Here is a 463,430-nt window from a genome sequence, read left to right on the forward strand (position 1 = left end):
CTGCTGCCTTTGGCTGGCTTTCTGTCAGAGGGGATGAAGGTCTCCCTTACTAAGGTGTTACTGTTTCTGTCCTTATGATTAGTTGTCTTGCTGGGTCAAAGTCCTGACTTTCAGTGCTATGGGCAAGGGAAGGAAAAAATCCGCTGCCTTGTCTTTTGCCAGGAATTATCAAGCAGGCATGGACATAGTTCTTTCCCTCTCTAACAAGCGGCAGCTTGTGAGGTAGCAGACATGGCAGGGCCTGAGAATACTGGGTACAGGACATGGGAAATTGAAGGGAAGGGATGTTCTGCAACAGGATCAGTAGTGGACACAGGAGCACTGAGGAAGTTTCAAGAGCTTTCTTTCAGTTGTTTTCACGCATAAATAGACAAAATGTTGACAAGGTGAGAAGTATTGGTTGAATTATTTTGTAGGATTATTTTACAAGCAAGTCTGGTCAAAATTGGTCCAGGTTGTGAGGTAAATGTAATGTATTTTCACTTCAGTTCAACAGGTACAGAGGTGTCAAAACTTAGCAATTGCATGCAGATTACTGTGGAAGCTGGTTTTCCTGGGGATGAGTACTGATCATTCCTGGAAGCCAGGGAGACTGAAAGCCTGAAGCCTCTAGCCCTAGGATAGGCTACATGTCAGGGTAGTTTAGGATGATTGACACTGATGGCTTGCCAAAGAGCTAGATAAAGTGAGCTAGTGAGATCTAGAAAGAGATTTGTTAGAAAAGTCATCAAGTGACACTGGCATTTTTTGATAAAAAATGTATACTGTAAAACTTCTAACCATCTGTATTCCATGGAAGGGTACACCAGTATCCTTTGGGCTAACCCTATCCCCTCTGGTTCCTTAATGCCTTGGGCTTACCTCTGACAGCATCAACACCCTTTGAAGATTTCAGCTGAAATAATGCTAGACTAGTCTGTTCTTTTCTGAAGCAAGGAAGGTTTCTTGGCAGCTCTGTCTGACAAACACCAGTGATTTGCAGTGTATGGTGGGGCACCGACCTTGCTGCTGCTTTAAAACATTGACAGTTCTCAGCTAGTAAATAGTCATGGTGCTGTGTCAACAAAGTACACTTTTCAGTGTGCTGTGCTTTGATGCCTAAACGTTAAATTACCTTGAATTCAATATTCAATTCAAAGGTTAAGTAAATTTTTTGTGAACAGGGGTTGTCTTTCAAGGTGTGGGGCATTTTTCTTTCTTTTTTTCCTCTCTTTTTAGAGATAGATTTTCCTGATGATGTTTGTAGAAAAAAAACTAGAAGTCACCTTAATTTTCCAGTTCTTAAGCAAATTCTGGTAAACCTTAACCATTTTGATCAGAAGTGCCTCCGACTTGTTTAAGCTGATGACAGAAACTGCATGACTTCTTTAGTCAGTCTGTATCACTGCATTGCCATGCTTACTGATAGAACTTAGAAGAAAAAAAGACTCTTGACCTGAATCTTTGGCTGCAATTTAAATCCACTTTGGTTTTTAGAAAGCAGTTATTTTCAAATTCCTTTGTTAGATGTATCTAACCCTCATCTTCTTTCAAGGGTAGTTACTTCAGAATATATGGTTAATGGTGGATGACCTTATGGCTCTTCACTCAAAATGGTTCTTAAAAACAGAGGTGTTTGTGATGCTGTCTTGTTACACAGAGATGTGTGTACTTTGAATAAATTGTTCTTTTGATTAGAGAATGATAATACCAAACACTTGTGCATTGCTGTGGATCAACTCTAGCTTTTTCCCCTCTATGTGGCATACCTTGTTTAGGTGTGCAGCATGTTTGGCCCACCAAGGGATGTGCTCTCAGTTGTGGCGATGCAAGAATTGCCACATCACCACCCATTATCATTAGCAAGTGGCTGGAGTTGCTCAGTAAAACTGAAGTCTAGAATGCAAGTATTGTTACTAACAGATCAGTATTAACATTTATTTGCAGTTTCATACAGATACCTGGAAATTGTTAAAGTACTTCCCTTATCAAAGCAAACATGTTAAAGAGAACTTTTTTAACATGAATGTAGACTGTTGGTTTGTATAGGCTATGATCTATAAGCTTTACATAGACCTCCTGAATAGGTTCTCCTAAGGAAGGGGATTCCACATTTCATTTCATTTCTAATTCCAGCTTTTGCAAGTTTTGAGCCAATTGAAAACTTGGATTTTTGCTGATCTGAAGTGGTACACTCCTCAATACCCATCCTTTGTCAGTCCATAGCAGCTTCCTCAGTTTCTGAAGATGGGAATTGTGTAAAACAGATCTTTTTTCAAGGTGATTTGAAACAACATACCTGACATATTCCTTCATAGCTAAAGAAAGGTACAGAGATCCTCCTTCTTATGTTGGGAACAGTTACCCAGCTACCTTCTACACTTAGAACTGCTTGGTAAGCTTCCAGAGAGATTTACTGGAAAATAAATATAATGTGGTTGGTATATTTGGACAATATTTTATATGCTAATCTTGGTTCAGAGAGACATCACACTTGAAGCCAGACCTGGTTATATGCTGCAGCTGCGAGGTTTTTAGGAATTCAAGACTTGCAGATTCAGTGGCCTGTAGGACTCTTCAGCACCTCTGAGACCCTTCAATGACCATAGCAAATTGCATTCATGATTTTGGAACTTTTAGGGTATATGCTGTATAGTGAAATTAGGGCTATATGCACTTCAGGCTCTTGGATTAAGAGTAGCCCTAGAAAAATCTAGGAGCCCTCCAGTCTGTTTTGAGACACTTCCATCATCAGAAATCCTTGGATCTTACAAGTTATATTCATTTCAGCTTCACTTAATATTTAGCAACCTGCTTGAATCCTAAATAACATCATTGTTACACTAAGACAGAAGCTCTTCAAATGCTTCTTGTTTTTTGAAATGTTTTAGGAACTGAATGTTATGCTCTGAATAATTCTTTAGTAATTAAAGCAAGAATGTTATACTTGTCTGTCCCCTACTTTGTAATTTTTTTCAGTGTTGTCTGTCAGGAAGTCAGTAATTTACATTTATGTTAGTAGAACTTAACAATAGTCAATGTAGAACTTGGTGAACTTGCAGTAGGATTACCACTTGGAACAGTAGGCATTATTTTTTTGTGCTGGAAAAACTTACTCTAGGCTTTTGGCATTTAGTTGGTGGTATCTAGGCAACCACTACTGAATGCAGAGATTCTCTCTTTTGCAGATATCTGCCCTGCCAAAACCATGTTCCTAGGGAGAAGAAAAAGTTCATCCAGATGTAGTGACTGAGTACACAAAGAAAAGGAAACTGAGAAAATATTATGTAAATAGTGAATTGCTATACAAGAACTTCAGCGCTCTAGAGATGAGACAGTAGCTGAGAGCTTCCTCTGAACACACTGGGTGAAAGGTGGCAGGGCGTGTGGTCCTGGAGTTGTACACTTTCTCAGCTGTTTTCAGCCTATGTCCCTGCACCCCTTTTTGGAAGAATTATTATTCTTCCTTCTTCAATTTCAAAATGAATTTGCTAATCTTTAAGTTGCAGTGTTTTGAGATGTTTTAAATTTGTCAAGCAGCACTGTGGAGGTGAGCTGTATGTCACTGAGGCCAGGTGTGATTCACTTAAAACTGGAAATAATCTAAGACACTGAGTTTAGCTGAAACTTCACAGACTATTGATTTTATTAAAGTCTTTGACAGAGTAGTAATTGTCACAAATAGAACCCTGATCTTTGGGCTGCCATAATCTATTGTGCAAAATCCCTTATTAAGTACTTGTACATCAAGTTGCCTTTCTCTGTCAGGTAACGGCATGCCTATTTACTATCATTCTGTTGTTCAGAGACATTAACTACTCCTTCCACTGATAAAGAGCTGATGTTTTAAAGTGCTTGGTTTGTATGAGTTACCAGGTTTGTTACCAACTTATTCTTCCCCTCTGTTTGGCAATTTTAGAAGTGTCAAAATGTCTTACACTTGTAAATGTTTAAGCGCCTCCTTTTTCAGTCATTTCAAGCAGTAATGAAGATGGAACAGTTACAAGTTTCAAATATTTTGGATATCATCTTTGTTCTAAATTTCATTTTTGCTGCTTGCACTTAGAATATAGTTCCTAACATTGCCTCACTGCTGTAGTGAATTTCTTTGTGCTGGACATAGATTAATCAAATTTAACTTTATTATCACTGGAAATGAATCATTGATAAAATTACCAGGAGATATGTAACAGTCCTAGACTTGCAGTGTTATATCCACATTCTGAGTATTTAGAGGCTGATGTTAGGTTATCAGTAACTAAAACATCAGTGGCTCCTCATGCATAATATATGTAGTATATTATGACTGATCTTTAGGACGAGTGATCCAGTGAAGTAGTGCTTGTTTTCTCCCTTACTTATCTATATGAAGGTGACAGACTGCTATCACCTGAAACTTCTAAACATTGTTCTCATAAGTGCTGATTCAGTAATGTTGAAAAATGGCCAGTTTGTGCATCTTGTACTAGTGAAACTGATGGGATTATAGGAGCTGATAAGTAGAAGTCAGAAGTAAACTACTTAATGCTTGTAAAATTGTAACTAGATTTTAAAGTCTGCCATGTACAACTGCCTGATTCCTTGTACAAGATGCAATGTTATATGAAAGACTTAGTTATACACAATAGGTACATAACTTTAAATATATTGGTACTAACAATGTAACCTGTTTTTCTCTCCTATCCCTTTGTTAATGTGGCTTTCAAGGAGAGGAAGGTGTTTCAAATGCTCCTCTTGCACTGCAGGAGTAGCCAGGAATCATTCAGCAGGTGCTTTCAAATTACAGTTGGGCTGTTCTTAAGGCTTGCTGCTATTAAAGGGATTAGTTCTGCTCCTGCCATTCTTGGCTGGGATCTTCTGCCAGCTCTCATGCCTGCTATCTTCCTGCCCTTAATTTGCATGATTCAACCTGCTAAACTGACAACATCCTTACCAAAAAAGTCAAACTTATCACTTGATTTCTACCCTCTCCACTTTTTGGTATTAGGTTTTTTTTGTCCTTTAGTGGACTGAACCTAGTCATTGAATGGTTAGAGAAATGCTGCAGTGGATGGAGCATACTCCTGGGAGGAGCGGGAAAACAACACTGCCTGCTTCAGCTATCAGCTAAAGTCAAATATCAGCTAAAATGTAACAAAATCTCATCTTGAAAACACTTTATGCTGATATAATTGTTCCAGCCTTAAAGGCTTAGACTGGCATGTATTTGAGATACAGGTGGAAATTTTAAGTAGCTCTAGGACTTAAGCTAATACACACTGTGATGTTTTGGCCTAAGTGCCCATATCAGTCTGTTTAGTTTCTAGATATTAATAATTAATAAAATACCATATATTATACAGAGATGTAACATAACATAATAAACACATCACTTTACAAGAACATCTAATGAAATGGTTCGCCTCACGCTGCCAAAGCAGTGGATTGCATCAGCTTCATGGACTATGTGGAATGTTTTGCTTAAGTAATGTTATTTAAATTCTTAATGTGTTTTTCCTTCAGTGAGACAGGAAAAAATACTTGTAATTGTGGATTAATGAGGATGATCTGTGGGATGCTGTTTATTTTGCATGGGTTGTTTTGGGGGATTGTGTTTTTCTCCCCAGCCTTTAGCCTATCATGCCACTCTTGTTGTGTTTCTGTTAACTGCTGCTCTAGGTCCGAGCAGGATTCTCCAGGCACAGCTCTTTTCAAGTCAAGGTTATTATCTCAGTGGGAACTTTCTGTTCTTTTTCCAGACATGCTTTCTTGAAACAGTGTGTTAGTTCCTTGTTAATCATGCTGAGAATGATGTTTGCTTTTATTTTATGGAGTTGGGCTGACATTTACACCTTAAGTTTCTTAAAGCAAAGGTTCTCTTTTACTTTGAGGTGTCAGACAAGACCATAAGAATTCTCAAAGAAACACTTCTGATTTTTGACTCATCACTGTAGTATAAGAGGAGAAAGGCAGAAAAATGGTGTTTCATGAGCCAGGCTTTTACTTTTATGGTGACAGGTATTGGTAATATTTACTACTTACGAGCCATGCACATAAATCTACATATTTATGTAGTAATGAATAAAGTAAAATATTGTGGCATTTCTACTTAGAACATAATTGCCATGTATATTAACACAGATCTGGATGTCATAGAAAATGAGCCAAAAATAAAGCTGTTTTACCAAATTGATTCAGTACTAAGGGAATATTTTAAGAAGCTGTAATAAGGGAGATTCTTGAGATATAGACAATATTTCTGTTTATAGCCAATGACAAAGTAAAGGTGGTGTGTCATGCTTACAGCTGCAAAGGTAGCTGTAGACTAGTTTTTGCACTAAATTTCTGAAGTGTATTAATAGCTCTGTTCTTTAGACTTGAAGCAGACTGAACATTAAGTTTAAAAAAAAGAGTTCTGCTAGACTCAGTTTACATCTTTTCCAAAACTTTGCACACCTCTTTCTCCCTTGTTCTATCATGTCTTCTATTCCCTTTCCCATCGAGCTTATCCAGCTAGATGCACCAAACCTTAAATAAAATTAATTTTTTTCTTTATCTTAGCACCTGCCTGTCATTGCCCTACCTGCCCCAAGTTTGGAGCATTTACACTTTTTACGTTCTGTTTGGTTTTGACAGCTGCTCTCCTGATCTCTTCTCCATCCAACATTTCATCCCTGTACCTTATTCTCCTGATTTTGCTGCGTCCTTGTCCTCTGTGCACCATCTTTCCCCTGTGAATGATCCCCGTGAACTTGCTTTGGGCTCCTTTTGCTTGTTGGTGGAGGCGTAATGGTGCTGTGGCAAACCCAGCACCCAAATGCTATTGTTGGCCATCTGGAGGTGTCAGCACGCTGGAAACTCGGGGGGTTTAAAGCAGCTTCAGAAACTGCTTGTCTTCTGCAGCCAAAACTGAATCTGGGAGGACTGCATGGATCTAAAGCTGAATGCAGAGAATGCTGCCTTGCGATATACCATCTTCATCCTTCCCATCCTGTTTATGGAGTACTGGCCTCAGGAGACCTTACTTAGAAGTACATCAGAAATTGTGCGATGGGGGACTTGAGCAAAACCTGGTGTCTGTTCAGAACATAGCAGGATCTACCAGCAAGGAGTCCAGGTAATGGGGACCATCTTCATGTTGAAATGAGGGGTGGGAATGTTTGAGGATGTGTTTTTTACGGATGTATATACAGGATGAAATGAGACCTTAAATCTTGCTGGATAGTGTTATAATGCTGGTAGCAACACTTCAAGAAACACACTCCAGAACTTTCCATTTTATTGATGTCCAAAGCAAAATAAGGCCTTTTGTGGGGTTCTGATCCTCTCCCTTCCCATCTGTCTGGGCCTGTTCCTGTTTTTCAGGCAAGGTACTGATGGGATATGGCAGAATTGCTAGTTAGGTTGGGTTTTTCAGATCACAAAATCTACTGATATACTAAAGGAAGGGCTAGTAATGAGAAAGGATCAATTGACAGGAGAGAGGGTGATTGGTAGTGTTGAGCAGAGAAGATGTACGTGCCGCTCCAAGGGTTTTCTTAAAACAGTTTCTTTCAGCATGTTCTCTAATGACCTTGAAGGTGAGGTTAATTTGATATTGATCAGATTAACAGATGTAAAATCTGGTAAATAAAAGCAATTAATTGAAAATAGTGAGAAGGTTGAATAAAAGTAAGGAGAGCTTTAACATAAGGAAGAACAAAAGGCTACAGAACTGCTGATGATCCTGAAGTTACACACAAAGTTGTGACTCCTTGTTACTTGCTAGAGAACTTTGATTCCTCCTGGAGGGCCTCTTTGTGCTTCAGCATTTGATGCCGTTCACACTGAACTAACCACTGAAGCTTAGCAGAAAATAAGGTCTTGTCTCCCAGGATTTCTAGTTGGATTGCAAGTACCCAGACTTTCTGTAGAGGCTTGTATTTAATTAGTCCTAACATGGCCCAGGAAAGCAGAGGAGATTTTGAGCTCACTGTGTCCATGTTACGTTAAAGTACTGTAATATTGTGTCATGCTTTAGGTTATTGAAAGAGGTAGAAAGGATGTTAGGATTTAACAGATCTGTTTCTGAGCCTTGGCTGAAAACTTGGGGGTCAGACACATGAATATCCTTATGTTTAATATTAGTGTTAGTCCTTCTCCCTGACCTTCACAGCACATATTCTGCTTTCTTGCTGAAGATCCTCAGTGTGAGGTCAGCATATGGGACACTTACACATTCTCGTTTCCTTGACTCTTGCAAATCCTGATTCGTTCCTAATGAACACATCTCTCCAGAGATGCTGACGGGTCATGAGAGTAAACCTAGCAGCACACCCAATGTGCTCAGAGTTCATGACCCTCTTCTTTTCCAAAGCAGACCCTGTAGTCTGTTCTTTAAAGCACACTATGTTCTGGGAGGTGCTGGGGTTTATGGGAAGTTTCACAATCCTAACAGGAGGAAGCTCCAGTTTGCACTATGCCCTAACGTCTTGAGCGGAGGCTTTAGGCAGATGCTTTCTTCGGCTGTCGCTGCTTTTTGTGTCCTTTACATATAAACGAGAAGATGTGAGAAAATCAGCAAGGGATCCAGGCTGTTTGCTTTCATGCAGTGAGAAGAGAGAGAAAATGAAGTATTGTTAACTGCCTACCTCACTGTCTCCCTCAGTCCATTCTCACCCCATGACTCCTCTGAAAGGCCTTTCACATTTCTGTATTAGAAATAACATTAGCAGGGGAAAAAAAACAACAACCACGCTCCACTCCATACATTGCAGCTGTATCATCCTTTCCCAGATGCCTGTGTTGCTTTTAAGAAAAATGATAATAGAAACACTAGCTGGGAAAGACAGAGCACAAACAATTCCCACTCTTCCCTTTGAAGTGAGCAGTTTAAAAATGGGCTTATTTTGTTAGAATTCAGAGTAAATGCTTTTCAATAGATGAGAGATACTTTTGCTCAGTTCCAATGGACTCCACAAAATCAACCTCCCCCTCAATTCAATTAATTCCCTCCCTCCTGTGTGTGAGGACCGAGGTTTGGTTATAAAAACACTGAATGTAAGATTAAAATGTCTACAGAGATGATCAGAAGGGAGTCTGTTTTAATAACGCTCTCAGATTGCTGTGCATGAGATGTGGAAGTAGGAGGTTTAATCTCAGTGCAGTGCCTTTACAATTATAATCAGAATTGAGCTGAGTATTGGTCAATAGGAAATTTGCTCCTCAGGGTAGGGAGAGGACTGTAACAAGAATTAAGTCTCAGGATGTTAGTGAAGGAAACCATCTGAAAAGAATAATCAACTGCAGTGGTATGGATCTCAGGTTCAGAGAAAGAATTGTTGAAAATTAAACAAAAACGCAGAGCAAGAAACAGGAGAAAATTCACAGAGGCTCAGATGATTGTTGTGTGAGCAGGAGAGAAACACAAGTTCCAAGTGCCTGATGCTTTCCTTTGGGATTTTTTTTGCTTTGAGGTATTTACAGCTGGTGTCAGGGTAAAAGGAAGAAGTTATTCTCTCTTTCCTTACGGCCAAGATTCCTATAAATCAGCACATGGTAAATGAAAGTTGTCATTACTTTTGGGCAGGTCATTGGCTGGGAAACATAAAAGGTGCTAATTAAAAATACCATTCTGCAGACCTTTTTCCTTCTTAATCTCCCCAGCTAAAAGTTTGCTGGGTTTTTCCTCCTTTGTCACATAAGGCATGTCTAGTGTCTTTTAAATTAACATTGGGCTGCTGGTGACTGGGTTATTTCATAGAAGCCAAGTTTAAGACCTGTTGATTGCTTACCCTATTTTCCTGCTCACATCTGTTCTGTACATTATTTGGAATAAGAGGTTAAATGTGATTAGCACGAGTTCACTACTCCTATGTAATACAATTGTGCTTTGTGATGAGAAACTTATATCTTTTAAAACCCTTGGAAGATTGAGGTAAGGTATAACTATATAAGGTGCTATAATTCTCTACTCTACAAATGGCACTGGTTTAAGACACTCAAATTCAAACTGAATTACCATTTCTGAAGTCATCAGGGAGTACTCGAAAATTCTGCAATGGAAGAGGAGTATTTGCAATTTTATATATTTTATTTAATTGTGTAGGATTAAAACAGAAACCAAATATTAAGATAAGGAATAAAATCTCTATGTATGCTTAACCTTATAATGAAGGAGTATAGGCTCTGCAGTTATGGTCTTGTTGGAGCCCTTGAACATCCTAAATATCTGATGAAGGGCGTAGGTATACAAGGTATGAAAAAGAGGAAAAACCGTGGGTGCCCACCTCTTTATTTTGGAGTTCCTGCTAAGACATGAATTCCATTTCTTGTCTCTTTTGCTATCCTCAGCAGGAAACTCATACTCAAAGGAAAGATATAAATGATACAGTTATGAGTTTTGACAAAAGGCATTTGTGTTTATTCTTCATACTCAAAAGAGGAAATGGTTTTAGCAAAAGTCACTTGACAAACCAAAATTTTCTGGAACCACCCATATTTATGGAAAGTTTGCATTTCTGCAGGTTTTGACCATGTATGGTATTTAGCCCTTCAAACTTTCACATCCGTGTATAAATATTAACAAGTCAGGATGCTTTTTATGCCAAGGTAATTTTCTGTGGGGGTAAGCTATTGCCTTAATGCCTTTTTAAAACTGAAGGTTTTCTAATATCAGTCATTAATTACCGTTGTTAGTCCTCAACGATTTCAATTGTGCAGTAGAGATGTCCATTTCTTATGCAGAAGAAGCAAATGTAGAGTGTGGTGTTTAGTCAGTGTTTCCTTGAGTCAAACCTTAGTCACATGATATGATACTTGAAATTACCACTTCAATTTTAAAGTGAATCTTGTTTCAAAGAGCTGACAGTTATCATGTCTTTTCAATATATTTATCACTGCTTCTGAATAATGAAATTAGTCACTGGATGCGAGGAAGTGGGATCAGGCCCTGTCTTTGAAAACTGTCTCTGCTGGGGAACAGTCTGGCAAGGCCAACAGCAGCTAGGTAACCCTGTCAATCATACCATGTCAGGCTGGGATTGCCTAGAAAAATATGTCAGAAAACCAACCTAGGGCACAGAAATCAGAAAAACTGGCACCAATGAGGGGAAGAGTCATTGGAGGCAGGTTGTTTATTTTGTGGGAGGGTGAGACAGAGAAAACAGGGTCAAATAATGGGAAAGAGGTATGGTAAGGTATGCAAAACTCTCCATTTTACTGCAGGCTACAGGAATCGCCTCCAAATATAAGAGCTGCAAGATGTAACAAAAAAACTTGGGAAGCTGAACACAGTATGAATATTCTAGAGTGAAAGTAATCTAATTATTTGAGAGTTCAGATGTAGGTGATACTAATTCTGCTTAAAAATAGCACTGATGCTCTGGAAATCTTGAACAAGCTATTAAGAAATTACCATATTATAGGCAAATATTTTTTTTAAATTTGTTTTCAGTGCAAAGGCATATGGTGCCGCTATGTCTCAAGCAATAAGTAAGCAGATATCAGAAATGTAGCCTGTGCTTGACATTGCTTGAGCTGCTTCTGCTTCCCCAGAACCTGAAGCTGCAGAAAGTATCAGAGTGCCTACCAGAGTCAAAGCACCAGCTTGGAATACCAGTGAGAGACTGTAGAGTGACAGAGGGGGAGAAGTGCCATAGGTCTCACCCATGTGCCCACCAGAACTAATCTACCCTCTTGGTAATGAAGGTTTCCATTCTTCAGACAAGAGATCAGACCTGGGCAGTGCTCCTGAGAGGGATGAAGGGCCTGAGCTATACTTTCAGTCATTCTGACTATCCCTGGTGGATTATTAGGATGATTGCAGGATCATTTGGTGGCTCTCTCTCATAAGGCACCTTTGAACCTAGACTGGCTTAATCTAGTCCTGAATGGAAGTTAATTTAGAGCTATTCAGAAGCTAATTTAGAGAGCTTTACTGAGCTCTCTTCAAAGGAGCAATTTTTTAGGGTTCCATTTCTAAATCTTGATTTTTCTTTTCACTGTGGTTTCTAGGCTCTGCTTCAGGGAAAAATATCTTGGTTACTATTGTAGGACATGAGATGGTGGTTACTTTATCTTTTAAGCAGTGCTCAATTCTTCTGGAAACACTGATGTTACCTTTATACAGCACAGGGACAGTCTACATGTGGGACATCTGTCTGGCTCTTAACCCCACTAGTACAGGCAGAGATACCAACAGCAGCTTGCAGTGGACTCGTGGATTGCAGCAAACACCATCTTCTACATTTTTCCCCAGGAATCTCACTATCATCATTCTTGTTACATATATCCTACCAACTGTTTGTCATCTTACCACCAAACAAGTTCCTGAGGCCCAGTGGTGCTGTTTGGATGAACCCCTGATCTGATGAATACCTGGGTTATGAACAGCATGTTCTAGGAGGATAAGAGGAGAGGGTTTACCTAAACAGGTAACCAGATACTGTTTAAAAACCCCCATTTTAATTGCCAGCTGTCTGAAGACACTGGATGAACCTCATTCTAACTGTAGGCTCTCGTGTCTTGAGGTCATCAGATGCACCAGATGCTGAAGGCTGAGCAGCAAACACATTTGAGGCCATGCAAGCACTGTGGGATGGGCATGTGGTCTGTACATTATTCATGGCCTATGATTTCTTTTGTGAGGGTAGGACCTGGGGCAAATTATTGTATCTTTGCCAAACTCAGAACAAGGACTATACTGCATGAATTGTGGGGCAGTGTAGGAACAGAGATGAGTGTCCCCTGTGTTGCTAGCTGATTACAAAAAAACCCCTTTGGAGCATTGAGAGGGCTACTCTGGAGGATTAATGTATTTTCGTGCTGATGTGTCAGTGCTTTCTGACTGAAATGACTCTAAACCAATAATTCTTTAAGTAATGCAGGGTGAGAACAGAAATTATGCAGGTGGTGAACCTGGAGGAGGTGAGCTTCAGGGCTTTCCCCCTGCAGTTTGAAGTGTGGCACCAAGACACCCAGGTGAGCACTCACCAGGCTGCTTCAACTGCAAGAGCAACATGCAGCTAAGCCCAGGGCAATTACCTTGCTCAGAGCTCTTGTCCACTGCAACTGAATTGTATCTACCACCTGATCCCACCTGTGCAAATGTGGCATGACCTAGTGGTGGCATGGTCTGCACTGACCTTAAACTAAGGTATTTTAATTCATATTTAGTACAAGAAAGAAGCAAGACCTTCATTGTTCACATAGCACACGTTCCTGTACCTGGGTAACCTGGTCTGACCCAGCTGAACATGACATGTGCTGCTGAGACCAACAAAAGAGGAGCACTTGCAGTCTTTTCTCAGCTCTTGCAGGAGGGTAGGAGCAAGCAGGCCCAAGAGAGCACAACAATACTCTCAGATACATCAGGTTGGTGGGTCTCCACTTTGGGGAGCATGGTGAAGGCTGTGGGATGGCATATATCTACTTAAGTTTGTGTAGAGGCTTGAACACTGAGTTTCTGACTGTAAAAAGGATCTAGTTGCACTTGATAGGAGAGCATGCAGAAACACAGTATTTAGGCCTTTTTAAAAGCTGGTACAAACCTGTAGTGCAAACAGGGTATATAGATGGCTCTGGACTAGGAATTGCATTGGAAGGAAGAAAACTAAGTGGTTAATTCCCCATGATATTTTTAACTCCTTCCTCACTTGCAACCATGTCCAGTGGATGTCAAATTCTGTGTCTGGATCTGAATCTGGCAGCATTTCACAGTGAGTGGTTCAGTTGCAAATATTGTGCAGAATGTGAGGCTGAGGTTATCCTGTCCCAATGCACTTGGTCATGCTTTCTTGCAGGACTTCAGTATTCTCCTGGAGTGTCCGGTGTGAGTTTGAATCTTGTTTCAGAGAGAACTTCCGAAAAAATTTTGGTTGGTGGAGAAGTTAACTCGGGCTGAGATGTTTTCTTTTTCTGTTACTATTTTCAGTCAGATAACTAAATTGATTAAAAAGCTGTTTTTAAAACACAGGATTACTCAGTCTCTTGTAGTTCCTTCTACAAGAAAAACGTGCTCAATAAAAAGGAGCCTAAGGTTTCCAGTAGTCAGATAGGCCTGTAATCTTTGTGTCTATGTGTGGGAAGTACTTGAAAATTGCCTCCTACGGACAGATTAGTGAATTGTTGGTAGAGGGAAGTTTCTAAAAAATTATGCTTTGCATAAACTTTAAATTGCAGAAAGCATCTACTTTTCTGTTATCTTCATTATTTAGGTACTATCTGAAACAAATGTCAGGCTGACACCTCACAAATTGTTTGCTACTGATTCTCCTATTACTTTACAGATTTTCCAAAAGTTTTCACTCCAGCTTCTCAGAAAATACCTAAAGATGAGGGCAGGTTTCATTCTGTAGCATCATTGTTTTGGCAGGTATGCAGAAAGATGAGTGGGCTGATCATGTGCTTCCCATCTGTCAGCTCATCACTGTTAATAGGTGCTTGAAGGAAAATTGCAGTTATTTCACACAGCACTGGATGCTGAAAGTTCATATGTCAAGAAAAGATGGACATGGAAATAACAGACTTTTTAATCTACAAAAGACATCCCTGTGCTGCCCTGCTGGGGGTAGTTATCTTTCGTGCACCTGTGATCTTGGCTTAATTTAGACTTGCTGATGCTCACTGAAAAGGACATTACACTCAGTCTGGGCCTGTCTTCCTTGAGACATTGAAATGCAGAGCAGGATTTTTTTCCAGCAGTGTTGAAGTCCACCTAAAGGCTGGCAGAGTACTACAGTGGACAGCTTTTCCTGAGTTCCTGGAACTATAGCTCATTCCTGAATGCAGCCATTGGCACCTCTCTCTCAAACACTGTGGATATTGCTGTTTTTTTGTCCACAGAGTTGTGGTGTTAAGGTACCCCAGTTTCACAGGAATAGGTCCATATATCATGGATAAAGGTTCCTCCAAATGCAGGTTGGACTCTACAGCTTTAGTGATTTTGATGACTAAACATAAACTTTCCTTGTTTTACTTGTCTGAGACACATTCTAACAACCCAGTGAAACTGCCCACATTGGTGGTTTTCTGGGCTGCAATTTATACCAGATGATAAATACAGAAAGCTGTGCTTAACCCAGATTAGAGGCATCTTGCAGTGTTTCAAAGAGCTCAGTACTTAGGGGTTTTGGTATGGCGTGTTACAGCATGACAGTAGCATGACTGAGTTGTTAAAATGGCCAGTTTGCCGTTCGTAGTGCACTGCTCAAATAAAATTTATCTTGCTATTGATTTTTAACAGCAGCTCTTCTGTCTGATTCATCTCCCCTAAATTTAGCTGCCTAAATATTAGACATCTCATCTGAACCAGTCATCTAGCATAGTATCTAAATTAGTCATCAGAGATAAGCAGCTTAACGGTACCTGTGTCAAGAGAGGTTTCTAAAAGAGATAAGGGGTTAAGTCATCTCTGGAGGTGACTGTTTTTCTCCACTGTTTCTGACTTAATTTTGTGACTTTAGACAGCAAGGCAAGGGAGGCTCTATCCTTTACTCTGTTTTCCAAAAGTATCTTTTCAATTTCAGCTATCAATACCCTTCCTTTTAATTATGAAGAAATGTCTTTGTTTGAAGCACCAAACTGTATTTGCTGCCATAATTTTGAATCAGTTCCTCTTATTTTTATTGTTTCTCTTGATTGTGAATTGGAATAATTTCCAAGCTTGGGTGAAGAAGAGATGTTCCTTATTTTTTATTTAAGCATGTTTTTTCCACTAATCAATAGAATAACTGGAGCTCTGGGTTTCAATGTTTTCTCCTTAAAAACATAGATCAGAGAGTATTGTGAAGCCATACATCTTCCCTGTCAAACATTTAATTTATTGTGCTGTTCATTTATAGCTTGAGACTAGAGAACTATTGGTTGACAAAAGAGGATGGATGATTCTTTTATTGAGTCCTTACACAGCTGGCAGAAGATAGCAAATGGAGGAAGGAGATGTGCAACCACTCATTTCCAAACTTCTAATAAATCATGGATGGATCTCAAGGGATTTATGCTAACTTTAACTTTCCAAAGGATTGGGATTTGACAATCATTTGTCTCATTCACTGTGGTTAAACTTGAGCATCAAAAAGCAGGTTAAGAAGAAACTTTTTTAGTGGTACACAATAGCTAATGTTGTAGATATACACAAATAAACAGCATGATCCATTTCTAACTCAGTTATGGATATTGCTTAATCCATCTGAAGTTAAAGCAATATTAGCATTTCCAATAGTTCTTGTTTTAGTATTATTTATCCCATGATACACCAGAGCTCCTTTCAAGTTAGTAGTTTATGGTAATGGGAAAGTCATTTCAGTAGCTTACTTCTGTGAGAGCTTGGTTTGTTGAGTTTGTGCACAGGATGGTTGTGCTGTGGGCAGTGCTTTGAAGTCCTGATGCTGCTGCTTCTGCATCAGGAGGTCTTGATTGTGAGGCAGTGGGCATCCCTCAGTTTCCACTCCTGAAATTCTCTTCCTCTGATAATTTTAACCTACATAAAAATCTTACCATGGTAGAAAAATACAGAAACTTATTGGTTTCAACTAATAATTTCCCAATTTCAGTATTTTTCTGTGTTTTTTGCAGTATCGGATTGTAGGTTTTGTCTTCAACTTTGGTGACCTTTGTGACTCTGATCCTCTGCTTTTGCCTCACCATATCAAAACCCATCTTTTTCTATATCCATATAGACATTCCAGGAGAATTGTTTATTAATTCACAACTATGATACTTTCTCCTTGGGGGAAGTTCTGCTATAACGTTTAAAATACATAATTTTTTAAAATTATCTCTTGACTACATGTCATCAGTGGGTATGAGCCATGCAATCGGAACTTCAATCCGCTTTGTTATCTAGTAGCAGTAGAAGTCTTATATCCTCTCTCTCAATCACTAGAGGGGAATGAATCCTATTTAGCCTTAGCAATTAAAGAGGTTGTGATTGGTTTCAAGTTAGACATCCTGATGAACTCGTTTGAATAAAGAGCTGCATTCTACAATTTTCTAACATTCCTGAGTTCCTTGTGTTTCCCTTTTGTTCAATTAATCTTTTAGGTGTGTTAAAGCTAATATTACAGTTTATGCACATGTGCAAACAGTATGTAAACAACTGGATAACTACTAGCAAAGGGAGTTGCAGAAGCCATTATGCTGATAGAAGTGTTTCTGCTAAATGGAAGGTAAATGAATGCATTATATAATAATTCTCTTCAGAATTTCAAACTGTGTATATGAAGCAAATGCAAGGAAACTGTTATCTGAACTTTTTAAAATGAAGAGAAATTTCTGCTTGCAACATCTTAATAAACAGGCTAGGACACATTTCTTTTTTATCTGCACAAAAATGAATGGCATTTCAATCAATAAACACAATAGTGAAGAGTAAGTGGTTTTAAGTATGTAGCTGCAAATGTCAAATACAGTGTTTAGAAATACATTGACAACACTGGGATTAGTACATTTGTTTATTTTTAGTAGAATATACTTGCATAGTTATCACCACTGACCATCAAATTAACATGCAGAATTGATAATGTGTGTTTGATTTTTGAAATGAAGAATGCTTTTATATCACAACCTTATTATGAAGGAGTCAGCCTGGTAAAATCTTACAAAAAGGCTCATAAGTGGAACAGCACCAATCAAAGTAATTACTTTTACTCATATTATAATCAGAAAGATTTCTGTGTAGAATAGGTAGAAGAAAAGAAAAACAATGTGTGGATGTGATGTAACAGAATTCCCCTGGTCTTGCCTTCTACCTGCACATCTGTCTGCCTTGCAGAAAAAACACTGGGCTCGACTTTACTATATGAAATCTTTTAAATACCTTATTTTAAAAACCTTATAAACAAAGGGAGAAGCCTTTTAAGAATTAGCACCTAAAAATATCTGCCTGTGTACATCCTTATGTGGAACACTTGGGCCGCCTTGTCTTAAGAAGCTATTTTACAGAAATAGCATTCTCCAGCACAGGTTTTCTGTCTTCTACACTTCATAAAACCTTACATATAAATACATTTGTAGAAACAGAGCTCCAGTATATCATCCAGAGATAACCTGTGAGTTTGTGAAGATGCTGTCTGAAAATATTTTCACCCTTATTCCCCAAAGTCAGAAAAATTTGCCCAGCTAGTCCCTTCTCCTTAGCTTTCTCAACAGAACAGCTTATGAAGCTCTTTTCATCCACTGGTAATTCTGACCCAAACTAGCAGCTTTTCAGTTTCCAGTGAAGCAAAGTTTGAGGTGTGAAATCAAAATAGCCTGTTCTGGGGCTGTGCTTGTTTGTCCACCATATTTACTGCGGTGTTAGCTGAATTTGTCTATGAGGACTTTGTTAGTGTAGCCCAAGGGGAAGCCTGGCAGCACTGGGTCAGACCAGAGCAGTGTGTCAGCAGTATTATGTTCCCATTCCTGCGTGTCAACAACCCTAGTAGTACTCTGTGATGGGCCAAAGAGTTTATTGTAAAATATGGCCTCTCTTGACCAAGTGCAGAAAAGAAGTTATACCTTTTATTCGTCACCAGACCTCTTTGGCCCACCCACAGTGCTGTTGGCAGCACTTAACCACAGTGTTAACGAGCAGTCTCCGTAAATGATATACTCCTACAAATTAGTCCTGCAGTTCAAAAGTCTCCAGTTAAGTCTCTAAAGGGGCATGACGGTCTGCCCTAACTCCTTGTGAGGACTGTGTTTACAAACTCTAACTTACTGATAGGCATCATTGTAATAACCTTAGGTACCCTTGACCAACTATCACATTCTGAAGCTTGTACTGTTCTGCATTTTATGAGACTTGGTGCATTCAACATCTTCGCAAAAAAATTAAAAAAAAAAAAAAAAAAGGAAAGAAAGCATAGCCGTTACTTCATACAAGCACGTTTGCATTTTTTCATTTTATTTGAAAAACTGTGTTGAGATAAAAATATATGATTGAGAAAAGATCTGTTAGAATTAAACTGCAATCATTGTAAACAACTGTAAAACTTCCAGTATTTCTACTTTCTCTTTTCTGTTCCTTTTATTTTCTCAGTAAATAATGGACTTGTTCAATAAGTGAAATAGACTGCTTCAGTAATCCATCATGGATTTTATTTTGGCTAAACTTTTCGTTGTACTTTATCATACCACTTAAAAAAATCCATTTTGTCTGACTTTCTTTCATTTAAGCTTATTGCAAATTATTGGTTTGTCCCAAGCGCAACTTGGATTTAGTGCAATAGATACCACTGAGTCCTTGATGGCATGAGGAGATAAAACATAGGATGGCTAGGTACTCAACACTAGTTTCTGAAATTCTTGGTATATCCTTCCTCACACTGCCTCCCTTTTACACAGGTTTACATGCATTCCCATGTTTTTTTCACAAGGTAATATAAAAACACTTCCTCACTTAAATATCCAAGATACACATCAGGGAAAACAGAGGAGGGAGTTTTGTTAAAAATAGCCTCAGCAACATTAGGCAACTGATGTTTTATTATGTTGCCAGGTGAACTCAAATGTATCCTAACTGCAGAAACATGCCTAAAAGAATAAGTCCTCAATGATTTACACAGAGAAAATTTATAAAGTGATGGTTATCTATTAGTAAAGTTTCGTTGCTTGTCGTGTGTGTGAGCCAAAAAAACTACCTTCGTGTTTCTACCTCAATATTTTATAGGCTCTCCTGTATACCCTTGCTGGTTTGATTTCCAATCTCCAGTTAGCACTTAGAGCCAGATTTTTATGAGGTTCAAGAACTTACATGTTGCACTGGTGTCACAGCCATCTCCCTGTGTAGGTGATAAAGCAAGTCTGTGTCCATACACCAGATACTGCACCCACCATTTAAATTTTACCACATTGTTGTACGGAGTCTCAAGCACAACAGTCAGAATAACACCCCTTTGAGACATTTTATAGCTGAGGCTTAATCACACAAAACTATCTTTTCATTATTATATCTTTTTCATTATTAATATCTTACTTTCCTATCATATATCCACTGTGATCTTTTTCGGTATGTCAGCATATTTCTCCCTCCACAAGCAATAAAGAATAGTAAAAAAATTATAGTTTCTGAAGGTAAGAGGAATACTGGAATTTGCTACATGTGTTTTAAGCTTGACTTAAATTTAAAAGTTTTGTTGAATACATGCAGAATATTGACTTTTTGTTTAAATGTTTTTAAAGTTTTAAAGGATGAGATGGATTGTACTTTTTCCCATTGCTGTCTTTTTGGTGCACCTTCACATAGCGATGTATTTGCCTTTTGGGAAGTTGACAGTGTAAGTGGCTGACAAACTAGCTAATAAATCTGAGGTTAATAGGGTTGTAGACAGCAAAGTACATAGGCGTGGGAAGGTTCACCAGCCACAGAATGCTACACATCTAGAAGCTGTCAATACAGAGTATGAAAAATGCAAAGGACAAAGCAAAAGTAGAAGTTCCAGCTCATTTTTCTGCTTGCTGAAGCAATCTCTCACATCAGCATATCCTGGTCCTCTAGGGAAGGCATGTATTTAGGGCTTGATCTTGCTTCTACTCATGCCAGAAAAAAGTCTCCTTTTTAACCTGAAGTGGACAGGATCAGATCACTAATGATTGCCCCCCAAAAAATAAAACCAGAAAAAGTAACAGTGCTTCAGGTTATACCAATATGACACATCTTTATAAGAAGTAGCACACACTACTTCTTGTCTAAAAATGAGTTTCAATTCATTTAGGGGTATTTAGAGATGGGTATTAGAGCTTCAAAGCTGATTATTCTAGTTCTCTTAATTAGTGGACCAAATGTTTGATACAGCTGCTGTGCACTCATGGTATTGAGGACAGTTTCCATCCAGGGGAAAAAAAATTCTTTTGAAGAAATTTTCTGTGCAGTAAATTAAATCCCCTGAAGTAGCTTGTGGCCAGAAAGTTGAGTAAGTCAGCATGGGGCTCTTGAATTCAGCAGAGCTGCACTGATGGCTGTCACCTGTGATTGTCATTGAATTATGCAATGGAATTCTCTTAATGCCTGAACACAAGTATGAAACAGGAAAGGGTGAAAAGCTGTTACTGCTCCACCAAAACTGTTCAAAGAAATGACAATTGCTAAAGAGTTGCATCTTCGATATACTCTCCAGTTGTCTAAAGCCACTGCAAAAATAGCTGGCTGGAGACTTAAAGGTATGCACATCACAGAACTGCCAGGGAAACAGTCCTTGCACTAGGCAGACTGCCAGGCTGCTCAGCTGGGTTCTTTGAAGGCATGATGCCCTGAAGACTCCATCCTCCCCTCTTCTTCCCTGTGAGGTGTCTCAGATGTTTTTTGATCATGGAAAGACCTTGCCAAGGGGTTATCATTTCAAAGGCAGCCAGGATGCCACTCGCCAGCTGGTCTTGAGTAACCACGTGCCTCTGTTCTTACCAGGTGCTGTGGACACCATCCTGTCTCACGGCCTCCCACTTGTGGCAGAGCATCAGCATTTTCTGCAGGCAGCTGCTTACAGCTGGGGAATGTGTTCCACATGGCATAGAGAAGCAGGCAGTGGGATCTGAGGTTGCCAAAAGGTAAGTCCAGGGAGCAGCTCTGCTTTGTAGGAGGAGCTGGCTGGGAGCTGCACCTGAGTGTTTCTAATGGGGTGCCTGCCTGTCATGGCCATGCCACCATGAAGCCCATCCTCAGTGCCTTTCTGTTGCAAGACTGAACTAGTGCCCTGAGTTGGGATTTTTTTTTTTTTAATAAAATCTTTCTTAATACATGTTGACCACATAAGGCCACATATTCATATACAAAAGCCTTGGACATTTAGAAGGGTGATCTGCAGGGAAATGCTTGTGGGAAGTGTCATGTAAGCACATGTAAGAAAAAGTGTGTGGTTAAGTGCTAATTTGGAGGGACTGGGTTCTGACAGCAAATCTCAATTCATAATGTTACCTGAAACAACACCCTTACCCAAAACAGAGGTTTCCTGATGGATATTGTGTCATCTTCTAAAAGAAGTTTCTATTATAAATATATACTACTCAAAATGAAACAGAGCCGTGGTGTCAGAATATTCCTTGGGCAACGCAGTGGGCAAAATGAGATTGCAGTAATAGAAGTGATTGTGCTCTTTGATACCCCAAAGAGTCAAATTCTGTGACAGGATTAAAATTTGCCCACATCATTAATCTGATTTATATTGGCACCTGAGATTTCCTTTCTTGTACCAGACTCTTTGGTAAGTCTTCATGTGACGTAACCTGTTGTGCCCATCATTGGTTCAGAAGTGTGCATATTCACACACACATGCCCAGACACAAGGAGACCTGCACTTGATTTAATAGGATATGGAACAGAATATTGTGGGCTCATTGGTATTCTGTTGTGTTTTGTGGGGGTTTTTTTACCTGAATATTAAGTGTTTTGACAACACAGATGTTGGATATGCAAATAGTGCAACTTCTGATATTTCTCAATATTGCTATAATATATACTCCAAAGGGAAAGTGCTGATTGCCAGTCTGTGGAGTGTTTAACAGCAGGGAGAAGCTGGTATAATTGTATTTTTTTTTAATCCTGAAATTTCTTCAGTAAACATCAAATATAGACCACTGTCAGAGGAGGGATGCTGTGTTAATAACCCTTTGGTCTGATACAGCATGCTTTCTTGGGCTTTCAAAAACAGCAACAAAATTGCATTTGCATCAAACCTTTAAATTTATTAAAGGACATTTTGTTTTCAGTGTAATATTGACATTTGAAATATATTTTTCATTTATGTTGAAATTTAGCTCTCTTATTTCATACTCATCTTCTGCAATGAAGTTACAGTTCTTGTGTTTGTGACCTCAGAATCAGTTGCCAGAGAAATAAATGTAATGCCACAGATACAGTCCTGGACTGTAGTGCAGGATCAAGCACAAGGAACAAAGAAGAAGGTAAATGGCTTTCTGAAATAGAAGCATCTATTAGAAAAATATGGTTTTTTCAGCTCTAGTTGAACAGATAGTTCCCATGTCAAAATCTCTACTTAATTGGAGTATATGTATTTGAGTTTGCAAAGATTTTGTGCTTCTTAGGCTTATTCAGGTTCCACTGAACTCAGCTGAAAGGTTCCTATTAGTTTCAGTGAACTTCTTTTCTGGCTCCACTAAAAGTCTTCATGTTTGGAGATTCTAAACTGGAAATTGGGTATCGAAAGTAGAATAGTTTGATATGTAACTCAATTTCAAAGGATCCAGATCCAGAGTGAGCTGGATTCTGTGCTTTTTGCATTCTTGCAACCTCTACCAAACAGCAGGTGAGTGGATCTCTTCCTAGAGTGCTTAGAGCAAGGTTTTAAATCACAGGATGGTTGAGTGCTGAGGCATCAAAATTCTTAGTTGCCCAGATGTCTGAAACTCTTGCCTTCCTCAGAATTTCTTACATAAATTTAGCACACCTTTAACCATTTTACTTGCAAATGAGAAAAATATATTCTGCAATAAGATTTGTCTGGACTGCAAATAAAAAAAAATAAATAATATAATTCTCTAATTTTCATGTTTACTTTCATGCAGCCATGATTTCATATATTAACTGTTTGCCTCTTGCTTAGTCTCTGCTGTCTATATGTTGGTTATATAATTCAGGCTCTCTGCTCCCTATTGCCTATGGAGAGAAGCAACTCTGACCAGGTCAGGGGCTAAGTCTGATTCATGTGCTTGCAGGTGCCATTGCAGGAGTTTTAGAAACCATTTGAGATCAACTTACAGATGAGTAAAATCAGATGAAATTAAAGTCATGCAAACAAGAAATGTGCTTGGAAGCCTTTCCCTTCTGAACTACAGGAAAAGGTGTGGTAATGAGCAGCAGTTAGTCCATCGCCCAGTGAATGGTTGTATTTTCACTGAAAGTTGGTTTGATGTTTAGAGGAGAGATGGATAATTAAGACTTCATCTTTCAAAATATTAAATATTGATTTGTAGATATTTAGCAGCCGGCATAAAGCTCTTCAGAGAACTGGCAGTAACTGTCTAAGAGATTATAAAAGATTTTACTTCTCCATGTAGAATTTCACATCTATTTTTTATTAAAATTAATGAAATTAGAGTAAAATAAATCAGGATGTAAACTTCTAGCCCTCTGTGTGTGTTTCAGTTCTGCTTTATGTGGCCTTGCAGAGTCAAAATGGAGATATGATTTCTTTTAAAGTTTATATTGGCTTTTGGCTTATTGAAGTGTCAGGAGGTTTATAAGCTCTTCAACTCCAATTTTGATTGTTTTATCCAACTGCTGTCACTTCTTATCAGTATTAAAGGCAGAAATCAAAGGCACAGGGTCCATGGGAAGTAGTGTTTCAAATGTACACTGCTGCTCTTTTTTGTCACTGTTGTGAACTATGCATCTCTGCTCCTGACAGCAAACCCACAACAAAATACGGAGGTGAGTTTCATACTTCATTAATTCATTTGTGAATCAAACAAAGGTGTTTTTAACTAGAGTGTATTTCTTTCCACCTGCCTAGTTCTTTCTTTATGACTTGCAAAAATTGCTGAAGTCCAGCAGATACCACATAGGGAAGCTTTGCTCTGGGCAGCCCCTTTGTCTCGTCAGCTTTTTGCTAATTTTACGCTGGGAATTGACACAATTTGTTTCAACAGGTGAAAAAAAGAATATTCCAGCTTAGTCTTGTGGATGTTTCTTTCCAAGAGAAACTCAGATTCATTAACTGGATTTGAAAACTTAAACCCAATTGTGATACTTGTTAGTCTGGGTAAATTTAACCAAATGTTCAGCTACCTGGGAGATGCTGGGAAGGGAAGAGTTAATTCTCCCTAGGCAGTGTCTGGGTGGGTATTATGAGGTGGTCCAATCTGCGTAAAAATAACCAATCTTGTAAATCAAGGATTTTATTAATAGTAAACCATTTGTGCATTAACTTTCCTTTTTTCTTTCTTTCTTTTTTTTTTTTTTGTTTTTGAGATGTCCATGCATTAGAAACTGACATGAATTTTCATAGTTATTTTACTTGGGTTAACAAGTGTATTGAATTTAAGATATGACATTTTCTGTGCTTTATTTGCAATAGTTTCAAGTTGATCAAATCTATTTCAGAATGTTCTCCATTTTATGCAGACTCACTTTAAACAAGTGTAAGCAAAATATGTTCATTTTACCACTGTATCAGTTTATTAGGTTTTAAAAGTGGATTTCCACTATACCATCAAAAGCAGTAAAGGAAAAAAGGGAGGAGCAGTAACAGAAAATCTATTTGACAGAATAAATAGTTTCTTTGCATGTATGTATATATAGGTGTGTGGGTTTATATGGGTAAAGTAATGGTGATGGCCCTGATGCAGACACATTTTAGCATTGTAATGACAAATTGTAAAAGATGACACACTTTAAAAATAGATGATGTTTATTGGAGACTTGATTATTTCCTACCTTCACCAAATGGAAAATTGACTGAGACAATAGAATCCAGCAAGTTAGAGTCCAAATTGAAACACTAAGTCATGTCTACATGGTAAGTAAAAAGTAATTAAAAAAAAAAGTCACAAATTTTAGAGGAGGGAAAAGAGAGAGACAATACAATTACAAGTCAATACTGAAATCTGACTTTAAACACTGCAATTGCAAAAAGCAGATATTTAATGAAAAAGATGATACAGTGGCATAAGCAGGGGAAAAAGACACTAGGGAGAAGCAGGCAAATCTGTACACTTGCACATTTCTAAGTAAGCATATATACAGGATATTTTTGAGTCTTTGGGGTTTTATTGCATTCTTTACCTTCTTTGACCATTTCATCTGGGCTATAGACCCAGGAGGGAAACATATTTTATGTTATTTTCATTTTGGCATTTTTACTGTTGAATGTTGTGCAGACTTAAATTTTTTTTGTGCTGAACTCTAGATACTTGAATCCTGAAGTCCTTTTATTCATCCTGTCATCTGTCATTGATGTAACTGACTTGTGACAATGTTGACAGAATTTATCTAAGAGTTTGCTGGATGGCGCATTTCATAGAACCAAATATAAATAAAAGGGTCCATCATCTGGGGGATATGGGATTGGAAGTCAATGGGTGTTGAAGGTGCTTAGTTTCACAAAGAGCTATTCAAGAACTCACACAATCCTCTCTTACAGATTTATCTCTTTATATATGACCACGTTCATATTCCCTTCAGATTGATGAGCAAAATGTTGTTCTTATTTTTTTCTTTCCTAGGACCTGCCAGATAATCAAATATGTACCTGCATTTCTTTCTGACATTTCAGAAACGCTAAATATTGTATTCTGGTGATAATGCTTTCTGAAGAAGGAAGGAGATGGCCCATTTAATAATGTATACTTCATTTACAGTTTGGAGTGTTAGCCAACTACTTGTGATGATACTTCTTCCAGTCATAATACTGATATATGCAGAGTTCTAACTACATTTTTAAATAGAAAAACAACTGAATGATACATTCAAAATAATTCATGGAGAGGAAATAGATGTATTTCAGCTTGGGAGAATATTTATGCATTATTTAACAGCAATAATGTTTGAATTCATACATTATGCAAATGCCATTATAATCAGGAAAATGAAAGAACTTGGACTGCTGCAACATCTTTAAATCTACCATTAGGTACTTATTTGTGCATATCATTTAATACTGCACAACGTTACAGTATGTCACTTGAAGAGAGAAGTTATCAGAGACTAACAGGTTATAAAAAAGTAAAGCTGATGAATCCTGATTGCTACCTTGATGCTAATGTCTATAAATTTATCAGCAAACAAGAGTAAAGGCTTTAATGGTAATTTACATAAACTTCTCTTCTGGAGATAAGTTACTGTGGTTTTACACACAGTTCACATTTCACATTGTGATCCTTGTCCATACCCACCCCCACATGACAGACCAACACACAGCGTGGGCTGACACTGCCAAATTGTATTTTCTAAATGTATCAGCAACTCTGTTCCAAAACTATCAAAACCAGCAAGCCTGATCATATAAAACCAAAGCTGCTTCAAGACAAAACCTTTTAAAAAAAAAGATAAAAGAGCCTATGACTTGGAGAAGAACATTAATAGACCTTCCCTCTTATTAATTAGTTCTATTTATACCTCTGCTTAACTAAATCCATAACCCCACATATGTATGTACATGTGTACTTCATTGCAGTGTTTTTGTACCATGTTTCCAGCAGAGTGGGCATGCACACATGTTGGCTGTGGGAATGGAAGCGGGGAGCAATGGTGTGGGCACTCTTGGCAGGCTCTGCCTGACCACTTCCAGCCTGGGAGTGGCCCAGCCCAGTCCCATCCTGTCACAGACACTGCTCAGCTGCCAGACACCGGGCTGTGAGTGGGGCTCACAGTTGTGTCAAGGTGCCTCTGGCATAGCTGGTCCTTTGGGCTCTTTGGGCCCATGAGAGGAGCAGTTGTCTGCCCTGGTGTTGGGTGTCTCCTGGTCTCTCCCTGACACTCCTGCTTTTGTTTCCTTTCTGTTCTCATCAATGTTTTCTCTTCCTCCCTGTTTTAAATAGCTTCTCCATTTCTCTCTTTACTCCATTGAACCAGGCTGTCCCAACCACATGGTCCTTACAGTACTTCACAGATTAATGAATTTCTCCTCCAAATCATATGTGAAATCATCTGTGGCATGTAGTACTCCCATGCTATGAAGCAGAAACACAGCCAGTCAGACCTCTGTCCTCAGAATTGTCTGGTGTATTATCTCCTACTCTGAGCCTAAGAAGCTGAGGATTCAGATGTGTTCAGGTCACTCTTTGGAACAGTAATCTCATGTTAGACTTACAAGACTGTCCTCTTGCAGTGGCATCAGCCTTCAGTAGCCAGGATGTGCCAGCACTCACCCTGTCCTTGCTGTCCTAGTGGGGAGAGCCAAGAAGGGCAGTGAGATGCAAAGCATCCTGTGAAGGCTTTGCTTTCAGCTCTGCCATTTGCCCGAGGATTTCACTTGTTGCTCATCTGCACAACCACTCTGGAACTGTCTTTGCATGGATTTGCTCTGGCTGGTCTCTGAAATAGCAGGGTCTCTTCCATGTGCACATATGAAAAGTAAAATTGGAATGAGATACAGGAAGAACAGAGCAGATAGGTCCTCCTTTTCTCGTGGAGAATGCTGGAACAATTAAAAAAACCAAATCGCAACTGCTTTTTTTTCTTTGGTCTGTTCTTCTTTGCCCTTATGGGAATGAGAAGTAAGCAGTGCTGATTGTCTTGTGCTTTTCAGTCTCCCGCCTTTGACAAATATATCCTGGAGGGAATGGACTATGGATGATTTTGCCGTATTGGAAGTAAACATTGTATCTGATTTTTTTCCTACCAAACTTAAGGAATGTTTAATGTATTGGCAGGTAAGATGAAAGACAAAGAAGTTTCCTGGTCAGTGATGGGCTCTTCCACGTCCTTTTTTGCATGGCTGACTTCTAGGTCAGCATTTGGGAAAACAAAGCCATCAGTAGTCAAAGGAGTGCATAGTAATGAAAGGAGAGCTAGACTTTCCCCTTGTAGTCCACGAGTTAACAAAATTTCTTCCGAATTACTCATGCTGCAAAACTCTTCATTTTAAATAACTAGTATTTCTGTTAGTTATAAAAATGAAAGCAAATAGAAATGAAGAACAATTGTACTGAGAGAGCACCCTATTTTCTTAACCCATTAAATAAAGCTGATCCATTACTTGTCGAGGAGTTATTTACAGAAAGGGACAACAGAGGGAAATTTACTCTTTGATTTCCATGTGTATTTGTTGTGTGGCAAGCAAAAAAGAATTTACATGCAGATGCCATCAATCTGGCATGTCTTGTAAACACTGTATTCCCCTAATAGCTCAGGAATTCAGAACAGATCTTGCAACTGGGTGGCATTTGGGCATATTTTGGGTATTCACCAATTTGACTCCAGTACACAGTCTGGAATTTTCACTGTGTTAAAGTCTTCCAGAAATTATTACTTTTAATGTCAGATTGGATGCAATAGTGTTTACTCCTCCATCATAAAGACTGTGCCAGGACTTCTGCTATAAAATCTCTATTGCTAACAAGAAAACACAATTCAACCAATATATTGTGCTCCTGGATAAGAACTGGGATGCAAGAATTCATCCTGGAAATTTTTGTTTGCAACGAATGATACTAATTTCTCAGAGTGCAAAATAAAGCATGAAGTCCTTTTCCTCGAATGTTAACTATTTTTTCTCTTTACAGCATTGTAGCAATCAGTTGTTCTAAATCTGGTTGGGAAAAGAGAGGGACAGTAGAATGCAGCAGGCACCACAGTGCAATAACAGCATGTGCCCACTCCACTGCCAACTGGAGATCACCAGCTGATGAAGAGGAAGAGACAGGGCTGTAGAAACTGGAGTCAATATGTCATGCAATGGTAAATCAATTAATGAGATATTAACTTTGGGGTGGTTATAGTAATGTCTTTAATGCAGACCTCTCCGTTTTACATGGTTTTAACAGTGATAGCTGAATGCTGGCTATACAAGAAGAAAGTGGAAGCTGGTTATCAGTGCAATTATTTTATGGCACTGTTGGACTGGTTGTTGTGTTGTTTATGCCTAGGTGAACTGAAGTTTTATTCTCAGACAGATTTCCATCTCCTCAGTGCCTGAACGCAGTGGCAAAGCCCAGCCTTAGATAGGACTACATGTTCCCATCACTTCGGTGCTTCCTCGTGGCTGGAGTGCTCCTTTTGGTCAGGCAGATGGTACAGTATTTTGCAGAAGCTGACCAGTGTGTCTGTGTTTTCCCTCTCAATACAGCTCCTGAGATGAAATTTCAGGAAGTGCCAAATCCAGCCAGGGCTCTGTGTGATTAACAAGGATGCCATCCCCACCACAGAGAAGAGCAAGAACTGTGGCAATTGCGGAGGTGCTTGGAGAGACCAAGAAAGTCAATGGTATGGTTAACTCTGAAGCTGTCACTCTGTAGAAATCATCTCTTCTGCCTAATGCAACCCTGTTACTTTGGCAGCTAGACAAACTCCAGCTGGAGGAAGCACCTGCTTGGCTAAGAGAATACACCCACCTTCTGCAAAGTTACCAGAAATTAACATCAGAGCTTTAGATTTCTATAGATTTAGAGGGTCTTCTAAACAATGCCCGTAAACTCAATCCAACCAAAAAAATTACGAAGTAACTTCTTTGGCATTTCTTTTAATGGTTCGGTGGAATGCCTGGATGGGGAAAAGCATCTCTGAGTAATCTCCTTTTCCCAGCTCTTCCTCCACTGAAGCAGGATTATTGCTGCTCTTACTCATTATAGTTTCTAATTGCACTGAGGATGTACTCCAAAATCCACTGAAGTCAACACAAAAATTTCCTGAGAGCCCAAATTACAAAGTTATGTGGTTTTCTCAGTTCAAAATCATCCAGTGTCTGGCCTCAGTGTGCCAGGATATGTCCAGAATACTTGTTTTCCAAAACAGAAAAATTAACTTTAACATGAAACTTGGCACTGACTTCAAAAGAATTATCCCAGTCATCTATGTTCTGGCAATCCTTGCTTACAGCACAGTTTTAACATATGTTAAATTTTATGCTGATAGTTTGCATATCCTTATACTAAATAAATATGTACATTTATGTACACTGTGATGTAACAGTGATTTACGTCTCATGTGACCATCTGACATTGTTTCTCCTAGGAATGGCTGTATCCCCTCAGCATGATGGGGAAAATGCTATTTCAACCTAACAGAATATTTTAATTTCAGATAGTCAAAATGGTGTATCTTTAACATAAGGTTGTCTGCAATTTGTGGCCTGACTTTCATAAGTTTGCTAATTCCTTTGGGTTTTAATTAGAAACACTTCAGCTACATTTCCCTAAAACATGCAAATGCTGAGGCTCCCACAAATGGTATTATTAAGATGGTTTCTTAATTGATTTTTCTTTGGGAACAATTTGGTTCTCTTCCATTTTATTGTGGCAAACACTGGCATTTGTCACTTCTACCAGTAACTGATGCTTTCTGCTTTAATAAATGCACATATTAGATGTTACTCTCTTTCTCTGCTTGATAGGTGTATAGTGCCAGGAAGAAGAAGGTCACAATGATGTTAAATTTGCTGCTAAGCAAAGGATCAGAGTGTAAATGAAATCTTGAAAGCTGGGAAATGAGAATGTGCAAGTGTAAATAATGTATTAATTATTGACAGCTAAGGGACCAAAGAGTTCTGGTTAGTAATGACATCTTCATTGTCACACTGCCTGACACTATCTCAGGTATTTTTATTTTAATAACAGGTTTTCCCCCCAAGATAGTAAGTATTTCAATTTACCAGTGTAACTATTGATATTTTTCTTTGGCTTTTTTTTTATCTTACTGCAGTCTAAGTGCTTGGTTCAGGAGGGGATGAAGGATAAGCAAATTCTTGTATTTTATTGTGGCAAGTGATATTAATATGGTACAAAAGAGATTTTTCTTATAATAAAAGAGCACAATACTGAGGTGCAAAAGAAGATTCCACCTCACTGGATATTTATGGATATATTTAGATATAGTTTTGGAAAAGACATGTGATAGCTAAGGGCTCAGTTTTGCCAACAGGCCTTCCCAGCACTGACTAGTGCTTAATATATGCCAGAAGCAGAATTGATTTCACCATGGCTTTCCTGATTGAAACACTAGTTATGTTAAGGAAAGGTGTTTATGAGGTAAAAGGCTTTTAATAATCTGTACTTTCCAAGCATTACACTAAGTCTAAGAGTAGTAGTGAATTCTTTAATATTTAAATTATTTTTATTACAAATTAGTGCAGAAAAAATCCCATGATCCCAAAAAGGTCTTTGTATAATATCTGTTTGCATAAGGCTGCTAGATGTAAACAGCTAAGAGCTTTCAAATACTGTGATTTAAAATGAAAAGAAAAAAAAAACAAACCAGAAACCAACCATCAAAACTAACAACAAATTTCCCACACCAAAAATACCTCCTGATCCTTGTTTGCCAAATGAGCTATGAACTTGTCTCCTCCCAGCCCCCCGGCAAGGGGCTACATTGCCCTTCAGCAACCCTGTGCCACCTCCAGACCTCTGTTGGTCCCCAACTCTTGCTTTAATCCCCCTGTTGACTTTGCCCATAAATAGCAGGTTTTGTTTCTTCTGTAGGTGGAACACACATCAGTCTGAGGAGGCTTCAAGGCTTGGGCAGGCTCTGGGGAAAAGCAGTGACCATGTGTTCCCTGGCTGGGAACCACATGGTGCAATGTCCCTGGATAGCAGAAGGTGCTCCTGAGGGCTGGAGGTTAAAGAAAAGAAGAGCCAACTACCTCAGATGCTCTCCAGCCCTGTGATAATTGTCTTTGCTTTGATCTTAGTGAGGAGAGTTGGGTGGCAGCTTTCAGTAAAATCCTCTTTCTCCTGAAAAATGCAGGTTCTGGTCTATAGAATCGCCTAGCAAATTTCTGTCAGCCCTAGTGAATCAATAGAGTTGATAAATCCTGGTATGTTGAGAACTGAAAAAAGTGAAAATACAATTTCACTGCTTTCAAAACATTGTTTTGCTTGATTGTGTTGGAAAGATCTTCCATCTGAAAAAGTCTGAGTTCTTTGATTAACAAATAGTAATGTTTTTACATAAGTTAAAATTAATGAACCGTTTCATCTGAAATTAATTTTCCACTTTTCATCTGAATAAAGCTTCTCTGGTTTTGGCCAGCCATGTGCTACTGATTCCCTGGGCAGCAAGTGCTTGGGCTGTGTCCTGCGGGGTCGGTGTGTGCCCGGGAGCTGCCGCCTGCACCCCTGCCCCTTGTGCTGGTGGTCTCTGTGGTGTGAAGAGCAGATCCGCATTGCAGGGATGTTCCCAACTTCACCACCTGCTTCCAGGGTGTTATTTGCAGGTGCCAGCATCATGGGAGAAAATGCAACTCGCTTTTTCCAAGTCTGTTGTTGTTTATAGAACATGTGTCTCAAACATTAAAAAATGCCATATGTGATGCTGAATATAGATCCTTCTTCCTCTGCCCAAGAATAGAACTTTATCAAAATGAAATTTCCTGCTCGTTTGAGCCAGTCTCCATAGCAACAGTACTGTATACCTGTGATGTACAGGCAGAAGCTGTTACAACCTCTGAACTAGGCAGAATGAGCTGTGCTCCATCCCCCTGTCACAGGCAGAAGTATCTCTCTCATGTATCCGTGACATGTATTTCTATATGCTACCTGTGTGTGGTCCATATATACAATCCTTTTACTCAGAATTACCCTACTTATATTTGGTAACTAAATACAAATATGCTACTTACATGAAGTTATACACTTGCAGAAATTCAATCTATTCTTGTCCTGAGGGAAGACTTTCCAATGCAAACGTTACACAAAAATAAAAGCTTGTGCTTACATTTGCTTCTGTAAGAATTTCCTAATTCAAAAAATTCATAAAATGCCTCACTCTTGCAAATCTGCCAACCTGTTAATAGTACACCATTAAAAGAAAAAAGCAACTGCATGCTGAATTATTTAAATATTATTTTAATAGTAAACTGGAAATAATTATGCACCTTTGGCTATCCAATATTGCAAATAGGCTATTGCTGTTCACTCCATAACTTTTAGTGAAATTGAACTCACCAATAAGAAACAAATGGTTGCATTTTAAAGCAACCAGAAATTATTTCCTCAGGTCATTCGTAAGGTAGATCATTACAGAGAAATGTTTTCTTATGCAAATAAAAAATAGCTTGCTAATGCAATGGAAATTATATTTTAAGCTTCCTACATTTATTAGCTTGTTTAAGAAGAGGCAAACTTCAAAGAAGGATTTTATTTGAAATACATGCAGGGTAAAAATCTACATAAGGCTGGCTATTGCTCTCAGATATACAGTATATGCCTAAACATATAGATGAATTGTCGCTTTCTCTCTTCTGACGTTTGTGCGTTCCTGTCTTTGCTTTCAAACCTGCCCTCTCTTCCCCTCTTAACTCAGCATTTCCCATATCTGAATGCAGGGCAAGCTGCAAGCAAAAGGAATGAAATATGATAGATGATGCATGCATCCTTGCAAAGTTCATTGCATCGGGTTGCCTGAATTTTTAATAACACTCCTTCATACACTGTGCTTGACTTTTTTTTTTCCCAGTGTTATTATATTCCTCATTTCTATGTCAGTGAAAATGGGGCTTCTTAGAGCAAAATTTCTCATCCTTGTTTAGCAAATGGGTGGACAACGTTGTTTTTCTTTTGCAGAGGACAGAGAAGCCAGGGCCTGGAGACTCACCCTTGTGCAGGCTGCAGTCAACACAGTGGTTTGGTAGCAGCTGGCAACAGGATGAAAAGGGAAGGGAACTGATCTTTTAGCCACACCTCGAGGACAGGAGGCAACAAATACATTTGGTATTTGTAACAACTATTTGCTTTATTTTCTCTTTCTTAACTGTGGTTCTTTTGAGATTTTCCACTAGGAAATATCTGTCTTATATAAGCTGCTAATACTCTGCTTTAGGCAGAACACGGCGCTTGGAGCTTATGTAGGCTGATTTCAGGGAAACTAGCAGCATTATTGATTTTCATTGGGCTTATTAGGATCAGTGTAACATGCACTTTTGCTATACTAGATTGTATTTGGCTTTCATCATGAAATCTCATTACACTAAAAAGAAATGGAAACAAGTTATGCAAGTAAAAGATTTTGCAGGGTACTCTAATGAAATTACTCTGCGTCTGCAAAAACACACTTTGTATGTAGGTCATTTAAACCCTGAATGCTGCTGGTCAGACTGTTCTCATTTGCTTTTGAAAATTAAGAATAAATTCTCCAGTCTTAGTGGAATTATTTCAGATTTATGCTAACATAACTGAAGGTATAACTTGGTCCTTGAAGTAGTTGTGCTGTCTGAATTCTGATGTTGAATCAATGATTTACTAGGAGACATGAGTCCCAGCTGTTTGCTTGCAGCTGGGATGGACGATATTACATTATAAAGGTGTGAAACACACGTGGCTGGGGGTGCACTCCTAGACCCCCGTCCAGGATGAGGAATGAACAACAAGCTTGTTTTTACCCTTTTTGCTCTTGTGGGACATCAGCTAGTTGTGATTTGCCTGTCGACATCAGTGGAGGAAACCTGAGCTGGCAGCACAGCGTATCTCCTCAGCACAGCATCAGAGGCATAAAGTCCCCCCTCCTGAAGCTCGGAGGAGATCTGGTTACCACCTCAGCTTCCCTGTTCTGAGACCAATTCACCAACAAAGCTCAGATGTCCAAACCCTGACTCTTCACCAGTATTCCTGTAGCTGCAGACAGTGCTGTGACTTTCTCATATTCTGCTGGCAGGCAGGAGGTTAAGTTGTTGTTGTGATTCCTAACCCGTAAGTGCCTGGACTCTTTGGGGAGAGCTAAACTCCTCTGCTGTGTCCTGATGCCACTGAAATAATGCACTCAGGGCTGTGCAGGGCTGAGGATGGCAGCAATGCCCTCTTGCCCTCAGTGGAGTGGCAGAAAGCCTGGGGCTTGTCTCTGTGGGGCCAGACTTTGTCTCATGGCTTGTCAGCTTGCAGGATGTCTGTGGTTTGTTTTTGGGTTTTGTCGTCTTTTTTTTTTTGCGCTTGAAATTGTCAGTAAGGAAAACATTTCTTCAAGTTCCATACTTACCCTATAAGAATGGATCAAGACTTTTGAGCTGTCAGAGAAAAAAATCATCCTTTGACATCTTTTAATGGTGCCTCTTAGAATAGCATCCTGATGGTCAGGATGCTTTTATTTTCACAGATGTCCTACATTTGCTGAAAGCAACATTCTTTTGAGAAAAGAATTTTGAAGAACTCTGAGAAGTAACTCTCAGGCTTCCTTTCCTAATACATTAGTGTATTTTCGATCATAGAGAAAAAGCTATGTAAGGTACCAAAGTTAGCAGAAAGCACACAGTTAAAAACCAGCCTACAGAATAGATGCTAAGAAGCACAAATTCAAGACAGAAACTTAGTTGGGGAGTACAAATTTTGCATTATTGACAGGCTATGTTTTAATGACATTGCAAAGTCAGCTCTTAGGCAGTCTTGAGTCATTCCCCATTGATCCAACGACATTGTGCTCTTCTGCTTGGAATTGCCTACTGTTTTGGTGGGGTTTTATGGAGGAATTTTGATAGGGACTGATCATGTCCTAGACATGGAGGCTTTTTTTCCCCCAGAATTTCTCAAACTGCAGCAAAATCCTAAAGGGGAAGCTCTCCTGAATATCCATGTGACTGTCTTATCTATTTCTGAAAAGGAGTCTCAAACTGCTGAACACACAGCTTTATGGAAAAGAGCTCTCCTGTGTTACTGACAATTAGTACACTTTTCACTTGCAAAATGGTGCTTTTTGCTAATGCTACAGTATTGTAATCAAAAGCACCTAATCCAGCTGATTAAAAATTCCCTGTTGGGCTTTGCTGACCAAATGAATACAATTAGAAAGACATTTCAAGTGGGGGATTTCCTGCAAATACTGATATTCATATACTTTAAATTAAAATTATGAGAATTACACATCAAATGAAAAGAGGTCTTATTCCCTGATGCATCTCAGTGAGACCCATTGATGATATGAGGCAGGAGAGATTTTATTCTATAAGTAAGGTAAGCTCTTCACTCAGATAAGGTAAGCTCTTCACTCAGATCTCAGCTTTAGAATCAAATTAATTGTGTGATGAAAGCATTTCTTTTTGACCCCCTCTCAAAGAAACCTAGCAAAAAGTAAGTCCCTTAAATAAGTTCGCTTATGTAGGGAATGGTAACAGGTGCTATGGGTTGCTGCTGAGATTTTGTTTGCCTAATATTAATCTAAAATAATTTAAATGGCATCTTAATAGCCTTGTTTTATGTCTCTTATTTTGATTTTAAAAATCAGCTCGTTCCCCTTAGTGCAGTTAATAGGGTCAGTCTGTGAGCCTGTGCTGGTTACCATGCCTTCAGTCATGTGGAATCCAAACAGCCATTATAATTTGTTTCTAAACAGATCAAGAGCTATTTACCATCTCAATGTTTTGTGCACAGCTGGGTGTCTGGCAAACATCCAATATCCATTAACATTTAAAAATTAGTCCCATAATGCATCTTTTCCGTGGCTTGAGGAGTATACACACTGACACATGTTGGGAACCAATTATATTTGCACCACCATTAGTCTGGCTGCATTCAACTTCCCAGTAAATGAGGACTAATTTAGTTTCCAGAATGGTGTATCTTAAATTCATGCAATGACCTTAGCAAAAGCAGAGTATCTGAAGATTTAAAGAGGAAGGAAATGTTCTGAAAGAATAATGCTTCCTTTTTTTTTCTGCCTGAACCATAAGAGTAGATTATTATATGACTGTTTCCAGTATCCATGCCTGGCCTTAAAACCAGACTCCTTTAATTCAATACTGCTACAATTCATGAGCAGAATTTAGTTGGGAAGAAATCAGACTAATATGGTAAACTAGCACACCCTCCTTGCTCAGATCAAACCTGCTAATGGACCTCTTTATAATAGCAATTTAGACCTGCCTGTAGCACATCTAACTCTTTAGATTCCCAACTGATTTTAAGTATTCTATTTTCCTACCAGCAGGAAAATAAGAAATACAGATTTCACAGTAAGTGCTGTCTACATTGCTTGTGAAATATATTCTAACAATGCCACGCAAGTGAAACAGCTTTCACAACTGACAGTTTGGCATAGAGGTTTAATGAAAATGGAGGAACACAAAAATATTTTGAGAAGTACATTTGCCAAACCTCTGCTGCTGTGAGAAATTTCTTCAGTAATAGGAGAGGTGAAATGGGATGTCTAGTTTGGTGGATGTGTGTGTAACACCTTTCCTTGCAGCGTGCCAGTGCAGCTCAGTAATCAGGTTCTAGACTGATTGGCTTCTGCTGCTGCTGACCGCTGCAACACACTGCACAAGGCTTATCTTACCTCACTTAGTCCATGTCATGCTGCTTTTTAAAGCTAAATTGCTCCTACAAACAGAACAGTATTCTGCAGCCTTTTAGAATTCGGAGATGGTTTAAAAATAGCCTTTTTCGTTAACATTCGTCTGAACCAGTTAGAAACTCAGGAAGGCAGGAATTTTCTAAATGGGCATAAAGCAAGACAGTGGAGAGAGGCTCCAGGTAAGGAATCTGCTTCCTCCTACAGCTGTGAACATCTGCAGTAACTGTCCTCTTTGCACAACTGGCTGAATGGAATTAGCTATAGGATTCTGTCTGGGATGAGGCTGCAGGTTTATAAGCAAGTCTATGAAAGTTTAATGTATAGAAATATTTATTTACATATGTTTAAAATGCAATATTTAATGTATATATAAACTTGTTCTTCAGTTACATCCATATAGTTCAGAATTAGCCTTTGTCAAGTATTTCTTTATTGCATCAGCACTTTTTTCCTTTTACTTTTTGTGCAAGAAAGTATCTTTCAGTGAAATGGCTTATTCCTTGAAGTTGCCCTTTTGAAAAAGTTCACTGTACGGTCAGTATTTACAGGTGCTGCTTAGAGTGTATTTCTCTCAAAAGGCATGGCTTTTTTTTTATTGCTTTCAGTGAAACCCATGCTTGTAGTCCCTAACAATAATACATTTTCATGCATCATTGGCAATACAAGGCTTCATTTAGACTATTGATTTACATTCTTATTGTATTAGGACTTGTTAGTGTTTCATACCTTCTTATGGTTTGGTGATTGACCTTTGCAGGTTTACAGTACATAAGCAATTAGCCAGTAATAGATTAAATTAATAAAGAAGATTCCTATCAAATTTTGGGAATTCACAAATCTATCATGTTATGGTACTGTCCGTTTCTTTATTTATATTCCACACAGTTGCAGTTGTAAGCTGAAGTCCAAGTGCAGTAAATCCTCCTGAAGACTCTTGAGTTACATGCAGGAAGAAGATGATGCACGGCGTGTTTATGATTTGCTGGGTATGTTGGGTAGGGATGAGAACTGGCAGGAAGGTTGAAATGTTTTCTTTTCCTGTCTTGACAGTCTCTTTTGTTTTTCAGCTGTGAGTTTAACAAAACAAAACTAGAGCTAATTTTAATTTTTAATTAAAGTCAATAGCTTATGTTCATGTTGATGTATTTGGTACAAAGAAGAATAAAAGAAAATACAGAGAAAAACTTGAAAGAGAAATGCATTTCTTCAGCTTAATTATTTAGTTTCCAACTAAGAAACAGCTCTGCAGACGCCGATTATCCTTCAGGGATATCTTAGAAGAAGTGAGCAATTAGCTTGATTTTCTGTTGAATATGTAGCTTGTGACTCAGTATGTGATCTATTAAAAAGATGATCATTCCTTTTAAACTGTATCCTGATATACATGGAGCCTGTTGCTGAAGGTAAAAGTCAGCGGAGTAATCTAGTCCATCACTATGTGAGACACAGCTTTTCTGCCTTGCTACACAACAAACAGCAGTAATTTTAGGTCTCCTAAGGAGTGTAAGAGTAAGAGAAGGGTGATGCTCTCCTGTTTAAAGGTAATCTGGGATAGTGCTTAACACTCTCCACAGCTTTAAGCATGCTTTCCCTTAGAAGCAGAGTGTAAAAGAGCGGCAAAATTTCTCTGGTGGAAAAAAAAGTCTTGCACTAGTTTCTGTAGGAAAGCTGTGACTGTTCTGCCCCCAGCAGCCTGGAGTCACATACAAGGCTGTGAACAGAGATCAGCAGCTTGGGAAATACAGGCAACTCAGGGTGCAAAAGGCTGTCTAGAGCGGCAATAGATGGTACAGCTCACCCTGCAAGCTGTCCACCTTCCCTGGGAGCTCTGGCCCTTGCAGGATCAGTGCTGTGATATGCAGCACCACAGTGATGGCACAGACTGCACTGGGCACACTGGTAAGAAACAAAGCAGTAACTAGAAGAAAGATTTTAAAAAGTTGTCTGATAAGCACATTTTCTGAATACCATCAGTGGTGCAAACTTGCCACTGCCCCACTTCCAGATTGCTGCTGCTACTGGATAGCAAATGCCCAGACTGCAAAGCTAGAGTTTGTATGTCTGCTGGCACTTCTGTTGCATAGCTGGGTGGAACATATAAATTCACAAAAAGCAGAATGCACATTTTTGCAGTGCATGTGTTGAGGTTTTTTTGGTTGGGATTTTTTTGTTTGGTTGATTTAGTTTGCTTTGTGTGATTTTTATTGCTATTACATCATTCAAATTCTACCACAGGGAGAAACTGGAGTGTTTGAGCTTAAAAATGAACTTCAGGTAAGTGACGTGCACGAAGGTGAAGCTTGCAAATGTACTGCCGGATTTCCTGTACACCTCAGTCCCGCTTTGAGCACCTCCATCAAACTGTGCTCCTCTAAAAACACACTGAGCGGATGCTCAACCCTTGATGAGCCTTAATTAGTAGGCACCTGCACTTCTGACATTGAAGCTCCCATGGTGTCTGAAATCTTGCTTCTGGTCATGTTTAGAAGTGCCACAGTCCTGTCAGGGCTGAGCAGTGTGCTACCTAACTTGTTCCTTCACCTGTAACAGGAACCCAATTCCTTAATGTTCCATGACAGCAAAATCTGGGTCTCATCCCTTCAAGACCAGACTGCTCTGAATCCTTTCTCCACCTTCCCAGCATACTAATGGAAGGGAGGAGCAAACCTGAATTGTGCTGTCTTTCCCAGAATTGTGGCAGGATGTTGAATAATCCCTCCTTTGCCTTTTTGCAGCTAATTTCAAGGCTGTATAAAAGAGAGGACATCTCCCTGACCTGTGCACCAGTGTGGCTGTTGCTAGTGTGGGCTCCCTCTGCTCCTGGTGTGGGTTGCTCCAGCCCACACATGGTAACAGCAGCTTGGCCTCCTCTGTCCCTGGTCCCATTGAGCACCCCATGCACCTCCACTTCAGCCTGATGTGGGCTGCCCAGCCTAGGGAGCCATGAGATCCAGCTATTTGTCTGACTGGACACAAGTCTTTTTTCATGGATTACAGTTGAAGTTACAGCTCATCTATGTAAGAATAAATATAAAATAGACTTGTACACCTCATCCTGTATTTCTTTGCAGTAATTATACATCATGATAGCTACTGGTACAAAATAGCCTGTCCTCCTCAAAGGTATATATATATATAACAGAGGATAATCAAGGTGAAACCTACTCGCTGCTTACACATAGCCCAGCAAAAACATCCCGTGTGGTTTCCAGGGCTAGCTGCAGTCCAGAAGCAAATTAGGTATTTTCTTGTGGCCAGAAGCCCAGACTAATAAACTCTGCAGGCCTAACTTTTCATACAGATGGGTTGTGGCTTCCTGCATTGTGTTTCCATTTGTATAGAAAATTATGCTGGATCTGGCATTGCTGGATCTCTGCCAAGGCTAATCAGCCTATCCAGCCACACAATGACTCCTGAAGAGCTCCTTAGTTCCTTCCTGTATTGCTGTTCCCAGGGACAAGGAAAAGCCCAACTCTGGATCACAATATTTATTAGTTATAGCTTTATTTGAATTAATTTTATTATTTTAGACACCTTGTGGCTGTGCTGGCTTCAGGAAGGTGCTGTGCTCCATGTATGCGGTGAGTGTGGGGTAATGCCAGCATGATGGCCATGCTATAGGTTTAATCAGCTCAGCAGTAACTCAGAGAAAGTCTGTGTACTGCCCAGAAATTCCTTCCATCCAGCCATCCTGCCAATGGACAAAGCCGAAGGTATTACCCATGTCATTGCTGCACTGAGGGGTGCACTGGTGCACCTGATATTGGGAGTACAGGGCAGTTTCTTACCAGAAACTTTGATCCCTGCATAAGGCATGGTGAGGAGTCAGGGAACAGCACAGCATCTTTTGTGAGTGCCAGGCTCCAGGCTCTGTGCTGGCTGCTCTGGTAGAGGGCAGGGCAGCCAATAGCCATGTGGGCAAGGGCTGGCCATGGGCAGTGAGCGGTAGAGGGAGCAGACTTCTGAGCTGGCACAGGTGTAGCAAGAAGAGTGGCCAATGCTGCCAAACACAGCCCTGAGAAGAAAAATGAGAGGCTGAGCCCAGGGAGCATCATCAGTCCCTTACAATGAGGACTGTTCTCTTCTCAAGTGGCATCACCTCCCTGCACTCAGGTGTTCTGCCCTGGGATTTGCTTCTGGAGTTTGCCTCACACAAGTCATGGTGGGCCTTGGAGCTCCTTTTAGGAAGTGAATCTAGTGCCCATAAAAGACTGTGGCTTTTCTGGTTCTTCTGAAATGAACCCTTCTCTTTACTCAGGATATATAAACTGGTAGGCCAAGGCTCGTGCCAGTGTTGGTGAACTTTGGTATTAACTTCTTTGGCTTTATTTTTTTGAAGGAAGACAGCAATTAGGATGGAGTATGGAGAGGTTCTCTGCACACTTTGCAAATTGATGCACACCTCCTGAAAGGTTTGTGCAATTGCTAATTGTAATGTGACTTTGGTTTTTTGCAGCCTGAACAAGGCTGAATCCACTGTCAAAGAACTGCTTTGCTCTGTCCTCCCCCAGCTGGGATTCATGAGACACCAGAAAATGGACAAATGTGCCCTGAGCACAACTGTACTCGTTTTGGCTCAGCTCCATTGATGGATTAAGCCATGGTTCATTAAGCAGTGGCTGCTGTGGAAGTTACGGTAACATTTTGTGTGAGGCTGCCTCACAGAGAGCAGCACAGCATGGGGTGTGTGGAGATGTTGTCCGAGTGCACCTTGGGGTCCTCTCAGAGCTGGCATGCCACAGTGCCCATGCTGTCAGGTGCTTGTTTGTTTGGCTGCTTGCTTTGAAATGAAAACTAGTGAGTGGGAAAAGCTCAGCCTCTTTCTTTTTCTGTGTGTGTTATTTTTCCTGTTGTTGCGTTTGCTCTTGAGTAGCAGTACCTGTGATAAAGCAGTGCCCAGTTTAGCTTCTATGCCTCATCATAGAAGGAAAGATTCTCATAGGTATAAAGGACAGAAGGTCTACCACACCTCCCTGAGGAGAGTCACACTTTGCTCTGCCTTGGCAAGCCCCTCTGCAAGGGTATGTGGCCAGATCCCTTTCTCTTGTAGTGCTGGAAATTATGTTTTGCTTGTCTCAAAATTTAGGGAAAGGCTCCTAGAGAGCAGGGTGTGTGTTTGTGTGTGCTCTGCATGTGCCTCGTTAAAAGAAGGCAGCTGGAGCTGCAGGGCTGAGCTAGGAGGGTCTCCTTCAAGCATTAGTACCAGCACCCAAGAGCAGTGTGGATGCTCAGCCCCCGCCTGGGGGATCAAGCTCAATGATTCTGAGGTCCTACAGCTCCTTGCTTTGCTATTACTCATTCTGGGCTAAATGAGCTCCTGGCTCAAGAGGAATTTTAGAAGTGGTCTCACCGGGACCAGAAAAGTTGTGATTTTCTATATCTTAATCTCAGTTAAAACCAGTTAGCAGGTTTCTAGTGAAAACTGAAACTTTTTGAAATCAGGAAAATGCTAGGAGACAGATGGGTGTATGGGATGGCTATGAAAGGCAATGATGGTGAATAAAGCCCCATTGAGCAGAGGCAGGATCTGCCATAGCAGTGGGGTGCTGGCGGGGCAGGCATGGAGAGGGCTTCCCTGCGGAGAAGCACAGCAAAGTGCTGTGGTCAAGGCAGTGAGTGCTGGGCTTCACTAGAGATTTGACATATGCCAAGTGCATTGCTTGTGCAAGTCTTTTACATCTCAAACAAGGAGTTAAATTAATATGTAAGCCATTGCTCTATGTTTATGCTGAAATGTTACAGAGGAATGTTCTGACCCAGAGGAGCGAAAGTACTAATTTTTCTTAAATACTTTTGTAGAGAAATAAAACTATAGCTTATTTCCTGTTATATGTCTGAGAGGCTGCACAAGAGAGTTAAAACTGAAGGGCAGGAAGTATTTAAAGGAATAGGACCTCTGTCTGGAATGATTCAAGCTTAAAGATAGGACATTGCTGCATTTTCAGCTAGAGCATCACTACATTGATATTTTTGACATTTTGGAGTAGCAGAGTGAAAAAAAAAAAAACAGAAATCTTTTCAATCCATTGAAAAATATCTTCCTGGTGTTTTACCGGGGTGCTGAAAGACATTTCACAGAAATATGTATATGTGCAAACACATATATAAATCTTAATCTTCATTAGTGACAAAATCTGGGAGGAAAACAATATGGCAAATGGAACTACTATAAATGGTACAAATCCATTAAAGAGTGTGAGTAGCAGGAGGCTGCTTTTGTGTTGAATGAAAGTTCACTCAACCTAAGTTGCCTCCAAACACAGAACTAACCGAAGAGTTTGGATTTAACATTGACTGGACAAGTCATATTTCCCCTTAATGAGGCTCAGCTCTGAAGAAAAGGTGGAAAAGAAAACAGTCAGTCTGATAAGCTGTGCAGTCCAGTAACTGGATGAAGCTGAGACACTGATGGCATTTAGGAGCAGCAGAAGAGACTTGTAAGCAGGTTGGCACGTGCCAATTGTTTTCTGTATAGAATTTCCTTAATACATGTTTTAGCTTTCTTCAAAATAGAACAGGCAGAAAAACTGGTTTGTGGATTCTGGGAATTTTACATGTTTTACTCCACAACCTGGTAGGTCAGGGGTGGCTTTTTACCCAGAAAACAGTTTTTCATGCCTAAAAATTTTGTTGTGAAACTTCAGGAGCCACCTTCAGTGTTACTCAGTGACTTAAGGAGGTTTGGAGGCCCTGAGTTTTGGAGTGAAATAGGAGGAGTCAAGTGACAGCTACACAGGTTTAATCCCGGTAAGTCCAGAGCAGATGGGAGATCAGTGCAATATTTAAAGCACAAATATTATCTGTGGGTGTTTTCCAGCTCTTATCAAGAATTCGTGGAGAATGTCTTTAGGTGTAATAGAAGCCTATAACCATTGTGGAAGTCCAAATTTTAATGATGCTGATGATTAATTTTTCTGATGTGGCTTAAGACCACACATTATCCTTGATTTTATACTGATTGGACTTCAGGAATAAACTTCATTGTGAAAACAGGATAAATTTAGTTTATAAATAAAAGTGTTTGGGATAGACAGCTCTAATCCAGCCAAGACAGTGCAACCCTTTTTCCTAGGTTAACTTCGATGCAGACTGCAGTTACAAATCAGTAAAAATTTGGAAGATAAGTGTCCTGTACTGTTCATTTTATCTTGTAGATGAAAAAAAACTTTCCTTAAAGTTTTGAATTTGGCATTCACTTTTCTACTTGCAATGTGCTTCTAAGGCTGTATCCTGCCTCTTGGCCCTCCCTTTTGTAGCTCAGCATCCCAAAGGCTACAAGCTGGCCAATGCAAGATAACTATTAACAACATTTGGGAAATCAAAAAGTGTTTACATTTTGGATTACCAAAATCATAGTGGGGTTTTTTTGTGTTGTTGTTGATTTTCGTTTTTGGTGGGGAGTTTTTTGCTGTTGTTGTTTTTGTTGTTGGTTTTTTTTTTTTAATCTACTAGGAAAGTAGCTTTTAGTAATAAAATTAGTGTTATACTTGTTTAGTATGCCTGAGAGATTGTGGAAGGACATTTGGGATTGGTCAAACTGCAGCTATGCAGAGAATACATCACAAGCAGATCGCTGGCACTGTAATACTTTCAAGTCAGGGTAAGAACTAGTAAGAAAGACCTCACCAACTGTCTGTGGCAAAATGAATCAAGTCGACTCTGTCAGAAGGTTCTTGAGCTTCTAGCAGGGCTGGCCATTACATCTGTTGTTTCTTACCAGTTGTTTATAGATTGCAAGGTTGCACCAGGATTTTTTGGCTCTAAGTAGTTTAAACATATGTGCACTAAGTAGTGTAAACATATCACAGAAAAATTTCGCAAAGAACTGACAGTGTCATTAATTTTTTTTTTCATTCACCAACTAAATACAGTATTGTCCACTGGATAAAATTACTGACATTTCTCAAGTTGCCACCAGCAGAATTCTTGAATTCCCAAATACCTTAAAATAAATGTTATCCTCATACAATTTCTTCAGGGATCATAGTGGTACTACTACTGAGTTTCCCAAGGAAACTCAATCTATGCATTCATGCTACAGATATGTAAACTCACAGCTTTTCTTCTTTTTGGACTTTTCAACTATACCAACCAACTTCAAGTAAGTGTGACAGTATAAATACCTCAAAAATACCAAATTACCACAGGCTCTGTGGTGATCTTCAAAGCCATCACTTAGGGACGGGGGGTTTTACAGTTACCCTGCAGCAGCAGGACATGTGGAAGGGGGACAGGTGACGCTCCAGCCCTGGGAAAGGCTCTGGCTGGAGCGCGAGCTGTGTGAGGCACCACAGCACCCGGGGATAAGGTGTGAACTCCATGCACTGCTCCTGCCACTCCCAGAATGACTCGTTCACACATGAAAACCTGTTTTCCAAAGAGACCTTATTGACTTCCAGAAGAATAGACCATGTCCACGTGGCTACCTCTTGAGGCTGGTATTGCCTCACTAAGCATTTTTCTGGATACACATGAGCTGGCCCAAGCAAGGAGTCCAGGCTGTTCTTCTGTGATACCTTCTCAGGTGGCTAAGGATGTCTTTGTAAAGGCCCGCAGTACTGAAGTCATACACAGTACTTCAATAGGGTTTTCAATTCTTTTGGGGAAGAGAGAATGCATTATAATAATGTCATCAGCTGGAAACCTCTAGAAAGTACAGCTGGTTCAGATTAGGCCTTCTGTAAGCTCCCAAGTTTTTATCACTGGTTCAGTTCAGTCGTGATTTGTTTGTTTGTTTTAAATAGATGCAGTGATGCCATGCCCAAGGCATGTATTTAAGGAAGAATAGGGCTCAATTAGGTCTTATTTATTATTGAGAAATAGCTAGATTGGCTGAAAACAAGATATCCGAATAGAACTGTTTTGGCACCAGCTGTACTTGTGTGTTTCTGCCTTGCCTAGGTGTAAGGTGCAAGCTTTTCTTGTATATGAGATTTATCTTATACATACATGCAGAAGTGTTTGGGTGTAAAGCAAATGTGGATGCAGATCTCCACATTCTACTAAAAATACCAAAAAAAAAATAAAAAAAAGTTTTTTGCAGATTAAAAAAATCTCAAGAATCTCTCTTTTTTTTTTTTTTTTTTTTTTTTAACCCTACAGCCTGTATCTTCTTTGATAGAACACCTGTGATAGAGCTCCATTAGCTTTCATTGTGATCTCCAGCCTGGACATGCAACACTGAGGATAGGAGCAATGGCTCTGCCCTCCTCACATGCTTCACGTTGCTCCCGCCTCTTTGCTTTTTCAGGAGCCTGTCTCTTCCACGTAGGTAGGGACGATGTGCCATCTGTTGGGGAGATCAGCATCCCCGAGCTGGAGCCCTGCAATTCTCCTAGACAATATAGGAAATGTATTACTAGAATGTAGCAACTTACATTTGCATTTCACACATTTAGCTTTGCTTCACACATTCCCTTCTCTCAGACATGATAAAGGGAGGGAACGCTCTATTTCTTGTCAGCGTGGATGGATGGCACCCCTAGAAGAGTATGCATTTGAAGCAATATGTTCTGCATCACTGACGTAAGCGAAGATGCTGTTAAGGCCAGGCAGGTTTGTTTTCCTATTCAGTGCTCGTGAGCAGGGCACTCGGGGACTTGGTGTCCTTGAATTTAAAGAAGATTGAAATGCTGCATTGTTCAGAAGAAAAGGGAAGAGGATGGGAACAGATGATGCTGCAGCAGACAGTAAACACTTGATTGCAAGAGCTGAATAGGCTTGGCCTACATTTTGAATCTCACCATGGTCTCTTTTATTTCACCCATTTTTACTCCCTGACTCTGCCATCAGTTCCAGGTTTACTCCTGTAGTTTCTCACACATTTTTCTTCAGGGCTGCAATGCTGACCAGGCATCTTGAGAGAAGAACAGTCCATGGCCAAGCATTTATGAATGAGGGATACCAGGGTAGTGATGTATAGTAGATAATTTTTCCCTGTCTGTGTTTAGTCCTTTTAAGATTGAAAATTGTTCTCACTTGGTAGTCTCTAAACTGTCATTTCATACCACGTGGCGGGGCTGGAATGGTCAGTGTGCAGAAATGTTTCTTAATTTCTAAAAGGAAAATTTTGTGTGTAGCAAGCCCTATCCTCTCCCTTGCCCTACTCATCAATCAAGTCCATCACTCCCTCTTCATTTCCCATTCCACCTGGGGAAGGCATCGGTGTGGTGAGTGCTAAGTACTGAGCTCATCTGCAACTTGCCAGAGCCAGTTCTGTTATTGTTTGTTGACTGCTTACTTCGGAATAGCTAACAAACGAGGAGTGAATGAGGGAGGTAACACTTGCAGAGAAAAGGCATAGTAGTTCCCAGTGTTATTGCTTTAAATACCCAGATTTTTTTTCAAATCTGTCAGTGGAGACCAAGATATATGTAAAACTATAGATAAAGCTAATATGGGAAAAGAAAAATGCTGGTGTTTTCTAACTGATATTTGACAGGAATTACTGATTCTAGTTCTGTGCAGATCTAAGTTCCTTGCTGGAGCTGAAGGAAAGAAATGGGGACAAATTCAATTCAATGCATTTGTTATAGAGAAAATAACTTTTTTGACATATGCACAGGGCTTGTTAAATGCTTTTCTCCTGCAAAAAAGGTCTCCAGAACTTAAAATTATAGCTGAATTTACAGATGTTTTGAGGGAATTTTGAACCTTGTCTCCTGTCTCCGTTGGATGGATGATTAGAACAGTAGCAGTAGCATCCTTTCATCCTTTATATACAAACCAAAACATTTTTTGTCAATTTATTCAATACCTTACAGTTGATCCCCAAGGTATCTCATAGATACATCCTTGAGTCTGATCTTCCTTTAGAATGACATCTTAAAAATATATAAAATATGTTACTATCTGATGCATACAAAGGCATAAAACAGAGTATAAAGAATGATGTCTCCATTCTTCAAAGACAACAGCATTTGCCAAACTATCTTTAAATTTCAATTTGCAAGTTCTGTAGGATGGCTTTACAGCTAAACTTCCATCACTAATTCATACAGATTGGTGGGATTTGGTCTGTGGATTTGACCTCTGGCCGTGCTTACACTCGGGACATATCTTGCTTACAGCTGTTTGGAGAGAACTACAGGTCTGCATCAAACGATGCAGACTTGATGATGAGCAGGCCTGAAGCGTGGACCTGTGTATGTGAATACCACTTTCTTCCCTGTAACATCCCCACCACAACCAGAGACCACAGTCTAATATGTGACATTTCGTGTTCTGCCCTTTAATGTTACCTGTAACTTTGATCGGGGAGAGGGAAGGGCTTGAGAAAGATAGTATGAGACCCAGCTAGTACACATGAAGATCTTGCTAATCCAGCAACTACAGACATGAAGGAGAGCTGATGGGTTGTACAGGAAGGAGTGGGACTACCACCCTTGGGACTTATCCTAGACAAAACATCCAAATGTGGGAAAGGAGGGTAGGGGGCTGTCCTGAGGAGAGGTCTAGAGAGGTGGGACAAGTGTATGGCACTGTGTGAGAGGCCACTGCCCCAGCCCTGGGCATTAGCCCCACAGCACAAATTGCTCAGTTGCGGTTCTTGGTGCTCTGGATTATGTATGTCCTTCCAGCTCCTGATGCTGCAGTGTGTAATATCCTGCATGGCATTAAGTCTGGTGGCAATCCCCAGTGCAGGTGCTTGTAAGATCTGTGCAGTGCTCAGGGACCAGCAGTAGAGCAGATTGGAGCTAGGGAGAGACAGAGTTTCTTATTTATAGACAATGTTAGAAATACCAGATGTATAGCTTAAGATCAGACCTTGTCCTAAAGAGACAGGAGCTTTCCCTCCTTCCATTACTCTGCAAGGCAGACTTCCAAAGGCCTCAGCTTTGTTTCACTCTATGTGTTCATTACTATTTTTTAATGACTGAATTCTCACTCAACCACGAAATAATTTAGGGAAAACTGCATTAGCAAGCAGACTTGCTAAGTTCATAATTAAGGTATTTTCAAATACTATGGATGGAAATTAACTTACCGTACTGTCTCTGGAAACAGTGCAGAAGGCAGCAGGTTGTCTTGTGGAATATTTATGAAATACTTGCTAGTAGTGGCTGAGGGCATGGACAAATCCATGGCAAGGCAGCAGTGAGGGTGCTGGTATTCGCGTAGCCTGGGAACATTTATTTCCAGAGTTCAAAGAGAAATCACCAGACCATTACTTTCTCTTCCCTGCCTGCAATAACTGAACAGGGTGCTGGTTTGGAGGGAAGGCCATGCCACACTGAAAGCTGCTGGGGAAGAGGGTGACACCGTCCCTGTGATTGGTGCTGCCGGCTGTGGGCAAAGGTCTCGGAACAGCTGCTCCACAGCGGGGAGAAGGTGGGTGACACAGGAATTTCACATTAAAATAATTGCATCAATCTGTGGAAGCAAAGTGAAGAAGGCAATTGGGAGGTGGGTTTTAGGTTCATTTTTAAGATGTCAGTGGGGAAAAGTTTTGTGTCCTCCTTTCATATGAGGCTACGTTGAGCCTAGCAGGGTTAACCTTAATCACAAAAGGCATCCACACTGGTAGTGAAGATGTTGACAACCTGTCACTGAGATATGATGTCAGGATGTGAGAGTTAGGAATGGAGATGATGTTCTGTATGAGTACAGGCACTAGCCTGGTTGTGCCTCTATCAGGCTGGCTTGTGGGGAGAGCAAGAGCTAACAGCTAACATTGTTTTATGGCCAGTACATGTGGTAAATAAGATTATCTGTAATGAGATTAGCCTTGGACAGACTAAACCACTGATGAGTTCATCTTGGTCTGAGGAAATCCTTAAGCAATTGTAGCACTAGAGAGGATCTGAAGTGGTGCTGGCTGTCTCAGGCGTTCTGGGAAATAGTGGCTTCTCCTTGGATGGAAAGACAGCTGTTGCAGGTAACGTGTGGCTGCAAGTAATGAACCTCATTGTAGGCATATCATGCAAATGGACGTAATGAGCTTCAAAGGATCATCTCTGGTGAAAACTGAGTGCAGTTACAGCTGGAAATATTTATGAGGTGCCATGTATTGTGCCCAGAAATGGGAGGTTTGTCACCAGCTGCTCCCTTTGCTGGGTGGTGGGGCACGAGTGGAGAGAGGTGGGAGCTTTGTGTTTTGCCCGTAAGGAGCAGGAGATGGGGCAGGGTGTGTAGAGCCCCTGTGACCCAAGGGTGTCAGGTACTGACCTGCAGCCTCCCGAGGGGGTATTGGCTGGAGGTACATGAAACAGATGTTATTGGGGGGCAAGGAAGGGAATTAATGCAGCCTTAAATAAACGCAGCTGGAACAAGACACCTGACAGCATGTGTTTGTGCTGTCCTTGAACAAGCAGACTTTTTATCTGGGATGGATTAAATTAGTTATGAGTTTAAGTGAAAATGCACAGGGAAAAAAAAAAGGGCAGTCCTCTTCAGAGGAATAGTCCTGCGTTGCCACATCATTTTCTCAGTGTGTTGCATACGGCTTCTCTAGAGGGGCCTCACATAGAAAACAGCACCAAAAGGCATAAACCCAAACAGGGATTTAGGAGAGCAGGCCCAAACCTCTGCAGGGTAGATGTGGGGTGTTCCCACTGGAGGCACAGTACCACTGGGCAGAGCTGGACATGCACTATGCAGCCCCAGCCTCAGACATGCTTGTATTTGCTGATGTAATCTAAGTCACTGACTCTGACCTCCCATACACTTAAACCATCCATTAGATCTCTGTGGTCTTATGTTGGTGTCAATTAAATTAAAATCTGTCCATGTAGAGCTGTTCCAATGCAGAACTGATCTGGTGGTGGGTTCATGCCAGCTCAGTGTTATCCATCCAGTCTGTTCTGCTAGGAATAGCCCAAATGTCTCCCTTAGCCTGAAGTCTCTGCTACAGTAATACACAAGGCAATGGCAAATGATCATCATTTTAGCAAACATAATTTATATTCCTGCCACTTTGACCCTTTATTTCCTTGGCCAAATCTCACTGTCATCCATCAACTTTTGATATTCAAAATCTAAACAAATTTGGTAATTTTTTTTCCAATCAAATACAAAATAGTTTTTCTACTTTCAGTAATTAATCTTTTTAACACATTTAAATTTTCTTTTAACAGAAGAAAATATGACCTAAAAATCTTTGAAGCCAACCTACTCTTTTCTTTTCCTTTTGCTTTTCACTAAACACAATGTATGTAGTGCCAGACTAAAATTATGCTGCTTAAACTTGATAAAATACTGCATCAACAACAAAAAAGGAAAATATGACAGAGAAATGAACGTAAAGCAAAAAAACTCATAGTATGCCGGGAAGGCTTTTATTTTCCATCTCACATTACGCAGTGTGCAAAAGTATCCAATTTGAAAAACTGACTCAGAGCAAACTGCTAGTGAGAGAGGAGGCATGAAAGCAGATACAAAACTACTCACAGACCCAGATTAAGTGAGCTTCTTGCCAGCCCTCCCCCCACAGCATATTACAGATCAGAGAATTAAGCAAGCTACGTCCTGCAGCGTGTGTGCGTGAGTCACACATCAGGCATGTAGCGAGGGACACAAATTCATCTGGGAGATTTTCAGGGCTGGCAAGGCCTCACCGGGGTCATCCCCTGATCTCCAGCATCACCCGGGGCCCCACTCAGCTGTACCTGCCCTTGGCCCAGGGCCAGGTGAGCATCGTTTGCTTTGAAGGGTGCCAAAAACATAGATGAACTAGACAGAACTGTTCAGAGTATTAAATTGTCTCAGTGCAAATTGAGAGCGAGCATATGAAGAGGAAGATTGGTATTTGCTATATTTCTCTTTCTCAGAAACACTATTAGTGATCTCCCACTTCAGCACTTCACTTGTTGGTTAGTCCCCATTCTCCAAATGCCACTATGTCACAGAGGGAACATCAGCCCAGAAATAATTAGTATGGCAATTTGGCGCTCACTCTTCAAATTACATCTAGCAGTTGCATGCAAAATTGTCTGTAGAAATCATCTGGCTCTTACCAAGAGTTAGTTTAATAATGGAGCCTGTTTTGTTACTGCCACTATTATGTTGAAGTCTGTGGTTAAGAATTATTTTCCCATTTTGCTGATGGAAACATCTTCTAGCAAAAGCAAGAGAAATTAAGCCTTTTTGGCTACACTGTGCCTTGTTGAAGTGAGGAGTCCTGACAATGTCTGTTCAAAATATATGTTTGCTGATACTGACTCTCTGAGGAGACCCACCCAAATGCTGTATTTCATGCACATTATAGACTACTGTAGCTCTTCCCCTTATCACTAATTAACTATTAATTGGCAAAGAGACAACAAGGTCTCTCACTTCTTATGTGACTGCTGAGCCCAAGCTGAGCTATGATTCTTCCTGGTACAGAGAAGTAAGAATAGCAGGAGAGACTAAAAGACAACATTTCCCCCCAAAGAGGAACCAGCTCATTGTTGCAGTGAGATACATTGCTCTTGACTTGAATTTGATTCATCTCCATCCTTAACAGATGTTTTCAGGACACTTGTGAGAGAAATGCAGACTGTATTTTTCTTTCTGCCAAAAAACCCCTCTTGAACCTCAGAAAGGTTCTTCAGCAAAATAGGATTTTGCCCCAGCAAAATCAGTTCCCTGAAAATGTCCCAGTCCAGCATGTCCAGCATCATCCCAGCAGCAGTATTTTGCCTGGCCTTCAACCACCTTACTAAGTGACCTAGCAGTCAGCATTTCTCATGACAGCAGGAGTTTCTGCAGCAGACCTTGTAGGTGGGATTTTAAGAGCGGGAATAACAGATAATGACAGGGCTACGTCAAAGAAAAATACAACTTCCTTGTAATATGGACAATACAGGATTTCTGAAGCTGCTTTCAAAATGAGTATATCCAGCAGTGCAGAGCCTCTGGAAAAAGAAAACAGGCAGCAAGTGTACTAGCTGAGGAACAGTCAAACAGTAAACAGCAAGGAATGGGGTGGTTTGCATGTGCATCTGTGTGTGTACTCTTGCTTCTTGGGCTTTGCACCCCTGCAGGAGTTTTTAGAGAACAGCAGGTACTGCACATCAGATGATTCTCTGCAGCTGGACACAGGCACATCTTTAGCAAATGCCAGGCAATGCAGGTTAGTTTGGGCGTATTTCCTTGACTTAGTAATAGGCTTAATCCTGTGACTATGCCCTAGGTGACACAGGTGTTATGGGTTTTGAAGATGTGGAATAATGAAAAGCTTTAAATGCACACTGTGAATATTTCTTCACGTGGCATGTTCTGCTGTGTTGTGTTTCACTACTGATTTTATTTCATGTGTTGCTTTCTTCCTATGGATTAAAAGCAGTTGAGCCTGATGTCATGCCAGCTGTGTGGCCAAGGAGCTGGGTGGGGAGGGAGAGAGGAAGGTGTGATTTTCACTGTCCATTTATTCCTTTGTGTTGGTGCTTGCTTGAACTGCAGTGCAATTAACCAAACACCTGATGCTTATGCATTAGGGCACCTGATGGTGTTTGTAATGGTACTAAGTTATGAGCACTCATGGAATGGGGTGTTGTTCTAATTGTCATACTTTTCTTCTGGCAGTCTTTAAGTCCCATTGGATTAGTAGCTCCTATAATGATTATGACTGTCAAATTAAGCCATCTGTAAACATTAAAACTTGCTAGCTCTCAACAAATCTACAGCACTCATGTCTGGGAAATAAGTTCTGCATCTTTTCAGCTGGCTGTCAGGAGAAATTCTCAAATGGTTGGCGTGTGCCTTAGTTCCTTCCTTCGGGAGCATCCTCTCCCTGTGCTATCACAGCTGGTGTCTTCTCCACCCTGCCGCTGCAGTCCTTGGCATTCACACTCTCTATGGCCTTGACATGCCACGTTACACTGGTGCCTCAGCCTTTCTGCAAGCTTGTTTTGGTAAATACTATAAAGAAGTCGTTTGACAACACAGTCATTTGAATCCAAAATGCTAAAGCAGAAGTGACAGAGTGGCTTCACCACTCTGTTACTGCCAGCTTCTTATGTTCATTCTACGTATGCTGTTATTGCATCAAAGTGATATTTTTCAATTAACAAATAAAATGAAGAAGGAAGCCTTCTTTGATGCTTTCTTCTTCTCTTGTGACTTGTGCCACACACTCTGGATTGCTATAGTTCAGTCTAGTAAGCAGTGAGCACAGAAAATACCAAAGGCTTTGGCTGAATTGCCAGTCAGGACAGGCAGAGCCCTCCAGGTGGTGGGGTGGCTGGGCCAGAGGAGGTAGCTGGTGTGGGCCTCCTGCCCTGCCACAAATGGCTGGTGTGGGCTCTGCCTGAAGAGTGTCAGTAGGCTACCCTGAGTGGCAGTCCCTAATTCATGGCTCTAAGTGAGTCACAGATGAGTTACAGCCCTCCTAGCAGTGAGGCAGTCATCCCAGCTCAAGTCCAGGAGCGACTTGAGCTTAAAAGAAGTCTGTATTCCATGACAGAAACCAAAGGCTGGGCTCACTGGGTGCTGTTCATCCTTACTCCTTGCAGCAACCATGGAACATGCTACAGGGGCTGCTCAGAGCAGTGTCACCAAGCAAATCTCCTCTCTGTAACTGTCTGCAGCCTTGGGCTGTGTCCTAGGTGCACTGCAGCAGTGCCCAAGCTCCCCTGCTAATCTCCAGTGCCAGCCTGCCTTCATCTAGACAGGTCCCTGCCATTCCACCTGGTCTGTTGGTAAGCATGGTGTATAACTAATTATGCAAACCAAAGGTACAGTGTAATACTACATGGTGGGTTGCTCACACCATATCAGCAATGCTAAATGCCTCCAGGCTGCTTTTCAGGTGCAAGGACAAGGCTGGAACAGAACTACTGAGGAGAGGAGGAGAACACAAATCTCATGGACAGGGTGTTGGAGTTGTCTCCCTTTTTTGCCAGTTTTAAAGGATCAGCTGGCTGATGTCATGGGCATCCCTGTGGGAAAGCTGGGTCAGAGAAAGCTGGCATATATCATAAGCACTTTAAGTGGCGAGACTTTTGCTTGCTGTTGTCACCATAGAGTGGCTGGGTGAGCAGCTCACTGCCTGCTGTGAGATGGGCTCGGGGGCTTGGCTTGAAAGAAGTGGAGCTCGGGCCAGTGGTGATGGCTGCCTGCCGAGGGTTAGCAGAACAGAGGGAGTTATTGAGATATCCTGCCCTGAGACAGCTCAGGGCTTTGAAAATGCATGAAGTGACCTTAATTTTGATTTGGGATGTGCAGTAATGAGCAAGCAGTGTGATGAATGCGCAAAGCTGACAGGAGGCACTGGCGTCTATGAAGAAATAGGATGTGCAAGGTCAGGAAAGGTGTGTGGGGTGAAGCAATGTTTCAGAGGCAGTGAGCATGCCAAGCTGACTCATGAGCTGAACTGTGCAATAATCACAGGTAATTATTGCACACCAGCCAGGAGAAGGATTTGCATACACACCACACTGGACCACAGGGCTCATTTGGGCTCTGGCACGCTCTGCTCACAGCTCGGAGCAGACAAGCAGAGAGATGAGGAGCCATTTCCAAACAGAGCCAATAATCTGGTTGTTTTCCCATCCAGCTTCCAGACGTGACATTGAGCCATGATGTGCAAGAGTGAGGAGACAGGGAGCTACTGTCTTCAGAGCAATGGAGGGCAGACGAGTGCCTGTATTCACCCCCTCAAAACATGTCTGTGCTACGGAAATGTGCTTCTGAATCTCTAGTGAGAAATTCACTTGTCAGCCAATATATTTTTCACCGAAATGAAAATAATGGAAAGCCTGAAAAGTAATGAAGCCCTGTTGGCCAGCACCTCTCAGGTGACGCAGGCTGTAGCTTACTAGCTGAAGGGCAAGGTAACACACCTGCCTGGGTCTCCTGTGACAGAGAAATCCCAAGGGATTCCCTTCATCCTGTGGGGCAGGTTTGGAGGCTGTCCCCTTGCAATAGGAAAATAACTGTAGTCCCTCCACTCAAGTGCAGTTAAGGCCCTTGTGTGATTTGGGTTTAACATCACCTTACTCTCCCTTGATCTTGCCCAGATAAACATCTGGGTTGGTGCTGATAGCAGTGAAAGTCCGTGTTGATGTGTAAAGACACGGCACAGATGAATTATATCCCAAAGTGGCTCTCTCAATGCAGAGAAGAGCACAGATTTTCTTTGTGCCTGTGAATGGACCAGACCTTGAAAAAGGGGCAGATCTACAAGTCTTGCAGTCGAAGAGCTGGTAAGTGATCTTATGCACAGGGTAGGGGCTCCTAGAACCTCCTGCCTGCCACTCTTTTTACCCCCATAATGCAGCTGTCAAAACCCAGCAGTTACAGGCAGCTCTTGCTAGGGATCTAAGGGGTCCATCCATCAGTACCTCTATCACTGTTTCTCTACCCACCAAGGCTTTAAGGTATTTCTGCTGTAGACAAGTGTCTTTGGACATAGCTTTGGAGATAACTAGACTTTTATCAGTGACATGACAAGCTTAGAAACAGAAACTTAACTGAGCAGTAATTAGCATCTGTCTAGACATATATGAAATGTGCAATATATAAAGCATATATATATATATATGCAAACACACAATGTATTGCAGACAATACATTGTTTGTATGCCTAAGATTTCATGCAGCAAAATACCATTTCAGCATAAGTAATATGAAGTTGTGCTCTTTTGGCTGTAATGTAGACATTTCCAATCTATTTTTAGCTTTATCTGGCTATTTCAGCCGCATTTGGGTAGCAATAATACTTTCCCTTCTCTTCCTATGATGTTAATTTTATTCTGATACCCAGAGTCTCTCTGGCAAAAGCTCTGTCTCCTGTTCCATCTGTAGCAACAGCCGTTGGAAAGTTGGAATATGCTCTGACTGATATCACAGCACCCAAATGTGTGCCACTATTCAAGTGGGACAAAAAGAAATGCTACCGACTCATGGGTACTGTGGGGAGATGAGTAATGCTAAATTATTTACTTTTAAGACCTCAAATCCGAATTACGGATGACTGGGATGAAGCCAGGCATTCAAGAAAAACAAATCTCTCTCCCTCCGAGTCCCGTAGCTGTGCGGCAGGTTCGCTGCCCTGGCCCGGGGTCATGGCTGAGGGGCAGCTGAGGGCTGCACTGGGATGCGGCATTCGGGCAGTGATGTGACACCAGAAGCGAAGTGGTACAAACATTTGGGTTGCAGTGCACCACCACCCGCCTCCTCAGGCTGTCAGGAGAAGGGCTAACGAGAGTAGGAGCTCCTGCTGCGCGGTGCGAGCGGGTTTTCCGAGCGTTTTACGCCTGACCCAGATGCGAACCCTCGGTGAGCCGGCGGCAGCTCCGGTCGTCCCGCTGCGGGGGGCGCTTCCCTTCCCCTCCGTCCCCGTCCCGTCCCGTCCCGCTCGGTTACACACCGCCCCTGCCGCGGGCGCCGCCGCTCCCCGACCCCCCCAGGGCCCGCCGGGCGCGGGAGCCGCCCGGAGCCGCCCCGGGCCCCTCGGGTCCGAGAGCCCGCCTGGCGCGGGCAGAGCCCGGCCCAGAGCCCGGGTCCCTGCCGCAGCAGCCCTTGGCAGCAGCCCCTGGCAGCTGCAGGTGCGGCTGGAAGCAACAAATCTTGGACGACATCTCATTTTCTCATGCGTGCGTTTGCAGACCATGGAACAGCCCTCGGGCGCTCGCTCGGGTGTTGGCTCGGGAGTCCCCGCTGCTCTAGGGATGAAATAACACCCGTTTCGGTACAGACACCGCTCCCTGTTCAAGCGCAAACCAACCTTAGAACAGCGCTCGGGAGAGAAGGAAGCAAGTTTTTAACCTTTATTTTGCAGCCCGTGCAGGGAGGGGAGCAGGGGCCAGGGACGTGCAATCCTGCGGTTCGCAGCTGCAGCCGGTGCGGCTGTGCTGCGGCTCTGGAGCCCGGTGGCGCTTCCTCGGCCACAAAAAGCTTTACCCAGAGGAGCAGGGACCCAAGTATTCTCTTCACCATGGGAATAGGGAAAGGAAGGCCAGGCCAGGCCCCTGCTTGATTTGAAACACAGTGTTTTAAAACACATTTTTTCTCATGGTTGGACAAGAGGGGTTTCAATGAGTTGCAGCTAATGCCCCCCTCCTGCCCCCACCCTCTACCCCGCCTCAAATCATCTTATTTTTTGAACGTGTAGAGTACCCAGTTGCCATTTTTAATGCAGGCCAAGTTCTAGTAAAGGACAGAAAAGGATCATTAAGTTTGGGGGAAAAAAAAGGTAATGTGTATTAATTGTTGTACCAGTATTAACCTTTGTGTGGGGGAACAAAGTGTTAGATGCAAGGTTTTGGAAGCCACAAACTCTCTGCAATCATAACATGACATGGTGTTCTGGTTAAACTTACACCTGATGATAGGTTGCCCAAAACCAAACAATTGATTCAAAAGCTAAACATAACCATAATATTTAGTAGTCCAAACTCCTAGCTTACAGCATTACAATATGTAATGGTAAAATTAAGTTAGTCCTGTATTACTTCTAGGCAGCTGGGAGGATGTTCTCCATATACAAAGAGAAACAAAGGCGGGACGAGAATATGGCACCAGCACTATCTGCAATGCGCACAGAGCCTTTGTGCTTCGGCTTTTGTGTCCAGGGCAGGTCTTTCACCTTGCCAGCTACATAACTTTCTCCTTCTGGGTCTTTGGGCATTTCTTAGACAATGAATTGCCTAGGAGGAAGCACTTAAAATTTAATTCAGGTAGGGAAGGCAGCACACATGAATGATACAGACTCTACTAGCCCTTGTAGACTATATGATTTATACATTCACTCAAACAGCAGTGAATGAACAATATTATAGCAGGCAATATGCTATTGTGCTGTTACTTCTATGTCTTGTCTTTTTAATGAAGGGGTTTATACCTTCAAAGTTAATTAACTCATTTCTCAAAATCATTTACACATCTGCTCTCTTTTCCGTGAAACTTCAGTTTCACATTCCTACCTTCTGAGTTCTATTAAAAGCATCCAAACAAAAACCCCCAAGAACTTGTATCAGATATGCTACTTTATTTGTAATGAGTTCAGATGTGGAATTGCTAATAATGATGGATTTCACAGGCTGAAATTTGACCTGTCACTTTGCACTGGTAGCTGCTGGAAGAACAGTCAGAGAAATAATGGCTGAGAGCCTGTGTTGTACTCAGTGTCTCATTGCTGCAGCAAAGCAGACCCGCCCTCGGGTGCACCCGGTCTGGTGTGCATCAGGGCACTGTGACCCTTCTGTCACTGGCAGACAGCAAGTTGGAGCTGAGGAGGTCTCCAGCTCCTGGCTCCAGTGACCCTACCTGTCACTGCAGCCCCCACGGCTACCTGGCACCAGTATTTTATGAAGAGCTTTTCCAGCTGACTCTGGGGCCTGTTTTGGTTACTGGTGGCCAAAATCCTGGCTGACAAGGGAAGAGCTGGTTGTTGTGCCAGTCTCAGCCAAACCCCACTTATATTCCAGTCCTCTGCAGAATGGTGGAGTAAGTGTAGGGACAGCAGTGGGACTAGCAGTGCTTGAGAAGAGCAATGCCAACAGGGCTGTCACTGCCCTGGCTGTGCCACACACAGGGAGTGATTCCACTTCCTTCTCCTGATGGGCAGATGTATTATTTTAATTAAGCTATTATTTCAATAACCATTACGACATGTGGGCATGGCTTGGGAAGCATTAAAACCAAGGAAAACAAAGAGTGTAGCACTCCACCTGCTTTTAAGACCATAGTTCAGCAACACGACTGTCTGGGCAGCATACATAGCTGAGTACTGTTAGTATTTACTGTAGAATACATCATGCCATGTTTAACCTGCAAGCTGATTACAAGCATGAGGTTTCATTATTTTAAGCGATTTATTCTTTTCTGATGGGAAGAACACCACTTCTCTGCACCGAATGCTGCCTGTGAAGTCTGCTTTTCCACTTAAGGGATGCTAAGCAGAAGCTAGCCAATGAAATGAAGGTAAATTTAATTACAAAAAACATAGTGTTCTTCAAAAACAACAGTTCACTCGCTCTCCAACAAGGAAAAATACAAATAGAAACCCTTTGGCAATGCTGAGGAAATATCTGGGGCTGAGGTGAAAGGGGCACAGCTTGACGAGTATGCTGAAAGCTGAATGTGGATTACCCGCGAGTGCAAAAATGAATAAATGTGTTTTATTCCATTATATTAATGAAATGGTTAATTCAGTTGCTATAGCAACAAGGAACAGCCATGCTAAAAAGCTAAAGGGCCATACATAATGCCAGATACAAGGTCTCTCTAATTCTAAAGCTGATTTTCTTAGCCACAATAGAAGTGATGTGTGTTTTCAATATCATCTTCAGCTTTTGCATCAAATCCTCAAGTTAATCCAATAAATAGGCTAGTAGCATAAAATAGTATATATGTTGGCACCTCATAAAACTTATGAAAGGGGTTTACCTGTGCAAAATTATTAGACAGGATTCATGGAGTGCAGCGTGGGATGCTTTAAAGAGACTGCTCTGCGTATGATGGTGAACCAGCAAATGTGTTCCAATGGGGCAGTTCCTACAGCTGGGAAGCAGGTGACTGCACAGGCAACCACTGCAGCAGTAGCCTAGACATTAAGACACAGTTACGCTTACCAGCTATTTCACTTTATGGAAAATAGACTTTATATTCTTTTCACCTGCATTTCATGTGATTTTTTAAAAAAATAATAATTCTATTAAGACTTCAATAAAGAATCCTTCAGTGCTTGCTTTTGTTTTAACTAGAAAGTCATGGAAAGGGTGACCTATTGTCTTGCCAGCAGCCAGAGGACAGATTATAATCACTAAAGTCTATGCCAAAGAAAAGAGGAGTGCCCATTGTGCCCTTCAGAGGATCCTGCACCACCAGCATTCCTTGGGAAAGGAGCTGCTGGGGACAGTGGCTGGCACTGCCCAGCCCCAATGCTGTCATCAGGCTGGAGCCCTATTTCACAGCAGCACAGAACCACTTCCATTCACTTTAGCTCCCTTTTGTTACAGTGAGATTTGTCAAATGTCACGTCACTCACTTTACCTGTAACAAATAAAAGTCAATATAGAACACCCATAGGAAAAGCAGAATGCACTGGCTCCCCTTGGCTGAATTCAAACTTACAAAGTTTTGCCTCATGCCCCTGCACAAACAACTTGGGTGACTTTTATCTGCAGGTCATTTGCATGATAACAGGAGTTCAGTTCCCGAGAAACATTATTCCTCAACAACTGAATACAGAGATTCCAGTGCTGAGGCCTAAGCCTGGCTACAATAAGCAGAAGTAAAAGCTGTGACGATAAGAAGACTAAACAGGTGAGAATAATGTCCTTTAGGATGTCAATTAGCTCCAGTAGGTGGCATGTGATTCTAATCGGCAATTGCCAGTGTGAATTGGTGATTGGAGCCATTTGATACTGCCTGCCTTTTGGCTGAAATGAAATAAAAGAGAGCTCACCACTGAAGGCAGAAACAGAGGGGCAGTGTTAAATGGATCACAATGCTAAAGAAGTAAAATGTTTGGTCTTTCAAAAAAGACAAGGCAGATCAATGGTTGCCACTGTTTTAGTCAACTTATATAAAAATCATTTATTAAGATTCTCTTGAACCTTGTATAGGATCTCACATTTTGAAACTATTTGCTGCCCTTAAGAATCCTGGTTTCCAAATATATGGAAATGCGTATAGGATGCAGACAGATGAGTGCTGTCTAACCTCCACATCTAGAAGGTGACGCTGTAATGTCCCTGCAGAGAAAGTCCTGCCACATGAGGTGCAAAGGCAGCTTTCTGCAGAGCAAAAGAAATCTTCCCTGCACTTACTGCAGTGCTGAGTGTGCGTGGGAGGGTTGGTATTTCTACAGCACCACAAGAAACCCCAGTGAGTTCAGAGGTTTGTTAGCATTCAGATAAACTGAATAGCTACAGTGTTCAGCTGTTGAGCCGCAGCAGAAAGGACTTTCTTCTGTTCAGTGCTCAGTCCAAGCGAATTCACATACATTGCCCTGGTGTGTGAAAGCATCCAGGTAAGTGTATCACAGTAAAGCTGAATACTTTACAGTTCTTTTACAGAAAATGAACAACTGCATTTCCTTGTGGTAACTTCAGTGTACTTAAACTAGAAGTGGGGAGAGTGCATGTATGTGCTTACTGTTAAGATTTGGATTATTTAGGGCTTTATTTGTGCAGAGCTGATAAATGTTCACTTGCCAAGCTGACCTCCAGCTTCACTGCTTCATAGCAATGAGAATCTCTGCTCCCAAATCATAAAAAATATGATGGGCAGATTCAGACCTCTAAGAAAGAAGGGATAAAAGCAGTATCTCTGTTCCCGGGCAAGGCAAGCATAGTTGTTTGCACAAGACCCAGCAGACTAACCCAAGGAAGAGTTATTAAAAACTGATCTCCTGGAGAAACAACTGGAAAGATTACAGTTCCTCAGAAAAAAAAAGAAACAGCAACAGCAAAAACAAAGCAACGCAGATGGCCTATAAGCAGACTAATTATATGAAAGACCCAGAAGCAACTCTGAAGTTACCAATCCAGCTGCCGAGAGCGTCTGCCAGGTTGCCAGATGTTGCCAATGAAAACCTATCTTCCACAGTTCATCAAAGAAGCAGAGCTGCCTGGTGAAGTGAAACCTTTGCCAAGAAAATAAATATTTTATCTAAAAAAATATTTTCTACTAGGAAAAATGTTGAAAAACATAAAATTTTAACAACATGCCCAACCCCATGTTACAGTAGATAAATAATGAAACATACATACATACAGAAGGTGTTGGCAAGAACTTATTGATAGGAGGTATCTATGCTTAACATTTTATTTCTAAGGCTACAGTCTTGGATTGTGTTAAACAAATCGGTTTTATGAGGCTTGAGGTTGATGGCATTCAGTTTGAGTTTGGGTAACTTGCCTTGAATTTAGCAATGGCTTTTGCCACCTTTAGATAAAAGGCTTAAAAGCTGGAGGAGCCAAAGGTGACAGTAATATGTACTGGAAGGTGGAGAGACTGCAGACATAACAGCGAGTCACTCCATGGCTGCCAAGTCACCTCTCCCATAACTCTGTGTCCTCCAAGACACCACAAAGAGGGGCAGGAATTCTAAATGGGTAACTTACATTGTGCTCCTGCCAAATTTTATGAACTGAGCACATGGGTGACTGCTGAAAAGGCTTCCTCCAACACTTGGTAAAGTCTCAGGGCAAGGAGCAGTATACATGTACTTCGGCTTCAGCACTGGAGATACAGGCTGCCCAACAGATTCATGCAATGACTAGTTTTAATTTAGTTATGAGATCGAATTAATATTTCATTTTAAATTAGGAAATTATGTATTTTAAAAATCCTGTGTAATTTTTCAAATGTGGTTCATAATGTTGCCAGTCCAGTGCCTTGGAAATATTATGTCAGTTCATTGTAGAGGCCAAAAACCAAACTGCCTGTATAGTCTGTTAGTGAGGCAAAACATCTCTTTTTCCAATAAATGTGTATGGGTGCTTTGGGATTCACACAAGCATATCTGGCAGCTTTTTCAAGTAATTCTTGGCCTGCAGAGCATACACTGAACCTGGGGAGGATCTTCTATTCAGGAATATGATATGAATAAGAACATGCTACTGGACGATGAGCTATGGCACTTCTATCATAATTTAATTTGTCAAATGTAGTTTACAATATTTTATGATAGTAATCAATAGGACAAAGTCTAAAAACTGTGAGGGCTAGGGTTGGAGGATGTCATCAATGTCTTTAATAATACATAATTCCTCAAATATGCAACTAAATCACTGAAATACATATGCTTAATTTGGAGCCTTTTACACTTTGAAAATTCATATCTCTTTTTTGATAACTGGCTACAGCCTTTGCAGACCAGACCAGATTTTTCTGATTTGTTTCCTTGGCTCTTGAATGCACCAAATGGGATGGATTCCCCAAGATCCATGTGAAAAACCTATAAATCCCAGGAATATATTCTTTGTGTCTCTCTCCCCTGCCTGTTTACACCTTGCCTTACCCCGATGACTTAAAGACATTCCTGCAGGAGACCTAAATGTGGCCATTTCTTTGAGTTCCTACAACACACAGATTTATTGCTGACTGTCAAAGTTATAAACTATTAATATTCATTTGGGAATGCATTTCCTGAAACTGTTAATGGACTTGACCAAACAAGAGTGGGGGAGAGAGTGAGTAGTAAGAAAGAAACCTCCATAACATTACCCATTATTTCTTCTTTAGTAAACAAGTTATAGTCTTAATTATAGTCTTGATTCACAAAGAAGGCCTTTATCCCTCCAAAGATTACTTTATAGCTAGTTGGGAATACTGGATGTCCTATGACTACTGAATATTCTTGGAAAAGCTCTGATTACACTTCTGTTACACTTATGATGTATATGTGCTTAAATACTTAAATTAGGTCTCTTGGCATTGTCCTGTATCTAAAAGAAGCCAGGCTACCAGGCGTGATGTCTTCAGGGCAGCAAGGTAATCAGGTCTGCTGATGCAGCAACAGAAGACCTGGAGACCCTGGCCAGCTCAGTCGCAGGTGATACGCCACCTCTCACCCTCAGGATATGAAATAAGAAGTACATAGGAACAGCCTGGGAGAAGACAGCTGCTTTTCCTTGCATCTGCTGTCTGAGAACATAAAATGCTGCTTTCAGATGATCTGATTTTGATGTCTTTTTCTGCCCCGCTCAAGGGCACGCTGCTTGTCAGCCAGCTCCTCGGTAGAGGTACAAGCAGCGCATGCAGAGACTCTCCAAACTTTGCCACTAACATTCAAAAACAGCTTGTTCTTCCTGTGAGTCCTCTGTAGCTTGTGTAAGATAAGAAACTATCAGAAGACTAAGAGCTTTAAAGAAGTTTCAGGCAAATATTTTCTGCGCAGTACCTGTTTCATCTGAGTGGGAAACGTCCACAATGATAAATAGAAAAATTAAAAAATTAAGAGAAAGCTATTAGTGGTGACACTACTGGGTTTGAGCCTGCTAAGGGATCCCATCAAGCAAGCCCAAAGTGCCAGTAAAACAGTGTTTGTGGTGCAAGGACACTAAATGAAATGACACTTCAAAATGTTCAAATATGTACACCCAGTGTGTGTGTGTGTATGAGTAATGGGGGAAGGGAGGCAAGAGGAAGGCAAGTCAAAGGCAGACAAAGAGGTGTCAGAGAGGGGCAAAGAGCATGCTACATTCTGCACTGTAGGCAATCAATGAAATAACGTACACATGAATTAACTCATTAATGATTCCTGGAGTGAGTCTTAGAGATCATGAAACACCAACTGACAAGGCTCTACAAAAAAAAAATCTGTTTAGTAAATGAAAAATATACCACAAACAAACCCAAGTTGGTTTCAAATTTATTTATAACTCAGTGTACAATCCATAAATCAAGAAACAAAAGGCACAGTATATTTTTAATCAAAGCTTTTGGAGCTCACAATATACGGTATAAGAAATTGAATTGATAGATCATTTATTATTGTTATGAAACTAAAGGCTTTATATTCTTAAGTGAAGTAAAGCAGACAGCAATATGTTCATATTAGAAAGTTCCTACTGTGAGTGAGAACTGGATTAAAATTGAGATATTGCTTAGCAAGACAGACAAATCTATATTTATTTTTGTCTGTGAAACTATTGCAACCATACATAACCCATAAGTACAAAGAAGCGGCACTGGGGGAAACCACCTTGCTGGTTTGTCCTGTGTGTGAGTGTTTGGCAAACACAGCCTGCGGGGTGTGTAGTCCATTGGCACATAATCAGCTCTCTGACCTGTAACGTGTACATTCTGGAATATTAATTGGCACAATTAAAAAGTTATTTAGATGATGAGCTTGGACCAAAAAAATGTTGCTGCTTCTCAGAATCCTGAAATGCAACTTGGACTTCCTAATAAGCTGGTTTAACTGTTCCCAGAGAGATTTTACACTGGGGGGAGGAAGCAACAGTCAAGGAGCCATGCAACACACAAATCTGAACAGTCCAGCATGTGTCAGTGCGAAGAAGATTCATTCTATAAAGTGACTAGTGTGAGAAAGACTTAGAAAGGATTATAAAAATACACTACCATATGTTGTAGTAGTTGAAAGTGATTAATCCAGTTCTTAAATCCCATTTTAAACTCCCTTTCATTTCTGTCTATAGAAAAATAGAAGCCAATTGCCTTGTTTGAATGCTATGTAGTTAATTACATCTTCTAAGAAACTATTTTAAAACTAAATGTAATGTTTAATTACAAAATGCCCTCCCTAAAAACAGTTAGCTTGTACATTGATTTGTAGTTCATTAAAAATGCTTTCTTAATTATATTTCCAGCCAGAAAATACATAGACATTAAAGAGTCTATAGAGAAATTTTGAAATCACAGCATGAATTTGTGAGGAGAAAGTTACACTTCAAATAGTGGACAACTGACAGCCACAACCGCCTTCCTGTAATTTCAGAACTTAATTGTTGTAAGAACAGTAATTGGAAAGCAGTGTTCATTGTAACGGCTATCAATACCACATTTTTTTTTTATATGAGTAGATTTTCAAGGACTAATTAGAAAGCAAATCGATTGCACCAAACAAGTGTAAAGTTCACGTTAGCTGTCGGACCGATCACCTCAACACGCGGGGTTCACGGCTAAGGGCAGCCCGCGCTTTGGTTCGTAGGGTGTTGTCCTGGAAACCATGCGGATGCAGTCAATAACAGGGCAGACGCTGAGACACAGGGTGCAGCCTGTACAGCTGTCAGTAACCATGGGCAGGTGGGTTTCGGGATCAAACTGGATAGCCTGTGAACAGGAATAAACATTATTGATGTCACTCACAGAAAAGGTCAAAATTGCTCCCATTTCAGTGTCTGCATTTCCTGCGCTACAGCACTTGCAGACATCTTGGTGTGATTCTGCACTGCAGCTATAGCAACTGTTCTACTGGCAGGGAACAAAACAACCCCCTCTGCGGACACTGGAAACTTAGAGATGTGGGCCAACTTATACCTTGGCAAAAGCTCATAGGTCACAAGGGCTGGTTAAAAAAGGAGGAGTTTGGCCCAAGATATTTAAACTCCCAGAAGGTATTTCTCCTTCAAATGAAGGAAATATTTCATAAGATAGCAATGTGCCAGGGTATTGGTTCAGAGGAGACACCAGACCATGCCTGTACGGCTTCAGCACAATGCTGGTCACAATGCATTCTTTTGATTTTTATTTTCATCACAGTAGAAACAATCTACTTTAATAAACAGTAGGGAAAAACACAGCACACTGTGTCTCATGTGATTATTTTCCTTTGCAAGTCTTCAAAAGGGATATCAGAGTTTGGGGCACAGAGACCTTCCTTTAGTTCTTACATTCCATGCAGTGAATCCTCATTACCAATAAGGGTGATAACTGTATCTGAATGTGAAATAACAATTGCAGTCTCAATGAAATAAGCTCCTGGTATAATGGAAATAGCAATTAAAAGCAAAAACAAAAGCATCACACAACTGCAAAAGCTTCAATGTTTAAGAAGCAAGAGTAGAAAAGTAAAATATTAGAAAAACCTGCCCAAAACACTGAACATCTACTTTAAGAGTTTAGGAGGGAAAATCAGGCCTGAAAGCTGAACTCTGGCTTCTGTGCAAACAAGCAGTGTCTTAGCAAATCTCCCTGACCACTGTCAGCAACTAGGGCAGGCAGGGAGGTGATACGAGGTACTGGGTGCTGCTGCAGATGGGCTTCAAAGGCAGATTTGCTACATTTGGGGTTTCACTGCTCAGACGGCACAGAAGTTGCTGTAGCAACCAGAAAGGGCATGAAGTTGGTAGTAACTACCCTAGATCTATGAGTTTTGGTTTAGCTTGAGCACAAAGAGAGCTCTGGCTTGTGAGTATTTAAGGAGGACTCCTTTCTCTCTCACTAACAACAATGCACATCTTGAAAGGGAGTTCAAAGAGGGAGAGGAAGTCAGGACTACAGTGCTAACTTTAAATTAAGGAAAGGTTTTCCGTTGGAGTCACACAAGGTGACAGCTCTGTAGAGCAGCATGGAAATTTCTGAAACAAAGGGAAGTATAGAGCAGATGCTATTTTGAAGGAGGTGTGTGTGTTGATTTATTTGCAATTAAGAATTGCTTTGCAATTCTTTGCAATTAATTTCTTTTCAATTTCTTTAATTAAATAAGGCAAAAACATCTTTTTTGTCCTTAGAAAAAGTCCTGGGGCTTTAAACTTTGGTTCTTTCAGTGCTGATTTTTTTTTCAGTTACAGAAAATAAAATTTTACTAAATATAAACCCAGTCTTTTGCTCACCAGGGGCTATATCCTCCCCTTCAATGGGAAATCTGATGGAAGGGGAAGAGGTGAAGATTGCAGTGTCAAGAAAAAATTTAGACAGTTAAAAGGCTACGGTAGTAATCTACTTTGGCCTAAATGTAGAATTAATTTTCTTGGGAAAAAAACCCATCTTTGCTCTGATATACTTGTTTTAATTACAGGAGTTGATTTTAAATGGAAGACTTCTTTCTGTGACTGTATGTAGATCAGTTCCTCAAACCTACTACTGATTAGACTGAATCAAAGATGAACACAAACTCATGGTGTGTCCAAAGGAAACTTGCTGCTCATTTAGAGTATTTATTTCTGACAAGCTATTTTCAGACTAAGATTTATGGAAAACTTTGTGTAGAAATTATTGTTTACTGCATATTGGATTCCATGACAGTTATGCTAGACCATATTTTGGTTTTCTAAAAGAGGCGAGTTTTCCTGTACTGCCTTTTTTGCTGCAGACCAGTCCATCAGGTCCAGTGGACATGGCACAGAATGACACGAAGACATGTGGATACATATCATACATCTTATGCTACCATACTAAGCAGAAATCAGATGAGTACTTTGCTGCAAACAGGAGCCTCAGGTCAAAATTTTGCTATTTGCTGGTCACAATGATTTCTGCAAACTTCAACCTGCTGCTCTAAACCATGACAGTTATCCTGGAGAAAGGATCTGTATAAGACCAGCCCTTGTCAGGAAGGGACACGTTCTCCCTTTCTCCCTCATGTACTTGAAAACCATCAAGAACTACATTTACTGCCATGTAACTTGGGACTTCTTCATTTTCTTCCTCTTAAAAAGAATCTCACTTGCAGTTAGGGAGGGCCTGTGGCAGTGACACGCTCTGCTGGGCAGTGTCGCCACCTTTCACACAGCTCAGGCAGGGCTTGTGTGCCATGGCCTTGGAGCATGCTGGGGTTTGAATCCAGTATTTTAGGGATCTGTTTTTACCACCTGCTCATTAACAGAAGGTGAATTCTTTCTTCCCAGCAGCAGAAAGATAACTCATCATGCCTTTCTGCTAATTACAGCTGTGCTCTTACCTGGTAGCCAGAATCATTACAGGTCATGTAGCATTTGCCACAGTTGATACACATTTCCTCGTCAATCAGAGCCACAACTTGCTCTGTGTTGCACAGATCACCATATGTTCCAATATATTGCAGTGCTTTTCCAATTACATCCTAGGGGAAAAAATAGTTTAAAGACTCATTTATAAGATACCTAAGCAGTTTCTACAGCTGCACAGGAGCACTCTCTAGTACTTTAATGTGGAAGGTTTGGCCATGCATTTTGATGATGTTTAGGATTTTTCTTTTAAATTTCCAAGTTGCTGACCTTCATACCTCCTGTAAAATACAAAGAATGCTCCATACAGGCACATTTTGAATGCAGGCAGTACTAGAAGTATACACTGTTGTACAAACATTCTACAAATAGGTTACACATTTGGTCCTTGATTGAAAAGTGCTCAAGATCAAGCCAAATAAGAGACACAGACAAGTCTGCCCAAAATTATAAACTTCAAAGTGTTTACCTTTGTTTTTGTGTTGCCAAGAAACATGATAAGGATTTATTTTTGAATTCTGTTTCTCAATATTTTTGAACAAGCAATACTAACCTTATTCCTATTAGTCCAAAAATTATTCCAAAATTATCAGCAACCATTTTAAGTATGTTGTATTTAAATTATAAATCACCTGTATGATTTATAATCTCATACAATGCTTTATATATATATATTGTTTTCCACTCTCATTGAAGAAGAACAGAATTACAGCAAGTTAAAATTTCATTGTGTAACTTATTTTGGGCAGCATTACTTTGAAAAAAACCTAAACATCCCTAATTATTCCTATGCCAAATGAAAGCAATGGTTAATGTGGCTTTATCAATGTTAGCTCTAAAGGAAAGCTCTGCTAGATGAATTAAACGAGAAAGTGTCTTCCTAATCTGCTAAGAACTTGCAAAACCAGCTCTGCTTTCTGAAAGAATGAGGTCTACCTGGCCTTCAGCACTTGTACAATAGTATTTTTATGTAAAGAGACAAATCTCTTTCTTCACTGGATGCAGTAGTAGTATCTATGAATTTGCTCCTAATGACTGTTGAGGTAGAAAATTCAACCAAATCTTATGCCCAAGAAGAAAGACTGGCAAATGGTACTGTTTTCTTGTTCCAAAAACACTCAAATGTTTTCTCTCTGCCAACCCCCTGAGTTGCTGACATGTGAAATACCTTGGTTGCACTCATTCAATGCTAAAAGCCTTCCAGTTCTTCTCAGCAACATGCAGAGAACATTAATGCTCTTCCAGCATAAAACAGCTATGGCACATTGCTTAAGGCAGCGTGATGAGCGTGGACAGATGACTGTGAGCAAGTTATCACAGCTTAATGAGTTAGCACTCATCAGTAGAGCTGTGTGAACTGATTATGTGCATGGTCCAAATTCATTGCAAATTTGAAGTAAAATCTGTTTGCTTAAACTACTGTAAAAGGTCAATTAACTACTATGAAAGTGTTTCAACTAATACTTTTTACTAGAACAAGACTTGAACATGCAGCCCTTTACTGTGACTCCACTGATGAGCTACAGTAACTAAATCAAATGTGATCTCCTAGGAACTGCTCATATCCCTGTCTTTTCGGTTCCACTTCTTACTCAGAAATGTTCATGGATTTACTGGATTTGCAGCAGTTTTCAGGTTGCTACAATTCTCAGGTGTCTGCAGTCTTCTGTGTCAGTTGAAATATTGTGGTAGTAGAATTCAGCTCCAGCTTTCTAAACTCTCATGTAGGCTTGTCTGTTGACAAGTCCCACCTTTTGAACCTGCTACAGGTTTCAAAATTCACATCTTTGTGTGATCTACTGCCCCCAGCAATACTAAGTATCCTCTCTTGTGTGTATATACCTCCCAAACATTCCACTATCAAAAATGCATGTCTCCTGCAAGTGATGATCTGTGTACTGAAGAATTTAAAGAAACGATGTAAAATCTGCGCAACATACAATGAAGTTTTCCACTGCCTGCCCATGTTGCAAAAGTATCAACATGGGGAGATTCCTGACAGTGAAGGGCTTTTCAGTCTGCAAAAGCATATGTTTAAATAGCATAAGCAATTTTCTCAGGGAGGTTCTGGATTCACATCTGTATTCTTTAAATATTGTTTGGATGTTAACAAAACCCACAGAGCTCAAGCAGGTTGCAGAGATGGGCTACTCAAATAATCATGAAATGGAGGGCCTTGCTTGTGAGAGAAGACAAAAAAAACCTTACAAGATGTTTAGCCTAGGAAGATGAAGGCAGAGCAAGAATATGATATATATATATCTATTTATACATCAGGGAGGGGAAAGACCTATTTAAGTTAAATGACAATGTTGGCACAAGAACACACAATTATAAGCCAGCCATGAATAAATGCAAAGCTGGAAATTAGAAAAGGTTTTTTAAATGGGAAAGGAGTGAGGTGGTTAACGGCCTTCCAGGGAAGCAGCTGGAGGACACAGGGGAGGCAATCCAAAGTTTAGGATACCATTAGATAGTTCAGGAAGTGCTTGCTTGCAACAGCATAATCAAAGTTGATTTTCCACCTACAAACTCACAAAAGGAATAACAAAAACAATGCATAAAGCATGGTGATTTCTGAATTTGAAACTAAGTCTCACTTCTCACAGCTTACAAAAATACACTTTTGGGGACTTAGAATCCCTAATAGGGAGGATGATGGCATTTTAGAGGCCTGAAAGTGATTTCAAAAGACTATGTCAATGACTTACTGCTGATTTACCCTCTTTGCTGTTGTGTCTTTTAATCACTTTTTTCTCTCAAGCAAAAACTGTATCTTCATTCATTTGCAAAGTTTCAAGACATTATTGACTAAAAAAGCAATGGTACTTAAAAGATGTTCTGCAGGTGCACTCTTTTACAGCATCTCAGGGCTTCTTGTTTTCATAAAACCATAAATGTTTGGAACAAAATAAACAGTGCAGCAAGAAATAATCAGCTTTCACTGTTTAAAGTGGTTTCACTCCAAAAAGCAACTGTCTAAAATGGCACTATGGGATTCCACACTTGATATATCTCAATGGCCTCCAGATCAAATGTGCAATGTTTACAGACTAATTTTTTTTTTTTTTTTTTTTTTTTGCCAACTGCCAGACCTGCAAACAGGAGCCAGGTTCTGAAAGTCAAGTTGTGTTCTTTCTGGCTTATGCATTACCAGTAGCAACTAAAAAAAAAAAAAAAAAGAAAGAAAAAGATGGAAGTTAAATTTTGTCCTAAGCTGCACCTTTGAGATGGCAAGGACATGGAGTGCTCCTTTTAATTACTGCTGTGCTGTCCAGCTCTTCTTAACAAAACTGTACTGAATGAACTGGGAGAGGAATGTAGTCCTGCAACTGGAATTGTCAGGGAATTCAGTTGCTATGGAGAGAATCAGAGCAGAATCCATGAGTTTTGTGTTACTAATGAGTACAGAAAAAATATTCTTTTTGTCACCAAGCTAGGTAGATGTGATTTTGAGTATACACAAGGAGCAGATCTGTTCAGTAGGATATTATTTTTGCAATGCTATAATAGCTGCATTTTAATCTAAAGGTATCAAACATTTTATGGTGATTAGCTTTTCATTAGCCATCATATTAGTAAACCCATATTTGTAAATACAATTCATGATTGAGCTCTGGCTCCTTGTAGACCTGCTGTGTCCATCTTCACGCAGACCTTTTCGTATAAGACCCCACTGTGCTCTAGAGATGATGAACATCACAGGCCTCTCATTAGAAAGCCATACACAGTGCAGGTACTGCACCTCACATAGCAAGTTCAAAGGGAACACACATTAGGGAGGTACCTGTCTTCCACATGGTCTTTTCCCGTAATAAAGATGAGGTACGGACAGAGGGAGAGAGATGAAAAGAAGAAATGTTAGAAACAAAATGATGGAGTATGGAAGAAAAAGTCACCAGAATCTGAGGGTACATGACCAAGGTCAATTTACAGTAAAGCAGCTAACAAAAACATGTAATCTGATTAAAACTAACTTTACGTTGAAAGATTACAGATACTTTGCCAATACTTAAAAAAGGTGCTCTGAGATTTAGGGACCTCTAAGCCTTGTTTTCAGTAAATCAGTTGCGGTACCAGCTAAAGTGGGGCTTACAAAATAACTCACAGAATCATAGGCTATCCTGAGTTGAAAGGGACCCACATCATCAAATGCAATTCCTGTCTGTGCACAGGAAAATTCCAAAAATCACACCATGTGGCTGAGAGTGTTGTCTGAACGCTTAGATGAACATTTTTGTTACTATTTAATAAGGTTTCTGTAATGAAAATTATGCCTTGTGAATCTATCACAATTCTTTATGAAGACTGTGAGGTCTGTCAAATAAAAAAAAAAAACAACTCAAAAAACAAAAACCCCAGTAATTTTTATGTTTGACTAAGCCTCTGATAGGAGCCTGTGACACAACAGAGCTCTGAAATCAGGTAGTCATGAACTGGGATTGCAAATTGGTTAAAGAGCAAAAATAGAGCAAAAAATAAAGATGTGGAATACAATGACCAATGTTCAGAAAATGTAAAATATTAACGGAACAAAGCATCTCAATTTTCTGGTTTAGATATGATGTTGTTTAACATGTTTGAGTGTCTTTCAGGAAAACATTTGAACCAGAGGAGTGTAGAGTTGGTACAAATTTTAATTTAAATTGAAGAAAATCCAAGAAACTTGTAGGTATTTTAAAAACTAGATGAAGAGATACTATCACGGTGAAAAAATGCAGCTTGACAAACATCTTATCAAAGTAAATAACTTTTGCTGATCTTGCCAACAGATACATTCTAGATAAAAAAAATCTGCAAAAGAAAACACAGTAGGAGACACTACTGACAGCTCACGGAACCTTCTGCTTGGTGTGCTGTCCTGACCAGAGGCAAGCAAACTAGCAAGATGTTAAGATAGAACATAGCACCATAACTACTGCAGTGCTGTTGTTATAATTAATCAGCCATGATATGGAATACAAAGTCATTCCAGTTTCAACCACAGAAGCACAGTGCCCTGGAGCACTGGGCAATGATTAATGGGAAGAAATTTAACAAGCCCAAATGCCAGATTCTGCATCTAGGATGGAGAAACACTGGGCAGAAGTATAAATTAGGAGAGGAGTGACTGGAGTGCAGCCCTGCTGAAAGGGATGTGAGGGTTCTGGTGGGCAGCAGGTGCATTGTGAGCTAGTGGTGTGCCCAGACAGCCCAGAGGGCAAACCACAACCTGGGGTGCAGCAAACACAGCACAACCAGCCACTCAAAAGAGGTGACTGTCCAACTGTGTACAGCAGTGCTGTGGCCTCACCTTGAGTGCTGTGTACAGTTCTGGGTCCCCCACCATTTCAGGAGGATGTGAAGGTACTTGAATGCATCTAGAGGAGGGCAACAAAGCTGGTGAAAGGGCAGGAACATCCCGTGAGGAGCAGCGAAGGACTTTGGACTTGTCTAGTTTGGAGAAAAGGAGGCTGAGGGGTGACCTCACTGCCCTCTACAGCTTCCTGAGTGGAGGAAATAGAAAGCGAGCTGATGATCTTTTCTCCCTGGTATACAGCAATAGGTCATGTAGGAATGGTTCAAAGCTGTGCTGGAGAGGTTCAGACTGGACATTAGGAAGCACTTCTTTACTGAGAGGGTGGTCATGCACATGCTTCCTAGAGAGGTGGTTGAAGCCCCAAGCCTGTTAGTGCTTAAGAGGCATTTGGCAAATGCCCTTAATAACATGCTTTATCTTTTGGTCAGTCCTGAAGTGGTCAGGCAGTTGGTCCTTTCCAACTGAAATGATTTTTTCTATTCTATTCTATTCTATTCTGTTCTATTCTATTCTATTCTAATTCCTATTCTATTCTACTGCAGAGCTACTTGAGGCAGTCCTCCTGCCACACTCAGAGTGGGGAGGGAAAGAGGAAGTTTGGACTCTAGGATTTCTGCCCATATCTGAAGACTAAAGTTTACCTGAACTAGATCAAACACGAGGAATTTAAACTTGAGGATCTCTGTGGATATTTTTCCAACAGGTGGAACACCATGTCACGCCCTAGCTAAGCTGACAAACAGAGCTATGCCAGAATGTTTGAACTACCAAACAAGGCAATCTCTACAGCAAGACTTGTGGAGTAAAAAAAGGAAGAAATAAAATAAGCAGATAAATAGTGACTGAATATTGTGGTATAGGCCCTTAAGGCAAAAGAACTAAATTATTAGGAAGAAAACACAAGAACATATAAGGAAAGAAATTAAAGTAATAAGGAGGTAACCTGAAATAGGCAAATCCATCTGTGGGAGCTGTACAAAACTGCAACTGAAAAGAAAATATCCAAGGCACATATCCACATATGGCAGAAATTCCGATATTACAGACAAGTGAGAAAAGAATAAACAACTCTGCTGAACATCAAAGTGTGTAGTTTCAAATAATATTGAAAAATAGAGAAAATAAAGAGAACAGCCATGGGAAAAGAGATTCAAAAATAAGTTATATTTTGGATAATCGCAGAGGGTTTTTAAATTGATTAAAAAAAAAAAGGCAATTTGACAGTATGTGGAATTTACAAAAATGTTGGAATTTACATATCACCAACCCAACAGCTGATTAGGCAGATTAGGAAACTTGGGGGGGGAATCAAGAAATTTGCACCGACTCTCCAAAAACACAAGCAGCCAATGCAGGGGTCATACCTCTTTCAAGGGTACCTATCTCTCAGGTCCCATCAGCTTTGCAGCATGTCACTTCACTGCTCCGGAGAGCTAGAGTTAAGCTGGGACTACCTATGAGAACCAGGTACTGACCATTACTACTCCCAATATCCTAGTCTGAACTAACATATTCAGTTAGTGAATATGTTATTCTTTCTGTCTAGAGGGTCAGCCAAGATAGAACTACTTGAAGATGGTCTGGGATTTGTAATTCTAAATGTGAACATTTCTTGGACAGTTACAAATAAATCACTCAAGTCCAAGTTCCTTTGCCTCTCTCCATGGAGAATTCCTGATCAGGGAAGGGTATCAGATAAGTCACCTTTTTTCATTAAGCTTCACTCAGCTTCATTAATGAATATTCTGAATCCTCCTGGCAGATTTTCACCACTATATAATAATACATGGATCTATTAATAATCAACTTTATTAAAACCTCCCTTTGTAGTGGCAAATGCCCTACTTTAACAAAAACCCAGGTATTTTCCTATTTCTTAGAGGGCATCTGTGGTGAACTGACCCCGTCTGGAAATCAGGTATCCACCAAAGCTGCTCTATCACTCCCCTCCTCAGCAGGACAGGGACAAAAAATATACTGAAAGTCTCATGGGCCGAGACAAGGACAGGGAGAGATCACTCACCAGTTATTGTGTCAGGCAAAAGAGACTGGACTTGGGGAAATTATTTTAATTTATTGCCAATCATATCAGAGTATATATATGAGATATAAAACCAAATAATGAAACACCTTCCCTCCACCGCTTCCTTCTTCCTGGGTTCAACTTATACTCCTAAATTCTCTACCTCCTCCCCACTTGGGGGTGCAGGGGAATGGGTTAGGGTTAGAAGGTGTTGCAGTTGGCTTCACATTGTCTCTGCCTTTCCTTCCTCCTCACAGGGAGGACTCTTCACATTCTTTCCCTGCTCCAGAGTGGAGTCCCTCCCGAATTCGTCCCACAGGCTGCAGTTTTTCGTGAACTGCTCCAGTGTGAGTCTCTCCCACGGAGTGCAGTCTTTCAGGAACAGACTGCTCCAGCATGGGCCCCTTCCACAGGGCCACAAGTTATGCCAGCAAAACTGCTCCATCGTGGGCTCCTCTCTCCATGGGGTCACAAGTCCTACCAGGAGCCTGCCCCAGTGCAGGCTTCCCATGAGGTCACATTCTTCTTTCTGGCATGGGGTCCTCCACAGGTTGCAGGAGGATATCTGCTCCACAGGCTGTAGGGGAACCTCTGCTCTGTCACCTGGAGCACCTCCTCCCCCTCCTTCTTCACTGACCTTAGGGTCTACTGAGATGTTCCTATCACCTAGATTCACAGACCAGTTTGTGTTGGAAGGGACCTCAAAGGTCATCCAGTTCCAACCCCCCTGCCATGGGCCACTGCAAGGACACCTTCCAGCAGGCCATATTGGTCTTGAACACTCCCAGGGATGGGGCATCCACAACTTCTCTGAGAAAGCTGTTCCAGTGCCTCACCACTCTCATAGGAATTTCTTCCTAATATCCAATCTAAGCCTGCCTTCTTTCAGTTTAAAGCCATTCCTGTTGTCCTGTCACCACATGCCCCTGTAAAAAGTTCCTCTACAGTTCTCTTGCAGCCCCTTTAGGTACTGGAAGGGTCTCTGTCTCCCCAGAGCCTTTTCTTTTCCAGGATGAACAGCTCCAGCTCTCAGCCTGTCTGCATAGGAGAGGTGCTCCAGCTCTCTGGTCATCTTGGTGGCCCTCTGAAGGCTTCCTTTTTGTGTCTGAGTTTGTTCAGGGCCTCATAGCATTTTTCCCTGACTTCCTCTTTGTTGGGATGCATTGCTCCTGAGCTTGGGAGAGGTGATCCTTGAATATTACCTCTCTTTCCTCCAGGGCTTTATTTCATGGTTCTCTGCCAAGCAGATCCCTGACAAGGCCATATTCTCATTCCTCTCTTTGACTTGCTGTTTTTTTCCCTCCTTTTAAAATATGTTATCCCAGAGGCACTACCACCATTGCTAATGGGCTTGGGCTTGAAGCCAGCTGCCCTTGGCTTTGTCAGACACTGGGGAAGCTCCCAGTAGCTTCTCAGAGAAACCACCCCTGTAGTCCCAACACTACACCAAAACCTTGCCACGCAAACAAAGTACAACCTCTCTTGCTGCTGTTTTTCTCATTATGGTTAAAATATTAAGGAGATGTTCAGACTGGAAGACTGTCACGAATCAGCTTTGGCGACGCCTATCTTCTTCTAATTGCTTCAGTTTCATTTAACCAAAGGTGTGAAAAAGAGGCTAACCTGATTTCAGTGGCTGAGAAGCTCCTCAGACACCACTCAAAAGTATTCAATATCTTTTAAACAAAAGTTTGTATTTGGGGGAATTCATTTTCCTCTTCCCTGCAGAAGGGCCTCTTTTCTTTTTTTTAATCTATCTCCTACTACTTGGATCTCTTTGCTTTTGTACTTGGAGTTAGGCTTGATAAATTATTGACCTCAACTTTTTATTTATGTTTTTTCAAGTCTTTATGTCTGTTTTTCCCTCTTGCTAAACTTTTTCCTTCATTTGGTTTATTTGCTTTTGGATGGTATCAGTTTTTTGGTTTTCTGCTGTTTTCAGAAGCAAGCTATCTCATTGAAAATGCAGTTATTGGCTCTTGCTTCTTCTTTTTCTTTTTCCCTACATCAATACTCTCTCCCTGCAAAGAGAACAGAATCATGAAACCTCGGAGGTCAAGCAGGCTTTGAAAATGCTCATCATAGTGGGGGGAAAAAAAAGAGTAGATTGCTGTTCTTTGGAACTTGTATACATATAGAAGGGAACCTCAGCACAAGAGGAGGGGAGTGATTTTCAAAAGCATGACATAAACCAAAATAAGCAGTCCAGAAATCTGAGAGAGGTCTATAGATGTGGCAAACCATTTAATTTAAACAGGAAGATGATTCAAAATTTCTCCTTGGCTGGTTTTGCCATTCTACCAGTTAGCTTGGAATACTGGATATACTGGTAAACTGCAAAATTCTCTTGGTAATTATGTGTTATTTTGAGCACTGTTCATATTGTATTTTATGTTTGACCTTATTTTTGCAAGAATTCTTACAGGTGTGATCATACAGGGAAAGTTACCTACCTGTAGATATCTGATATTTTCCCATATATGAGCAAAACAGTCAACAAATCAACAGACATAATTTTCTAATTGCTTTATAAAAGGGTCTACATGTGAATCACGATTTAAAAAGAAAAATAATAAATTGCTCACTTATTTTTTCTAATCAGACTCGAAGTTTAAGTCAGCTCTGAAGTGAACACCTAGAATAATTAGCTTATGCCGTTTCATTTTATTGATATTTATTGGCTAACTAAGGGAAGAGAAAAGCTTCAATGTATATATTATGCAGTAGATAGGGGTCACAGGTTTTATTTCTGCCTTGACATTTACTCATTGTAGACAGTGGATCAGCTACTTAGACAAACATTCTCCAGCTTTAAAAGTTCAGTCTGAAAACCTATGACACAGCTTTTATATGTACTGAACACCAACCTTTTCCATTGATCCTACATGAGGGATGGAGGCATTTAGCACATTGCAAGTAATCAAAAGGTATCATGCAAAACAGTTCATACTGTAGCATTCAAACTGAAAGAAATTGTAAACAATTCTGCTTTGCTCTTCAAGGCATTACCCCCGCTTGTTCTGCAATTACTGTTCCATTGCCTGAATATCTTCATTTTGAAAAATGACATTAGAGAAATACCTATACATGTACATCACAAATCATTTCTCATTGATTTTGGTTAAAAGCTAGAAAGTCTGCATAAACAGTTGTCTTTGATGCCCTCTAACTAGCTTAAAAGCAGTAATAACCAACTCAAGCTGCCAGAAATGACTGTGCATGTCAACTGCCTGATGGCCGATCATTTCCTATGCATAAGCATATATTTTTGTTACCTTGATTGCTGGAATGGGCTTCTTCGGAATGAAATGCTTTTTCTCGGGAAGCACAGCAGTCATGTTCTGTGCCTTCAGTTTAATCTTGTTCTCAGCTATTATTTTTTTGCGTTGTTCCAGGTAAGGCCCAAAACTGGGTAGTTTCTGAAACAAAAATGATTATGCTTAGTGAGTGGGGGTAGTAAAAAGGTGAGTCTGATCCCACAGGTGAAACCCTAAGTCCATGCTGACCGTGACTTGCTTCTTATTCAGGAAGTTGAAATTGAAAACAGCAAGACTGCACCAGAGTGAGAAGTGAATAAAAATCAAATATGAACACTGGGATCTGACTTGAAAATATATACTGAATATTAAAATATTAATATCCCACAGCAGAAAAATAGCTGAATTGCAGGTCAGCATCTCACAATCTATTATATCCCCATTGCATACTTGCTTGTATATAAAAATATATCATGTTAAATAATTCAAATGTGTAACTTTATTTCTATTTTATTTTATACTATGTGGTAAGGTATCAGAAAATTACCAGTTTACTTAGAAGGGTTCCACCAGTATTTAAGATTACTTGTATTGATATCTGAATATATCAATACATATTTTTTAAAGCTTATAAACATGTATTTTGCAGTCTGATAATAGAAGGCTGTCTTGACCTGTCAAAGTAAGGCTAACAAACACCAAATGAACTAAAACACATTATAATCTCCTAATTTACCTCCATGTCCCACTTGCAATCTTTTCTGCAACATTTAATCCTTGAACCCAATTAAGCAAAGTCTAGAGGAAGATTTCACTGAATTGCAAAACTCATGTCTCACCCAAGAACATGAAAGAGCTGGTTAAGGATTCATAAAACACTCCGCTTCCTGACAGAAAAAGTCCCTTTGCTTACCTAGCAGAGATATGGACAACTGTAGTGTGCCACGATCACAGAGTTCGGTGAGCGAAAAATGGTAAAAAAATGGATTTTTGCTTGATGCAATAGATCATGCCCTTCCTCCCCTGAAACTAGTTTCTTATTCTGCAAAAGTATTTTATCCACCTAACTAAACCCTGTTCAGAAGCTACAGCAGTACTGCAGAAACCAGCAGGTAGTAACAGGGGATACACAGCCTCGGCAGCTGCTAGCATTAATTCACGCTAATAATACAACCTCAAAGAGCATATCGAACAAGATACAGTACTGCCGCAGTCATCAATTTTTTAAGAGGGAATTTCAATGTGAATTTTAAACCCCAAATTATTTAAAAATTTACAAATTATTATTTTTTAAAATGAAGTAAATCCAGAAGAGGTTACCCTGCCCTTCTTCTAATCCTTAGGAGAAAAATTCCTCGATGAGTTCCGTCAGCCACAGTACCCAACCCTGGGACCTCAGGCTTCTTGCTATGACAAACAGAAGCTTTCTTGGCTGTTCAGTTTTTGGCACTCTGAGCATACAGCCAGAGGGTGAGGTCCTTGAAATGCTTCCCTGCTTCCAAGAGTTGGTTTGTGGCCTCAACACATTTTTAACAGCAAGTCAGCATGAGCCTTGCAGTCTCCTGGAGCTCCCCGGAGGAGGTGCCCTCCTGCAGGCTGGAACTGAACCATGAGACAAAACCTCAGTCTGGGCAAATGCAAGGCCAGAACTGTGAGGGATATTGCAGACCCCATCTGTCCCAAAGGTAGGTGTAGTCAGAGTTTCCCCATTGTCCATGGGCTCTTATTGTGTCTGTTCAATGAGAACTTGGTTCCTGCATGTCATGTTCAAGGGCTTCCTTACAGACATCAAACAAACTTTCCTTTCTGTGCAGTTGCCATATGAGAATTGTTCTTGGATGTCTTAAAATAAGGCTTTATGAATTACTCCAAACAGAAGTAAGGAAGCGGCCTTACATACTAAAGTCAAATAAGACAGTAAAACCAGGATTATTTTATAAGGCAAAATGAGCAGAAGGAAGAATTTGTTTAATTTCATTCTAATCAATAGGCTCTAAAGCACAAACATGTAAACTCAATTCTTTACAAGACTTTTAGAAAGCCTAGAACTTTTAGCAGAAATCAAAAAACCACAAATTTTGCTAAAAAGTGTTCTGGTATGTCTACTAGGCCAAATCAACTAGAAATACATTTTTGGCTATGAATAAGTAGTAGCTGTGTCACTGAGAAACTATTTCCTCTCCATAATTTATGTGCTGATGCCAATAACTTTGGCTTGAGAGGGCAGGAGACCTGATGACAAAGCATTGTTGGATTCTTTCCTGTCTGGCCAGGAATTGGATTGCTGACTTTGAGAGTAAGTAGCAAAGCTAATTTTGCTGATGTTTTAACTGAAGTAGTAGAGAGAGGAGACAGTTGTTCATGGCTTGACTGATTGAAGATCATCTTCAGGAAGAACAGCCAAATCTTTTCTTAATAAATCCTTTACTTTTCTGTTATCTTAATATATGCCCAATCTCGTAATTTCTACTGACAGAAACACTGGGTATACTGAAGTGAAATAGACAATCTAAGGAAGAGTGTGGAAGAAGAATTCATTTTTGTGTATAGGTGAAGAGCGAATTACAAAGGTTTATTAATTTTCAAAGTTGTAAGTTGAAGTAGATTTTTACATCTAACATATCTGCTATCTGGAATGTACAGCAGACATTTTGAAGAGTGTGTAATGCCACCAGTTCCATAATTCAGATGATTTGTAATGACGTGTTCAGCTAAAGTAAACTGTATAATCTGTATTTGTAAAAAATAAAAGAAAATATGATTAAGCTAGAAAACAGTTGTCCAACTTTCATATTTGCTGTGCACTGCTGTTTTTCTGTCAAGAATTTGGTAAAATGGAATTTAAAATAATTAAGGAAACATGTAGGTCTTGGTCCAGGCTGGGGCATACACAATGAGCTTCCACTGACTTCACACACTGTGTGCCCATACAAATGGCCTGGTTATTTGGAGTCTAGTAGTTCACAAGCAGCCAAACCAAATTTCATCAAACAACACTGAAAACCAACAATCTTTTCTATAGCAATAAATAATACATGAAAATGTAGCCTCAGGAGCTTAGGAAGGACTTATTGATGGTTCCCTCGTATGAGTAATGCACAGACACAGGGAATGCAGAGGAGAGTGCTTATTGTTTGGAGCTGTGGTTTCAAACATCTTGCAGTCAAAGGCCATATGAAATGGCAAACGATATTTTAATGAAATATGTTACTGGATACAGAAAAAGTGGAGACACTGAAATAACTGTGGAAGAAATGGATATTTAAGAGATTTTAAAATTAAATCACCTCTAATCATTGCAGGGGATATCTTCCTAAGCACATAGGGGATTTAATAACAACATTCCCAATGAAAGCACAAGCACAGAGCTTGGTGTGTTTAACTCTGTTTGCTTTTGAAATCTTTATATAGTACTTTTTTTTTTTTTTTTAATTTCCAGATAATCCAATGTCACTAAACTCTCCATACATGATATCTTTGTTATATCAACATCTGCCTAGGAAAAAACCACAATTAATATGAATATGTGGAGCATAGCAAGTCCTTAGAAGACTGCAACAAGCAGAGTAATTAGATAATTCTCATCTACTTATATATCTGTATCAGTGATGTCTATAGCTGCATTATTTGTATCCATCTGTCTCTATATAGACATAATTTAATGTGTTTCTACTGGAGGGATAACATCAAGAATGGAGCCAAAATAAATACATTAAGTGGAATTATTTCATTGTTTATAATTGCATTATCACAAAACTGGAAGCTTGACATATCTTGCTGGAGTATTTTACAGAAAGAAAGCAAAAATCCAAATCCTCCCTCGCCCTTCACTTCCAAAAGCTGCCTTTTAACTGATGAACTGCGTAAATCTTCAGCAACATTGTGATTTTTGTTTCAGTAGTTTCTCCAGGGATTCATCATTGATGAATTTGTTCTTACCAAAAAAGCTAAATCCTGCTCATTTAAAGATAACAGTACCTTCCACTAAAACTGTCTCTATTCAGATATAAAAAAGCATTACTCTGCCAATAGAGAACTGACAACTTAATGAATCAACAATGAAACCTTAAGCCAGAGAGCTTTAAGGTGAACAAGTCTGTTTTGATTATAATTTATTCATGGATCAATCTAAAGGTAATTGAGCATATTATGAAGTAAAAAAGATTCCTGTTTCCTAATGGCAAAAAGTAGAAAGAATCCTGCACTTCAGATTGATGCAATTTTTATGGGCACACCAGCAAGCAACCTAACCAGTGGAACAGGCTGGTGGATAGGGCAGTGCAATATGCGTCAGATGACCCAGACTTTATTTCTAACTTGGAAACTGATCTGCTCCTTACTCTGGGAAAAGCGACATATGTCTCCATGATGAAGTCATGGGTTGCTTATCTGGGACCTGTCTGCTACTAAGGGGCTGGATGCCATCTACTGTTAGAAGACACAGATTTCAGCTGGCACAGTGTATTGAGTTTTCATGGCAAGGTTTTGACAGTGGGGGGGGCTACAGGGGTGGCTTCTGTGAGAAGTGGCTAGAAGTTTCTCCTATATCTGGCTGAGCCAAGGACAGCTGGCTCCAAGATGGGCCTGCACCTGGCCAAGGCCAAGCCCATCAGCAGTGGTGGAAGTGCCTCTGGGAAAACATTATTACATTAATAACAAAAGGAACAGTAGAGAAAATGTGGGCCCACTACTGAATGGAAAAAGGAACCTTGCAACAGAGGTTGCAGAGGAAGCTCAGACAGGGAACACCTTCTTTGCTTCAACCTTCACTGCCCTCAGGAATCCCTGATCCAGGAGACCAGGGAGAAGGCCTGCAGAAGGAAAGACTTCTCCTTAGTCAAGGAGATGTGCTAAAATGGCTGCATATATCTAGAATCCTTATTACATACTGCATGTACATGTAAAACATGTAATATGTTCTTATTTTACACTGTGCAATAATTTCCATGCAGTGGTCTGCCTCCACCCTGTTGCAACTTCACAACAACAATAACAACAAGAGCAAGGAGAAGAACAGCAACAGAAAGATTACTGAAGTTTCCTGAAGTCATATCTGCTTTCTTCCTTGTTCTCAGAGAATACAACAAAACATGACTCCAACATTTCCAAAGAGAAAGAAAACACAAGGTTCCAGTACCAATGAGCAGCACCAGTAACAACAATGAAATCTTGTGACAATGTCAAGTAGCTTGTGTTACTTCTGGGGAAAAAAAAAACAAACCACCCAACAAAAAACCAACCTCACAGTAATTCCAACAGCTGAATTTTGTTCCTCTGAAGGCAGCAAATAACACACATTTTCATATTCATAGATCTATATATGAAGAGAATATTTTGCAGAAGCTTTCCCCGCGGGTAAACTGCTTAACTAATGAAAACTATGTATGGCAATGGAGAAAGTAAAGATGTGAATTCTTATTCTGTTAGACATTCTTATTCTTTCAGGCATTCAAAGCTAAATTCTCTTAAATAGCTGCTTTTCTCTGTGTCAGTCCCATACCCTGCATGGTAAGAGCCCATGGCAAGAAGGAGCCATCCAGATGGCACTAGGGTTCATGTCAACACCTCCAGCAAGGAATCCTGCAGGAGTCCTCCCCACAGCATGGGGGCAGGAGATGTGTAATGGAGAGGATGGGATACTTCATTCTACCAGTTTCTACCTGATAGTGAGTTTCTTGGGCCAACATCAGCTGTTGCAGCCCCTGGAGCTGCTGTAGTTCCATTAGCAAGAAGCCACAGGGATTTTGTCCCTTGTATCAAAGGGTTCATGCATTCTCATGGTTCTGTTTCTTAGAGCTGAGACATTTCTGGGTTCACTGCCTTTAATGATGTGGAAATGCCTTCAAAATAAAGGACAGAACACAACAATTATTCGGAAAAAAATGAACTCTGCCTTTCAGTTATTTTGATTTTTTTTCTTGGAACGTTTATTTGCTTCGTAAACAGCACTGTCTCAGTAATCTGCAATTACTGCACATATACTTGTTCCTGTAACCTCTGCTGCCCACTCTGCATGTGTATATACCATCACATTTAGTAACTCAACTATTCTGCCTGCTCTTTAAACCATGATTATTTAAAGTGGTTGAGCTAACCCCCAGCCCTTCAGTAATTCTGAGACTAAACGGAACACTAATGTGTATTCTAGGAGAACATACTGCAGTGACCTCACCATGAGATGTATAGTACTATGGTTGAATGTGCAGATAAAACATTACTTAAAATAACAATTATTTATTCTTTCATAATTTTTCTAACACTGCCAGAATTTTCTCTTCTAGTTCCAAATCACAAACAGATGATTCTTCATGTTCTAACTCAAATATTTGGTTTTTAGTAGGATATATACACCAAGTGAGGGAAAAGGTTTTAGGATTATAGGCTTACTATAGTGCAGCAAAAACTTACATTCTACAAATGTACTGGAGTCATGAAATATTCATCAATAAAACAAAAAAAGAGCTAATATTTGCAGCAAGCTTAGACATTTACAATCAAAAGCCAGGATGACATAGATGATAAAGAAAATGTTACCTTCTGGGGTGAAGAAAAGAAGATACTGATACACATTACTGTGCTACTTCATGAACATCTGGCAGTCTGTCACTTAATAGACAACAACATCTTCTCTAAACAGAAGAGACTTGAATTCATCAGGGATTCCTGTAGTACAGTATATGCTTAACTTAAGTACCTGCTTTCTGTGATTTCCATAGATTACCATATTCATGACACTGCAGAGTGAAAGCATTCTTCTCACTCTCTAACCAGAACATGCAAAAGAAATTAAAACGTTGGCAGGCACTTTGTCTCCAGTTTGTTGGACACGTGAGGGAAGGACTTTGCACCCATTTATGCAGATGAAATTCTGTCAGCTAAGCAGCAGCATAAAGAAGATGTCAGCAGAATGGCTATTAACAAATATCTGGCAGGTAAGCAAATATAACTGTATTCAAATGTGTTTAGGAAACAGGGATCAGTATCAGTTGAGCCTTAGCTTTGGAAAAAACTTTGTGCAAACAAGATCTGTACTTTTACTAGTATATAAGAAAAAATCAGTATTCACATTTTCATGTGTATCTACATACCATTTGTATACATAACTATACATTCAGTTTATGCGCTTATTCTATCAGTGCTGTAAATTACCTGATCACATGAAAAAATGCCATTGTTAAATAGTTTTACCCACTTTCTCCAAGCTGGTTGGTAACTGATCTGTTGAGACCAATGCTAAACTAATCTGTTTCTTTGGATTTAACCATTCTCTTCTGGAAGTATATGTACTGAGGAGATTGACTCCAGCAGTACCAGATTGTCTGTTTTCTAGGTCCTTTCAAAGAAATTTCAGAGATGTTAGCTAGACTATTAAAAGAGAAAAAACATCTTTTCTTACAACTCTGAGAAAGTATGCATTAGTGGCTACCAACTGACCTGTCAATCATAGATGCTGCTGACCCAGTAAGGTGAGTAAAACTGTATTAAGCTGAATTTGTTAATTCCGCTTGTGCTAAATGAGCTGGGTCAGGTACCAGGAGCAACCTCACCCTGTTTCTAGAACTGTGAGGCCCAAGGAAGCTGCATTTAAACTGCCCACATGACCCATTTGAATCTGTTCAAAAGCTCCTTGAGCAACCCGACATTACCACGCAGCCTGAGCACAAGTTACACATCATGGGCAGGAGGAGGTAAAAAGCACCATATCTACATCTGCCTTAGTTCTTTCACACTCTTATCCAGCATCGCCCTGGTAGAAATACAGCTCTAGACTCCCTGCAGTACTCACTCACAGAAACCCTATGTACGCACCATGGCCATATAAAATATGCACAGTATAATCAGTAATGCCTGTGAAATCCATGCTCCCGGGGGATGGGAGACTATACAGAGAGGCAAACTCTTCCAGACTCTGGAAGAAATTGAGGTTTTGAAAGCCTCTGTGAGGTTTTGGGTACCTTCGGTAAAATAACCAGTGCTTCCACTGTATGCAAAGAAAGTGCCTTTCCACCACTGCTATGTGTGTGTTTCAGTTGTGTGTTTTTCTTATCAAGTATTTCTTCCCAGCAGTTAAACCCTCCATAAGAGGTAAGAGCATACACTTTTCCCATCTGCTGGAACCTCTACAGATTTTTGTTTTGCTTTGATTTTTGTTTATCCTGCCTTTTTGCTTTAATGCATTTTTTTGCATGGAAGCTCCAGATTTATAACCAACTTGCCTATACTGTAAACAGTGTATAATTTCAATATATCTAGAAATAAAGTCCACTTTACCCTGGTAGATTACACATCACATATCTATACATATATTATTCTACTAATAGACTACTTAAATGCAAACCACTGATAATAATTCCTAAGTAAGCCTTCTTCCACTTCAGATTCATTGTAATCCATCTCTTATGGCAGATGAACTACAGTACTTATCCTCCTCCTGCACAGGCTACAATGCTTTCCCTTGTTCATCTCTCACACACAGTAATCCTTCCATCTCTACTTCACACAATCCTAATTTAAATGTAAAGTATTCAGAGCAGACAAAAGAGCTCTAGTCAACTCTTGCAGCTATGACCGAGACCACCACTGCCTTTTAGTCTTCAAAGTCAATAATACAATGCTTTTCATCATCACCACAATATCCTAAACTCACTAAATTGCATGCTAAGAGTCATAATACTAATAGTTCTAGCATTAACAGCAAATACTTTCACCCCTAGATAGTCAGAACTCCCTTCAGCTGTCAGGAGGTAGGACGAGAAAATGCTGAATGCTCTCCTATAAAGAGTTTGGGTGTTCTGCTTTGATTAAGGCCTTCCAACAGTTTAAAAAAATGTCACAAAGTAACACATAACATATGACATTAAGAAAAAAAAATATAGGCAGATGGCAAAATTAGAATGGTCCACTAAAGGAAAGTGATGCTGAAGAATTTTTATAATTTGAAGCTATTAAAACTTTAAACACATCTGAAAAGAAATAAGTAACTTCTAAAATCTTTAAAATCAATATTATATCAAAATTATCTTATGAATGAAATATCAATAATACATTACAAAAGCAATAGCTTCACTAAACTGATATAAATGCTTTTACCCCACCATCAAGTAGTGAGGAGACATCAACATGTAGGTACCAAAATAACAGACATTATATAAAACCCTAATGTAGAAAACCAGAAAAGTTCTCATTAGAATCCAAGTCCCTCACAGCATCTCTCTTGCATATTTATCTGTCTTTATAACAGCTAAAGTATCTAAAGTATCATTATATTCTGAATATGGCATTACAATGGTCAAACATTCTAAAATGCTAATTTGATTAGATTTTCACTCAAGTCAATCAGAAGAATAATTTGATTTTCAAAAATCTAACGTGCAAATCATTAGAAATACAGATCACAGGCATACATCACTGTACTTTTAAAAACTATCTTGTTTTAAATTACCACAATAGCTTTAAAATGAGTTCTGATCATCTTGTTACTGCAAGACTTCACTGATTTGTATGCACAGTTAGGCTTGCAAGCAAATGCATTCAGCTTGCCCTCTGCTATTAAATATAACCACAATCACATATTGCTCAAATAGGCCATCCACTTTTTCACTGGTTATGTGCTCCTTACGGATACATAAACCTTTCCTTTACATATCACTTTGCACTATGTAGTCACTGTGGGCTATTTTGCAGGTCAAACAGACTGACATGACACAACAAACCATGTAATTGATACATGCAAAGAAACTCCTGTCTTGATCCTACAAGACTTTTATGCATGGCTCAACATGCAAGGAGTTACATTAACTGAGGTTAAGCCTCTGTGCAGCGACTGGGGGTACTGGGACCATCTCTCACTGGCTCATCACCACAACCAACCCACTCTTCTTGAATGTGCACACCTGGCTCCACCTGACCTCATCCCAGGAGTTACAGGTGCCCAATAAAAGGTAAAACAGAGTGTACAGTGTGCACATTTTTTATGTTGTTTGAAAAAACTGTCCTGTCTCCAGCTGTTCCAGATAACACACCTCTCGCTTCACATGAGTGATCACGCAAGCACTACAGAGCTTTGCTACTCAAAAATCTGCCACATTTAAAAATCTCATTTAAATCGTAAAAACAAAATTATTTTTATTTCTTGATATAATTCAACTTGTTGAAGTTATGCCAGATATTTATAGTGATTCAATCAGCAGTTAAAAACAGTCATCTCTGGCCATTTCAACTATTAAGACAGAAAGGGAAACAAAATTTTCTACTTAGTGTAGCTTCTCTACACCAACGTTGTCTACAACAGTGTTGCTGCTCTAAAGGTCACAGATGACATAATTTAAATTATTATAGATAATCCATGTCATCTATCTGCCTGAGGTTTTTTTTCTTGTTTTCCATATTTTATAGAAGTGCTGTGTATCCCAATGGATAAAGCTCCTAGGAGAGCTTCAGTCTGAGCAGCTTACAAAGGTGGGAGCAGTCACCACACTGCTTCTCCTCAGGAAGGCTGGGGCCATTTCCTGCTTCCAAAGAACATGCAGTGAGTGGTCCTGTACAACACCAGGCTATTGTAAGGACATTCTGCCAGACCCATTTTTCCATTGGAGGACATCTTGCAATTTCAGTTCCTGACTGAGTTTTGCCACTCAGTTTTTTGTAAGGCAATGGCAGTGGTAGCAGTGATGAGAAGTGGACTAGATATTTGTTCCCAGGTTATTTGTATGAGTGAATGAGCCCAGGCTCCACCGTTTCCAAATGCAGCTTGGTAGTGGGACTTCCAGAGTGCCCCATCCTGACCACACCATCTGCAGCAAATGCTGCAAAATGACTGTCAAGCCACGTAAGTGTGACTAATATGGCAAAGTTTAGGTGCTGAGATTTGCTGTTTGAGACCACGTCCACTGCTCTACTTTTCCTCAAAGCCTATTTTAGAGTGTAAGGAGTTTTTATGTTTTTCCTTTCTGTTAGGCCTATGTTTCTCCAGTGGTACTGCAACTAACTGTGCAGCTCGATGCTCCCTAGTACACAGACATCCTTTTGGATGGAGGGTTCTGTCCCAGAATAGCTCTCACAGGTGCCCAGTGGCATTTCTGCTCAGTGATCTGGGGACTGTCATTTGATCACACATTGTACAGCTCCACTTACCTGTGAGGTTGCAGTACTCCAAGAGATGACAGGATTCCTCCTTGGTCATATAGTCAGTGTGAAAAATTGATGGTTACTAAATTTTTGCCTCATTCAAACACTCTTTTGAAGTTGTTTTGTAGTCCCTACCTCAAACTGAAAAATACTCAAATTAAATAATACTTAAGTTCAATCTCCTGATTTTCTCTATTTCTATTATTTTGAGATTCCAGCATCCTGGTTCAGTTGCCTTGTTTTTTGTGCACAGCAGCCTGGTTAAGACCTCAGGGGTGTACATCTCAATCGCTTTCCAGATGTTGAGCAATGTGCACAACACTGCAGGTTGTGGTTACTGATAGGGTGCTAATTTTGGCTTTATAAAATGCTTTCTAATAACTGATGGTCACTTTGTACTCGTATAGTTTCCTGCCCTTGGAACATAAGGATTGATGTTTTCACTTCAACACATTACTCCAATATATCTCAGCTGAACTGCTCCTACACTCTGCTGGTGGATTTACAAGCCTTTTTGGAGGAGCTGTGTCCTATATATGCCGGATGCAAACAGTAGTCCCTCCCCTGCTCTGCCTTGTGCAACATAAAGGCCTTGGCATTTACATGCTGCAGTGCTGTGCTCTGGGATATTTTGTCCAGCTTCTTTATATATGAGAAGATTGCAGCAAATACAACTGTAAGTTGTATTCATAGCATGATTTTGTTTAGTAATCACCTCAGGAGACTGTACAGATCTGAAAAGTGTGGAAAGGTATTGTGAGATGGTTTATGAATCCCACTAATCTTCAAACTGACATTTTCAGGTGTGGGTCTATCCTGCACGGTTTTTATTTTTTAGGAGCTAGGTAATAGCCTTTAGGAGGTCAGCAATTATCCCAGTGCTCCAGGAGTCAAATGCAATTTCATCTCATTTTATTTCATTTTAGATTTATTGCCTTGGTCATTTCAAGCAGATAGATGAGAATGTAATCATGATCAGCTACAGCTTTTGCTGCTCTGTTTCTGCATCTATACAGCTATGGCAGTGATCCCAGCCAGCCTCATTAGTTCTTCTTGCTCATACTGCTGGCATTCTTCTACCACAGTTTTGATCTTAAATTGCATTTTCTTCCACCGGTATCCACACTAAGGGATGCTCAAAAGATATTGAGGTAGTTACAACCTGTAATTCTTATATCTAATACATTTGCAAATATATTAATATTGCATCAGAAGCTGAAAATACTTTTACTTTTTTAAGATGAAAAGCATATTACCACCTGTATAATGCCTTGTTAAAAGATTATAGATATGTACAGCTTCCCATATTCTCTCCAGCTGGTTTGCTGCCCATCTGACCTGTGGCTCTGCAAAACCTCAGCAACGAGACTTATGCTCTCCTTCCTTTCACTTGCCTTACTGCTTTTTCTCTGAGTGCTGAGATCATTCCATTAATTCAGTGCTGCATCGCTGTGTCCATTTCCAGCTTTTTTTTACCTAGAAGACATCTCAGAGCTTTAAAACACCATCTAAATATTTTGCTACAGGGGGTCTTACAGCTTACTACCTATTTCACCTAAGTTTTCTGACTTTTTGTCTGTAGCTTTTATAAATTGTTTGCCCTGGTTTCATCACGTGCTTCACTGATTTACTTGAATTAGTTAAAAGAAGAGTACTTTTGAGTTATCTATACTTCCTAGTGTTTTAATTTGTTCAATTTTTCTTGGTAATTTACATTGTCCTGCTTATATTTTGATTGTTCTATCATGTAATATTATGCTGCACATTTTTGTCAGCAATTTTAGACTCCCAGAAAATGCCAAGAAAGTCTCTGTTGTCTAGTATTTATTGATGTTTTAACTGTCCAGCTGGCATTCAAACTCTTCTCTGATTTAGTGCTGCCGCTCTTAGTTTAAAGTTCACGCTTCTGCAAACAGCACCAGAAGTTTATTTTTGCTCTTGTGTAGTGCATAAAAGCCAGCTATGTGTAAAGATACATTTTCTGAGTCAGTTTGTTTTCCCGATGCAGTGAATTATTTCTTTTTGCTACTGTAAGCAAGCTTTGCAAAACAATCTTCTTGCCAACGCAAAAAATCCCACATGCGAGACAATTACCAGTCGATTTTTCTTCTCTGCTTTGTGCTAATGCATTTATGTTTGCACAAATTTTTTCCTTGTCTGTGCAAACATTTTCTTTTCTGGGTGGCTAAGGGCTTGTCTCTGGCCTCGGCTGTTGCTAATCGTGCCCATGAGCCCTGCGTTGCTGTCATGCTGCTGCGTGAGCTCGCCAGGAGCCTCTGCATTCGTGCTTTAGTTTAGATCAGGAGTACACCTTTGAAGTGCATCTCCTGATTGTCCCCACTGCACTTTGCTTCTTATGGCAGCACAGTCTCAGAGAGCACAGACTGTATTTTATTTTGGATGAAAGGAAAGCTGAATGTGTGCTCCAGGAGTGCACCTAAAATGAGCTCCAGCTGCTAATGGGCATTTAGCCCACGAGACCAGACTAGAGCTAGAACATAGAAAAAAACCTGGAATGAATACTGTGTGGACACCAGTCTGCAGCATCAACCATTTCATTCTACAAGCCTATTCCTATTTGACCTGTTCATCTGCACTACTTCTTAATGTGCTCTCATTTGAACCACTGCAGCTTTATCCCACCTACAAACTGAATTCAGTTGTTAGAATGCAGTGAACTCATGGGCTAGCTGTTGGGAAGACAGTGAGGTATCATTTTTTTCAGACCACCCATACTTGGATAATACATATATACTAGTCACACCATATAAAAATGTGTGTATTAGTCATATATTTATATCATATTACATCATGTTCTAATAGATATTTCTGGAGATTTTCTAAAAATTCTCACTGCTTTTCTTGATTTTGGAGCCTCAGGCTGTAAGATATCTATTTCTGAGTGCAATTTTCACTAACATCTAATAAAGCTCATTTCTATGTCCATCTGTCCATCTTTCATGACCACTCACATACTGCCATTATCTGTCTTTTTTTTTCCTTCAGAGTCTTTAGCAAGACACTCGCTATAACCACAGCAGTAAATCAGTGTCTGGGAATGTTCCTGGGCACAAGGATGTTGTCATCTATCCTAACAAAATGTTAAAATATTTTTTTGCCTGCTTTTGGCCTGTGCTGACTATCAGTGTCCCAGGCAATTCCTGGAGAGGCTTTGGAAGTTAGCATGCTCCAGGAGCCATTCCCAGCAGGCAGCCTGCCTGCAGCCAACCTGCTTAGGAGACTAACAGCTTCTGATCATTGGCACAGGCTGCTTGGTGCCAGCTGGCCTAAGCACCTAGGAATATTCCTGGGCACATTTAATTTGAAAGTACAGACATATCTCTCTTTTCTGAAGTTAGGTGCCTATAGGAATCTAGTCACTTTTGATGTCAGTGCCCAGGCAGAATTAAGTAAAACAGTGTAACATCCAACTAATTTCAATAAACGCGGTCCTCTGCCATTAGGGACTTTCTGGAACTAGAGATACAAGGCTTATAGCTAACAATAAAAAGTATGTTGTAGTATGGAGTTATTTATCACAGCTATCACTGTATTTTTTTAACGTTTAAGAACACCTCTTTTTTCTTTTTTTCCCTCTTTTTTCCTTTTTTTTGGCAAAAATGGGAGAAGTACAAATACAGGTTTAAAAAACCAAGAAAATAAGCAATATTCCAGTATGAGGCTAGGATTAGCTGTATCTTCAACCCAGTCTTAAAGCAAGTTCCTTTCTAAGTGAAATAACACCTTTGAGAAGTTAATGTTGATTATTGCTTACATGGGAACTCAGCTTATTTGATATTATTTACTTTGTTCATTCCTTAGGAAAACTTTGCTTCGAAGTCTTTAAACATTTACCCAACAGAAATGAGTAGATTTGGGGGGTCCACTGACTTCTTTTACAACAATGAAACTGATCTGAGATACATCAAATACTTGGCAGATCCTAATGACACTACTGGGAGTATGGATCATATCTAAAGACCAGCCCAGACACCTAGTCTCTTCTCTATGAGAAATACCTTGAGAATTTGGGTTATAATGTCTTACCTTTTTCTGAAAATAATACAAATTGAATATTCACAGAATCAGTCTGGGGAACAGAACTGTGAACTAATTTTCATTTCCTTTCAGTATTTAATTAGGTTTCTTGAGCCTGCTTCTCAGTGTCTCTGTTACAGAAGACAAAAGAAATGAGATAAAATGGACACTTGTTTCACATCGTTGTCTTCCCTATGCCACCTTCATCATTAAAATATCCCAACAGTGTCTGTTAACTAATGAACTCCACCTATCTTGCATGGCTCACCTGCTCTCTCATTCTCATTCTTTGTGTGTGGGACAGGCTGCTTGGTTTTAGTAAGATTTTAGTAATTTCCTTCCTGTAAAAACAAAAGCAAGCAGCAACATAGATACACTTCTACAAAGAGAAGGTAAAGCTGGAAAAGTGTCTTTTACTGTCACAGGGTGAAAGGCAAAGGCACTGTCTGCGTCTTAGGTCCTGTGGGAGCTTGTTCCACAGTTGTGACATGCCCCTAAGCCAACTCAGTCACCTTATACATCAGTATTATAAAAAGTGTATTGCAGAAAATCCAGCAAGCGCAAGGAATGAATGGAGTCATGGAGTACAGTCTTTCCCTGGGGTTTAAGCCAGCATACAAGGTACAAAGGATCTTTGTACTGATGGTGCTGAAGAAAAGAGCCAAGCACTGGTTTGCCATTCTGTGCCAGGATGTCCCAACTAGGGCTTCCACACCACCAACTCTCCTTGTTGCCAGTACATGCATGGAAGAAAAAGAAAAAATAAAAAATGGAGGTGATACAGGAGGTCAATGCTTCACCTGAGATGGAAGACAGATCTTTCCTTCAGTGTGTGCTGAACCTTACAGCTGAACTGCTCTCTGTTGGAAAATGCTGGAAATCCAGCCTAGAAAATGGAGGGAGGATGGCCTGGTGTGCTCACAGCAACTTCAGTCCCTGAGCAGATATGCTGCAGCATTTTCTGCAAGCTGAAGTTTTCCAGAAGATAATTACAACTGCTGCTACTTCACACTTTCCTTTCTTTTACCTCTTAGTAGAAGGTAGTAATAAATCCTTCTATATAAATGCAAAGCAGAACTAAGAATGAAATTGATGTTGCAATTTTAATTTGCCACTTTCACTGTTGTTAATTTATACATAAACAGTGTGCCATAAGTCTCCCCTGGAAAACAGTCTAATTCCTTTCAAGCATCCCCCATGAAAACCAGATACAGACACTGAGTTTCATGCTGCATTTTTTGTATGTCTTAAAAGACTTCTTATTTTTTTAAGTTGGGAAAAGCACATACTCCTGCAGCAAGACAAAGCAAAGCAGGTTTCAGCCTTTATTGGAAGTTCCTGATTGCTATGATAAGGGCTGAAGAATAATTTAAGACATCATCAGCTACAACAGATCGCAGTAAAATTTCCAGTAGCCTTTTAAAAAGTCTTACTGTTCTTATGCACATAAAGCCATCGGGGCACAATCACAGTTGAACTTTTTGGCTGAACTCACTTCACAACCAGCAGCTTGGTTCCAGTGCAGATCACTAGGCTACACATCATCTTTCAAAAATTCCTCCAGAACTTAAGCCCAGACAGACACCACTACATAAAATTTTCATCACTCTCCTGCCTCTTTTACAGCACAGGTTGCATACAATGGTCAGGACCAGGCCATGAGGCTTATCAGGCTTCACCACAGTAAGGTTCATGGTTCAGGGCAGCTTGTGCAGAGCATCCCCAGGCCTGGACTCAGGGCAAGATGGGTAGAAGGTGGCAGGGGAGCCATGGAGGGTGAGCCAGGAACAGCCACTGTGGAGCCACTGTAGGAGAGAAAATCCTGAAATATTTTGAACTTTGCAACTATCTCTGAGAGACTGAGAGACCATGGGCAAAATTCAAATGTCTCATAGTCCACCTGACTTTGGACGGGAAAAAAATCCCCACAAAATAGAATGAAAACTTTAAGTTGCAAAAACTCCTGTCTGTGAGAATGTAGATAAGCTATGGTACTCATCAAGTCAGCAGACTTTCTTACTGTTCACCTTCGCGATGACCGTTTGGTATATTATTCTCTTCTAAACAGGAAAGAGGGAGCAGCATTACTGAGAACAATTGTGTTGCTTTCTCTGCCCAGTTTTCAGAGAAAGGGGACACATTTTGGAGTGAAACTGATTTCACATTAAACAAAGTATCTGTCGTTTTCTCACCACCATTATTGTTCTATTATTTTCACTGTAATGCTACCCAATTACTTAACATTTTAATTTGTATGAGTAAACACTTTCATTTCTGATCTAGAAATATTTCCCTAAAATCAAGTAAAACATTTTCAAAAGATAAACAGCAGAGCTCATTTTTTTACTGATTGAGTTAAAAATAAGTAGTCTTCAGCAACATACTGAAATTATTTAAGTGTTTAAGCAAATTTTTACAAGTATACTAAAATAAAATGTTACATTAAAATCAAAATTCTAAATTTTCTGAACTCCAAAAAGAATTCTATCCCTTCATGACTGCAAAAGGCAAATAGAACGCAAAGCAATAAAACAATCCCAGCCTAAAATTTTAATTCAGTTGTTCAATAATTTCTATTTCTTTGCAGTATTTTTACTTTATTATACTTTTATAATACTCTCAAATATATCTATAAAACTTTATAGCCCTTTTCCAACAGCATTTGGGGTGTGTTCTGAAAAGAAGCATGTTTATGAGCTGCAAGACAGGAAGAAAATTAAAGTACCCTTATGGGACTGAGGAGGGGAGACTATGGTTATGAGCTCAGATTTTTATGTATCCGCCCCTACCTATGTAATTCTTGAGTATTCAAGTTTTCATTGCAATTGCTTTATAGAATTATCTTCTGTTGGACTGACAACAGTGTACAACCTATCAATGCTTGAAACTGAAAGCAAGTTTTGTTGTGACACAGTCCCTTTCGCAGCAGCAACTGAGTATCTCCTGGCTAATGCTTAAAGTCAGGGACTTCACTCGTGCTGAAGAATCCTAAGGGCAGCTCAGCCAGCCAGATACTTTAAATTGAGACCCTTCTCTGTGGATGAGCTGGGGATGGTATTTGGACAGTTAAGTTAGATTCTTACAATAGACCGTGTTGAGATTTCACATAAAAATAAATGCTCAATTCTGCACAAAAAATTATCTTCCCAATGCATGCTGAATTATGAACCAGTACTCACACAGTCAAAACAGTGGTCATGACTTCACAGAGGCATCCCCTCCCAAACTGCCATTTAGGGGCAACTAAAGAGACAGTCAAGATGGAGAGGAAATGTTTGGTTTTTTCTTAAATGGAGACAGAGAGGCAGACTTTAAAGCTTTTCAGACTGCACGTTCATCACTCAAATGTTGTTATAAATACCTTTGCAAATTATTCACACTACGCAGACGAAAATAACTCAGTGATAAACAACAGAGAAATAAATTAAGTCCTATGGAAAAATGTAAATACTGTTTCTCCTCCATCTGCTTTATCCTGGTAATTAGGTCCAAAATCCAGCAGCAGGCACTGAAGCCCACCCACAAACCAGGGACTGAGGGTCAAAACCCAAACTATGACAAAATTGTTAAGAAAATGTCTGCAGTCCATCAAATGAAAGAAGATGACTTTGTTGTGAAGAAAAAAAGAGAGAGGAGTTCTGAAGCATGAGGCATTTATTAGCCCTGCTCTGTACCACCCAAAACAGCTCTGAGAAGCCACACTCCTGAGTGCCCTTTACTTACAAAAGGCAAACTCGTGCTTCAGTCACCCAAGGATTTCTTGTTGGTCCCATTTTAACTGGTAAGTTTAGAGGCTTCAGAATATAATTTTTCCTAATGTCAGTGGTATGGGAGTTGTTTCCAGCTTAGTAATACAATTTAGTAAAAGACAAAATATAGATATGTTTGCACTTACAGAGCTTTATGGGTTTTAAATGAGCCTTCTGGCTTTCAATTTACAAATGGAAATTTTTGAAATGGATATTTCAAAATGTCAGGAGTGCTCAGCACTTGAAAGAAGGCTCAGTAAAGGCAGGGAAAAACTGCTGGAGTGTCTGGATTAGACTTTCAGTTTGGGATTGGAAAAGATGCCTTTTAGCTAATAATAATAATTTCAGAAAATATTAAGTAACAATTAGCATCTAGGATATAATGCTCTATGCTGTAATGTTGGGTCATGTAAATAAATAAAATTATAGTTGATATATTCTAGAATTCAACTACTTTAAATTCAACTGCAAGGTCTTGTCTTGAAGAATCTAAGAAAACCCCCATATTTTAGTGATATGCTTCTGTTTTTCATGAATCCAGACATACTGTATAAAACAACACGGTATTTTATAGTTTTTATATAAATAAATTATTAACTTGGAAGAAAGATAACACAGGAATAGAAAAAAATGTACTAATTATTCCAAGTCAAACAGAAAAGACACAAAATGATTAAAGAAGGAAGAGATATATGATATGACATATCCCCACCAATATATGGGTTATACATTGACTAGACAGTTACAAGTGTGGCAATCAAAAACATAGTCATGGCATAAAATATAAAAGGAGCTATTTCATTAAAACTTGTCTGCTGAGTTGAATGAAGGGCAAACAGGGTCTTAGCTATGTGAAGATTAGACCCACCTTCTTAATAACAGCTGGGGTAGATGTTCTTAAACATCAACCATCGGAGCACCCAAGTGCAATCAGCTTGAATGAGATCCTGAGAAATCAATAAAGTTCTTGCCAAGCCACTTCAAACTATTACAGAGCCCCAGTGTGGAGCAGCAGATTACAGGCTGGCTGTAATTTTTCCCTGGAACCCAAACACAGTTCCTGGGCCTTAATGAATTCTGTTCAGCATGAATAGGTCAGCATAGTGCAGAAATCTCTTTCCCTAACTTCTACATGTAGAAATGGTGTGCCCAACAGCTCTGTTCAGTTACTGGGGGCAGTTGCCCTGTGCCAGTGTATGACTAATGGGCAATGAAACAGAAAGCCATTTTTAATCCATTTGTCCATAAAAACTCAGGAAGTACAGCTTCGGCTGCTGAGACATCCATGAGGTTGGATCAAAACCACAGAAGATTACAGAAAAATCTTCAAGGGCTTAGGGTAATGAAAGTAAAATAAGTGGGAAAGGTCATAATCATGTTCCTTAAGTCTGATCTTATTCTTTAGGCAAAACACCATGTCAATTGTATACTATTGGATACTGATCGCTCCAGTGACTCGTGCTGAGTCACTATCTGAACACTTCACCAGGATCCAGTGGCTGGACATCTATAATGCTGGAAAGGGCCATGGGCTAGCTTGTGCAGACAGGAAAAGTCTGCAAGTCCAGCACATAGTCCTGGCAACCCAGAATTTCTCCCAGCAGTACTTCCATTAGACTCTATGCATTCAAGTTTCAAAGGTCTTCCCTACCTTTAATCTCAGAAACCCAGTATATGAAACCTCCATCATTTCTACAAAAATGCTTTTCTTCCAATCAGAGTAATTTTTCTCCTACCTCCCCTGAACACTATATTTTTTTTTCCCAATTCAACTCATCAGTCTTGGTTGAGTTTTCACTCTACATCATAAAATCCCTCTTTCTCAACTGATTGCAAACTTCAAATATTTGTACAGCACTGAGTTCTCCACCTCTTATGTTTACATACATCATTTGGGCAGGACATATGGACACTTTAAGAGTTTTAGCTTCTTTATCCTGTCCTTGTAAGTCACTCCTTCTAGATTTCTCATACATATGTGCATGTTGCTACACTTAGGGCTGTTCTTAGGGGCCAAATCTGTTCCTAAGAGAATTAAAAGATGTTCTTGTCAAACTTCCTCTCAAAACTAGCATAAGAATAACACAATTATTGGAAAATAGGCTGAAAACGAATTTTAAGTCTGCTTTCTATTTCCAATAACACAGACTTAATTTTGCACTTTCCTTGCATGGAGCACCGTAGCCCACAGAGCACCCTGCTACCCCAGTAAACAGCTTTCTAAGATGAGAAGCTTAAAGCTTTTAGCTTTCACAAGCAAAAAATCCAAGTCTTTTCTTACACATCAGTATGTGTGCCTGTGACTAGTACCAAAACCAAAATGGGAACACACAAATAAAATCAGGTTTTACAAATAATAGCTACTTGTAGATACAGAAGAGGCCTTTCTGATTGCATAGATGTTTCTAAGCCATCTGGAATGTCTGTAGGACACAACCTGCAACTCCATAAGACTACATCTTGTGTAATATCAAGTATTTTACCAGTGCTTAATGAACAAAAAATGGTTAGAATTACTGCTTAGAAATACACAATATTGTTAATAAATGTCTTCTCTCACTAGGGATAGATTCTAGAGAAAGAATTTTGCATCATCAGGTTCTCAGACTAGTAATTATAGCTTACATTTTGAAAGCCACAACCTTGCTTTCACAGATGCAATTTGCATCAAAATCTGCACTTACAAAATCAGGGAGAAGAGTTTTGCACACATAAATTAATTGCCGACCCATTTTCTAGTGCTTGAACTGTGGACAATTAGCTATCAATCACTGCTGACCAGAGCTTTACTCTGTGAGGACACAAAGAGTAAGGCTCTGCAACTAATACCAATCCTGCAAATACTGCAGCACCCTAAACATCCCCAAACTCCGTGACTTTCACCTGACAAAGAAAATACTCTTTGGCAGTAAAAGCTGGTACAGAACTGAAGGTTGGAGGAAGAGGGGGGAGAAGGAGAGGGAAAGAGAGACTGATTTGCTCTCAATGAATATGAAAGAGCTGATCTCTGCCATTGAGGAAAATTCTTGCACCAGCAAGTGCTGACTGATTGTGATGAGGAATGCTTTATCACCAAGATCCAGACACCCTTTCATATGGTGATTATTATTCCTGTCATGACCCTCTGGTCATCAAGCCACAGTGTCTTTTGTCACGAAACAACTATCCAATAAGAAATAATCTAGGAATAAGCCTGTAGCATAATATCTTCTGCTTGTTTATATACACAGCAGGAGGAGGAAAATCTTCTTCCTGTGAGTTATTACCTGCTCTAATCCACTTTGGAAAATACCAGTATTTCCTTAATTTCGTGAAGCATGCAAATATATTTTTCACAAACCACAGCTACCTGAATAGCTCAGACCAGAGTTGAAAGCAAATCTGAGAGCTCTCTCAGGTACTAACAAATAGTCCAACATCACCACCAAATACATGGCAGCACAAAAATTGTCAAATACTCCCATTAAACTTGATAAGAATGTAGAAAGACCGACTTGCATGCCACCTTGCCTCTATGTTTAAATTTATATTGTCTTCTATTAGGCTGATGTCTAACCTAATTCCTCATGCTATTCTTGCAGCAACAGCTCTGACAAAGATAACACATGTACAAAGCGCCAACAAATAGCACACACCACCTAGAACATTAGGTGTGGTTTAGTTCCTACACAGTTATAGAGACATTTTATATTAATATCACCGTTGTCCACATTAATATTATCCAACTACAAAATGCTTTAGAACTAATTTAACCATCCACACATTATTTCTCTGGGTTTTCCAATTCAATTCCTTGAGAAAGGAGTCACAGACAGTGCATGTTGTGCTGAAAGCATCCAGAGGAGAAAGGCTGGGAACTCTGCTCTGGGAGCAGATGTGAGGAGCCATTTCTGGCCACACAAGACAGTTCTTTTTATGGTTGTTTTTTTTTCTGTCATTACTGCCTATGTAGATCACCTAACACAAGGGTTGTTTTGAATGGTTTTATCCAACTAGCAAGCTAACCCTAAGTAACAAATACAACAATACATATACAACTGTACAGAATAAAAAATTAATGGTGTTAGAGAAGGATGATACACAGAGACATTATGTGTGACACCGGGGAGGAAGTGGGGGTAAGTGCGCATGGTTAATATGAAAAGATGTCAAAAAAAATGAAGCATAATAATAGTGCAATTTATCCTTGCTAAACGTACTGCACTGTGCTATAATTAAATATGAAAACCTAAATTTATCTCTATGTTCGGCTGTCATTAACTTAACAGGGAGTGCACATGTTCTAATCTAATGGCTGATTTTTTTCTCCATGTGCAGCATATTAAAATGTATATTAGCCTCAAGGTGCATAAACACAAAATAATAGACCAAAGGTTTTGGCCTGTGGAGAAAAAAATCCATGCTCAAAGGCCGTCAAGTAGCTGGTGATGCAGGGGAGACACTCACTTAGCCTCATTAAGCCGAAGCTCTCTTTTGCTTGTCTTTTGTTCTGCATGACAGCAGCCTCTTTGTTGTATAATAATTCATTCCAAGTTCGTTCCAAGCTACCGAAACTGGTGAACTGTGGCCATTTTAATGAGCAGTATTGGTGGTATGCATAATCTGGAAGCCACGTGTACTAGGCAATCACAGAGCACTGCAGCCAGCAAAATGAGATACTGTCGAAATCACAAATTTGTCAAGTTGTTTTTGGACAGGGTATTATAATAAGCACTAAAATATGCATCTTATTACTCTGCATCTGCCAGTCAAAGATCACTGTAATGAATGCATGCTGCAGGGTATGACCAGGCCGTTTCCCTAAGTAAAACAAACTGCAGAGTACAAAAAAAAATTATGTATTTTTGGCAATGCCTGGATTTTTTTTTTTTAAATCCTTTCGCATCAGGAGTTGGATTTTCCTGGCTTGATGTCCACTGCCAGCAGTGAACGCATTAAAACCGCCACAGCCAAGGAGTTAACGGGAATACATGGCTTCTTAATAGCCACATTTACTGGCTGTGCATCTGAAACTTTAAACTCCATGCTCGAAGCAAATTTAGCATACAGTACATATAAAACCCATAAAGATTAAACTACTTTAAATACACTTTAATAATCCTAGTTCCTTTTGTTTTATACATTTCTACTGTAAATGGCTTTACTGCTAAAGAAGATACATTTTATGTAACAACCTGCTCTCTGTGTGAGAAACAGCACTGTAGGTAATCACTACATAAACTTCCATAATAGAACAGTCAAAAACCCACTAATGTCAGAGTGGTTCCTTTTTTTCTACAGATTGGTCAGGCTCATAATTGAATTCAGCTTAAAAGGCTGGGAAGCTCACCAATGCAGCAAACCTGCCAAACAGGACTTGCACAGTGGGGTACAGAGGAATGCTCTGCTGGTGCTCCCCAAAATGCTGCTGGTGATGCCCCACAGAGAACCACCAGACTCTCACCAGAAACAATGCCTGTGGAGATCTTTCATCATCAAGCAAGGAAGTGAAGACTGAGCAAGGAGCAGAAGGAAAGAATCTACTTCTTCATCTGCCTGCAAATGATGGTCGAGACACTTTGGGGGAACCTTATTTTTGGTCAACCCAACAAGAACTGTGCTGATGCACAGTTCCTGTGATATGGGAGGTCCACGGGGGTGCAGAGATCTACCTGCAGCCAGTGGAGGAGACCTACTCTAGAGCAGGTGGATGCCTGAAAGAAGGCTGCAAACCTGTGGGAAGCCTGCCCTGAAACAGGCTCCTGGCAGAGACCTGTGGACCCATGGAGAGAGAAGATCATGCTGGAACAGGTTTCCTGGTAGGACCTCGGACCCTGTGGGGGACCCATGCTGGGGCAGCCTGTTCTTCAAGGACTGCACCCCATGAAAGGGACCCACAATGGAGCAGTTCATGAAGAACTGTAGCCCATGGAAGGACTCATGCTGGAGAAGTTCATGGAGAACTATCTCCTGTGGGAGGGACCTCACACTGGAGCAGGGGAAGAACTCTTCTCCCTGAGCAGTGGCAGAAATGATGTGTAATGAACTGACTGTAACCCTCTTTCCCTGACTCCCTGCACCACTGGGGAGGAGGAGGTAAAACTAAGAAGGAGGGGGGTAAGGAGAAGGTGTTTTTAAAATTTATTTTACTTCTCATTATTCTGGTCTGATTTTGATTGGTAATAAATTCAATTAATATCCCCAAACTGAGTCTATTTTGCCTGTCATGGTAATCAGTGAGTTATCTCTCCCGGTCCTTATCTCAATTCATGACCCATTCATTATATTTTTTGTCTCCTGTCCAATTGCAGAGGGGAATGACAGAGTGGCTTTGGTGGGTACCTGGCATTCAGCCAGGGTCAACCCACCACATCCTAAATCTATTCCCCCCCCCCTCGACTCTTCTTCAGAACTGTTGATGGCAATATGGGAAAAAGAGTTTCTTCATCAGTGTTATTTTTTAACTGCAATCTCTATACCAACATATGATGAAATGGCCTGTATTTCTTGACATAGCCACAAACACCATTTGTTCTGTCTTTTTTATGCAGTGTTGGAAAAAAGAGGACAGTTCTTTACTATACTGGACTAATTTGCCTTCCCAAAGAACAAGGAGCACTTCCAAAAATGAAGGGTGTGAACCTCTGCTCAGTGAAGGCAGTCAGAGATCTTGAAGAATCTGAAGGCAGCCAAAACTTTGTGCATGGCTGGGAGTTCACATTTAATTTATTTATTTAAGAGTTGATTTAATATTTGGTATGAAATCTAGTTGGTATAGCAAGGTTTTTTTTTCTCTTCCATATAAATGGCTATTTAGATTTGACTGCAATACAGTTAGGATTTAGCAAATTTGTATTGTTCAGAAGACTCAGCTTTCAGTACCCATAGATACTTGAAGGAAATGAGTATTTTAGTCTTAATAGGAAGTCTGTTTCAATGGGAAGTCCATTCAAAGATGAAAATCAGCAGCTTGCTAAATCTAAGGTGATGAATTTTCACTGAAGTTCACACGCTGTGCATGTACAGCATCATTCTCTTTCTCTGTCTGCTGAAAAAAGCTACTGTTTATAAATGTGTTTTTATCACATACAGTTTTAATATTTTTAGTATAGCACAACCTTACCAGTTGAGAATTATCCACTATTAAAACAGTTTTGTTTGTATTTTGCATATTTCTGGAATCAAGATGCTTAAATTATTTTTTTCTTATTTTTATTTTTTTATCTTTTAGACATGATCAAACAAATGTCACTTTTTGGAAAACTCCTGGTGCTTAAAGCAAGGTATGAACCATACATATTTATCTCTTCCTATAAACCCACATCTACCAACTGAATATATCGCCATATTTTTGATGTTTAATTCCCTGACACGTATAGTGGCCACTGCATTAAGTATGATTTTTATAGCTGACATTAGGTGGAAGTTTATACAGCGACACACTGCACCACTTCTGTGATCACCAGCTGACACCATCACATTTCTGGGACATAATCACTTCAGCTCTCTGGATTAAGATCAGTGAGCAACTAATAAAAGAGTCCTGTAACAAACAGACAAGGTGAGACAGTGAGACACACAGGAGATCAAATTGCACCTCTGGGGAATACTGTACCTTACCCAGACACCTAGTGAGAACAGTCATCTTTATCACTCCTGGTCATGTATCCTCCTGAGAAAATTAGGAATATTATTTTAAAACATAATTCTGTTAATTCTGGATTGTAAGGAGACTTAACTATGCCCTTCCTCTCTTTTATGCAGTCACCCTAATAACTTTGGGTTGTAAGAGTGTGCACTACATCTTAACGGTCTGCCTTACTGCATCATGCACTTGATCTCAGTCCTAAATTCATGCTGAGGTAAGTGTGCTTTTACAAAAGTTTTTCCTTGAAGGAGTCAGTGAGAAGCAGTGTGGTGTCATCATTACCTTGCCATTCTCTCATCTCAGTGTCAAGATTTGCAAACTGAGATTAAAGCTGAGATAAGCTGACAAGTTTTATTCCATGCATTTAATGCAAAGGTGATTCAGAGTTGATATTAATGACAGTCATCTGTGCCAAGGCTTCAAATGTCAGGTTCTCCCACAGAAAAAAAAGCAAATGCCAACTAAATAAGCCATCAAAAAAGCAATGAGGAAGGAAGCCCAGAAGACTGGCTTTGGCCATCTTTGTGAGCCTGATTCAGCATCTGTGCTAGGACTATTTTTGGAGCTGTCACGGATAAGACTAGAACCACAGGAAAGAATGAGTAAAATTGGTGAAGCTACGGAAAACTGTATCACCCAGTGACTCAAAGCCACAACTGAGGCTAGCATTTCTAAGTGGAAATCTCACTGCTACTACAGTCAGCGTAGTACTACAGGTCACATTCTAGACACTGGTAAGCAACTGCTGTGTTAGCAAAAGGGAAAAAGCTAGTGCTACTGAAAAAAACATTGGAAAATATCTACCTCTGTGTCAAAGATGATAAATTTAGGGTCTATATACGAAAAAAAATAGATTCTGGAACAGTGAAAAACAAAAACAGCAATCAAGTTTCCAAAATACTGTCTAGTGCTATGATGCTTCTGATATTTCAATGGCTATAAATTATCAAATGGAAGTATTAGTTTCATTAATACAGAAGGATGAACAGATAATAATCAATATGATTCCCTTTCTCAGACCAAGCATTTTATGTTTGCTATTTAACTGCTTGTTATATTACACTATTTAGCACAGTACTTTCAGTATTCTTTCTAAGAAGGAAATTATTGTGATAAATGTAACAATTGTCAGTGATAACTGTTCAGTTTGTCATTAATCTGGTGACTGCATGGCAAGACAGCTTAAATTTGATGTCAGGTGTATCATTTAGGAGAAGGTATTTATCTTTAGTTTACTCTGGTCATCGAATACTACAATATTTAATGACAAAACTCCACTGTGTCACTCTCCTGTGGTAACACTGCACTCAGCATCTGTTTGATACTGAAACCAAGATAGAAAACTAATTTTAAAAAAAGTTGCCCACCGTTATATAAAAAAAGAGACATTATCACTCAACATTGCACTGTGACTCAGAACATATACAATTATGAGCATACCTAGCTGGAAACAGAATGGCTCCTAAATTTGCAATCTATTTAAAACTGGTAGAGGTCAATGAATTTGTACACAATCAGAAAGCAAGTGGTTCTTGATGTTAGTGAAAATAATTCTCTCCTAGTTCCTTATTATTAAAATGTCAAATGCCTGAACTTCCTATCCTTGTGATTCTATTTGAAAATAATAGTAATCTTGTAACAAAAAGAAGGATGAATCCTTTTTATTTTTACATTTACTGCACTAAAACCACAACATATCAAAATTAGCATCTTCACTTTTTTTTGAATGCAAATGTTCAGCAGTATTTGCTATTTAGCTTCTCACAGGGTCTAACTGAAGAAACTGCATTTCATCTCATGGTAATACCAAAACAAAATTGGACAGCTCCTTGTACGTTTTTAAAACTGTAAGGCAGGATTTAAGCTGTCACATTTTACTCCATCTATAACATACACATTCCTACACATTACTTTTATTGATGAGAACATATCAATAGGTTATCTTCTCTGTTTGAAATAGAGAGTAAGGACATGCTTTTTACTGAATTTATTTTAGAAAGAGAATCAGAAGTGTGTATTATGACTTGCTGCCAAGCAAGCTAGATATTGGTGTTTAAATTGAGATGAAACTACAGTACTTAACTAAATTTACTAGACACAAGTACATGAAATCCAATATTGATAATAATTTATGAAAGTAAGAATACTGATTCCTAAAATACTGCAAACTTAGTTTATGATAACATAATTAGTTACACTAATAACACTGCTTAGGCACAGTCTTGCTAATTATGATATTATAAATATTAATGATATCAAGTCTTTGTATTTGATTGCCCCTAGTAGGATCATTTATCACAGTGTTTCCTTTTACCCAAGTTATATTATTTTTCTTCCTTTTCCCTTGATTGTTCATTCCTGGACGAAGAGCCATCCTGAGCTTATGCCTAAAATATATCACTAGCTTATCAATGATGCAGCCCACTTAAGTTTAAATGTTATTATTTAGTAGCAATGATACAATGGGATATAGTTCAGTGCTAATACAAATACACAATCAATTATATTCTGCATGTGTTATTCCTTTTAAATGTGTAACAGAGCCAGCCAGATAAGATTACATAGGGCTTTGTTTTTATTCTTTTTCATATGACCTGTTTCAAGTTGATTCCTTTGAATTATTAAATGCTTCCTTAAAGCATATTTTCAAACAACCTTTTTAAAGTTAATTATTGAGGTAGTGACAAGCAAAAAAGTCTAAGAATTATAATTTTTTTCCTTGTCTTTGACAACAGTTGTCTGTTTGGTAAAATACAAAGGTAATACAAAGATAGAACACTGAATGCAGCTTTAAAGAAGAATTACAACAAATCTCTGTAACATGAGTTGGAAATGCTGTGCAGGTTTCTACAAGTGTTAAAGGAAAGAAGTTTAGATATAACCCTTTGAGCCTGGTTTAACTGCTTAACATAAGTGGATGAAAATGAAACTGCTTATATCTTGGTTTATTTTTAAGCAGCGTATTATCCAGAGCTTTAGGAATAGGATTGTCTTTCCTCCTTGAAGGTAATGTTATAATTTCCAGAGCTCCACAGAGAACAACAACAATATAGGAGTCTCTAATCTTCTGCTAAATCCAATTCCAGTCATCAGCAATGATAACCAGAGATTTGGAGGCGTTTGACACTCCAAATCCTATTCTTTTGTAATTCTTTACTTTTTACAACATTTTCAACAGGCGTATATCAGATTTTTGGGAAGGATAATCAATAGGCATGATGTATAACTGAAATCAGTCTTCAAAGTGATCCCCTCTAGTAACCAGAAACAAAAGCTCAGCCTCCCTGCTGTGCAGGTATTTTGCTTAGAGCAGTAGGCAGCAGGGCATCACTAGGAAGCCAGTTACACTTCCCTGCTTCTCAGCATGGATCAGCAGGTGCCCTGGTGGAGGGATGAGCAGTACTGGGACACCTGAAACTCACTGCATCTGACAAAAACGCTTTTGTAGCAGGGAATACTGGAGCAGAGAGGAAAGACAGTCCAGAGGTTAGGATTTCATAGAGACCACAGTTTACATTCCTATTTCATCACAGACTTTCTTGGTTTAAATGATATTGTAGAATTTATTAACTCCTTTGGTGTCACTGATCTTCACCTGGAACTTCTCTGCCTCAGAGAGCATTTGCGTGTCAGCAGACATGAAAGACCTTGAGATGCTTAGGTACAGTGACTGAAGGGCCACTCCTACCTGATCTAGTGTTCTGACTAACAGATTACACCTGCCTCAGCCAGTCAGATCCAGTGTGAGGGGGTTTTTGCATGTCTCCTGAATGTTGCACCCCAGCTGGAACACCCAGGAATTTCTGGCACAATATTAATATCAATCTGAACTGAGTTGAGTTTCATTAAAACAAACAGTTCCAGAACTTGTTCTAATGCATTTGCCTGTTTAAAAAGACATTTTAAAGACATGATGTTATGAATAAAGTGATCACATTTATAGTAAACATGTTAGCCCATATCAAGTCATTTCAAATTTGCCTTCTTAAGCTGCCTTCAGATATTTGTTAATACGCAGAAGGAAAAAGACCTGGTGACTAATTGTGACAGCAGCAGTGATTAATCAAGGTAAGTAGCAGAAACTGCATACAATGATTATGGAATTACATTCAAAACCAAGACATAGTGTCAAGAATGCCAATGGAACAACATACCCTTCCCATCAAGTCAGCAATTCTAGGTACTGGTTTTCCTTTCTGGTGGCGCATGGTTGCAGGACTCTGTCCATTCCAGTCTTCAAGTTCCTCAATGCTTTTCAGGTAAAGAAGAGCTTGCAGCCCAGTGCAGTAGTCCTCAATAACAGTGAAATCTTGATTTTGGATCGCACTGCACACCTACAAAACGTAAGTCAGTTATCATCAACATCATGGCAGAGAAGCACATGGAATTATCAAGCTCTTTGTACTCACTGATTATCAGATGACCCTTTCTACAACTCCACTGGGAAAGAACTGCAAGAATTGAGGATATTAGCTGTCTGCTTAATCCTATGTCACGATACCACCACTGTAGTTCAGGAAAAAAAGGGCTCAATGACACTAGTTATGGCCAGGTTGCCTAGTGGCAGCCCTTAGACCAGACCTGAAGGCTGTTCAGAGGTGAGCCTGCAAGCCCAGCCCCAGGTGTGCCTTCCCGGGTGTTGATGGTGAGTGCACCAAGCACACTGGCAAACAAACCATCATCTCTGCTCAGACCTTTGCTTGCAAACACACATACAATGGTATTCCCCAGCCTGCTCTGTTAAGGAAGCCCAGACATAACCAGTTAGGTCCCAATTAAGCAAATCACAGAGCCACGGACTTGCTGAGATTGGAAGGCATGTCTCATTGTCCAGCCTCCCAGCTCTGAGAAGGGTCAGCTAGGGCAGGCTACCCAAGGCTGTATCTAGTCAGGATTTGAATATCCTCAAAGACAGAGACTACACCTCTCTGAGGAACTTGGTCCAGTATTCAGTCTCCCTTGCAGGTTTTTTTCTTATACTTAAATGAAATTTCCTGTGTTCTAGTTCATGCCCATTGCCTCTTGTCTTTTCCCTGGATACCCTCCAGATGAATCTGGATCCAATGGTAGTGTCTCAGCAAACACCCATTAAGCTGACCTGTTAGTATGGGTGAGCACTGCCAGACAGAGACCAGAACAGTCCCCTTCTGCTAATCACCATTTCCCATTCAGAACACTTTATTTTAGATACTTTAGAAACACAGAGAGCAATATAGCTTTATAAACTTTTAAAGCAATGATCCCTGATCTACAAAACTACTGACAGCAGAGAATAGTCTGACTATTTACATGGATTCTTCTGGACCATTTTGTGTATATCAGCTCAGATTTAAACCCATAGAGATCCCCAACCAAACTGACAACTGAATAAAAAAATCCCTGACTGTTCCCTGAATACCTTCTCATTAGCTAAACTCTAATCAGCCATCAGTGATGAGGTGCAGGGTTGATTGAGTGCCATTAATTGTCAGTCTCTAGAAATGCTCTTAAATTCCAGATGTGTCAGTGTTTTCAGCCTCTGATTCAGCTTTTATTATAAAAGCTAAAAAGAGTGCTCCTGATAATAACTTGACTTCCATGCACACATAGTGAACACAACAATGAAATAGTCAGCTATTTTAGAACATGAATGTGTGCACATGCACAAACACATCCAATATACCTTAGATCATAACTGGCATCAACACTTGAAAAATAAGGAAATACATAATTGTTTTTCACATTTCAGAAATGACAATACAATTTGCAATCCTGAAGACAGGTACACACTGCATTGGGAAATACCATACACTACAGCTGTGCAAGAAAAAAATAAAGGCAAACTATAAAATAAGCACAATAACATTTTCTATGGAGTGCATTTACATTACATGAAATCTTTCTCTGAAGAAACAGAGTGGGCATTAATTAGGTTTGTTATGCCTTCCACAGGCTTCAAGATTTTTTTTTCCCGATAGCAATTACAGAGAGCATCATAATAATTTCCCATACAGGTAATTTAACTGCAAAATTTAACTGATGCTTATTTAAACCTTTTCGTTCACCAAGGAATTCTTTATTTTTTTTGTGCATGGGTAACACTTCTATTAGCTATGCTTAAAACCACTGAAACTATAAAAAAAAAACAGTTAAAAGCCATGTCATGTCACTTGAAACAAGTTCAGACACTGTTGTCAAAATCCTGAAATATTTTGACAGGATGTGTACACATGAGATACACTGGAGGATACCTGTAATAACCTTATAAATAAAGAGGTTTTTACTGTTTTCCATCTTGTGGTGCAGTGTTATGTGCAGAAGATAATATCACACTAAGAGCTAACATTTGATCCCTATGTGCAGTGCACTGTTTGCCTTCCCTGGAAAGCCAAATAAGGTCCGGAACTGAAGGCAAAATGCAACTTTTAAGAAAAATGTAAATCTCTGCACTAAAGAAAAATGTTATTTGAAATGGAAGGACTTCAAACAAACAAGTGGTTTCAAATGATCCTCCTCTTCTGTAGAACCTTTGTGACTATGGTGCCCAATGCTTTACATAATTAGCCAAAGACGTGCCTTTCACTTATTTCACTGTGACAAAAGCAAGTGCTTATGTTTATGGGCCTTTCCTAGAACTAGAGAGATTCAAAGATTAAAACATACAAAACCAACAGAAATAGTTTTTGCCATGTTATTGGCAAATTCCAAAATTCTGAGCTTCAAAATTTCTCAGATGGTGAGATTTGTATTTTAGGCTTACAATATCTTCCATGAATCAGTGTAGAAGCCTTTGCTGCATTTTAAAAGGTGGTGAACAAAACGAAGATAAAAGGTCACCCTGACCCATCAGCCATGACAATTTCTACACCACAGAGAGAGGTTTTTAGCATCATACCTGGCTGCCTCTGAATCACCAGTTTAAATGACACTGTGCCCTCTTTTCAGCACAAGAGAAGTGGCAGGGCAATAGACCAGGTGAGACTCAAACTCACGCATCTGGAAAAATTGCAGCAGAACTGAACCGACCGATCTCCACACATCATTAATGCCCCGCTCTGCTCCTGCTGCTTGCACAGGGAACAGGCTTCCTCTCCCTTGCAAAGCTAAATGCTGAGCCTGAGCCCCCTCTTCTGCTGTGCAGCTATGGCTGTATTTAAAATGGAACTACCTTTTGGTTGCTACCACCTCTCGTGTAATGTCTTATCAAACCACCTCAAGAGGAGATAAAGGCAAGAAGTGCTGTGTAACTGCTGCTGTCTGCGCCTTGTACACATGAAACTGAGCTGCAGCCAGCTCTGCCGGCTCAGCCCCTCTCCTCAGCATCATGCTTTTACAAACTAAGCACAGCAAAATGTGATTCCCTCTAGACCCTGAAGCAAAAACCTAACAGAACTGCAACTTCACAGCTGAGAACACACACTTGGTCATGTTGTATCAGAGCAGTGGTCTGTATCCCATGGCCAACAGAAGCCACTTATGGACAAGTATAAGAAACAGAGTGGGTCTGGATCAGTTGCTTGTGTGGTTTATCAGCCCAGGTTCTGGCAAGCAGTAGTGCTGGAACATCACATAGCAGAGATGGCACCTGTTTAATATCCCTTAATCCTAAATAATCCAAGTGGATCTGTTTAATGAGTAAATTAACATTAAGCTATTCACTGACCCAGCCTCTTACCTGAAACATTTAGGTAGAAAGTATCTTTCTTCTGTGAAAAATGAGACACTGGCCCTTTGAGCATCCTTTGGGACAGAGTGAGGTCCAGGTCACAATGAAGCTGTCAGCTGCTCTGCTCACAAGTGCTGTCCTACTGTCTTGTTTGTGTTGGTGTCATGGTTTGAGAGCCCTAAAATCCAATTCCCTAGTCCAAGCCTCCTCCCACATCTCAACCACAGTTGGTCTCTAGCTTTGGACTTGAACTTGGACTAGAAGAGGAAGATGCTACATTTTTCCTGTTTAGAAACCTGTATTATTCATATTGCACTAATATACAGGGAGATAATTTTGCACGAGCTTGGTTTTACTCCATTGCCTGGCTCTGTACTCGTAGTAGAACTGCTACAATTTAATTTTTAACATTGGGTCTCCTTTTCTTTCTCCCAGATCCAGACTCCAATGATTGCCCCTTATGTCCCAAAGAAGACAAGCAGGCCAACATGCTATGTATGATCAACTACATTGTGCTCTCAGTATTCTGAAATCTAAAACTGCACAGTGTAAATTGCAAGTGTAGGTTACAATTCTAATCTATACAGACATGTCTGAGATACTAAAAGACACAATGCCTGCTTTGCGGTTGGTAAATCAAACATACACCAAACGATCTCATTGGGGAATGGGGATGTGAAATGAATCATAGGCTAAGGCTCTAAGTAAAACTGCTCTGCAAAATGCAATGATGGGAGAGGCATGCAAAGGTCCCTGCTGATGTCTTGCATAAGAAATGACCTGCCTGCTCTATTACTAAATAAACATAAAAACGGAGTCTTTGTCACAGGATCTAGAGACATCACGAATCTTACTTGAGGAACTGGAGTAAATTGTCACAGATTATTATTGTGTAAAAAAAATTTTACAGGTTATGTGATTGTCATTAATCATTCACATGAATCTGAAACTTTCGATTTACATATTTTTGAAGAAAAAATTCATTATTGGTGACAAGTACTACCATATCAGCTATAAAACATTGTAAATGCCTTTGCTTTTAGCAGAATCATTACACAACAAAGAGATGCCAATTTCTGAAGTGTTTACTGAGGTAAATCCCCTGCACTGTTTACTGAGAGCTCTGTCTGTGTAAGACCTTTCAGTTTTGTCTATAGTCTATGTTTCTAGAAGCAATGGGAAAAATACCCAGACATTACATTTTATTTCTGTTTCACTCTCTACAAAAATGGACGTATTTCTAGTAGACACTTTGGCATATCCTGGGAGACTTTGTGGAAGACCTGTGCCAACCATGCAGAAGCTGGACACAGTGCCTGAGGCATTTCCAGACAGATCACCCCATAAAGAAATTCCTATTCAGTGCTGACCTTACATTTTCCCACTGGCAGATGTTGCAGAGGAGAAAATATTTCCTGTAATGCTAGAAGAGGAAACAATGAAGTCTTCTTCAGGCATTAGTCTGTCCACTCTCTCTTACCCCATGACATTCAGTTTTTACATAAACTCATTATTATACATTGAATCCCAGCTGGACAGGTGATGGTGAGGAATATGGTGCCAAAAATGAACCCTAGCCCATCTATTCCATCAATAGCTGGGATTTCAGCAGAGGCCACAGATGAGATGCAGATCTAGACACATTTGTGGTAGTTTTTTCCTATACTACTTTCACCTAACAGGAGGTATGTGTATAATCTCACATACTGCAAGTTCACTACAAAAGACTGGATCAGGTCAGAGAAGCTGACCTGTTCAATAATGTGCTGTTTTGCAAGAAGTGTAAGTACTCTTGGTGTGACAAGAACTGTGAGAACAAGAATCTTGTAACGTCTGGCAGCAGTTGTTCTCCAATTTGAAATTGTTTCAAAGCACTATCAGAACCCTTTGCAAATGAGGAATTTGTTCTGGAAGACAATAGCTTGGAGAAAATTTTGATTTTTACACCCCTCTGAAATATATATATATATATATCTTCAGAATATGGGTACAAAATAATTGTCACTTCTATGAAAACAGAAGTAACAGTAAGGAGGCAGATGGGTGGCAGTGATACAGTCTAGAAGTAACAAGATTGATGGGTATATATTTGTATATACAAACGCAAATCACAAAGCTTGACTGTTCTACCATATTAGTTTCTATTTGTTGTAGCTGTACATCATCAAAGCAGTGATGTCTCTGTATATTGCATTTAGTGGTAATGTAACGGACTACAAAAAAAAAAAATCAAAGTGAGAGTTTCTAAGTAGATTCCTGGCAATTGAGACAGCAGGCTCTTTCATCTGTGCTGTAACTGTGGCAGTGCATTGATTTAAACTCCTTCTGAGATCTCAAATGCTTTTATATTCTTAGGTCTCACTGGCTGCTTTCTTTTTCCCTTTTTTCCCTTCAAATCATAAAATTCTAGCATTTAGCAGAATGCCATCTTACTTCCACAGAAGATGGAGACTTATTTCAGCTTTGGTTCTAAATTGCATAGGATCTGTAAATAAAATAGCTTTCAAAAAGTCATCCGATTAGGAAATTGGCCTTTGACTTCAAAATTTCTAATATTGTTACCATAGCAAGGGGATAAAGAACTATTATTCCTCTGAGATAACTGTGAGAGGTTTTACAATGCATTAACAATTTTGCTTTTCCATGAATTTGGTTGACTCCCTTTGAAATATTTTTACTGATATGTCCAAATGATAAGCAAAAGGTTTACTGTTTTTATATTATATTTTCAATTTTAACATTAATAATCTTTTTATAGAAGCTTTCTTTTTCTATTAAAAATTCTTCCTGATAAGTATTGAAGACATAAATTCATCTTCCTCTTGGAGAAACATTTATGAATGCCTGAGCTGTTATTTAATGTATAGTTGAAGCTACTGCTTTCTTGATTAGTGTCTATTGATTAAGATTCTGTTGAAAAAAGACTGAAGTTGTGAATGAATGCAAGATGCTTCAGGAATAATTCTATTTGTGCCCACCTGGGTATCCATATGAATTGGCAACCTTAAGAAGATTAATTTTGTTGTAGTGGGCAAGAGCATTATGATAATCTGGGTAAGGCACACATACAATTTAAAATTTATTCTCAAAAGCAACTAGCAAAAATTGACCCAACTAAAGAAAGATCTTCCTGGTCCATGCAATCTATATGCCTATGGAAATGAAAATATATGTTTTCTAGCTTCTGTACACTAATTTAGACGTGCCCAGATCTCCAAAGTAAAAAGCAGCAGACACTGCACTGGTTGTCTGACACAGTACTCATAATAATGTGGCAAGAACTGCAATGTGAGAACATGCAGACAAATAAAATCTCCTCTGAGAGGGGAGATTATACAATCTTCAGGACACCAATGTCTATGGAAAGGCTGTTTGTATAACCATGGTTCCTCTTCCTCATGTCTTGGTGAACACCAAGTACATTAAATGTGTAGCCTAAATTATCCTCTCTATCAGCAATTATTACTTCTGCTAGAGGGCTGTAGGATTAAGAACATTAGGGGAATTGGATTATCAGACAATGTGCACTCTGGGAAAAAAAACCCCAAGATTCTTTGTTTTAAAGAACAAATTTGTAAGTAAGAGAAAGCTTCCAAAATATTGATACAGTACAGATGGAATGATTTGATTCACTCACATTAGCTGCTTAAATGACTCTAGATATATAGGTTAGCAGATGGGATGTTACTTAACAAGTCTTCAGATACTGGATCAAGATGCAAAACTGAATTGGATGATAGATGATAGCCTTTTAAAAACATTAGAATTGAACTAATATATATGAACTAATAAACTATTACTGGTTCCAGAGTCTAGTATAGCTTTCAGAAAGCAGTTTGAAGGACTCAAACATTACATCTATGAATTGTCTGAATTATGGGAAAAAACCCCCACCTACTATTTTTTTACTAAGTCCTAGACTTGAAGTCCTAAGGAGCTGAGGGCTTACTAGTGACACTTAGAGAGGTAACACACAGAAGAAAGATTTAAAGATGCTAATAACCCCAGGGTCTGAAAAGAAGGCAACCATTCACAGAGGGCTTAAGAAATCTGTATTACAAAAAAAAAAAAAAAAGAAAAAGAAAAAGAAAAAGAAAAAGAAAAAGAAAAAGAAAAAGAAAAAGAAAAAGAAAAAGAAAAAGAAAAAGAAAAAGAAAAAGAAAAAGAAAAAGAAAAAGAAAAAGAAAAAAAAAGAAAAAGAAAAAGAAAAAGAAAAAGAAAAAGAAAAAGAAAAAGAAAAAGAAAAAGAAAAAGAAAAAGAAAAAGAAAAAGAAAAAGAAAAAGAAAAAGAAAAAGAAAAAGAAAAAGAAAAAGAAAAAGAAAAAGAAAAAGAAAAAGAAAAAGAAAAAGAAAAAGAACCCACAACTGGATGGTCCAGCGCCATGTGGGTATCAGTAAGTCAGTGAAGTATTTCAGATATTTTGTTATACCTCAAGAGCGTTCATCAGACAAGCTTGAGATAAATTGTCATTCTAATTGAAAGTATAGGCTAATGCCAGTAAATCACAGAGCTTAAAATGAGTTAAAAGGAGAAAGACAGCAAGAAGAGCCACATCTGCTGAAGCCACAACAGTCTCCTGAGACAAGCTGTATTGAGAAGCTTCCTCAGCACCAAGGGGATGGTTACTCTTCCTGGCACAGAGACCCTGAAGTACCCGATTTTGGGGACTGCAAGAGTAGATCTTGTTCATGTATTGCACTCCAGCAACCCTGGGCAGTTGAGAGTGGCCAGTGATGAAGGAGGAGAAAAAAGTCGAGAATCCATTAGCCACTTATGAGGGCACAGCAGGAGGTAAGAGCACTAGAAGGGATCCTTTAGGAATGTTATCCGATGCATTAATTCCTAGCCTACTCAAATCTATTTTTCCTCCCCTTAAGTTCTCCACTGCCAATTAATGTATCTTTGATCTAAATAGCTAAACTGGGTGTTTGGGAGTGGGAAACTGGTTCTTATCAAGGGACCCTGAACGATGCAATTTTGTATCCCATGTCTTTGACAGGCAAAATGCAGAATAAATCAAGAATTTTCAGAAGGCTCCCTGAGGTAATTGTGGGTTTTTTTCACTGTCAACCACCCCTAGAGGAATGGTTATATTTCCTTATCTCACTAAGCATTCTGTCAGTTCTTGAAACTACAAAGTGGACCTTTATGCAGTAGGTGGGCACACACACCAATAAAAATGCTGATCGTGATCATCTTTCCTAAGAAAACAAATATGATTCCACATGCCTTGAGCATTGAGGAGTGTGGGAAACAGCTTCATAATCAGCCATCTACAGCAAATTGTATCATTGTACTGCAGATCTACAAAATGAAAGATAGCTTTGAAAGCAGATGAACTAACTCCCCTGTGTAAACAGTCCAATCACATCGAGAGGCTCTACAACTATCTTTAAATATACGTTGAATATCACTTATTTCATTTATTAACACCCAAAGGTCTTGCTCTCTCTAATAAGTACTGTTGCAGAAAATGAAATCCTTCAGCTCTCCCAGTGGTTCTGCAGCTGCTGGTACAGCATCACCAGTTGTGTCAGGGAGATGTAGATTTACTTGACCCAATTACATGAGTCATATCCTCCAGCTCCAAAGAAATTTCTAAAGCAGGTACCAGTTAAGTCACTCTGATCTGGCGGTTTGATGATAAAAGTCACCAAGTAACATTACACAGAAGTTAGCAGTGGTTTTAAGATTTTGTTTTCTGAGAGCTAGCCAACAGGAACACCATCATCTCTGGACTGGAGTTGGTCTGTTATCCCATTTTTGGAAAGGTGTATTTGTCAGAAGTGAGTGGTGCTCTAGGGAAGCATGCTTTTCAGAAAAGAATGGTGTTCTCAAAAATGTGTGGAAAAGAGTTCCAGAATTACCAATATGTTCTGTTTGACAACACGGAATGCAATGGTTCCATTTAACTAGAAAATGTCTATTTTGCAATCCAAGTTAATTGGAATGAAAAGGTCAAAACTAAAATATGTTGTGAAAAGACTGAAACAGAGATTTGATTCACCCAAATAATATATTTTTTCTTTAAATGTGCTAATTCCACACATTTTTAGAATTTTGATTATCAGTTTAAACTGGAAAACTTTTCCGTGCTTAGACTTCCCTCTGACAGAATAACTATTTCCTCATCACTGGCAATAGTCAGGTTCATTAATACATAATGGATCCAGGGCAGACCTTCAGCGTACATCCCAGGACACTCTGAATCAGACACAGTAGGGACCTGAACCCAGATCTATTTTGATTAAATTAAATTTGTCAATGAAAAACAGTTTTCTCAAAGAAATTTTCAAAAAATTCTAATGAGAACCAGCTAACGAGGGATATTCTCCTGTGACCAGGATTTTCAAAGCTGCAGACCTCTCAAAATCAAATGGAAAAGAAATTTTTCCATTCTGGAACCTCAGTTCAGTCCTGCAATGATTAACCCCTCATCCTGGTGAGTCTTTCCCTCTAGTACTCTCACATTTTATTTCAGCTAAAATTACTTTCATCCTTTATCAGCTTGCCTGTAAGAATTTGTGCAGCAGCTGCTGTGTCCATTGAAGAGTGAGATTTATGTGAATAAAATAGTTCTGACCCTCTGAGTCCTTCGTGTCTGAGATAAAAACCCACTTCCACATTTCCTTAGGGATTGTTTTACCTATCTCTGTCCAAATAGCAAATATCATCAAGAAAAGCAGCAACACAACTCGGGATATTGAAGGAAGTTAAACTCTTTGTTAAACATATTGCCAGCTTCCAAAATGCCAGCTTCAGAAAAATGCTTTCTCTGTTTATTTCTTCTATTCTAATTGCACGGATAAAAGGACCCCTCATCAGCCAGATCAAACTGTGTCAGAGGGCTTGTGCTGTAGCTGGAAAAAAACTTCAAAAAGGCATCAGGGCTCATATTCCCAGATTGCTCCCTCCTTCCTGGGCAGAAAAAACACTTTTCTACCACTGGGAAAACCGACAGATCAGTGACCAAACTGCAGCTAGTCCAGCACCAAGCCCAAGCTGAGCTGCCCAGCAGTGCACTCCTGCACCAGTGCAGGCTCCAGGACCATGCCTTCCCTGAGCACAGTGTCCTCCACTGCTTACTCTCCCTCTCTTCCTTTCACTGCCAGGTACTGTCTCTGACTGAAAGATCAACAGAGCTGCTATGATACAAAAAGGAAAATTTCTTACACATACCTTTTCTTCGTGTGACCAATAATGTTTCCGATGGCAGAGCTTTGCAATCCCAAATGTTTTACATTTTCCCTTTTTGGAAAACAAGTCCCCTACAGTTACAATAAATATAACATAAAAAAACCCAAAACAAAACCACAAACAAACAAAAAAAACCCCAACAAAACAAAACCCACAGGAATTTCCCTAAGTAATTACTGGAGATGGCAGAAAGGAAAAGAGAAACAGCATTTTTCACTGTGCTTATCTTTTGTTCTATTTTTTTTCAATATCCAACAAGAAGCTGGGTATGCTTTCAGATTCAATTTCAAGTCACCTCCACACTGGTACACAAGGGGAACTCTGTCTACAAGAGAGAGCTTCATGTCTGGAAGCAACCTGAGCTGAGTAAAACAACTTGTCTACAATTTCATCAACAATTAACCAAGCCTCTTGTGAAGAGTCATCTCCATGTACTCACTCGATGCCAATTCACACCATGTGTTTTATCTTCATGAAGGACAGCTCTGTGAATGTTCATATAAGATAGTGGCAGCACAAATCCACATCAGTAGTGTGAATCCACATGAAAAATAGGTACAGCAGTACTGGGTTTTGGAAAGACAAGCAATACTGTGGATCCTTGGGAGAGATGGAGAAAACATGTTGCCAAAGCAACTATTCTTCACATCGCCTCAATGGTTAAAGTCCCTATGTCACCTGCGGAGGCAATGTAGACACCTCGGCAGAGGGAGAAAGAGAAGCAGACCCAGTGTCCCCAGGACAACAAATCCCCTGTGGAGGCTGGGAGTGACTGGTATAGGACAGCATTTGAGTTGATGCTCAATTAAGACCTCATTGTTAGTAAATAATTATTACCACGCAGTGATAGTTAAACCTACCTTGCATGAGAATTCATTACGAGAATGACAAATAGCAATTGTTAAAGAATGAGCTTAAATTCGTTCTTACAAATTTATGAAATAACAATCCTATCTATGCAGACTTCATTTACTAGCTGGTGAAATGAGCAGAAATAAAGGAAAACTAACAGATAAATCCCCTAAGTAGCTCCAAATAAAATGTAAAATTAATGCAGAACTGTATAAAATAAAAGACATTATTAGTGTTTAGTTTGTAACTTTTCAATGTGCTGATTTGAATATTGTAACTTTTCATTAAAAGCGGCAAGATAATATAAGTAAAAATCAATAATGAAAACCTGTTCTAATTTGACCTTTTTTACAACCATAACAAAAAAACTTTCTAAATTGTTTTTGTTTGACAAATTCTGATTTCCATTAAAAGGAATTCTCATAGAAAATTCTCATCAATTAGTAATTTTCCCCCCAATCATCTGTAATGGAGCAAGTGTGGCAGTCTTCTAATTACTTTTTTTTATTAGCAAAGACAGACAGTTGAGAACAGGTTGAGTTTCTGTAATTAGCACTAGGCTAGTTAAAAAAACAGAAAATAATGAAATGTTTTCACAAGTGAATGCTTGAGTATGTCTGTCCCAACTCTTTTCTCTCTTTCACATTCATTTTTCTTCGGATTTCATGTCGACATGTTCAAACAGCACTTTGTTCCCTCTTTTGTTTCTGCATGTACTGCAAATTTCAGCTCTGCAGAGAAGGGCCACTCCATTCAGTGCTGCATCCATTGAAGACTTTTTTCAGTGTGCTGCGCTGTGAGCAGCGGAGCTAATGATACCTGGCTTCCAGCAGCTCTGTGTCTCCTGGTTGGGTTCTCTGACGTCTAATAAGGTGTGACTGCCAATTAAAGCCTTTCCTGTGGCTGACACAGTCTTAACAGTGCTGTCCCATGTGGATTCTCAGAGGTCTAATAAAGGTGAGCTCATAGTGTGCTTGTGCTTACAGTGAAGGAATGCAGTTACGCTCTCTCCTCTGCCTGACTTTTTTGTTTTCTCAAAACTTGTTAGAGCAAAATACTTTCTATCTTCTGGCAAATTTCAGTGAAAATGGCCACAAAGCTCAAATGTGACCAAGGCACTCAAATGGATGTGCAAACACACATCGAGTTTCTTTGGGAATACGGTCTAAAAACTACTATTTCTACAGGAAACTACACTTATCTCAATCAAAGGACTTATATCTGAAAAGTGGGTTTGCCTTAAGTGGCCTCTTTTTTTCTTTAAAACTGTTGATGAGTGTAAAGAGTCTTGTCTGATATCATTTTGGTGGCCTGTTACTGCACCCAGCAACTTATTCTTCACTCATCATTTTAAATGGTGATAGAAGAATTAGCTGCAGCACCTTAACTTCTCTGTGCCATGAACAGCTTTGTACAGAAAGGTTTTGTTCTTCTACCTCTTGAGCCACAGTGCGTGTCAGAAACTTCACAGTGTCCTTCTGGTGCCAATGTATCCCTGTTCTTGGGCTTGTCCGCCCTTGGAGCCCTCTCTGCCTGGCACAGAGAAAAGTCTTCCACCTCTTTGAAAGTCCAGGCAGGAGAAGCATAGCCTTGCTCTGCCACACCAATGGTACCCTGTGGTTGTTTAAGACTTGCAGCAATACACCCGACCTCGTTCTCCTCATACAGAGCTGAGATTGGACACAAGGAAAGACTGAGTTCTCCCTCTGCATTCGAAATCGCAGCTATTCATTGCGACACAAAATATTTTTTTTCCAGTTGTTATCAGTATAAACTTAACCTGGAATTTTAAAACATAGGGCCAGCTCCATCACTGACCTGCTCTGTACTCCCATTATTAGAATCTCTTTTAGTTCTTCACTGTTCATACCATTAAATGATAAAAAAAACAATTCCTGGATGAGAATTTTTTTGCCTGATCTATTTCTCACTAAACTCAGATATCAGTCTTCACTGACTTCAACAGACACTGAGACAGGCTTAAAAGAACAGTAATAAAGTGCATGGAGAAACAGTTCTCTACTTTGCAGTTCTGTAGCCATAAAAAAAGTATAGACAAATTGCATCAGGGTCCTAATGAAAGTTAAAAATAAAGGGGGGGGAAACATGAAAAATGATTACAGCAAACATCAACTACATGGATTTTTGCAGGTTTTGTTTGTTTGTTTGGGTTTTTTGTTTTGTTTGGGTTTTTTTTTAAGATTGAGAGGGAGAGAATGGTAGCATCTAAACATTAAGATAAGACACAGTGCTCATGAAAAGGTATTTTTTTCCCCCTGTTGTTTCACACTGACTATATTTTCAGAGCCTTACTTTTATTTTCTGATAGCCAGGGCATTTTATACCATGTAGAAGAGTTCCTTACAGGATTTCACATTTGCACAAATACAATAACAATGCTCTCTCATAGATCAAGTCCCACTATTTTGTGATAGAAAAGCCTGTTTATTCACACACAAAGGGCCATCCTGCTGCTATAAAAATCTCTCTGCTAAATGTTTCAGTAAAAAGATTGCTGAAGCAAAAATAATAATCAAACTGTACTGAATCCCTTGAGACTCTGGCTCCAAAGAGGTACCAATAAGAGGGCTCCTCGAAAATGATAAAAAACCCACAAGCTGTCTCATAAAAACAACTGTGTTCCGTGTTGGAGAGAGAGTTCATCTTAGAGAGGCAAAACGCCAGTGCTGTCGCTTTGCCATCATGGGCTGCCATACTTCCAGAATGGTTTTGTTCTTCCTCAGATCCCTGAGGTCTCACACACAGCTGGTGTCAAGCAGGAGAGAAGGGTATGGGACAGATCCAGCTTCATGGCAGCTCTGCTGCTGAGGTAGGGTACATTTCCATCTGCTTTCCTGGCCTGAGAGATGAGGAGGGTCATGGTGCAAGGCCCAGAGGCAGCAGGTGCATGTGGGCTGAATACAACATGGTGAGGACAAGAGCACAGCACCCATAGGAGCAGAACTGCAAGGCACCACGTCCCATCCAGGATAAGCGGGAGATTAAGATGATGAAGGTGGGTCTGAAACACGGATCAGGGCAAAGCTACAGGCTACCCTGCTGGGAAGCAGCGTTATATAGGTGGATTTTAAATTGCTGCTGTGTAGAAAGCCTTACACACCTTACAGACACCCATATCTGCAACCGGGGACAAGTGTGACCTCCGTAATTCATGAGAAAAGAAATTTCTTTGAAAAGGTACCCAGATTCTTTACATGACAATGACCAATGTTCCAGACTAACAAAAGTATTCCATACCACCATATAATGCTAAAAGACCCCATCATAAAACAACTATACTTCAGAAAGTACTCCTTTGTTCTACCTTTTTTTTTGTTACATCTGCTAGAAATAATGACTACAGAATCTCTTTCAACAAAAGGTCATTTATGTCAATGGACAGAACACAGAGGATCAGATCACCTGCTGTAATTGCAAATTAATGCTCTACTGCTAATGCATTAACTACACAATATTGATCTACAATTGAATCATACGGGTTACTGTGAAGTGATTTTTACTTTAATATTTTTATGCTTTTATTGCTTTTTCCATAACACATTTTCTCTTTCCGCTGGAATTTTTTATAATTGTTTCCCATTTTAATTTCCTGCAGCAAGATGACTTTTAAAAATGTATGTCTCTTCCAAAGCCTTGCAAAAATCTAATGAACCATCATTGTGCCACGGTAAATACAGACATGATGAAAAAGATTAAAAAAAAATCCAATATACATCTTATTTTGATACAGTTAGGCTTTAAAAAAAGTTTACTTAAATTAAAAATAAAATACTTCAGCCTCACTGTAAGCCTGTAGTAATGAACTGTACCTCAGGTCATTAGAAAGATGCAGCTAGACATTTCTGGAGCTTTTACTATGGAGTGAGTGCAGGATTATCTCCATAAATAAAATTGTTATTTTTTAATTTCATATCTGTACTGAAAAAGGATTGGTGGATTCAGGTATGTCAAAAAAAGTATAGTGCTATGGAATCAGTTGAAGAAGGATTCAAATGTTTCATCATTTGTAATGAGAAATTAAAAAACAAAAAGGCTCTTTTTGCAACATGTCAGAAGTCCATACAGGGGAAGAATGCTCTGTTAAATTGCTGTACAAAATTTTAATCCCAGCTACTTCTGACTACAATGATTCAGGTTTTTTTCTATACCTGCTGCAAACTTATACACAAGCTTTTCATGAATAACAATGCTAAGATGTTGCCCTCCATCTTCTAAAGGAGGGGATAGAACATATTTTGAATACTGAAACTCTCTCCCCAAACCATTTTCTAATATAACTGCTTAATAGCACTTGAGGTGGTTATGGCATATAGCAAAATATGGCTTACCACCTATCTCCTGACTTGCATTCCTATGTACAATGATTTTGTAAATGGAAAATAAATCCCCATGTTTTAAAAATCAAAGCAATTGGAATTGGAAAAAATAATGGAGAACTGATTGTAGGTCAAATAGCTGCAGAGGAAAATCTGATCTTGCTTTTAATGGAAGAACATTTATTATTCATAAACCTTTCCTCTAACAGATATGCCATACTGCAATTAAATCAACTCACACAAAGCCTTCTTATTATCCTAGCCCATGAATGTCACCCTCCCATGGCAGAGAAGACACGGGTCTCTTGTCGAGCCACAGTGAAGGGAAGTCCAGTGGCCAAGCAAGTTCTGCTCTCCCAGGCTCTCTAGCTGGGCTCCATGGATGGATCAATATGGTCTGTGCTACTTAGCAGTTATTACGAGACTGTGTTTAATACTGGATTATCTGACATTCCCTACCCTTTTAAAATGCTGTTAATGAGGAATTCTGTGTGCCTCTGGATCCATAGTAAAGTGTCCTTGCGGTTTTGGAAACATGAAGTCAGATCACAAAATGTGCAGTATTACGTCAGTCCAAGTGTCTAATCAGAACCAAACAGTGACAGCAACAGTGTCCAAAGTAAATACCTGGGATCAAGCTATGGGACACATACATAATTCCTCCAGTCATGGTTAGGCTTCGTGAACGAAGATTTGGGATGGGCTCTACCCACATTTGTTGCAGGCGCGTTGGTGGCTAAAAAGGCCAATACGAGACAGGCATGTCTGGTTGCAAAAGGCACAGCAGAAAGACTCCTTAGATGGTATATTCTGCAAGGCACGATTCTTTCTGCGTTGCCTTTTCTCCTCAAGAGTGATCCTGCGTGCTTTCTCAAAAGCATCAGCAGTGTTATAGATGGTGTGTCTCCAGGCCTCCTGATTGGAGGCCAGAGTAGACCAGTTATGGTGATCAATATGGCCCAGGCTGAGATGTTGTTTCAGGGAGTCCTTGTATCTTTTCTTCAGGGCTCCTCTCATGCGGCAGCCGGTGGCAAGTTCACCATAAAGCAAGATCTTAGGGAGGCGGTGGTCCTTCATCCTGGAGACGTGCCCTGCCCAACGCAGCTGCATTCTCAGTAACTGCCCAAAGCAGCTGTGTTCTCAGTAACCCTCCAGTAGAGTCCCAGCTTTTAACTACTTAACTCAGGGACTTGCTATGCAGTGAATCTTAATTAGTGAATCATTCAGTAGACCCCTTTATTTGATGCTATCTACAAATTCTGTACTTGCTCTGTATTTTGGTACTGAGAAAGCAGAAGTGAACTGTCAAAGCTGTAAGCAACAGAGGTTGTGACTGTTGAAGAAACAACCTGGGCATTTGATACCAAGGATATGTGAGAAAGATTGGGATTCAGGAAAGGATATATTAGCTGGCTATTTGTATGACTTTGTTAAGAAGAAAAACAATGGTAATGATTCTTATAATCCTAAAGAGGTTACAAAGATGACCTGTGAAGATGAGGCTGTCTTCTTCCCTCTATCACAATGTATCTTGTCAGAGAAGCAAATAAAAGTTTCAGTGTAATCACAGTTAAGTGTATTCCTTCTAAGATTGGCTATAGAGATTACACATTTCCTTCTCCCTTCCATTTGTCCTTCCCAACATAAGGGAAAGACTTAGGGCCTGTACTCACAGTCTTGCATGAAGTTTACTAAAGGCTTATTCTAAAATAAATGCAATTGAACCAGTTCAGACCCTTACCTACACAGCCACTTTAGAATCCATTTATCTGAGATTAGTTTAAATGACTTCTCTACTTTAGTGAAACAGAAAGAAGCCACTCAAACTGAGGATACTTCTGATCCTAAGGATTTTAAAATCAGTTCTAGAGATGATTTACGTTAAACTTGTGAAATCTAGGGACAAGAAAAGAGTTTTTTCAACATCTCGGAGAAAATCTGTTGAAAAGAGAAATTGTTCTGTAAAGACTAAAAGATCAGTATAGATCCAAGTAATTTCTGTAAGCCAGTTTCAGAGAATTTGATATATTTTAAAGAGAAAACAAGAATTAATGCTATGTAAATCAAATATTCTTTCTCTTGGGCACTGACTGGGATGTCTGCATTAAATTATATTTCAGCATTTCCCATTACCATTGGTGCAAATCGAAAAGACATAATAAAAAATAAACAGCTACACAGTCTATATAAAGAAAAAGTGTACGACATTAAAAACCTTTAGTTTTAGTCATTCAGAAAAAGATACAACAGATGTAAAACAGAGAAGCATTCCACTCTGTGTAGTTCAGATCATGTAACATTGTTACAGACAAAGGCATTGAAACTGCAGCTCTATTAGCAATAACAAACCAAATGTATCTTGACCACTAAAAACATTTCCTTGCCAATACTATTTTTTTTTGTAGACTTTTGGTGCTCTGTACTTTGCACCATTACTTAGTATTTATATGCAAGAAACTCTCAGATCATTGGGTAAGAAAAGCAGATCTTTCGTCTGTCCATGCAAAAAAAGAGTTTGAAGCATTTTAATACGAACTTAAAAAAAAAAGAAAAAGGAAACGGTATTCGTAAATCGAAAGAACATAGCAAGTCTACAAAAAAGCAGCAGTCTTCTACTTCAGCACCCAGAAATGCTAATTTTGATGTGCATTAAAAAACCCAACCAAACCAAACACTGAGTTGGCTTTTTTTTTTTTGTGAAACATAGCAAACAGATGACTAATCTCAGCAGTCACGGTAGCTGTGTAAAAAGGATGGTCACACTGAATCTAATTTCAATGTCAAAGTGAATTTTGGGAATGAAAACACACCAGTCATCCCAGGGAGTGACACAAAGCCAATATTCACAGGATCCACAGTTGCTGTCGCCTAGGGTGGGACCTACATATAAAGGGGCTGAACATCTACCAGAATGTAACAATATATAATGGAATAATATAACAAAGACCACCTGCTCCTCAGCCATTCTAACATACATGCTGCAATGGTGCTCTGACATGCCTAGCAGAGCAGGTAAGGGGCTGATTTCCAGCCAATTTTCTGGTGCTCAAAATACCATGCCACCAATGCTTCCTTCCATGACAGGGACTAACTAACCATGCCAGTCTGGCCAGGACCTCAAAACAACCCATCAGCCTCCACTACTGTATGCAGTCTAACACCTCACTTCAGTGCAATGCCAGCACCATATGCAAGAGATAAAGCTCTACATCTCCTGTTTCAATAAATAGGCTTAAGGGACACAGATACCTGGACCAACAGGAGTTACTTTAAATGGGCTCTCTGTGAGACCAAAGTAGTGCTCTTTGAAAGCCCTCTCCCCTTGAGAAGGCTCTGCAGAAAAAAACCCTGAGAATAATGAAAGAGTAGGTAGCTCTTGCTTAACTCTGTGTCAACCTTGTTTGTATGACATGAGAGAGATGTTTAAATTTTAAATCCTGGAAGTCAGAGATAAAAAGTGGTAACAAACTCATGGCCAGCCTTTTCCCAGATTGGTATTGCAACACCCAAAGTTTTCTTTTGGCAACTCCTCCTCCTCCTCCATGTGAAATAAATGTCTCTTAGCAAGAAGCACGAAGTTAAAAACATGAAAATTCCCTTCAGTGGTAGAAATCCCCCACGATTCGAATGTTTGAAAGGAAGATATATTGTGATCTTCATTACAGTTATTTCAATTTTAATGTTTCAAAGAAAGAAGAGATACCTGTAAAACAGAAGCCCCACTGTGTAGAAACTGAAGCCCAGCTTCAGCAGAATCGATGCCTCCAGTTGCTAAAATGGGAAATCCTGGGAGAGCACGGGCTATGGCAGACACTGCGCGGAGGGCGATGGGCCTGATAGCATTTCCTACAGAAAACCAGAACATTTTGTTAGCAATGTCAGAACAGACCCTGATGCAACTTGCACATCCCTCACAGTAGGAACATGAGGAACTAACATCTGAGGTGCAGAGGCTATATTCATTCATAAACTGAAACCCAGTGGGTTTCAAGTGGTATCAATACTTGTAAAGCACTATGCATTTTGCTGAAATACAGAAAATGGCAGAAACATTTGGATGAACACTGCAAAGCTAGCTCAAACATTTTAGCTGTGCTCAAAACAAAGACTAACATATCTGAGACAGAAAGCAATACTTTACCACACAATACACTAGACAAAGAGATTTATGTTTCTACATGAAGAATCAGGTTGATTTTTTGAACATAGATAAACATGTTGTCCAAGTAAGAGTAAAAACCTCATTTATTTATGTCCAACTAAAAGTTGTTTAAAAGTACCATTTCACTGGACTTGAAATTTCATATTTTATTTGTTTCCCCTCTGGATGTTTGTAAATTCAGATAATCCTTTATGTAAGTCCCCTTTAACAATAGAATAAACTATATTCATTTATGGTAGTATCTCCAAGACTGGGGCTTGCATTTCAAATGGTATATAGAGGTTGAGTCAGAAAACTCCCTGCTATATTTACAGGAATTATGATTAAAGTCCCAATACACTGTGTCTGCAATGTGTCTTTTTTGCTATGTTCTATTGGTGGTATGCTAGTATTTAAAATACGGATGCTGCTTATGAGATGATGGATAGCACAGATAGCTGACACTTTCAGTTACCTTTTTTTTAGGCTAGTTGGGATTTCTGTAGAGAATATTAAAATTCCTACTTAATTTAATGAACCTTTAGGATAATTTGATGTCATCATTGGACAACAATACAGTACCGGAAGGGCAAGACACATCACCCCCAGAGGAACTGTCTGGCTGTGGTTGTCAGATCTTTCCCCCACCCCTCCCTTGGTACTGTATTAGGTAACAGCAACTAAACTTTCATGTGCATAAATGGACAGCCAAACCCAAGATGCACCATTGATGTGTTTTCATGAAAACTAGAGCCTGAGTAATAAAAATTGGAAATCTCACTAAAACTGCTTTAAAGAATCTAAGACCACAACAGAAAATATCACAAAAAAGGAGCTGGAGTTGAGCAGGAACTTCCCATAGGACACTAACGACTATTTGCTGTCATTTGAGCTAGATCAATTGTAACATGTTTGAAAAGAACAGAATGATTCTCCGAAAGAGGATGATTGTTAAGTGTCCAAAGAGCAAATATTTTGACAGAATTAACAGTCCAGTCTTAGAGAAACGCTTGAGAAAAAAAAAAAAAAGAAAAATGGAAACCATGCTGTTTGGTCTGATGGGTTTATTTATAAAGCTTTTTGGAAGGCATACAGGCCAAAACATACCCTACACAGCCAAAACCACTGAAAATAATCTCATCAAAAAACAGTAGTTCATGAAATTCTTCAAATATTCAGTGTTTGAAATTGAGGCTAGAAGTAAGCATCAGACTTGTTGTATTACTTTCAGCTAATGACACAGCTGCTCCAGAATCTCACTGTGATGAGGCAGTTGTTTTTTAGAAAGGTGAAACAATACAGGCACTAATAACTCTGAAATCATGTAGCTAGAGGGAAATTTCTTCCCAATCTGCTTGAGTTAAAATCTGACATCTGCCTTGAGGCATGAATGTTTATACTCTTTTAACCCCCATGTAACTTTTAGAATTTGCATTCAATCAGTTTTAAAGCCTTATAGACCCTTGACCTTAATAATAGCTTGTAGTAAAGAGCTACACAAGAAAATATTTTCAGAATATAATTGTTCCTTTCTTTAGTATTATTAAATTAGCCACCGTCTCACTTAAATGACTGTCTCTGTACAATGGCCAATAGAAGAAAAGGAGTAAATGTCAGTTTATTTAAGGTTTCAGCACAACAGGTAATCAGAAAGGTCTTCATTCAGCCCAAAGAAATCAAGCATGTGATTTCATGAAGTCTAGCAGAGATGGCAATGAGACTTAGAATTTATTATGGAACACAGGTACTTTTTAGTACTAGCTGAACTTGATATTCATAATATGAGTTATTACTTACATTTGGTGATTAGTAAATTAGTGATAAATTGGTATGATTGCAAAAGTATTCCATTCATTTATAATTCACTCAAATGAATTTAAAAACATTTCAGGAGTGCTTTTGATGAGAGTAAATAAATGGCTGTAATGACAATCAGAGGGTTGACTAAGGTGTCACCATTCATCCCAGCTTTTTTTTTTTTTAATTAGTCTACAGCATACAAAACAAGCACAACATAAGGTGTAGCCATTCTCCCATACATTTTTTGATCAACAGTTCAGAAGCTTCCCCCTCCATAACAAAAGCAGCTGGTCTGGAATACAATGTGATTAAAGCAAAAAAAAAAAAAAAGAAAACAAACAATAGTGATGCAAAGCTATTAAAACAGGCAATTTAAAAAAAAAGAAAGCAAATGAACACTTGATTTGACCTACAGTCTCTATTTTCTTGCATTTTCGTATGAGTACCATAGGAAGGTAATAAATTCCATTATAGAGATCTGTGGAGAAGGAGTTTTTAAAAGGCTGAAATAAAGGAGATTTAATCCCAAACTTTAAAGGACCTGTAAGTAGTACTGCGAATTTGCAGAATGTCGTCTGATAAATCCTATGGTATTTAAATCCAGCATGCATTTGAAAGACAGCTCACATACTAAAAGATAAGCATCTACCACCTACTTTGACATGTTGGGACCTGTAATTCCACTAGTTAAGCACCTGTAGCTGAGGAAACTGCTGATATGGTACTCTCTTGATAGAAGCATTACAGCTGCTACCAAATGCTAGATATGGCTATCATTTACCTTGCTGTAAAATAATGAGATTTAATAAACAAAGTCCATTTATCCAGATCTCAGGCACAGGGGTGAAATATAAAAATGAAAGACAGAGAAATACCTCATGAAGATGACATGCTACTCTGTGTTGAAAACTACTCTTCCAAATCTCATGAATCATGGAAAAATATTTGCTACTACACAAAGCTATAAATAGTGAAAAACTACATGATGTCAAAATCCCTTAACTTTTTCTTGCCTTAAAACAAAGAGCTTTGGCTTTATTTTCTTTTCTTTTTAATAAAAAGTCAGATTTTTCAGAATATCAGAGACTGCAGTCAAAGCAATCCAATAGGCAAAACACAACATGAAGGAGAAGCAGAACATACATCAATCAAACGCCTCTCCCAGATCAGCACAGGTAGGCAGAGCTGGCCTTGTCTACTGAGGATAGCAGTCTGATGATAAACTCATGAGAGACATTATATCTGTTTATTTGTTTGACTGTTTATTTTTCCTTTGGAAGTAAGAAACCCTTTACCAATGCCAGAAGATACATGTTTTATTATGACTTCATATGTCCTTGGAGTCCCCAAAGGACTCAGTCTTGTTAAACATCAAAAAATGTTCACTATGTTGAGGCTTGAGAGCCAAACTTAATGCCTTCTTCAAGAAGCCTGGTTTTAAGCTTCAGGCAACCCAGTAGCTTTAGAAGTTCCCAGTAGAAACAATTCAGATCATCTTGATCCCAGTGATCCATCAATGGGAGAAAAAAATAGTCTCAGAAATCTTGAATACTGGGCTACATTCTTCCTTGCAATATATTGGACCAGTGTGATAGTTTAGTAATAGTTTTCAACACATATATGCAGCAGCTCTCTAACTGGGGCCTTTGAGTAAAGATGATCCAGGTCCATGAAAAAACAGCTAACAGAACGGAAGTGAATCAATTCAGACTGATAATATGGAGCCTGAATCTTCAAACAATCCAAACAGCCTCAATGGTCTTTATCAAGCTCTCCATCAACAAGAGAAACAGATTTTAAAGGAAAGCAAACTCTCATACATTTGGATAGCAGATCACCTAAAACCACATTTTTGTATCTATGGTTACTAGATGGAATAAAAATGAATTTGGATCATAATTCTCCCCATTCTGTGCATTGTAAAGTAAAATTATTTTTTAATTCACATTATACTATATTACACTGCAGTTCTTTACAAAATTAATATGAGATTTAAACCAACAAGTCTAAATATTACAAAAAAACCCCAGCTGATACATTATTTTTGATTAATAAATCACCACTGAAGTCTATGCTGCTAAAAAAATATAAACACCCAAAATCTGAGCAACATCACCTTTCCTCCCTCTGTAGATACCCTCCTGGAAGAAAACTGACATGGTTATCTCCCTGACTGTTACAATTAATAAAGCTAATGACAAAAGAAGCCAATGACAGCAAACCCCAAACTTGGGTGAAAAGCACTACAGAAGGAAAATGATCTGGGAAAGTTCAGGCATTGTAGATGATCAATTCAATGCTTCAGGAAATAACTAGGTAAGAAAGTTTGGGGATTCAGAAAAAAAAACCAGAAAACCTAATTCTTTGTTAAGACATTTTCTGCATAATGTATATGCTGCCTAATACTGGTGATCAAAGTACTTTATATAACTGGTATTTGCAAACAGTCCAGGGAAACATGTAGGTTATACACAATCCACCTGCATAGCATTCCTTCTGATTGCAATTAGTCCACACGTTCTTTCTCTCTCCCACCTGTAGGTGGCCACCATAAGCTGCACTTATCAAATAACTCATTAGCAGGGTTTTCAATACTGTCATATCCAGATAATTAGCAATTTATTTAAATAACCAATTTCTGTGGAAATAATTGCCATGGAATGCCCTGAACCTACTTTTTATAAACTATAATAAAAGTGTTAAGATAATCCCTGACATTTGCAAATGCCATTAGTTCACCTTTCCTTTTGATAGTGCTATGGCATTATGTTTAAACAATTACCCGATAACGCGGCAGTTTAATGAAACAGTGTAGCAGACACATCCTTCAAAATGACCAGAGAACACATTTATATGCAGAAGAAAACTCAATGAACAGACGTGTTTAGAGAGAAAGACTATCCACAGCTGTTATGAGGTCTGCAAATGGGACACGCAATGTTTGGACCACTAAAAAATATAGGAAATTCCCAAAAAACAAGTGCAAGATGGACCTTGACACAGCTAAATGGTGACAGCCCAGCACTTCTCAGGATCTAGAGATGACTCTTTTCACTGTTCTCTATCTATTCCCCTGCCTAGTCAGTTCTTCAATCCATTATAATTCATTAATAACCATTTGCCAAAATCACTAGCAATAATGTACTAGTTATCCAGGCTCTGGGTATTTCCAAGCAAAACCTGTAGTTATCAATCTACCAAATGTAGCATTTGAGAGAATATTCCTTTTATGGGATGTCTCTGCATCAGTTAACCTACATCTTCAAAGCAATGGCTACCTAATGTTTCATTTGTAAGTTGTGAAGGGACATCAACGCTACCAAATAAATGGCAAAGGTTCTGCTGACTACAGAGAAGTCAGGACTTTGCCACAAGACTTTAAAATAAAGCTAATGATTCTGCAGATTTGAAACAATTTCTACCTAAGTCGGCTATAGCAGGCTCTTGAAACCATATCAACTGACTGCATTTTTCTTAGCGTATCATGGCTATTGTGACAAACTGCTAGTGTGTTAATAGTTTCTCTCATAACTATTGCCCACTTCCTTTTAATTTCAAAGCTTACTTCTCATGTGATTCTGTCTGGAATACCTACAGATTTGAGTCCCACCCTGTGACTGCAAGAGGCAATAATTTTGCTTCATATTTCCTTAAAAAAAAATTAGTACTCAAATAGAAAAAAAGAGGTGGAACTTCCATAACCACAGAGAAAAATCAGTGTCTTTTTTTGGATTTATTTTTACCATTTTTGAATTAATACGAATGATTATTTATGTTCTTTCAGCTGAAAGTTCATAAAATCACCAGAGTTCTCATTCAATAAATGTTTAGTAGTCATCAGAGACTTCTCTCAATTAAAAAAGGCTAGAATCAGAGTAAGAGAGAGGGAAAAATTAAATTTTTCTTATCTGTAAATATTATTTATCCAGGAAAACCTGGGGGAATTGTCACTTATATCAAACTTCAGTAGGAAAAATCAAGAGGACAGATACAAATTGTTTTATGGGTGCTGCAAGAAGTGGTTAAATGTTTCCTAACAAAGCCATTCTCTCACTGAAAACTACAGATTCACCAAAAATCGATACTTCTGGTCATCAGCATGAAACCAAGCAAAGCATTTTCTGTTGCAATTTATCAAACGTTCATTATTTAATTTCACTCACGCTTTCTACTTTGGTTTGACTTGAAGCTGGAAACTGTCTGACAGCATGCTTTACATGTTCTTGGGTTGGCTCAGTGTGCCCTTTCTTTCCCTTAACTGCTTTGCTCTTGCTCCCCACTGTGACTCAGAGCCTGAGTCAGCTGCTCTGGAGAGGCAGAGTTGTGCACCCTGTGCTGTCCAAGGAGGTCTGGCACCGTTCCCACTGCACTCCTCCCCTGGCCACGACAAACCTTGCCTTTAACCAAGAGAGTGCTAGTGCTAATCTAATAAAACAAATAACAATACAACAGTAGTGAAAAGGTAATAAAGGTAGTGCTAATACCCAAGGTATGCTCCCAACATAATACAAGGGAAAAAACACACGAATAGGACCAGCATAACAGCCAAGCAACAGCCCATCTAAAAAATATGGCCCAGTTACCAGACAAGAACACTCCAGCCATCACAGAGGGGCAAAGGAGTTCTTGCCAATTCTGCTGGGCAATTCTTCCCCTCAAAAGATGTGAGTGCTTCACTTTATGACACAGTAGGTCTCACGGCCCATTTATTTCGATGCAGAGACAGAGGTGTTTAACCCAAACGGGTTAGTGGAAATGTTTCTGGCTATTTACACAGAAGCTTACAGATTTGTTCAAAGGCAGCCATGCCCCTGTCAGCCTCAGCAGCGCTGCCTTTGTTTGAGCTGGTTTTAACTTCCATAACAACAACTACCATGATCAACATGACCCTGCTACCAGAATGTGTGTGTATGTCTACGTGTCTGTCCCAGTACTTTAGCACATAGATAATTCTAACCACAAAAAGGCAATTTAGTACATCTAAGGACACACTGGAAGACTAGTGAGTGGCTGCTGAGCAGGGGATAGAGGGTCCTATACTGTATGAAATAAAAAAAAGAGACTGAAAAATGCAGTACAACAACTTTTCACGTTATTTACAAAACCTGATGAATACCTTATGTTGTTTAATAACCACTTGCCTAAGAAGTTCATTACAGAAAGGGAAGCAGAACTTCTTGAAGTATAGCAAACTATAGTAACCAGGTCTAGATAACTAGAAAGCTCAATAAAGTATTTCTTTCTCCCTTTACACAACTCAAGTTCATCCTTGTCCTGTTTTGAGGTTTACCTATTTTATTTTGCCTATCTATTTTATCTATCTCATCCCATTGCTATATCTAGCAATAAAGAATTTAAGGTACAAATATATTTAGATCTATTTATAGATACATAAATATATTAAAGATACAATGTCACAAATACAAATTCTTGTGAAATGAATCATTCCACTTGAGTAGAAAACACTGTATTTGCCTGTGCAGTAATGTCTACATACACATCTACCATCTTATTATTACATATCCATATAATCTGTGTGAGTATATATATATACACGCACACTCAGTAGACGTATTTCCATATTCACATATACATAAAACAGTGGATGACACGTCCCCTGATAAAACCTGTTATTTCAACACTTCAAGTGAAAAGTGTTAAAATAAATGGCTCATCACACACAATGTGTTAAAATAAATGTTTATTTCAACACTGTGTGTATCATAGCCATTTATTTCAACACTTCCCATTTCTCAAGACTCACACAACCAAGAGTAGGAGAACTGATAGCTACACCTAAGGTAGCTGAAGCACATAGCCCTACTCTGCTTGCCATAGGATGAGTAGGAAGTTATTTGACACTTTTTTTCCTCCCAGCAATAAATATAAACTACCTATCTTGACTGTTCATGGGGATCTGCATGTGTCTGTAAGTTGGTGGGCTGTATCATCATTTGGAAAGAAGGGCCATACCAGAGTCTGTTGAGATATTTAGAAAGCAAGCTGCTGCTACCAGAGTAGGGTTGGGAAAAGAAGCAAAGCATGGGGGCTTTTGACAATTTCACTGCTATTTTGGAGTTTGACACAAAAGCATCTGGGCAGACAAATACTCATGTGAACAAGAGCAAAAAGCAGAGCTGTTCATACTGAAGGCTGGATGGGATGTGATTTTTGCAGGGCCAGTTATAATCTGGTGACCAAATTATGAGTTAGAGAACATCTGGGTTCTCACTTTATCCTGCTGAAACAGTTTCTTGGGAGGATTCTTCAGCTCCCAAGACCTGCCTTATTGATTTTAATAGAGAATCTGAAGGGTCTTTGGAGAAGCAGTTTTCCAACTTTAAGGTGGTCTCTAAAGTAAAAATATAGTCATTGGGAACTTCATGTTGGTGCATTTAGATTAGTGTCAGCATCCGAACTTGCTCCTACAAGATAAGCTCAGTCATTACATTATATGCCAGTGTTAAGCTAGCATTAGTTTCTTTCTCTGCTTTATTTTGGGAGAAAAGCACAAGAAGCTCCCATTTTCCGGTAGTTCTCCTTGGAGCCAGAGGGCACTATGCCTTTACAGATCAGTCTCTAAGGGAGAGAGGCAGGATGAAGATGAAGAAATTTAAATAAGGCACAAAATAACAAAAACTCCACAGATCTTGGGTTCTCTCTGAGCAATATTTACTGCCAACTTCCCTGTAATGTTTTCTTACAGTTTTCCTGCTTTGAAAAACTTTAAAAGCATGATTAGAGATTGTCTAGGCCCTAACAAGACAGTGTGGCCTTAAGAAGATAAACAGTTGGTGGGAGTTCTCTTTTCTTTTTCTTGTACTTTTTCTTCCCTGAAATTGCAGATCTGTTTGCTGGTCTGGACAGAGCATAAACCCACAAAATAAACTAATGAAAGGTTAGTGAACACTTTGCAACCAGCATACCCTATCACAAGACTGTTTTGCACCCAGACAATGAAAAATTGAGACCACAGTTTCATCAACTCACAAATAAATTCACTGCCTCGAGCCAAGCCACTGCACAGTGCTAGTTGCCTATATTCAAACATTTCTCTTCCTGTAAAATTATCTTCTCCTCTTGTCACCTTTGGCAGATAAAACACTAAAATCATTTTGTAGCAGAATAGCCTACAATGCAATGAAAGTTTTCCAGAAAAAAACACAATGTTTTCACCATTTCACTTTCTTCAGATGTGATTAGTTCCAGAAAGAGGAGGTATCATCACTCCTTTGAAGGCACCGTAGGTTATAAGATTGGTCCTCAGAAGTTGGCAACACATAATAAAAGTGCTTTTATTCCTAAATATCAACCAGTTTCAAGAATAACAGTTGCTCACAGAGCGGTAATAATGGAAATATTCAGCTCATAACTACTGTAGACATGAAAACACTGCATTACAGACATGCAGTGCACATTATGCAAGAACACTTTCTTATAATTATGGTTTCATAGGGGTATAAGTTTCTAAATATTTAGTTCTCTACACTCTGTATTTTTTAGGATAGATATTAGAAAAAGGTTCTTCACCCAGTGAGTGGGTGGGCACTGGAACAGGCTCCCCAGGGCAGTGGCACAGCACCAAGCCTGCCAGAGTTCAAGAAGCATTTGAATGATATTCTCAGGCACATGGTATGACTCTTGCAGATGGTCCTTTGCAGGGCTAAGGGTTGGACTCGATGATTCTTGTGGATCCTGTACAGCTCAGCATATGCTCTGATTCTGTGGTTTTTGTAATGAAATTTACATGATAATCCTTAGATTTCCATAAATGAAAAGAGCCCTCCCACTCCAACAGAGAGGTGATACCTTGGCTTTAGCTGAGGCCTTAACTGCGCACGGATGACAATTTTAAAGAAAAGCTTTTTCTTCTTTTCCCTCTTTTTAATAACCTTCACCATTACAGGAAATTTCAAGCCATTTATTTAGCTGAGAATGTACAGAAAGCTGAAGAGTTGGTGCCTTAATGGAAAGCAAAACAATAGCTTTTCCATACTGTGTAAACTATTTGTGGCATAGAGGAAACACAAACCTTATTTGTGGAGGCCTTTACTAGCATTGGATATATAATTGAGAGTTGGTAATTAAAATATGGTTATATCAGTCCTGCTTGTGACCAGTCACACAACTCAGTGCTGATTCCAAGAAGAAATTATACACCCATATCATAATTCTGTTTTCTGCATTAATAAAAAATAACAGCATTAATAGGCCTAAATAATAATTTGTTTGATGGATTCAGAGCAACATAAGGGGATGCAAGGGAATTTAGTGCATTGCTCTGTCAGATCACTTTAATTGTTATCCAATGAGGGCAATGCAGAGGGTGAGTAAGGGACTTAATTTATGTACTTACTCATCCCCTCAGCTTCCACTGAAGAAAAATGGTAGCAGTACAACTCCTAAACTGCATTTGTTGGTCTTCAGTGATCAAAGTAAAGGCCAATTAACAGAAAGCCAGGGGCTCGCAAAGTATTTGTTGATTTTAAAATACTGATCATAACACACACTGCTGCTGCTAAACACACATCAGCAGTATTTGGCACTTACACAGTGCCTTCCTAGGAGAGGATAACCAAATGCTCTACAAAGGTATAATATTCTTCTCTCCCAGAAGAAAAAAGAGTGCAAGGGGAGGCCTGGATATCTGTGTCAAGAGAGTAATTCCACCTGAGCAGAAGAGGCAAGAGTTGGCCCTCCTGGTCACAAATCCCTCGTCCCTTGTCCCAGAATGTCCTATTACCCATTTCTCTAAAACTGTTCGTAATTTAAAGGATACCTTTAAAAGTATGCTTTGTAAAACAACTCAAGCAGTCTCCTCTTAGAAGTAAATTACATACTAATGTCCCAAGCACCTTATTTGGTGTGTTTCCATGGATGAATTGTTATGCCCATTCACACCACAGTCTCAAGCATGGGAATATGGGTGTTCACAGAAGCATACAGGACTGTTGTTGACTGTTGCTATCACCTACAAAGGAATTATGTTCTCCTGCTTCTCTCTAATCTAAAATAAAACATACTGAGAGAATTGATTCACACTGGGGGCAGTATCTTTGGGAAAAGTGGTTTGCTTCCTTGTTTTTCTTGGTCATGCAGAATTATTAGAAATTCTGAAGGTTATTTTACTCAGTCAATGTACATATGAAAATGAAGATACACAATTTGCATGAGCCATCACTGACATAATACTGTGTATGGAAAACTCAAAGAGGAAGACTCACAAAAGCATAAAGGTTCCATGTGAAACTCTAGCACATCTGTTCAGCACTGAAAAGCAAGCATTTAAGTCCAAAGCGCTAGAGAGCCGAGACAAGTGCATTTTTGGAATCAAAACAAATGCTGTTAATTTAAGAAAATACTATGAAGCACACAAAGGCTGTACAATGCCATATGTTGCACAATGCATCTGGTAATCAATTTAGTGTATACGCCAAATTTACTAGAATCCCAAATAGGCTTAAGTTCTTTACTCAGAACTTCAAAAAGTAAAGCATTATAAACACAGTGCACCTACAATTAGTAAAGAAGTGGATTTTTGTTTTTACCTACAGAACACAAATAAAAATTAATATCCTAAATTACTTCCCATAATGAATACATGCCCAAACTTCACTTTTGATCAATAGCTTTCATAGACTCACAGTTTTAGGACATGATATATTTTACAGTTTAAAAGATAAATGTGATTTTAAAATTATTTTATACTCAATGTTTACTTCTGGCTTGTAGGTTTCAAATCATGAAGGTTTTATGCTGTCATGTGTAATTCTATACACAATACACTACTGAAGATGTCATCAAACATAGATGTACAACCAACCTTGCATGTTCTGTAGTCCTAAATCAAATATAAATCCACAGTTACAGTATTAAAAATACAGCAGAAATCCCTAATTCAAGTGGACAGTATCACCTATAAAGCCAAAATAAATGGTGTAGGATAATAGTTTTCAGACTTGGGTTACCGTGTCAATGCAGAGACTTGAGCTGTGCTAACTCACCAAGCTTGATCTTGCTTGCCCAAGCATGCTTGTCAATATTTAGCTTCCAGGGAGCATGTCATGAATCATCACAAAAACTAGCATAAATACAAAATATTATAGCAGCTGCTGTGATCCTTTTTCTAACACTGAGATTAAATTGCTGAAATTTGTTTTGAGCTTTTTACACCAGAAGATGTGTGTCATATACCTACTGTAACAAGAATATGAGAAACAGCATTAAGGGATTGCAATGCTGTTATTAGAGCTTATTAAAACACAGGAAAACACCAGATGCTTTACATCAACTGATTGGAAGTTATTTTAATGTCAAGCTTAAAAATATCACTTTCTCCTGTGACATTAGATTACAAAATGGACTGGGGTAAAATAATATACACCCATGCTTTCAAAAAGAGAAATCTCGGCTGCACCACTAAAATCTGCATCATTTACTTGCCTAACCACTGGAATTTCAGCACAAAATGTAGGCACACACTGTCCTAGGCATTTAACACTAGTACCTATGTAATGAATACACTAACCTCCAATTTCTGATGCAGTCAATGGAGCGAGAGAGGAAGTCACCTCTGAGAATGCCTGACTTCTTACAGTGATGAGGTAGAAGCTTAGAGTCCCCTAGTGAAGTGCCTGACCCTCAGCTGTACTTGGTTAGCACATCTGCTCACATCTGCTGTATGCATCTTAGCATGTCCTTGGCCTCTCTGGGGACAGCCCCAGAAGAATCTCGGACACAGATGTACTGTGGTAGTAAGGGCAGCTCAGCAAGGCAATGCAGGTAGCATTAGCAGAAGAGAGCACCACTGCTGCCCACCTTCTGTGCCTAGCAAGCCTTCAGATCAGTGAGTCTCATTTGTAAGAAACAGAAAGAAATAGAAAAGGACCTTGGAAATAGCACTGGAAAAAGTCCAAGTTTGGAAAAGAGAGTGTAAGAGTGACAATTTTTTTTTTTTTTTAAAGACCCTTTTACCACTCCACACTATCTGACTTTTAACAGTAAGCAAAGGATGTCCTCAGAGCTGTAAACAGTAAGCTGAAAAAAAAGAAACACATCAGAAAGAAATCTGTGTGCCAGTCCCATGTAGGAAAGAACTTCATCCTAAAATTCCCCTCAACAAGATGGATCAAGTCTTCGGGTGACTTCCCTACCTTTGGCAGGGTTTACCTCCTCTCTGGATACCTGCTAAGAACTGATCCTCTAGAGTGTTTTTATAAACAACAAAGATGCAAGCAATCTCTCCATTATACCAATAAACCAGAATGTACCACACAGCACACTTTTCCAAAATATTTCTTGAGGAAAAGAAGTTGCCACCAGATCCTCTTTGGAAGTCTGAATTCTTCAAATCCCACCTTCAATAAGTTCGTAAGAAGCTGCCCAATTTATACCAAAAAACCCCAGATTGTTAAAAGCATTATTTGGCAATACCTTCTCTGCAAGTTCTTTTGATGCACACAGTTTATCAGGGCCTAGAATGAGAAGATTTCTCTGAGTATTCATTGTTAAAAGCTAAGCAGCTCTTGAGTGGGTATATATGCAAAAATTGGTGAAAATATTGCCAAGTTTGGGGTATTCAAACAGATGGGCTGCTGACATGGCCTTAACAGTGTAAGCACAGTGATAACTGACATGAAGTAAGAGGAGCTCAGCCCAGCCAAAATATGGACCAGAGTAACCATATATTCCTTTGAAAACCAATAGGTCACTCAATAGGGCTATGAAACATTTATGAATGGACAGACACAACCATAACACAGTTAACTGTGTCCTCATTGACATGCCTGCTTGCAGAAACCCCCTCAGCTTTCTCCTTATTTTGAGCTGCCAGTAAGAAAGTTCTTCACAGTATCAGTCTCACCTCAGTGCTGAGTCAAGTGTGGTACCACATACTCTATGGAAAGACCTCATGTCATCAAAAACACCCTCTCTATATATTTGCAATATATTTCTCATTCTGAAACAGTGGGACACTGCGCTCAACAGTTCTCCTTTGGCTCTCACTTAACCCAAATAACAGTGGTTCAATCCCTGACTACGAGTGTCTTTCAGGATTTAAACAGAACTTAGTAAAGGGGGTTAAACAGTGCATGTTAATAGGGCAGACAATTTCAATTACCCAACAATGCAGAAACTGCAAATTGATCATAAATTGGAAAACTAAATTCCTACAGCAGATTCCCTGAAAGATTTTGTAGGATATGTTTGTACATCCTGTGTGTGAGCAGGACATTTGTATAGCTCATTCTATACAATGGTGTGCTTGCATGAAAAGGTACACTAAAATACAGATCCCTTAGCTGACTACTATATATTAGATGCATTCTTTTGAAAGATAAAAAAATATTCTGATGGTTGTGAAGTATTTTATAAATGCTTCTGGCAATAATTCACCAGGGATGATGTGATGCCCAGTGAAATACAAACCCAGGATCTACCCAGTTAAACAAATCTGCTCTGTTTTGTCTTTTGTATTTTATGTGTGAAGTTGGCATTAGGATTTATTCCTTATTCGAGCAGGATACTAAAAAATACAGAATGTTAGCAGGATTTAGGTGAATAAAGATGTATTCCCTGTGGGTTCATAATAAATCACAGCTAACCAGTGGTAGAATTTTCAAAGGCTATTCCTACATGGAAGTGGAACAGCAGCAGTAATGGTGTAAGTACATCCTTTTGGTGCTGCAAGGTGTAAACCAATACCTTGGGTTTAAAGTTGTTCCAAGGATTATTTTTTTTTTCTAAACCCTCATATCTGATTGTCAAAATATCCTGCAACAGGATTAATCCCAGCAAGCACACTTTCATGTAATTTGAACTCTCTTCAAGCCACTTTTTGACCCATTTCTAGAACTCATCAATCTAGTGTTTTGCAGGTAGTGAGAATGATAAGAGCCCCAACATCCTCAGAAAGGTGCCTAAACCATTACAGCTACCAAAGCTACTGAACCAGATGAAGGAGTTAGCACGCAATACAGAAGTTGGGGTGTTTCGTCAGCAGTGGTAATATCCCCATAGTGATGACAGAAAACAGTAGTTAGTTGGCCTATCCTGCAAGCACAGCTGTCCCACAGAGAGAAGGAAGAACAGGAGGAAGCTCCAGGCTAGTAAATGTTACATAAGAAGTAATTTTTGTATTTATTTGTTAGCTCATATTTTGATGTGTAAATGTGTTGCAATTTTTTTTTTCAAAAATGTAAAAACATGTTTCTACAGGTAAGATGAGATTATGCCCTCCACTGAATATAGATGGGCTCTACAGACAATATATACCACTTGGTGACCAGAGCAAATCAATATGCAAAGTAAGACATAGAAAAGAAGAAATACGCTTAAGACTTACCAGGTCAAACTCAGGAGTTTTAACCTCTGCTGATACAATTGTTAACCAGAATTGTTTACAAACTATGCCAGATTCTTGGTTTTTTTGAGGAGAATTATATTTAGAACTTCTGCTCTGAGTGACAAGTACAGTTCATAATTTCCACAGAAGACAGTTGCCTCATTGATCACTCTCAAGTACCACTCATACCACAAGCCCTGCTGTTGATTCGGGTACGGAATAACAAGTCAGCAGGAAGGATAATTATGGGCCATGAACGATCAACAACGGGGAGCTTGTAACACTGACATGTATTCACAAGAATTGGGACCGTATTTCCTTTGTCAGGTCTTTCCTCTGTGCTTATCCACTTGGCCCAACTCTAACTTGAGCGATCGCCAGAGACTGGTCAGTGACAGGGTGACCCTTCTAACCAGTCACTGAGCAGCTGCTGGGATACAATAAGGCACACAGTTCTCACAGTTCAGAAACACTTTTGTAGTGAGTAACAGCTTTTCAGTTGTATGAAAGGCTGGAGAGTTATACTGCATGCCACCACAGTCTCTAGACCCCATTACAGCTGCATTTCAAAGTCAAAAGACATTTGACTTCACCATGATTATCCAGGGAGAAAGGTGAGCAAAATCAGATTGTGAGAGTTGCTGAGACTTAATGGAAAACAAACCTAGCAGTAAACTTCACCACAGCTTTTCTCGATTTTTATTATTTTAATTAATGTCTATTTGAAATTCTTGATAGTATTTTCATTCCTGTGTTAGAATAAACTGAAAAGCACTTAAATGCCAAGTACTTCTCAAATAAATAATTTATAAGATAATTGAAGTAGTTATATTTAAATGTCCTCCAAAATTAATTGTAGTAATTTTCTTATGACAGAAATATATTGGTTTTCAACACAATAATCCCCAAAAGACATGACAGAAAAATATTCTGAGATTTTTTTTGTGAGCATTTGCTTAAAATTAGAAGAGGTGACCATAAGAGAAAGAGATACCTCTTCCTGCAGACCTGACAGACACAGGAAGACAATCAACTAATGCTGACAAAGACAACACCAATGGGTTCGATCTTGCTGATATTACCAGAAGGAAAAATTTTCCGTTCTTGACTGACTTACATCTCCTTATCAGGTCATGTGGTACATTGAGCTACACCCATTACTGTAAGCAGGTTTAAATAGGAGCCCCTGCTCCACCAAACTGCTTTAAAATGCTCTGACATATCTTTTACCTTCTAGATTCATTTTCATTTCTTATTAATCAGACCATGGCTCCAAGATGCTAACTATGAGAGCACTCACTACTTAATCGTGTTAAGCCATACCATTACATGAAGAGATTTCCCATTTTATCTACCTGCACCCAGAATAAAACTGCACATTCTTTCACTCATGCTTGGGCAACCTAGGCCACAATCATCCTCTCTTATTTTTACCATATCATGTCTGAGAAGAATTTATGATTTTATCTGAATCACCTTCTGACACGTGCCTTTGGTTGCCATGACTTAGACTAGATAGCTTAGCAGTTATCTATTTATTAAAAAAACCCCAGTCATCTGTGAAATTAATTATTTCAACGGTACATATTCTATACGAGCTTTGATGTAAACAGTAAATTCAGAGTGTTCAACAGCAGAAGTTTAGAGATTAACCCAATTACAGGCTACTAAAACAGGAGAATATAGCTAATTGCATTTCTAAAACCCTGCACAGACCAGCAACAGTTAATGATGATTTGATGGTTTTCTACGACTTTGGAACAAATACTTGGCTTTTAGTCTGAGAGCAATGCTGGACATTTCTGTCTGATGCTTGGGGGATTCAGCCAACTAACAGATACATTTGGTGAAGAATCTCATTCTAGTCATGCCCTCCCTTCCTAATTTCCCTTTTCACTGTTTTGTCGTCTTTGCCTGTTCCTCAGGGAACCGAGTGATTGATAGCCTAATCCAATGACTGTATTACAGCTGCCTCAACTTGGACTCTTTTCCTTATCATTAGCAGTTAGCCTATGGTTAAATTCACAGCTCACTGCTTGGTACAGCCCCTGAGATTTAAGGGTCTGGCCTTTAGAAAATATTTAACATAAAATTGAAATCTTGACATACTGAGAATTCAGTTCTCTGCAAGGCTTCTTTAATTAATCCAATGTACTGTACCATTGTTCTATATGAGGCTCTGACATGGTGAACTGTTACTGAAGCTCACAGAGATGTGTAATTCTAAATTAAACACTCACTTACATGTACCTACACTGCATTTGTTTCCCAAGTACATGTGCATGAATGTGAAAATTTAAATCCAATCTGTAACAATAATAAACCACAAACCAATTACACTTAAAGAGTAAAGACTTTTCATTCATTTCAAGCTTGGAATGATCTTTTTCAAAGTAAGAGGAGGTGAAAACACAGCTTTGTTCAAATGCTCTGTGTCAAGACTCCTCCTTCATTCTTTTACCAGGACTCATTTAATCTTTTGATGAATGAAATCAATTATAATCATTTTTAATCGACTACAAACGGCACCTGTGCTAAAAGTGTAAAGTGAATGAAATTGGCTAAAAAATATTAAAAGTGGAGAAAATATGCTTAGTTCCCTGACCTTATCTGGAGAATAATACTTATTTTTAAATAGCTATGGGAAGGACATAGACCTTGATCTATGCTGTAAACCTTTGCCCTACTTCCAGTCAGTCGATGAGCTGCAAGCTTCTATGAAAATGGCAGCTGAGTCCCAGATGAAAAATTATGCATCTCATAAACTGCTATTCTGCTGAAATGTCAAGCTATGGCAGGGCTGTACCTCAAACTCAGCACTTGGCATTTTCCTTCTGTCTGCTTTGTTGCCATGAAGCAAACATGAACAGTGAGGATTTGTGTAGGGCAGGTAGCAGGCGAGCTCCCTGTCAAAAATCTATTATTAGGGCTCTGATCTCTCCTGCACAGACCAGTGACGGCAGTACACTAAGAGAAATCAGACTGCTGCAAGGACACGATGGAAAACAGAAGACTCTTTGTGAATCCTGACATAATATATGCAAATAAGGGCTTTTAATGGCTGAGCTACATTGAACAGGAATAATAAAACAAAATTAAAATTGTACTATGGCATATATTTGTTTTTCACCCCTTTCCACACTGTTTTATAAATATATGTTAATGTAAATAGTCTTTAACTCTCAGTAAATATTTATACTAAACAGAAGTGCCTATGCATACATACATTTTGTTTTGTATCCGGTGATGGGCTGTTTTTCATTCATTTCTATTGACCAAAATCCACACTGCACTGTCACTGATAGAACTGTGATTAGGAAAGTGAATGCTCTTGGTTGTTTTTTTCACTTTTAATGATGTGTCACAGAATTAAAATTAAAAGGCAGCCCTTATTATTATAACTGAAACTTTTTCAATATAATTCATGCATTTCAGATTAGAATATATGCCTCTATTAATAATGTCAATATACATTTTAATTTAATGAATTTACTCCCAAAAAACATTCCCTCAAACATCACAATTACTGTTGGACAGTGGTATTTTCAGTAAAAACACACAGCTCCAGCAACTTACTTCAAAAGTAACTAAAATTATCTGCCTCGGCGGGTTTCCAGCAATTCTACATTCCTGCATTTAATGACTAAATCAGCTATTTAGATATATTCCTTCTGACATCCCTTGTGGGCAGCTATGAAGTTACAACACACAGATTTCTGAGTCTCTCTTTTTCTAGAAAACATACAAACACACGTTCTCAATCATGCTGTACAATATATTTGTGCAAATAATGCCAAAATACTACAGAATGTAATAATTGGACAAAGCAATAACAGCACATAGATATGAGATATTTGAACTGCTATTGTAAAATACTGCAATATTTTTGCAACAAAGCATTAAAAGAATACACAGTGAGTGCACCGTAGAGAGATTTGCTTCTAACCTAAGTTTTTTGCTAAGTCCAGTGTATGCTTTTACAAATTTATCCCCTAAGGATTTGGCTTCCAGACAAAAACAAAGAATCAAACAGATGACAAAGAACAAAAAACCATGGAAATTCAAACAGAAGCCCTGCTCTATTTTGCCTGCAATACATATCTTATTGTGCTGCAATGTGATGTGTTTTATAAAATACATCTGGAATATGGAAGCTCACAAAAAACCTTTTTATTTTTTAATTTTAAAATACATTTAAAGGAAAGAAATCTTAGGGAAGCATGTAGCTGCTGACAATATATTAATATTTCTTTGGGAAACCTGGTATCTTATTCTGGTATCTATAGAATATGCATTTTCACAATAATTTATACAAACTAAAATATATCTTTCAGAGCCAGAGGTCACTATTCCCTGTGAGGAAAAAACCCACATCATTATCTTCTTATTAAGAAACAAATACTCTGCATTACATGTGTATAGGTAGAACTCAGCATAAAATCTCATGTGTACTACATTCTGAAAAATTCCTAGACCCATTGTAAAAGCTTCTTAATGGAAATCAAACTATGTCTCTAATCCTGCAAACACATATGATAGTTTGGAAAACATATCTTAATTTTAGTATTTTTCTTTCATCACAAGGGCTTATTTCCTCAACCATATTTTGTAGACTTCATTAGGACGTTTCCACTTTTTGAGTAATGGGCAGTTTCTGTAAATTTATTTAAAAAAGAGATGAAGACTGGGATTCTGTAAGCACAATGTTCTCTCGGGTAACGGGGCCAAAGGAGTCCGCAGGGCTACCATAGCCCTTGGGCTCATCTGAGGCTTCGTAGTGCCAATTGGAAATTACTTTTCTTTAGAAAACAACAATTTGTCAAAATTAGTGAAATTTTTCTTGTGAATAATTTTTGGCACCAAGATAGACGTAAAATGAGAAGAAAAACCTGAAATATTTTACCATGCTAAATAGTAAGAGGGTAAACTTGGAATCCAGGGGACTGAGCAGGGACCTGGGCTCACACCTGGGATTTAAACCTGGCTCTCACAGGTCAGGCTCATGTGCAGGTCAGCAGGCTGTGCTAGTATGAGTGTGTATCCTGTGAGAGCTGTTTTCGTTTGTATTAATAATTCAATATTTGCAAGGAAGTGGAGAAGAGAGAGAGACTAATCCTACAGTCTAGTGGTCAAACATCCACCTGGGATACTGGGATCCTTCCCTGTCAAAACCACCCAAGAAACAGGAGGGTAGGACAGAGGAAAGTGTGATGCCTCTTGCAGCTTAGCAACTGTCAGCTGACCAAGGAAGGTCACTGCCCGAGCACTGGCTGGCAAGAAAACACCAATTGTGACAACTTGAAATTAAATGGGGGTTTCAAAGTAATCTCATTAAGTCTCTCCTTCTTTGAAAGATTTTTTAAAAAATATTTTAAAAAACCAGAGACATAAGTCTATTTTTAAAACATCTCAGGATTTGGCAATGACATTAATAAACTTTTTTATTATTATTATTTTTATGTACACAAGACAAACCATAAGAAACTACCTGTAATTTAGTAATTTAAAGGGAATTATAAAAAAAAATTCTGCTTCAATGTCTTTCTTATCTAGAAAAATGAAGGACGAACTTCCTGCATAGAGTTGCTTCTGCACGAGGCAGACAAGAAGAGGAGGGATGAGGAGGCCGAGGGGAAATTTTATATGGAATATATTTTTTCAGTACGTGGTCAGGTAGGAGCACAATTCTGAACCCTGGAGGACAGCAAAGCCTGTAAGTCAAAATGTCAGGCTGCTGCTAGGCCAGGGCATTAACACATCTTCATTATCTGCTTTGTCAGAAACCTTCAGCAAACTTGGAGGAGTTTGCACTCACCTGGAGAAGAAAACCTGCAGCGTACTATGAAACGTGTGGACACAGTGAATTTATAAACTCCTGAAGAACGTCGGTCCTTTAAGAGACCAACTTCCTTCTACACGACCCAGGCCAGCGGACAGAGACAGGGGCTGGCCTGTGGCCTCATCTCGGGTTGTGAGGGGCTGTGTTCTGGGCTGGGGTGGCTCATCTCCAGTGTCTGGGGGTCACCTCCTCATGCACACTGCACCTCCACCCTGGCTCTTGGGAGCAAAGGGAAAGGCAGACAGCCGGGACAGAGCACATTTCTCTATGCGACACCAAGGAAGGAAAGTGTCCCTGCTGCAGTTTTGGATTTTTGCTCTCTGAAGCACAAGCACCCTTCCAGACAGAACACCCTTATAACTGGCAGGCAATGCTGCTGGGGGTAGAGAGAGTTTCCTATGATTTATGTGCAAAAAGGAAGGGAAAAAGATAAGCAAGCTCAGACTGATCTAAAATCCAGTTTAACCTAGCACTCCAGAAATATTCCATTGCAAGCAACTCCATTCCAGCTGAACAATGCTGGGTCACCAGTGCTGAGCCAAGGTACGTTTCACACCTCACCAGCACACCTGACTAAGGGGACCCTGTGCTGAGACTTCCACAGGGCTGAGGCCAGCTCCCACCTCACCCACCCATGGTCACACAGCACTGTGAGTGCAGTACCCTGCAGGTCAGGGGCTCCTGCCTCACTCACTGTACCTCTGTGCCATGTGAGCATCACCGCTAGTCCAGAATCTGTGCACATGGAAAAATCCAGAAAGCCCAACCCAGTTTGGCTATGCGCTGTATCTGCTCTAGGTTTGTGCATGACAGAACACAACAAACCAGCTGTGCTTTGGTAAAACACACTGAAAATGAACTACACATTGTTTCTATAATAGTTGACTTTCACTTAAAAATTAATTCTCTCTTGAGAAGCATTATTTGAAAAAAACAACAAAAACTTACTGACTCTATCAGATAATAAAATAAAACAAGAAGTTTACGCACATCAAAATAGAAACCCAATACATTATGCTACGAAGCGTCTTTCATGCCAAGACCACAGAGCACTTCCCAACAAGCCTGTAGGCATGTAAGTGGTGTTACTGCCATTCCACAGACAGGAGAAATAAAGCACGGAAAGGTCAAGTGTCTGGCTGCAGGCCACATGTCTCAGCCGTAGCACGGCTGGGAACAGAAGTACGGCCACTCTGCCCCTTGCTCCGATGAGATGACACGCTCTCCCATGTTTTGTAAGCATGCTAGCTCTCTTGATTTAAAATTGCTTTCCTACTTTTGTAGATTTGTATACTGCTATAGCTGGCCACTGAGCAAAACGTACTATAACATGCTGCCAAGCCAATTGACTTTATTGGCTCTGTGGTTTTCTTTTGTGCAAGGAGCTGTGTGATTGGGACCTAGTGATGACGACTAAGCAAGAAACGTTTATATATTTGTCTGTTACATTATGCTCTTTCAAAACATAGTAAATTGACAGTACTTCCAGCGTTTTTCATATTTTTTAAATAACCAGATTTGCATTATAGGTAATGGTGCACTCTAAAATGTCATTTTCTCTCTCCTCTCATACATGTAACACTTCAGGAAAAAATAAATTCATAGACACACATACATGTATATATAAATAAAATAAAGAACTTTTCTTCAGGTCCACTTAGTATTATAAACCAGAGAAATGCTGGTACATCCTCACAGCTGAGCATGCAGGTGCCACTGTAATTTACACTGCATATGTGTTTCAAATTCGTGACATAAGAGACACACTTTTCATAATGCAGTCATTTTATAGATTTTATTAGGCAGACTTATGGTAGGAAGGAATATTCAGAAATTGCAACTTAAATGAGAAAATGTGAATGGTGTTACTTATATAAAATACTACTGCAATAGTTCTTTTATTAATTTTTAATGCACAGCACCCACTGTGACCTCCTTTATTCTTTTCCTGTCAACATGGCAGGCTAGAGAAATTGAAATGGGCTGTAGCTGTTCTCTTCTTGTTCCCCTCTTCCTACAATTTTGCATAATATTAAAATATAACATCTTATTGGACTGTCACTGTGAAATAATCATTATGCGATAGGCATAATGATTTTTTCTGATTGTTATCTCTTTCTTACTTTTCAGCATTCTCTAAAAAATTTCAAATTCCATGTAGTTATCTAAGGCAATAACACAATTTGCCACTGAATACACTCATCTGAATTAAAGTTTGTTTAAAAGTTATCTTTTGCTACATTTCTTATGGTTCTCTAAGGGTAACACCAGTCACATAAAATAAAGAACCTTTTTGCCTGTCCAGTCTCCTCCAATTATGTTTTTGGGGTGAGGTAGGAGATGGGTCTGATAGAATAGCATTTGACTCAATCAGGAGGACGCTACTACTTCTGTTATGTATATTTACTGCTACCTCTATCACCAAGGAGACTAATCTCCATACCAGTAAAGTCAAGAAGCTCACAGCATTGTCTTTGCAGGGCCAAGTTCGTGTTGTCACAGCAACAGAGCGCACAGGGTCAATAGATTAATACATTAGTGTGCACAGGCACTGAACTGGAGTGTAAAAGTTTTGCTGCTGGTTTGAAAATTAAACTGTGAAGCAGGACTTAAAAGTATGGTCTACACAAGATATTCTTGTGTATCTTGAGGAATAGGCTACAAAAATATGCATATATTTGCGTAATACTGTCTATCATTTTTACCACACCGTGAAGAGGAGGAAATAACATCCCTGGAAGAGGTGCACTCAGTGGGAAGGAGGGAGAAAGGCTGGAGATCGGGCTATGAAACATATACTGCATTTGGATTGTTGATATTTCCCCCTGCGATGCCCTTTCATTAGCCTCTGTCTAACGTGGGGCCTGACAATTGTGACAGGATGAAAAATTTGAGGAAAAGCGAGGGTCGCGAGGGAAGAGATTTCCTTCCCTCTCCAGTGACCCTATCACAGTATTCTGATGCAGTGCTTTACCATTAAGGAAAGGGCAACCCAAGAGCCTTCACACTTAATCTGTTCCATCTGTCATGACTTAGAAACACTGACCAGCAGTGAGCTTTAAGGACTCGGTGCGACTGCAGACATGATATTCTAGCCCACTACAAGGACCTCCTGATGTTTTGAAAGCCTCCAAGGAAGTACCACGCATCAAAAAGGGCAACACCTACCTGACATCCCACCATATGTGGTCCTCAGTCCTCTACCAACTGCTGGCCAAGGTGTGCTGTCTGCTTTCAGTCCCATCAGTCCTGACACAGTGTTGGTGGCTGTAACACCATCTGCGCCACCTGTGAAAGAAAAGGTCAGTCACTTTTTGTTAAATCATGTGTATAAGAACAAGAGAGGAAAAAATACAAGAGAAAACCTGTGAAACTCTGAAATAACTAGGAATTCAAATAAAGAGCTGAAGGGCAAAAGCAACAAACTGCAAGCAGATGCGCAAAAAGGTCCTTAAGACCAATCCTGGGCTGATAAATTTAGCATTAGTTTCAAGGCAGGCTGTATTAGTTGAAAGAGCTGTAAGGGCTATAAGACAGCATGTGCAAAACACTGGGGCTGACAGGCACATCTCTGCCCTTCAGCTGTGTGGGCCAGAACTTGTTAGAGTGGTTGTTCATGACCTGAGGGTACCCCAGGACAGGGGCCACCTCCTGCAAGCTTCCGAGCAGCAAGACAGTGTGACACAGTAACAATGACCACGGTTCTAAGTGACAGATTAATGCACCTACTTGCAAACTTACTTCCTCTCATGTTGTACTTTAAGCTCTAAAGAAAAAAAAAATACAGCTTCAAATGGTGTATTTTTGTTTTCTCAGAACACACATGTAATTTTTACTACTAAATACAGGAATAGGGGAATTAACAGTGGTATGGTAAACATAAATATGACAGAAGTAAGAGCGTGCAGGCAAACACATACAAACATATACAATTTATTGTTAACAGTCTACCATGGTTCTCTTCACATATTGCTATATTTTAGATGCATGGACCTTTGATCGTTGTGCTTATTCTAAATAGATCAAACAAACTATTTTCATATTAGTTTCTGTTATTCCAGTAACACTCCTATCATATCCCATCCAGTAAATTTGTAAATCCGCACAGCTTGTGCACTGGAGTCACTCACCTTCCTGCGCAGCCGTTGCAATATTCACAATATCAGTGACATTTGGGGTCAGCTTGGCAAAGAAAGGAATTTGAACAGCTTGTCTAACCCAGCGACAGATGTTCCGTACCAGCTCTGGATCCTGTTCAAATAGGTCAGATAAATACAGAACATAATTAAAAGTAATATGAACAAAAGGTATATCAAGGAAATAGAAAACTTTGCTATAAGTGGCTATACTGCAATTTTGTGAAATTGCACATCAGAACTGAACCTTGTCTCATTAGTTAACTTATTTCAGACACATCGAATAACTGCAAATCCAATACAGAAAGGTTAGTGCATGAGAAAAAAATCAATTTTTTTTCAAAAAGACAAAAATATCACAAAACATTCCCTTCCCAGAGAGAGGAAAACACTACTTTGGATGACAGAGATTTTCTTTACCTATTTATTTCAAAATTTACTTTTCAGTTTTAATGACTTGCTCTATGTAAGGTATACTAAAACTAAGCAGTATCCTATGGAATAATGTGAACCTGAAGCATTGGATGATTATTCCTCGATCAGAACAACAAGGATGATTTGAGGTTCTAGGGCTATCAGAACACAATTCAGCATTTCTGAACTCTGAGAATAGCTCAGGATGGCCACAGTGTAAATGAAAGATCAAAAACTTCTCTGTTAAAGCCAGAAATAAAAATCTTCGAGTGTTGGCTTTTCCTGATTTCCAGGCATTTACTTCCCTTAAGGAATAGGTCTAATGTAGACAGTAATCAACTATCCTTTCCATTGAGAATAGCTCAGTGGAACTAACATCTGCATCTGGTGCAGGTAATGGTTGTTGTTCAATATAACTCCTAGTATGGGTTCTTCTTTTTTCTGTTGCCAATTGATAATGCTCTTCAACAGATACCTTAAAGTTTGCAATACTGATCCATGTAGAATGTGGTGCATGTTCTGGTTAAAAATTGAATGGTGCTATCACAAGATTTAGGATTTACTACAAGTATTACCTATGAGTTGGCTATTTGGTACTGCAGCAATTATTTACATTTACTAAGTCTTTATCACTCAGATAATTAAATGTCATATATTAATTATTTCCTCCCATTTGGATATTGTAAAAACTCAGAAACCTGGATTGCTATGTAGTAACTGAGAAAGGGATGGGACTAAATGAAGTTTAGTTTAAAACAATCTGGTGGACAGCAAGGTTGCCAGTCTAGTGAACGCACAGGAACTATCCCCCTGTTGTTTGTTCTTTTTACACCAATGGTTACATACAAACAAAAAACCCCACAGGCTGTGTTCCTAGAAAGAACACAGTGCTTGACACAAACAGTAAAACCCTAAGACTTAGCTGTGCCATTCCTATAAAAACGGTGATCTCCCCGCCCATGCAGCTTCCATGAAATATGTATGAATGCTGCACCAGCAGTATGAAAGTAGTTGTATCTTTGACTTTCATTTCTGTTTTGAATTTCCTTGAGGCCCAATGCAGAAATGATAGCCCCTCTAGAAGACATGAATTGTATATCCTTTATGTTAATTCTTCTCCTTAGAAATCCTTGTAATAATGTTCAGGATGTTGGCACCACATAACTCATTATGCTGACTTCATTGTGCTTACAGTGCTGCCATAAAAATTCTTACTCCTACACACACTAATGCTTTAAAAAATACAATTATTTTAATCTACACTGAATAACTTGTTCAGAGATGTCTTTCATACAAAACCAATTTTCACCCTAGTTCGTCTTTCTTAATAAATAATAATTGACTAATTTCTTTTTCTCCAAAAGTAAGTAAAGATCTTTATTTTCAATCATTCTGCTTCTCACACACCAAGATTAATGCAATGAATGCAATGGAACAGTCTTCTATTTCTCAAGCTAATAAACAGTTCAAATATCTGATTGCAAGGCACATGATTAGACAAAGCCCTTAAAAGGCTCACTTGTATCAGCCTTGGAAAACTGCCCATTTTTGTTACCAATAAAACCACAGGTAAATTATTAGGAAAATAATTTGAAAATTCAACTGAAGGAAAAAATAGGAATGTTTAGTGAGGAAACATACAAAAAAATGAAACAAAAGTGAACACAGTGCTTTGCTGTATAGTGAGACAGTCAGTGGAAAGGTGATAAATTTTATACAAAAAAATTAGAATTTCCATTAAATTTGACAATTTTGGACTGAAAAAGGTATTTCTAAAGCTGATTTTTTTCTCCTGTAATATTTTATCTAATTTATTTGCTCTTGAAATAAATATCGCATGAAGATAATACTGGCTAACTTTAAAAAACTACTGTTTACCCTTGCACCACACCCAAAACACACACACACACAAGCATAATGTATCTCGTTGCTTCCCTTTTCAGTGCGAGTCCTGATGGAGCACCCAGATGATCCATTTTCTACCCTCCTCCTCCACCTCCTTGCTCTGCTCTGCCTCCAGACCCTCCTGCTCAGATTCCTCCCAGTGCAGTGGCCAACACCAGTGAGGCACCTCAGCCCATCCTCTCTCCCCTCACCCCAGTGGTCACAGACTAAGCTTCCCTGCTGCCAGAGGGATTTCTATGCCATGAAGTCACTCCATGAGAATACCAGTGCTCTACAGGCAACTAACATATTCTCAAAAAGTAATAATATCCACACCTGGTTTTATTTTTTAACTCACATTTTCTTCTTTAGATCATTCAGAAAAGTTATTTGTTAATTCATAAATTTCATAATTCTCTACTATATTTGCACTGAGGACTTGGAAAAATGCATCAGAAGCATTCAGATGGTTGAAAACAAAAGATACTCATGTCAACGGACAGTTAATTTTCATAGAAAATGAATAAACTACATTTATATAAACCATGAGAAGTTCACTGGGTGGTGCACAACCTCTTCACAGAAATCTGCCTTTAGACTAAGAACAATTTGCAGAGGTCACACAAGAACACAAATTTTGAGAAACATTAAAGTGATTAGAAACAGAGAATTTACTTCTAAATGCAATCATTGACTAAAGAAATGCAGTTCAAAACTTCAGATTTCTGAGAATATTAATTTGTCATATTCAGCAAAGTTTTAAACTTGGGTTCAAATTCAACAACATGAGTAGCATGATACCAAAAACTAGTTTTGAAGAGGTTATGTACGGGCTTTATTTTGCCTAATTAATTCAGCTGATTGAGGGCCTCCCACCTACCTGGATTTCTGAAAGACTGACCCCAATTTACAAATTGGTTTTACTGATTCTAAGCAGAGGTTGGACTTATAAAACTTTCAGGGATGAGCATATAACTTGTGAAAGAACGAATCTTGAGGTCTGTAAATAACATTATAAAAAATACCTGTCACTCCTAATACAACATAAATATCTTTTTTTATCCCAATTCAACCTTACAAAAGTGCCTGCAGCTTTTATCACTGATAAAGTGGTTGATGAAGCCTGCATAGTTAGGAAATATTTTCTAAATAGCTTGATAAGTAAAATGTAATAACATAAGCCGTAAAAACAGATGGGCATTTGTTTTCGCAAAATCAACAATATCAACTAAATAAAATACTATTCTGCTTAATTTAGTACATTTAGTAATGCTTTTGGTTCAGAGTCTACCATGTTGCTATAAATTATCTTCTTTCATTACACATAACTAGGTTTGTTAGTTCTCTTATTAACAATGATACAGTGAGATTGTTACAGAATGTGTAGCATAATTTTGCACTATGTGTCAATCCAGAAGAATGAACAAATGCTTCAATGGACTGTGACATCCATTGCTACCACACTTCATTAATCTGCTGTATTTTTATTTTTTTTTAAACAAACCCTATCTAAATAAAAGCTTGGTAAAATTAATATCAGCTAAAAGATAATATTGATTCATGCAGTGTACCTACAGGAATCTGTTGGCAATTTAATACCATATAAAGTCTCTTTTGGTATGAGCTGTACATCAGTGTGTCTTCTGTCTTCCTGTTCTTAATCAAATATTGCTTGTTTATTCCAAAGGCACAGGAGATTTGAATGTTACAGGGGTTGTCTTTTTACTTCCCTAAGCAGCAGTACAGAATCATTTTTCCTGAATATTCATTATAGCCTTGGGCTAGATGGAGCTTTTAATCCTAACTACTCATTGCCAATGGGTAGATATACTAGAGGAAAAACAACCATTCACCTTTTTTTCTAAATGATCACATGATAAGCTTAACTACAACCGTAACTATAAGACCTCAGAAATTAAAGCAGCAAGTTGTCTACTGATTGCATTTGGCATCAGTAATGAGATGAATCCCCTGGCCTATCACCCCCAAGGCAGATACATCCTGCATGTTTAAAAAGGAGCATGAAAATGCTGTGCATGGAGTAGGTCACCTCTCCTTGTGTTTCATGGAAAGAAACAAAACCATGATGAGATTACCACATAAATGTCTGGTTGCAGATTTTTGGAAATTTTTATTGTGACCTGTTTTCAATGTTCTTGCAGGGTTCTCATTTTTACACTATTCCGTTACTGCACAATATTTACACCGTATCCAGAACACCTCTCTGAGGTAGAAAAGCACTATTATACTTGCTCAATAAATGGAGAGAGGAAAGTCAGATAGCCTGAGGTGCACCTCCTACAACTCACCTTGCTTTGGTGCCCAGTTTTTACTAAATCATTTGCATAAGGGCCCAAGAAGGTTTGTCTGGCAGAAACTGCACTTGATTCTTTGGAATACCATAGATAATTGGAATAATTCCGAATAACCATGAGATACTCTCCCCAGTAACAACAGAAATATTTTTCATACTTGAATTTAAATAGTTTTTCAGACTACTTGAGTAATGCAAAACACAGAAATATAACTACTTTAGGGTAACAAATGTGTTCCCTAACTATGCAAATAGTCCTCAGGAAGCACATATATGTGAGAGCGTGTACATATGTGTGGGTGAACATATAAAGAATCCAAATGTCAGTCTGAAAGATGTCATAAAAATAAACTTGTTCCCTCAAAACCTTAATAAGAAAGGTTACCACTAAGTAGAGCACATTAGCTGATCTTGTCTAATTAGTGCCACATAAAATGGACCATAAATAATGGTAGCAGTTCTGTCTCACTAAGAACAGGATAAGGACTTGTGCAGTTGTGGAAAGTATGAAAACATAACTTTTCTCAGACAAAATGCTGACTTTACATATGTATGAAGGCTTCCTTACATAGGACTACCGGATTTATCATCACAGGGTCACACTGATGATTTGTGCAAACCCATTATCCTGACTGTGTTGGGAAGTTCTAGATGGCACAAAGAGTGTTGTAAGATTCATTAAGACTTTGAATGTAAACTCCTTAAACCTCATCTATCACTGATTAAAATTACCTAAACAAAAAGTTGCAGAAATTAAAATACTTTATTGTATTTAATGCAAGTGTAAGTCTCATCTGCCTCATACATAAAAGTCTTTGATGGCCACATACCTATTCTCATATATATCTCTTGCCAATGAGTTTTATAGCTAAATCATGCATTATTTCAGCATGTTTGCAATTTTAAATACTGACAGTAAGTTACAGAGGACTTATTTTGTCTTTTTATTAACAGACATAGGATTCCTTATATACAGTTAGTAGGCAAGTGGCATCGAGAGTCCCTCATCGTTGCATTCTTCTCATGGCAGATTTTCTTTCTAAACTGGCTCTTCAGAAAGATTTTGTATCCCCTTATACCTATTATCATTAGAGGAATTTTTCATATGAAAAAATGTTCTACAGTTAACTTCCTCATTCTGAACAGTAGATACATTTTCCAAGGATGGGAAAAGGAGAGAGTTCCTTAAAATATGAAGAAAAAGTAAAAGTAGGGGAATTCCAACTTAAAAGATCACAAATCAGTATCTTTAGCTTTCACCACTTTTTTTTTAATATATATATATTACTATTGATCTTTTCCACAGCTCTTTTCTCCCTCCTCCTATGAGAGGCCCAAAACTGTCTTCATAAAACTGCCTCTCTCTAAACCTACACAGAATTTCCACAGTACCTAAATACAGAATTGCAGTCAATCACTATAGCAGAAGAGTCACCATTGCAGAATCTCATGGTTAATTTTACTGTCTTCTTACTGTCTTCTTAGGTTGTGCATTTGTCCCATTTCAAACTTAATTAAAGCTAACAATTATTTTAAAGCCTGTCAAAAAAAGGGAAGGATTTCCCAGGATGGAAGACGAATAACTCTCCACTTCTCATCTGGAGTAAAAAATTCTTCCTCATTTCTCAGGAAATTTGACAGCTTTTGGTCAACATCTATTGACCGCAGCTGTCAAGAAGAAAGAAATGAGGCAGTTTAACCTAAGGCAGGAATAACAGTTTTCACAGTTGTATGTGAAGCTATCCATATATATTAGGAAAAATTAAAAAAAATGCCCAAATTACTTCAGAGGCTTTGGGTTAGCCTGGTCAGTCTCACAAAAATGTAGCTGCTGGTTGAGAGTTTATATCCTTCTGGCAAGAATCCATGATATGATGTGATGTGAAACCAATGTCACAAAATAAACTTTTAGAGATAATGGTGGTATGGGGATTCACAACCCTTTTGCAGTTGTATTGTTTTTTTGCATGAGATCCTAGGTATACTAGTTGAGCCAAAACAAACAAACAAAAAACCCCCAAATTTCAAAAGCTCATTAAATATCTTCAATACAATGGTACAGGAAAATCCTAATCAGGATAAAAATTCAAAAACATCCAAAAATGGATAATTTCATATTTTGTTCCAGTAGGATAAAAATGTTTCATTCAAGTTTAGACCTTCAGCTTTTTTTGATTAACTTGTACTTTGAAACAAGAGGTCTTTTCAATATGAAGGGATGTTGTAGAGGGTTTTTCTGGGGGAAGAACTGCTAAAAGATCAGAGATTCAGATGAGAAAAATGAAGCAAATTTCACATAGTTACCATTTAACTAAACTACCATAGCAACAATACGCACTGAGACTACTGCTCACTGGTTTAATTCAAGGACATATTTATTTTTTACTCTCTTACATACTCTAAAATGCTCCTTTACTTAAAAAAGTCTTTGAAAACAAGTCTACTGGGTAAATTAAGACATTTATGTTGTTTCTACATAGTAAAATGTTCTCTTTATAATTTGAACAAAACCTGTAATATTTTTAAACTGAAAAGATATCTTATTTAACTAAACAAGTCCTACTAGTGAAACAAGCACATTTTTGCTTACAAAATACTGCAGATTAAGATGCAGAAGTATAGCTTTGAAAATATAGTTTTTATATTCTTTCTTTTGCTTATAGTCTTTTCACTCAGACAAAAACATTACCACTTGAGACCATGTAAAGACTGTATTTTTATCCTGTATTTTAATTTGATTTAAAAAAATATTTATAGAGAGTAATGACTCCCAATTCATAGATGTTTTCACCAAAGTAAAAATCTAAGCAAGAGCTGAGAGACTTGATTCAATTTCCCCCCCACCGCCGTGGTAAGTTGTAAGACCTAAAAAACTCCTGCCACCTAGCTCCATTCTTAGATACTTGGACTTTATTAATTTATAGTAAAGCTGCAAGAATGTTGTCACGATTTGATCAGCTGCTCTTCTGATCAGTCACTGAAAGTTCCACTTGGGGGAGCCTAATTGAGATTTTCCTTTTCTTCCAGTGATACCAATGTGTCACTGGACAAAATCAAGTCACTCTGGATTAGGTCCAGGCTTTGGTCATGGCTGAGTTGAGAAGTCAAAGCTCTGAGACCCTGTTTATACTGAGAGAGATAACAGTGGGTATTGAGAAAAGCCAGCATGAGATTGTGACACTACTGTGGCTGCTATTTCTCAAAGGAGTCACAGGCTCTTCTCAGGCTACTTTGAAAAACTGAAAGAACAAATTGGTGCAAATAAAAGAACAGAACTATAAATTTAAATGTGTTCAACCAAATAATCCTGAAAAGACACATAAAAGGTTTTTACAGAATCAGAATTTCAATTTTAGCAGATCCCCATTTCCCTCTTCTGTCTTACTCTCCTTTGGTATCAAAATAACTATTTCTTCCTACTTCAGCTCTACAATTAGAAACTTTGAAAGATGTTAAGAGCACAAGAAAAATAGCCTTTGATCACCTCACTCTATTCCAAATAAAAAAAAAGAACAATAAGTTGTTGCAGTGTTTCTTTATTGTACTACACTACTGGAGCTGCACAAATGAACGATGCTTAACAGTACGTCAAAACACAGACAAAAAACCACCCCCAAACAAAAAGAACCCACTCCAACAGGTATTAAGATATCACATCTAAAAGCTGTCAATTTTAACACAATCTCAAGAACACATTTATCAAAGTGCTGCGTTGATGATCCACTTTGGACACCTTATTAGCAGTATGGCACTCCTATATCCCTTCTTTGATAATGTCACACCTCATGACTGAAAACCAATGTGCAGACAAGGTCAAAAATGAGCTGTAGATTTTTGATTGACCAGTAAACAAAAGTACAAAACACATATTTGCGTTGGGAGTTAGAACAACAATTAATGACAAGATCAAGTACAACTTAAAAGGTTGGTGGCTGCCTTTAGTCAGCTTTGTAATTACTCCTTTTCAGATCACAGAAACGCTTTTTGTTTTTTCCCCAGCACTACAAGGAAACAATTGAATTTATTTTGAAAACTGATTCTCTGTGTAGGTGGTCAAATCATAATATTTTTCCTTGTTCCGAATGTTTGGGTTTTGTTTCACTTACTTTTAATTTAAAAATGTTAATCTAAGCACCCAGAAGAAACATCACTCTTAGAAAACTTTCTACTTTTAAAATTAACTTTAAGGTTTTTTATATATGTTTATAGTTATCTTGCATGATAGGAAAAATTCTCTTTTTGTTTCATTGAAATATGTCAGTTAAAACTGTAGCAATCACACAATTTATAGCTATTGATTTTAATGCAATATTAAGAGAGTCAGATGATTTTTTTTGGTTGTCAGAATAAACATTAATAGTAGTTGCCTGAAAGCGTGACGCACAGATTGGCAGTTCAAATTAACAAATTATTTGTTCCAGTACCAATTGGGCTTAAACATTCTAAGTGAAAAATGTGAAACTGCACATTTACCTAATATAAACTTCTTAGACATCCTAACTGGAAAGATTTATTTATCAACAGCATTGGTATATATGAAGTGTTGACTAATAAAAATGCCTTTTTACCCCTGACAGACAAAAATATTTTATCTTGGTTGTTTCTAACCAACCAAACTAATGTTTCTTGTAGCACTGTGAAAAAGTGGTATGCAGCATGATTAAACAATATTTCAGCTCTTTAGTTCATGCAGAGGTCACCTGCTAGAAGACATAAAGATTTGATTAGGTTTACGTCACACATGAAATATTCTAAAGGGAAGCACAGAACCCAAACATATGAGAGTTACAGCTACAAATAGCTTTCTCTTGCGGTCAGGTAGGCAAGCCCTTCCTTTCCTATAATAATGAGGCAGAAGATACTAAATAGTTGAGGAAATCATAAACCTTTGAAACAACCAAATTAGGGAATGTAAAACCTATGCTCTGAGAAGAATTTGCCATTCAGTTTTTAAATGATCATCAAATGGTCTTGTATTGAGATTTGTCCTACTGTAAAGAGCAAGATTCCCAGCAAACTGTCTAACTTTACCAGGAGCTGAAGCAAAATGTAAAAAAGTATGACTTTAGTCCTGAAAATTGTTGTGTAGGTAGTGAAGAGACTAGTTAACACACTGTTAATTAACTTTATCAAACAGTGGGATAAAACTGAAATCATAGAAAGAAAAAGTTATTAATGTGCACTGTGTGAATAACTTTTATTGTACACCAAGATAAACAACCTTAAAATATTTTATCTTACCTCAACACTTACTTGTTGGTGATCATTTCCTTTCCAATAAATCCTGTTTACCAGATACCATCGTTATGAAAAACTGCAATAACTTTATGCTGCAACCACATATCCAAAGGCAATCCACAGGGTCTGGACATTTAACCACAGAAATATGCTTGCCCGAGTTTTCTATAATTCCCTTTTCTGAAAAGTTCTCAGGGCATTAAATACAATTTCAAAAACAAGTATAGGTTGCCATTTGGTTTAAAAAAAATAATGGTTTTGTTTCTTTACAGGAACCACTCACTATATGCTTCATTGTAGTTAGACTACTGAAGTCTTATTAAAATAGCCAAGATCTTTTTGTTTCCTTTTTAAACAGTGGCAGGTCAGCGATATTTTGGCCAAACTAATCTTCATTTTGACACCTGTCAAACATAATGTGAATTTCAGCAGAAATGCTTCCATCATAGTGAGACTAAAAATAAGGGTATCCTCAAATTGCTTTCATGTCTTCATGATTTCCAAGGAAAGAGAATCACCTTTACATTTTCTAATGCATTATATTATATTTTCTAAATATATTCCGCAGAGAATGCTTTCCATACATAAATATAAGTCACCACACATAAACAGTATTTAAAACCTTATTAACAGCCATAGCATGTCATTAAAAAATTTCAGCAAGTTGGTAGTGCTGTTAACATTACTGTCCTATTTATAATCCCTTTTTATTTTCCATTTTGTCTTTTGAGTAATTCAATTAAAAATCCTTCAAAGCAATAAAAGTGGATTAAATGTTGTCAAACCACAATATAAAATTACAGAATAGTGTTCTGAGGATGAATTTATTAAACTCTGGATCTTAATTCATTTCTTCTTGAGTGTATGAAAGAAGAATTCTTAAGACAAAACACCAATTAACTGTCATGATTCATTATTAAGTATTGTCTTCTTTTACATACTACAAAAAATTGAATATATGAGGACATAAAGGACACATGGAAGAAATCCATTTAAATCACAACATTTAATCACACCTGAATCTTGCAAGGGCAACAGAAAAGAAAATGAATCCTCAGGTACCAGAGGAAGGTGACCATAAAGTCATCAAGCTTTTCCTGCACAGATTTCCAGTGAAATAGCTCATGAATCAACTGTTACTTTGGAAGCAACTCAGCAAAGGGTTTAGTTTGTGAGGAAAGTTTTAAAGAAGGAATGAATGGAAAAGGAAAAGAAACAGACACATCTGAAAGTAGGGAAGGTGAAAAAAGTAATCCAAAGAGGTTAAACAACAAAACCGAATTATCATAAAGTACCATGTTTGACCATGATCAGTGTGGGACCAGGAACCTAAGTCCACAAAATACATCTCCTGGCCTGCGAAAGAGCGTGTTTAGATCTACATTTGCAGGAGTTGGAGGAGGCAATCAGCAGCATCCTTGGACACCCCAGATTCCCTCCCAGCAAAACAACACCCAGCACAGCACATCTCTGCACACACAGAGTAACAGCATCACTGCCTGAACCAAGGAATCCTTGTTCCCGAGGAGCCTGCACCTTGCAACTGAATTTCTTGCCTCTGCCTGAGTTTTTCCCTCAGCTGAACTACACCAAGGTTCCTATTCATATCCATATCCATTAGTTGGGAAGCTGACAATTTCTCTCCCCTACCTAGCTGCCTAGTTTTATGAAACTTGTATACAGTATCTTTGAAAGAGTTTTGACTCTGAGAAACATAACTGAAACAGGTCATTGGGTTGAAATATGCCCAAAAGCAACAGAGGGCAGTGCCAGACAAAAGACACTGAGATCAGCTAGCACTTAAATTCTTACAATCCAGCCAAAATGGATGAAAGTGGCCAATGGAAGAGAACAAGACTAAATCATGAAACTTCACTGCAAACACCAACACAAACGTCACTTTAAGTATACTGGTTTACACTGGATTTTGGGTGCTAATGTTCCGTGTTCCATAGCCCAGTGTAGCTGTACTTGGCATTAATTCACTACAATAACTGATAAAGAAGAGAGAGAACTGATACTGCCTGCAGGACTCAATGAATTATACTTAACCAGCATATTATTGTAGGCTGATAGTAGAATGTCACATGAACACAGATATAATCGAATTCTGTTTGGGGCACCATTTATTTAAAATACTTCAAGCTCCTTGCTGGCAGAGCAACAACGAATTAGCATGCTATGCTGCGCACTTCAATTAAAAAGTAGCCTCATCTTTCCTATTTCCAAGGTACAGCAGAGCAAATCTAATTGTGCCATGCAGCCAGCTCTCATCTTTGCAGAGTAACCAGGGCTTTGGGGTTTTTTTGCTTTTTGTTTTTGACAGATTTGTCATCTTCTGAATGAGGCAATGTAGGCTTTTATGAAACGTGCCTCCTAATTGCAGGCAATAAACATAAACCCAGCCAGCAGCAGAGGTTGTAGCAACTATAGTTGAAGTAAAATGAAAATAAAGGTAAGTAAAGAACCACAAAACAAATTCATTTTACATATGATCTGAATAGTTAAACCACCAGGATCTGGATTTCAGTGCTCACAAGAGACATACACATTCCGCTTTCAATATCAATTAAAAAACCCCAAATCTAGAACTTAAATGCTGAGATAAGCAAAGATTTTTTTATATTTTGGAGGTTAGAAGGTATGACAAATCAATAAGAAATACTTATATGCCAGGATGTTTTTAACTTTTAAAATATTTGCTTACAGTATAAAGAATCTCTGTTCTTGAACTTAGGCTGAGATCTTTGAATATGAGATTTGTTGCTTTTGACTTCAGATCTCCTTGTTCATACTGATTATCTCACCCTAAGTGAATAGGTAAGTCCTTGTGCTTCCTTTTGTCCACTACTCATTTCCTATTCCTGATACAAGCAATGCGGTACCTTTGGGTAGGAATTGAACAGGGTGAACCCACAGAACCACAGATATGAACTGCAGGAGGGCAGTTTGGCCAAGCTCCCACTCTGAGTGGGACTAGCACCAACACCAGTGAGGTTGGCCGTGGTTTTGCCTGTCTGAGCCCTAAAAGCTCCAGGGATGGAAAGTACACGGGTCACCATACAACATGTTCCTGAACTCCATCACCTTCTTGCAGAATTTTTTCATAAGACACAACTTGAAATACTCAGTCTGGAATTTGCCTCTTGCTATATCATCTGACATGACAGATAATTATCTTTCCCTCTTTGTAGCTACTCTTGTAGCATTTTTGTCACCACCTTTTGTCACTGCAGCTGTAGGCTGCTCTTTTATTCCATCCATTGTTTTTTACTCTCCACTAGGCCAAGGATACTGGTGATAATGTCACAGATACTAATAGTGACAATAACACTGATATTTTTGAAGGCTTTGGGTATCAATCATCCTAATTGATCTTATTTTAATGTTTCTAGGGGTATACACATTACAGTTATTAGACCTGGGGTTTCATCTGGACAACAAAGAATGACACAAAATGTAGCAGAAATGCAAAGGAAAACCCAGATTACCGACTCAATTTAACTATTTATTCATTCTTGGCAGAGCAGCTGGAGAGACTGGTTGACTTTTGGACCAAAAACAAAAAGGCAAAAACCTTAAATTTGTTGATTTCACATGACAGAAATAATTCTGAATATTCAATGCCACCTCTTAGAAGGACAAGTAAAAAAAAAATTAAAACACCTTTGCCTGGTTTCCAGTGAAGGACGAAAATACACCACAAACACAACACCAGAAGTTAAACACTGAAATGTGAGTGCTACCATCTCATAGGTTTGATTTATTATTTTCATAATTTTATGCTAAAATTACTACAGTAATGAACTATAATGGGAAAGCTGTCATTTTCAAAAATCTGCTGTTCATCATGTTGTCTTTATGTTTACTATCAAATGTTTTGTACACATAGGTTATCTGATTCAAAGAAACCTTGTGTGTTAGTGCTGTTACAGATAATAATGGAAATTCTATTACAATTTTTCATGATATCCCCTTTTATACAGTTGCAGATTGTTACAAAAGAATACAAACCTTAACTTTATTATCATTAATCAGCATTAGTAAATATAATTGACATTTTATACAGAACCAGCTTTAAGTAACTTATTGGCAGCAATACAGATGCCTCTTAATATTACCCTCTGGCTAGCTATGCTGTTTGGGCGCCAGAGTGTCTGCACTAATGACTTGGAATTAAAATCAAATAAAAGCTGAGAACTGTAATTCAGTATAAAACAAACAACTATGCTTAGTACCAATCTTTATATATATAATTTGGATATATCTGGAATTTTTTAAATTTGCAGATGGTATAAAACAGTGGAAGTGTTTGAGACTAGATAACAAAATAGGATAGAGAACACGAATCTGATGTTCCCAGATTTGTACACTTACCCTTAGGCACACCATAGGAATTGGAATGAGGAGAAAAAGTAGACAGTGTAATTAACCTTTCCTTGCCATTTTTTTTTAAACAACAAAAAGGCAGAACATTTTAGACAATATAAATAGTAAAAGTACACATTTTTCTGCTCTTATTTTTCATCTCAGCAATTTCTGTAGTTTCCTGAGGATTTAATGTGCTTAGGCATGAAAGGCACCTAATCCTTAAAAAAATTTCCTATGAAGACATGGATTATGTTATCAAAAAGATTTAAGAAAACCTGCTTCACTGTACAACCGGGAAAGCTGCTCTGCCTCTCAAAGCCTCATGCCCTGACTTCCAGATATCAAGTAGTGTTTTTTTTCCAGAGCATATATGAGCCCTCTCTTCCCCACACCACCCATGTATGACCTATTTGACTTCAGCTCTGGGAAAAAAAATTAATAAATTAGGAGTAAAGCCAAAATACTTTCTGGCACTTTTCTATTTTATGATGGGGCCTCCAGGGGCCACCACACATTTAAGCCCCCTGAAGGGCTACTGATAAATCTTGTTGCACACGTCTCTACTTTATCCATTTATCCCCACCCTTTGCTTCAATAATCTACGTTTAAAGTCACTATAATTTATTTTTAGCCAACTCTGAGGAAGAACATTAGGATCTAGCCCTTTAAACATGGTTTATTTTATTCATATATTCATTTAAAGAAGTCAGTTCTTTTCTGAGCTCTCATTTTGGTAAGACAGTTAAGAAAACAAAAGAACGTATTTAAGCAAGAGTAGTAAATATTAAACATTCCAAAGAATACCTATATTGCATGGGAGAGACAGAAATTTTATTATTATACAAATATATATGTATATATAAAGTAATCATCTTCTTGCTTCATGGATATGATCTCCTCCATGGAGAGTCACAAATCCACACGATAGCCCTGAGTGCTCAGATTTTGCATTTGCTTCTCTGATTTTACAATAGCTGAAAGATATGTAAAAACTCATGTAGCCAGACAGCTCCCTACTGACTACACATCTAAGCAACTTCACATGCATATATTATTCCAACCAGTGAAAGCTGGAAATAACGTATGCCTCAAAAAAATAAAAAACCCCATACTTGAAAGGAGCCTGTTTTGGTTTCTGTGCGAAACCCTCAGAGCTGTTCCTGACCAAACTATACCCTTCTACAGAGCACTATCTCAAGTAGGGACAAACCAAACTGTTGAGTTATTCTCTGCTGAGTGAAGGGTGGAAATTTCTTCAAAAACTTATAAAGATGACTACAATAGCACTTTGCTGTTGAATGCAATTCAGGGAAAAAAGTTAATAATAACTACTACTGCTTTGCTAGTGTTATCCTGGAGGGTTTTTTTGATTCTCTCCCATTTCTAATCATAACTCCAGTAAATGACCACTGGCCATGAAAAGCATCCAAATGACTTTCATTAAAAACAATAATCTATTGCATGGACCAGACTGACATAATTTTGTTCACAGAAAACAATAAAATGTCCAGTTCACTGTTCCAGACAGTATTGCTATGATAAAAGTATACCTATAGTGTGTCCATAGTTGCAGTGATTACAACTCCTACTGCTTCCCTAGCTTAGGAAAGTTAATGGTTTAGTTATCCAACCACACCTCAGTTCTTAAAAGTGTTGTGTTAAACTGAGGAAGTGAGGATGAATTAAGATGCCCTCTACAAAGTGGTCAAGTGAATACCAGTATCTTGATTTTAGGGTATATAATCATATAATTCCAAAACATATAATTCCCACTCTGCATCTCCTCCCTCTTCTTCTTCCCCTCTCCCTAAAATGTAGTAAGACGGGAATCAAACAGGCTTCATATTTCTGAAATTGTGATGGTCAAAGTTTAGAAATCTCTCCCGGTAGACTGTGAACCAAGATTTTTCAGAGACTTACAATTCACCATATTTGGGCATGTTTCAGAGCCAAAACAAATTTCAAACTATGACCAAAACATGCAAAAATCTGAAAACTTCAAAGGGATATTAGTACAGGAATTGGGGTTTGTACATGTCTATTTTCTTTTCATGGGCACACCACCACACATTCTCCTAACTGAAATCATGGGATGTATTGATAAACTGCAACAGATTTCTACATGGTAGAGATATCAGGCACAGGTAATTGCAACCTAAATCATATAAAACAACAAATCTATAGGTTGTGGAACATAGGATCCTATAAGAGAAGATGTTAGCTGTACATGGTACTACCAGAATGTATGCCCTCTTTCATGACTCTAAAAGACTCTAGGTTTATATGTTAAAGATTGTGAAGTGAATCGTGCATATATCTCACGTCCTTCAAAATCATTATTGATATACACAGTAGTTACTAGACTGTGATCTAAAAGATACCTACAGGGTACTGAAATGGAAACCTACAAATTCTGTCCAAGTGCTTTTCAGAAATTGTTTGTTTTCATCTTGTTCCTTGTCAAATACATAATGCACTTTTGTTCTAGCAAAACTAAGCATTTTGTACATTCTCAGCTTCTGTATTTTTTTTTCCTTTTAGCACTAAATATTTAAATACATTCAACCTAAAAATCTCAAGCTAGTAATCTGCTGCTTGTGTCTTCCCCCCTGAGGTGTAACTATCAATGTTGCTGAAGGGACACTATAGAGATTGCAGTTACAGTCCTACCTGCCCACAGGCCAGACCCATGCCTCGCTCCCCCATACCATGAGGACATGATAAATTTAACTCCAGCGCATCAGCACCAGCAACCTATGAAACATGCAGAAGGAAAAAAATTGCAGAATTAACTTCCAGTAATGCACTCTTTCCTGTAGCATTTACTGTTCATGCTATATAGATTTCTTTAGACATTTTATTTTTGTTTTTTAAAGAGAGAAAGCTATGGTTATGATACCCTGAAAAAGAACGTGTTGATCATTACAGACAGAAATTTCAAAAATTTATGTGGTTTCCAAAAATTATTAAGGAAATTAAAGTTAAAAATAAATTAAAAAGAGACAAGGACAATAAAGAGTTTGTTCTGGAAAATGTTAAAAAATGGAATGTAATTGCAGGGCCTTAGAGCAGCACTGAAAGAGAGGTTTGGCAGGCAGTGTTACACAGGTGTTGCTGTGTTCTGAAGAACTGTAACTCAGGAGTAAATTTTTCCTTTCTGCTTTAACGAATTTAGTCTCCAAATTTTCTGCAGGCATCTGTACTGTGTCATAGCTTTTGACATTAAATATTTTTCTTTCTGAAGAACAAGAGAGTAATAAAAAAAGTCTATACAAACATATTATTCACGCTAATTTCTCTTCATCACCCTCTATTAGTTACAATTAAAAAGGCAAGGGAGCCAAGTTGTTCAACGGCAGCACAAAGACATGCTTCTCTTCCTTTCTGCTGAACTGCTCCGCCTGAGACAAACATCTCTCCTGTTGCCTTCCACGTGGCTCTAACTAGGATTTTGTTTTGCATTTGCATTTTGTTTTTGCTTATTGAACTGGAGTAACTTTTCCTGCTGTGTGGCCACGGTTCAGCAACTCCCCAAGTGCGTGAGCAGGGGAGAAGCCATCCATCACTTTCAGGAATCCTCCCTATTCCAGCCAGCTCCACGAGTCTGGCCATGCCATGCTGCTGTCGGTGCTGTCGGCCTCCCTGACAAGCTGACCTTTTGTATGAATAGGTTGCCCTCCTGCTGAGAGGCACTGCAGTACCTTCTGGGGCTTCTGCTCTCTGGAAAGCCACATCTATTACCTCCTAGGTAGGATCCTACGCATGCGATTAAATATCACTGCTCTTCAGCTGTGAGCTCCAGAGCGTCCCAAACTAGTGTGCTGCTCTCCACAGAGAGGACACCAACAACTACTTTCCAGAAGAATGCTGTACCACATACGTTACACATCATTGACTGCATTTAAAGAACCACTTTTTTCTAAAGGGGTAACACAGATACAAGCACGGATTGGAAATATCTGTCTTAAAGTTAGATAGCAGTATCACCAAATTAAAAAAGAGGGAACAAATGGCACAATAAAGCAATTCATCTCAGTCAGTTTAAAAGTGGCACTGCTCCTGTCAAGCACAGATTCCAAAAAATGATTTTATGGTCAATTAGGTAAATACAGGTAGAAATTGAAATAGTGTCGAAGATTACCAAGCTAACTACTGATAATGTTTAATTTCACTTCCCTAAGTCCCCAAAGTGACTTTTTTCCTCACAGGTTTAAAATGCTCAAAGAAAATAGAGAAATGTCGTCCCACATCATCATAGGACGGCTTAGGACACTGAATAAACAACAATGTCCAAACATTCTGCCATATGAAAACACAAATTCAAAATATACACACCTCTATCCACACATATATAAACATATTTTTAAAAATATTTAATACTTATAAAATATTTAAATCTGAGCTAATGCTAGCAATAATGACAAGTTAATTTTTTTCTTTGCTTAAATATGTTAATACCATGCTATTTATTTCCTCTAGATAATTTATGTGGAAAACACACTTTAATTTAAATATAACAACTTTGCATTCCATTCTGATATAGACACCTTTCTGAATGAAATTATTGCAGTCTTAATCAAGTATTTCTTATACTACTCCCTATGGACACAGGTACATGTTATTAAATAGTTTTTCCCTTCAAATTGAATAGAAATTTCAGGTGCATAGTCTGTTTGCATTTCTGTAAGACTGGACTTATACTATAGGAAGCCTGCTGACTGCTATTATATATGCTGGCTTTCTCAGTTATCATTTTTGAAAGTCTGTATTAAAACTAGAATAGCATTAACTGAGCCCTTTATACTTTAAATATTCAAGAGTTTTATATTCAAAATTTCTTCTGGTGCTGTCAAACTAGCATGCCTGTAGGCAAGGTAAGATCAAGTTAGGCTCTCAAAGGTAGAATTAAATTTTATCAGGGCATCCGTCATAATATACAGTTTGCTTAAAATGTAAATAAAAAGTATATAGATTCAAAGACTAAAGGCTTTGCAGGTACTGCTTAAAAATCCAAGGGATCATTTTTATGGAACAGATTTCCTTTAAATTTACATTTCCATCACTTTAATGAAAACACAGAATAAACAAATTGTAATGGACATGCTTTAAATTCTCATTTTTCTCTTTGAATCTATTTCTTTCAAAAAAGTCCTTACTGCAGCTCTTGTTTTTAAGGAGAATTTAAAACAATACGCAGAAACACAATTAGGAAACCATTACCTCAGCCATTTTTGAAAGTTCAGTCCAGTCCTCCCTGCTATAGCTGCACATGATACTGGCAATCAGAACCTGTAAAGAACATACATGCAATCATTTTAAGCCATGTTACCATATTCTGTAATACAGCCCGTTACTGTGACTCCAGGCTTGAACTGCCACAACCTGCACATGGGAACTACCAGCAGCATGCCACCAGCTATACAGTGAAATACAGCTGCAGATTTCACTGGGGATGACACACAGTATATAAACTCATGTACTGTATCCCAGTTTTTTAAGATATCTGGGATAGGCTTAATCTGTCACCCCCCTTCATAACACTTCTCTCGAACCTTCCCATAATGCTGAGGGTTAATGACTCATTCATTTCAGGCAAATACTGAAAAGCACAGTGTAGAAAAATTGTTCAACACACACAGCTGTTGGAAACTGCAAACTCCCAAATTATCTCCATAAGAAAGATGAGATATTTAGTATCTATAGAAGGCAGGGAAAGGCACTTTAAAAAGTAAGGCAGCTATGGAGAAAATTGGACATGGTGAGGTTACATTCTATTCATTTAAAAGGACAATACCACTCATCATCATCATTATTTCCACTATTTCCATTGTTTTGCTCTGATGAATCTCTACAATCAATCTACCACCCACCTACTTGCAGACTACCTACCCATCCACTCTTCTGGTTGATGTTTGCAGAATGGGAGTCTTTTGAGAAGGAAAGGATTTGATAAAGCACCTGCCTTGCCTGCAGGTGCCCATTTGTGTGTATCTCTGGCATAAATATAAGACCAAGCTTTTCATTAAGCACACACAATCATTACTGGCCATGCTTTTATTTCCCTCTGACAGAGGAAAAAAAGTCTCTCTCCTATACCATAGTTTTTTTAATTGTGAAAAATCTTATATAGCTTTATATGTTATGACAAAATCTGCTCTGTGTGCTATTTGAATATTCAAGACAAATTGAGTACTCTGGAAATAAACAAAAATCTCTTTTAAAGGACTCTAATTAATTTTTAAAAGCAAAAATTGCAAAAAATCAGTTCAAGAAATTATATATGAGAAAAATATAAAGCAACTGGAATTTAGCTAGAAACTGTATCTTGTCAAATTCAAGCTTTTTTTAAACTAACTAAAGCAAAAAAAACCCCAAACAAACAAAACAAAACAACCCAGCAGCTCAGACACTGACAACTTGATAAAGATTTTCACACTTGCAGTCAAAATCCAAAGTATATCAGAAATTTGCACAATTGAGCTTTAAAACAAATCAAATTTTTTCATCAGGGAAAGTTATAAGACAGCAAGGGTGGTTGACTACATTCATAAGTAGTTGAGTTACATTACATCAAGTGTTATTAATGAAATTTGAAAATTCTGCTGGGAGTATACAAAAGAGGAGGAACAAGATCTGTGATGTTTCAAAAAGCTCTTAATTAAGACAACATGTTTATTTAATACTGATTAGTTTTAGCATTCACATTTAAAATTAAGTACATACTTTTGACAGAAGCAGTGGTTTACAATAACAAAAATAACTGAAAGCAAAAATTACATTTCTGCCATGACTCTTCATGGGAAAACCATGATCTCAAAGGGAATAATGAAAATTTTAAAATAGTAGGGATTTTATTCTCCTTTCCCCCCCCACTGTTCTCTTATAACTTGAAATGAAACTTAATTCCTAGGTGGAAACATATCTTCCAGCACTCTGCTAAAAAAACTATCCTTCCTCAAGTGATTATTCTTCCCTAAAATGCCTCTACAAACTTTTCATTTGGAATCAGTAACCATGACAAGAAAAAAAAAAATTATCACGGGTGAACATTTAGGGGAACTATCTGTGATGCTTGAGGTTTGAATCTACTCCTAAAATCACACAAGGGAACTTATAAAGAAATCACAGACTATTATCACCTACTACCCAGAAAGAGAATAGCAAGAAAAAAGAATAATAAGTGATAAAAATCAGAGGTTTCATTTGAAAGTAATAAACAGAAATTGTATCACATTTCAGCTTCTTAGCCTCTTCTCACTAATTTTTATTTTTTTTTTTACATCTTTGGTGCCTACAATGCCATGTACCACATTACCACCCCTGCAACTTTAATGGCCCCAAACAGTATCTCTCGAAAGTCCAGCATATGGCACAGCTCAGGTGCATCCATGGAGAGCACATCCTTCCTCCTGATTCCTGAAATTTGCAGTGGCAACCTGACATAAGCTTAATTACAGTTGTTTGAGCCACAAGTGCGAGGCCGCACCACGCTTCCCAGCTTACAAAAGTGGGCTGCTGACAGGTCTTACAATGAAGCTGCTGCTAAAGCGTAGTAAGTGGTAAATGAAGGTTGACTAAATTGCAGCTTTGTCATAGCTTGAGTGTGGGCTGCCTGCGTACCGTGCATGATTGAAGCACAGTGGGACCCCTGGCCCTCTCTTTTTTCCAGATCAAAATCATAGCTGGTATGTGCTGTGCCCTCCTCTTCTTCATCCAAACTGCTATTTTGCCTGTTGCCGAGAGATCCCGCCTGCTCTGCCCTGCGCCCAGGAGTGCAGCAGCCCTGCAGACACTGCTCCTCCCTGACGATCACTGTGACAGATGTCACAGACAAGGTCCTTATGCCCTGACACTACACAGGGTGATCCACAATTTCTCTGAATGCCCATAAAGGGACAAACACATGTTTGTAACATCGGACACTGTTCTGTGTTCAGAATTTTCTTGATCATTCATGGAAGAAAAAGGTCCACAATAAAACTTTTTTTTTTTGTTGGAAGGAAGGGAGATGGAAAAGGGAGGGTATGTAATGCACCAGCTAGGACAGAATTATAAGATGAATATACTGTAGCTAAAGCACCTCGCAAAAAGCTACATTTCACACAATTCTATAACTAATGCATTAGTAGTTGTTCTACTTAAAAGAACACTGACAAGGTACTTCTCCTAATCCTTAAAATATTTTTCTCTCTGTTTATAATAATCCCCTGGAAGCTTAAACTAGAATCTATTTCCCTTGTGAACGTTGTTTTTTTTCCTCTTCTGTTATCGTTATGTGGATGTCTCATGAAGGCAATAGCATTAAAAGAAATAAAAAGGATGAGGTTTGTCACCGTGAATGTTTTCAAGCGATCTTTCTTTCCTAGCACACAGAATTCACTGCAAAAGGTTGCAAAACAAAAGGAAGGAGAAAAAAAAAAAAACTGGGCCTACTTTGGGTCAGACAATCCTGAGAAAATCTATTTAAAGCCAGACAGCAGTAAAACTCTAGGTTGACAATTACCATTTGTCCTGTACTGACTGCTCTGCAGGGAGTAAGGGAGTTTCAGTACACTCAGTCTGAAAAAAATCTCAGGGGGCTGGATTTAAATGTGAACACTGTCAATTCCTGTAAATTTAGGAAAACTTCCCAAGAGACAGAACGCAATCACAATCCCCTACCCTCATGCCTGTAAGAACCAAATTTATTTTGGTCATCTCACACAGGCCAGAGCCTGTATCTGTTCCTAATTTACTCTTCCAGGTCTCTGTGTAATCTACCTGTACTTCAGGAAATTCAGCCACCGACATAATTTCTGCTTTCTCTTCCCTACCTGTCCTTTCTCACTGTTGTATTAGACTTCAGGGCACTTCTGCATCAAGTGTTCATAGATGCTCCATTTAGACACTGCTGCTGGCCACAACATGCAACCCCTTCTGATTTCTCGAGCAGTTGCAAAAATCCCCAACATTTTATTTTTTATGTGCACAGTCCTTGAAAAAACATAGTCTTAGCATCATCTTTAAGAGACTGTTCCCCTGAAAGCTGTAAAATCAAAAGGAGCTTTCAAGAAGACTGAAGAACTGCTTTTTTAACAGTTACTTGTTTGGGAAGCAGAGATATGGAATAGGATAATTGCTGTGTAAAGAGGGGGTGCAGAGATTGAAGATGACATTAAGAACCATATTTCAATACCCACAAAATTATTGTTGATCAATCTAAACTTCAAAATGTTTTTTTATTTGGGCCAGATGGAAAGACCTCAATCCTCCTTTCAAGACATGTTTCTTCTTTCAAAACAATACAGTATAGCCTTGCCACATGACCTGCTTAGCCTGAACAAATGCAAACATTTTTAAACAAAATTCCTCAGGAAGCATTTACTAAGAAGGAACTTAGAACTGAAGATATAAGCTTTCTAAAACAAATTGCAAAAATAACATTATCACTCACCACTGGAAAAGACACCTACATCCATACCAACACACAAAGACAGGAGAACTTCTTGGCAGCTGAATCACTGTTTCACAGCATTAAAATCCCCATCAGTCTGAATGGGTGCATACACTCAGTTTTGACCACAACCCATACGTTGTAACAGGCCAACTCACTCTGAACTCACTCACTCACAGGATTTCCTGAATGTTTTGAACATGTGTAGCTACAACAACATGTAGTCCACCACACACTTGTTGAAAAGTTAATAAAGAACGGTTTACGGGGCACTTTTTAGCTATTTCAATGACACGATAAATAATCTTGCAAATATCTACATGGAAAACATGTCTGCTGCATATGGATTTCTCACAGTTCTTCACACATGCAAGTCAAACAAACTATCTGACCAGAGGCTAGATTCTGCCCTCACAATAGCTCTTAGATGCAGTCTCAACAGCAAAGAGTGTAAGGCAATACCAACAGCACCACAGGATTTTTTGGGTTGGTACAGATGTTACACCTCAACAACTCACACCACTAGCCTTCCTCTGTAACCCTGCCTCTTGCACAGCATCAGGTCCAAGACAGGTCTCAGCTATGCCACATTGTGCCAGTAGAAAAGTTTTTGGAGACTTACTCCTGCTCGGTGCCACTTGTGGCAGTCCAAAATGGCCACTGGTTGGCAAAAAGATCATCCTCAAAATCATCCAGCCAGAATTAACTACGTATAGAACACTTGTAAGTACCCACTGTAAAAGATAAGAGTACAACTGCAGAAAATATTCTGTATTGCACAAATATGCTTACATGTACAGCAGTAAAAAACAACAGAAGCACAAACATTTGCTCTTGCAAAAATAACCCTCCAGAATCCAGCCTGATTTTGATGCCTTGTACACCCAACCTGGTTTCTCTTTCTCTGTACATTCTTGTTGCAAATTTTGATTTATTGCAGAACTGAAATAAAAATAAGCTTCTTATTAAAAAATACCTAGAACATCAAATCCCGTGCAATAAGAAAGTTAACAATTGTAAAACCTGTCATGTCCCTGAGAAGCAGAGGAATTATCTTGTTATCAATTTAATAATGGAACATTGAAGTAAATGATGCCATCCACTGACACCAGTAACACTGTCTCTCCTGGGAAATTCATGTTGGTAGGAACTGTCAATCTAGATGGATATGGACATATGAAACATTGTACCTTCAGTCCATAAATCTACTCGTCCTATGCTGCCTTAATAAAAAGATTCTGCATGATGATAAAGACAAGCAATGCAGACTGTCTTGACATTGCTGACCTGCAATTCTGCTTCTCTTCTTTTTTTCTTTTTTCAGGCAATTTACTCTCCAATAAATAATTTAACAAAATAATATAAGAAAATTTAAGTAAAGGAAAATAAGACAAGTAGGGGATATTAGTATATTTATTATGCAGCTGTAGCAAACCTTCCGAATAAAGCCCTTTCTTTGCCTTGTTTCTTTATACTGCAATCTCCAGTTTGTTTCTTAAAGTGAAGTGGAAGTGAGATACAACAGATCAAGACACAAGTAGGTCAAACATTATCAGCACACAAATAAGTCTAGAGAAGATGATGATAAGAGTCTGAAAATACTATGATTTGCTAACTGTATCACATACAAAAAAAATCAGCGTGAGCAGAAAACAGCAAAGATTCTATTCCAGGCTCAATGGAGACACTTATTTTCAAAGGCAGTTATTTTCATATGATGATTCTGCTACTATCAATGAGATCCATCTATTTAATGAGATTATTTGAGTACACTGGGCAACAGCTTCAAATTAAGGTCTAGAGTTGTTAGGATGTAACGCCCTCAGACAAACAAAACCCAAAGGTTATGAAGAAATCCATTTCTTTGTAAAATAACAGAATGCTGTGGTTTTGATGGGAGCACAAAGCTAAACAGATTGTTCTTTAGATCGTGCTGCACCTGTAGAAAAACAAGGGAACTACTTGGTTTTGTAACTTCTCCTCTACCATGTCAGACTCGGCACCATATCAGCCACTATCAGGGCAGGAGTTGAGCTACCCTGCGTGTACACATAAACATATAGGCACAGATCATACACGTGGAAAGTGTGGATAAACGAAAAGCTAACTTAATGAGAGACCAGCTACCCTGAAATATGACTGAAAGTGAATGGACAAGAGAAAAAAGAGACCTTCTGATGCATCTCCCATGACTCAGGGCACCGCTTAATTAAAATGTGGCAACTTATGAAGAGTGAAAAAGAGACTATGGAATATGAGTTCCCCAAAACATATACGTATAATGAAAGAAAATATAGCACCTGTATCAAACACTTCAGGAAAGCTCAAATATTTTACATGATTAGAAGAAGTATGTCCATTTTATGACAGATCGTTAAAAATTTCAGTGCTTCAGGTAAACCCTTCAAATTACATTGAAAATTATCTGTTTGGCTGAAGAATTCTCTGGAAATTTGATAGAATCTTTAGGATTTTATTTTGCATAGGAAACTTATCCTAGTTCAACCTTTAGTCTCTTTGGTAATGAATGAAAATGAATACATGGATGAATGGAAATTAGCATTACTGAATGGAAAAGACACAAGTTAATAAAGGCTGAATCCAAGAGAAGAGTGAAGACAGATACTAATTTTTTGGCAGTACTTCTCACAAACAATACCTGCAAGCCCTTTTGGAACTGGCATGCCCCTGCTGTATTTCTGTATTTCCACACTGATTTAATATAAAGAGAAAGCAGAGGAGGCCAACACAATATTGGAAAAGCTAACAGAAAAAGGATATATCTAATTCTACAGTATTTCAGACACATGCTATGACCTGTAGCAAAAGCTTTACACCAGGGTACTGACACCTTATTGATTCTCAAGACCACATAAGGAAAACAAGGTTGGCAAAAGGCAACACAAATCTGTGCATTTTTTCCTCCACCTCTAGAAATTTTTCTCTTATCAAATTCTCTGCCCAGATGCACACAGTCCTTTTTAACACTGTTCTTTGAGCACCTTGCTAATTATTGCTCTTTATTCTCACAATAGCACAGGCAACTCTCTGCAGGGTGCCCCTCTGAGAGGGAAGCCAACTGGAGACAAATATGTTCAAGGCATGTACGCTGCTCCCATGGAGGGAATGAGCAGCTGTTGACTGAAAGGAACCCTAAGATCTCTTCCCGACCTTGACTGCTTCTACATCTATGCAGATATATTTCCCCTATTACTTAGCAGCAAAGCTGCTTAACTTATTAGAAAAGAAATTCATCAGAAAATATAAAGAGGCAAAATATGGACTGAACAGCTTCATCACAGTTCCCTAACTCCTGCAGTCAGTCAGCTAGCAATTCCCCAGGTCAAATCTGTCTCTTTGCATCTCTGAGAAGTCCATCCTATCTCTTCCCTTGTTCCATCACCCCCAGGGCTTCTTTTAATTCACTTCCTTGGATTTGAAAGCTCGAGAAAACCAGCAGTATCAGTGCTAGTAGAGGAGAAAATTGTAGCTCAGACAGGAGGGAGAAAACCCCCTCCCTTTTACACTTTAGAGCCCTGTGATCCCCTTCATCATGTGACATTGCCGGTGCCAAAGCAATGCTTCGAAGGAGTAAATGATTTTGTCAGCCTGGTTGCATCCTCCACAATTCACCCACTCTCTCTCTGTGCACCATTATCCTCATAGTGATATACTGAAAAGCACTGATAATTCACCTGATTTTGCACAAACTCTTCAGTTAGGCTGTTCTGATAGGTGAGGGCATGGTAATTAAGAAGGTGTGCAGGAACAGGCTATAAGGCTTGTCTAATCTTCAGGAAATTATCTGATGTCTCTAAATACCAGCTGCATAGAGGAGACCTATCAGTTCTTTAACACTATTCGCTGCTGTCTGGTCTAGGTATCAGTCTGGCTATCGGACCTCACAAGAAGGAGAGCTTCTTCACAGTCCCAAACCTGCCTGATTAATCAGGTAGATTCACCTCATGACCGGAGACAATCTGCAAATGTTCACAGGGCTAAAAACATGGGATCATTTCAATGATCAGAGCAGGACCAGTGAATCCCCACCAGAAACTTTCATCTGGAAAACGTTTCATATATAAATATTTTTGTAGTGAAAATTATATTAAAAATAGTCCACTCGTAAAGAAAGAAACTACTTTCTGTCAGGCACAGAACTTTTCAAAAAGTGAAGAAGAAAATCCATGTTTTCTGTCAAACTCGATCTCTTCATATATCCTTCTTATCATTCTCTGGTATTTCCCAGCTGGGCCAAAAATTCAGTGAACAACAGTGCCACTATGCACTGAACCTCACGATGGCATGTCTGCAGTGCTCCCATCTGAGATATGATCAGAAAATCCCATGAGTGGGTAGCTTTAAATTTTTTTTCTGTGCAGACATTATAATTTACTTAAGTAGCTAGCTGTTATGTTTGATGACCCAAGTAGTTTTTTGGCTACACTCCAGCAGCAAAGAATATACAAAATAAAGGGTTGGAAGTTGGCAGCTACCTTCTGACTAATCTTTCCTCCTCAAATGCCAGCTCCACCCACTTCTTCATATTTTGGGGAAGCTCATCAGAAGATGCTGAGAAACTGAAAGAGGCCTTACTATTTTCACTGTATAGTTGGATGTTTAATAAAATTGTTACCTAACTTGTTCAGCATATTGCTATGTGATTGGACATTTCAGAATTAAAATGCACTGAACAGTCTACAGTATTATAGCCTCATTCAAATGAAAGCACTGTAAGATCTAGTGTTGGTGAGGCTTTTATCAATGACCCAGCTGTGAGTACGCATGTTCCCAAAAAGATAAACTGAAAATAAATCACGTGAAATGTGGATGCCTCTGGCAGAATCAAAGGCAGAAGTCCTTCTAGGAACCAGAGGGGTTCTGACAGCACAACAATAAGAGAATGCAAATGTAATTCACATGCATTTTTAATGCCCACCCTTTACCTTGAGATGCACACACTGCTCACAGGTAGGAATTTGGGGTATCTATAAAATTCACACGATCTCTAGATTCTTTCACCTGAGCTATAGATAAATAAAACAATCTGCAAGCATATTCAGATTTTAATACGGTTATAGAGACAGAGCATAAATGGCTAGGTGGCCAAGAATGGTGTGGCTAAGAATAAGTCTATCATGTGCTTACACTGGAGGAAAAGTGATGCAGATTATTATAAATGCTACCTTGAAATGTAGAAATAGAGCTTCAATATATTTTTTTTTTACCTAAGACTTTAATTAGCTATTATGTATAGACAAAAAAATCAACACAACTACGATTTTATAAAAAAAAATTAAAAGTAAAAATAATAAAAAGAAAATTGAACTTGAAATAAATTAGGAAATCTGCACTTAAAAACATGAGAAAGATGTAAAAATAAACCAGTGAAAAAGCAAGTGCAGTGGTTTCTTAGAGCACTTTGCTGGTTTCTTAGAGTTTACATTTAACATATGTGGCTCATAACAAAGGATGTATTTAGGTCTCCTTTAAAGAAGCTTTTAAAATATTTATGTGGGTTTAAGTGTTCAGTAAATAAGTACTTGCTGTCACATTTTTCCCTCAACAATTAAAAGAAAAGACCATTTCCACTAGCTATGCATACAAGGTGTCAATGCACAAACAAGTTACTGCTGATTTATGCATTACCACCCATCGGCACACCTGCAGCAATCGGCTGCTCCAGTGCTCTTTCAAACTCCATAAAATAGGAGGTAAGTCTGGTTTGCTACATCCAAAAGTGAAGAAATTCATATTAACTTGAATCAGTCTGTATTTGCTGCAAGTTCCAAAGATGCACAGGGGTAGTTACCATTCTGACACACTGTAATTTGCTATCCCATGGTAATTGGTTGGCATGTATGTGTTGCCATAACCATATATTAGACTAACACTATATGAAGAGAGCAATAATTTTGCTTTTTGGGTCCTGCTGGCCACCTTATTTTGCATATTTAGCAGTTGCTACTTAACTTTGATTACTAGCACAGTTTATTAGAACAAAAAAAACCCCAAACAAACAAAAAACCAATAAAACCCTAGGGTGAACTGAGATCTAGAATATGGAAATGTGGCAAATGTGAGAAGTTTGGTGATGAAAACTATGTAAAAGTTTATGGTCATAGTTCTTAAAGTCAATGTGAATAAAAAGTTCAGAAACTATCAGCAATGTTGAGGGTGTAGATTAAGATCATTTCAGAGCCCACTAAGAATTCTGCTAATCTACATGTTCCTTGTGGTGGATAAGGAAAAAAAAACCATCTTGGAACACTTTATTCCCACATTTTGCTCAGAATTTGAGATATTTCCCTAGCCCCCCTCCCCAGAAAGCACAGGAGGCTGGGATGTAGTCCAGCTGCTGTCAATCAGACTGAAGAGCTGGCTCTAATTGTGATAGATTCAAGCATGTGCCTCTGCCTTTCTTGTCGAAGCTAGAACATGCCTGCATAGAGCCAGCTCTCCTACTATCAGCACAGTTCATAGCAGCAAACTCCGTACTTGCTCCTGAACAAAAATAAACAGTTTGATGGTATAACTGCATCTACACTAGGTTCTGCCAGGACAGCAGTTAGATGCCATTTTATTTTTAGTATTCCTAGCCTACATAAGTATGCGAGAGCAAGACTCTTAAATATAGACCTAGCCTTCATATTTTTCTTCATTAGAGCTCTAGCAGAATGCCTAAAATGTAAACCACATTACAGAATATGCAGAATATGGGCTACAGGAACAGCATATACTTACTACTTTTCATCAGGTATAAATTTGCTATCCTATTATTATTGTAATATACATTACACAAAAGAGAAAAAGCAGAATTATCTAAATCACATACACTCAGTGCTTCTCAAAAGACTAAAATCGTATCACAGACAGTAAAATGAATGTCAAAGGTATTGTGTGTTTCAGAAGATCAACTTCTATAATTTACCCAATTACCTACCATAAACATAAAATGGAAACTGGGGAGAAGTATCTGGAGGATAAATTTGGGGTTCTGCACAGGTAGTCAGGCTAGTAGAATTTGTCATTCTCGCAAACTTTAGAATTTCATTTTGATAGACTGTTAATAATTTTTAAATTTTTCTATAGGGGGGTTTATTTTTTAACATTGCCTCAAGGTCATTTTATCCCCAACCAATGATAACTTCTACATCTTAATATTAAAACAATAACTACCCAGAAAAGGGCATTTCCCAGGGAGTAATGACTGGCTGGGAGGAGTTGATGGCCTGAGGCACTGCTGAGGGCCATTAACCCTGGCCAGTTATTAATCTCCAGGAAGTGCCCTGCACCAAGGTTGTTGTTGCTATTTTAAGCACAGATCGAGGGGGGCGAAATGGACATCTTAGTGTACAGGTTTCTTTAACACATGATGCCATTTCCTTTGTTGCAGTTTATGGAGGACATTTCTAGAAAGAGGGAATGCTTTTCCTGATACCCAACCAGATTTCACAGATCATTTTGCAGCCCTCTATTGTACACACAGTAACTTATCAAACTGAGAAAACAGTTGGGTTTTTCAGAGATTGTCTTGTCCCTCTAAATAATAGTCTGCATATTCACACTTTAATAAGACGAACAGAAATATGCAACCCTTCATGTCACTGTCAGTAAAATTACATTCTAGAAATATCTTTTTAATCACGCTGTCTTTATGTTTAGGGCATTTCCTTTGTCAATACTCCTGCTTAATGATCGCTCACAAATCTCTGCAAAAAAGGAATTTTAGCAACAACCGCCAAAGCACATCCTGCTTCAGCTTCAGCTTCAGCTAGCCATTAAGGAGTTTGTCTTTTCCAATAATCAAGCAGATTGGGTCATTTTCTAGGAGATGGTTGGTGAAGTATTTCAGAAACGGCTTTAATTTTCTCCTAGTTCTTACCCTAAGGGTAAAGTTTTAAAGATGTTTTCATAGTCCTCACAGAACTGTGAAAATGGTTCTTTTTTTTGCAGAGATCAATAACTCACTTTTCAAATCAAAAGGATATTCTTAGCATATGTACAAATAGTCCTCTGCCTTACTATTTTTCAAACCTTAGCTGTGAAAGTAAAACAAACAAAATAAGTCATGGCTTTATAGCATGCATAGAAAGAAAGTACAGTTCTGCACTAAACTAGTTTGACAGGCTTCTCAACAAAGCAGTAGTTTCCAAGTGAAAAACATAAAAAAAAGACCTTCTCACATTTGTCCTCAAGGTCCTAATTTGTCACCACAAACATGTACATCTGAATCATAAATTGATTGTAAAAATCTCACTGAGTTTACTATGTGGTCTTATTTTCAGTTACAAATTGCAGTTTTCAGCAAAAGATATGTGCTGCCTTAAAACAAAATTCCCTCAAATTGATGATCAGAGTATGTTTCCATCTCTTTACCAGATCAATATTGTAAAAAAATATATAATCAAAAAACTCCAATGTAAATGTGGGGTTGGGACCAAACTTTGGGTTGTGGTAGTTGGGACCAAACATTATGACATGTACTTCACGGTCATTTGAAACATGCATGATCAGACACTGCCTCTGGGTAAATTTTTAGCAGACTTTCTGGTGTTTCTGTATGTAGGATTGTCTGAGGTAACCCTCTGGAAAATTCAGCCTTTCAAATCTCGGTGAACTGAAGACAGCATTTGAATTACAAACCCCTTAGCACATCATTTCAAACTAGTTCAAAATACACCTTCATCTCAGTTTCAGTTCACGAAATGTAGTTACATGCTAATCAGGTTGTCAAAACACAGTAGAGGAACAATGGTCCAAAGGTTGAGACAGGACTGGGAGGCAGGAGAGGGTTTCTGATCCTGGGTGCAAACCTAACAGCTCTTTGTGCATTGACAATGGAAATCCATAAGAATGGGTTATGGAGCTCAGTCCTCCTTCTCTGACATGCACCAGCAGCATGTCTCTAGGTCAAGCTTAGAGCAGTATTTCCCTCGAAAATTCTCCCAGCTTTTAAGAAATCTGTGGCACAGGAATTCCCTGAGCCAGAGGTGATGCTTTCAAATAGCTTTTCCAGTAGGTTTTGATCAACCTGTATGTACCTCCGGGACTGGCAATGCCCTACGAGAATGAGCTCCGCAGCTGCAGAGCTATGTGATGAATTATCTCCTATTGCTCATTTCCACCAATCACCCTTCTGGTTCCAATCTAGAAGAATGTGAACTACACAGTGTATTTAAAATGTTAAAAAAAGAAATCAACACGCTGGCATAGTGATGGGCCTTGCTTTGTTCTCTCTTCCTTTCCCAGAAATTCTGTTTGATATGCTTTATTTCAATGCTAGTCAGCATTAAGCTGAAATTTTCATAGTGCTCTCTACTGTAACCTCAGTATAGTTAGCTTACAATCCCTCACTGTACATATAAATTTATTACTGCTTAATTCCATGTGCATACTACATTTTACCTTTAATTTTTTTTTGGTAGTTCATTGGCCAGTCACTCAGTGACTGAGTGCAAGATCCTTCACAACCCCTTACAGTCAGTTCTCATCTTTATCTCCATACAATACATACTATTATCAGCAAATTTTACATTTACATTTACATTAAAATTCTCTCTCTTTTCCAGATTGGTAATAAACATTTTAAATAGCATAGAACACAGTACAGATCCCTAAGAAATCTTCCTGGAGCTCTCTATCCACTGTGAAAATTGAGTATTTATTCCTTAACATTGTTTCTCATGTCTAACTTGTTATTTATTCATGTAAGTTTCTTCCTCTAATCTTACAGGAACTTAATTTCTTTCCAACTCTTCAGTGGAGGACCCTATCAAATACTTCTGGAAACCCAAGCTCAATTTATCATCTGAGTCTCTCTTGATGTCCTCAAAAAACTTCTTTTTTTTTTAAGGCAAAGCATACTACAAATGGGGTTCTTTTTGTTTGTTTGTTTGTTTTCTTTTTACTAGTTCTGTTTTTCAGAACAATTCTTACCAACTTGCATACAAGGATAAAAGATTTTAGGTCTGTAGTTCCCCAGATCTCTCCCAGAAAAGAGGTGTAACACTGACTCCACGTCACTTGTCTGCTACTTTTCAAGCCTCAAGCACATCTGCTATAGCCAACATGACTATCAAAGTGGAAATGATGAGAATTTTCCTGTATTTTCTCTTTTTTTTTTTTACTAACACCTAAGCCTCCAGGAGTGAAAATTTACAGCAACATATTTTGTAGCTCAGTCCCATCTCTATTAATATTCAGGTCATGTGAAGCTTGAACATTTTTTATACCTTGTGGAAGAGTCTTTCCCAGAAAACTTTCTTCCTTATAAGAAAATGTGATCTCAAAGACCCAATACATCAACATTTCTGTTACTAGGCTCTGTTTCTGTTCATTCTTCCTTGCAAATAGAAATTGCTGTACCTACAGAAATGGATAAGCACTTCTGGTGTAAATAAATTGTGTAAATCAGAGTTCTTGCTGAATTCCTCCTTAGACTGCACATAGGAAAATGCATCCTGCTGGCTCACAAACAGCTGAATCAGGATCAGGAGCAATGAGGACATCCTCAGGATGGGAGAGTGGAAGCTGCCTCGGAACATATAGAGGTATGTTGTTAATGTGTCTGCTGTTCTTTCATATCAGCTCTCTTCCCTCTCTTTTCTAGGAAGCATCTTTCTTTACTGTTTTTTATTCCTCCCTTTTTCTTGTGGTTAATGGAAAAGAAAAAAAAGGAACATGGTCATATGCTCCATGCTCCGAGGCCTCGTCTCTTCTACCCACCACAGTAGCCACTGAAAATTGAGGAGTTGTGACCATTCTGGTGCTCCACATTAGCTAGGGTCATGTGGTTTAGTTCCTGGGAAAGCTAATCCATATGAGTACCTTATTCCAACCTCATCTTCCCTTTTCAGCTAGGATTTCCTCTGATGTTAAGGGAATAGGCCTACTGCCAATTTTCTGTAGTGAAAGGGATCTTTTCCATATGGTGAATTTAACAACTGCTGTGTGGGCTTTTTCACCTCCTACTAAGCATCCACCTCATACCCAAGCTGGCTTTAGGAAGTTTAAGCTGCAGCGATAACTTCTGGAGTTTTTTAATGTGATTTGTAGATCTGAAACTCAGATAAAGGAATATAGGTAGCTGTTCTGCACTGCTGGGAACTTTTGGGAGTATGCATTCCCAGCTTGTGGTTCCCTCCCCTTGTGCTCTGTCCTTTTCAGTTCATGAGGAAAAGCATTTGGACTTCCAGCAAGGAACCTCTGATAGGCCAGAGAATGCACAGCAGGTACCGTCCCCATTCAGGTGACTATACACTGGTTGGTGTTGGCACCAAGTGAGGTCCACATGGGCATGGCCCTACCTGGTTGTTTAGAAATGTTTTATTCCAAGTTTGTAGGTGTTGAGCTTGTCAAGATGTCTGTGACTTATCACACGGATGCACAGCTCAGCAGGTATTTGGAGTACAAAGTATAATTTCGTTGTGATGGAAATGCAAAGCTATCTATATTAGCCCTAGGAAGAGCAGAACTTTTTATAATTTTAATCAAGTCAGTGACTGGTATCTAAAATGCAAATACTGTGTACTCTGTACAACATCTCACAGGTCTCTAAACATCCATTAAAAGCAAAAGCTATAATAATACCTGCAAAAATACACAGCTTATTACTAATACCTCTAGTGAGAAATCCAACTTTGACCTTCTCCTCACAGTAAAGCTGTGAAGTCTATGATTCCTCTGTATCTTAAACAGTTTTCCACGTAATGTCCCTTAATTTTAAGTCTCAAAGGAGATCTACAGCAATTTTAGATATCCTGGTCAATTCCTTTCAGTAACTAGATTACAAGGTCTACCATTAGTGCAGATTTAGTGAGGAAAAAGGTTTATATAAATAGATAAATTCTGTTCATAGTCTGTGGATGAAAACTATTATTAAAACTAGAGCTGGTCTGACACATAAGACTGATGATCTCACTTCAGGGATTACTTTGGAAAACTAACCAAACCACTCCAAATAAACTATCCAAATAACTATTATTGCTGTTGCAAATCTATTTCTATTCACTTTATAACTTCACAAAACCTTTTCGAACATTGCATGTTTCTGCAACAAAATTTATTTATAGGAGCAAGGCACTCACATGTGCCTATTAAGGTTGTATTTTTTTCCCTCAGTAACACCTTATTTTTCCTATCCTCACAGAGTAGAATTAAACCAAATCTGGTTTTTTTACCTGAATTAGAAAAAAAAAATTCAAACCAAGAACCCACAAGCACCCAAAGCAAACAAAAGTGTCATCCTTATTTCATACTTCTATGGTAGAAAAAAAAATGCATAATATAAAACACTATTTACACCATTCCAGGAGATTAAAAAAAATCCCAAAAAAACAACCACCAACAAAACCCCCACAATGCTACAGAGAAGTTGGTTACCAGCCTGGGATCCAGCGATCTGTTCCCACACACTCTCTAGCATGGCTATTCCCGACAGGTGTTCCTGGGACATTCTGAACAAAATGTTGAATAAAAATATATCTTTAACAGTTTCAGCCTTGAAAAGCTGCTCTCTGCTGAGTAACTGTCAGAGAGACTGTCAGCAACATTCCGCAAGCAGCAGAACAAACATTAAGACAAGAGTTTTCAGCTTAGTTTTGGGGTCCAAGAGTACTTAATGTTTCTAGCAGAAGAGGTTTCTCAATTCAACACATTGTGACACTGATATCTCAATCACAGATTCAGTGTCACAGCTGACAATCTGGTATCCTGTGTACATTCCCCAGAGTCATGGAGGAGAGCAAACTCATTTGTGTTGAGCTTGGAGGCCAAAAAGTTACTTTTAAGACTTCAGTATACTAACATAACAATGTTGAAAAAAATTCAATTTGCCATCTTCTTCCTAGATCTCAGTTCTTTCTTGTAGTACAAATTTCTCAGACATTTGCTTGTTTGTGATGGACTTCTGTTAGCCTGGTAGGGAATGACATTTCCCCCGCAATCTCTTTTATGAAGTGTCCTGTCAAAGCCCTTTATTTGTACTGCTGTGACCTCCTGCACATGCTCAGACTCAAAGTAATTTGCATACTGAGGTTTTTCATTCATTTGTTTACTTTATTATCATCTACAGGGCACCAGTTACCGTTTTAAGAAGGTTTAGAAAGACTATTTGGCAACTGCATCCATCACCCTCTTACTGAACCCTCAGTTCACGTTTTTCTGCAGAGAAGTATTTTACCATTTTTAAACATTGCTCTTTTCAAGCTTGTTCTCCCCAGTGAAAATGCTAAAGAGATTACCACTCCTTGCTTTACCAGCACACCAAGGTGTACTGCCAATACCAGTATTCACAGTTCCCAGCACAGATAATGGTCGAACTGTAGCTATTGTAAAGTACATGAATATAAAATTTTAGCAGTAAGTTCTCCTCCAAGGTTTTATAGTTTTCTTTTCCACCTTCTCAGCCAGTTCCTACTTTTTTGTAGCCATTTGCTAATGTAAAAGCAATTACTTTTTTCTGCACAGTTTTCATTCCTGATCATATCACTAGGTGAGTTCTACTTGGCTAAATTCATATTTCTTAGGTAAACTAATTTCTTGAATATGCCATAAACTGCCATTTTTTCAGCCACATTTTGGCTGAAAGTACATCAACACACCATATAATCAGGTATCTCCTTGGTGAATGAAAGTGGGACTTCTTGTGACATTAGTTCTTTTACCCCTTTATCCAAAACACTTTAAATACTGCATGTCCCAATTATAGCCTAGCCTTTTTAACATGAATTGACAACTTTATACCTTTCTCATCTGTGGTAGGTTGACCCCAGTAAGCAGCTAAGCCCCCATCCAGCTACCTGTTCATGTCCCACTTCCAAGTCTCCCCTCTGCCATTCCAAACCAGTCTAAGGAGGCCTTAGAATGGGAGAGTCTTCCTATCTCACATCATGATGTTGAGGTAATACCTGTATTACATGGGAACAGCTTTTATTGGTCACAAATGTTTCTCTATAGCAGGGAGCAAAGAAAACAGATGACCAGGCTACGATTATGGTTTCAGTGATCAGTCCTCTCAAACAAGAGTAATTAAACTTGAGTCTTAAAATTCTGATTATTGATATTTTTCTTTCACTTTTTTCTTGAGTTTTAGACTAATATACTACTATATAAACAACTTTTTGGGGGAAGTGGGGATGCAAAATTTTTCAATAAGGTGTCAGCTTTATATTAATTAAGCAGTATTTTAACATTTAGGCTATGAAATTAAAAAAATAATTGTTTCATCTTTTCTCACTGTCAAGTTCTCAGTCTCTCCTACTAAAAAAAAAATCTACCAAACAAAATCTATTTTCCGATGATTAATAATTGCAGAGAATGAAAAGTCCTGTGGTAATAGATGGAATGTGTGGCCATGGCACAGAAAAATATACTTAAAAGACAATGTAAGGAAGATGTTCGGATATGACAGACAGTCCAGTACAAATACGTAAAACTACAGTATTTGGGAAAGTAAAGAAAAAGATGACAAATACAAACAGACTCATTTTTTTCTCACTTTTGCAGTGCTCTGACTGAAAGGTTGTTTTTTTGGTATATACAAAAGCAGTTGACACAACATTTTTAAATATGCATCCCTTGAAAATCTAACAATAAGCAATGTTCAATAATATAAGCTTTAAATGTTCTCAGCCAAATTTTTGAAGTAACATCTTACTGAGATGACTGAAGTACAAGAACGAAAACAATCAACTGGAAATCATTTTAACAGATAAATTTGATTTTAAAAAAATAATAAAAATTCTATTTTTTTAAATAATCTTGGACCTTACCATCTAATTTCTTTGTGTGTGTGTGTGTTTTCTGAAAAAACAGTAACAGTAACACTAAATTAACTCAATTTAAAAAATCTCAAATTGAAACAGCACAGCTTTTGATAATACTTCACCAGCAAACATACAAAATCCAGGCACCTTCTCTTTATTCTTGGACTCTTACAAATAATTTAGTCCCTGCTGGTGGCACTGAAGCAAGTTTCTGGTGGTGGCAGCTTTTGCCCTAGTCCTCTTGGAGTGGATTCTGAGTCAAAGGGAGAAGAAAGTATAAGAGAAGAGTGGGAAAGACTGCCAGTCAGAGACAACTGAAAGCCACAAGCAAGAATCAGGAACCAGAAGAGCCAAAGAATGCGGCCACTCACTACAGGGGTGAAGACAGCACAGGGGAGATGCTAGTTTCTGATTTATAGAGGCAACATGTCACAGTTAAGTGACATTACCACTGAGCTGTGACTGGTGGTCCTCTTTTGCACAACCTATTGCAAAATTTAGTTTACATCCTAGCCTCTGTTGGGGGAATTTGGCTGCCCTTTCTGGTTTGCTTCTTCCCAATGGCACAAGATAGGATGCTGTCGTGTGATCATCTTCTAGTGAAGTAGCTATTTTGCTCTTATTCCTTTCATCTGTAAGATAAAACTTACCTTAAATTACTTATATTACACAGAAAAAGCAATTATGTGTAAGTTTCAATTTGCTTTTAAAACTTGCCATAGTAATTTTTTTACTGTAATCACTTGTATTCTCATCTGCTTGGCCTTCATTTGAACAGAATATGTCATCCTTTGCTTGGTAATTAAGTTCACCCAAACAGTTCTCAGAAATTGGTTTTGGTTTTAATAAAACTCACAAAGTTTAAAAAGCCTTTCTGAAGGAGTGAACAGACACTGGAGAAAGAAAATTCTGCAAGGTTTAATTATACAGAATATCTCAAAATAAGCACCAAGGCACTTCTACTTAGTGAAAAAAAAATTGTTTTCAGTTAGCAACAAATTTATTGTTATAATTGTGACAGATCTTAGAGTTCACAGGCATGTTTTAAAAACCCCTGTAAGCAATGCCAAGGTCTACTGCTGGACTGCTTCCCCCATGCCCACACAGGCATTACCAACCTCAAAGATGCCACAGTAGCAGCCACAGCCAACATGCAGGATCTGAATTCACATTCTCAGAGTAATAACTCACATATAATGAGGGATGATCAGAAGATGCTGACCACAGGCATTGTGGAAGAGTGGGACTTCATCCCACACACGACACAAGGTCTCAGAAAATTCAAATCTTACTTTTGAAATGCTGCTAGTGCTTTTCCTCACAGAAGAGAATGGTTTGATCTTGAGTACAAAGTGCTGTGAGGGATTTTTGGTGAAGACTGCACTGGAATAGCATTCCCACAGCAGAAATGGTCAACAGTCTGCCTGCATGCAATATCCAGGATTTTGACAAAGGATGTTAAAATCAAAATCAGGGAATAAATCAAAATCAGGATATTATTTTTTGGTTCATACTTTCACTATGATGAAATAGTAAATAAGTAAAAAAAAAGAGCAGTAAATAAAGTGACAAGAATCTCAGCAAAGAAACACACAGTCCATCCACAGCGGAGTATTAAACATGCAGCACTTAACTTTTACTGTCAATACGTTGTCTTTAAATTCTTTTATACTTGCTGATGTATACATTGAAACACAAGGAATAAGAAAAAAATAAAACATATTATCTTCTTGTCATAATATATTCAGGAACATTCACTTACTTTGCTCATAGCTGAACCATGGAGGTAACAACTTCAAGAGAGAAGATATGCAGGCTATAGGATTTCTGACTTTATCCATTTGAGATAATGATTGAGGAGAATTTTACTTTCCACCTCATGGTTCTTATCCACTAGAACAGTACCTAAAAACCCTTATGCCAGCTAGCTGGAGTCATTGTTCCCAGCTTTGACTATTACCTTTCCGACAGATATTCCCCAGAGCCAAACAAGCTCTAACAAAACTCTAACAAAACTTGTAGTGAAGTTAACTTTAAGTATTGTTTTTTTCACCTAAAGCAGTCAATTGCTTATAAAAATATTATAACTATCTTTCACATTTGGATTAAGAATGAAAAAAACCATATTCCCTTTATGATTAAAGTTAATTCACAGAAACAATTATTATTATAAGTTACATCTTTAAATATAATCTCAAATACAAAATTATTCACAACAGAATTGACAAGCATTCACACGGGGATCAACTCTTTTCCTTGATATTATCTCTTTGAATGTAAACATCAGCCTAAGTAAAACATCAGCCTAAGTAAAACATCATGACTGTTCTCTGTATAACAGTCATTTCACAGAATTTTCTGTCATAAATATATTTGGATGGGTTATTCTGGTTTTTAGCAACTTACTTGCATGTCAATAAATCAATTTGCATTCTATTTAATAAATACTAAATATCTGAGTTTTCACAGGTTTATAAACGGGATATTCTAAATAAGTATGCTGCATCTTTATGATTAAGTGGCACTTACATGGTTTGGAAAGTCAGCCTTCAATTCAGCAATGCTTTTACACCAATATGCTGCTGTTTTCTCGCTGATCAGTTCAATGTTTAGAAAAGAGCCTTGGCCTGGGCCATACATAGGACCTGAAGTAGTTCCACGGACAATTCTTGGAGAAACATTGGTCACAATATCCTGCAAAACAGCGAATACTTTCAGACAAATTTTTCAAAGAGAGGCATATATCAACAATGTATATAATATAAACTTAAATGCACCAAGTGTTTTAAAAATCTACTATTATTATGAGTAAAAGCTACAACTGTAGGGCAGTTCTCTAAAACAGGAGATTCTCTAATTAAATTCTTTACATCAGAGGAGAGAAATGTTTCCTGTGTGTATGAAGTGGTATGATAACTACCAAGAAAATGCCAATATGAGGCACCTACAAACTGCCATACAAATTATCATTCAAATGATGCTTCTGTGTTGGGTAGAGGGCATGTAAGACTTTGTGTAGAAACTTGTGTAGGCCTCAGTCACGTAACAGCATACATGTGAACTATCCTCCCCAAAGGTGATCAAAGTCCATGTCCTACACTCGCAGTGAGGCGCTGCTCACCAGCCTCTCTGTTGCAAAGGCACAGGCCAGGCACCAGCAAAAGTACATCAAACTTCACAAATAAAACCGTACCATTAAAAGAGATCAAAATCAAAAAATAAAACAAAACATAGTGAAGAAGAAGATTAATATTGTAAAGCATGACATTTCTGAAGGTCATTGTGAGGTCAGCAAACAATTTTGAAACATACAGTAAACACACAAAATGTTGACTTGTTTAGCAGTCCTAATTAAGCTGCGATGTCACTAGATATATATTAACAAAGAACTGTAAATTCTGCCATTATTTAAAACTAAAGAGAAACATGGATGGCAAAATGTTCCTTTTGCCAATTTCCAATTAAAAATAATTTTGAGTAAAGGTCATTTATTTACAAATGTATCAGACTTATTTGTTGAAGTACCCCTCCTCACCATCTTGTCATTTTTAGTGAGATAACATGAACCTCCATTAGTATATAGCAATTAAGGTCAATTTACATATTTTAATTAAGAACCATCCCATATAAAACAATTAGGGTAATAGGCATACTAACTGGATTTCATAACATTTGGACGTTTTTCCAGCTAGATAGACAGGAAACCTTAATTAGCATTAATTAGCACTGATCTGCATATGTTTGATAAGGCATACCCTTGCCACAAAAGATTATTTATTCCTGAATCTGCCAAATGCTGCAGTTACAGAGGATAAAAGGACTTTTCTTCACATTGTATGTAAATTTGAGGCAATCTTAATTTGCTTATAAAGTTGAATTAATTATTATACAGTAAATATGCACTAATATTTTATATAGATAACTATATGTCCATTTACATATGTAAAAATCATACAAAGTAATCTCCCGAGTTCATCTATTTGCAGACCTAATAAGTCTGAAACATGGACATCACATTAATCCTCAGTTTTCCTATTATAATATTTTCCTTTCATCACAAAAGTTTTACGTCCCTCTCAATGGTTAAGTTATATTTTCAGAAAAAAAGAAATTCAGAACTTTTTCTGAATTTATGCAAACCAAAACTATACACCAAAGTACATTCCCTTCACTTCCAAAACAAATCTCAAAAATTGCAGCATATGCAGAACCATTTACATCAGTTTGCTCCACATTATCCTCTTGACCATTTCACTCCTTTTAAATTGTCTCTGAGGAGCTTGTAGTTTGACTTCATTGTAGAAAGCTATTCATGCACACTGGCCATCACCTCAGTATGAGAAAACACACAAAGTCAACAACTGAACTGCTGGCAATCTCACCTGAGTCCTTCCAACACAGGGTGCATGTAAGCATGTGCTGATGTGATTACTTTGACCATCCTGCAAGCAACCACAAGCTGCCTTTTCCCATGCACCAAAGCAGTCAGAAGCAATGTAGCTACAGTAGTATGGCACTAAGCCTGAGCTAACAGCCTGTCAGTTGGTGGGAATTATTACTTTTGGGTTTAGTGCGAATGATGATAATGCACATGGGTCTGACTTTCATTTTGTAGCTTGCTTGTGGACATGTGTTTGCTAGATAATGCTTGGAGCCACTGATGGTACTGTTTGATATCTTACTACGTGCAAGTCTTGGTGTTCTTCCAGTGACTTTCATTTTACTACAGGTAAGAATTCAAAGACTGAGATATTATAGCCTAGATTATACCTCTTGTGGGCCACTCACAAAGCCCCGGTCTACTTCCACGCAAAAACACTGAAATTTTTCTATCTGCTTTCGGTCTCCAAAGGAACAGAGACCTTTGCTTAGACTCTGTGACTGCTCCTGAATCCCCATGGCTTTGATTCACTCTTTCCCAGAGCTCAGTCATAGTCAACATCTGAGCGACAATTTATCTCTCCAGAATCCCACAAAGCTGAATCAGGAAATGCACAGACTTTGCAAACTATCTCAAAACCAGCTATTTTTCATTTTAATGACCACAGGAGATACACAGAGACATATGAAACAGTAAACACATGTTCATCTCTCTGCCTGCATTTCCTCACTGTTGAATTTTCCTTGAGATTTTGTGAGATCCCCATTGCTGTGAGACCTTCATCTCCCATTCCCCACCACCTGCTTCTTCAAATGGCGGCTTCCACTGCCTCCCTACTGCCACTGTGTCGCAAGAACCCTCTGGTGTGTCCATGCATCACTTTATCTTTCCTGACCAAGCTGTTTCTGCTTCCTAAAATCCTTCCTGGCTTTCAAATCCAAACATTACCACCTGGCTGCTTTGTGTTAGTTCATCCCAGGAGGGATATGCCTGTCCTTATTTAAGATCCCGGTCCTCAATTGCCATTCCTAGTTAAGAGTAAACTAGATGGAGAGAGTCTGTAATGACTGACATGCTGGCACTCCTCCTGTCTCGTTAGCACATGACAGCCCCAGACACCGGGAGACTCACAGTTCATGGAAACAAAATGGAATTTATAACTTATGTGATGATTCAAGGACACTGTCTATGTACATACAAGAATAAAATCACACAAGTGACAGAATAGAAAATTGTCTCTTTGAGATGAGTGTGAAATACCTACTTGCCTTACCAACATCTTCGTCTTCTGTCTCCTGCCACAGCTATGAAAGCTGAACAGGGAGAGAGTTAGGCAAAGGATCTACTGGCAGGCTTAGCCAACTTCATGGCCCTTGGTCTTAGGAGTGAGTTTTACAGAATACCACAGGTTGTTTCACTAAGACAGGAAATTCTGGTGGCTGGCCTATTGCTACTGCTGTCTCCAAAACCAGTAGGTAAGGGCAGAGCAGCTGAAATAGTCCAAGTGCTCCAGTCCATGGGTTTGTGACAGACCACCTTCTGGTGCTTTAATTGAACACTGACTTTCCCTGTTTGTAGGAACTGTAGGCCAAATGCTGGCACTGTCTTTTCTTTTCTGAAACCCCAGAACTTTTATCCCAACTATGCACACAACCTTTTTATTGTTAATAAAAATTACTGTTTGCATAAAAAGCCATAAGAGAACTGGAGTGAGAAACCTGACAGGAAGTACTTCAAGGTTTGAACCTAAAAACTTTACTGATTCTAGGCAAAGCTGACTGTTACAAAGAGATGACCTGAGCAATGAGTTGGTCTGGTCCCTGCACGCAGTTGAAAGTAGAGGTCCACATACAGGAATAGAAGAATGTCTCCAATCTCCAAAACAAATCAAGTACATAACTTCCCCAGGCAATGGAGACAATGAACAGTCCTTGGGAAAAGTAGCACAAAACTTTCATGTACTCTGAAGAAGACCAAGGATAGAAGACTTTTAATAAAGAGCAAGTAGGGGAGAATAAAGCTTATATCTTTCAACACAAAAAGACAAAGCTATGGAAAAAAACCCCAAACCTAAAAAAATCATTGGCAAAGATAACAGAAAAGACCATATCAAATTACTTTGTTTTGTGGGGAAATATTGCAAATTAATGTAGACTTGGGGATCAGGGGAAATGTATTCAGTACTAGGTTAAAGCAAAACAACCTGGAAGGGGGAAGTTAATGTAAATAAAGAGAAACAGTGACAACAAATGGAATCAAGGGTGTGAATCATGAATGTTTCAGTTGCTGAATTTCTTGCCTTGCCTCAAAAGCTTATTCATTTTTTCAGGAGAGCACAACAGAAACAATCTCAGGACATCATCAAGAAAAGTGGTGTTACATAGATAAAAGCACCAATATTGTGCTGCTTTTGGATTCCCCTCTTCCACGTACAACCAATTCTGGTATTCTAGTAATTTGAGACTGAGTTAATTTGCATTACACATATATTTCTGTTCCTGTTGATTAATTAATTAACACACTGAAAAGACGACCCAAGGCATTGATCAGGCCCCATTTGCTCTCATAATCTCTGAACTCTGCAATCAGATCATTGAATTCTAAACTACTTAAGTCTAATGGGCTGGGAGATTTGAGAAAACATTTTAAAGATAAAGCCCAGACTCTCAGCAGTTTTTAGTCAGCTAAATTTAAATAAAGGTATATATCAATACATCAGTCCATACCTTTCTAGTCATTCTGAAATTTGTTTTGCTTCGCACTGTCCACATTTGCAGCTAATAATTGCCACAGATTTTTGTGTTGTAAAAACACAACCGTCCTGCCTAAAATGAGTGATGAAAGCATGTTTGGGCAGCAGGGACATTTTGAGCTTTAGGGGATCTGAAGGATTGTTGGGCACAGTGTTAGATCATGCGACAAGTACAATCATTGTGTGTTTCTCCTAAACTAATCAGCAGAGAAATAATTCACATTGTGAATATTAAAGTTGTCTGTCATCTAAGGGCATGGAAGTTAATGACACGTAGAAATTAATCAAGCCATTCACCTCTCTCTCAGAATTATTGTTTTAGGGGAACCAAGAAGACAGCTCTTCATTAACAGAGTTTGCTTATTATTTCATAATCATATCTCCTAGAAACTAAAAAAAACCCACCACAAAATTTGGAGTAAAATGTGTTAAGAGGTCAGTTGTAGAAAAGCAGTCTCCTAAGAGGTATACCACCTCATGCCTACTCCATTGATGCAGTTATATTAGGCAAATATAATAAAAGGAAAAAAGATAAATGTGTATGATTCTTCATATCAAAGCTCTGTGTTTCTATTGATTTGCAGAGCTCGAAACATTCTTTTTCTGTCCATTTTTTAAAAAATATTACAGCTAACAATATGTTAATGAACACTTGAAATAACAAGGTTGCTGTGGGGAAAAGACTGGGGGTAAAATTAAAGGAAACTGGAAAGTTACAAAAATTTCAGTCAGCATACATGCTAAGAGGGGGATGAAATGGACGATGGAGCAGAGTGGAAAGTTACAGAAACAGCTGTAACAATATGGAAAATTATAGAGAGAAAATGCAATTGCTGCTCCCTGGATGGAACAACTTCCCACACATGCTAAGGGGGACTAAATGAAGGGTGGAGTGGAGTGGAGACACTGCAGCCAGGCTCTGTTGAAATCCTCACAAGAGGGGGAACTTGGTGATACCTTGTAGCTGATAAACCACATAGCACCTGTCAGCCACGGGAGAAAAAAGATGTCTTGCTGTTGAATCAGCAACCATAGCGAGATCACAGATGTAACACTAATGCACACCTCCATCCCAAGGGTGACCTCAAGATGTAATACTGATGTTACCCACCTCCAAGGTATGACCACCCCCACTAAACATGATATATGACTGGAGTCATAAATATCTGCAGCACAATTAAGGTTTCAAATGAGATTTTTGGATTTTAAAAATACATTTAATCATGCTATAGCAAGCGTTAACATGAGTTTTCTTCACTCTGAGAGGCTTCCAAGAAACACAGAGAACTTCTCTAGCACCATTGGTCCCCAAAGTCAATGAAAGTCACTTCATACTTCAAATTAAGCTTTTCTCCTCTTTAACTAATGAAAGCAGATAGGAATTAGTGACCATTGTCAGTTTCTTTTCATTAATATGAGAAAAAAAGATTAAACACAATGAGCAGATTACTATTTCTAACAAAGTTAATTTATTTGACCTTTCTTTCTTCTAGGGAGGGAGGGCATTATACTTGCCAAGTGGACTATGTGTCTGCACATTCCTGGGGTTGCTGCTCACTAAATGTCCATGTGAACATCAAAGCAGCCACACTGGCCTCTTTGTGGAGGACACATGTAAATAAATACCTTTTAAAGGTAATTTTAGTCTAGTATGTCAAAACAGCATATTTAAAGTTAGTAGACAGTAAACTGCAATGTAAAAAAACAAACCAGATGTAAGGTTCTACTTTACTATATTCAATACACCACCTTCTTTAACTGAGTTACTAAGTACTGTAACTGAAAAACGCAGTCATTTAAGCAAAATATGATGTGCTTTTCTTCACGAATTTTCAAAAATATATTGAAAAGGCTGTATGGATTTAAAAATCTACTATTTGTGAAATGTTTTTAGAGCTTATTTTCTAAATGCTTTAATCAACCCCCCAACACCCAAGATTCAGTTTTCCCTGCAGTCTTCACTAATTATAGCAGAACTTTATTTCAATTTCACCTATGTAAAAAAATGGAGAAGGAGACATTGCCTTTTTCTGCCTAATATCACTGTAGTTAAAACATTCTGGAAATCTGGCTCACTGCTGTTTGCACACCCTCATAGAATGGCATCACAGACTTATGTCCTTGTAATTCCCTGCCAACTCTCACTCAAGGTCTTGTGATGATTTGCCTCTTCTGTGACTCAGCTGTCTAGCCAGACTGTGTCTAGTATCACCCCTTCTGGAGTTTTAACCATCCACAAAAGGCAAGTGAAACCTGAAGTAACAATACCACTGCACACAGCACTGTTCCTATACATCCCTTCTGACTTGTTCCTCCTCACCTCCTCCATCAGAACTGAGACATGCTACATATCTGGAGCGTTTCTTTTATGAGGCCCAAAGCACTGAATTGCTCTCCTGAATTTCTCCAAGCTCAGAATTTTTTCCAGCTGAACTGGAAGATACATCCACAGCAAGGACCTCTACAAAGACAAAACCATTCCAACAGGTACAACCATGAAGACCTTATCTGCTAGAGTAGGATTTTTACAACACATACCAAGACTTAACAAGACTCTGGCTCATGGAGCAAGGCAAATAAATTTGCTTGTGATTTCTGCCCAAGGAGGTTTGATGTAGCCACTGGCACCTTCCAGTGCACAAACCACTATGTTGCACACAACGCTGCCTGTTGAATTTGTAACACTTGCATTCGTATTTTATTTTAGTGAGGGAATAGGTCAGACTTTATTCTTCCCATATAAGTATAAAACCTCATCAAAATCCATTCCTCACTCTCTCCTCTTCCCCTCAGTGCATACAGAGGCATTTTTTTAAAATTAAAACCACCTTGACAGAAAAACTTATCTCAGAACATCCCACCATGCAGAAACTGCTCTAATCTCTCCACCACCAGATGCGAAATGTAGTACCATAAAGACACCTCCTTTCTTTCATTGCTTTTGAGAACGAAGTCTACACCTAGCCCTCCCTTTCCTCTTCATTGCTTTCCTTCTCTTGAAGTCAGATAGCATAAAATGATGTAAAATAATTATTTTTAAGTTCCTTCACTAAAATAAGAACTGAATTGAAAAATATAATATTTCCTCAGCCTTCCAGCATTGTTTGCATTGGTGATTTAAAGTGTAAGTGTTCTGATCTTTCCACTAGTACAGAACAGATCTTGAAAAGGAACCTTGCTGTAACTTGCAAATTGTGCTTCTTCAGCTTTTACATACAAGATCTGGTATATTATAAAGGGGAAAAAGATACCTTAAAAATATTCTCCTCTGTCTTTTGATGTCTGTTTGTCTTATGTTTGCAAAGATGAAAGTACTCAAATCTTTACTTATCTTGTATTCAAGAAGTCTGGAGTACAAACAGTGCTTGTAAATCTTTGTTAATATTCTACTCTACCTCTTGACTCACTAAGCTGAGTTATGCAAATTATTTTTTTAAAAAACAGACCATTTCCTCAAAAATGCTTTTACAACACTAAACTGTCTCATTTGTGTTTATTAAGCTAATTTAACACTACAGCTTCAGCAAGTACAATGGCTTTCCAAATCACTAAGTTAGCACAGAAGACTGCAGCCCCATAAGGGAAAGAGCAATATGTCAGGACTTTGGAGAAAAACTGACAAACCACTCATATTGTGTAAAAGAGAAACAACAAGTTAGAGGTTTAGTTACTATACATCTGATGTTTTTCTATACTGTCTCATTAATGCTTTAAGATTTAACCATGAGAATGCATGAGAGACTACAAAATTTACAGATGTCAAACTTAATTTCTACCCAAGCTTTTATCATTGTTGCTTGCTCAGCACACCACCTTTCTTACTAATGCAATTCTCAGACAGTAGGCCATCAGTACTGACAACTTGTGATAAAGACAGCAAAATTCCAAGCTCTTTAGATAATCTGACTGTATCAGTGTATTAAAAAAAAAATTTATTCTCTTTACCTTAGAAAAATTGTGGAACAATCCCATCCTGCTGCAAGCCAAATAGAAATGGTTTGCTGCCCTTGCTCAAAACAACAGCTGTCCCTCAATTTTTGTCATACGTGATGGTTTGTCTAGAAGTCCTAATACTATAAACTAAAGCTCCTTAAAATAAATTAGGAGATTCAAATACAATACAAATTATGAGTAAAAGTACAAAATAATTAGAAATTAGAATGGTAACTATAATGTTTATGTCAAATCTACAAATATTTTCTAGTTGATTTATATATTTCACAAGAAAATTAAGTTCTGATCTTTGTTTACAATTACATTCACTCGAGCAGCTTAAAACCCCCCACTTTTTATAATGCAAGGTCATACTGATTTAAAATTAAAACATTAAATTTAATATTTTTTTATTTTTTGAGATATTTGTTTGTTTTCTGGACATTAGAACATAAGGACATTTTTACTGTAATTACAAAAGATAATTTTTAAAATGTATTATGTCCTACAGCACTTTGCCTTGACAAACAATTACTAGATACTGCATTGAACAGAATACAAAAAGCAATCTTTATCACAAGGTTAAAATTAGTCTTTGAACAAAAGATGCTTTCAAAACAAATCCAAACTCTCATCAGCTTTGTATCAGTTTCTCTGCAAAAGACAGGGAAGTGAGGAATGGAGAGAAGAGAAAGAAAAGAAAAACCCTGAAGGGCATTTGAAAAATTTCTTGCTAATGTTCACACATTTTATCAGTTTTCTGATAAAGGTGTAAGCAGTAGGACACGATTAAATTTCTGCTGTCAAACTGCATTGTGGTCAGAAACTATACGCATCAAAGAAGGAGAAACAGACTTACAGTTCTTGAGAGAAAATTGCATCTCTATGCAGACATTCACTTTTGGATCTGTTTTTGCATTTCAGGGTTATTGGTTGGACTTGATAATCTTAAGGGTCTTTTCCAACCTAAATGATTCTACAATTCTTAGATCTCAGTGTTTTGATATAGTAAACTACCTAATCAATGAATGGTTGCTTTAGGCGATTGACGAGAAAAATGTTCAGTGTCTCAAAACATTAATTAATTTTCAGTAAGAGGTCACAAGAACAGAAAACCATGTTGCAAATGTTGCAATGCTAATGATTTGAGGAGAACAGAATGGAATAAAATAGCAGTACATGGGTAAATAAAATATCTGCATGGAGTGCAGCTTTTGATCTGTATCCTAAACTGAAATTTCTTTGCCATGGCTTCTAAGGACCTTGTGTACCTTCACAAAGGTGGAAAATTAATACATAATAATTGAAATATACTACTCCAGTCCATAATGCTGACCCTTGGTACTATAGTGGATTTAGATTACAACAACCTAGCTTGCCTTAAGAGATTAATTATTTTACTGACATCTAAAAATATTAGTCCATTTTCAGCTGTCAAGGAATATCATCACCAAATCAGTAATCAAAACTTGTGAAATGTACTTAACTGACCACATAAAGGAGCAGCAATTCTTAAGATTTCTTTCTAGATGACCATTATTGAATGGTCCCATGAAATATTAATGAAAAGGTACTTTTAAAAGCATGAGTCTAAGAAAATCAGGCAAGAACCAACAGAAGTAAAACCTTGTAAAAAATCAAAAACAGTTAAGACCCTGGAAAGAGACGGAAGAATTACATGACATGTTTGCAGCAGCAAATTTGAAAGAGTCACTAAAGCAGTCACGCTTACTCAGGAGAATACAAATTCTCTTTTTGTACCTAAAGAAAAGACCAAATTAACATAGTTTTTTTCAAACATCATCATTGAGAGAACTCAATGTTATTTTCTTTAATACTGTTTTCTAATTGCTAAAGAAAATACTATAATAAGGCAATAGGGCACCATCAGTAGCAGGAGGTTCCTAACAGGATGACTAAAAGTCAAGACATTCAATACCACAGAATGAGCTCCTTTAGAAGAAAAATGCGAGAGGATTGCAGGTGGTCTCATAATTCTAACAAAATCCCTGACAGAAAGAGCAAACAATGAGAAAATGGGATCTTTAAAGCCCACAACATCTAGGATTTTGCACTCAATGTATAAACATGGAAATTAAACAAACAAAAACTCTAACACAGCAATACTAATGGCTGCTAATTAAGCATGTAACTTCACACTTGAAAAAAGCAAAGAGGTAACTATTTATTTAAGAGACAATACTACATGGATTAACAAAGCTCCTGTCAACAACTGTGGACACCTGTACCAAGCTCACTTATTGCCTAATTAAATATTAACATGTCCTGATAGAATCTGTGGTATAATTTTAATTACTGTTTTCTCATAGGGAAGCCATATAATCAATGTATTTCTAGCTGTTCCTAGAGGCTGTTTTGTAAAACTCCATTAGTCAATTGTGAACCATCACTAAAATATTTTTCTTCGGATTTCTGTAAGTAAACCAAGACTATTATATTCTCCTAGGAGGAGGGGAGACTAGATGCCTCCTTTCAAGTGGAAAAAATATGACTTCTTCAATAATCAAGAATAAAATCTTTTAACTACGATCCTATTTAAAGAGCTTTTAAAACTCTTGCACAAAGAATCAACATTAGGGAGTTACAGATCACCAAAGTTGTATTTAAATTTATGTATAATCCAAAACATTTTTATTATTGGATTAAGTAATTAGGATGAGAATCACATTACTTCCTTGAAGCATGTATTAAAATTTTCTGCTGGGGATGAACTGCAAATATTGAGGTACATCTTGTACCTACTTGCGTATTTTCTTTTTCCATTAGGTTTAAGAATACTTAAATGCTATAAGCATTGATTAACATTTGTGTATATTTAGGAGTGAGAAATGCAAGGAAACAATATCAAATCTATTTGGGAAGCTATTTAAACAGCTAGTACTATAACTTTCAAAATATCAATTCTCCAGGTAGCACTAAACAATTTCAAATCATAGATAAAGGGGTACAGGGAAGGTGGAAGCATCTAAGGGAATATTTTGTTTTACATTCCAATGATAATCTAGCCATAACACTTCTACTTTGATAACCCGAGCTCTTAAACATTAACTTTGTTTGAACATACTTCCTTTTATCTTTTTTGATCTAGAAGTCCTATAGAAGTCAAAGGGTCTTTTGGAAGAGCAGGGATTGCTAGGCTGAACCACTTAACATTCACAGAGTCTGATTATACAGAGATCTGGATAACATAATCATGGGGAAAAACAAACCCTGAAAATACCAACTCCTATGAATTTTAACTCAGCATGTGAACATCTTGTAAAAGATTCAAAACCAATTTTAATTCACTATTACATTTTAGACAGGATCTTTAAAATAGACTTTGATTTTTGCTAGAGGTATCGTCTACTTTAAAATCCATGAAAAAAAATCTAGAATTTTCCTCTTTGTATTGGCTACCAGAATGAGGACACACATTAGAGTATTGCATGCAAACTGTTAGATTTTATGTTCATAGACATAAAAGTAGTTGAAATACTTTTCAGAATAGATTTAAATTAAATTTAAAAAATCAAATAATTGACAAAATTGTTTTGAAATTACTTTCCTACGAATCAACTTTCAAGAAATCTCAAATCTTGTACTGCAAATTGAACTATCATCTTGAATTAATTACTATTTTTGTAATGACTAATGCATTTTTTCTGATCCCCTGAATCACGGAACAAACTCTCCTGGTATATTTTGATTGATAAGGATGCAGTACTGCTATGGCAGAAAAGCTCATACTGAACTTGGGGCATCATGTTTACATCCCAGGGAGTACATTTGAAAATACAAACCCTGGGTAGACTGAGCTCAGGAAGGGCAGATCCAGCAGTCCAGATCTGCCATTACAGATCTGAGCACCTCTGAGAGCACTGTGTGATCTTCCATCAGTCATCACAAGAGGTGCCACACATAGGCTCCATAATCTAGAGAGGGATGGCTTTTTCCTCCTGAGAGCTTCACAGCAGAGATTTCCAGCCTGCTGGGCTGATTCTGCTTTTCCAGACTGAGCTCTTAATAAATAAACATTCAGTGTTTGCAGATGTCGTACCTTCTCTAACAGACAGAAATCCACGCAGAGAAAAGCTGAAGTGCACATAGAATTTTTATGCCAAAGGACGAGCTCTGATTCCCATCTGCTTGTGGCAGACACAGAGGCCCCACCTCAAGCCCAGTTTTCCTCTGCAATCACCGGAAGTTTTCAAAGCAGTAGGTTAATCATTGGCTATTAACTTTTTTAAATGCCTGTGAAAAATGACACATTCTATTGGCTTTTAAAAATCAACCCTGTGGGACATAAAGCCCAAATTTAATAAAGCAAAAAGAGCAAAGCTCATTACAATATTCTTTTAAGAACTGAAAGTAATCATGATACATGGAAATTCCTAACAAGACAATTCTCCTGTTTACCACTGAGGAAAAAAATTATTCTAAGCTGACCATGTCCTTTTTCATTAAATGTATAACAGGTCCCAAACTCCAGCCCTCTCTGGAGTCATTGCTCAGGTCTGTCAGTTAAGTAAATATGCTCATGAGAGGATCTAGCAGGCACACACAGATAAGGTAGACATGAAGTCCATTCCCCTTGAAATCAATAGGAAGGTGGTTGTTAGACACTATAATTGAGTTAGGGTTTCATTTGGGAATCTGTGGTAAATGTTCCCACTCTTACTGCCACAGGGGTGTAAGAAAGTATACGACAGCTGTGGCTGGATCTCTGGCACCATTAATGGTAGAGCCAGCTGAGACCCACTACAAAAGGCTTATGCATGCTCAAAACTGGAATACTAAGAGTAAATCTGTCCTCTGTCCTAGAGAGGGCAGCTTGACCTGCAGGCTCTCTTTATTCCAACAGAATATTGATTTAAAACTGCGGCAAGGATTCAAAAGCCTTCTGATGCTAAACCTAAAAAGTCAGGTACAAAGTTGTATAAGGAGAAATATGTTTTTTAGCCCCACCAGAAATCCTTGATGAGGGATAATTATACTAGTGATAAATAGGTTATAGGGATTGTCTTCCCATCCTTTTCCCTATCTGTGGAGAACTGTGGAGTTTAAAGCAAAGCTCACTTCAAAATGCCATGAAGGAACAGGATATACCCATTACTGCCACTTGCCAGATCACATGAGCAGTCTCACTCTAAGGGCAATGAAGCCAAGTTTGCATCAGAGCCAAGGAGAGTTCCACAGCACCGAGATCCAGTGTTACTCCACACACCCATGAATTACTGATATTTTCTTCTCAGCCCAGAGTTGTATCCCCATGTATGGAGATTAATCTATACAGTATAGTCAATGCTCACGTAATGCACAAAACAATTAAGTATATAATGGATTGCATATTTCTGGTTTTGGAGTCAGTAGGGATCTGGATTTTTATATCTCTGCTTATTTCAGACAACCTTCCCTAGTTAATACTGGTTTGTGCAGCCAGTACAGAACAGGACAGACTTCTTTGCCGTACATCTAAGAACAGCAAGGATAAAACTATTTTGTGCACACACTAGTACAGCAAGATCTTTCATACTCATGGTATTTAACCAGTATTTTGTAAACTACAATGCAAAACACTAAAGTGCAGTGTCCCCAGAGTATCGACAAATGTTTTGACAAGTTCTTAAACTACAATCACAGAAACTAGAGTTATTGTAGGAAGGAAACCAATTGGGCATTACATAAGCTCTTTATGCCACACAGCTTTTCATGACTTATCTTCATATATTTGAATTTTATGCAAACATATATGCAATATATATATGCATATTTGCAAAATAAGTTGCATAATTTTTAATTTGCATTATCCATACTTCAATGAAACATTTGTTTCTTTTGCTACTCTTTAACCTACAGCCTCCTTAAGGGAAAAAAACTGTCTGTTTAAAATCTGACTCATCCCATTAGTCTATGATATTTAGTGTCATCAGTGATAATAACACTTCTTAACTGGGCCCATTCCTGCAATTAATTTCCTGTTCACAGTTCCCATCAACTCCAATATGCATTCCAATATGGCTCCATTGCCAGATCTGAGCCTTATTAAAATAATACCATTTTTACTTTTTTTTTTCTGTGAATAGAAGGATGCTGAGAATGGCTAACTTCCTAAACATTATACATGTACACCCATCAACAACCCAGTTCTTTTTGAAAGAACTCATGTATAAAAATGAGTACTGCTTCTACTGCAGTTCTTTAAAAGTGACTTCTCTTTCATTGCAGTCATTTTGTTCTGCAGTAATGGAACACAATCTATTTGTGAAAATAGATGCACCTACTTTTTATTTACACATACTGAATTCTATACCATGAATTCTCCTGATTTTAATTATGCATAAATATTTCCCAGTGATACAGGAAACAGAGCTCCCCCCCATCTAGATTATGAACACTAGCATCTCTAAAGAATTTTTCTTTTTTAAGTGAAGATAAGTTACTGCATTAAAAATAAATGAGGTATTTTTTGTCAGTTGATTGGACACCGAATACACATAATAAATCACCAAGAGCATTGTATGTTAGTCTACGTGCTAACCTTGAGCTGCAGTTTATCTATTGCCTGCAATTCAGAAGACAATAAGGTATTTTATCCAATCAGCTGATCAGCTGAAGAAACTCAGAAGGCTGAAATGGCTTTGAAATACACAGGCTTTTAGATATCAAATTACCTCTGGAACCCTCTACCCAGAAGTAACTCGAACAAAACCCATTTGAAATACAGCTTCAATATTCAAAAAAATCAATAATTTAAACCACAGGTTGAACATTTTTACTGCTTCCACTGCAGACTGTCATTTTTTGAAATGAAAATGCTAACGGCACCAAAGGGGAAAGCTCCAGCCAGAAGAGATACATGTGTGCAGGCATGGATTGGCTAGAAATGCTGGTTTACTTTCCCTCCCCCAGTTAACGTTTATATAAGATCTCTTAAAATAAACAACTCTCATTTCCACTGCTTGGAAAAGAGAATGTTTTTCTTTGTTGCACTTGATGTTTCTATCCATGAGAGCTTAGCTGTATCAAGACACTTCACTGTAAACATTCATGCTGAATGCAAATACTACATCCTCAATTATGCTATTAAGTCATATTATTTTGAAACAGGCACTAATGTTGTAGGTTTGAATACCAGCTAGCACACTGTGAACTCTTGATTTATAGGTAGAAAAGCAGGAATATAGGTGATGTTATGTTCCAACATCTACATTAGAAACAGGAAGCAGTCCAGCACATCTTGCAAAAACCAAACAAGTATGGATGGTCCACTGCCCATGACACAAGCTCATTTAGGCAGAGAAATGGTTGGCTGACAAAAACTTCTTAAAAGACAAGGAAGACACATAAGGAAGAGACCTCGTAGGAATGTGAACCCTTGAACATAATTGAATCAAGCTAGACATGAGGATGTTGGACACAGAAGCAAATCTCTCCCCTGCATGAATTCAACTGTCAGACATATTCTCAGCAGAGTTTGAAATCTCTGATTCTCTTTCTGTAGAAACTGTTACTTTTGGTAACTTAAACACCATTAAATCCTTGCATTCTCTGGCACCAATGTTTTAAATTGTGTTTAAGGAAGAATGCAAGAAATACAAAAAAAAAGCCACCCCAAAAGCAAAGAAATAAACATCACAAGACAGAGCTTATGTATCTACAGGTGTGTGACTCCCAACACACACTGTGAACAATTTTTGTTACAGTAGCAAAGTGTCACTTTTAGTACTGACGAGTGGCATAAGAAAGAAGTTTTAAGATTGATGGTTCTTGGTTTATCATTTTAACACTTTACTCTCAAATATATTCTTACTTTCTCTTTCATATATTTTTAGAGTCCTCTCCAACAGTAGTGTTCAAATGGAAGAGAAAATATAAATTGTATTATGAAAGTAAAGCTGCTCAAGTAAAGAAAACTATGCATTTGGATACATACAGTATTACTGTAAAGTGATGATTAAGTTTGCATTTCCAGGTTAAACTTTCTTTTTCTAGAAAAAGAAATTATAATACTTTTATGAATTTGTTGGATGATAGATTTGTTCATTTTTAACCCAAGATAAAAGGAGATTTTTAGCCCAGAATAAGAAATGACAAAAGTATAACCACTTAAAAAATGTGACACTTAATGCATACTCCAAAAATTTGGACACGGACTCCAATTCTCTGTTCTCCTTAAAGGCACAAAATGACTCTGGATATCAAACAAAAAATTCCATAAATGTAAACAAAGAAATTAATCTGAGTTTAAATAGATTCAAATATAGGAAAATAAGATTTTGTTTATTTATGTGTTTAAGATCTGCATTACCTGCATGTAAAACCAGGTACTGCCGTAGATTTAAAATATATCTCCTACATGAGAGCAGCAATCAACTGACCTTCTGAGAACACTGCTCTTGGTGGCAACACAAACAGAATAATTAAAAATCCAGTAGCAACTAGAAAACCAATATTCATCCTCTACTCAACTCTTGCAAAGTTAGGGAGGAAAAACAAGCTCTTCAAGTTTGTGCTGGAGTTAAAGGATTCAGGCTGTTACTGATCACCCTGGGGCAAGAGCTCCAAGCATATGCACCAACAGTGTTAGGTGAACTGCCAGTATCTCCTTCCACTCCATCCCAGTGTACAAAAAACAGTCAGTATGGGCTGGGTGCATTTTTAATGCCCTAATGAGGCACTTGCAGCATTCAAGCCCTGAAGTTTGTCACTACTGACAATATTTGGATAGATTTAAGACCCAGTACCATATACCATGGACTGGCAGTAGGTTAACCTTGAAATATAAAGCATGGATACTCATTGCAGAGTTTGTATTCAGAAAATAAAAGGGGTGTAGGCTTCTGGTTCTTATCTCCTGTTGCAGCTACGGGCTAGAATGGAACTGCATCCCTGAGCCGGAAGGACTGATAATTCTCTTTCTGTAGCCTCTGGATGTTTCCTCTAACGATCCCAGCACTACTCCTATCTTGTCTGCATTGACTTTTGCTCAGCATGCTCTCAACCATGCCCAGTCTCCCACAAACACTGAACAATGCAATCAACTGCTCCAGCTAAATCAGCTGAGAGTTATAAAGCTGAGTTTCGACATATTGAAAACACTTCAATCAATGTCACTTTACTAAACCTTCTCTCTGGCTTGATATACACATTAAATAAAAGGGTGCAAACAGGAACCCTCCTGAACTGAGCAGGGAGAGAACCATCACAGGCAATAAACCTGAACATAACACTGACAATGTGCTGACAGCATGCTCCTCTGACTCCATTGTTTAAGCATGGAGGCTTGGAAGTGGACAATGAAGATGCTTTGGGACAGAATGCATTAGGGAAGTTGGGAAATGTTCCCATTTTTGATAGATTACACAATAAAGCACAGACATATGATAAGCTGGAACTGCATATAAAAAAATAGTATGTTTAAAAAACCAAAATGATTTCTAAAAAGAGTTGGTCATTGATGTATCTAACAGCAGCATTATTGCCATACAATTTTTATTATAGATTGTGATGTTGCAGTAGGGCTTTACATACGTACATTTACTATACCATGTGAATCACCAGAAACATGCTTTTCTCTGTTTGTGTGATTTATTAAAACATAAATCATAATAGCATGTGCCAGAAATTCCTTCTGAAGGACATAATAAGGTAACAATTATCCTCTGAACTCGTTTCTTTGTCTTCAGAGAATAAAATGCATTAGAATGTATCCATTTGCTGCCCCATGACAGAAAATGAAAGCAAGTGTGATGGTTGCACCGTATGCTTTCAGTTCCTGCAGTTGGCTGGTGAAGTGAGCTTTGTTCCTGAATGTGCTGTCAGAGACAAAAAGAATACTTTCTCCAATCCTTTTAAGGAATAATCCTTAGAAACAGTAAGGAAAAATTAACTGAAGAGGTTTGGTTTTGCATAAATGAAAATGGATATGGAAAAAAATATACATGCAAATATCAAATGTAAACTTGAAATAGAATTTATTTGAAAGACAATTACATACATAGGGCCTCCTTGTATTGTTTTGACTTGAATCAATGTATTACACCTTTTTCATTTTATGCAACAATTCACAGGATCTGATGCAGGGGAATTGTAGCATTTTCTTCTGTGCAAATATACACAGAGGAGCAACGTTACAAGTATTATTATAATCCCCCTCAGAGAAGGTTTAAGGTCTTCTAGATCAGCTTGTGAATGTTTGGAGTCCTGTGTCTGATGACTGGCACATTGAGAATGCTTAGTGCACCATGATTTTGCTCAATTATTTTTGAAGGAAAAATCATAAACAAAAATTTATAATACACAGGGTGCTACATAAAGACATTGTAAACTGTGCAGGTGCAGGAACGTAGAAGCAGCAAGATCAGGGCATAAAAATGGTTTTATTAATTCAAAGAAAGTATAATTTACCCTCTCAAATTTTGATTTTTTTCTTAAAACATTCTATTTCTATGGGAGAAGAATTATATTTGTGGTTTAAATTTAAAATAAAAAAAAAGGAAAATCAACAGTTTTCAGCAGCAATCCAGATCTGGAATTCACTTCATTTTCCTTTTTTTTTTTTTTTTCAGGAAGACACTGTGCCTGAGCTACATTCTGCAAGTGCTTGGAAATAAAAAGATGGGGACCTCTGAATCAAACGTAATTTACAAGAATCCAAGTGGATATTAGGTTTCACTTTTCTCGAGTGACACAAGGCATTCATAACAAATAAATACACATACACACACACTTTCTTTGGTTTAGCTCATGATATAGAAAAGAGCTATTTTTTTTCTTAGATTTTGCAGATTTGTAACTCAAAATTAAATCACAACATCATATGAAAACCCAATCCTGTGGTGTGCTATTCTGATTCTGTGGGAAACTTACATTTGCAATTAACTTCCAGAAAGACCACACATAATATCATTTTACTAAATGAAAAATTTAAATCACAGCAAATTGATGCTTTACTGAATTTGGTGTCTGTACTCCTGTACTGTTCAGGTTCTCTCTGCTTAATATTCCTGACCATTTCCATTTGCTTTGGGTCAGAATCTGGAATCTAGATACTTTCATTAATCATATTATAGTTATGCATAGTGCATATACATTTTATTCAGAGCACCCTTATGACCTGCTTTTACTCTGTCACATCTAGGGATGGACAAAATGCTGACTAAAGTGGATTCAGAATACCACATATGATGGTTATGATGGTCTGCGAGCATCCTTATTAACAGCTACACTTTTTCAACATCGATATACATGACCTGGGAAACAGTATCATTTTCTGATTCCACTAAAAAGATCACAATACAATATTTACTGACATGGTCAAATCACACAGTTTGATGAAGTTCTTTACATGAGAATTTTGATACTCCGTGTTTATCTAAAGTTCAAACTGACTAAAATATAAGAGCACACATCACTGCTTTTCTAATATTACATGCTTAAACCTCATTTTATTTACAGCTTCCAGTAGCTTTCAGCTAAATTCCTCGTTGCACTCGCTGCCACGTAGCTGGAGAAGGCTAACAAACCCCTCCGTGTTCACATGACAACCTTTGTGCAAACGCATCCTTATTCTGTCATCTACTGGCAGCGCGCTTCCCAGTCATGTTCTCTGCCAGTCCTTACCAGTTTGCCAATTACACAAGCTGCTTCCCAGACATCAGACAAAAATTCCATAAGACTGCTGTGCGAGCGTACCCTAATTAACCATCAGCTTAATTAGACAATTTACTGTGTAATTAGCAGGCAATTAGTCAACACCTCTCAGATCTTATTGACTGCTGTGACAGCCTTCCTTAGTCTACACATTCCCATACGCTTCCACGACCATGATCCCAGCCCTATCCTGTACAACAGCAACCCTTGCAAGGGAAGGGAAATCATATTACATAACAAGGGAAGAGGGAGAAAAATCAATATATAGCCTGTTCATTTATTGAACTGTATTCTAGCCAAGACTTTCTTTTTTTCTGAGAAGGTCAGCTGCTAACAAAGAAATATCCATCTCTAACATTAGGTGACATCTTTTTCATTTATAATATGGTTTAGGAATTCTATTTTTTTTAACTCTTATATTGCACTAAATTATCAGAGAAGTCAGACAAGCAGAAGGTAAAAAAAGTTAATTTTTAAACTTACTAACATATTGTAGGTTTAAATATATGGCCGAGAACAGTGAAAAGGTGCTGGTAGTTGCTTTTGAAACCTATAGCTATCATTGTAATTAACTGCTTCATAGTCCAAAATGCATCAGGAAAGCCAAAACAGATTACTTTAAAGTATAAAAAGTCAATACTCAATAATAATTCAATAACATTAGAGTAAGTCAGCAGAAATAATTAATTTCTGAAGTAGTATCGAGTCCTCCGCACAAATGTAAAGTTGTATGCCCTTATAGTACATCACGTGAGAAGTTACAATGACTCAGTGTGGAACTCCCCACCCTGCAGGAGGTACTGGGCATTCCTGCCTGAAACTGAGGGTATATAATCTTGGGCTCTTGGGACTTCTGGTACTGCTCGTCCGATCCAGAGAAGGATCAGAACCTTGACCAGACTGCGACCACCACTCTCGACCAGACTGTGATCACCACCCTCGCCAACAGGTTTTCCCTCTCCGTTTACTTTGGATTCAGGGGGACCATGTGGGGCTCAGCACGGGGGCCCAAAGAACACCACTCCGTTCGTGCCCCAGGGTGCTGGGTTATAGATCTGGGGTTTGTGGGTTAAAAACAATTGTTTGTCCATATAATTGTATTTATTGTATTATTTTTACTAAATTGCAACTCTGACAAGTTTTGAGTTGGGTTCATTTCTCCTGCCAGTTTACCTTTAAACCATCACAGTATTTCAACATAAGAACTCGTCAGGTTTTATAAACATATGGGACTTCATTCTGCTTTTGCAGCAACGTCAATCAGGAGTAAATGCAATTGTATCACCATGAGATTCAAAAATCAGCTCTTTGCTTTCTTAACTTCTTGTGTGGGCAAATCACATGTGAAACACAGCCTTACCAGTTTCATTTACCAAGTGGGAACTCAAGACCTCAGGTGACTCGAGCACTTAAGAGAAGGGTATTGTCTTTACATAGAAGCTACACTTGTATAACCAAAAATTCCTCTAGAAGTGATTAAGCTAAAACCCTGTAAACTCGTGTGTGGAAACATATGCCAGTTCAGAGCTAGTTACATCATTTCAGCTAATGCCTACAAACTTCTTAACACAAGCTATATAGCACCACATACATGCTTGACATCAGTCTAAGAGTGTCTGTGCAGAGTCAATTTGGGACCACATTTCTGCAAACATGCCGCAAGTTCCATGGTCCAACCAGGAATCTTGGGGCAATAGCTGCTACATGAGATGCTTCAGCTCTCTTGATGCAGAGAAGAGCTCTCTCTTCAGCTTGTCTTGATGCAGAGAAGAGAAGCAGGGCTGCCATTTAATGTGCACAGTTGAACCAAGAAACAACCAGCTGGTACCCAGGGTAGAAGGCATGGTCTGTTTTACTGCTGGAAGCAGGTCTTCCCCAATACATCTGCAGCCTTATCATGTTAGTGGGCAGAGGTGTGGTCCCAAAGGGTCACCTAGACTTCTACAAAAGCAACATTTGACCACAGCAATGAAAGCAGACCTCAGCAAAGATGCTGAACTGTAAATTAGAGCAGCTGAAGCATGAAGACCACTCTTTCATGTCCTGTGTTTTTTTATAATTAAAATGTGGAAATGAGGGAAAAAACCAAACCCTTGACACATGCACTTAACCAAATGCAGAAAGTTGAAAAGTCAATGACTTGACAGAACGGAAACTTCTGAATTCTATAATGGCTAAATAAAGATTTCATTGAACATCCGTGGTTACCTATTAAAGTGAATCCTGACAATTCCAAAAAATAGGGAAGTTTATGTCATTTATGCTAAGAAAATTCAAAAATGTTAAGTATGGCCTTATGCTGACATTATCTTTGATAGGTGTGTTTCAAATATAACTATTTGGAAAAATATAGTACAGCTTTTTCTAATAAATTATAAAATACATAAGTGCCACTTAAGAAAGTTATATTCAGTTGGTTGGCACAACACTAAAAGGTTTGCAACAAATCTGAATTGAGAATGGAACAAGTGTGAAAATTCTAAATTTCAGAATTATACTTGACAATTCCTAGCTTACATTCAAACTGCCTTCTTAGCTGAATTCCTTTTGGACACAAAATTATGTGAGGCATTGCCAAGATTACCAACAAACTTCCAAGGATGTAGAAAACAACCACAGAAAACTATAGCTGAATGATATTTTACACAAGTATGCTACATATTTGCTTTTCAAAATCCTCTTTATTCAGAATGTGATATTAAAAAATGCCGAGTACTTCAGATACAGCCAACAGAAGCTGCAGATCCTCAGCAGTTTTGGAAAATCATGCATGTGTGCTCTCTTTGTCTCTCTCTTGATAAATATTTGCAGGTATTTTCAGAAGAATGAGGTAAATAAAGCAAAGTTAGTAAAGAGCAAGGCAGTTTCTTCAATATAAAAAGAGATACTATTGTGATTTTTAATCAGTGTAAAATTTGCATCTATTTTGTTTGACCGATTGGCTAATAGTTGCACTATAAATAGAAATTACATCCTCTCTTAAGTACTGGTCACTACCAGAACAGCATATATTATGCTGAGCAGGAATGAACACTCCTACTTTTGGTAGCTATTTTTTTATAGAAAGGCATATGTACCAAAATACTCTGTGTTGCAATCTTTACACTCTTCCAAATTACAGTGAAACTGCTTCTCAGTTATGCCAATCTAAGTGCACTATGAGTTTCATTAAAATATGCAACAGTTTTCAGATTAAAAAATACCTTAAAGACTGATTTGAAAGTGTTTTATACATAAACTACCTAAAATATTCCAGTTCAAGGTTAATGATCAATTTGACACTTTGTATATGTATATGTACTCTTGCTACACTGTTTTAAACGACTGACTCCAGTAGAAAAACACAGGAAAGTGAAACAATCTCTAAATACTGTGTAAAAAATCCCCAGATGAAAAAAACTGAATTCTTAGACAGCTATAGAATTGAGAATCCTGTAGCCTACCAAGAACCAGTTTTGCACATATATCTCCTTTCACCTTTGATGGTCAGTTTTGTGTGCAGCTTTGAGGAAGATAAGTCATTGCCAGCCTAAAGACCCTATGGAACTTCTGCCACAAGCTCAAGGCATAAGGCATAAAAGTTACAGCCAAGATCACTCTGCTCCACAAGTGTGAATGGCAGGAAAAGAGATAACAAGGGAAGAAAATTGCTGATCATCTGTTTGTAAAAATCTGTCCCTTTAGCACAGATGAGGTTTACCGGCTCAGTGTTCAACACCCCTGCACAACAGATCCCTCTTTGTCTTCCACTGATGAATTGTCACACTGTGGTTCATGTCTTGAGATAACAGACTTCTCCATGAGAGCCCCTGTGCAAAAGAGAGACTCTCACTGCAGAAGAAGTGCAGCATTTATGTGATATTTAATGCTACAGGAAGAGTGGGACTAAACTAAATTTTTATCACAAAACTGTAAGAAGTTTTTCATTTCTAAAGTAGTAAATACAATCATAAAGAGAGAGAGAAACTTTTTTACAGATTGTTGTTTAACTCTTGCTTTAAAAATGAAGCTGGTTATCTTGAGCATTCAAAGTATTCATTGGCCAAAATAACCAGCCTTACTGATGGTAAAAACAGATTTTTAAATGGTCCAAAGTGCCTCACTTGCAAATTCACTGGTGTCAAGAGGCATGCCTGCAACAATTTAAGGCATACATCTACTTGGTGCAGATTTTAGCTGTGGTAGGAAGGGATTTGGCTTATCAATAATGACTTGGTTAAAGCTCTCAGTCCTGGGATCTTTGGCATCTCACTGTGTTCAAGCTGTGCTATATCTTTCTAGACTGGAATTTCTCCAGGATGAAGATGTGCCAAACCCCTACATCACCAGGTGCATGGACTGAAGAAAAAGAATGGTTAAACACAGCCTCTTCTGGTTCTTCAGACAGTAATTTTGAAGCTACTGAAGTTATTTGCTTTTAAAAAAGTCTCCATCCTTCTTTTTCTTTGGCCAGGGATAATGTAAAACTAAGTAGAGACGAAATCTGGTCCTTAAGCTGAACATGTCAGAAAAATACTTCTTCTTGGGAAAAAAGCACGAGTCTGTTTTCCTGCTACTTAATCAGATTCATAGAATTATTTGTTCCTTTTTTGTAACCAAATAACAGATTTTCTGTATAAAAATACTCAAGTAAAATACAATAGCACAACTACAGCATTTAAAAAAAAAATACAATCTATAGCATTTCCCTAGCACAGTCTTTCATCTCTCCTGTTACATTTTGCTGATTTTATGCACTGATCTAAAAAAATGTAAAAATTGTAAAACAATAAAGCTGGTATTTCTTATTAAAATTCTTTCAGAAGTATGGGACAAAATGAGGCACATAACAAACTCCTAAAAATATTAAACCTAATAATAATTTTAACACTTATAAAACCAAAGAATAACTTATGAGTTCTGTGTGCTAAGGAATCCTGTAAAATACCGATTTTTCTGTTCAAAAATGTAGTTAATAAAAGTTGTCTGATGCTATTTAGTAGAAAGGTAAACAGTCCTTTTTATATTTGACATTAACAATCTGATCATTTGTCTCCCCAAAGAAAGCCCATACAGCTTTCATACAGACCACACAATAAAGAATAGTAATATTTCTGTTTACTGAGATATCAACTGGCATTTCGTTGCAAGTCAATGGTCTATCTTTGCTACAGCATACTAGACCTCAATCTGGCATCTACAAATGTCAAGAGTATAAAAAAAAAATTATAGGATGGAAATCAAAAGCATGTTCTAAATTCCTAAAAACCAAACAAAGTTCACCTAGATATATTTGCTGCAGAAATCAGTACAATATTCAGCTGTCAATCTTGAAAAACAATGAGGGAGCGATGCTGTCAGTAGGACAGGATAATAACATTTCAAGCAGATGTTCAGGCGGGGCTCTAATTCTCACTGAACTCCCTTGGTAAGCATTTAATTTCTTTATCGTATGCAAGCTAGGCAAATTGTACTTCATCAAAACTGTATTGTGAAATATTAATATTTCATATTATAGCAAAACTCCATAGAATAACCTTTGTCATATTAAGAACATCAGAATTTCAAATGTCATGGTTCTGCATTTTAATGCATCTTAAATAGCTTTTTGGCTTGGCACCATAAATTATAACTAGTTTAATCTAAATTACTATGCTATAATATCATACAAAAATATACATTTTTTAATACAGATTCACTTATGTGAAATACTAATGTTATGGAAAACAATGCATCATTGTACCATGATTTTTTTACCACCTTCAGTTATAAAGTGAGGTGCACACAGTGCAAATGTACAGAGAGAGAACTAGTTGGAGTCTGAATATGTATATTGTAATAACAGCACATAGAAATGTGATATATACTGGACAAATTATTTAATTCTCATACCAGCAATGGTTCTTATTTAGAAAAGGTTGTGAAAATATATTGTAAAACCTACATCTGTGAACTGCACAAACATATATTATGGCTAGAAAGTTTTCTCCGCTATGGTTTAGTTCAAATTTAATCTAGCTTTAATTGTAGCTTTGTTTTTAAAATCAGCCACGCAACTTGCTCCATATATAATGAAAAAAATTAAAGATTAAAAATGAAGTTAGTCTGCATGTTGATTTCTGCTGGTTCTCATAATAAAGGCAACTGTTTCCGCATTATTGAAAGCGACAGCATCACAAATCAATGCATGTCACAACAAAATAAAGACAGATGTATCTGATTAATCAGAATTAAATTTTAGAAGTGAAGGAAGCATCTAAAAATCAAAGCAAACATTTCTGCTAATCCAGTTGGTTTTCCTCTTTCTAAACAGCCCATACCATGCAGTGAGAGAACAACAAAGCCTGAATTCAGCAATAAACCTCTAATTTCTGCTATAAACTCCTCACTGAGGTATTGAATATGGTACAGGGATGTGCACACTTCATATAACCTCTGACTTCTTTTGATACTATGTTTATACAAACTTTCTGATTACAGGTTTTAATGCAAATTTTGTGTACTAAACAGTACTCACTAATAAATTCTAAGTAAATAAATCAGCTTAGTATAGAACTTCTACTAAAAACCTCCCACTCACAGTTACTTGTTTAATTAAAGCAGTATCTCTCATTCTACATGTAGTTTTCCCTAAAAGAAGTAATAATTTTTCAGTTTCAGTAATAATTATTCAGTTTCTGTGGACTCTTATGATGTGCACCTTTCCCATTTCCCTATGATATGCAGCTCCCCCATTTCCCTTCAATAGCTTGCAAACAGAATTCACAAATAATATGCTGGACAGAGTTATCTGAATAAGACAGAAATACTATTTGAACCAACAGAGCAAAGAGCTATTGATCTGCAGTCAAAAAGGGAAGACATGAATATAGAAAAAGGTGTGTGAAGGGACACTTTTATTCTGCTACCATTTGTCTTTCCTACTGATAGTCTATTTTAAAAGCAGTTATTCTCATTTATTCCGTTATTCAGCATTTCTGGAAGAAATCAAATCTACTTGATACTAAAGCAGCTGAGCAAAGATGTTTAATTTAGTAAATAAAATTCTACAAGTCACTATCTCCATCAGATATCTACAGACACATACAGGTACAGTACCCTGTAACTATTATTTGCATAATGCTATAATATCTAGTACATTCTAAAATATTTAAGAGTGCAGTATACTTTGAGGTATAAATACTCTGAAGAAATTTCTGAAGCTATTTCTCATGTTAGCTTTTTTTTAATGTTTCAACAATAGTACCGTAGTACGCAACAACAAACTTTTGCTGAATCACTCACAGTTGAAATCCTCACCCTACAAACAGAAAATGCTACACAGGTTGTCATGAAGACAATCATGTAGCAAAGTATGTAAGTGTTTAAAAGGGAACGAGCATGGCGTGACACAATGAGCTCTGTGCTAACTCCCTCTGGGGCAGCATGTGAAGCTTTCGAGGTGAAGCCATGACAGATGAGGACTGGAGAGACTAGGGGAATAAATTATGGTCCAGAGGCTAGAACTCCAGCACTGCTACCCAACAGTTCCTCTAAACAAGGCAGTAAGGCCTCTCATAGGTGGAGGGGATCTCTAGTTTAGTATTTTAGAAGAGCTTTCTTTGTCAGATGGTGAAAGAGGGAAAAGGAGTAGTAGTTCATATGAAATAAATTCTGTCTTATGAGAATCACTCAGTTCTTCAGTCTGAGTCCGTCTTATTTCTGTCCTTGGATCTCCTTCTTCCAAGATTTATCATGTTTTTCTCTCTGACCTTATTCCATTCCACTGTAGTTAATGTATGGAAATTTGTGGTTGGACTGTATATGCTTTTCACAAGCTATATGTCACTCAAATTTAGCCTTCATCAGTCACTTTTGCTGAAGTGCCAAAGGGAAGTCACTCATTTCCACTATCAGTGTCTGAACACAGTGGCCAATTCAGTCATTGGCTCTAGAAAATGGAGAATTTCTCCTGCTGCTAAGCTCCTCATTGCCACACAGGCACTATGCATTTAACTATTGCAAACAAGAAGGAAGCCCACAAGTTAAGTGTTACTGGGACAGATAAAATAATTAGACAACAAGAATGAACACAAAATCCTGCTTGCATCACATACAACCAAGGCTGAAGTGGAGGAGCTTCAGCTGCCAAAAACTGTGTCTAGCAAGCTCTCTTCCTCCCAGAAGCTCTTCCACTCTTGGGAACTGTACTGTCTGGGGAGCAGCTCCTCCTCTTTCCAATGATTCTGCAGGCTTAGACCAGGAAATCTTTGCTCCTGGTCCTACTTTCATTGGTACCACAGCCCAAGAGACCATTCTGCTCCCTGCTGAACATTGCACAAGATCTATGTCTACATAATCAGAAGCTAAGATTAAAAAAAAAAAAAGACATAATGCCAATCTATAATACTTCAAACTCTCTACCAACAACTTATTCTAACGTTAAGTCAACAAGAGCAGTCTTTCTGTAATACTCTGTTCACATAAGAAGTGCTGTACTTCACTGAGCTTTTCTTCCCATTTGAAATGATTATTTTTATAGCATTAATTGCCATATAACTACGATAAATAAAAGCAAATTTCTTTCTGCAGCACCTCTCAGCCAAGCATCTCAAATCATGTCAAAAATACTAAGGTTTAACACCCATTGGAAGTACACTACTAGGAAAAATACAACAGTGGAAAAACTAAGTAGTACTTGGATGGGACACAGTCCTACTACACACAGCAACACATGATTCAAGAGTTGAGGCACAGAGAAAGTACTGCCTCCTGCTGAACATCAGAAGGTAGCTTAGCTAGAAATAACAATCACTGAACTAGAATTCAACCAACTTTTCTGAATTTATTAAATTAAAAAACAAGTAATATCAGCAATATTTTGCATCTTATTGCAACAAATACTAAAAAAAACCTTGAAATATCTCCATCTGAGTCACACCTCAGGAGCATGGCATACAGTGGAACACTTTGCAGTCACCATTTGAGAAATGACTCAGAGTCTGCTGCTTAGTGGAGCACCAGTATCACTTCCTACAACAAGCACATCTTTCCTCCTGAACTCCCACCCAAGCTGGAACTCAGCCTGTGTCTGTTTAGCTCTTCAGATGCACAGTAATCAACATGCAGTCTGGCAGGACTGCAAGCATACCAGCAATAATACTGATAAATAAATAAATCTCAGTACTTGCTACGGGTTGCCTGTAGCCCAGGCACTGAATAATTACAGCTGACAGTATGTTATACATGTAAGTCAGTTGTAAACATATTTGAATGACAGTTATGTCATAAAAAGTATTTTAATAAGAAGCCTCGTGAAGTAGATTGGAATCTCAACTGCAATGTAGAGGGACACCTACTTCCTTAAGGCTACTTCAGGTGTAAGTGACAGTAGAAGCCAGTCTGACATATTTTACAGTACACTGTGGCAACACAGCTCTTTGTCCTTAGACCTTCCTCATATTAGAGGGCCACTCACTATAGCTAATTCACTTGTGGTACTTACCCATGTACAGGTGGCAGAGGAGTAAATCTAGTTTTTCTCTTCTGCTAAGGTCTCCATCCATCACTACACTTGTACATCCCATCTCTGAACCAATAATAAAAGACCCTTGTTTCTAAATTAATCTCAAGAGCTTTCTTCAGCCCACACTACTGTCTGTCACTGGATGACAATACGTTGCAATTATTCACAGTTACTTAGGCCTATATCTAAGGATGTACCTTTGTTCTTCTTCTTTTCTCTACAAGTTAAACTATATCTACATCCCAGCCCAAAATCTGTTTCTTTTCTCTGTGATCTGTTTATCAAAGCTGTTATTTTCTTTCACTGTCTTAACTTCTTGCTCACTCTCATTTTGCCATTTTGAACATAGCAACAAGAAATCCATCTTGAATGCAATTCTCAGGCCAAACAATCAATTACATGTTTAAATCTACACAAAATGTTTTATTTAAGGTGCCACACTGAGTCATAGCCTTCAAGATTTAATTCTAATTCCTTCATCTTCCATTACATTACTGAAGGCCAATGTCACTGTGCTACAAACTGCTTCAGCACAACTGCTCGTCTCCATAGGCTTCTTTTATGTTGCCTCCATCTTTCTCTTCCATTACCCACCCAGCTCCACCTTGCAGCCTCATTATCATACTGCAACTGCAACTCAATTTCAATGGCTTATCTTGGCAGCCCCTGGCACAGAATCCGTCTTTCATGAGTTGTGTGACAAAGCTGTTACTCATTCCCTTTGCATTCTGATCGTTTACAGAAAACACTTGCAGTGCAGTATTTTAAAAAAAAAAGATTCTTACACTTAATAGGTGGCTAATATTAAAAGGTGGGGGAATAAAGGGGAAGGATGTAACAACAAACAAAACCAGAAATTGTGTCACTGTACTGGTGAACCTCCCAGTCTAGTCAAACTACGCAATGTATCATACCCGTTCCTGCTATCTTTATGCTAGTTGGATTCAACAGTGTCATTCCCAAAAGACTCAGATTTTTCAAATAAACAAAGAAACGGTTGCACACGAAATACACCTTAAAATATTTTCTTACCTTATCCAAAGAGAATGTTTTAGTGACAGCAAAGCCCCACCCAGCTTCAAATGCTCTTCGAATCATTGAAGAACTTGTAGCAGGAGTTGCACTGGCGAGGCCAAAAGGATTTGGAAACTTCAGTCCAGCCATTTCTACACTGATATCTACTAAATCTATGGGAGTATAGAAGAGTGGTAGTTCTGGAACCATAGATACTGCAACACCGTATAAGGACTGTAAAAAAAACCCAAACAAAAATCACAGAATTTTTTGCTGATTAATTTTTATATAATTTATTATTAACACTGATAAGAGAATAATTAATATACAATAACCCAAAGTTTAGGTATTTTATTATGCGTTCAGACCTGCAAAGCAGTAAAACATGCAAACATCTGCATATGCAACATCTTCTGCCCAAATAGTATTCATGCTGAAATACTATGTTATGCTGGAAATAACTGAATAACAGTAGTAGTAGTAGTAATAATAATAATAATAATAATAATAATAATAATAATAATGAAGAAATAGTTATTTTTCATCTAAAGAAACACTTATTTTATATCCTGTACTGATAGCCTGGTTCAGTACAAAGGTTTGTTCAACCTTTCTGAACAGCCAGCTCTGTCCCCTACAGCAGCCAGCAGCAGTGAGATTGAAAAAAAACCCAGGGTATGCCAACAGATTCTTTTTAGTTTTCTTCCCAGGTGCCAATCTAAAGTGTAGGGAATTGTGAAAAATGAGGGAAGGCATCATGTGGAGGATCACTCAGACCTAACTCAATGTATTTTGAATCTCTGCACCTTTTCCCCCCAGTTTTAAAGATTTTCTATAGCCTACACATCAGCATACCTGTCAATATATGCAAAACTATCACTGGGTTTATACTTAATTGCATTAGTATGAATACTTCAAGATTGACAAAAGTTAGACTCTGATTTGGGATCAAAGAACATCATACACATTATTGCTGTGCCACCACAGCCACTTTTGTTTTCATTTTAGACAGTCTTTTGCCTGAAGAGTCAGTGAAAAGCTTTCAATGTATATGTTGCATTTAATACCATAAAAATTGCAGAGAGAAAAATCTTTCTCCATGTATGGATACTGAACAGCATCCTAATCACAATGTGGTGGGTAGAATTTAAATCTTTGCTCACTCAGATGGTTGACTCAATAAAATCACAAAGAAATAAAGCAGGAATTTCCAACACAGAGAAGCCCTACACCATCTGTGTTCCTAATAAGTCACAGCTAAGATCACAGTAGTTTCTTCTATCCTTAAAAGGAAGATTTCTTCATCAGGACTACTCGAGGTATGGGGAAGATTCTTCTGTAACAGAGGAAAACCTCAGCCACTTACAAATTGCTACCTTTGGGGATTTTGTTGGGGTTTTTTTAAGAAACTTACTTAACCCATTTTTACCTGTGAAAATTAATAAGCACTGACAAAATGAGGAGTTTTTTGTTTGGTTTAGTGCCTTTTGCTTCCTAGACTGGTCAAAAACCTGAGACTTAACGTGCCTGTTTGGTTTTGGGATTGCCTGCATTCTAATCTCAGTATTCTGATTCCTCAGACAGAGAGGGTACATTCAGGGGCCAAATTTTCTGATGGCTTAAAAGTTCTGAAAGTAGTGGAATTGTCCCAGCCTGAATGATGTAAACCTGAATGGGTCCCTAATGGTGGACATTTTGAGAAATGTTAATTTTTAAAGATGCCTAACACTTGGGATAAAACTTGGTTCAGTGTCATGATCTCTCTCAGCTAGCAGCCAATGTAGTTACACTTCATAAAAAGCCAAACATCCCCCATTGCTTCCCTCCTAAGTGCTCACTGCTTCCTCTACGTCACACTCCACAGAGTTATTTTTTTACACCAGGAGAATCTGAGTTATTAGAAAATCAAAAAGCCTGGCATTCTACGTCTCAAAAGCTTTTGTTAAATGGCAAATAAAAGCAGAAAAAAACAAAGAATCAAAAAGTATTTTTTTATTACTTTGGGTTTGATTTCATATTTTTACCTTTTTTTTTGTTTTCTTAACTAATATTCCAACTGCAAAATGTTGTTTGCAATGACAAAACAGAACTTCCTGGATCACACAGTTGAAATTAAAGCATTTTTAAAAGGCTAGCACATTTTTTGTCTCCTACATAGTTTAATGTATGGGGAAATCTGCTGAAATAAACACTGATACACTAAACTCTTAAAAAAATTCTTTGATTCTGATTCTGTAAGAATGACAGTAAAGAAAGACAAGGAATAGTGTTTGGTCAGCTCCACTCCATGCACACATGTGAGCAATAAACCTAATTTTACAGTGTGAATTCATTTGCTATCCATAATTGTTCAAATGTTCTCTGTGAATACATTTCAGCCTGTGGATTGCTTATAAACTATTCATAGCTTGTACAACTGTAAATATTGATTGCTACAGACAAATAGGAAGACAGTGCTGAATATGCAGCTTAAGTTCCATTGTACTGTTTCTTTTCCTAAGCAGGACAATTATATCTCTAAAAATTGTTCTCACCAACACCTATGTGAAAATAGGCCTTGCCTCCTGCATTCCATCATTCAAACTAGTCATAAGCCACTTCCCAAACTATATGTAGAGGTCCATTTTTCCTGCTTTACTTTCCTTCAAAAGAGCAAAACCACAAACAATTCCACTCAAACACACCCAGGTCCCACAAAATGTACCTAATGGTTTGTTAATGATGAAGTGACCCAGGTGGAGGTGGCAGGGGGAGGATTAGAAGACGTTTCAATGGAATAAACCAAGTATTTAAAAATGCACAGGGGCAGGACACAGCTGAAGGTTCAGTAGCCAGTGGCAATACATCTTTTCAGATTTATTTCCCTCCTCCCTATCACTTCATTTTTGCTCTATTTATTTTTTGCTGCTTTTTCCTTTCAGCACGTTTATAAAAGAAATAAATTTACTAAGTCTTGATGCATTGTTTTCTACAAAGAAAAACTTTCAGCTAGCTAAAATGTTATATAGCTTCCTGAAAGTAAAATCATCTCTATAATGAAGGATTTCTCTGACGTTGCACAAACAAATAGGAAAAGAAAGCCTGCAGGCAAGGGTTTATTTATAATAACTCTTCCTTTGATTTTTAGAAGTAGAGGACAAAAAGTGTGGCCCATTCTTCCTCTAATTTGATGCCAACCAGTTGAGCTAACAATATTGCAGGTACTTGTTCCAATCATGGCAATTTCTTGGACACTGGAACAGGGTGGTGAAAAATCCACAGTATGTTGCAAACAGTAGCCCTACCTTACCCTACCCAGGATTTGCCTAGAGGCAAATGCATGTGGTCTGCAGTGCAGGGCTGAGAGACAGGAACTCAGCTTTAGACCCGATACAATTTTTGACATAAATTTCCTTCAGATGGAGAAAATTTTTAACCAGAATGCTATGGTCTAACTCCATTTCCCATACTTTAACAAAGATAGACTGTGAAAGCAAGTAGTTGTATTACTGTTATTTTTCACAGAGAGTCTTTGCCTCAAATCCTACTGCCTGGAAGAGTTTTCCTGAATACTTTCATCTCACTCCTGCTTTCTCCGTTTTTAAGTCTGATCTTAAAACATGTCTTTTCTCCCTTTCTTCTTCTAGCCTCTCTCCAATTATTTAACTTTGTGGTAATATGTCTATGTTATTTTGTACAGTCTATGAATGGTTGTGGTAGGAAGGGATGCCTGAGGACCATCTAGTCCAACACCCTTGCTCAAAGCAGGGTCAACTAGACCAGGTTGCTCTGGGTTCTGTCCTGTTTGACAAAGATTTTCTAAGCTCATTCCTGCCTTTCTGTTTCTGTAACAGACATAGTGCTTACTCAAAGGCAAGTAACTAAAATACCAGGTTTCCTGCACTTGCCTTTAATCCATTTTTTTTTGCAAATGGTACTTCGTTATTTGTCTGCATGCTAATGTTTCATATGTTGTTCTAGCTAAACAAAGGGATGTTCATTTTTGTCCTGTGGTTGTCCTGAAAAGAAACAGACAACATAACTAACAGCTTCAAATACAAGCTTCCTGGGAACTACCTAACTCTGGTATTGATTATGAAATACTGTACATTCATGCATGCTCAACCTGAATGGTCAATCTTCATAAAGAATCAGCAAGAACACTCCTCAGATACAAAGTCGATATATTTTCTGACAGCATAGGTAAAGAAAAAACAGCAAATATACAATAGTGTTTCAAAATAACACAGTGATGTGTTCAAAATTAATACTGAATAGTATTAAGTGCAAATTACATCAATTGAGATTCAGATCTCTATTCTTTAAGTGTATCACACATTTCAGTCTAGGAAAAGTATAAAAAAACTGTCCACACTGAAGAGATTACAGTAAAGAAAAAAATAAGTTTAAATAAAAGAAAACTTATTGTGAACTAGAACAGAAAAGTCACTTTTAAAGGGGGATTTTAGTGAGAAGATGGCAGCTTTACTGCCATATATGGGAAAACACTCCACAGGTAAGTGTATGAATACAGCAGGAGTGAAGCATTAAGGTTGGCACAGTCATCCAGGAAGAAGATACTGGAAGCTATCTTTGCTCTCAAGGCAGGCACAGAAAATTAGAAATTAGTCCTGCAATAATTGTGAATTACCCTGAATACAACCAATATACTATTAAATCCCATTCACTCATCAAAAAGAAATGAATGGTAGCTGAGGCATAGAAGAGAACAGCAGCCTACATTGCTTCTGCACAAGATCATAAAGCCAATGTCAGACAAAAGTGAAGGCCATTACAATTCCCAAACCAAATAAATCACTTAGAATAATTCATGGAATAACAAAAGAAGGCTGAACCATGCAAAAATGTTGTTAGTAGTAGACAGTTAAATGAATTGGGTTGATTCTGTTTTGATCTCTAATGACTTGCAAAAAATGGTTCTAGGAAGACTGTATACATTTTCTAACAGGTTCTACTACAACAATCCTTGGTTAGGCATTGACCGGTCATGTTTGTAGAAACTAACCTGACACAGCTGCAGACAACAATTTCTGAGATGAACCTATGCCTCATATAGTGGGAGGAATATGTTAAGAAGCAGGAGATATTTAGGCAACTAATGATGGAAAGTTTCCAGCATAAGAGCAGCCAAGAAGCTTCTGTAAATAACTCCCAGTTTTGAACATAAGGCATTTCTGCTGGAGAGTCCTTGAGTCTGGATCTCACGCTTCACTTGACCACGTGCCAGAGCTTGCAATGACTGGAGTTTCAGGGCACATATCAGGCCCATCTGTTCACTTAGCCTTTTGCCTGGAGTAGGTTGGGATACAAGCAGCGTGCTGTTCAAACAGTGCTTTCTGCAAGTAGTCAGGATCGTGGTTTTGAGTTTCAGTCTTTGTCATGGTCTTGGATTGGCTGAGAAATCCTATGGAATAGTTTTATTTTGATGAAGACTGCATTATTTATAGATCCTGGTGCTGAGACAGTTGGTGATTTTGGAAATGGCTACCTATTCCTGTAACTGAGATATAGATGGTATCAATGCATTTATTTAAAATTTAATGTGTACTCGATTCAGACACTAAGATCACAGGACAGTTGCCTACTTTAGAAGCTCACAATAGAGAGAAAATAAGGTAGCGTGTAAGGCTATTTTTTCATTTCCTTTCAGAAGTTTCCAGAATACAGAGCTGAGAACTGAATGTGTGCACACATGTGCACATAAAGGCACACACATGTGGCATGTACCTACCCCAACAAACATCAGGGTAATACAATCCTTCTCTTATCCTTCTCTAAACAATTTCTTTACAAAACAAACTCCCCTCCAGTCACTAAAATTTCTACCAGGTCCAAACACTGGTGAAATAAATTGCCAAATTACAGCATTCTGCACCACAGCAACCAGATTTTACAAGGGCTGCACATCCAAATAAATGCCCTTGGGCAACCCATTCATCTAACAGCTGGAAAGGTGACACTTGACATTTGGAAACTTTCCTGTGAAGATTGCTGTAAGGCTTTCCCATTAGCTTCCTGGTGAGACTGTAAGGTTGAATAAGCTGCCTTGAAACCTGCAAAGGGTAACGGAAATGCTCTAACATCACAAGTCTACTTGATTTAAAATTCTAATTCTCAAGCCATGACTATTCAGATTTTTTCCAAAGTATTAAATACATTCCAGAGAGGAGGAAGAAACCCAAACTTTGAGGAGGAAGCAAAGTTATAACAGAGGATTTTAAGTGATGCCTGTATTTCTAGAGGTAGAATAAGGAGACAAAAAGGAGGAATCACCCTCTCTCCCCCTATCATGGTTATCCAAATTCACTGTGCACTGGGAAATTAAGCAAGCAGATCAGGGACTAAAGATGTTTCACACTCAGCATTTTCATAGGGTCTAAGAAGGCAGGACACAAACAGTGCTTTAGAACAAGTGAGAAAAAATATGCACAGATACTAACAACAAGCTTTCAGTTGAAGTATTTTTAGGAAGTGAAATCAGACCCCAACAGCATGAAATTGCACAAACATGCAATCAGAGAGGCTTTGAGCAGATGGATGGGGGAGAAAGACATCGAGCTGTTACAGTCCCAACTTCAGTTGTTCAAATCTCTTTATGTGGGAGAATGAATCATGTACCATGTTTCTAAAAAGTTCCCTGCACTACGAACACACATTTTGTCAACTGGTTCTCCACATACAGGCTGTGTTTCTATCTCGGAAGATTCTCTACAGCTCCTCTAGACTTTTACTAGAAAAATTAGGGCAGAGGTGTTCAGTCAGCAACATGCAAGGAGAACCAAAAGGAAACGTGTGGTTACCAGGTTTTTCAAGTCTGTACCTCTTAAAGTCATATTTCTCAGGTAAATTCTCCTTTGCATTATTTTCCTCAGTGCATTCAGTGTTTAGTTTTTGTCAAGCTTTTGTATCCATTTTATCAGTCTCATCAGAGTAAACTTTGGTTCCAGTGTAGATAATCTGCTTTGTAAACTGTTAGTAAACTAAAAAGGTCTTTCCCAGGTAATAACATTGGCAGTATTTAGTTTTCACTTTATGCACTATTGGAAGATCTTGCTTCTTAATACTTATGGGCTCACTACTTTTCTGCAGTTACCCAATTAGGATTTCTACTCGCAGTGTCTATTGTGTAGGGAGGCTTGCTACCCTTGAGTGGAATTCAGACCTGGGGCCAAGAAAATGTTTCTTGGATTTAGTGTTAAGATAATGTAAGAAAGCTGGGTTCATCTACCCAAACTCAAGCATGTGATCCAAGCTGAATGAATCTGTAATGTTCGAATCACCAGATAATCTAGGTATTAGTTTCTCAAAACCTGTATATTTAATCAAACCCACAATGAAATTATTTTCAAAAGTATCGAAAAGCAGATAGAAATGGGAAAGAGAAAAATACTTCTGAAAAAAATCACCTGTATGTATCTGTGTATGTACCAGGAAGCTTGTTTTCCATCATTTACTGATTCCACTGTAGTGTTAGCAAGACCACCAATATCACCTCCTGCAAAAACCCAGGGTTCACTTGTTTGCATGGTTTCTGGATCTACTTCAGGAAGACCCCATCTGTTAAACTTGATAGGTGCCATGGCCTCTCTAACTGTAATTAAAGTGAACGACAAATATGTTAATGGAAGAAAGAAAAAACTGTTGCTAAAATCTGTCAAATATACGCTGATAACAATTAGAAAATGTAATTCTGAAAAAACACATATTTCAATAAAGTCAAAACCATCCTGACTGAACATTTAAACTCAGAACATCCTGGAAGAAAGGCTCACTTCAAAACTTGTTTTGCATATTAAGAATAAAACCATAAAACACAATCAAAATTAAATGTTTACATGAAGACAATATATTTTGTACCTTTTTCACTGCAATTCCTGATTCTTTTTTTAGAGCATGCATTAAGAGATCTTAATATTTTTCATCCTGTTAGTGAACAGTATATCAGGCATTCTGCACATGAAATATTATCATCTTTTAAAATAATATAGATGTGAAAATAAAAAAAAAATTATACTGTATGGCACATAAATGTCAATAAATACACATAAATGCTCAGAAAAAATATACTACTTGCTCTGTGTTAACATTTTAAAATTATTATAATCACGAAGCCCTTCAAAGTAGCTTAATTAAGAGAATCATGTTTTCAATAAGTATTTTTAGCAAATGTTGATGGTATTTATCAAAATAGGGGGAGTTATATAGGTTTACCTACAAGCACTGAAGATTCTGCAATAAAATGCAGTTTAAAATTGCAATGTCCCTCAGGGACATACCACTGGCAGATGCATATTGCTAAGGTCAATTAAACTGATGCAGTTGCAATGTCATATATGTAAAAGAGCAACCTGCCAGTTTAAGGCACAAATATTTCTCCAGTACAATGGGCAGAGTCACAGTATTGTCCCAGCGCACACCTCAGTATACAGCAAGCTACAAACACATCTTTCTTGCCCATCATAGTGCTGAGATTTTCTTCCAAGGCTCTGTATCTCCCTGAACCTTCAAATCAAATATTAGAAGTGTATTCCAAGGTGGGGGCTGTGTATAATCTGGGGTAAAATAACTGAACAGGAAGCAAGGTACAAACATTGTCACCTATTTGTCTCTCCTACGTTCTCCTCCTCACCCTTGACATTTACAGACATATACCTGGAGGACTTGAATTCAAAGTAATATTTTCCAACCTGTTTAGAAGCCAGAGTCACAGAAGACAGTTTCAAGCTGAAAGACTGTAGCAGGTTTCCTAGTACATGTATTTAACCTATCTAATTTCTCCCGCCAAAAACTTAAGAAATTGTTTCCTGTAAAAATGTTTAAATTACTGAAAATTCAAATGAAACACTACCTTGAGATTGAGACATTTTTCAGTCTGGAAAACAAGGTTTTTTGTTTGTTTAGGGACTTGCATTTTTTTTCTTTTAAATTGAAAGAGTGGATAATGGCTGATAGCTGTTTTATTTAAATGCTTCAGTAATATTTATAAATCAAAACATTAACTGTCTCTTTGTGTATCAGACTGTCAGTGCTTTAAGACAGCTTTTGATCATCTTATATTTGTCATATATAGGATAACATATTGCATGCAGTGGTACCATCTCAGCATGTGGTCTAGACAGTTCTCATGAGCTAAATACATACAGGCTTGTAAGGACATGTTTGGAAAAAACACAAAGGAAAACTTGGTACTGCAGGATTTGGTAGGGGGGATTTAATAGATGACTTCTTCTCTGAGACAGGACTGAACCACAGTAAAGGTGTTAGAGGACAACATGCTGTTGAAGAGGTAGTTTTTCAGAAGAAATGATGTAAAACTGGAAGTTCTGACTACCTATTTCATCTTGTGGAAAAATAGGGTATTACCTCTGTTATCCTGGATCTATTACATTTCTCAAATCTTTCTTTGAATTGCTTTTTGCTAAAATAGCTGTCTGGACATAATTATACCAAAAGCTTTTTGAGTGCAAAGAATGCCTAACACATCTTCACCTGAAACATTTCTCCAGGGCCTGAGGATTTGTCTGCCTGATCAGTATTTTTAAGACTGGGAAAGAATATTTCCCTGGTGGCAAGGCTGACATGGTATCCAGCAGCTATTTCTTTCTGTCATTTTTATAATCTCCAAGATTTAGGTTATGTAAAAAGAAAGGGATGGTTTAAAAGCATTTTGTATGAGATTTCCTAGTATCCTAACAATCTGGATCTGGTACCCAGTGCAACTGTGAGGCTGAAGGGACCACCCCCTACACCACCTGCAGAAAGAAGGGGAGAACTGTGTTCTTCACAGAGGGAAGTCCCTTCCTTGCCCCTGCGGGGGGTGAGAGAGAGTCTAAGTGCCAAGAGCCAAACATGAGCTTGAGGTTCTCTGCACTGGTAATTGACACTGAACAATAAAAAACTAGATACCTAATGTTTTCATTTTTGCATGATTTGGGATGGGGTAAAGAGCGTCTTTTAAAACCCTACACCCTCACAGCCTTCAAAATTTGAAACTAACATAGCTTTTCTCTTGAAAATTCAAACTACAGTCTCCTGTTTGTGTATTCCTCTCCTCCATGGCCTGGTGAGACATTATATATCATTTGAAAAGATCCTTCTGGATGAAAGACAACATACAATTTAATTACTCTAGTGCTATCAAGTGATGCTAACACAAATAACACTAAACAAAAGGATAGTGCTGAATATATATTCCAAATTTGTTATATTCACAGAGCAAACAAACACAAATGGAAATGCAGCAGCAAATTAGAGCATTTGCAGAAACAATATTAAAATATAAGTGAATACAGAAAAAATATTTTAATTAACAAAACAAATCAAATGGAAAAGATTCCTCAAATAAAGCTTTAAAAGTGAGTCTGTGTGTTTGACTGCCATGACTAATTATGCATCCATGTAATGTGTGTTCAATTTGGGCTTATTTAAATAGCAGAAATGCTCATTAGCTGCAGTATATCTGTGAAGCTTCAATAAACAGTTTAATGGTTTTTATGTTTAACCAATTTCATAAGTTCCTGTAATTTTAGCTTTAGTAGCTCATTAATGTTATTTTTGATATCCATCTTACAGAATTCCTTTAAAGTGAATAGTAGCATTACTTCTGAAAAATACAAATATACTGTAACTTCCTTAATCTAAAACATATAACTATAGCTGTCACATGCACCAACAGACTAACTGCTGACACTGCCCAGCCTAAATGCCCAGCAAACAAAGAAAGTCACAATCATGCTTCCCACATTCTCTATCCCACTATTGTACTGATTCAGGACTAAAAAGTGGTTTGACTGAATAAAGCTGGGTCCACTTATGCTGGAGAGGATCCTGCTGCAAGCTGGTACTGACTGTTTTCTGCCTGTCACCAGCGAGTAAATGGGTACTGATGTCTATCAGTTGAAAGAGCAGGATTTGTGCTCTAAGTTAGCAGGGCTTTAGAAGTCATCATGAAGCCACTTTTGGATATTGGAAATTGGAATCATTTCAGAGCGTGGAACTGCTGCACTCAAACTCATTCAGTAAACCTACTTGTGGAGAAAAATCCTGTTCCAAATGACTCAGCAGGAAGACTCCTATCTATTTCAATAGGAATCTTTTGAATCTATATGTTGCAGTTTTATATAACATTTTTTTACAAGTTGAGTGAATAAAAACCTATTCTGTTGGTGGAAGGCAGATGCTGTGCTACCAGGAAGATGCCAGGTCACCCCCATGGGCATTCCCAGCTTGGGTATCACAGCCTCTCTTCCTCCCCCCTACTCTTCCATTAGATAGTCAAGGCTTCGGTACTTTGAGGTTGAAGTTAGCTAGCTGTGTGAGCAGGCTGTATGAAGAAATTCAACACTCCTTCCAGGTTCTGGAACCCCTGGCTTCTGTGCCATTTTCAAAGGAAAACTAAAATCTTTTTCACTTATGAGGTCAGAGCTCTGCAAACATTTTCCGTTTTTCTCTAGCAAATGCTTCTCAAACTGTAGAAAAAAATATTAGGTATAAGTGGGTTAAATAATAAAATTGTAAACAACTTGGGGAAAGTTATCCTTGCTGTATGTTGAACTATTCTCGAGGAGCCTTCTGGGATTTGCTGCTATAGTTTCCAAGCAAGATGACAGTTGTACTAAAAGTAAAAGCAAAATATCTGAAAGTTGTGACTGATTCCCAGAATTGCAAAATAAAATTTTGTCCTTCAGTCACGATGCAATAGTCAGCTACTACCAAATTTTTCATAAAACATATTTTGGCTCACAAATAACTTACAATTTCTGGGTTTTTTTAGAAAGGTGGTATTTGGAGTTTGCTTGGATATTTTTGCATTTCTCTTTTTTGCCTCTCCAGGAAAATAAAATAGACATTATCATGCTAAGATTCAGTGTTCTGGTACATGGAATACTTCCTCTTTACTGCTGCCTGCTAAACAGTGTTGAACTAAGCTTACATTGCCAGTTCCCTATCCTGTCTCAGTCCCTTTTCTGCACTGCATTTGCAGTGCATTTTGAACAAGTGTACTATTTTCCATAATTTCTCCATGGTTCTCCTCAGAAAATCATGAAAATAAATCAGAATAAGGACATTTGTTCTAATGCAAAATTTTGCAGTCCAAAAATATTGTTTCCTTTGCTTATGAGAACAAAATATACAAGAAAAGGGTTATTCAAAGTTCAGACTCTAAAACCAACTGGATTGGTGGTAAGTAGGATGTTGAGGCTGCACACATAGCTATGGAGCGCACAGAATTATATTTGTGTATGTTGAGTAGTTACAATTCGGAACAGGGACAGAAGGTATTTCAGTAATTCACTAATATGTCACAAGTCTCCAAAGTAACAAACTAAGCAAAAAAGCAGGAACACAACGAAAAGTACAAAATTTCTCTCACAGCTCTTTGTTTATGTGGGTCAGTTACAATGGCTTGAAGGTTTTGGTAAGCAATGCAGTGAAAAAAAAAAAGCGTCTTGTGCTTGCAAAATCTGGTAGGTTTTTTTTAAGAAGAAGCAAAACATTTTTCTTACTCCATCTGCAGTAGTTTAATTTGAACAATTTGTTGGGATTTTTTTTATTCAGGAAAGTGGTAATTTTCTTAAAACAGTTTAGAAGGCAACTCTCCTGTTTTGTCTATTAGCAACTTCACAAGCATAAAATGGATTTAGGAGTCCATTTTTTTAAACTAATGATGCATTTATATGATTCCCAATAAGAGGTTGAATACCCACTAGAACTGTTGCTTAAAACCACAGTCAGCATTTTATCTTAACAAATGAAAAAAGACTAAATACCTACTGTGAATGCATGGTATCTCAGTTGCAAATTTAAGAGTTATCATGCAAGAATAAGAAACATCTTGTTGAGGATAATAGACTAGAAAAAACTTTCTAACCTACGAGTTATTTTTGGTCAGAACATCAGTCTCCCACATGCTTATGGTTCCTTATAAAACTTTCAAACATGAGCATGAAGGCTGCCCCAAACACTTTGATCAACTGGGATTAAGTTTGATTTTAATCACTCTATTTTTGTATCAGAAGAATCAGCATTTGACAATATTAATAGGACATAACCTGCTACCTTAGCCCATACCAATACTGCATTTGCAGTTCCCTGATGTACCTTATGAATCAGGTCAATTGATAGAGCTCTTTGTATGAACAGCAATTAACACGTTTATTCATCTGCATCTGAGTCACCCAGTCACAAAACAATTGAGATGGGAAGGGCCCTCTGGAGGTTGCCTAGTCCACTCCCTTCTTCAAAAGTTAGATCAAATTCCTAGTCAGATCAGTTTGCTCATGGCATTGTCCAGTTTTGAATACCTCTAGTATTTTCATCTCCATCTTTTGATGTAGAATGCCTGAATATTCCAATCTCTTGACTACAAAAATGTGCTTCCTTAAAAAAAAACTCCTCAAAAAAACCCCAAAAAACCCTTCAAAAAAAAAAAAAACACTCACAACAAAACACTAAGAAGATAAGATATTTTCGGTGTTGTTGTGGTTTTAAAGTTTTTTTTGGGGGGGGGTTGGTTTTATTTGGTTTGGTTGTGGGGGGGTTTTTTGGTTGGGTTTTTTTTGTGTTTTGTTTGTTTGTTTTTTTTTTTTTGATTTGTGTTTTTTGTTTCTTTGGGGTTTTTTTGTTTTCTTTTTCATTTCTTTTTGCTATGTATATTGAGGTAGCCTGGAGTTTTGGTTGTAATCCAGCTCAATGGTGAAAAGCAAATTTGATTTTCATTAAGACAGGTTTAAACAAAAACCAAAGATTTAAGCACCTGAAATAGTATGCTCAAAATAAACATTTTATGCACTCAAGTCTTAGTTTCTTTTCACTTTCACAACATCCAAAAACAAATGCCCTGCATTTTGCCTTTTAATTTGACTGCTATTCTAACAGCAGTTTCATCCAAAATACAGTGTGAAACTGAGGTTTTGCTACCCCCAAGGTAAATGACTCTCTTCTTTCATGATCAACTCACTGCATGACTTTGTTTCCGTTCCATTTCCTATTTAAAAACCTCACAACAACTAATTTTGACAGTGAATGCATACTAGGAAATACAAGACTAGCACAGTATTATGGCTAAGCAACACAGTCAGTTCAACCTTTTAACTGAAGTAATTTTTAATGTGGGAGAAAACAGAATCACTCCTGTATCATAGGGTCTATGAATCACAACAAAATATACTGACTGCATAGGCTAATACTGATTTACCACATGAGGTTCTAGAAAACCTTACAAAAAACCTAAACACAGGGTTTTTAAAAACAACATCAACAAAGTTTTCCAAAATTCTCATTCAATCAACTCCACTGTCAGAGTAGCTAATGAATCTCTTTAAGATTTAAAAAAAAAAAAAGAAAAAAATCTTAATCTTCTTCTCCCTGCTTCCTGGAGGTTCAACTGAGCCCTAAAACACGACCCACACAGATGCCAGAATTGCTATACAGCAATATGGCTTCAAGTGGAATGGGAGTGTGTTCTTTCCAAGAGACACAGACCATCTCGTGTGCCCTTCAGAGCAGGAGGCAGCTGCAGGGCAGGAGGCAGCCCTGAGTAATTAGCACCATACGTAGCTGGGTGCAGTTCCTGTCTAGGTAATAGCCTAGGCTGCAAGAACCTATCCCAAAGCAATAGTAACACACAAAAGATAGGACTGCTCTTGGAATTCACAAATTTTTAGAAGGACCAGGTTTATCCTTTTTGCTGAAGGAGAGAGTTTAGACTCTTCTCATGGTTGCACGATGGTTTACCATTGTATGCAATCGGGCTGGAGAACAGGAAGCGCTGAGTACACCATTCAGATTCAGACCCTGCTTAGGATATTTTAGATTTACCATTTTCCTCGATTAAAAAGATTCACAAAACCACATTATGCTAAGAAGTTTTATGGTCCTGTGCAATCTGAGGCACTTGCAAGTCCTCTGTCAGAGCATTTATACCCAAAGGACCCTGACAACATGTTACGGGCTAATTGGCTGGCATGGCCATGCACTGGAGAGGTAGGCACATGGATCACTAAGGCCTTCAGAACCTGCTAACCTTGATGAGCACCTCCAGGCTGAAGATCTATTCATTTCATCGATGTGTCTTCTGCTGCATCAAAATTTTTAATTTTTGAGGCATGTTTCTTGTATGTGTCTGAACTCTTTAAGTCTAACCTTGCGTCAGAAGAGAACGGTCTGAGCTCTGCTCAGTTCCCATGTTCTTAGCTCTACTTATATTCTTCATCTCTCTGCTATATGCAGACAATTCATTCAATCTCTGAAATGTCATCAATGTGACAATTTCTGTATCTTTAATATAGAATTATGTAATTTTTAATTTTTAAGGCTAAAGCTTGTGAAGTGCAACTAAGAAATATTGTATATGAGAGAAGTCACACATAGTATATGCACAAGTAATGAGTAATACCCAGATCACCTGAACCAGAATAATTAATATCTTAATTCCAGTTTAATTTGGCAGGTTAAAAAAAAAAGTTTAAGAGATCAGATCAGTTCAGCTTAAAGTTGTAATATAATGAGTTTCTCTAAAGTTAATTAGTGAGACCAGAAGAAATTCCCAATAGTATTCTTTGAGATCTCACTGGCACTGAGAAAAAAGAAATACACGTACTGAGCAACTGTACCTCTACTCTGAGTTCCAGCTCTATACAGCAACACACAGAAAATTGCTTTGTTACCAGACTGTCAAATTTTTTTCTAAGAGGTATACCTAAAAGACAAAGAAATTCCTGCGAAGAGGACCAGCAGTCACAAGCTGTGTAACCTCTAGAAGACCCATTTCACAGAACTGTCAAAGCACAGGAAATGGCTGCAGCTAAAATAACAATCAGCATTAGCAGAACGCATTAGTCAGGGTTACCTTTATTGTCACTTAAAATGGAGCCAAAGGCACTGATCACCACATCAGCTTTCAGACGGACAACCTGATCCTCATCTTCTTTCCAGTTACCATCACTGTCTTGTTCAGTTCGAACAAATTCCATAGCAACAATTTGTCCACCTTTAAGAACAACTTTCCGAGGGGAGAGGAAAGGCAGAAATTCACACTTCTCTTCTTTTGCAAGTTCCATCTGTAGAGCAGAAGCAATAAAACATATACTTTAACTATGTTGTGCTTTTATAAAAAAACCAAACAAACGACCCAGACATTTTTTGACTCAAGATGTTACCATGTATTCTTCTGTAGTAGAAGTCAGCTGCCTCCAGTAGGCAGTCATCTTATTATCAGCTTCAGAGCCTCCGATGCTATTAAATCAAGCATTGGCACTAGGTAGATTTTCAAGGGAAATATTTCTCCAATATATTTTCTTATTTTTCTGTTACTTTGAAGATATTTAACTCCTTTGAGGGCAAAGGAGTTACTCATGCAACTATCTGTGTCTTTTAAGAAGGGTCCTAGTATTACTTTGGACATGCCATGATTTGTGTTTACTGTGATTTTAAGATTTTATTAAATACTGACTACCATGTGCAAACAACAGTTTTCTGAGTGACAATCCAGACAAGATCTTCTGAATCTCTGCCATGGTAAAACTGCTTAAGTCAATCAGCATTTTATTTTAGCAAAGTCTTCAAAATTTGATTGTCTATGTTTACACAACAACTTCTTTTAACATGTAATATCCAACCTGACATGATTCTAGCATGGCCATTACATGAAGCTACTTTTATTTTACTGTTTTCAAGGCCTTGCATGATTGGATGAGTATAAACATTGACAACTTTTAGGAATTTATCCAGGTTGCTATCAAAGATTTTGGTTCAGAGTGACAACTGATTTAGTAAGAATCTGAATAGCACACGAGTCTCCGCAATGACTTCAGTAATCTCATTGTGTCTAGAACTCTTAATTGAAGTGCAACAGAAGTAACTTATGCACCAAGAGACCCTCTCTTACTTTCTTTGAAGCTCCACTCCCCTTCTGTAAGATCTAAGGTGCCCACCTTCTTGACATAGATGACCAAACTACCACAAATATCATGATAAAGATACATTAGATATCCTAATATCCTCAACTACGTAAAAATGTAATGTACCAAATAGATGAAAATGGAAAAAGACTACCAAGATAAAAAAATCTAATCTGATAAAAACTCTCAGAGTACAGATACACTGAGAAAACAGAGTCAGTTTCAAAATGGGCTGATGACCTGATAAATGCCAAAGTGCAAAGCCAAACTAAAAATCAAATTGAATGCTGAAATTTGTGATGAATGACATTGCTGCATTGCTGTTGGCAGTGATTCAAAGCCAAAATCACTGTAAGTAATTTTTTACAAGATTTTATAGGCTCACAAGGCCACATCAGAAACAGCAGCCAAAAGGTATCATTCCAGGATCTAACCATGACCTATAGAGTCACACACAATACTCAAATGGCTGTTTGATTCCAAGATTCAAAATTTTACTGCATTTTCTAATTTATAAGAAATTGTAGTCCCTGTTTGCAAATACATCTCTGACTTTACAGGAAAAAGATACAACCACGGAAAATTATTTACATTGAGAGTATAAAAAGTGAGCATCAGATTTTTAATAAAGATTCATACATTTTAAGAGTACTTTCATAAACAAAACCTTTAATAGATGCCTTTTAAGCACCCACAGCACACTTTCAGGCCCCACAGAAATAACAACCAATATGCCTTCTTATAAATGCTGTTACTCAATTTCACCTCTTCTGGGACAGCCCTGATATTAGTGAATCCCTTCCTGAAGACCACGAACACGCGACGAGCTCCGCAGCGTAAAGCAGATGTTGCACAGTCAAAAGCAGTGTCTCCTGCCCCAAGTACAATCACAGTTCCATGTATTGACGGCAATGGAGAGTGACAGGCACACATCCCTGAAAGATAAAAGGAAACCCCCATTTTCAAGTAGAGAAACCATTTCTGCATGACAGCTCAAAAGGTACTTGTACTCAAAGCAGTGTAAAATTGCATCTTACAGTTTCCAAGCATGGAGTGTCACTATCAAATTATTCTGCTCCACCGAAAGACAGTTTTATTCCCCCTTTTAAGATATGCTCATATACATAATTTCATAGTCAGTACTTTAAGCAGCTGCACCTTTCTATCAAGAAACAATTCAAATGACAACACGTTTATAGGATTGTGTGTCCTGTCAGGTTGAAACTAGCATTGTGAGATCTTTTTATTCAAAAAGTAAGTTTCTCTCTCATCAGATTGATTATCCTCCCAGTTTAAAAAAAAAAAAAAAAAGATGACCAATTGTTTTGTGTAATAGTGTATCAACATTAGTCCTCTCAGTCTTCTATAAAGCACTGACTGTTCTGGCTATGACATGGTTCTCAGAGGCTATTTGCTGCAGTAGCCGAACATGAGGAGAAACAGTATTGTTATTACAGTAATTCCTGGATCTTCCATTGACAGAAAATGGTTAATCTACAGTGGTTTTCTACAAAGGACTTGTAAAACGTTACACGGAGAGAATGACATTTTGTATTTGTCATCTACAGCTTGCATTCGCTTCAATTCAACAAGAAATACTTAAATAAAACTGAACTGTGTCTGTTCCTTGGATAAGACTGCACTTTATCACGTTTAAATACAACTAACTGTTGATTAGGCAAATGATTGCAACTTGAAAAATAAGGACATAAATAACTGAAAGCTATATTCTCAAAGAGCCTGTGACAGTTCTAGTCAGGAGGCACTAAGCTGGCAATTTAACCATTGCACTGTAACTCAAATATCCTCCTATAGCAGCAGCAGATTTTTATACGTAATTGTGGAACACAAGTATTATACATATAAACAATGCTTAAATGGAGCGAGAAACAATATCCTAATATAGATACTCTCTCTCCATTTGTAAAATGTTTAATGTGTGACAAACGTTATCATTTCCCCCCACCATGTATATGGCATTGCATTTACTATTTATGTAACAGGATTCTTAAGTCTAAAATTTTCTCTAAACTTTTCTCATTTATTTTTAATGAACTTCATCCTTCACAAAAACTAGGCAGTGAGCAGTAGAGAAAGCAGAAGTGCAGCAGGGGAATGGCAGCTCAGAGTGCCATTACAGCACAAGTCCAGAACAGATCAGTCACAGCAGCCCATTTTGCTCTTAGTACCATGCTGCTCCCACGGTAAATTCACATCTATGTATTTGCAAGGGGAACCCCTTTTGGAGAAAAGTATATTAACAGGTGGTATTCAGAACTTAATAAGCAGGAAGAATATGTACTTTACTGTGACTAAGTCTATTATGTCTATCATTTAAAAAACTGTCATAGTGAAAAAAGAGGATAAAGTGGGATGTAGGATATTTATATTTTATTTTAAAATTCCATGTCTTAGGGAGCAAGAGGTAGCTACAGATACAGATAGACACTAGGAAAATTAAGCAAAAGAGACCATGTTAATTAACAGACAACACCAAAGAGATATCTATTACTGTCAGTCAGAAAAGGTTAGTTCTTCCAAATTCATCCTTTTTCTCATTGTAGACTTAATACAAAAAAAAAAAAAATCATTACATATCCTACCAAATCAAGAGTGTTACTTTGCAACATTTTAAAAGATGCAGATCGCAGTATATAGATCCTCATGCAGTCAGGTGACAGTACACAAGCACTACATGTCCTCACGGAATTCTAGAAAGTACTTTTAGTCATTGTTTTGTGGGATTTATTTTTTACTTTGTTAATCTACAAATGTTTTGCAGTACATATTCTCAATCTGTTTTATTTTTAAACATCTCTTTCTTAAAAAAACCCAAACAAAAACTCCACCCCTTTCTCCCAAACCATTTAAGCTCACTTTGAGTTTAAGAAAACAGACAGAAATAAGCATTTGATCAAAACAGCAGAGAAATGGGACAGATGGGCTGGAGAATTTCACTTCCTAAATATTTTGCATAAAATGGGGTAATAAACTTTACTTTTATAGGCAGAATAATTTGCCACAGAAGATATATTCTTCAACAGTGTTTAAGGAAAGTCTACTAAATAAGCAGGCAACACTATATGATGCTAAAAGAAATTTCTGAATGCTCAAATGAAAATCAGTTTGTAGATTAAAAAAGCTATATTAAATACGTGGTTGTATGAAGTTTAACAAGCGTGAGTGCTGGATTCTGCACCTGGGACTGGGCAACCCTGGTTGTGTCTATAGACTGGGGAACCAGAGGCTGGAGAGCAGCACTGTGGAAAGGGACCTGGGGGTCCTGGTTCATGGCAAGTTGAATCTGAGTCAGCAGTGCCCTGGCAGCCAGAAGGGCCAACCCTGTCCTGGGGGGCATCAGGCAAAGCATGGCCAGCTGGTCGAGGGAAGGGATTGTCCTGCTCTGCTCTGCACTGGGGCGGCCTTACCTTGAATATTGTGTGCAGTCTGGGGCACTGTAACATAAGAACATATTAAGCTATTAAAGAGTATCCAAAGGAGGGCCATGAGGATGGTGAAGGTCTGGAGGGGAAGCCTTAGGAGGAGTGGCTGAGGTTATTTAGTCTGTTCAGCCTGGAGTAGAGAAGACTGAGGGGAGACCTCACTGAAGTCTACAACTTCCTTGTGAGGGTAAGAGGAGGGGCAGACACTGACTCTTCACTCTCATGACCAGTGACAGGCTTGAAGAAATGGCATGAAGCTGAGTCAGGGGAGGTTTAGGTTGGATATCAGGAGAAAGTTTTTCACCTAAAGTGTGATTGGGCAATAGAAGTGACAGGGAAGTCTCCCCAGGGTAGTGGTCACAGCACCAAGCCTGTCTGAGTTCAAGAAGTGTTTGGACAATGCCCTCAAGCTCATGGTATGATTCTTGGAATGTCCTGTGCAGGGTCAGGAGTTGGACTCAGTGGTCCTGATGGGTCTCTTCCAACACAGCATATTCTATGATTCTATGATATGTAAAATATCACATTCTGTTCTATGTCCAGAAAAACTGTACATTAATTTTCTTTTTATCAACACACTGGGAAATCTACACCATGAAGGAATGTGGCATGGAAATCACACATCTAGAGCTTATGACTTCACATTCAGGACACTGAAAGCAGCTATACCCCTTGGGGAGCAAATGCAGCCATCTCTGTACTCCAAGAAAGATGTAAAAGCATAAAACAAGACTGCATTCAGTGCCTACGAACTGAGCGTTGTTTTATTAAATCCTGCCACACTCCTGTTGTCCTGAGTCTTAGACTGCAAGTTCTTTAGGTAAGGAACTAGTGCTGATTTAAATGTGTCTCTAAAACATGCAGCACATGACTTGGAATCAAGTAAAACAATTTATCAACAATATACAAAGCAGCTGTTTATATATGTTGGCAATGCCTTCTTTAATATCAGATTTTTCAAGACTATCTTATATATGCTATTTATATCAAGATAATTTATACAAATGTGAAGCTTAAGTCACCTTTTGATTATAATTCAAAATAACAAATATAACTTATTAGGGGTGATGATTTTCCATGTGTTTAGATTTTTATATATGACTATCTGGTTTATAATCTCTAGGACTGAATTTCCTGACCATACTCCTGAGGTTGTCACTCCCCAAGAGAAAACCCTGTCCCAGATCTATTAATTGGAAGGTGCTTCATAAATGGATGAGCTGTTATGTAACCAAACAGTTTTATATATCAATAACTACTAATGACTTACTGAATGTGATTACAGCAAGAACATATCACACACCTGGTTTACTTGCCATTGCTACCAAAGGTAAGAAGTCTTTAGATGTGTAGAATCCTTGATCCATTCTCAATCCTTGGAATATACTGTCTCTGTTTGGTTCTGGCAAACCTACAATAGATATTTTTTTGGCACATCAGAATTACATAAGAGATTTTAATGACCAACATATTTTTTGCATTACACACACATTCTCAAAAACATCCTCAATACAAGCACTTTTACAAACCCTCAGATGTTTCCAAAAGAACATTACAAATCACTATGGTTTCACATTTACAGCCTTATATAACTGGTGATCATTTAATAGTACTGGCACTTGAAAATCAGATTGCTGGGTAGCATGTGTACACATATAACTCTTAACAAAACAAACGCAGAAGAAAGGATAAGAGAGAACAGGGTGCAAAAGCAGCGAAACTACTGGTGAAGACTTGCAAGCTTTTCTCCTATTGCTTTACCTGCCCATGAATGTAACTCTTACTGCTGTGAAATGGTTTTGCTTTCTTTGTTTTGAGGCATTTTTCAGCTGGTCTGCAGATAATACAAATGAGGCAATAATGAACAGCTTAAGTGATGAGGGGAGGAAGACAAATGGCAGTGCTATAGATCTGTGAGTCTTTGTATGCCATCATTTTTTGCCATTCTTGATTGTTTTCTCGAAACCTCGAAGTCCTTATTGGCTGACATTTATTTCTAGTTATTAATAGCACACATTTAGACAGAAGCCGTAGGATACAGACAAGGATTCACTTCACAACCATTAATAGCAACAAATACCTTTTGGTAAAAAGAAAGCAGCAAAAAGCATCTTCCAATTCGCAAGTAACATCTTCTCATTGCTGTGTGAACATTTGGACAGCACAAAAACCCAGCCCAGCTGACACAGAAGTTAAACCATTTTCTTCATGCAAATGTGATGATCTATCAGGATGTTTTCAACACAGTCTCAACTTTCAAATTTATATCTAAAACCCCAAAATATTATCAAAAGTACGCTAATTAATAATTACATACTGAAATGGAGTAAATGTCAACAATTTTGCTGGGAAATCACACTAGAACCATGGAGTCTCAGAGCAAGCAGGCAGAACTGGAGCGTGCAAAGCAATCTGTGTTCCCTCCATTCTCAGGCATGGATGGCAGAAGACTAACATACGCCTCTTTGAGACCTCTTGGAAAACCCTACTAACACCATGTTAGTCTCAACAACAAAGTAGGATTGCGCTTTGAGGAGTGCTGTTCCAAGTAGGGAAGATTTGGGGTCTTTTTATGTTACTTAAGCAGCAAAAATCTGTCTCATTACAGCATAAGATCAGAACTCAGTCATGAAAAAACTTAGTGGTTTTTCATGAGTGACCTATATGAGGGAAGTTTCTTAAACCTCTAGATCCCTGAATGAAGTTAATAAAATACAAGAAAAAAAAATTATGTTTTTAGATTTAACAGTTTCAGTGAAGCGAAGCAAAACAATACATACTCTCAGTGAATTCAAAAGGCTTACAAGCCAAAAAGCAAATAAAAATATCCTGAAATTTTTGCGTTTCATAAATCTCATGCTATTGTGCACTCTCTTGATCTCTACTTAGAAAAAAAAATCATGACTCAGTTGCTGAACACCTGACTTTCAAACCAACACTGATCTACAGTTGGATATTGAGAAAAATAAGGTTAGAAAATATTAGCACGTACTGAACTTCAAGACCTTTGCATGCTGTACTTTCTGGGTAGACTGGAATTTCAGCTAATGAAGAATGAATAATGGATAACTTAAGAGGCAGCCAGAAATACTTAGTACTATTGAAAGTACAATATGTAAAATGCATTGAAGAAATTATTTTTAAAATGGCATAGATTTTCCTCTACATATATATTGCAAAATTATCTATGGGAAGAAGAGTACCTCAGAGAAAGCTCTCAGTGACTGCCTGCAGGCAGAGGACAGAGTAATGCAACTATTTCTATTGAGGTATCCATAAACCAGTTCAGAGGGTTCAGTTTACTCCTGGGAGAAACACTCTTGTCATTAGTTAGATGTGCAGCCTGCATTAAAGATAATTTCCTTTCTACCTAACAGCTCCATTCAAACAGAAGGAGAAACCCTCACAAATATTTTTTTCCCACTTATTTTTGTCGCTTTTATGATCTCCTAATGAAAACTATTTTGTCTCTAACAGCATCAGTAATTTTGCTCACATAGGCTGAAGAAAGAGTATAATTAAGGAACTGTTGCAATGTTCAAGGTCCAGATTCATCACTAGTTCGGTGTCACTGAAATCAAAGAAGTTGGATTAAGAATGCATTGGATTCAATAATTTTTAGCCTGGCTGATATGACCAAACAGAAGCTTAACAAGTAGTCAACATACATAGCATTCTCTGCTATTTATTTTACTATTTTAATTTTTTTGAAAACTCCATTAAAAACAGTTTTTCCAGTACATTTGAAGGAAATGCAGGGGATTTTTTTCTCTTATTGCTATAAACACCTAACACAGATTCAAGCTCTTTGCTAAGCATCTGCTGGAAATTGTACTGGATTCTAATGCATCTCCTTTTGCTATTTGCCATTTTAATGACTGCATTTAATTTTGTTAAAATAGAGAGATTGAGTACTTCTTAAAGCCACTAGCTAAGAAAGAGGCAAATAGAGAAACAGATCAAGAACAGATAAGATCCCCTTTAGAGACACCATTTCATAATAAATGTCCACCCCACAGAAGTATGCTTTACAGAGAGATTGAATACTGATAAATAGCCAACAGTCTCTTGGGAGAGAATATTTAACAAAAACAAACAAACAAACAAACAAACCAGCTGCAGAGGAAAAATGTAGTTTTGAGCAAATGGTTTTAGAGAAGAAATAAAATATATGAAAACCCAGTCATGTATGAAAGACACAACTTGGGTTAAAATAATGAACCAACAGAAATACCCTTTGAAGATAAATCAGAGAGATCTTTTAGCAAAAGGGAACTGACAGAACAGTACAAAATAGCCAAGAACCACCCAAGAAAAAGTGCTTAGAAAAATATGAGGCCTTTTCCCTAGGTTTTAGGTTGAAGCCAAGGTAGTAAGTTTTCTGCTCTCCAAATCCACTTGAAATCCATACAAAAGGATTTTTTAAAAATTTTTTATTACCTGGTATTTCTTGTCCTGTAACAATCTTTCACAATTCCACATATCCTGTATTTAAATAACTTGTATCAAAATCTAATGAAAACAATTATTTCCTTCCCCTACATTGAAGAATAACTCTTCTGACAGGCAACCAAGAGGAGGCAGCCTAGACATGCAACTCCCTTGGTGGTTTTTGGATACACTCTGCACACCCTTATAGAGGCAGAGAGCTATGCACAGCCCCTCATCTTCTGCAGCGAAGACCCTGGACCTCCCCAAGCCTCAGTTCTCCTTTACTTGCTTATGCCAGGGAAGAAGCTTCTGAAGTAACTGATACCCAAACCACGCAATGAAGCCTCAAGTGCTGTGGAAAACTGCATTTACTAAGAATAGAGAAAGTAGAAACATTGTGAAAATAACAGCCTGCATGACAGATCTAGTTCAGCTTTGCAAAAGCTAATCTAGACAGTCCCAATCTGGGTCAGTACAGCGTAGAAAGCAATTCATCTCAATTCCTAACCCTCTGTTTTGCTATGCTCTGCCTTTCATCTCCAGATGCTCCAGTCATCTCTCAGTAAGCACCACTACTCTCTTAGTATGAAACCTTCTCTCCTTCTTTCCTTCATTTGATCCCCACAACCCCTTCTCCACTGTATAATACCTAAACATAAATGTCTCTCCCATGTCTGACATACCATATACTTTCCAAAGTCATTAACCACTAAAACAGTGACTTTGGAAAACACAGACTTTAACCTCCTTTATATATACATATATATATTATATATATATATAAGAAAAAAACATCATCTTCTTCTTATCAAGATCTTGTACTCTTTGTTCTCACAATGCTGATGCATGTCAAGTCACAGTGTCAAGTCCATGGTCTCCATTTAAAGAGAATTTAGATACAATTCCCTAGCCCAGTTGAGATATGAATCACTAAATGATCAGAGTAAATTTGTCAGATATACAAAGCACTATACAAGAATGATGCTTAGACAATGTAAGGGATTGGCATGCGGAGCAGTACTTGGTTGCTGCACCAAATAAATCAAGGTATGTCAACACATCAATCAGCTAAGTCTGCTATTACTGTAACTACGAGCCTGGTCTGGAAAGGGCAACTAAAGCAGGAGTACAAACACCACATTCTTCTCCTATTTTGATCAAATTCCCTCCCCCAGAAACAGGAATGCATTGTGAACCTGAACTTATTGTTTGGACTACTTAAATCAGACGTGTTTGGGCAGATTTGCAGTTTCAAATGAACTTCTCAACTGGTCTTAATAACTGACACACAAAATAAGCCCTGATCCTTGATAAGCACCAAATGTAGTTTTCACTGGCAGCTGACTGAAAACACATCTCTGGACAAAAAAAAAAAAAAAATGGAGCTGAAGTTGAAATGTAAACATGCTGCAGCCTACAGGGTCAAAACTAAAGCATTGTGAGATTTTTCTGGTTTTCCTCATATCAACCACTGAAAAGTTTGGGTTGCTTCATTTTTAATTGTGGTAATACTAAATTGTGAAAAGAGTTAAGTTGAATTAGGGAAACAAATTAAGAGCTAGGAAATCTCAAGTAACATCCTTTCTCTTTGCATTCTTAGTTGCTGCTTTCCTGACAAAAGTCTTCAAGATCAGAATTGGCTGAATTATTTTTACCAAACCCTTACTTTCAGGTAAAAATGTAAATTCAAGCTGGTGAATGCAATCTGTGTTAGAAAATACCAAGAATTACTTTTTAAAATCCAAGACACTTTCTTTTGGCATTTTTATATTGAATCTTTTAAATTTGTTTTGAAATGACATTGCATTTATAAATTTATCCAAATTCAATCCAAAAGAAACAAAGAAAATGGGATTGACTGGCTATGCACATTCCTTTTTCTACCTTTTAAAACTAGCAAATCAAAACCAACATCAAACCCCATTTACCAATTTATGGATTTATTTTTTTTTTAATGTTATCTTGGCCTACAGATTTGGAGCTGGAAAGTTAGATGGTAATGACATCTTTCTAACTTTTGCCATATCCATGCTCATGTTTCAGAGCTAAACTAGATTTGAAAAATCACATTTACAAGGAAAACTCTTCTTCTGTCCTTCCCAGCAGGAATTTCCTTCCATTACAGGAAATCCTAGGACTGGGTGAAAAGCCTTCAACTGTCAGAATCTACCTTAGAATGACGAGAAAAATCCATGAATCTCATACGAAACTGGACAGAAGAAACATACAATTGATTATTGCATATCTGCTCCGATGGCAATGCAAGTCTCCTAAAATAACACCCGAGAGGCTAAGCCCAGACAAGCTGAGACCCAGAAACTTGAACACAGTCCAGCCATGAGGCAGCACAGGTTCCACACCAGCCGTTTCGCACCTTTGGCCAGCTTCAGGAATAGACTGTGCCTCTTCATGTGCCCTGGGCAAAGGAGCCATGGAAGGCTGATGGTCAGAGACTGACAGGAATTTCAGAGAGGAACTGACATTATCTGATAAGAGTTTATAATACTTTTTAAATTTTCTTTAAAAGATGCGTTAAAGTATATACAGAGCTAAAGTAATTGCTCTCTAAAGGTAAATTCTAAATCCACCATTTGCCTTTTGAAAGGGTCCTTTTGAATTAACAGAAAAGTACCCATTTTGTCCCATCTTCCTGCCCTTTTACACACTGAGTGTTCCAACTTGCTCCTTGTGCTCCTATACAAAAATATTTCAGATGTAACACATCTGATGGCATTTCACACTTGCCCAGAGACTTGCAGCTACAGGTACCATATGGTTAGACTGTGACTACAAAGGTACCTGGCAGAGAAGAAAGAACACACTGTAAAATCCAAGAGCATAAGCATGCTTTAATAATTCTGAATGCTCTGTTCTTCTTCAACAAGTCTAGTTTGTGGTCTGAGGAAAGGGAGAGCAAAATTTATGTATTTAAAGCAGTTTCATTTAATGTTACATCATCCACGAATTGTATAAATTGGACAATGAGTTTTAAGTATATTAAAGTATTTTCTTTAAAGATAACACTGAAACTGTAAACTCTCATAACTGTCAAATTTACAGTTTTCTCCAGACATGATAGAACCTATTTGTGTGCAGTAGCATGTGCTCTACCTATTTGTTTCTAAGAAGTCATATTCATTCATATCCATTTTGCTTACGCTGCTGTCCGTGGATCAATATTACACAACAATTTAGATATGAACTATACTGAACTGCATAATCCAAGTAAGGTACTGAAGCTGTACCACATGGCTGATTATACTAAACACACCCTTACAATTCATGCTGTGACATTCACCATACATGGAATGGACAACCACTGGTATCTAAAGAGTTACTCTCTCCACATTTTAAAGGTTTGATTCTGAAAAACTAGATGCCCGGTACAGTTACAAATGCTCTGCAAGTGCTCAGCTTTTCTCAAGGTCAGTCCATTAGTGATTAACACTTTAGTAAATACTTTTGAGGCTTGTATTTTTAAAAAATCTCTCTTGTTTTGCTAGAGATTTTTTTTATGGTGACAGCTTTGTTATTTCCTGTTGTGAGGTTCAATAGAGTGTGTTTTCTAGGTGGTTGATTTTTTTTGTTTGCTATGTATGTTGATGGAGATAAGTGTTTTAATTACTTTTTTAATGTCTATGCTTTTTGTATTTTCTCCCTCTCTCCCTTTATTTCCTGCTGTTGAGATTACTGCCTCATCTCACAGCAGGTGGCTCCTTCAAATTTGTTTTCTCTGTAAGCCTGGTAGATTTATTTTGTAATATAACTGCTCCTTTTCACTGTTTTTATTAATGATTTCTTTACTTTGGAATACGTACCCTTGCAAGGTTTGTAGAAGTAATTCCCCTAATGATGGCTAAAGGCCTCATTCATGGAAATGGAAAGTAAAAGGAAAAAAGTAAAAGAACTACAAGACACTTGGGTTAGCCTTTTCTTACCCTCAAGTTTGAATGAATATTGTGTACAGCATATGTAAAAGAACAACCTTCACATCTATCAACAAGAGCCATAGACAATTGCTGCAATGCATTCTAAATTCAATAGCTATATCCATACCACGTCTTTTAAAAACATCTGAATAAGTAGCTGACCTTGGAAGTAATGCAGCCTATAGGTCTCACACCTTACTGTGCTGCTTAATTAGACCCAGAAACAAGTATCTGAACTCTTGCAAATGGTATTGAAATAATAGGAATAAATGAGTCAGATCAGTCAGAACTAAATTTGTTCTTATAATCCAGTTTCTCTTTGAGTATCAGTTGTCCAATCCCAGTTTAGAGGTAGCCAAAATTTCACAAGACCTAGACATCAGAAAGTGCAGATGGGAATCACAGACAGAATTTAGAATCAATCCATGTGCATGATGGAAATTAGGATTATGACCACACAATCAGTGTTGTATGTCTGAGTGTGGATCACAAAACACTGCAGCCTTGTGGTCTGTCTTCAGAACACTTAGTGATCCCATGGTCAGATTAGATGACATCTAGTGTTGACTTAACTGTCTAAGGGTGAACCATAACTCATTAGTCCCATCAACTATAGAGTGCACCCTTAATTTGATTCTATTGTAATCAGTCCAGCTTTTCTCAAGGCTTTAGCCTAAACCTCCACTGCCTACCTCTAGTCTTGATTGCTGTTCTTAATTTTATTACAGTCAACATATGGCACCTGTGCTTTCAATATATGGGACACTCAAGTGTGACCAAGGTAATGTATTTTAATGAAAAACATCAGTATTTCAAGACAATTAAACAAAGATCTGGAGAAATTATGCGATGATTTTGCAAATCTCAGTATCTGGTTATTAAGTTAAGCACCAAGAAGATTTTAAACTCAAGAATTTTGAGCACATATCCTCTAAAAGCACTCTTTTTAAATGCATACCTCAGAACTGAAGTACACAGTATCACTAAGTGTTTTTAAAATGTAATTCTTTAAAGGATACACTAGAAGAAGTGACACTAGGTTGGGCAAACATTTACAGATCCCTAAATTAAGAAATAGATGGTAATTCTAGCCTTTCTTCTCAGGTTGGAAACTGATACTTAGTGTTCCCCATATTTGAAGTAATCAAGTTGAGGATGCTAGGAGTTGGCTGGTAGTCCTGGTGAATGAACTTGCTGAAATGTGAAGATCACTATGAAGTAAACCTCATCACAGAGAAGGATGGATGCAGAAGTCTGCTTACCTTCCCTCTGGTTCTGTTCTGCCTGGTGTTGTTTATTGCAGGACTTAAAGCACTGAAACAGTTTGCTATGAATCTTGATTTGCAGAACATAAGAGTTCTGTAAATTGAAATACAGAGTAACTGAAGAAACATCTGCTGTAAAAAATAAAGCGGAATAGTGCTGCAAACCTTTCTTATGTCATCTTGGTAACATTTATTATACTGGCAACAAATTTGAAAAGGTCACTAGCAAAAATGCATTTAGTAGTCTCAGTCCAATCCATCTCTACCATAAGAATGTAGCATTCCACCCAGGAAAAGAGTTTGCTCTAGTCTGCTTACAGTAGAGCTGAACTGGATTTTTAATCCTGGCTGGAATTTGGTCACTTCCCACCACTGGCTTAAGCTGTCATTATTCAGGAGCATTCTGGAATCAGGCACAGAAGGAATGCTGAAGGTTAAGATCTGACATGCTAATGTTGTCAGTTTCCTTCTTCCTTCTACCAGTGTGTTGTTCCTAGCACGGACCTGCCAAAGGAAAGACACATGGGGGCTGTGTTTGCTCCAGACACCAGCCAGATACTGTTTGCCAGTGTGATATGCTGCACCTCACAACAGGGAAAGAAACTGTCCCCAGTGCTTACTCTTGTTCAGTAAACAGTGCTGAAGTGAAGTGGGCACAAAAGCGAGATCACCTCCTTGGGGATTGTCTATCAGTAACTTGAAGGACGCAAAACAATCTATCATCTCAGAAATCATATGTCACAGTAAAGTGATTTTTATACAGTATAGAAAATCCAAAATGTGGAAGTGAAAGCAAAATAAACTGGATTGTGAGACTGAGAGCAAGACTCATGAAAAGAAAGCAGAAAATACTACAATACCTCTTTACAATAGAAACAATATCTTCCTCCAAGCAGTTTCATTATAACTTAACTGTCTAACATACCCTGTTTATAAGCAGTCATGCTGACATATTGAAATAACCAAAGCAAATTAAAATTTACAAAGAAAAATTAGATGTTAGCATAGAAAAGATCTCTTCATATTAATTTTTTGTTTATAACATGAGAAAAAAAAATCTTAAAAAGCTGGATCAGTGGAGGTTACATACAATAAACATACAGGGAATGGATAAAATGAGAACAAAACTGACGATAAACATTCACAAAGACAAAACCACAAATACTTAGTTTGGCATCATGAAGAAAAACAAATACTATGCCTCTATACTGCTGCAAAGCAAAAGCTGGGAAAAAATCTATCAAAGGCAGCAAATTCATCCTGTAGAAATACATGAGGAATAATTAAGTCATTAATGTCCTGGAATAATACCTTTGGTCAGATCTCAGACACTGTACAGCAAGGAAGTTGCAGTCAGGCATACTGAGACATCATCATCTTGTACTACCTAAAATCAACCTGTATTTTTGATATACTAGGAATATAAAAGCCAACAGGTGTTACAAATATAAACACTGATTTTTATAATATTTTTTCCTAATTTGATGAATCAGAGCAGAAAAGAATCATAGAAATATCTAACTATAGACGTTTCTCTTAAACCCACTACTACTCCTCTGTTTCATGCTACTTCCATAGCTCCCATTCTGTTTCAATACAGTGACCACGATTGACCAAGGCTGGGTCAATCACAGTCTTGTACCCGATGTAACAGTATCTATATTAAATACTTGTAAATTTTACTTTTCCCAGAAGAAAATCTTACATGCTAAGAAACACTTGCAAAATATAGGACTTTCTGGTTATTCCTATTTTAAAAACATTACAAGGATTCACCTTTTCTTTTTTTTTCTTCATATGTAGAAGTCTTAAGTGTAATTCAGCAACATCTTCCAAAAGCCACTGAATAATTACCACTCCATATGAAAAGTCACTATAGGGAACAAACAGTTTTCCCCAGTTCTTTGCTAACATATTACATTGTCTTACCTTAAATCTTAGCATATTTATACATCATTTTGGTCCACATGGAAGAACAAAAAGATGCTATAAAGCTTATTCAGTAATTACTCCTGTATCATTCCGCCTACGCTTCACTTTTAATTACTTCAGGTAAATCATCTCTACATATATTTTAAAATGATGCCTCAAGAAAAGACTTCTAAACATTATTCATTTTCCTGCAGCACAGATCTACAACTGAAAACCTATCATCAGTGCATTCTGATGAAAAGGTAATAATTACATCTTTTTTCTCCCTTCCTCTACAGCACAATATTTGACCTATGATAAAAAAAAAAACCCTATCACATTTCCATTTATTATTTCTACCTGAGGGGCTCTGCCAGCTCGCACAAACATAAATCTCCATTTGTCAGATTTAAACTGTACCTGTCCCAGATGCTATGAGAGTTCATAGCTCTTGTCCCTTAAAAATTACCAAATAGCATCACACAACATAACCTCCCCTCCAGCCTGACCCTTGCAATCAATAATATTTGTAACCTGTATGCGCACAGTTAAGTAGTACAGAAGCCGTGCACCATCCCAGTTAACCACATTGAGCTGTGATACTAAAATCTGCTCCCTTGTGTCTCCTGTGATCAATTTTAATCTCTGGACCAAGAATAAAAGAATGCAGCCTCTTGTTTCCAGATGCATCTGAAGCGGATGTTATAGATTTGTAGGTCTGCACAGGAGCTGTAGATTTAATACAACCAGCAGTTCAAGGAAAGAACACATCTAAGCTATCATTCATTCTCATTACCCTCAGTGTATTTTGGATCTTCAGAAGACAATACAAACCACAGGAAAATGCACATGTACTGACTTAAAGCAAGCTCTTTTTATTAAAATAACCTCAGGTAACAGTTATTTGCTAGAGCTTTATCCATTACTGCCACTGCAGGTAAGGTAGAGGTCAATCATTCCATTATGATTACTTTGTTTAAAGGTTTATAAATAGGCTGCCAATATTCATTTCTTCTGGAAAGATGTCATATACGGTAAGTTAAACAGAAATTTCCTAGAAATAATAAAGCCTAGCTCTGCTCAGTTAAAAAGAAACAATTATAATGGAAAGAAAGAATAAATCAGGTTTCTGATGGTATTTGTTCTGTCACCTCCAAACTAATTTTATTTAAAAGCTGGCAAATTTGCCAGCCAATTAGTCTAATTAGAAAACGGCATCTGAATGTAGAACAGGAAGAGAGCAACTTTAGAAACCTACTCCAGTACAAAAAGTGCTTTTTGAATCTGTCACACTACCAGAATTCATGTTTCCAGAGTTCTCGTAACTGCGTATTTATAGACTTGGCTATATTGGCTCCTCGTCAGCAGCTCCAGTGCCATGAATCACCTATCAAAACATTTGAGAAGATTTTCTTACTCATTTCTTTAAAGCAACATTCTGAAGAGACACTTTCAACATGATTATGCTCCAGTGTTCACTATCAATTAAGAAAAAAAGCACTGAGAGTTTTATAATTGCAGGTGAATAATAAGTATGTGTCATCAGAGGCTTTATCTTCTCAGATTGTCACATGCCATGTGTCAGTACAGAACACCGCAACAAATATGCTACTCTTGTAACATGCCAGAGGGTCAATGAGCTTTCTCACTCAGGTCATTTACCCACTACACATAGATGTCCTTCTCACTAAGCACATATTTATCTGCCTTTCCTTTTAAAAGCAGCTGTAGCGAGGAGTTTCATGTAAATATTCTGTTAAACTGATATCCTCCTACACAAGTAGATTGACTGAAAAACACTACTGCAACTGAACAGCTACCTCTGCACACTTTCACATACTGGAAATAACTAAGCAAGGTAATACTTTGACCAGACCCTGTTCTGAGTAAAGGTAAATGAAAGACAGAAGTGATAAATTGTCTAAAGCTTTTTTAATCCATTAATTAAATATAAATTGCTTTCATAACATCAGCATATGCAGCATTTCATGTAAAATTTTATTCCAAGACAGTGTCTTTATTAGCTAATTACAGCATTTTCATCAAGTGCCTGAGTTTTCATTGGATGTTTCACATTCTGCTGCCAGGGCACTAAATCTGGTACTTTGGGTCAGAAATATAATGCAGTTGAACCTCAAATGCTGTACAGCTACTGTCTAGAAAACAGACAGAGAACTGGTGATGCAGATCTCCAAATACCTCCTCAACAACCAACAGTCAGGAACATGAAGTGAAACATGGTCACCGAGAATCATGGGTGAGGTACTTGGTTTGTAGGTACAGATACTTGCACAGGTATGCACAGAAGCTCCCTCCTCCTTTTAAGGTCATTCTTTTGGTGAGTAAGTAAAACATTCAAAATGGGAAATTTATACTTCTTATATTAAGCAAGTACTTTTTGTGATGCTTAAAGCACCAATGAGGTAGGACGATATGTCCCTTTTCACTCCATGAAGAGATGGCTATGAGAGAGATATGTCAGAAAGTTAAAGACACCTCAAATTAACTGCAGCCAATGGTGCAAATACTCCCAAGGGAGTGTATGTTTCCTCTGGCATGGCATCTGACCTATACTAATGTCAAGCCAGGCACACAAGTATACCAAGCACTGAACATGAATCCTTAATGCCTGCTTGGTGCATATTTTTGCATTTGCAGTACTACAGTAGGAAGAATCTCTCCCAACAGAGTTTCAAATAGTAACAAAAACAAGATCAATAAATAGAAAATCAAGTTACACAGTCCCAATAGGTTCCTCTAACAAGGATTTCTCTCTGAAATGTTCATGCTTGTCTAATGCTGCTGCTTTTAATCCTTTCACACCAGTGGGTCCTACATGCTTGCATTAGTGCTAATGTAAAACAAATGAACATTTTATACAAGGATATCCACTCTCCTCAAGCAAAGGGGTTAATACCAAAGTAAGCTTTAGGAATGCAAATTATTTTCCCCATGTGGCTGAAAAACTACATGAGTTATTCATTTAAAAATTATTAGCATATAAAATCATTATTATCTCTGCAGTTAATGTACAGTTCACTGACAACCTTTTGGACCATTACAATTAAGAAAGGCAGCATCTTTAATGAAGTTACAAAACACATTGTTTATTAAATAGCAAATTGTATCTTTAATTACTTTAAATATTATAATCTGATTAAAAATTATTTCATAAACCTCAAGACAAATTATGTCAGAGATGGAGTATGCATTTTGTTCCTCTATGAATCCTAAACAGCACTTTCAATTTGCTTACAGGTTTCTGTTGTGTGCAAATCTGCTCTTGAAATTGCTTTTAAGTGCCTAAATCCAATGACACTAGCATAAATCTAAGATGAGGTTTGTGCTGTTCTTTCTTTTTAAAACAGATTTAGTTTTCTGTCAAATGTAGAATTTGACAGTTCTAGTAAATGCAGTTTTTCTATTAATCCGTCAGAGGTAAATTGAAAATAGGTTTCCGTGGGCTCATTGAACTAAAGACTATTTGGGGGTCTACTGTATTTTATTATTTCACTGTTGTATTTTGAACGAAGAGATAACTTTTGTTCAAAACTGTCAAGGACTTCGAGGATATGCTATAATGCAAACAAGCACATAATAAGCTTATTTTAAATATTCCATCTTTTTTGTTACACAAACTAATCTCTGCACACCGTCAAGAAACTTTTTACTCTCTGTACATTATTAGACCTATCTGCTTGATGTGCTTGCCACTATCTGACAATGTCTGAGAGCTGTACAATTAAAGAAAAAAGTTTAGTTGTTCGCAGCATTAGGCCCTTTACTGTGCTTTGGATCCAACCCAGACCAAAGTCAGTATTAATGTGCATTGACTTCTGGATCACTAAGACAAAATTAATATATTCAACTTCAATTATGTCATCATCAGCTTTCACTGAATATTCTGACTGGTTGGAAACCCTAAGCTATTGGACTTTCTTGGGCTAATCAATGAATCAGAAAAGCAGAGATTATATTCAATTCCTTTATGGTAAAAAATTGCTACATTCTATCTATGTCTGCTTTACCAGAAATATTGTCAATGTAAAGCATGAAGGAGAAACAATTATCCAGTGTATATAAATATTATAAATCTGATTTTTAAAAAAGCACCAAACCTTTTTTTTTATAAAAGCTTCTGCCAGTCGTAAAAAAATTTATATAATTACATAATTATATGTAATTATGAAATACAATCATGGATAACATGTTGTTTAGAGTTGAAACAAAAACACACAGAAGATCAAATAATAGACATGCTTACTTTCACATTAGTACAAAAATTTTTGAACACAGAAATCTATTCAGAAACACATTTTACAGTCTTCTGTGACTACCTCTGTGCCAGAAGAAAATCCTAGCTGGGATTTGTAGGCAAGTTGGGTAGTGAAAGTCAGACCTGTTTGCAAAAGCACTTACAACAAAATCAACTTTTGAAAAACATTTCCCTGCAGAAATCTGACATAAACTATAACACAGTTACAGGTGTTATGGACCAAACTGAATACAGGACTTGAAACAAACCCCTTTCTAGGTGTGCACCTAAATACTCTTGTTGATTTGGGTCTAAGTACCTTTGGAACCCACACCTTGTCTGCCAAAAGATCTGTATATCTGTACATTACTGACGTGGAGGAAAAGAACCTCAGGAGTGCTAGGAGATTTTCAGAGCAAGCCTTCTTATGTATTCAGAGATGTTTAAAACTGGATGCAGTCCTAGGCAACCTGCTCTAGCTGACCCTGCTTTGAGCTAGGGGGCTAGACTGGACCATCTCCAAAGGTCCCTTCCAGTTATTTTACAATTCTATGAAATATGCCCCGGTTGAGGGCCTAAGCCATGGAAAGATTTCTGAATCTTCCACCTGGGATTTAAAAAAATCCTCTACTACAGTTAGGTAAAATAAAAGTAATCCCTATTAAGGCATAGATACCAGACATTTACAGAAAAGTAAGAGAAATTTAAAAACTAGTATGTTTCTATCAGTTACAGAGCTCTCCTAGCCAGCGGCAGTGTACGAGGAAATCAGACCCTTTCTTCAACCACCCATGCTACAAAGAAACAAAGCTCAACAATGGAGAACTCAAAAACCCAGACCTCACACAAGGGTCGAAAGTTAATTTCTGAAATTTCTTCACTTCAAAACCTCCTTCCATCCTTCTAATTAGTACTATGCACTACTTGTTTGCAGAAAGCACATCTTGCTACACACAGTCCCTTTCCCAGTAAATGATGGAATTTGGCTTGCCTTATTCAACAAAATTACTCCCTAATCTTGTAAAATCAAGGGCAGGATAAGGACAAGGACTTTAAATCAAAAACTGAATGTAATTTTCCTCCATTCTCATATGATTTCAGTTGTATTTCAAAACAGTTTCTCAAATTTCACTTTCTACAGTCGTGGATGTTTGCAACACAAAAGAACAGTAATTCTGTCTCTCATGTCACTTTCTAACAGGTTACAACTGATAATGTTTCCTTAAAGTCTATGTAAAAATTCCACCATAAAGATGGAAAATCTTGATTTGTACATTCACGGCTCTATTGATAAAATTGTCTTTCAGAAGTTCAGCATCACCAAATGAGTTGTATCAAGCCAAGCCTCTTAAGCCAGTATTTTAAATTATAAATTAGTTTTCCTTCACATATAAAATTAGACATATCTAATTAACCTGAGCAACAAAAACAGTAGTGTGAGAAGAGAGAGACTCAGATAAACAGAATTCTCTGCTAAAACAAAATCTACCTCCAGTTCTTCATTCTTTATTTCGGATTATAGTATACATATAAATAGAAAACAAGTATTCACTTATTCATTCAGATGCAAAATCAAATCTGTATGTCTAAGGTATGGTATGTGTGATGAAAACTATCAGTTCGATAACCCTGCACTGATAGTCACATCACCCAGCATATACACAGACACCTGTAAGTACAGGTCTTTCCAAAAGCTCATGCCCTCAAATTTTTGGAGGGAGGGATTAGGATTATAATACCTCTTGAGTCTGAAATCAAATGTTGAGCAGATATGTATTTATATATCAGACAGCTTTTTTTTATTTTCATGGTCATCTCTATTACTAATTTAACAGAAAAGAAAAAGCCATTTTCAGAGTCTCATAGCTCAGGAACAAATTAATGAATTAAACCACGTTTCAGAATATCTGAATTAAAAGACTGTTGAAGAGGCAAGAAATAAAACATTTTCTAAATGCAGTCTTTGCAAGATAAAAAGAGATTATTATTGAGGCATCATAGGGGAGGTTTTGGGGACTTTGCTATTGACTTATTTATTCAAACATTTACACAGATAGTTTAGAACACTATGCTGAAGCCAAAATTCTCAATTGCATAGATTTTACAGAATGGGGGAATAATTACTAATAAAAGGTAAATCATACATCCAACTAAGATTACATAAAAACCTGAAAAGAAATAAACAGAACAATGCATTCAGCAAAATGAAGCTATTAGAAAAATGCCGTAAATGCAATGTTGTTGCCACATTGAAGAAAAAAGTGAGAAAATAGAATATTTAAAATTTCGGAAGCCTTGTAATTAAATGTGTAGCAGATGCCATGCAGAATTTCCGACTATACTGCAAGAACCATAAAATTTATAAAATAAAGGTAGTGATATTATGTCAACACCTTCCTGGTTTCATTGCATGTATAAATGCAAATCAGGCAAGCAGCAAACTATACTACCCTACGCTTGGCTGCATGAGAAACTTCAATCCCAATAGTAACAAGCAGCATTTACTGTTTGTAGCACTTATTTGCAAGGTGCAACACAAACAGTCAATCCTCAAAATATCTAGTATCTAGATAACAGATAAACAATTATCCCCACACTTTGCAGATGTGCAAAGAAATTTTAAGTGATTTGCTGAGGACCACACAATAGAAGCAAGGTTATGATGGTTCTTGGGCAACTCACACAATAGGATTTTAAAATGCTCGATGAGTGTGTCTTTCATAACTAGAATCTTTATGGTCTGGGAAGCATGCAAACTACAAAGCCTGTGACAGCGCTAGTGCAAGCACTGTCTTAACAGTTATCTCCTTGCAATTGGAGCACTGGAGGAATCCTGACCACCTGTGCCCTACTCAGGAATCAAGGTGCTGAGAGAAGTGGGCAATGTCCTTGAAAGGCCATTCTCAATGGTCTTAGAAAGGCCTTGAGGACTGGGAGAGCTCCTCAACTACCAGAGACAGTAACCAAGCCTCCAACACCTACTGATTATTAATTATCGTTAAATGCTTATTTTTGCAACTATTTCCCCTTCTTTGTTTCAAGAAGATGGATTACATCTGCAGTTCATGTCAAAGCATAGCTATTTTGCCAGCAGCCTGTATGGACACAGGTAGAAGACGCACTCATATTGGTGGGCAGCTACATCCTCTGTCTTTGGGAAACACATGTGATTGCTAATTTTAAAAACCAAGGAATAATACCTTGTCAAAGGGTTATTCAGAGAGCAAATCAAAATTCACACTTAATTAAAAGCTTCCCTATTTCCACTGACTCCACACAGAGCAGTAAGAGCTCAGCTGCAGAAGCTGAGCAGGAGGTGACTATTTAATGAACTGAACATTTGAATGAGATGGTCATTTGGTGTCAGCATAGACAATGGCAACCTTCCTTCAGGATTACTAGTTTCCACTATTTGACTTTTTCTGGACATGTCTAATTATACAGCTTCTCTTACCTGTCACCTAGAAATCTTTCCTGTGATTTAATTATGCTTTTTTAAAAAAATCCCACAATATATTGGCTGACATAACAATATGCTTAATCTCTGACTTGAATAAGAAACATAATGAAAACACATTTCCCCATCTTTTAACTTACTATAACTGATCAGTCAAGGGAGGTTTTTATATAAATAATGTTTTTCTTAACTTTAGATCTTACTTTAGTATACATAACAAAAAATATTTTACAAAGAGCAGAAAGCATCAAAATTCAGCAAAACACATGTATTCCATTCAGTTGTTCTTTTTCCTTAAAGAAAAAACTAACATCTTCATTATCAAAGGAGGGAAACTATTGAAAATGTGGCTGGAATAACTATATTAGCTTTTGCTTTATTTTAATCCTTTCCATTTTTATTATCTTTATGGATATTTTCATGTCTTTCAGCTTTTATTTCTTCAATTTGCCTTTTTGTTCACAGTTTATGCACTCTATTATATCTACTTTTTCTTCCTTTATGTGTCCCTAATTTTTTCCAGTTCCATTTCCTTGTAAATTTATTTTTCTTGTTTGTCTCCCATTTATCTAGTATTTTCTTTTAAACTGTCCCTCATTTTTTTCAGGGTTTTCCCCTTCAGCCTTTCCTTCCCAGGCTCACACCATGAGTGTTGTCCCTGGAGCAGCTGCAAGTAACAAGACTCAAACATAGCTTGCCTAGGGGCCCAGGGATTTGTCAGCTACAAGATGCTTTGGAGAAAATGTTTTCTCATAACTTAGTTATACCATTGCCTCAAAAATGCCAGGAGAACTTTAAGCATGTTATGTTGGTACTTTAAAATACAGAAAATGTATATTCAAAAAACCCAACCCAAACACTAACAAACAACATAAAAAAAAAAAATTAAACCCCCATAAACAAACAAAAAACCCCCAAACATCAAAAAATCCCCCATTTTCTAGCAAAGTAGTAAGTCTAGTGTAGAAGTAAAACCTTGCATTTGAGGACTTTGAACTGTTCCAATTTGTAAATTAGTGGAAGGGATCAATGGGGCTGCAGAACTGACTAACTGAAGAAGTTATAATGTTGTAACAGCTGTATATGGCAGTATCTGTCATTGACTGCTATAGTGTAGAAAGTGTGGAGACGGCATAAATATACCTGATACCAGTGGAAAATATTATATATACTTTTGGTAGATGTCCTATTGGCTTAAAAGCTAATTTTATCTTTTTTTTCTGCATGAAAGGCTTTGAGCATTTTTTTCTTGATATACTTTCTACAGTATTATAGGTTGTTGTACTGCAAGCATTTACGTTCCTACCGAAATCCATGCACGGTAAGTTAAAGTGGTCAGTTGACACTGTCTGTTGAGGTAAACCCCACGTCTGCTCCCTGTGCAGAAGGCAAGTTTGCCCTCAGGCAAACCTCGTTCATACTTCAGTCATCCAGACTGGACACAAAGCATGGCATGCATAGTCCCTCCAGACACTGCATTATATGCAGACATAGCCAAAAATGCCAATGGAATTACTGGCAAGTGAAGTTTGTGCATAAGCTTTTGTGAGAACAAGGCTTAATGTTGTTTTTAACATAAAAACACTTTACAGAACTCCTCCCACACTTCTTAAAACCGCATCCCTAATTATGGAGTGTGGAGCTCTACTATAAGTGATTGATGTTGTTTTGTATGTTGTTATGGAAACAAACCAAGTAGGAGTTTCTGATTTGCGTATAGAATTTTGAGTCAGATTTTACAGTAAATAACTAAGTTTTCCAGTGTATAAGCAACAACACCATATGGCCATTAATCTCCACACAAAGACTATGTCCTCACTTGCCACTACTTGTTAAAATTAAGGTCTTTCGAGGAATAGGGTAAAACTCAATGGACCTGCTTCATCTTGTCACTGGTCAGTGAACAACAAAACATGGTTGTGTCAAGTAGGGACAGCTTCCAAGTGTGAACATTTGACAAAATCAGAACATTCATAAGAAGGCAATGTTTAGCTCAAACTTGTGTTGACAAATTCTGAAGCTCTCAGGACACCTGCCCTGGCGATGCTGCAGCTATACGCAGGAACTAATGGAATGTAAGTTCCCTTCAAATGAATGACATATCTAAATTAAAAGACAGTAATTTCTGGTATTGAACACGTGGAATGCGGGTCCCTTCTAAACAAAAAAGAAGACTAGTTTTCTCTAAAGTGCTTACTATTCAATAAACAGATTCTTAAAAAAGGTTGCAAGTGAAAATTCAAAGCCACAAGGAGAAGGGAAACATCAAAGGGGTATGGCTTAGTAACAAAATAACATTATTTTGCTTCTATGGGAGTTAAACTACCTAAATAAAATAGATCATGATTCTGCCCTAATAATATTCTATTTTTGCACACGGAGATGAATTTCTGCACCGCATATCTGAATCCAGCCCTGCATTGTGGCCATCTCCCCTCCTTGCACCTGACAACAGGACTGACTTTCCTTTGGGTCCACTCTGAAGACTACTGTAATTTCAAAAGAACTCTCTCTTCCACGAAGAGGCATTACTGATTACCTTAGATCTCACTTTGCAGAGTCCTGGACCCATGCCCAAGCAGATAAAAGTGCTTTACTCAGCACCAATTCAAAAGGGAAGGTGTATTCACTTCCCAGTGAACTGCAGTACCAAACAAACCACTTGTAAACTTGAAGCACCAGTTCATACAACAGTGGAAGTCCAGTGGTTTCCTGATTTGCCCGCCCATTTGTCCCTTCTTGCAGTCACGTCAGAAGCACTCCTGGATTTGCCCAAAGTCATCATTACTAGCCCAAACATACAGTAACTGTTACAGGTTTCCTGGCTCCAAGGCACTATCAGACAAGCCTCAATTGTCCTCAGAGACATTCGCCCTGACCAAGTCAAAACCTGTCCTGCCCTAAAGGCCCATCAACAAACCCCAGAGACAAAGGCTCCCTCATTTGGTTCCAGTGCAGGTTCACCCCACAAACTTGCCATTTTGATATTGTTTTGGTTCCTTGTCGAAAAGTCAGTCACTTCACACTCACAGGGCATAAAACTTCCCTTACATTCCTGGGAGGAGCAGGAGAAGAATGGAAACTGCCCCAGCCCTGCTTTGTTATCTCCTTATTCTGGCTCTTGATTCTACCACTGATCCCATTTTTTTACTCACATTTTTGCTCTGAGGGAGTACAATGTCACTCTGGTTAGAGTGACAAGCCTCCTCACCCCTTCCTGACCAAAAGTCACTTCTGCCTGGGAAAACACTAATAATGAGTCTCTTTTGACATTGGATATTTATGCTGCCCTAGTGCCCTTTGTCACACCCCTGGGTGATTTCTAACCAAGCCTTAATGTGATCCCATTAGTTATCCTCCAGCTTTGGGGACATCTAACATACACTCTGTCTCAGTGGGTACAGCTATGGACATAATCCCTACAAGCCTCTGCTGCCTCCTCCTAACTCTTCTTACTGTTAATTCAGACATCAGGTTGGAATCCGGCTGGAAGACAGGGCTTATATATCCTTCTTGCTGCACAGATCAGTTTGCCCCTCATATGAATAAGCAGTACAAAGTATTTTTACAATGAAGCATTCAAGAGGACTAGGCAAAACAAATAGCAGTCTTTTGTTCAGGCTTGTTTGCCTGAACAATGTGTTACAACCTTTGGACCAAGTTTCTCTTTTTATATTAGAAGGGAAAGCAGTGCCATGTAGATGGCACAGAAGGTGAATCATAAGAATTTGTAAAATTACAGAGGTAGGTAATAAGAATATTATAGGCTGTTTCATAGGTGATATAATTGCAGTTATTTTTGATAATAAAACCCCATTGAAATTAGGATTTGAATTACACATAAATGAAGCCACAGGGCTGCGCTTCTACAATCTCAGCTGAGTACTCAATTCTCATCTAAAAGTGAAACCAGGATTGAATAACCAGCAAACAATGCTACTCCTCTATAGTAAGAATAACTAATGCAGAGGGAGTGAAGTAGAAGAGCTAGCAATGCATTTCCCCCCCAGCATATCAAGCAGGTTTTCATATGGAAGCAGTGGTCATCAATCACTACCTCATTACCAACCTGTCATCTGGGTTTAGGCTAAATGTATTCTGGCTTACTGCCATACTAAATGTTCAATGAAACATCCTTAAGGCTCTCTACAAGTTCAGCTAAGTCACACATGCTATACATCAAAAAGGAACATTAGCGTTATCATAGCTTAATAAATAGTGCCATTCTGGCAATGTAATCCTATGTTCTAGAGCTATCTTCCATTCCCAGTATTATACTGCTTAAGTAAACAATCTCGCTGTCTTGTGTGAAGTTTATTTAGTGATAAATGTATGTAAAGATAATTAGTCATACTGCAATAGATACACTTCCATCCCAGCTGAAGAACATGAGCAAAAATAGCATATGATTTTAAAAGCACACAGTCGCATAATGAACTTTATCTTGCAGCATTAGTTCATAATTCTTGCATATTGTAGTTATTATCCAAGTTTCACTGTCTTGGAAGACAATGACAGGTGCAGGACCCCAAATGAATGTCTTTTCAAAATAACACTGGCTTGAATACAGGACTTGTGTGTAACTCTGGGATGCAATACAGCCACTAAGATGACTGCAAAATATATTTCAACATCTGTGAATACTAATTACTTTGGGAATAACTCCTGACTTAAGGAGGGATACTTACATTTAGTCACTCATTTTCATGCACACTTGAAGCACTAAGTCCTGAATCTGTCTTCAAATTTAAAAATGTCAATAAAATATATATCTAGATTCTAAAGTGGCAGAAGCTTCAAGACATACCTTAAAACAAATCCCAATAACATATTTTTACATACATGAATCAATTTAGCCACTTAAATTTTTTTAAAAATAGTGAAAAATCATCTTGAAATTTAAGAATACTTTTCTTGTTCTTGTATAAATTTTTTTATTTAGAGACACCGAATTTGTTATGCAACCAGGTCTTACTATTCCTTAACTAAAATATGAGAAATGGCTCCAATATATTCAGTCACAAACGATTTTTAGTATGTAGCAGGAAACCTGTCTTTTTTAGTGAACTGGGCTTGTTCTATGCAAAACACATTGAACTTAAACCATGCATTCAAACCCTTACCTATATCTGACCCTGTTCCTTTTCACTGTGCATTGATGTAACCAAAACAGTAGCTGGACCAACCCCTGACATAAGTCAAGTCCTTCTCTGACACATTCACAGTTGCATGCATACATGAGCAAAGGCAACTCATTCTTTTAATTGAATTCTGACAAACTGGAAAAAATTATGTTACATAATTCTTTGGTCTACTTGTTATGTCAAGCAAGCATAAGTTTGCTTAAACTAGACTTTCTTTTGCCATGACTCATAGCTTATAGACTTAGCTGCCCGACCAAAGAGTCTAGATCCAGATTCTTCAGTGTAGAATCCTTCAGTGTAAAAATTATCACATTTGCAAAGCTTTTGACAGCTTTTGCTTCTGAAGTTTCAATGTGGCTGCTAGAGTAAATTATTGCAGCGTCCATGTAGCATCACTATAAATCCTGATTATCTACTTCTTTAGGTTTGTTTGGTTTGGGTTTTGATTTTTATTTCCCTCTCCCTCTATAAATATACATGGGTCAGGATCCTGAGAGAGCTCAGAGGACTTAGTGTCCAGCTGTTGTTCCATATGTTCTCTAGGCCAACACCTGCTGCAGAGATACTACCAAGACCTCATGGTTGGCAAGCTGCTCTAATTCCACTCAGCTTGTAGGTTGAAAGGTCACTCCTTTAATGTAGTCAGTTTGTGGCTTCCACATTAAAGAGAGGGAGTTGCTATCTCTGCTGGAGCTCTATTTTATGAAATCCAGTGACAGTAAAACCAGATGTCCTCCACTTTCATAATTGCTTTAACTGCCTAGTACATCTTAGAAAAATAACTTCTAGGGCTTGATGAGATGATGAGCCAACCTCTGCACAAACATTACTCAAGGACCCTAAAGAACTGGCTGATGGCATGGTCCAAGCACAAGATTAATTTCCTTTTCTTTCTATTTCAGAGATACTATAAAAAAAAAGATTGAAGATAAAGATGTTTTTTTCTATTCTTTAACTCCCACTGTAGAGGAGCCTATAAGATCAAAACAAGATGAAGAACAGAGCAGAAAGGTCTGTATGTAAATAAAGCAAATGCTATGAAGAGAATCTAACAGGATCCAAAACAAAACTTCTGATAAACAATGATGACTCTAAGTAACTAAATACTATGTTGTAGCCATTCAGCACTAAATTCCAGACAAACAAGTGTGAAAAGAGGTTCAAAGGACATAGCCATGCATCATTCAATTTTACCAAAAACTGGGATGCATTAACTAAAACCTTTACCAGGTTATACTTTCTTTACACATTATAAAAGTACGTATTTTTTTTGACAGGCATTTATACACACTTAAATAATCAGTACTGAATCCCAAAAAGAAAAATATTTTAGATGCCTATTGAAATAGACAGAACAGAAAAGTAAGAAAATGGATAAGGTATATATACACAATAGGTGTAGATTTATGGAACATTATATATCAGAATTTCCAAATATTACCCGCTGCAGAGAAGTGTTCCACAGTCACTGACCCAGCATAAGATGACAAAATGGGAAAGCAGACTACATTTCCACTGTCCCACCTTTCGTATTTCCAAAACTAGAGGAAAGGCGGTTTTCTCTAACACTGGAGTCAGGGCACTCCAGCTTGTCTGAACACACACTGCAGTTTGATGGAGGTGAGTCTGCACCATCATTAGCTCTACATGATTCGAACTCCATGGCAGCTCTGAACAGCCGAGGGTCCTGACACTGGATCAACATTCACAGACATGTAACACAGAAAGCATAAGGTCACTTTATAAACCAAAGGCAGTCTAAGAGACTACTCAGCAACTACAAGACTAAATTGCAAGTATACAAAACTAAAATCTCCATCTACAAGTCACTGTTAATTTTCAAGCACACAGTTTGAGTAGGAAGAAGAGAATTAGACTTTTGTTCATAAACATATTTACAGAAAATTTAACAAACTTTAATGCCACTACAAATAAAGTAATTTTCCTTATTTCAATGTTAAAACTGCATCAGTAGTTTTTTTTACTCCTATTATATTTCTAAGAAAATTCTTTCTGTTCTCATGTGCAGTTGGAACAGCTGTATATGATGCCAAATGCAAAAATTTAAGGGACATTCCAGCATATTAAGTTTTACCCTCATTTCTGTCCCAATGACAGATGTAAGAAATCCAACTATGTTGATTTTATGAACCAGTTAAATGATTTGTATTCAGACCAACATTAAAAATCCCCGTGACAAAGTGTACTTGAACAAAAATACCTTGCTTGTGACACATCCTTTACAAGTAATGTATTTTCATTTTTCACATGTTGCATCTCATTTATTTTATTCAGGCACACAGAGTTAAATCTACAAGATACAGTAAGCTTCCAATACCTTTGAAATAATAAATCATTTCTTACAGATGTTTTCACCCACTGCAAGGCTGCTGCTCATTAATCAAACATTATCAGTATCTATCACTGCCCAGTACTAAACAGGAAAGGGACCTCATTTTGAGTTTTGACTTTTATTCACTGGTTAGTCCCTGACCCCTCACACTACTGCATGCTTATTAGAAACCCCTACTGCATGGCAGAGGGAGTTTTAGAAGGGGTGTTATACAAGCAGAGGTGTATTTTTCTCTGAGAACTGAAGGAAACAAAGTCAAGCTGCTCTTCAAATTGGCAACACAAATGCAATCAAATTGTCTTCAAAACTCTTTTCCAACATCTAAGTAAAATATAACAATATAAGGAAACTATTTCTGGTCTAGATCTTTTCATATCTGAAAGGTTGAAATAAATATATAGTAGTCACTATGCAAGATGTGTTTCATTTTTGATAAATTATTAAAATTTCATTTCAGAATACAGTACTTAGAATACAATATATGTGTAAAAGCATAATCGTACAGAGGAAAATATAAAGCAAATGGTTCAATGTGAGTTAGAAGTTATCTGATAAAAAATTTCAACTTCCTTGTGATTATTGAGAAATTGCTGGATTCATGCCAATAATGTAAAATAAAATCTGCATTATGTAATTTGCTCTTTTGGTCGTTACACATCTTTTCAGAATACTGGAATAGAAATTAAATTGGGGAAGCTGCACAAATTGCAAGTGGTTAGAAATGAAGATTTCTGTAGCTCCAAGGAACAGCCTGACATTTGCTAGTAAGAACATAGTCTAGCTTCTCCACAGCACTTTTGCAGTACTGAGCACTTCCATAGTCATTTTAGTGCTCAGTTTCACTATTCCAATACATTAGAGAAGAATGAACTCATCCAGGAGGCCAATAGCCAGAACCCAAGTCTCACTCTCAGCAGATCATCACACCACACTGCTTCCCCCCACTGATCTATTGTGATGTGCATATTTTTGATATTAACCAAGTGAAACATTAAAGGCAATGAACATGGCTTCCAGTTAAAAACAACTACCATCTCCTGCCACAGCTGCAATTCACTCAATCTCCTTTAACTAAACACTTTGTTTGCGTATTCTATAGCTTTCTGAATGAACACTGAATGCCACACTTGTATTGAGGATTATTCACCCTGCAAGGTTGCTTAAATATATTCCATTCTTGCAAGCATAGCAGGTCTACAGAAGTGTCTAAGCTACAGTGTGTATTTTCTATGCCTCAATACAATAAAGGGCGCATTCAGACATGCAAAGGCCCATATTTGCATTTGAAAAATAAGAAACCAACTTGTCAATATAGTGGATGTATTAAGACTCTTATGTCCCTAGAATGTAAAAAGTGCTAAGATTTCAGAACTTTCTTTACTTAATTTTATTGGGCTTTCCAGAAAAGCTGGGCACAAAGAAATCATAGATCCTAACAATTAGGGGTGATTTCTGTAGATTTTATCTACTGCAGGAATTTTAATGCAAATTAAACCCAAGTTTTATTATCAAGAGGCTTCTACAGCAAGAGAACAGGCAGGAACTTTATCCCAGTGATTAGACACCACAACCAAGTACCTTACGATTCATGTACAGAATGGTCACTCTGTCTATCTCCCCTAACTCTGCAAATTTCTTTCTGCTAGAAACAGTAAGAACTCAAATTCTGAGTGTAAGGAGACAAGCAATATAAAAATGTAAACAGCTGCTATTCAGTTGCCTAAGTACGCAAAATCTTTTTGGGAGCATTTTTTTGTTTGTTTCGAAGGAAGTCTTTTCTAGCTCTCTAAAGTTTAACAAAACTTACAGATAAAAATTTGGCCATCATTTTTCTACAATCTACAAAAGATTTTTATCAGGCTATAATAGAAGCATCAAGCCTGCGTTTCCCAACAATCAGAAATGAAATCATGTCTAAGTCACTTGGATATTGAAATAATGAATTGTAATATTTTCAGTGTCTAACTACTGAACAATATACTATCTATAAAATTAGAATAACTTTCTTTTAGAAGATAGTTCCACTCTCATTTAAAAAATCCAATGTATTAGAGAAAAACCTATAAATATTGTACTATTTAGAAATTATCTTTTATAATGGTTAACAATGTAATCTCAATTTAAATAGCAACCAGGTACTAATTTCACTATACTAAAGTGTTAGAATCTACTTAAATATACCCATCACACCCAAATAAACAACCACCTATTATCATTGGTCACAAATAAACAAAGAATTATATCTAGCAAAAATAATCCTATGAAATCTGAAGTGAATTATACCGTCTTCATTTATCTTCAATTACATCAATGGAACAATAAAATAAAACCTTACAAGTCTCAGAAATACACCATAAGTTTCTACTTGGTAAGTGACTAGTAATTCCAATCCAACGGTGTTATTATCATTAAAGATTAATTGGCTGAAACTTGTTGATATTTAAATTCTCATTATTCTTTCTTTTTCTTCCTATGAAGCTAATCAACAAAGATCATTTGAGGGAATATTGAGTCATCATATGAGCTGCTAAATGCATTTTCACTTTCTCTAATGGTTCATGTTCAGTTTACTCCGTTTTTAGCACAAATGAATGAACAATAGCCAAAGGATTTCCTGTGAAAGAAAACACTGTCAAGGACAACATTTGGAAAATATTTTCCTCTGTTAGATAAACATGTAATTTGTATTAGCATTATCCAAACACTATGAGTACTTAGTACTCTTATTTCTATGTTTCAGTTTTGTAAACATTGTTTTATAAAGACAATTTACAGTAAATTTTGCATTAATACACAGAAAGTAGTAACAGTACAAACAGTGAATGTTAATTACTATATATACCCCCACACCTTGTGACATCACCAAGGAAGTGTCAAATTTTGAATATGGTTTGATACTATAAAGTGCACAAGGGAGACTATCTATGTGACTTTATGCACAAGGAATGTCAAACTTTATCTCAAGTCTGTAGAACATGCCAATATGCTACACAAACCCAGAGAAATATTTGCATACCTGTTAGTCATTCTTTTAAAAGACTTGCCATGCGATACATACTATAATATTTATATGCTCCATCCTAACTACATACACAGTCTTAGCAATCATTTAGTAATCATTAATATACATATTTACACAGTTACTTTTAATTTCATAGTAAAGAAACCATATGAGTGGCACCTCTGAGAAGCATAGATGAGAACAGTAAAGAACAATTTTCAAGTAACATGACCATGACAAGTGGTTCAAAATCCTGGATAACCTCTATCTATTAAAAATCTGAGACATAGCAGCACAAACATTTACATAGCTTAGTTAAAGATTACTTACAATAGTGAACATGTAAAATTTTCTTCTCAGATATTTGTTGCCACTAAAAACTTCCATCTCATTAAAACTAAAGAAGGGCAGTGGATGTGCCTTCCCATGATGGTAGATGCTATTGTATTGGATAATAAACTTACAAATGCTTCTGGAAGAGCAGAGCTTTTCAATTAATGTGTTGAGCTTGAAGGACAGAATGAGGGATTCCCTCGGGCACACACTGCAGGTTGTTCAGGACGCAGAAAGCCCTCAGACCATGAATCCCACCCGAAACAGAATCAATCACTAGAGTGCACTCCAAGTTAAATGAAAGACCAAAACTGGTCTCAAGCACACCCAGGATTTTCCCCTGAAATGAAGTAACTCCCCTTTGTTATATCAAACTTCTCCTAGACCAACAAAGGCCTGACTACTGAGCAATGACGAAAAGTAAAGCACATGACTGAGAAGCACAAGACAACCAGTGGGTCAGATGAGCCCTGCCCATGCCCAGCAGTGGCTTCCTAGGGACCACTCTCACAAAGCAGAGAAATGGCAGAGGAAGAAGGTTTCCTTAGGTAACTTCAAGAAGTCCATCAACATGCACTACAAGTTCACCACACAAACCCAGTTTTGTCTTGTCAGTTCAATTCAAAAAGTAGATACACCCCTTGTTGAGTCAGCAGTAAAAGAAATATGAATTCAGAAACATTATATTTATGAGACATAAATGTGACAGGAAGACTGCTTAAAACTTCACTCATTAACACAAAAAAATAGCTTGCCATCTTCTCACCAATAACTGGCACTAAACAAGTGAGATTTTGATACACTTCCTACTTGTGTACAATCTTTAAAAACAAAAAAAAAATATTAAATGCAACAAGCCTAGGTTTTTAATCAGTATTTTATCCTTTGCAAATAAGATGAAGGAAAGGAATTTCTAAACCTATTGTTTAGATTTTGTATTATGTCGGTCCTCCTCTAGTATTAGGTAGAACAACGTTTCAAAAAGTGCCTGACTGTGTTAAATACATATTGGACCTCATACACTTTCCTTACAAGAAAAGAGAGCTCAACTAGAGTAAATTATATGCACCAAATTACAAACTGCACTTCAGATGGTTGTTCATTCTGTGTCTGAATATTAATGTGGAAGTAAAAAGATGGCAGCATAATCAATATTTGTACATCTAGAAGATCTAAAAGTACCTGCCTCATGGAGTGAACTTTTGGAGACAGCATACAAGCAACCAGACCTTTTTTCTTTAGGTGTAAAGCACTCAAGTGTGTAACATAAGAACACAAAATGTAATATGTAACATCACTATTTTGTTCGAAGTTTTCTTTTCTTATGCACTTCCAAACATAAAAATTCTTAAGAATATATGCTTGAATAATCTCCAAGCAAAGTGCTAAATAATGTTAGACTAAATAATCCACTCAGATATTAAAATAAACTGCTCTTAAAACAATATGAATTGAATTATTTTATCATTATATTTAGATGAGCATTTCTTCAGGCAGACTGTCCAGCATCTTGGAAGGAGACAGGAGAATCTTTTGTAAAACATGTGCAGGAGAGATTGTTATGCTAAGTATTTTTTTGGTAGCAGAGATAAGTAAGTAAGAGCAGAAAAATCTGTGTAATTTACAAGTGAATATCTTAAGGATGCCCAAGGGCAGATTATTAGTATTTTTGAAAGTGTCCTAAGACTTTTAATAATTAATAAGGTTTTTTGTGCATCTGAGCCCTCAAAGCTTTCAACTGCCTAGTGCTTCCGATGTGTATTAGGAATGTTCCACCAATATCCAGAGCACTAGTGAGGTCTAAAGAACTGAATGAACAGCTTACTACAAATGCCAATAGTAGAAAAAGATGCCTCAAGCATAAAAATTCTTGGATTTATGTACATAGTTGGTCTCCAGGAAAGATGCTGCACTGGGAATAAAAGCGAGTTCAGACATCTGCTATAACATGTAAGAACAGGTTCTTTCACGAGTTCCTTTTCTAATATAACTATATTCTTTTTGGTTACAAATAACAAGGTTTTTTAGATTAAAGAGTAGTAAAAGATAAAAATAAAATGAGGAATTACAAGTTTTGCATTAGAATCAATTATTGTGTAATTTGTTCATAATATCATTCACATGAGCCATGAAACAAGAAATGTGGCGTTATAGAAGGATGCATTCATTCTCCAAGCCGTGAGCCATGAGCTAAGGCTCTCCAGGAGATAGACTATAAAGAAGTCCTACACTTGACTGCAGAGACTTGTGTAGACTTTCTTCCATGGAACTTCATTTCATACAGCTGCATTTCATACAGCTGTAGTTTTGATCCTGTTGCATATTAAATGCAAACACACCTATCAGGGGCCTTCTCACGGGATCTTTATTTAAAAACCTATTTTTCTTAATTTAATTTTAAAACTATTCAGGATCCTGTAAGGCAACTGTGAAATATTTTGAATTGGCTTGTCCAGATCCTGCCACTGTTCTTCAGCACTGTTTCTCTTCAGGTTCAAAGCACTCCATCTAACTTCATGACTCATCTTGATTATTTCATTCTCATTATTTCTAATACCAGAGTCTCAAAGCTTTTTGCAGCTAAATGGATTTGAATATGTTGCTTTGTCGCAATACGATATAATTTCAAGTGTTTTCCCTGGCTCTGCAGTCTTTAATATCTTTTATTGTATAAGGATACCGGTGCTCAAAAAGCCGCTGTTGTCACCATTTAAAATCCGTGGTGAAAAGCACTGTCTTCACAAGATCCTGAAACAGTGACTACCCTTGTTTACAAGCAGCAATGAAACAAATCCAGGAACTAAGCTAGGCACACATTTATTTTGAATATCTAGCTGATCATGTTTCCAACATCATTCTTTCCTGTGCTACCTTCCAACATATTATTTTTCTTCCCTACCTGTTGTGTTTAATCTCTCTATCTTTAGGCTTTAGTTTCCTTGCAGTAAAAGCTGTATAACCTATGAACTGTCAAAATATTTATTAAATTATAAAATAATAAAAAACAACACCGAAAAACCTTCAAATATAGAGCTGGCAATCTTCAGAGCCTAAGGCTGCACAATGCCTATACTCAAGATCCATCCTTAACCAAGATACGCTGTAATTTACGTGACTTGCTAAATTACCACTGAGGCAAACAGGTCTTTGCAAAGAGGCCTAACAGCATAATTTTTGGGAACATCATAAAGCAATGAAACAGAAATCTACTCCAGAAAGCAACCAACTAAAGATAAATCCTGGATATGTTTTCAAATGACTCTGCCTTTAAACTCATTTGGACAAGACAAGTGAAATAGCAAGTGAAGAGAAAAAGAAATACCAGGTAAACCAAAACCAGAGAAGCAAACAAATAAAAGTCTGTTCACAACCTGAAATGAGAACTATTTTGAACATGACATATTTCCTTCATAAACGTCTGTGCTGGCCATGGGCCTACGGGCCCCATATGCAGATTTCATGTCCTCCAAATTTAGTTTATGAATCAGGAGTACGATGCACAATTTTTTCCTATAGCACAAGCAAAATGAACATCTGTTCACTTTTTGCCACGTAGGTTTATATCTGTGTGGGTGGGTGTGAACAGAGCTCTTGATGTGTAATATTCCTCCCATCTGCACACCAGGTGGCACTGCATAGTTAATCAGAAGATAATAACAGGCATGAGGAGATTACTTACTTTTTGGGGAAGAGAGAGTAAATCAATCTCACAGAGGTTTTTTAAAACAAGGTACATTAATGCTTGGACTTTTAATTTCTTTTTTCTGCTGTGTAATTTCATTCTAATCAATGGCATGATCTGATTATATCATTGTTTGAGTGTTATGTTAATTAACTATAAATGACTGCAATTATGACAAAGGTTCTTTCCACAAGGGATTTAATTTTAATTTTTTTTTTTTAATGTACGGTTTTAACCCTTGCAAGCAGGATATACTATTTAGGATACATCCAAGCAACAATCTGCTTAGATTTACTTTGAATGCTCATCTAACCCACCATTTCACAGTATTTAATAGAACCTCTCGATATTCTTATATAATAACTTTATAGTAATTCGACATCAGAAGATGGAGGAAGAAACAAGTAAGCTTCATTACAAGCAGCATTTGTCCTATAATGAGAAATTAACTAGGAAGTTAGTTAGTGCTGCAAGTTTAAAATTGAAAACACTGAAGTGTTTAAGTAATTTCTGGGAATGGGGGCTTAAGATTTTTTAAAATATTTTACCAAAAAAAAAAATCTTTCAGGATATATTTTTATCTGATATTCATCTAAAGAGAATGTTAATGTTACATAAAACACCTACGTTATGACAAAATGCTATAGAATAAGGATAAGGGTTTGTGCAAAAGTCTGGAGAAAATGTTTATAAGTGTTTATAGCATTTCTGTGTACTCATTTGAATCTCACATGAAAAATGTCCTTAAATACTACAAATATTTAGTTCATTCATTTTCATTCAATTAAGTAGTTGTATAAAGAAATTGTTCTGTATTTTCTCTTTCAAAAAAGAATATACGATGCTTTGTGGAGTCTTAAAAGACAGAACCACAGAATTCTGTTTTCCAAAGAATGTAGCTGAACTTCTAGAAGGATGAGCAATAAAGACCTAGTATTTCTGCATTTGCTCTGATAGCCCAGAGAGAGACATACATATAGCCTTTGTTTTTTGGTAAAAATCGTATTGCACCCTGAAAGTCCACCAAGAGACACAGTAACACAAAGTGTTCAACACAAAGTGTTCAGACTACTCTGTTCTCCATAAGATGCCCTTTGTTGCCTTACTTTGCTGTCTCTGAGGACCATGTGCTCTCTCCTCTAGGCCCTCACCCCTTCATTGATTTCTCCCTTTTGCTCTCAGCATGCTTTGAGTCTCTGTGGTGTTTACAGAAGGCAGCAACTGATGCGAGACTTTTTTTTTAATAGTAAAATTTTCAAACTGATTTGTCAGCTCAGTCACAAATTCTTCACAAACACTTCTTACCAAAGAGTAGATTCTAGGTAAAGTATGTTGAGTAATCTATCAAATCAGGACAGGATGGGGTTTTTTCTATGCTTAGTTGTAGAGGTTATTTTTAAAGCTTTGAATGTTTAATTGGGAGATTTAATTCCTATTAATTAATGTTTGTAATAAAATAAAACCAAAATATTTGTAAATTGAAGATAGCTGGAATTTAGAGATGAAAATTTTAAGGACTCTAATTCTTCTCTAATTTTTAATTAGCATTATTAACTGGCCATTGAAATAAGACTGAATAAATTTAGAAGTTGCACCTATCTAAATGACAATGAAAAAAAGACCTAAAAAAAAATAGTAGAGACTCCCAAAATATTGTTCTTCCATTGTTTAGCTGCTACTCTTTAGCCCTATGAAAAAATTCTCATGCATGCTACTGTCTATCATTACTTTTGATGTAAGAAACTGAGATTCATGGACTACCCCTTTAATACTTTTAGCTGCATCTGAAATCGAGACTGCTGGAGAAAACCAGAAGAATGGTGTATCTCTTGGGTCACTATATGCAAAACACCAGATACGTCTACTGACAGATGTTGCAAAATATACATCTTTGTAGAGAGAAAACTGAAGGGATGTGAGAGTAAATGATGGAGAGGGAAAATTCACATAACAGTCCTCTAGAAATAAACAGAGGTACAGCATTAAGAACTAGTTGGATAAAACACAGCTCAGATAAGACAAAAATCTGGAGATTGAAGGAAAGAGCTACCAAAAGTAAAAAAGGTAATAGGCTCGTGACTAAGATCCACGTACAATTTGTTCTGAGGTTCTGCTATCAGAGGGCAGTGTTGGTTTCCGGTATGCCATTGCCCAGTTTGATCACTACTGCTTATCCAGGTAACTATGAAAGCTTTTCCTAGGATTTAGTCTTTTCTAGTTCAACATATGTCTTTATACACCCAAATTCCACATCAGTCTTCACAGCCTAATTAGGAAAGATAAGATGGAGGTAAGGTGTGACTCAAATTGAGACTCCAGAAGTTGCAAAAGGCTGGTGACACATATTGGCCACCCGTTTGTTTTCAGGTCTAGTACAAGGTGTTTTTCTGAGCTTTCAACCAGTGACTTAAATGCACTAGACTTACTGGCTGGAGAGCATCCTTCACTTTAAGATAAACGATCATAGCCTCAATGCCTCAGTAAGCAAAGACTTGAACCTAAGCATCCTCTTTTATTATTATCCATTTCAGAGTAAGACTGTTAACCTGTATCCCTTAGGGAACTTATTGGGAATACTTTACCACTCAAGTCTTAGAGCAAATACACTGATTAGAGTACACTTTTAATACCTTTCCAAACAGCTCTCACAAAAAGCCTCTGCTCTTAATTTTTCTTCAATGTGGTCACTTGCTAGAAGTGATCAAACCTCAGTCACCTATGCTTTACCTTCCACAGACCCAGTAGCAGACAGCATTTTCCTTACTGCACACAATATTCCCACAGGCAACAGATTTTTCCTGATGCATAACTGTGTGGAAAATAGTTTTCAAAGTTCTCTTTGCAATTCTACTTGCTCTCATGCAGCTGGCTACTTACAAGTGCCCTTCTGTTTCATGAATCACACATAAACTCCTGTACAATTCCAACTAACAAAATCTTGAGTTTAATCTCATTTGCAAGACCAAAGGTGTGCTCTTCAAAAAATCACACTGTTGTGAAAAAATCCTCTCACACTGTACTCTCTTGTCTCATCATGGACTTCATATTCTTTTACACACTCATTTACTTTTCCTTTTTTCCACTAACAGGGAAAATTGAAAAATACCATATTTATTTTCCATCAAGGTACAAAGCCATTCAGAAGTAAATTACAATAAAAAAATATATTTTATATAAGTAGCTCTCTAATTATTTTACCCCTATGATTCAGGGTAATGTTCAAATGTGACATTTCATTGAATATGTTTGTTCAGTAGGCAAAGAACACAAAAAGAAATGCAGTACAGACTCATTATGGAAAAACGGCTGTTGCTGAGAGCTTATAAATGTTCTATTGCATTAATACTATAATACTATACATATTTGTAGCTAACTCTACAAATATGTAACCCCTTGGCACATCCTGAACCTCTCAATATCAGTATGCAAGGCCATGTAACTGTCCAGTGTCTTACACAGTACTGTAAAAGTGAGATGACAGGCAGACATGGGGGTACAGAGAGGGACCGACTTCATCATAAATGCAAGGTAGCTTCCAATCACAAAACTTTGTAGGTACACATAATCCTTCATTAGCATTTATACCCTCTGTTTCCTAGTATAATCAATGAACACATGATTTACAGGAGAATTATGCTTCAGATGCCTTCTCTTGTTTATTAAATTTCTGGCTGTGTCCCTTTCCCTAGCATCTGTATGGCACAATGTTGTCTATTTATATTTCTAGCCAAAAATATTTTATATTAGGATAACTTTATTAAGGTCAGAAAATAAACCCACATACATAAACCAAACATTCCAATCCTATGTGTAGTGCTCAGTGGTCATTTCTGCTAACCTCTGAACTGTTATTTAAGTTTCTGAGTGAGAAATGCAGAAGAATGATGCTAATGTTCAAAATATGACTGATTTTTTTCCTAAATGCTAGACTCTCAGAAGACAAATGGTTATGAATTAATTCCTCATTGGTGAGATTTCACAATGCAGTTTGAAAGACATAGATGAAAACAATAAAGAATATAAGTTTGACCATTTGCCTTGTATACAATTACATCAAAATATGACACATCAGAATTCCTATACATGGGAGTTCTCTCAAAATGTAGGGATTTAGGATTATATAAATCACAGCACTCTGTACTATCATTACACGACAGAATAGACCTGCAAAGCTTATTATACTGCATAACCAGATGGTAAACAACAGTTGTCGCTGTACTAAGAATTACATCTCTGTAATCAATAATAGGAAGGAGGAACAGTTGGACAACTTGTTTCCTATTATGTTCACTTAGGCAACGTCTAGATCAATAAAGAGCATTAAGCCTCATACCAACTGCAGACAATACCTGCTCAACATGCCTATCATATGGCAGCAATGGGTCCAGCTGTACTTCAAAATACTTGTAAATGGATAACAATTCTAATCTAACATTAAAAAGGAGCAATGATTCAAATAGCAGGCAGGTGCAGGACTTCTCTAGCATATGAGAGAAGATAGACCTATGATGCCAGTTTTAGTATAAGTCAAAGTCAGCTTATTTTGTTAACCCACCCCACAAGTACATCTCACTACAGCCTATCAGAAGGATGTTACATGTTTTATATGGACAAAAGAAAAAAGCAACCAAGCATGGTATCACTGGCTTACATATAGACTCAGTAATTATGTGGGTGTAGTAAGCTGTTCACAAAAATTGAAAACTGAACTTGTGTATCGCTCTAGGCCAATATGGCAATTAATTACAAGCAAATTTTTAGTTCATCCATTTTTAAGTATTTAAACAAACAATATATCAACCCATTCAGCTACATTCACATTTTACTTAAAAATCTATAATATAAATGTGATAATTTTAATAACTGTCTTAAGGCCATTAGCTTTAGCTTCCTGGGTTTTTTACATTTTCTTTCTATTCCATACTTTCATAATGCATCAAACTGAAGCTATCTCCCATCATGCTATTAAGACAGGTACAAGTCCCAGTTTATTCCCAGGCAGTCATTCAATTTCAAGATGACAAAACACGGGACAGTGAGCTCTTACCTATTCCAATAAAGACTGCTTCATACCCATCTTCTTTCAAGGTAGAGAGTGTCATTCCATTCACTGCAAGGCCTCTATTAAAAATTATCTGAAAGAATTAAAAATTGCTTGCTTTTAATGTGATAATGTGAAAATAATTTCTATTGTGTCCTGCATATAGACACCTTGCAGGATCTTCTAGTGAGCAAACAAAGCAAATTAAAATTTTTCCCCCCTCAAGCCAGGCTTAAAAGGTCAGACTGGCTCTGATTTAAAGCAAGAGGCCCGAACTACGTACAGGTAAAAGGTACCTTCAGATTATCCTCAGAAAGGGGCCACCAGAGGCTAGCTTGGTTTCTCCTTTAAGCTAAAAGGTTTAAAGCAAGCTAAACAAACAAAAAAAGCCTATCTATGGAACAAAATACGGAAGTAGAGTTGAAAATTATAAGTTTTCTCCTGCGACTAAATAGCTGTATTTAGTGCTGATTACAAAAGGTTGTATATCCATTTGAAAATCAGAATTTAAGAAAAATTATGTGGAAGCAAGAACCTCCTCTAGGGAATATGTCCTGAACAGATGAACTGGAACACCAACCAAAACCCAACCAGTTTAGATTATTGCACAGACATTAGTTAAAGTATGACATGACACTCTTCTGTATTAACAGGGGTTCTGAAGAGAAAACCAAGCAATGTTTTTCCACAAAGTATCATGCACTTGGTATGCCTCTAATAGTGTAGAATGCAATGCCAGTCCCCAAGGAAGGATGGTACTGCTTTATGCTGCACTCTCAAAGCTCACAGCCCAAATTTTGCACTGAGACAACTAGCTAGAACACCTTTATGCCAAAAAAACCTCAGTGAAGCCAACGGTGCTTTTGTGGATTCAGAAAATTTGACAGGGTCAGAGATGACAGTAAGCCTGAAGAATGCTCTTTGCAAATTACAGCGTGCCCTACTCAACCATAATAAAGCAGCACGTTTTGCATGGTAAACTAACAAAGGTTTTCAAAATTATTAATAAGTTTTGTTTTAAACTTGAAATTGTTAATTCTAATTTAGACAAGCAACAATGCCCAGCGTGCAGGGATTGGTGTTCATTTATTGAAAGGAATAAGTCACAGTAACAAAAGTGCACCTATAATCATCTATACTTATTTCTGTTCAATTACTTTTTACTTCCAGAAGCAAAAGCCGAAAAATTTTTCTAGAGTAATGTTCCACCAGCAATTTTACTTTGAGCAGCCTCTGCACAGGTTGAGCAACTACAGTAGTTTTAAGAGTGAGACTAAAAATAGTGTTTGCTGTGTGTTCAGCCAACCAAGTATGGCAGGCCCCATGTAGAAGTCATGCAATTGGAGATATGCACACCTTTTGCTCATCGCTCCTAACCCCAAGGCCTTTGAGCACATAGTGTGTGATGCCTCTCCTGATATTTTGTACTCCTTGACATGGGCATGTGTGTTTTTATCTCCATATTTTAGGCTCCCTGAACTTGAATATTTTCCCCCAGGTTTTTTACATCACTTGTGCTTTTATTTTACAGAATGCGACGCTCTGCTGTGTAAAGTCTATACTTTGTGATCTTAACAGTTTAGCCTTCCTGTCACTATGCATCTTGTTTGTTATTCAGTCTGCCTATATTCCATTTAATATACTTTTCCTATTGGTGGGAAAAAAAAGTAGAAGTAAAATACAATTAACATTACTTAAGACGCTGACTTTCTTGCCTTTGGAGATTTAGTATAAATTTTATCAGAGGTGCAAAAAGCCACGTACTATTGCAATCCTTTAAACAATAGATTTCATCCTCACTCACAACAAGAGATATTCCATAAATTGTCATTATATTTTTTTATCCTATTGTGTACATATGTTATGAAAACATAATGAAGGAATTTAAATGGCAATATTATTTTATGTGGGGATTCATAATACTCCTAGGGCCTAGCTCTGTAATCCTTATTCAGCTGACTAATTCTTACTAATTTCAGCAGAATTACTTGAATAAACACCACTACTGAGCATTTACACAATACAGTACCTTCCACCACAGATTTGAAATGCTTTAAGTAAACACTAGAAAATATTTCCAGCTTATAGAGGTATAAAGTTAAGGTACTTATTTAACCAGCTTGCCAAAGGGTCAATTGGAAACCAATGGCAGAGCTTGGAAGCAAATTTACATTAAGATTCTCTGCTGCACTCCAAAACTGCACAAGACTTGCAGGTCAAGATGACATGGTGGCTCTATCAGTCCATTCTGAAGACCTTGTCATAAAAGGGAGCCCTGGGGAACTGAGGTTGGCAGATAATTCCCAGGAACCATCTAAAATTGTCTCCATGCTCTGCTTTAGTCCCATCCCTAACAACCTCCATTCCGTCAGTCTTTTCCAGGGTTCTAAAGGGAATTTAAGAGTACAAAAAAGACCTGTAGCATTTAAAGTCTTGTCTTACATCTTACCAGCATTTCTATAAAACCTGGGCAGGATGAAGTTCTCACTCAGGTCTTGTGACAACAGTCTACTGCTTTTACAATATGAACCAATATGAAAGATTCCAATAAGAATTTCTTGCTTCAATGAATGCTTTAGTATCATGTTAAAAATACAGTATCCCTCCTGGTACTCAAAAATTTCATCCAGTGATGCATTCTAAGTTTGTAACTTCTATTAAAATGTGAAGCAATTGTAAATACTATCTAAATCTTCAGCTCAACTCCTAAATTAACAATAAAGCGATGTTCCCATTATCTATAAACAACACACATTTATTTAACAGAATAATACATAACTATTGCTTTCGAAGAAGTTGATCGACCGTTATTGTTTATAACAGATGATCATGTTAATACATCATTTAATTTGATGTATTTTATTATAAAATTAACTTGGATGCAAAACTGCATGATAAACCATTGAGAAAAAAAACTCAGGGAGAGGGAACAAAAGACGTATCAAATATGAGAGTTTTAAGTAGTGCCAAACTTGCACGAAAAAAACTTGATTAAAAAAAAAAATCAAATCATTCCAATAGCTACATTGAACCCCTAAAGCAATTTAGGAATTTGTTTCTTACAGACAATTAATCACATGCAGGCATGCCAGATGAGAACTATTGATTGCCCTTTTCCAAACTAGTGGCATTCAGACAGGAGACAGACAAATGCCCTGAGCAAGAGGAAGCATCTTCCTGCCTCTGTCTAGCATAGCTTTTAATCGTTCTTTACTAATGTGCATGACATTTTGCTGTTAATCTTTGGCAGAGTTCTGGTTCTTTTTTTCTTTGAGCTATACATAGGCAGGATATATTTTTCATTACCTTCACTCCAAGATCCTTCATAAGCTCGGCTTCAAAATTCACTACATCATACGGCAATCGGAACTGGGGGATTTCAGACATACTAAAAGAAATAAAAACATTTGTGAAATAATTTTAACTATTAGGAAGAAAGGATTTTTTATTTGTTAAAAATTCTATACTTATAACACACCTTATTTAATTTTGACATACATGAATGGAAACGTGCTGAAGGTTGACTGCTGACTTTTTTTAGTTGTTAGAATGACAAAACAGCATTATTCATCCAATGCTAAAAATACAGGCCAGGAAGGCAGTACCTTGAGGTCAACGCTGCCCACACTTGTAGGTAACCATTCAACATATGTTAAGCTCGAGTTCTAAAGAGCTTTGGCTCCATTCCTTTTGTTCACCAGAATATGTAACACTAAAGACATCCATTTAAGAAAAGATTTCATGCAAAGCAAAGTGACCTTCTAGCATCTTTCACTAAGCTATTCAATAAGAGAGAATCGGATTTCCCATATAATTTTTTTTAAGCATTACATATGCTATTTTGAGCAATGGTATTTAAAACTGTACCCGCCTCCATTTCTATTTCATAAATTTTTTATGATCTTTCAGGATGGACAAATATTCTATCAGCTGTTGGTTTCATGTCTGCTTTTTGACTTAATGTTCATTAACTGGCATTTTTTCCTCCTGGGGAAGATTAGGAATGACATCTTCAAGTTACCAGAACCACAGAATGGGAAGAATGCAGTGTTTTCTTCCAGTATAGAATCTCAGTTTATATCTGCTGGTACAGATACAAAAATATATAAATTTATCTCCAATGAAATGATATCTACATATCCTAGTTCAAAATCTCTAATGTAAACCATGTTACAGGTAAACACATTGAAGCTCTATTTTAGATACTTCGGTTCAATGAAGATAAAACCTAAATATGCAGAAAAGTGAAAGTCACTCCCCAGATACTTCTAAGCTTCAAACAGTCTAATCTGTTTTCGAATTAATGAATCTGTAATTTCCATAACAAAGCACTGGCACAAGAGATTCACTGCAGCTTCAGTTTGCATATTGTTATTGACCACACCATCTTTAACACCTAACTTTGACAGGCCAGAAGGGTTTTATTTATTTTAAGTTGCATCAACTTTAATTATATTGATAAGAAACTGGTCTTCCTCCTTATCATTTCTAATACTGCCCTTTTTACACCTTTCTTGACCACTGTGCAATGAAAAGTGTTGTAAATGTCACATACAATGAACATGTCAAGACAATACAACTTTCATAGGTCATGCTAAGTAAAAAAAGTGTCTGAGGCAGAAACTAATATATCAATATGATTCTGCAACAGTGATTCAATAAGGAAATTAATCAAAAAAAGGAAAGTTTTATTTTCCAAGTCACCTATATATTTGTTGAAGGTCTGTCATTTCCACGACATGCTCCCAGAACAGAACTGATTGTGTTATGTCACTGTCAGAATATGTAAGCAACTTTTTGCTCTTATTAAACATTTACTTACAGTTTTGTGCTGTGAATATGTTCGCATACATGTATGTATCTAAATACACACATTTCTGGGGGGGCACTTGCATGCACATTAACCATGAAAATAAGCATTTTATGAAAGTCAACTATTGCATAAATAATTCTAATATAACTTCTTTCAGCAGCAGAAGATGGTCTCTGACTCTGCAATGGAGAAATGGGGGGAAAAGGAAACAGGGCAGAGGTGCAGGAGGGATGCAGTAGATGGGAACATTGTCCCGCAAAGTCATCTCTTCCTCAAATCTGATCCAAGTCAGAGCTGGTTGGACAGGTGCTTGGTGTTGCTCAGTGTTCTCAAATTACTTTTGCTCAAGGAACAGCTCTTTGGTCAACTGAGAGAAGTACTTTGGCATGTTGTAAAACAGTGCCATAGATAGGAACATATGCAGTGAAGCCTGTTCACGGCCTCTAAGCAAGAGCATGATGTGCTTGTGCCTACTCTATCATAAAGCATAAATTTTACACAACTGGTGAAACACAGGAAAACCTGCCCTTAAATGTGAAAAATTCACACATGCTTGGAGAACCATGGAGTCATACTACATTTAAATATCTCATTACAAGAACTGCCATCACTAGACATTTTTCTATTGTCACAATATTATGAAAGCTAGCTAAGATGCAAGGAACATCCTATTTAAAAACAACTGAAGAAACTAAAAAAAGGCAAAAGCACTGCCCTTTCAAACAGCTGATTCAAAATACAAAATTGATTTGGTTTTCTTAGATATTTGCAATAAGTTTATGAAGCCTTAAAAACACACCCATCAATAACCTAAACTTGTTAAAAGAGGTACTGCATAGAGTTACGAATGCAATAATGGATGACTTCTGCCACAGGCCAGCCTCCATTCTGTTTCAAGATTAAAATAAGGACAAAAAGAATTGATGCCCTTAAATCAGATGTGAAAACTTCTTCAGTGAATGGAAGTAAACACATTGCTATGCATTGAGTCCATTGCTATGTGTTCATTAGGACTCAAAAGAAAGAAATAAGTTTTTAAATGCACTCCTCAGTAATTAAGGATACTAACAGAACAGACAAAGCTCAGTGTAAGGCTTTTTGCAGTAGAACAAACAGACTAAACTTTATTTTAAATTCAACTTGAAACATGATGAACTCAAGATCACATTGCTTCAAATACAGAAGCACACATTAAGCAACTGTAGCATTGTTCTATAAGCACCGAAACAACTGCAGAAAATACTGTATTGTATCACCAAGTCCCACTCGAGTCTAATCTGTTACCAAATAAGGCCTCATTGCTAGAAATGTCTCATTAATTCTGACTACTTTACAACAACAAAACTAACTTTAATCTGGTATTTATGAAAACATGCGACTCAGCAGGTGAAGAGGTATTTCATACACTAAATTTGCAATCCTCTGTGGCAACTAGTTCAAGTTAAACAGCTCCACAGTTAAATGCCTACATATTAACACCTTGGTAATTAGGTAGAATAATTCTGAACCTCACTGGGAAAAATGCAAGTAATCAGTTCAACTTCTCCAGCATTGATTCTCTATCTTCCAGAGCACTGAATAAGTATTTGACATTATGACATTATGGATCAAATTCATTAACCGTGTCAACTCTATTGATTTTGGTGATGCTGCATTGAAAAATTTACGTGCATCACCCTTCTTTCTCTTATATTTTTCATTTTTTAAACACTTTCGTGTGAGTCCATTTTGTACTCTTGTATATCTTACATTCTAAAATTTCATTTTGATTTTGAATGGGTTGGTATCCATCAGCCAGTGCCTGAATTATTTTATACACAGGGATTCCAACAAACCTACAAGATATGATCTCAGCCATTGTTTCAGTGGTAAAAATTCATCTTCTACTGTAGAGGACACGACACCTTGCAAACATCAGTCAAGTGTTTACCATATAGGAAAACTACAAAGGTATTTTATGTATCTGAAACTTCTTGAAGATTGAGAATTGCAGGGGGTTCATTTCACTCATATGGTATGGTCTACTAAAGCTGCAAGTTCAGACATACATGATGGATTTATTCACTTTCACCTTTATTTGCATAGGGTAGTCCACAAAAGCATTCTAAATCTAAAACTCTCCATTAAATTAATATCTGTCTAAAGCATTTTAAACATTCTTTCACTAGGGCTACAAGTACTTCATCTTGTTTTAACTGTTTTGGATAAGTGAAAAATGGTTCCTGACGTAATTTTCTAAAGTGTTAATTTGTTAATAACAATTGCACACTGGAATTTAACAGGTCACATGAACAGAATATAGGAGATAGCCACTAGACTTTCAGTTAAAGCTTACCTATAACTGTACCTCTTTTAATAATTATTTAAATAAAAAATAAGTTTTCCAAATTTGAAATTTTCTACTCTTTTCCTTTGGTAAAGGTAGAGGGATCACACATAAACTATGTATGCACAATATTTTTTGCTATGTTTTCTACAATAATTGAAAATGGTGATTTGTTGTCATTGGTTTTTTACCTTAAACCACCAATGTACTCCTGCTTTTCAAATATGGTGATGTTTGAATAGCCCAGTCGAGCCAAAAAGGAAGCACAACTTAAGCTTGCAGGTCCTGCACCGAGAAGAGCTATCTTCACCTGATATGCTTCAGGCATATCTTCTAGAGGAGGTAAGGAAGGGTTTCTGATCTGAGGAATATTCATAGCTTTGAATACCTGAAAAGCAATACATTCAACAGGTTACATACTTTACATTCCCTCCTTAAATTTTATTATGAATAATATGATGGGAGCTTCTGCTAGTACTGTCACATATCTGATGTATTACTCATAGAATTACAGAATCACAGAATATGCTGAATTGGAAGGGACCCACAAGGATCACTGAGTCCAACTCCTGGCCCTGCACTGAACCATCCCCAAGAGTCACACCAGGTGCCTGAGAATATCGTCCAAAGGTTTCTTGAACTCTGGCAGCATAGTGCTGTGACCACAGCCCTGGGGAGCCTGTTCAGTGCCCAACCACCCTCTGGGTGAAAAACCTTTTTCTAGTATCTAACCCAAACCCCTCCTGACACAGCTTCAGGCCATTCCCTCAGGTCTCATCACTGGTCATCACAGAGAAGAGATCAGTGCCTGCCCCTCCTCTTCCCTTCACAAGGAAGTTGTAACTGCAATGAGGTCTCCCCTCAGTCTCCTCTTCTCCAGGCTGAACAGGTCAAGTGCCCTCAACTCCTCCTCATATGGTTCCCCCTCAAGGCCCTTCACCATCTTCGTAACCCTCCTTTGGACACTCTCAAATAACTCAGTGTCTTTCTTATATTGTGGTGAACAAAACTGCACACAATATTCAAGGTGAGGCCAGACTGCTTCATAACATTATAGAGGTTTCCAAATGACATGATGTGTGCATTTGTGAGGGATGTTATATTTGCAGGGTTTGGTCCTTCTATGGGTCTTTTTGTCTTAAAAATGTCTGAAGTCAGATCTTTCACTACAGTAAATTTTACAGAAAAGATGTAACCAGACTACCAGTAACGGAATAGGAATACAAAGTCAGCCAGATGGCAGAGAATCTCTCCAATGCCAAAAAAATTCCCTGCAAACAAATCATTCTTACTAGTAGAAAAGTACTTCTGCAAATAATGCAAAGGATTATAATGCTAGTGAAGGGGCTTCGCTTCTTCAAGAGACAACCAGCATGATCCTGAATAAATCGCTTATAGCTTGGTTGTCTAGAGGTGGTAGGTAATAAACCTTAGGTGGATTTGAAATGTCTTTTAGGAACCACCCTTAGTCTTCAGTGTTTTATTTTCAAAGGTAACCCATGCTTTAGATGCCTTTTCTTAGATAATTTTTATAGGACTTACTTTATTTTAGTTTCTTATCTATTTCAGATGGTTCCACTTTTTAACTGGGTTTCCAAAAACTATAAAGTTAGACCATTCTCCCTTTGCTCCAGTTATTCACTCACCTGTAGAATGGTGATGATTTGCCCCCATCTGTCCTGACTATTAAAAGTACTTTGGAACAGACTCTGACCACTATTGTTCATTTCTACAGAACCCAACACAATGGGCTGCTAACCTAGTTGTAATGTCACACAGTTTCTCAGATTTACATTAAATCAGTTCTTTGCTCAGGTATACAGGTAAAAGTCTAAGGTAGAAATATTCTACATTCCCCAAGCTAGACTTCACTGTCCTCTGCATTTATATATTTTGTAGGGGAAGGAATGAATGTATAACCTACGAAAAGAAAAAGAACAGACTTACAGCATTACAGGCTACTGAAGATTAGAAGCATGGAAGAGCACAATTACATCTTTTTTTTAGTTTAGGCATTAGAGGTAAAATGTTTAATCCAAGGAGTATATCTTTGTGGCAGGTAAAAGGATTCAAGAGTGCATTGCATGGGGATTCTCATTCATATCACAAACACTCCAAGGCATCTCAAAAACTAACAAAACCACACTGTTCCCTACCTATTTCAATGCAGAACTGTGTTCCATAAGTACCAACTAGTCCTCTAAAATACATACATTGTCATTTGTCTTAATAAATATCATATTTAAGCTATCTAACAAGTTTACCAACAGATTTTACTTTCCTTAGAATTTGAGAAGCAAAAGGTTTTCAAGTTAAACTTTGGCAATTCCACTCATGAATAGAATTCTTCATTTATATTTTGAATCAATGTTCATTTTCTTCATGCGCACTTGAGCACTCATGCTAGGTAAACCAATGATTAGTTCCTTCCCCTCTAAAATTTCTGTGTCAAACGCACCCAGTCTTTGTAAATTGACATAGCAGTTTAACAAACTGCATGAAGCAAGAGACAGATAATTGTTTTAAAGAAAGAATCATTTAAACCTGACAATTCACACAATATGGAAAAGTTTAATGTGGTTATTAATGGATTTCACAGGCTAAAAAGCTCATATTGTACTGTAAAACTAGACTGTGATAATCAAAATGCAATAGGATATTTCTAAAATGTCTGCTTTGTTATATTCACACAGAAACAGCTTGAATTGTACCAAATTTTTATTACAATCTCATGTAGTTGTTTTAGAAGGCTATTCAGTAATACAAATTATATAACTTGCATATTTATTAAGAGTGTATATTGAACACTCTGAATATGCATATGCTTAACGAATTTATTCTTCCTAAATTTACTTTATTGTTAACATAACTATTTTTATATGTATTATTGGACATTCATACCCATCAAATAAATGTTATACTAAAGTGACGCAGTACTGTAGTGCAGTGTTAAGCTTCAGAAACCAAGCATTCATGCAGGAAATCCTAGTAGTTCAGGCTGAATGGTCAACTTTAATTCTGCCTATTTGCAAACAGGGTGAAACCATCTTTATGCAGCACAGTCAGCTTGTGTGGCAATATCTTGCCATCTGGAATTCAGTGGCAGTTTTGCATATTAAGGTTGGCAGAGTAACTGTGTGAAAATAGCAAACTGCTTTAATGCCTTTCAAAAAATTTTCACTCACCTCATGGTGAAGTTTCCTGCACTGTAATTCACCTAATTAGATATCACTGAATTCCTCTGTATAAATCCTTAGGCAGTCAGAGATGAGTAACTTGCAAGCAAGCGTTCAATGGCACGTTACAGACAACTGTCCTCTCTGTTTTTATATCTGTTCAGACTGTTCAGGGTGCAGGTAGAATTTAATCCTATTGCCTTTCTTTCCACTTTTCCTTCAAAAATATGATTTCTTTTTTGTTTGGATGGACTTTTACTTTGTTTTGCAGTGTTTTTTAACCAAGACTCATTAAGGACAATGAGACCAAATAATGAATTTTAAAGTTGAATCTCTCAGTGAAAAGACTCAACAATTATCCTCATGTCTGCCTTTCCTTCTGTCTCTTTCTCTCTCTCTAACACAGGCAAAAGAAATTCAATAGATTAATAATACAGATTGATAACACTGGGCATTTATTACTCAATTTTTTATCAAATACCATGCAATCACCATTACTTCACCATTTAGGTCCTTTCAAACAACCCACATTGATTTCATCCACTTCTTACGCTTCACGTCCATTAGGGTCCTTAGAAAGGATATCCCAGTTTATAAACTATGGAGACTTAGTCCTCAAGTGAGAGACAATTCAATGAAACCAAAACAGTCAATCTATTTTGCTAAAGTTTCCAACAACTAAAAAAACCCTCTCTCTTGATTCAGACATTTATAACACATTACAGTTTTCCTATTTGCATCACTTCAACGTGTAAAGGTGTGAGTGCACTTGCTCAGTGTTCTCTACAGCATGAAATTTAAGAGTTTGTTTTCTTCCCCATTGTAAATAAAACATTCTTTCACTGCAGTGGTGTTGGTTCCTGTTTCAAAACATTCAGTATACTCAACAAATAGCATAATTCCAAAATATATAAAAATAACTCACAACATGAGTTTGTACTCAGGTTCCACAACATCTCCCACTTTAACAAACTACAGTGCTTTCAATTGCTGAGCATCTGATTCCAGTTTAATTTTCCTGGAAGGTTTTAGCCAACACATTTTAGTTGTTTTTCAGAATGCAGATAGGGAAAAGCTTATTGTTCTCCTCATGTAATAAAATTCTGGTTCTTTTCTTCACTACCCCATTCTTGTATTAGCATGTTTTGATGAAAAGATGTGACATTTGGCAGAGAATGGCAAGTGACTCAGAGAAATGTATTTTGCTAAGCAGATGAAAATCATTTTATGGCATAGTAAGCATGATTTAAATGAATCTAAAATATTTAAATCCATTAGAGCAGGTTCAAACTGTTACTCAGAATTTTTATATCAAATTTTATACAAATTAGAATAAATTAAAGTAAATCATTTTAGTCACTTCTGAGTTTCCTGATCAGAATTTTTTTAAGAGCAATAGACTTTAGATACCCTTTTCCATCTACTTACAGAATTCAAATAGGGTCAGGCAGTTTTACTCTATTCACCTTTACTTACTTATTATTCACTCCCATTTCACAACCTCCCCATGCAGCACCTGCAGGCTTGGGGAACAGTGGCTGGAAAGCTGCCCAGTGGAAAAGGACCTGAGGGTGCTGGTTGACACCCAGCTGGACATAAGCCAGCAGTGTGTCCAGGTGGCCAAGAATGTCAATGGCATCCTAGCCTGGATCAGAAACACTGTGGCCAGCAGGACCAAGGAGCTGGTGAAGGGTCTGGAGAATAAGTCCTGTGAGGAGAGGTTGAAGGAGCTGGGAGTGTTTAGTCTGGAGAAAAGGAGGCTCAGGGCAGACCTCATCACTCTCTGCACCTACCTGAAAGGAGGTTGTAGGCAGGGGGAGGCTCGTCTCTTCTCCCAGGCAACCAGCAACAGGACAAGAGGAAATGGCCTCAAGCTGTGCCAGGGGAAGTTCAGGTTGGACATCAGGAAGAACTGCTTCACTGAAAGGGCTGGCAAGTATTGGAAAAGACCAACTGGGGAAGTGGTGGAGTCACCATTTTTGGAAGTGTTCAACAAACAGCTGGACATGGCACCTAGGGCCAACTTTAGTTGATAAGGTGGTGTTTGGTCAAAGATTGAACTCCATGAGCTTGAAGATATTTTCCAACATTTATAATTCTATTAACCCTGGAAGTGTTCAAGGCCAGGTTGGATGGGTCTTTGAGCAACCTGGTCAAATGGAAGGTGTCCCTGGCCATGGCAGGGAGATTGGAATGAGATGATCTTTAAGGTCCCTTCCAACCCAAGACATTCTACTATCCTATGATTGCTTAAAATTATTTTTGGACTATGACAGAGAATGTATTAAACAGTAAATAGACTGGAACTTTAACCTCAATGTAAACGTAAAAATCTTTGTCTAATCCTACAAAACACACTTAGTAATCTGCAAGATATACATAGAAGGACACATTTCTCTGTAAAAGGTGCATCTGTTTAATCTGTCATGTTCATCAACAGAAAAAGGCTTAAAAAGAAAACAAAATGGGAAAAACGAAGGAGCAGTGGAAAAATTTAGTATAAGTTTTGACTTCATAACTAAATCCTTTATATTCTTCAACTGTAATGTTTGCTGCCATGCTTAAAAGGCTATAGAAATAAGTTTATCCGTCAGGTTTGCCATTAAATATCCTTCACTAAGACAGTGAGACACCAAACAGCTACTGATGTAGAATCTAACCAGAATTTATTTTAGTGTGAAACATATTAGTGTATTCTGAATTGTTATCAGATTTTGCCAGTGCACAGAAAGTAAAATACAGGCAATGAAATCAGTAACATTTAGGAACTAATTTTATGAGTTTCACACTTTCTCACTGGTTTCCATGGATATTTATTTGTAGGCTGGTTTACATTAATATGGGGCAGCTGAATATTTAAAGAAGAAAAAAAATATTCTGCACAGATTTTAATACAAAATGAAGCAAATTGCATGCTTAGTAATCTTATTGAAGTTGTCAAATTACATGATCACCCAATTAATTTCATTAACACAGGATGTTACAAGGCAGCGTTTTTTCCACAGACATGAGCTGGTTATGAACACCCGTTGATCCTCCACAATTTAAGAGCTAAAGTTGTAACACTTCAAATTTCTATGCAAGTAGGTGAGTGCTGACAAAACCAGGGCCTAAAACACCTCATTAATAACTTTTCAAACCTCCATTACGCTAGTCCCAAAAAAATCCATGGACCTAGGACATTGCAGAGTTCAAATCTCAACGTCTCATGAATCCCACCACCAAAACGAACATAGCAACATTCATGCAAATGCTTTAAAAAAACAAAGAATGTTTAACATCTATAAAACATGTCATAGAAAAGTTTATATAACTTGCCCAAATATCAGCAAATCTTTCAGCACTGGCCTGAGAAATCAGAAGTCCTCAGATTCATCCCCTGAACTATTACAGAAGTCTACACTATCCCCTTCAGACAAGCCTAAAGTTTCATTTATGACTGTGGATTTCAACATGACTTATCAGATAAAATAACCTAAAGATGTGTTAAAATTAAAATTAATACCTTCAAATAGAGGGGTTTTTCTATTTGGCCTGTTATCTTAGGTCCCCAAAACAATCCTCCTCTGCTGAGGAGCACCAGTGCCTATGCCAATGAGGAGCCCAGGCAGCTATCTCAAGGCCATCCAACTGCAGCAGTGGTTGCTCCATGAGAACCACCCCCTTCTTGCACCTACATTAAGACTGGTCAGTTGTCAACATGCAACTGAAAGAGGGCCCTGTGCCCAAGGGCACAGTGCACCAGGACACTGCAATCCTTCAGGGCAGCCACTTCTTCCCTGACCGCGGTGCATTGGGGGAGAAAGGAGGTTCAGCACTCAGAGGGGGTCCCTCACCACAGCCCTCCTCCCAGACCAAGTGCTCTGCTGAAATGCCTATAGGTGAGCAGCAGGTAAGCTCATATGATGCCTCTTTCAGAAAAAAACACATCAAATTTCCTTTTCCACTTTCTTTCTGCTACAACAGTAGTCAGAATGTATCTCCAGAGAGGAACAAATCACCAGAACTGTAGCTGGCACAAGAGCCACAGCACTAAATGATCCAGTGTTTATATCTAGTATGCAGCAATTAAAATAATACATTTTCTATTTAGCTTATGCTGCTCCATTCAGAATGACCAAACAGAAACAGAGGAGAACCTTTAGATTCAGTAATGTCTATCCAAAAATGTAGTACTTTGAGAGTTTCTTACTAATACTGCAGAGGACAATGTAATAGATCTCACTTCCTTTTTACTACAAACTTGTACTTGAGTACCTAGTAATTTTAGTTTATTTTGTGGGACTGACAGCCATATACCCCATGCTTGTATGTATTGTTACTGCAACCTCAGCATATTTTCACAGAACTTTTGTTCCAAAAATGGATGTTTCCTGATTCTGAAGTACTTGGGCAAAGGAGACAGATAAAGACATTAATATAATTTTGACCTGTGCAGTAGCAGGTGTAACCTGAGCTTGACACTCGTCATTTATAATAGTGAGCTTTTACTCCATGTTATTCTCTAGATGCAACCGTTACCATGGTAACTGCATCTCAGTATACACATTCTACATCACAAATACAAACGGACATTTCCTTTTTTCCACTTTAACATTTAATTGTCAAAATTCACATTTGTTCAAGCTGGATTACAATTCACTTTGAGAATGAGCCAAACATAGTTACAAAACTATATGAAAGGGCAGAAGGAAAATGCAGGAGGCCTGAGGTGTCTTTTTTTTTTTTTCTATCGTGTGCAAGACAAATATTTTACAATTAGGGAGCTTTATCTGCAGTATGAACAGATGATCAGTCATTGTTCAGAAGCACAAACAGGCACACATCATACTCATATATTTTCCATTTTAAACCCACATTTCTGCTTCATTGCAATTTTATCTTTTATCTCAGCTAGCAGTTGTGCCCTTTTATTATCACTCACTCTTATAATGCACCAAGTGTATGATCCTCAGACTAATTTCAAGGGAAAAAAAAAGTCCAAAACTGGCTTTATGCACAATGGAGTTTTCAGTAAACAAGCCCCTGCGGGACAAATATTACACCATGCATGAGAATTGCCATGCAGCTGTCATTAAGAGTAACACATGTTGCATGCCTAAATTATACAATTTGTTAAGTTACTTGTATAGGTAGAGCAGTGAACACACTTTGCTTGCAGTATCTGGGCCAGTTTTTGTATGAGCAGTAGTACCTTATTATTTTCTTCAATATTATAATCCATATTGTTGTAATGATTGTTATTTGGAAGCACTCATACTATTATATTTTTTCAACTACACATACTTTCATGGTAAAATTTAATGGAATAAAAGGTTAAAAAGTACTCATTGAAAATGTGACTGTCTATTCTTACTAATTAAGAGTATGACAATACATACAAATTCTTTGTTAAACAGCACTAAATCAAAAGGTTATTAACAACCAATTTTTTAACATTTTTAACATTTTTCTACATTTCATATATACTAGATATATCGATACTATAAAACTCTAAGGATAATAAAATTTGCTGAAATGTTCTTTTTGTTAGAGTGTTATATAGAACTGTATAACAATTTTATCCTTTGGAACTCTTGAAACTAATATAATTTTAAAAACACTTGAAACATTAAGAGCAAAGCGATTTGGAACTATTCATCCTCTTTGTAGTTTTCATATCAATCATTATGCTAGCACTAAGCTTCTTTAATAGATTTCTAAAGATTTTTGAAGAAAAATGGCAGATATTTAGCATTATCTATCAAACCATAATTCCTCTCTATTAATCATAGCATTAGGGCTAAACAGAGAGACGTATTAGACATATTACTTTTATTTGGTTCCTAAACAGCAATATTTCACCAATGTATTTATCATCTACTTGACAACTGCTTAATATTTTTGTTTGCTCAGTTGGTTTGGGTTTTTGTGTTTGGTTTGGTGGGGTTTTAGGGAAAAAAGAAGTATTCTGCTTTGCAACAAATACTAACTTTTTACATATAAGGAATAAAAGGCCATCAGAAGAAAAGCTAATGAAATTGCCTCTCCACTGATAAAACCCAACTATGGAATATACACATAAAACAAATCCAGTTCAGTTTCTCTAGTCTCATCCTGTAAATGAAAACTTTGGTCTCAGCTGCACTGATTCTTACATTTTTCTGTTCAAATCTGCAAAAAATTGAACCGGATAGCTACTTAAACGACAAAGAGGAGAGAGGGTTCAGCAACAGTTAGTAAAAAAGTTTAAAAAGTGCTCCAGAAGATGTACAAGTCTCCTGAAGAGAAGAAAGAAGGGACACAAACAGATAAAAGGAGAACAGCAGCAGCAGGTAGTAATATTTGCTCAATGAATCATGACTCACAGCCCTTGAGAAGAGGAAGTGAAGTCTATGAAGTCTATGAATGACACCAGAGCAATAAATTGGCCTTGCAGACATATAATCTGTTACTTATAGATTGATTTGTGTTTCTATTTTGGTCTGTTGGTTTTTTCCCCTCAGGCTTTGTAAAGGTGATTGGGACTTCTGATCTCTCCTCTGTGGTGACCAGTGACAGGACCCCAGGGAATGGTCTGAAGTTGTGTCAGGGGGAGTTTAGGTTGGACATTAAAAAAGGTTCTTCACCCAGAGGGTGGTTGGGCACTGAACAGGCTCCCCAGGGCAGTGGTCACAGCACCAAGCCTGACAGAGTTCAAGAAGTGTTTGGACAATACTCTCAGGCACACGGTGTGACTCCTGGAGATGGTCCTGTACAGGTCTAAGAGCTGGACTCGATGATCCTTGTGGGTCCCTTCCAACTCAGCATATTCTGTGATTCTTCATACGTTTGTAAATATAATCAGACAAATGGCTCATGATACAGAAGAGGGACATGTACGTGAATTAAAGACTGTATAGAAATGTGCAATCTTAACACACACATATGCCTTTTTTAATACAGCCACAACTTCCCTACTTTTACAGACCAAAATCAAATTTCTACCCAATAATACTACAGATAGATCAGTTGAGGTGCCACCTGAGACCATGAGTTTGGTACAAATCCTCCATGCCCTTCAAAGGAGTTAACAAATGAGCAGTTGCCTCTTTCTTCAGATGGAAGTTGGAGCCTTGAAACTACATAATCACAAACAATGCACAAGAACCCCAACAGAAACTCCCGAGACTTCCTAACATGAAGTGGCAACCCCCCTTGTTTCAGTAGCCAAAACATGTAGCTACCTTTATGAACTAATAAATTGACACATAAACACGTGTATGCACCTCTGTCTATCCAAACAGATGCACGTGAACGTGTATTTTAGGTCAACCTGAAATTGTATTTACGTAGTTTTGACAAAACAGGACAATAAAAAGATGAATTCATCTGAAGCTTATCCTTTGTCTCAAAGCCAGTATAAATGCATATTAATTCTACTATAGGATCTACCCTATGCCCAGAACAGTTCTACATCTCCTTAATATGCAGTTACAGATGCAGGTGCACTTGATCTTTTCCCCTATGCAGCCTACTTGAGTAACATCCACAATTTCACCTGGCTTAGTTAAATCTTTCATTATAAAAGAAACTGTCTCACCTACAAGCACTTCTAAAGAATCATCTTGTTCACAAATAATGTTCCTTATGTTCCTATAATGTACTGCATTATGAAAGTGTTTCTAAGCTTTTGAATCTGGTGTAAGAAAAAGGATAATTATTCTAACTTCCTACACCTTTATTTTATTAGGATCAATTTTTTTTTAAAAACAATTCATTAACAAAGGCAACCACTCAGGCAATACTCAACAGTACATACAAAGAATTTAAGACAAGTCCCACCTACCTCAGTAGCAAACTGCTGCAATCCACCAATATTAATTGGTCCCTCCTCAGTGGCATACAAATTGCAGCCGCCAACACAGAGATCTGATGTTGGACACACCATTCCACATGTCAGGCCAAGTGGATTGTCAGAAAGAATCATTTTGGCAGCTCCATAATAGTTCTGGAGGAAAAAGAGAAAAGAAGAAATAGTAAAAAAAAAGATAGTCACATACCAACGAAGCAAAAATTCAAACATTCAAGAGAATAACTGACATTACTTAAACATATTAACATGTTATACAGCATTATGTCAAAGAATTGAGAAGAAAGTCAACAAACCGTGGATTTTGCAAAGATAAACTTTGCTTTTTAGCTTGCAAAATAGTTAAAAGCACCTTCTGTCTGAGTAGCTTGTAGGATTTTTAGTGACTTAACAAATCTACCTTCAAAAACTAAGATGTCTGCATAATGTACTTGAAAATACTTTCTCCATTCCCAGGTCAATTGGGCAGGAGCCCAATTGGTTTGGGAGGTTCAAATTCTCTACAGGCATATTAAAAGACAAAGCATAAAATTCTCTAAAGTCAAACCAGATGATACAGACACATATAGAGATTACCAAGAAAATGCCAATGTTCAAGAAATGTATTTGTAGGTGTAACTGGACTTTTTGCTTACAGATGCTGGTCTATTGCATACCATGAGCCCCTGTCCATCACCTGGAAACACAAACTAGCTGTACTTCTTTGGGATTTTCTTAGACACTATTACACCCCGTTGAAATTCTAATCCTGGTTGAACAGGTAATCCCTTTATACAACCGTTCTGGGAGAACCTTCAATCATTTTGCCTGTGGTGACTGGTAAGGCACTCTATTATCCCAAATTCTCATTTTTTCCAATGTGAAGGAGTATTAGTTAATGAAAATTGCACATATTAGCAGATATTTTTGCTCTTCCAGAAGAATTATACTGTTTTGATGTGCCAGAGATTGTTAGAGCTGCTAAAGACAGCCAGTAAAGACACTGTAAACTCAATCTGGCAGCAGAACACATAAGTCCAGCTATATTGGAGATGTCACTGACACATAACTTTGCAGACAGTAGAAGTGACAGCCAATGCAGGAGACCCATGTCTTTCTTAAGCAGCACTGAGAGACCAGCCTAGATATCCTGCAGCATCTTACTAGTTGTCTGTTCCTAAGCAATTACATCTAGTCATTCCTTTTTTCCACTCTAAAGGAATACAAACTAGTACTAGTGATTCTTCTCACTAACTCAAAGACAAAACTTCTGTTCAATTTTATATTTCACACATATTAGAGCTATAGTTTCCCTTCCTAGGTTGTCCAGGATTATTATTTTTATTATCTTCAACTCTGGTTCAACGGAAACAATTACAACAAGGTGTATTTCTATTCAAGCAACTTCATTCAGGATTTTCTACATTTTTCAGCTTGTTAAAATTAACATACACATCTAGTTATTATACCTAGAATGCAAAGCTGTTAAATATTCCTTTTTTAAAAACTAATTTTCCTACATATCCGTAAAGTACACTCTCACATTTGAGCTGTACCAGTAAAAGCAATGACAACACAGCTGGCATATTTTAGTTCTTGTGCAAGCTCAAACCAAACTTTGAGTACAGCTAGGCTACAGAAAGATTGCGTATGTTAAGGCACAAATGCCTTTAGAGAGACAAGACCAGGGTCACTGTGGGTATAGTATCAAGATTATGTTAAGGGGATAGATAGGGAAATCTGTCTCAGAACATCATGCCAGACTTTGGCAAGGAGGAGGTTGGAACTGAAGTCCCAATGGGGGTACGTCCAGCTTCTGCTGAACTCCTACTTTTGGGAAAACATGATGGAGTACATGTTTGGACACGATTTGGGAAGTTTTAAGATGTTGCTATCATGATCATGAGTTGCTACAGCTGCCAGTAGTAGTTGTAGCACCTGAGAAAAAAGGAACTGCACCCTCTTTAAATAAGTGTATCAAAAAGTATATAGTACACGTTGCCATGCTAAACATTAAGACAACAAATAAACTCTATCAAACAGTATGTATTTTCTAGTCTTAACACCTGAAATAATTTTTAAAGATAAATTAAAAGACATTCACAGCAAGGCAAGTCTTCTGCACTGCTTCACTAGTTTGTTTCAACTGTGCTGAAGTGAGCACCTCTAAAAATGAAAGGAAAGGACAGGTTCAGTGCAGACTTAGTTTCCTGGTCTGCCAACAACTGGTCACCCTGTGCCAATTTTACCATGGGCAAACTTATAACTTATATTCTCTCAGAAGAGCTGCAGTTCCCTAATTTTCATCTTCTACCTTCCTGAAAACCAGTGTAGCCTCTGTTCCCATTGCCACTGGTACTATTCACTACCAGTGAAAGGATATTGCCATGTGCTGCTACCATGACTGTGCAGTGGCTCAAGAGCAAGTCCATCAGCAAACTTCCTGATACCCAGGGCACAGTGTAGCATGGAGACTGGGTTGTGGGCAGGGCTTCAGGTGCCCAGCTCTGAGTTGCTTCATCTCTTTGTTCTTCCATTCTATTTAATCATTTATCCTGCCTTTACTGTGTTGATTTATTATCTAACATATAAAACATAATTAGGAAAATGTTTTACCATAGTTGACAAAAAACTGGCAGATAAATAAAGTCTAGTAAGTTACACTGAGTAGTGTTATACAAACTGTGTCACAAAACTGCAAATCATTCTGTTACTACAGTAATAAATGAGAGTTTGTAGCATGTGTATAGTATCTTAAATGTTTAGTTACACAAATACATTGTGCTTATGTAGCTTTATTTTTTAAGTTGAAAACGCATTAATATTCATTACATTTATCAGTGACATTAAAAGTAGAATATTCATAGAATGGTCACATTTAAAAAAAATGTTGATCATTTCATATAATCAGAGTGTAGTAGGCTGCAGACAAAACAGACATGAAATGCAGACCTGGCATGCTGGTAACCACACACCACATGTTGTACATGAGAAAGGATGAGAATTAAAGGGAGACTGGCTTCATTAAAATGACAAAGTTACTTCAGGGCATGGAGTAATGCAAGCTACCTTAACAGTCTGAAGTAATTTTTGTAGACACTGAAATAGTAAGATGACTCAGTTGGCTAGTTTCTTACAGACGTCACTGAGGAAGCAAGTCTAAAACTGGAATGTTTCTGAATTTTTTAATGAGATAAATGTCTGCTCCTGCCTTTGTTCATAGAATCTTTTTTCCTATGCACTTCCATAGAAATTAATTAATCTAACTGGATGTTTTGTGGTTTCCTACATCAGAATGTCAATAAATACTACATTGCTAACACAGAGAACAAAAAGAAGCCTTAAACAGATATCAATAATCACAGGAAAACAGGCAGAAGAGGATCTCCACATGTATCATTTAGAAGCATTATACAATTTGCATGCAAATTACACTTTTTTTTACTTGAAAAAAGCCTATTAAAACACATACAATCAATACTAAGAGACCAGAAGAAATTGCATTTATTATCAGGAAATGCTTATAGCATCCTTTCTTTCAATTCAATTCAAGAGCCTTTTATATAAATTCATTATGCATCAGGGTGTTTTGATATTGTATTTTTCATAAAAACAAAGAAGAATATGCATTATTACGCTTTATGTAAAAAAAAAAAACCACTGACTTTATCAGAATTCGGGGACAGCGTGAATACTTTAATAGGAAAAAAGAAAAAAGTAATAATTTCTTTTTCATTTAGATTTAGTTTAAAAAATGGAAGACATACAAAAATATATGGGAAAATACAACCACCTCCTACCCTAGTTCATGTTTTGCGATGGCTTTAAAATTTACTCAAGATGTATTGGATTAAAATATTTCCACAGACCAAAGTGTCACTATTTAAAGTACGTTGTTATATAAGAGTATTTTTCACAGTGACACACACCAGTTCAAATATAACAAGAAACACTCTCAGTCTGTCAGCCCCCCCCAAATATCTTCCCAAGAAGAATGAACAAAACATAACAGCAACTTATCAAATCATACATATTCTATATTATAATGCTGATGATTTTTAATCAATCCAGAAATCTTTCACATCATTTGACTTGTGTCATCATAACAGGACTGTAATTTCACACAGTGTCACTATCTTTTTATGAAAAAAAATGGAAGAAATATCTTGTACTGTCATTTTGTCCTTTGTAGTCTAGAATGTGAGAGATTCCTTAATTGACATAGTGTCATCGCAAAAGTCTATTCTACATAATTACACTATGGCAACTGAAACCAGCTGTCAGCCATTCCATTACACAAAGTACAAACAGACATCTCAAGAAAAGTCACTGTTTCATGTGCATCAACTTAACACCATCCCCACTTTTTCTTTTAAACGGTTTTTTTCCTTACTATTTTATTTAGTGACCTGAAATATACAAAGATTAACAGAGAAAACTGAATAAAACAGCACTTTCAAGAACCTAGGGCCTCAAAGTAGTACTTAAAGATTGTGATAATTTTCATTTATCTGTATATCATTATTACCAGTCATCTAGCAGCTTTCTGACTTCTACAATTCTTCATTGTATCAACAGGATCCCACTTACAGTATTTTACATATGAACCGTGATTCATGGTTTTCTACAATCTTTAAAATGGTATATAGATGTTCCTTGTTAATTTACTCAGAGTTCCTCTGGTATAGGAAAACATCTTTCCGTTTCTGTCACCTGTCATAATCCTATGGCTCTCAACACCCTCTCTCTGTGGCAATCTTTTCTTCACGCATTTTCTCTAAGTGATTCCACAACTTTTTGTATCTTGTCTTCCTCTGTCTACCCACTTTTCCTTCTTTCTCATTTCCAGTATATTATCATAAACATGTTTTTATTTACTCCCTCAATCTCCCAAACTTCACATTCACCTTTATACTTTGGTATCCATTCTATTTTCCAGTTTGTTCTCTCTCTCATTTCTCCTCTGAAAAAACAGAACTTCTCTCTTGAGAATTCCCCCCCCAATTTCCTTTGGTTTCATTTAAACCTAAAGATTTCTCTGAAATCCTAAAACTTACCCTTGTGTTCCACAAGTTCCTCTGTACTGTTCCTGACATTCAGTTCTCCCTCCTCCATTTTCCTACAAGTGTTCTGCACAGCCCAGGGACAACCTTTTACCTTTTATCTAGAGGGCAGCATGGCTTTGTTGATTTGGGGGACTGGGTTGTTTTTTGAGTTTGTTGGTTTGTTTTCTGGTGTGGGTTTCTAATTTGATTTGTGAGTCTTTCTGAACAAGGAGAAAACTGTTGTGTCAACGTCAGGAATCACTATAATATTGCAAGTCTTGAGATAAAAATATGAAAGCTGGTAACAGAAGGCTACAGCAACAGTGTGTTCTCTGAAGACAGATAACACAAAAAATACTTCTGTACCCCCAATTCTTCATTCTTCACTCACACCTTATGCCTGTGCTGTGTAACAAAAGTTAATATCCCCACAAAGAGTTGTTTTCCAATGCTACTACTCAACCACAAAGGTGTCTGATGACAAAAAGCTCCAAGACTCACTCACTGAACAGTTCAAAGGCGGTGAGCATGTGAGGAACAGTTGCTTTCTAAAGGGCAGTTTCTCTGGCACATGGTTTTGCTGAACAGGAGAAAAGCTGGACAGCCTGCAAGTGTTCAGGCTGAAAGATGCTTCTGGGAAAGTAGGATTTTCTGCTGCTGTAAAACATTTGCTTGTGCCAGTCCTAAAGGATGACAAGTGCCAGAGTTCCATTTTACCAATTTCTTTTTGCTTTGACATATCAACACAGGGAAAGGAGGACATAAAATCCTAAAATCACTCCTGGTACTCATTCAGGGCTATGGGGTAAAGCTTTCTCCTGCAGCAGCTGAACATATTTGGGGTTTTTCTAGTGTTTGTTTCGGGGTTTTTTTTCTTTTTAAAGAAATAAACAACTAAGCACTTGTGCATTATAAAACAAAGAATATACACTTTGCAATGTGATGGTTGTATTTAAAGAGAGGACAGCTGGAAGTCAGAATACTTGTTTGCCATTTTCTGATATTTAGAAATAAAAGTAGTGATGTGTGCATGGTGAATTTGAAGTCTGGTCTCTGAGAGACTCAATTGCAAGCAGTCTATATGAACTGAGACACACGAACTGGGAAGACACAATAGAATAGATTGTACCTTTATAAAGTGGAGTTGTAATACAGTTTGTATGGAAAAAGAGAATGGAAGTTGTAGCCTATACTCAACTGAGTCGCAGCAGCTAACACAATACAGCATAAGTGACGTCCTTTTTCTTGTAGAGGCTCAAGGCTCATTGAGTCTGGCAATTCAATTACCCTCTCAACGCAGAAACAACCCTCCTCCCCTGTCCCTCTTCTACTCCTGAGCTCAGGTCTAATGGCAGAACAGCCAGAAGAGCTACACTGTACATGGTCTGTAAATATCTAAAAAGCCTCAGGCTTAAGCGAATGAGAATCCCTGACCTTTTATGACTGCTATAGCCGTTTTCCAACAAAACAAACTGCATACAACAGAGCTCTTAAATACTTCACAAAGTAATTCATTTTCAGTACTTTGCTGTCTAAATACTCTATATTAATAATGAATCATGTTTAAATAAACACCTGCGTACAACACTGCTTACACAAGGATAACGACAAGGAATTTATTGAACGGAATCTTCTCTAAACAAGTGGAAGGGTAGCTAGCTGAAGTGAGTGTCTCAAGTGAGTGATGAAGAGAGATTCAGAAGCAGGACAGGGACTTCAATAAGTCTAGAAAACACACCCCAATTTCCTGAATTTATTGACCTCAAACACCTGAATGTTCTATGCTTCGCCTATTTAATTTTCTAGAAGCTACCATATATATTTATAAGCTTTTGGATTAAAAAAGGAAATTTATTTACAGGATGAAAACAGCAAAAAACAAATTTATCACTTTGAAAAGTATTTTCAACGACATGTAAAACATCGTTGATCATATTAAGGAAGTACTTCTATGACAGTAATACAGAAATATTCTTCAAGTTGAATATTCAGACTACTGAATGATATCCAAGTGATTATTTCAATAAAAGTTTAGCAAAATGCACAATAAAGTGAAAAGTTACTTACTGGTTGGCACTAAAAACTTTCAAAATTACAAATTATAAGTTTTAGTGTTCAAAAGCACACTATTCTTGTTTTCTATCTGCTCTAAAAGTGTATGGTGCAGGTACCACCACAGCACCAGAATGAAAGAGGGCAGAGGACACCACAAGAGCAGCCATGGTAGTGGGCTCTCACACAGACTCTACCACGGTCATGGATCACTGTAACCTCTGGTACCCCTCTCTTAACTTCCACCTGATATCTATTGCTTGCCTGACAGAAAGCAAGGAGTTTCAAAGTGCAGTACTGTAAAAACAGTAGTACGTTCCTATACCTATACAAAAGTTCAATCAATAAAGGAAACCAGAAAAATTTCCTGTTACTTTTTCTGAATAACAGAATTTGTTGTAAGAGACACCTCTTCTAGCAAAGGCATCAGAAACTAATGCATCAAAAGGAAAATTCAGCCTAGCAGACTACAGTCATCAAGTCAAGGTTATGTTCCCTCTATGCCCTGCAATTTCCTTAAGTTGCTTTGTACATGAATTACAGGAAGCACAGCCACTGACATGGATGCTACGAACACAGAATCATAGAATGGTTTGGGTTGGAAGGGGACCTTGAAGATCATCTAGTTCCAACACCCCTGCCGAGAGCACGCAGGTCTTCTAGTCTTGTTTCTTAGTCCACAAATTCAGCTACTTGCTCAGCACATCCCAGCGTGGGTTTTACTCACTTCTAATTTTGGGGGGTTTGGTTTTTGGTTTCATTTTCTGGTTGTTTGTTTTTAAAGTCAGCATTAGAGCTGTTGCAGAGAAATGCTTCCACAACCATGCTGCTATATAAGATTCCTTCCAACAGGGTAAGGCGAGAAAGCAAAGGTTAAGACTGTATGTAAACTCACACTTGAAACTTGATTTCACAGAAGCAGCACTGATTTTAGGTATGCAATTTTCCATCCTAACATCCTGAACAGCAGAAACTAAGTATAAGACTATTTAAAACTTCCTGTATTTGAATGTTTCCTTCTGCCTACACAATAACCAGACATCAACATGAGGTAAAAGCAGTTACCAAAAGCTGTTGTATACCTTTTATAAAATCTAGTTTCAGAGTGGATATAGAAGCTATTGATAGATATGGATAGGGTCCAAAAAGACATGCTGTAGTTACATTTCAGTAATCTAAGATACTTCGGTTTCTCCACCAAAAAAAAAGTGCTAAATCTCCTGAGAGAAAAGTAGGACATTGCAATTATTTTCTATAGCAGGATTTTCTGATAAAACATCAAGTGATCAGGTCACCTGCTTAGGGCAAAACCATTGTCTTCCTAGCACCTGCAGCTTCCAAGAGGATTTAAAATCATCACCAAACAGCACAAACTTTAAAGGGTTGATCAACCTCAATGACCATCTGACAGGTTAATTTTGGGTCTATTAAAATCAGTAAGACTGTACTCATTGGCTTTGGCAGGGCAAAGACTTTACTTCGAACCTTTGAGGCAGTTTACTATTATCATTCCAGTATACCTTTGCCAAACCACAACTCTCAAAGCTCTGCAGTCACCCCATCTTCATATTCTCTACTCTGTAATGGAACCACAGAATTCAGAATGAATCAGCTGTTAAAATGACTTACCCTTTCTGTCAAGTCACAAAGGGGCATCATATAGTCAAAGCAGTCAGAGTCTAGGAGACCCATCAAATTTATTGTACCAGGATGTTGCTGGTGTTAGTTCTTTTTCTGACACCTTCAGTTGCAGTCTTCAATCCATCTTCCCTGGTTGCTTAATCCCAGCTTTATGTTTTTATAATCAGGCCCTTTTTCTTTCCTCAACAACATATCACCCTATCCTACTCAAAGCAGTAGTGTAACTAAGCCTTAATAAGAAAAGATCATCCTGGTAAAATACTTCCATAAAATTTGCTTTAGGTTTCCTAAACAAACTACAGCACAATGATGAGATGGAGAGTAGCAGTTTCATTACTGCCTTGTACCTTCTCTGCTCAGTTTGCCTGCTTCACGATGCCTGAAGAGGTAATAAGCAGCAATATGCCACAAACTATACTATGGTCACAAACAGATGCCTACATTCATGAAAATAAATGCAGCAGTGACAGGGTATAGACTATATAAGAAAACTGTCTATAGGCATATATTGGGCATAATACCAATTACTGCAAATCACATCACATTATAATTGATACACACATTTTAATATCTGCTCTTATGCTAATGTTTCTTGTTAAGGTGCAGAATTTACTGGTGTCACACACAGAATAGTAAAATCAATGTGGTTGTTCACTTGCACATGGAAGTGCTGCTGCTGCCCACCAACTTCACTCCAGCCTTACCTGCATTGGCCCTTTCAGCTGCATTTAAGAGTGAGACATGTTAGAGCATAAAAGGCAGACAGAAAATCTTTGTAGCACCCTCAGAAGATTATGAGTCTAGTTGGGCTCATGTAGACGAATAAATCACATGGCAGTTAATGATTCCACAGATGGGAAGTAAGTTTTAAAAGGTATGGGGCAATCAATATCCAGTCATCTTTAGGCTATCCCAGACAGTCTAATTAATCTTGTCACATCAACTTTGCAGCAATCTTTATTTATTTCTGCCCATTAAAAGTCACTTGTAAACCACAATTCAGAATAATGTTTTTAAGATTTCATTATGATCACAGTATAGTAGCCTTTTAAGAAAGGAGAAAGTACAGTATCTCCAAAGAAGGAGTTCCATTTATTCCTGTAGTATGTTATTAATAGGCCTAGTGACTGACCACATTTGCATTAACCAGAGCCTCTTACTATAAAGTACAAGCAAACATTCCTTGAGATGACCACCTCCATACCAAATTTCTGCCCAAAGGAAATTTAAACTACAATCACTTCTTAAAAAATAAAACTATTCCAAAACTCCCACCTTTAACAAACAAAAAGGTTTGTAAATATAATACCTCAGGTAGTAGAAAGGTTAAACAATGACATTATAATGCTCAGGATTTTGAATATCACTGTATTTGAAAACCATCAAAATCAAAGACTTCTTATATAAAGTGACATGAAATAGAGCTGCACTATACATATCTGTACAGGCATAGAACAGAAGTAAAAAAACCTAAAAATTAGCTGACTCAAACTTCAGAACATCTGTTCCAAACACTTTTTTTTGAAGATTTTACAAAGATAAACCTTGAAATGCAATCTCACCCACAGAACTGCAAGTAACTGCTGCTATCTCCCTCCATGTACTACTGCAAGCCTGACTTTACCTTGTTTGCAATACTCGTGATGAATGACTTGATGTCCAGATTAGTTGGGCAACTCTTCTGACAGGGGGCATCTGCACACTTTAAGCATCTACAGGAATAAAAGAAGATGTGTCAAGGAGACGTGGAATACCAATGCTGCCAATAGCACAAGGTTTTCAAGTTAGCATGCTGGAAGAAAAGCCACAAAGGAATAATAGAGAGTATTTTCATAAAATTTCTATTTAAAGCCTCAAAGCACTACATGGTCATTATTGACTTTCATCAACACAGGTTAGTTATGTTCTGTTGACTGTACTGTCCATAGGATGGCTGGGGGTGCCATTACAACCATATGAACTACACATGCCTAAGTATTAGGAAACAAATCACATAGAGGTAATTTTTCCCCTCAAATCCAACATTGCTAAACTTCTGACTATTTAATTTTTCTATCTGAAAAACATTTGTGTTGTGAATCTGAATTTATTAATGAAGTTCTGGAAGTGTCATTGTGGATTAAATTCTGAATGTTAGACAATCAAACATAAAAAAACCAACAGTATTTCCACAGAAGAAGTACTTACTTTTTACTATATGTCCAAAGAATAAGAATAGCTGATAAATTTTCAAGTCACTTTTCTATGACTTTACTGTGATAAGTCTATGACCTCTGAAAACAATTCAGTAGTCTTATGCATACTCCTAACCAAAATCCCCAAAACCCTCTTATAGTCATTTTTAATGACAAAATGGGACTGTCTATTGAAACATACTAAATAATAAAGATTGATTGTCCATTTCTGCATAGTCATCCATGAGGATGTACTGATCCAGTTGCTTGCACAGGTCCCGTCTAAGGATTAAGCCCTCAGGGTAGTCTACATAATTTGCAGTAAGCAAACCTACCACAAAAAGCTAAAAGTCAGATGAAGAAGTAAAATTGTTCTCTATTAAATACAAAGGTATTTGTAAATAGTTTTGCTTTTACAGATCGATGATTATCATAGGTCAAATACCTTACTACTTATCTCATAATTCATTAAGTTGTTTCAGATGCTCTTTCAATATTGCTTAGCTACATACAGAATTTATGTTAACTATCAATTTAACAATCTATGGAAAATGAAATAAAATTTGGTTTTTACTTATTATTTGAGCCCAACTACTTACATAAGTTACGCAAGTCTACCTTAATTACTGTTATTCAGTGATAGGTAATAACACTCTGGAACTGACTGAGATAGAGTATTTTCAAACACAGAAAAGCTCAAGAGGTCAATGGACTACAGGCACAAAGAAATGAAGAGCATATTAAAAGGAAAGAAATGACTGAAACACCTGCAGTGAAACACTGGCCTGACTTTGTCAACCGCATGCATTGGGGGCTTTTTTTTTGTTGTCATTTTTTCAATTAAAGGTGGAATAAGAAAGAAGGCAAAGCTAGTTAAGTAAAAGATTAATTAACCTTTCATCTTATCATTCATTATCATCTAGTTGGGTATTGCAGACACCATGGCACCAGAAAAATTTGAAGGCACATGTGGTAGGGGCTGTTTTTCTCACAAGATTACTCATGCAGAAAAGGCTCCAGAGGATGTATTTAAAGAAAACAGGTCCCCCAGGCTGCAAAAGATGGGAAACCCGAAAAAGCCAAATCCAGGTTCAACACCATAGTGAGTTACTGGTTCAACGAGTCAGGATGTCAGAAGAGCATTAGTAGGTTTAGCTGGGCCCAGCACTACCCACTGACAGGTACATGCCATAAATGCCTTAAAAAACAAACACAGGACAGGAGGGACCTCAAAAGGTTGTAGCCAGAACAAGGAGATACGCTAGAGAAAATAACACCGTTACAAGGGCTCAGATGAGCAGTTTGCCTGTGTAGGTAGTGTGGAAATAACAGAAGTCAAAAATCATGCCATTAAAGAAGGCAACAATTCCATTATGACTTTTTACTCTTCACTTTCCTCAGTGTGGTTTTCTTTCAAAAACAACACTGTATCCTGTATCCAAGACCAAAGGAAGTGCACTGAACACAAAACACATTCTGTGGATTATATATAGCACAATCTCATGTCAAAACTGACTAGAATGGCACCTGGCAGGATAAGCTGTGTACAGATTACCCGTTGTGGCTAGCAAGAATCTTTACCAAATTATTTCTCTTTTGATTTTTGAGTTGGTTCACAAAATAACAGCTGTTGAAAATGTCAGCTACTGGGAGGGGGGGGTGCAACACAATCTTGAATGTGAGCTTTGGGGAGGAGAGGAGGGTGCCATGAATATACCAGTACAGACTTTCTCTTATAATAATACCATCTTCCAAGCACTCTGCAGACTAAAGTGCACCAGGCTGCCATTAATCCCACTTATCACCCTGACAGCTCAGTAATTACACTCCTGCTATAGCTAGGTACTGTAAGGTACTGTAGTCCTAATAAAACATCAAGCACTGTGCTGAATGCGTGCTGGTGTGGTGTTTTATTAAACTTGGGGGGTTGATCATCAAGTGACATTAGTGTTGACCTATTTTTCTATCTGACAATAAATTATTCTTTGACTATACCATAAAAGATATTACAGAGTGCATTTACTGTACAAAGGAGCAAAGGTATTGCATTCTGGTGAACCAGGCAAAAAGCATAAATAAAGTAGTAGAGTCACCCACCAGAAAGTTATTACATAAATTGCTGCAAGTGATTGATCCTTTCAAAAATCACAGGCAAAATACCATGCTTAAGGGAATAAACCAGCATTACCATGAGCTTCAAATCCACATGCAAATTACCACATGAAGAAACATTAAGTACCACACTTCTTTCCTTTTTCTGTAACTGTCCTCCCACCCTATGAAATCCCATCTTTCATTTTAAAAGATTATTTTATTACTATGATTTTGGTTCAAAATAATGTAAACAACGAATTAGAAACTTAGATTAAATGTCTGTATTTCACCTGCTAGCTCCTACCAAATTAAATGAAGAGCTACATACTCACTACTAAAAAAACACCCAGACAAACAACATTCTGGACTATGGACCTGTGCTAATCTCAGAATATATATCTCAGCATTTCTTAGTAAAAATACAGGAAAAATCCTACCAACTATCTGAAAACACACTATATTATGAAATTTTCCCCTCTTTGTTCATGGAATAGCATCTCCTTTAGAAATATATAGGTTGTGTTGAATCTTAAAAGACACCATATCCACTTTATTTGCATATTGATTTTCATATAAAAGGGAACACAATAGTCTTTGCACTGCAAAGAGAAAAGGAAGCCACAGATGGATTAATTTTCATTTCATAGTTTTCGTTGTTTAATTGTTAAATATTACCCAGTATTTTATTTTAAAGTTAAAATATCTGACCAGCAGTCTCATTTCTAGGTCTAGACCAGCTCTCAACACACTTTTGCTTCTAAACAAAGAAGGTCTATTTAGTTATATTGTTACCTAAAATTGCAGTGAACAATTGTCACTGGCAATAACATTCCCTGAAGTGCAATCACATGTACGCGGAAAGGCCGGCGGCGAAACAGATAATCCAGAGTAATATTCCACAATGAATTGTTGCTGATAACCTATCAAATTTTCATGTATGACAAAACAGGCCAAATAACCTTAATGGTTACCGTTGGCAGAGGTTTAGAAGCACATTGAATCCTAATCCACCTACACGGGTTTCTACAGGACATAAACAGTAATTTTGAAAAGAGGCTTCCAGCTCTACTATTTGCAGAAATTTCTAAAACTTTATCCACTACTCAGAGAAATAGCCCAGATACACACACTACAGTTTCACACAGGTCTCATAATGATGTTCTGTATGTACGTCCAGAGGTTCTGGTCAATTAATTTTAAGAGAATGGCAGAGCAAATTCCACACAGTGAATAGGAGGCCAGTTTGAACAGAAGACACAACTTTGATGTCAAGGCTTTTCTTGGTTCCCAGTCTCTTGCACCACTCTCTAAACCCTGAGTTGGGGATGGTAAACAGTGAAATAAGAAAGCTGCGTGTCAAGAAGAAATAAATCTATAATTTCCAAATAAATCTAATTAATTTCTAAGCCCATTGCCTTTGGTTGCAGAAGTAAAGAGCATTATACATAAGTTTTTCTCTTCTCCTTAAATCAGAACTGACTACGAAGACATCATTTTGGACTACAGAAGAAACAGATCGAATCACCAAGAAACACCTCTGAACACAAAGGGCATCAGAAACTGTACAAAACACAGAAAATACAGACAAGTAGTTATCATGGTCCTGGATATGTAATACTGGAAACAGAAATTCCCAGCCTGTTAGTAATGCACAGGAAACATAAGAAAGAAAACACGTACATTGCCAATACTTGTTCATGTCTAAAGAAAGAAAGGAAAAATTCCCACATCATTGCTGTTGCATCCTCAGTCACCTGAAGTCCTGTGAGTGTTCTGCAGACCCATAAAAAATGATAGTACTCTGTCAGCAGGTTCAGACAACCAGAGGAAGCAAATTTTAAATAGAGACACTCTACAGGATTAGAGAGAGACATGACATTGCTGCTGGCAGTTACAGTACGTGTAAGGGAGGTGCTTTTTATTGAAAGGAAGAAATGCTCAGAGTTGAAAGTTAGTCTTCAGACACAAAAACCTCCTACCCTAGTGCAGAATAATGGCACTTACAGACAAGGTTATTTTTGGACACTTAAGAGGTAGTGAATCATATGGACATAGACTCCAAATCATTCTATTCATCAATGCCTCATCTTTCTCTTTTCTTCTTTGGCTCTCTACAGCCATAATTCTTTTCTCATCTACTTCTGAATCCCCTTTGAGTGCAGGAACTCTCCTCTCCTCTTTGCTTCTGCTTGCCTGTCGTCCTCTTTCTGTAGGCTTTTTTTTCCCCCCATCTATCTGAAACTTCTCCACTTCTTGGTCCTATTACTTTTAATCATCTTTCATCATAACTTCATTTTAATGGACAAAATTGATAACGTAAAAAAGAATGACCCACTGTCTGCCATCAGGTATCTATGAAAGTGGTGTAGGAGAGTGTGCACCAGTCACTTTTCAGTTCGTCTTCTGAGTTTTTGCCAACCACCATTCAGCCCTTCAGAACCTCCATTTCTGCACTAAAACTGTCCTTGCCTAATGACATCTCTTCTGCATACTCCAGGCAGTGCTATCTTGGTCTGTGATCAGATACATGCAAATGAAGGCTACTAGAAGAAAAGTAGGTTGGTGGGATTTCCTCCTACACCCTCAGGGAGCAGTGGGAGCACAGCCAGGTTAGTGCTCTGTACTCAGAGCAGAGGCACCACTCTGGGCTCTGCACCGTGGTGATCAGCCTGCTCCAAGGCAGTTCATGGGAAATTATATTCTCCTTGCTCTTAAATTCCTCTTGCCATTTTAATGAATTTACAGAATTTTTCACTTATCATTTTGCAATCTAACTTAAAAGACTGCTGCCTTTCACCCACTTTATTTTATATGGCACATATATCGTTACTTTAATCGTATTCCTCCAATTTATGTTACAGAAAAAAGCTGTTATATAGAGCGATTAAAAGTAGAAAATAGTGTCCTTTTGACATATCAGAAATCAAAACTATTTTTAATACAGCATATGTATAATACAATATATTTTAATATTTATATAACAAATGCTTTCCCATAAACTCTCACAGAATCTGTGAATAAGCAAATCAAATAAATGGTACCCATTTCTACTAGTAACTTTGTTACATGCAGTTCATATTAAATCAGTATCATTACTAAAAATACATTTATTTTAACATCACCAGATACCTTTTGCTAGCTCCTTCACTCTCACACAGACTAGTCCTTCCATGGAGTTTTACTAGGGCAATTTATTTACAGTATCTTGAAATCTATGCTTTGTTTTTACAATCCATTTGTTATATATTGCTCTACAATATTCAGAGTTCTTTTGCTTCAAAACCAATGTTATTATAATAATAATAAGAACAATAACATAAGAAATCCATTCTATAATCTGGATAGCTATCTATTTTTCATATTTCAAACAAACATGCACCTTCTGAGTAAGGGCTGTATCAGGTAGACTGTTTTGTCCCATTCACTTCAGAATCAAAAAACTTAGGTTTTTTAATCTGAAATACAAAAACTTGAAATATTACAGATTTACAGCAATGTTAAGTCTAAGCATTGTTCCCTTTTTCTTTTTTTCATATTAAGCATTACAAAATTGCTGTGTTTTCAAAACTATTAATCAACATTCAAAATTCATTAAACTGTCCCAGAAAAACTACATCTAGTTAAAGGTTTTATGTTGTCAGCAACATATTTTTATTTAAACCTTAGAGCTTTTAGAGTTAGAAAAACAAGTACTTAAAAGTCAATTTGCAACTTCTCTGTTAACACTGATTAAATTTCACATTACATATTAATATTTTCTCAACATCATAGAAACAAAATATAGTTTGTTGCTTATGATACCAAACTTGATGGTATCCCATATTATTCCAGTAGTGCAAAAGACACACAAGAAACACACTTGTTGATAAAATGCTGATACTACCTATTTAGACCTCAGATTGTGCTCTTTCAAGTCCTTGAAAGCAGCACTTTACCTGCCAAACCAGCCACTTGAGGCTCAGCCACACCTATCCTTATGGAGCTTTTTAAATGGGTACATTGATGTTCACCACAACAGTGATCCCTTTCACATAGGAGACAGCTGTTACATGATGTTCAATATCCTTTTAATCCTCTATAGACCTTAGACAGAAGGGTTGACAGAACTGACAGTTTTTATTATGGCTTGTCCTGTACACAATAATCTTCTTTTGCCTGGTCTATTCTCCCAGAAGTGTTACAGACTTTTTGACTTATATCAAGGATCATTTATAGGTTTTTTAGAAGATGAGAAACTATTTTTATGTGGTATGACTCTTATCCTGTGTAAATTACTTTTCCAAAATATGAAACACCTGTTGTCTGTTTATCTTAATGTCAATGAAATTCCTTTGGGTTCACTTCAGGAAAGATACACTTTAGAAGTTTAGTCAAAGACATGCACATCTTAAAAATGCCACTCTGTCAAATATATCACTAACCATAGGAGCACACATCTACCATTTATTTGCACTGAAAATATCTATTAAATTTAATAATAACTACATATATAAACAATCTATGATAACGTATAGCCTAACTAAAATGCATTAATTAAAAATTTAATGAAATGGTCTCAGTTAAAAACAACAAACCCAGAAGAAACAGATTTCCTCCCTACAGCACCACAATCCATCCTGTAATTTAGGTATGCCAGCAATTCTACCAGAACTTAACATAAGAATGATTTAAACAAAGAACCTCTGTGGAGTAAATTAGTCTTGGGAAAGGCAGGAACAGCAGAATAAGATAAAGTTTCCCTTTTAGGATCTGAGCTCTAAAGAATTTCCTGGTTCTCTCTTTACCATCATCCTGTCAATGATCATTAGATCTGAATCCAGTGCTGGTCTAGAACTCTGCCATTCACAAGGCAGGTTGCACTGCTCTCTGCACATAATGCATTCCCACCATTCCAAACTCATGATACTATTAGCAAGGGGTAGGAGTGTGGGAGAAAGGAAGGAAAGAGGGCAAAAGATCAGGAGGTTTATGAGGCTTCACTGTTGGTGTCACCTGAGCATTTGACCCAACATTGAGTGTACTCTGAAAGCAGGCAGAAGCACAAATTACATCACTGAACTTTGGATTAAAAATAAAAGGTTCCAATTGACCTTGTTTTCAGATTTGTAGAAACAAACAAACAAAAAAATCCCAGTTTTGGTTGCTACTACAGTTTAGAACTCCAGAGTCACCTTTCCACTGTGAACCTGATAAAGATACTTCTTCCAACAGAGGAGATAAGTCATTGACCCCAGCTGACCATCTTTTTCCAAGTTTTAAAACTCACACTCCTTAGTAAAGCTCAGTCCTGCCAGACAGTGAACACTCTAGTTCATTATTAGACTGCTTAACTGTGCTTTATTTTAATATATGTAGTCCCCAATGAGACTCAGACCGTTCATTTGCTTATAATGAAAACACTTAAACAATTTGTTAAGCAAACCTTGTGCAAGTTTTCCAGAAGTGAGTTCCCAGCACACAGAGGAGTAGGAACAGCTCCAGTGTCCTCACTCTTTTTCTCACCTTAAAGTTGCTGCAGCTACATATTTGAGAAGCATGTGCCACTACCAGTGTCTTTTCCCTGAGAGGAAATAGTGGTTTGGAAACTGTGAGAATTCAGCAGAGAATTCTTAAGATTTAATATTTTCTCTAGAAATTGCATGTGTACAAGGACTGCCTTCCATCTTCTTTCTCCAGTAAAGAGGTTTGTCTAAGATACCTTAATAAGTGATACTATGCTCAGTCATATTAAGAAGACCCAGAAAAAAGGAAATCTGCCAGCCATTTTGGTTCTAATTTCTTAAACTGCAAATAATTTCTGTTTTTTACTCGTAGGAAAATAATATAACCTTATTTGTAATATATAAACAGCTTTAAAAAAAGGGTTGCATTTTCTTGTATGCTTTGATGTTTAAGAGAAATATTTGGCTTTGCTCTTTTTCCTTAAATTTATTAAAAAAGTAAAGATTCGAAACCAGTATCCCCTCAGCAAACAAAAAAAGCCTTATGACACAATAACAGAAATCACATAAATAAACCAAAAGAGGTCAGTACAGAGTGAAGACAAAGCCTATACAAATTACACTAAGAATCAATGTTGCATTTTTAATATCTTGAGTTTATAGAGATGTAAGTAACATTTCAATAGTAGATAGCTGAAAATTCAGTCTTAATTGTTTGAAAGAGGTAAATACACTAACTCATTAAGACTAAACAATGGGTCTTGTATGTGCTATCTCCAGATTTTTCTATAACCACCTTCATGGAAAAGAATTTTATAACATTCACAGTATGATAATGTGAATAAGTGACATGCCTGAAAGTCACTTCACATTACATGAAACCAACACATCATTTACATACAAAAGGCTTTCCCAAATGCCTATTCCCCCCCCCCCTAAAATGTATGGAGAGAGCAGTTCCTTTTCTATCCATGTACTACATTTAACACCTAATCCTGTGAGCAAGGTTGGCTCACAGAAGCACCTCAGTGCATCCTTCTACCTTATCACAGTTTCATTCATCCAGTGTAGAAATCTCCTACAGGCAAATTGCTTAACTGGAGATATAAGGCAGCTGTCCAACCTTTAAAGTTTCACCAAGCAGTACTACTGTAAAGCTACATGGACAGAAGGTTGGACCAGATGACCCAACAGGTTTACACTATTTATGCAATTTCTCTTAGTGTGCTGAATAATGGCCTTTAAAAATGGCAAATTTACGGCTGCTTATCTATCTACAGTTGAGGTTTCCCACAGAGATAAGCAAACTTGAAAGAATTTAAGAGTTCATATATCTCTCAAGTTCTTTAGGATTAGAGGAGTGACACAAGTATTCATTTTCCTTATAAATTAAATCCTTATTTTTAGCACTTTACCAGCCACTTGAAAATTAGGGCAAATAACACTACCCAAAGGATCTAAAATATGAAATATATACATGTATTTTTCAAATACAACCACCCAAAAACCTTCTAAAAGAGTTTATTTTCTAAACACTATAGCATGGTCTTTTAGGTGGATGGTAAAGAAAACTCCATCTACTAGTCAAACATAGAAAAGGCACAGGCCTGCCAATGTCAAGAAGGCTAAGGGGGCAATTAGACCATAATCAGTTCATTTGTGTTAACAAAAATAGGAAAAATATTTGTTGATAAAAGAAAGGCACAAAAAACTCGCATTTTAGGTTTTATCTTTACAACCTAAGTAAGAAGAATTTTCACATCCTTTTAAGAAGATTATATAAAAGACAAAGTATTTGTCACATTTCCTCCCATACTGAAGTTAATGGCATAAGAATGAATACATTTTCTGTGATGGCTCAGCAACTAAGTGCTGTCTGAAAAATACTAAAAGAAATGGGTTTTTTTCAGAAAAAAAACTCTGAGAAATTTTAGGATGAATAAAAAAACATCATTAATCTGCTGGTTCACCATAGTTTGATAGATCACTTATTCTCGAATTTGAGGCATTGTATTTCTTTGTATGCTCAAATTGTTAGATCTACACCAAATACAGCAATCTCAGGACTGTAAATGTAGTGTGGCTGAAAAAGCACACTTTTCCCATTTCCCAAAGGCACTGCATTTTCAAAAACCTGCTGGAAGGATTTAAATATTCTCTTTTGGTAGATAGTTTCTCTTGCTACAAATGAGCAGATGTCTGCCTTTTGGCAATTCTTTTTGATGCAGTTATTTGAAAACAATTACAGAAAAATGTTAAAATTTATATATGAAAAAAATACTCCACCAAGATCCCTATACTGCATTTCTCAGACAAGTCACACAGAGACATTTCAGAAAACCTAGGAATCAATACAAAATGCTTCTTCTTTTCCACCCTCCATTAGTAGCTCCTCTACACAAAATCACACAGAGTACACATTAGCAACTTCCCAATTGTTCCTTCATCCCAGGCTTAGATGCTGTGATTTTAGTGTTGCTCTTTCTAACCCAGAAGCATTAGATTTTAATGAATACATCCAATACCTTCCAGCAGTTTCATACCTCAGCATTTATAGGATACTATGATACAAGCTACCATATCAGCACAATCGCAAGCATAGCTTCTTTACCAGTGTTCTCTTCCCTAGCAGTGAGGGTTGCTAATTGTTTTCTGTACTCCGTGTGAATGCTAAAGTCTGCTGTCAGAAAACTCAGACAGCTCTTATTAAAGTCCTCAGCAGTAAGAATCCTGAAGCTCTCTACCCATGTCCCTTTTCATCACTGCACAACCACCACTCACCCTGTCCTGAGCACTACTTTTGCTAGCAGTCTTCAATGCTCCCCTGGATCTCAGCTCTCACCACAAATGGAGCCAACAGGAAAACCTCCTTGACAGTTACTACTGTCAGTCTGCTACATTCCTAGATCTCTGACTCTGCGAAGCCAACAGGCAAGCCTATCTATTGTTCCCCCCGTCGTTTGCCAGGATCTGATCACAGCAGAATATATTCCAATTTGTGGTTACTGCAGACTTGTTGTAAGAGTTTTGATGCTGCTGCTTTATCAGATTCCTCTCTGTCAGCACTTGTCTTGTTAGTAGTTTTAAAAGCAATTAGCTCATTTGATCAAGGCTCACAACATCAAGGCATCTTGATAATGGCTTCCAATTTTTAAGCAGCAGAAGGAAAGATACTTGGTGTTAGAATCCCACTCCAACCCTATTTCAGGTATATTCAAGGGTTGTATTTTCTACGAGGGGCTGGATGGTGTTAAACATTGCTCAGTCAAGAAAGGTACCAAAAGATATTAGAAACCACATAGATTTCATCTTCAGTCTATAAGTTCTGACTGAAGTTAGGCAGTTTAACAAAGAATATTAACATAAATTCAAACCAACACCTGTGTATTTGTTTTGCTGCTATGTGTTCAAGTACATAACATGAAGCAGTGAAACAGAGAACAGCAAATGCAAGTAAAAGGTGTTTAGTCACTTTCAATTTAGTCAATGCAATTTGGTTTTCTTTTGGAAGCCTAAAATAGCAGAAGGATAGAATTATCCGCTCTTTAATTTCCCATTTCACTAAGGGCATGAAATATACTAGTGGCTTTATGACTGGAAACACTTTCTTGGAAATAGCCTATTCACTGTTTCCTACATTGAAGGATTTATTTTTTTTTTGCATTATCAGAAGATGGAGTATTTGTCCAATTATAAGAGGTTTTTCTTTCTGCATAAGACAGGAATGAAGAATAGGAAAAGTTCTATCTTTTCTTCAGCCCTTCACTTCCTTGACCAGGCTCTTCAAAGACCGGGAGCTTTCCAGAGACAGGCGTTTGACAGCTATCGCTCAAAGAGAAAAATAAAAATAAAAAAATCAATTCTTCAAATGCAAAAAAACCCACAAAAACCCCCCAAAAAACAAACAAAACAAAAAACAAACAAACAAGAAAAACCAAACCAAACACAAAAAACAAACAAACAAAAAAAATCAAAATCAGAATAATTAAGAGCAGAACTCCTGACAGAGCTCTCTTCAAATCCTTCTGGGTGTTTTACACATGCTACAGTCCAGCAACCTAACTGTCCACAATTTAAAATAAAAGGAACAAAAATATGCACAAAATATTAGGTAAGGCAACATAACCCTCTCATTTTTCAGCAACGAGGAAGGAGTGACACTGCTCTGGCAAAATGCTCTACTGATAGCACAGCATGATCTTTGCTAAAATATACTTGAATATGTTTACTAGCACCATGCAAGATGATGTACTAGCATAACCAGTTAACATGGAACCACAAATGTCAAAACGCATTAAGTACATTATGTGATACAGTATTCTTTTTTTGTGTTTGTTCACTTGCTAATTTGCACAGTTCTGTAATTCATAAAGAAGTATCCCTATCTTTAGTGCAAATTAGTAATTTTCTAGCACATAATTAAAACTACATATTAAATTTATACTATATGTTATATGTTTGTTGCCTTTGTGACAATGAAAAAATGTTACATGGTCAAATGAAGTTCTAGGGTGATTATTTTGATCTGGAAAATACCTCTACACAACCTCTTGACATATTTCTCAACATCAGCCTGGTGAGTGTATATCACTCACCAGCATTTTTCTGCTTAGCATGAAAATATAAAGCTGTTTTTTTTCTGAATAGCTCCTGATAGCACTACCTATTCGTGTATTTTAAAATGAAGTCATTTCTTCACTGCCACATCAGTAACATTATATCTGTCCTAATCCTTCTCAAACACACACTCTTCCCATAGTATAAGCCTAAGTCACTGTATTGAGAAAAATCTCAGAGACAGGTTCCATCGAAAACTTTAAACATCATATTTTGGTTTTGGATTCAGCCAAATAATCATTCAACTATAGTTCACAGCAAGAGCAACAGTAATGGTTCAACATCATTTTTGGAGGAATAAGGGTTATTCTTAATGCTTCTACCTCTTACTATGCTATGTGTACTATTGTACACAATAGAAACATTACAAATAACACTATGAATACTTTAACTAATTATCATGTTCCAAAAGAACAAACAAACCAGATTTATTTTTAGATGTTGTGATTTAGTGTTACCTTTCTATCTATTAAGACAAAAAGTTAATAAGTTCCAGCATTTTCAATATTCTTACAAGATACATAAGCTAAGGAGGAGAACGCAAACCACGTCAACCCAGAGTTGAAATCAGTTTAGTCATCATACATGAATTATGTGTGACAAATGCCCTCAAGTATTCCATCTTTTTACAAAGTCAGTTCATAATGGCTCATGCTAGTATCTATTAAATATTTTATGAATTTATCATGAATATAAAGTATGACATTACTACCTTATTCTTGGAGAACTAAGAGATTAAATTACTGACACATTGTATCCAGGAGTGAGGAAATATAACTGGGGAAAAATGTGGATTAAGAAAAAGGAAGAGAAAACAAAAAACCAGCAGTAGCAACCATTAACTAAACACAAACACTTACCCTGCTAGGCCAAATTTCTCAAGCCAAACCTATCCCAAGTGCCCAACTGTTTCAGAGTGCTATGGATGCCAATTCTGGGACCAGCATTTACAGCTGAGAAACCCACAGTTCTGCTGTAAACATACTAATATTAATTTGCTGATTTCTCATAATACCACATTTTCCTTTTCAATGAAAACAGGTAATTCAGTCACATTCCAAAATGCAAATATTTAAATTTATATTATGTTTTATGAACATGTATGTCGTATTGTACTGAATCTTCATGTTGGTACATCTTCAGTTACTTGACAAACTTACTTCTAAATATTGTTTTAACACAACTGGTCTGAATTTTTCTGCCCAGTTACAAATTGCTATTCCTTTAATAGAGACTAGCAGCATTTTTTTGTAGGCTCAGAATGTAGCCTTGTTACCATAACCTAAAAAGCTAACATAAAGCTGCCATCTTTTTTAGTCAAATAGGAATGCAAACAGAATATTCACAGGTGTTTCCTAGAGAATAACACAAATAAAATATTTTCCAGCGGTATGGAACACTTTGAAGATATGTTTTGAATGGCAGACTCACACTTGTCTGAATTTCATGTCAGGTAACTTTCTTACTTATTTCCTAACACCTATTACAACTTACTACACTGCTGTCTTTGGTAGTCATTACACACTGTAATAAAAGAAATAAGGATCCCTTGAGTTGATAAAATACAGTATGTCTAAAGAGGACGAGCATGTGCACGTGTGTTAACAATAGAATGCACAAATCAAATGGTTTTTTTTTTGTACTGGGGCTGGCACAAATCACTTACTAACAAAAGCATCAGTGCTATCCTGAGGTTGCACTCTGTAAATAAAAAACTTTGAAAATAAACTAACCTGAAAGAAACCTCCGCTCTCATCTGTCATATAAATCATCCACCTGATGCACATCTAGTGAAATCGAAGTGTGACTATGGTATCTAATAATTCTATTGAATAAGCCCAAAGGTATTCAATAAAATGGAACTTGTTAGAAAGAAACAAAACCCTTTCACCTAATCAGACTTTTAAATTCTCTCAAAATACTTTAGCGATCTCTAAATTAAACCATCTGTGGAACCTCAGAGCTTTTAGTTTTTAGCTAGCATGTTAATGAATAAATCTCCCTGACAGAGCCCACATTGCCAAAAAAAACAACTAGAAAGCAGTATACTCCAGAGAAGAACCCCTTATGTCTCTAACCATCAGTCCCTTCCAAAAGCTGCATTTAGTGCTACAGACAATTTCAGAAAGTACTTCCAGTCTAGAGGAAGCTGAACTAGATGAGGGGGAGTTTTTCAAACTTACTGCACCAAGTGAGCTGTAAAGTCTGTGTTTTAGTAAAACTTTGCACTAAGAGAGGATAAACTCTCCAAGAATGTCCCTACAAGGAGTAGTGTGAGGCTTATCAGTAGAGAAGCTTCAAATTACAAGACATTATATGTAGACCAGAAGAAATGCAAGAAACTTAGATTTCTGAACTTTTTGAAATGTTTCTTACATTAGCAGCTACAACACTATAAGCTAAAAGTCAGGTCTACAACCTGGTTCACAAAAAAAAAACAAAAAAAACCACCAAAAACAAACACAAAAATAACCCCAAAAAAACCAACTAATCAACCAAAACAAACAAACAAAAAACCAAACAAATCATCAAGCTCTTTTGTTCTATAATACATACCATAATTAAAGCCTGTTTCCACCTATTCTAAGTTTACCTTTTCTTTACATTTTCTTTCACCTTTTAACATACCAATCCTCATGTAAACAATAAATTAGAATGAACATAGCAGAAAGTTCTTGCCAGTATTCCTTACTCCAGAAAAAGCCTGGGGATATAGAGGATGCTTACAGGAATCTCTGAAGGTCACCAGATCCAAGCCATGGCTGGTCCAGGGATTACATGAGCATCTTTTCACTTCAACTAAGGTCCCTTACCTTGACTGCCCAGCACAATGCACTAACACATTCAGAAGAGCAGCATCATCCTCATCAAAGCTAATTAAAAATCACTGTGCTTTTACATCTCCCTAAAACAGGTACATGCACATCTTAAATGCTGTCCAAAACCACGCAAATACTTATTTGGAACACTTAATAAGTGGTATTCACATCCTGCATGAGTATCTAACAAATTTGCAGGAGACCAGTGTAGTTATTCCCCCTTCCATGAAGAAGCAGGTAACACGCAGATCTCACCACTATGCATCTACTGAGAACCACTGTCAAGAACAAAAACCAAGGAAATGTATAAAACAGAATATTGCCCCATATAAGTCACAGCAAGACGTATGAAATGAAAGGTGTTGCCTGTTAACAGAAGACACAGGCAGAGTAGGACTCTGTAACCCTCAGTACTACAGGTACCTACAAAGGCCAAAAATACATCAAGTGACAACAGAAGAGTAAAATTCCTCAAAAGTGGTTTCTTAAAACCTGTAACTAGGCTTGCCTGGAAATAAAACTACCACAAGATGGTGTCAGGAAGAATTTGTAAGGTGGACACCTGTTTACCTCCAACTGTGCACACCTTTCATATCCTTACGACATCTTAAATGGGGAAGGAATTGCCAGCATACAATTCGCACACAGCCAGTTCTCACTAACCTTAGTTGCACTTCCCTAGTAGGACTTCCTGCTAGCATTTTTAGGTTAGTTATCCATCAGGTTCATCCTTCTTCAGCCACTTTTACAGAAACAAGTTTTGGTGCTTCATCATCTGCTACACAAAGTAGCAAATGAAACTTTGTGCCAGAGTACAGAAAACACACATCACTTACCACACTGAGTACAGAGACAAAGATGTTCTTTCTTCTAAAACAAGCACAGTGTCTACTACTCACAAAGGAGCAGAGCAGACCACATATCCATTGTACTGTCCATCCAGCAGGCAAGTTACAACCTACAGATTTGTTTACACCACATAGTATTAAATGATATGTATCTGGATTGTAAAGTGAATGTTGTAGTCCTCAAATTTATATCTAATTCTAGGGTATAACAGTTTAATCCTAATATTTTTATTTTTCAAAGTATGAAAGTACTGAAGTATTACATTCAATAATCTGACTATATAAAAAAATCAATTAAGTCGAGGAATGACTTAGGAAATAATTAAAGAATGGTTTTTCAATGAATACTTCTAATAAATGTAGCTACATTTCACATAGAATTGTCTGTTTTCCTACCAGTAAAATAAACAGATGATTTCTTTTAAAACTCAGAGGAATAGGGAAAAAGCTATCTGTAACATGAAATGTCATTTGTACAGTGCACAAGTAGTTTGGGCTGATTACTGCTAAGGTGTTAGACTATTCAAGTTTTAATCAACAAAGCTCTACTCCGGTACAGATGTTGATACCCGTAAAAGTTAGTGCCATTTTACCTCCTTCAGGCATTGTAGCACCTGGAGAAGTCACAGGGAAGGTAACATGGATTCTTCTTAAAATTACTGCAGCAGCTGTCAGTTCAGGAGGAGGTATATTGTGACTTGCACCAGACAGCAGCATTGTACAAACCCACACTCCCCTTTCTTAAATACAGTCTATAAGCAACACTAGAAAATCCGTAACAAGAACACAACTTATCCTATGACAAAAAAATATCAGAATTCATTGGTGAGATGTACTTAAAGCTTTTAATTCTGTCACGTGGGTACAGCCCTTGACTTAGCAATTTTTTTAATATGGCAGATATACTATTAACAAAATCATAGTTCATGGTGACATTATCACTTCTATCTAATGGTGTAATATCTTTGATTCAAACACCTAAATTTTAACAGGAATGTTGTTTAAAATCACAACCAAAAAGTTGGAGAAACATTTATTACGTGAACTTTTTCATGGCCTTATTCTCTTTCCAATGGATCTAAAAACTCTAAGCAAAAAAGTATACACCAACGAGAAAACATTAGTACAAGAACCCAATAAATATATACTGTATACTACAGAAAACTGTTCACACTTCACCAGTCCAATCTTGGACTGACATAACTCAGAACTTAAATTTTTTTGATACTCTTGTATAAGTCAATCTATTTCTACAGGAAAAAGAAACCAGATTTCAGACTACTGTTCCACAGAAATCTGTAGACATTAGGGTTTTTAAAATATTTTCTAGAGGGTGAGAGTGGTCTCTCGGATGCAGCACATACTTATGAAACTCATTCTGCAGAGAAGATCAACTTCTTATCTTTATCTAAATCTGTGAATACAACAGATAAAGCTGACAATTTTCAACTTATAGTAGTCAATCACCCATTCATCTCTCATAATATAAAAAACTCGAGAGATAACAGGTATTATAGATTAATGAATTTCTAGGCTATCATCATTATTTGTTCAGTAATGCATTATCATACTTCTGCTCACTTGGAGGGGACAGACATACCTCTCCCTTTTTGAGCACTGCTTTACTGTACTGTTTCCCTTTCACTCATGGCTCTGCATTGCACTAGTATTTCTGAAACTCTCTGCTACACTTCTCACTCTTCATTGCAGACTCAGAGAGTTAGTTTGTATTTTGACTGCTAGATCCTTTGTGTCATTCAGGCACATGCTACTTCCTTTCCATGAATTCAAAATGCAAGTATTAAAGTAATATTTTTGACCACTGCGTCACCTTCAAAGGCAATTTTTTGGCTTTGAAGCCCCAAATTTAACTAAAGCTGACTTCTTGAACTCAATTTAGATGCTCAGGCCTCCTAACACACACTAAATGAATGGAAAGAGTAGGCAGGGGTATATGTAAGAGATTCTCAAAAACCAACAAGATGCTAGCTGCAAATAGTTTAATTGCTTAAATACCTGCCACAGCCAGAGACAAACCAGAGCCATGCTTTTCCTATTGCAAAGATAACCACTATGAACCTGCTCATGAAGGAATACATTTAAGCTTTGCTTTTCCATCTGAAGATAGGAAAAAAAGACAAAACAGCAATCATCATCAGACAACCTATGTTTGAGCCCTGAGCTGTGGAAGAACTAAATTCAAGCATTTACCCAAAAATCAGGAAGAGTAAGGATTTAAACTCACATATTTAACATGTCAAATACTTGGTAAACCTTTAAGCTATTAGCTTTCAGTATTGGATAGTTTCTAGCTCCCTCTGTACATCTGGCTTGGTTCACCTGGAGGGACTGAATCAATGTGCAACAGGAAGAACCTGTCTGGAAACCTCCTGTAGAGTTCAGTGTTGAGAACCTCTTTAATTGTAGATCAGGGTAAGTACTCCAGCAGCCTTTAGGAATTAAAGTGGCAACTCTTAAGTGACTTCAATAATTCCCCTCCAGTGTCTCGTAACTACCAGGAATTTGTCTGACCTGGGAATCTAAAAGATATTTTCTCATGTTCTCAGCCTTCTCAACATAAAAACTGATTAAATAATCAGTCCATTTCTTTGAAAATATATACTTTTCAATAAACTTGAAAAATATATATATTCTGTTGAACAGATGTGCAGCATTTCAAAATCACATTTCCACGCAAAGAAGGTCCAAATGGATACTTCCAAGGATGCAAACTACATGCTGCATTCAACAGACATATCTATTTTTGTTTAGCATGATATGCAGCACTTTAGATACTGTTTTGGTGCTATATATGGTACATTACTCATTCTGAGAAATAGTTAGCAGAGTATTTTACAAATGGAAGAAAATAGCTACTCACGCATGCATTTGTGATTTCAAAGCCTTCATTTAAGCAATGACACCCATCCATCTCAAGTATGCCACGGTACATGCTTTTTTGTAACAGTTCTTCACATACAACAAGAAAATCTAAATATACATGTTTATAGCATAGCAGGCAGTCCTTCTAGCACATCTGCCTGATGCTGATGTTGGACGACCTCCTGACAGCACATCAACCATTCCATCATTCATTAATATATCTCTGCAGCTTTCAGAAAGGGATAGATGATCTTCCCTTGGTGCCCAGCACAGCTTGACTGTACTGATGGGTGCCCCATTTGACTTCTAAATCTTTAGGGTGCATGTCCCAGTAAAAAAGGATTAAGAACTCATGAAATATCTTGTTTTCATGACAGCACTATAGAAGACATCTAAGGAATAAAAGAACCCAAGTATTGCATGTTTATATTACTCGTAATGGTAAAACTGATACAAAATACTTCCACGGGTCTAAATTTTTTTAATAAGTTGCCACTACTGGCAGCAATTTATTTTTCCTCTCAGTTGTTCATTTACAGACAGGCATAATGGATGGGAAGACTTCAGAAATTTCTATAATGCTATGAGATTTGACATAACCCCACTACCACAACTACTACTACAACCTCTCAAAAATCGAGTGTCCATGATCCAAAACTAGTAACAGAGTACAAGAAAACTAAGTAGGTTTTACATACACCCATGTAACCATCTTTTCGTTTTGAAGTACAGAAAAATCATGCTTAGTCTGATCTGAATTACTACAGTGTTCTTGTTAAAAAACACCATCTGTCAGAGATTATCCTATTTTACACAGAGGGAACAGGCATTAATTATTAATCCTACTCCTTGCAGAAATGCACTCACAGAAGACCAGGACTATCCGTGGTGTGACAAAAGTATTAGTGTTCTTAGAAGGTAGTCTCTGGATGAAACTCAGAATTGATCCATTGAGAACTTCCAGCAAATGAGCTCCTTGAGGGCAGGTCAGTGGCCACATGGCAAGGCATCATCACACAAAGAGCAACAGCTAAATTCCCAGGACTTGAGCCTAGTTCCATGAGCCAACATAAATACAACATACAGTACAGACACTACATATACAGACACAAGCACTGTGGTTCTAAGTTGTGCATACAAACTGAAGCTCATGTTCAAGTTATGAAGCTCATGTTCAAGCATATGAATTTGGCTTCATTTAAAATCAAATGTGAGAGTGAGAGCTTTCTGCACGTTAGCCAAAGTATTCAGGACTTTGCTGAGAATTCCATGTCTGCTGAGGGAGGGAATTCATAGCTGTAAAACAGTACGTTGATGTGGCAGATCCAATTTATCCACAAAGAGAATCTGACAATAGGCAAAATAAGAAGAAAAAGAATGCTCATCACAGATCTTAGTGAAGGACAATAGAAAGGGATCATTCTTCCCCAACGAATTCCCTAATCACAGATAATTTCCTAGGGAAGCTGGTAAAGATCACATTTCTGCTCTAACACAGTTTTACCTATTTGGTTTAGTTTGAGTATACAATGCCATATATTGTCTTCAGTTAAAACTTCATTACCACTGAGCTTGTTTCCTTGGTCAGAGGCGAACTGACCAGTCAAATCATTTTACAAACTAACTTCTTACAGGTTTTGGTATTTCAATGAGGAAAAACATTAAGAAAGACTGCTGAGCAAAGGAAATTGGGGGGGAAGGATGAGGGGGGAAGGGGGGAAGAGAGAGAGGAGAAATGTATGTAATGCAGAAGTAGCTGACATGAGACAACTCATAGTACCAGGCTGTATTTGATGCAATGGATGTCAGAACCTCTATCTTACTACAAAGAGCAAAACTGAAACTTGATTCCCAAAAAAAGAAATGTGTCAGAACATGAAAGACTCTTCTGGATAAACACAAAATATACTAATATCCATAAATCTCAAAACTTTGATGAAGTTTCTATTTTTAAGGTAATCTCTTATGTCTCTGGGCAAGGAAGAGGTTAAAAAAATCTTTCTTCCCAAAAACCAGAAAATTCTCCACTGAAAAGCTGCCTAAGCTGCCAAGAATGGAGGGATAGTGCTCCAGTTGGAACTCATTACAAACAACACAGGACAGCTGATCCAGCTTTTTATTTACTGTAGGGGCAGAAATGACATGAGCATCTTTCTATGTAGACCTAGAAAAATATGTTGGCCCTGAAGCCAAGGATCAGAACATTATCAACCCTGCCAAAATGAAATAGGTTATTTGTTTTTTTTAATTTAGCAAGATTTTGTACTGATTTATGTATTTTTCCCTGGAGGAACTATTTATATTCTTCAGACCACAGATCATAATTGTTAATTTTCAGTGGCCCTGCATAAAGAAATAGTACATTTATTATTTTGAAACAAGAGGACCACAGTTTTCAGTCTAGTAAGGAGACACAATTTCAGTCAAGCCATTTTTAAGTCCCTTCCAGTAGGCGGAACTTCCAAGAAAAGGTTTTTTCATGGCCATGTCTCTCAGTGTCAGCTCTTGTGACCAACAGGAAGAGGCATGCAAATTATATGTTAAAAGTTCACCTTCCATCAAGTGAAATATAACTAAGGACTTCCCTCATTCTCAAATGGTTCATTTTTTCCCAGGACAAAGTCACAGTATGAAGCACAAAGTGGTGTCAATTGTGAGAACATAAAAATAACACGTATCTTGTCCTCTGATGTCCTTTCCAGAGACACTCCTGAAAAAGGATTTTATTCACCCTTACACACCACCATTCCAATACCATGTCCACCCACCTGTACTTACAGAACATAATACAGCTTAGTTATATTTCCAGTTCAGATTAGGTTGCCTCTATGTGGCAGGAGTCATAAGAACCTGTCAAAGGACCTTCACAGGACTCTTACAGATCTCATTTCAGAGGTTTAAATGGACTATGCAGCAGGAAAGTGACTCAGCCAGTATGTAGGTTTTGACTCTTTGCAGACCACCAGGTCCTAAACTGCTTCCCTGGCAGTCAGAGTTGTACCTCAGCTTTCAGGTTGCTTCTGCTGAACACTTTCACCATTCATCAGTCACCCAGAGACTGAAGGAGAAAATGTATGATCAGTCTGAAAAGCTACAACCTTTCCTACAGATAACTCCATAAGCAAAGGAAGAAAGACTACATTACAGGACTTGGTTCAGTTCAGTCTCTCTTAACTAGTGAAGTGATAATAGGACACACAGGGAACTACAAAAAAGAATCCTGAAGACTGAACAAAAAGAAAAAGAGGAACAAAAGGGGGAAAAATTAGCTGTTTAACACCAAAAAGCCCACTCTTCCCTCCTATCTCCCTGTGAGGATATTTGAAATTGGTCATTGTGGGTGAAGGGAAAGAAATCCATCAAACTAACCAGCTGAGATCATTCCCCTACTTGAAAACATAGGAAGAAATCTTCCTTGTTGTTTTAAAACAACAGACATCTCACATGCAGCACAGAATTACTATTATTTGTCCAGTAAAGCTATGACCATAAAATACACTCAAAGCAATAAAATAATTGATGCTACTTATAAGAAAATTATTCTTAATTTTTGCTCTATGGTTTGCCAGGCATTTTTATGCAATCAGTTTTGGAGATACATTGTAGTTACATTTTAACAAAAGAGTCCACCATATAGTTCAAAATAAGATTCTTGGGGGGAAGAAAAAAAAAACAACCACCCAAAAAATTTATTGTATGTAGTTATATTGAAAAACCTGTCAATACATAACACTTATCCTGAAAATAACTGTTTGTTTGGGTCATCAGGTATATGAAATACAATATTTAACTTTTATGATCAACTTGTGCTTCTAGTTCACTACTGGCAACAGTAGAAGTTCCCCACAGTCTCACAACTACCATCCTGACCCCCCCAGTCCTTCCAAAACTGGGACAAGGAGCACCTCTGGTGGCTCTAAACCTTAATGACTTGCTTCCACAAGCCTGACTCCTAACAACAGCATGCAAAGATTGCAGCAGATATTCCAGAAACTCTTACTAGGCGCAGGCTGTTTCTTTCAAATGAAAGAAATTAAACTTATATGGGTTTAATGCTACTGCACCTGGGCAATAATGTGGCATCAAATACCGACTTAGCTCTTCAATATATAGAACTGAGAAAAGTGGAGGGGGACAGAGAGAAAATTTTTAAGTAATCAGATTTTTAAGGGTATCCTCACAAAGCCTTACTAATATCCACATCAATTAGTGACCTCCTCATACAGCAATAAATATACTTGTCAGCAAATCTCTAAAAAGAGCAACAACCATATGATAAACAAGAGTCATTCCATGAAGTCAGTCCATTAATTATCACACACTTTTCCACCATTATCCATCACATGGATAATAAATGAGCCAAAACGTAAGGTTTATTTATCTTGTTATTACTTCCCCTAGATCATCAGTTGCAGAGGTTTTATGGTACTGGTATATTCCATCAATGCAAAACCGGAGCAGATTGTGTTGACCCAATAAAAAAAATTCAAAACAAGACAGAATCAGAACACTGCATTTCCAGAGACAGTCTTATAACTATCAAACTACTGGAAAAATTATCTTTGTAGCCTCAAAAAACCCAATGTTCACATAAGGTGAAATGGTTGTATTTTCAAACAAATTTACAGCATAACACTGCAGCTCAAATCTTGTAGATGCAGTACAGATGTTTTAGCAATGCACATGGACACAGACAGCTCCTTCAGAATGTTTTTCATATTTATGCCTTCAAAAGTCAATACTCACAGAAACAGGCTCACCAAGCTGTTTTGTATTTCTGTTGCTACAGTATAACCAGAACTGGGGAAACAGATTCTGTTTGCAAGCTATCTTGCAATTTAAAACAATACTTACAATTTAATTTAAAAACATTCTTTTGCAAAAGAATATGTGAAAAGTCATTATAACTAAAATAAAAAGACACTTTCTTCAATTTCATTTTTATATACTATAAAATATAAATTAAGAATTTAAATTAGGAAATGAAAAATCAGATGGTATCATTCCATTAGGATTATATGTCAATGAAGTTTTACTAAATTCTAAAATAGAAAGAAAACTTGACCAGCATCAGAATTCTGTCCCTCTGGGAAATTTATCTTGCACTCACAATTTTTATAATAGTGAGTTATCATACACATACAGACTTTCACTTGGTTACAAACTTATTTAATCAAGTTTCAATTGCTCATTCTTTTGGTGCAATAGTAGCTATGATGTTTTTCTAAATGGCACATCTCAAAAGTATTCTTTTTTTTTTAGTATTTAAAGTTCTTGAATTCTAAGCAATTTTGAAAATCTGAGCAATAGCCACTGATCTAGAATGAAAATTTTAAAATGTTCTTAAGGTGATCCATCCATACACAACTGTAAGTTTCGCATCCAAGCTCTCTGTAGGAACCTCTGAAAATCTCAGCCCACTGACAGAAAACAAACAACCAAACCAACCAACCAACCAACCAAAAAACCTCATGGATCTTACCTTTCTGAAAATGTTTAAGCTGACCTGCAGACCCCAAAGCTTACTTATTTCTGGTTATAACAAAGCATTACAAGGAGCACCTGTGCCTACTTCTCCACATTATGTGACCTTCCCTTCTGCCATCATTGAGCCACAGCAGCTGTTTGGTTTCTACCAGCATTCATTTTTCAGGGCTACAGATACATTCCATCTTATATACTGGAAACACTATCTTAACCTTGTTCCAGAATTTTTCTTCCTACCTGTCAATAAGAATATACAATGTAATCAAACATCTCTTAACCTGTCCCTTTCACCAGACAGCCTCCATAAAACGGCACCAAAGAAACCCAAAAATGTCCCTTAACAAAAGTAACTAAATTAGAGCTCCCTTTTAGAAGGAAGATTCCCACTTTCATGCTGGAAGTAATGGAAAAATAACAGTTTGACTATTCTTTTGTTAAATTATCACATATTTGCAGACCTGATTCCAGGTGATAATGGACAGACTGCAAGGGATTTTGGTTTTTAGTCTCTTAAGTCTCTTCAGTCTCTTGCTTTTTTCTTTTTCCCTTTTTTTTTCTTTTTGTGAAGATATAACCATATTTCGATTTTAATTCAAAGCACAGCTCTAGTTTATAGCACATAAAGATGTCTCTGAAGCACAAAGTACTGAATCAGAGAAAGGAAAGCACAACCCATCCTACAGTGGTGACATGAGTTATTTGCATAGTTGCCACAAAAGTAATAATTACACTGTAACTCAATAGGAACAATGGTAATTTCACAGTAGCTCATGTTGTTGTTATCACCCTATATCCTGATAACTGTGAAATTAATTTGTGGCACCACTGTACGTGTCAGTTTTAAGCTGTTCCCTAGGTAACATTACGCTACCATAGAGAAGGAATGCTTGGCAGTAAAATGGGTAGCAGCAGATTGATTATACCAAAAGAATCTTCCCTCTACATACAAATAACTTGGCAATCAGAGAATATGATGAGAAAAAATCCTCCCCACTGCTTTTTTTACTTTTTTTAATAGAAAAAGGAAATTTATAGAGTTAAAGGTATTAACTGACCATTATCCATCCACTGGAAGAATGCAAAGGTAAAATAAAATGAGCAAACCTCCAGGTTATATTTAGTGCCACTGACCCATTGTTCTAACTGCAACCAAGATGCAGCATAAAAAAGCTGAAAGTTTCCTTTTCCTTCTCATAGTCATTTCCTATGTTAATCATCAAATGGTATTTTTAAATATAAAAGAAAATATACAGCACTAAGACATATTTAGGACAACAACAATAGTGTGGGTTATACTTTCACAAATAGTTCTTATTTCATCTGAGAGATACAGTCCTTTCACCTCCCGAACCCTCAACATTATTTTGCAATACTACTACTGTCAAAAAGAAGTTCCACACTAAATATAAAAGATAACACACTGCCATATAGTGCAGGGAGATACTTACAAATTTACTGGGGAAAATTCAGTGCCACAATAATTGAAGGTCTGGAAAACACTAAATCATGACATTTAATGAGGGAACTTATGACTGATTGGTAAGAATAAACAAAAGACCAAATTTAAACTTTCCAGTCAGTACAGTGGTACAGCAGTAGGTATGAGGCTTTGGATTAAAGAAAGATGCTATTTATTTTCATAGAATTTGGATATTCCTTTTACTTCTACTTCAGGCCTGTTTGCACAGTGTTAGAAAGACATACTGTAATGTTCTCTTGCTGTATGTTTGTCTGTAAGGAAATAGGTGAAAACAAAATCACAGCATGTTACATGTACTGACTCAGTGGTTCAGCTGGAGTTTTGTTAATGAAAAAGCAGCACCATTTCAGTGTCAGCACTAGTCATCAAAGCAAACCAAGGTGTTGAGCAGATACTCTGATCCAGGATATCCAGGGACAAGCATGTTTTGTCACTGTGGTTTTGATCTTTATCTCTGACTGATCCTCTTTCTGTGATTGCTGTCCCCAAAACCCCTGACAGGTGATGTTCAAATGTGGTGTTTTGGTTTTTTGGTTTGTTTTTTTTTGGTTTGTTTTTTTACAATCCAATAATAGAGACTTCAGAGCTCCAAAAGCAGTTGTAAGAGCTCAAAGACAGTTTGGACAGTCCCAAATGTGTATTCTTCATTAAATATTGGCACATACTATGCCAAATTATGTTACCGCTGAGAGGAAAATTTTGACCACCCCATACTCAATTATTCATCAGCAAGGCACTCTGATCATTATCACCATTGACCCAGGAATTCATCCTATACCCTTTGCCAAATCAGCATGTACCCTCGTCCACTCAACCAGACACTCTTCTTTCACTTCTCACTGTGTGAGCCAATTCTCATGCACAAGGACCCTTAAACAACACATATTTGCAGTTAGGAAGCTCACTGCATGGAGAATTAACTGCATGGAGAATTTGTTGGTGCTCTTGATGCTAGCAGGAATTACTATGGGATATTGGTAATGATTTTTCAGTCCCATTAATAATTGTCTGCAGTTTTCTTTGCTTTGCTGGACCTGTGCAGAGTCTTGATGCTCAGCTAAGTCAGAGGGCTTTTCTTTTCCCCACACACATCTGACACTACTTCTGCCAGAAAAGTAGCGTGGGCCAAGCCTGATGCTTGGCTTTTTAACCCCTGTGCATCTCCTTTGTTCTTTATTTTCTTTTATACACTCTTCAGGTTTCAGTGCTGAAACAACTCCAGTCAGCTGGAACAAACACACCTACTGGAACAACAAATGCCAGTGACAACCAACCTTCCATTTGCTGGATCAGTGCTGTCAAAGGCATTCAGAAATGCCTCAAGAGAGGTGTATGTACATGTGTAACTAAAGATCTTTGGAAAGCTTTAAACACTAGTACAAATTATTACTTTTACTGTAAGCCCAAACTTATTACCACAGAAGAAATGTCTGAGACCAAGAGGTGTCAGATACTCTTTTTAGATTTCTGATTGAAAAATGAGAAGTGGGGATTAAAAAAAACCACAAAAAACCACAGCCTGATATGGGGGAATTTTACCTTTACAATCATAAAAATCAAAACAAATCAAATCAAAACAAATGCAATACAGCTGGTATTTTTACCTATGATAGTATTCAATAACCTGTACTCTGAGCTCTCTGAGGTTCACAAAATGAAAACCCAATATTGTTTTTAGCATGCACCGATAACCTCTGTACAGAGACTGCTAATAAGGCTAAAGATTAACTCCTTAATTGTGAACTATTTGCTAATACTCCATAAGCAACGGCTGTTCCTCACCACATTTGAAACATGCAGAGATATACCATGGAACAGTTTACAAAGTCACTTCCATGCTATTTTAAATGGATATATTTTGCTGAGGACTATTTAAAGTTGCAAAGAATATCAACGTATGTTTAAGACAGTTGTGGTGGGTTAGCTGCCACAGTACAAAAGTGATGCCTGTTTACTTGAGGAATGGCTTTAAAGCCATGTGAAAACTAGTCAAAAATGAGACCAACTGCAAAAATTCTAGCTGATTTCTACCCAAACCCCAGGTCTCTAAAGCAAAATGACTAGCAAAAAAGATGCCTTGACATTTCTGGTTTCTGCCAGCTGCCAAATGGCTGATAGATTATTACTCTCTAGGCTTCAAAAAGAAAGGAAATATTCCATGTTATTATACATATATTTTCAGTTAAGATTTTATTTTAGATATATTTTTCCTCAAAAAAATAGGACATTTTTGGAAGAAAAATGTACAAAATTTGATCAAATTAATGTAGCAGTTCTTTCTGATTTCACAAGATACAGCAGGATTTTTGAAAAAGAGTGTACATGATCTCTAACCATACAGAAATTGTATTTGATTACTAAAACTGCAATGCTGTAAATGTGGCACCTACAGAGAAACTTTTTCAAATATCTCTAGAATACCATAATGTCTCAAAATTAAAATATAAAATCCTTGTAATGAAACTACATCAAATACGTTTCATAAGACAACTGTCGCATACATTCAGTCAGAGTTATTAGATAGCATGCAAAGTCTTAGAATAATTTCCATTGCACTTCCATCCAACTGTAAGCTTGACGCATTACCTTGGCAGAATGCCACATTTCCCGCTGTGCTAAACTTACTGAAACAAATAGGAAAGCAGCATCGCTGTGTTACATTCCTGCTTTACTATTGTGTAATTGGACCACACTACAGGAACAGCACTTTATATTACAAGCATTGAGTTACCATTATCAACTTGTGGCTTCACACTCCCAGCACAAAAGCAATGAATTCTTCTTTTACATCAAGAATTAAATGAGTATGATAGAAGAGAAAATATTAAGAGAAGTTGCATTTCAAAGCCCTGTTTGCAGTTACGGTTTTAAGACAAAATAAATTTTACATGTTCTGACATTGTTACACTAGCAGGAGAAAGAATGTTTAGCAATGCCAATAACAAAAAGATTACTCAAGCCCTTCTAAATTAGAGGTAAAGTCTTCATTCACCCAGTGCACCCAAGTAGAATAAGAGAATAAAAACTGATTAAAGAAGCAGGGAGTGCAGGGTGTCAGTTTTACACTTACTGAAACATATCTAATTCAATGAGAAATGAGGGCAAAAAAATTTATGCTGTATAGTTCCTGCTGGTTAAACAAATTCTTGTATTAGAAAATGAAAATCAGGGATTTCATCTGCAACTAGGTGAAGAGTGGTTCTCTCTCCTCTGAGGTGTTAACCAGCCTTTCCCCATGATTTTGGCCACAGAAGAATTTGTCCTTAGAACAGCTACATCTCTTCTGCTATTGCAGAAGATACCCTAAAATGACTGTGTCTATACGAGCAGTGTGGCTCAGCAGCAGGGGGCCTCTACAACAAAACAGTTGGCATTAAGACCAGACATAACCCTTCCCGGAAAATGCTTATTTTAGTCTACTTCTCACCTAGTCCTGTAGGTTTGAGCAACCAACATGGACTTCCATGTTCCCACAGCTTCTGTGTCACAGCTCCTGTGCCAGCCATCCTAGGGAAAGCACGGAAGGGCTCACCTGCCATGAGCAGGACTCACAGCAGCAGCGCATCCCCCTGCCTGGGCACATGCTTCCCTGCACCTTAAGCCACTCATTCACAGCTTCCTGGTGGAATAAGGGAGAGAATGGGAAGGGTAAAAGTGAGAAAACTCACAGGTTGAGATGAAGACAGTTTAGTATGTAAAGCAAAAGTTGTTCATGCAAGCAAAGCAAAACAAGGAATTCATTCACAGCCATTGGCAGGCTGGTGTCTTGGGAAGACAAAACACGGTAACTGAATGTCACCCCCATCTTTCTTCTTCCCTCAGCTTCATATGCTAAGTATGATGCCATATGGTGTGGGATATCCCTTAGGTCAGTTGGGGTCAGCTATCCTGGTTGTGTCCCCTCCCAACTGCTTGTGCCTCCTCACTGGTGGGGTGGGGTGAGCTGAGGAACAGAAAAGGCCTTGACTCTGTATAAGCACTGCTCAGCAATAGCTAAAACATCCTTGTGTTATCAACACTGTTTTCGGCACAAATCCAAAACACAGCCCCATAGCAGCTACTGTGAAGAAAACTAACTCTAGCCTGCCCAAAATCAGTACGACACACCATCATCAAAAAATATAATAATGACCTGGCCACAATGAATATATAATGCAAAGACACTAACTAATAATGCAGTTTTGAATGAAGACTGTATTTTTTCCTCAAACTCTTAGCTTTACTTTGTATCCTGAACTCCAAAGAGAACGTACACAAAGATGCCCCAGGCAACAGAAAGTCAAAGGACACCACAAAGGAGGAAAAACAGACTACGTTTTTTCAGGCTTTTGAGAACTACAGTAAATGTCTGAAAAGAAAGAAGTGCAGATACCTTTAAAACAGCATTTGTAAAGACAGACTGGTTTCTGACTGTACACAAAACTGTTATACACTAGAATTAGATATAAATTTGAGGACTACAACATTCACTTTACAATCCAGATACATATCATTTAATACTATGTGGTGTAAACAAATCTGTAGGTTGTAACTTGCCTGCTGGATGGACAGTACAATGGATATGTGGTCTGCTCTGCTCCTTTGTGAGTAGTAGACACTGTGCTTGTTTTAGAAGAAAGAACATCTTTGTCTCTGTACTCAGTGTGGTAAGTGATGTGTGTTTTCTGTACTCTGGCACAAAGTTTCATTTGCTACTTTGTGTAGCAGATGATGAAGCACCAAAACTTGTTTCTGTAAAAGTGGCTGAAGAAGGATGAACCTGATGGATAACTAACCTAAAAATGCTAGCAGGAAGTCCTACTAGGGAAGTGCAGGTAAGGTTAGTGAGAACTGGCTGTGTGCGAATTGTATGCTGGCAATTCCAAGAATTCGGCAATCCTACTTACCTTAAAAACCTCTTTCACAGAAGAGAGATGGTATTTTAAGTAAGACTTTTAATTTGGCAGTGTATCAACTAGGATAAGAGATCTATCTCCTCAACTTCAGTGAGGAAGGCTGCCTTAGCATAGGTCTTACACTGTTGTCAGTGCTAAAGATTTTATTTCTCAACTATCTCAAAATGTGTGCAGAGACATTATCGATAATATAATAAGTTTGAAAGTCTTATGTGAAGTATTTCAGGATAGAGTTAAAGTAGCAGGATATGGCTTAGTGTGATCCCACTCTCGTTTGTGTGGATGGAAGATTTAAGGTTGGTTGCACAGAAGTGTAGGAAACGGGGTTTGTTAAATACATGTGGTATGTGGTACTCTCAATAAGCTGGCTAAGGATTAAATTAATGACCTAAAACAGCATGAGCTTCAACAGCTTCAATTAAAGCATCTGACTCCTTTGCAAAAGCTGCAACACACCCAGCTTCTGTGTACATCCCAGACTTTTGTTATGGTTTAAAATCACATAATACACCTTCTAACCTAAACCATCCAAAGCCCTGAAACATAAAATTAAATATCAATAAACTATAGAAAACCATGACTCATGGTAAAACCACCAGCAAGTTTCCTTCACTCATATCTGAACTTTTTTTTATATATATATAATTAATCAAAACCTTTTTCAGAGTGTACAGGTTGATAAACCTAAGGTATTTATAAGCCTGGTAGTCCATATTGTATACACTGTCTCTGGCGATCCAGACCATTTTTTTCTGATTGTTAATGGTAGCAAAGAACAAATTTCAGAAATATTTTAAAACCTAGCATTTTAAAAAGTAATGAAATGGGAATCCATGGAGTGAACTCAAGATTCTGTAGTGCAATTTTCTACTCTAACAGTTTGCAGACGAGTGGCTGTTAGTCACTGAAAAGTATGATGCTGCACCCCCTGCATGCCACCTTTGGAGTCTTTGTGGTAAGCCATCTGCCACAGTGGTTTTCAAAATCTCTTTCACCACCAACATCAGATAACATCTCCTGCAGTTTGCTAAAAAGCAAAATTTTGACTGTTATCCAAAGCTTTTCTTTAAATCATAGAACTAAATGGTTCAAAACCAAAAACAGGCTCTCCTCGCTTGAGGTGACAGAAAAGTGGGGGGTTTCTTTCTCTTCTCCCCTCTGAAATATTTCTTGGGAATGCTACACACAAATACAGGAACAATGTGTTTGCCAAACTCAGACCAGACCTGAAGTATCATTCAGTGACAGTAATACATACAAGAAAGCTTATAAAAAACATACAAGATTTTATCAAAAATGTTCATGTAAGATTTTGCCTAAAGTGCATTTCAGCATATCAACAAAAATAGTAATTGTAATGCAGCTTCCCAATGCATGAATATTATTTATTTTGCTATTTTACTATATTGCTTTCTATTTTGCTAACAATGCTTTTGTTCTATATCCATGGATTGGTTATATACACTACAAGGCATAATTCAATCTTCTGATGTAAATTAACTGCAAATCTATATTACCTATTGGAATAGCAAAAAAATCCAACATCCTTTCACATGTGCCAGTCGGGAACATCATCAATGCACTATTTTAGGTCAGTTAAAGTTGTATTTAGTTTATAAAATTAGTTTATTTATGGTTATATGAAGTTTATCCTAGGTAAGTGACTAAAGGAACATTCAAAGGAAAACAATCTGACATATTTTGATCACCTATCACTGGATCAGGAAAATTTAAAATTCCTAAATTAAAAATGAGAAATTATATACAGTATTTTAAACAGTGTATGTGCAACAATCAGCTGACAAACTTGGAAATGTATTCCAGTTTTAAAATTTCTGGTCAAGGTATGATGAAGCTGATATTGAACAGAACAGTCCACCTAACAATCAAGCTCAAAATGAGTCACTTTATAGTTTTCTTGATTTATACTTAAAAAAATATACAAGGCAATGCATTTACATTCTATAGTGCAGAAGATAAGCATTATCAGTAGTTCCACAAAACTTTCAGTGTCAGTTATACCTGAGACTTGAAACAATGGACCTATCATGTATCAGAACCTTTTTTTTATTTGCAAAATAAAACATTAAATTCTTTAGTTCTCCACAGAAATGACACAGAAAGACAATGCAAGTTCTAATAATTATCACAAATATAATTACATTAATGTCACAGGTTCCTATACATGCTTGGTGTTACAGCTCTGCAGAGTGTCTGTCTGCAGACAGAAAATATTCCACTGTGGTCAGATCCCAGGCACTGTTGGGCCCGCAGAGGGTGGCTAGTGGGTGACCAGTAAGACAACAAAGAGCATGGTAAAACTGCATGAACACAGTTTAACAGTGCCTTGTTAATACCATTAAACAGTTTCCAGCACCTGAGCAGCTTGTTCAGTCAGAGCTATCCTTTTACAGGGCAGTCTTGCACTGTAAAGGTATATGGCTCATGTTTGGCCAATGCAAGTGATGCTGGCAATCTGTTTGATCAGTAATGTACACTAAAGATGATAGTGAAGTTCTGCTTTCAAAATTGCCCTCAAAATTAAACTCATTTATATTAGCCACTTAGGTCTTTACCATAGAAGTACTACTTAAAGTTCTCAAGTTTTTCTAATATTCTTCTTGCATACCTATGCAATACCAAATGCAACTGGCAACACTAGCATTCTGCAGCATTGCCTGATCTCATATACTATTAATAGTATAGTAAATTTATAAAATTGTCAAGATACGTATCTAGAAACTATATTCTAAGGGGAGCATGGTTTATTTTCTAAATTCCACAGTTTTGCGGGGGTTTTCATTTCCAGTCTGAGAAATCTCTGCAGGTTTTGTTTTGGGGTTTTTTAAGGAATATCTCTAAGCCAAAAGCAGCCTAAATAAAGGTCTAAATCAATAAGCCTCCATATCAAAGTGATGTAGCTAATTAGTATGTCCTCTGTGGCAGGGGGTGTTTGTTCGTTGGTGGTGAGATAGATACATCAGAGGAACACAAGGTGGTCACCCAAGAAGCAAAGTGTTGTTGCACTTTGGAAGCAGCACAACATTTTTGTTAAAAATATATGAAGCAAACATATTTAATTTCCCCAAAAAACATGCCCCAAGGAGCATTCAAATGATTGCATGAGAGATAAATGTAAATATAGAAGAAGGTAGAAAAGAAATTTTAACTTAGTCCCTCAGTCCTAAATAAGCACGCCAATCACAAGGCTAGTGGCTACTTTCATAGAAGTAGAGTCTCCTTTTCTCTAGACTTAACCCCAGCTTCCTCAACTGCTCCTCATAGTCTCAAGATCCTTCACCAGCTCAGTTACCCTTCTCTGGATATGTTCCAGCACCTCAAGGTCTTTCTTGAATCGAGGGGTCCAGAACTGGACACAGGACTCAAGATGTGGCCTCACCAGTGCCAAGTACAGGGGAAAAATTACTGCTCTGGTCCTGCTGGTCACACTATTCCTGATATAAGCCAGGATGCCACTGGCCTTCTCAGCCACCTGGGCACACTGCTGGCTCATGTTCAGCCACTGTCGACCAGCAACCCCAGGTCCTTTTCCACTAGGCAGCTTTTCAGCCACCCTTCCCCAAGCCTGTAGTGCTGCCTGAGGTGGTTGTGACAGAAGTGCAGGATCTGGCACTTCACCTTATTGACCCTCATACCACTGGCCTCGGCCCACCGATCCAGCCTGTCCAGATCCCTCTGCAGAGCCTTCCTGCCCTCCAGCAGATCAACACTCTCATCCAACTTGTCATCTTCTGGAAACTTACTGGGTGTGCACTCAATGCCCTTGAACAAATCATTGATAATAAAGGCATTAAACAGGACTGGCCCCAACACTGAGCCCTGGGGGACAGAACTAGTGACCGGCTGCCAACTGGATGTCGCACCATTCACCACCACTCTGTAGGCCTAGCCATCCATCCAGTTTTTAACCCAGTGAAGACAGCACCTGCCCAAGCCATGGGCTGCCAGATTCTCCAGAAAAATGTTGTTGGAGACAGTATCGAAAGTTTTAGTGAAGTCCAGAACTTTGGAATACAGAATTCACTCTAAAGACTTACAACTCCACCGAACGTGAAAAATTTTTTTGAATAGATGATCTTTGAGACCCTGATCAGAAACCCAGTAGCCATTACTTCTCTCATTTACCTTCCCTTTCACCTTATCTGACATTGGATCCTTCTCTCAGACAGTTTCAGAACAATATAGGAATGCAGGAATACATTTAACATGACTTTCCATTGTGCTTATTTCCTTATACTTCATGTCTGTGTTTCTTTGACTCTGCATCTCCGTGATACTTTTTAAAATGGGAAAACCAAGTTGCCTGGCTCAGCACCAGAATATGAAGCTGAAGTTGCCACATCTCAGGCCAAAGCCCTAAGTCAGTTACTAGTTGTTTTTTAGTTTGTGCTGCAGACTTCTTTTATTTACATTGTTAAATTCCTAGCTTTTACTCTGCAAACTAATGAACATTTGTGAAATCACAGAACTTCTTACAGTGCAATTTTCTTGGGTTTTGCCCAGTCATAGAAACTATTTGTCAAATACATCTGAGAGTCTAGACCATATTAAAAGAAGCCTGATTATTACTAACCCCAGTTTACACAGTTGTCAAGACAACAGTGAATATCATCATTAACAGGAACTGTTTCTATCAGACTGGAAATCACAGTTGAAGCCTCACTCCCTTTTTCATATTATCCAAAACTATATGCAAATATACAAATGCAAAAGAAAATTCTAAAGGAACTTTGGTATCTTTTATACTGATTCAAACAGATAAGCAAACTTTCTCTTTCCTTTCCCATTTCAAAGTACGAATAAATATGTTTATATTTTCCTTTAATAAGACTATACAAAAATATTCAGCTTTAATTTTCACTTCCAAAGCTTTCACACCTACTAACTCAGTCAATGTTCACAAGTAGACTGTATACATATCCACCTACAAGTAGGACCCATTTACATATTAATATCTCACCAGTCTCACTGCTCACTGTCATGAGCCACCTTGGTGCCTCACCAACTCAGTTGATAAGTTAACAACTGCAACACTAGATTCATAGGATGTTTCTGTTTGAAACACTATGGCTTCATTTGTCACCAGGTTCATAAAATGTACACTGGACACAGATCTAAAACATATTACTACTATAGTGTTCAAAAGCAATCTATCATTTACTGGAGTGGTGACGCTCTGAAGGGTTGTGTTGCTGTTCAGAGGGACCTTGACAGGTTGGAGGAATGGGCCTACAGACACCACACGGGAAGGAAGAAAGAAAAAAAAAAAACAACAAAAAAAAGACAAGTGAAATCCTGCCCCTGCAGAGGAACAACCAGGCACCAGTACAGGCTGCAGCCAAACAGCTGGAAAGTAGCTTCAAAGAAAATGCCCTGGGGTCCTGGAAGACAAACTGAACAGGAAAGGCCAGCAGCACCCTGGGCCATGTCAGGTAGAGCATTACCTGTACTGTAAGTTAAGGGGGGGAGATCCTTCTCTGCTGCCCAGTACTGGTGAGACAGACCTGGAGTGCTGTGTCCTGTACTGGATTCCCCAGGACTAGGGAAACATGGGAGTACAGGAGCGAGTTCAGCAAATGGCCACTGAGATGATTATAGGATTGGAGTTCTGTCACACAAGGAGAGGCTGAGAGAGCTGGGGACATTTAGTCTCGAGCACAGAAGAGTCAGGGGGGAATCTTATCAAAATGCATAAGTACCTGATAGGAGGGAAAAAAGACAACAGAGTTAAACTCTGCTTAGTGATGCCCAATGAAAGGACAGGAAACAACAGGCACAACCTAAAACATAAGGAATTACAATTTAAAAAAAAAAAGGGAGAGTGTTGTTGCTGTTGGGGTTTTTTTTTGAGTTTTTCTGTTGTTTTCTGTGAAGATGTTTGACTAGAGAGCCTGTGAAGTGCCCATCCTTGGAGATATAAAAACCTGTTTGGATGTAGCCCTGAACAACCTGCTCTACTTGACCCTGCTCTGAATAGGAAAGATGGTCCAGATAAATGATGTCCAAAGCAGAGCGTGCACAAGGCAATCCATGTCAATGTGGTAACAAAATATTTTCTGTACAATTAACAAATATTTAAAAAAAGAATTTATATAGTCTTTATTTCATTTTTATCTCATCTTTTGCTTTTGAATTTCTATTCTTGAGTGTGTTTCATAATGCACATAAAATATTAGTACAGTGGTACATGTACGACATACACATATTGGGGATGTATGCTCAAAAATATTTTGCTGCTACACAATCAAAAAAATGTGGAGACCACTGGTCTAGATCATCTCCAACAGTCCCTTCCCAATTTCATCAAGTCTGATTCTCTTGCTAACAACAATGGATGCCTGTACACAGAGTAAAGAGATTCAGTAGAAAATAAAATTTCCTGCCTGTCTGTTGCTTTCTAAAATTTTTCCTTCACCTTTTTAAACCCATTAACTTGTTAAACCTTACCTTCATCTAATTTGATATTAACAATTGGGTTTGGATTTCTGCCTCACTTCTACTAGAAGTTACTTTATAATATGGGGTGTGGTGGTAATTTTTTTTGTTGTTGTTTCTTTGATTTTAAGGCTCCTCGAGGCTACTTTACCCTGCTTATCCAGAGGAACGGTTACTGCAGCAGTCCATGTTCTGGTTTTGCCACCTATGAAAAGACTACCAGTGTCAGCATACAGTTAGCTACACCACTTCCTCCTCCTCAAACACTTATCTCCTCATAGCAGACAAACCAGTCTAAAAGCTCTTTTAAATTTCTAGATGAAGCTTTACTGAGGATTGGGATCCAGATTTTTCACAGTGATTATATATTAAAAACAAATTGAGCCTTGTTTAACAAAAGCTCAATGCTCTTACTTATGCAACTTAACACTATAGGTATATTGCTATGCTATTTTTCTGCCAAGTTACTACAAAAAATACCCAAATAATTTATCATATACACATTCAAGGTATGTAATGCAATAGTCTGTCCATTTATAAACCCCAATTCAAAAAATCAATGTATCTTTACTGTTTACTTCAGCTTTGCAGTTACATTAAAATATAGTAATAAATAAAACAGAGTACATTAACAAAATAAGCAAAACATGAACTGAATTGAATGCATTTATGATTTTATGTGCAATCACAAATAAATCAAATTCTTACAATATCACTCTATAAATTGAATAATGGCAAACTACTATCAGTTCATTATCTCATTCAAAATCTAAAATAACATGTAAAGTAGAACTAGAGAAAGTTCATAGGCTTTATATGATCATTTGAAAACCCTTCAGAAAGTTTATTTTGCATACATCTATATACATAAACAAGAAAGATAATTTTCATGTAATCCTTAATTTGAATACTGAAGAGCTGGAAAGAGAACAAGACCTTTCTTGGATATTAGTATTTGTTTATGCAGAGCACAGTGATACTGTTAGCCTAGAAGTGTACTGAAATCCATATTAAATTGACCATTTTTCTCAAAGATGAAGTTAAAATGGAAGGTCTCGTTCCAAACAGGAGCACTGGGGAAAAATGTTCATTGTATTTCTCATCTGGTAGACCAATAGTACCACTCTGGGAAATCAGAGAAAATTTGGGCAGACTGCCCACTCAACTTAAGGCTCATCTGAGATCTGCATATATCCACTTAGCTATCCAACTAGGATTTTTCGTTGTGGTTGTTTTCATGCCCACATGATTTTAGTGTTTTTGTGCAATGTGCAACTCTCTCCACACGTGTCCCTTACCAAAAGGAGGCAGGTACCTCATAGTGAGGTCAGCAGATCTATGTCCTCCCACGCCTGGGCCAATGTCTGCTGTCATTATGGGAAAGCAAAGTGAACTTTAATCTATAAAAATGTACCATTTGAACTACATATGCTACAAATAATCTTGGGATCCAAGCAGAAAAAATGCAGCTACACAGTAAATGTAGCAGTTGAAAGAACTGTACAGCCTGAAGCAAAAATTGTCTTTTACACACATTTGGAAAAATACGCACACCTACATGCATAGACCTCTCTAAATTAACCTTTTTACCACCTTTCATGTGGTGCTATAGCACATTATAAAGCCATACTTTATAACAGTATTAATTTAGTAAGTCAGGTATTTTCTCTATCAAAAAAACCCACAAACCCTAAGAAAACAACCAATCATATAATATTGACTGCAATTAAGAGAATTCCAGCACTGCACAGTATCTCTCACACTTCACAATCAATAACTGTTTCTCTGAATGGCTTGCACACCACCAGAAATAGCCAGGATACAAATTTATTAGACAGTAAAGTGTTTTTTATTGTATGAGCAGCAAAGAATCACAGGAATTTTCTACACAGTCTTTGTAACAGAAACACGACCTTTGAAATACCAAAGCTCCCTCTGCTATTCAGTGTTGATCACCAAAGAGTTGTCAGCTCCTAAGTTTTTAAAATATTATCTCTGCTGCGTCATGTATTGCAAAATGTCACAAACCTGAATGCTGCTCCAGGACAGTAGCAACCTTTGCTGGAATCTGATTTGTTGGAAATACTAAAAGTAGCTTCACATGCCAAAAGTTCCGCAAATCTTTATTTTAAATCACTTTCCATTTACTGACGCTACACAAAAGATTTATATACACAGGTGACTGACCACAAAGGGAGAAAACTCTAAACATACGAAACAAAGCAAGCATAAAGCAAAAATCACAATTAGAAAGGTAAATACCACTAGTGAATATCACTATTTTTACAGTTATTTGCAACACTGGTAGTTGAAATGTTCATTTGTAGGTAATGAGAGCAGCTTCAAAAGAGGTAGGCTGCATTTCAAGTCAGAATACCTTTACAAACCACTCATGTACATGAGACAAGAGCCTCATGAACATAAATCAGTCATGAAAATCACATCATTCACACATGTCTATAAATTTAAAGGGATTATGAAACACAGTCAAAGCATATAGGTATATTTAGTTTTCCAAGAAGATTCTCACGGGCTTTTGCTGTTGTTTTTACTTTTTACTGCACTAGTGCAAGTGTAAGAATTTACTCTGGTATCAGGCAAGTGAAATGAAGCACTATGTTTGCCTCATTACATTTTATTATCCAATTTCAAAACCTTTAAAAGTACAGGTTACTATAATTTTCTGATTCACAGATAATACTATAAATAACATCTTCCTGATTATTCAGTGAGTTACTTTAGAAAATCTGTATTCAACTCCACCACCTTTCAGCATAGTAAGCATTCCCTTTTCTAGACACTACAGCTGGCAAGTTTCTTTGGAGTCCTGTACCCAGATATTCCACAGTGCAGGTAAGGATGGCAGAAGATTCATGTACTAACTAATTTTAACCTCCTCTAATAAGTATTAAGTGTAACTATATGAGGATATTAAGAAAAAAATACATCTCTACAATATATAAAGGACTAGTCAGATTTTACCATTCTATTATCAAAACCAAAATCATGTAAATCTGATGATAAAATCAGAGTACACAGGAACTACATACATAAAAATCAAATCCAATTTAAAGCAAACACAGGTTTGTTCAAAGACCATTGTACAACTGCTTTAACACTTACAGAATTTAGATGAACAATATTTTCATTCACTCACAATTTAGTATAAATATAAAGCAAGGCACCCCTTAAGCATTTTAAATAACAAATTAAACATTTACATTTTTTACTGTGCAGTCAGGCTTAACATTTATGCAGCTTCAAAACCAAAGTACAGCCTCAAGGGAAGCCTCTCCACTGACAAATTAATACCTTAGAGAATAGAGCTGAATGGTGGCAATGAACTCATTTGTTCCCCCAATAATGAAGAATGACTCTTTCTTTACCACATCTGTGACTGTTGCTATGGTGACCCAGACTTACCTCATTGCTTCTCGAAGTGCTCCTCGCTCACTAAGAGTCGTGTGCTTGATGTCATCAAAATTATTTTCCAGTTTCTCACAGTTCTGCAACAAATGGACATATCCATGTAAGGCTCTTAAACAGTTCATTGTACATTTATTAACAGTATTCAACATCACGCAAACAAAACTGATTTATATTATGTTATGTCCAATTATGCATTCTGTTTTAATTACATGGGAGTCATTAAGAAGACATTGAGAACTCAGAAATAAAGTAAACATGAATATTATATATGGTTGTCATGGAAATCATCTTATAAATGTTCTATAATAAAATTTAAAGAATTTTTACTTTTTTCTTCTCTGAAAAAAAATTTTTCCTTTATCTGTGTGCAAGGCTACAACAATACTGTACACATAGAGATGAGAACAGAAACCTAAACGAGCATTTTAGAATTATAATGGAAGTTATAAACGTTGTCCCAATAAAACAGGCAATGTTGTTGGAACAAACCAGTCATATTTAATTCCTATTTAATTAAATTTTTAAAACATAACAGAAACTGAAAAGATTGATGGTTTATAGACAACTCAACCTTTATGTTTTTCCATATTAGAGCTCTCTATTTCTAAAATTAATACGAAGCCAACAACTTTGTGACGATAAATGAAGCAAAACTTTGCTATATTCTGTAAATTACTACTAAATGTGTGACTGGTTCCATTACTGCATAGCCCTGATCCTTTTCTTCCGCTGTCAGAAAGACAGTAAAATTGATTAACAAGATGCCGGGGAGTACAGAAATTTTTATCTGTGCAAAGTGAGTGTGAAATACCAGCAAACAAGAATTCTCTGATTATCTGCATCTTCCGTAAGATTTTTATTTTCTCTTGAGGATCCGTCAATACAGGAGGCTTTTAGATTACCCCGTTCTCCACAGCAACTTTCTCCAATACCAAAAGTTACCTCTGGGAGGCATAATTTTGCCATATGGGTGTAATAGACACACAAGTTGCAAGCAGAACAGTTACTATTGCTAACAATCTTGAAGACAATATTGTCATGTTCTATATGCAGCAGCTTTAAAGACATTATGTGCACTATTATTTGGTCATATTGCTTTCACTATTTTTAATATCTGAATTAATTTTGAAGACCACATCTTAAAAATAGTTATAGTAAATACAATAAAAGTTACCTATTGTTATTTCTTTTGTGTATTGATTCTTCATTTTTATAATTACATTCAATTTGAGGCTACAAAAGCATTACTGAGAAAGAAATTATTCAATACTTACAAAAGACCTAGCAAGATATTTTAGCTTGTCCAATTAACATTTAAATCATCATTATTTTTAAATAAGATTACAGACTTTTTAATAGAAAGTTTTAATACTTTAAAAATACATTTCTGAGCAGAAAAAAATCAGAGCTACACATAATTACATCTTTTGACATCTTTTTCTTTTTTCTCCTTTTTAAAAGCTATGCATGTAGCAGTAAATCTTATCCCACAGTTAATGTGATATTTTTTCTTTGTTTATATTACAAACAGTCGTCCTTTGTATTGCAAAATCCTACTCCAAAACTCAAAGGGATTGCACAAGAAAGACAGGGAAGCTCTACAATGAAGTATTCCATTATTTAGATCAGCATATATTGACCTTCAGCTCCAAGCACATATAGGCAGGTCAGTCATTTAAAATACATAAAAGAAATCCAAATCAACAATACTAATTAATGAAGAATTCTTGATTCATCAGTACTAAGCTGAAAATATCTGTGCAAGAAAAATTAGATCTCCCATCCTCCAGGAAAACAGGACAGAGGAAACATAATATTGTTGGAAACTTGGAATATTGCTCCAAGTGCCAAAAGAGAAGAGTCCATGTTTTAACAATCCTGTGTCACCAGCACCTCAGGACAGGTTCAGAAAATCTGAGAATCACACAATTCCTTTCTCTTGACCTTGTGATATAAGGCATGTAAGAATGACAGATGATCACAGATCACAAAGCACACGGATTTTTATCAAACACCACTAAATCTTCTCTATATTGTACAAGCTAAAATAAGTGATCCTGTACATGTGGAAAATGCTGAAATGAGTAAGTTCAGTTTGTATTTCTTCTCTGTACAGATCATACTGTGTTAATCAGCTGAAGAGCAACAAAAGTGGACCATATCTAAAGAAAATGTTGTGATCATGTAGCCTTACACACACAAATACTCCACCTCAACTATGCACCCAATGCAAAACTGGATAGCCCAGAACAAAAAAAAAAAAAAAAAAAAAAAAGACTTGAATAATAGATGTTGTACCAATTCATTTACCAAGAAAAATGAACTGACTTCTACCATTTCTGAGAACTGTTTCTGGACATTATCTTTCTCAGATACTTTCAGCCTAATAACTCTCATGCAAGGTACAACAGCTGGACAGCAAATCATAGAATTATTAGGAAAAACTGAACTAAAAACTGACCCAGAAACAAACTCATGAAGGAAGACGACCTCATAGGGCTATGTCATCAGTTAGTGCATACACACTGAACAGGCGAGTAAGCAAGTGTTGATCATACCTACTGCTTTTCCAGTCATCCAAGTATGCTTGATCCTCTCAGAGGAAAGAGAAAAGGGTGTCTGAAATACCAAATATAAGCATAGCTACAGGTGTATAGATGGCACTTCATGTGTCTGAGTACCAGTTCGCATGCTTTGCTTGCAGATCATCTGAAAGCATCTCATTTTGTAAGAACATGAATGAACTTGTAAGCATGAGAATACTCCAAAGAATGTCTGGGAAATGATGAAACTTTGGTTGACCATGACCAAGGTGAGCTTTACATTCTTAAGTACTAAATCAGTAGCAAAAATGGAGATCATTCTATTATCCGTGCTACCAAATAATTCATATTTATAAACATCTTGCACAGAGCAGTATGATTTGGTCCATAGTACTTCACACATTTAAGTATAATGAACAATTAAACTCCAAGCTGTTTCATTTTGGGCAGCAGCTAAAGCAAAAAAGTCAAAACACAAGCAATGAAAAAATTACTTTTGGTGGCTCACTGTCAAGTGATTTTTTGTGGGTATAAAGTCTAGAAGTTTTAACTCCATGATTCAATAATTACATAGCACTCTACATGTTATCACTATTGGCAGATCTATAGTACTTATGATATTACACTAATCACCTTTGAGAAGTCCAGGAGGAAAAAATCAGCATAGAGTTACGATCAGGGACATCATCATCATAAGTCAAACTACCATTACATGTAAAAAAGCCACAAAAGTCTAAATACTGCTTCTTAAAGGAATATACCATAAAGACTTTGACTTTTTTAAATGAAACAAAAAGCAAGAGTGGGGGGAGATATTTTATATATAAATAAATAAATATAATAAATGGTTTATTTATAATGTGAGATTTTGTATGACAATTAGTTAAAACTGGAGATGTAGACTGGGTATTCACAACTATCTGTGAAGAAATGAGACAAAGATAATGAGTATATGAAGATGAGGAAGAAGGAAGATTAATGAACAAACTGAAAAGCTTTTCCTCCCATGTCCACAAAAATACGACTTTTTTTCCTGCTACAATTTATTCTTGTTAATAAAATAAACTACAAGCTTTGAGAGCAAAAACTGTGCTCACAAATCTGTATTTTCAGTTATTGTAAGTAATAATATTAATAACATTATGACAAACTTTATAGTAATATTTTAACAGTCTACGCAAAGTTAACTACCAAGTCCAAGTACTCTGACATTGGCTGAAGTAACAATCTAGCTCAAGTAACTGGAAAATATAAATAAAGAATCCCTCTAGTTTTAAATAAAAACCTAGGATTCTGGCAAAAGTAAAGTTGTATTTTCAAAACCTCTCTCTACACATTCATCAGCTTAGTTTTCTTGTATAGGATTTAGTCTTTGCTGGAAAAGCCCTCTTTGTTGACTCAGTTATTTGAAAAGCAATTCTTTATTTGGCCTCTCGGATCAAACGTAGAACTTTGCAGAAGCAGCTCAGAAACCAACGACATTCTATTGCCTGGTGTGACCACCGAGGATCTCCCTAAAAATCACAAAAGCATTGCTGCCTCTGCTCTGCCATGACAGGCATAAGAGTCAGAGTTCTGAGAAGACCATAACTCAAACTTGCCAATTCTGTGATACAGTAGGGTTAAATATGACCCCACCTCCATTGAAATCAACCTTAAATCTTCCATCCACACAAACAAGAGTGGGATCACACTAAGCCATATCCTGCTACTTTAACTCTATCCTGAAATACTTCACATAAGACTTTCAGACTTATTAGTATTATCGATAATGTCTCTGCACACATTTTGAGATAGTTGAGAAATAAAACCTTTAGCACTGACAACAGTGTAAGACCTATGCTAAGGCAGCCTTCCTCACTGAAGTTGAGGAGATAGATCTCTTATCCTAGTTGATACACTGCCAAATTAAAAGCCTTACTTAAAATACCATCTCTCTTCTGTGAAAGAGGTTTTTAAGGTAAGTAGGATTGCCGAATTCTTGGAATTCATCACTTCCACATGGGTTTAGGAAATTTTCTTAGAAAGCTTGAGTAAATCTCACATTTCTAGTGTCAAACACTCGTGTATTAAACATAAGGAATGCACAGCAATTGAAAGCAGAACAGTTTTCACCTAATCAGTTTGTATTTACTATTACTGTTAATGCCAAAAAAAAATTAATTTTTCTTTGGTTTTCTCCTTTATAATTCATTAAAATGTTCCTACAGAGTACGCTGTGTCCTTATTTTCTACAGTTTATGCAGCTAAATTTAATTTATTAAATTAATTTATTAAATCTATTTGTACCTAGATTTCTGAGTCCTAAAAATGAGACAACCTGGTCCAAATTCTGAAGTATTTACTAGTTTACTGTAATATTTCAATTAGTTATGTTTAAGGAGAAAGGTTCCAACAACAGATTACCAAAACTGTTGAGGACTTACAGAATCTACTGTAAATACCTACATCCTGTACAGATTCAATAAGAAGATTCTCAAATTTTGGTCCAAAAATGCCTTAAAACTTCAAGTGCCACACATGCCACCACATTAGCTAGCTCTTTTGAAAATGTTGGCCATACTGTAGAAGTGATCTCCTTTAACAAAGTTGTAACAAAAAAGCTGACTACTTCAGGGACTGTTTAAAAAATTGTAGAAAGCTGATTTCCAAACTGATCTCATTGATATATATAAAATGGTATTATAAATAATCACTTATTCTAGAAATGTGAATTATTTCATCAGCAGAAAACTTCAGAAATAACTAACTTGTGTTTTATAAACCTAAAGCAACATTATAATAGTAATATACACTGTAATATATTGCTGCAAGGATAATTATTAAGGGAAAACACAGCTGACATTTTCTGATTTATGCACACAATCAGAGATGGAGTCCAAGGACTGTGACATAATTATCTTCATGCTAACAATTTTTGTAAATCTCTTGACAGAATTTTAGCTAATTTTAAAATGCCTTCTGAAGATTAGCGCTTAAAACTGTTGGGGAAAATAGCACAATTTATTAGCAAGGGTATAATTGTAAACCTTCCAAATACTCATTGTGAATATCATTTAGACAGTAACTCCTGCTTTAGCAGCTGGTATATAAGACTTTAGTTTACAGAATCTTGAAACAACAAAGCAAGTAGAATCTAATTAAACAGGATTACATGCCAAAGAAAAATATTAAAAACAGACTAATAGTCAAGTGTTATGAATTTCGAATAGCACATCTACTTCTTCTGTTGTGAACTTATATAATACTGTGTTTTATTCCAATGAAACCTAAATATTCTTAGCAGACTCCTCTCTTGATTTGGAACAGACTGCCTTTCTACACTGAAAAAACACAAAAAACTAAATGGTTCCATTGATCTTCTCTCACAGACTTAAACACCCATCTGCTATAGGGCAAAACGACTTACATATATTGCATTTATTCTAATGCGATTCAGTAGCCAATAGCTGTATTGAAGACAGGAAGCCCCTTTAAACTGTCTTCATATTGAGAAAGTAAAAAAACCTGATGCCATATGCCAAAGGGTTTCATCTAAGAGCATTCTTAAAAGCTAAACAAGTAAAAAGATTGTTTGATCATATCTGTAACCTGTTACGATCTTCACACTATCTGCTTACTAAATTCTGTCTTCCTATTTGCTATGACTCATTCTCAAGGGGTTCTTATTCCAAACAAGGGGGAAGAGCAGCTTAAAACTGCTAACCGACCAGCTGTTCACAAAGGAAAAATAGGTATTTTTTTAAAATACATACATATTCCTAACATCTGCAGAAAGTATATTGAGTCCTCAGGTATTTACATAACATTTGACAGCATGTCATTCATAATACATGAACATTTGTTATAAAATTCTTTTCATTATGTGATACAGCCATATCGGCCAGACAAGCTTTTAGAAAAATATAGATACTAGTACATTAAAAATAGCAGAATTCCAAGAGAAAACCAGCCTAAGTGTCGGTAATCAAATAAAAAACAATATAAGAAGCATTAAATAGAATAGGCAGGCTGTAATCAATGCCTAATTAGCATAACCATGTTAATCTTCTCAGGGTTTTTTTTAGAGGTACATCATTATAAGGCACTAAAATTAGTGCATGTATAAACTCAAAAGCAAGTATCACATTTTCTCTAAAAACAGGAATATATTGCTAATGCAGGATTGATACCAGGAAACTGATGCACGTGCTATTTTCTGAAACTGCAAGCATGGTGTTTTGTTATTAATTACCAGAAATGTAACTGGAAATTCTGAAGTGAAAGCAGACAATTTTTGATTTTTTAAACTTTTTCCAATATGGTGCATTTAATCCTTAAAGACAGGTAATCATGTAGAAGTTAATTACTTATTAAACATACTTAACGCTTTAGTTTGCAATTTTACTGGGGCTGCGAAAGATGTTCCAGTCTGAGATGGCATTCTGCTAACTTCCTTTTCATGCTGTTTCACGCACAAATTTCAAGTGGCAAATTTATCACAGCCTTCATGTTCACATAAGGGTATGGTATCTTGCTTGCATTCAACCTGCTGTTGTCAGAGCAGATGCAGACACCACGTGTTTTGGCAATGGATAAAACATCAGATAGTAGTGATACAGGGAGGATAAGAAAAGACATTCTGAAAGGCCCAAGCATGCAACACAAAGAATAGTAGACCAAAGAACTCAAAAGAATAAAAAGCTACAAGAGATATGCAAGAAACGAGAGGCACAGTTGGAAATAATAAAGGCACAGAGAATACAGGTGATACTATACTACCAGGCAGGACTATTTATAATGCCCTTTCTCTTGTGACTCAGCTTTAAAAGACAGAAAAAACTTTGGGGGGGGGGGAAGGAAAACCTTTGCCTCTCTCACATTTTTCTTTTTCTTCCTAGAACAAATGTTAAACTTGATGAGCAGATGAATAGGAGGACTTGGCAACAAGCTACCGGTCCCTCTGCACCTGAAGGGACACTTGTAAGACTGCTTCCCTGTACAGGATAGGGGTCTGTAGCAGGGAACAATACACATCTCTTAGAATATGGCAAACTTAATCTAAAAACTGTTTCTTTTTTAATGTGGCTGTAGTCCTGTCTTTCTCCTATTGGAGAGCCTAAGCACAACATGAGAGCCTTTACAGAAGTTTAAGATCCTGTCTGGGACCCATTCTTTGTGGTTGAATACTCCAGTTCTCCAGTATTCTTAATATAATGCAATTTACAATGTAATTCTTTTATAAATATGCCATTTCCACTTGATAGTGAAAATACAATCAATGACTACTAAGAAAAAAAAACATCACAAATGCTATACCCCCTTCCCCTCCCATTACTTTCACATACCTCAACACTGCTTGCTTCTCCCTTGGGATTCTTTACTCTGCTTAAGCAAATATTCCCTTGACTCATCGAGATTAAATAAAATGAGACTATGCAGGTAAAGACCAGATTCATATTGAGAATTAACATTTACAGAGCTCATAAGCTGGGAAAAAAAGGAAGAATCTTTAAAATGTAGGTAGAACTGCACTCTTAAGAAACAGATTATGTTCTTGACCTTCAACAAAGAGCATAAGGAAAAACATACCCAAAAGCCCCTGCTCTTTCAGAAACCAAATGACCAAGACATTAAAGAATTAACTCCACAAATTTTAGAGTACTAACTTGCAGGATGCCTCTTATTTTTCATGCATAGCTAAAGAACTATTAAATATAAAAGTTTTTCAAAAATTAAAGTTAAAATAAAATGCTTAAACACCACCCTGAAACAGTATGGTCCAGCCCTACATGGTGGAATAAAAGCAAATTACCTGTAGCAGACTTGCTTCCTCAGCCCAAGATGCCACCTCTCATCTCTTACATGGCACATTTTATTCTCCAACAACAGTATTTCAGACAGGCCACAACAAAACATTTTCTTTCATTGTCCTGTGTTCATCATGCACTACAGCTCCCTGTGGTTGCCTCAAATTTAAAAAAAAAAAAAAAAAAAAAAAACCAAAAACCAAAAAGAGGTAATTTTCTTCATAGCATGGGGCTGTGTTTTGGATTTGTGCTGAAAACATTGCTGGTAACACAAGGATGTTTTAGCTATTGCTGAGCAGTGCTTATGCAGAGTCAGGATTCCAAGTGAGAAGGCTGGGGGTACACAAGGAGCTGGGAGGGGACAGAGCTGGGACAGCTGGCCCCAGCTGACCCAAGGGATATCCCACACCATATGGAGTCATGCTCAGCACATAAAGCTGGGGGAAGAAGGAGGAGGGAGCTTTGGAGTTATTACACTTTGCTATATATGGTTTAGTGAGCATGGTGGTATTTAGTCAAAGGTTGGACCTGATGATCTTGGAGGTCTTTTCCAACTTTAATGATTCTGTGATGGTGTTCGTCCTCCCAGGTCACTGTTACGCGTGATGGAGCCCTGCTTTCCTGCACATGGTAGAATGCTTGCCTGCCCATGAGAAGCATTGAAGGAATTTCTCAATTTGCTTGCATAGGCAGATTTTGCTTTACCCACTAAACACTGTAGGTAAAAAAATTGTGAAAAGACTACTATATTTATATGCATTCTTTACTGTGCTTTGCACTGACTGGTATCTCATACCTTATTGCAACAGCTACAGTAAGACAGGGACCTCAGATTCTGTAATATATACAGAGTCAGAGGAAATAAATGGAAGTGCAAAAAAAAAAAGCTATATGGGAAAGCATGAATAAGAATGCAGAAAGAACCACAACACTGTTTAAGAGTCAACACCACCACATATTTGGAAATATCATGCATCAAGCCAAGTTAGTCAAATGAAAGCTTATTGCTAAGAAGGTGGAAAGTCAAGCCTTGGTGGGGAGGGTGTAGGTGTGGAACAACAAAGTAGGACAGTACAAATACTTAAAATACTTTTTCTCTTAAAAAAAAATTCATAAAATCAGAGGTATGGGGCTATTACAATGGTTGCAGATCCTATGAAGTTATCACCATCTGTTGTGTCATCTATTTACAGACGCACAGGGATAACTAAAAACTAGGGAAAACTGCTCAAATAAGTGTAATCTTCTTTGAATAAAATATCATGCATGTTAAACAAGCTTTAGTATCTTCCAACAGAAATTTAGGAAATAAATGGTATTGATTTATTTTTTCTAAGAAATTTTGTGAACAAGAACTTTCCTATACACAGAAATGAAGGCTTACGTGTAGCTACATTTTTTTAGCAGGGCATGCAAAAGAGCATTAGGAGAATGCTGCTGCAATGCTTGTTTATTCACATGTAGCTTGAAAACAACATCAGGATAAATATATTGCCTCAGGTCTCGGTTCCATTTACCATGTTAGAGAGAAGAGCATCTAACTACCCAATACCCCAGTGTGGCACTATGCACTCTTCTAGCTCTGTGTCCCATTTACTGTCTTCTTTGTAAGGTTTTTACTCCTTCGGAAGCTTTCATGTGTCAATCTGAATAGCTTTTTTCTCCCAAAACCTTCTGGTCTGTCCTCAGAGAGCTCATACTACTGTATTCTCCTTCTTGTCAGTCTCTTGAAAATTGCTGTATTCAAGGTGAGGTGAACAATACAAGCATGCCCCAAAGCACTAGGCAAGCACGTTCCCAGCAATTCCCAAGCAACCAGGGACATATGGAGGACCCAAGATTCACCAGAAGAGGAGTGTGATGCAAGGCTCCGTGTTCTGAGTTTGGCTTAGCACTCTTCCTGTCCCACAAACAGTGCTCAAGACATTTGGGCTAGGTAGCACAGTTGCTGAGCTAATAACATGGGTCTGTCAGCTGGGTTGGCTCTGTCACAGCATTTTCCTCACATGGCTATGCTACTCAAGCCTATAAATGGCTCCAACTATCTCGAGTGAAGGGTTTTTAGTTCCCAGAACACTGCACAGGACAGACCTGCCCCTGCTTAACGTGGAGAGTATGAACACTCCACTCCCTCCGTGCAATCAGAGTTTAACCTAGTACCTTTAGGATAATCACCCCCATGTTTTTCAATAAAACGCAATAACCTAATTTTGAAAAGGCTATTTTCAAACAGGCACACTGAATAATTTCTAAACTGAACCATTTCTGAATCATTTCTAAATAACACTGAAACTTCTACTTTAAATTATTTTTCCTCTCTAGAAAACATATTGCATTTAGTAATCAGTCCCAAGCTCCGAGCGTCACTACTACTATTGTATATGTGCAAATAGAGCAATAAGAAAGAATAGGATGACGCAAATCAAAAAGAAACAAAAGTCATTATTCTTTTAACACAATTACTGAATTTCTCCCTTATCCTCTTGAAGTAATTTTTATCTCTGATTTTTAATTCTTATTCTTATGCAGCAGTTTCCCTGTTTCCCTTGTGTATACACTGTTTGAGTTTTCAATTTTTAATTTTTCTTCAATAGTGCCCTATCTTTTTTTTTTCCATAATTTGGGGTTTTTTTCCTCTCCTGCTCTGTTTCCTCGTGCTTGTTTACTTTCTTTCCCCTAGTCCTTACTAATTATTTTACGTCTCTTGGTCTGTTTCATTATGTGTCATGGCTTTTCCTTTCTTATATTTTTATATTGCATTCCTTTATTCCACTCCTGCAAGCTCTCTGATTTCTATGTGCTTGCTTAACTATTACCCAAATGGCTCCAAGCAGGACACACTCAAACTGAAGAATAAATAACTTAAAAGAAGAATACTATCTGTGGCCATGCGGCGTTGCCTAGCAACACCCTGTACCTCTCCACAGCTTTTCTAGAGCCCTGGTGGCAACAGAGCTTTTCAGACTTACTGCTACAAATATATGCAAGATCCTTCTCACACTGTTTGTCCATTCACTGAAAAATAAATGCAGGGGAAAACATAAATGAGAAAGAAAAACTCCAGAGAAAGCATCAGCAACAGGACTACTCTTCCAGCAAAAGAAATGGCCACATACTCTGACGCACACTGCCCTCTTGTCTCTCACGTACTCTATAAACACACATAACTTACATGTTATTGCTGTTCATTAATACTACTACTGTTACAATGTTTGAGAAACAGAACGGAAATACGATTTCTTATGCAATTAAAATTTGTGTTAAATTCAACCAACTCTTAAATAGTTACTTGTATGCATTACTGGCTGAGATTCATTTGCTTTCATCTTCACACTTTAGCTTTTCACTAAAGAAAAGACAGTAGGTAGCCTACAGATTGTATAGGGTAGGAAAAACGGTCCAAGCATTGCCAAAAATGCAGCGGAATTATAAAACAATCACAGAATATGCTGAGTTGGAAGAGACCCACAGGAATCATCGAGTTTAACCCTTAGCCCTGCACAGGACCATCCTCAAGAGTCACATCAGGTGCCTGAGAGAATCATCCAAACACTTCTCGAACTCTGTCAGGCTTGGTGCTATGACCACTTCCCTGGGGGGCCTGTTCAGTGCCCAACCACCCTCTGGGTGAAGAAACTTTTCCTAATATCCAACCTAAACCTCCTCTGACACAATATCAGGCCATTCCCTCAAGTCCTGTCACTGGTCACCACAAAGAAGAGATCAGTGCCTGCCCCTCCTCTTCCCTTCACAAGGAAGTTGTAACTGCGATGAGGTCTCCCCTCAGTCTCTTCTTCTCCAGGCTGAACAGACCCAGTGACCTTGGCCGCTGCCTACATGGTTTCCCCTCAAGGCCCTTCACAATCTTGTGAAGTTTGTCCCCAAAACTTATAGATCCAATCTTAAAAGACTGCCAATATCTATTATTTGTAATTATTTCAGATGCGACAGAAGTGAAAGTGAATCGAAGCTTCCCCCCCTCACACTTTTTCTTTAAAAAAGTTCGCTGGGCTCATTCTACAAAAGTTAGAAACAAATGTGCATTAAGTCCATACTTTACAAAGTATTGATGATTCAGCATTAGCCAGGTTGAGTTTCAAATGATAGATACTAAAGCAGTTTCCCTAACAGTCCTTTTTTTGTTCCACAGTAGTGAAAGACTACTTTCAACAACCAATGGCAGCTTCAGGGAAAGAAAACTCTCAAATGGATGGAAATGGTTATGCAAGAGACTAAAACTTTAAGGATATCAGGAGTCCTGGAAGAGGAATCAAGAACTAGAAATGCTAAAACAAAAGATAATTACATAATTTAGGTACGGACCAATCTGTGATGCAGCCCTACAAAATGGAGAAAATGCTCCATTAACATCTTTATTTCTGAAGGGCATCAAAAATCAGTGTTATTGCTTGGAAATTTTTTATATAGATAAATCAGCCTCAAAGCTATGCTGTCTGCATAGCAGAATAACAGTACTAAGTGAAAAGAAAGCACATTAGAGCACATATCTTAAAAAGATATTTAACAGCCTCCATCTACATCTATCAGTTACAACTTATTACTTAGTAAAGTCAGACTGCAAATGATCCACACAGATAAACACAGGACAGAAACTAATATTCAGGTACACAATTAATTGACTTCATTCCCATAGTAATGTTTGTAAAAATTAAAGGTTGAAGTAAGGTACGTAAAGTTGGTTGGAGAACAGAACCCATAGATTGTAACAGACCACCATAAAAAAACCACAGACATTGCACAGTCAAGCACAAACTCCTCAAAAACACCTAAAAAAGGCTTGCTGTTTCAACACTTGATTTGGCTCCTTCACACATATGCAGCTAAACCAGTTTTAATTATATGATCAGAGGCTATTGTACACTAATGTGCTTCATGGCTTAGAATACAGAACAGAGAGGGCTCACCTAATCATTAGCTCTTCAACATTTGTGCTTAGTGTGTAGCCTTATTTACTAGTCACTATTGAAAACCTTACTCGAAAGCAGAACTATTTTTCCCAATGAACATTTCAATGACATTCATCACTATGTATTTGAAGTGATTTAAAAGCAATTTACTCTACATACTATGAATATTCCCTTTTTAACAGGTAGCAATCGGCACAAAGAGTCAAATACCTGAACATGCCAAGTCAGATCCCCACAGTCCAAACCACTAAAGCATACAGGAGACTCAAAGTGACAACTTGGATGATCAGAATTAATCTCTTGCTTTCACATTCAGTTTGCATTCAGATTTTCTCATCCATTTGATGGAACCATCATCCTCTGATCAGCTGGTATTTCTAAATCATCTTCTTGCTTAATTCCAACCATTAGGTTCCTAGTCATTTTCATCTTCAGCCCTTGGCTGTACAGCCTCCTAATTGCACTATTAAATTTATTCTTATCTTTTTTATTCTAAACTTCAGTGTCACACAGTTCTTTATGATGTTCTAGTTCCTTCTGTATTGACAGTGCCTGTCGACTTTCTTGTAACACGCTCCTAATATTTATGTCAAGCTCATTAATGAAAATATTAAATGCTATGAATCTGAAGACTGATCCTTCAACAAGCTCTGCTAAAAGCCCAGCAGCTCTTTTTCAACCACTACTCACTCTCGTTTCCTCTCTAGTCAGTCCCTTATCCATGTTACTATTCTAATCTAAGCAGATGACACTTCATTATTAATTGGCAACAATAAAAACCCTTGTCAGTGTGTCATGATTTATCCCTAACAAGAAAGCCCAATATGTCTTATTCTATCTCAGATTTACCTTAATGCAGTTAATAAATCTCTGCTTCAAAATCTGTTGTCTAAGTTTTGCACACAGCTGATACGGGACTGACAGAGTGATAGTTGCCTATCAACTCTCCATCTTTAAACATCCAGAAACTGCATCAGCTATTCTTTAATCAAGTACCATAACACACAGCTTGCTCTACTCCAAAGCTTGTAATTTCACATGTCACTTTTTCTGTGATACTTTTATGGACATTGCTCTGTCCCTTTGACTTCAAAGATGAAACACTCTATGTTTTCTTTATGGCCTGTCTGGGGTAATTTCCATTTCTGCACTTGTCTGCCCATTAGCCCCCTCTTGTATTATTTCCATTTTACTGAAACTAGGACAACAATTTACAAAGACTTCAGATAATACCTAGGATGTTTCCTTGTCCTTTTATTTCTTTTAGTTTAGATAGCTTAAGAGTCTTCTATTTGTTTTATATAGCTGAATAACCTTTTACTATTTGTTTTAATTTCTTTCACCCAGAGTGACTCAACTTGACTTTTGAAAGTTCTCATTTTTCGTCTGTTTCTTGCTTTGCCCATCAATCTCATTTTTTTCAACTCCTTATGGGTAATCCTCAGTATTAATATTCTTTTTGAAGTTGTTTTCCAGTTCAGCCTGAAACTCTTCTTTACAAATTGTGATGCAAATTCCAAATAACTTTTGTACATTTCAATTAATAAGAATTTGTCAAAATTAGTGTCCCTGACCTATTTAGTTCAGTTCAGAGATCTAAATAGTTTTCTTAACTTCTGACTTTGTCTTAGAAAAATCAAAAAATAAATTTTTGCAATTCTTCTAGAGAATTTATACTGAACTAACTGAAAAGAAAAAAAAAGATTGATGAACATTGTAGTTTGTGTTTATTATATGACTTCACCATTTGCTAAACTTAAGACTAAAGTCCATTCAAATTGATACCAGAATCAGTAAGAGATGATAGTGTTTAAAATTCTAACCTAGTGTTTCGGATTAAATGACTGCTACTAACAAAGTTTGTCAGTTATCACATCAAACAATACCTGCACCTTATCATTATTAGGATCTGTGGTTTTCCAGGTTGCATATAAAAAGTCAAAGTGTCTTACTATCAATGATTTACCTGTGTAATAGATTACAATCAATTCCAGGTACAGAAAGTGGTGAGGGTAACAGAATGAGGATGGTGAACTTCAGAAAATATAACTTCAATAGTCAGGGATCATTCTGGTATGTCTCCTGAGAGTTATACTGATCACAAAGGAAAGCAGGAGAGAGGGCAAACCTGACAGAAATTCACAAAGGCAAACTTCCTGAGCAAAGCAAATAAAAAGAAAACAAACAAACAAAACCCAGAAAAACACACATCACCACCACCACCCCCAAAACAACGCTCTTAACAGACTTCTATGATCATACCATGTCTCTCCCCATGGCCTGGAAATCAAAATCATAAAAGCAGGGAAACTATGACACACACCTAAGAAGACAAATTTTTAAGTATAAATGGACCACACAAACACTGCAGAATAAAATCAGAAAGATATGTAAATTTCAATTAGCAAGGAAGAGGAAAAAATTATAAAAAATAGCAAGAAAATGGTACTATATACATGAGAAGTAAGAAGAAAATAAAGAAGTACAGGTTATGTACAGCAGAGCAAATAGCAAGTGATGCAGAGTCAACAGCTCTCCCTGCTCTTTTTGTGAAGATAGCATGGTATAGCCATAACAACAACTAAAAAAAATTATTTTTAGCAAGAATATGGGATTGCAGGCTTGAGCATGGAAAAAAGAGGTTTGGAAATTTATTTTTTTAATCGGACGAATGCAGCTCATATATCACTAAGTCATCAAGGAACTAACTGAAGCAATGCATACACCATTATCAATTGCACCTAAAGACTCTGAAGGCTTGTGGTTCCCAAAGGTCAGAAGAGTTAGACTTAATGCTTCCCTTTATGGGAAAAAAAAAAAAAAAAAAAGGAGCGAAAATATCAGTCACATCCCTTGGCAGAGAAAATTGAGCACATCTATTAAAAATCATATGATACAAAAAGCGCCAAAATGGGCATGTAAAAACAATGTTAAATCAATCTTATTTTCTATCTTTAAGAGGATGGGTGAACTCATCAATAACTGTCATGGAACATGTGACAAATCTAGAATAAAATTTTTTTCTAAGTATTCCACAGCACATTTTCATTAGCCAATTAAAAATGTAGACTAGATAAGACAAATACCCAGTGAGGGCACAACTAATTTAAAACAACCCCTGGCTTGTTTTCCATCAGCAAAAAACCACCTGAATCAAGATGCTTCATGACTCACCCAAGATCCCAGTGATTTGGATAACTGGAAAAGAAGAATGTACTAATGGTTTCAACTGTTTGGTGGAATAAGGGAAACAGGAAAGGAGGAGATATCAAACATTTTAAAAGGCAAGGAAAGACTTTTAAAACTAAGCCAAACTGAAGGCTCAGGATTTAGGCCATAAACTGAATACAAGATAATCCAATACTCTCAGAGGGAACAGCACATGTCCAATAGTTCAGTGGTAAGGTAAAGAAATGATTTCATTCTAATTGGTGCTAACTAGGTCCTATCTGAAATTTTTCATCATCATAATTAGAGAAAGATGGAGAAAATTAAAATCCAAAGAAAACAAACAAACAAACAAACAGTTTCAGAAAAGATAACCAGTAAAGAAGAGTTGAAGAAAAACAGAGAACTGAAAGGATATCTAACAGCAATCTTCTAATATAAAAGAATGGGTTGGAAGGGACCCTAAAGATCATCTAGTCCCAAAAAACCTCCAACCTGTCCTTGAATACATCCAGAGATGGGGCACCCACAGATAGATAGATCGATATAGAGATATATTAAAGATTTTATATCACACTTTATACAAAAAAGAGAATAATATTCATCAATTGTTCTTCAAGTAGTAAGAGGAGATGATAATTTGATTTTCAGCAAATAAAATACAGTATATTTTAGGAAAAATTTTTTGTTGCATTAACAGTAAAAAGAATACAAAGTCTCTCACATCATGTGTCATTAGAAGTGTATTATACAAATATCTGTCAAGAAATGTCTAGGTGGATTTCACTCTGTCCCAATCCAGAAATTCTCTCACTATCCCTCCTAAACCTATATTTTTATGATTTTATTAGATTGATTTCTATTTACAACCATACCCAAATTTAAACCTGCTGAGTGGAAACTCTACAGCATATTCTTAGCACACAAGAAACAACTTTATTACTGTTCCCTTAAGTGATTTTGATCCATAAAGTTTCGGTTTTACACTTCCTATCTTTTTACCATCTGTACACTTCACCTGAATAGTGCATATCCTTTAAAGCAACTGTACAGGTAGTCATTTGGATGCTTCTTAATTTGTTTACTTGATTTAGCAACGTTAATAACATTCCTTTCACATGGTACATGAACAAGAAAACTCCAACTTTTTTTTTTTTTTAGGAAAAAACAAAGACATGAATTACAACTTGATAACTTTCAAATGGAATGCAAGTGGTAGGATCTTTAGCTTTACAGTAGAAAACATCTTCCACTTCAGCTAGCAGTCAAGTAAGAGTAGGTTTAGTCCTATTCTCAGTAAGAGAATATAAAGTTCTGCTGAGTGAATGATTGTTCCAGATAATTGTTGATGAATACATCAGGGGATGGAAGAAGTGACTGCAGAACATACATACATGTAGCTGTCTGAATACAGCTGGAACTACTGGAACAGGGAAACAGCCAGAAAGACTTGAGGGAATATGCCTTGACAAGAAGTCCCTAGCATCTCTGCATATGGAAGAATCCCCAAAAAATTATTTCTGATCATCAGTTCCCAACAGGGTATATCTATTTTCAACACTATATTCAAAGAATGTATCAGTTTATAAAACAACAAAGAAATCATTATGAAGGTCTAAAATCATTCCTGAGATTCATCACCAAAAATTTCAGAGTTCCTGAAACCAGGACACTACCATAAGTAAAGAATACCGAATATTGTAAGCAAAGGAGCAGTGAGTGATGAGGCAGTTATCTGCTCTGCACCTGAGGACTGTACACTGTGATGAAAATGCAACAGAAGCTGGTCCAGATAAGGTTTATAAAACTTCTGGACAGTTCTGTTGCACCAATATACTTTTTCAAACCCCAGCCTGTTAGATCTCCTTGCTTCAAAGCAGAAGGATGTCAGTGTTTTTTTAAAATATAATGCTATCATGATTGTTTAAAAGACCAAGCTTTTTCTACCAGATCTGTTCATTCATACTTAAATCAAGCCTTTTTTTATATGCATACATGACTGCATTTTTAATATGCATAAAGGAACTGATGGACTGGTACTCAAAAATTTTCTGTCCAAATATATGGCAAAGTTGCAGACAGACTACAAGCAGGGTCTTGCAATGAACACTTCAGTGCAACAATACTGGACAGTGCTACAAGCCCTGCTCAAAATACAGCATTCAGCAAGCTCTACTAGCTTTACTAGCAAAATTGGTCTCCCAGCTCCTTTTACTTCTACTGAGTAGATGTCTTCCACAACTTAGACACTAAAAATAGATCTGAAGTAATTACTAACATGCTAACAATGGCACAGGTTTCTCCAAGAAATTTCTCAACCTAAAGCTCATGACCATTTTTAATTTCATATTTTTATATGAATAAACAGAATGGAGAGAGGCCTTCACTATACAAGAAGAAAATCTAGGAGAAGAAAGAGTAGTATAGGTTTCATTATGAGCAATGGCTTACAAAAGCAAAAAAAAAAAAAAAAGTGGGAGTAGAGGGGCTGAAAAAAGAGAAGCTAGTCTTCTTGCTATTTATTCCAATACACCAGCATAATACCTTTATCTCCGTCCAATAACCACAGGAAAATATACAGAAATCCACATCTAAAAGAATATAATGCTAAGCAAAAGTTGAAAGTGAACAGAAGATGGTTTCTGGTCCTATCTCTACTCTCTGATTTGCTCAGCTGTAACGAAGGGGGAATGCATTGATCAGACTTACCTGGAATACAGTACTTGCAGCAGACAAGCATTTTTCATTTTGTCATATTTACGTGCAAAACTAAACAATTTGCAACTCTGCAACACTTCAGTTTTGAAATGGTTAAGATCAGAAATACACCTGGAACTAAAAATCATTGGTGAGTGCTGCTGTATAGAAGAGGAATCATCCAACATCAAATTTGAAGAACACTGAACCTGAAGGACTGAACAGAGGAAGTTAAGAGGTCAGAGGTGGTTTTGCAAGCACTCCAGGGTTAAGAAGGAACCTTTTGCACAGTACTAAGAAAGCATTTGGCATAACTTGCCACCAGCTAGTATTTATAATCTGATACACAGAAAATGTGCATAGAAGCACTAATTTGTAGCAGTCAGGCAAGTTAGGAGCTATTGAGATATTCTAATGAAAATACTCTAAGACACTGAAACAAATATAAAACAGAAAATTCAAGGACTATAATACGCATTTCTTAGAGCAAGTGATATCATATATAAATATGTAAACTACTTTATTCCAGTAAAATGGTTATAAATGCCAGCATATGCTATCGATACAAGAAAATGCAGAGTAATTAGTTAATCTAAAAAATGCATGAGTAGGAATTTGACTGCTAAATGATTAAACTGGTACATTTTAAAATTTGTATTAATATTTAATTATTGACACTATGAGAAAAGAGAAAATCTCTTGATGTTACTTCTCAGCTCTTTCTGATACTCAGTAACACATGTATTATTCATAAGAATAGTTTGTGCATATACAGTCAATCACTAGTTAAATAAAAGAACCATTCTCAAATTCCCTAATCACCTCAATAGATCCTAATGCAATATTTTCCACATTTGGGAACCAGAGCGTTTTATTTAAGAAATCAGTCTGGCCATGATGAATACCGAGCAGCCCGAGCAGACATCAGTTCAAAGAATCAGATGTCAAAGTGCTCCCTCTAATGTCCCTTAATCATCACACCAATTAGTGGTTGAATAGTGATGTGATTAAAAACACTGCTGCTATCCTATACCTATTCAGACTAGTAGAATTCTACATATGTTCTACCAATTAATGTTTGAATAGAGCAGCGATTAGAGAGACATCTGCCATTGTATATCCATTCAGAAAAGAGCTAAACTTGCATATTCATATGCAATGAAGACAAAAATAAATATTTGCAAAGGTAAACTATACGTTTAGATTATAAATATAATTGAGTTGATTTCCTTTAATGAGTGTTCTCTATTTTTCAATATTTGAGATTATTTTTTATTTATAAATATAGAATCTTTCATCAATACATGGCTAGAAATGGACAAATTACTTACTGAAAAAGCATTTATATAAGGTTCCTGATTTCAGATCTTGGGTGAACTGGGTTTCATATCTACTTGTTTGCAATTTGCACTATTTCTGCTTCAACCCATCAGTTATTTGTGAAATGCTAACTTGATTATTCTGTAAGCATGATACATGATTAGGCACAAAAATCACATGGCATTTTTCACCTCACTGGAAGGCAATACTTTGAGTAACAAACTGATTATAGCTGAGAAAGGACCATCTTTTTTACAAGTTTTTCTATGCAAGCTTGGACATTTGTACATCAAGAGGTATTTACAAATCTTTTTTCAAATAATTCAGATGCTTATATATAGCAGTGACAGCCACAGAAATACTATCAAAGTGAAGAGCAGTTTGAAGTTTTAGCAAGCAAGTACTTATTACTACTGTTTCAAGGGAGTACCCTTGTCCCCTGAATTTAAAGAGCAACATGAGCTGTTACATCTTGCAATAAATTGCAGCTCCCATTCTCCATCATTAGCACAAAGCAATCTGGTAGTTGCATCTTAAGGTTGCACAGAAAAAAACAAGGTGAAGAACTGGGTTCTTTTTAACGGCTGGAAAGAACTATAGTACAGTTAAAGACTCCTGCCCAAAGTGATGCCCCTGCAAAAAAAAAAGGAAAGAAAAAAACCCTGGGCTTTAAAATTATTTTGTTCATGGAAGAGGAGAAGCTCTTATTGCACAATGCTGATCAGGCTTAGCACATGTAAGGACAAAGAATAATGCTACTGCTGCCAGAAAATCAATACTGTTACAGGCTAAGACAATTAGCTACAAACCAATTTAAACCCCATTTCCTTTTCACCCTCCTTGTCTTGTTGAAATATTTCCAACACTTCCATATGGAGCAAATATTACTATTATTTCTAAGTCCTGAAGAAAGTCTGAAAGTCTAAATGCTGAAGAAACTGAAGAAAGTCTGAATACACAGGTGGATCTATATCAACTTCTCACCTATCCCTAGTAGGTAACTCCAAGGTTTCATTACCAAAAAAGAATACTGGACTAAAACATCCCACTGAATTCTCCAGTGACAAGTGAATTTATAAAACTTGCAGAGGTGAATTTCATTTAAATGACAACCATGCACATGTTCAAGGTAAAAGCAGAACTTGTTCCATAATGCTTAGAAAACCCTATTCATACAGTGTGTGGGGTGCAATGCAAATGTACACAATGTGTGCCCATCTAGTTTGTCATCTAAATGTCGGCAAGTATAAAATACACACAGAAATGGAATTACAGAGAGTTGGAAACCATAAATAAAAACATTAATCAGAAGTCTTAGTAATCCTGAACTACACAGGAAAGCCCTGAAATAAAAGCAAATCCTCAGTTTCCACAGTTCATTCCTTTGCTTTTGTTTTATCTGTAAACTGATGACCTAATGTGATCTAAATTTTGTAACCTTCTTCAAGATTTACTATTAGTACAGCCATTTCAAAACTCTTCTACTTTTAATTTCTTCTGAACAACAGAAGTCTTTGTTCCCCCAGATAGACTAGAAGCATCTGTTTACATCACTTTTCAACATGACTCAGGAAAAAACAAGAGGTCTAACACCGTTACTGAGGGTGACACTGCAATAAAGAGTTTTCCTACTCTGATATATATCTCTGAGTTAAAAATTTTGAAGGAAAGTTGACTTACCTTGCACCTACATCTATAACTTATTTTTACAGCAAAACTTGGTTGCTAACATAGTAAATAAACAATAGCACTCATCAAAAGCATAATCGAACCTTCCTTTAGGAGAATACTTTTCCAGTGCTGAGGAAAGACTGACATACAGTTTCCACTTCAGAACTCATTAAATGGGCAATCCAAAGTGTCTCAGAGCAGGCTAGGAGTTAAAATTTCACTTGTGTAATTATTCTGAGGAAATATGTAAGTCTGCCATCTGGAAGTGTATTAGACATTACAAAGTCACTGTGTGCATGCCTCAGCAGATGCAGCTTTTGTTCAGAGTTTTGAGGGCTGTTAATTTAATTAGTCTTGTATTTTCATACACCCACCTTCCTGCAAAGGCAGCATCAGTACAGCTCTAAAAGAATCCAAAGCTAAAAGCTAAATTCAGATTTTAAGGAAATAGAAACATATAAAGTTCATATGGACTTCAAACAGAGCTTGATCTGTTCATTAGCGGGACTAAACATTACTGCCAATGGCTTTTTAGACCAAAACAGAAAACTGTGCTCAATGCATCCTTCCTACATTAGCTTTTTTAATTTAAGGAGCTTAGGAAAGGATCCTACCATTTGTTGTTTTGGTTTTCATGGGTTTTTTTTTATTAAAACCACTCAACAACAATGATCTGGAGAATGTAAAAAGCCTATCATTTTTTCCAAATGTCTTTTATGTAATGGGAGACCAGACAAATATTTAAGTTTGATTCTTTCAGGGCTTTTTCTGTCAGAATATGTCTCTGAGTGAAGAAACATTTGTCTGCTCTAAAAACTAGGACCATTACTCACCTAAAAATAAGGACTAGCTCTTTACAGCGTCTTCTAGTACTTCACATTTCTCATAATAGCTTGTAAACTAAATTATGTGACATTTCTACAAAATAATTCATAATATGCAGTATAAGAACTATCTGTGATGAAGGTAATTATATCTGTCCATGTACACATTTCTTTCTAACCCTTAATCCTGTAAGATGCAACACATGAGCAGGTCTCTGTCAGTGCGGGGTCCTAATAACTGCACAGATCTCGATGCAGTATTGCAGAACTATAGAACCAAGTTGTTTCTTAGATTGTAAACCTATGCCAAAGAAAATCATCCTGAAATATTTGACAAGGATCAGAATTTCTGTCAAGTGAAAATCCAGACAAGGCACACAAGCCAGCAATGACACCAAATCAGTGGTGTTTGCACAGCCCAAGAAGCTCAGGACTTGGGGATCCAAGAACATTTGAGACACTACGAGGTAAACACATACAGCTAACAGCAGAAAGACAGGAAGAGAGACAATTTCTAGAAAACTATGCACTTTCACAAATAACAGCAAAACCTTCAAATATCAAACACTTTTTAATTAAACTGAATACAAAAATCAAACAAGGCTGACATGGAGAAAAGCTCAGAGATTACTAAGAGCGATTTAAAAGCCTAGACGATTTGGAAAATGTCCATCAACACACCCATTAGTTAAGTGTGTACATTGTAGTTTAACTAACTAGGATAATTTACACTGGAACAGCTAATGAGGTTACTACACAGATACCCAGCTGCCCTGCTGCATGGATACCTGAGCTTCCTAACAAACAGTTTCTGAAAACAGAGTTTGCAGCACAGTATTGATTTCAGGTCACCTGAAAACATGAGGATGTAAACTGCAGCTGTCCAGGAGCCACTTGCTAAGCAGCTCAACTGTCTGTGCAGCAGGAACAGACAGTTGTGGGCAATGCCTCCATCAGACATCCCAAAATAATCGTCCCTGTTCACAACAGAGAAGCTTTTCCTGTACATTAGTTTCCAGTTATTATAATACTGGTCAATATATATAAAACTAAGCCAATAAATAAAAGAAAATAGGAATACTAGCTATAATAAGAAAGAGATTCTTATATAATCAGTGCCATAGAACAGGAAACTATACTAAGAGTATTGCTGAAATGTTAAGGCATTGCTCCTCCCAGCAAATATTTGTTAGTCATACTGGATTTCATGATTTTTAAGAAACTGAGGAACTTTGTGTCATTTCTGGTTTGGTTTGTGTTTTGTTGGGTATTGGGTGGGATACTTTTAATTACAAACAAATATCAATTTCCTACCTGAATTTGCCTGCTTAACAGGAAAAGGTGTTTTGACAACACTATGAAAAGATAACCAGTATCATTATAACCTTAAAGGAAATAGTTTGCAGACGTAGTATTCTACTTTTAAAAATTCCTGAATTTAGAGGATTATCTAACACAATCTGTAGGGAGACACTACAGACCTTCTAATCAGATGAGAGATCAAAGAGACAAAAGTCTAAGAGGATTTTACAAATATCACACTGAGACTAGGAATTCAAATACCTAGAGAGAAAATTATGATATCTAATGGCAGAAGTAATTTATAACGAAAAAATATTTATTCTAAAATCAACTATTTCCTGAAAAATACAATGCACAAAATTTAAAGTCCAGAACCATGTTTTAATCTAAGCTTTATGTATTTATTTATATATCAAATAGATACACGTGACAGGTTCCCCTATTTCTGTAGCAAAATAAAATCACCTTTAAAAGTCTCAGAAAGGATAGTGAAGTGCTGCTCTGTCCAGTGTTACTCTTGGAAAACAGAAGAAAAAGGAGGAAGTGGCAGAAGATGCAGCCGATGCTGGCTACTCAGGGAAGTTAAGGGGCTCCATGTGACTCAGGAGCTGACACTTGAGACGGATCAGACTTCATAAAAAAAGGTGAAAAAGTTGCATCGAAGACTTACTAAATCAGCAGAAAGGAAAAAAGGATAACACGCAATAGGGTCTGAAAAGTAGTTAGTTCATCACAAAGTAACTGTATCTACAGGAGCAAAATAGAAGCCAAATTTGGCTACCGAATAACACAAGAAACTCCAATTTCTTTCTCACACGACTGTGATTTCAGCCTTAATGATTTACTGCATGTTCCAGATGCAATAATGAACATGCTCTTACCGAACAGCTTTTGTCAGAATTCCTTTTCCATTGCTTCTTTACTTGCTTCTTTGCTGCAGTTGAATGAAGAGTTGCATGTGTCTGTTTTCGGGGATTTAAAGCCAGAATGTTCTGTAAAAAGAGAATAGAAAACATTAAAATATAGATAAAATTTCCATGGAAGTTCAAAGCCTCTTAAATCACACCTTACACACTTATTTACAGTGCTATGCAAAACCAAAACACAATTATTTAACATTACAGCCCAACTCCATACTAATTAGTTTAGATGCACATTGTCCACACAACTTAGATTATGAATATTTAAAGACATTTCTAGGATTACTAGAAAACAAAATTATATTTAATGGTCTTAATAATGGTTTCCATTCCCATGGATATTTTTTATGTACAGCATATAGAAACACATAATTCTGCTTCATTATATCACTCCAAGTAACACTTGTAAAGCAAGATAACCAAAAACATTAAAAAGGATCTGTTTTATTTCTGAATGTTTCATCATTTCAATATAAACTCCAACTTCCCCCGCACAATAATTTGCTTCTACACCTAGTGAGCTGATGAGCTAACTCATTTATCATAAAATGCTTTTATTTGCAAGGATACAAACAAATCCAGGAAATATAGCCACACTTTTAAGTCATGGTGATGATCTGACAACAGGCAGAAAGAAGTTTTTAGTGTCTTTCCCTGTATTAGAGTAACTCAACAAATTAAATTCGCTTTTTGGAACCCAAGCTCTTTTTCCAATCAGGCAAGTGACAGGTTTCCACAGCAAAACTGACCTCATTTAATTCAAGGGATGAGTGTGAAAGGCACGTAAGAGACACATCCAGACTCAGGTCTGTGAGGGAGAACCAAACCAGGCACATTGTTGGTTGTAACTCCTGGAATTAGTTTTGTAAGTTTGCCTTCAAAAAACATGGACTTCAGCACTATATGTCTCCACTGTGGTGAACTGGGTGTGCTTATTCTGCTACTATATGTCAAAGATGTGCAAGACTGACCTAGAGAAATGGAGGCGGAACATGATGAGTACAATAGGGTTATGAATATTATATCAAGATGTTTCCTAATTTTAAAAGTCTGCTTGAGTGGGTGATAATGATGAAACAATAATTTGTTGTATTAAGATTTTATTGTACTGACATTAATGGGGACTTTTTATTTTAAATGTGAAGGAGTCACTTTCTGTCCAACTATTTAATGCTTTAATCTGAAGTGATTGGTAATCCATTTTTCCTACAAACCAGAAATCTCACCTACTTGAAAATCCTACCTGCAAACAACAACATAGCCCAATGCAGTAACTCCCAGCTTGCCTGAAGCACAAAGATAAAAGTGGGGTACAACATTCAAAAAGGTATAGACTATTTAGCAGTCTACATGCTGTTGACTTTCAGAAAGAGTTAAAGGGTGTTATTGGATGTGCTTCCACAATTCCAGCAGTAAAGACTGCTCCATTTCTAGGTGTTCCCCAGCTGAGTACCTCAGGCAAGATGTGGGCAACCAAATGCAGTCAGTAGTGGTTTATGCCAATTTATTTCACTCTTAATTAAAACAGAGCAGGGGCATCCACATAAGGGATGTCATTTACAGCATCTCAGTTGATACTTTAATTTCTCAGGATAATCAAACTCAATTGTTGGAGCACATCTGACTGTTGAGTGGCCAAATTACAGAAACCGGGCAGTAGGTTCTGAATTACACACAAACTTCAGCAAAATTTTGTCTTCTCTCTTTTGTAATTGCTTAATGCTTGGCCATGAATATTATAATTATTTTAGCACACTGAAATGAATTGCAAATTTCTAGCAATAAACTGTAACAGATGTACTCCACTGGGTACAGCACCAGTTGGTTTAAAACATGGAACAAATGGTGGGGCAAGCCAAGGACGGAAGAATCCCCATATGTTTGCTCCTGTTGGAATTCTGCACCAGGAGCATGGCTCCAAGCGCAACAGTTGCAGAAATCCAAAAGGACTACGTAGCACAGCATGTCCCAGAATTAAATCTGAAATAAAACTGGCACAGAAAACACTAAATCATTTATACAATGTAAAAATTGTTTATATTCCCACTACCTAAATAATATACTACCTGCCTAAATCTTGGATTGCTGACCAGAGTGGCTGCTCTAGCTAGAGATCTCTGGTGTTTTAAGAACAACTCAGACGTTAACTGCCTGGATGGGAAAGTAATGTAAATGTTTCTGGGTCTGTTGAACTGTCAGAAACGAAAATCCATGAAGGTGTTTTCTTCCTATTCATTTCAGTTCCCTGGTTGGTTTTTCACAGTTTATGGCTAGTCAGACATTTAGTAAATTTAACAAATAAATGCAGATAAGTCAGCAACTAAGAAGAAAAATTACTGAGAAGAAAGTTCTACAGTCGGTATTGCAAATAACAACATATGCACAAAAATAAACCACTTTGGACATGCAAGAAAGGAATCCTGAGATCTCCAGTCTCTCTAACACACTGGTCATCTGAGCAGGACGAGAGCTGGTGGTGAGAAGAATTATTTGGGGTTCTGCAATCTTGCTTGTCTGAATTCCATGCTTATTCTGCTCCATAAATTCTCATTCTTGACAGATGAGCTGTTGATCTCTCCAGATGTTAAAAGGGCAAGACTCAAGTTCCTCAACAGAGAATGCAAGTACATAATACACTCCTTTTCAAAGTACTCTGAACTTTGGATTTCACATGAAGATGCTATTTGTATAGTAAAGCAGAACCTCTGAATAATATCTTTACAGTTTTACATAAATGGTCACATTTATTTCATTAAAAATAAAGTAGGTATAAATCCATTATCATTAATGGCTGCAAATCAGAATATAACACTTCTGTATTTGTGTAGAAATCTGTTTAGGTTGATGGAGAAAGAAATGGGGCTATGAGTAGGTACACAGATGCACATGTTGAGTTTGTGACTCGTGGCACAGCTGCACAACATGCACAGTAGAGCTAAACCTGCAGCTTTGCACAGTGCTGATGATTATGCACACCACCAAAGAATTATACTTTCTTTCATTATCTCCATAGATTATTTTGAAGACTTCACTTTGGGAAGAAAGCTGAGTGGCCTGTCTACAGAATGTAAACCGGTATATTTTGCAGATGAGTTCCTCAAATACAACTACCTTAAGGAATTCTTTTAATAATAACCCACGACAATGACTTCTTTAAGTCTTTTGAAATACAACAATTATAAGCTACAAAATATAGAAGAATGGTTTGATTTCTGAATACATCCTCTTCTGGAAGGGAACATATTATATTGTTATTATGTGACTAATAGCTATTAAGGTTGCAAGTATCCTAAAATGCATTAAACTACTCATATGTAATGTACATGGAGAACAACTAGCATGTATAAGTCATAGCTACAGTTTTTAAATTTTGAGAATTTAGTGACAAATGGTTATGTTGATCTGTGCCAACACTAACACAGCTTCTGAGAATAAACTTACCATAAGCTATTCATTAGATGCTTATTGCTTAGCTTCTACTTTAAACTGTATGACTAACAAGGCTACACAAAAAATACTAGCTCTAATTTTCACTATCATCTATTAATCAAAAGACTGTAAAAGTTTTAAAACAGCATATTATATCACAGTAAGTAATTTATAAAAAATTTGAATTAATATTACTCCAAATAAGCGATTTCAAAGCAGTCACTCAGGATAGAATACACCCTCCAGTTGGGAGTCCTGTTTCTGACACAGCACTTTTGGTTAAATCAGGGCAGGTCTGGCACTTGCTACCCAGTGATGCAACAAATTTCTGGTAAGGACATTTCATTTCACTTTTAATTTCGTTAAAAGTCACACAACGCTTTATTCCCATCTCATAAAGCCACCCTTTTCCTGAAATCAGAAGAAGCTATTGCAATTAAATCTGATTCTTAATTAAATGCATATTCAGCAAAATAAAATATAAATTTATGGAAGTACTATGCTTGCTTATTGGGAATGCTCCAAAGCCAAGAGGGATAGGGGAAGCAGGCAGAGAGGGCACATTGTTAGGAAAAAGAGTACAATTTAAATCACAGGTGGGACTTCAGTAACTTCAAGGCAGTCCTCAAAAAGTCCTGCTAGTCTAGCATTGTCTTTGTAAAATATATGGCACTAATTCAGATTTTGAAAGCTTTTCTTTAAAGCACTACGTTGTGAAATCTTTGGATTTTTTTTCTTTTTTTCCTTTCTCTGCCCCAAAGTAACAATCTTAGCCAGGTGTCTTGCTTACGTGGACAATGTCCCTCACTCAAAACAGTAAGTTTGGAAAAAATTCAATAGTTCAGATTCCTCTGCTTCTGGAAAGCCTCCTACTGAAACCAATGAGTTGCATCAGGAGTATTTAGTCCTCAGTAATCCTCATCTTTGTTATTGGTAATTCAAAGTCAGAATGAGGATCAGAAAAATCTACCTGCAGGTTGCAGCATTAGAACTGTGTAAGCTTCTTAACAAGACAAAGTAAAAATTTGCTGGTTTCATGGATTCTGCCCACTTCCCCTAGCTTGTTGGGAAAGTTTCTTATTAACAGCACCAAAACACCTGCTTAAGTTCACCACAGATCAATACACATACAGTCACAATGGACCTGCTGAAAATGCAACTGTGTGCATGCAGACTATGATTGTGGGCATAAAATACACTCCCATGTGTTATTCTCTTTGTTTTAGCATATAGCATATTTACCTAGCCCAAACCCTGCAATACACAGGTTATATCCTGATTTACTCCAGTTGCTTCATAGAGCCTCCTCAGCTAAGCTCTTTTATATACATCAATTAAAATTCAAGAGTAGCCTAGGCATGCTAGGGAATGCATGTGGTGAACAATTTAACCCACCCCATTCCATTAATCTACCCAATTTCCTTAAAAAAGAGTTGTAATCTCCCTCACAGCAAGTAACATTAAATGTAGTGTAAGATACATATGTTCACCAAGTGAACATAATGAGAACATATTTATTTTTTCTAGGAGTAATGAGCACACTAAACAATTAATTTCAAAGCTATGCAAGTGTTAATTCACTGACAGAAACAAGTACCTGGGGCTTTTCCGATGATATTTTCTAGTATGTCTGAACATGAAATTAATTTTATAACTGTTATTTAGTCAAAAGCCAAAGAACTCAAGATAGAAGTATTTGTTTTTAAAAGATTAGATGACCCAGAATAATGAACAGTGTTTAAAAACCATGTCAGTGAAGAAAAAGACAACCAAGGCATGAACTCTTTCTATTAATATCTAATTTGAACTGCCTAGTTCATATTTTACATCTACTGTGCCTCTCAGAAGGCTGTATGAAGCACAGTTAGGTGCAGCCTATAAAGTCCCTAACTATCACTGGTGAATGAAACTGGTGAAAGTTTCATTACCAAATCACCAAAAGCAAGTTCTAGTCATAGAAGAGTTTGTAAGATTAGAAGACAAACAAGATCCTAAAAATTAAATACCTATGGTGTCAAATCTTCCAGAAGCTAGCTCTATGTAACATTTTGTTATTGAAGAATATGTTGTGAATTTCTCCCTCATGCTTATGTATGACAGAATATCCCATAAATTGACACTTGTGTCAAATGTGCATTTCCTTACTCAAGATCTGAAGAGAATCTTACAAACAATTTATATAATCTGGCTGATAATGTATCTTAGGAGTTCATCCAAAAACTTCAAAAAGGTGAAAAGACTGTGGTTTCACAGCAGTTTAGGCCTGGTTTAATTGTGAGGCAACAAAGGCCAGAGAAAGCTCAGTGAAATGTGAAATGAGCGCAGATGTCAGGGGAACAGTGTGGTCAGCCTTTGGAGAATCCAAGGGAAACCACCAAAGAATTATTTTAGTATATTATCAGATATATTTTCTGTTACTGAGACAAATGGCTGCATGTGTGAGCAAAGTCACAAGTTTACTGCAAACCCATTTTATTGCAGTATATCAACGTGATGAGGTGCAACCCTCTTCTCTTTTAATAAGGATAAATTCTCTAGGTGGCCTTTTCTGTCCATGTCTGAGAAACAGCACTTTACACTACAATGATAGCTACAAACCAGAGTCCTCAAGGTCCAGAAAGCTGAAAGATAGGGCTCCACTTCTTTGGATAGACAACCAACCTATGAACCAGTGCTAAAAGAGCAGTAGCACTGCAGCCTCCTGTGAGATAGGGACTGAGAAGCCAACAGGCTCAAGGGACTGAGGTCTGACCCTGAATCTCGGTGTGAATTTGGGCAGGGAGAGCTCAAACACACCTGGAAAAATACTCAACTTTTAATCAGAAGACTAATTTCTTCTTTGAGCCACACAAGCTCAGAATCTCAAAAAAGTGCAAAAGCTAAGGCCAGTGGATGATCTTGTGATAAGCTGTGCACTGACAGGTCACTGCCTTTAGCATAGCATTTAAGTACTATATCTTCCTCTTTACATTTCCACATAGCTTTACATTTCCCCATAAAACAGACTGCTACTATATCAGAACAAATACCTTTTCGGTTTCTTGCACTCCTTACATAGCCTCAAATATTTAGGGAGAGTAAGACTATTTACCTTACTCATCACAGCATGCCAGTATCCTAGGAGTGTAGTCCTAGATCCATTACTAGATACTTAAAAAATGGCATTTTCAAAACGGTTTTACCACTACAGATTTTCATGATCCTCAGATTTCCCTGCAGTATGTAAACATTAAGTCTTAACCAAAAGAGCAGTTTTCTAAATCTCTCCCGCAAAAGTCGAGAAAGTCTTAGATATGAGTTAACAAAAGTGCACTTTCTGTTACAAAAGCAAAGTTAATGCATTACAGATTAACAAAGTAGCAAAATTACACAATCCTAAACATGGTTTACCTAATCATGTTGATACCTTAACTTTCAGATTAAGAGCTTGATTTCTCTTAACTCAGCAATGCATTTGTGCTAGGTATTACTGTAAATTCTAAAAGGTTTATTAAGATAAAAAACAAGAAGAGTTGTTTCCCTTAGATACCAACCACTCTCCTCTATGGGAAGAGCTCTGGGTGGTAAATTACGCTGCTGGAAACTCTGCATGCTACCTCCTTGACACAACTAATCTCTGCTCAAGTGCCTTGACCCTTACAGGGAAAACTAAAGCGAATACCCACCCTCCGTGCTTTACTTTAAGTACCCAAGTAGTACTAGTATTCAGTGAATTATTCATGTGTTTAACACAAGCACATATACATCAAAACCATACAGCTGTAAAGCAGGCTCAAATTTCACCATAACAGAAGATCAGTTCTGAGGCTTCTCCCTACTCTGTGATAAGATCATGTTTTTACACTATAAACAATACACCACATCCAAAAATATTAGCCTCCATATAGCAAATTCAGAGAAGGCATGGCTGAGCACAGCTCTTGTAGATTTACTCAAAGTTGATTTCTCTATTATGTATTCATTTTGTTGTCTAAAATATTACTTAATTTACCGTAGAAGGTTTTAATTTGGTGCAGCTATCCTTCTCCACGTACAGTTAACATTTTAAATATTTTTTTTCTCTCTAACTGGACAGTTTTTAACCATCCAACCAATTGGCTAAGTACAAAAAGAAACCCAGAGCAACTCCTGTCAGTCTTGATTCTTAGCTTTATGAATGCTGTTACATTAGAAGCAAGCGCATGCATGGTCTCCACAGTCTGTGAAACCCACTATGCCCAAAGTTACCTTTTTTCATCTTCCTAATAAAAATATATTCCTTCTTTATAAGTCAAAACTTAAAGCTTCAGAAAATATTAGGTTTGTATCACAGGCGTAACAGTAGTTTCTGGTTTCCTCTCTATAAAACTTATCCATGTCTCAACTGCTTGCACATCAAATTGCTCTGTTTACATGAGGAATACATGTGCCATTTGGTAACTGCTCATTCACACAGAGAGTCATTTAACAAAAGGATTACAGCACCAAGGATCGTTATAATATACATACATTTACACCTCACTTCTATTTTTCTACAAGAAGACAAAAAGACTGAAAAAGAAAGCAAGCTCAGTTGCCCTTTGAAAATAAACTTAATGCCAAAACCAAAAATAGGCCACTGTATCCCCATAACTGAACCTCCCAACTGGACCCTCAATTGAGGGTGTTTGCTTAAGGAAAACCCAAACTTGCATTAGAGACATGTCAGCTCATGACAGGTGAACACTCTACTAAATTTTGATCACAAGAGAAAAATTAGCAAAGTTACTACTGCCTAAGTTCAATCATTGGCAAAATCAGCGGAACTAATTTTAGCTAAGCAAAGCAATGTTCTGAGAACTTCGTTAAAAGGTGATTTGCAAAGTCCAATAAATGAACTTGAAATTCAAGGATGAGTGACAATATATATCCAAAAGATCTAGTACATTCAGTGCTTGAAATACATGTGAACATCTGTATTTGTTCCAAGAACATGCCAACTATCTATCAGTACTGACATTCTAAATCTGTTGCAATATGAAGAAGTAAGAAGTAAATTTACCTTTGTGCAACTAGTGTCCAAACTTCTACAAAAATTTCAGTAGCAACTGTTAAATACTTTGGTAAAATACAAAACTGGAAATGGAACTACTGATTTTCTAGTAATTTTCTGTATACATCAGATCATTCTAATCAAAAGGGAAAAAATAATCAGCATCTAGAAGTAAAACAGAAATGTGAAGGACTTGTTAATTTTACACTATAAACAATAATGGTTTGATATGTGAAGTCACATTTTAAAATATAATTAAATGCCTGATAATTGGGGGGGAAAAAAAAAAACAAAAAACCTCACAGCCAATTTTCAAGCAATAAAATTTGACAGCCCATGCAAGTAAGGTAAGAGGAAACTGTTGCCAGTTTCCCCTTTTCCTTTTAAAACATCTTTGTCCTTTTTTGCAGAAGCACACAGTGATGTTAACACCTTTAAGCAAAGAAACGTGATATTCTGTAAATACATGAGGAATCATATGCATTATAGATGACAATGGAACATAAATTGACAACAGGAAATACAAAGGGATTCCTTGGAGTTCTTCACTCTTACAATTTTGATTTTAAAATCTTATTGACATTAAATACTGATGAAAGTGTGGGATGGAGGCAGAGGTGATAATCAGATTAGGCTTCCCAGTCTAAAAACATGCCAGTAAACATTTGGATCCTGATCTATCATACTTTGTCCCATCCTTATACCAGAAAACTTATTTTTAAAATACTTTATAAAGGGTGTTGTATGTAGTAGCATTATTTTCCAACTCTTTTACTTATTAAGCAAAATTGCATCTCTGCTGTGAGTCCTCTAAACAGGCAAGAACTAGTATTTTTATAATTTTTAAAGTTTTCTAAAATTATAGTGAAGTATTTCTCCTATAAAAATACTGTAATGATTCTGAAGCTGTGGATTTCAAGCATGAAAATTAAAGTATTGGACTTTTAAAAAAATAAAATTTCCATCTTGATGACAGGTCAAAGCTGTCTTTCCTAGACTACAATACCACAAAGCTGTCATTCATTTGGGATTGAAATATTAACAAACACTTGTCTCAGATCAACATCCCTTTGTTTGTGGTTTGGTATGAGCAGGAGCACATACTGCAGAGTAACAGAAGTAATGTTATTCAGAAATTATGCAAAGGAAGAGTATCCAGGTAACTTCTATAAGTGCTTTAATTATTTTCCTGCTCTTCAGAGCAGGATGGCTTCAGAAATGTGGATTTAGTCTCGACCTCATAGAATCATAGAATGGTCTGGGTTGGAAGGGACATTAAAGACCATCTTGTTCCAACTCCCTGCCATGGGCAGGGACACCTTCCACTAGACCAGTTGCTCAGAGCCCCATCCAACCTGGTCTTGAACACTTCCAGGGATGGGGCATCCACAACTTCTCTGGGAAACCTGTTCCAGTGCCTCACCACCCTCACAGTACAGAATTTCTTCCTAATATGTGATCTAAACCTACCCTCTTTCACTTTAAAGCAAAACCCCCTTGTCCTACCCCTACATGCCCCTGTAAAAATAAGCCACTCTCCAGCTTTCTTGTAGGCCCCCTTCAAGTACCAGAAAGCTACTTTAAGGTCTTTCCTGAGCCCTCTGCTCTGAACAACCCCAGCTCCCTCAGCCTGACTTCATAGGAAAGGTCCTCCAGCCCTGTTATAATTTTTCTGGCTCTCCCCTGGACTCACTATAACAGGAACACATCCTTTTTATGTTGGGGACCCCAGAGTTGGATGCAGTACTCCAGTGGGGTCTCGCAAGGGCAGAGTAGAGCAGGAGAATCCCCTCCTTTGACCTGCTGGTCACGCTTCTTTGGATGCAGCCCAGGATATGGTTGGCTTTCTGGGCTGCAGGCACACATTGCCAAGTCATGTTGAGCCTCCCACTTGACTTTAGGTCAGTTCTTCTTTTAGCTACTGTTTGCTCCCTTTTCCTGAGCAAAGGCCTACCTTCACAGACAGATGAGTTTTGTAAGCAAGGAGGGTGATTAACATCAGAAGTAAAAGTTATATGCCCAATTAAGCTGCTTCTCACAGCACCCGAGGAAGGGATTCACAGCTGCCAGTATGCCAAGCAGGGCACACTAGCTGAGTGTGACAAAACACCGACCAGATAAGAGGAACACAACCACAACAGTTGTTCTATCTCACCCTCCTGGACTTACACATCAACTGGCAGCCTCTCACAGGATTGCCTCCAGGATAATGGTTCTCAGCCTGAAACTCCCTAAGTTTAAACACTTATCTCCATTCAAATGCATGAGTTCCCCAGCTTCCATTTGAAACAGGGAGAAAGAGGGGGAAGCCATCGCAAGTAATTACAAGAATAAACATTTTGTATAACAGTCTAATTGTTACTGGAGTCACCCTGGAACAAGAATACCTTCATCCCCATGTTCCTGCCTTGCACTGCACAGGATGGATGGCAAACCTGGATGAAATTCTACTGATTAGTTCTTCAGCTAAGATGATAAAAGTGAATCAGAGAACAGACATGATAAAAACACTGCTCCAGCACTAAAAGAGTTTTGACCCAACTCTCAAGCCTGCTTCTGTACTTTTGACGAAGGGCTCATTAATAAGGTGCACAGAGAACATTATGCTGGGAGTTAAAAACTATCTAACTTTGCTTTTGAGCTAAATACTTAGTGTTCCTAAATCAATTCATCTTATCTTCTCACCTGGTGCCAAGATTTAGCAGCATGCAAGCTACTCTGCTTTACTTAAGAAGCAGTTCTTGTTCTGCGGTCTTCTGGAAACTCTTTCTTATCATATCCTATCCTAACTAAAGAGAACTGGCCCTTCAGCAGTCAATAGTATTTGTTACTGCTGACATTTTAGTCCGACTGTAGATATTTTGAGAAGAGACAATATTTTTATTTTTTTCTGTTCTGTATTCATTTCATTTCTCCATTTTATCACCAGCATCCTAGAACAGCTTCTGTTGTGGTTATCTTGTTTGCTTTTTTTTTTCCGTCACAATTCTTTTGTCACTTTCTCACTTCCATCTGTTTTGAAAAGCTATGTTTGAGTTAACTAAAATCTTCTAAATTTTGCATTTTCAATTGGAGCTGAAAAAAGGGCAATATCAGACAGTTTTAAAATGGAAGCAGAATAATTCTGGGAACCACCTGTCTTCTCCCATCTCGTGTTCCTGTTATCAGCACGCACACACATCCACACATTCGAGTGTGTGTGTGAATTTGCACAAGACTGCTTTGTTCCTCTGATTCTGAAGACTGTCAAGATTAGTAGGGCCGTGTACCTCTAGGACTGATGAACAGACTTGTTAAGGTTAAAATCAGCTCTCGTATTTACCTGTAATTATATTCCAAAATATTACACTACACGTGGTATTTTGAGCACACATCCTCACACCAATTATGGATTACAGTCCTAAGAGTTAGTATATAGACCTAACTAGACACACTAAGAAGGACAGCAGGCTTTAATTTCATCAATACTAAACCAAAGGCAAATCTGGTACTCATTCCAATTTTTTCCCTGAGCAGTAAATCACTGACTACTTCTTCAATACTGATTTAATTTAGAATTAAGAGTTTTCCTTAATGTGAAGGCTACACCCTATCTCACAAACCTCATTTTTAACCTTAACATGTGACACAATATGAAAACTGCTGACACAAGTAATTGACTGCTTTATTATAAATAGAATATTTAAAGTTATTTTTAAATGCCTCATAAATCCATATTAAGTCTACTTTATTGATTTCAGAAAAGTTCATTTTATTTCCATAGCGATATTGCATTATCTGAGTACTTAAAAAAAAAAAAACAAAACATTTTTCTTGGTTTTAACTGTCATTGAAATATCCTTCATTTCAAAGATATCAAGAAATTATCACTATTCACTTTCAATACAAAGCCTCTTACATTTCAGCTGTCATTTTCAAAAAATCATACTGAAAATAGTGTTTCTAAGCAGAGTTCAGTTGCAGTGTAATAAGTAATAATTTCATCAATTAGCAGTATTCAGCATCCACTGAGAGTTCTCTCACTATTATTTTATTCATAGAGTTCTTTGTGGAAGTAGCATACTAAAAAGATCCATTTATCCTTCAAGGTTTTTCATAAATGTGTCATACATCTTAGAAAACAATTGGTTATTATTCTCGCTCAATCTAAATAACTATAATAACTTCCAGGTGTAAAACCTCTCTTTATACTTTCAATCTTCTTTACTCACATTATGGGTCTACGTTCTTAATAACCTATTCTAACACTTCTACCTACATTCACAAATGAATTCTGGAGTTTTGCATGCATGCTAGACATGCCTGGATGGAAGACTAGTCAGCTTATTGTTAAGAGCAGAATAGAGTTGGGTTTCACAGAATGCCCTTCACAATCAAGGCAAAACCAAGCATTTTATAATGAGCAAGATGCTAGTATAGATGTTAACAGCGCAATGGCTGTACAGGAAAATGCTGTGATTATTAAACTCGGCAATAGCTTGCTTTGCATATTTTATTCCTCCTTCCCTCTAGATCCCTGCACATATTTATCAGCACTTTTCTCCTCACCTAGAAGCACACGTCCTGCCTTCTGTCCTTTCATCTCAAGACTGCAAAGGGCTCCCTTCAAAGCGCAACATTATTATTCCTTAATCAACTGACAGGTATGCGATTGGGCAGTAAAAGGTCCTCTCTCAAGACTGGGTAGGCAGCTCCATGCAGACTGTACAGCACAACAAAACAACCCCATCTCAGGAAACAGTAGCCCAATTTTCAGTGATGCATCTCCTACACAGCAGCCTGCTCCATTCTCTCCACATTGGTCAAATGTTGCATTGACTGAAGAAATTCTGGCCAGGACAGCTCATTCCAACAGAAGTTTCAGTTTAAATAAGGCCTCTCAGAGCACAGTTAACAAAATCACAACAAAGAACCAAGGCAATTGTGCAGCAATATATTAATAAATAAACTAAGTACCACAACAACCTATCTGAAAATGGCACAGAGTCTAATCTCCATAATGAGCATAAACCTAATGATATTGCATGTATGACTAATATTTGAAAGAAGAGCATCCTTAGGAAGAACATATTAACTAACATCAAACTTTCAAAGCAGCTTTCACTTTTTCCACCTCATTTCTACAGTCTCAAAGTGGTGTGTACAGGTATATCTATTAAAAAAACCACACACACCAACAAGACATGTGAATTAGACAGTTTGGCTGCCTGGACACTTCTCTCCTTAATTACATATATAATTGTTTTTGAACCCGAAATTAAAATGTCAGAATGCACCATGATTGCCTTTAACTGATGACTAACATCCATCCCATCTAAATGGAAATATTTAGATTCATCGCCTAGATACCTTTTTAATTTGCTTCCAAATAGAGTCACAGGCAAGCATGTCTGCCTTCTCCCATTTGCACTGTTGGTGTCAAGTTGAACTGGAAAGGCCAACCATTTCAATGAACTAAAATAACGTAATTTTAAGGTCAAGTCACTTGTAACACTTCAGGCAGCAAATGTCATACTCAAAATAAAACTGAACCTCAGCTTAAGCAGAGACAAAAGGTTTGGCATTTCAAGGACTTCATTGTGTTTATCACCTTAAATTTGCAAATAAAATATGGACATCACATATATTAATATTTATCATACTAATAATGTTTTCTGAAGCAATACATATAAATAGTAGAAGAATTATTAAAACAAAAATACTTTTATAGGTGGGCTTACTCTATTTCAAATGGTGAAGTCCCTGCAAGACCTAAAAACACTAAAAATTCCTCATTGGCTTAGGGAGGCATCTATGACCACGGTAAAAACCCAGATGTTTCATAGGAAGATATCAGCATTTTGACAGAGGAACGAAGTGAAATTACCAAACTCAGTCAGCAGCAAAGGAAAACAAAGCTGTTGAAAAATAAGGTTATTTCATTTGTACTTTACGATTTGGATAATATTAAGAAAAAACTCCTTTACATATCTTGATCTAAATAGTCCCCAAATGTACTTGCTTTAGTATTTCCTCCTCACTGTGTCTTCTAATTTTCATTGTTACTCTTGGTTTTTTTCTAATCGTATTTTAAAAAGTTTGCCCACTTGAATCCCATGTTCTTTGTCATATGCAACAACAAAAAAAATTGGGTATTTTGTCACGGTTGTAAGAGTTTATGAGCAGAAAAAAGTCAAACTTAAACCAAAACCCTGCCTGAATCACCTATTATTTCATAAAAGAATACACCTGGCCAATTTAAAGGCAAAATGTTCTTATTTTTAAGAAACATTATTATGAGAAGAAAACCAGATAATTTAGTTAAATTCTTCCACTTACTTCTTTAGCTGCCTTCTTCCCCAATCACAATTTGACCTGGATATATCTGACTTTTTTCAAAATTTACATTTTGAATTATGGCCTTGCATTTGAACTGCATACAGATCGAGAGGACAAAATGCCCCCCAAGATCTGTGTAGCCAATCTCTGTTAGCACATTTCACAAACTGATGCTCTGTACATGTAAAGTTGCCAGAGATTTATGCTGTGCTGATCTGCAAGAATTCTGCCCTTTGTAAAAAATGACAGCAAATGAAAATGAAAAGACTTTGAAAAACATGCCCACACAAACACCACCCTCTGAGCTTCTGATAAGGCATTTATGGCCAAGGGTTTCCTAATCCCAAATGTTTGATTTCTTTGCCAAATCACATACTTGCCGAAGTCTTATATAAAGGCACAAATCCTGCTCTTCTCAAAGGCAACAGCACAGGGCAGGGAGCAGAGTGTGTAACACTGTACTGATGAAATAAAAAAGGAATAGAAATCATATGCTAATAAGAGGAGGGAGGTTGCCAGGCAACGAGGGAGGGAGAGAAAGCAGTTTTTGATTTGAACTCTGTGCTGTCAAAGGGTTAGCATAGCCAGAACAAACAGGACATATTCAATCCAGCTTGTCTGCAGCCACCAGGAATTTCAGCTTTTCTCAATATTTTAAATAGAAGTGTGTTCCGAATTCAGTGCCAGTTACATTTGTATTCCCTGGGTCATTTTACTGACACTGACAAAATGGTATAGGATAGGATGAAAAGTGCAATTTTTAAAAGTGTTAATTTTAAAAGCAGCAGCTTGTGTCTTTGGGTAGCACAAACTGCACCATGCATGCACGCTGGCTGGTAGGTTGGAGAGAGCTAAGCAATCTTGTGTCCAAGTAAACTGCAGTCCATCAGATACAGCCACATCTCTCTGGGATGCACAATGAAAATTGTGCAAATTCTGCCCTGTTGCTAAAACTGCCCCCCTTCAAATGCATCTCAAATGACTGCCCTGCACCATTGCACTTGTCATAGCTGAAGGGCAAAATCCTGCCTTATGGATCTCAGCTTCCTATATAGACATGTAGTATTACTTTCTTAGATGTAACACTAAGCAGAGGAAAGAATAAAATTCAAGATTGGTCTACAACATAAAATCATCACGAAATCCATTTCTGTAAAAGGAAAATGAATTTCAGTTCCTTCTCATTTTCAGAGTTGCTCACTGCAGCGACTACTCATAAGTCCCAGCCATGAGAAGAGGTGGGAATAGCAGTTCTTATTTGAAAGATCTTCTTAGAAAAAGAGTAGAATGTTAAGAATGTGGAAAAAGTTGGAAGTTGAACTCATAAGTAACATTGAAACTCAAAGGTTGAAGGAAAATGAAAAGCACGAGTCAATTTTTTTTTCCAACACAATTATTTTGGAGGACTTGACTGAATTTCAGCACTACAACCTTGCAAACTATCAGCAGTGGAGGCAAGACCATACATAACTCCTTGAGCATCAACAGCATAAAACATAAAAAGATAAAATGTTTCATACAGAAGACTTTCCTTCCTACTTGCCACATCAAATTTTAACCTGATGAATAAATCATATTGTTCAATCCTGTAAGACAGACATGGTAATTGTGGTCCATAATCTTCCATGAGGTCTTAGCAATCATGCTGTAATTGCTGTTCCACTCAGCTAAGGGTTTACTATAATAAAACCTCTAAAACAATGAAAAGGCTTGAGAAATTCATTAAACAAAAACAGCTAAACAGGAAGCTTTGTTTCCTCACTGATTGTTTGTTAAATGACCCTAGGAAGACACAGCCATCACTCTGGAACAGCCATCTGATCATCTCAACAAGCTATAAAGCAATAGCATAAAAGCATTCTACATACTAAAGCTTCATTATGGAACTTCAAACAACTAACAGGTATCTACAACAGAGAGAAACACTGTAATAATTGGGGCTTTTAAAAATAAAAGTTTAGCCTAGATCAAATGAAGCTGCTTCAGCTATTTATTCACATAACTTTTGCCTGACAGTTTTGTGAGCCATGCTGACTAGTAGAATTACCTGCTATCTTGCTGAAGGTTTCCTGTGTTTTAACAGTACTTTTTATTTTTCAATCCCCTCCCTGCATCCCCCTTTGAGCAAAACAAGCTTAGCTCTCCAACACACCTCTCTACCTGCAGTCTTTCACTGTTTTCATCCATTTGATGAGAATATGAAGGATTAACGTTGCCAAATCAAGTACTTGGAAATTAACGAATGGAAAAACTGTGAAGCGTTGAGTAGAATCTTGAACGACATTATTGAGTATTGGTCTCTGTGTGCTGTGTTTTCCTGACTGCATTCTAGTTTTCTCTACAGTCTCTCTAGTCATCTCATTCGGTGATGTTTGGGTGGTGAACACTTTATAACTCTTTGCCATCCAGACTACAGCTAGTGAGAGTAGGTCTCCCAGCCTTCATTGGTAAGGGCTTCTTCCCAGCAGAGCAGAGATGCTTTGCCACACTGTCACAAACCTGAAACGTTGACAGTAAATTAAAACCCATCCCCCAACATAACTTAGTGTAAAAAACGGTGTTATCATTCTTACAGGAGGTGGAGAGTATGTTGGCACTTCACAGATCTCACCTTCCTTCTGAATCATCTGTTGCATATGTTTAAAAGGGAGTTGGGTGTTGATGGGTAATTCCCTGTTGGACCAGCAGCTGGGTACCTAGAATGCTGTCACAGCTGTTTCCACCCCAGCACTGATGTCAGAAGTGAGAATAAAGTGAAAGGTGTGAAGGGCTAGAGCCAAGTTCTGAAATTGCAATCTGGGAATTGCCTGAGTATTATCAGGGTAAATTTGTGTCACTTTCACCTATAATACAATGAACACTGTCACTATAAACTGTGTCAACCTTTCTTTTCATTTAGCTTCAGACAGTATAGATGGCTCTTAAATCACATATTTTTATTGTAGAAGTTATAAAATTCATCCCAAGCATCTTTGTTTGGTGTTACTTTAGAAATCTAACATTTGCTGTGCTTTTTGTTCACTGTGCTCTTATTTCTGTGGTGGTGTAATCCATAGGTATAAATAAATTGCTATTGCCTATTGTGAACAAAAGCTTTACAAACAACATTAACTTCAGGGTGCAAAGGAATGTTTCTTAAGGACCAGACTGCGCCCACTGGGTCCTTAGTGAGGACACAGGTGGCTCCAGGAGTTCCTCAGTGCCTAGTGGAATGCGGAACGAGGTTATAGGCTATTTGAGCAGCTCACTAAGGGTACAGACAGCACACCTGAACTCAAAGGACTCACCTGGTTTCAGGATCAGTTAGGGAAACAGAAGTTCTTGTGTTTCCTGCTGCATGTAAAGGCCACTAGGGAAGTGCTCATAAGCTTCAAGGAAGCCTTATTGTACAACCTGCAGTTTCTATACTGTTTGAAGTAGCAGGTTTGATAGAAGTGATGGTTCTTCATTCCCTGGAATATATACTTAGCAGGTGCTACACATCATGGACTATGACAGCAAGGTTAGCAAGTTTCACTTGTCAAGTTTATTCTTCTCCCAATTCTTCCCAATTGAAGATTGCAATAGATATAATTACATACGGCTTATACACAATGATAGGAAGGAATCAGGTAAAAACAAAAGGAAAGGTGAAAAAAGAAAGACTTTCTTTCCCAAAGTATCACTGCGAAGTTTACATGAAGTCTGTAAACATTCTCTGGATCTTGCATGTACATTTCACATAGTTTCACATTACAAGTTAGAAAGGGACTGCTTTCCTCAAAATGTAGATTTCAAAAATTCTTACAAAGATTTAGAGAGGTAATAAATAAAAATCCAAGGCAAGTCCTTGTACCATAAATACAAGGTAGGTACCTTCACATGTAGCTATTTTTGAACAGGCTTTCTTTCCTTTTGCTTAGAGTATCTGCATCCAAGGAATATTAACAGCACATTTTGACTGTATTTGAAAAAAGGCAGTGTTTGGAGTTTGTGGGGTTGGCAGTAGTTGAGGGGAGGTGGAGTTGGTGTTTTGTTTCGGTATTTTGGGAGCTATTTTTGTGGCAGTTGTAGTGTTTAAAAAAATAAATAAATGGAGACCACCATATACTTAAATCACACCCCACCTAGTCTCCCACAATATGGAAAGCAGACTTTCAGAACACGATTATCTATATAATTCCTTTATCTTCTTTAGTTAGGCTGAAGCTTCTGGTGAAGCTGAACAAGGGGGACAAGATTCCTTGGAGATAGCTTCCTGGAATTTTTCTTTTGTAAAATAACTTGGAGAACTGGCTGTGATTTTAGCTACTTCTAGCACAGATTCTCAGCTCCTCTTTAATTAATGACATGTTTTTTTATTCAGCCTTAACTATTTATATAAATTATCAAGTAATACCTGGACTTCGAAGATCATATTTAATATTTTAATTATATGAACTTGAATTTGAGACACTAACCACTGAGATAAGTTTCATTAAATCATTTGTTCAGTTTTTATATTGTAGCCAAGAAATTGACCAAAACATTCAAGTTGTGCTGCCAGTGCTCATGTTGATAGACCGCTCCCCTCAACAAACAAATTACTGAGAATATTTACCTACAATGACAGACTTAGTTAACACACACTGTCCCTACTTCAAAGATAAAAATAAAATACATTTTATTGAAAATACTTCCCCCTCTCCCCAAAAGAAAAAAAAAAAAGTTCTATGCAGGGGAAAAAGAAAAAAACAAACAACACCACGGAGGGTTACGATTAGATTATCAGCAACTACTGATATATTCATCTGAGAGACAAATCATACAATGACTAAATTTATTCGAACAGATGGGGAAAGGACAATACGTTTGGTAAGAAGTAGACTGCCTTGATTTCCTTGCTAGTTCAAATGACTGCTGAAAACAAAAACACAGTAAGATGCTGACCAAAGTTTCTATTTGCAACTTCAGAGTAAAGCAAATGCTAGCCTTTTCAAAATCCATCAGTCTTCTAAATCATGTAGTACTGCATACTATTATCAATACACAGTCCTATCATAATATTGTTCTTTGAATCTGAGTCATATATCTAGAAATGCAAAACAATTTAACCCTAGAAATATTTTGCATTAAGAAATTTGAGGAAAATACTCAAAACCTGTACAACTAAAAATCAATCCTTTGTCATAAAAAAATTATCTTCAACCCTTGAAAAATCCCAGATTGGCTGCTCTGAAAACACTGAGCTGGTAAAAGACAGTACTGATTTCATACCACAATGCCTCCCTAACTACCAGGAAGACTTCTAAGATAGTTCATTCTTCCTGCTCATTCCACTTCTGGACATGAGTCATGGTTTGAGCAGCCACTCAGTTAGGAAATGGACTAGGCACAAAAACTCAATATGAGAACTGATGATAAAATTCAGTCACAACTGACCTAGAGGTATGTTCAAGCTGCTGCTGTGCACATTCAGGTATTATGACTCGGCCCTCAGTGAGCTGAAACAGCCCACCCTAGACTTAGTACCTCACATTTCAAGGTAAGGTACAAAAAGTTGTGTCAGGCAAGAACAAGACGATTAACTGCAAGTTGGTTTATTCCAGACTCTTCATAAAGAGCTGAAGTTTACAGCCACACGCAAGATCCTGTGAAGGGTGGGAAAAAGCTACCTTGAAGCCCAACCATACAACCTGGCTAACATGGGCAGGAGTTCACCACATATTCCACTGCACCAGCAGTGGTCAGTCCACCTCGCACCAGGGCAGGCCCCGAACCTACTTCCAAGATCCCAGCCAGACCTGAAGCAAGGAATGTCATACAAAAACATTAAGTGCCACAGGTGCAGCTAGCCACTTGAACCTGCCATCCTGCTCAGCCTTCCATGCAACTGCTTTATTCCACGGAGACTGGGTGCAGCCCGTGCGCTCAGCTTGGCCCGTGGTGGGACAGCAAAGAGCTGCGGTCCTGCACATCTCCACCAGCCCACAGGCAGCTGCAGGACAGAGAACACCAGCCTGGCAGCCTGAGGCCGCCAAGGGCTCACCAGGTCACGGCCCCCGAGCAGCGCCGCCCCGCAGGAACCTTGCCAGAACCGGGAGACCGACCGACCGGGGAGACGGGGCTCGGCCAGACCCTGCCCTCGACTTCTCCGTAGAGTGAGAGGAGCGGAGCGGAGAGGAGAGGGGAGGCGCCGGGTGCCACCCCCGCACACCCCTCGGCCGGGCGACTGCCGCGCTGCCCGGGGCGAGGAGGCACACGGGTACAGCCGGAGCGCTGCGCCCGGCGCTGCCCCGGCGGCCGTCCCGGCAAGGGCAGCGGCTTCCCGGGCGGCAGGCCAGCCCCGGGGCCCCCAGCGCCGCCAAACTTTGCCGGGCGCTCCCGGCCCGGGCGCCGCCGCCGGGCAGAGCCCCCTCCCCGCTAGCGACAGCCGCACGTCCCGGCAGGGCGAGTGGGTACCTCAATGTCCACCGGGTCCCGGCTCAGCACACGAGCCATGGTGTCCGCACCGCCACCGCCTTCCCCCGGCTCCCCGCAGTCCCGGAGCGGAACGGAGCGGAGCTCGGGAGGAGGCGGAGCCGGCAGCCCGGGCAGCAACGCCCAGGTGGGCGGGCGCGCCCCGCGCCGGGCCGGGGCCGCCCCGCGGGGCAGAACCGCCCGGGGGCAGGGCACAGGTGTGCCGCGGGACCGGCACCGCCCGCGGGGGGACAGCGGGCACCGAGGGCAGGGAAGTCCTGTACGGGGGGCTCGGCACACACTGCCCCGCCGGGAAAGGGCCGGCGTCCGCGCCTCTCCCCGGAGTCCGTGTGCCTCTCCCCATCACGGACCACGTGCGCACCCGGTCTCCTGCACCTCCTGGAAGGGAAACTGCGCGGAGAGGGCCAAAGATCACACTGGGTGTTTATCGTGACAATCCCACAGGAGCAGCCTGCACGCTACGAGTGCTGCACCTGGGGCCACGGCCCCTCTCCTGCCCAAAGAGGGGTGGACCCTTCCCAGGGTTACACTTATACACTCTCCCAGCCCAACTGGCCTAGGCTGTCCCCGAACCTTCACTCTTGTCCCGACAGAGACAGCGAGCCTTCCCACCTGCTCAGGAGGCGCCCCTCCCAGAAGCCATCCTGCTGCGGGAAGTACCAGGAAAGCCAACAGGCCCAGTCACTGCCTTTGTGAGCTCTTCAGCGTCTTTCCTCCCAAACACTGCGATTGTTTGATACCAGAAACACAATATTTATGGTATCACTAAAATAAATATTCCCACTGCAACAAACGTACAAAGAAGTTCTACCTTCCCTGCTACCTTAAAAAAAACAAAACCAGTAAAAGCAAGTATTTTCCGTGGGCTGGAGGGGGGGGGGGGGGGGAAATGACAAAACAACCTAACACAAACCACCACAACAAAAAAATAGTAAGCAAACCAAAAAGCACCAAACAAGCCAAACACTGTAACATCAGTTTCTAGACAGCACTTTCAAGTAGCCACACCTATGATTCTCCCAAATACAACAGTTTTTATCACCATTTCACAAGAACAGAGTTTAAGACTAATCTTTAATTTTCCAACATATATGCCAGACAACTTCTTGGGTTCTTTCTCCCTTTCTCAAAACATACCCCAGATCTGCTCTTCAACATTCTCTTTATAGCACTCATTTTATCCAGTTAGCTTTCATTCTCCCTTCTTTATTACAGCATTAAAAAAAAATAGAAAGAGGATTAAAAAAGGGCTGCCTACTCCTATTTGCTTTACAAAAAGCCTGGAAAAAGTGCATGTAGCTTCTGGACACTGATGACCCTTTGGGTGCAGGAGGGAATTGGCTTGCCTTTTCTCTTCCTTTCACATCTCCAGAGAGAAAACCTCTCACAGAACAGCATGGAGAAATAATTACAAGGTAAAGAAAAATGGTTTCTTTCCATCTCTGTAAATGAGCACTTTTGAGAGGCCCAGTGGAGATTTTTTTTCTTTCGTAAGATGTGGAGAAATAAGGTTGTGATCTTTTGTGTCTCAAGTGAGATCTGTGTTTTCTCAAGTCTTTGCTTCAGCACTATTGCATAACAATTCTTGCTGATTACAATCACCCATGGAAAACAGTTAAACTGTTGGCAGGAAAATCAGAAGCAGGATCTCCTGCATTGCGAGTACTTATCTCTAACAAATCCAAGAGTCTTTGGTCTTTGGTTCATTTCACTAATATTGACATTGCAGAGCAGCTCAGTGGTCTCTGGTGCTAGCTGGGGAGTTTCCTAGTTGCATTTGTTCCTGACCTACAGCAGTATATTGACTGTGCAAGTGCATTAAGTGTAAGTCTTTTTCACAAAGATTATTTCCATGCATATGTAATGATAAACTGCTTTGTGTCCAAGCACTTACAGTTTTCCTCCATTTGTTCTAAAGGAGCATTTACATTAGAAGAGACTAGCAGCAGACACTGAGCTCTGCATTACACCCATCTTCTCTCTTGTTCTGCAAGTTACAAATCATTGGTTACCCTCATGTAATCTAGCAAGTCAAATGAACCTGACACCTGTAGGATTTTTGACCTGTGAAACTAGAAAACAGTAACATCATTTAGATTTCATAGAAGCAGTTTTCCTTACAAATGAAGCAAGACCTATTCTGCCAAGAAGTACAGGTCAGAGAAAGGGATTTAGAGACCTAACAATACCCTGCTATAACTCATGGCTCCTCTTACTTCTGTTCCTACACATTTCTCTTGAGGATCAACTTACTGCCTTTAAACTACAGCAGTCAGCCAGGCTATGCCACCTGCTGCTGTTTGTTAGCTTTCCCCAGCAGTTCAGGAGGGCTGGTCTTCCATGGATCACCCATCTGAACTCTGGATTCTCAGCTGTGGCAAATAGTGCTTTTATCAGCACTGAGCATGTTTACAGCTGAACTTTGTTTCAGAAAATAAATGGACAGACAGATAAAGACATGCACAACATCCATCAGAATACAAGTACCTCCTCTTTTATAAAGTAAGAGTTATAAAAAAATTCAGTAAGACAAGTTTTACACAGCCCAGATATAGTTTGGGCTTTTTTCATAAAGAAGTGCTAAGCCTCTGATTTTAAAGTTTTTTCTCCCCCTGGCAGGATTTTGAAAGCAGCAGAAACAGAATGATGCTAAAGACCTAACTTTCACTTCTGACATGAAATGCAGTTAAGGCTTGGTTGAGTTATAGACTTTTGAAAGTTGCCATTAACCTTTTGTTCTTTGTGCTGTTCAGGTAAAATCTGCTCACATTCCAAAGAAATAATTGCATGTGAACTTTCTCAGAAAAGCTTCAGGTGTTCACTGCTACCAGAGCAGCAACAGCCTTGTGCTGGAAATGGCTGCCCACTGGGAGGGCAAAGGAGGACGGGGCAGCAGGCAGTGAGAAAAGACATGTCCTTCAATTTCAAACGGTTCGAGGAACACAGCCTGCAATCTAACACAAAAGATTCCTCCTCCAGCCATTGCTGTAGTTAGTCTGTGAATTTAAAGGGTAAACTGTAGACTCAGAAAGTTCAACATTCAAATTCTGGCAGTGATGTATTAGGGAGCCTAGAGGTCTCAGTGTACTGACATATAATGCGAGCAGCTCCCCACTTTTTCATCAAAACTGCCCCTGATTCACATCATTCAAATACTAGAAAGACAGACATCCCAGACCTTAATTTATTGTGTAGTTGTACCTTGAACCTCTTTAATCCCATGCTTTTTTTATTCCAGGACCAGGTTCCTCATTCGTTGCATTTGATGAAGAATGATGATTACAGTCACACAGCATCTCCCAGCATCTGAATTAGCAGTCCAGATTACTCTTTACACTTAAGCCAGTTCATCTGTCAAATTCATAGGATTTGGAAAAGCCTGAATTGCACGCAAGTTGCTCTTTTACCTTCTTCGAGCACCTCACTATGACAGTGAAGAGATATGCATTTCAGTTACATGCTGCTTGTGCCCTCTCTGGCTCAGCCAAGTTCAACAGTGTAAAGGTGATATATCCAGTATGCAGAAGGTCCAAGAGAAATGGGATTAGCAAGAAAATGCCATGAAGATGACAAGCAGCTTCTGAAGGCTCCCAACAACTTCATTTTGATTTCTTCCCTTATGCTAGGAGTCATAGTAGCAGCGGTGGTGACTTTCCCAGGACAAGGCAAATCACTATTAAAGTTGAAAGAAGTAGTGCTGCTGATTCCAATGTGGGTTCATCAACTCTGAGGACACTTGTTTTGCATGTCTTCACTGTACTGGTGTTAGGGAGGAAACAAGTGTATACACGTGAAAAAGTTGAAGGCGAGAGGCTTTACTGTACTGTTTCTGAAAGGTCCATAAGTAAAGAGCCATAGAGTAACTATGCCAATCCTTTGTCCTCACTCGTCTTAATCCAATACAGAAGGACTGGAATTCAAGATTTAATTTGGGGAAGCTTGCTCTGACTACCTTTCCCAAAGTAGCAGCATTGATGTTGCAGTATTTAATTACAACTTTGTGCATTTCTTCAGCAATTTAGGGAAAATGCTTAACTTAAAACATTCACAGTAGTGAAGACATACACTGCCTTTCTAATCTGCTTGTTTGCAATTGGATTTACTCTCAGTGCTCTTCAGAGAGAATAGCTACACAGGATAACCCAGGGTATGCCACAGTGCAGTGGTACCAATGCTCTTTAGGTATGAGAGACAATTATTAATTCTATTAGAAGCTCTGACCATTTTCAGATGCAGCCTGTGGGCATGGAATTGTAAAGAACAAATAGATGAATAAGTAACATAAAATGGCCACCATGTGAGCTTTGATAAGCGCCCAAATACATTTAAAACTAAAAATGAGCTGTTCTTTAGTGAGTCCACTAATTTATTCCAGCCATCTGTATCAGTGTAAACAAAAGCTTGTCTCCTAAAGTGCTTAATAATTTTTAAGATCTAGCAAGGACCACAAGTTTCAACATGATCATCTTGGGGGAAAAAATTAAGCAAAACGAACCCACATATTTTCACACCACAAACATCTTTTGATAACTACTATCATGTAATTCAAAGAAATATTAGAAAGTAAAACTTGTTCCTGGCATAGCATAATGTTTTCCTATTTAAATTCCACCAAATGTTTCATTAGGATATTTTAGGGGATGGAAAAATCTGGCTATTTCCCCCCCCTCCAGTCTCCAGTGATGACATCTGTAGACAAATCCTATATTTATTACTAAGCTTGAGAACTGCTAAATTGATGTCCTAGGTTTCCACTGCTCTGAGAATCTTTTCTCTGCATGTGCCTCAATTTATTTTCAGGTTCTTAATGTGCTTCTCATGTTACTGGACCTTAGCTAAGTGAATAGTCAAGAAGTCTAAGTGTTTGTAAGCTAAGAAGTGTACACATTTAGCTTGAGTGGATACAAGCAATTAGTGATCTCAGATTAAGATGGGATTTTGGAGCACTGAACATGAGGGAGACAAGGCTGAAAGTACTTTGTAGGAAGAGTATGTTGGACTCAATTTTAGAGATACTGAGCAGCCACTCAGTTACATCAGATCAATTATCCTTTCTGGACAAAAACCAAAATCCACTATAAGATCAGAAAATTTGAAATTCCTTAGTTGCTTCTGAGACATCTCATAGTTGTGGTGGAAGGGATGTCACATTCACCTTTCAGTCCTGGGCATTAGAAGCAAAGGGTGCTGCTTTCCAGACATATACACCTCTGGGGTGAGAAGAGTGAAAAATAAGTTCTATTTTGAAGGGCCAGGCCCAGTACACTGCATTATTTGCATCTTTTACATTCCCCAGGGAGCAAGTTTCTGACAAGGGTGAGGTCTGCCCTTTGAATGAGACCTGGTTTGGAACCATTTCACTGTGCAGCAGGGAAGTAGGACAAAATGATACCAAGCTCACCTGAGTCCTGTAGGTGTCAACTGGCTGGTGTCTGTGCAAACTGACCTACCAGTCCTCCCTCCCCTGGGCAGAGAAGGCTTCCAATTCTCCGAGTCAGACTGCTAAAATATTAGGGAATGGATATACTACATACCTAACTTCTGGCAACAGCAAGTGTTTCTCCATTCAGGTAAATGTTAGAGATGGGGAGTTACTCCTTAACTTATGACCATGCAAAATTAACTACTTCTGTGCTTGCAGTTTCAAAGGGAAGCATGCAGTGAGATCAGAGGAAGATCAGCCTCCAAAATAGACAGACACCACCAATATACTCACTGAACTATTGGCATGAATTTACCCCTCCAACCACAGCATCAGCAAGAAATTTATTTATTTTCAGGGATTCTGTAGTTTTGTTGCTATCCAGAGATACTGACAAGGTACAAAACAGCCTCTTGAATTATTTACAAAATAATACTAGTTTGTAACTATTGATCTCTATAGTTGCAGTATAACTCGTTTCAACTTTGATAGCTTTTCAAATGCATCATAAAACAAACATTTGACAAACAAAATGGCTACTGTTTGCTTTTGAAAATTACTATTTTGAAAAGAAAAAGTGCCACCAGGTTAACATCCCTGAAACAAAGTGTTTTGGTTGTTCTAAATTTAATAGCTCAAAAAGGAACAAACAGGTTTGTGTTTTTCCAAGAGAAATATAGTAACTGATGTCCTTATAAGTAATTGCAATTAGTCCTTTGTTTCTGCAATACATCCCTTCCTCTCATGGCTGAAATCCCAGCCCTGCTTGGTAATACCTAATGACCAACAGCAGCAGTTCTAGGCTAGGTTAGTACCTTTTTAATACTTCCAACTATGCCCCGTGACCAAACAGAAAAAAAAATAATCTGACAGTCATTGCAGAATCTATTATTAAAGTACTAATGAGAACACTACAAAAGAAAAACCATAGCAACTGATAGGAACCATGTGCTAGTCTCATCATAAGTCTGCTTGGTAGGCAGGTTTGCCAGAGAAATATTAGTATTAACAGAAAAGGCAAAACAAGAATAAAGAGTTACCTTGTCTGATTTTGTAATGTGGGCACTTTTCTTCTCCCTAGCATACATATACTGCATGACATTCCCAGAGGACTATCTACATGCTTGGAGATGACAATTTATAAGTTACATTAATTGTTTAGCTGTGTAATGGCACATATTAGCTTTATATTCATAGAAATCTTCCAATTTAGTTATTATAGTACAAAAAACTAACATTTTCTTTTTCCATGTTAACTTAACTACGTTTTGGGTTGCCATTAAAACAGCAAAGCTTTCCTTCCTCCACCAGTGCTCTATATAAACACCAACAGGACTCTGAACATTTTTACCCCTACCTTCACATGCCTGCAAGTTGCTTCCGACAGCGAGTTACATTACGTGCAAATTATTCTTTTACACTGTCCTGTAACTTCAGCAATTGTGGCCATGTACACAGTGAAATGTATTGATCCTATTGCAAGATTTAAACACAGTTAAAAGGCCACGTTGAAAATCCTTTTCTAATAAAGGCTACTGTCTTATCCAGATCTTTACAGTCTTCAGTGCAACAAACCCCAACTATAGCTTGAATTTTATAATAGCATTCAACAACCATCAGCAATAACAAACACAGGTAATTAACTTCAATGCTTTGTTTAAGCCAAGCAATGAAATATTGCTGTTCTATAGTTCTTTCTATTGCATAAAAATTACTGTGAAGTAACATAGTGCTTGGGATGGAAATTAAGTAGAAGCAAGTAGCACAAAAAGAACAAAAACTTAACCAAGTATGCCATGGGGCAGTTCAAGAAAATCTCTTCCCTAGCTTGCTATAGAGATGACTTTTACCTATAGAGATGACTTTTACCCAGGACCTAGACTCTGCATAGAAGGAAGCAAATTTCCACTTACAACCTCAGATGTAGCTGTGGCACCCAACTGCTGGTATGAGATGATGGATAAAGAATATCCACAGTCTCAGTTGTTGACTGGAAAACTGATGTTCAGATAATATAAATGACTTGTGGTATATCCCTATGTCCTTGCTAAACTGCTAGGCTGATGGCAAGCTAGTCATCTGTCTTGGACTGTTTTGAGCAAATTCCTGAAGCTCTTGCTGAACTGGTGAAATAGGCTAACTTGACAATTGGCAACGGTTATTGCCTTCTTGGCAAGGTCAAAATGAATTGAAGAAATTAATTCCTACCCAAGGTCCCTGCAAAATGTGGGTAAGACGTTAATTCACTGCCATCTTAGCCTAAGGTAGTAATTGTCAATAGGACAAACAGTCTACATCATCATTTTCTCTCTAATTTAATCAAGGTCATATTAGATCACTACATCAAATCAAGCAGAGTCAATTTGATCAAAAAAAAATCTGAGCTAAACCAGATTCCTTCTGGAAATTAACCCTTCATAACATTATCCACCAATGCAGAGCATCTTATTTCCACTGAAAATGACTACTGCTATGACACACACCATGCTTAAAAAAAAAAAATGCTCTCCCACCAAATAAAACAAGACTACATTGTTAAATCTCATGCCTAAGTTTGTGTTTTGGCATTTTTTTACTATGTATTGCATATAAGTCTCACACAAGAAAACAACAACTTTCACTGAAACTGAAATGTATGTCTGACAAAAATAATGTACTCTATTATGCTGGGTGCCATTTATCTCACACAAGTTTAGATCCTAACAAAATACAAAAAAAAGCCAAACCATGATGCTGTGGAACTGCCCACATCTTACACAAATGAGTAAAAGGTTTGGTGTTTTTTTGCTGTTGGTTTTTTGGTTGGGTTTTTTTGTTTGGTTGTTTTTTTTTCTTTTGGTTGATTGGTTTTGTTGGGGTTTTGTTTGTGTTTAAGATTACATCCAGTAGAGCTCCTTCCCCAGATTTGGACCAATTATCACTTTAACTGCAGTACGTACATATCCAAGATTTTAGTGTAACTGCATAATAATCTATTGCTATGGCAACTTTTGGCTATGCTACATTCCACCTTCATGCAGACTGCCTACAGTTAAGTGGACTACAGCCACAACAGCCAGCTAGGAAAGTGTGATCTCCACCTGGCTGGGCCTCATGAAGGGAGAGAGGGTCGCAGGTATAGTCCTTTTAGCCCACACAGCAAATTCCTGCTTCAGGCATTCCAAAAACTTGAAGGACCCTTCCCACATGCCTCATAACACCTACATCAATAGCTTCTATAGCCAAAACAATTTTTTTTAACTTGTCAAATACTGACAATGAGATCACATACATATGCATACTTGTAATTTCACACTTATTGCAGAGAGAACCTATATCACTGTCACTGGATGTTTGTTATAAGCCTGAAAGGAGCAGAATATCACAGGATTTAAAAGGTCTTTTTATTTTTTATTCTTTTTCTCAACTACAGAAGAAATTAATCATAATCCTATAAACAAAGGTATTGTAAATACCAGAGCCAATGGAGCTATGACAATCAAGACTGACTAAGGAGCTCCCACACACACAGAGCCAGACCTGCAGTTAAACCACGTTGTAACAGACTGGCTGGCCCATCTGTTTGTTACGTTTGTTTGCTACTCTGGGTTTGAGTTATATGCTTTGCAAGTACATACCAGGCATTTAAAGCTAAGCTTCCCTACCCCCCATTAAAGCCATGGTAACACAATTTTCCTTTGATCTGATTTTGCACTGCTCAAGTAATGTGACACTGAGCAAGTAATACTCACTACAGGTGTAGTGGTGATATTTTGAGGGACAAGCATTGGTATCAGCAGGATGAACTTGAAAGGATGCAGACTGTGGCAGAGAGAGACATACCTGGCTTTGTTTCTTCCAGTAAGACTTTTTTAAGTCTGTTCCTCCATCTCATACTACTTGCACAGAATAGAATGAAGAGAGGTAGACTAGAAACGTTTATGACTAAGTGTAACCTCCAAGTGTTCTGGAATAGGAAGAATATACTTGGGATAACAAGTGCTGTAAATTCTGTTCAGATCTGTGAATTTTGTTAAACTGTATTGTAGGGTTTATTTTTTCTTTTAAAGCAGTCAGCAAAGCCAAAAATGCATAGAATCCCTTTGATCAAAACATTCCCTTTTGTTGGAGGAAAACACATTTAAAATTGCTACAACTTATTTTTTAATATACAATTTAGGACTCTGTCCACGGATTGTGATTTTTAATTTCAAAATCAGTTATGTTATTTTTGTTATCTATCATGTATAAGATGTTATATTTTGCTACCAAGATATTGTAATGAACCACTAGTTCAAGATTTGAAAATCTTTATACCAATGAATTTATAATTTCCTTCTGCCCCTGATTGAAGGGATTTTTTTTTTTCTCCAAAGCATATCTAGTACTGCAGAAAGTCTGTCTAGGTGTTTGATGATAATTAGCTAGAAAATTAGCCTGCTAGAAATATTATTCATCAAAATGCCATTGAGTCCTAGGAAGATTGCAAACCTCTGCTATAAAGTGTCTCAGAGGCAGGCTACTTGGTTGCATCAGGTTTAAACCACATGAAGTATTGATTAAAGTCTTCCTCAATTAACTACTGCCAACTTGAAAGGCAAACCAGACCGTTCGTGCGCCACTTATTTTAAGGGAACATTTAGGTCCAGATTCTCAACTGTGTTAGGGCTCAGTTGTACTACTCCACAGCAGCTTGCAGACGGCTAGCTAAGCTAATGGTTGCCTTTCTACCATACCAATACAAAGAGCAAAGAAAAGTACTCAAAATATGAGTCTATTTAGGCCAAGTTTTAGTATGTAACACCTTGATTCCTACTGAAATAAATGGCCATCTGAAGTTGCTACAATACAGATACCACTCTGTTATCAATATATACACGATAGTAGAGTTTGGGGTTTTTTTAATCATAACTTTTTTGAAGTGCCACAAGCATACACCCAGGGCTGCACGTGCTTCTTTGGTATAAGCTTTTGCCTTAAATACACTTTTCCTCTTGTTTTGTTATCCCCTTCCCTTCTCTCCATTCTACCACCTGTTTTTCATCCTCTTTTCTCCCTTGCCCATATTCCATGGGGAACTTTTGCTTTTAACTCTGTCAAAACATCAGGAGTCTTTTTTTACTTATTCCTCTGTGAACAGTTTATTTTTGAGTATAAATTCAATCTAGTTTTGTTAATTTTCAAGCAGATTATGACTGCTTTTGCAGCATTTATATTAGTAAATAATGGGTCTGCAGGACACAAAAGAGCCTTTTAAGCCAAAGTAAATTTTAAGATGTTAAGGAGAACTGTCACCTTCTCTCTGATTGATCCTGAGTCTTAAGGGATGGACTACATCTGCTATAAGTTAGAATTATCATCCCATTTGGAGAAAACCAAAGGACTGGAAAAGTATATGAAAAAAAAAGAAAAAAACCAAAAAGCTCACAAACAAACATACTTCTGATAAAGATGCTTTGAATGTAATGAAATCAATCAAACAGCAATGCAAGGTGCATACTTGTCCTTTCCACCCACTTTATCTCAGGTGGTTTCACAGTTTCCAGGTAAACATGGAAAAAACAAAGTATGCTACTAGTGGGAAATTTTTTCTTTCCCCACTTCTTTGGATGAGCACTGAGAAGTATTTCTTCCATATTAAGTTACTCTAGTCTATGTTACATTTCTCCCCACATTAGCTTGAGTACTACATCAGGGCATGAAGTTAACATAGTGCAACACACAATGAACTTCTTTTGCTCCGTTGGGAACGACAATAATATGTGCTATGCTGTTGCTAAAAGCACATGAAATTGAGCATCTATAGGACATTCTTCCTTGTAATTAGCATGCCTTGGCATGTTTCTTATTATTACATATTCAAAAAAGAGTGAACTAGTCTTTTCTTAAGTAAAAGAAGATAATGAGGAAAGCTAAAGTGATTAGGACATTAAGCATCTAGCAGTTCAGCAGTTGAAAGTCTGCCTGTCTCTGACAAAACCAGTTCCAAATCAATTAAAATTCATAATTTGACCCAACATTAGAAGCAGAACCAAAAAAATAAATCCAAAAGGCAGACTCAGCTAAGGGATTTTCAGATACAAATAATAATCTTAATTAGTTAAAAAAGAGAAAAACTGTGACAAGAGGATTAAGCATAGGAGGATAATGTTTGCTACAAAAGCAGAGCAGGTAACTTTTTTTCTAGTTCCTCAAAAGATATAACACTGTAAAGACTAGTGAAGTGAGAGGGGGAACTTTTTTTTCCTGTGACCTCTATGTTACACGCACCATAGAAAAACCATTACTACGCTCTAATCAAAGGTATCATGAAAGTTGAAAAAAGTGAAATCCCAAACTCTTCAAATCAGTTGCAAAACATACCTCTGGAATTAAGGTCTCTATACCAGTAAGATTTCAGCAGAAACTAGACTTGATTGAAGAGACCCCTCTCTTCATGTTGGAAAAAGCCTTTCATCCAACAAGGGTCTGTTCCTGCTCACCTTGAGTTCTATAAGCCTTTCACTCCTGCTAGGCACTAATTGATTTCATTGAGGGCAGATGATTTCAATTAGCAATTTGAGCTCCAATTCATGACTATATATGGAAATACCTCTCAGAGGCAGTAACTGGTACTTCAGATCTGCTCTAACATCCTCTGCTGGGGCACAGTAGATGACATGTCAGAAAAGGGAGCTTCAGAGTTTTTTGGTTTTGGAGGTTTTTTTATATATAATTTGAGAGTTATACAGGAGGACTGTGCTTTCCCCTTACAGTCTGTCCTTTGATCAAAGGGACTTTGGTTCAGATGCTTGCAGGCAATGTAGAGCTTGCATGCAATGTGTGTCCAATACAGCAGCAGCATAATCCTTATTTGTCACCTCTAAAGCAAGTGTAGGCAGCATTAGGATAGATATGTGTGATTGTATGAGCCAGGTGAACACTAAACAGCTGGATTTTATGTGTTATTCCCAAACTTTGCCCCACAGAACCCAGTGGGATAATGTGAATCGCAGTGTTCCTCTACGGTTGTACAGAGAGGTAGCACCTATTGACATTTCCTGTGTCTTCTTATGATTTTTGTACTCGTCATTCTTTGAATTACATGACATGATGGGACCCATCATAATCTACTTCCCCTTTTGTGTCCGTGTTTCAACTCTATAAACAACATCTGAGAGTTTCTATGTGCTATCTTCATAATATTATAAATAAAACATAAGTGTGAAACGTTTTTAAGAACAATAAGAAGACTATTTTATTTCATAGAATCATAGCATCAATTATTTTACCAACTACTTCTTGTAATCTCATAGATTTGGCTATAATTGCACTTGTTTAACCTGTACATTATGATACCATAAACATCCATGTCTTTGTTCTAGCTATTCTCATTGTGTAATAAAAACATGTGATCACTCAAAATTCCATATGTAAACTGGGCAGGCAGTCTTTATAAATGCTGTTCTTAGGGAGGAGTTTCATGTGGTATTCCATATGCCATTGTCTTCAAGTCCATGGGATTTCAGAACTATTCTGCCTTGCCTTTCATCTGCTTGCCCTCCAAGGGATTGCCTTGTGGTGGGCAATTGAGAAGGTATCAATAAGTAATTCTGAATGCCACTTTGTGCCAGGACTTTTCCTATATTTTATTTTTTCATTTAAAGAACATTACAGATATGCTATCAAGGAACAACACTGTTCATCTGGTATTTTTGGCATAAACAGAAAATGTGAATTAAGGCTTTCTAGTAAATACTATGAAATTAATTTCTTGAGCAGAATAATGTGTTATCTTTGGGTTATTTTCCTGTGAAAGTAGAGACTAAAATTTTGATTACGCATGGATAGTATCTTTTCCAATATATTTCTATCAGTGCACTGATTTGGCAACCATTTAGACCCAAAGGTCAGGGCCATTCATAAGTCCCATTGATTTCAAAGTTGAATGTCTGCCCAAGATTAAACACATAGAGGAATGCTTTCCTAAATCGATTTATTTAAGTCTGTATGTAAGTTGAATAAGGGCCTAAAGTCAGCAACAAATCAGAAAAGAGAATGAGTTTGTGCCAAATATGTTTATGAATACCAAAACATACGAGACAAGGAACACAATTCTTGCTTGGATTTGAACCAAGATCCCTAAACGTATAAGCTAACCTTATATTTAACTTTCATTTCTTTTGAAGCTCATAGCTTAAATCTAAATGGTGAGACGGGTTACATTTACCTGTACACACGGGTGGCCCTTCCTTGTCTTCTGCTCTGCATCTGGATTTATTTCTCAGAGAAGTAGTGATACTTCCCAGTATCAGCAGGAGGGATAGTGCCTGCTTGCATTTATCTTGCTAGGATGGTACAGAAGATATACCTAAACTCCAGAACTGGAAAGGGCTCTGGACCCACAAGCTCAGGGTTGAAATCTTTTGTTTTCTTCGATGTCTTCAAACAGAAGTTTATTTTGAGTTTCTGAAGTAGAGAAAGTAGAAAGCAAGTAGAAAGCCATCCTAACAAACACAGGAGATTATGAATCTGGCAGAGCACCATGTAGATAAAAATGGTTTTAATCATTACTCCCTGTTTTAATTACTACTTGACACATTATCTCTATTGTCCTTCTACAAGTCTGTCTTTTGAATGAAATATTGAAGGCGAGTTACAGCTGAAAATATATGCAGTCTAGAAAGAAAATGGCTTTGAACTATTTGAAATGATTTATTGTCCACATTTCTTTATGAATATTTATTTGCTGTAGTGAAAGCGATTCAATAAAGAGAAAACATGAGGACCAGTTAACTGAACATTTGCATACTCTAACGGTTAAAAAAAGGAAAAGAAAAATAATAGGGTGCATTAGAATGGTGTTAATGTTTTGGTTCTCCTGTTTCCCGGAGTTAATTCATTAATATGCGAGATTCAGATCCTGAAGAGGAGATGTATAAATAGCCTACAAATAAGTGTCCCTAACCTTTATATATTCCCATTCAGAAGGAAATAAATATGTTTGTAGGCGATTTTCAAGGCCAGAGTGGAGTTTTGTTTCTGTACTTCTTCAGGTAGCTGGCTATGAAAGCCTGCTTTTTGCAACAATCATATGTAATCTAAGTCCTCATCTTGTCAGGACCAGAGATCACTCATTCCCCTATACTCCTCAGAAGAGCAGCAGGTGTACCTGGCTATCAAAAGGAGTCATGAGCACACTGATTATTTTGCCTTGTAAAACATTTAGTATTTAAACATGGCTACATGCACCAAAACCAAGACCACACACACAGCAGTGATGCTGCTTTCCTTCCACCCTCAGTGGAGGAACAGTTTTTCATGGTATGTGCCCTCATTTACCCCTGCTTGAATTAATTTCATCGACCGAAAAGCACTATGCGTTAGACTTGGAATGAACTTTGTTTCTCAGAGCTTCTTAGTGATATTCTGATACCCAGTCACAGATGGGGCCTTGACAGATTTTGTATGGATTTTCATGATTCCTTTTTTCTTCTTCTTTTTTTTTTTTAAAGCAAGATTGTTGCTGCTTGAGAATTCAAATGCAAATGGAGATGATCACTGGCACAAGGAAGCTCAGTTGGCTGGTTTATAGACCTTATAAAGTGAATAGTATCACACACAGTATTTGGAAAAGGATAATCTTAATATATAATAGTTCTAGGGAAGGATGGTTACAGTAGTAAAACAAAGACTTTGGACAAAGACATAAATTCTCTATGCATCAATGTTCATTTGTTGGAGCAAGACTGATAATAATAATATTTATTTGTAGTAACAATTATCATTATTATCTACCTGAAAGATAGCTGTGAGGCTAATTCATTAATATTTTGAAATTACTTCACAATCTTCAACTAGAATTTGCCCTGAGAGTACTAAATATAATAATTTGCTCTCTGTGCTTATTTCATTTTGCTGTGGAGAAAAACACAGTTAATGCGTTTCTCTCTTTCCATTTGTCTGCATAACACATACTAAAATTCCAGATGCTTCTGTAAAAGTTAACAGGCAAACTTGACATTACTGTATTTTTTCTTATTTCTTCCTCTTTTGTCATAGCATTTTACACCCACATAGATATTACAATATCATTGTCATCTGGGAGGTTGTTGCTGCTGGTACAAATATATAAATTGAGATCCACACTTGCTGTTTATCTCCTTGCCTGAATTTGGAGTTGACAGTGCAACCACACATTGCTTGTCTGAAGTCAGAGCTCTCTTGATGTACCACTTTAATGGTATTGTGTGTAATCAGGGAGTTTCTTTAAGTTACACATAGTTAGATGCTACACCATATTAAATGCTTGATTATATTTGTATGTATGTCAAATGTTTTCTTCATCTGGCAGTTTACCAAGTCCTCCATTTATTGGCAAATGTGTATCAGTTATTCACAATTGAAGATACCCAGACCCATTTCCTCTGGTTGTTATCTGTTGGATAGCTAGACTCTAATGGCTAAAATCTACGTCTACCAACATAAAAGCCACAGGATATGACACTGGTATCTTGTGGTTCCAATCAGCCTCCTGGTATTATAGTATTACTTTTATTTAACTGTGTTTCTACTGAGTTCAGCGTGCTCCAGCGATGCTGGCTGTTTTACATAGCATCTGCATTGTATATTGTGATAATTGAAAACTCAATACAGCCCAGAGGCAGCAGCACAATGGGATGGGAATGGGCTGAGGGATAAGTCAGAAGAATAAGGCATGCAGGCAGCAGCAAGCAGGGCAAAGCCAGCCCCAACACATCTCCACCAGCAGTCGAGCTGGGTCAGGCATCCGGCAGCTGGGGGTCCCATGGCGTGCGGCAGCTCTGGGAGCAGCAAATGCCCAGTGCAGTGCCTGGGGGAAGCAGAGCTCCGGGTGTCCCTCCATCTGCTGTCATAGGCTGACATCTGGGAGCACAGACCGTAGGCAGAGTCCAAGGCTCACCTGGAAAATTACATGAACAGATCAAAACCAGATTCAACACACTTCACTGACAGCTCCTGTCCTGTGCACATGCCCAGCCCTTTGCAGGGTGGTTCCTATTCCTAAAATGTCATCTAAGCATTAGCAGAGAACAGGCCAGATACTTTTCTAGTGTTTCAGAAAGGTAACATATATCAATAAATATCACTTGCTATGTGAATGCTCATAATTAGAACTAAAAAAAATTACTTAAATTAAATGACTGGAGTAGGGCACAGCCTTTCTTCCTATTAGCCTATGTAGAAACCGTAAAAGGAGACAAGAAGAAATAATGAAAAAACAAGTTGTGGTATGAAGAATAGAAATATTTCTTGCCTGTCCTCTTGGCTCTATCTGTGAAGATTTTGTCAAAAAACCTCAGCCAAAACTATTCAGCAAGTGATTTTTGGGCCTGGCTGATGGAGGGTCTAGTTGTCTCAGGGGGCAGCCTTGCAGGCAGGAGGTTTCCCAAGAAGCAGACTAGTAGGTCTCTGCAGTGGGAGTCACAAGCTTTTCATGTGAGCAGCACACCTGAGCTGATGGGATGGTTTGACAGGGTTAGGTGTGGCCCTACCTTGTAGCAGCACCCCCAGAAGTTGCTGTTGTTAGATTGTCCCCACAGACTGAAGATCTACAGCTTTCCATGGGTGATTTGGCATGGTGAAGAAGAAAGGAAGATGGGCTAGTCCACGAAACTTAGGCTGTACAGCTGTAACATTGAGATAGGTTGAAACATTCCACCCATTGGGACTCTCCTTTAAAAGCATGTTTGCATAACAGATTAAACCACACAGTATATTTTTATAAAACTACCCAGTATGTCTTTATAAACAGATTTAAAACCACCCATAGAAGCAGGTCACACCAGTTCCTGCCCTCCCTGTAGCTCTGGCCTTGCTCTCCACTCTGCCCAAATTCAGCAGCTGCAGTAGTTCGGCTCCCTGGGATCCTGCCCAAAGCCAGGGACAGCCCCTGCCAAGACCCCAGAAGACACCATGCCACAGCGTTTCATCCCACCCAAGGCTCTCTACCACCTCATATCCTCAAGCTCTGCTCCCCAAATGCCGGTGCCTCTGAGGCACAGGTCCAGTGGGTAGGAGTGGGAATCTGGGCATTTGTTTATGTTTTTATTTCCAAACTTTCTGCTAGAAGTGCACCCTTTTAGGGCTCTGTTTACGTTCTTTGCATTAGGGGTGTAATAATGTAGTTTTCCTGTTCATGGCATACTGTTAATTAATCATTATTTCCAAAGTTCTATTAAATTGTCAGACAGTGGCATCTTTTACTTTCCTTTGACTCTTCTCTTACCTTTTTCTTCTTCTCTTTAGTATAAGGAGTCATCAGTGGTGAACCGATTATAGGAAACTACTTTACATCATCAGTTCAGTAGTAGGACATACTTCTTAAATCATCTAAGATAAATACTTTTAATTAAGCAAATGTCCTACTCAATTCACTGTGGACAATCCCATAATAATGGATATTACTTCTGCGTGCTAAATCTTAGTCTTCATCAATACTGAATGCACAACACAAAGCCATTATAAAAAATGTAGGCTTACTGTAATATTGCCATTTTAAAGCTGCCAGCTTTTATATTCATTATTATGATGACAACAAACCCCTGGCTAACAAATCTTACTACAAATCAGAATTTTTATCCAATATATATATGATATCAAATCTGTGCTAGCCTATTATTTGCAGTTTTTATTAAAAAGTTAAATTGAGATTATTATACACTCTCTTCAGATTCCTTAATGAAAAAAAAAATTAAAGTTAAAATCTAATGAGATTTCCTGGAAGCATTTTAAAAGGCTGCAACAGCAGTAAAGTCAGCAGGCACCACACAGTGAAAGGAAGTATTTACCGATCAGAAGATGAATGCCTCTTCACCCAGAGTTTAACGGTTTTACATTATATGGATTTTTGAGAGGGGGAGAGAGAGAAGGAGAAAGCAAGAAAAACTCCAAGCCAATGCTTTCCTAATCTAAGACATCATATTGCTTCCTGCTCAAAGCTTTCAAATTCTGGTGTAAACTGACTTCTTGCTCTTGTGACCAAAATCTCTTCTCTTTCCCCCGCCTCCCTCCATCTGTTCAGGCTTGGATTTGAAAGTCCCTACCGCAGAGGAAGAAAGCCTGATCCCTATTGCTTCAGTTGTGGTGTTGAAACCCATTAATATTTCTCTGGCAGGTACCCTGACCCTGGTGCCCTTGAACATGCTTAAAAAACATAGGGTATCCCTGAGCCTTTGTCCCTGAGAGGATTAACAGGGTTGCCCTGGAGCCAGCCTGAAGGTGTTTTAATAGGTAATACGGGTGGGCTTCACAGCGGACTTCAAGCTTTGCCTCAGGCTGCCCCTGCTCAGCAACACAGATGCAGCCATTGAAATTAGGGGGTAAAGCATGGCTCTGTGCATGAGTTAGAGTGTGAATCCTTAGAATCTGGTGGAGGATATCTCCAAATACCTCCTTCTCCCAGTAGGGCAGGCAATCCAATGGAGGGTACAGGGACTAGAGACTTGTGCTGCTTCTGCCACTCACTTCTTCTCTGACCTTCGGTCGGTTACTTAAGCTATGTCTCCCTCTCTCTATTCTTCTATCCTCTCTGGTCTCTCTTATGGCTCTTTAGTTTATAAATTGTCTGAAGAAGGGGCTGTGGTGCTGTATGGTTTTGCTGTGCTTAGCACAAGTAGGTCCCAGTCTCAGCTGGGTCCTGTGGCTATATCACAGTAAAAGTAAATAAATAGATAACAGTGGTAACAATAGTTTGGGTTTTCTTTGTATGAACAGTGGGTTCCTAATGGAGGAAAAGCCTCTTCTCTGAGTTTTTTTATCTGCAAGTGAAAGTCTCTCTTTCCTCGCTCAGCTGGAGAAGATACTGCCTTTGTAAATCAGACAAAACTTATCATGTAAAATGAAACACATCTTTGATTATACCGAATACTATCCTGTCTGTAATTTACTCTTGCTACTGCAAAGGACACAACATGATTAAGCTAAGAAACGACAGACTGAACATTATGTGTCAGGATGGAAAAAGATTTTTCCTATCTAAATAGGAAGCAATCATCAAAAAACAGTGAAAACACACAAGAAAATGTTTTAACATACAATAAACAAGCCATCCCGCTGTTGCCTTATATTGTATTGTTGCTCTTCTTGCTCAGATTGCTGCAGATACTTCTCCTGTAGCCTAAAATATTCTTTATTTTTTAAAAACTACAAACTGTCATGATTTTTAATGATGTGAGTATCTTTCCTCCATAGGTACATATGCACAGTCTGCCAACTCTCCTGTGTTTCCCTGGGTGAATCCAGATTCTCCCAGTGGCATTTCTCAAACTGTAGATCTGTACAGTGTATTTTCCCAGAGCTGTTAAAAACATTGCTACTTAATAACAATATTTAACAGTACCAGCTATCACTCCTTATTTGGTATACACCAGGTGCTCTGCACAGGGGGAGAGGGTTTATCATCATGGTTTTACAGCCCAGAAAAACAGGGTGTTGCATGTGGTACCAATTTCCCCAAAACATGCTGCACAACATTCAAACAGGAGAAGGACCAACATACCATCAGCTCACATTTTATTCTTGGGCATGTTACTACTTTTGTTTCCTCTAATATTACCACTTGCACTGTGCCCTCCCAACAGCATTTCAGAGAATGATTACAGCAGAGCCAAGTGCTTTTGCAATAGCAAGCTCAGGTACTACAGCGAACAATACAAGTAACTTTCCTGATTTTGGAGTGTGACTTTGCCATGTGTGATGTTTAGTAACTTCTATCGTGTCTCTGATGATTTCTGGGTCTGGTGCCAATAACGTGATACATTCCTATCCAAATTAGCATATGATGATATTTTGTGCTAGTACTCCAATAATAAGGTCTGTTTGTTGTTTCCATATAGATGTATCTTTGACAGGAAGAGCAATTCTATAATAAGCCCAGGATGAAAAGCCCATCAATTGAATTGGTACCACATTACCATGGCAACAATATAATGCTAATGAAATTGCGTCTGTTGAACCTGGTTTATGGAACTCTACAAAACAGCCTTCACAAGAGGAGAAATCTTGTTGATTAGTAAATGTTTCAAAGCATGATGAAAACCTTAGAATCACATGTGCTGTGACTTATTAACCATGTTATCCTCATTTAATACATTGCTCTTTGTAAGAGCAATACTGCTCTCAAAAAATAAAATTATATGGCAAAATCTGTGTTTCTCCAGGTTTCAACATGCACCACAGACAGACCCAATCACCTCCATGCCCTGGTTTCACTGGGTCAGTTTGCATAGATGCATATTGAGTCATGCAGTTTTTGCTGCTTATTTAATCTCTCTTAGACTCTATAAAATACACTGTTGTAGCTATAATTTCTGTAAGAAAAATGTGGCTTAGTTTATATCAAATTATTCCACAAAAACATATCCTTTTAGATTAAACCCTACACAGAGAAGGTGTGGTAGCAGAAACACACTCTTGGCTTCCCCCCTCCTTCCTTCCCCTTTGGCAGTTTACTGACATATAGATGTGGCAGTATAGAGGCAGGGAGCCACCCTTCCAGAGGGATGGGTCTCATTCCTCAGGACAGCAGTCCTTGCTGAAGGCAAGGTTTGATATTGTGCCTGCTTTTAAACAAAAATGCTGAGCACTCAGATTTCCTGGCCAGTCGTGTCTCTGGACAGCCAAAAGGCTTCTGGGGAGTTTCCTCACCTCTCAGTGTCTGGGGCTTCAGTGTTGAGGTTTTTACAGCAGGATCTCATTTTTAGCCAATAGATAATATTCCTTGTTGTTTTCACCTTGGAAATAAAGAGTGTAGCTCATCCTATAGAGTCCATCTCCTAATTTGCCAGGTACATCAGAACAGAACAGCAGGTGTGCCAGCAAGCAATGTGCTCAGTGAGGCAAGGGGGCTACAAATGTGTGTCTACAAGTTTTTCTCCTTTGGTGGGCTAACAATACTGTCAAATAGTCACCACTGTAGTTTTGTCTAGGTATTTAGCAGAAACAATGGGAGAGAACACTGCTCATTTTAGTGAAGTCCTGATCTACATGGCACAGAAGTCAGCAGAAATCTTCATAACATTAGATTTAATGGGCTTTAGATCAGGGCTTTAAAGGGCTGTTTCTGAAAGCTCCATGATCGATCCTATTTGGAAAAGGAAGCCCTGTCTAACATTTCGTTATGCCCATGGTTTGTGGGAAAGCAACACACCGAATTTCTGAGTTGATAGAAATATAATGTAATGTAATTTCCCCTAATATATATTTTGCATTGGATGACAGTTTTATTAAGCAGAACTAATAATCATCATTATTCAGTGTAATAACCATCTCATTAGAAATGGTCTGATTTTCCATAATTTTAATTTACCTCTCAGACTAAGCTATTCTAAAATTACTGAGGTGCCTACAGTGCAGTTTTGTAAGACTTAAGCAGAAACATAAGTCGTCAGAAAGCAACCACTGACTGAGTGCTGCTAAAATAGTGATACGCCAGAGCATTGTGAGAGAAAAGGAAGTACAGAAAATTCAGGTTAGGAAATTACTATATCACTTTTTATTTTCTTACTGTGTTAGAAGTAACACATTTTGCACCCATTTTGCACAAACAATGAGAAATTGTATGGTTTCCTTCAAGCCTTGGATGCACTACCCTTTAATAAAGGATGGCTAAGGATCACTCTCACCAGAGTGCTGGTGAGGAGGAGCTGACAAGCAGAAATATTCCTTGGAGAGACCGAGAAGGAGATGAAGACACTGATCAAGTTTCATTATCCTCCAATGAAAATAGGATGTAAACTGTGACATCCAGGCAGATTACATATGTCAGGCAAGCGGATGTGAACAGCAAAATGCAGATGCTAAAACTCACCTAATAGGCTTACTCTGTGGATTATTCTCCATGACCAAGGCTATATTAACTTTTTTCTGTATGTTAACTATAGTCTACATACAGGATATAAGAAATATGCATTCATAAGTGAATCTGGGAACATTCCCAGCTGTGCTGGACTTAATGCTCTTTGATATACCTTGGAGCATCCAAAAAGCACTTTGGGTGTCATATACTTCTACAGACATCATAAATAGCACTATGGCATATACATATATAGCTTTAGTTCCAAAATTTCAAAGGCCACTTTTTTTTCTCTAAAAATGTGCTCAAAATTTTTTATATTCAAACAGAACTTGTGCATGCAAACTGCTATAGCAGCTTGATTTTGTTTTGCCAGTTCTGAAAACACATTTGATCAAAAGAGTTTTGTTGCAATCACAGAGAGAAGTAACCTCATATGAACAAGGAAGCACTTTGCAGGTTATATTCTAAAAAAGACAAATTGTCTAAAGGTTTTGTTTATCATCAGATGCTACTCTATGTAGCTCCAAGTAATAAAAAATAACTTATTTGGTTTGTTGGGGGTTTTTTAATGTTCCCCTAAAATAACACAGAAAAGGCAGTCTCTGCTGTGGAAGCACTCTGCTTACGAAATCTCTTCTCTTTGAAATTTGGAGACTTTTCCAGGTGTAATATTATTTGTTCAGCTATAAGAACATAGAGTGCAGCAGTGAAAAGCATTACACTATTATCCCAAGGTAATTTGATAGTCTGTAAATGTATTTTCCTGCCTGTGGTTCCAGGCATTATGCTCTCATTTGAGGTAATGATTTGCAGTTATTTATACAATTCAAGTTAGCCCATATTGGTTTCACCCTGAACATTTACCTGCATAGCACAAACACGGCTTATTTGTAGACTGTACAAGCCAGACTAGATCAGCAGTGCAATGGGATGCCTACTGTAGACAGCCAGCTTCTGGAGGAAGTGGTGTGGTGACTCACTGGTGGCTGTCTCCTGCCTACGTCAATGTTATCACAACCATACATCAGCATGAGTCTGCTGGACATGTTGCATTTTAAGTCTGACATAAAACTATCGCTCTGATCTGATGTGGCCAGTAAATACAGCATGGCACTTTCCAGAAGTACTTACCCTCCTTTTCTCTTTTGGCCTCTGAGTGGGATGTGAAAACTCACCTTAAATTTCTCTTGCATTTCCATTCCCCCCCAACACTGAAAACTAAGTGGTCCAGTGCTAACTGGGTAGTTGTTTTACCTCCAATGCACCCACATTTCAGGGTGATACCACTCATTTGTAGAATTTGTAGTGCTAGTGAATGTGGACACAAGACTTTGATTTTGGATGGGCTCAGAGTTCACCTCCCTTACTCTCACTTGGGAGTCTACGCTATGAGCAGATTTACATGAGGTGACAATAATTTCGTCCTGGCTCTTAACTGGTCAGCAAAGGATGGAGCACTCGGTGCTGGCAAGAAGAAAGTCTCATTAGAGAGTAGGCTGCTTTCTCTGTCCCCAGTGATACTCCTCTGGGAGCCTGGGATGAATTCAGAGGAGCCATGCACTGGTGACATCTATTGAGCTGCCTGCTCTCTGTGGGTGGGAAAATGCTCAGCAACACAAAAGATATAAAATATGATTTACACTCTCTCATTCCAGTGTCATACATTCCTGAATATCGCCTCAGTTCATATTTGATATTGGAAAAAATATTAATGTCAGGGGAGTGATTTGCAGAAGGGTGCAGTGTCCTGGCTTCAGGTGGTCAGCAGCCAGGGCAGGAACTCCCACCTCTGCCTTGCTGCTGCCCCTGTCCTCAGCTGGAGTAGACCCCAGTATGTGGGCAAGAGGCCTGGAAGTGCCTGAGGGAGGCAGGTGTGAAAGCCACAGTTCAAATAAAGCAATGGGGGACAGTAAATAGAAATTATTGTGTTGCTGGTTTCTCCTCCCTTACCTGTTCATGGTATCTTGCATACTGTTGTGACAATTCAGCCAGTTTCTTTAAAATAAAATATGAATGTTTGAAATACTACTTCTGTTATGCTGAAAATCTTTAAAGTCCTGTATTTTGAGAGAAAAATTAATACTCAACTTGTCTTTCCAGGACACAGTATCATTTAAGAACAGCAACACTTTAAAAAGTGCAAGAATCCCAGTTTACCATCCCAATGTCAGTTTATGGTAACATTTATGACATTAATATAATGGATTATGACCTTTCTTGGCTTGTCTGACTGACAGTTATTCATATATAACACAGTACTTATCACCTTGGTCCTTCCATAATAATAATCCCTTCAATTTTCTGAGCTGTGTCATCAAAACATGTACTCATAAGTGTTGATCTCATCTCTGGGAGAGTAGTACCAGGAGCTCCTTTTGAGCTTTATGTCACCGAAAATCTAGAGTAAAATTGAAGACCAATTGCAGAAAAATATCCTGTCTCTAACTTTATCACACAGTCTGCATAATGGTAGCCCTTATGATTTTAAATGATTTACTGAGTCCTGTCAAAATGATGTACCTTTTTGCATGGAAGTTATTGAAGTTCAGAAATGCCATTATTCTGTATGACTGGAAAGATCCTGAGGAAATACACAATAGATGGTGTGCTACAATTACTTACCTTGACCTCCCTATTTTTTTTTCTCGCTCTTTTAATCTCAAGATAGACAAGAATAAAATATTTTCTTTAATATGTAGGCTGAAAATTTGCTGTACAATTTGTACCTGCTTTCCTTGAGCCCATTTTTACTAAACAAGGTGTTGAAATACTGTTTTCATATTAGCAGTTTCATGTGCATCATATTTAAAAGGGAAAAGAGGAAAGTGAAAATGTTGCATGTTTCCAAAAATTGACCACTTAACAAATACTAATGATGTGGATAAGGGGAGGCTCAAAAGACCAGGATTAGACACCAAGGTCTGTCACAGTCCTGTTGTTTCCCTGTTTGCACTGAGGCTCCCAGTGGTCATCGAGATGTTCCCTACCATCCTCTGAGCAAGGGAGCTGGACTGGGACTGTTGCTGTGACATGTGAATAATGTTCACGTGGTGGGGTTGGGTCTGCAACAACAAGCCGATTATTCAACTTTATTCAAACAAACCTGGGAATTGCACTAAACACCTCACACCAGCAAAGTAGGACCATCTTCCCCTGCATAGAGATGACACCTGTGTCTCTCTAAACACAGCAAGCCGTGGGTACAGCCACAGCAGCATGCCGGTCTTTACAGAGCACAAGATGTTCTTGTGCATGTAAGGATCCTTCGAACAATAAATATTGAAAAGAATCATCATCTCTTTAAGCCAGCTGAACAATTCCACATGCCTTAGAGCCACACTGAGATAGGACACCCCCATTCAAAACAGGGCTCTGCTTCCACAGACAGACAGGCCTGCCTCTCCAGGGAGTGCCAAGGCTCTCCAGCCCTTGTTGTTTCCCTGGGGCTACACACCACTGTCATTCTGGAATAAACATCCCATCTACAGGAATTTCAAGTTCAAGCAAGAACAAACCTATAGCACAGCAAAAAGCAGCCCCGGCACGTATCTGTGACTACATCTACACTGATGCCTCTATCTTCTCCCCAGTATTTTGTCAAGAACATGACATCCTGCTAACTTTTTTTGATTTTTTGGTTTGTTTGTTTTTTTTTTTAATAAACCAGCAATTTGACAGGGTAGCTGCATGCAAGACAGAGGTAATGCTGTTCTGCGGACAGAACAGAGGTGCTCTGGTGCTCAGCTCTCACCTCCGGAAGATGCCTTCAACACTCTGAATCAAAACGGTTCATCAGTGACAGATCCGGGGCGGGTGTTTCAGGCTTGGTGCTGATTAGCAGCCATTTTCATCTCTGGACCTGGTAATTAGTTATATTCAGCTTAGAGACAAGTAGTTGGACATTTGTCACTGTTTCTGTGAAAAATGTGGGCATGTTTTCTTGGGCTATCAAATGGGACATATGGTAGCTGGATTCCATCTTTCATTAGATCTTGGGAATTGTGTCCTCCTGAGGCAATTAATTAGCATGATGTTCTTGGCTGCTAATGTTTGCTTTCAGATTTCAGTGGCAACAGAGTTGGAAACACAGATTTTGTGAGGATGGTCTAATGGTTTAGGGCGTTAGCCAAGGCCTACACACAGCTTTCTTCAACCCCTCAGCTTTTACAGAGTTCCCTTATGTATGCAGAGAAGACCTGTGGTTTCTGTCCATGTCTTAGCTTTCTCTTTGAAAAACAAATATAATTGCATTTTCCAGTTTCACATGACAGGTGTAGTACAGATTTCACCTCAACAGAGGCCAAGGCAGCACTGCTGCAGTCCTTTACCACCCTAGCTACATGATGGAGAAGCTATTCTGCAAAGCTTTTTTTTGATCCTTCTGCAGTTTAAGACAAAAACATTTATATTAGAAAATTGTCAAATAAACACATTTCTATTTGTTTACTTTCAGTTTGCCCACTGCAGATATCTGCAGGCTGTACATACCTTTATCTTTGAAAAGCACGTCTGTGGAAAAAGGCATATTGCCCTATTTAAGTGAGCTATTTGATGTAGGCTCATATATAAGGTATAGCCCCTCAGCTGGTGTCTTTCAAGATCATTTCCAAACTGTACCCTTCCTAAATCAATGTGATATACAGCAAAACCACACACTTATAACCTGTGAATACAATCCGGATATATAATCTAGACTGCTTGTTTTGCTTTTATTACCTCAATTATATTCATAATGTTATATAATTATAACAATTCATGGCTGAAGAACAGTGTTAGTTATAGCTACGAAAAAATGTCATGCCTCTTTTGAAGGGGAGTGCAAGCAAAATACAAAATATCTAGCCAGTACAGTCATACAGTGAATAACACATCCTCCATGGGGAAGAACACATGCTTTTCTTTAGTATCCATGAAACAATAACACAGGGCTGAATCTTCAAGGGGAATGGAGAGGAGGAACCTATTTCAGTGCACCAAAATGCTAGTGTCATTTTATGGATGCATTTTTTAGCACTAATGCAAATAAGTAGTTGTGTGTGTAGGAGCTCACTTAAGTGGCCACTACTGTATCTGATCTGAACTCACAAAAGGCATATTACAAAGCTGTTTGAAACAGATGTGCTCTTACCCTCCATTTAAAACAAAATTAGTCCATGTTGTTAATTTAGGTAACCTTTGCAGTCACTAATATACAATCACATATACATCATGCACTTTTTAAGCATCTATGAAAGACATTAGGCAAAAGAAAATAATGAAGATAAGAAGAATATACCACTAAACAGTATCTGCATGTTTGATACTCCTTCCTGATAGCTCATTCACAGTTAAATGGAATGAGAAAATGAAAAACATTAAATGTAGTATTGTCTATTTTCATTTGATGCAACTAGGTTTTATAACTCAAACTCTCTGAGATTGAACTCTGCCAGACAAACTTTTGCTAATTAAAAACCAACAAAAATACAAGCAGGACAGCTGAATAATTGACGGTGAATTTATCCTGTATATCCAATGTATTCATGGTATGATGGTATGCTTTTTTTATACTTTTTGCTACTACCCTTATTATCCAATGTTATCTTAACTCAATGCTTCTTCAGAATCCCTTATTCCTCCCATCAGCTCAGGCTGATCTATTTCCACACACCCAGCATTCAACCTCCAATGCTCTGACTTTCAAACCGTGTCTTTTGCAGACCACCAGGAAGGGATTTGCAGAACGCTGGCTGAAAGACGCTTATTGTGCCACTAATAAGGAAGGTTGAAATACCATTAAAATTCTGACTCGTGCTTTAAAATGCCATGAAATTTGGAATTACAGCTCTGCCTTGCATCCCTGGTTGCACAATTGCAGTTTCGTACTGCCGACGGTGCAGTATGATCACAGGCTGCCTGCAGCAGCTGAAGCACACAGGCACTTTGGACCACTGCAGCTTTTTGCTCTGGCTCCTGATGGCTTTTTTGGGAGCCTGATCTCCATTAAGGCTACAGGGGAAAGCACCAAGTTAAAAGTTTAAGCTCTGAATTACTCTGATGGTTTTACTTCAGCCCCTCACATATCGCTGTCTTTGAAGTCATAGCACCTCCCTCCATGTTCAACTATTTAGTTTTGGCCTCAAAGCTACACTTGCCTTTAAATTATCATCGGATGACAAGAGGAAAAGTAAAATGCTTAGAAAGTGTAAATTTTGTCATTCTCTTTTAAAAATTGGGGAGAAACCATATCTTGTATTTCATACTGTTCTTTTGAATCGCTGATTTGAAATGATTTGGTGAGAGGATATCACATCTATTTCATGGGACCAAGAATTTTCACTTGATGCATGCTGGTGTGATGGAATCTTAAGATCTGCTGTATAGATGGAAGTATAAGTATGAAAATTAAGATCCAAAGCAGCTGCATAAGAAAAATCATTATGATTAAAAATTGAAGAACACTGATCTACGTTATTGACTGACAATCGTAAACCTTTCATTTTACAGGAGAGCTGCTTCCAAATTTGTACATAAAAATTTTCAAACCCATTGGCTCTTCTCTGTGCAGGTTTTAAAAATGTAGTTAAATATTGTTTGCATGTTGATTATGGGGCTAGATATTGCTAGGTATTAAGCAATACCAGCATAAAAAAGAAAAGGCCCTATATTACAGTGGAATTGCTTACAGAGCTACAGACAGCCTGAAGGGAGCTGCTCTTATGGTGAATGTCCACGCATGATGTAAACCTCCTTTTTGGTGGTGGTGTTTAGTAATTTCCATAGCAGGTGGGTGTTACATTTTTAATTGATTCCTAGCAGCACAGTCTGTAACCTTCACTGATATGTGTCCATTTCACAAGATTATTGACTTTTGACATATCTTGCTAGATGTTATGAGACAGATCTTTTTTGCACGATTGATGTCTATTGATATTACATTAGTTCATCAAGGTTACAAATCGCACTGCATCGCACTACGTTTCACATTTGCTGTATCATGACAAGAGGTTTATAATATTCACTCTGGGACATATAAAATGCCTGCTACCCATCCCTTGGATAAATAATTTAAGAAATTGTTGGAAAATCATACCTAATTAGTAGGATCTGCGCTCAACAGGTGCCCTTTGATTTCAATTGTATTTGTATTTTGATAGGTATTGATTTTATGAGTAGGAGAGATGAATAATACATTTTGCATTTCTCCACTGTGCATAGCAATAATCTGACAGAAATAATGGAGGAACACTCCTGCAATGGAGGCGGCCTCTTTGGGGACCTGCATGCCTTCCCCAGGAAGCCCATGGGGCAGTTAATGGCACTCCTATGTGGAATGGCCCAATCCTTTTTTCTCCTGCTGATTTGCTGTATCATCCTGGACAAATCACTCAGCCTCTCAAAGTCTTTCCTTTTCCATCAGTAAAATGGAAACAGAGTGGTTCCTCATCAGTCCACAGATGGTCACAAGACATATGGAAAAAAGCAATAGATACATCCAAGTGGGCATTATACAAGTCCTGACTGGCACTACCACATGGAACAACTGGGCAAAGAAGGAGCCAGAAAGTGAGTCTTTCTGTGGGCACAGGAGACTCTTGTTATACCAGAACCCGTGGTGAAGCCATGTACCTGTGAGAGCAGTTCAGTGGAGGTGGGCAGCACGCAGCACAGCCCAACCCCAGAGGGCTGCTCTCTGTCTCTGCTGTCAGCAGCAATGTTCTGGTTATTTTGCCTACTCACTTTCCTGGATGAACTGATACAAGATTAATTTGGTTTTCTTTGGATGCTAATCCCTTAGAGTGAGAAGAGGGAACAAGATGAACGTTGTACCATGCAAATAACCCAGCTAACACATGCAGGCTGATATCTTCCTGAGGCAATAGCTGCTCAGCATGCAGGTCGGCAAGCCTGCTTGCATGAGTGGCCAGGGGTGAGAAGCAGAAACAGACAAAAAACACCTTTGAGATTGAAAACAAATCAGAATATATCAGTATTTACAAATACCGATTTCCAGCGTCCCAGCAGCTATAACAAATGCAGACTCTATGAGATAACCATAATTATAGAAAAGCTTTATTTTTATTTTTTTTCACCCAGTATGCCAGCTCTGATTAGAAAGGAAAACCACAGGCTCAACTGTGCAACACAATAAACTATGGCATCAAAGCAAGCATCAAAGTGGCCCCTCGGCTGCTGGCAAACAGTACAGTCATAAGAAAAGAGACAATGAAAATACAATAAGTAGAAATAGCACTTTTCCCCCCATAACATAAATACCATAGACATTCTTTTGCAAAGAGAAGCAGGATCCAACGTGACAGCTTTACATTTGCCAAGTATCATGGGAGGACTGTAAAATACATCCTCCCCAAACCAAGCCAAAGGAGCAGAACGAGCCAAGATGTTCTCGTAAGAACAAAGAAATCCCTTTTCTTAGGTCTCAGACAGTTAGCCGGCTTAAATTTGTGGGTTTTCTTTTCGCTGTAGTTTGTTTGTTTGGGTTTTTTTTTTATTTTTGTCATCATCATCTCTGTCTCATGCTATCTTCAGCAAGACGTGCCAAAATATCTACTGGTGCCTGTGTATGTAGGTGCAGTCCACTGCACTAAAACCACTTTATGGTCTTCAAATAATGGAAATTCTATTTAAGACATTTTATTAGAATATGTAACTAAAAAAAAATCTGAAGTAGACAACTGAGAGCCAGGACTGCGCAACTCTGAAGTAGAAGGATTGCTGTCACATGGAAGAGCAGACGATTCATATGCGTTTGAATCCTCAGCCTCTCACAGAGGGAGATTTCAATAATGTGTGGTAGGTTTCTTTGTGATGCTTTTCCTTTTCTCCTTTTTGTTAATATTTTACATTCTTTTAGAAGTATTACCTGCACATGAAGGCCTATACTCATATAATCATAAGTGATATGCAACTTCTCTGTCTTGCCCTTCTACTTTTAGGCAGATTTATAGAAATGAGGGCCTGGCAACCCACAGCTGAGGTGCATGGGAGCACACAGCTGAAAGTATAAGAATGGGGCTGCTTGGACATACTTTTTCCCTTTTCTCATTAAGGTTTTCTCTGAAGAATTTTTGTAGGAGCCTTAGCCAGTGAGCACCCATCACTTCTAGGTTCCCAAGCAGCCACAGCACAGGAAGAAAATGTTTAAGACTGACACACTCTTTCTTCTTATGCCTGCTGTACCCTCCCAGATGCAGTAATTTGCCCTAGTCTGTATCTTTCATAAGAGACAAGCAATACTAATTATCCTGAAGTATTTTTTTAAGAAGATGAATATTGGAGAAGTTCTTACTTATTTCACAAGTTATTCTGCTTTCTATGTAAAATGCAAAGTGATTGTAATAAGTTTCATTTTGAGGCAGATCCCTCCTGGCTAACCCCTCTAGTAAAGTCTGATTCCAGGTGAAGCCAACATGAGAACCGTATTTGCTTTTATGAATGCTAAAATGGTCCATGAATCTCAAATAGTATTGCACCCTCCGTTTTATAAATATTTTATGTGTTTTTCTTCAATAAATACATATATTTTGCTTTTTGAATCTCAGGGCCCCTTTTGAGCTGCATGGCTCTTAGAATCTTAATAGAGAAGTAGCAACATGAAACTGAAAATAAATACTTTCAACAAACAGGGAAAGTCTATATTTCACCAAGAAAAGTGTGGCTTAAAATAAAACAGACTCCTGCAACATCTAAATCCTGCATATTTTCTGCAGAGCATGCCACAGCTATTGACATGCTGTTGGTTTTATATGTCCCAGGATGCATGAATTATTACTGTCATTTGACATTTTATATTCCTAATTCCATAGCCTATAGCAACACTTACCGTCAGCTGTAGTAGACTATACCAGACCTCTGGCAATGCCTCTTATTGATCAAGCACTGCTCAATGTTTGCCTGCTCAGTAATGCAAAGACAACCTAATTCTCTAAGACAGAAAACCCACAAGTTACTGCATTTGGGATTTCTAGTCCTTTCAAGAGACTCGAGACAAGGAACACAGATTACAGCTACCTTCTCCCCCACTGGGAGGCAAACTGAGTTGTCTTACAAGCTTCAGGTACTACAAAAGAAAGTGCATTGCACAGTAATACTAACAAGAAAAGCTGGATGGAAGCTAATGAAGGGTGCTAATATGAAAACTGGGTATGAAAGGGACCTCAGGAACGAAAGAAATATTCTGCTAAGAGTCAGTGGACTTGCAGTGCCAGGCTTATTAACTTCTTGAAAAAGGACCTAGACAAAGTAAGTAACACGGAGACCCCAGAAGCAGAGAAACTATGTCAAAGGTGTTTGTGCTTCTGATTTGAAGGAAGAGAAATTTGCTGCAAGCTTACTTAGTTGAAATTCCCTGAAGACAGCAAGAGCATGATTTCATGTAAATAATAAAATAGAAACTGCAAATCACAGGGCAGCAGAGAATACCACAACTGTCCATGACCAGATGCAGTGCAGCGGTGACTGTTTCCTAGACTTAGCTAATACACACACCAACACCCTCTCAAGTCAAAGGAAAGCTGATCTACCCTTGACATGGGACAAGGCTTGTCATGCACTGCAGCTCACCACAGCAGCACATCAGCATCAGCCCCTACCTTGAGGAGCTTTTTATCACCTGCTCCCTTCTCCCAATCCACACTCTTCCTCTCCCTTCGGTGCTACCCCCTCTGACCCCTCTCTCCTCCTTCCAGGGAGCAGCCATGGCCCCAGTACGGCTCCCCAGGAGATATGGAGCAGGTCAGCAGGGAACAGGGGCACAAGGGACAGGAGGAAAGAACTCTGCAAGCTGTGGTGTTAGCACAGAAACTTCGACCCTTTACAACACATGCAGCTTATTTCACTTTTTTTTGTTTTTTAATCTCCAAGTGATAGATGCAAATAATAGCCGTTGTCAATGAGGCTCATTAGCAGCATTTTATTCTTTATTTGTTACACCTTTATACTGCTGTTATTCAAATGCGTTTTCTCCTTTGCACCAGTGCAGCTGATGTGGGTTCACCTGATACAAAGAGAAGGAGGACAAACCCTCAGTTGGAGAAAAGTGCCCCCTTGGAGGTCCTGAAGTTGGGTTTTCTGGGCCTGGCACTCTGCACTGCCCTGCACGTGTGTGTGGTGTCTGAGCACAGGGGCCTGATGCTCATTTGCCACATGCTGGGGTCCCCTCCCGAAGGTGAGGGCCACAGCTGTACTTTCCAGAGGTGATGTCTGCACCACATGTGCTGGGTTTCTGTGTACGTGCACACCAGCATGGCCATGACCACCTGCTCCACAATGTGGAGCTGGGTGGGAGCCTGGTGGCCAAGCCCTGCCAGCGGTGGGCTCCATGTCTGCATGCCCTCAGTACAGTCCTTCTGTAGCAGCAAGTGCCCTGTGTGGGGTCAGCCAGGAGACAGCTCTGACCCACACCAGTCCCAGGTGTTTCTGTCAAAGTCACGACAACGCCAAGGTAAGGGACACGTTTAGTTTGGCCAGCCTGAACCACCAGAGAATTTGTGCAAGGCTAGCTCGGCTTCTTCCCTTAGCCTCACAGCTGCCCTTCCTCAGGGTCTGGTCCCTGGGGGAACATCCTGGCCTTCTACCCTGGACAGGTCATGCTTCACACTCGAGGCACCAGTGTTCACAGTATTCCCAGGGCCAGTTGCTCAGAGACTGGAATACTTCAGTAATAGCCCATCAACATTTTCTTGCTAGGTGAGCATCCGGTCCGGCATCTGACAGTGCCCTCTCCCAGATGCTTGTGACAACCCCCATGTGGGGTGAGGACCTTCCCCTGTTCTAGGGACCCATTGGACCAAACTCTCAATGCAGATCTTGGATTTGACCCTCGCAGATTGTGGCATTGCTCCTCCCTTTGGCTGCTGAGACAGTGGCTGCAGCACCCTCCTGGCATGCTCTGCCGGTCTTCAGAAAAGGGCTTTTCCTGCAGCTATTGCTTTTTCTCCCCAGCCTGAGTGCGAGAGTAAGCCTGAACCATGGCAGAGGGTTTTTCCTGCTTGCACTGCATCTTTCTCTTCACTCTCTCCATTGTCTGACCCTTCTGCTTCCCTCACCTGTTCCACCAGTGTTCCTGCCACCCGAGGAGCCCCCAGCATCTTTGTTTCCTGGCTGTATCTCTTGGAAAGCATCATCGGGTCATGAACCATTTCTTCCAAACACTGGCTGTATCTGCTGCCTTAGCACAATGATGGAGTTGCCTATATGGTCTCAACTTGCTGCAACAAAAAGCTGCACTTCTTCAATCTATTCAGTGAGTTTTTGTTATCACTTGAAATACAGTAGTACAGCTCTGCACCCATAATGTCTTCAGAGCCACTTAACAGCACAGCTAGAGAGCACGATTCCAGTTGAGCTCAGCTGAACACAGAAGGTGACTTCTGGTGCCAGAGCACTTCATCATTGGGGTAAGGCAGACTGGTGAGGCAGGGCAGCATTTGACTAGGAAAACCTCTTTCTCTGACATCCTAAGAGGGCAGCATAGCTGTACGAGCTAAACTCTTGCTGGAAAACAAAAATGTTTTTGCTTTGTCAAAACATTACAGTGGTGATTTTGTTCCTGTCTTTTGAAGGGATGAGATTTAATGGACAGATCCATTCAGCTCCTCAGTCAGCTTGAAGAGAGCTGGTTAATAACAAAGACCATTTGCATTCACACAGTCCCACCAGCTCCCTTGCATGCATAATGCCTCTTTGGTTGACTTCTCCCAGGGAGAAAACCAGTTTCCTGCTTTGTCCTTGGAAATGGCGGAAGGTGCAAACTCCAGGCTAAATGCAGCTCTTCTCTGCTTCAGGAGACTCAGCCCACTGGCCTCACATTCCTGTGGTCAAATCTAGCAGAGCAAACACCTGGAACATGAAAACAAACTCCCAGATTCAGGCACTCAGTCATAAGAAGGACAGGGAGGGCGTTTCTGCTGCAGTTCATCATCACTAGGGTGAGGCGTCTGTGTGGGTGTGCGTACAGGCACACATAACAGTCGTCCTAAACTTTCTGTAAAGACAGTGCATCGTGTGCATCTGCACAAAAAGATTACAACTCCAGGTGAAATGGGAATTTTACAGCCCTCTAAATCCTTAACTTTGAATCTTTCAGTGTTTATGCAATTTGGGAAGAGTCTAATTTTGAATTATTGACATCAGCGCACTTTACTGAGTGAGAAGGACTAACTCCTACTATGGTTTCCTCTGAATCCTCATATGAAGAAACAGAATTATTACATTTATGCAAACACTGGGTGCAGTGTTTTCAATAGAACAAAATGCCTTTAAATGAAATACTTCATATAATTTGATTTATTTGTAGTCCTGCTTCTAAAGATTAAAAACATCTACAGTCTTCCCATGATCAATAATCCAATTTTTAAGGGGCTGTTACTTTAATTATAAACATATAAAAGCAATCCAAGTTACTAAAACCCTATATACAGACACACTGTAAAAGCCGAACTACTTTTTACCCAGCAGGAAAAAAAAAAGACATAAATAGGTCTGAAATGTTGCAGACATAAATATTTTGGACAGACAAGAAAAACCTCTGAGAATTTGGGACCATAATCAAGCCCCTTAGCAGACCATTCCGTAAACCACAGCCCGAAGGACCCTGTGGTGGGTCCCAGTTGTGGAGTGGGACGTTGGAAGGACGCAAAAGGCAGCACACCTGCTTTGCCCAGGGGCCATTCACCTGGCACCATAAACAGGTTACAAAGTAAAAATGGCTTCGTAGGTGTGCCACAAGCATTCAAAGCTTCTGTGTGCAATGGGGTGTGCTTCAGCTGACAGACGAAAAGAGAGAACACGCATTCCTTCTCTGTCTGCAGCCAGATGGGCATTTTTTCTCTCTATTTCTATCTCTTTCTGCCCACCTCCTTCATCCCTCATCCAAACTCCATAAGCTTCCTATTACACCAGAGTTTAAATCCATTTGTGTTAAACTATTACTGTTGTAGATGCTCTTTCTATCTTCCTGCTGCTCAGTAGGAAGTAGACTTAGTGGTGCCACCCTAACTAATGAAGATTTATTTAAGAACAGCTCAAACGCATTAAAAACCAGTAGCTTGATCCCACAGTCCTGTTCTAAAGCCTACAACCTCCAGCCCTAATCGATCATTGTGGTGTCCAACAAAGTGCTCTTGGCAGACCCAACACTGTCTCAGATGCATTCTTACATATATTAGTTGCATTAAATAAATTATTATCACTGCACCAAACTGCCTCCTGGCCTCATCACACGTTAAAATTTCAGGACCTGCTTGGGGCTCACCCTGCATTGCTGACATCTATGAAACTACCATCCAAAGAGTCACCCAGAGCCAGACACTGCAGTCAGGCTCATGCAGCAGCTTGTAAGCACAACTGTATTTTTAACATCCCAGAAACAGTTACTGCGTCATCTCCCTTTATGGCTTTCCTGGAATATTCTTTATATTCTTTGGTTTGTACAAAGTGCTGCGTCTAGGATGATAACTCTCCCTGCGCAGATTGGATGGGATATTCCTGCCCTGTGAGGAACACATGGCCTTCCTCTTAAACATAACATATTGATTTTAAAATTGCTTTGATGACTAGGAAAGCAAAGCACAAATTGGAATCAGTGCATTTATCAGAGCTCTGCTCTTTGTGCGAGGGCAGACGACGTTTCTGATTGCCAGAGGACAAGCGTACTGGTCTCTCCAAAACATGAGGTAAAGATTTACGCAAGATGTGCTCTTAACTCTTGTCCTGCCCAAGTCCAGAAGTCATTCTCAACAGGTTGGAAAACACCAAGCCAAACTCAAATCTTACCTTAACCTGTCTTTTTATGAAGGCTGACTCATCACTAGCTCTGCTTTCACTGTCAGTAGTAGGGCAAAACTGCTCTTTCACAAGGATGATATTTACTCCATATTAAAGTTTATTAGGCTTTAGTTTTTTATAAGGCAGCAGCAATTAATTGCATGGAACATGTGTTTTCATCATCCCCAGCTGTAACTGTTAGAGGGTACAATGAGAGAAGAGATAAGGTGTAAACACCCTACAAAAATAATCTCTGGGCTTTGATATGGATGTATTGATTGCAGTCACCTGGTTATCATCAAAGCTTTATGTGAAAGTACTGAATGTATATTTTATTTTAAACACTTAGCTCCTCTAAATCACAATCACTGATATTTTTTTCTTTGTGACAGTAACAAGACACATTAGCTAGCTCTCCTCTTAAAAAAAAAAAAAAAACAAAAAAAAACCCAAACCAAACCAAAAAAAAAAAAAAAAAAAGGACTTACAGCCCAGTGTGTGGCCAGATAGGACATTACTTCATCTTTTGTCACGGTCTGGCAAACAATAAAACTGCTGAGATTTAACTGGGAACTGGTGCTAACTCATGTCCCTCACAGACCTTGGGCCAGCTGAGTGTGGATGAACATCAGACAGAGCCTATGACCAGCAGCAGCTCATCAGGGCAGCCACGGGGCGGCCATCAGACACCGCAGAGCTCCCACCAAGGTAAGAGGGAGGAAAACTCTTGGAGACAGCACTGGGGAGGCAGGGGGAGGTGGGGTTTGCTCCAAAAAAACCCCACACCTACCAAATCATACTGAGCTCCTGCCTGAGGAACATACTGAAAGATTAAGAGAATTAATTATTGAGCTTACTCATGTTTATTCAATCTTCCCTTTTGTTTTCATTTTTCTACTACTTTTTCATCTCTCTTGCTTTTCATCCTCTTGTCTGCCTTTGCTTCTCTTTTCTTTCTGCTTTTTCCTATTTCTTCCCTTCCTCTGCTGTTTCCAATCATTCCCTTCTGTGCTTTTCCTCTACCTTTTCCCTTTTTTCAAGTGTCCTGTCCCTCTCATTTGCTCCCTGCAGGAGAGGAGAGGTGGGCACTGCTGTAATTTAGTGCTGATTCCTTATCTAGGTTGGGATAAGCAACAAAAAAAAAAAAAGAAAGGAAACGACACATATTTTGTTTGAAAAATGTCACAGGTCCTTTAGGATCCTGATTCAATTCCTCCAAAAAATAAATCAATTTCAATTTTTAACAGGCATCAGATCACAACTCAAGGTACCTCTCCTTGAATGCAGTAATGAGTCAGCTAGTTCTAGAAACTGTGGGATATAGGAAACATTTTACCAGTTATTCATGGGCAATTCTGCAAAATTCACCACAACCACTATTTAGTGAGCTCTATCACATGGACTTTGCCATTGTTCAACCCTCTTGTTTTTACATACTTATTCCAACACTGAAAATAAAGACATCTATTTACTTAAGCACATCTTTCTGAACATTTTTAAATGCAATAAGCTCTTCATTTTCTGCCTTAAGTCACACCAAGGACAAGGCAGTAAGAGCTAACAAAAGTTCTTACAAAAACATTAGAGGTACTGTAGCACTGCTATCACATTTATAATACGAGATAGTATTCTACACCTCAGATTTAATGCACACAGAATAGTTACAAGTACAATGGCATTTCGAAAACAACATTTAGAAGCATGAAATTACAAGTGTACTGACAGTTTTTTATGTGCTTCCTTATAGCACAGGAGCTGCTGCTCTTTGTCCACCACATCCTTTGTGTCGAAAGCAGCCCAATACTAATAAATCTCAAATACACTTTTGAGATTCATAGCAAGAGCTGCAACACCCAGGTGGAATTTATAAACATGTCTTATAATTGTTTCTGTGCCATGCTAGAGCACAGACAGAAGGAAAGGTCTCTTTGCCCTGTTACTGGGCATCATAAATGGAAGTAGCTTCATTCCTCTGCCTGGGATCTCATCTGTGATATGTGCAGTTCTGGCTGGACTTGAAAGGGACCACTTTCCCAGCCCTTGCTGGAGCAGCCCTGGGCAGCACCACATGCCACTTGCAACCGGTGGAGATGGGACAGCCCTGCAACACCTTCTTCTACCTCATTTAGGGAACCAAATATCTTTTTAGGACACTTACTGTAAATATTGATGAGTATTTATGTAAGGGAGCAGCGGGGCTTTAAAATCTGGCAGTACCTAGACTTAACAGGACTCAAATCTGCTACACAATTAAGATTTGGGGGTAGACTTTTTTTTAGGCATTTACATAACCTTAGAAAGTGCTTTGCTCAGAGCTGTCAGTCAGAGAGGTTCCACACCCAATGTACAATGTTTGGATATAAAAACTAGACCATACTGTAATAAACAGGTTTTTTCCTGAACTCATTTCACGTAATTGGGCAGGAATCCCGAGATACTGGAGGCTTGAATCCTGCCTGGAAGCACAGTGCTGGGCAGGGAGGGTGCTATATGGGTTACACTACTGGATTGTGACTCTGGCTCCTCAGAACAATTCCCTCTACCTTTCTCCACCCACCTGGCAATCTGGTGTCCCCAGCTTTTCCCTGAGGAGCCAGTTAACCCAGAGAACTGCAAGGATTTATTTAATGCAACAAAAGCTTTTGTTTTGTGAATATCAGGCTTAAGTCATTTTATGGATATATCCTCTGGAAATAATACTCAGATTTCCAGAGCTTTAGAGTAGCTATTTGGAAATTCATTGGTAGAAACATTGAGAGTTCCTAAAGAGATAGGTCCTTAGGTGTAGTTTCTTTAACTGAGACCTTCCTGACTCAGTGAATTCCTGCTCTCATATACTAAAGGTAATACTCAATTTCTGGGGAAAAAAAAAAATTCACTGAATTTTTACAATTATTAGTATAAATGTTTACCACAGAAAATAATTTACTGGCTTCCTCAGTTTCCTTCCATTAAAACCCTCTTACACCACACTGTACTTTATGCATATACGAGAGAAAATCCAAGGTCAAAAGCACAGGGGCCTGCTGATGCTGTTGAGCCCCATCCCTTCAGCGGGGCAGGGAGGACCTGTGCTGCCCCAGGAGCTCGGCACAACCTCCCGGAAAGCCCAGCTGCTGCTGCACTGCTCATGGGTGCCATCCCTGCCCACCCAGGACAGGCCTTAGAAGAAACCTTCCTCCACAGCAACAAGCAAGAGGGCTGGAGCACTGGCCATCCCCGAGCACCACGTCATGCCCTTCTGCCTCCCTGCAGAGCCACAGTAAGGCAAAGCAGTGCCGATCCTCAGCACTGCACCCTGAGGTGGTGAGCAGAGGCATGGGAGAAACCCAGGTGGCCATGGCACTGGCGTTTGAACATGAGGTTATATGTTATTTTTCTGAGGGATTAGGTTGTATCTGTCCATTCCAATAATCCTTCACCCTGACCACTGAAACTCCCTGAGCTCCCAGGTGTCCTGGCCCCAACTGACCCACCTGGCCCTCCTCCTTCCATTCACCACATACACCTTGTGTTCAGCAACGTCCGGCAGTATGCACAGAGCTGTTGTCAAGAACTTTTCCTTCCATGGGAAAGCCATTTTTCTCCCTTTTCCCTTCAGCTTATAAAAATAAAAAGAAATAATGGAAAATAAGGGGATTGTGAAGTTACAAATTTATCACCTGCACGTTTATCTGGGAAAACATTCTCACCCAGCACCACTTAGACTTCCTCTTTGTTGTATAGGTACTGTGCATGACCCTGTGAGATGCTCATAGTACGTTTCATACTGCCAGCTTACTACAGCATCCAACTCCAGGCAGTGCTGGACTACCGCAGTACCTGCATTCATGTGTGCCTGCACACACGGGTACACACACTGACTGTAAAACACAGCTGTTATTCTTTAAACAAACATGTTCAGATTGCACAATATTAACGGAGCATTTTTTGCTTGAAAAAAGAGTCACATATTTTATATCCTTTATCAATCATGATGTCTAAATTTGGAGCATCCAGTAGCATACTCACTGATTTCTCAGTCAGCTCTTGCCTTTTCATTTTGACAGTATTTTTCAACCTCGATACTGAGCGGAAGAGCAAGTCATGATCCGACATGTTAAAAACAAGAGCCACTTCTTATGTGCCCTGTGCAGCAGAGCTACCACTGCTGTGGGGGCAGCCCAACAGCCCGTGGGGACAGCCCGACAGCCCACAGCCCTCACACAGGCAAGGCTCCCACAGAGAGGAGTACAGTTGCATGTCCCTAACACTATCACACCAGCCTTGCTTTTTAGGGACAGGCTCTGCTGCATGGACAGCATTTGGATTTTTGTTGTAAAAGAAGATAAATGGCTCAAATACTGATCTTCCCAAAAGCTGACTATAATAACAGTAAGTCAAATAAATCAGCATGTTTTGGTATTCTATAGAAGGTATGTTGAACTATCAAAGTATGATAGCTGTCTCTCTTCCAAGGATAGCCAGGTGATCATTCTTCCCATATCTCAGGGTAGATAGGAATATTCATATCCTTATACTTGTGCTACATATGTAAGCTTTAAAGTCCTTTTTGAAATGCTGAAATCAAAGTTCTAATCAAGCTGGCCCAACCCTCAGAGCTGTTACAGCCAACACTCAATACCACAAACTCAGGGGGATTGCCCTTCATTTAGACTGCTTTAAGAAACTTTGGTTCCCATTTTTTATACTGTCCTGGCTTTCCCCCACTTGCAGCCTTGGCACAGGGAGCAGACAGAGCAGTGCAGGTTGTAGCACACTCCTGTTCTTGACTACCTGAACACAATGCAAAAGTGCAGGAGCCTGCAGCAAGGACCTGCCTTGAAAGAGGTTGGTGTGGAATTTGTCACCAGATATAGGAAGCTGAAGAAATTTGGCTTTTACCCTGCAGGAGCTCTGACACAAAATATCTAGAAAAAGGGCAATTTAGTAAATCCGTAGTAGATCAAATTTAGTAGATCATCATTTTCATCATTATTTTCATCTCTTGAATCCTAGCAATAGCTTGAGCAGGTTGGAAAGAGCTTCTCTGAGAAACAAAGAGGTTTTGTCCTGTAGAGCCACAGCCCAGTGAGGGCAGACTCCTCCTATTACCCCTGGGCATCAGGTCCAGGCCACCCCACATCATTGCTTCCCCTGCCTCTGTGTCCAGAGTATCTGCTGCAAAACGCTTCACCAATTTACACAGGCCTCAATGTCTGCCTGAGTCTGGACATCCAAGAAGCATCAGGAATAGAAAAGATTGTGATATTTAAATTTGTTAATAAACAAAACAATACATGGCAGCAATGTTCCAGCTGGAAAATAAAACTCACAGCTGGAGCAGGCTGGCAGGGCGGTGGCTCTGTGCACATTGCAGCCTCCACCCTGCCAAGAGGGAACTCGGCAGCTGCCCGTGCCTCTCCTACAGGAGCCAGCTCCGACCTGCCCATGGCAGAAGGGATGCTACAGCCTGGCCACTGCCCTGCCACCACGGCAAGCCATAGCTGCCCCTGCCTTCACCGACTGCATTATTTCCAGCCATTAAAGCACTGCTCTGCAGGCCTGGATTTTCATGTCAGGATCTATGAGATACAGAATAACCCTACAAACCAAATTATATGGCTGAGACTCTCTTTTCCCACCTGGACAGAAACAATTTTGACCCCTGCCTGTTCTTTAACAGTCTTTTCCTACAGGTGAGTGACCCACAGCGCTCCACCTCAATTAACCACGGCCCTTGGCTTTTGGTAGCAATTTGTTTTCAATTACCTCCTTCAGACAAATCTGAATAATTACCACCACTTTTTTTCACATTTCTTTCTGATGTCAAGTGTGTACCAAAGTGTTCACAGTGCATCAACTGTTGATCCTGCAAAATTCCAAAGAAAGCATCAGTTGCCCCTGATGAAGACCGGGGCAGCCCAAACCCTCAGTTGCTTTGCTTGGCACAGATCCGTGGGCACAGACAGAAATTTCTCCCCAGTGAGGAGTGCAAGTCTGAGTGCTGCAGGGCCACCCTGGTTTCAACTCTGCTAAGTCAAGGGGAAGCACACACCTACTAACAAAATCACTCCTGCCTGGAGCTGCAGTGCCGGCAGGGGAGCGGCAGCAGCTCCTGTCCCAGCTGAGCCTTGTGAGATGCCGACTGCTCCCAAAGCAAAGGGTACCCACAGGGGCTTGGGCACATGCTGCCCTCCCTCGCTGGAGCCTCTCCACCACTTTAAGGCAGCAGGAACCAGACCTAAGTTGATCCTAGTAGTAGATCTTCCAAGGTAGGGAAGGGAAGAAAGGAAGCTGCAGCACACTATGGATCCTAATTGCATTTGCTCTGCAGGCTCTGAAATGTCAGTCAAACAAATACGCCATCGCCTTTACTGCTCTGCAGTTGCCATTTACTATTTTACTGGGAAATTGTCCAGGAAAAGGATACTACCTAGAAGGGACTATTATGCCAGCACTGGAAACCAGCAATATTTCTGAACGACCCCATGGGCCCATTATCTATTCCTACACTGCAGAAAGACAAGAAGAGCCTGAGTGAGCCAATTTGTGTTTGTGGTAGCAATTGCAGCAGTAGTGGGGATGGAGACAGCCCAGGACCCAGCGGGCACATCTGAACTGGTGCACGCTCTGGAGCTATAACAATGCACACCAGAGCAGAGCATGATTCAGTGAGTGAGGGGGAAAAATACCATCTTAAGATGAGCTCTTTTACGAGCCCGAGTTTCGTTACACAACTTTATCAGAGTTTATGAGGACTGGAGAAAGCAATATGAAAAGGCACTCTCCAGCACACTGTCTAGCTCTATCAGTCCACAGAACCAGTAATTCCCAAGAGATGCAGATAATATGGGGCAGACAGGTTTGCTGAAGTGACAAAGCCACCTTCCTCAGGAAGAGCCCCACTAAAACCATCTTTTTTTCTCTAGCAATGACTCTGCCCTAAAAGAGTTCAATTCCTGCTGTAGGGAGCTCCTTAATACCTAATTACCACTTTGCTACACTAGGAGTGAGCATTTGAGATACTTAACATGCAGAATCATTCTGAATCACCCCATTTTACCACTACTTTATTTTTCTTCCCAGTCAAAAAAGCATACCAAAGGGTGCATAGCCCACTTCTCCTTACTGTAATTCCCCTCCTGCTCCCACAAAGAAACATGGATTTACCTGGACCACATACCATTGACTTATAAGCAAAGTTCAGTCTGTCTGTCCTTCCCTCTCTTCAGGTAGCAAGTACCAGCAGGCAGTTTCAGACCTACTTACAGATTCAACCTCTTTGAGCAGGAGGAACACGGTTGTGTCTGGCACAGGTGAGGAGGAAACCATCCATTACCAAAAAGGGCAACTCCCATCCCCTAGAAATCAGCTTAGCAAGGAAAACCTGTGCCCTTCACAAAAGCTCCTGGCTCACTGTTTCCAGAACATTCAGCAACCATTTTATTTCTGACATTTTTTGGTTTTCGTCACATTGTCTCTGGCACTGAAAGCACTGGTGGATCAATGCTCGGTTCAAACTCTTGTGTCAGGGCATCCTGTCCGTGGCTCTGGGGCAGCACTAACAAGGCCACACAGTGCCCTGCAAGCAGGGGAGAGGGTCGAGGTCACCACCAGCAGTGTTGTGGCTGCTGTCTGGCACAGAGATGGCTGTTCTGCTGCAGTCTGGGGTCTGTGTTCACTGCATCACAGGGATGTACACCATGAGCATTTCGTCCCTATCTTATTCTTTGCACACTTTGTTGGCTCTAGGTATGGTTCCTGCAGATATACCAGCTGGATAAATATTAACTTTTTTCATTTTAAACAAAAAAAATGCCATGGTTTATCACCCCTTTCTCCCTCTCTGTCTCTCAAAGGGGATTTCTTAAATTCACATGGGTTACGCATTTTCATTAACCACATTGGCTGCAGTAAACTATGTTTGAGTCATCATTTAGAGAAGTGAAGATTTAATTTCATGGTGGAATTAAGGGTGACATTTCCTTTTTATTTATACTACACCAAGGATTAATAAGGTTACTATAACCTTAATCTTTGATAGCTCAACAATAGAATACTCCGGGATTACTGCAAAAGCTGGATTTTAACTCTTTTAATCCCATTATTGTTGATAACCTTATCAACACTGTGCCCCACCATAAAGGTGGAGTAGAAGAATATCAGACTCTACAATTCCTTACCATGGAGCAGCACTCATAGTTTGAGCAGAAGAGCCAGAGACAGTTGCTTGGTTGATGCCTGCAGTGAGGTTCACAGTTTGCAGTAGGGCTGCAATGCTGCTTTTAAAATCCTTCTCAGAGATCTTTGCCAAGAAAAACAGTGGTCCAGTGGCATATGTTGGCAGAGCAATGCAAGGTTGCTCTAATTCCCTTACTTTGTTTTTCCCTCCTCCCATGCGACAACTACTCCAAGAATCAGACTGCCAGTCTGGCAAGTTGAGATCCAGAAACTTATTGCTAATTACCATGTTTACAATTCCCAACCTGTCTGTTGGTGCCAACAATCAAACTGCATCCTCTTGAGTGCACCAAAAGACACTTGCTGGCAGTAGCTTCCTAAGGTTCCAGGCTGGCTACATTAATTACTGTTAACTTAATTTTTGTGTATTGAGAAGCAGCTTTAATTAGTGATTCCATGGTTTAAAATCATCCTTTTATGAGTTTCAAGGAATAGCAGTTAGACTTACAGACTACTTACCAACCTACATATCTTTTATTTGGAAACACAAGTGATAGTAAACTTATATATGGCCTGACAAATAAAATAGGCAGAGGTTTAATAAAAATCTCACCAGGAAATGAAAGGTTATGCCTTCCCTTTGAAGTAAAATAAGCCGCTCTAAAAAGGCAGGTTGGATATTTTTTATCATCCTCAGTAAATATTTGACTGGACAGAATAAACCACATTCTGATGGTATATCACTGAATCAAAGCATTTAATGAATTAAAAGAAAAAGCATGTATTTTATGAACTCGGTGAAAGAGAGCCCAAACTCAAATAACTGCAGGGCAGAGACTGAGCAGAGAGGATCCAGTTTGTGCCCTGCAAGTTCTAGTCCAAAGCTCCTGAAGGCCATCTGACTACTCAGTTGGGATCCCCTTTAGCAGAGCACATGCTTCTGCCCCACCAGAGTCAGTAAAGCATGCTGTGCCCTAAGAGCAGCACCTCTCAGCAGTCAGGCTGGGCTGTGAGGGCTTGGGGACTTGCATGGACACCCCAGGAATCAGCAGGAATAGGGCTGTGCAGGACACAGGAACAGGCTACCCACTAATGTTCTGTGCCCAGGGCCCATGCTTGTAGAGCCCACCCAATGCCCACAATTCCCCTCCACAGCAATACATTTCTAACCTGAATTTTCTAACCTGGCAATGACATTCAATCTCCATGATGCCATGGGCTTAAAAAGTTGGTCAGAAACTGATGAGAACTGCACTACACTGCCTCTCTGAGGATGTTTTATTCTATTCTCTAGTGGATGTGGAACTACAAGATAGAGAGCAGAGCTAGCCAGAGCTCTGCCCCCCGACATGGCTTGGTGCTCCTGGGGTGGACAGGCTGATGGCAGCAGCACAACGCTGATCTCAGTCAGTGCTGCTGGATACTGGCAGCATGCAGATGCCAGTGCAGCCAGTGTCTGTGCTGTGTTGAGGCTGCAATCAGTCTCATCTCTTAGGGGCAGTTTGGATAGTCACAACCATCTGAAAATTGACAGTTTTAAGAGGAACCCTGCATTCAGGCTAGAGCAGTATCATGCCCATATCTGCTTATAATACTACTAGTCCTTCCTGGCTGTGTAAGGATAGATCTAGGAGTCTGATTTTAGGCCCCTTTTCCTAAAACTTGGTCTAACTAATGCAATAAAAAGCCATGGTAGGACTCTTTTCTGCCCTGTAGCAGATTCTCCACCATCTCACTGAGTCCCAAGACACCAGCTAACTTCCCTGCTCTCCTGGGCAGCATTTCTCAGGCTGCCAGCCACTGCCAGGCTTCTGCTCTTGCACTGCAGTCCTGCTCTGTGAGGTTGCAGTGGGCTACTGAGAAAAAGATAACCCAGGGCAAAACTCAAGCGTATGAAAGGTAGCATGGGGTATGGGAAGTAGAGCCAAAGCAGGGGGTAAACCAAGGAGACAGACACTAAAATCAACAGGCATTTTCACTTACAAGGGGAAGAAGGGAAGGAAAATGAATCAGTGCTCCCAGAGGAGGCAGTCTGGATCTGCTCTGGTCCTAAAGCAAGACAGTGGAAACAGGCATTTCAGAGCAGTTCATTTACACAAGGTGTACTGAGTATGCCAAGCAAATTACCAAAGGAGGCAATAGACCTGCATCTCAGAGAATGGTCTAAAAGGAGTTACATTGGCACTTTAGAGCAAAGAGAGATTCGAGGCTCTGAAAGCAAGCAGCAGTATACAGGGACACATGGATGCAGCTCACGTGGCCCACGCTATTGATGTGTTTTCCCTCCCCAACCCAGCCTGCTCAGCTTGATTACTTACATCTTGTATAACTTATAGACATAGTCTAAAGAGAGTCGGCCAATTTCCACTCAATTTATAATTTAGCAAGCAGAGAAGCTTGATTCTTCTAATTTACATAAAACATACATAAAACTGAACACAAAACAGCTTTAGAGCATATGGGCAAAGTACACGAAAGCCACAGAGAAAAGGAGGAGTGGAAAAGGACATGGAGCAAAAGCACTGTCTGGATAATGCTTTGCTAAGGGGTTCTGAGTACTTTTTTTATGATAAATATCTCACAGACAAGCAAGTTTTCATTGTCACAGGCACGTATTGGCACTGCACCTCAGCCTCGTCACTGGACGATCAGCCACACAGGCCTATCTAACCAATGCCATAACACTGGATGGGGCTTTTCTATTGCATCTTGCTTTTTCTAGGTAAAGAAATATTGTTGAAAACCTTCTGCAACAATATGGCAAGAAGGCATCAGTGTGCATCAAGATAGTACTGCCTTCCTCCCATTCCCTCTTGGACACCTCCTTTTCTCATAAAGAAAGGCAGGGAGCTCCCACCCTGCAGATAAACCCAAGTCAGCATCCTACTTCCCAGGGGAGCAGCAATGGGGCTGCACTCTGTGATGGTTTCACTCAGGCCTTCCTGGAGACCAGTTTGTAACCAGGAAGGAACTAGGAAGGTGATAATTATGACCATTTCTCCTGCATCCCTCCTCTGTGACTGCCGGGTTCTGACAGAGCCAGTGAAGGCATTCTCTGAGAGGAGACACCACTTGCCAAGTGCCAAGTGCCTCCTGTGGCACGGTAGGCTCCAAATCATGCCTCTCTTCCCCGTTTGCCTGAGGATTCATCCTGGGTACTAACAATAGACTCCATGGAGGCTGGTGGAGCCCAGGCTGCCTCACCAGCTTCTGTCTGAATTCAGTCATTTCCAGTAAGCAATGTATAAATAGATGCTGCCTCATTATTGGTGTATATTGTGCAAAGGGTTTAGCCGGGGATGAAGCTTGTCTGCTTTCCTTTTATGGTTGAAAAGCGGGATCCCAGATCCTTTATGTGAGATCTCTGCACATGTCAATCAAACCACACCAGGAGGAAGATTTTGTGCTCTTAGGTCCATGTTAAATGGCAGCCACATGGCCATGGGAAACGCCCATGGGAACAAAATGCAGCTCTGCACGTGTGCATGTATGTATAGGCACATTTACACATATGCACAACAAAACCAAATGAAAACAAAATTCTAATGGTTGCAGCCTAATTTTTCTATTCCTTTTCAAACCCCAAGATGAGGTTGTAGTCTGAGCTACTCTGACACAAATCTCACTTGATATTGTTATAAACCACTGATTTAAACTAATGGAAGAGTTAGCCTCTGATTTAAAAAGCAGACCTTAGCGCCTGGCCCAAGGCCTGAGCCTCTCAGCCCTGCAGTCTGGCTGTAGTGCATTGATACTTGCCAGCTAAATTTGATCATGAACTCTAGTGAAGGCAAGTTATCGATATTTCAGAAAGCCATTCCTCACACTTCTGAGCAGCAAACGGCCCATCACTAAGAAGGCCAAACCCTTGTCAGCATGAGCTGACTTATATGAAATGAAACACTGACCTCACTGCTAGCTCCAGAGTTAATCTCGGAAGAGAGATTTTATTAGAGAAAGCAGAGCTATTGTTCTGAGCCTCTCTACAGGGCACATATTTAAGTTTTGCATCCAGGAAATGTGAAATACTTTAAATAGAGTGGTATTTGGTAAAAATTAAAACCTAAAAACTACAGTATTTTGTGGGGGATTTATGTATTTGGGTTTTTTTTCTTGGATTTCGCATCACGCCCATTCAGCATCCTTTTCCTTGATGGAGTTATTCCTCCCTCTTTACCAGGGAGGTTTGAGCAGAGCAAGCAGCACCACCTCACTGCAGCTCCAGCAAAGGAAAATTAACATGTTTATGTTCATTTCTAACTGAGAGTCTGGACTGGTCCTGCCTTCTCCACTGGTAAGAATTTACATACACAGGAATGACAAGCACCTGAACAAGGAGAGCAAAAGGGAGTGGGGTTTGCCTCTTGATTCCTAGACCAGGACTTGCAGATCCAGTTTTCACCAAGAGGCTCTATGATCAGCTGAAGGCAAATGGATTTATGTTATCACATGTGCAATAGACACATGATGTGACAGCCACATGATGTCATAACACAACAAAGGACAGTGAGTAGTCAAAAAGAAAAGGATTGTACTGAAACCTTGAAAGGAATTATGTTATTGTCTTCTGCTTAACTCATACCTCGGCAAACACACAGGGAAAAAAGTCTCTTTCTTAAAAACAGAAAATTCACCACCTCTTAAATAGAGGTCTGAGAAAGCTTCCACTGCTCTCCTCTATGGTTCAATTACTAGAAGATTAAATGATCCTGACATTTCTAAAATAAAAGATGTTGAGAAAGAAAATCCCTTCCATCCCATCAAATCTTTTGCACGTATCATAAACAGAAAGGGAGACAGCCAGGCAGTGGAGGAAAGTAGGGGAACAAGAAACATTTTTTCCCATAGTGGTCATAACAACCAGGGCATCAAGAATGTAATAACTGTTGCTTTAGTAAAACATCAAGTAATAACCTGTATAACTTTGGATTTCAGGATAATATTTTATGGCAACTTAATGAAGAGGTAATACAAAATACATTTAGTGGAGTAACCAGGTAAGTTATCTCCTGAAGAATGATTGTTAAAGGATGAGTTTCCAGATCGTGTGAAGCATTAGTGTGAAGCCTCCATGCTCTTACTATTTCCTACCTAACTTAAAGAAATAAAATAAATCCTTTATAATGCGTTAATTAGTGATGTCTTTTTATTTGAATTTTCTATCAGCTTCTTGTTAGAAGAATGTGAATACTTGCAAAGCTATTACTATCAGATAATCTAAAAGTAGTCATATGAAACCTACATTATCTATGTAAATGCCTCTGTAAGATGCAGCGAGATGGTTCTTTTTTTGGTAACAGGCTGCACAATTGCATACTGTACTGTTCTGGTTCAGAATGTTCCTCTTTCTCCAATTAGAGAAGACCAGTCCCATGTTGATCACTTTATCTTTGATTGCCAGTGATTTAAAAGATAGGCCTGACCTGTGACCATTAATAAACTTTGTGATGTTGTCCTGATTTAGTAAGAGAACCGCTAATTTTCCAAACAAGGTTATGAATCAGCAATTGTCAATATCAAAGAAAAGACAGGTATATTTTTCCAACATTTCATGCCTAATGAAATTATGTGAAAGGGGTGTACACTGCATACAACTCAGATGAGCTGATATAGAACAATACGATGGTGACAACTGCCCCTGAAACAGATAAAATTTACTTAATCTGAAATACTCTAGAGTAGCTTGGAAAGTTTAGGTTACCTCTTATGGGCCTACCTCTTTGTTTCAGTGGTATAAAGTGTTGGGGAATTATCAGAGCCATTTCAGCTCCATGGAGGTGTGTCACAGCAGTCAGAGGCAAAAAGGCCTCCCCAGGTGGCCCTCCAGCCCTCATAGGGTGACTACTGCCTGCCATGTCTTGTCTAAGGTAATTTTATATCTCTAAGGCAAGGGCTTTCCTGCCTGGACATTGTTCCATTACTTTATATCATTCCCACTGGCTAGAGGGGTATTGGGTTCACTGAAAGGGAATGTTTCTTGATAGCCATGCTGCATTTTCTCCATACATAGCTTAAGGTCTGTTTGCACACACCAGGCTACATTGCTTTCCTGTAGACAGGAGAAATTCTGATCGCTCCTGATATCAATGGAAAATTCCCACTGGTTTCTGTAGGAGAACGATTTCAAAAGCATGATGCTCATTTTGTTAACCTATATGGGCATTATTATGTAATTTTGGCTAGGTATGTATATTCATACATATATATATAAACCCCTGCCCTTCAGCTATATATTCAGGGCTCTTATTTTTCCCATCAATCTCCCTCTAGTTTCTGGAACATTTCACCTAATATTCTGTTGGCTGCTTTTAACTAAATACTGTTTTTCCAGAAAGCAAACTACCAAACATCTGTGATGTTCCAGACCTGGTTTCAACACTTCTGGTGCATACTCCGAGCGCCACACTGCGATACCTCCTCGCCTACAGTCCCTGGTGCTTCACCTCTCCTCTGCCCTCTGTCTCTGCAAAGCTGGGTCACATCTACCTTCTACCATCACCTCCTAGACTCTTCTCTCTACCTTCCTCAGGATCCTGTCTGTCCTTTGGTGTCAGACTCTTTCCATCACCTCTATGAATTCTGGCTTGGTTTTTCACTTTTAGACTACTTATTTTTGGCCTGTCATTTAAATTTCTTTTGAGTCATTGTTATTATCGAGCCAACTTTTATAAATAGCTCTAAGCATTGCAGGTATGTGATAATCAAGTCCTTTGATTTTTGAGCAATTTGGTTACTAAATGATAGCAATAAAAAGCATGCAATCATCATGGGCATTAGCCCAGGAAATGTTTCTACCGTTAAAGCTTTCAGGAGGTATATGATGAATCTGGTACAAATTTATGCCTCTTAATAATGAGTGTTATGATTTACTTTTGCAACACTAAACGGTGAGGTGTCATAACAGCTAAGGGTAATACCTGGGGGAGGTGCTTTTCAGAAAAATAGTAATCTATTAAAAGGAAAAGAAGAAAAAGCCTTTGGTATATATAAAGACATTATTTATTTTTAAAAACACATAAAAATCCAGTTGTGTACATTACTGCTAGAATGATGTAAAAAGGCAGAGAAAAAGGCTAGTTAGCTTAATCTCACAGTTGCAAAGTATGTGTCTAGCTGTGTGGATGTATAGGTATTACTGTTTTTAATTTCCTCAAGAAAACCCTATGAACACTAGAAGCCACCTCAACTAACATAAAAGACAATAACTTGTTAAGGGAAGAAAACTTACACTCCTCTCAAAATCAGATGTAGTCTGAAAAGCAGAAAGCAAGCAGAATTGATCCTAAGGAAAGGCATCTGCATAACTGTACATATCTACATTCAGCAGTGTGGACATTTATTTTAGGCAAATTTGCAGCAGCAAGAGGAATCATAACACTGGTCATAAATACGCACTGCAACAGCACAGCCCCTGCTGAAGTGAGTGGGTGTTGTGCCTCTCTCAGGTCTGAGAGAATGGGGCTTTTCTACTATGCTGTAGCCTCCCTTCAGAGAGGTGTGTGCATATATATTCATTCCATTCAGAGATATATACATATATAAGGGATGTAGGCCTAAATATTTGCGGAAAGGGCACCTGAAATCAAATGGCAGTCCCCATCACTTAATTCAGGATACTGCTAAGCAGAGCAGTGCTTCACATTATAGGCAGACCCAGGCAGGGCTGTGACCCTGCCTGCACAGGACAGTAGGGACCAAAGCTACTCTTCCTTCTCACACTCCTGCCATGGGGCACGATGTACCCATGGTGCTTGGGAGCACAGTCCTTTGGGCAGTTCCCCACTCCAGGAAGGCCCAAGCAGTCACAGAGCAGGGTGGGGAACAGCCAGCATCATGGGTGGCTGCAGGGGGGCCCTGCACGCTCCCAGCTCTGCACCAGGACAGCTGCCACACCAGTCTCTGCTCTGCCATCAATCGGCTATGCTGCTTTGTGGGCTCTGGCATGACAAAGACTTACCTATGGCAGCAGCCTTTGAGGCTACTCCAGTGGATAAAATTACCCAGAGATATAAATCTTCATAGGATTATGGCCTTTAAAGACATGGCTAAGTTCAAGTAATTATTTTTGGGCTAATTCTTTATTTAATTTTCTACTAGGATGCAGATTACAAAAGCCATTTTAGAACAGAAATTCAGTATTCTGAATTAATTAGATATGCACTCACCAAAATAGCTGTTAACGCACGGTTGGTGCTGCCACAAACCTCATTCTAAAGTGTCCTAGAAAATGCTCATACTGGTACAATTAAAACCCCTTATTTATAAAGTAATTTCTTATTATGTTCCACTATAAACTTTTAGTGTAATTTTTGCTGTTAATAAAATATCATTAGACTATTAGAGGCAGGGGGTTTTTAGAGTCATTTTTTAGCACACAGGATTCGCAATTTCTAAAGCAAAAAAGTAGGAAGTGTAGCATTGTAAAAAATCCCTTTCACTAGGGGTCTAATCTTTCCCGCAGTGAAATCAATTGGGGCTTTGCTATTGCATTGAATGTTAGGATTTGGCCCCAAATATTTTGAATTTAGCATGAACAACCTTGGTCCCCTGAACAAGTCCCATGGAATCTATGTGCATTCCCAGGATCATCCCTGCAATATGAATAGTCACTTCTTAGAGAACTGTTGTTCAGAAATATGCATATGTGACAGACCCCAGGAACTGCTAATGAACAGGGGGAGCCCCTCTGAGATCATGCTATTAGGAAGCATCATTCCAAGAGCCCTTATAAAATATTTTAGAATAATTTTGGTAAGCATATCCAGTATTTCTCACATCAAATCTTACACTTTCACTCTTTTAACCCACATAGCATAGCAATTCCCAAAAGATTTTAGTGAAGAGAAGTCTACAATCATCAAAATGTTAATTTTGACAATGACAAAGAGTACATGCATTAAAAATGCATCAGCCCTGTCATTAAGGCATTATTCAGCAAAACCATCTCATCATGCTAAACAGAAAGCAACTAGAAGAAAGCAAGTAAAAGAACCATTTGCTAAGCTTGTATTTATGGGTACCAGTCCAATCCATACTGCACAAGGCACTCAACCAAGCAAAGAGCAAACAAATCCTTTACGTGATGAAATGGGAACTCCTAATAATACTCTAAGCATGACTCAAGGGAAAATGTCAACTAAAAGCTCAGATCAGAGGAAGGTTTGTAATACAAACCTGGATGTTTAAAATAGTATTTCCATCGCTGTTCCTGCAGCACTTGTGAATGTGGCTGTGTTATGGTGCTGAACTGACTATGATTTAGCAGCTGATCATGTCTTTTTAAAGCATAATTTAACATTGTTTCTGAGGCTGTTGAACATACTAAACTAGAAGAAAAAAAATCTGCTTTCAAGTGGTATTAGAGGAACACAAGGATCAGAGTGCTAGCATCAAAGATGTGTCTGAAGAATAACAGATCCACACATCTGTACAACAAGGAGCGCTCCACTTGCTACTGAAGGCAACAGAGTAAGATTCCTTTGGCAGTTGTTGGAAATAATTAAGCAGAACATAGACAGCCTTTCAATCTCTAAGCAAGAGACAGAGAGAAAGACATTCTCCATCATCCCGCCTCGCACTCACAACTTAACAATCATCCCATGTCTATCTCGTCCACATTAAAAATCGTTCCTAGCCTCATCATAGCTGAGCTTCGGGAAGGATCCATTCAAAAAGGCTGTCTCATCACAGTAATCCTGGTCTTGCTTTAAAATGGCTTCTGATCTAATTCATTTAAGGCTGAAATCTGGTCTCACAATTGTGACTACGTGGCAAAAAGACCTGGAATCATCTGGGGATGTGGAGAGGTCTCAAATGGGAAAACAGGGATGATCACACCCTGCTCCTTTTCTCTGCCACTCTTGTGGGCAGAGGAGCAGGGGAAAAAAGACTGGAACTATGAACGCTATGCCTAAGATTTTCCTAAGCACAGCATCTAAAGACTAACCAGGCTTTTAATCAAAGCCTGTATCCTGCTGCTGAGATTGGAGAGAGGATCAGATGAACCTCTTCTATGTTAAAGCAATGGGGCATGTCTTGGCCAACAAGGGGAATCAACACTCCGTTGGTCGTGTTTCCCACCTGTCCAGCTGCAAACAGCATTTAGGGAGTCCTGAGCTCTTGGGAGAGGGGCAAATAAGCCACCACCTGAGCTGCAAAGGGCAAAACAACCCCTCAGCTCTTGCCCTGAACATGTGTCTCAACCTGGGGTCTCAGAAGCTGACAAACTCTACATTGGGCTGGGACTGGTGTGAAGTGGATTCTTAATCCTGCCTTCACTAGGTTGGTACTGCAGGGTGAGGACAAGGAGGTAAGAGGATCATGACTCTCCCTGAAAGCAACCGTCCACAACCTCTCTGCCAGTAACGGCCCCGCTAGGTGGCCGAACCCCTCGGCAGCCGGGGAAGAGGGACTTCCCCGGGAGTCGGGCGCTCTGCGGCCGTGCGAGGTGCCCCTCGCCTCGCTAGCACGGGTGCTCGGCACCTCCCCGCCCGCGAGCACCCCCAGCCCCGCACGACTCGGCTGCTGTGGGTGCGGGGGCCGTGGCCACCGAGGGGGCGGCAGCCCAGGCTCTGCCAGCGTGTGCGGGCAGAGCCGGGGCCGCCCCGGCCCTGCGGGCACTCCGTGTCCCGCGGGGAGGGACCCCCGGCAGGCGAGCAGCGAGGGGCTGCGGGCGGCGTGGGCTGGGAGCTGCCGGCCGAGTGCCGGGACACGGGGGCTGTCCGGACGGGCAGAGCGCCTCCCCCCGCCCCGGCCCAGCCTGCCGAGCGCTGCCCGCGGATGCGCTCCCAGCAGCGGCCGTGGCTCTCCCGGTCACCCCCTACCCGCGGAGCTTGGCCAGCCTTTACCCGGCCCTCCCCAGCCCTGGGCTTGCTCCCACGCACACACACACAGCGGGTACCCCCTTCCTCAAGAGAGGGCGTCCGAGCTCCCCCCGCCCGGGCATAGACACAGAGTGAAACATTGCAAAGCGTAGGAAAAGATGGAAAAGGTGCTACCTTGGCAACTAGAGGAGGTGAGGAGCCAGCTGGTGGGCTGGGGGCGGTCGCGCTGCCTGCCTGCCTGCCCGCCGCCGGTACTCTCCTCGACTACGCGTATTCTTAAGCAATAACAACGTAATCCGTATTATCCACCCAAGAATACCCGTCACCGAAGAGAGTCAGAAAGCTGCTGCTGTTGCTGGTGGTGGTGGTGGAAGTGCGGCACCGGGACAATAAATCCATAACTATAATTCGCCTCTAGAAGAAGGAGAATCCACAAGGGTTGCCGAGCGATCTTGTCCCATATCCAATGGACGCTGAACCTTTCCATCCTGCGGAGGCAAAAGAGAGGAGCAGGCGTTTAATACACACGCGTACAGTCCCTCTGCTCTCCTGCTGCCTTACTGGAGCGGGCAGGGGCTTGCAGGCGAGGTGAAAGGAAATAAATCAAAGTAAGGCTGAGTTTACCTGGTGATTGCCTGGTTTCTTCCTCTGTGCTTCTCTAGTATCCTATTCCCTAGCTGTATGCTCCATCAATTCTCTCTGGGAGCTTGCAAGAGATGTCATACGCAGCAACAGATTCCTGTAAAAGAGATGCACGGTTAAGCACACAAATATTACAAATCTGTTTGCATAGGTGGGCTTGGGAGAGCTCCGATAAAGCAGCAGACACGCCTGAGAGACTTTTCATCTGGGCTTTGGAAATGCATTTTACAAGTCCTGACTCACACTGACTCGATGTGCTACCAAGAGGAGGGAGGGCGGAAAGGAAAGCGATGGAGAGGGGGGGGGGGAAATCAAAGAAACAAATAGCAAAGCCTCCTATCTCAACAGAGGCACTCCTCTGTCAGGCCTTCCTAGTGCCATGAAAACATAAGGCGAAAAAGGCTTCAAAGTACAAATTCAGCGCGCTCCGCTCCCCGCGTGTGCCCGAACGGCGGAGCCCGGCGGCTGCGAGGTGCCGAGCCGGGCAGGCGGCTCCGCGGCGGCGGGCGGGGGCGGCGGCAGCGCACCTCCGCCCTGACACCTGCCGCCGCCCTGCCAAGGTTTGCAAAAGGCGAGCCGAGGGGGGGGGGAAATAACAATAATAAAAGAAGTTATTTCCGAATGGCGCCTGCGGCTCTGCCTGTCACCCGGAGCAGTTCCCTTATCAGCAGCGCTCGTGCCTGGGGGAGGCGGGAGGGGGAAGCTTTGTCTGATGATCTGCCGCGGTGATAATAAACGTTTATTGTTCGCCAACTAAATAGAAAGGATACCTGCAACGTCATGGCACAGCACACTTCGCCTAGCGCTTAGGAACTTCTCCGTGCTGTTTCACCCCAGTTCCTGATGCTAAGGACAGCTTCCGTGTGAGTGACGGGGAGGGGGGAAAAAAACTAGCACCGCACCGTCCGAACCCGCACAGAGCAGGGGTACTCCGCACTTCTTCAGACATGAGTAATTATGCAGCACATACAGCTCTCATTATCCACTGCATTCGGTGACTGACCAGCTTGTTGATTAAATTCCAATTGAAATTAATACAAGATGTTTGCTTTTCCTACAGATTTCTTCCTTAACATGAGCCCTTGCCTCCCTTGACTTATTACTACTATGCTTCGTACGAAAACATACGAGAAGACAGCATTTGTTTTGTAACAGACTCTGGCTTGAATTTGAAAGACAAGGGAAAAACAAAGATAGAAAGAGAACAAAAAATACTTTGATAGCTACATTACCTTAAATAATTTAAAAAATATTTCCAACACACTCTCCTCTATTTTAATCTCATTGTAGGTGTAATTTCCTGTATTCCTCTAACACAGCAAGCTCTCAAGTCGTATTCTAAATGGCAGCTGGAAAGTAAATAACAAACACTGTAATTTTTCCCCGCTGTGAAACTGAAGGCTCTAACCCCATTAGCTGGCGTTGGAACTCAAATAACTGATGCAGTGGGTTTCCTTCAACTTGAACAAAAGCCGTTTGAAAAAGTGAAATGCACCGAGTCGTGGCGAAAACATTCTACAGTGATACACCTAGACAGATATTCTCCGAAATTTGGAGGCGCTCCATAAATGCATCGAGAATTGGGCAGAAATCCAAACTTTGGGTGTTTGTTGGGTTTTTTAAAAATATTAAAGGATGTGATTCTAGGGGGAAAGCAGCACCGCGCGGCGCCAAAGCTGTTCTCGCCGTGTCCATCTGACACTGCCCTTCCCCTCCCCAAACAGCAGCCCCCCCACTACTCCCCGCCAATACAGTGCCTGCCGAAACTTCTCCTGCCCAGCCCCGCCGCCGCCCCGCACCGGCCCGGCCCGGCCCGCCGCACCCCAGCCCGCCGGGCTCTTCAGCACCGCGACGAGGACAGCGCCGAGTGCCGGCCGCGCTGCCCGGCCCCCCGCGCCGCTCCCGCCGCGGGCCCCGCCGGCCCCCGAGCCCCTGCCTGCCCCGGCCCCGGCGCTCCCGGCCGGCCGCCGCCGGGATCCAGGGGAGCGAGCCCCGCCGCGCTGCCCGCCTCGCACCTTCTCCGCGGCGTGCGGGAGGTGCCCGTGGCAGCGCGCCGCGGCACTAAATACCTTTGTTCACCGGCTCCGGAAAGCCATGTTTATCGGCGCTGCCGCCCCGCTCCCCGCCGAAAGAGCCCGGGTGCCAGAGCCCCAGCCCGGCAGGGCCAGGGAAGGGCCCCGGGGGGCACCTCCGCCTCCTCTGCCGTGCCCGCGGAGAGGGACACACACACAGAAGGGAGGGGAACGGATGGAGGGAATTAAACAATTAAGCTACCAGGAGCGGAGCTCTGAGCAGAGCTCGGGTTTGCCACGAAAAGCAAATTTCAGAAGGGGGAATATTGATCCCATCCGTCAATAAAGAGGTGCGATGTCTTTCCGTGCGAGAAATCGTTCTGAATTAGGGGGCTCGCTGGTGAAAGGGGAGGCAGCACGGAAGAAAAAAAAAAAAAAAAAAAAAGAAAAAAATGAAAGGAGGAAGGAAGAAAATATTCATGCCCGTTAACAGGGAGCCTCTTTTTAAAAATCGCTGGAAGCTCGCTCCTTTTGCCACCTACCCGAACAACCACCAGAAATCCACCTCTATTGAAGCGCTTACCCTTTAAATCCAGGTTTCGAGCAGAACTCCAACTGTGTGTAAAACCAGGGAGTCATCTGATGTGTGATGGGGAATGGGCTCTGGGCAGCAGAAAGCAGCTTTCTCTCCTGGTGCCGGATTACCATGTTAACAAACCCCGTGAAGGGACCCCGGCGCCTCTGGCTGGCCATGTCTCGTTGCTTTCACACATCGGCGGCTGCTCTTGCTTCCCATGTCCCCGGCGATCGCCTCTCAGATGAATGTGGGCTTCCAGAAAAGGAGTCGGGGGGGAGAGGAGGAAAAAAAAAATCGCCTAATGCAATCAAATCGATCTGATCTACACCATCTGTCGCCTGCCACTACACACAAGCGTTAAAATAGGAAAACGGGAGACACTGACAGCTCAGGAAGGTTGTTCTGCAGAGTTCATTTTTAGCAGAGCATAATTGGGTATGGACAGCATACAGTTACCAAAGCTGCTGTTAACCATCCAGTAGAGGATCCCAAACATGCTAATGGTGGATTAATTGAGGAAGATCTGACGTGCAAGCTTCATAGTCTCTTATTCATGACTTCCCAACGGGAAAGGACCAATGCCGTGTGGGACTATGGTAACACAGAGTCAAAGAGCTGCTAAGAAAATGGCTCTGTGTTCATAGCACCTCTCTCTGATAACAAACATATGTCGACCAGAACCGTTTAGCAGGATGGGGGAAATGAAATTTTCTTAGCCGAGGTTAGCAATTCCCATCACTTGCACTTAAAGACAAGTGAAAAATGGACTGCGGGTCTAAGGCGCTTTCGAGTGCTGGTCTCGGGCTTTGCAGCTAGTGAAAGCAGACGGCTCCTGCTCAGACGGGGGGTTAAACCCCAAATCTCTTACTTCTTACTGTGACCAAAGTGCATCCTTAGCAAAGCTCTAAACAAGCAGCTCTGCTAATTTCATCAGGAATGACGCAAGGTCGTTTTAATACCAGGAACCCTTTTGACTTTTTCCAGCGGGAATGGCTTTTGGGCAAGACATTTCCGATCACTGATATTTGACATAATCTCAGATAAATATGATTTGGGGGGGGAGGGGGAAGGGAGGAAGGAAGGGGCGGTGAGTTGGGATGATATGGAGTATGCATCCA

At 38.3% G+C, this 463,430-nt stretch overlaps 1 protein-coding gene and 2 long non-coding RNA genes across 17 annotated transcripts; 1 reads left to right on the plus strand and 2 right to left on the minus strand.

Annotated features, from left to right (window-relative positions):
• The first annotated feature begins 29,137 nt into the window (after nucleotides 1-29,137).
• LOC127478334 (uncharacterized) lies at nucleotides 29,138-35,227 on the plus strand. The gene is made up of 3 exons (XR_007907190.1): nucleotides 29,138-29,269; nucleotides 29,658-29,794; nucleotides 34,090-35,227. It is a non-coding gene; the product is annotated as an uncharacterized LOC127478334 (long non-coding RNA).
• Nucleotides 35,228-66,038: 30,811 nt separating this feature from the next.
• Nucleotides 66,039-403,269, minus strand: DPYD (dihydropyrimidine dehydrogenase). 12 transcript variants are annotated; one of them, XM_051803268.1, is made up of 24 exons: nucleotides 403,095-403,203; nucleotides 382,666-382,887; nucleotides 381,878-381,988; nucleotides 356,749-356,831; nucleotides 315,756-315,843; nucleotides 305,391-305,552; nucleotides 294,599-294,795; nucleotides 290,575-290,656; nucleotides 287,275-287,362; nucleotides 249,770-249,877; nucleotides 245,789-245,958; nucleotides 243,973-244,183; nucleotides 235,529-235,713; nucleotides 228,141-228,356; nucleotides 197,433-197,597; nucleotides 175,923-175,991; nucleotides 173,373-173,456; nucleotides 156,476-156,596; nucleotides 155,514-155,633; nucleotides 130,924-131,066; nucleotides 111,343-111,522; nucleotides 80,666-80,809; nucleotides 70,044-70,184; nucleotides 66,039-67,474 (listed from the first exon to the last, which is right to left on the minus strand). In XM_051803268.1, exons 2-24 carry the CDS (start codon nucleotides 382,750-382,752, stop codon nucleotides 67,304-67,306), a joined length of 3,126 nt encoding a protein of 1,041 aa, XP_051659228.1. In that variant the 5' UTR covers nucleotides 382,753-382,887; nucleotides 403,095-403,203; the 3' UTR covers nucleotides 66,039-67,303. The 12 variants fall into 12 exon arrangements, 9 of the variants coding, with proteins under 9 accessions (XP_051659228.1, XP_051659234.1, XP_051659243.1 ...); XM_051803274.1 differs by lacking the exon at nucleotides 382,666-382,887 and having other exon boundaries at nucleotides 403,095-403,269; XM_051803283.1 differs by lacking the exon at nucleotides 249,770-249,877 and having other exon boundaries at nucleotides 403,095-403,204.
• Nucleotides 403,270-415,753: 12,484 nt separating this feature from the next.
• Nucleotides 415,754-463,149, minus strand: LOC127478316 (uncharacterized). Of its 4 annotated transcripts, none has more exons than XR_007907174.1 (5): nucleotides 462,319-463,149; nucleotides 459,706-459,820; nucleotides 459,256-459,569; nucleotides 420,027-420,161; nucleotides 415,754-419,434 (listed from the first exon to the last, which is right to left on the minus strand). It is a non-coding gene; the product is annotated as an uncharacterized LOC127478316 (long non-coding RNA). The 4 variants fall into 4 exon arrangements; XR_007907176.1 differs by adding an exon at nucleotides 429,081-429,188 and having other exon boundaries at nucleotides 415,754-420,161; XR_007907175.1 differs by having other exon boundaries at nucleotides 415,754-420,161.
• Nucleotides 463,150-463,430: the final 281 nt, after the last annotated feature.

This window comes from Manacus candei, unplaced genomic scaffold (assembly GCF_025592945.1).
Source record: "Manacus candei isolate 608988 ecotype Guabito, Panama unplaced genomic scaffold, ASM2559294v1 h1tg000005l, whole genome shotgun sequence".
NCBI classification, from domain to species: domain Eukaryota; kingdom Metazoa; phylum Chordata; class Aves; order Passeriformes; family Pipridae; genus Manacus; species Manacus candei.

What these genes read in the sequence shown, in the direction of transcription:
- DPYD (XM_051803268.1), bottom strand. Translation starts at nt 382,752, where the DNA reads ATGTGCCTGGTTTGGTTCTCCCTCACAGACCTGAGTCTGGATGTGTCT. An exon ending in ACATACACAGATACATACAG is followed by an intron (nt 228,357 to 235,528) that starts GTGATTTTTTTC and finishes TTTTTTTTACAG; the next exon opens with TCCTTATACGGTGTTGCAGT. An exon ending in TGGGTCTGGCCTGTGGGCAG is followed by an intron (nt 156,597 to 173,372) that starts GTAGGACTGTAA and finishes CTATTTGAACAG; the next exon opens with GATCCAGAGCTGGTACGGAA.